General features: G+C 45.7%; 2 protein-coding genes across 4 annotated transcripts; both read left to right on the forward strand.

The window, feature by feature from the left end:
- Positions 1 to 100923: 100923 nt before the first annotated feature.
- On the forward strand, positions 100924 to 228135 carry SERINC2 (serine incorporator 2). The gene is made up of 10 exons (XM_063954606.1): positions 100924 to 101048; positions 131618 to 131779; positions 147463 to 147641; positions 192267 to 192346; positions 210907 to 211044; positions 212335 to 212504; positions 213657 to 213747; positions 218413 to 218548; positions 219241 to 219447; positions 227501 to 228135. Exons 1-10 carry the CDS (start codon positions 101010 to 101012, stop codon positions 227637 to 227639), a joined length of 1341 nt encoding a protein of 446 aa, XP_063810676.1. The 5' UTR covers positions 100924 to 101009; the 3' UTR covers positions 227640 to 228135.
- A 2510-nt stretch (positions 228136 to 230645) lies between these two features.
- On the forward strand, positions 230646 to 486459 carry HIVEP3 (HIVEP zinc finger 3). 3 transcript variants are annotated; one of them, XM_063954614.1, is made up of 8 exons: positions 230646 to 230876; positions 300220 to 300284; positions 435237 to 440435; positions 455747 to 455883; positions 468111 to 468286; positions 469335 to 469433; positions 476461 to 477281; positions 480465 to 486459. In XM_063954614.1, exons 3-8 carry the CDS (start codon positions 435657 to 435659, stop codon positions 480918 to 480920), a joined length of 6468 nt encoding a protein of 2155 aa, XP_063810684.1. In that variant the 5' UTR covers positions 230646 to 230876; positions 300220 to 300284; positions 435237 to 435656; the 3' UTR covers positions 480921 to 486459. The 3 variants fall into 3 exon arrangements, with proteins under 3 accessions (XP_063810684.1, XP_063810686.1, XP_063810685.1); XM_063954616.1 differs by having other exon boundaries at positions 455750 to 455883; XM_063954615.1 differs by lacking the exons at positions 230646 to 230876; positions 300220 to 300284 and adding an exon at positions 403810 to 403852.
- The last annotated feature ends 56966 nt before the right edge of the window (positions 486460 to 543425 follow it).

Below are 543425 nucleotides of genomic sequence, written 5' to 3' on the forward strand. Positions count from 1 at the left end.
CTCCGCTAAGGGAGTCCTCCCCAGTGGGGGCACGTCTTCGACTTTTCAGCCACATCTGGGTTCACTCACAGGTGGATCCCTGGGCAATAGAAATTGTTTCTCAGGGTTACAAGCTGGAATTCGAAGAGGTGCCTCCTCGCCGGTCTTTCAAATCGGCCCTGCCGGCTTCTCCCCCAGAAAGGGAGTTAGTATTAAATGCAATTCACAAATTGTATCTTCAACAGGTGGTGGTCAAGGTTCCCCTACTTCAACAAGGGAGGGGATATTACTCAACCCTGTTTGTAGTCCCGAAACCGGACGGTTCGGTCAGACCCATTTTAAATTTAAAATCCCTGAACCTATACTTGAAAAGGTTCAAGTTCAAGATGGAATCGCTCAGAGCGGTCATCGCCAGCCTGGAAGGGGGGTATTTTATGGTATCCCTGGACATAAAGGATGCATACCTTCATGTTCCCATATATCCACCTCATCAGGCGTACCTGAGATTTGCGGTACAGGATTGTCATTACCAATTTCAGACGTTGCCGTTTGGGCTTTCCACGGCCGAGGATTTTCACCAAGGTAATGTCGGAAATGATGGTGCTCCTGCGCAAGCAGGGTGTCACAATTATCCCGTACTTGGACGATCTCCTCATAAAAGCGAGATCAAGAGAGCAGTTGCTGAGCAGCGTGTCACTTTCACTGAAAGTGTTACAGCAACACGGCTGGATTCTCAATATCCCGAAGTCGCAGTTGGTTCCTACGACTCGTCTGACTTTCTTTGGCATGATTCTGGATACGGACCAGAAAAGGGTTTATCTTCCGATAGAAAAGGCTCAGGAACTCATGACCCTGGTCAGGAACCTATTGAAGCCAAAACAGGTGTCAGTGCATCACTGCACGTGAGTCCTGGGAAAGATGGTGGCATCGTACGAGGCCATTCCCTTCGGCAGGTTCCATGCGAGGACCTTCCAATGGGACCTACTGGACAAGTGGTCCGGGTCACATCTACAGATTCATCAGTTGATCGCCCTGTCCTCCCAGGGCCAGGGTATCTCTTCTGTGGTGGCTACAGAGTGCTCACCTTCTAGAGGGCCGCAGGTTCGGCATTCAGGACTGGGTTCTGGTGACCACGGACGCGAGCCTCCGAGGTTGGGGAGCAGTCACACAGGGAAGAAACTTCCAAGGTCTTTGGACAAGTCAAGAGACTTGTCTTCACATCAACGTCCTGGAGCTGAGTGCCATATACAATACCCTTCGTCAAGCGGAGAACTTACTTCGCGACCTACCAGTTCTGATTCAGTCAGACAACATCACCGCAGTGGCTCATGTAAACCGCCAAGGCGGCACAAGGAGCACAGTGGCAATGGCGGAAGCCACCAGGATTCTTCGCTGGGCGGAAAATCATGTAAGCGCACTGTCAGCAGTGTTCATTCCGGGAGTGGACAACTGGGAAGAAGACTTCCTCAGCAGGCACGACCTGCATCCAGGAGAGTGGGGACTTCATCAGGAAGTCTTCGCACAGATTGCAAGTCAGTGGCGACTGCCCCAGATAGACATGATGGTGTCCCGCCTCAACAAAAAGCTGCAGAGGTATTGCGCCAGGTCAAGAGACCCTCAGGCGGTAGCTGTGGACGCCCTAGTGACACCGTGAGTGTTCCAGTCGGTTTATGTGTTTCCTCCTCTTCCTCTCATCCCAAAGGTGTTGAGAATAATAAGAAAAAGAGAAGTAAAGACAATTCTCATTGTTCCAGATTGGCCGCGAAGGGCCTGGTACCCGGATCTGCAGGAGATGCTCACAGAAGATCCGTGGCCTCTTCCTCTAAGGCAGGACCTGTTGCAACAGGGGCCCTGTCTGTTCCAAGACTTACCGCGGCTGCGTTTGACGGCATGGCGGTTGAACGCCAAATCCTAGCGGAAAAGGGCATTCCGGATGAGGTCATTCCTACTCTGATAAAGGCTAGGAAGGACGTGACAGCTAAACATTATCGCCGTATATGGCGAAAGTATGTTTCTTGGTGTGAGGCCAGGAATGCTCCTACGGAAGAATTCCATCTGGGCCGTTTCCTTCACTTCCTACAAACTGGAGTGAATTTGGGCCTAAAATTAGGCTCCATTAAGGTTCAGATTTCGGCCTTATCCATTTTCTTTCAGAAAGAATTAGCTTCTCTCCCAGAAGTACAGACTTTTGTGAAGGGAGTGCTGCATATTCAGCCTCCTTTTGTACCTCCGGTGGCGCCTTGGGACCTTAATGTGGTGTTGAGTTTCCTTAAGTCGCACTGGTTTGAACCACTTAAAATGGTGGAGTTCAAATATCTCACTTGGAAGGTGGTCATGTTGTTAGCCTTGGCTTCGGCTAGGCGAGTGTCGGAATTGTCGGCTTTGTCTCATAAAAGCCCCTATCTGGTTTTCCATATGGATAGAGCGGAATTGCGGACCCGTCCTCAATTTTTGCCTAAGGTGGTGTCATCTTTTCATATGAACCAACCTATTGTGGTGCCTGTGGCTACGCGAGACTTGGAGGATTCTGAGTCCCTTGATGTGGTCAGGGCTTTGAATATTTACGTGGCCAGAACGGCTGGAGTCAGAAAAACAGAAGCACTGTTTGTCCTGTATGCAGCCAACAAGGTTGGCGCTCCTGCTTCAAAGCAGACTACTGCTCGCTGGATCTGTAACACGATTCAGCAGGCTCATTCTACGGCTGGATTGCCGTTACCAAAATCGGTCAAGGCCCATTCCACTAGGAAGGTGGGCTCTTCTTGGGTGGCTGCCCGAGGGGTCTCGGCACTACAGCTGTGCCAAACTGCTACTTGGTCGGGTTCAAACACCTTTGCAAAATTCTATAAGTTTGATACCCTGGCTGAGGAGGACCTCCTGTTTGCTCAATCTGTGCTGCAGAGTCATCCGCACTCTCCCGCCCGTTTGGGAGCTTTGGTATAATCCCCATGGTCCTTACGGAGTCCCCAGCATCCTCTAGGACGTAAGAGAAAATAAGATTTTAAACCTACCGGTAAATCTTTTTCTCGTAGTCCGTAGAGGATGCTGGGCGCCCGTCCCAAGTGCGGACTACTTCTGCAAGACTTGCATATAGTTTTGCTTACTAAAGGGTTATGTTATAGTTTCATCGGTCTCGGACTGATGCTATGTTGTTTCATATTGTTAACTGGTTAGTATATCACATGTTATACGGTGTGAATGGTGTGGGCTGGTATGAATCTTGCCCTTGGATTAACAAAAATCCTTTCCTCGTACTGTCCGTCTCCTCTGGGCACAGTTTCTCTAACTGAGGTCTGGAGGAGGGGCATAGAGGGAGGAGCCAGTGCACACCCATACCTAAAGTTCTTTCTTAAAGTGCCCATGTCTCCTGCGGAGCCCGTCTATCCCCATGGTCCTTACAGAGTCCCCAGCATCCTCTACAGACTAGGAGAAAAAGATTTACCGGTAGGTTTAAAATCTTATTTTTCTGGGAAACGGTCCAAGTGGCTGTGTAAGTAATGAACTTTTATGCTCATATTACATCCAAGGTCTCTGAAATTAATGAACATGTTGTTTACTAGCTCAGCATAGGTCACGCAGCCGGCCGATGGAGTCATAGATGATCCGATGCTGCATCCTAGAACGCATCACTGGATCACAAATGGATGGAGGAGGCGTCTACTTGTACCAGACGCCTCCTGCGGCATTACTATATCTGTGCTTCCAAGTAAGCAGCACAATGCTCACTCCAACCATATCTGAATGTTACTGTGGGATGCCTAAAGCTAATCATATAGGAACACTTAAATGCAACACTATCTCAGCTGCTCATGCTACAGTTACTGCACACTAATGTACATAACTCACACAGACATGTAACTATATGGATTGATTAGCATGTATAAAATGGGACCATTGATGGGGTGACTGTGTGTAAATAGGTGTAGCTGTGCCAGTACATATATATGTATGAGATTCTGACATGTGTAGATTAGCGTGTATGGATGGGGCCATTGATGGAGCAGCTATGTGTAAAAGGGTGTAAGCAGCTGTGCTGGCATATATATATGAAGATCTGACATGTGTATAATGATTAGTGTGTATGATTGGGGCCGGTGATGAGGTGGCAGTGTGTACCTGGGTGTAGCTGTGCCATCACAGGTATATGTATGAGGTTCTGACAACATGTGTATAATGATTAGTGTGTATGAATGGAGCCGGTGATGAGGTGGCAGTGTGTACCTGGGTGTAGCTGTGCCATCACAGGTATATGTATGAGGTTCTGACAACATGTGTATAATGATTAGTGTGTATGAATGGGGCCGGTGATGAGGTGGCAGTGTGTACCTGGGTGTAGCTGTGCCATCACAGGTATATGTATGAGGTTCTGACAACATGTGTATAATGATTAGTGTGTATGAATGGGGCCGGTGATGAGGTGGCAGTGTGTACCTGGGTGTAGCTGTGCCATCACAGGTATATGTATGAGGTTCTGACAACATGTGTATAATGATTAGTGTGTATGAATGGGGCCGGTGATGAGGTGGCAGTGTGTACCTGGGTGTAGCTGTGCCATCACAGGTATATGTATGAGGTTCTGACAACATGTGTATAATGATTAGTGTGTATGAATGGGGCCGGTGATGAGGTGGCAGTGTGTACCTGGGTGTAGCTGTGCCATCACAGGTATATGTATGAGGTTCTGACAACATGTGTATAATGATTAGTGTGTATGAATGGGGCCGGTGATGAGGTGGCAGTGTGTACCTGGGTGTAGCTGTGCCATCACAGGTATATGTATGAGGTTCAGACAACATGTGTATAATGATTAGTGTGTATGAATGGGGCCGGTGATGAGGTGGCAGTGTGTACCTGGGTGTAGCTGTGCCATCACAGGTATATGTATGAGGTTCTGACAACATGTGTATAATGATTAGTGTGTATGAATGGGGCCGGTGATGAGGTGGCAGTGTGTACCTGGGTGTAGCTGTGCCATCACAGGTATATGTATGAGGTTCTGACAACATGTGTATAATGATTAGTGTGTATGAATGGGGCTGCGTGTACCTGGGTGTAGCTGTGCCATCACAGGTATATGTATGAGGTTCTGACAACATGTGTATAATGATTAGTGTGTATGAATGGGGCCGGTGATGAGGTGGCAGTGTGTACATGGGTGTAGCTGTGCCATCACAGGTATATGTATGAGGTTCTGACAACATGTGTATAATGATTAGTGTGTATGAATGGGGCTGCGTGTACCTGGGTGTAGCTGTGCCATCACAGGTATATGTATGAGGTTCTGACAACATGTGTATAATGATTAGTGTGTATGAATGGGGCCGGTGATGAGGTGGCAGTGTGTACATGGGTGTAGCTGTGCCATCACAGGTATATGTATGAGGTTCTGACAACATGTGTATAATGATTAGTGTGTATGAATGGGGCCGGTGATGAGGTGGCAGTGTGTACCTGGGTGTAGCTGTGCCATCACAGGTATATGTATGAGGTTCTGACAACATGTGTATAATGATTAGTGTGTATGAATGGGGCCGGTGATGAGGTGGCAGTGTGTACCTGGGTGTAGCTGTGCCATCACAGGTATATGTATGAGGTTCTGACAACATGTGTATAATGATTAGTGTGTATGAATGGGGCCGGTGATGAGGTGGCAGTGTGTACCTGGGTGTAGCTGTGCCATCACAGGTATATGTATGAGGTTCTGACAACATGTGTATAATGATTAGTGTGTATGAATGGGGCCGATGATGAGGTGGCAGTGTGTACATGGGTGTAGCTGTGCCATCACAGGTATATGCATGAGGTTCTGACAACATGTGTATAATGATTAGTGTGTATGAATGGGGCCGGTGATGAGGTGGCAGTGTGTACCTGGGTGTAGCTGTGCCATCACAGGTATATGTATGAGGTTCTGACAACATGTGTATAATGATTAGTGTGTATGAATGGGGCCGGTGATGAGGTGGCAGTGTGTACCTGGGTGTAGCTGTGCCATCACAGGTATATGTATGAGGTTCTTCTGACAACATGTGTATAATGATTAGTGTGTATGAATGGGGCTGCGTGTACCTGGGTGTAGCTGTGCCATCACAGGTATATGTATGAGGTTCTGACAACTTGTGTAGAATGATTAGGGTATATGAATGGGGCTGTTGATGGGGTGGCTGTGTGTAAATGGGTGTACCTGTGCCGGCACAAATATATTTTTGAGGTTCTGACATATGCAGAATGAGGTTAGACCCGGGCAATGCACACTCACTGGGAAAGGCAGCTGCGGGCAGCATGCTGGTTGCAGGAATGCTGTGGACAGGTGCATGGAGCAAGCATGTGGCTCTGGAGATGCTGCTGCTGCTAGTGCTCTGTTAGAAGGAATAACCTGGAATCTTGGTGACACAAAAGGGAAATTGGCCTACTACGGAGTTTATTCACAATGATTTCCTATCTGAATTCATTAATTAATTCTCACTGAAAACAAGTCCTCAACAAGTTGCCATCAAGTAAAGCCATCAATGAAGTCAATAGATTAGGCAAGTGTTTAGTACAGTAATCACCAGGGCCGTAACTAGGTGTGTGCGGAGTGTGCAACCGAACATAGCGCTGCAGGGTAGGGGGCGCTGTTGGCAGCACTTTTCAATGATCTGTTTTAATTACTTTCACTTGCAGCTTTCAACTTTTTCGAAGCTCAGCATCTCCTGATCACCCCTGTCTCCTATCCCCAGCCCTTCTGTAGCTAATACCTATACAGTATTCATGGACTTGACTTGATAGCTTTTTGTTGTTCAGTCGCACTGTTCTTTATTATATTTCGGGATGCTGATGTGCCCGGGATTCAAACCCATTGCAGTCGGACACTCTATTCATTGAGCTAGCTGCCCTTGCATAAAAAGCTAGAGAATTCCAAGCTTGATAGTTCTATTTGAAGCGTACCTTGTACTTTGTGGAGGGATAATCAGCAAAGTGGTGCCGAGGGGGGGAGGGGAGGGGGTGTGGGGGTGTGGGTACATTTTAGCAGTGCCTGTTGGAGGGGCCCTTGATCCCTCTGCCAGCCGCTCCCCGTTGTAGACACCGCCAGCACTTCGGTGCAGGGAGAGAGAAGAGTGACAGGCTCTGGAGTAGCCTCTCTCCCCAGCCCAGCACACACACTGTGCTGGGGAGAGAGGCAGCTGCAGAGGCAGTCACTCCTCTTATTCCCTGCGTGATATGCAGGGGTGGGAGGATTAACTATCGGGCCCGCCGCCAGTAGGCAGCGCCCATCAGCCCCCATGTTGGTGCTTGTGGCAGCAAAACACTACTTTTTATAATTTACTATGGAGAGGGGCTGGCCTGCATTGGCCACATCCCCTTCCATTACCTGGGCTCGGCACAGCTGTCAGCGCTCCTGGATCAGCGTTTGCGGCTGGGCAAATCTATGTAGTGTGTGGCTGCAAGAGATTGGATGTGTGGTTGCACACTACATGGATCTGCTCGATTATGGTGCTGGTTATTTTTACTGGGTACAGGTAGCTTCAAATAGCAGAAATCTCATAGTTGTTATGTGGGATCAAGTGGCTCGGTGGGTGGGGTGTTTGGCTGGGGTGCAGCAGGTGGTGGGTCTGTCCAGGGCTGTTTCTAGCCAATTTGGCTCCCAGTGCGAGATTTAAAAATGCCCCCCCCATTGACATAACAAAAAATGCGCCCCCCCCCCATAGATATAAAAAGAAAAAGTTATGCGCGCACCAGAGGTGCGCGTGTTCCCGACAAAGGGGCGTGGCCTCGGTAAAATGGGCATGGCCTCGTCTGAAAAGACTACCTTACACCCCAGTTTTTGACCTTACACCAACAGATCACGGCGAGCACAGGAAAAAAATTAAAATATATATATTATGCCATACACCGCAATGCCCTTGATACATTAGATCCCCATTACGGCAGGCAAGAATCCCCATTTTACACAATACAGCAGGCAAGAATCCCCATTTTCCACATTACGGCAGGCAAGAGTCCCCATTTTCCACAATACGGCAGGCAAGTGTCGCCATTTTCCACATTACGGCAGGCAGGAGTTCCCATTTTCCACAATACGGCAGGCAAGTGTCCCCATTTTCCACATTACGGCAGGCAGGAGTGCCCATTTTCCACATTACGGCAGGCAGGAGTCCCCATTTTACCAGGGTCGTCTTAACAGCAGTGTAGGCCCCTGGGCACAGCAATGCCCTGGGCCCCCTACCCATCCTCCAGCAGCAGCTTTGATGTCCCGCGGGCGGTAGGGGATGTTCTATCTTCTGCTCAGCATGTAGGACCTGGAGCAGTAATTTCTGCTAATTACTCCTTTACTGCACAGATGGGGCTAAACTGTAGAAGGGGCATTGGGCTGAATGAAGGGTCCCTGGTACATGACTTCCAGTTTGGTAGGGGTTGTTTAATATGCAGGGGAGGAGTGGATAGTAGAGTGGGCAGGAGTGGATAGTGGAGTGGGCTTAATATTTATAATTTTCCGGTGGGAGGGCAGCTTGCTTGACTGCAGATATCTCAAGTTCCTGAAAATATATTTCTTAGATTTGAATGCTATAAAAAACTAGAGAGTCACACATTTCAGGAGGTACTGGGGACTTGGGGATCAGAATTCAGGAGCCAGAGCAATCCACCAACGAAAATCTAAAACTGCATACCAGGCGAGTGGAGCTGGAGCAGGGACCAGCTGCTGGAAGGCTGATATCAGGGCCGGCTCCAGGCCTACTAGCACCCTGAGCAAGAAAATTTAAAAGTGCCCCCCACCATGCGCGCGCCGAAGGCGCGCGCGCTCCTGGAAAAGTGGGTGTGGCCTCCTGAAAAAGTGGGCGTGGTCTCGTCCCCCAGCAGTGCCAGCTACACATGACATGCCCTCCGGCAGTGCCAGCTACACGTGACATGACTCCCAGCAGTGCCAGCTACACATGATAGTGTTCACTTTTTAGGGCAGGTTGCTGATCACAGGGAGGGCACATTTTTAAGTTAGGTGGGCAAAATGATGTACATATTGTAATGCTTGTTGTTCCCACTTCCACACGCTAAAGCATGGACAGTGCGCGCCGAAGGCTCGCAGCAAAAATTTAGGGGAGTTACTTCGTGGGGAAGGTGTGTAGCCACATTATAGTGGCAATTCACATTACACCACACAGTAGTGCAGCTAATACACATTGCACCAGGTAGAACCTCCTATAAGAGCACGTTAGACACATTGCGCCAGGTAGAGCACTGAGACACACTGCCCAGCCACAGACGCCTAGCGGGAACACTACATGATATGCCCCCCAGCAGTGCCAGCTACACATGACATGCCCCCCAGCAGTGGCAGCTACACGTGACATGCCCCCCAGCAGTGCCAGCTACATAAATGGCCACACAGTTCCAGATGGATAAATGCCCCCACAGTGCAGATATGCCCCCACAGTGCCAGATACATTAATGCCCTCACAGTGCAAGATATGCCCCCACAGTGCAAGAAATGCCCCCACAGCGCAAGAAATGCCCCCACAGTGCAAGAAATGCCCCCACAGTGCCAGATACATAAATGCCCCCACAGTGCCAGATACATAATTGCCCCCACGGTGCCAGATACATAATTGCCCCCACGGTGCCAGATACATAAATGCCCCCACGGCGCCAGATACATAAATGCCCCCACGGTGCCAGATACATAAATGCCCCCACGGTGCCAGATACATAAATGCCCCCACGGTGCCAGATACATAAATGCCCCCACGGTGCCAGATACATAAATGCCCCCACGGTGCCAGATACATAAATGCCCCCACGGTGTCTGATACATAAATGCCCCCACAGTGCCTGATACATAAATGCCCCCACAGAGCCAGAAAAATGCCCCCACAGAGCCAGAAAAATGCCCCCACAGAGCCAGATAAATGCCCCCACAGTGCCAGATAAATGCCCCCACAGTGCAAGAAATGCCCCCACAGTGCCAGATACATAAATGCCCCCACAGTGCCAGATACATAAATGCCCCCACGGTGCCAGATACATAATTGCCCCCACGGTGCCAGATACATAAATGCCCCCACGGCGCCAGATACATAAATGCCCCCACGGTGCCAGATACATAAATGCCCCCACGGTGCCAGATACATAAATGCCCCCACGGTGCCAGATACATAAATGCCCCCACGGTGCCAGATACATAAATGCCCCCACGGTGCCAGATACATAAATGCCCCCACGGTGTCTGATACATAAATGCCCCCACAGTGCCTGATACATAAATGCCCCCACAGAGCCAGATATGCCCCCACAGAGCCAGAAAAATGCCCCCACAGAGCCAGATAAATGCCCCCACAGAGCCAGATAAATGCCCCCACAGTGCCAGATAAATGCCCCCACAGTGCCAGATATGCCCCCACAGTGCCAGATATGCCCCCACAGTGCCAGAAATGCCCCCCACAGTGCCAGATATGCCACCCACAGTGCCAGATATGCCACCCACAGTGCCAGATATGCCCTCACAGTGCCAGAAATGCCCCCCACAGTGCCAGATATGCCACCCACAGTGCCAGATATGCCCCCACAGAACCAGATATGCCCCCACAGTGCCAGATATGCCCCCACAGTGCCAGAAATGCCCCCCACAGTGCCAGATATGCCACCCACAGAGCCAGATATGCCCCCACAGTGCCAGATATGCCCGCACAGTGCCAGAAATGCCCCCACAGTGCCAGATATGCCACCCACAGTGCCAGATATGCCTCCACAGAACCAGATATGCCCCCACAGAGCCAGATATGCAATGCCCCCCACAGTGCCAGAAATGCCCCCCCCCCCCCCATAGCCAGAAATGCCCCCACAGTGCGAATCCCCCCAATACCTGCGGCGCTGCTGGGGAGGAGTACTGCTGCTGTCCGCCTGTCCGAGTGTGCTGGCGAGCGGGCGGGAGTGCTGGCGGGCGGGCGGGCGGCCGGCGAGTCAGAGTGAGCCTGGGTCCGGGTGGCCACTTGTGTGCACTATGGCGCCGGCGTCTGACGTTAGACACCGGCGCCGCGCAGCGCGCATAGCGCACAGTGCACACGGGCCAATGCTGCACACACAGGGCCGGCTCCAGCATCGAATATGGCGGCGCCCATTAAGGGTGGCGCCCTGCGCGGCCGCTCTATTCGAACATGCCTAGAGCCGGCCCTGGCTGATATCTCTGGTTCTGGGCATAGTAGAGACAAGCTGCCAGTGTCCACCAAAAGGGGAGAGTCCCAGATTTAGTATTATATCCTCAGAAAAACTCTAAGTCAGACAGAACTGAAGATATCTGGCTGGGAAGAGCAATTAACAGGCTTGGATGGGGACCGCTGCTTTCAAGTCAGATATCTCCAGTTCCCCAGGGCCGATTTTCAAAAATCTGGTAGCCCTGGAAAGAGGGGACCCTCAGTTATCAGCCTAGGGCCCTTATACTCCTGGGGCCCTTGGGCAAGAGCCCATTGAGCCCATACGAAAAGACGGCCCTGCATTTTACACATTACGGCAGGCAAGAGTCCCCATTTTACACATTACAGCAGGCAAGTGTCCCTATTTTACACAATACGGCAGGCACGTGTCCCCATTTTACACAATATACGGCAGGCACGTGCAGTGGCTGATTTAGCGGGGGCGATTAGGGCGAACGCCCCCCCTACACATACCGGCACCGGGATGGAGGCCGGGTCCCGCCGCGGTGTTGGGAACGGGGTGGAGAGCGGTGCAGTGCGGCGGGGGAAGGGGAGAGAGAGAGAGCGTCCTGACGCGTGTACAGCGGCCTCTGTTCTGACCACGCTTACACCGCGGCGGGACTCGGCCTCCATCCCAACTCCTCATGCTGCTGCAGACTCCAAAATACGAGTAGGTGTGAGTGTATGCAATGTCTCCTCCCCTCCAAGCTAAAGTGTGTGTGTGTGTGTGTGTGTGTGTGTGTGTGTGTGTGTGTGTGTGTGTGTGTGTGTGTGTGTGTGTGTGTGTGTGTCTGTGCCATATTTTCCACCCCCCCTTCTCCCCCTAGCTAAAGTGTGTGTGTTCCATGTCTCCCCACTCCCCTCCTAGCTAAAGTGTCTGTGTGCCATTTCTCCCCCCTCTTCTCTTAACTAAAGTGTATGATATGTCCCCCCTCCTAGCTAAAGTGTGTGTGTTCCACGTCTCCCCCCCTCCTTCTAGCTAAAGTGTGTGTGTGCCACGTCTCCCCCCTCCCCTCCTAGCTAAAGTGTCTGCGTGCCATGCCCCCCCCTCTCTTCTCCTAGCTAAAGTGTGTGTGTGCCACGTCTCCCCCCTCCTCCTAGCTAAAGTGTGTGTGTGCCACGTCTCCCCCCCTCCCCTCCTAGATAAAGTATCTGTGTGCCATGTCTCCCCCCTCTTCTCCTAGCTAAAGTGTGTGTCTGCTCTTGTACCGTCCCAGGCCCCAGTGTGTATGTCACCATGCCCCTCCTCCCCCAGTATGTTTGTCACCAAATCCCTCTCCTGGCCCACGTATTTGTCACTATGTCCCTCAAAGCCCCAGTGTGTATGTCACCATGTCCCTCCAAGACAGGGACAGCTCGACGGCCATTTGAGTGGAGTGGCGGGACACATGACTGATCTGGCAGAGGACCTCCAGTCCAGAAGCGGACCTCGGACAGTGGGACATGGGACAAACATTCAATATAAAATACTTTTACTCACACACAAGGCCATTAACCAAACTACACCAACGTACACCACTTCGCTTATCACAAAATATCTCCCAACCCGACCTCTTCGCTCTTCACAAGACCTGCGTCTCTCATCCACACTCATTACTCGCTCCCACTCACGACTGCAGGACTTTCATCGGGCTGCAACCACTCTGTGGAATGCCCTACCACGCAGAATAAGACTCTCCTCTAGTCTCCAAATCTTCAAACGTTCCCTGAAAACTCACCTCTTTAGGCAAGCATATCAAATTCCAGAACCGCCCAGATAACTTTCCTAAACCTTCCTATCAAATTGCATCCACTCTGTACAGTCCACACATATTCTCACATGTCTTCTCATTCTATGCAATAGATAGGCATATGTACACAAGGAAAGGTGCTATTTCCCTATAGATTGTAAGCTTGCGAGCAGGGCCTTCCTACCTCTATGACTGTTATCACCCAGTTTGTTATTGTTATTTCAAATTGTAAAGCGCAACGGAATTTTCTGCGCTATATAAGAAAATGTTAATAAATAATAAATAAATAAAGATCCGCAGGCCCGCAGCTTGGGGTGAGATACTGTTTAAGCCCTTACGCTGCAATACTCAGGCTCCCCTGTGTTTTTTTTCCTCGCTGCCCCAGTGTAAGTTAATAAGGGGGTAGCATACCCCTTGCCCCCAGTGCCTGCATTATTTTGGCTCATTCAGTATACTGTAATGTGAATTTCGGCTCATTCTGCATGCTGTAATGTGAATTTTGGCTCATACAGTGTGCTATAATGTGAATTTTGGCTCATTCTGCGTGCTATAATGTGAATTTCGGCTCATTCAGTGTGCTATAATGTGAATTTCTGCTCATTCAGTGTACTACAATGTGAATTTCGGCTCATTCAGTGTGCTATAAAGTGAATTTCAGCTCATACAGTGTGCTATAATGTGAATTTCGGCTCATTCAGTGTGCTATAATGTGAATTTCGGCTCAATCAGTGTGCTATAATGTGAATTTCGGCTCGTACCGTGTGCTATAATGTGAATTTCAGCTCATACAGTGTGCTATAATGTGAATTTCGGCTCATACAATGTGCTATAATGTGAATTTCGGCTCAATCAGTGTGCTATAATGTGAATTTCGGCTCATTCAGTGTGCTATAATGTGAATTTCGGCTCATTCGGTGTGCTATAATGTGAATTTCGGCTCATTCAGTGTGCTATAATGTGAATTTCGGGTCATTCAGTGTGCTATAATGTGAATTTCGGCTCATACCGTGTGCCACAATGTGAATTTCAGCTCATACAGTGTGCTATAATGTGAATTTCGGCTCATTCTGTGTGCTATAGAAACCAGTGGCGTGCGGTGAGGTCAGTGGCTGGTGAGGCACTGCAGCCATAATGTCCGCCGAGTCCCACCAATAACCCCTACCGCCGTCGAGCCAATGTAAGCTACCGCCCTTTTGCCGATGCCCATTAAAATGGCTAAAACACAGTTGGAGAAAGAACCTCTGACGTCACCAGCGCCGAACAGGGAACCCGAAATGTACCCTTGCGGGCTCGCTTAATTCGCCGTGCTTTGGGCACTGTGGCTCGCTCTGCTCGCCACCAGGTTACTAAAGGGAGTAGTTGATGGCGTGCATAGTGAAAGAGCTATCCCGCCGGCCTAGCTCCTCCCCCTGACATCAGAGGTCCTTTAGCTCACTTGGTTCTAGCATCTACCATGCCCACTACTGCCACTGTCCCTGCATGTGCGAAAAGCACACAAGCTCTCGGAAAACTGGGCGTAGTCTTGCATTGAGAATGTGACCAAACAACAAGTTCTCAATGGGAATGCTGTATCCATATGACGGAGAAGGTGATGCCTTGGAAAGGCAGAGGGTGACGAGAGATGGTGATGGGGAGACAGTGATGCAGGGGGTGACGGAGAGAGGCAGTGGTTGACGGGGAGAGGGTGACAGGTAAAGGGGTGATGGAGAGAGGCAGTGGGTGACAGGAAGAGGGTGATGCCAGGGAGCTGGTGACAGGGAAAGGGTGACAGCAGTCGGTGCCAACTGCAAATGACAGGAAGAGGGTGACGCCAGGGATAGGTTGATGCCAGGGAGAGGGTGACAGCAGTGGGTGACAACGGAATTTGCTGCGCTATATAAGAAACTGTTAATAAATAAATACTATGGAGAGCATATTACTATCCCACTCTGTTCGCAGTATAGCATGGAATATAAGCAGTACAGCCCGGTCCCCGGTGAGCTTAAACCATGTCAAATTAAAGTATCCGCCACTCTCCCACGCAAATCCTGGCCAGCCCCTGTTGCAGCCGGTAACAGGGAGAGGAAACAACAAACCTGCTCCCTGTGGTGGGGCTGCTCTTCCTCCACTACTCCCTAGCTCCACTTGTACAGGTCCGTGTCTGGGAGCAGGGCCGGTGCATAGTGACACTGCGCCCTAGGATAAATTTTAGCCTACCACCCAACCTCCCTCAAAAACCCACACAAGTGACTTTTGGGAAAAGCTGGTGAGTAGACTCTAGGACAGCACCAGAGTCTACTCATACTCCTTTCAGACCACCACCTATGAACACGGGATATTGGCACATGAACGCACATAACCCGTGTTCAGGTGCGGTCTGACAGGTGCAAGGGTTAAAATACTTGGTCGAACGACTCTGTATTTTAAACTTGGTTGCGAGCAGGGTTGAACTCATGTTCAACCCGGCTCACTGTGTGTTATGAACGGGAGCCAGGTCGATGCGATCAGTTTCTCGTTCACTGTGTGTGTATATGGGCTGCGGTTGGAGATCATGTGATCTCCAAGCACTGCCCCCGCAGCGTCACCACTGGCGTCACCAACCCAATATGCTGGGTTGCAGACAGCAGTGGCGAGGGGCCTGCAGCTGGTTGCACACTGTGAGCTCCCGTATCAGGCTCCAGTGTGCGACCCGCCTTAGGTGGTCTGAAAGGGGTATTACTTGTACCGCTGGCTAGAGAAGGGGGCCCGGATGAAGACGGCACAATGACCCCTCCTTGCTGAAAACACCTGGCTGTGTGTGTGCTCAGATTAAAATAAAACCAAATCCCACAAAACATCACTACCCCCCCCCCCCACCACCACCACACACTACATTACACCATTCCCAAATAACTTCAATATACAGATACTATAATACAAAATAGTACACAACCCCATGATGGTGATACAACCCCCACCCCCACCCAATATTATTTACCAAACCACTCCCCTAAATACTAATACAAAACCCCTATATAATATTAATATATTATATACCCCAACCCCCATATATAAAAAAAAACACCCATAACCCCCTTCCCCCCCAAACACCTCACAGATCCTCACCTTTGATTGTGGGAGGTTCAGCTGCAGTCTCTATATATTCACTCCCTGGTTTGTCCCACGGAGCTGGCTGGGGAGAAATCATATCTTCCCTAGTAGAGTCGGAAAGGGGCGGGGCCTCTGCCGCGAGGGGGCGGGGCCTCTGGAGGGGAATAAGAATGGATGTATTGCTACAGCCTGCAGTAGAGATTGGTTGCTGCTGCAGGGGGAGGGAGTGGCCATGCAAAGAGGGTAGGGGGGAGCAGACATCGTGCACTGCTGCTGCTGCCTGTGCTGCAGCAGACATGTCAGACTGTGACATGTCTGCATGATCAGACAGCAGCTGAAAGGGGTGTGTGCGTGTGGGGGAGGAGGGCAGCGGCCGCAGCTTACAGTGTCCGCTGCTCAGACAATAGGGCAGGAGGCCAATTACATCTGCCTGTGACGGGGGCGTGCTTTCATATGAGCTGAAAGCACGCCCCAGTCTAAAGCGGCACTTCTGCAAGGTGCCGCTTCTGGTAGATTTTTTTACGGGCTTTCCCTGCCCAGCGCTTGGCCCCGCCCCCCTCTTCCTGCTCTCTTACACTGACAGCTGGAGGCACTGACATCGGTGCCTCTGAAAGACATGTAAAGCAGGTTTTTTACACAGAAAAAAAATGATTAAAATAATATCAACACTAAAGCAGATACTTATGACACAGAATATGTGTCATAAGTATCTCTTTGTATTATTTCAATCATTAATGACAGGGGAGGCACTGCCTCCCCTGCCTCCCCTGACTGCACGTCCCTGGGAAGAGAGGACTGACTGAAGCTCCCTGAGAGAGAGGATGTAGCAGGCCCGACACATACAAACCCGCCCCCATATAATTTCAGCAGTGGCTCTTATTACAGATCAATGACAGCAGTTTATTGCCATTGGTGCTGGTTGTCAGTCAGCATTGGCAGTGTTAAATAAATAATCATTCATCAGCTTCTCACCATGTGTTCCATTGATGAATCATTAACTCTGCTGGTGGCCAGGCCCCCTTGGCTGCCCAGACCCTATGTGACTGCCTATGTTGCCTAGCGGTAAATCTGCTACTGGCATCATCGCTGCCCCACTGCCCTGCATCTGGCTAGCAGGGTGCCTAGGGGGGTGATAATTGGCACAGTGCGCAGTGCAGCCCTGTTACGACTCTGGGAAGAATGGTTGGGTTTATCCTTTGTCTCTCCCAGAAACACAAACAATGTCTGACAAAAGGAGAATCTAGAGAGTGGGTGGTAATTTTTGGTTTGGGAAAAAGGACAGGAGTCTTTATTCACTTTGGGGGTTATTCAGACCTTATCGCTCGCTAGTATTTTTTTGCAGTCCAGCGTTCGCTTAGTCACCGCCCATTGGGGAGTGTATTTTAGCCGTGCAAGTGATGCGATCGCATGTGCAGCCGAGCCGTACAAAAAAAACTTTGTGCAGTTTCTGAGTTGCCTAGGACTTACTCAGCTGCTGCGATCACTTCAGCCTGTCCGGGACCGGAAGTGATGTCAGACACCCGCCCTGTAAACGCTTGGACACGCCTGCGTGTTTCCAACCACTCCCAGAAAACGGTCAGTTGACATCCACAAACGCCTTCTTCCTGTCAATCTCCTTGCGATCGGTAGTGTGAATGGATTCTTTGTAAAACCCATCGCACAGCAACGATCCACTTTGTACCCGTGCGACGTGCCTGCACATTGCGGTGCATACGCATGCGCAGTTCTGACCTGATCGCAGTGCTGCAAAAAACACTAGCTGGCAAGCGATCAGGTCTGAATTACCCCTTTATCAACCACCAAGGCTTAAATACCATCACAATTAAAAAGAAGTATCCCCTACTCTTCATCTATGAGCTCTTTGATACTTTAAAAGGTGCCAAATTTTTCACCAAATTGTACTTGAGATGTTCTTGCAATCTCATGCGCATCAGAGCCGGTGATGATACAAAACAGCGTGTAATGCCAGGGATGATCATTCCGAATATTTAATCATTTGATCTCAGCAACGTTCCTGCTGGTTTTCAAAGTTTTATGAACAAGACATACAGGCATCTTTGTTTATAATTATGTAGTCATTTACCTCGATGACATCCAGTTCTTTTCCAAATCACTTTCTTCACAATCACATGTTCTTGAGGTATTGCAGCATCTGGGAGATCTGTTCTGCAAACTAGAAAAGTTTATATTTTTATTAGTGATGAGCGGATTCGGTTTTACTCGGTTTTACTCGGTTTTACTCGGTTCTCAAAACGGCATCTTATTGGCTCACGGATGTCACGTGTTTTGGATAGCCAATAAGATGCCGTTTTGAGAACCGAGTAAAACCGAGTAAAACCGAACCTCGCTCATCACTAATTTTTATGCATAATGTTAGTGACCAATCAGGAGAGAGTGTATCAGCAGCACCACTTACGACTGATTGTAGTTTGGGGAATCTCTTGGATATTCCATACAATCCTGATAAAACTGTAAACCACAGAGAGCCGGATTAAAGCTTCAGGGGGCCCGGGGGACACTTAGGGGACTAGACCCTAAGGTCTAAAAGTCAAATTATAAATACATATATCTAATATATAAAAATTAAAATCTGTCCTTCTGTCCTTCTTTCCCTCTGTCTTTCTATACAAATCCACAGATTACAGGCGAAGATCTTGAAATTTCACATACAAGCGTATTAAAACATGGCGGAGGCAACTAAAACAATTTGAAATCCCTAGCACCCCTAGGGGACAGACAGCAGCACAGAGTAAATCAGGAGACAGCATAACTCTGGAATTGCTGGAGCAATCTACTAAAAAATTGGTACACATATGCCTTACAATCTGGTAACAAACACTGTGGGAGGAAGACATCCCTAGCACCCTTAGGGGTGATGCAGCAGCACTGAGTATTTCAGCAGACAGCATAACTCTGGAATGCCTGCAGCAATTTACAACAAACTTGGTACACATATGACTTACACTCTGGAAACAAACACTATGGGGGTCAGACACCCCGAGCACCCCTAGGGGTGGGACAGCAGCACAGAGTATGTCAGCAGCTAGCAAAGCTGTGGAAGGCCTGGAGCAATTTACACCAAACTTGGTACACATCTGACTTAAAATCTTGGAACTAACTCTGCGGGGGTTAGACACCCCTAGCACCCCAAGGGGTGAGACAGCAGCACAGAGTATTTCAGGAGACAGCAAAACTATGGAAGGGCTGGAGCTATTTACACCAAACTTGGTACACATCTCACTTACAATCTGGGAACAAACACTGTTGGGGTTAGACACCCCTAGCACCCCTAGGGGTGGTACGGCGGCACAGAGTATTTCAGGAGACCGCATAAATCCTGAATGGTTGGACCAATTTACAACAAACTGGGTGCAAATATGACTTACAATCAGGAAACAAACAATGTGGGGGTCAGACACCCTTAGCACCCCTAGGGGTGGGATAGCAGCACAGAGTATGTCAGCAGACAGCATAACTGTGGAAGGCCTGGAGCAATTTACACTAAACTTGATACACATCTGACTTACAATCTGGGAACAAACTTTGTGGGGGTTAGACACCCCTAGCACCCCTAGGGTTGAGGCAGCAGCACAGAGTTTTTCACCAGACAGCATTACTATGGAATACCTGGAGTAATTTACTTGCTACACATATTGTATTACTTACACTCTGGGAACAAACACTGTGGGGGTAACAAACCACTAGCACCCCTAGGGGTGGGCCAGCAGCACAGACTATAGCAGGACATGCATGATATGTCAGTGATGACCAGCGATTCTAGTGGGCGGGTACGGGTGGGTACGGCGTACCCTTAAGAATTTAGCTGTGGGTACGCCGTACCCACCACCGACGGGCCACCGCTCCTTGCCGCTCCCTCCGCTGCACACCGCCGCTGCTGCGAGGGGAGGAGAGTGCAGCGCTCGCCTCTCCTGCCCCTCAGTGTCTTACTTCAATTCAGTGCCGGCCTGTGAGCCAATCAGAGCTCGCGGACCTGCAGCCAAGGCTGCCGGACCGCGAGCTTTGATTGGCTCAAGGATCGGCGCTGAATTGAAGGAAGATACCTGCACCGCCGCTGGAGACTGAGGGGCAGGAGAAGCACACGCTGCGCTCTCCTCCCCACACACACACACACACACACACACACACACACACACACACACACACACGACAGCAGCGGTGAGCAGCAGGGGAAGGGGGGCATGTATACCTGGCACTGGGGGCATATCTGGCACCGAGGGCATATCTGGCACTGGGGGGACATGTGTATCTGGCACTGGGGGCATATCCTGCACTGAGGGGACATGTGTATCTGGCACTGGGGGCATATCTGGCATGGGGGGCATATCTGGCACTGGGGGGACATGTGTATCTGGCAATGGGGGCATATCTGGCACTGGAGGCATATCTGGCACTGGGGGGACATGTGTATCTGGCACTGGGGACATATCTGGCACTGGGGGGACATGTGTATCTGGCACTGAGGGCATATCTGGCACTGGGGGGACATGTGTATCTGGCACTGGGGACATATCTGGCACTGGGGGGACATGTCTATCTGGCACTGCGGGGGACATGTGCATCTTGCACTGAGGGCATATCTGGCATTGTGGGGGCATTTCTGTATCTGGCACTGGGGGAAATGTATATCTGACACAGTGGGGGCATTTGGGTATCTGGCACTGTGAGGCAATGTATATCTGGCACTCTGGGGGAGTTGTGTATCTGGCACTGTGAGGCAATGTATATCTGGCACTCTGGGAGCATTTGTGTTTCTGGCACTGTGTGGCAATGTGTATGTGGCACTGTGAAGCAATGTATATCTGGCACTGTGTGGCAATAATGTATATCTGGCACTGTGGGGCAACGTGTATCTGGCACTATTGGGGTCATATGTGTATCTGCCCCTCCCCCATATGTGTATCACGCCCCCATTTTAATTGGCCACGCCCCATTTGGAAATTGGCCGCAACCATTTTTGGCATGCGCGCATTCGGCGTGCGCACACGGTACCTGTATTTTTTCTACTTGCACCACTGGTGATGACAGGGCTGCATGTGACAGGGGCAGTGACATGATGTGTGGAGGGGAATGGAGGTAGCACAAACCCACACACTGAGAGTTATATAGTGGAAGTAGCACGGTCCCCCAGCAGCACATTGGGTTTTCATTTTATTGATGTGTATAACATTTTACATGCTTTTTTATACTATGTTGTTTATACTGTGTGTTTAATATTGAAATGAATTTTTGTAAACAAACATTCTTAAAATCCCGGGCAACGCCGGGAACTCCAGCTAGTATATATATATATATATATATATATATATAGAAGTCGTTCGGGCAGCACTCCCAATGTAAGAACAAATGTCCCGGTGCCTTCCTAGGTACCTTCGGCAGGTCCAAATAATAGAAGCAATTTGCGGCGGCACTCGGAGAAATTAACTAATACAGCAGAGTGGTATACAACGTTTCGGAGCTTTAATGTCCCTCCGTCATCAGGTATAACAAATAATACAAACATGTACCTTAAATAGGATCCCCACCTCGTGTGTTACTCGGCGTGCAGTTCCGGGACGCGGGCGCCCACTGATGACGTCCGTTCCCTTTCCTTACATCACCATAGTAACCATGTAATCAAAAGTAAACCCAGTAAAAACAATGCGATCCACTGAAATCAGCGTTACTAACACATGATCACCATCATTATACTCTTATCTGAACAATATGCAGTTATTCTATAATCAATACAAGTACATAGGATATTGGATGAAATAGAATATTAAATGCAAAAAATATATTAGAGGACCAAATGGTTTAAATGAGGCTCAACACAAGGCAATCAACATCATTGGAAAATCACAAAAAACAGTGTAATCCAAGGGTTTCATTTAACCCCCTAGGGGCCAATGTCCCAAGTTCATGAATCCACCTTGATTCCCTTTGTAATAATCATAACGATCTATCCCCACCTCGTAATTTAGCTGGCTCATGATCGATAATGATGTATCTCAATGATGCTAAACTGTGCCCGGCATTTAAAAAATGCCGTGCCAGCGGTTGATCACTATTACCAGAAGACAATGCATTTCTGATGGCCAATCTCTAATGTTGCGTCCACGTGTATAACACGGCATGATGGACGTCTCACTGAGATTGAGATCCCCGTCCGTAGACAGAATAGGCCATAAACTTTTGGCTGTACTGGCTATAGCACCACTAGCAGTACTATAATGATTCACCCAGGGCATACGGTTATCACAATTTTTCTTTTCTTTACGTTTGAGTAACTGATCCCGACTCGATTTCAAGGCTCTTTACTTAGCTTTCAATAAGAGTGCCAAATCATAACCTCGCTCATTAAATTTACTTATCATAATATCAATATGCTGTTTGGCATGTTCAACGTTACTGCAGATTCTAATTGCTCGTAAAAATTGAGAGTAAGGTAAACCAAATTTGAGCGATTTAGGATGAAAGCTCTGTGCATGAAGTATAGTATTCCTATCAGTAGATTTATAGAATATTTCAGTACTAATTACTCCTTGATTAATCGATACCCTTACATCAAGATAATTAACTGTTTCGGTGCTGGCATTGTATGTGAATTTGACCGGATGGCATTGACTATTATGTTCTTCAATGAGCCCAGAGATAGACTCAAAATCACCAGACCAAACCAAAAACACATCATCTATGTACCTAACATAAAATAAGGCACATGTTTTGAATAAATCATTATTGAAAAATATGTCCTCCTCGACCATATACATATAGGCATTTGCATACGACGCGGCCACGCTGGACCCCATCGCACACCCCGATGTCTGGAGATAAAATTTTCCATCGAAAAGGAAATAGTTACATGTTAAAACCATTTCCAAAAGATCTATGAATAGTGACACATCTGGTCCTTTATATAAATCGTTATCAGTAATAAGTTTCCTAACCGCCCACAGGCCCTGGTTATTCGGAATAATCGTGTAAAGGCTAGTAATATCGATACTACAGAGTAGACTACCAGTTTTAATGGTGCCCAAAGCCCTCAATTTATTAAGAAACATGGTAGTGTCAAGAAGATGTCTCTGGTGATTGACGATACAGGGTTGTAACATGGCATCCAAGTAAACAGCCAGTTTCTGAAATAAACCCCCTCGAGCCGATATTATGGGCCGTCCAGGGGGGTTAGTCAAACTTTTATGTATCTTTGGCAGTGAATACAGGAGCGGTACGACAGGACTATCTGTAATAAGTGCCCGCATGAGTTCACTGGTCATGAGTCCTGCATCCACTGCCAATTGAAGTCTGTGTCTAAGTTGTTTGCTGAATAAATGTGTCGGATCATTCTTAAGTAATCTATAAACTGTATCATCACTTAATTGTCTCTGTAACTCGCCCTTATATTCCTCCATATCCTGAATCATGATAGCCCCGCCCTTGCCAGCGGGGCGTATCGTGATGTCAGTGTATGAAGAAATATCTCTAAGAGCATTGAACTCTTCCTTACTCAAATTATTGACAGAGGGTTTGTTCTTGTACTTATAATTAATCTCAGGTATTACAGAATTTGCAACAGTGTCATCCAACATACGGTTAAAGGTCTTAATCGACATATTAATGGACATAGGGTCAAAACATGAACGCTTTTGTATCTTACTCAATTGGGGTGGCAACTCGTTCTGTCTCTGAGTCCCTGTGTTTGCCTTCAAACCCCGAAAGTGTTCGTGAAGTTTCAATTTCCGATTAAGACTGTATTTTTCAACTTCCCATTGTAAAGTGTCAAATCGTACAGTGGGCACAAAAGATAGACCCTTTGATAGTACCCTCGTTTCAATGTCCGTCAAAGGGTGTGATGAGAGATTAAACATTATCTCCTCCCTTGAAGTGGCGGACGCCCGCGCTTGCCTCGTACACGCTCTTTTGTTTTGGCCGCCTCTCCTGGTCCATCTCCTCGACCGCGTCCGCGGCGGGTACGTACCCCCAAAGGGGCAGTTGGATCTCGTGAGCGACCATCCACCAACACATCCGTGTCACTGTTAGATGTTCTCTCCTGGGAAGAATCAGTCTGCCACAGTTGTCTATAATTGCGCTGCTTGTATGTGCGCATATGGTCATTACGTGTGCTGCTGACCCACTGGTAAACTCTGTTCATTTCGTAATCAGCATTAACCTTTAATAATTTTTGTTTTTTAAACTGTATTAAGTCCCGTTTATAAGTTACAAGTTGATTGTGTAGTTTAGCGAACCAATCAGTGTCAGTATCAGCTGATATAGCTGCCTTGTGTTGTGTCTCAAATGCAGTAATTTTCTCACGTGCTATATTCAGCTCCCTTGATGATTCCTCAATAACGAGGAGTAATAAATCAAAACTGCACTTGTTCAGTACAGCTATCCATTTTTTACAAAATGCAGTATTATGCCTGCCGATTGTAGGTGAATTTCTAATCCTGAATCCACGAGGAATTTTTTTATCCTTATAATAATCACTTAACGTGATCCCATGGTATAGATAATCAATCTCTTTTTGTTTCAATCTTAACAGTTCTCTATACAGGTATTCAATCGGCTGTGCATCAATATCATCATCCAAACGCTGTTTAACCAAAATAGATTCTGCTTCTGTATCAGTAAGAGTCAATGTGGTTCCCTGTGTTAACAAAGACAGATTCACAGTTGCAATTTCCACATCATCCACCACCGTGTTAGGCTCAGCCATAATAAAACAGCTGGTAATCTGATACGTGGTAGGAAATACACAGTTCACATCACTTGGGTGCTAAAGCCCAGAGCTCCCGCTCTCTGCAAGGGGGTAACTCACAATATGTAGAAGTCGTTCGGGCAGCACTCCCAATGTAAGAACAAATGTCCCGGTGCCTTCCTAGGTACCTTCGGCAGGTCCAAATAATAGAAGCAATTTGCGGCGGCACTCGGAGAAATGAACTAATACAGCAGAGTGGTATACAACGTTTCGGAGCTTTAATGTCCCTCCGTCATCAGGTATAACAAATAATACAAACATGTACCTTAAATAGGATCCCCACCTCGTGTGTTACTCGGCGTGCAGTTCCGGGACGCGGGCGCCCACTGATGACGTCCGTTCCCTTTCCTTACATCACCATAGTAACCATGTAATCAAAAGTAAACCCAGTAAAAACAATGCGATCCACTGAAATCAACTTATATCAAATTGCTTCTATTATTTGGACCTGCCGAAGGTACCTAGGAAGGCACCGGGACATTTGTTCTTACATTGGGAGTGCTGCCCGAACGACTTCTACATATTGTGAGTTACCCCCTTGCAGAGAGCGGGAGCTCTGGGCTTTAGCACCCAAGTGATGTGAACTGTGTATTTCCTACCACGTATCAGATTACCAGCTGTTTTATTATGGCTGAGCCTAACACGGTGGTGGATGATGTGGAAATTGCAACTGTGAATCTGTCTTTGTTAACACAGGGAACCACATTGACTCTTACTGATACAGAAGCAGAATCTATTTTGGTTAAACAGCGTTTGGATGATGATATTGATGCACAGCCGATTGAATACCTGTATAGAGAACTGTTAAGATTGAAACAAAAAGAGATTAATTATCTATACCATGGGATCACGTTAAGTGATTATTATAAGGATAAAAAAATTCCTCGTGGATTCAGGATTAGAAATTCACCTACAATCGGCAGGCATAATACTGCATTTTGTAAAAAATGGATAGCTGTACTGAACAAGTGCAGTTTTGATTTATTACTCCTCGTTATTGAGGACTCATCAAGGGAGCTGAATATAGCACGTGAGAAAATTACTGCATTTGAGACACAACACAAGGCAGCTATATCAGCTGATACTGACACTGATTGGTTCGCTAAACTACACAACTTATAAACGGGACTTAATACAGTTTAAAAAACAAAAATTATTAAAGGTTAATGCTGATTACGAAATGAACAGAGTTTACCAGTGGGTCAGCAGCACACATAATGACCGTATGCGCACATACAAGCAGCGCAATTATAGACAACTGTGGCAGACTGATTCTTCCCAGGAGAGAACATCTAACAGTGACACGGATGTGTTGGTGGATGGTCGCTCACGAGATCCAACTGCCCCTTTGGGGGTACGTACCCGCCTCGGACGCGGTCGAGGAGATGGACCAGGAGAGGCGGCCAAAACAAAAGAGCGTGGACGAGGCAAGCGCGGGCGTCCGCCACTTCAAGGGAGGAGATAGTGTTTAATCTCTCATCACACCCTTTGACGGACATTGAAACGAGGGTACTATCAAAGGGTCTATCTTTTGTGCCCACTGTACGATTTGACACTTTACAATAGGAAGTTGAAAAATAGAGTCTTAATCGGAAATTGAAACTTCACGAACACTTTCGGGGTTTGAAGGCAACCACAGGGACTCAGAGACAGAACGAGTTGCCACCCCAATTGAGTAAGATACAAAAGCGTTCATGTTTTGACCCTATGTCCAATAATATGTCGATTAAGACCTTTAACCGTATGTTGGTTGACACTGTTGCAAATTCTGTAATACCTGAGATTAATTATAAGTACAAGAACAAACCCTCTGTCAATAATTTGAGTAAGGAAGAGTTCAATGCTCTTAGAGATCTTTCTTCATACACTGACATCACGATACGCCTCGCTGACAAGGACGGGGCTATCGTGATTCAGGATATGGAGGAATATAAGGGCGAGTTACAGAGACAATTAAGTGATGATACAGTTTATAGATTACTTAAGAATGATCCGACACATTTATTCAGCAAACAACTTAGACACAGACTTCAATTGGCAGTGGATGCAGGACTCATGACCAGTGAACTCATGCGGGCACTTATTACAGATAGTCCTGTCGTACCGGTCCTGTATTCACTGCCAAAGATACATAAAAGTTTGACTAACCCCCCTGGACGGCCCATAATATCGGCTCGAGGGGGTTTATTTCAGAAACTGGCTGTTTACTTGGATGCCATGTTACAACCCTGTATCGTCAATCACCAGAGACATCTTCTTGACACTACCATGTTTCTTAATAAATTGAGGGCTTTGGGCACCATTAAAACTGGTAGTCTACTCTGTAGTATCGATATTACTAGCCTTTACACGATTATTCCGAATAACCAGGACCTGTGGGCGGTTAGGAAACTTATTACTGATAACGATTTATATAAAGGACCAGATGTGTCACTATTCATAGATCTTTTGGAAATGGTTTTAACATGTAACTATTTCCTTTTCGATGGAAAATTTTATCTCCAGACATCGGGGTGTGCGATGGGGTCCAGCGTGGCCCCGTCGTATGCAAATGCCTATATGTATATGGTCGAGGAGGACATATTTTTCAATAATGATTTATTCAAAACATGTCCCTTATTTTATGTTAGGTACATAGATGATGTGTTTTTGGTTTGGTCCGGTGATTTTGAGTCTATCTCTGGGCTCATTGAAGAACATAATAGTCAATGCCATCCGGTCAAATTCACATACAATGCCAGCACCGAAACAGTTAATTATCTTGATGTAAGGGTATCGATTAATCAAGGAGTAATTAGTACTGAAATATTCTATAAATCTACCGATAGGAATACTATACTTAATGCACAGAGCTTTCACCCTAAATCGCTCAAATTTGGTTTACCTTACTCTCAATTTTTACGAGCAATTAGAATCTGCAGTAGCGTTGAACATGCCAAACAGCATATTGATATTATGATAAGTAAATTTAATGAGCGAGGTTATGATTTGGCACTCTTATTGAAAGCTAAGGAAAGAGCCTTGAAATCGAGTCAGGATCAGTTACTCAAACGTAAAGAAAAGAAAAATTGTGATAACCGTATGCCCTGGGTGAATCATTATAGTACTGCTAGTGGTGCTATAGCCAGTACAGCCAAAAGTTTATGGCCTATTCTGTCTACGGACGGGGATCTCAATCTCAGTGAGACGTCCATCATGCCGTGTTATACACGTGGACGCAACATTAGAGATTGGGTGGTTAAGACTGATATCACAGGCACAGAGCCGGATTAAGACCATAGGGGGCCCGGGGTACTTTAGACAGTGGGGCCCCTATTGAAGAGAGGGGTGGAGGGGTGGGGGGCACACCTATTAACGGGGCCTAATGCCCACCATGCGCCCTTGGGCCGGGAGGGCCAGACTATAAATGGCCACGGGCCGAGAGGGCCCGACTACATACCCACAGGCCGGGAGGGCCTGACTGTACCTACGGGCCTAGTGCCCGATCCCTGAAGGTCTAGGGAGAAAAGGATGGGGGGGGGGGGTGAGATCACCCTCACCTGGTCCGGGTCATCTTCCATCAGGAGCACGGCATCTTCCGGCCTCTTCAGCGGCCACCGGAGCTCTTCTCCCTCCGTCCGGCTCTTCACTGCTCTTCAGCGCAGCCTCCCTCTTCAGCTCCCGCCTGGTGTCTTCTGCGCTCTTCCGTGCGGTCGTCTTCTTCGGCTCCCGCCCGGCATCTGACTTCAGATGCCGGGGGTGGGGCCTATGACGCGGCAAGCACCGATTGGCTCACCGCGCCATCTTCTGATTGGCCGGCGCCCTGCGAGCCGTGATTGGCTCGCAGACGGCACCGGATTTGAACTCTCGCCGCCAGTGCTTCAGATTGGCTGCCAAAACGGCGCCAAGTTTGAAGCGCCGCTGCCCGTCGCCACTTCCAGTCTGGTGCAGGGAAACACCTGGTCCCTGCACCGGACACCCACCGCTTACTGACAGGCGCAGGGGACAGATACACTGCCCCAGCGCCGGCCACCGCTGTACTCTGCAGGGGACGCAGATCCCCTGCACCCTGCCGCTCTGATGTGCCCTGGAACACAGGGGACATCTCTACAGCACCACAGGATCTGTGGTGTGGCAGGGGGCCCTTTTGGAAAGGGGGGCCCGGGGGTATGTATCCCCGGGACCCCTACCTTAATCCGGCTCTGCACAGGCATGCAGTCATTACAGAGTGAACAGAATAGATTTTTATCTCTAAAGAAGGGATGCTTTAAATGTCTTAATTGTGTAACCTGTAGATCTTTAATTGTTGGCAAGTATTTCTACCATCCGTCCAATGGTAGAAGATACGAAATTAAACACAGGGTCACATGTACCACCAAGTATATTGTCTACATGATTATTTGCCCGTGTGGCAAAAATTATGTAGGAAAAACAGATCGAACCTTGAGAGAACGAATGGCCAATCATAAAATGGCCATCAGAAATGCATTGTCTTCTGGTAATAGTGATCAACCGCTGGCACGGCATTTTTTAAATGCCGGGCACAGTTTAGCATCATTGAGATACATCATTATCGATCATGAGCCAGCTAAATTACGAGGTGGGGATAGATCGTTACGATTATTACAAAGGGAATCATGATGGATTCATGAACTTGGGACATTGACCCGACGTTAGCAGAGCTGCCAACTGACTCACGCCAGGAACTATATGTGTCATTATTTGTATAAGGGCATTAATAATGTGTAACATATGTGTAAGGGGCACTATGTGTGTAATTATGTGTTTAAGGGCACTAATAATGTGCGGCATATGTGTAAGGGACATTATGTGTGTCATATGTATAAGGGCATTAACAATGTGCGGCATTAGTGTAAGGGAAATTATGTGTATAAGGGCATTAATAAGGGTTGGCATAATGTGTAAGGCGCATTATGTTTATAAGGACATTATTAATGTGTGTCATATGTGTAAGGGGCATTACTGTGTGGTTTTATGTGTATAAATGCATTACCAATGTGTGGCATTATGTGTATAATGTGCTCTACTGTGTGGCGGAACGTATAGAAAGGGTACTACTGTGTGGTCTAATGTGAATAAAGAGCAATATGGTGTGGTGTAATGTGAATAAGGAGCAATATGGTGTGGTGTAATGTGAATAAAGAGCAATATGGTGTGGTGTAATGTGAATAAGGAGCAATATGGTGTGGTGTAATGTGAATAAGGAGCAATATGGTGTGGTGTAATGAGAATAAAGAGCAATATGCTGTGATGTAATGTGAATAAGGAGCAATTCAGTATGATGTTATGTGAATGAGGGGCACTACTGTGAGGAGTAACGTATATAAGGTAATGTGGTACTACTGTGTGATGTAATGTGAATAAGGGACACTATCGGATGATAAATTATGAATAAAGTTGCACTACTGTGAGGCATAATTTGAATTGGGGGTACTATTGTGTGGCCATGCCCCTTGCCAGCAAAAACACATACCTTTTTGGGCTGTGCGCCGAATGTGCACACTGTTCTTATTTAAATTACAGGGGGTAGAAAAACAAAAAAAAGGACTGCTATGGGTGGGGGGTGATAGTGCTGGGAAAGGGGTGCAGGGTCAGAGGCGGAACTAGCGGTGGTGCTAGGGGGCACGAGCCAAAATTTTGCCTAGGGCATCATATTGGTTAGGGCCGGCTCTGTGTATATATATATATATATAGAATCGTTGCGTTGGCTGGCACTCCGTCTAACAAGTCAGAAATCGCCTTGGTGCCCTCCTTACCACTGATAGTGGAATGTATAAGTCACGGAGTTTAGGCGGCACTCAAAGGACTTTGTAGGTGCTGAAAGGAAACCGGCACTATAGCCTACATGTCATCAACGTTTCAGTTTTATTTCAAAAACTTTCGTCAGGATACAGAGCAATACAAACCACATACCTTATATAGATAATACACCCACAGTGTTAGGCTCATGGTCCCGGGGCCGCGGCTGCGGTGGATGACGTCACACAACGTGCGACGGGCGCTGCGTTTGCACCGGATCCCGGCAGCCGTTGCCTGGAAACCAATGAATAAATTAACTAATTAACCCATATAACCCGTAAATGATGTACAGTGAGCATTATTCCATGAATGAGTTAAATATTAATGATCTGGTGAGTCCACTACAGACTGGTTGACCATGCAAAAAAATATTAATTTACAATCGAAGAACTGCTGAATAGCAGAAATTGAGAACATAACCCCTTGACCCAATTTGAGAGAAACAGCAAATGGGTAAATAAGCACAATGATAATTACTTCAAATGAAACACCAATATAGCAATATGTATAAAAACCATATTATTAGCACAAATAAAGCATACAGAATAGATCGCATTAGGACACCACTTGAATAAATGAAAAAAGACCTTAAGGCGTGTTAAGGTACAGGCAGCGCCACGAGAATACACCAGTCCACAAACCTAATATCAAGCTTCATTTTACTCCAAATCAGAGTAATATACCACAGCTAGTTAAACACTTAAAGCATTATAGAAAACAATTCCATGAAATGTATTCATTAAGTCCGGCTGGAGCCACAGTATTCAGTTTGTGGATCCAGCGTGTTTCCAGACGTAAAAGTTGCTTATTTCTATCTCCCCCTCTGATATTAGCCGGAACATGATCAATGATCTTGTACTTAAGTGTAGAGAGATTGTGCTGGAAGATTTGAAAATGTCTTGCCACTGGTTGGTCCTGATTGCCACCATCCAATGCTTGTCTGATGGCCATCCTATGTGTGGCCATTCTTTCTTTGAACATGCAGCTGGTTTTGCCCACATAGAATAAACCACAAGGGCATCTGATGTAATAGACAACGAATCTACTGCTGCAGATTACAATATGTTTAATGGGAATACGGACCCCAGTGTGTGGGTGACAGAAGTCTTTTCCAGACGTGTTAAGAAATGGGACTGTCCAGTAGGGGTAAGGTTGCTACAAATGTACTGGCTGCATAACCTGCAGCTATATGGAATCTGGAAAAGACTTCTGTCACCCACACACTGGGGTCCGTATTCCCATTAAACATATTGTAACCTATGTAAGATATGTGTAAAACGCGACTTGACATATTTTGAATAGATGTAATGCTTGAGACATGATTATGCTCTGCAATGTATGTACCTTAATCTCCAGACTGCTGAATAAAAATTACTTTATAAAAAAACATATTGTAACCTGCAGCAGTAGATTCGTTGTCTATTACATCAGATGCCCTTGTGGTTTATTCTATGTGGGCAAAACCAGCTGCATGTTCAAAAAAAGAATGGCCACACATAGGATGGCCATCAGACAAGCATTGGATGGTGGCAATCAGGACCAACCAGTGGCAAGACATTTTCAAATCTTCCAGCACAATCTCTCTACACTTAAGTACAAGATCATTGATCATGTTCCGGCTAATATCAGAGGGGGAGATAGAAATAAGCAACTTTTACGTCTGGAAACACGCTGGATCCACAAACTGAATACTGTGGCTCCAGCCGGACTTAATGAATACATTTCATGGAATTGTTTTCTATAATGCTTTAAGTGTTTAACTAGCTGTGGTATATTACTCTGATTTGGAGTAAAATGAAGCTTGATATTAGGTTTGTGGACTGGTGTATTCTCGTGGCGCTGCCTGTACCTTAACACGCCTTAAGGTCTTTTTTCATTTATTCAAGTGGTGTCCTAATGCGATCTATTCTGTATGCTTTATTTGTGCTAATAATATGGTTTTTATACATATTGCTATATTGGTGTTTCATTTGAAGTAATTATCATTGTGCTTATTTACCCATTTGCTGTTTCTCTCAAATTGGGTCAAGGGGTTATGTTCTCAATTTCTGCTATTCAGCAGTTCTTCGATTGTAAATTAATATTTTTTTGCATGGTTAACCAGTCTGTAGTGGACTCACCAGATCATTAATATTTAACTCATTCATGGAATAATGCTCACTGTACATCATTTACGGGTTATATGGGTTAATTAGTTAATTTATTCATTGGTTTCCAGGCAACGGCTGCCGGGATCCGGTGCAAACGCAGCACCCGTCGCACGTTGTGTGACGTCATCCACCGCAGCCGCGGCCCCGGGACCATGAGCCTAACACTGTGGGTGTATTATCTATATAAGGTATGTGGTTTGTATTGTATTGCTCTGTATCCTGACGAAAGTTTTTGAAATAAAACTGAAACGTTGATGACATGTAGGCTATAGTGCCGGTTTCCTTTCAGCACCTACAAAGTCCTTTGAGTGCCGCCTAAACTCCGTGACTTATATATATATATATATATATATATATATATAAAAAGCGCAGGTGCGGCACTCGGATTCACAGCAGCATAAAAACAGACGGAGACTGTAATCTTCAATCAATCAACGTTTCAATATAGAAATATTGTCATCAGGATTGATGACAATATTTCTATATTGAAACGTTGATTGATTGAAGATTACAGTCTCCGTCTCTTATTATGCTGCTGTGAATCCGAGTGCCGCACCTGCGCTTTTTCTACATGTTTAATGTGAGGGCACCGGCCAAAGTTGCTACTTGGTGGATGGGAGTGCCGGACCTTGGACACTACTATATATATATATATATATATATATATATATATACATATATACATATATACATATATACAAAATAAAAATCTGACACACGGTGTACAGTTTGAACTAGGGGAAGATCGGGTAGTTCGGATATATTATCATCTACATACACTATGTATATATATATATATATATATATAATTCAAGACAAACGTAAGCAAGACAAACGTAAGCAAGACAAACGTAAGACCGGAGTGCCAGGGACCCTGTATGCATTGCTATATATATATATATATAATTCAAAAATAGGATTTTGATAACATACCAGTAAATCCATTTCTCCTAGTCCGTAGAGGATGCTGGGGACGACATCAAGACAATGGGGTATAGACGGGATCCGCAGGGGACATGGGCACTTCAAAGACTTTTCATTGGGTGTGAACTGGCTCCTCCCTCTATGCCCCTCCTCCAGACCTCAGTTGTAGGAACTGTGCCCAGGGAGACTGACATTTCGAGGAAAGGAATTACTTAACTAGTGGTGAGATATCTACCAACTCACACCCTCAACCGTGCCGCACACATGGCATTCAACATAACACACGCCAACAGGCATGAACTAATTGCAGCAACATGCTGAAACCAAGATAACACAACTTGTGTAACTGTAATAACTAAACTGCAGGTAAAGTACGCACTGGGACGGGCGCCCAGCATCCTCTACGGACTAGGAGAAAAGGATTTACCGGTAGGTTATCAAAATCCTATTTTCTCATACGTCCTAGAGGATGCTGGGGACGACATCAAGACCATGGGGACTATACCAAAGCTCCAGTACGGGCGGGAGAGTGCGGATGACCCTGCAGCACCGATTGACCAAACTTTAGGTCCTCATCGGCCAAGGTGTCAAACTTGTAGGACTTAGCAAATGTGTTTGACCCTGACCAAGTAGCTGCTCGGCAAAGTTGTAATGCCGAGACCCCCCGGGCAGCCGTCCAGGATGAGCCCACCTTCCTAGTGGAGTGGGCCTTTACCGACGTCGGTAACGACAATCCAGCCGTAGTATGAGCTTGCTGAATCGTATTTCTAATCCAACGTGCAATAGTCTGCTTGGAAGCAGGACAGCCAATCTTGTTGTGATCATACAGGACAAACAGAGCCTCTGTTTTCCGTATACGAGCTGTTCTAGCAACATAGATTTTCAAAGCTCTAACCACATCTAGATACTTTGAATCAGTGAATGTGTCAGTATCTACTGGCACCACAATAGGTTGGTTTATGTGAAAAGCAGAAACCACCTTTGGAAGAAAATTTTGGCGAGTTCGCAACTATGCCCTATCTTCGTGGAAAATCAGGTAAGGGCTCTTGTGAGACAAGGCTCCTAATTCCGACACCTACCTTGCGGATGCCAATGCCAAAAGCATCACCACTTTCCAAGTAAGAAACTTCAACTCTATCTTTTGTAGAGGCTCAAATCAGTCCGATTGAAGGAACTGCAATACCACGTTAAGGTCCCATGGTGCCACTGGAGGCACGAATGGAGGCTGGATGTGCAGAACCCCTTTCACGAAGGTCTGAACCTCTGGAAGAGAGGCTAATTGTTTTTGGAAGAACACTGACAAGGCCGAAATCTGGACCTTGATTGATCCCAATCGTAGGCCCGTCTCCACACCATCCTGCAAAAAATGGAGAAAACGTCCTAAGTGAAACTCTTCCGTAGGAGCTTTATTGGATTCACACCAAGACACATATTTTCTCCAAATACGGTGGTAATGTTTTGACGTTACTCCCTTTCTGGCCTGAATAAGGGTGGGGATGGCCTCCTTAGGAATACCCTTCCTGGCTAGGATACGGCACTCAACAGCCATGCCGTCAAACATAGACGCAGTAAGTGTTGGTACACACACGGCCCCTGCTGCAGCAGGCCCTCCCGAGGAGGAAGAGGCCGAGGATCTCCTATGAGTAACTTCTGAAGATCTGGGTACCAAGCCCTTCTTGGCCAGTCTGGGGCAATGAAGATTGCTTGAACCCTTGTCTTTCTTATGATCCTGAGTACTTTTGGGATCAGCGGAAGTGGAGGGAAAACATACACTGACGGAAACACCCACTGGTTCACCAGTGCATCCACTGCTACTGCTTGAGGGTCTCTCGACTTGGAACAGTATCTCTGAAGCTTCTTGTTGAGATGAGACGCCATCATGTCTATTTGAGGAACTCCCCAAAGACTTGTCACATCTGCGAAGACTTCTTGGTGGAGGCCCCACTCTCCTGGATGGAGATCGTGTCTGCTGAGGAAGTCTGCTTCCCAGTTGTCTACTCCCGGAATGAATATTGCCGACAGAGCTTGTAGATGTTTTTCTGCCCAGCGGAGGATTTTTGTCGCCTCTGCCATTGCCGCTCTGCTTTTCATTCCGCCCTGCCTGTTTATGTATGCGACTGCTGTTACATTGTCCGCCTGGTTCTGCACGGGACGGTCTTGAAGAAGATGTACCGCTTGTTGAAGGCCGTTGTAAATGGCTCTTAGCTCCAGAACATTTATGTGAAGGCAGGCTTCCTGTTGTGACCAACGTCCCTGGAAGTTTTCTCCTTGAGAGACTGCTCCCCAGCCTCGGAGACTTGCATCTGTGGTTAGTAGGACCCAGTCCTGAATCCCGAACCTGCGTCCCTCTACCAGGAGCGAAATCCTGGTTTTTGACAACAGGATTATCTTTCTGTGCATGTGTAGGTGTGACCCCGACCACTTGTCCAACAGGTCCCACTGAAATACTCTGGCATGGAACCTGCCAAACTGTATGGCCTCGTAGGCCGCCACCATCTTCCCCAACAACCAAATGCACTGATGGATCAACACACTTGATGGTTTCAATATCTGTTTTACCATTTTCTGGATTTCCAGAGCCTTTTCCAGCTGAAGAAATACTCTCTGAACTTCTGTGTCCAGAATCATCCCGAGGAAAGACAACCTTGTCGTCGGTTCCAACTGTGACTTTGGGTAATTTATGAGCCACCCGTGTTGTTGGAGTATTGACAGGGAGAGGGATATGTTTTGTAATAACTGCTCCCTGGATCTCGCCTTTATCAGTAGCTCGTCCAGATAAGGGATTATATTGACTCCTTTCTGACGGAGGACCATCATCTCCGCCATCACCTTGGTGAATACCCTCGGCGCCGTGGAGAGACTGAAAGGTAACGTCTGGAATTGGTAATGGCAATCCTGAATCGCGAATCTCAGATAAGCCTGGTGAGGAGGATAAATGGGAACATGTAGGTAAGCATCCTTTATGTCCACCGACACTAAGTAGTCCCCCTCCTCCAGACTGGCAATCACCGCCCGAAGTGATTCCATCTTGAACTTGAACCTTTTCAGGAAGAAATTCAAAACTTTTAGATTTAGGATCGGTCTGACCGAGCTGTTCGGCTTCGGAACAACAAAGAGGCTTGAATAAAAACCCCGCCCTTGTTGTGACAACGGTACCAGGACTATAACCTGGTCTTGACATCATTTTTTGGATTGCCTCTGTTACTGCTTCTCTCTCTGGCGGAGAAGCTGTCAAGGTCGATTTGAAAAATCGGCATGGGGGCACGTCTTGAAACTCTAGTTTGTATCCCAGGGATACTATTTGCAACACCCAGGGATCCAGGCCAGACAGAATCCAATCCTGGCTGAAGAGTTTGAGACGTGCCCCCACCCGAGCGGCCTCCCGCAAGGGAGTTCCAGCATCATGCTGGGGATTTGGCAGAATTAGGGGTAGACTTCTGCTCTTGGGAACCTGGAGCCGGTGTGGGCTTCTTTCCCCTTCCCCTACCTGCAAAGAAGGGGGAACCTCTCGCCTTTTTGTATTTATTGGGCCGAAAGGACTGCATTTGCGGGTGATAGGTCTTTTTTGCCGGTGCAGGCGCAGAGGGCAAAAATGTTGACTTACCTGCGGTAGCCGCAGGGACTAACGCATCCAGGCCATCGCCAAATAAGGCCTCACCTTTATATGGGAGAGCCTCCATGTTTCTTTTGGAATCTGCATCTGCGTTCCACTGGCGAATCCATAACGCCCGCCTAACCGATACTGCCATGGTAGCGTCTTGTGAACTCAAGAGTCCAATATCCTGCATTGCTTCCAGCATGTAGGCGGCAGCGTCCTTGATATACCCTAACTTAAGGAGTATCTCATCTTTATCAATCGTGTCAATTTCTGATGACACGCTTTCTGACCATTTTTCAATAACGCGACTCACCCATGCGCAGGCAATAGTGGGCCTGAGCAGTGTACCATTGGTAACATAAATGGATTTGAATGTCGTTTCCATTTTGCGGTCTGCCGGCTCTTTAAGAGAAGCCGTGCTAGGAGCAGGGAGAATGACCTTCTTTGTCAACCTGGAAAGTGCACTGTCTAACACAGGGGGTGACTCCCATTTTTTCCTGTCTTCATCCGGGAAAGGATAAGCTATGTGAATCCTTTTGGGAATACAACATTTTTTATCAGGATTCACCCATATCCCTTCAAACAGAGCATTTAGTTCGTGTGAAGGAGGGAACGTGACTATGAATTTCTTTTCCTTACATAAATAAGCTTTTTCCTGAGGTACAGGAGTGCTTTCTGTAACCTCCAACACGTCCCTTATAGCCACAAGCATATATTGTATACTTTTTGCCAATTTATGATCTATCTCTCTGGATTCACTATTGTCGAAACAAGAATAAGAATCCGTGTCAGTATCAGTGTTTACAACATTTGCAAATGGTCTCTTATGTGACCCAGAGGGGCCGCCCGCATAAGGAATAACAGCATCCTGAAAAATCACATCATCCACAGATTTTCTCCAGCATGCAGCCTTAGATTCAGACTTATCTAATCTACGGTTAATCAGATGCATACTGTCACGTAGCTCTTTCACCCATGCAGGCTCTTGGTGTACCGGTAGCGCCACCACATTACAACTCTGTGTCCCTAAAATGGCTTCCTCCGGGGAGGAACTCCCTGCCTCAGACATGTCTCACACGTGTACACCACACTCACAGACACACTTATTTTGGGGACAGACCCACAGTAAAATCTGTCAGAGGGACACAGGATAGGAGCAGCCAGTTCACAAACCCAGCGCCAGTATTGCCTGTGAACACAGTATGTCCACAGCCCAAAAGCGCTTTTAAATAGTAATATACACTATCAAATGCACCACAATCGCTTTGTGCCCCCCCTTTATAGCACCCTGTACTTGTCAGAAGTGGAGGAGAGGACCAGCGTGTTCTCTGCAGCCTGAGGAGAGAGAGAAAATGGTGCTGAGTAGTGTGCTGGCTGCCTGAGGAAGAAGCTCCGCCCCCCAGTATCCATGACAATATTTATACTGGCGGGGAAGGGCTGTGCCAGCGGCATCTTATGCCCCCTTTTAGCCAGTTTGAGGTATTTTTCTTGCTGCCCAGGGTGCCCCCCCGCGCCCTGCACCCTGCAGTGCCTGTGTGTGTGGGCAGCAATGGCGCACTGCGCTCCCGCCAGCCGCGCCGCACCTCAGCCGTCACTTACTTGATTGAAGATCATTCTTCTCATACTCACCTGTCTTCTGACTTCTAGCTCTGTGAGGGGGGTGACGGCATGCTGTGGGAGTGAGCATCTAGACACGGCTAGCGTTCAGTTCCCTTCAGGAGCTAATGGTGTCCCGTCAGCCAGAAACAGAGCCATGAAACTCTGAGGAAGTTGGTTCTGCTTCTGCCCCCTCAGTCCCACGAAGCAAGGAGTCTGATGCCAGCAGATCTCCCTGAAAATAAAAAACCTAACATAAGTCTTTTCAGAGAAACTCAGTAGAGCTCCTCAGAGTGCATCCAGTCGACCTGGGCACATTTCTAAAACTGAGGTCTGGAGGAGGGGCATAGAGGGAGGAGCCAGTTCACACCCAATGAAAAGTCTTTGGAGTGTCCATGTCTCCTGCGGATCCCGTCTATATCCCATGGTCTTGATGTCGTCCCCAGCATCCTCTAGGACGTATGAGAAAATATCCGCACCCATATAAGTTTAAAAAAAACAGCAGTGTGGTGCTCCATTAAAGATCCAGGGATCCTCCAATATAGAACAATTTAGAATAGGCACTCACTGTCAAAAAATTAATTACATTTTAGGTTGAGGTAGAAGCAAAATTTTCTTTTATTACATACAGAACATGAAAAAAAGTGCTAATGTGCATAATTCTCGACGTCACTTTTCAGTACACAAAGGACCATCATCAGGACCAGCAACGATGCATCCTGTCACCAGAGCAGCAAAGAGCATTTAGATGTTGTTAATGTTCTTAATTTAGTTATATAATGACTGTCACACATAAGGTTGTGAATGGTTTGATATTTAAATGTGTTGAAGCTCTTCCGTGACCTTGATTGGTCTCGGGGAGTTGAAATAATAGGATTTTAATACCTACCGGTAAATCCTTTTCTCTTAGTCCGTAGAGGATGCTGGGGACGCTTCAAGAACCATGGGGTATAGACAGGATCCGCAGGAGACAACATGGGCACTTTAAGACTTTGAAAGGGGTGTGAACTGGCTCCTCCCTCTATGCCCCTCCTCCAGACTCCAGTTATAGGAACTGTGCCTAGGGAGACGGACAGTTCGAGGAAAGGATTTATTGTTTACTAAGGTGGGACATATACCAGCTGACACCTCAAACACGCCGTACAACATGGCATTTAACAGAAAACCAGTCAACGGCATGAACAACGTCAGCAACAGGCTGACCATAACGTAACACAACCCGTGTGTAAACATAACTAATAACTGCAGATAGAGTCCGCACTGGGACGGGCGCCCAGCATCCTCTACGGACTAAGAGAAAAGGATTTACCGGTAGGTATTAAAATCCTATTTTCTCATACGTCCTAGAGGATGCTGGGGACGCTTCAAGAACCATGGGGTTTATACCAAAGCTCTAGAACGGGCGGGAGAGTGCGGATGACTCTACAGCACCGATTGACCAAACATGAGGTCCTCATCAGCCAATGTATCAAACTTGTAAAATTTCGCAAAAGTGTTTGAACCCGACCAAGTAGCTGCTCGGCGGGCAGCCGCCCAGGATGAGCCCACTTTCCTGGTAGAGTGGGCCTTCACTGATTTCGGTAACGGCAATTCAGCCATAGAATGAGCATGCTGAATCATATTGCAGATCCAGCGCGCAATAGTCTGCTTTGAAGCAGGTGTTCCAATCTTGTTGGCAGAATACAGGATAAACAGAGCTTCCGTTTTCCTAAGTGGAGCCGTCCTGGCGACATAAATCTTCAAGGCCCTGACAACATCGAAGGATTTTGACTCCTCGAAGGCGTCAGTAGCCACTGGTACCACAATAGGCTGGTTCATGTGGAACGATGAAACCACCTTCGGCAGAAATTGTTGACGAGTCCTCAACTCCGCTCTATCCTCATGGAAGATTAAATAAGGACTCTTGTTAGACAAAGCCGCTAACTCAGACACCCGCCTTGCGGATGCTAAGGCCAATAGCATGACCCCTTTCCAAGTGAGAAATTTCAACTCAACCTTCTGTAAAGGTTCAAACCAATGTGATTGAAGAAAATGCAACACCACGTTAAGATCCCATGGTGCCACTGGGGGCACAAGTGGAGGTTGGATGTGCAAAACTCCTTTCACGAAAGTCTGAACTTCTGGAAAGGAGGCCAATTGTTTCTGAAAGAAAAACCGATAAGGCCGAAATTTGTACTTTAATTGAGCCTAACTTTAGGCCCGCATCCACACCTGCTTGCAGAAAATGGAGAAAATGCCCTAGCTGAAATTCTTCCGTAGGAGCCTTCTTGGATTCACACCAAGACACATATTTTCTCCAAATACGGTGATAATGTTTAGACGTTACTCCTTTTCTAGCCTGAAGAAGTGTGGGAATAACTTCACTGGGAATACCCTTTCGGGCTAGGATCCGGCGTTCAACCGCCAAGCCATCAAACGTAGCCGCGGTAAGTCGTGGTACACGCACGGACCCTGCTGTAACAGATCCTCTCGTAGAGGAAGAGGCCAGGGATCTCTTATGAGTAATTCCTGAAGATCTGGATACCAAGCCCTTCTTGGCCAGTCCGGAGCAATGAGGATCACCTGAACCTTTGTTCTTCTTATGATCTTTAGCACCTTTGGAATGAGTGGCAGCGGAGGAAACACGTACACCGACTGAAACACCCATGGTGTTACCAGCGCGTCCACCGCTATTGCTTGAGGGTCCCTTGACCTGGAAGAATATCTCTGAAGTTTCTTGTTGAGGCGAGACGCCATCATGTCTATTTGAGGAGTTCCCCAAATACTTGTCACTTCTGTGAAAACCTCTTGATGAAGACCCCACTCTCCTGGATGGAGATCGTGTCTGCTGAGGAAGTCTGCTTCCCAGTTGTCCACTCCTGGAATGAAGATCGCTGACAGAGCGCTTGTATGTCTTTCCACCCAGCGGAGAACTTTTGTGACCTCTGCCATTGCCGCCCTGCTCTTTGTTCCGCCCTGGCGGTTTATGTGCGCTACTGCTGTTATATTGTCTGATTGTATTAGGACGGGCCGGTTGCGAAGAAGACGTTCCACTTGAAGAAGGCCGTTGTAAATGGCCCTTAACTCCAGAACGTTTATGTGTAGACAAACTTCCTGGCTTGACCATTTTCCCTGGAAGGTTTCCCCCTGTGTAACTGCTTCCCAGCCTCGGAGACTCGCATCCGTGGTTACTAGGATCCAGTCCTGGATCGCGAACCTGCGTCCCTCTAGGAGGTGAGAGCTGTGCAGCCACCACAGGAGTGAGATTCTGGTCTTGAAGGACAGGATTATTTTCCGGTGTATGTGCAGATGGGATCCGGATCACTTGTCCAACAGGTCCCACTGAAACACCCTGGCATGGAATCTGCCAAATTGAATGGCCTCGTAGGCCGTCACCATCTTCCCCAGCAACCGAGTGCATTGATGAATTGATACTCTCACTGGTTTCAGAATTTGTTTGAGCAAACTCTGAATTTCCAGAGCCTTCTCTTCTGGAAGAAAAACTCTCTGTAATTCCATGTCCAGAATCATTCCCAAAAACAACAGCCGCTTCGTCGGATTCAACTGTGACTTCGGCAGGTTTAGGAGCCAACTGTCACACCTCGCGGGCAGCGGCGGCCGCGCTTGCCTCTGCGGGTGTCCTGGATGGCCTGGCGCCTCTCTCCTCCGGCGGTCTCGGGTGTCCGGCGTCGGGTCGGCGGGTCTCTCCGGCGGCTTCCCGGAGCGAGGGCGCCGCCATGTTAACTGGGACTAGGTAGGCGGAGCGGGGCTGACGTCATCTGCCCGCTCCGCCAATCAGGCAAAGGCGGGAGGTTTAAAGCCAGACGCCGAGCAGAGATCCGGCGCCTGTGTATCATCAATTCTGCCTGTCAGAAACCGTGATCTCCAGAGCTCCCTTGTCCCTGTTACCGCTGTGCTTCCAAGCATATCTGTATTTCCAGCATCTCAGCGTTCCCGAGCACCTCCGTGCCTCCCAGCACCTCCGTGCCTCCAAGCGCCCGAGCGCCATCACGCACCTCCGTGCCTCCAAGCGCCATCACGCACCTCCGTGCCTCCAAGCGCCCGAGCGCCATCACGCACCTCCGTGCTTCCAAGCGCCCGAGCGCCATCTCGCACCTCCGTGCCTCCAAGCGCCCGAGCGCCATCACGCACCTCCGTGCCTCCAAGTGCCCGAGCGCCATCACGCACCTCTGTGCCTCCGAGCGCCATCACGCACCTCCGTGCCTTCAAGCGCCCGAGCGCCTCTACGCACCTCTGTGCCTCCCAGCACCTCCGTGCCTCCAAGCGCCCGAGCGCCAACACGCACCTCCGAGCCTCAGCGCCCGAGCGCCTCTACGCACCTCTGTGCCTCCAGCACCTCAGTGCCTCAGCACCTCAGCACCTCAGCGTCTCTGTGCCTTCAGCACCTCAATATCACCAGTACCTCAGCACTCAGCACTTTTACAAGTCTTGTTTTCCAGGAGACCTTCAAGCATTCCTCCGTGCTTCCTGCTTACCGTCTTCATCCTGTATGAGGAAGACCTACATCCGGCCATCTCTACTGCGACCCAGTAGCGGTTCCTCTTCCCGGTCACCGGAAGAAGCCCCGAGTCCACAACACCCTCCGACCAGGTCAGTGATACCAACCATGTTGTTGCAGAAATGTCAGGGAGAGCGCAATGTCCTGCTCCAGCTTGTCTTTGGATCTCGCCTTTATCAGGAGGGATAATTGTGACTCCTTGCCTGCGAAGGAGAACCATCATTTCCGCCATTACCTTGGTGAAAATCCTCGGAGCCGTTGATAGACCAAACGGCAGCATCTGAAATTGGTAATGACAATCCTGAGTAGCAAACCGCAGGTAAGCCTGATGCGGAGGATATATGGGGATGTGTAAGTAGGCATCCTTTATGTCGACCGACACCATGAAATCCCCTTCCTCGAGACTGGAGATCACTGCTCGGAGAGATTCCATCTTGAATTTGAATTTTATTAGGTAAAGATTGAGGTATTTTAGGTTCAGAATTGGTCTGACCGAGCCGTCCGGCTTCGGGACCACAAACAGGCTTGAATAAAAGCCTTCTCCCTGTTGTGCCGGGGGAACCCTGACAATGACTTGATTCCGACACAACTTTTGTATTGCATCACATACTACCTCCCTGTTCGGAAGAGAAGCTGGTAAGGCTGATTTGAAAAAACGTCGAGGGGGTACGTCTAGAAACTCCAGTTTGTACCCCTGGGACACTATTTCTAGAATCCACGGGTCTAGGGCCGAACGAGCCCAGAAATTACTGAAAAGCTTGAGACGTGCCCCCACCAGCATCATGCAGTGGATTTGGCAGAAGCCGGGGAGGACTTCTGCTCCTGAGAACCTGCCACGACCGGAGATCTTTTACCTTTTCCTCTTCCTCTATTAGCAATGAAGGAATAACCTCGGCCTTTTTTGTATTTATTTGGCCGAAAGGACTGCATCTGCAAGTGGTGAGCTTTCTTTTGTTGTGGAGGAACATAAGGCAAAAATGACGACTTACCCGCGGTAGCCGTAGATACCAACTCCGCGAGACCTTCACCAAACAACACACCACCTTTATACGGTAGAGACTCCATAGTTTTCTTAGAGTCAGCATCAGCATTCAGAGGCGGAACTATCGCCAGTGCAACCAGTGTGTTGCACTGGGGCCCGCCTCTGTCCAGGGGCCCAAAGCATGTAATGAGTCAAACTGACTCATTACATGCCGCTGTGTGCTGCGGGCAACCGCTGCTATACTTGTCTATACTTGTTTATTAAACTGTTGACCATCTTCCCCTTCTAATGTATGGGGCAGGTTATTTATAAGTGGCCTCTGTTTATGAATATAAAGTGCCTGAAAGTCATTAAAATACTTTTTTTGCGGCGTGGTCAACAGTTTAATAAACAAGTATAGACACCTAACAGGCTCTGCACAATCTCAACCAATCAGATCACTCTGGGGGGAATAAATACCCAGACCAGTGCATTCCACCTCACACCTTGAAAAAGGCTCCTTAGAGAGCAGAAACGCGTTGGTGAGCTGATTGGGGAGATTGCATTGATCCGGCATTTGACTTCCTGGATACTGCAGATCCAGAGACGTACACGGCACCTGGAAAGATCGAGGGGTACCCGTGGGACACTGATATGCTGTTTTGGGTGGACATTTCATGACACCCCATTTTATCCGGTACGCATTCTAGCATAGTCTGTGGTGGATTGCTGTGTATGAAATTCGATTTTAATTTTATTTATTATATATTTTTTGTGGGAAATATATATTTTTTGTGAAATTACTGAATAAAAACAGTACTACTCTATATCCTCCTTTCTTTTCTAATTTTTGGGTCCATATGGAGTTGGCTTCCTATCGGGAGAAAGGAGAGAATCAAGATTAAAACAAGATAACGAACATTTGAGCCCATCGTTTGAGACTGAATTGGATTGTAACACTAGAGATCCCAGCAAAAAGGGAATAGTGTAATATTGTGGTATCCAAAATTGCCATCTGTTTGACCCCGTGCCAAGAGAGAGTGCACGGTTGCTTACACTTGTTGCTATTGTCTTGTACTTTTGTGGTGGGTGGGATCACCTTAGCTACTGTTGCTGCACTTTTGAGTTGGGGCGCTGTTTTTGCAAAACTTGTATTCTACTGTGTACCCATAAAAACTAGCGAACCATGCTTGGTTATAGGGATCAAAGGAAACTTTTACTTAATTCAGTCTTTGATGTAAATGGATATGAAGGTGAAAGTAAAACAGATTCAGGAATCATAGAGGAAGCTGAAATTATTATGAGGAAATTAGAATATGTGCTTATTCGAGAAAGTAAAGTATGGTGGGAAGCTATAACCCTAAAGAAATATATAGCAGAAAAACTTATCCCGAAAGGATTAAAATTAGATAAGAAATCCTCCTCTGAAAACGAAAGTAATGAGTTTTACCTTAAGTGGGAAAAAATACTAGAAGATTGTTTAATGTCTTTAATGGGGTTAATTGTACAAGAAAGAACGAAAAATCTAGAACAATTATAAAGACAGATAGATACATTCACCAAAGATCTCATACCATATAGAGATATGGAGGAATATAGTGACCTGGAAAGGAAAATGGAATCAAGAATTATTAGAAAAGAAAAAGAGATAATTTTAAGAAAAAAGAGGAAGTATATTAGGGACAAAAAGGAAAGGGAAGAAGAAAAAGAAAAAATAGAGGACATAGGAGAGGAAGAAAGTGATAATGGGGAACAAATAGAACAAATAGAAGAAACCCTTTGTGAGTATGTACCAAGTCTGACACCGAGATGTAAGAATTACAATAAAAAAGAAGAGAATGGTAGACGAAACTAAGCTGTTTTTGGAATAAGAAGAACATCTTTTTCAAGAGAAAGGAACCACCAGAGAAATTGGAGAAGACCGAATGGAGAAGGAAGACAGAAAGAAAGATCCTATAGAACAAGAGGTTTTTATATTAAAGACTAGTGGAATAGGAATAGACGTGAAAGAAACTATTCCCCACCAAGTATAAGAAATAGATTTGCAGCCCTGAACAATGAGGATTTTTTAGGTCGGAACAGGAATCGTTACAGAAGATACTAGTTTTTAAAAGAGAAAAGAAGAAAAGAGGAAAATGAGGGAAAGGGAAAACAAAAAAGAAGGGAAGCGGACCTCTTCAAAGTACAGAAATAGAAGTTGAAAAAACAAAAATATTCAACTTGAGTACACACATCCTGTCAACGGATGAAACAAACACGTTGGAACAAGGTTTAAAATTTGCCCCAGATATTAAACTGAATAAGTTTGAAACCTATTTAGATATTCAGAAGTTGATCCGAAAAATATCGCTTAAAAAATATTTTATTAACCAGAAATGCGAAAGTACTGTCAATAGAAATCCATTTCGTCCTAAGTCCACGTTTAACCCCACCTTCAATCGAGGATGTTTTGTAGAAAGTTTCGGCAAGGCAGTCATGGCTGATTTAGAAGAGATTCCATCAAGATGGAGTAATAGTCAGAATCTCTCCAAAAGGGAGAGAGAAGCAATTAAATCTCTCAGTAGTAATGAAAATTTAGTCATCAAACCTGCGGATAAGGGGGGTGGGGTAGTCATTATGGATGCCGAAAAATATGACAATGAGATCAAGAAACAATTGAATGATAAAGACACCTATACTGTTCTGAGAAGTAACCCCAACGAACGGATCCAGAAAGAATTAAATAATTTTTCTTTGAAGTATAAAATGGAAGAAGTATTAACAGAGAAAGAAGAAAGTTATATTAACGTAAAAGATCCGGTACTTCCAGTTTTCTATGTCTTACCGAAGATCCACAAAAACCTAAAAGATCCCCCAGGAAGACCGATTGTGGCGGGAACTAATTCAATAACATCAAATTTGTCTCATTTTGTGGATCACCACCTTCAACCCGAAGTTTTAAAATTAAGATCCTACATTAAAGACACAGGTGATATACTTCAAAAATTAGAACAAGTAAAATGGCAGCCAAATTTCATACTAGGAACAGCAGATGTCAGTAGCTTATATACAATTATTGATCACAATAAAGGAGTTCAAGCTACAGAACATCATCTTTTGAAGAGTAATTTGGAGGGAAAGAAAATCCAGTTAATTTTAGACAGCATCAAATTTATTTTAAATAACAATTTTTATCTGGTACAGCGGAAAGTTCTACCAACAAAAGAAGGGAACCGCCATGGGCACAAAATTTGCCCCTGCATACGCTAACCTCTTCATGGGACTATGGGAAGATGAGTACATTTGGTCTGAAAACAATCCCTTTTTGAAAAATATTAGGCTTTGGTATCATTTTATAGATGACATTGTTTTTATATGGGAAGGTGATGATTCATCCCTGAATTCCTTCTGCACATTTTTAAACATCAATGATTTCAACATATTTTTAACATTTAATATCAGTCCTATTGAGATACAATTTTTAGATCTCCAGATATATATAGAGAATGGAGCATTGAAAACAAAATCCTTCTTTAAACCAACAGATAGTAATTCGTACATTTCTACAAAGAGTAATCACCACCATAATTGGATAAAAAATGTACCTAGGGGTCAGTTTAGAAGGATGAGGCGAAATTGCACAGATCAAAGCACGTTCCAGGACCAGTCAAGAAGTTTACAACAAAAATTTGTGGCAAAGGGATATGATAAGGAAACCTTGAACAAATATATTGCAGAAATACGAGCAATAGAAAGAAAGGAGTTTTTAAAAACAAATATTAAAGATAAAAAAGAGGATATAGTTTTACCCTTCATTACATCTTTTAATAGCCAATACAGAGAAGTAGAAAAATATTTTATAAACACTGGCATTTATTGAGTAGAGATCCAATTTTAAAAAGCATTTTACCGTCTAAACCGAAATTCATTTATAGGAAGGCTCCGAATCTAAAACAGAAGTTAGTGAAGAGTGCCATTGGTCCGAAAAAATTGGGAAGAATAAAGACCAAGGGTTTCCATAGGTGTGGACTCTGTAATATGTGTAGGCACCACACCATGCAAACGAGTAAAGTAGAAGAGGTACAATCAAAATCCACTGGTAAAACATACCGCATTTTTTATTTTATAACATGCAATACAAAGAATTGCATTTATTTGATAGAGTGCAGCTGTGGGCTGCAATACATAGGTCGTACGTCCAGACCTTTAAAAGAGCGGTGGGCAGAACACCTGCGGAACATTAAAAAAGGTTATCCAAATCACTCGGTATCCAATCATTTTAAAGAGATACATGCCTGCAACCATAGATCTCTAAAAAGTGTGATAGGGATAAAAAAAAGTAAGTAATCATTGGAGGAAACAGAATATAGAGGAAGCTTTAGCACAAGCAGAGATGAAATGGATTTATGACATGGGGACATTAGCTCCAAAAGGTTTAAATTTAGAATTTGAACTCAAATGGTTTTTATAATATCCCCATTATTTAATTATGAGGTTCTCCTATGACCTTGTTTTAAATTATAGGTTTTAAAATCTCTATTTGACCGTGGTTTAAATAATAAGTTTTATATTATTTACATATCCTTTTAATGATTTTGAGAATGTTTTAAAAGCTTGTCTTTCATATTTATATCTTGGATCTGTATGCACTGATGGTATATATATGATTGTCCTGTATGCCCTGTTTATGAATGAGATTAACGGGGAAGCGCTCAGTGTAGCGCACGATGGAACGCGGAAATATGCGTTCCAGTGACGTATTTCCGCTGTAGAGAGCCGCGAGGTAATAGTACAGACGGATAGAGGAAGCGGCGTGCGTTCCACGGGGTTGGAACGCACACCGGGATGTAAGAGACCGCGGGCAGAAGTAGGAAGTGGCGTGCGTTCCAGGGCTTGGAACGCACGCCGCAAAAAAAGTATTTTAATGACTTTCAGGCACTTTATATTCATAAACAGAGGTCACTTATAAATAACCTGCCCCATACTAGAAGGGGAAGATGGTCAACAGTTTAATAAACAAGTATAGACACCTAACAGGCTCTGCACAATCTCAACCAATCAGATCACTCTGGGGGGAATAAATAAATACCCAGACCAGTGCATTCCACCTCACACCTTGAAAAAGGCTTCTTAGAGAGCAGAAACGCGTTGGTGAGCTGATTGGGGAGATTGCATTGATCCGGCATTTGACTTCCTGGATACTGCAGATCCAGAGACGAACACGGCACCTGGAAAGATCGAGGGGTACCCGTGGGACACTGATATGCTGTTTTGGGTGGACATTTCATGACACCCCATTTTATCCGGTACGCATTCTAGCATAGTCTGTGGTGGATTGCTGTGTATGAAATTCGATTTTAATTTTATTTATTATATATTTTTTGTGGGAAATATATATTTTTTGTGAAATTATTGAATAAAAACAGTACTACTCTATATCCTCCTTTCTTTTCTAATTTTTGGGTCCATATGGAGTTGGCTTCCTATCGGGAGAAAGGAGAGAATCAAGATTAAAACAAGATAACGGACATTTGAGCCCATCTTTTGAGACTGAATTGGATTGTAACACTAGAGATCCCAGCAAAAAGGGAATAGTGTAATATTGTGGTATCCAAAATTGCCATCTGTTTGACCCCGTGCCAAGAGGGTGTGCACGGTTGCTTACACTTGTTGCCACATTATCTACAGTCACCCTCCCCATCTGCAGACCTCCCACACCTGCCCCTCCCCCACTCGCAACACCTCTGGACCACCACCCGAAGCACCTCCAGACTCCCTCCCCCATCCACGGCTCCCCTGCAGCCACCCCTCCCCCATCCACAGCATCTACATATCCCATCCATGCCATCCCACACCCACACCTCCCCCACCCACAGCACTTCTAAAACCCATCACCTACTCCCCCTGCACCTCCAAACGCATCCCCCTACATCGCCCCTCCCACACACACATCACCTCCAGACCCCCTCCTTCATCCACAGCCCCCCGCACCCACCCCTCCCCCACCAACAGCATCTACACTCCCCTTCCGCACCTGCCCCTCCCCCACCCGCAGCACCTCGAGACTCCCTCCCCCATCCGCGCCCCCTCCACACCTCCCCCTCCCCCACCCACAGCACCTCTGCACCCTTTCCGCCATCCGTGCCACTGCACCCACCCCTCCACCACCCGCAACACCTCTGGATCCCCTCCCGCACCCACCCCACCACCACATGTAGCAACTCGGACACCATCCGCAGCCACTGCAAGTGATTCCCTGAATCGGGATGATCAGCGGCACGGATAGGCACCTCCATCTCACTGAACCCACCCCCTTTCCACCCCCCCCCCCACACACACACACACTGAACTTCTGTGAGTATAGTTGCTACCAATGGACATTAGATTAATAAGAAACACTAATGCTGTGGCCATTATGTGTCTAAGCGACACTGCTACCTCTGGGCATTGTGTATAAGTGGCGCTGCTACCTGTGGGCACTGTGTGTATAAACGCAGCTACTACCTATGGCCCTCATTCTGAGTTGATCGCTCGCTGCTGATTTTCGCAGCGCAGTGATCAGGTATAAAAACGTCAAAACTATGCATGCGTACGGGCCGCAGTGCGCACGCGCAACGTATTTTCACACAAAAGTATGTAGTTTTTCACAAGGTCTAGCGACTCTTTTCCGTCGCTCTGTTGATCGGTGACTGATTGACAGGAAGTGGGAGTTTCTGGGTGGTAACTGACCGTTTTCCGGGAGTGTGCTAAAAAACGCAAGCGTGCCAGGTGAAAACTCAGGCGTGCCTGGGGAAACGGGGGAGTGGCTGGCCAAACGCAGGGCGTGTTTGTGATGTCAAAGCAGGAACTAAACAGACTGAAGTGATCGCAAGGAAGGAGTAGGTCTGCAGTCACTCTGAAACTGCATGAAAAAATTTCAGCACTGCTCTGCTAACCTTTCGGTCGCACTTCTGCTAAGCTTATATACACTCCCAGAGGGCAGCGGTTTAGCGTTTGCACTGCTGCTAAAAGCAGCTAGCGAGCGATCAACTCGGAATGAGGGCCTATGACCATTGTGTCTACAACCAACTCTGCTACCTGTGGCCACTGTGTGTATATGCGGCTCTGCTACCAGTGGCCATTGTGTGTATAAGCGCCACTGCTACCTGTGGCCATTGTGTGTATAAGCGCCACTGCTACCTGTGGCCATTGTGTGTATAAGTGACACTGCTACCAGTGGGCATTGTGTGTATAAGCAGTGCTGCTAAAAGTGGCCATTGTGTGTATAAATGGTGCTGCTACCTGTGGCCATTGTGTGTATAAGCGGCTCAGCTACCTGTGGCCACTGTGTGTATAAGCGCCTCTGTTACCTATTGGAATTGTGTGTAGAAGTGGCGCTGCTACCGGGGGCCATTGTGTGTATAAGCACCACTGCTACCTGTGGTCATTGTGTGTATAAACTGCTTTGCTACCTGTGGGCACGTTGTGTATAAACGTCTCTGCTACCTGTGGGCACTGTGTGTATAAGCTGCTCTGCTACCTGTGGGCACTCTGTGTATACGCGGCTCTGCTACCTGTGGGTATTGTGTGTATAAGCGGCTCTGCTACCTGTGGGTATTGTGTGGATACGCGGCTCCGTTACCTGTGGCCACTGTGTGTATAAGCTGCACTGCTACCTGTGTCCATTGTGTGTATACGCGGCTCTGATACCTGTGACCACTGTGTGTATAAGCTGCGCTGCATACACTAGCAGTATATACTACACTATGTTATTCATTGTGCCCTGTGGCAACTCTTCACACCCTCACAAAGGGCTACGCCCCCTTGGCAATCGCACGCCCTTCCCCCTTGCAATATTTACCCACTAGCATAAAATGTTTTGAAGGTAATACTCCATATAATAACAATTATAGCACAGCTGAAGCCCATATAGCGGTTAAGGGGTCGTAGCCTCTTGCAACAGTATTTTCTCTCTAACACCTTCCCTCTCTTTATCCTCTCCCTACTACCCTGCCTCTCACTATCCTTTACCGCTCGCACAGTGTTTCTGTACATTCCCTCCCCCCCCCCCCCCTACGCCTCTTTATCTTTTCTCAACCGGACCCCATTTCTGTATACCCTCTGTACTGCCCTGCATTTCTGGATCTGTTATCTACCGGCCTGCGTATGTTCAAAGGCGTGCAGGGGTTAACGAGACGTAGCCCCTAACAACGGTGTGAAGAGCGCCCGTAGGGCGCGATGAATCACCTAGTATATATATATATATATATATATATATATATATATATACACTGCTCAAAAAAATAACACATCCTAGATCTGAATGAATGAAATATTCTTATTAAATACTTTGTTCTTTACATAGTTGAATGTGCTCACAATGAAATCACACAAAAATTATCAATGGAAATCAAATTTATTAACCCATGGAGGTCTGGATTTGGAGTCACACTCACAATTACAAAGTGGAAAAACACACTACAGGCTGATCCAACTTTGATGTAATGTCCTTAAAACAAGCCAAAATGAGGCTCAGTAGTGTGTGTGGCCTCCACGTGCATGTATGACCTCCCTACAACGCCTGGGCATGCTCCTGTTGAGGTGGCGGATGGTCTCCTGAGGGATCTCCTCCCAGACCTGGACTAAAGCATCCGCCAACTCCTGGACAGTCTGTGGTGCAACGTGGCGTTGGTGGATGGAGCGAGACATGATGTCCCAGATGTGTTCAATTGGATTCAGGTCTGGGGAACGGGCGGGCCAGTCCATAGCATCAATGCTTTCATCTTGCAGGAACTGCTGACACACTCCAGCCACATGAGGTCTAGCATTGTCTTGCATTAGGAGGAACCCAGGGCAAACCGCACCAGCATATGGTCTCACAAGGGGTCTGAGGATCTCATCTCGGTACCTAATGGCAGTCAGGCTACCTCTGGCGAGCACATGGAGGGCTGTGCGGCCCCCCAAAGAAATGCCACCCCACACCATTACTGACCCACTGCCAAACCGGTCATGCTGGAGGATGTTGCAGGCAGCAGAACGTTCTCCTTGGCGTCTCCAGACTTTGTCGCCTCTGTCACGTGCTCAGTGAGAACCTGCTTTCATCTGTGAAGAGCACAGGGCGCCAGTGGCGAATTTGCCAATCTTGGTGTTCTCTGGAAAAATGCCAAACGTCCTGCACGGTGTTGAGCTGTAAGCACAACCCCCAACTGTAGACGTTGTGCCCTAATATCACCCTCATGGAGTCTGTTTCTGATCGTTTGAGTAGACACATGCACATTTGTGGCTTGCTGGAGGTCATTTTGCAGGGCTCTGGCAGTGCTCCTCCTGTTCCTCCTTGCACAAAGGCGGAGGTAGCGGTCCTGCTACTGGGTTGTTGCCCTCCTACAGCCTCCTCCACGTCTCCTGATGTACTGGCCTGTCTCCTGGTAGCGCCTCCATGCTCTGGACACTACGCTGACAGACACAGCAAACCTTCTTGCCACAGCTCGCATTGATGTGCCATCCTAGATGAGCTGCACTACCTGAGCCACTTGTGTGGGTTGTAGGGAGGTCATACAGGCACGTGGAGGCCACACACACTACTGAGCCTCATTTTGACTTGTTTTAAAGACATTAAAGTTGGATCAGCCTGTAGTGTGTTTTTCCACTTTAATTTTGAGTGTGACTCCAAATCCAGACCTGCATGGGTTAATAAATTTGATTTCCATTGATAATTTTTGTGTGATTTTGTTGTCAGCACATTCAACTATGTAAAGAACAAAGTATTTTATAAGAATATTTCATTCATTCAGATCTAGGATGTGTTATTTTAGTGTTCCCTTTATTTTTTTGAGCAGTGTATATATATATATATATATATATATATATATACATACACATATATGTGACCCACAACATTAACTTAAAAAAGTTAATGCAGCCTATCTTACTTTTGCACTGCTGTGCTGATGGCAAAGACAGACTGGGACGAGTGACACACACACAGAGAACAGGAGGAGAGCACGTTCCTCTCTCTCCTCCGCCGGGTACAACCACCTCCACCCGAACCAACGCTGTGCATGCCCGGGATCCAGCCGCCTTCTTCCCTGCAGCCTGCGCACCAACCAATCACGGAGCCGCAGGCTGCAGCTTCATTTATCATTGGACAGTGGAGGCGTCGTTCGGCTCGGCTGCTCAGTAAAACTCTGCTCCGTCGGCGGCTGTTTGATGGCTGTCAGTGGTGTGAGCAGGGAGAGCAGCGTCGCATTTCAGATTGGTAATAGAGATCTTATCTGCGGCAGGTGGCCTTCTCAGAGCGTGGGCCCAGGGGTACTTACCTCCCGAGGGCCCCAACCCCACCCTTAATCTGGCTCTGAAACCACATATGGTTTCTTTGTCATTATTGGGAAATCCAGACATACCTGCACACACTGAAGAGCACAGCACCACAAATATGTTCTTGCACAGTGCCTTGGCCATTTACTACTTTGCAAGGGAAGCTCTCTAAGTAAAACATAACCAGTAAGTGCAGAGACTGGGCACAGCGCTGTGAGTCCTTCTGTATGGAACATGTACGTAGCAGGTCTTCTCATCGCCTGCTGAGCACTGGGTACTGGGCTGCACTTGTCTGATTTAATCTCGCTTTAACTTTTTTAAAAATATTTTCAAGTTGGTGATAACCAGAACCTTAACCAGACTTTTTGGTGCCCTGTGCCAGAAAGAGAATTGCGCCTCCCCTCCCCCCATTTTTCCAATAGGGACATGAGGCGCAGAGATATGATGCCCCTTCACATATTTGATAGACAGACCCAGTGCCGTTTCTTGCGGCGGGCGATCCGTGCAACCGCACGGGGCGCCCGCCGCGGCACTTCTTGTGTTCTTTGACCCCCCTCCTCCCGAGTGCCCAGCTCGGAGGGCGGAGTTTCGCAGAATGACGCGGGTGCGTCGTGACGTCACGACGCACCAGCGTCATTCCACAAAACTCCGCCCCCCGAGCTGGGTACTCGGGAGGAGGCCTGGAGAGGGAGCCAAGCGCCGCAAAGACGAGGGAGAGGCTGCAGAAGAGCGGGAAGAACCGCTTCAAACGTAAGTCAGCCTCTCCCTCTCTCTCTCCCCCCCCCCCCCCCGCCTGCCATCATGTGTAAAATGGGGACTCTTGTCTTGCGTATTGTGTAACATGGGGACACTTGCCTGCCGTGCTGTGTAATATGGGGACACTTGCCTGCCGTGCTGTGTAACATGGGGACACTTGCCTGCCGTGCTGTGTAACATGGGGACACTTGCCTGCCGTAATGTGTAAAATGGGGACACGTGCCTGCCGTATTGTGTAAAATGGGGGCACGTGCGTGCCGCAATGTGTAAAATGGGGACACTTGCCTGCCGTACTGTGTAAAATGGGGACACTTGCCTGCCGTGCTGTGTAAAATGGGGACACTTGCCTGCCGTAATGTGTAAAATGGGGACACGTGCCTGCCGTATTGTGTAAAATGGGGATACTTGCCTGCCGTAATGTGTAAAATGGGGACACTTGCCTGCTGTAATGTGTAAAATGGGGACACGTGCCTGCCGTATTGTGTAAAATTGGGGCACGTGCCTGCCGCAATGTGTAAAATGGGGACACGTGCCTGCCGTACTGTGTAAAATGGGGACACTTGCCTGCCGTGCTGTGTAAAATGGGGACACTTGCCTGCCGTAATGTGTAAAATGGGGACACGTGCCCAGTGGCGGATCTAGACTTAACTTTTAGGGGGGGGCGGTTTAAGAATTATGACTCCTCCCCCTAATCATAGCCCCTCCCACTTAGTAATGCCCTTCCCGTTCGCTTCTAAAATTTCCTATTGTTGCCATTACTAATAAAATGTTGCCAGTTAGTGGAGAGAACCCTGCGCACTGGTGATACAGACTGGCGAATCGCCATTCCTTCCATCAGGGGTGGTAGAGGCTAAGACATTAGGGCAATTTAAACATGCATGCGATAGACATAAGGATCTCCTTACAAAGAAATAAGGATCAAATAAGGTTAGAGATAAAAATAATGTAAAAAAAAAAGGGGCAGACTAGATGGGCCAAGTGGTTCTTATCTGCCGACAAATTCTATGTTTCTATCAGGGACGTGCAGTCAGGGGAGGCAGGGGAGGCAGTGCCTCCCCTGTCATTAATGATTGAAATAATACAAAGAGATACTTATGACACATATTCTGTGTCATAAGTATCTGCTTTAGTGTTGATATTATTTTAATCATTTTTTTTCTGTGTAAAAAACCTGTTTTACATGTCTTTCAGAGGCACCGATGTCAGTGCCTCCAGCTGTCAGTGTAAGAGAGCAGGAAGAGGGGGGCGGGGCCAAGCGCTGGGCAGGGAAAGCCCGTAAAAAAATCTACCAGAAGCGGCACCTTGCAGAAGTGCCGCTTTAGACTGGGGCGTGCTTTCAGCTCATATGAAAGCACGCCCCCGTCACAGGCAGATGTAATTGGCCTCCTGCCCTATTGTCTGAGCAGCGGACACTGTAAGCTGCGGCCGCTGCCCTCCTCCCCCACACGCACACACCCCTTTCAGCTGCTGTCTGATCATGCAGACATGTCACAGTCTGACATGTCTGCTGCAGCACAGGCAGCAGCAGCAGTGCACGATGTCTGCTCCCCCCTACCCTCTTTGCATGGCCACTCCCTCCCCCTGCAGCAGCAACCAATCTCTACTGCAGGCTGTAGCAATACATCCATTCTTATTCCCCTCCAGAGGCCCCGCCCCCTCGCGGCAGAGGCCCCGCCCCTTTCCGACTCTACTAGGGAAGATATGATTTCTCCCCAGCCAGCTCCGTGGGACAAACCAGGGAGTGAATATATAGAGACTGCAGCTGAACCTCCCACAATCAAAGGTGAGGATCTGTGAGGTATTTGGGGGGGAAGGGGGTTATGGGTGTTTTTTTTAATATATGGGGGTTGGGGTATATAATATATTAATATTATATAGGGGTTTTGTATTAGTATTTAGGGGAGTGGTTTGGTAAATAATATTGGGTGGGGGTGGGGGTTGTATCACCATCATGGGGTTGTGTACTATTTTGTATTATAGTATCTGTATATTGAAGTTATTTGGGAATGGTGTAATGTAGTGTGTGGTGGGGGGGGGGGGGGGGTAGTGATGTTTTGTGGGATTTGGTTTTATTTTAATCTGAGCACACACACAGCCAGGTGTTTTCAGCAAGGAGGGGTCATTGTGCCGTCTTCATCCGGGCCCCCTTCTCTAGCCAGCGGTACAAGTAATACCCCTTTCAGACCACCTAAGGCGGGTCGCACACTGGAGCCTGATACGGGAGCTCACAGTGTGCAACCAGCTGCAGGCCCCTCGCCACTGCTGTCTGCAACCCAGCATATTGGGTTGGTGACGCCAGTGGTGACGCTGCGGGGGCAGTGCTTGGAGATCACATGATCTCCAACCGCAGCCCATATACACACACAGTGAACGAGAAACTGATCGCATCGACCTGGCTCCCGTTCATAACACACAGTGAGCCGGGTTGAACATGAGTTCAACCCTGCTCGCAACCAAGTTTAAAATACAGAGTCGTTCGACCAAGTATTTTAACCCTTGCACCTGTCAGACCGCACCTGAACACGGGTTATGTGCGTTCATGTGCCAATATCCCGTGTTCATAGGTGGTGGTCTGAAAGGAGTATGAGTAGACTCTGGTGCTGTCCTAGAGTCTACTCACCAGCTTTTCCCAAAAGTCACTTGTGTGGGTTTTTGAGGGAGGTTGGGTGGTAGGCTAAAATTTATCCTAGGGCGCAGTGTCACTATGCACCGGCCCTGCTCCCAGACACGGACCTGTACAAGTGGAGCTAGGGAGTAGTGGAGGAAGAGCAGCCCCACCACAGGGAGCAGGTTTGTTGTTTCCTCTCCCTGTTACCGGCTGCAACAGGGGCTGGCCAGGATTTGCGTGGGAGAGTGGCAGATACTTTAATTTGACATGGTTTAAGCTCACCGGGGACCGGGCTGTACTGCTTATATTCCATGCTATACTGCGAACAGAGTGGGATAGTAATATGCTCTCCATAGTATTTATTTATTAACAGTTTCTTATATAGCGCAGCAAATTCCGTTGTCACCCACTGCTGTCACCCTCTCCCTGGCATCACCCTATCCCTGGCGTCACCCTCTTCCTGTCATTTGCAGTTGGCACCGACTGCTGTCACCCTTTCCCTGTCACCAGCTCCCTGGCATCACCCTCTTCCTGTCACCCACTGCCTCTCTCCATCACCCCTTTACCTGTCACCCTCTCCCCGTCAACCACTGCCTCTCTCCGTCACCCCCTGCATCACTGTCTCCCCATCACCATCTCTCGTCACCCTCTGCCTTTCCAAGGCATCACCTTCTCCGTCATATGGATACAGCATTCCCATTGAGAACTTGTTGTTTGGTCACATTCTCAATGCAAGACTACGCCCAGTTTTCCGAGAGCTTGTGTGCTTTTCGCACATGCAGGGACAGTGGCAGTAGTGGGCATGGTAGATGCTAGAACCAAGTGAGCTAAAGGACCTCTGATGTCAGGGGGAGGAGCTAGGCCGGCGGGATAGCTCTTTCACTATGCACGCCATCAACTACTCCCTTTAGTAACCTGGTGGCGAGCAGAGCGAGCCACAGTGCCCAAAGCACGGCGAATTAAGCGAGCCCGCAAGGGTACATTTCGGGTTCCCTGTTCGGCGCTGGTGACGTCAGAGGTTCTTTCTCCAACTGTGTTTTAGCCATTTTAATGGGCATCGGCAAAAGGGCGGTAGCTTACATTGGCTCGACGGCGGTAGGGGTTATTGGTGGGACTCGGCGGACATTATGGCTGCAGTGCCTCACCAGCCACTGACCTCACCGCACGCCACTGCTTCCCACAATGCCTAGATTACTACCATTGAGCCGCTGCCAGATTAATGTGGGACAGGTTTGAGTGTATCTGACCTGCTTCTCTCTCAAGGTGCTCCAGTCCCTTTTCTCTTTGTCCATGCCCTCAGATCACTTTCTCTGTTCATCTCTGCACCCTTTTTTCATTGGCTATGCCATTTGCACAAAAAGAGAGGCAGACATTCCCCATCTGTCCTCGCCAACTGTGCCTATGCGCATTTCTATTATCTGTGCCTCTTCCGCTTTCAATTATATGTGCCTCTACTGCCTCCTTTTCTGTTTCCAATCATTGCCTGTGCCCCTGCCACCACCACTTTATGTCCCCATTCCTCATCTGTGCCTTGGCAACCCCTCCTCATCTGTGTCTCTGCACCCCCTCTCTCTGACTACCAGCTGTGCTTCTGTGCCCCCCTACTTATCACTGGTAACTGCTGATCAGAAGTGGGACAGATGAATGGAGACAAGACTACTGTACTGTATTTCAAACCTGCTTAACTGAACCAAAGTATATCAGGTAAGCACAATTTGCAGTACCTTTAATAAATAATTTCACTTTTTTCTTATTTCATTTTGTTTAATTTTTTATTTTAATTTTTATTTTAATACAACTATTTCAAAGCTTTAATTCCTTTAAAGAAATCTTTTTTTATTTTTCATTTGTTTATAATTTTTCGTATTTTATACAGTATGTGTGTGCAGAGGTCTCTGGGACAGGTGGCTCACATCAGAACTGTTGGGGAACATCAAAGCACTTGTTTGCTCTGGACATCAGGTGCCCAGCTACATCTTTGCATCTACTGGGTTGGCAGGGAGAGATCTGTTTCGTTTGTGCTAGTCTCCACAATTTCTGATGGTGGCCCTGTCTCTGGGCCTCAGCAGGCTGTCAGCAGTGATTTGATAGCTGACGGGTGCCAATAGGGATCTGAGCGAAGCCCTCTCTCCCATCCGCTGCCATTCCCACTGGATATTCACCAAGCCCATCTCCTGACTCTACGCTGCCTTCATTCTCTATGACATGCTGCTGTACCCCGGGGCTCGGGAATTATGACCCCAGCCTGTCATTTAGCCAGTATAATCCTACGTTTCTTCCTCCATAATGAGAGGCTCCAGCGTTACTGATCCTGCCTGGAGTGGCAGCAGTTGCGTTTTGCATTGTCTGGATGTATTTATTACTGTAGGATTTTGTGTCTTCTGTAATCTCTCTCTCTGCCTATCTCTATCTCCTCTCCCCACCATCTTCTCTCAGTCCCCCCTCCATCTTCATTTGTCTCTCCTCTCTTTACCTCTCTCTCCTCTCCACCTCTCTCTCTCTCTCTCTCTCTCTGCCCCCCCTCTCCTCTCTCTCTGCCTCTCTCCTTTCTCCTCCATCTGATTCTCTCTCTCTCTCTCTTATATTCCCCCGCTCTACTCTTTGTACCTCTATCTCATCTGTCTCTCTGACTCCTTCTCCTATATGTTCCTCACTCTCATTTCTCTCTGCCCCCCTCTCTTGCCTCTCTTTCTTCTCTCTCTGAAACTACAACATAAACCTCTCACAGCGGGGGGCTGTCCGCTGCCAGCTCCTCCTAAAAGAAAAGTATAGATCCACCTGTGCAGACTCCTGGACGATTTTGCTCATCTCCAGCCTTTGCCGCCAGCAACAGCTCTCCCAGCAGCAGAGAGTCTACTGGGACAGCTGCTGCTGGTGGTAGAGGCTGGAGACAAGCAGAATCGGTTGCTGCCTAAGAGAAGGCTCCGGAATCTGTACCCTCTGCAGGGGTGCAGGTGTGAAATGTTCTGCTGCTGCTACCTCATAGATATGCTGAGGAAGAAGGCACAAACACAGAATGCACAGCCAGGGGGGGGGATGATGACAGGATAAAGTGCTATGGATTGTACGAGAAAGGGGGGCCCCAAATCAGTGTCTTGCTTAGGGCCTCATGGGGTCTAAATCTGCCTTTGGATGGTACCACCCACATAGCCCGGTACTCTGTACTGCGGCACCACTCACACACCCCTGGTTGCAGCCCTGTTTCTTACCAGTGACTTAAATGGGCTGTTGCGTGGCGTGTGAGGTAGAGGCATCTGCTCATTGTTTACTGAAGACCTCATTATACACCTGATACTGCAGAAGAATGACAGTTTTATTATCAAAAGAACTGACTGTAGATCTGCTACAGGATATAACTTTCTAATGACACCATTCCTGACAAGCAGAACTTCACGACAACACTTGTTTAGTGATGTTTTCCAATCCAGATCTGGGGGGAAATGTGATAGCCTGTAAAATTCAGGCATTGGTGAGTTCCAATAAGTCTGACATATTTTTTTTTACTATTGTTGCTTTAAAAAAAAGCCAATCAGACAGACAGGTTGTGACAGTGGAATTAATGTCAAACCCAGTCTCTTAGCCCATGGAGTGATGATAAAATTCCCTGCTGATCTTAAATCCAGAAATTCAGAATGTTCAGAAGACTTTTCATAAAGGATACCAAGGTATCAAACCATGTGGAGGAATTCAGACAAAGTGAGTCACAGACAGAGCCTAGAATAGTCTTTGCTCTGCTATCTAGGCTTTGAAGTTTCATAATTTTTCTGATTTCTTTGAACATTCAATAAGACCCATAGCTTCACAATACCTACACAGATTGTTTTTTAAAACTATGTCCTCTTTCTTGCTGGGAAGGTTTAGAGTAGAGTGACCCATCTGAATGGCGAGTGTGGTAGAGAAGTTCTACAGGGTCTAGTTAGTCAATAGGTCGACGCCATGTAGTCGACATGAATTAGGTTGAAAGGTACATAAGCTTGACAGGTACAAAATGTTCGACAAAGTCAAAAGGTTGACTTTTTTGGATGAAATTTTGTATGTTTGGTAATATGTAACCACCATCAGTATATGATTACCACCATCAGTAAATGAGTACCCTGGCGTGCACGGATCGCTTGCCAATCTGGTTTCAGAAGTTGATCATGGCACCAGGGCCAAAATTTACTAATATTCGTGTTTGAGTCGGTTTGTGTAGTGTTTAAACTCGTTTTGTATCGGGTGCATTTTCATGCAACTTTTTGAAACTATGGCCCTCATTCCGAGTCGTTCGCTCGGTAATTTTCTTTGCATCGCAGCGTTTTTCTGCTTAGTACGCATGCGCAATGTTCGCACTGCGACTGCGCCAAGTAATTTTGCTATGAAGATAGTTTTTTTACTCACGGCTTTTTCTTCGCTCCGGCGATCGTAGTGTGATTGACAGGAAATGGGTGTTACTGGGCGGACACACAGCGTTTTATGGGCGTGTGGATAAAAACGCTACCGTTTCCGGAAAAAACGCGGGAGTGGCTGGAGAAACGGAGGAGTGTCTGGGCGAACGCTGGGTGTGTTTATGACGTCAAACCAGGAACGACAAGCAGTGAACTGATCGCAGATGCCGAGTAAGTCTGAAGCTACTCTGAAACTGCTAAGTAGTTTGTAATCGCAATATTGCGAATACATCGTTCGCAATTTTAAGAAGCTAAGATTCACTCCCAGTAGGCGGCGGCTTGTGTAACTCTGCTAAAATCGCCTTGCGAGCGAACAACTCGGAATGAGGGCCAATATACGCCAAGTTACTAAGCATTCGAGTATATTGTTTTTGTGTTTTCCGATGTCGATGCCAGTCGTTTTTTTGGGGCACATTTACGGCCGTCATTGTCGTTTGCGTACGTGTTTTTGTTGTTTTTGCTGGGGGTTTTTTCTAAGTTAAACGCGGCAGGTTTTTTTTCCCCCCGCGGCCGCATTTTCACTTTTAGTTTCATTTTTCATCCCCGTTCGTGATTGGTTGTGTTTCAGATGCTAGGAGTGTCTGTGCGCAACCATATAAATACGCCCCAAACCGTCCGCACCTCGTGGGTTTAGTTAGTGGTGAGGAGGGAGGTTGTGCTGTGGAGGTTGGTGAGTAGTTGGTTTGGTGAGGAGTTTTTTGGGCGATTTCTGAGTGTAGTATTGTGTTTGAAAGTAGTCTTATCATTCTTGTAGTCTGGTTTTTTGTGGTTTTGTCTAATTTTGGTCCAAGTATTTTTTTTTATAGTCCCTTGTCAGTGTGTGTGTGTGTGTGTGTGTGTGTGTGTGTGTGTGTGTATGATTTGTGCAGTGGTAGTGGAGGAGTGTGTTGTTTGTCTTTTTATTTTTCTGTGTTAAGTGTTTAGACACACAATTATGTGTGACTCAGAGGTGGGTGAGGTGGAGGGTGTGAGTGAGGGGGAGGAGGTCGGTCAGATGGAGGAGGTGAGTGTGAGTGAGGTTAGTGAGGTGGAGGAGGTGGGTGAGGTTGCTGCAGCAGCCTCAAGTGACAGTGATAGTGACAGTCAGAGTGCTCCGCAGCCACGCACCACTACTAAGACTGGGCGGAATGTCAAGTTTAGTTATGCAGAAAATGTGGCATTGGTGTGGGAGCTGATGAAGTATCAGCGGCAGCAATTTGTGCCTGAGTCCGCCAAGGTGCCAACACGGAAGAAGATGGTGTTGTGGGCGAAAGTTGTTGCTGCTGTCAATAGTGAGGGGGTGGTCAAGCGGACGGAGGACACGTGCCGCAAACGGTACTATGACATAAAGCGACGTGTCAAGTCCAAAATGGCCAAGGAGGCGAAGTCGGCTAGAAAAACCGGTGGTGGGCAGCCCTATATTGCAAGATATCTGGAGTATGAGGAGCCCATGCGGAGTGTAATACCTCCTGAAGTAGTCTCTGCAACCCATGTCCGGGATTCAGATAGGCCCAGGAAGAATGGTGAGCATGTGTATTTGCATTAACATTCTATGTTTTGTTTTTTTTTCAAATGTGTGTCATGTGACGTTGCATATTACTCCCATCTTCAAGTGTGTGTCAGCAAATACATTGTTTTTGGTAATGTTTTCTACAAAAGCCAATGTAACATCTTACTTTATTGTATGTCATGTGTTTTTCTACCCTATATTTTCCATGTGTAGTTTGGACTTGGTGTGTCATTGAATTGTCCAGCAATAATGTATTCCTTTTGCACATTTTTAAGTTTTTAATTTGGACTATGTTTTATATTTAGGTTATCCATGTGCAATGTTGCTAAAACAGTGGTTGTCATGTTAGAGGCTGGAGTAGTGGAAAGTGGTTTGGAAACCACTTACATGTGTAATGTCATTATTACTGAATGTAATAATTTTTATAAAAAAAACCCACTATTTGTTTGTTCAGTTTGAGTCTGTATTTGTACCCTGACACAACACTGCAGTCTAATTTTTTTGTTTTGTGGTTTTATTTTTGGTTGCCTCATATAGTGGTAATGTGTGTTTGGAGTGCCACATCACAGAGCAATTTCTATATTGCATATGTAATATTTTTCCTTTCATTACAAAATTAAGATGTGTGTGTTTTTGTTTGTTAGTGTATGTATTTTGACTTGTGTCCTATGTCTGTGTCCTGTACATGTTTTCCTGTGTTGCACTTTCCATAGTGCATATGGGTATTGGACAATCTTTATTGTTTTATGTAGTGGTTTTTTGGTTTACGGTCCTTATGTTTTTTTAAATAAAAAAACAAGCATTTTTTAATGAATTAATGTTTATAAGCATAATGGGTGGATGTATCAACAATAGCATGATTACATGATTTCTTATTTTGGTTTTACAGTGTTGGAAAAAAGCAGTACTGGTCGTCCTACAGTAACTCCCATGACATCTGATGATGACGACGCTGCGGAAGCAGGTAAAGTGTCCATTGTAGTATAGGGTATGTTTGTAAAGGAATGGCCATAACAAAATTTAACTTTCCATACTAGGTCCATCAAAAGAAGTCTGGAGCAGCAGACGTGGGACTTCTGTAACACACCACCAAAAAAAACATGTGGCAGCAAAGAAAGCAAGGTCTGATGTCCAGGGCCAAACACAGCAGGCTACCCCGCCACGAAGATTATCGACAGTATGTTCGGTCTCCCCGCTCCAAATTTTGGACACACCTCCAAGACGAGAACCACACTCCCCTCATCTTGATTGTGAGTATCAAACTGAAAAAAATTGAATACATTTCAAATCGTAATAAAACTTTCACTTAAACGCATTAAGTCAAAACACATCAAAATATGATATACTTACCGAAGTCAATAAAACATGAAATGGAATTCTAGCAAAATGGCCTTGTCCACATCCTGTAAATATATGTATGTCCACTTCAGCCATACAGTAGCACATTGTGTGTAAGATGCTGCAACAGAAACTCATGTGTAATTTTGTGAAATAGTAAGGTTGTCTCACAAATTTTCATATGTTTGTTTGACCTAACATTGCCAAATACATATAAAAACATTACTATGTTTGTTTTTGAAAAATTATAGGGTAACACATTATGGATTACAATGAGTTTTTATGGTGGAGTATGTCTGATCTACAATAAAAATAATGTGTTTGCTTTCACAATGAAGTAACCAGACACATTAGCCACAAACAGGCATTTGTATGTTTTTACGTTATGAGTGATGATGTTGCTAGGCAGGATATCTGAAAGCAACAGTCAATGACGTGTTCCATAAGTGAAGAAAATTTTGGGACACCTCACAAATGCGCAGGGATGGCTACCACAATTATATCCACCAAGAAAGGGATGTCTCCCACCTCCCAGAATAACAGACTTTATAATAAAATTAGGTGGTAACAATACTAGGCGCCAGACCCAAATGACAATTATTCAATTTTATATGTGTAGTCACAATCACACAACACCCATATAACAGTCAATGGGGTACGTTCCTTAATGTTACTTGAATTTGAGCATGTAGAAAGATCTGTATTCTCCTTCTGGATCAGTAGGTACTCCTCATCCAAATTTTCATTTATCCAATGTCATAAAAATAAGAAAGAAAAAGGTATCTCGTGTAATACCGTTTATTTTTCTAACAAAAATATTCATATAAAAACTTTTACAACATATCCCCTTATCCAATGTAAACAGAGCACATGCAGCCGGTGCACAGCTATACTGGGTGTAAGAATGGGATAATTACCATATAGTATGAGGAAACAAAGTCCTCAATACAGCAAAGTTCTTAAATACCAGTCTGCCTCCCGGGAAATGGCGTTCTGGATTTTGCGGCAATCACCTCTTCCACAGACAGCAAGATGTCACCTCCAACTGCGCCGACGCGTTTCAGGCCTTGCTAGGCCCTTTCTCAAGGCAAGTGTGCTCACTACTGACAGATCCCCCCTTTTTATTTCCAAAACAACCAATCACAACTCACAATTAAAAGTAAATCTATTTCATATGTGATCAAAGATGGCTGCCTCCATTTGTTATTCCCTGTTGTCATGACAACTTGTAATCATCAAGCATGAATCACAGCTAAAAATACATCCCATCTATTGACAGTGTCCTTATGTTGTAATGAACTAATGTTTCCAAAGACCTTTATATAAGTATTGTCATTATAAAGTATCATTTCAGGAGTCCGTTTATAATCGCGATACGTCACTTCCGGTTATTTTCTCCGTGACGTTGTTCAGTCCTCATCTATGGTTCCTTACATCCGGTGTCTTTCGTTGCTGGGCAGCGGCTGTGTTCTCCCTATGCGCGACGTCACTTCCGCTCCCAGTGGAATGTTTCTCCGTCGTCGATCATGTTGATTTTAATGACGCTCGCTGTTGCTAAGCAGCGGAAACAAACCAAAGTTTCACGTCTCTATTGTACTTCCGCATTTTCTCAGAATGGAGTTTCAATAGGATATGGTGATATTTAAAACCCCAACTTATTCTTCTCATTGTATGATAATGTCCTTATGGGGTAACAGGTAACATATCCTTATATTTCAGTTTCTCCTATTAGGGATAGTCTTTTTCTCCCGTAAGTGACAGGGCAGAAATCATATGTGCCCTGAAAAGAGGGACACCAATAAATATATGAAATATAAATACTATTTATAAATATTTACAAATGAATAAAAAACAAATCACCTTAATTAAAACAGTTGTGTTAAAAAACACACTTAATTGGTTTAAAAAATGTCATGAACTTAAAAATACAATGAAACATAAATGCAGTATTAATAATTTAAGATCCTTATAAAAACCACTTAACCTCAAAATCAGAATTAAGGCCATTAGGTAATAATGTATTATACTTATATATCAACTGCATTTCGGTTTTGGCCAATATTTTATTAATGTTATTTTGACGATGGTTTGCTAATACCTTTTTAATTCCCACAAACCTCAAAATATGGCCTGGATCACAGTTGTGTATTTTTTTAAAATGATCGGAAAGTGCATGTGCTTCAAGGCCCTTTTTTACATTCCTTAGGTGCTCACTTATGCGTATTTTTAGGGGCCTAGATGTTCTCCCTATGTAAAACTTGTGACATGAACATTCTATGGCATACACCACGTTTTTCACATTGCATGTAATAAAGTCCTCAATTGAATGAACTTGTCCATTAATCTCTAATTTTTCTAATTTTTTCCCACTGTCAGTTTTAATGGTTTTACATCCCATACATATCCCACAACGATGAAAACCTTTAGTCGCAATTTGACCTTCCTTTTTGAGACTAGGGAGATCGCTTCTGACTAGACTGTTCTTTATGTTGGGTGCTTTCTTATATATAAAAATGGGTTTTTCCGGTAGTACCCCTGACAGAACTGGATCTTTTTTCAGCACTTTCCAGTGTTTCCTAATGGAGGATTCTAATGATTTATGTTGTGTACTGTAATTTGTTAGGAAAGCATATTCAAAGTGTTTTGATTCGTCTTTTTTCTGATTCTTATCCCTCAGGAGTTCTTCTCTATTCAATAGTAATGTCTGTTCTTTTACTTTTTCCACATGCTCAGGCTCATAGCCATTATCCTGGAATCTTTTTTCAAGTTGTTCTGCCTGTTGTTCAAATACAGTATCCTCTGTACAGTTCCTTCTGATTCTCTTGAATTGACTATCAGGTATCGACCGAAGCCAGTTCCTGTGATGGCAACTGTTCCTGTCTATGTAAGTTTGTGAATCTGTAGGTTTGGTATACGTCTTCGTGTGCAGAATCCCTTCCTTAACATATAGGGTAACATCCAGAAAATCTATGTTTTCACTACTTACATTGAAGGTTAGATTGATGTTGTAGGGATTATCATTAAGATAAACACAGAATTTCTCCAAGTCCTCCTTCTCCCCTTTCCATATAAAGATGATATCATCTATGTATCTCCTCCATGACACCAGGCTCGCCCCGAATGGGTTGGGACCCCAGACATAGTCTGATTCCCATTTACCCATAAATATGTTGGCATAACTCGGGGCGAACCTGGTGCCCATGGCAGTTCCAACCTTTTGGAGGTAGAAATCCCCATCAAATTTGAAATAATTGTTAGTTAGAATAAAACGGACTGCTTCTATAATGAAGCTCTGAATGTTAGTATCTATGTTGCTCTTTGTTAGGAAATCCAGAACGGCCCCTACTCCCACATCGTGATCTATTATCGTATACAATGATTTAACGTCGGCGGTGACCAACAGCATACCATCTTCCCATATTATTGTTGGTAAATAATTTAAAAGATCCTTTGTATCTTTCAGGTGAGACTTATTAGTTAATACTAATGGCTGTAGATGAAAATCTATCATTTCGGATAGATTAGCGGTGACAGAGTCAACACCTGACACTATGGGTCGTCCTGGAGGATGTTTCTCATCCTTGTGTATTTTCGGGAGGAGATAAATCACAGGAATGATTGGTTCTTTATTTCTGACAAATTCTTGTTCCTTATCATTAAGTACTTTCAAAGTTCCATATTTTGTAATGAGCGTATCAAGTTTCTCCTGGATTTTTATCGTGGGGTCCGCTCTCAATTTATGATATGTAGTTCTATCTGCCAGATGGTGCGTTACTTCATTCACATACCAGATCCTATCCATTATTACCACCCCCCCGCCTTTGTCGGCGGGTTTGATGACCAGTTCTTTGTTGGTTTTAAGCGATTTGAGTGCAATTCTCTCTTTTTGAGTGAGATTACACTTTACACCTCTCACGTTAATTTCCTTTATATCATCGTGTACTAAAGTTGAAAAGGTTTCTATATAATTTCCCTTCATATGATGCGGGAAAAAAACCGATCGGGGTTTAAAGGGAGTATTGGGTATTAACTCCGTTTCTCCCAGTTCCCGTACTGTTTCTTTTGTGAGAAAAAACTTCTTTAAACAAAGCTTTCTCACAAATTTCTGGATGTCAATATATGTGGAAAATTTGTCTATGGAGGTGGTTGGAGCAAACTTCATTCCCTTTTCTAGAACTGAAATTTCAGAGTTAGATAATACATACGAGCTGATATTGAAAATTTTCGTTTTTCCTCTTTCCTCAGTTCTTAAAGTTTCCGGTGTAGTCCGTCCCACATTCTCCTGATCACCAGCCATTACAGGAATTTTCTCTTTTTGATTGGTCCGAGGGTTCCTTCTTCTTTTTATTTTGTTTTTCCGAATCTTGTGTGCTCCTCCCCGTTTTCCCCTGTGTGTTTTTTTGTATTCGACATGTTTCATCTTGGGTAGGTCTGTAGACCTCTTCTCCCTAAAAAACGACTCTCTTCTCCATCTCTTTCTAGAGCTGCAAATCTATTACGTTGAGGGAGTGGTGTAACATATCTCAACTCTTCATACCTTCCCCCTCTTTGATATCTCCCTCTATCATTGAACCTTCTTTGATTTATTCTAACAGGTGATCTATATGGTCTGTTCCGTTCTTCGAAATTTGGATTTGCACGGAATCTTCTGTTAAAGTTCTCTTGTCGATAGCCCAAATTCCTGTTCAGGTTTTTCCCTTCTCTTTGGGGATATTCCCTTTCCGTCCTTTCCCTTCTCCTAGTATAACTTCTATTACGTGGTTCTCTTTCCTTCTGTTCTTTATGGGTAAATGGGAATAAGACTATGTCTGGGGTCCCAACCCATTCGGGGCGAGCCTGGTGTCATGGAGGAGATACATAGATGATATCATCTTTATATGGAAAGGGGAGAAGGAGGACTTGGAGAAATTCTGTGTTTATCTTAATGATAATCCCTACAACATCAATCTAACCTTCAATGTAAGTAGTGAAAACATAGATTTTCTGGATGTTACCCTATATGTTAAGGAAGGGATTCTGCACACGAAGACGTATACCAAACCTACAGATTCACAAACTTACATAGACAGGAACAGTTGCCATCACAGGAACTGGCTTCGGTCGATACCTGATAGTCAATTCAAGAGAATCAGAAGGAACTGTACAGAGGATACTGTATTTGAACAACAGGCAGAACAACTTGAAAAAAGATTCCAGGATAATGGCTATGAGCCTGAGCATGTGGAAAAAGTAAAAGAACAGACATTACTATTGAATAGAGAAGAACTCCTGAGGGATAAGAATCAGAAAAAAGACGAATCAAAACACTTTGAATATGCTTTCCTAACAAATTACAGTACACAACATAAATCATTAGAATCCTCCATTAGGAAACACTGGAAAGTGCTGAAAAAAGATCCAGTTCTGTCAGGGGTACTACCGGAAAAACCCATTTTTATATATAAGAAAGCACCCAACATAAAGAACAGTCTAGTCAGAAGCGATCTCCCTAGTCTCAAAAAGGAAGGTCAAATTGCGACTAAAGGTTTTCATCGTTGTGGGATATGTATGGGATGTAAAACCATTAAAACTGACAGTGGGAAAAAATTAGAAAAATTAGAGATTAATGGACAAGTTCATTCAATTGAGGACTTTATTACATGCAATGTGAAAAACGTGGTGTATGCCATAGAATGTTCATGTCACAAGTTTTACATAGGGAGAACATCTAGGCCCCTAAAAATACGCATAAGTGAGCACCTAAGGAATGTAAAAAAGGGCCTTGAAGCACATGCACTTTCCGATCATTTTAAAAAAATACACAACTGTGATCCAGGCCATATTTTGAGGTTTGTGGGAATTAAAGAGGTATTAGCAAACCATCGTCAAAATAACATTAATGAAATATTGGCCAAAACCGAAATGCAGTTGATATATAAGTATAATACATTATTACCTAATGGCCTTAATTCTGATTTTGAGGTTAAGTGGTTTTTATAAGGATCTTAAATTATTAATACTGCATTTATGTTTCATTGTATTTTTAAGTTCATGACATTTTTTAAACCAATTAAGTGTGTTTTTTAACACAACTGTTTTAATTAAGGTGATTTGTTTTTTATTCATTTGTAAATATTTATAAATAGTATTTATATTTCATATATTTATTGGTGTCCCTCTTTTCAGGGCACATATGATTTCTGCCCTGTCACTTACGGGAGAAAAAGACTATCCCTAATAGGAGAAACTGAAATATAAGGATATGTTACCTGTTACCCCATAAGGACATTATCATACAATGAGAAGAATAAGTTGGGGTTTTAAATATCACCATATCCTATTGAAACTCCATTCTGAGAAAATGCGGAAGTACAATAGAGACGTGAAACTTTGGTTTGTTTCCGCTGCTTAGCAACAGCGAGCGTCATTAAAATCAACATGATCGACGACGGAGAAACATTCCACTGGGAGCGGAAGTGACGTCGCGCATAGGGAGAACACAGCCGCTGCCCAGCAACGAAAGACACCGGATGTAAGGAACCATAGATGAGGACTGAACAACGTCACGGAGAAAATAACCGGAAGTGACGTATCGCGATTATAAACGGACTCCTGAAATGATACTTTATAATGACAATACTTATATAAAGGTCTTTGGAAACATTAGTTCATTACAACATAAGGACACTGTCAATAGATGGGATGTATTTTTAGCTGTGATTCATGCTTGATGATTACAAGTTGTCATGACAACAGGGAATAACAAATGGAGGCAGCCATCTTTGATCACATATGAAATAGATTTACTTTTAATTGTGAGTTGTGATTGGTTGTTTTGGAAATAAAAAGGGGGGATCTGTCAGTAGTGAGCACACTTGCCTTGAGAAAGGGCCTAGCAAGGCCTGAAACGCGTCGGCGCAGTTGGAGGTGACATCTTGCTGTCTGTGGAAGAGGTGATTGCCGCAAAATCCAGAACGCCATTTCCCGGGAGGCAGACTGGTATTTAAGAACTTTGCTGTATTGAGGACTTTGTTTCCTCATACTATATGGTAATTATCCCATTCTTACACCCAGTATAGCTGTGCACCGGCTGCATGTGCTCTGTTTACATTGGATAAGGGGATATGTTGTAAAAGTTTTTATATGAATATTTTTGTTAGAAAAATAAACGGTATTACACGAGATACCTTTTTCTTTCTTATTTTTATGACATTGGATAAATGAAAATTTGGATGAGGAGTACCTACTGATCCAGAAGGAGAATACAGATCTTTCTACATGCTCAAATTCAAGTAACATTAAGGAACGTACCCCATTGACTGTTATATGGGTGTTGTGTGATTGTGACTACACATATAAAATTGAATAATTGTCATTTGGGTCTGGCGCCTAGTATTGTTACCACCTAATTTTATTATAATGACGTGTTCCATGTTTAGTGATTTGTTATAATTTTTCAAACATATGGATAACTAACGGATATTTTTTTACAATTACAGCTTCTAGTCCTGGTAACAGCATCCCTCCGCAACAACAGCAACACAGTGACATGGATGAGACAATCATGTTAGAAATGCAGCCATTAAGCCAAGGAATCAGCCCCCCAGCACCTGTGAGTACACCACCACAGCAAAGCACACCACCACCACAACACAGCCCAACAACACCAGTAACACAAGGCCCTGATCACGTGTTTTGGAACATTTGGGCTAGACAGCAGGCCACTAATGAAGATTGCCTGCGTAGGCAGACACAAATGTTTGCAAGCCTACCATGTCACCTCAGAAGATTAAACAGAAATATGAGTAGACAAAATGAACAAACCACGAGAATTGGCAATACCATGGAACTCATGCGTGCAGACATTACACAGGTCATGGGCAACTTACAGTGCATAATGGAAGAACAGCACAGACTAATGGAAGAACAGCACAGACAACAGCAAAGCTATATGAACATTTTTCAAAACAATCAAAAGATAAATGAAACTTTATTCCGAATTGTAGACAATCAAAATGCTGCTACACGTGAACTCAGTGCACCCTCACTAACCTCAATGAAACACTCAGATCCATGCACCAACAGCAAACAAGCAGCAGTTCTGGTACGACTACTCCAAATATCACACCAGTGTCATCAACACCAAGACGCTCCACCAGAGCACGCCAACATGACAGTGCTAAAGGCAAAGGTCAGGACAAGCAGCCAACCAAAAAAATTAACAAATAAACCTCACATTTTAAATTTCAGAGAAGTAAATCAAAATACGTAGTAAGTGTATGTTTGTCAAAATAGATATAACACTTAGCTCCTTGACAATTTGTACAACATCATTAATTATAAGTGGTACAAACAACAACAGGAAATTTGTATGCACATTTATTCTTTACCATCTTTGAATGTTTTTGGAGGAGGGAAATGTTTGAGCTGCACATAGATGTTAGCAGGAAGTAAACAGACCACTTGATTTTTTTCTAATCATTACTCTTTCTAGATTCCAATCAATCTCAGATCCTGCAGACACAATAATTGGCAGCCAGCCAGAATGTCTTTAGCAGGAAGTAAACAGACCACTTGATTTTTTTCTAATCATTACTCTTCCTAGATTCAAATCAGTCTCAGATCCTGCAGACACAATAATTGGCAGCCAGGCATAATCATCCATGACCAATGCAACTTACAATGTGAATTAAAACTGGTTTACATTTCTTCTGTAGACGACATTACAAGAAAAACACAATAGAGTTGTGTAAAAGTGTCCTAATATGTTTGTGTAAATTTTTAAATTTTAATAACCAAAATGAATGACATTATTGTTGTGGCATGTTTGTGTGTGTGTAAAAAATGAGTAATCATATTTAAAAACCTGAGGCACAACCCACAAAATGAAAATATTTTAACTTTTAACACTAATGTGTGTAATAATGGATATATGTTGAAAAATGTGTATTGACTTTTAAAACTCCAAATTTACTCCACCAAACATAAGGCAATAAATTATTTTGGATGAAACAAGTTTGTGTCCCTTTTATAGGCATGATAAGTCAGGTGTGAATGATTTGTAAGTGTCAACACATGTAAACACGGTTGAAAAAAGCAGGTCTATTTTTTTGCAGATTTTTTTAACGATTCGCAAAAAAATACGACCGCAATTGAGCACTCAGAGACTAACACCCAAATACGAATGAATAGTGAATACCCGTGTTGTAGGAAATAACAGCCGCGTTTGACCGATGGTCTATTCATTCGTATTTCTGAACTTTGTCATTCAAACCATTACGAATAGTCCAAACACTGCCGAGATTTGTGCTTAGTGAATTCCCATGTTGGGACTTAGAAACAAAAACACAAATCGGACAAACTCGATTTTTTAGTAAATTTTGGCCCAGGTGTAAATTTGCACTGATGAGCAGAATCCCTTTCATGGTTTCATTACGTAGATCTGCCTTGTTGCAGAGGCAAACAAAATCATATAGGGATGTAGAGCAATTCTCTGGAGACCAACTTATCATTAATTCTCTTATTGAAACATTGTCAGAAAGTAGCTATTAGGGCCTCATTGTTCCAATTCAACCTTTGAAGCCATGGTACGGAACTGGATGGCATATTGAAGTAGACATAGAAGCTCCATGACAACTAATGACAACTTTGCAGGCTCATCAAATAACTTACAAAAGGAAGGGAGCACAGTCATGCAGGATTGGATTATTCCACTCCCATAAGGAAGTTGCCCATGCCAGGGCTTGGTCGGAGATCAACGAGAGAATAACTGCTACTTTAGGTTTCTCTTTAGGAAAGTTCCCTGTGAATATAAAATTGATTCAAGAAGCCTCTGCACTTCTTAAGGTCTCTATTAAAGTTGGGAGGATTAGGAATGTGGAAACTGGAACTTCCTGATGAAGCTGGCAGATGCTGGCTCAGAGCAAGCCTTACTGTAGGCTATGAAGTACCCGGTTGCTGCGCCGGCATGCGGTCAAGATCCCGCCGGACGGAATCCCGGCGGTCGAAATACCGACGCAGGAATCCCGACCGGCACAATCCCAACATATTCTCCCTCCGTGGGTGTCCACGCTTGCCACCCCTATCGGGATTGTGTGGTCGGGATTCCGGCGTCGGTATTTCGACCGCCGGGATCCCGTCCAGCGGGATTTAGTACTGATCCCGCTGCACCAAGCCCTGAAGATACTGCGTGACTTGGTGCTGGAATGCTTCCTGTATTTTAATATGGGTAATCAGATGCAACAGATCCTTTGGCCAAGGACTCCCAGTGGCATCCATTTTATTGGCTAGAATATACTGTCACACTTTGTAGCTATAGTATACAGTCAAACTGGGGTTAGCAATGGCAGAGTTAAGGCACAGAGTCTAAAGAACCAATCAGTTTTCAACAAGAACCGCTGCAAGATGGATCAGGATGTGGCCCTCTCACTGCCCTCAGAGTTATGAACCCAATGGAGTGCACCAGAACTATAAGTCACAGAATGTAATAGTAAATAAAATATATGTTTATTAAGGGTAATAATAATGGCAGGGGAGTGCAGATAAACTTGAAAAAAAAAACAAATGACTGGAAACTGCATGAATACCAGGGGTGTAGGTACATAAGCAATGCAGATATATTTGGATTTGGTGAACTTGGCAAGACTGAGGAACTTGGCAAAGCAGATTACTGGATTCTTGCAATAGTAGTGACAGAAGCAAACTGAGTTCACAGACAAATAACAGGATGATAATGTGGTGAATGACAGAAGCAACAGCATCCAGAAACAAGCAGCAGAATGGTAACCTGATAAATGGCAAAGTTCCTTTAGCATACCAGAAAGAGAAGGGCGCAGAAACATACAATACATGTAATAAAGTGGACGGAGATGTTACAGGCTGTATTTGAAAAATGACAGTTAGGAGATGATTGTCTGATACTTTATCTCCGTCCACTTTATCTTCATCAAAGGCTTAGTAAATAGACGCCATAACTAGGTATCAGGTGTATTCCATGCTGGTAATGGATAATAAATTAATTACCTAACGCCTGGCTGCAAACCAAAGTCAGAGCACCTTTGGGACACCTTTGGGAGAATCCAGAACTGCAGTTCAAAGTCAGGAGGCCTGATGACCCCTGGTGGCAGGGAATCCAACTGCATGGCAAAACAACAGAGTCCTAAAACAGAGGTGACTGTGTGAGAGTGTTTAGAATAAGAAGACAGGTGAATGGTCAGGCAAGCTGAGGCCAGAGTCACTAGCACAGATGCATAACGAGAGTTCAAGCCAAGCAGTTGGGGTTAAAGATAGAGGTGCAGAATGAGAATATTAGCTGATCTTAGGGGTCAGAAGCAGAGATACAGAAATGAAGATACAAGGTCAGTACATTGGAATCAGACTGGACAAGGCGTAATGCTGGTGCTCAAGCAGGACACCTGATACTCTAGCACCAGTATGGTGCACAAAGGAGGTTTAAATAGGCAGGACTGTTTGAGTTGGGTGCCAAGCTGACATCACAGGTCAGCTGATCCTAAGTATTAAAATGAGCTGCAGTTTTAAGGGGGACGCGGTGAGGGTGCAGTGCCTGCTGCCGTGCAGGTGTCGTCTCACCGCTTACCTCGCATCGCACTCTCTCACCTTCAGGTCACGGGATCTTCAACGGACCTGGACCCTTCAGATAGACCCGGACACGGCGATCCCCTCTCGGAGCTCGACGGACGAGCTGGGGAGAAAGTAAACAAATTAAGGGGGGTATCAACTCTTCTTCCACAGAAAAAAGAGGATACCCCAGGGGTGGCGGCGACCTTCACCGGTTGGGTGAAAGGTCATCACAGGCACAAATCCTCGGCCACCCAATTTTCACACACTCGCACTCTTGCACGGAGTGTGATAAAGGGCTTTCTCACGCCCGTGAGCAAACCCCTATTCCGGCGCTTGGGGACAGACAAAGGGACAGACGGACACAGATGTTACTCACCGTTGTCAGTCTTGCACTGTGATCTTCCTCTCCACTTACAGGTCCCTGTTGTTACGTTCCTGATGCTCAGAACTAGAGAGATGTTGCGTAGTGAGTCCAGAGCACCAGGACCTGACGCTGAAATAAGGGGTGGTACGGGAATAGCCCCTAGCACCCTACCTCCATTGTTTTACCTGTGTGGTCAGTTCACGCCTGAGTGACTATGGTTTCTTGGGCCCACGGCAGCCGCGTTTGAAGGGCGGATTAGGTCTGCCCAACTCCGATGCCCCCAGGTCTTAGAGTGAGACAAGGCGTGAACCGAGACAGGATAATAACAAGGGGACCTCTAACTAAAGCAAACAGAAAGCTAGGGGCTACTAACTACCCTAAAACTAAATATATGTGCGGCACGCCGCCAAAGGAAAAGAACAACAAAAGATACCACTGTCCACTCCCCCACACGGCACCGCCGAGTTCCGGGGAGGACAATGAAAAGCGGAAACCTCCGCAAAAACCACCAATACAAAATTAACACAAGGACTAAGCGGCCTAGGCCGCAACACGCGGCAGAAGCCGCTACTCACGAAACCGGGAGAGAACCCCAACAAGCGAGAACCCCCAGATGACTGCAACAGGTTCACTTGGCCAGGAAGGATTCCCAGGACCGGCTTCAGAACTCCAGAACTCAGGAGCACAGGGAGCAGGATCGACCAGATACAGCTGACCAGGAACAGATGTTGCAAGGCAGGAACAGCATACAGGAAGCTATCACCGGCGAGGCTGCAGTGTGCTGGTTCCCATAAAAAGACCCTGCTGGCCAATGACAGGAGGGCCAGCAAGACTAGCCCCCAGACCCTAATTACTAGTTGCCGTGCAGCTGCCCTGCTGCATGAGCAACTAATCAATCCTATCTGGCAACGGGGAACGTGGTCCGCCAATGGCGTCCCCGTTGCTATGGACCCAGCGGCTGAGGACGCCCGGCATCCTAGCGTTGCCAGGGACCCGGTGGCTACAGTACGCATGGCGTCCTGGCGTTGCTAGGCGCCGGGCGGGCAGGGAGGGAGGTGCGGCGGCCGTGAGCGTCGCTCGGAAGCAGACCGAGCGGCGCCGCGGACCACGGCACCTAACAGTACCCCCCCTTGAGGAGGGGTTAAAGAGCCCCTAAAGCCGGGTTTCTGAGGAAATTCCTGAAAGAATAATCTCTTAAATTTAGGGGCATGTAAATTGTTATCCAGGACCCAAGACCTTTCTTCCGGGCCATAGCCTTTCCAGTGAACCAAAAAATAAATCCGGCCCCGAGAAACTTTGGAATCTAAAACCTTCTCCACCAAGAACTCTTGTTGCCCCTGAACATCCACCGGAGGTCTACCCTGGGAAGTCTTCCGAGGGAATCTCCTGGAAGAAAAATACTGCTTCAGAATGGAACAGTGAAAAGTATTGCCAATTTTGAGTGATTTAGGCAAGCGTAGCCGAAAAGCAACTGGGTTGACATTCTTAACGATAAGGAACGGTCCAATAAATTTGGGTCCCAATCTAGCCGAGGGTTGTCGGAGCTTGATGTTGCGGGTTGGCATGGGCGTCGGAACCTATCAGAATTTTTTTTTTCTCGGAAGGCAGCCTTCTTAAGGGCAAGGTGCACCTTTTTCCAAATCATTCTGAGATGGGAAGTTAAGGTCAACGAGGAGACTGGAAAATGAGGGTAAAAAGAATTGGCTCTAGGATGAAAGCCCAAGACCGAAAAGAATGGGGACTCCTTGGTGGAAGAATGACAAGAGTTATTATAGGCAAACTCGGCCAAAGGAAGAAATTCAGACCAATCATTCTGAAGTTTGGCCGAATATAGCCGTAAATACTGTTTTAACGACTGATTAACACGTTCAGTTTGTCCGTTAGACTGTGGATGGTACCCAGATGTTAAAGAGAGTTTCATATTTAATGAGGCACAAAAACGTTTCCAGAAACGGGCGATGAATTGTGGTCCCAGATCAGAGACAATATCCCTGGGTAAACCATGGAGCCTGAACACATGGCGGAGAAACAAAACTGCCAACCCTTGAGCAGAGGGTAATCGGGGGAGAGCAATGAAGTGGGCCATCTTACTAAAACGGTCTACTACCACCCAAATGACTCGAAATCCAGCTGAAAGAGGAAGGTCCACCACGAAATCCATGGATATATGTGACCATGGCCTGAGAGGAACGGCTAGAGGCATGAGTTGCCCGACCGGCAACGATCGAGATACCTTGTACTGAGCACAAACCTGACAGGAACGGACAAATTCCCTTACATCTTTAGAAAGATTAGGCCACCACACTGAGCGAGAGATTAACTCCAAGGTCTTAGTGATACCCGGATGACCAGAAACCTTATTATCATGAAACTCAGCTAGAACAGTGCCTCTCAGAAATTCAGGGACGAAGAGACGATCTGCAGGAGTGACTTTGGGAGCCTGCTGCTGAAGCTGGACTAGCTGTGTAAATAAATCCTGTGTGAGGCCATCCCAGATGACAGACGATGGGACTATGGGGGTAGTAGCCGGGTGGTTATTGTGAACCGGAAGAAAACAACGTGACAGGGCATCGGCTTTTGTATTCTTGGAACCGGGCCTGAAGGTGATAATAAACCTGAAACGAGTAAAAAACAGCGCCCAACGTGCCTGTCGAGCATTAAGCCGTTTAGCTGACTCCATATACTGCAGGTTCTTGTGGTCAGTAAACACCATAATGGTATGCCTTGCTCCTTCCAGCCAGTGAATCCACTCCTTGAAAGCCCATTTAACTGCCAACAATTCTCGATTACCAACATCATAGTTGGATTCTGCGGAGGAGAATTTTCTGGACATGAAGGCACATGGGTGTAATTCCTGAGACTCCGGGTCTTCCTGAGAAAGGATAGCCCCCACTCCAACCTCTGAGGCATCTACCTCGACAATAAAGGGGAGATCCGGGTTAGGGTGTCTGAGTACTGGAGCTGAGACAAAGGCCTGCTTTAAGGCCAGGAAGGCAGACTTGGCTTCAGGCGACCAATTGGAAGGGTCCGCTCCTTTTTTAGTCAATGCCACAATAGGAGCAACCAAACCTGAGAAGGTATGAATAAAACGCCTATAGTAATTTGCAAACCCTAAAAAGCGCTGAATTGCTTTTAAGTTCGTGGGTTGTGCCCAATTTAGGATGGCCTGGAGTTTTTTTGGTTCCATGAAAAATCCCTTAGGAGAAATAATATACCCCAGGAAGGACACTTCTGTGATGTGGAAATCACATTTCTCCAGTTTGGCGTATAAATGATTTTCCCGTAACTTCTGAAGGACCAGTCGCACATGGGTAATATGTTGTTCAAAAGACTCAGAGTAAATTAAAATGTTGTCTAAATAAACGACTGCGAACTTTCCTAGAAAGTCGCGAAGGACGTCGTTAATGAGATCTTGAAATACAGCAGGAGCATTAGACAGCCCAAACGGCATCACCAGGTATTCATAATGTCTCGACTGTGTGCTGAAAGCCGTCTTCCACTCATCCCCAGATTTTATTCGGATGAGATTGTAAGCCCCTCTAAGATCGATCTTGGAAAAGATAACGGCAGTCCGGAGCTGATCAAATAGTACTGAAATCAGTGGCAAGGGGTAGGTGTTTTTAACAGAAATTTTATTCAGAGCCCGATAATCAATACATGGTTTGAGCGACCCATCTTTTTTCTCAACAAAAAAGAACCCTGCACTCAATGGAGATTTCGAGGGCCTAATGAAGCCTTTTTTTAGGCTCTCCTGTACATATTCATTAATTGCCGTAGTTTCCGGCCCAGACAGGGCATATAGTCTCCCTTTAGGCAAAGAGGCACCGGGAACTAAGTCAATAGCGCAGTCATAGGACCGATAAGGAGGCAGAATATCCACATTACCCTTGGAGAAAACATCGGCAAAGTCCTGATATTCCAAAGGAATAAGTTCTGTGGTGACTGCTGCAACCCGGACTGGACAGGAAATACATTCCTTAATACAAAAGGGACCCCATCGGGAAATCTCCCCAGACCGCCAATCTATGGTGGGATTATGAAAGGCAAGCCAGGGGTGACCCAAAACTACGGGGACAGCCGGACAATGGGTAAGGTAAAATTCGATTTTCTCCGAATGTAGGGCCCCCACTGTCAGTTGTACTGGAGGTGTGCGGTGAGTGATTACCCCATTAGAAAGCGGACCACCATCCAAGCCGTGCATGGTGATACGTTTATCCAAAGGTATCTGTGGAACGCCCTAAGCCTGAGCCCAACCAAGATCCATGAAATTTCCCGCAGCTCCACTGTCGACGAAGGCCGACACCAACGAACTGAGACTACCAAAGGAAATTTTTACAGGAACTAATAAGGAATCAGTAGAGGAGATCAATTGCAGACCCAAGTGAACCCCCTCACAATTCACTTGGTCAGAGCGTTTTCCTGCTTATTCGGGCAATTACGTGCGATATGTCCCTTGCCACCACAATACAAGCAAAGACCAGAATTTAGCCTTCTGGTTCTTTCCTCTGGGGACAGCCGGGAGAGACCCATTTGCATGGGCTCCTCGACGTCCTCAGGGAAAGTATACACACATGGACTAGGCCTGAAACTAGCTCCTCTTTCAGCCCTCCGCTCCCGGAGACGACGATCAATTTTAATAGCAAGCTCCATGAGTTTGTCTAAAGTCTCTGGAGCGGGGTACTGAAGGAGACTGTCTTTAATAACTTCAGACAAACCGAGGCGAAACTGACTGCGCAGGGCCGGGTCATTCCAGCCACAGTCGTTCGACCAACGGCGAAACTCAGTACAATACGCCTCTGCTGGATTTTTCCCTTGTTTAAGTGCACGCAGGTGGCTCTCAGCCGACGCTTCTCTATCAGGGTCATCGTACAGAAGGCCTAGAGACTTAAAAAAGGCATCTACAGAAAGCAAGGCAACATCATCGGCTTTTAGCCCAAAAGCCCAGGTTTGCGGATCGCCTTGTAGCAAAGACATCACAATCCCGACCCGTTGAGACTCAGTACCAGAGGATCGGGGCCTTAAACGAAAATAAAGCTTACAAGTAGAGATGAGCGGGTTCGGTTTCTCTGAATCCGAACCCGCACGAACTTCATGTTTTTTTTCACGGGTCCGAGCGCCTCGGATCTTCCCGCCTTGCTCGGTTAACCCGAGCGCGCCCGAACGTCATCATGACGCTGTCGGATTCTCGCGAGACTCGGATTCTATATAAGGAGCCGCGCGTCGCCGCCATTTTCACACGTGCATTGAGATTGATAGGGAGAGGACGTGGCTGGCGTCCTCTCCATTTAGATTAGGAGAGAGAGAGAGAGATTGACCTGAGGCTGATACTGTAGAAGAGAGTGCAGAGTTTAGTGACTGACCACAGTGACCACCAGCAGTGCAGTTGTTTTATTTAATATATCCGTTCTCTGCCTGAAAAAAACGGTACACACAGTGACTCAGTCACATACCATATCTGTGTGCACTGCTCAGCCCAGTGTGCTGCATGCCTGCATCATCTATGTATATATTATATATCTGACTGTGCTCAGCTCACACAGCTTATAATTGTGGGGGAGACTGGGGAGCACTGCAGTGCCAGTTATAGGTTATAGCAGGAGCCAGGAGTACAAGACAGTCACATACCATATCTGTGTGCACTGCTCAGCCCAGTGTGCTGCATCATCTATGTATATATTATATATCTGACTGTGCTCAGCTCACACAGCTTATAATTGTGGGGGAGACTGGGGAGCACTGCAGTGCCAGTTATAGGTTATAGCAGGAGCCAGGAGTACATATTATATTAAAATTAAACAGTGCACACTTTTGCTGCAGGAGTGCCACTGCCAGTGTGACTGACCAGTGACCTGACCACACTGACCACCAGTATAGTTAGTAGTATACTATATTGTGATTGCCTGAAAAAGTTAAACACTCGTCGTGTGACTTCACATGTGTGGTGTTTTTTTTTTTATTCTATAAAAAACTCATTCTGCTGACAGACAGTGTCCAGCAGGTCCGTCATTATATAATATATATACCTGTCCGGCTGCAGTAGTGATATATATATATTTTTTATATCATTATTTATCATCCAGTCGCAGCAGACACAGTACGGTAGTTCACGGCTGTAGCTACCTCTGTGTCGGCACTCGGCAGTCCATCCATAATTGTATACCACCTACCCGTGGTTTTTTTTTTTTTCTTCTTTATACATACATACTACTACATCTCTTTATCAACCAGTCTATATTAGCAGCAGACACAGTACAGTACGGTAGTTCACGGCTGTGGCTACCTCTGTGTCGGCACTCGGCAGTCCGTCCATAATTGTATACCACCTAACCGTGGTTTTTTTTTCTTTCTTCTTTATACATACATACTACGACATCTCTTTATCAACCAGTCTATATTAGCAGCAGACACAGTACAGTACGGTAGTTCACGGCTGTGGCTACCTCTGTGTCGGCACTCGGCAGTCCGTCCATAATTGTATACCACCTAACCGTGGTTTTTTTTTCTTTCTTCTTCATACATACATACTACGACATCTCTTTATCAACCAGTCTATATTAGCAGCAGACACAGTACAGTACGGTAGTTCACGGCTGTGGCTTCCTCTGTGTCGGCACTCGGCAGTCCGTCCATAATTGTATACCACCTAACCGTGGTTTTTTTTTCTTTCTTCTTTATACATACATACTACGACATCTCTTTATCAACCAGTCTATATTAGCAGCAGACACAGTACAGTACGGTAGTTCACGGCTGTGGCTACCTCTGTGTCGGCACTCGGCAGTCCGTCCATAATTGTATACCACCTAACCGTGGTTTTTTTTTCTTTCTTCTTCATACATACATACTACGACATCTCTTTATCAACCAGTCTATATTAGCAGCAGACACAGTACAGTACGGTAGTTCACGGCTGTGGCTACCTCTGTGTCGGCACTCGGCAGTCCGTTCATAATTGTATACCACCTACCCGTGGTTTTTTTTTCTTTCTTCTTTATACATACATACTACTACATCTCTTTATCAACCAGTCTATATTAGCAGCAGACACAGTACAGTACGGTAGTTCACGGCTGTGGCTACCTCTGTGTCGGCACTCGGCAGTCCGTCCATAATTGTATACCACCTACCCGTGGTTTTTTTTTCTTTCTTCTTTATACATACATACTACTACATCTCTTTATCAACCAGTCTATATTAGCAGCAGACACAGTACAGTACGGTAGTTCACGGCTGTGGCTACCTCTGTGTCGGCACTCGGCAGTCCGTCCATAATTGTATACCACCTACCCGTGGTTTTTTTTTCTTTCTTCTTCATACATACATACTACGACATCTCTTTATCAACCAGTCTATATTAGCAGCAGACACAGTACAGTACGGTAGTTCACGGCTGTGGCTACCTCTGTGTCGGCACTCGGCAGTCCGTCCATAATTGTATACCACCTAACCGTGGTTTTTTTTTCTTTCTTCTTCATACATACATACTACGACATCTCTTTATCAACCAGTCTATATTAGCAGCAGACACAGTACGGTAGTTCACGGCTGTAGCTACCTCTGTGTCGGCACTCGGCAGTCCGTCCATAATTGTATACTAGTATCCATCCATCTCCATTGTTTACCTGAGGTGCCTTTTAGTTGTGCCTATTAAAATATGGAGAACAAAAATGTTGAGGTTCCAAAATTAGGGAAAGATCAAGATCCACTTCCACCTCGTGCTGAAGCTGCTGCCACTAGTCATGGCCGAGACGATGAAATGCCAGCAACGTCGTCTGCCAAGGCCGATGCCCAATGTCATAGTACAGAGCATGTCAAATCCAAAACACCAAATATCAGTAAAAAAAGGACTCCAAAACCTAAAATAAAATTGTCGGAGGAGAAGCGTAAACTTGCCAATATGCCATTTACCACACGGAGTGGCAAGGAACGGCTGAGGCCCTGGCCTATGTTCATGGCTAGTGGTTCAGCTTCACATGAGGATGGAGGCACTCAGCCTCTCGCTAGAAAAATGAAAAGACTCAAGCTGGCAAAAGCAGTAGCACCGCAAAGAACTGTGCGTTCTTCGAAATCCCAAATCCACAAGGAGAGTCCAATTGTGTCGGTTGCGATGCCTGACCTTCCCAACACTGGACGTGAAGAGCATGCGCCTTCCACCATTTGCACGCCCCCTGCAAGTGCTGGAAGGAGCACCCGCAGTCCAGTTCCTGATAGTCAGATTGAAGATGTCAGTGTTGAAGTACACCAGGATGAGGAGGATATGGGTGTTGCTGGCGCTGGGGAGGAAATTGACCAGGAGGATTCTGATGGTGAGGTGGTTTGTTTAAGTCAGGCACCCGGGGAGACACCTGTTGTCCGTGGGAGGAATATGGCCGTTGACATGCCTGGTGAAAATACCAAAAAAATCAGCTCTTCGGTGTGGAACTATTTCAACAGAAATGCGGACAACAGGTGTCAAGCCGTGTGTTCCCTTTGTCAAGCTGTAATAAGTAGGGGTAAGGACGTTAACCACCTCGGAACATCCTCCCTTATACGTCACCTGCAGCGCATTCATAATAAGTCAGTGACAAGTTCAAAAACTTTGGGTGACAGCGGAAGCAGTCCACTGACCAGTAAATCCCTTCCTCTTGTAACCAAGCTCACGCAAACCACCCCACCAACTCCCTCAGTGTCAATTTCCTCCTTCCCCAGGAATGCCAATAGTCCTGCAGGCCATGTCACTGGCAATTCTGACGAGTCCTCTCCTGCCTGGGATTCCTCCGATGCATCCTTGCGTGTAACGCCTACTGCTGCTGGCGCTGCTGTTGTTGCTGCTGGGAGTCGATGGTCATCCCAGAGGGGAAGTCGTAAGACCACTTTTACTACTTCCACCAAGCAATTGACTGTCCAACAGTCCTTTGCGAGGAAGATGAAATATCACAGCAGTCATCCTACTGCAAAGCGGATAACTGAGGCCTTGGCATCCTGGGTGGTGAGAACCGTGGTTCCGGTATCCATCATTACTGCAGAGCCAACTAGAGACTTGTTGGAGGTACTGTGTCCCCGGTACCAAATACCATCTAGGTTCCATTTCTCTAGGCAGGCGATACCGAAAATTTACACAGACCTCAGAAAAAGAGTCACCAGTGTCCTAAAAAATGCAGCAGTACCCAATGTCCACTTAACCACGGACATGTGGACAAGTGGAGCAGGGCAGGGTCAGGACTATATGACTGTGACAGCCCACTGGGTAGATGTATGGACTCCCGCCGCAAGAACAGCAGCGGCGGCACCAGTAGCAGCATCTCGCAAACGCCAACTCTTTCCTAGGCAGGCTACGCTTTGTATCACCGGTTTCCAGAATACGCACACAGCTGAAAACCTCTTACGGCAACTGAGGAAGATCATCGCGGAATGGCTTACCCCAATTGGACTCTCCTGTGGATTTGTGGCATCGGACAACGCCAGCAATATTGTGTGTGCATTAAATATGGGCAAATTCCAGCACGTCCCATGTTTTGCACATACCTTGAATTTGGTGGTGCAGAATTATTTAAAAAACGACAGGGGCGTGCAAGAGATGCTGTCGGTGGCCAGAAAAATTGCGGGACACTTTCGGCGTACAGGCACCACGTACAGAAGACTGGAGCACCACCAAAAACTACTGAACCTGCCCTGCCATCATCTGAAGCAAGAAGTGGTAACGAGGTGGAATTCAACCCTCTATATGCTTCAGAGGTTGGAGGAGCAGCAAAAGGCCATTCAAGCCTATACAATTGAGCACGATATAGGAGGTGGAATGCACCTGTCTCAAGCGCAGTGGAGAATGATTTCAACGTTGTGCAAGGTTCTGATGCCCTTTGAACTTGCCACACGTGAAGTCAGTTCAGACACTGCCAGCCTGAGTCAGGTCATTCCCCTCATCAGGCTTTTGCAGAAGAAGCTGGAGACATTGAAGGAGGAGCTAACACGGAGCGATTCCGCTAGGCATGTGGGACTTGTGGATGGAGCCCTTAATTCGCTTAACAAGGATTCACGGGTGGTCAATCTGTTGAAATCAGAGCACTACATTTTGGCCACCGTGCTCGATCCTAGATTTAAAGCCTACCTTGGATCTCTCTTTCCGGCAGACACAAGTCTGCTGGGGTTGAAAGACCTGCTGGTGAGAAAATTGTCAAGTCAAGCGGAACGCGACCTGTCAACATCTCCTCCTTCACATTCTCCCGCAACTGGGGGTGCGAGGAAAAGGCTCAGAATTCCGAGCCCACCCGCTGGCGGTGATGCAGGGCAGTCTGGAGCGACTGCTGATGCTGACATCTGGTCCGGACTGAAGGACCTGACAACGATTACGGACATGTCGTCTACTGTCACTGCATATGATTCTCTCACCATTGAAAGAATGGTGGAGGATTATATGAGTGACCGCATCCAAGTAGGCACGTCACACAGTCCATACTTATACTGGCTGGAAAAAGAGGCAATTTGGAGGCCATTGCACAAACTGGCTTTATTCTACCTAAGTTGCCCTCCCACAAGTGTGTACTCCGAAAGAGTGTTTAGTGCCGCCGCTCACCTTGTCAGCAATCGGCGTACGAGGTTACATCCAGAAAATGTGGAGAAGATGATGTTCATTAAAATGAATTATAATCAATTCCTCCGCGGAGACATTGACCAGCAGCAATTGCCTCCACAAAGTACACAGGGAGCTGAGATGGTGGATTCCAGTGGGGACGAATTGATAATCTGTGAGGAGGGGTATGTACACGGTGATATATCGGAGGGTGATGATGAGGTGGACATCTTGCCTCTGTAGAGCCAGTTTGTGCAAGGAGAGATTAATTGCTTCTTTTTTGGGGGGGGTCCAAACCAACCCGTCATATCAGTCACAGTCGTGTGGCAGACCCTGTCACTGAAATGATGGGTTGGTTAAAGTGTGCATGTCCTGTTTTGTTTATACAACATAAGGGTGGGTGGGAGGGCCCAAGGACAATTCCATCTTGCACCTCTTTTTTCTTTTATTTTTCTTTGCGTCATGTGCTGTTTGGGGAGGGTTTTTTGGTAGGGACATCCTGCGTGACACTGCAGTGCCACTCCTAAATGGGCCCGGTGTTTGTGTCGGCCACTAGGGTCGCTAATCTTACTCACACAGTCAGCTACCTCATTGCGCCTCTTTTTTTCTTTGCGTCATGTGCTGATTGGGGAGGGTTTTTTGGAAGGGACATCCTGCGTGACACTGCAGTGCCACTCCTAAATGGGCCCGGTGTTTGTGTCGGCCACTAGGGTCGCTAATCTTACTCACACAGTCAGCTACCTCATTGCGCCTCTTTTTTTCTTTGCGTCATGTGCTGATTGGGGAGGGTTTTTTGGAAGGGACATCCTGCGTGACACTGCAGTGCCACTCCTAAATGGGCCCGGTGTTTGTGTCGGCCACTAGGGTCGCTAATCTTACTCACACAGTCAGCTACCTCATTGCGCCTCTTTTTTTCTTTGCGTCATGTGCTGATTGGGGAGGGTTTTTTGGAAGGGACATCCTGCGTGACACTGCAGTGCCACTCCTAAATGGGCCCGGTGTTTGTGTCGGCCACTAGGGTCGCTAATCTTACTCACACAGTCAGCTACCTCATTGCGCCTCTTTTTTTCTTTGCGTCATGTGCTGATTGGGGAGGGTTTTTTGGAAGGGACATCCTGCGTGACACTGCAGTGCCACTCCTAAATGGGCCCGGTGTTTGTGTCGGCCACTAGGGTCGCTAATCTTACTCACACAGTCAGCTACCTCATTGCGCCTCTTTTTTTCTTTGCGTCATGTGCTGATTGGGGAGGGTTTTTTGGAAGGGACATCCTGCGTGACACTGCAGTGCCACTCCTAAATGGGCCCGGTGTTTGTGTCGGCCACTAGGGTCGCTTATCTTACTCACACAGTCAGCTACCTCATTGCGCCTCTTTTTTTTCTTTGCGTCATGTGCTGATTGGGGAGGGTTTTTTGGAAGGGACATCCTGCGTGACACTGCAGTGCCACTCCTAGATGGGCCAGGTGTTTGTGTCGGCCACTAGTGTCGCTTAGCTTAGTCATCCAGCGACCTTGGTGCAAATTTTAGGACTAAAAATAATATTGTGAGGTGTGAGGTATTCAGAATAGACTGAAAATGAGTGGAAATTATGGTTTTTGAGGTTAATAATAATATGGGATCAAAATGACCCCCAAATTCTATGATTTAAGCTGTTTTTTAGTGTTTTTTAAAAAAAACACCCGAATCCAAAACACACCCGAATCCGACAAAAAAAATTCGGTGAGGTTTTGCCAAAACGCGGTCGAACCCAAAACACGGCCGCACCCAAAACCAAAACACAAAACCCGAAAAATTTCAGGCGCTCATCTCTACTTACAAGCTTCCTTGAAATTAAAAAAATCCTTTCGGTTACCTGAAAAACGGTCAGGAAGGTGCATCTTTGGTTCTGGAATCATACTCGGGGAGGCTCGCAAAAGATCTTCCTGTGATCTCACCCGAAGAGTAAGATTCTGAACCATCTGAGTTAGTTCCTGAATCTGGTTGGCCAAAAGCTGGCCGAATTTCAAGGCCCACCAAAAACAAATAACTCTTTATATTATTCTTTTTTTTGTTTTTGGGCCGGTGATAATGTTACGTTCCTGATGCTCAGAACTAGAGAGATGTTGCGTAGTGAGTCCAGAGCACCAGGACCTGACGCTGAAATAAGGGGTGGTACGGGAATAGCCCCTAGCACCCTACCTCCATTGTTTTACCCGTGTGGTCAGTTCACGCCTGAGTGACTATGGTTTCTTGGGCCCACGGCAGCCGCGTTTGAAGGGCGGATTAGGTCTGCCCAACTCCGATGCCCCCAGGTTTTAGAGTGAGACAAGGCGTGAACCGAGACAGGATAATAACAAGGGGACCTCTAACTAAAGCAAACAGAAAGCTAGGGGCTACTAACTACCCTAAAACTAAATATATGTGTGGCACGCCGCCAAAAGGAAAAGAACAACAAAAGATACAACTGTCCACTCCCCCACACGGCACCGCCGAGTTCCGGGGAGGACAGTGAAAAGCGGAAACCTCCGCAAAAACCACCAATACAAAATTAACACAAGGACTAAGTGGCCTAGGCCGCAACATGCGGCAGAAGCCGCTACTCACGAAACCGGGAGAGAACCCCAACAAGCGAGAACCCCCAGATGACTGCAACAGGTTCACTTGGACAGGAAGGATTCCCAGGACCGGCTTCAGAACTCCAGAACTCAGGAGCACAGGGAGCAGGATCGACCAGATACAGCTGAACAGGAACAGACGTTGCAAGGCAGGAACAGCATACAGGAAGCTATCACCGGCGAGGCTGCAGTGTGCTGGCTCCCATAAAAAGACCCTGCAGGCCAATGACAGGAGGGCCAGCAAGACCAGCCCCCAGACCCTAATTACTAGTTGCCGTGCAGCTGCCCTGCTGCACGAGCAACTAATCAATCCTATCTGGCAACGGGGACTGCGGTCCGCCAATGGCGTCCCCGTTGCTATGGACCCAGCGGCTGAGGACGCCCGGCGTCCTATCGTTGCCAGAGACCCTGCGGCTACAGTACGCACGGCGTCCTGGCGTTGCTAGGCGCTGGGCGGGCAGGGAGGGAGGTGCGGCGGCCGTGAGCGTCGCTCGGAAGCAGACCGAGCGGCGCCGCGGACCGCGGCACCTAACACCTGTAAGGAGGCAACCAGGGCCTAACTCTATCCTGATGTAACACCACTGCACTAACTACAACGGCAGAGCCCTCAAACTAGCTCTGTGTGTGTGCTGCAACAAAACTAAACAAACTATAAGCAACCTTGGCCCTGCACGGAAACAACACACATCACATTTCACAATAACAGTGCAAGTAACTACCACCATCTGCCCCGTTCCCCAACTCCGCTGCTTGGGTGTCACTCTTGACTCCTCCCTCTCCTTTGCACCCCACATCCAAGCTCTGGCACAATCCTGTCGTTTCCAGCTACGCAACATTGCTCGTATCAGGCCATATCTCTCCCAGAGTGCAACTAAACTCATCATCCACTCACTGGTCATTTCACGACTTGACAACTGCAATGTTCTCCTCACTGGCCTCGCTTGCTCCCATCTTGCTCCCCTCCAATCTGTCCTGAACTCCGCAACTAGGCTAATCTTCCTCTCCCGCCACACCACATCTGCCACTCCCCTTCGACGAAATTTACATTGGCTCCCATTCCCCTACAGAATCCTCTTCAAACTCCTCACCCTCACATACAAGGCCATCTCTAATTCCACTGCTCCCTACATCTCCAACCTCCTTTCCCTTCATACTCCCTCCCGCCCCCTACGGTCGACTAATGACCGTCGCCTCTCCACCGCCCTGGTCACTGCTTCCCATGCACGAGTTCAGGATTTTGCCCGTGCTGCACCCCTTCAGTGGAAGGCACTCCCCCGCTCCATTAGACTCTCCCCGACCTTGCAAAGCTTCAAACGGGCACTAAAAACCCACCTATTCATCAAAGCATACCCTCCCGATGCATAACCCAGTGCTGAAGCCGCGCCTCCACCCCCCTGCCTCATGCCGTGAACACCTCAGCTTTGCTTGCATACTGCCATCTGGCTACCTCCCACTTGTCTTGAGAACGTGTGGTGCTCTGTTACCTGTACTCTATTTCTGTTATTTATTTACTGTAATGCTATGTTTTGTCTCCCTGTACTGTCCTTTGTACGGCGCTGCAAAACACATGTGGCGCCTTATAAATAAAATGTAATAATAATAATAATAATTACCTACTGCTTCAGATTACCAGGAAGTGGGTGCCGCACAGTCTACCCACCTTCCCTTTCAGTCACTTACCTACCAGGGGCTCAGGCCAAGCGGGCTTGCCTACATGTACACACCTAGGTGGCCTGGGACTAGCGCCCAGTACCACCTTTATTCACCTTGGGGGGGAAGAAACACACACTGTATATACTGGGCCTAGTGCCCCCTAACTGCACTCAGGCCGGAGGCCTGACTTTACCCTCGGGCCTAGCGCCCGCCAACTTGGGACTCGTTGGGTGACCTGGGCCTAATGCCCATGGTCACCCTATGTCCCTAGTGGCCGCAAGTGCACTAGGGCCTAATGCCCTCTAATGTAGCTCAGGCCTAATGTCTGCTATTACCCATGGGCCTAGTGCCCGCCTGCAGCACCACAGGCCTGTGGCCTGACTGTGCCCACGGGCCCAATGTCTGATCCCTGGTGGTCTAGGGAGGAAGGGGTTAACCGGTGCCCTCACCGAGGGCCTACCTGTTACGGTGGGAGAGGAACCAGGGGGGAGCTTCGTTAGCTCTACTGCATTCCTCCCCTGGTGGCCTCTCCAGGTCCTCAGCCGCGCTCTTCTGCCGCTGGCCCGTCCTGGCCAGCGGCGCCACCACCTCTTCTCAGCGTCCAGCCACCGCTGGACATCCTCTCTCAGGAGCCCGGTGTCTTCTGGCCTCTTCCGCGGCCACCGGAGGCCTCCCGTCTTCTCCTGCTCCCAGCGGCATCTGACGTCACATGCCGGGGGCAGGGCCTATGACGCGGTGAGTGCTGATTGGCTCGCCGCTCTCGCCCGTGATTGGCCGGCGCCCTGTGAGCCGTGATTGGCTCGCGGACGGTGCCGGATTTGAAATCCCACGCTTCAGATTGGCTGCCAAAACGGCACTAAATTTGAAGCGCCGCTACTGCGGCGCCGCTTGACGCCACTTCAGGTCCGGTGTAGGGAACCAATACGCGGTCCCTGCACCGGGCACCCGCCACTGCTGTTCTGATGTGCCCTGCGATATAGGGCACATCTCTACAGTTTCACAAACTGACTGCAATCTGGTTGCTCAGCGGATGATTTGAGGAACAGCTGCGGCAGCTAAGGACAGGAGGGAAGCGACAATTGAACCCCATAAGTCTGTTTATGGTGGGCAAACATAAACATAGGGCAATGGTGTGTAATTAAAGTTTTGCAAAATCATGCATTTCTTTCGAAGACTGTCAGAATATCCTTTGACACTGTCTTGCCCCCTAAGTTTCCACGTCACAGTAGTGGTAAGTTATCTGGGCCATATCCAATAGGGGAAAAAAGAACAACAGGAGGCCGTATCACAGTCTCCTTCATCGCTAGTTATTGTGCACTGATGAAATGTTTACAAGATTAAAATGTTGACAAAGAGGTTTCAGAGGCTACAGCAGTGTCTTCGGGTCCGGTGGTGAGCTGACGGTGAACTCTGGCCATTCTTGTGGCAGTACTAGCGGTCAGTAATGCTAACCCCTAACCTCCCCCCTGCAGCCTGTTGCCTAGCCCTAACTATCCCTCCACCTTCCCCAGCCTAACCCTCCCCTCCTGCAGCATAACTGTAACTGTTGACAGTCTGAGAATGTTCACATTTCACATGTCAATATTTCAGCTGTCGACATTGAGAACATGTAGACAGTCTTCAGATGTCAACATCATAACTATCAAAATTGTGGGGTCGACATTATCTTTGTCAGCGTTGTAAATATCAACATGATGAATCCTTCTCACAAAACTCACCTAATCAGAATTCCTGACTTGTCGGAAAGCTGTCGGAATGCACGCGGATCGGCGGTTCGTGTATTGTCGGAAGCGCAACAGGTTTTAGCCCCGTTTCCGACAATGTCAATCCAACTTTAAAAAATGTCGGATTGCCTTTGTCGGGACCGGCCAAACCTGTTGCTGCAGAGGCTGGATGGGTGCTGCTGCGGTACAGGAGGCAGCTTACGGGTTTCCCAGTGTTGGCAGAGGCACGAGTTTGCCCCCAGGCAGGACCTCACCACACAGCGCCAGCAGCCAGCGCAGCACGCCAGGGGAAACAGTGTCCCGCTGTCCGGCACTCACATAGCTCGCCTCTGCGGACAGCAGCACAGGGAGACAGGGGCGCCCCGCACAGACTGGCTTGGAGCAGAGAGAGCGCCCGCCGCACCGCAGCTCTGCCAGGTAAGAGCTGCACCTGTACTGCCCGGGCTACAGCTGTGAGTGACAGATGGGCACATTTGGGAGGCATATTGTCGTGAATGTTCATTGAATAGGGCTTTGTCGAATCCTTTCAAACAATGCTTGTCGGAAAAGATCTGACTTTAATTGAATATACCCCATGTCGGTATTTTGACCTTGCCTGTATTTTGACAGTCGGTCAATGGTTGTCAGTATTTTGACTGTCGGGATTTTGATTGTAGGTAAATTGACCACATACCACTCAGTGAACCAGTCCCTGACTACTAAAAAGTCTGACCGTCGCTCGCCTACGTCCAAGGGGTCCTCTAAGCGAGCGCTTGTCTCCTCACAATCCACTGCTGTCACTGACACCTCGTTGGATGAAGACGGCACTTATACTGACCCCACAGGTTCTGACTCAGATACGGCTGATGGGGAGGGTGGTTCACATATGGATGTTCCTGATCTTTTGGAGGCTATTAAATTAATTTTACAGATTACGGATGATCCCGAGCCATCCGTTCCTCCTAAGAAACCAGATAGGTTCAAGTATCAGAAGGTGATTAAACAAGTTTTACCTCACTCTGACCATATAATTGATATACGCCAGGAACCCTGGGAAAACCCGGGCACGAAGTTTGTGCCTCAAAAGAAGATGCTGGCTCGCAATCCCCTCGCGCCTGAGCTGTCTAAGAATTGGGAAACGCCTCCTCCAGTGGACTCACATGTGGCTAGGATGGTGGTTTCCTCAGCTCTACCGGTCACTACCGTCACGTCTCTAAAAGAGTGTACGGATAAACGTGTGGAGGGTTGTCTGAAAGCGATTTACACCCTCACGGGTGCTGCACAAAGGCCCACTATTGCAGCTACTTGGGCTGCAGAGGCCATTGAAGCATTGGCCTTGGAGTTAGATGCTGAAATCTCCTCTGACCATGCTAGACAATGCTTATCTTATATTGTCACAGCTTCTTGTTATATTAAAGAGGCGGCTTCTGATGCCGGTATCCTGGCAGCCAAGGCCTCTACTACGTCAGTCCTGGCTCGCCGGATATTGTGGCTGAGATCCTGGTCTGTGGATATGGACTCTAGAAAAACCCTGGAGGTACTCCCTTTTAAGGGAGATATTCTGTTTGGGGAGGATTTAAATAAGATAGTGGCTGACTTGGCTACTGCCAAAACTGCCTGTCTGCCAAATACTGCTCCTTCTGTGTCGAAGGCTAAAGGTACTTCCTTTCGCCCCTTTCGTCCTTCAGGTAAAGCAAAAGGTCAGGCGTACAACAAACAGGCCCGCACTTCCAAACCTGGTAAGCCTAAGCCCAAAAGAGCCTGGGCGGCCCGTCAGCCAGCTTCCAAGACAGATAAGCCTGCCACATGACGGGGCGAGCCTCCCTCTGGGGGATCCCAGGGTGGGGGGCCGGCTTCTAGGGTATACCCAGGAATGGTTGAAGACCACTTCAGATGCCTGGGTACGGGAAGTCGTCACTCGAGGTTACGCCATAGCCTTCAAAAACCGACCCCCTCATCGATTTTGCCAGACAGATGTCCCGTTGGACAAGACAAAGGCAAATACTCTACATTCGGTGGTAGAGACCCTCCTGGATACAGGAGTTGTAGTACAGGTGCTTCTTGCGCAAAGGGGCCGGGGGTACTATTCTCCGCTGTTTCTAGTCCCGAAACCAAATGGGTCCTCCCGGCCCATTCTCAACCTCAAGGCATTGAACAGGTTTGTGAAGGTTTCCAAGTTCCGGATGGAAACCCTTAGCTCTATAGTTCTGGCCTTGGAACCTGGGGACTTCATGGTCTCCCTGGATATACAGGATGCTTACCTGCATATTCCTATAGCAGTGTCTCATCAGCAATACCTGAGATTTGTGATTGGCAACTGCCATTACCAGTTTCGGGCGTTACCTTTTGGTTTAACAACGGCTCTGCAAGTCTTTACAAAATTCATGACGGTGGTACTCCGCCGTCAAGGGGTCAGGATACTGCCGTATTTGGACGACTTGTTAATCCTGGCAAATTCCCCAGAACTTCTCCTGCGTCATCTAGATGTGACGGTCCGGTTTCTGCAAGCCCACGGGTGGCTCATCAACTGGAAGAAGTCATCCCTGATCCCTGCTCAGAGCATGGTGCATCTGGGAGCACTATTGGATACTCACAACCAGCGGTTGTTCCTGTCTCAGGAGAAAGTCCTGAAACTTCAGGACAGGAGGCCATACGTAGATCTGATGGCGTCTCGACACAATCACAAGGTTCTGGTCTTCGGAGCAAGGACAAGGGATCCTCAAGCAACATTCGTGGATGCGCTGGCGGTACCGTGGAGGTTTCGGCTGCCGTACGTGTTTCCTCCGGTGTCACTCCTGCCCAGGGTAATTCGGAAGTTCAAGCAAGATAAAGGAATTCTGCTTCTCATAGCTCCAGCGTGGTCCAGACGGCACTGGTTCTCAGACCTGCAAGGCCTATCGTCAGAGCGTCCAATTCTACTTCCACCACACCCAGACCTCCTCGTTCAGGGCCCCTGTGTCTACCAGGACCTAGCCCGGCTGTCTTTGACGGCGTGGCTCTTGAAGCTTCCGTCTTAAGGGCTAAAGGGTTTTCTGAGGCGGTCATTCAAACTATGTTGCGGGCCCGGAAACCGGCTTCTGCTCGGATTTACTATAGGGTCTGGCATTCTTACTATGGTGCGCATCTAACGATTATGACGCTTCCAAGTTTAGTATAGCCTAGTTGTTGGCTTTTCTTCAGCAGGGCCTGGACTTAGGCCTGCGTCTGGCCTCCCTCAAGGTTCAAATATCTGCCTTGTCGGTGTGGTTTCAGAGAAAAATTGCGACCTTACCTGATGTGCATACCTTTACTCAGGGCATGTTGCGTATCCAACCTCCCTATGTCCCGCCTGTGGCTCCTTGGGACTTGTTGGTGGTTTTGGAGGCATTACAAGAGTCTCTGTTTGAACCTCTTGGTTCAGCTGACCTTAAGTGGCTTTCCCTTAAGGTGGTGTTTCTGCTGGCTATTGGTTCAGTTAGAAGAGTGTCGGATTTGGGTGCCTTGTCCTGTAGTTCCCCATATCTGATATTTGACCGTGACCGGGCGGTTCTTAGGACTCGTCCCGGCTATCTACCTAAGGTGGTTTCTTCGTTCCACCTTAATCAGGAGATTGTAGTTCCGGCACTTGTTTCTCCTGATCTGTCTCCCAAACAGCGGTCTTTGGATGTGGTACGGGCTCTCCGTATCTATGTGAAGAGAACTGCTCCTATAAGGAAATCTGATTCTCTTTTTGTTGTGTTTGGGTTACACAAACGTGGCTGAACTGCTCACAAGCAAACTCTGGCCAGATGGATTAGAATGGTGATTGCACATGCTTATGTGAAGGCTGGTCTCTCTGCTCCTGATCACATTAAGGCCCATTCTACTCGGTCTGTTGGACCTTCTTGGGCGGCCCAACGTGTTGCGACCCTTGAACAATTGTGCAAGGCGGCTACGTGGTCCTCTGTGAACACGTTCATAAGGTTCTATGCCTTCGATACTGCCGCTTCCCAGGATGCTTCCTTTGGACGCCGGGTTCTTGTGCCCGCTACAGTGCGTCCCCTCCCATAAGGAACTGCTTTAGGACATCCCCATTGTCCATTCCTTGTGGAGCCCAGTGTACCCCGCAGCAGAAAACGAGTTTTATGGTAAGAACTTACCTTTGTTAAAACTCTTTCTGCGAGGTACACTGGGCTCCACAAGGCACCCACCCTGACGCACTTAGCTTCTTTGGGTTGGTATGGCATTAGCCGCTGACACGTCTCCTGTCGTGAGAATGCGGTGTTGTGGCTACTAACCGTTGTCGTCTATTTTCCTGCTACTGCATTGGACTGGTTAACTAAAAACTGAGATCCTGTGCAGGGAGGCAGGGTGATATAGGAGGCAGCGCTATGCATTCTGGGGACAGTCAAAGCTTTGAGCCTGTTGGTGCCTCGGATCAAGATCCTACTCTACACCCCATTGTCCATTCCTTGTGGAGCCCAGTGTACCTCGCAGAAAGAGTTTTAACAAAGGTAAGTTCTTACCATAAAACTCGTTATTGATGCACAAGCATTGACCGTACAAGCCAATAAGCAAGTTAAAATGCCCGCAGTGATTGCCTCAAATAGAATCAGGAACATTGTTGTCACCAGCCACTGAAATATCTTTTGGTCTTTCAGGGTGGGTTTTGGCTAGTTTCTATTACCACGGGAAACTTACTCTATAATGCTTATTCAGTTGTTTTCCTTCCATATTTTGCTTTCCAAGGATTCTAAGAGGCTTCATATACTATGAATACATTTGCACAAGTTATATCCATCCATCATTTTAAAAATGAATGCTCCATTTGCATATAGATGTTCTCTGAAGTAAAAAATGGCTGTGTGTGACTCTCAGGTCACAGCTTGTGTCATACCTGTCAATATGCACTGGGTAGACTAGGAAGTCTCTGACATTACTTGCAGTAGGTGTATTTTGTTTCCTTTATGCATTGAAACTGTAATTTGCTCACATGATGTGCACATCATTCGGTTTCAGGGTTTGTATGTGTAAAAATCCAACTGCCATGCCCACTATGCTGATTAACCATGATTAACCGGTCTAACTGGTTTTCCCATGACTCACGCTGCTCAGGTGATTGAGTCTCTGGTGTGCGTCTACTCCATTCTATATAACACACCTAACCTGCCAGTCGCTACAGGAGTCACCTTCATTTAGTAAAGGCCTGGCCAACCTGTGACTCTCCAGATGTCCCTATTAGCAAAACTGTAGCAGTGCATGCTGGGACTTGTAGTTTTACAACAGCTGGAGAACCACGGGTTTGCCAGGCCTGACATTGTTAGACCAAAGATGCCATCCCATAACTTCCTTCCTAAATTATAGACTAGGTTTATCAAAACAATGGATACCAGGAAAGGAATCATTTCTACTATATATTTCCAAAGAATAATAATAATAATAAGAAGAAGAAGAAGTAAACACATGACCGGCCTGTGCGGGTAACTGTGGGAAACAGGTGTGCTATTTGTTGTTACCACTACGCTATTTATAATTATTTACAGTATAAGAACACATGTTCAACTTCATATTTCTCAACATTTTAAAGATCAATATAACAATGATTAAGGCAATGTAAAGGTATTACACTGTATAATATTGCTATTTTATTAATTTTTTTTAAATCTAATTTTACTGTATTCATTATTACATAATAGAACATGGGAAATGTGCAAAACCATTATACATATAAACATAAAATTAAACAGAGAGCAAGTAATCATTACATTAGTATCCATAAACATAGGATGAAAAATCTCAAGAAAGCTATACATTGGCGAGATGAATAAAGATGATGGAAAAGTAGAGTGGTGCAGGAGGGGCGTGAGAGGACAGAGGCAGTGTGTAGTGCACATTAGATTGAGAATGTAAACTTGAATTGGACTGAGGTTTTGAGCCATAAAATGAATGTTTTATTGCTTTTTTATCAGATATTTTATTGTCAAAGTTGATGCCATGTTTCTCAATGGCTGGCTGGTATGAGTGTGGTACCAAAATGGCTATTAGGATTTGTATACAGAACCGACTAGAGGGCCCATTTATCATGAATCACATTTGCAATGTGATCTGGGTGCAATATTAGAACCCAAGATAGCATTGCAGAATGCGATCACATGGGCGGCATGTATCAATGAAATCCCACAGAGGCCCCAAAAGGAGCCAGTCCCCATGATGTACTTGCTACAATGGGCTACCTTCATCTTCAAATGGCCGTAGCTGCGGGTGCCAATCTCCAGAATGCTTCGCATTCTAGAAATGTATAAATCTGTGAGCATCGCATCGCCCATAGAAATCTATGGGGGATGCAGCTGCCGGCGGGAATCACAGCAGCTATCAGACGATACTTAAAATTAGCAGCTGACCCCCGAAAACACCCATTTCCTCCAAAACATCCAGTTTTGAGGAAATAACCATGAATATTGGCCGATAAATGGGCATCTAGAGCAGGCTTGGTCAACCTGTGGCTCTCCAGATGTTGTGAAACTACACATCCCAGCATACCCTGCCACGGTTTTAGCACTCCTTAATAGCAAAACTGGGGCAAAGCATGATGGGACTTGTAGTTTTACAACAGCTGGAAAGCCACAGGTTGGCCAGGCCTGATCTAGAGCATCTCTTAACATCTTCTTAGTATGGATTTGATTTTTTTATTTTTTATTTGATATAGGGATGGTATGCTGGTTTGCTGACAAGTCATTGGACTTTCTATATTAATTTACCAAGCACCCTATAATTATTACATACCTTTTTGTGTGCATTCCTTTAAGATTTAAAGAACAAAATGTGAGCGCTGTCTAAAGTGTCTTAATCAGCCGATACTGTACATCAACAATCTATCAGCACAATTCTGCATTATGCTAATGATGTTAAAAAATTTTACCAAAATCCAACATGTTGGAAATTCTCAATTTGCAGATTCCAACCCAAAAATAGTTGGAAACGACAAGTTTAGGTTCCACTGATTCCAGATCATGTATTATTGTGTGCATGCTGTTCAGTACATGCAACAGCCTGGAGCCCCGGTTATTTCAAACGCATACAAATCAATCTATCTATCTATCTATCTATCTATCTATCTATCTATCTATCTATCTATCTATCTATCTATCTATCTATCTATCTATCTATCTATCTATCTATCTATCTAATCTGTGTATGTGTATAATAGATAGATAGATAGATACACACACTCTACATCATATGTATGCATACAGTGCAGATTTAGTTTGTAATATATTTGTGTTTAAATATAATGTCCTTTTACGTTAAATTCCTTGTACAGTAGAAAATAAAATACTGCCACAAGAGGTATTTCAATTGGGAAAGAAAAGAATCCGAAAGATGCCGGAAAGTCCCGAAGAGCCGAGAGTGCTGTCCTGGGTTTGGCCGGCATGTTACTGGGGGCGGGGCGGTAATTATAGCTCTCACAGAAAGCGCCCGGCTGGAGAGTCAGTGTATGCGGTGGCTGAGGAGTACTATTTCTCCCTAAGATGGGTGCGTGCCTGGGAGTATGCTCGCTGCTGAGCTGTGTAAGTGATGCGTCGTCTTTTTTCGTCCTCTTTTTTTTATTTATTTATTAATAATACTTTAGCCATTCCGTATGTTTTGGGTTTTCTCCCGACTCTATCCTTGTCTCTCCGTGTCATCGTGGATGGGCTCAAGTTTCATTGCAATAGTGCAGGACACTGACTCCATGCAATACGCCTGTATATTAAGACACCTTCCCTTATGTATATTTGATGTTGTTTCTGTACTTGGTCATGATTGTAAACGGGATGTAAAAAATACCTCTGTCTCCGTTAAAGCGGCATGTATCAGATTACACAGATTACATGAGAAACTTTCTTTTTTATCCCAAATGTGTCAGTATTTCTGCACCTGGTTACTTGTGTGTTCATGGAATGATTTCCCATTCATAGTATATTAATTTGACTAATAAAGTAAAATTTTATTTATCTTGTATACAGTATAAATATATGTATTTAATGACTAAAGGTAGGTACACACACTAGGCGATGTGCTCTATGAGCGACGTCTCTTAGTGTGTTCCCTGCCGGGGCCATTGTCGCTAGTGCGTACACACTGAGCAATAGGCGAATGATATCGCTCAGTGACGTCACACCGCGGCTGGTCCGTGAATGCAGCTTGTGGACAGTCCAAATTGAGCTGTATGCATGGCCAACAGTGAAGGTCATTAATGACCCGCAATGTTGCACATCGCTTGTCGTTGGGCAACGTACACACTAGTCGATACGGCAGACGACGTCGCTCAGGAAGGGCAAAATGAGCAACGTTTACTTTATTGGCAAGTGTGTATGCACCTTAGATAAGTCTATTTTTTTTAAAGTAGAGGTATGTAGGTCTAATGATTTATACTTATTTATTTTTATCTGCTATTTGAACCCTTCTCTCAGTTTTATGTACTTAAAGTTTTTTTTTAATTTATGTTATTCTGGAGGCAGGCATCATAATATTGTGCAATCAGATTGCAGTAACTGCAGAATTGGGTAACCCAATTCTGTGGTGTGTTTGTAATCTACTTACTGTTGTATTTCTTTGATTTGCAAAGTTTCTTAGCATCTCTATGCCTGTTGTATATGATTGTCTGTGATGACCGCAATGAGATGGGTTCAGGATCATTCGTTTTAGTACAGGTCTTCTTGTTGCAAAACAAATCTATTTTTGTCTTTGTCCAAAGTCCTTAACTTTCTTCACTGTTATAAGCATGTGTCACACAAGATACTTGGGGCATATTTCTTAAAGAATATTTGTGGGATATTAAGGATCCCTTTAAATTCAAAAAGTAGTGACTGCTGTATATATCTCTGATATTTACAGCCGTTCCTCCATTTCCAACGGCAAAGCAGCTCCCATAAGTTTCTATAGATGCTGCTAAGCTGTCTGACTAACCAAGCTCCGGAATACACAAGCTATCCCTCTGCATTCATCTCTCTGGTGGGACAAGCTCTTATGGGTCCCACAAGGAGTATTTGGCTAAATTTGCGTAAATTGGTATTTTCACTTTGCAGGATTATTTGAAAATCTCATTCACACTGCATTTAAAATGAGGATATGATAAATGGGGCCTTTGGTGCTTTGTTTGTCTGTGCAATGTGCTATCCATAACCTCAGTAAGAAGACAGACAGCGGAAACCTGACTCATCCCGGTAAGTATTTTAACCCTATCCCTAATGTCCCTCCCCCTAGCGCCTAAACCTAACCATAATCTCACTACTTATCACAGGGATCTTGACTGCAGTCTCATGTGCTTGTGCATAAAGCTGCACTACCTACCAAGTGAAAGACAATGCATATGTGCAATGATACAGCATTACCTCCAGGTATACTGCACCTGAGCCATATTTCTGGTGATCACTTCAGAAATATGGCATGGGCACAATATTTCCAAGCAACCAGTGGAATAATGTTGTAGTTGTCAGAAGGATAGGTGCAGTGTGTATATGCGTGCAGGGGCGGATTGGGATTGAAAACCAGCCCGGGAAGTTTATGGAAGCAGCCCTAATAGGAGTGGGGTGGGGAAGGGGCGTGGCCACATAGTGTCAATTCACATTACACCATACAGTAGTGCCGCTTGTACACATTGCACTAGGTAGAACCTCCTCTACACACTGTGCCATGTAGAGCATGTTGTACATATTGCGGCAGGCAGAGCATGTTGTACATATTGCGGCAGGCAGAGCACATTATACACATTGCGCCAGGCAGAGCACATTATACACATTGCGCCAGGCAGAGCACATTATACACATTGCGCCAGGCAGAGCACATTATACACATTGCGCCAGGCAGAGCACATTATACACTTATGTATGAGTGTATGTATGTATGTATGTATGTATGTATGTATGTATGTATGTGCCTGGCACTCCTGGCAGACGTTACGACCCCGGTGACATCCTAAGCAAGTTATACCGGGAATGTGTTAGTGGCAGCAGTCACTGGACTTTTATATACAAATAAAGACACTGCACTACCCCCAGCACAGTACTAACATTTCGTAGTTTAATCCTTCATCACAGTACCCTGATGAAGGATTAAACTTCGAAACGTTAGTACTGTGCTGGTGGTAGTTCAGTGTCTTTATCTGTATGTATAAGCTGCGTGGGTAGCGCCGGGCCTGGCTGCCGTGATCGGAGCTGAGCTCCGATTGCGGCAGCCGGCCAGCATGGGGGATGACGGCAGTCATGCAGGGGATGTCCAGACCAGCCAAATGGAATCTGGTCCGGCGTGCCAATCTGCCGCTGTATGTGTGTGGAAACCTTGGGAATAATGGCTGCATGCTGCAATTGTTGGATGTCTGGCTAGAGGGATGGGGGATGGGCATGTTGATTCATACAGAAAGGTACAGATGGGTCCACGGTTATCTTGATTAGTTTTCTGTGCCTAGGCACAACCGATTTATTAGCATAAACCCTTCATCTATTCTCAGCTGCAATACAATACAGCAGGGGATTAAGTCTGACTGGCCAGTCTCAGTTAATCCTATTAAAGATCAAGATAAACGTGGACCCATCTGTATATCACATCGGCCGTGCAGCACTGCAGATGCCAATATATATATATATATATATATATATATATAGCTACATCTGCCTTTGTGTACAGACAACCCACTAACTGACATGTATGCCCACCACAGGAGCCACTGACAATGACGTCACTACTGGTTCCTTTAGCCAGGCATATTGGTCACTCGGTAAGAGTGTATACTTACCGTATGGGTGTAGTAGGGTATGCCGGCGGCCGGGCTAACGGCGACCAGCATACCGGCGCCGGAATCCCGACTGCGGGCATACCGACAGCTGGGCGAGCGCAAATGAGTCCCTTCTATTCTCCCTCCAGGAGGGTCGTGGACCCCCAAGAGGGAGAAAAAGTGTCAGTATGCCGGGTGTCGGGATTCCGGCGCCGGTATACTGTGCGCCGGGATCCCGACAGCCGGCAACCCGAAGACCACCCTACCGTATTGGTCGGTCAGACAGCCAATCCATTGCTACAGTGTGCTCCCAGCCTACTCCTCATCCTACAAAAGTTATTAATAGCCCTTTTCCACCTAGTCCTGGGGATTTAGGATACTGTTCCAGTCCGGGTCAGACACGGGACAGACCCCGTTCCCACTGCGGTTCCAACCCGGGTTATTCCCGTCTCAGTGCCATTTACACCGCATGTGGATGCAATCTCTTCTCCTGACGCCTGGAGATGATTACTGCAAGCGCTGGGAAATCCGTCTTTCCCCATTCTGTAAATGGGACCAAGGTTGGATGACCCGAGTTACCTGTTTTCAGTGCAGCGCAATAACCTTGGTTTTAGTGGCAGTGGAAAAGCATTATCACTTACCAGGTGCCTGGAGTTTAGTCTGACCACTCTTGCACACTCCCACAAGGCACCAGAGAACGGGTGCAGTGGATATCCTGAATGCTACAGTAAGAATCCCATAAGTAACATTTTAGGACTTGGGGCCTAATTCAGACCTGATCGCAGCAGCAATTTTGTTAGCAAATGGGCAAAACCATGTGCACTGCAGGGGGGGGGGGGGGGCAGATACTGTATAACATGTTAGATTTGGGTGGGTTATATTGTTTCTGTGCAGGGTAAATACTGGCTGCTTTATTTTTACACTGCAATTTAGATTTCAGTTTGAACACACCACACCCAAATCTAACTCTCTCTGCACATGTTATATCTGACCCCCCTGCAGTGCACATGGTTTTGCCCATTTGCTAACAAATTTGCTGCTGCGCTCAAGTCTGAATTAGGCCCTAGGTTTTACTTATAATTTAAGTTTTGAGTGGAATTATCCTTTAGAAATTGATGTCTCAGTTACATGTTTGAACATTTCCATTTAAAGAAATGTGACGCTTTGATGGACTCCTGAAGCTCAGTAAACCGTGGTAAATGCTTAATATTACGCCTTTCAGACCGCCATCTATGTCCCAGGTCATTGCACGTGAATCCAGGATATTGTGCAGTCTGAAAAGGGCAAGTTGAAATAAGTCTGGTCCAGAGACCCAGCATTTCAATTCTGGCAGAGACCGGGGTTGAACACTGCTTCAACCTGGGTCGCGGTGCAGTGTGAACATGTAAAGCTAGCCATACACTATACAATTATCGGGCAGATAACTGTGGTTGGAATGAAAACCTGGTAATGGATGAGAGCAACTGACAGTGGGTCATTTGCTACCAAACACTGGAAAATGGGCAAAACCTGTCTGTGATTTCATTTAACCAATTTGTATAAACTTCAGGTTTTGTCCATTTTCCAGTGTTTGGTAGCAAATGGTCGATTGTCAATTGCTCTCATCCAGGAAGAGCCAGCACTTGTAAATTATGTTCTCACCAATGACTGCTTCTGCACATGACGTTATCGACCCAGCAGTAAGCTAGGGGGCCGCCAGTCTGAAAGGGATTTCAGTTGGGTTGCAAATGCGGTATGAATGCGATATTAGTTTATCACAAATGCTCACTTATGCACTGTGGATATGTTGCATGCAGGGTTAGTTACCACAGTGTAAGTACTTTCCTGTAATTTATAACCTGCATTTCAGCTAATGGGGTATATTCAATAAGAGTCGGATCCATTCCGACATGCAAGTCAGGAATTCTCGACTTGTCGGAAAAAAACTGCACTTTTCGAATAGGTTTAGCCATAGGACCGAAATCTGTTGGAAGCTGCCGTCTTTCTGACAAGACGGCAGCTTCCTACAGCTATTAAATACATCCCAATGTGCTTCACAATACTTCATTTTGTTGGCTGGAGAAAATGCAATGTTTAGAAACGCTCATGTGGAGCAATGGGAGTAATGGTACAGTTCTGAATTATTTCATTGATTTATACTGGGAATTGTAACGGGGTCCGGGATTTTAGCTGAGATTGCTGGTGTTTTTAAAGCCGCAATCATTTACAAGAACTGAACTGAAATTGCGGACCATTACATTTAATTTCCCCAAACTTTTTTTTTTTTTACAATTTTCCTCTTAGGAAATTAGATACATTTCCAAAGTATTGAAATACTACAGAAAACAAAATAGTGATGGTGTAGAATTATTTAAAGAAATTGAGGATTGCAGTATGCACCTGAAATGGCAAATTTTGCAAAGCAGATATGGGGGGGGGGGGGGGGGGAATTCAATAGTTTTTTTTGGGGTGCTCTAAGTAATGGGCACTGTTGAGCTCTAAGTAATGGGAGCTATTCAATTGTTGCTCTGATCAGACATGACTGCCATGGGTGATCATTACTTATCATGCTTTTTGCACCTCAAAAGCACCAGGTTTAGCTATGGCTAAGTGGCTAAACATGTCTAAAGTACTGGTTAGTACAGCCATACTACCGTTTGGGGACCCGGAACATGGTATCTCCTCACCACTTCAGTAGGATGCGAGCAGAAATATAGGGGCCTATCAGCAGCAACAATTAAATGGTGTCATGGGAGCTGCTGCTGCTGCATTATAGCAATTTAATTGCCCTCATGGTGTCTTGGCATCTTTTTCATGAAAAAATACAATGACTAGTACAGGTATTAACAACCGTTGTATCTGTTCTGTTATAAAATATGCAATACCTTTTGCTATAATTTTAATTTTATTACCGTATATACTCGAGTATAAGCCGAGTTTTTCAGCACATTTTTTGTGCTGAAAAAGCCCCCCCTCGGCTTATACTCGAGTGACGCTCACCCAGTGTCGGATCTGGCGGATCAAAACCACATGTCCAGAGCTGTTCCCACCTCCCCTTCTTGCTTTGCTCTCACTTAAACCCCCGCACTCCCGACATGATGACCGTTTAGAAGATCTGCTCCCTTTACCGGCTCCACAAACCTGCCAAGGAGGCAACGGAGCTGCTGGAGACCGAAGAGAAGGTGGGGGGCGGGACTTTCACCCAGTGCAGACAAGGCTTCCCCAACCACTGGCGGATCCCCCTGTCATTTCTGATGCTTTCCTTTAACTGGCAGCATGGGGACGGGCCGCGAAATTAACCCTTGTGGTCAACTTCACCGGGAGCTTGAGCTGATCCCCCGGCACTCCCCCCTTCCACCCTACAAAGCAAGTCAATAGGCGAGTACCGAGTAGCAAACAGTTCAGGGACATGCAGGCGCCGCACCATACTTTGCTCCCTGCCAGGATTGAGCTACATCCTCCCACACAGGGAACGCCGTGTGGGACTGTTATCTCGACAGTCTGCCTCAGCCCGATGCTGTTGATTCACAGGGGGGCATCTTCTATGTGGTTGTGGAATGAGATTGGGTTCTGTGTAACACTATAGAAGTGTGAAGCACAGCCCCAACATCACACAGCATCACCCTACCCTATACATAATTTGGACCCATCCTACTACATTATACTGTTTCCCCCAAGACCCACTGTGCATAATGGAAATGCACAGACTATACAGCATGGTATTCCGATCAGTGTTGGGATTCCGAACGATGGGATCCTGACCACATTTCATATAGATGATGCATGCTGTATAGTCTGTGCATCTCTATTATGCACAGTGGGGTTTGCATAGTCATAGTCATGTGTCAACGTGCTCGCTGTGCGAATGGATGTGTACGGCTAGAGCTGCATTTCCCACCCTAGGCTTATACTCGAGTCAATAAGTTTTCCCAGTTTTTTGGGGTATAATTAGGTGCCTCGGCTTATATTCGGGTCGACTTATACTCGAGTATATACGGTATTTTTTCCACTCCATTTAAAATAGTATTAAAATGTAATATAGTACACATCCTTTGTTTTCAGCATGGAATTTTTTTGTTTAAAGACACCAGCATATAGAAGTGTGAAAAATGACCCCAGTTGTACAGGACTATAGCATATCTGGACATAGATGGATGGCTTGTGCATTTAGCGGCTGAGGTTATTCTGACAGACTGGAACTGGGCTGCAATAGTCAGTGTAGGGGGCAGGCCCCTCAGGTTGCGTCAGGATTCTGCCATTATTCGGGTGGTCTATTCTGACCCTGACTAAAGATATACACTGATAATGCCATATCTAGATCTTTGTATGAGGAAATGGCTCTGGTTGTTAGTGGAAACTGATGAATTTGTATTGTCCACTAATTATATTGCAATGCAAACAGTTAAAGTACCATAAGCTAAACTAGTCTTAGTCAACAGAAATATTAATACTATTTAACATGCACTGTTTTTTTTTTTTCTTGGCTTTTGTTAGTTTTATCATATTTATTGGACAAAGATCAGTCAAGTCCATTGATATATACTGCAGGCCCATTCTACTCTCCACTCTCTCTTTAATATTGCGCATTGAAGGTTACCTCTAATGGTGTGTACACATGGTGCGATATGCACTTAACTTTCCTATCTAGTCAAAATCATAAGGAAAGTTAGTGCATATTGCACCGTGTGTACACAGCTTGCGATGCTGATGCGCAGTCCTGTGGGATCGGCATCGCAAGAAACAATAGACTGTGCAGGCAGCCCAACATTGACTATATCGGCCCCGTCAAATAGTCAATGTCGGGCTTACACCGCGTAGTGCCGTATGTACACGGCTTAAGGCAGAGAAGTGATGGTAAGGGTAAATATAAATAAACTGTTTTGGAAACTATACACATGGGTTTTATTAAGTGCTGTAATTTAACTGAAACTGGGTTTCCATGAATTCAGCTCTAACTGCTATTGGAGCAACAAATCTATTTTTCATCTCCACTTTATAATGGCTGTGAGGGGTCTGCAACCTGCAATTTCTATGATTGTGCATTTTATTGATCCGTGTGGTTAATTGCTGTTCCGCAATGTCAGATTTCCCAGCCTCCAATTTAGGGGTCTATTTACTAAGCCTTAGATGGAGGTAAAGTGGACAGAGATAAAGTACCTGCCAATCACCTCCTGTCATTTTCCAAACCCAGCCTTTGACATGGCAGTTAGGAGCTGATTGGCTGGTACTTTATCTCCTTCCACTTTATCTCCATCCAAAGCTTAGTAAATAGACCACTAAAGGCCCCCATCCACCAGGTAGTTTTATCTCAGCAATGAGTTGGATCAATTTTTCCTGCAGTCTGGCTGGGAGCTTCCCAGAAGCCCTGCAGTTGTGATCTGCTACTTGAGTTATTTTTTGCATGTGATTTATCTCGTGCAATCTAACGTTATTTCTCTATCGTCCTAGTGGATGCTGGGGTTCCTGAAAGGACCATGGGGAATAGCGGCTCCGCAGGAGACAGGGCACAAAAAGTAAAGCTTTAGGATCAGGTGGTGTGCACTGGCTCCTCCCCCTATGACCCTCCTCCAAGCCTCAGTTAGATTTTTGTGCCCGGCCGAGAAGGGTGCAATCTAGGTGGCTCTCCTGAGCTGCTTAGAATAAAAGTTTAGTTAGGTTTTTTTAATTTTCAGTGAGTCCTGCTGGCAACAGGCTCACTGCATCGTGGGACTAAGGGGAGAAGAAACGGACTCACCTGAGTGCAGAGTGGATCGGGTTTCTTAGGCTACTGGACACTAGCTCCAGAGGGACGATCACAGGTTCAGCCTGGATGGGTCACCGGAGCCGCGCCGCCGTCCCCCTTACAGAGCCAGAAGAGACGAAGAGGTCCGGTGAAATCGGCGGCAGAAGACATCCTGTCTTCAGACTAAGGTAGCGCACAGCACCGCAGCTGTGCGCCATTGCTCTCAGCACACTTCACACTCCGGTCACTGAGGGTGCAGGGCGCTGGGGGGGGAGCGCCCTGAGACGCAATATAACGGAATACCTTAGGTGGCAAAACAGAATACATCACATATAGCTCCTGGGCTATATGGATGTATTTTAATCCCCTGCCATTTTACACAGAAAAGCGGGAGATAAGGACGTCGTGAAGGGGCGGAGCCTATCTCCTCAGCACACAAGCGCCATTTTCCCTCACAGCTCCGCTGGAAGGACGGCTCCCTGACTATCCCCTGCAGTCCTGCTTCAGAATCAGGGTAAAAAAGAGAAGGGGGGGCATTTTTGGCAGCAAATAACGATAATAACAGCAGCTATAAGGGAATAACACTTATATAAGGTTATCCCTGTATATATATATATAGCGCTGGGTGTGTGCTGGCAGACTCTCCCTCTGTCTCTCCAAAGGGCTAAGTGGGGTCCTGTCCTCTATCAGAGCATTCCCGGTGTGTGTGCTGTGTGTCGGTACGCGTGTGTCGACATGTATGAGGAGGAAAATTATGTGGAGGCGGAGCAGTTGCCTGTGTTGGTGATGTCACCCCCTAGGGAGTCGACACCTGACTGGATGATTGTATTTAAACAATTAAGTGATAATGTCAGCAATTTGCAGAAAACTGTTGACGACATGAGACAGCCGGCAAATCAATTAGTGCCTGTCCAGGCGTCTCAGACACCGCCAGGGGCGCTAAAACGCCCGTTACCTCAGTGGGTCGACACAGACCCTGACACAGATACTGAGTCTAGTGTCGACGGTGACGAGACAAACGTAATGTCCAGTAGGGCCACACGTTACATGATCACGGCAATGAAAGAGGCATTGAACCTTTCTGACACTACAAGTACCACAAAGAAGGGTATTATGTGGGGAGAGAAAAAACTACCAATATTTTTTCCTGAGTCAGAGGAAATAAATGAGGTGTGTGAAAAAGCGTGGGTTTCCCCCGATAAAAAACAGCTAATTTCTAAAAAATTATTAGCATTATATCCTTTCCCGCCAGAGGTTAGGGCGCGTTGGGAAACACCCCCTAGGGTAGATAAGGCGCTCACACGTTTATCAAAACAAGTAGCGTTACCGTCTCCTGATACGGCTACCCTCAAAGAACCAGCTGATAGAAGGCTGGAAAATATCCTAAAAAGTATATACACACATACTGGTGTTATACTGCGACCAGCAATCGCCTCAGCCTGGATGTGCAGTGCTGGAGTCGCATGGTCGGATTCCCTGACCGAGAATATTGATACCCTGGATAGGGACAATATTTTGTTAACTATAGAACATTTAAAGGATGCACTACTATATATGCGTGATGCACAGAGGGATATTTGCACCCTGGCATCAAGAATAAGTGCTATGTCCATCTCTGCCAGAAGAGCGTTATGGACGCGACAGTGGTCAGGGGATGCGGATTCCAAACGGCACATGGAAGTATTGCCGTATAAAGGGGAGGAGTTATTTGGGGCTGGTCTATCGGACCTGGTGGCCACGGCAACGGCTGGAAAATCCACCTTTTTACCCCAGGTCACTCCACATCAGCAGAAAAAGACACCGTCTTTTCAAACTCAGTCCTTTCGTTCCCATAAGTACAAGCGAGCAAAAGGCCACTCTTTTCTGCCCCGGGGCAGAGGAAGAGGAAAAAGACTGCACCATGCAGCCGCTTCACAGGAGCAGAAGCCCTCCCCTGCTTCTGCCAAGTCTTCAGCATGACGCTGGGGCTTTACAAGCAGACTCAGATATGGTGGGGGCCCGTCTCAAGAATTTCAACGCGCAGTGGGCTCACTCGCAAGTGGATCCCTGGATTCTACAGGTAGTATCGCAGGGGTACAAACTGGAATTCGAGGCGTTTCCCCCTCGTCGTTTCCTGAAGTCTGCTTTACCAAAGTCTCCCTCCGACAGGGAGGCAGTTTTGGCAGCCATTCACAAGCTGTATTCCCAGCAGGTGATAATCAAGGTACCCCTCCTGCAACAAGGAAAGGGGTATTATTCCACGCTGTTTGTGGTACCGAAGCCGGACGGCTCGGTGAGACCAATTTTAAATCTGAAATCCTTGAACACTTACATAAAAAGGTTCAAATTCAAGATGGAGTTACTCAGAGCAGTGATAGCAAACCTGGAAGAAGGGGACTATATGGTGTCTCTGGACATCAAGGATGCTTATCTCCACGTCCCGATATACCCTTCTCACCAAGGGTACCTCAGGTTTGTAGTACAAAACTGTCATTATCAGTTTCAGACGCTGCCGTTTGGATTGTCCACGGCACCTCGGGTCTTTACCAAGGTAATGGCCGAAATGATGATTCTTCTAAGAAGAAAAGACATTTTAATTATCCCTTACTTGGACGATCTCCTGATAAGGGCAAGATCCAGGGAACAGTTAGAAGTCGGAGTAGCACTATCTCAGGTAGTGTTACGTCAGCACGGGTGGATTCTAAATATTCCAAAATCGCAGCTGATTCCAACGACACGTCTACTGTTCCTAGGAATGATTCTGGACACAGTCCAGAAGAAGGTGTTTCTCCCGGAGGAGAAGGCCAGGGAGTTATCCGAGCTAGTCAGGAACCTCCTAAAACCAGGACAGGTCTCAGTGCATCAGTGCACGAGGGTCCTGGGGAAAATGGTGGCTTCTTACGAAGCGATTCCATTCGGAAGATTCCATGCAAGAACATTTCAGTGGGATCTACTGGACAAATGGTCCGGATCGCATCTGCAGATGCATCAGCGGATAACCCTGTCGCCAAGGACAAGGGTGTGTCTCCTGTGGTGGCTGCAGAGTGCTCATCTACTAGAGGGCCGCAGATTTGGCATTCAGGATTGGATCCTGGTAACCACGGATGCCAGCCTAAGAGGCTGGGGAGCAGTCACACAGGGAAGGAATTTCCAGGGCCTGTGGTCAAGCCTGGAAACGTCTCTTCATATAAACATTCTGGAACTAAGGGCCATTTACAATGCCCTAAGTCAAGCAAAACCTCTGCTTCAGGGTCAGGCGGTGTTGATCCAATCGGACAACATCACGTCAGTCGCCCACGTAAACAGACATGGCGGCACGAGAAGCAGGAGGGCAATGGCAGAAGCTGCAAGGATTCTTCGCTGGGCGGAAAATCATGTGATAGCACTGTTAGCAGTATTCATTCCGGGAGTGGACAACTGGGAAGCAGACTTCCTCAGCAGACACGACCTTCACCCGGGAGAGTGGGGACTTCACCCAGAAGTCTTCCACCTGATTGTAAACCGTTGGGAAAAACCAAAGGTGGACATGATGGCGTCCCGCCTCAACAAAAAACTGGACAGATATTGCGCCAGGTCAAGGGACCCTCAGGCAATAGCAGTGGACGCTCTGGTAACGCCGTGGGTGTACCAGTCAGTGTATGTGTTCCCTCCTCTGCCTCTCATACCAAAAGTACTGAGAATCATAAGAAGGAGAGGAGTAAGAACTATACTCGTGGTTCCGGATTGGCCAAGACGGACTTGGTACCCGGAACTTCAAGAGATGCTCACGGACGAACCGTGGCCTCTACCTCTAAGAAAGGACCTGCTACTGCAGGAGCCTTGTCTGTTCCAAGACTTACCGCGGCTGCGTTTGACGGCATGGCGGTTGAACGCCGGATCCTGAGGGAAAAAGGCATTCCAGAAGAAGTCATCCCTACTCTGGTCAAAGCCAGGAAGGACGTAACCGCAAAACATTATCACCGCATTTGGCGTAAATATGTTGCGTGGTGTGAGGCCAAGAAGGCCCCTACAGAGGAATTTCAACTGGGTCGTTTCCTTCATTTCCTGCAAACAGGACTGTCTATGGGCCTAAAATTAGGGTCTATTAAGGTTCAAATTTCGGCCCTGTCGATTTTCTTCCAGAAAGAACTGGCTTCAGTACCTGAAGTTCAGACATTTGTAAAAGGGGTCCTGCACATACAGCCTCCTTTTGTGCCTCCAGTGGCACCTTGGGATCTCAATGTGGTGTTGAGTTTTCTAAAGTCACATTGGTTTGAACCACTTTCCACTGTGGACTTAAAATATCTCACATGGAAGGTGTCGATGCTGTTAGCCTTGGCTTCAGCCAGGCGTGTGTCAGAATTGGCGGCTTTATCATATAAAAGCCCTTACTTAATTTTTCATTCTGACAGGGCGGAATTGAGGACTCGTCCTCAATTTCTACCTAAGGTGGTTTCTGCATTTCACATGAACCAACCTATTGTGGTACCTGCGGCTACCAGGGACTTAGAGGACTCTAAGTTGCTTGACGTTGTCAGGGCCTTGAAAATATATGTTTCCAGGACGGCTGGAGTCAGAAAATCTGACTCGCTGTTTATCCTGTATGCACCCAACAAGCTGGGTGCTCCTGCTTCTAAGCAGACGATTGCTCGTTGGATTTGTAGTACAATTCAGCTTGCACATTCTGTGGCAGGATTGCCACAGCCAAAATCAGTAAAAGCCCATTCCAGAAGGAAAGTGGGCTCATCTTGGGCGGCTGCCCGAGGGGTCTCGGCTTTACAACTTTGCCGAGCAGCTACTTGGTCAGGGGCAAACACGTTTGCTAAATTCTACAAATTTGATACCCTGGCTGAGGAGGACCTGGAGTTCTCTCATTCGGTGCTGCAGAGTCATCCGCACTCTCCCGCCCGTTTGGGAGCTTTGGTATAATCCCCATGGTCCTTTCAGGAACCCCAGCATCCACTAGGACGATAGAGAAAATAAGAATTTACTTACCGATAATTCTATTTCTCGGAGTCCGTAGTGGATGCTGGGCGCCCATCCCAAGTGCGGATTATCTGCAATACTTGTACATAGTTACAAAAATCGGGTTATTATTGTTGTGAGCCATCTTTTCAGAGGCTCCGCTGTTATCATACTGTTAACTGGGTTCAGATCACAGGTTGTACAGTGTGATTGGTGTGGCTGGTATGAGTCTTACCCGGGATTCAAAATCCTTCCTTATTGTGTACGCTCGTCCGGGCACAGTATCCTAACTGAGGCTTGGAGGAGGGTCATAGGGGGAGGAGCCAGTGCACACCACCTGATCCTAAAGCTTTACTTTTTGTGCCCTGTCTCCTGCGGAGCCGCTATTCCCCATGGTCCTTTCAGGAACCCCAGCATCCACTACGGACTCCGAGAAATAGAATTATCGGTAAGTAAATTCTTATTTAAACCTGTATCTGTGTGATTGTGATAAATATAACGTGCAGCACGTGTGATTGTGATGGGGGAAACACTGTAGCACAGCTCGCATCGCAGTCGTACGAAAATGACATCTAATGCAACGTTTTTCATGCAGTCCGTCTCAGCAATTCGTCTCAATCACATTAAAAAAACAGGCCATATCGCACTAGTGGATGGGGGCATCTGTACACACTATGAGAGATCACACACGCTCTCGGTCATTTTCAGTCTACTGAGCAATATAGTTTGTGGTATCGCCCAGTATGTATGCTACGGACGATGAGCGATGCATGGCCCCGCATATCTTTATCTCCCCCCTCCGTCGACTGTGTGCATGCAGCTCAATTTGGACATATTGTACAAAACTTTATGCACAGGTCGGCCGCGGCATGACGTTAGATGACGACATGATTGTACAGTATCTGTGCACAATGTTGGTGGCCCGGGAGGGGAGGAGAAACACTATGCGATATCGCTCATGGAGCATATCGCCTAGTGTGTATGGTGGCTACTCTAAGTAACTGTTTTTCCCAGTGAGGGTTTCCTGGGTAAGGTCATATATTATATTATATTATATTATATTATATTATATTATTATTATTATTTTTAATATAATTATATCTGGTAATTAAACTTTGACTTGATTATTTTAAGTGTAGAAAAGCTGTGATGATACATAATATTAAGTAAAGTATAGTGGCAATACCAGGTACTTTAACCTATAATTATAAAATGAAGCCCTAGCTGGGAGCTATGGGGGAAACTTATCAAAACTTAGAGATAAAGGGGGTAATTTCGAGTTGATTGCAGCAGCAAATTTGTTAGCAATTGGGCAAAACCATGTGCACTGCAGGGGGGGGGGCAGATATAACATGTGCAGAGAGAGTTAGATTTGGGTGGGTTATTTTGTTTCTGTGCAGGGTAAATACTGGCTGCTTTATTTTTACACTGCAATTTCGATTTCAGTTTGAGCACACCCCACCCAAATTTAACTCTCTGCACATGTTACAGTGGGGCAAAAAAGTATTTGGACAACCACCGATTGTGCAAGTTGACCCACTTAAAAAGATGAGAGGTCTGTAATTTCCATCATAGGTACACTTTAACTGTGAGAGACAGAATCTAAAAAGAAAAACCCAGGAAATCACATTTGTATGATTTTTAAACAATTTACTTGTATATTCTTGTGGAAATAAATATTTGGACACCTACCAAGCAGCAAGATTTCTGGCTCTCACAGACCTGTTACTTCTTCTTTAAGAAGCTCTTCTATCCTCCACTCGTTACCTGTATTAATGACACCTGTTTGAACTGGTTATCTATATAAAAGACACCTGTCCACACCCTCAAACACTCAGGCTGCTACTTCTCCACCATGGCCAAGACCAGAGAGCTGTCTAAGGACACCAGGGACAAAATTGTAGAGCTGCACAAGGCTGGGATGAGCTACTCGACAATAGGCAAGCAGCTTGGTGAGAAGAGATCAACTGTTGGCGCAATTATAAAGAAATGGAAGAACTACAAGATCACTGACAATCTCCCTCACCTGGGGCTCCATGCAAGATCTCACCTCGTGGGGTATCAATGATTTTGAGAATGGTGAGGAATCAGCCCAGAACTACACGGGGGGACATGGTCAATAACCTCAAGAGAGCTGGGGCCACAGTCGCAAAGGTTACCATTAGTAATGCACTACGTCGTCATGGATTGAAATCCTACAGTGCCCGAAAGGTCCCCCTGCTTAAGCCAGCCCCGTCTAAAGTTCGCCAGTGACCATCTGGATGATCCAGAGGAGGATTGGGAGAATGTAATGTGGTCGGTGAGAGCAAAATCAAACTTTTTGGTATAAACTCCACTCGCCGTGTTTGGAGAGAGAAGACTGATGAATGGCATCCCAAGAACACCATACCCACTGTGAAGCATGGGGGTGGAAACATCATGCTTTGGGGCTGCTTTTTTGCAAAGAGGACAGGACTACTGAACCGTATTAAGGAGAGGATGAATGGGGCCATGTATCGTGAGATTTTGGGCAAAAACCTCCTCCACTCAGTAAGAGCATTGAAGATGGAACGTGGCTGGGTCTTCCAGCATGACAATGACCCCAAACACACCAACTGGGCAACTAAGTGGCTCCGTAAGAAGCATTTCAAGGTCCTGGAGAGGGCTAGCCAGTCTCCAGACCTCAACCCAATAGAAAATCTGTGGAGGGAGTTTAAAGTCCGTGTTGCCCGGCGACAGCCCTAAAACATGACAGATCTAGAGAAGATCTGCATGGAAGAGTGGGCCAAAATACCTGCTACAGTGTGTGCAAACCTGGTCAAGAACTACAGGAAATGTTTGACCTCTGTAATTGCCAACCGAGGTTATATTACAAAGTATTGAGTTAAACTTTTTGATTGTCCAAATATTTATTTTCCACAAGAATAAACAAATTGTTTAAAAATCATGCAATGTGATTTCCTAGTTTTTTTTCAGATTCTGTCTCTCACAGTTGAAGTGTACCTATGATGGAAATTACAGACCTCTCATCTTTTTAAGTGGGTCAACTTGCACAATCGGTGGCTGTCCAAATATTTTTTTGCCCCACTGTATATCTGCCCCCCCTCCCCCGCAGTGCACATGGTTTTGCCCAGCTGCTAACAAATTTGCTGCTGCGATCAACTCTGAATTAGGCCCAAAGTACCAACCTATCAGCTCCTGTCAATTTTCAAACACAGCAGTTAAAATTGGCTAGTACTTTATCTCTCTCCACTTTCTTTCTTCAAGCTTTGCTAAATCTCCCCTTTTAGTCTCTTGTAAGCTACCAACTGATTTGCCCTTTAGAGCAACTGAAAGAGTGGTTGTTTTTCCCCTGTTCCTAAACCATGGGTGGATAACAATAGACCCTTTTCCAAAACATTCCTTTTAGAAGATCCTATCTTTATTTGCCCTAAACACAGACCAGTTGATGGCACCACATCACAAAGTGCATTAGTCACCTTTGTTGCATGGGACAGTATGGAGATTTTAAATGAGTGGGGTAAATGTAATAGGGTCAGAGTTGCCGGAGGTGCTGGACTTCAGGCAAGAGTTCCTGTATTTTAAAAGCAGCAATCATTTGCTAGGCAAAACCAACCTGGATTTGCCCTGTAAATGATTGCTGCTTTAAAAATATGGCCATTATCTCCTGAAGTCCAGCACCTCCAGCAAACTCTGACCCTATTACATGTACCCCATTGCAGAGATTCTCAAACACTGTACTCATGGCACCCCAACGGCCCAGGTTTTAAGTTTATCCATGCTTGGCTTAATTAGAACCTCAATCAATTTGGTTTAACGATCTGTGCCTAGCCATGGATAGACCTAAAACCTGATCTGTTGGGGTGCCCCAGTGTCTTACTGCCTATCCACTCTTACACTCTGCAATTTGAATCCAAACCTACATCTAACCAAATACATTTAAATCAGGTATTTTTAGTGAACTCCTATTTGAATTTCAGATGTCCAATCACAGGGCCAATGTCATTTTAGCTGGTGTCCCTTAAAATGCAGCCAATCTCATCGCCAAGAATAACTATATAACTTTGTCTTTGAGATTTTTGATTGTTTTAGAAACTAGTGTTTAAATGCTTAAAGCAAAGAACTGATAATATACATATCAAGGAATTAAACATCAATATATTATATCAAATAATAAATGTTAAAGGTATTATACAAAAACAAACTGAAAACATCAAAACATTGAGGGGCTGATTCAGAGGTGGACAGAGACATGGCGACATCTATTGGCAGTTGCCTATCTGCGACTCTATGTAAATGCCGCTACAGAGCCCTTCTCTGGTGTACTTGCTGTGTCCGAATGTGCAAAGACTGAGACACCTTCTGTCAGCATCAATAGTGGCTGAAATACAGACTGCTGTGTCTTTAGACATACCTTTTGGTAGCACCATCAAAGCTTGTACTAGTAGTCCTATGGCAGATGCAGTTTCACGGTCTATGTATGGCCTCCTATGTGAATGTTTGAGCATCTGTGCACGTAACCAATTTTACCAACACTCTCATGACACTCTATAAGATGGACCACCTCAGTGTGTGCTATAAGCCACCGTCCAAGAACGCCCATCACTTTTCCCAGACATTTCTTCTACAATACGTCTTGAACGCAACAGCGCCTTTGTCTGTATAATCTGTGTCACGCATGTGATGCAGCAGTGTTGTGGATACACATGCAGTAGAAAATGAAATCTCTCAACTGCGTGATAATTGCATTTGGCTCTGAATCAGACCTTAAATGTAGCTTTGTCCTACATCCTTCCTCGCCTTGACTTTCCTGCAGCAAAGTCCTCTGTTCATCATCCTATGACAGCTGTTGTGTTGCTGCATAGTAAGGTAGATCTCAGCTAGGTTTAATCAGCTGGAGAAACCAGAGCCGGCCTTAGGCATAGGCAAACTAGGCATTTGCCTAGGGCATCTGGTATGCCTAGGGGCACAAGCAGCTTCTGCTGATTAAAATGACATGCGGCATGCCTATATTCTGTGTGTAGCATTTTGTATGCAGATACAGCCACAGTTGCACACAGTATATAGGCATTCTGCATATCATTTTAATCAGCAGAAGTTGCTTGTGCATCCTAACCACATAGAAATACAAATATGATGCATTCTTATAAAAAATAGGCACCCAACGTTAGCAGAGCTGCCAACTGACTCACGCCAGGAACTATATATGTCATTATTTGTATAAGGGCATTAATAATGTGTAACATATGTGTAAGGGGCACTATGTGTGTAATTATGTGTATAAGGGCACTAATAATGTGCGGCATATGTGTAAGGGACATTATGTGTGTCATATGTATAAGGGCATTAACAATGTGCGGCATTAGTGTAAGGGAAATTGTGTATAAGGGCATTAATAAGGGTTGGCATAATGTGTAAGGCGCATTATGTTTATAAGGACATTAATAATGTGTGTCATATGTGTAAGGGGCATTACTGTGTGGTTTTATGTGTATAAATGCATTACCAATGTGTGGCATTATGTGTATAAGGTGCTCTACTGTGTGGCGGAACGTATAGAAAGGGTACTACTGTGTGGTCTAATGTGAATAAAGAGCAATATGGTGTGGTGTAATGTGAATAAGGAGCAGTGTGGTGTAATGTGAATAAGGAACAATTCAGTATGATGTTATGTGAATGAGGGGCACTACTGTGAGGAGTAACGTATATAAGGTAATGTGGTACTACTGTGTGATGTAATGTGAATAAGGGACACTATCGGATGATAAATTATGAATAAAGTTGCACTACTGTGAGGCATAATTTGAATTGGGGTTACTATTGTGTGGCCATGCCCCTTGCCAGCAAAAACACATACCTTTTTGGGCTGTGCGCCGAATGTGCACACTGTTCTTATTTAAATTACAGGGGGTAGAAAAACAAAAAAAAAAGGACTGCTATGGGTTGGGGGTGATAGTGCTGGGAAAGGGGTGCAGGGTCAGAGGCGGAACTAGCGGTGGTGCTAGGGGGCACAAGCCAAAATCTTGCCTAGGGCATCATATTGGTTAGGGCCGGCTCTGGGAGAAACTCTTTTCAGCTGCAGCCACTAACAGGTAGTAGAGATTCTCTTGAGCTACCTTTTTTATGGCAAATGTGGGAAATATTAGCATTTTAAGAGCATGTTCCTGGTTGTCAATATCTGGCTGTCTGTTAATGGTTTGAGAAGTTCTCAAAGTTTGACACTGCTTTAGCATCTCTTGTTTTGCCATAGTGGTAAAGATGAAGGGCGCTCCAGATTTAAATATGTATTATTTATTACCAATTATTTATATAGCGCACACATATTCCGCAGTGCTTTACAGAGAGAATATTTAGCCATTTACATCAGAGCTTGCAATCTATATTCCCTACCACGTGTACACACACACTCTCTCTCTCTCTCTCTCTCTCTCTCTCTCTCTCTCTCTCTCTCTCTCTCTCTCTCTCTCTCTCTCTCTCTCTCTCTCTCTCTCTCTCTCTCTCTCTCTCTCTCTCTCATTCACACTAATTTTGTTGGGATCAAATTAACCTATCAGTATATTTTAGATTGTGGGAGGAAACGCACGCAAGTACAGGGAGAATATACAAACTCCACACAGTTGGTGGGAATCGACCCCATGACCTCAGTGCTGTGAGGCAGTAATGCTAACCATTACACCATCCGTACTACCATTAACTGTCCCCAGGGTCTGTAATCTCTCCAAGGGAAGAGAGGGTTGCATCCACTACCCATTAAAAAGTGATTTACATTTTCTTAAATGCATCATCAAAAGGTTCATTTGGAGCCTAATAGCGAAGTGCCTTTTTGTGGTTTCCAACACTTGAGTGCTGCATCCAAGTTCATCTCCTTATACATCACATCTAGTCATCTGTGGACAAAAAAATAAATGGAATATCTAGTTTTCTTCAATCATTGACGGCCACGTCTAGCTGGATAGAGGTTTACTGCATCTGTTTACTCACATGATTGATTACCTTTTTATATTATTTATTATTTATTTATATGGCGCCACAAGGGATCTGCAGCGTCCAGTTAGAGTACGTAAACAAACAAACAAACAAAGAAAACAATGACTTACATAGTGTTCACTCTAGGAGTGAAAAGGGGCAGGGCGCCGGACTCCGGGGGCACATGTGCGCGCGTCCGAAATGGGGGGGCGGCCACGCAAATTAGGGGGCGTGACCACGCCGCCGTCATTTTAGGGGGCGGTGCGGCCCACAGACGCTACTATAGAGAGCGTCTGTGGCCAGCGACGTCACTGTTGGGGGCGTGCCCAGCACCTCCGTCGGTGCTGGGCTTCCCCCAGCCCTCTCCCAATGCGTGAATGGATGCCGCGCGCATGCGCACGGCATCTATACACGTCGGGAGGGCAGGGAGCGGGCGGCTGTTCTAGCAGGGCGCCGCAAAAGGGGCAGGGCGGGTTTTGCCCGTTAAAAAACGGGCAGGGCGCGGCGCCCTGCTAAAACAGCCTAGAGTGAACACTACTTACAGTTGAAGACACTATAGAACAAGTACAGGGTATATAAACATAGCTACATCATGTGTGGTATAATAGATAGTGTCTAGTTAGACAGTCAGTAGATAGACCCCACATATTAGACAGTCAAAAGTCTGACAGGGTTAAAAGGTCGACAAGGACAAAAGATAAAAATGAAAAAAGGTTGACGGTCAAAAGGTAGACATGAAAATGGTCGACATGAAAAAGGTAGACACCATTTTTTTTCTTTATTTTTTTTTTCTTGCATTTTTGGGGTTTGTGTGGATCGTCTTGTCATCTGGGAACCCCAGTTCTAGAAAGGCATCCCCCCGCAGGGCTCGCTTCGCTCGACGCACTTCGGGATCGCTACAGGGTTTATAACCAACTCTTATGCCGACATGGATAGAGAAGGTATGAAAGTCCAAGAACATGTAAAAAACAAATTGTCGACCTTTTGACCCTGTCGACCTTTTGTCTATCTGTTGACTGTCCTAATCACGTGCCTTTCCTCCTCTTAAATCATCTTCTACTCCAGTATCTGGATGATAGATAGAAAGTTTCTATCTATCATCCAGATACCGGAGTAGAAGATGATTTAAGAGAAGGAAAGGCACGTGATGGAAGAGGGCCCTGCTCGTGAGAGCTCACAGTATGCCACAAACTGTTTTGTAGTGGTTTGGATTGTTAAAACTCACCCTGTCAAGGTGATTAAGGTAAAGCTGTGTGTTTTTTTTTAATTTTTTTATTTTAAAGTGCCTTTTCTGATTTGAAACCCCTTTAACTAGTCCAATTCCTAACTCACATACACTATATAAGATTGGTTATTACCTTCTATTAATTGATAAGGGATACAGAGAGAGTTGGTTTTAGTGTAGTGCAGTGGTTTCCAAACTTTTTTGAATCACGGCGCCCTAGAGCAGGCATGTCCAAACTGCGGCCCTCCAGCTGTTGAGAAACTACACATCCCAGCATGCCCTGACACAGCTTTAGCATTCTCTGACAGCAAAACTGTGTCAGGGCATGCTGGGATATGTAGTTTTACAACAGCTGGAGAGCCGCAGTTTGGACATGCCTGCCCTAGAGTATCAGAATTTTTTTCACGGCACCCCTAGGCCAAAAATTTCTTATTGAGAAATTTAGATGGAAATATTAAATGAAGTAGATTGTGTTTATATGTCATCCTTAGGCTCAATTGTGTGGTGAGGAACAAGATTTGCTTCGGTTTGTCCCCATATTTTATGACTGACCGCTACTAGCACTAGTTTTGCCTATTATATGACCATAAATAATATGAATAGGTCCTGGACCACCAATCCAAGGCACCCCTGCAAGTGTCCCGAGGCACCCCAGGGAGCCACGGCACACAGTTTGGGAACCACTGGTGTAGTGTAAGTTTTCTGTATTATGATTTGTGTATTTTTACCATCTCCTTCCCACCACCACTTTTTTTTTTTTTCCCGATGGCTACCATGGTGAGGAGTTGGTACTTTTTTATTTTAATAGTTTTTCTGTGCATTTTATAATGGTGTATGATTGAAACTATATTTTATGCCGTGACTACATCCTTTTGTTTGGCATTTATTTCAAGTGTTGTTTTTTGTTTTGTCTTTTCTACTTTTGTAAAGCCATACCTTTTTAATAATAAATATAAGAAATTTTATTCTGTAAAAGATATACATAACCAGATTTTCATTCCAATCAGTGATTTGTTTGTTTGTACAGAAAATCTTAAGGTGTATGGCCAGCTTTAGTGTAGGTTTCGAAAAATACATTCACCACCATACATAAAACTACTTGTGTAAGATCCCTAGCTCTTTAAGCTATAGAGAGACACACTCTGTACTTTTTATACCAGTCAGGTATATGCAGATCTTATGCATCCTCATCATGATTAATGCTTAGGGGTAGCTCATTGACTGATATGACTTATACTTGCCTGCATAATATCCAAATGCATTAAAACAGGACTCTCAAATATAAGTTTGAGGAAGTTTCTTAAGTTATAAGCCTCAATTTATTTCTTTGAAAGGTATAAACATATACTGTATTGTAGGTTGTGGATCATCAAATTGACAGTGTCTAGGTCGACCACTATAGGTCGACAGTCACTAGGTCGACAGGTCAAAAGGTCGACATGAGGTGGTTGTTGTTGTTGTTGTTTTTTGGTGTCGTTTTCTGCGTAGAGTGACCAGGAAGCCGAATTAGTGCACCGTGTCCCCTCGCAGCTTCGGGCAGATTGCCGTTCCAATCGTAGTCCATGTGAATCGTTAAGTATGAAAGTTCAAAAAAAGATTTTTTTTGTGTGTGAAAAACTCATGTCGACCTTTTGACCTAGAAACCCTGTCGACCTTCCAACCCTGTCAACCTAGTGACTGTCGACCTGTAGTGATTGACCTAGACAGTGTCGATCTTCAGACCGGATCCCGTACTGTATCCATTCTACAATTTGGCTGTGAGCTGTCTCTTTTTTTTCTAAAGTTTTTAAGCTAGGTACACACTACCGATGGCCCAATCAGAGGTGTAGCTAGCTGCCATGGTGCCCGGAGCAAGGGTATGTTTTGGTGCCCCCCTCCCGCGTACTGAATTGAGGACCTGGCCAACATATGAACATTTGAAAAGAGAAAATATTAAAAATCCCAAATTGGTAACAGGGCCTGTTCTAGACCTTGTGGAGCTCAGGGAGAAAGTTTTCTTTGGGTGCCCCCATGTTCAAAATATGGACAGTGCCCGACGAAGGCCACATAATGGTACCAATTCACCTTACGCCACACAGTAGTGTCCATTATTCACATTATACCACACAGTAGAGCCGCTTATACACGTTACGCTACACGCAGTAGAGCAGATTATACAAGTTACGCCACGGTAGAGCTGCTATGAAAGTGGCTGTATTTAACTATTTACTTGTTTAATTCAAATAAATTAAAAACACTGTATACCCTGACTGACCTGACCTCACAAAGCCCTAATCCTTTAATGAAAATAATGCCCCAAATGTGACCTCCTACAGGAATGAAAATTCCCCCGAATCTCTAAATGAAGAGAATCCTTTCGGGATCAGTATGGGTGGCCAGGATACCAACATTAGTATCCCGTGCGCCAGAATGCCGGCGGGGGGCAGGGCAATGATGCCCCTTGCAGGCTTGCTGCGCTCGCCGCGCTTCGGTCTTGCGCAGGTTTTATTCTCCTTTATGGGTGTCATGGACAGCCACAGAGGGAGAATCATCTACCTCGCCGGTATTCTGGCGGTGTTATAGTACCCCTGCCAGGATCCTGGCATCTGTATTAAGACAGCCAGGATCCCGACGGGCGGTATTAAAAACCACATACCATCCTTTCAATTTAAAAAAACAGCCAGACTATTGTACACATGTATGCAGGGCCAGTGAGTATGCACTCCCGATGAGAGCTGTCCTACGCGATCTCTGGCGGGCTCTGGACTTCCGGGTTTCTGCTTCGGGAGTCGTTCTGCACATGTGTAGGATGACTGGGCATGCTGGGAGGGATCCCTCACACCAACGCTGCGGAGAGAAGCCAGCAAAAGCTGATGTTCCCCCTCCGTGGCGCTGTTCCCCCTCCATGGCGCTGTTCCGGCAGCCAGCTGTTAGTACATTCGGAGAAATGTGGTAAATGGGAGTTTACAGCATTTTCAGTGTAGTACATCCCGCCATATCTGGATCTACCGGGGGGAACAATGTAAAAGTAGGCAGCATGACAGATGTTCTTTATACATTTACAGGGTTTGTAGATATACAGGTTGAGTATCCCATATCCAAATATTCCGAAATACGGAATATTCCGAAATACGGACTTTTTTGAGTGAGAGTGAGATAGTGAAATCTTTGTTTTTTGATGGCTCAATGTACACAAACTTTGTTTAATACACAAAGTTATTAAAAATATTGTATTAAATGACCTTCAGGCTTTGTGTATAAGGTGTATATGAAACATAAATGAATTGTGTGAATGTACACACACTTTGTTTAATGCACAAAGTTATAAAAAATATTGGCTAAAATTACCTTCAGGCTGTGTGTATAAGGTGTATATGTAACATAAATGCATCCTGTGCTTAGCTTTAGGTCCCATCACCATGATATCTCATTGTGGTATGCAATTATTCCAAAATACGGAAAAATCCGATATCCAAAATACCTCTGGTCCCAAGCATTTTGGATAAGGGAGACTCAACCTGTATTAGCATTCCTCAGTCTCTTTCTAATATAACAACCTAATTCACATAATTGGAATTTAATGATTTTCTTAGTGTTAAGACTATTAAAGGTATTGGCCTTCAACTGATCGGAAATGTGTTTGATAATCCCAATCTCCTTTAAAACTAGTTCTCTGTCTAAAATGTGGCTCCCGATATGTGTCTGTCTTATACCGTGGTGCATTAGTGACGGAAGATATCATATTTCCAGCTCTGACCGCACCCAGAAACTTGATAATTAGTAATGTAATATTGGCTGATTCATATAATCACAAGTTACTGTCCCAGAAGTATTCCCCGTACCTCAGGGAAGAAAGCTCGTATTGTGACAGACTAGCTCTAAAAACAAACAAACCACTTAAAGACATTTCTAATAAGTGAGCAAACTACTATTATTTTCTTATGGGTTTGACAACCATAATGTTCTACAGCCATAAAATGTTTTTCTTTGGTCATTGCAGTTGTCTTCTTCTAATGCTTAAGAAACATCTGAGCGGATAATATAGAAAAAAAGTTGATCTTGATATAAGGGATGTTACGTCTTCTGCTGCAGTGGCGCAACTATAATTGTTGCGCTCCCTTGCCAAAAAAGTTTCTGGTGAGCACAACAACCCCCCACCATAAATGAATTTAGATGGTGGCCATTTTTGGAGGGACATTTTCAGCAGATTTACATAAAACAGACGCCTGTTCCCCCAAGCCACTATGTGCATAATGGTTCTACGTGACCGCAGGCAATCCTCCGTTCAGGGGGTGAGGGCAGGGACGGCCAGCATGTGTCACCACTGTTTTCTGGTAGTGGTAAGGCCAAGGTCTGCGTCTATAAGGACTCACAAGGCTGAAGCTTACTCAGCTGGCTGTTTGCAGGGGAACATTGCACCCATCGGTCACAATGTTGATCCCAGGCTGCGACGCTGGTCGCAGTTCTGGGATCGCAAATGCAGCATTTTTAGTGATCGCATATATCGCATTATATACAGACCAATGTCCTATTTGATTTTGTCTTTTGAAATGTCATTTGTCACTTAAATGGCTGTATAAAATGGTACTATATGTTTTTGCACACTACAGATGTCTCCCTCATCCTAATAGCCCAGGCTGACATTTTCTGCTTTTACAGTTTCAGAATTCTGCAGAAGACTAGTGCTTAGAAACCAGGATTGGGGGGGAAAAAATAAAAATGAATTCATTTAATAAAAAAAAAAAAAAAAAAAAAAAAGATAAAAACCAGGTTCTTTGTCATTAATGGTTTAATGACAAGAAAAACTGAATCCTGTTTATTCTATTAATACTGTGAAACATTGTTAATGTTAGAAAGCATTAAAACATTGTCGATCAAGGTTTCTAATACACAGCAATCTAAAGTTGTTATGCTTTGATTTATTTTTAGATTTTTCAATAAACCCATTTTTTACTGCTTATTATTGCTATTACATCTGAATATAAGAATAACAAGTTAATGTTAAGCATTAGTTCTACTTGCTACTTATAATTAAATAAATCTGAATAGTAATATAAAATGGAAAATGCAAAAGCATTAAACATTTTTAATAAAAACACTAGTGTTTTTTGTTTTTTTTTTGTAATACAGCAGGCATTTTTTAAAGAAGTCACAGCACCATACCTGTAATCACAGCATAATAAAAAACACAAACAAATTGGGGCTGATTCAAATGGTTTTTCTCGCGGCCGCTACTATAGGGGGCGCCCAACAGCAGCAATTCAATTTTCTGCCATTCGGGTGCCTGACGGCCGCAGAGAAGGAATGTGTTCAAACTCAGCACTTAGGGACACCCAAAGCAGGAGTTTAGACGGGTTTAGCCATTTTACACGGCTAAACCCTGTCTGTTTGGGAGAGACATGCACGATGTGCATGAGCTCCCAAACAACAAGTGAATAGTGACAAATGTTTGGACGTCGAAACAGTCCTGTTTAGATGGGATTTTTAGACAGCCAAAACAATCCACCCCAGTGTGTGTGTGTGTGTGTGTGTGTGTGTGTTGAATTAAAAAAGAAAAAAAAAGAAAAAAAATTGGTTTAAACCAGCCAACCCAGTTAGAAACTGTATTTGTGTGTGGATGACACAGAATCTCTAATAATGTTTATTATTGACACAAATCCACATCCACGGTCATGTGTGGTTCTTAGGATTATGCTAACCTGCCTGGGAGCAAGAATTATTTCTATAAAGAGAACAGCTTGCAGTGTTGTATGTATGCTGAATTTGTATGAAAATCCATATGACATTTATGCTTCATATTTTACATGTTTTGTACCCATGCACTTGTTACTACAGGCTTTGAAGTGTAGCAACACTGCTCTCATTACAAATCCATATTATTTGTGTGAGCAGTTTGAACATGCACGAAGGCTCAATAGCAACATACTACGAGATTGCCAGTGCACAGAACAGTTGAGGTGCAATGGAAACTGGGTGCACACTACTAGACTTTTCCCGTTCACTCTGTGTGGACGGGCGGCGCATGGAGATCAAGCCCCCGTGTCGGGCTCCCGGGTGCGACTTGCCTCAGGCAGTGTGAAAGGGGTTTACGTTGTCTATAGTCTGCAGTACGAAAGTAAAATGGCGTGTGCGCACATAATAACAGGACTGGACACTTTGTAGCAATTCAGACTCTTTTTAGTAATGGATATCTGCCCCTACATGTAACAGTACTGTGAGGAGCATTCATCTCTGACCTTTACTGGAAAGCACAGTTGGACAGCTCCATTTGCAAGTGTGGTGATCAGAATTGTCACTCTGGAGGACTGGCATCACTCTGGAGGACTGGCATCTTCTATAGCATTGAATATTCAAAGGGTGAGAGGTGTGCAGTGATATAGGTGCTGCAATTGCCTATAAACGCCTTCAATATTCTTAAAGGGTATCCGGACTCCAGGTTGACACCAGCAATAGGTTGACACAGACATAAGGTCGACATGGAAAAGGTCGATCTGACTTTAAAAAAAATCCTTCTTTGAACTTTTTCATACTTTACAATCCACGTGGACTATGAATGGGAATAGTAACCTTGTCCGAAGTTGCTCGCCATGCGAGGGGACACGTTGCACTAATTGTGGTTCCCGGTCACATTATGAAGAAAACGACACCAAAAAACATTACAAATTCATGTCAACCTTTTGTCCATGTTGACCTATTGCTGGTGTCAACCTATTGCTGGTATTGACCTCATTGTGTCGACCTTGAGTCCCAGACCCACTTAAAGTCCTAGAACAATGACACCTCTGATTATGGTGTGGTACAGTGCTGGTTATCCAGTAATGATGGTCTCAAAGTAGATAGAAGCAGAGTAGCTAATTAACAAAAGTGCATATATAGTCACAGGTTTTCTTTTGTGTTTTTTTACTCATCAGAGCGCACACATTATATTACATAATGGTAAAAGAATCCAGAATAAAATAGGTACATAAATACTGTTAGAGCAATCTAAAGATGAACCGCATACACAACTAGAGATAGCAGTAGTATACAATAGAGCAATTCCCCTACCTAGGCATGTCCAGCAGTCTCTCCCCGATCCCTGAACCAATATGCCAGAAACACTGCATAATTCAGCTTGTGAGTGACAAAGAAATTGGAGGATTCTCCAACAAAACAGGAAAACCATTATGTATTTGGTGCTTAGGTTCTGGGGTGAATGAATCTGTAACACCTTCCAATAACTGAAAGAAAGATGATGTTTTGGTCTCTTTATGCTTAGTAGTTTCAAGCCAATCTATTTTGAAAGGCATAGTATAAGTTGTGCCTAAATAGGGTTATGGAGGTTGTGTATTGGCCCACACCCAGGGGCGCAGGAATGGTTCGTGGTTTGGGGGGGGGGGGCATAGTAAAGTATCCATTTCTAGCACTCCCCTTCCCCCCCACCCCTTCCCCCGTGCGGGGAGCACTTGCCTCTGGCTCCCCACGGCGACTCCTACTGCAAACAGGCTGCCGCCGGCGCCACATCCTGCTGCCACATGTCCTGTCCTGGTCGGCTCTTCACTCTTCAGGGATGCTTTGCTGGGAGGAAGTGTGGCCATGCTGGGCCTGCTGCAACATCCCCGCCTCCTTCCAGTAATGCATCAGTGGTGAAGAACCGGTCAGGACAGAGGGCAGCACGCTGCGGCAGACCTGTAAAGTAGGAGTCTCAGCGGGGCTCCGGAGGTAAGCGCTCCACTTCGCTGTGATAGTCTGAGGCTAATTCCCAGTATTGCCCACTCCGCCGACAATGGGAGGGAACTCACAAGGTAAGCAGATGCAAGTCTATTCAGACATCTAAAATTGTCGTGTTAGAGGGCAATCTCGCATACAATGTACAAAAATGGCATTGGATGCTCCACATTTACAGGAGCTGTTTTGGACAGACCCAATACAAACCTGCAGTGAGGGGAAAGATATACCCATTATTGGAAAATAATATAGAACATTTCTCTCTATACAGGGAGGAAAGGGCAGATTAAGAATAAAATAGCGACCATAACAGTGTGTTCATAAATTCCTGTAATTTGTATATCTCTGCATGTTGCAACCATTCATATAGAATCAGCAACTTCTGTTTGTGTAAGTTCTCTGTGCATCTGTGTATTACTCTGCACAATCTTATCCATACTTTTCTCATGTACCCTGCTGTGTTTTAGGAATTTCCTTACAAGTTCTTGTTATGTATCTGACAATATAATACAGTATTTGAATTGACCTGTTGATAGTTACAGAAACTTGTCCAACTGGCGAAACCCTGCTCTATGCTGTAGTTTTCATTCTGCCTGAAAGCCTCATAGCTTTGATTCACACAAACCTTTTATTTCTGTGTCTTGGTATTCATTCCCCTCCTTGAGGCCTCCCATGCATGTGCCTTAGCTGGTTCCCAGTCACTATCATTATCCATTCATTGCTGTGAAAGGTTCAGCTTTCTACTACAAAAAGTTTCCTGTGTTCTAATCGGCCAAGTGCATTTATAGTTTATCACAATCTTATTTCCAAGCATTAATCTAGTAACGGATTTCATTTTCTACCAACACACATGCGTCAGTCTATCCCACTAAGTATCTTTATCTATTCCTGTCTCATTCTGTAGGCCTCCTGTCTCTGTGGTACAGCACCATGCCTCCTCTGTGGATGTTGCCCGTCTACCAAGAATTCAACGGTTACCCGTCTGACCTTCTCAGTCTTCCTCCTCCTTGGAACACTTGTGGCCTGCATTATGATCATACCTGGTGTGGAAGATGGACTTAAAAAGGTACATGTACAGGATTGTGTAAGGTAGGGGGGGCTATGCAGCGGTCGAAGTGGAAACTTTGAAGTGGGGGGTATGGAAAAGTGAAGGTTGCAATTATATGCACGCTCCAGAAAAGGGGCGTGGCCACTCAAAAGGGACGTGTCCTTCAGTGTAGTTTACCACACCATAAACCCCTTATACACATTATGCACCATAATAGTAGGACCCCTACACTATCTAGTACTGGTGCCCCTTTCACATTATACCACACAGTATGAGCTAAAATTCACATTATAACACGCGGTATGAGCCGAATTTCACATTATAGCACGCAGTATAAGACAAAATTCAGGGAGAGGGACAGGGAAATTGATGACAGGGAGAGTGACAGAGAGGGACAGCAAGGTTATACAGTAGGGACTAGGGAGAGAGACACGCAGCAGGGTAAAATTACCTATTTAGCAGCGGCGGTGTTGAGTATACTGTGGTCTGCATGGTGCGGAGGAGGCGGCTGTGGGAGTTGACGGAGGTGCAGAGAAGGACTTAGGGCCTAATTCAGACTTGATCGTAGCAGCAAATTTGTTAGCAGTTGGACAAAACCATGTGCACTGCAGGTGGGGGGGTGGGGGGCAGATATAACATGTGCAGAGAGAGTGAGATTTGGGTGGGATGTGTTCAGACTGAAATCTAAATTGCATTGTAAAAATAAAGCAGCAACTATTTACCCTGCACAGAAACAAAATAACCCACCCAAATCTAACTCTTTCTGCACATGTTATAGCTTCCACCCCCCCCCCCCCCCTGCAGTGCACATGGTTTTGCCCAATTGCTAACAAATTTTCTGCTGTGATCAATTCTGGATTACCCCCATAGTGCGGGATGTACTATGGTCTACGTTGTTTTCACATCCTCACTGGTCTGCATAGAAGCCTGACAGCAGCTATAACGAATGATACATCCCACCCTCAGTGAGGGCGGCGGCGGCTGAGGACGGTGGTTTAGTGGAGGAGGAGGCCGAGGGCTGCGGCAGTACAGCTCCTATGGCCGCGGCACTACTATTTGGCAGCCGGTCTGCGGCAGATTTGAAATAGTAGCGCTGCGGTCAGGAGTGAGAGCTAGATGCCGCGGCTGGGGTGTTCAGACTGCAGTGCTCAAAGAAGTGCCGGTATGCCATACCATTGTATACCAGCCCACTTCGAGCACTGGGGCTATGTCTAGCAGAAGTGGACTGCTCCTACCCTCTAAATGTTCAGCATGCCCCTGTACTTGTCACTTGCTATCGGCCATATATTATGGTAGAACAGCTAGGATATGACATTGCTAATCACCGCTGATCACATTTTTGCACTGCTCTTGTTTATTTCTCCATGGGAGTTAAGAAAATGACAGAACTGAGACAGTATGAAAAATGGAATGCATTGTCTGATTAAAAAACAAACAACCCTTTCCTGTAAAAACAGTATATTTTGGAATGGACCATACATTAAAAAGCTCAGATAGTATTTAGAAGATATGTACGTGAAACCTTGGGTAGAGAAGCTTCTGCTTGTTAATGCATGCATATATCCAGCTACTGTGTGTATATAGCTGTCTACTAACCATCCAACACTAAAACACATACTGGCACACCTTAGCTATATATAATATAAAAAATATGAATATCCCTCCACAAGTTGTCTTGAACGTGTTGAAAAGTCTATTAAAAGTATCAATTTATCAGTCCTGTGATTTAAGAACTTAAGGGGTCTATTTACTAATCCTTGGATGGAGATAAAGTACCAGGCAATCCGTTCCTACCTGCCATGTTACAGGCTGTGTTTGAAAAATGACAGGAACTGATTTGCTGGTGCTTTATCTCCGTCTACGTTACTTCCATCCAGGTCTTAGTAAATAGACTTGATAAAGTTCCTGAGTGGAGGGCTAAAACTTTGGACCTATTAATCTTATTCCACATGTTTAAGAAGATTTATGTGGGGTTAATCATCTACTTTGGATTATATACAAAGGCGGACTTAGGGGTCAAGATGCCCCTCTGCACAATCCTATTGTCAGCCTCCCTCCTTCACAGCTGCCCTCAACCTCTGTGGTTACGGGCAGTTAAACAAGGATGGAGAACTGCCTAGCACCAGCGACAGGCAGCTCTACAAAGACCTGGCAGCAGGGGGAGGTGATGGTGGTAGTGGTAGGAGGGAATGGATAAGAGTAGTAGCGGTGACATATGGCAGCTGGGGGAGGTAGTAGGGGTGGGTATCCGGTCTTCAGGTCGACACTCATTAGGTTGACCACTATTGGTCAACATGCATTAGGTCGACATGGTCATTAGGTCGACACATGGAAAGGTTGACATGAGTCTTTCTAATTTATTATTATTTTTTTACTTTTCATACTTTACGATCCACGTGGACTACAATTGGGAATAGTAAACTTGCCCGAAGCATGGTGAGCGAAGCGAGCTATGCGAGGGGGCACTGTGCACTAATTGGGTTTCCCGGTAACTTTACGAAGAAAACGACACCCAAAAAATATAAAAAAACTCATGTCGACCTTTTTCCTTTCCATTCTCATGTCGATCTACTGACCATGTCGACCTATTTCAGGTGTCGACCTAGCCACTGTCGACCAATAGTGGTCGACATAATGACTGTCTACCTAGTTACTGTCGAAACTATGATCCACACCCTAGGGGTGATGGTCGTAAGGATACTGGGTTGGATAGTAGTAGTATTGATACATGGCAGCTTGGGAAGGTGGTGGAGTTGATGTTGGTAGGAGGGAATGGATAAGGGAAGTAGTAGTGGCAGCTGAGGGAGTTGGTGGGGGGGTGGTGGTGGTAGTAATGAAACATGGCAGCTGGAGGAGGTGGTGGGATGATGGTGGTAGATGGGACACATGGTGGCTGCTGGAAGTGATGGGGCTGATTCAGAAAGTACTGCACACGCACCTCAGTGAGCATAGCACTGAGTAGCTGTCCCCCCTGCTGCTGCTGTTGTGTATACTGTATGTCCCATGACTGGAGAACGCTGCTTTCTAACAGCACATACCAAGAGCTAGCAACCTGCTGTTATCACAGCCTGGGGAAGGGAGGGGAGTCCATGCTGAGACATCTAGTTCTGTAGGGCTACGGGTTTCTTATATTGCCTTTGCTCTTGTACACTAATACAGCAGCAACTCTCTGCCACACAGGCAGGTGTATGTAGCTATGTGGCAGCAGCTCTCATACAGTAGAGAGAGTGTACATTAGCCCCCAGTGTTACTTGTAAGGTACTCTACCCACATGGTGCCACCTCCAGTGCCCCCCAGTCCCCTAGGCTGAGTCACTGCTATATGTATATACAGTGCTCTCCTCCTGCACCTGGCACAGGTGCCTGAAGCCCAGATGGGTTCTAGGTGGTACTGAAAAATTTGTTGCAATCTAAACTTGCTGGGTTGGTCCCTTTTCTCTTACGTCCTAGAGGATGCTGGGGACTCCGTAAGGACCATGGGGTATAGACGGGCTCCGCAAGAGACATGGGCACTATAAAGAACTTTAGAATGGGTGTGCACTGGCTCCTCCCTCTATGCCCCTCCTCCAGACCTCAGTTAGATCCTGTGCCCAGAGGAGACTGGGTGCATTACAGGGAGCTCTCCTGAGTTTCTCTGAAAAATAATTTTGTTAGGTTTTTTATTTTCAGGGAGCACTGCTGGCAACAGGCTCCCTGCATCGTGGGACTGAGGAGAGAGAAGCAGACCTACTTAAATGATAGGCTCTGCTTCTTAGGCTACTGGACACCATTAGCTCCAGAGGGAGTCGAAACGCAGGTCTCACCCTCGCCGTTCGTCCCGGAGCCGCGCCGCCGTCCTCCTCGCAGAGCCGGAAGATAGAAGCCGGGTGAGTATAAGAAGTAAGACTTCAAAGGCGGCAGAAGACTTCATATCTTCTATGAGGTAACGCTCCCGCACACTACACACACTGCAGGCACTGATGGGTGCAGGGCGCCCTGGGCAGCAATAAACCTCTAGGACTGGCTCGTATGAATATATAGGCTGTGGAGGCAGTATATTTTATAATCCCCCGCCAGTATAAATAAATTTGAGCGGGACCGAAGCCCGCCGCTGAGGGGGCGGAGCTTGAACTCACAGCACTAACCAGCGCCATTTTCTCCACAGCACACTGCAGAAGCTGGCTCCCCGGACTCTCCCCTGCTGAACACGGTGACAGAGGGCAAAAAAGAGGGGGGGGGGGGCACTTGTAAGGCGCAGTCCGTTCCCCAGACCTGAATCCAATTGAGCACATCTGGGACATCATGTCTCGCTCCATCCACCAACGCCACATTGCACCACAGACTGTCCAGGAGTTGGTGGATGTTTTAGTCCAGGTCTGGGAGGAGATCCCTCAGGAGACCATCCGCCTCCTCATCAGGAGCATGCCCAGGCGTTGTAGGGAGGTCATACAGGCACATGGAGGCCACACACACTACTGAGCCTCATTTTGACTTGTTTTAAGGACATTACATCAAAGTTGGATCAGCCTGTAGTGTGTTTTTCCACTTTAATTTTGAGTGTGACTCTAAATCCAGACCTCCATGGGTTAATAAATTTTTGATTTCCTTTGATAATTTTTGTGTGATTTTGTTGTCAGCACATTCAACTATGTAAAGAACAAAGTATTCAATAAGAATATTTCATTCATTCAGATCTAGGATGTGTTATTTTAGTGTTCCCTTTATTTTTTTGAGCAGTGTATGTATGTGTATATGTGTGTGTGTGTATATATGTATATGTATGTATACATACATACATACATACATACATACATACATACATACATACATACATACAGTGGGGATCGAAAGTTTGGGCACCCCAGGCAAAAATTCATTTTAATGTGCAAAGAGAAGCCAAGGAAAGATGGAAAAATATCCAAAAGGCATCAAATTACAAATTAGACATTCTTATAACATGTCAAAAAAAGTTTGATTTTATTTCCATCATTTACACTATCAAAAGAACAGAAAACAAAAAATGGTGTCTGCAAAAGTTTGGGCACCCTGCAGAGTTAATACCTTGTACTGCCCCCTTTGGACAGCTGAGACCTGGCAGTGTCATGGATTGTTCTCAATCATCGTCTGGAAAGACCGGGTGATGTCAATCTCAAAGGTTTTAAAAGCCCAGACTCATCTGACCTTGCTCCAACAATCAGCACCATGGGTTCCTCTAAGCAGTTGTGTAGAAAACTGAAACTGAGAATAGTTGACGCTCACAAAGCAGGAGAAGGCTATAAGAAGATAGCAAAGCGTTATCAGATGTCCATATCCTCTGTTCGGAATGTAATTAAGAAATGGCAGTCATCAGGAACAGTGGAAGTTAAATCAAGATCTGGAAGACCAAGAAAAATATCAGACAGAACAGCTCGCAGGATTGGGAGAAAAGCAAGTCAAAATCCACGTTTGACTGCACGATCCCTCCAGGAAGATCTGGTAGACACTGGAGTTGTGGTACACTATTCCACTATAAAGAGATACTTGTACAAATGTGGTCTTCATGGCAGAGTCTTCAGAAGAAAACCTCTTCTACGTCCTCACCACAAAAATCAGCGTTTGAAGTTTGCAAATGAACATATAGACAAGCCTGATGCATTTTGGAATAAAGTTCTGTGGACCAATGAGGTTAAAATAGAACTTTTTGGCCGGAATGAGCAAAGGTACGTTTGGAGAAGGAAGGGCACAGAATTTAATGAAAAGAACCTCTGTCCAACTGTTAAGCATGGGGGTGGATCAATCATGCTTTGGGGTTGTATTGCAGCCAGTGGCACAGGGAACATTTCACGAGTAGAAGGAAAAATGGATTCAATAAGATTCCAGCAAATTTTGGACGCTAACTTGATGCCATCTGTGAAAAAGCTGAAGTTAAAGAGAGGCTGGCTTCTACAAATGGATAATGATCCTAAACACACCTCAAAATCCACGGTGAATTACATCAAGAGGCGTAAACTGAAGGTTTTGCCATAGCCTTCACAATCTCCTGACCTCAACATAATTGAAAATCTATGGATAGACCTTAAAAGTGCAGTGCGTCACAGACAGCCCAGGAATCTCAAAGAACTGGAAGACTTTTGTAAGGAAGAATGGGCGAAGATACCTCAAACAAGAATTGAAAGACTCTTGGCTGGCTACAAAAAGTGTTTACAAGCTGTGATACTTGCCAAAGGGGGCAGTACAAGATATTAACTCTGCAGGGTGCCCAAACTTTTGCAGACGCCATTTTTTGTTTTCTGTTCTTTTGAAAGTGTAAATGATGGAAATAAAATCAAACTTTTTTTGACATGTTATAAGAATGTCTAATCTGTAATTTGATGCCTTTTGGAGATTTTTCCATCTTTCCTTGGCTTCTTTTTGCACATTAAAATGAATTTTTGCCTGGGGTGCCCAAACTTTCGATCCCCACTGTGTATATGTGTGTGTGTGTGTGTGTGTGTGTATGTATATATATATATATATATATATATATATATATATATGTGTATATATATATATGTGTATGTATACATACATACATACATACATACATACATACATACATACATACAATCCCTGTGTGTGTGTGGGGGGGTGTCGGTCCGCCTGTGTTGGTATGTCTGAGGCGGAAGGTTCTTCTAGAGAGGAGGTGGAGCAGATGATTGTGGTGTCTCCGTCGGCAACGCCGACACCTGATTGGTTGGACATGTGGAATGTTTTAAATGCAAATGTGACCTTGTTACATAAGAGATTGAACAAAGCAGAGTCCAGGGATAATACGGGGAGTCAATCAATGGCTTTGACAGTGTCACAGGGCCCTGCAGCGTCTCAAAAACGTCCCCTATCCCAAATAGCAGACACTGATACCGACACGGATTCTGACTCCAGTGTCGACTATGATGATGCAAGGCTACACCCAAGGGTGGCCAAAAGTATTCATTATATGATTATTGCAATAAAAGTTGTATTGCATATCACAGATGACCCCTCTGTCCCTGACACGAGGGTACACATGTTTAAGGAAAAGAAACCTGAGGTAACCTTTCCCCCATCTCATGAGCTGAACGCGTTATTTGAAAAAGCTTGGGAAACTCCAGAGAAAAAACTGCAGATTCCCAAAAGAGTTCTTATGGCGTATCCTTTCCCGGCACAAGACAGGGTACGGTGGGAATCCTCGCCCACGGTGGACAAAGCTTTGACACGCTTATCCAAAAAGGTGGCGATACCGTCCCCGTATACACATACTGGTGCTTTACTCAGACCGGCTATAGCATCGGCTTGGGTCTGTAGCACGGTAGCAGCTTGGACAGATACCTTGTCAGCTGATATTGATACCCTAGATAGGGATACCATTTTGTTGACCTTAGGTCACATCAAAGACGCAGTCTTATATATGAGAGACGCTCAGAGAGACGTCGGACTACTAGGTTCAAGGACCAACGCGATTGCAGTCTCGGCTAGGCGAGCACTGTGGACCCGCCAATGGACGGGTGATGCCGACTCAAAGAGGCATATAGAAGTTTTACCTTACAAGGGTGAGGTTTGATTTGGGGAAGGTCTCGCGGACCTAGTTTCACAGCTACCGCGGGTAAATCTACCTTTTTGCCTTATGTTCCCCCACAGCAAAAGAAAACTCCACAGTATCAGATGCAGTCCTTTCGGTCGCATAAGTCCAGAAGAGGTCGGGGCTCTTCCTTCCTCACCAGAGGTAAGGGTAGAGGGAAAAGAATGCCTGCTGCGGCCAGTTCCCAGGAACAGAAGTCCTCCCCGGCTTCTACTACATCCACCGCATGACGCTGGGGCTCCACTAAGGGAGGCCGCACCGGTGGGGGAACGTCTTCGACTCTTCAGCCACGTCTGGGTTCAGTCTGACGTGGATCCTTGGGCGATGGAAATTGTATCCCAGGGCTACAAGCTGGAATTCGAAGAAGTGCCTCCTCGTCTATTCTTCAAATCGGCTTTACCAGCTTCTCTCCCAGAGAGGGAGATAATTTTAGCTGCAATTCAAAAGCTGTGTCAACAGCAAGTGATTATCAAGGTTCCCCTAACACAACAGGGGAAAGGGTACTATTCAACCCTATTTGTGGTCCCGAAACCGGATGGCTCGGTCAGACCCATTCTAAATCTAAAATCCCTGAACCTGTTCTTAAAAAGGTTCAAGTTCAAGATGGAATCGCTCAGGGCAGTCATCTCCAGCCTGGAAGGGGGGGATTTTATGGTGTCATTAGACATAAAGGATGCATACCTTCACGTCCTCATATATCCTCCTCATCAGGCATACCTGAGATTCGCTGTACAGGACTGTCATTACCAGTTTCAGACGTTGCCGTTTGGGCTTTCCACGGCCTTGAGGGTGTTCACCAAGGTAACTGCGGAAATGATGGTGCTCCTACGCAGGCAAGGAGTCACAATTATCCCGTACTTGGACGATCTCCTGATAAAAGCGAGATTAAAGGAACAGTTGCAGAAAAGCATGTCGCTCTCCCTGGGAGTGCTACAGCAACATGGATGGATTCTAAATCTACCAAAGTCGCAGTTGGTTCCAACGACTCTGCTGTCTTTCTTATGCATGATTCTGGACACAGAACAAAAGAGGGTTTTTCTCCCGAGGGAAAAAGCCCATGAACTCCAGAACATGGTAAAAGACCTGTTAAAACCGAAAAGTGTGTCTGTCCATCAATGCACTCGAGTGCTGGGGAAAATGGTGGCGACCTACGAGGCCATCCCCTTCGGCAGGTTTCATGCAAGGACGTTTCAGTGGGACCTTCTGGATAAGTGGTCCGGGTCCCACCTTCAAATACATCAGAAAATAACTCTGTCCCCCAGGGCCAGGGGGTGTCTCCTGTGGTGGCTGCAGAGTGCTCACCTTCTAGAGGGTCGCAGGTTCGGCATTCAGGACTGGGTTCTGGTGACCACGGACGCGAGCCTCCGAGGATGGGGAGCAGTCACACAAGGAAGGAATTTTCAGGGACTGTGGTCAAGCCAGGAGGCTTGTCTACACATCAACATACTGGAATTGAGGGCCATATACAACGGCCTACGACAAGCGGAGAATATTCTTCGCAACCTACCGGTTCTGATTCAATCAGACAACGTCACAGCCGTGGCTCATGTAAAGCGCCAAGGCGGGACAAGGAGCAGAGTGGCAATGGTGGAAGCCACCAGGATTCTGCGCTGGGCAGAAAATCACGTAAGCGCTCTGTCAGCGGTATTCATTCCGGGAGTGGACAACTGGGAAGCAGACTTCCTCAGCAGACACGATCTCCATCCAGGAGAGTGGGGACTTCATCAAGAAGTTTTTGCAGAGATAACAAGTGTTTGGGGACTTCCTCAAATAGACATGATGGCGTCACGCCTCAACAAGAAGCTTCGGAGGTATTGTGCCAGGTCAAGGGAGCCTCAGGCAGTAGCGGTGGACGCTCTCGTGACACCATGGGTGTTTCAGTCGGTCTATGTGTTCCCTCCTCTTCCTCTCATCTCAAAGATACTGAGAATCATAAGACGAAAAAGAGTGCAGACAATACCCATTGTTCCAGATTGGCCTCAAAGGGCCTGGTATTCAGATCTTCAGGAGCTGCTCACAGAAGATCCATGGCCTCTTCCTCTCAGGGAGGATCTGTTGCAGCAGGGGCCCTGCGTGTTCCAAGACTTACCGCGGTTACGTTTGACGGCATGGCGGTTGAACACCAAATCCTAGCTGGGAAGGGTATCCCGGAAGAAGTCATCCCTACTCTGAAAAAGGCTAGGAAGGAGGTGACAGCGAAACATTATCACCGTATCTGGAGGAAGTATGTTTCTTGGTGTGAAGCCAAGAATGCTCCTACGGAAGACTTCCACTTGGGCCGGTTTCTCCACTTTCTACAGACAGGAGTGGATATGGGCCTAAAGTTGGGCTCCATTAAGGTACAGATTTCGGCCCTTTCTATATTCTTCCAGAAAGAATTGGCTTCTCTACCAGAAGTCCAGACTTTTGTAAAGGGAGTGCTGCACATCCAGCCTCCTTTTATGCCCCCAGTGGCACCATGGGACCTTTAACGTGGTGTTATAGTTCCTAAAATCTCAATGGTTTGAGCCTCTTCAAACTGTTGAGTTAAAATTTCTCACTTGGAAGGTGGTCATGTTGTTGGCCTTGGCATCTGCAAGGCGGGTGTCCGAATTGGCGGCCTTGTCTCATAAGAGCATCTATCTCATTTTCCATGTGGAAAGAGCAGAGTTGAGGACTCGTCCTCAATTTTTGCCTAAGGTGGTGTCATCGTTTCATATGAACCAACCTATTGTGGTGCCTGTGGCTACGGGAGACTTGGAGGATTCCAAATCCTTTGATGTAGTCATGGCCTTAAAAATTTACCTAGCCAGGATGGCTCGAATTAGGGAAACAGAAGCTCTGTTTGTCCTGTATGCAGCCAACAAGGTTGGCGCTCCTGCTTCTAAGCAGACTATTGCTCGCTGGATCTGTAACACGATTCAGCAGGCTCATTCTACGGCTGGATTGCCGGTACCAAATTCGGTAAAGGTCCATTCCACTAGGAAGGTGGGCTCTTCTTGGGCGGCCGAGCAGCTACTTGGTCGGGTTCAAACACTTTTGCAAAATTCTACAGGTTTGATACCCTGGCTGATGAGGACCTCATGTTTGCTCAATCGGTGCTGCAGAGTCATCCGCACTCTCCCGCCCGGTTTGGAGCTTTGGTATAATCCCCATGGTCCTTACGGTGTCCCCAGCATCCTCTAGGATGTAAGAGAATATAAGATTTTAAACCTACCGGTAAATCTTTTTCTCCTAGTCCGTAGAGGATGCTGGGCGCCCGTCCCAGTGTGGACATATTTCTGCATGACTTGTATATAGTTGTTGCTTACATAAGGGTTATGTTACAGTTAAGATCAGTCGTTGGCTGATACTGTTTTGTTCATACTGTTAACTGGTTGCGTATATTCCAAGTTATACGGTGTGGATGGTGTGGGCTGGTATGAATCTTGCCCTTAGATTACCAAAATCCTTTCCTCGTACTGTCCGTCTCCTCTGGGCACAGTTTCTCTAACTGAGGTCTGGAGGAGGGGCATAGAGGGAGGAGCCAGTTCACACCCATTCTAAAGTTCTTTATAGTGCCCATGTCTCCTGCGGAGCCCGTCTATATCCCATGGTCCTTACGGAGTCCCCAGCATCCTCTACGGACTAGGAGAAAAAGATTTACCGGTAGGTTTAAAATCTTATTTTTCCTGTGGATGTGTCCTGTAGCGAAGATCCACTCTAATACAGATAGAAATGAATTCGTCCACAGTGGACTACAATTCTTTTGCAGCAAGTTCATTCTTTATATCAGGGCTGGCCAAACCGGTCCTCGAGATCTAACAACAGTTCATGTTTTCCAGGCCTCCTGGAGATCTGTAGAATTGTCAGTTAGGAATGAATGCAGCACATCTTAATTAGTAATGACTACACCTGTGCTCTAGCTAGGTGGGCTGGAAAATGTGAACCGTTGGTAGATCTCGAGGACTGGTTTGGCCAGCCCTGCTTTATATGCTCTGCCAACCCCTACCAAAAAAAATTGCGACTATAGCATTGTAGCTCCACTGGACCTCATAGATAAGGCTGTATGGCATTTTGACCAACCAATAGCATGCTCTGACTGAAACAAAAGAGCGCTGACAATTTCACTTGCCCACGTTTATTAAACACCTTTTTAAAGGCATCCAGAACTATTGTAATTATGTTACAACCACATTTAAACAGTGAGTTTGCATTTCTTCCTTGCTATATACATACATACATACATACATACATTAAGTTTCCATCACATTTTATCCTTTAACAGGGACCCCACTTGTCCTCAGCAGCAAAGAGATTAAAAATGTTAATGTTCGTTTGAATAACGATAACAAACCTGTTAATAGAATACAATAAGTAATGCAGACCGAATTTTAAATCTATTTTCCGCATTCATTATATTGTCTGCACCTATCCGTTTAGGACATATGTAAGATAAAGCGTTGCAAATGTTACATTAAAGCTCTAGCTTATGTATGTTTGTATAAAGAAATTTACATGCAGTGGGCCTTGTGAATCACAAATTACCCTATTGCAGGCATGATTATGGTCTCCTATCAGCTCGGAGTAGCTGTGTGCCTGGTATTTTTCTCTGACATCATGCTTGTTACTGGTTGCCCAGCCAGGTCTCTTGTTTCTCATATCTGCAGAAGCTTTGGTGGCAGCTGCTTCTATTAAGAAGACTGCAGAACCAGAAAAAGAGGAAGAGCGATGGCAACATCGATTACCTAGTATTCTCCAGCAGCTACAGTTAAGTCCTATTCCAGCAGATCATGATGAAGGCTTACTGCAGTCTACAAAACATCATTTATATTTGTATATCTCAATAAATTGAGCATTTTACTTGCTGATTTCAGTACTGTTATCCTAACACAGATTTTTATGGGGATCGGACCAATAGGATTCCTTTTAGTCGAGATCGCAATTTGTATTCCATACACCAAGGATGCATAATTGGTCTACACACCCTACAAGGAGCAGCGCTGAAATAAAACACTCTATTCAGTAATGTTTGGCTACGGATGGGAAACTGGGTGGTCAAAGCATAAACCTTTCAAGAAATACTGCCTAGAGGTGCACCTGGGCTTGACCCAAGATGGTCCAAATTATTAGTAGTTCTTCACTCCAGTTATTTTGTATCCTACTTCTATAAATTCCATGGCGATTAGGTGACCTGATGCAATTCAGAATCATGAATGATCAGAGATTACTTTATTAAAGGAAAAGTTTAGATTAGTTTTTCCATAGAGCAAATGGACATAGTAACCTCATGCTTATTTTAGATTTCATTTTACACAGATGTTATCTTGGAAGAGTCTTATATACACAACTCCAAAAGTACGTAGACACCCCCACTAATCAGTGATTGCCCATTGCAGCCACACACATTGCTAACAGGTGCAAAAAAATAAGCATAAGCCTTGCACTCTCAATGTGGCACTGTCATAGAATGCCAATTTTTCAATAAGTTAGTATGCTATAGCCGCAAGTCTTCAGCACTCACTGCTAAGTTTCAGGCTGCCTTTGGGAGCAACATGTGCAAAATAACTTTTCATTGTGAGCTTCAAGATTTGGTTTTCCACTGCTGAGCAGCTGCACACAAGCTTGACATCACTGGGCCAAATGTTGCCTAAATTGGCATATGCACACCACAGTTACTCTATTGGAAATGCATTTTCTATAATAATTATCATAAGTAACCATCTGCAGTTTGATGGATGCCAGGAAAACACCTCCTGTCTGATTATATGCTATCAGCTGTAAAGTTTGGAGGAGGAATTGTGGTTTTAGAGCATTTTTCTTGGTTTGGCTTGGGCCCCTTGGTTCCAGTGAAGGGAAATCTTAATGCTGTAAAATGAAATCCCAAAGGTGTTTGTGTGCTTCCAACTTTGACAACAGTGTATGGAATTTGCTTTAGCCCCATAACGATGCCCCAGTGCGCTAAGCGATGTCCATCAAACATGTTTTACAAGTTTGGCATTTGAATGTGACTAGTGAGCACAGAGGCCTGACCTCAAACCCACCAAAAACCTCTGGGATGAATTGGAACATCAACGGGGAGCCAGGTCTTATCACCCAACATAAGTATCAGATATCACTAATGTTCTAGTGTATGGATGCAAATCCAAAGCATATACATGTTCTGAAATCTAGTGGAAACCTGTCGCAGAAGAGTGGTGGTTAGTGTAGCCGCAGATTGATGCCCATAGTTTTGGAATGGAAGGTCCGTAAGCATATAATTTATGACACTGGTGTTCTGCTGTCCACCTACATTTAGCCATATCATTTCAGCCTCTGACATGCAGTACATGGGGAAATTTGCTTGCACAACAGTTGATTATGTACAGGTATAATTAGAAAAAACAAAAGTTCTGCGAGTCTAGTTCTCACACACGGAGACTTGGAAGAGCATGAAAAAGATGAGAATGCATCTATTTCTCTTTGCGCTAAACACAATGTACTTCTTTAGTCTCATGTAATACACTTTATGCCCACTAACCTGATTAATTATTTTTTTTTTTTTCCAGTTTTAGCTGATTGAAATTGCAATCTAATCAACGCTCTGTTAATTTCAACATTGTCTGAATCGATCACAGTCATAAGTGTTTAGCCAGTGGCGGAACTAGTGAGCGGTGGGCCCATGTGCGACAAAATGCTTTGCGCCCCCCCCCCCCCCCCCCCCTCCCCACTCCATGTAAAACAGAGGCGATGCGCGCCGTAGGTGCGCGCAAAAAATAGGGGTGTGGCTTCATGGGGAAGGGGTGTGGCCACAAAATAATACCAATTCATATAACGGTGCACAGTTGTCTCCATTATTCAAGTTATGCTGCACAGTAGCACCACTACACCAGGTAGAGCCCCTTTTACACCTTAAGGCGGACAGATTCCCTTTTTTTACACATTACGGCAGACAGCGTCCCCCTTTTTTACACATTACGGCAGACAGCGTCTCCCTTTTTTACACATTACGACAGAGCGTCCCCCTTTTTTACACATTACGGCAGACAGTGTCCCCCTTTTTACACATTACGGCAGACAAGATAGATAGATAGATAGAATAGACATACTTACTGCTTCCGCTGGCTCAGGCTCCTCGTGCAGCTTCTGGCAGATCCCGGGCAGCCAGGGAGAAGGAGGAGGAGGGAGGGGGACTCGGGAGCCGTAGCAGCGCTGTGTAATTGGTGGAGGCGCTGCTGCTGCTGGCCCTCTCCTTCACAATAGGCTGCCCTCCGCCGCTGTGAATGCTGGGAAGAGCATCCCAGCATTCACAGGAGGGCATCTTTTTATTTATTTATTTTTTATTTTTAGGGCATCATTTTGTTTCAGCTGTATTCTCAGTTAGAATATAACCTCTTTTTGTCTTATGCCTGCATTTAATTTGTCTACCTTGTGTGTCTTTTTTATGTATGTCCTAGTTTTCCCACTGTTCTACCCTGTGGAGTATTGTGGCTGTTTGTACGTTTGAAATCATAATAAGATTCCTACAGACAATTCTGTTGCTACTTGGGTCTTTTTACTAAGCCTTGGAGGGAGGTTAAGTGAAGGAGGTAAAGTACCAACCAATCAACCAGCTCCTAACTCCCATGTCACAGGCTGTGTTTGAAACAATGTCAGGAGCTGATTGATTGGTACTTTATCTCCGTCCACTTTATCTCTCTCCAAGGATTAAGGCCAGTACTGACGGGAGAGATGTGTGCTGAGCAATCTTAACACAGACCGCTTAGCACACATCCTTTTTCCCCGCTCAGCACAGCGCGATGTGTGCTGAGCGAGGGGGACAGACAGGGGGCCGCTCATTTCACCCAGCGATGTGCGTGAGCCTGCACGCAGGCCAGTCTAGCACCGGCAATAGCGACGCGCGGGGCTGCGCATCGCTGTCGCTGGGGGGGGGGGAGGGGGGTACACACAGAGAGATCAGTGCTTAACTTCTAAGCAATCTAGCCAGATTGCTTAGAATTTAAGCACTGATCTCTCTGTGTGTACCCCCCTTCAGCACACAGATCTCTTAATTACTATTTATTCTGGGTCTTAAATTCCCTCCTGTCTTGTGAACTCACTCTGTTGGACTATTCCCTGGCCTCTTGGCTGCCTATTCTGTATTACTGTAAGATTTTTGAGTAGATGAATATCTTGCTTTTTGTATGTCATAGTTTCTCTTCTATTCTCAGCTCCCATGGTTCTGCTCCTCCTCCACATCAATATCTGGTTCTGTGAACTGTGACATCCTTGTTGGTCACCAAGCCGTTTACCGTATGTGTTTTGCTCTGGCGGCCTTTTTTTTCCTCTTTGTCATAATAATGATCTGTGTACGAAGTAGCCGGGACCCAAGAGCATACATACAGAATGGGTGAGTGTTTATTATAAAAATTAAGTTACTGTGGTCTGACATTGTTTCATTCTGTATGTTTCCATTCCTTTTATATAAATTATTGTAAATTTCACATACATTGGTGGTTTTGCAGTAGCGTAACCTTTTTGTTTTCCATTTCATGATTTACGGTTTTACATTGCAATAATCTGCTCGGTTTACAGAACATAAGATGCAGCCAATAAAAACCATAAGCATAGCTTCAAAGTACACGTGTCCATATAAGCTAGAAGTGCAGTGTGCTACAGTATATCGGATACCTTTTACAGGTGTTCCATATGTCAAACTTTAAAAACCTAAATTAGAAATGTTTCTGACTCTAGCTGTATAGTTCACATCATTAAAAAAGAGCAATTAAAATCTAATACTGTACCTGTTTAGTATCTGCAATTTGCCCTATATTATTAAACAAAATGTATGTTCCCACACTCTTGGCCTACTAAATCTGGTTGTCCATGTGTTCTCTAACAGTGTGATTGACAAAATATATACAGTCAGGTCCATAAATATTGGGACATCGACTCGATTCTCATATTTTTGGCTCTATACACCACCACAATGGATTTGAAGTGAAACAAACAAGATTTGCTTTAACTGCAGACTTTCCGCTTTAATTTAAGGGTATTTACATCCAAATCAGGTGGACAGTGTAGGAATTACAACGGTGTCTATATGTGCCTCCCACTTTTTAAGGGACCAAAAGTAATGGGACAATCGACTCAAAAGCTCTTTCATGGACAGGAGTGGGCTATTCCCTCATTTTTTTCATCATCAATTAAGCAAGTAAAAGGTCTGGAATAGATTCCAGGTGTGACATTTGCATTTGGAATCTGTTGCTGTTGACTCTCAATATGAGATCCAAAGAGCTGCCACTATCAGTGAAGCAAGCCATCATTGGGCTGAAAAATCAAAACAAACCCATCAGAGAGATAGCAAAAACATTAGGTATGGCCAAATCAACTGTTTGGAAAATTCTTAAAAAGAGAGAACGCATCGGAGAGCTCAGCAACACCAAAAGACCCGGAAGACCATGGAAAACAACTGTGGTGGATGACAGAAGAATTGTTTTCCTGGTGAAGAAAAACCCCTTCACAACAGTTGCCCAGATCAAGAACACTCTCCAGGAGGTAGGTGTATATGTGTCAAAGTCAACAATCAAGAGAAGACTTCACAAGAGTGAATATAGAGGGTTCACCACAAGATGTAAACCATTGGTGAGCCACAAAAACAGGAAGTCCAGATTACAGTTTGCCAAACAACATCTAAAAAAAGCCTTTACAGTTCTGGAACAACATCCTATGGACATATGAAACAAAGATCAACTTGTACCAGAGTGACGGGAAGAGAAGAGTATGGAGAAAGAAAGGAACTGCTCATGATCCAAAACATACCACCTCATCAGTGAAGAATGGTGGTAGTAGTGTCATGACGTGGGCATGTATGGCTGCCAATGGAACTGGTTCCCTTGTATTTATTGATAATGTGACTGCTGACAAAAGCAGCAGGATGAATTCTGAAGTGTTTCGGACAATGTTATCTGCTCATATTCAGTCAAATGCTTCAGAACTCACTGGAAGGCGTTTCACAGTGCAGATGGACAATGACCCGAAGCATACTGCGAAAGCAACCAAAGAGATTTTTAAGGCAAATAAGTGGAATGTTATGCAAGAGCCAAGTCAATCACCTGACCTGAATCCGATTGAGCATGCATTTCGCTTGATGAAGACAAAACTGAAGGGAAAATGCCCAAAGAACAAGCAGGAACTGGAGACATTTGCAGTAGAGGCCTGGCAGAGCATCACCAGGGATGAAACCCAGCGTCTGCTGATGTCTATGCGTTCTAGACTTCAGGCTGTAATTGACTGCAAAGGATTTGCAACAAAGTATTAAAAAGTGAAAGTTTGATTTAGGATTGTTTAGTTTGTCCCATTACTTTTGGTCCCTTAAAAACTGGGAGGCAAATATAGAAACCGGTGTAATTCCTACACCGTTCACCTGATTTGGATGTAAATACCCTCAAATTAAAGCGGAAAGTCTGCAGTTAAAGCAAATCTTGTTTGTTTCACTTCAAATCCATTGTGGTGGTGTATAGAGCCCAAAATATGAGAATTGAGTTGATGTCCCAATATTTATGGACCTGGCTGTATATATATTTTTTTAATTGATTTTACATGGTACTTTACAGTTCACCTAAAATCTACATGTACTTACTTACAAATTGGAGATTTGATCAAATTATATTGAGGTTTTCAAATCAAATCTACATAAGAAAAATCCATTTATTTATACACTTAAGAATTATGCTTCAGAGTGACTTACTAAATGGGGTATTGCTGATTGAAATGAAATCCAAAAATGATCAATTCAATCATAGGCAGTACGGATGGTGTAATGGTTAGCATTACTGCCTCACAGCACTGAGGTCATGGGTACGAGTCCCACCACAGCTCTAAATGTGTGGTTTCCTCCCACAATCTCTAATTATACTGGTAGGTTATTATTTTACTATTATTATTATTATTATTATTATTATTACTACTACATTTTATTTATAAGGCGCCACAAGTGTTTCGCATTGCTGTACAAAGGGCATACAATAGAATCGTACAGGGAGATGGAACTTAACATTACAGTAAAAAATAACAAAAATAGAGTATAGGTAACAAAGATAATGTCAAAACTGAGGGCCTGACCTGACGGGAGGCAGCCTCAGTTGTAGGGGCTGAGATGTAACGGAACCTGGGAGGTTGTATCAGACCCCTAGACATGTAAGTAACATGTAGAATAACTGCCCGAAGGCGTGACCACGACAACCAGGATAAAAGTCAATGATGTTTATTATGACAAACTCCGTAACACAGCAGCAGTAAAAGGAAACATAAAAGTCAACAGAGGATAAATACAATTCCTGGGTACTACAGGGTGGCAAGGGCCACAGGCACTGGTAGTGTGAGACAGTTCTTATAATCTTCTAGTTGGAAAGTCCTTACCAGGCCTGACTGTAGCAATGGAGAGAACCCAGGATCGTACCAGCTGATGTTCCAGAAAAGGCTGGGCTGCTGAAGGTAAAACGGCTGCTGTGGATACTGGCTGGAACCAGACTGTTGTTGGTACGGAGTGGATACTTGCTGGAACCAGTTAAATAATAAACGAACTTGAGAGCAATGAAATAATAATGAAGTTTGGAGTTTGAGAGCGGTGAAATAATAATAAAGTTTGGAGTCTGAGAGCGGTGAAATAATAATACCGGTGGAGAGTGGTAAACTGCAGAAAAGGACACCGGCCCTTTAAGAGAAGCTATACACTGCTGGAAGCTGGGCTGGAAGCAGGTGATTGTTTGAGCTGGAAACAGGTGAGTCCAGAATGGATCGGAGAGTCAGGCTACACCGCAGATGGAATGCTGGTGCGGGTCTCTATAGCAGAAGTCTGGAGACAGGAGCTGGAACCTGGAAGACAACCACAGGAGAGAGACAAACTGGAACTAGGTTAGACAACCAAAGCACTGACGCCTTCCTTGCTCAGGCACAGCATACTTATACCTGCAGCAAGGAAGGGGTTGGCTAGGCAATTATGCAAATCAACAATACAGACAGCAGATTGGTGGAAATAATCAGATGACAAAATCCAAGATGGCTGCGCCCATGCAGACACTTGGAGGGAAGTTTGGTTTGTAATCCATGTGAGAATTGAAACAGTAATGGCGACGCCGGCCACAGGAGACAGGAGACGCCAGACTGACAAGCGCACATTTAACCACGCGGGCACAGCGGAGGCCGCGGCTGATGAAATCACCACTCTGACATTCTACATGTGGAAACTCAGGAACAGCGGGATCCGGTCCTGGAACGCTGAGCCAGCCTTAGGAGGCATCTGAAGGGTAAGTAATGGCGTCCAGATACCCGGATCGTGACAGCACCCCCCCCCTTTAGGAGTGGCCCCAGGACACTTCTTAGGCTTTAAAGGAAACTTTGCGTGGAAATTTCGGACCAAGGCAGGAGCATGGACGTCTGAGGCATTGGTCCAAGAGCGTTCTTCAGGACCATAGCCCTTCCAGTCAATGAGGTATTGTAACTGACCGTAACGGAAACGTGAGTCCAAAATCTTGGCCACCTCGTACTCGACTCCCCGTTGAGTCTGAACTTTGGGAGCTGGAGGAAGTGCGGAATGAAACCGATTCAGGATCAGCGGTTTCAACAAAGAAACATGAACTGTCCTGGGTATTTTCAAGAAGGATGGTAACTGTAACCTGTAGGCAACAGGATTGATGACTTGTTCAATCTTGAAGGATCCGATGTAGCGAGGTGCAAATTTCATGCTGGGAACTCTCAACCTCAAATTCTTCGTGGACAGCCACACACGATCACCCACCTTGAGAGCAGGAACCGCTCTACGCTTCCTATCGGCAAACTTCTTATACCTGAATGAGGCTTTAAGCAGGGCTGCGCGGACGTTCCTCCAGTTATTTGAAAACTGACGCAAGGTGACATCCACTGCTGGAACAGAAGTTGCGGGAAGCGGTTGGAATTCTGGGACTTTAGGGTGGAATCCATAATTAATGAAGAATGGTGTAGAAGAAGATGAGGAATGGTATTGATTGTTGTGGCTGAACTCGGCCCAAGGAAGGAGTTGAACCCAGTCATCTTGAGAGGAAGACACATATATACGGAGGAAGGCCTCCAAGTCCTGATTCACCCTCTCGGTTTGACCATTGGTCTGAGGATGGTAAGCCGTGGAAAACTTTAACTTGACTTGGAGGGCTTGACACAAACTTCGCCAAAATTTGGCTACAAATTGTACTCCACGATCCGAGATGATCTCTTCAGGAAGACCGTGAAGTCGGAAGATCTCTTGTATAAACACTTGAGCCAACTTGGAAGCTGACGGAAGACCGGTGAGAGGGATGAAATGTGCCATCTTGGTGAACCGGTCAACTACCACCCAGATGGTATTAAACTTGTTGCAGATAGGTAGATCGGAAACAAAGTCCATCGACAAATGGGTCCAAGGTCGACGGGGAACAGATAATGGAACCAGTTGCCCCGCAGGTGACTGGCGGGAGACTTTGTGTTGGGCACACTTTGGGCAGGAGGCAATAAATTCCATAACGTCCTTCTTCAGAGTTGGCCACCAGTAGGACCTAGAAATAAATTCAAGGGTTTTCTGAATGCCTGTATGTCCAGCAAAACGGGAAGCATGGGCCCAATGCATGAGCTTCTTCCTTAGAACTGGCTTAACAAAACTTTTCCCTGGTGGAGGCGTAGAGTCCATCCCTACCGTGGAGAATGCCAACGGATTAATAATAGGATGCTTGTCTGCAGACTCGGACTCATTTTCTTGCTCCCATGAGCGGGAAAGGGCATCGGCCTTACGATTCTGAGAACCCGGACAGAACTGGAGTTTAAAGTCAAACCTAGAGAAGAAAAGTGCCCATCTGGCCTGACGAGGATTCAGACATTGTGCGCCTTTGAGATATAAAAGATTTTTGTGGTCGGTAAGTATGGTGATTGAGTGGGAAGCTCCCTCCAACAGGTATCTCCACTCCTCCAGAGCGAGCTTGATGGCTAGCAACTCCTGATCGCCAATGGCATAGTTGCGCTCAGCTGGGGAGAACTTCCGGGAGAAGAAACTGCAAGGATGTAGATGTCCATCTTTGGCCCTCTGGGATAACACTGCTCCTACTCCAACGGAGGAGGCATCTACCTCTAAGATAAAAGGAGAGTCGGTGTCGGGCTGTTTCAGAACTGGTGCAGAGATGAACCGTTGCTTCAGAAGGTGAAAGGCCTGTGTAGCTTCCTCGGACCACTTGGACGGATTAGCACCTTTCTTGGTTAATGCAGTGATAGGCGCCACGATGGTGGAAAAGTCTCGTATAAATTTTCTATAATAATTGGCGAACCCTAAGAACCTCTGGACCCCTTTGAGGCTTAAGGGTATAGGCCAATTCTGGATTGCTTGGAGTTTCTCAGGATCCATCTCTAGTCCGGAACCGGACACAATGTAACCTAGAAACGGAATGGTTTTAACTTCAAACACACACTTCTCCAATTTACAATAGAGGTGATTGACACGGAGACGGGAAAGAACCTCTTTTACCCAGAAACGATGATCTTCGAGATTATTAGCAAAGATAAGGATGTCGTCTAGATAAACCACGACATGGCGGTACAAGATGTCCCTGAAAATCTCATTCACGAAGTGCTGGAAGACTGCTGGAGCGTTGCTCAATCCGAAGGGCATGACGAGGTACTCATAATGTCCGTCACGGGTGTTAAAGGCGGTCTTCCACTCGTCACCCTCACGGATTCGGATGAGATTGTAGGCACCCCTCAAGTCCAGCTTTGTGAAAATAGTTGCACCACTAACTCTATCAAAGAGCTCGGTAATCAGGGGTAAAGGGTATCGGTTCTTGACGGTAATGTCGTTCAGACCTCTGTAGTCGATGCACGGACGCAGACCACCGTCTTTCTTCTTAACGAAGAAGAAGCCTGCGCCGGCTGGAGAAGAAGATGGTCGGATGAAACCCTTCGCCAGGTTCTCTTTGATGTACTCTTCCATGGAGTGTGTCTCAGGCAGAGACAACGGATAAGTTCGGCCTCGCGGTGGAACCTTCCCTGGAATGAGGTCGATTGGGCAGTCCCATTCTCTATGAGGAGGAAGGATATCAGCAGAGGCTTTACTGAACACGTCCGTGAAGTCTTGATATGGAGGAGGCGGAACATCAGATGACCTGGGGAAGGAAGAACAAACAGGAAGAACTTTGGCTAAACAAGTCTCAGCACAGGAGGGACCCCATGCCAGTATTTGCGTAGTCGTCCAGTCAATTGATGGGTTGTGGAGACGGAGCCATGGAAGGCCTAAAACCACTGGATGTGTGGCTCTTGGAATCACTAAAAAAGAAATATACTCAGAATGAAGAACTCCCACTCTCAGACGAACTGGAAGAGTCCTTAAGGAAATGACTGCGTCAAAAATCTTGCTGCCATCCACGGCAGTCAAAGAGATGGACGAGGACAGTCTCTCGGTGGGTAGGGACCACCGTTTAACATAAGCTTCGGTTATGAAATTCCCAGCTGCTCCGGAATCAAGGAGGGCAATGACGTTCCTGTAACGTTGAGCAATTTGGAGCGACACTGGGAGGTTACAGTCATGAGGAGATGGAGAGGAGATCATTACTCCTAGCCGGCCCTCTCCTTGGCGAGCTAGGATCTGGAGTTTCCCGGACGTTTGGGACAGGCATTGATAGTGTGCGACGGAGCTGCACAGTAGAGACAGAGAGACTCAGAGAGACGTCTTCGGCGCTCAGCGGGAGATAGACGGGAACGACTACTTTGCATAGGCTCATCCTTGGATGGAGATGGTTGACGAGGAGGAGGAGCAGAAGATTTAGGAGTAGATGATCTTCCTCGCTCGGTTGCTCTCTCTCTGAAACGTAGATCAACCTTCGTGCAAAGAGAAATTAGCTCATCCAACTTAGAGGGCAAGTCTCTGGTAGCTAACTCATCCTTGATGCGTTCTGATAAGCCATGCCAGAATGCAGCATACAGGGCCTCGTCGTTCCATGCCAGTTCGGATGCCAGGATTTTAAACTGTATAAGATACTGTCCCACAGTACGTGTTCCCTGGCGTAAACGGAGAATCTCAGATGAAGCAGATGTTATCCGGCCTGGCTCGTCGAAGATGCGCCTGAATGTAGCTACAAAGTCAGTATAGGAGGATAGCAGGGGATCAGACTTCTCCCATAAAGGTGATGCCCAGTCAAGGGCTGAGCCACTGAGAAGGGAGATGATATAGGCAATTTTGGTACGGTCACTGAAGAAATTGCCAGGTAGAAGCTCAAAGTGGATTTCACATTGAGAAATCCCCTGCAGAACCTTGGAGATCCATCAAATTTTGCTGGCGTTGGAAGATGAAGATGTGGACTGGAAATGGGTAAGGTGGGTGGGGTTACAGCTGGTGTTACTGTAGTGGACGTGCCAGGTCCACGGAGGGTCGTTTGAATCCCATCCAGCCGTGTAGAGAGATCCTGTAGACAGCGGATGATGTGGCCCTGTGCAGCCTCCTGATGTTCAAGTCGGGCTGCCAGTTCTTGCATCGGCCTGGTCGCTTGATCCTGGTCTCCGGCTGGATTCATTAGGTCTGTGCTTACTGTCACAACTGAGGGCCTGAGCTGACGGGAGGCAGCCTCAGTTGTAGGGGCTGAGATGTAACGGAACCTGGGAGGTTGTATCAGACCCCTAGACATGTAAGTAACATGTAGAATAACTGCCCGAAGGCGTGACCACGACAACCAGGATAAAAGTCAATGATGTTTATTATGACAAACTCCGTAACACAGCAGCAGTAAAAGGAAACATAAAAGTCAACAGAGGATAAATACAATTCCTGGGTACTACAGGGTGGCAAGGGCCACAGGCACTGGTAGTGTGAGACAGTTCTTATAATCTTCTAGTTGGAAAGTCCTTACCAGGCCTGACTGTAGCAATGGAGAGAACCCAGGATCGTACCAGCTGATGTTCCAGAAAAGGCTGGGCTGCTGAAGGTAAAACGGCTGCTGTGGATACTGGCTGGAACCAGACTGTTGTTGGTACGGAGTGGATACTGGCTGGAACCAGTTAAATAATAAACGAACTTGAGAGCGATGAAATAATAATGAAGTTTGGAGTTTGAGAGTGGTGAAATAATAATAAAGTTTGGAGTTTGAGAGCGGTGAAATAATAATACCGGTGGAGAGTGGTAAACTGCAGAAAAGGACACCGGCCCTTAAAGAGAAGCTATACACTGCTGGAAGCTGGGCTGGAAGCAGGTGATTGTTTGAGCTGGAAACAGGTGAGTCCAGAATGGATCGGAGAGTCAGGCTACACCGCAGATGGAATGCTGGTGCGGGTCTCTATAGCAGAAGTCTGGAGACAGGAGCTGGAACCTGGAAGACAACACAGGAGAGAGACAAACTGGAACTAGGTTAGACAACCAAAGCACTGACGCCTTCCTTGCTCAGGCACAGCATACTTATACCTGCAGCAAGGAAGGGGTTGGCTAGGCAATTATGCAAATCGACAATACAGACAGCAGATTGGTGGAAATAATCAGATGACAAAATCCAAGATGGCTGCGCCCATGCAGACACTTGGAGGGAAGTTTGGTTTGTAATCCATGTGAGAATTGAAACGGTAATGGCGACGCCGGCCACAGGAGACGCCAGACTGACAAGCGCACATTTAACCACGCGGGCACAGCGGAGGCCGCGGCTGATGAAATCACCACTCTGACATTCTGCATGTGGAAACTCAGGAACAGCGGGATCCGGTCCTGGAACGCTGAGCCAGCCTTAGGAGGCATCTGAAGGGTAAGTAATGGCGTCCAGATACCCGGATCGTGACAGATAACCACAATTCTCAATACAAAATACAGCTTAGATGTAAGTAGCGAGGGAGTAATCAGTGTATTACTAGCGGCTGGTGGCCATATATAGAGATGAGACTTTACCAGCAGGAGAATATGCAGGTAAAGATGGCCGCTTACTAGGAGAGAGCTGTAAGTGAAATGTGAGGAGAAGAGGGATTTGACAACAAGGAGGAAGAGGACCCTGCTCTGAGGACCTAACAATCTAGTTGGAAGGGGCGACAGACAGATGACATGAGGTGCAAGCAAGTGGGAGGTAGCCTGATGGCAGGATGTAAGCAAAGGAGAGATGGTCATGGCATGAGGCAGGGGGGTTGGAGGAGCAGCCTCAGGACGAGGTTCTGCATCAGAAGGGTACTCTTCGATGAATAGGTGGGTTTTCAGTGCCCGTTTGAAGCAATGCAAGGTCGGGGAGAGTCTAATAGAGTGGGGGAGCGTGTTCCACTGAAGTGATGCAGCACAGGCAAAATCTTGAACTCGAGCATGTGACCAGGGTAGAGGAGAGGCGACGGTTTACCCAACAAAGTAATGGGTTCTTCACAGTAAGAGGAGTAAGGATTTGGAACTCTCTGCCAGAGAAGGTAGTAATGGCGTTGGATAACTTTCTACCTGAAAAAGATATCCAGGGATATAGCATTTAAATTGAATGTAATTTAGTATGGTAGTATTAGAATCATGCTTTCTAGTTGTCAACTAAAGTAAAAAACAAACAAAAAAACACTTGAGCAGTTAGGGAAGAACCAATGGATACATACAGAATAGTGTAGGATTTTAATGCAGGTTGAACTCGATGGACAACTTCTTAGAGATGGCCTTGTATGTGAGGGGTTAATTGGATCCCAGCAAAATTAACCCTAGCGTGAATGTGTGTGCGTGTACATGTGGAAGGGAATAAAGATTGTAATCTCCTCTGGTGCAGGGACTGATGTGAATGGCCAAATATTCTCTGTAAAGCACTGTGGAATATGTGTGCACTATATAAAGATCATCATCATCATCATCAATAATAATAATTAATATAATAAAATAGATGTACAAGTCATAGAAAGCTTTGGCAGCCAGTACCCACTGGAACCGTTCCAAATTAGGATTTTTATTGCTTTATGCCAGTGCTCTTTTATCAGTGAGGCTGAAGTCCAGCCAGTCTTTACCAGTGAGGCATGTAAACATTGCTTGTGATTGGCTGAGCTTTTCCCATTCATAGGCTTTGTGCCAATGAAAAATGCATTGACTATTCAAATAGAAAAAGCAACAGTTTGGCTCAACAGAGTACAGTCATCACATATCACCTAATTTTGAAAGCCTATTTTTGTAGTTTCTAGATTTAGGAGGACATTTACTAAGCAGTGATAAGAGCGGAGAAGTGAGCCTGTGGAGAAGTCGCCCATGGCAACCAATCAGCACTAAAGTAATATCTATAATTTGCATACTATAAAATTATACAGAGCTGCTGATTGGTTGATGGGGCAACTTCTCCACTGGCTCACTTCTCCACTCTTATCACTGCTTAGTAAATGTCCCCCTAGATTTAGTGAGTAAATTAACAATTTACATATAGCAATTTGGGATGGTGTTTAATTTCTAAACAAAATCCCCCTTTGGCAGATTCTACCTTAGTGAGTGAATGATCTGTAATGTGTGTTATGGCACACATCAGATAGCTAACTCTAGTAACTGTAGAAACAAACTTATAATTTTTTTCCATTATTTAAGTAGAGCAGTGCCCAAGATACACTAGTCAAGGTTTAAAGTATGTACAGTATATACAGATGTAGCCACGCTCATTGTTCCTGCTGCGCTATACAGGCGTTCCACTCACGCCATACAAATAGCGCAAGTTAGCAAAGTAAGGCGCAAGATGATACACAGCATGCAATACACAGCTTCACTGCTGGGTGCCCGTTTATTCCACTGATGAAAACTACAGTACAGTGCTGAATAGCAGCGGGTGGATATGGCAATACAGAATACTGTACAAATACAGTAGTTCTTCTTTTTTTTTTTTTTAAATATAATTATTATCCTTTATATGGCGCCACAAGGGTTCCACAGCGCCCAATTACAGAGTACATGAATAATCAAACAGGAAAACAGCAACTTACAGTTGATGACCGTATAGGACAAGTACAGGGTAAATAAACATAGTTACATCAGCAGATGACATTGAAATAAGTATCAGGTGGCAGAAGACTGCTGGAGTTGATACAGTTGAAGATTATTAAAGTAAGAAAGGATAAGCACATGAGGGAAGAGGGCCCTGCTCGTGAGAGCTTACATTCTAAAGGGGAGGGGTAGACAGACAGGGGTGACACAGATGGGGTACATAGAGAGCGTAGAACAGAGGGTTAGGATGAGATTTGGCTGGGTTTGGTGAAGAAGTGGGTCTTGAGAGCCCGTTTGAAGTTTTGTAGAGTTGTAGAGAGGTGTAGAGTCTGAGGGGGAGAGGTAGGGAATTCCAGAGAAGTGGTGCAGCACGTGAAAAATCTTGGAGGTAGGAGTGGGAGGAGGTGATCCGTAGGCAGAAAAGTCGTCGTGCAGTAGCAGAGCGAAGAGGACGTATGGGAATGTAAAGGGAGATAAGATCAGAGATGTAGATGGGAGAGGAGTGGGTGAGGGCTTTGTAAGCGAGTGTGAGAAGCTTGAAATGGATTCTGAAAGGGAAGGGGAGCCAGTGAAGGTCTAGTAAGAGAGGAGAGGTAGACGTAGTGCGTTTGGTGAGGAAAATGAGCCAGGCAGCAGCATTGAGGATAGATTGGAGTGGAGAGAGGTGTTTGTCAGGAATGCCAGTCAGGAGGAGATTACAGTAATCCAGTCTGGAGATGACCAGTGAGTGGATAAGAGTCTTAGTAGCATCCTGGGTCAGAAAGGGTCTGATCCTGGAAATATTTTTTAGATGAAAACGGCAGGTTTGTGAGAGGTGCTGAATGTGTGGTTTGAAGGAGAGGGAGGAGTCAAGGATTACTCCAAGACAGCGCACTTGGGGGCTAGAGGAGATAGTAGTGCCATCAATAGATAATGAGATTGTAGGAGGTGAGGTTATGCGGGAGGGAGGAAAGATGATCAGTTCGGTCTTAGACATGTTAAGTTTAAGAAAGCGCTGGGACATCCAGGAAGAGGTAGCAGAGAGACAGTTGGAGATACGAGTGAGGAGAGCAGGGGAGAGGTCTGGAGAGGAAAGATAGATTTGGGTGTCATCAGCATAGAGATGATATTGGAAACCAAAAGAACTAATGAGCTTACCTAGTGAGGACGTATAGAGAGAGAAGAGGAGAGGACCAAGGACAGAACCTTGGGGTACACCTACAGTTAGTGGAAGTGAGGGGGAGGTGGAGTCATGAGAAGAGACACAGAATGAACGGTCAGAGAGGTAGGAAGACAGCCAAGAGAGGGCAGTGTCGCGCAGACCAATGGAGTGAAGGATTTGCAGTAGGAGAGGATGGTACACAGTGTCAAAAGCAGCAGAGAGATCAAGTAGAATAAGTAGAGAGTAGTGTCCCTTAGATTTAGCAGCATAGAGGTCATTGCATACTTTTGTAAGGGCAGTTTCAGTGGAGTGGAGAGGACGGAAGCCAGACTGGAATGGGTCAAGTAGTGAGTGTGAGGAAAGAAAGGCAGTAAGGCGGTTGTAGACAATACGCTCAAGGAGTTTGGAGGCAAAAGGGAGGAGAGAGATGGGTCGGTAGTTGGAGAGAGTGTTTGGATCAAGGGTAGGTTTTTTAAGAATAGGAGCGATGAGTGCATGCTTGAAGGCAGAGGGGACAGTGCCTGATGAGAGGGAGAGATTGAGAAGGTGGGAAAGATGGGAACAAGCAGAACGAGAGAGGTAGCGGAGGAGGCGGGAGGGGATAGGGTCAAGTGGGGAGGTGGTGAGGGGACAGGAACGAATGAGGGCCATGACTTCCTCTCCAGTTGCATGGGAGAAAGAGGTCAGAGTAGGTGGGAGGGGTGGTAAGGGATGGGGGAAAGCTGGCTACTGATGGTCTGGTGTGATGTGATGTCCTTACGTATGGAGTCAATTTTGGATGTGAAGTAATTGGCAAAGTCAAGAGCAGAGAGTGAGGAAGGGAGACGAGGTGGAGGTGGGCAGAGGAGTGAGTTGAGAGTGGCAAAGAGGCGCCGGGGGTTGGAAGACTGGGAGGAGATGAGGTTCTTGAAGTATGAATGTTTAGCAAGAGAAAGGGCAGCACTGAAGGATGAGAGCATAAGTTTGAAATGGAGGAAGTCTGCCTTAGAGCGTGATTTCCTCCAGTGTCGCTCAGCAGTACGTGAGCATTTTTGCAGATATCTGGTGCATTTGGTGTGCCAGGGTTGAGGTGTTAATTTGCGAGGGTGAATAGTGGTTGGTGGAGCAACAGAGTCAAGAGCAGAAGTAAGGGATGCATTGTATATGGAAGTGGCTTGTTCAGGGCATGAGAGAGAGAGAATAGGAGAGAGAAGTGAGTCAAACAGGGAGGAAAGGAATGTGGTGTCAATAGCCTCAATGTTACGCTTAGTGATGGTAGCCTTGGGAGGTAGAGATGGGGAAGTCGAGAGAGATAGGTTAAAGGAGAGCAGGTGGTGGTCAGAGAGGGGAAATGGGGAATTTGAAAAATCAGAAATATCACAGCGGTGAGTGAAGACCAGATCCAGTGAGCTCCCATTCACATGGGAGGGTGAGGAGGTCCACTGGGAGAGACCAAGTGAAGAGGTGAGGTTAAGGAGTTTAGAGGCAGGGGATTGTGTGGGGATGTCAATAGGGATGTTGAAATCGCCTAGGATAATGGAAGGAATGTCAGAAGTGAGGAAGCCAGGAAGCAAAGTTGTCGATGAATTTGGAAGCAACGCCAGGGGGGCGGTAAATGACAGCTACTCTAAGATGGACTGGTTGGAAGAGGCGTATAGTATGGACCTCAAATGTAGAGAATGTAAGTGATGGTTCTGGTAGTATGAGTTGGTAGGAGTAACTAGAAGGTAAAAGGACCCCAACACCGCCCCCATGGCGACCCCCAGGTCGGGGTGTGTGTGTGAATGCGAGGCCCCCAGCAGAGAGAGCAGCAGGAGAAGTAGTGTCAGAGGGCGTAATCCAAGTTTCAGTAATGGCTAGTAGGTGGAGGGAGTTGGAAATGAAAAGGTCATGAGTGGGGACCAGTTTGTTACAAACAGATCTGGCATTCCACAGGGCACAGGATAGGGGGTATGAGTTTGTGGGAGAGATGTGAATGAGATTATCCGGGTTGCTGAAGCAATGAGAAGAGATTAACTTTGAGTGCAGGGATGATGAGAGAGTAGTGATTGTGCGGGTGCCAGAGCCAGGAGGGGAAACTGCAGGAGGTGGGTAGGGAGGGAGGTCAGTGTGATGTGGATGGGGGTGTGGGGAGGTGACAGGGAAGGGAGAGAGGGAGCAGGGCTGAGTTGTGGGGTAGCAGGACCATGGGGTAGATGTGAGTGAAAGTGGGGTAACAGGAAAGGAGGGGAAAGTATACAGAGAGATGGAGGGGAGACAGAGGAGGGGAGGGAGCAGGAGGTGTAGGAGACTAGGGGGGAAGGATAAAGACGCATGATTAGGTAGACACTGAGTAATGTGGGGAGTATAAGAAAGCCTTGACATAGTGTTTAGTAGGTAAATAGGTTGAGGGAAAGTGGAAGTAGGAGTGGAGGCTGTAAGGAATTCAGTGTTGAAGAATTGCAGAAATGCAGATTAGAAAAGCAGTGTCGGCTCAATGGGTGTAGATTTAGTATGAAATGAATCAGAAGTGTAGATAAAGTGGGTGTTGAGATGTATTTGGACCGTATGTAATGAAAAGATTGTGAGGTTTAAGAAGCAATGGTAATTCTGTAAGATTTTTTAGGTGTTTGTAGGTAAGATTGCATTGGTGCAGCTGTGCATGAAAAACAAAATTCCAATAATATAGATACAAGCATTTGTTGGTAAAATGGATGGTTTATGAAATGTCCAAGTAAGGTAGTTCCGTGCTATTTAATCAGATGCAACAATCAGGAGGTGAGTGGTCTGAAGAGTAAGTGACTCACATTTGTTATTAGTTCCTCTGCTTTCTTTGTTTTGTTAGATTGGTGTGCTTCTGTTTTCCTTCTTTTTCACTTCGTTTGAACGCTGTTGGAACGCTGCAGTTGTGTGTCAATTTTATCACGCTTTGATAAAAATGCACGCTTAGATCATAGATGCACAGCCTACACCATTGGATTTAAGTAGAGGACTAATACAAGTGAAACCAATAATTGAAATCTGTAACCACACCCCACCCCCTCAAGTGCCAGGCAATAAATTAACTTAGAAAAACAACCAGGCATTCCACAAAGATTAAACTGGGTCTATATCATTCTAAACTAAAAAAGTACTTCAGAATCACATACTATGCAATAATGTTTCAATTTGCATTACCTAGCAGAATCATCTTGGCCTATACAAATATATAGTGCAGCAGAATATGTTGGTGGTTGTAGTCAATCAAGTTACCTAGCAGAATCAGCTTGGCCTATACAAATATATAGTGCAGCAGAATAATAATACTGCAGGGCAGAATGGCAGGAACCCAGTGACCACATACTTTACAACTGAACGCTCCCCTGGTACCCTGTATAAAATGATCCCTATAGTAAGTGGAAATGTTACACAGAAAAAGATTTGCTCAGCGTCTCCAACGCACACAAAGAAAAGTACAGTTCAGCGTTCTACACAGCTCTCCAAAATAAAAAAAAATTATTACAATCAGCGACAGAATTGGGGCACAGCACTATAAATTTTTTTTTTTTTTACAATGAGCGACATCACTATGTCACTTTAGGTGTCAATCACCTGCCTCCATGACTCTTTTGGCATAGTGGTCTCGCTGATGGATATCATGCCCAGGAGCTACGGTTCGATTCCTGCAAAGGACACACTTGTATATCTGTGTAAAAAGTAGCATCTACAGCTTTTTTTATTTTTTTTCCCAAAACAAAATTTGTTGTGTCTCATAAACAGACTCTGACATGCACACAGATATACATTCAAAATTATAAAAGGATAAAATTGAGGTAACCTTTATCAAGTGCATTCTATAAATTTATACATAGCAGCTGATTGGTTGCCATGGGCAACCTCTCCACTGTTTTCAATGCTTCATATATCTTCCTTAAGGTGTGTACACACGGTGAGATATTTTCTTTCGATTTTGACTATATAGTCAAAATCGCAAGATAAGTTAGTGCAGATCGCAAGGTGAAAGTCACCTTGCGATCCCGATGCGCGGTCCCGCCAGGTCGGCATCGCAAGAAAAGATAGACTGTGCAGGCAAGTCAATCCTTGCTAGATCGGTGTACTATCTAGTTCATCTCACATGTCAATGACATCTCACATAAGCCAAAATCTCACATAAGCCAAAATCGTAAGCACACATAGTCCATATCTCAAGAAAAGTTAGTCAAAATCTGTGCTATCTGGGCTCCGAGGAGTTCAGGGGAAATCGCAAGTGAAAATCGGACATAGCAAGAATCTCACCGTGTGTACACACCCTTAGTCCCGGGCTGTTTCCTTTCAATCATGCAGAAATCCCGGGTTGATGTGCGTTCACATTTATGTGTGAAAGGGGTATAGGACAATATAACAACTGTGGGAGAGCTATTTGCAGGGTGCATGTTATATATCTCTTGTTGCTCATGTGATCAGAGCAGCAATATTTTGCCAGAGGGTTTGTCTAACTAGCCAATCCCAAAAATGTATAAGCTATCTCCATATATTTCTCTTACGTCCTAGAGGATGCTGGGGACTCCGTAAGGACCATGGGGTATAGACGGGCACCGCAGGAGATAGGGCACCTAAAAAGAACTTTTACTATGGGTGTGCACTGGCTTCTACCTCTATGCCCCTCCTCCAGACCTCTGTTAGATCTTGTGCCCAGAAGAGAATGGGTGCACTGTAGAGAGCTCTCCAGAGTTTTCTGTTGAAAAATAATTTTGTTAGGTTTTTTATTTTCAGGGAGTCCTGTTGGCAACAGGCTCCCTGCATCGTGGGACTGAGGGGAGAGAAGCAGGGCTGGCTTACCGGTTGGGCTCTGTTTCTAAGGCTACTGGACACCATTAGCTCCAGAGGGAGTCGGAACACAGGTCTCACCTGGGGTTCGTCCCGGAGCCGCGCCGCCGTCCTCCTCACAGATGCCGAAGATAGAAGCCAGGTGAGTATGAGAAGGCAGAAGACATCATAGGCGGCAGAAGACATCAGATCTTCATGAGGTAAGGCGCGCAGCGGTAAGCTGCGCGCCATTGCTCCCATTCACACACACAGAGCAGCACTGAAGGGTGCAGGGGGGGGGGGGGCGCCCTGGGCAGCAATAAACCTCACATTTGGGCACTGACCAGGTAGATTAGGCTGCTGGGCAGTAATTCTACGATCCCCCGCCATTTTCTAAAAAAAATCACCGGGACCGAGGCCCGCTGTTGGGTGGGCGGAGCTTGATCCCCCAGCACTAACCAGCGCCATTTTCTCCACAGAAGCTGCATGAGGAAAACGCTGGCTCCCTGGTCTCTCCCCTGCTGAACATTCAGGCTGGAAAAAAGAGGAGGGGGGCATTTTGAGCGCAGTGAGTGGGAATCTGGTCATTTTATTTATAAAAGCGCTATCGGGTCATATTTTTCCAGTGTTATTAAGCGCTGGGTGTGTGCTGGCATACTCTCTCTCTGTCTCTCCTAAGGGCCTGGTTGGGGTTTTGTCCCCTTATAGGTTAATCCCTGTGTGTGTGGGGAGTCGGTACGTGGTGTCGACATGTCTGAAGCGGAAGGCTTTTCCAAGGAGGAGGTGGAGCAAATGAATGGTGTGTCCCCGTCGGTTGTGCCGACTCAGGAATGGATGGACATGTGGCATATGTTGAATGCAAGTGTGGCATCCTTACATAAGAGGCTTGATAAGGCTGAATTAGGGGGGACATCAGGGGGTCAATCCTCGGATTGGACCGACTCACAGGGCCCGTCGGGGTCTCAAAAGCGTCCCTTAACACAAGACACTACTACCGACACGGACTCTGATTCCAGTGTCGACTATGACGAAGTGAAATTGCACCCTAGGGTGACAAAAAGCATTCAGTGTATGATTGTGGCAATAAGGGATGTGTTGCATATTGCGGATGAACCCTCGGTCCCCGACACAAGGGTGCACACGGTCAGGGTGCACATGTTTAAGGGAAAGAAACAGATTATAAATTTTCCCACATCTCATGAACTAAATGATTTCTTTGAAAAAGCTTGGGAGACTCCGGAAAAGAGACCGCAGATACCCAAAATAATTTATATGGCATACCCCTTCCCTAAACAGGACAGGGAGCGTTGGGAATCACCTCCCACTGTGGACAAGGCCCTGACGCGCTTGTCCAAGAAAGTGGCGCTACCGTCTCCTGACACAGCTGCCCTTAGGGACCGTGCAGATCGCAGGCAGGAGACTACCTTAAAGTGTATTTATTCTCATACTGGAGCAGTCCTTAGACCGACAATTGCGTCGGCATGGGTGTGTAGCGCGAATTCAGCTTGGACAGATGAGCTGACAGCTGATTTTGATAAGATGGATAAGGATACTATATTCTTAACTCTAGCCCATATTAAAGACGCAGTCTTATTTATGAGGATGCTCAAAGGGACATTAGTTTGTTGGCTTCTAGGGCCAATGCCATGTCTATCTCTGCGAGAAGATCCTTATGGACTCGCCAATGGACGGGTGATGCAGATTACAAAAAACATATGGAAGTTCTGCCCTATAAGGGAGATGTATTGTTTGGGGATGGGCTGACGGACCTGGTTTCCACAGCTACAGCAGGTAAATCAAACTTTTTACCATTTATTCCCCAACAGCAAAAGAAAGTACCACCCTATCAGATGCAGTCCTTTCGGTCGCACAAGCCCAGAAGAGGTCGGGGATCCTCCTTCCTCGCCAGAGGTAAGGGCAGAGGCAAAAGAGCACCTGCTTCGGCAGGTGCCCAGGAACAAAAGTCCTCCCCGGCTACTCCAAAGCCCACAGCATGACGCTGGGGCTCCCCTGAGGGAGTCCGCACCGGTGGGGGCACGTCTTCGTCTTTTCAGCCAGGCCTGGGTCAGCTCAGGCCTGAATCCTTGGGTGTTGGAAATAGTTTCCCAGGGTTACCAACTGGAATTCGAGGAGGTGCCCCCGCGCCAATTTTTCAAATCGACCCTACCAGCTTCCACATCGGAACGGGATGTAGTCTTAGCTGCAATTCAAACGCTGTGTCTACGGCAAGTAATAATCAGGGTTCCCCTGAACCAGCAGGGAAGAGGTTACTACTCAACCCTATTTGTGATCCCGAAACCGGACGGTTCGGTCAGACCTATTTTGAATCTGAAATCCCTAAACCTGTACATAAAAAGATTCAAATTCAAAATGGAATCACTCAGAGCGATAATAGCCAATATGGAGGAGGGGGAGTTTATGGTGTCTCTGGACATAAAGGATGCGTACCTTCATGTCCCCATATATTCTCCCCATCAGGAATACCTGAGATTCGCTGTACAGGATTGTCATTACCAATTTCAGACGTTGCCGTTTAGGCTTTCCACGGCCCCGAGGATTTTCACCAAGATAATGGTGGAAATGATGGTGGTCCTGCGCAAGCATGGAGTCACAATTATCCCATACTTGGACGATCTCCTAATAAAAGCGAGATCCAGAGAGAAATTGCTGAGCAGTGTGGCGCTCTCTCTGAGAGTGCTCCAGCAACACGGTTGGATTCTAAATCTACCAAAGTCACAGTTGATTCCGACAACTCGACTAACGTTCCTAGGTATGATACTGGATACGGAACAAATGAAGGTCTTTCTCCCACTGGAGAATGCCTAGGACATCCAGAACATGGGCCCTCATTCCGAGTTGTTCGATCGCAAGCTGCTTTTACTCCCGCGTTTTTCCCAGAAACGGTAGCGTTTTTTCACACACTCCCATAAAACGGCCAGTTTCCGCCCAGAAACACCCACTTCCTGTCAATCACACTCCGCTCAGCAGAATTATGGAAAAGCCGTGAGTAAAATTCCTAACTGCATAGCAAATTTACTTGGCGCAGTCGCAGTGCGAACATTGCGCATGCGCACTAAGCGGAAAAACGCTGCGATGCGAAGAAATTTACCGAGCGAACAACTCGGAATGACCCTCCAGGTCAGAGACCTGCTAAAAACGAAAAGGGTGTCAGTTCACCAATGCACTCGAGTTCTGGGAAAAATGGTGGCGGCCTACGAGGCCATTCCCTTCGGAAGGTTCCATGCAAGGACTTTTCAATGGGACCTTCTGGACAAGTGGTCCGGGTCCCATCTGCACTTACATTGGAAAATAACTCTGTCCCCAGGGGCCAGGGTGTCTCTCCTGTGGTGGTTGCAAAGTACTCACCTGCTGGAGGGTCGCAGGTTCCGAATTCAGGATTGGATCCTGGTTACCACGGCCGCGAGCCTCCGAGGATGGGGAGCAGTCACACAAGGAAGAAATTTTCGGGGACTGTGGTCAGACCAGGAGTCCTGTCTACACATCAATGTGTTGGAACTCAGGGCCATTAACAATGGCCTACGACAAGCAGAGAGTCTTCTTCGAAACCTACCGGTTCTGATTCAATCAGACAATGTCACAGCAGTGGCTCATGTGAACCGCCAAGGCGGGACAAGAAGCAGAGTCGCGATGGCGGAAGCCACCAGGATTCTCCGCTGGGCGGAAAATCACGTAAGCGCTCTGTCGGCTGTCTTCATTCCGGGAGTGGACAACTGGGAAGCAGACTTCCTCAGCAGAAACGATCTCCATCCAGGAGAGTGGGGACTTCATCAAGAAGTCTTTGCAGACGTAACGCGTCTTTGGGGAACTCCTCAAATAGACATGATGGCGTCACGCCTCAACAAGAAGCTTCGGAGGTATTGTGCCAAGTCTCGGGACCCTCAGGCAGTAGCAGTAGACGCTCTGGTAACACCGTGGGTGTTCAAATCGGTCTACGTGTTTCCTCCTCTTCCTCTCATCACAAAAGTGTTGAGGATCATAAGACGAAGAAGAGTACAGACGATACTCGTTGTCCCAGACTGGCCTCGAAGGGCCTGGTACTCGGATCTACAAGAGATGCTCACAGGAGATCCCTGGCCTCTTCCTCTGAGGGAAGACCTGTTGCAGCAGGGGCCCTGTGTATTTCAAGACTTACCGCGGTTACGTTTGACGGCATGGCGGTTGAACGCCGAATCCTAGCGAAAAAGGAGATTCCGGAAGAGGTCATCCCTACTTTAATAAAGGCTAGGAAGGAGGTGACGGTAAAGCACTATCACCGTATCTGGCGAAAGTATGTGTCTTGGTGTGAGACCAAGAATGCATCTACGGAAGATTTTCATCTGGGTCGTTTTCTCCACTTCCTACAGACAGGAGTGGATATGGGCCTGAAATTAGGCTATGTTAAGGTACAGATTTTGGCCCTCTCGATTTTCTTTCAGAAGGAATTGGCTTCTCTTCCAGAAGTCCAGACTTTTGTAAAGGGAGTGCTGCACATCCAGCCCCCTTTTGTGCCTCCAGTGGCACCATGGGACCTGAACGTGGTGTTGCAGTTCCTAAAATCACACTGGTTTGAACCGCTTAACAAGGTTGAGTTGAAATTTCTTACCTGGAAGGTGGTCATGTTGTTGGCCTTGGCATCAGCAAGGCGAGTATCAGAATTGGCGGCTTTGTCACACAAGAGCCCCTACTTGATTTTTCATGTGGATCGAGGTGAATTGAGGACACGTCCGCAATTTTTGCCTAAAGTGGTTTCTTCATTCCATTTGAATCAACCTATTGTGGTGCCTGTGGCTACAAGTGACCTGGAGGATTCCAGATCCCTGGACGAAGTCAGGGCCTTAAAGATTTATGTAGCCAGGACGGCTAGAATTAGGAAAACAGAGGCTCTGTTTGTCCTGTATGCTGCTAATAAGATTGGCGCACCTGCTTCGAAGCAGACTATTGCTCGCTGGATCTGTAATACGATTCAGCAGGCTCATTCTACGGCTGGATTGCCGGTACCACATTCGGTTAAGGCCCATTCCACTAGGAAGGTGGGTTCTTCTTGGGCGGCTGCCCGAGGCGTCTCGGCATTACAGCTTTGCCGAGCGGCGACTTGGTCGGGGTCAAACACTTTTGCTAAATTCTACAAGTTTGATACCCTGGCTGATGAGGACCTAGCGTTTGCTCAGTCGGGGCTGCAGAGTCATACGCACTCTCCCGCCCGATTGGATGCTTTGGTATAAACCCCATGGTCCTTACGGAGTCCCCAGCATCCTCTAGGACGTAAGAGAAAATAAGATTTTAAACCTACCGGTAAATCTATTTCTCCTAGTCCGTAGAGGATGCTGGGCGCCCGTCCCAGTGCGGAAACTCTGCAAGACTTGTATATAGTTGTTGCTTACATAAGGGTTCTGTTACAGTTGGAATCGGTCTTGGACCGTTACTGTTATTGTTCATACAGTTAACTGGTTGTGTATGATCCAGGTTACATGGTATGATTGGTGTGGGCTGGTATGAATCTTGCCCTTGGATTTCTAAATCCTGCCTTATATTGTCCATCTCCTCTGAGCACAGTTCTCTAACTGAGGTCTGGAGGAGGGGCATAGAGGGAGGAGCCAGTTCACACCCATAGTAAAAGTTCTGGTCCTTACGGAGTCCCCAGCATCCTCTACGGACTAGGAGAAATAGATTTACCGGTAGGTTTAAAATCTTATTTTTCCTCAGTCCTCAGGGCAATATTTTATGCTGCTTATTATGCGCAAGTTCTAATTCATTAATCATATTAAAAACCTTCCTTTATGATTAATGCAATAACACATTTATTTATTTTTAATTAAGTTTTACTCCTTTTCCATTACTCTTCTGTCAATGACCGTTTCATCTCTCACTTTGTGTTTGAGTTTCCCCTTGTTTTTTCTACCAATAGTAAATGCTACCACACAGTGATTACCCATTTATTAATGGGGTGAAACAGTCTTCCTAGAATACTAGGTGTAGTCTAGAATACTAGGCAGAAACTGGATACGTGTAGCATCCCGGCTGTCGGAATCCCAACAACACTCAGGACACCGGTGCTGGATCACAGACAGCCGGCATCTCAAAGGGGAGTGTTGGGGTACTGGTTGGGGCCTGGAGGGGGGGGGTAGAAATACTTACCCCCTCCGATATCCCAACTGCTGGGATATAGTATGTATTCTGTAGAAACGGCTGTAGGAAGCCAGTGATGTATTTGAAGGAATCTGTAGAAATCTGTAGGTTGAATTTGCTAAGATTCCTGTTTCTATGAGAAAAACAAACAAACAACCCATCACATTTAATGTCTTGTAGAATGTCATGCCAATTAGCTAATTAGAGGTTTGGGATGAGACTTGCTAAACTAATGAAAGGTAAATGAACAAAAAAAAAAAAAGATGTTTGTTTATAATTATGTTAGACCCGTCCATTTCAAGAGTAACCCAGGGATTAAAAGTACATTTTCGGGGGCGTGGCCTGGACGAGCATGGAGTAGCACTTGTACAGTGCAGCTCTCCAGCCAGTATATCCTGAAAAAACATCCTGGACTCCCTCCCTGGGTCTGAAATCTAGGTCACCCCTGCATGAATGCCCTCTGCCCCTCCGGAGTAAATCTGGGCTGGATGCCTGTGTTCCCCTAACTTCTGCAGCCCTATCTACCCGGCGGGCCCTGCTCTGCGTTGGAGCGGCTGCCTCGCGCTGACCCCGGACCGGAAGTTCGGCTCCCGCTCTCCGCCGCTGCTCGTCTCTTCGTGAGGAGAGGTGAGGGACATCTACCTGCCACCCGGAGTGCCCGCTGCCGGGATCTTGGAGGAGTCTGCGGCGCCTGGGGCGCTCTGCACCGCCGCAGATTAGTGCCGCTCGGGGGACCGGAAGTTCGGCTCCGGCTCCGTACCGCCGCCCGCGCATCTGTGGAGAGGAGGGGGGAGAGCTCGACTGCCGCCCTGAACACCTGCTGGGGGACAAGAGCCATAGCTGAGGCTGCCCGGATTCCCACCCTCCGCTGCCGCGGGCCCGGAGGACCGGAAGTGTACCTCCTGCGATCTCTCCCTGCCAGCTGCAGCCATCAGGGACACTTGGCTCTGTAGGGGCATATCTGGGCTGGCTGGAAATCTGTTGGGTCGCGTGTGCCCTTCCCCCCTCTCCCCCCGCTGCACACCTCTGGCTAGCTGCTCCTGAACTCACCCTGCCTGGAGATTAGTACGAGGGCCTGTGTATCCTCACTGCACGGCTCTGATTAAGGGGGAATAACTGGCACTCTGCTCCATCAGGCGGATGCACAATATATCCAGAGTCCCTGGCCCTGCTGTTTAACTATACATATTCATACTCTGCCCTGAACCCGCTGACCTTTCTATAGGGTGTTGGTGTGGACGCCCCCCTCTTGCTTACTTATATTTGCTTTGATATATTTGCTCGGCTGAGCAGAGCGACACCGTGTTGTCTAAAATGGTGCGCGGCCGCCAAAGTAACGCGGCGGCGGGCGCAATGGATAAGTTTGTCCGAAATCCTGGCAATCAGCGTCGGGGGGGTGAAAATGCTGGATCTGAATCTGCACCACCATCTCCTGCATATAGTTCCGCCTCCTCGGACCATCCCGATGCTACCCTGCAGAGAGTACTAGATGCGGTGAATGCCAGCGAGACGCGTCTGGCGGACAAGATTGGACAAGTGCAGTCTGATCTCTCCATTATACATCAGGACCTTCAGCGGGTGAGGGAGCGAGTGGGCGAAGCTGAGACCCGTATATCTAATGTCGAAGACTCCGTCGGCCCGCTGGGTCGGCGCACTGATGTTTTGGAATCTCAAATGACCGAGGTGCGCAAAAAACTGACGGATATGGAGGGGCGCTTGCGGCGCAATAACGTCCGTTTTGTTGGCTTGCCGGAAAAGGAGGAGGGCTCAACTCCTGAAGAATTTCTTGTGAAATGGCTCCGTGATGCTTTTGGGACTGAGGAATTCTCACCTTACTTTACCGTGGAACGGGCCCATAGAGTTCCGATGCGTCCGCTGCCTCCAGGGGCTCCACCTCGCACCTTTATTGCTAAGTTCCTCCATTTCCGAGACCGCGACACAGTCCTAAGGCTGGCCCGTACTAAGGGCCCCTTGAAATGGAATGGATCGCCCATATCAGTCTTCCCAGACTTTGCCGTGGATGTACAAAAGGACAGGGCTCAGTTCATATCTGTTAAGAGGAGGCTCCGTGAACTTGACCTGCCGTATGCCATGCTCTTCCCCTCTAAGTTACGAGTAGTGGCTGATGGAGAAACGAAGTTTTTCACGACTCCCCGTGAGGCCACGACGTGGCTGGATAGACTATTTCCGGCAAGACGTGCTCTCGCAGATCCCTGAGTCTCCGACCTAACTTTAATGCTAGTTCTACCATGATTGCCTTAGTTATGTCCTTCCTTTTCTTTTTCTCTCCTTATGTGCTCCTCTTGTTATTATTTATGTGGGTAGTACATGCGTGTTAATTAATATGTGGTAATAGGCTGCGGGAGTGTTGAACTGGGGTCATTGTCCTCTATACTTCAGTATCCTAGTCACATTACTCTGTTATCACAGGTACGACAGGTCGAGCGACCACTCGTTTGTTTATATCGATGCTTCAGGTAGGCTTTGTAATTTCTGTTATCCCCTGTTGTCTCTGGGGGGTGGGGGTGGGGGGTTACACCCACAGTTCGCTATGTTGGCTCTTGTCTACGCAGGTATGCTGTTTTGTATTAGTTATGCACAGACCCAGGGGGGGGGGATGTCTGTGATTTCCCCTCCTATCTGGATAGGGGGGGGGGGGGGGGGGGGTTGGTGGCTGGAGGCTATCTCTGTTCTCCCGAGAGTCATTATATTCTTGGCCCGATCAAGGTGTACTTGCACCACTTAATGGTGCTACGAAAGCTGTGTATTTGAATTTGGGTACTTGTGTTTAGTTTTGGGATCCAAGTATGCTGCAAGTTGGGGGTGGTATACAGGGAGGGGGGTGGGGGAGGGTTCTGGGTTATGGTTCTAATGTGTGTGGAGAGGTATGGTGTACGTGGACATGGTTCATTGTTGTATTATCTGAGTATTGGTATCTGGTGATTGAGCATAAGCATGGTGGATTGGGCTGGCCGCGGGGTACTACATTTATTCTACTTTTGATGCACTATGGCTGGGACTAAAGTGTTATCGTGGAATGTGCGGGGTCTCAGTGACAAAGTTAAGAGGTACTTGGTACTCCGACAGATTAAAACCTGTGCCGCTGATGTAGTCTGCCTTATGGAAACACACTTGGTGGGGAATAAGATTCTGTCACTAAAAAGGCCTTGGGTGGGATGGGCGTACCATTCCACGTATACTTCTGCCTCTCGTGGAGTTTCAGTCCTCATTAAGCGGACCGTCCCCTTCGTGCTGGAATCTGTGCAGACGGATCCGTGGGGGAGATATGTGTTTCTAAAATGTAGATTATTTTACGTCCCTGTCCTTCTTCTGGCGGTTTATGTGCCCCCTCCCTATTCCCCTGAAGTACTTAAGAAGGCTGCCGGGTTCATGGCCTCTTCCCCCGGGATATCGGTTATTTGCCTCGGGGATTTTAACAATGTGCTAGATGCAGCGATGGATAGGCTGTCTAGGTCTCCGTCGACTGCATGCCCTGGGAATCTCTCTTTTGCCAATGTGGTGTCGGGGTTGGGCCTGGTTGATCCTTGGAGGTTGAGACACCCGTCTCTTAGACAATACTCCTGTTTCTCTCACTCCCATTCTTCGTTCTCCAGGATTGACCTGGCCCTCCTTTCGAGCGACATGGTTCCCCGGGTGGGCGATATTAGGTATGAAACTAGGGGTATATCGGATCACTCCCCTTTGACTCTTACCTTAGATTTTAATTGTTCTAGGGGCCAGACTGTATGGAAATTTAACCCGTTCTGGCTTGTCCACATGGGGGATGGTTCTGACCTGGTGGCCACATGGCGGGAATTCTTTGAGTTAAATAGTGCCGGAACTGCTATCTCTATTCTATGGGACACGTTTAAGGCCTTTATGCGAGGGAGTTTGATTAAACGGGTAGCTAACTTGAAGTCCTTTTATAAACAACGGGAGATGGTATTGGAGGCCCAGAGTGTCGCCGCAGAATTGCAGTACTTGCAGGACTCCTTGAATAGTTCTAAGTTAGCCTGGTTATCGGCTCAGAGAGAATGGAAGGATTATCTAATGGAGAAGACTCAGCATAGACTCCTTTTCTCCTCCCATAAATTTTACGCTACGGGGGATAGGCCGGGGGCGTACTTGGCCTCCCTGGCCCGGGGTGACAGACCTACTAATGTAGTGGTTGAGATTTTAAATTCTGATGGCATTTCCCTAACTCATACCCCACAAATGGCGGCTGAATTTGTGTCCTATTATAGCCGCTTATATGAATCCAAGCTGGAGTGCACTCAATTGCATCTCAATGATTATTTGGACGCTGTTTCCTTCCCCACCCTGTCCAGCGAGGCTTGTGATCTACTGGAAGCGCCTATTTCACCCGAAGAGATTATGGCTGCTATTAAGGCCTCCCCTAGTGGTAAGGCCTCCGGCATGGACGGCATACCTTCAGAGGTCTACGGGCACCATCTGGATTTTTTTGTCCCTCGCCTTCTAGAGCTTTACGGCCAAATTTTTGCACAGGAGTCTCTCCCTCCGTCTATGGCGGAGGCTTTGATTGTAGTTCTCCCTAAACCAGATAAGGATATTAGGAGAGTTGAGTCCTATCGCCCTATATCCCTTTTACCCACTGATATTAAAATATTGGCTAAGGTTCTGGCCGGCAGATTAAATACAGTCATATCTCATATTATACATCCGGATCAGATGGGATTTATGCCCAATAAGTCGACATCCATTAACCTTAGACGTCTGTTTACCCATCTACAACTCCCCTGTAAGGACCCCACCACCTCCATAGTCGTCTCGTTGGACGCCGCTAAGGCTTTCGATTCCGTAGAATGGGCATATTTGTGGGAAGTTATGCGTAGATTCGGTATAGGTCCAAACTTCATTAAATATGTTCAATTGATGTATTCCTCTCCCTTGGCGAGAGTGGCAATTAACGGTTTTGTGTCTCATTCCTTTCCTTTATCTAGGGGTACGCGACAGGGTTGCCCACTGTCCCCTGCTCTATTTGCTATGGCCATTGAGCCCCTTGCCTGCCTCCTAAGGGCGGATGCGGGGATCACTGGCTTCAGGGTGGGTGCCCGCGAGGACAGGGTGGCACTATATGCCGATGATGTTCTGTTATTCGTGGATCGCTATGCTGAGTCTATGCCTAGGATCTTGGGAATTATTGTTGAGTTCGGGCGATACTCTGGGCTCCTGATTAATTGGGAGAAATCCTTTATTATCCCACTCCGGGGGGAGGTTCCTGCTTTCCCATTGGTTGCTCTCCCGTTGCGGTGGGTGGACTCATTCAAATACTTGGGCATATGGGTATCTAATGATCCTCAAAAGTTCTCCTCCCTAAATATCACTCCACAAATAACGTATCTCCGTGGTCGGGTGAAGGTATGGGGGAAACTACCCTTAACAGTCACAGGGAGGGTAAATATGGTAAAAATGGTCTTCCAGCCCAAACTTCTGTATGTTCTCCAACAATCTCCCGTTTATATCCCGCTGAAGACTTTTAAACAAATAAATGGGCTACTTTCCTCCCTAGTATGGGCTAGTAAGCGGGCACGTCTGCGATTAGATGCTTTGACCAGGTCAAGGGACATGGGGGGTTTGGCCCTCCCCAACTTCCGCTTTTATTATTATGCTGCGCAGCTGGCGCATGTCTGGGAGTGGATTACCGACCTTGATGCCCTGGCGTTGCACTCACTGATGTTGCACCATGAATACCCTGGGGGCTCCCCATTGCAGCTGCTCTTGTGTGGTAGCGTCAAAATGTCCACATTGCCATTGATTAAACAATCCATCCTGATATGGAAATTGGTGCACTCTGTGATGCGGGGCCAGGGTATTGATCCTGATACCCCACTGGATAACGCGTACGGGCTGCCGGAGTTGTGTCAACTTCAGGTTAGGGAAGTGTGGGGTAACTGGGGAGTACACTCCATGGGACAGATATATAGTGATGGGACCCTTACCTCATTTCAACAACTTCAACAGGCACATAATATCCCCTCGGGGTTCTTTTATCGATTCCTTCAGCTGAGACACGCTTTGGCTACCCAGTTCCCAGATGGCCCTCCGATCCTTGTTGACTCCCCTGTCAAACTAATGCTGCAGACGTTAGACTCGGGACACTTGGTCTCTAAGATATATGGCCGTATTCTGCAGCTACATCATACGGATCCTCTAACTGCTCTCCGGGGAAAGTGGGAATCGGAAGTGGGTATGTTGTCGGACGAGGCGTGGAGTACCGCTATGGGAGCCCATCGGATCTCCACTTCCTCTGCCGGGTACCAACAAATACAACTATATATCCTGCATAGAGTATATATGACCCCGGTGAGGTTAGCACATATTGGGGGATCTCACAGCTCCCAGTGCCCTAAGTGTGGAACCACAGGTGCTGATTTCTGGCATCTGCTCTGGGTGTGCCCTGGCGTGTCTCGTTTTTGGATGGCTGTCATACGCATTATAGGTGATACGGGGGTCCCCTCCGCCATATGCACACCTGCTTTATGTACCCTGTTGATAGTGGACGAGGAAGCTCTAGACCCACCTAGCAGAAGATATGTTATCAACCTATGCGCTCTGGCCAGAGTCTGTATAGCCCGGTTGTGGCTGGCGGGTGAGGCCCCGACAGTTAAGGCCTGGATAGCCCTGGTCAACGAAACTGTCGCACACGAAAAATTTGTGTTCCTGGCGAGGAAGGTGGAGAGGAAATGGTGTACAATTTGGGGCAGATGGATAGAGTCTAAATACTTCAAGGATTCATAAAATCCTGCCATGTGCCTTTCTCCTTACTTTGTCCCGGTACACTTTGGGGGTGGTTGCCCCGCGGCCGGCCTTGCAGAAACTTAGTGTATTCTACTGTGCTTGCTCTGATATACTGGTGTCTGTTTCCGAAATATATGTTTGTGATGCGATACTCTCAGGAATAGTCCATCTGAGATTATACGATATAGGAGGTATTATATATAATTGATGTACCATGTGCTCTGTATATGTGCAGTTGTTTTGTGCATATTGAGTATGTATGTAATGGTATGTATGTTTTTGTTTTTGTTTTTGTTGTGTGAAACGTTCTTGGAAAATTTAAAACTCTAATAAAAAAATTATTGAATTTAAAAAAAAAAGTACATTTTCTAGGTTTGGAAATGCCAGGCATCTTTCTAATTTTGACAATTACGTGATTTTTCTGACCAGTGTGTTTGCTGTGTCAACAGGATCTGTAACTTTCATCCCTAACCTGGTACCTCAGTGATTTTATTATTTTAAATATCTGTGTACAAGCATGTATATACTTTGTCTGGACTGTTAGTGTGTCTTTGACTTTGAGAAGCACTGAAATGGATAATTATCTTTCTCTAACGTCCTAGTGGATGCTGGGGACTCCGTAAGGACCATGGGGAATAGACGGGCTCCGCAGGAGACGTGGGCACTTTAAGAAAGAATTTAGATTCTGGTGTGCTCTGGCTCCTACCTCTATGTTCCTCCTCCAGACCTCAGTTTGAATCTGTGCCCGGACGAGCAGGGTGCTGTTCAGTGAGCTTGCTGTAAGAAAGTATTTTGTTAGGTTTTTTATTTTCAGGGAGCTCTGCTGGCAACAGACTCCCTGCATCGTGGGGCAGAGGGGAGAGAAGCAGCCCTACTCTCTGAAGCTAGGTCCTGCTTCTTAGGCTACTGGACACCATTAGCTCCAGAGGGATCGTACACAGGATCTCACCCTCGTCGTCCGATCCCAGAGCCGCGCCGCCGTCCCCCTCGCAGAGCCGGAAGACAGAAACCGGGTGAGCATAAGAAGCAAGAAGACCTCGAAATCGGCGGCAGAAGACTCCAGTCTTTACTGAGGTAGCGCACAGCACTGCAGCTGTGCGCCATTGCTCCCACACACACCTCACATACTCCGGTCACTGTAAGGGTGCAGGGGGGGGGGGGGGGGGCGCGCCCTGGGCAGCAATTGGAACCTCTTTGGCAAAAGTTTAGCATATATACAGTTGGGCACTGTATATATGTATGAGCCCCCGTCTAGAAAATGTAAATTTAAGCGGGACAGAAGCCCGCCGTCGAGGGGGCGGGGTTTCTTCCTCAGCACTCACCAGCGCCATGTTTTTTCTCCACAGCACCGCTGAGAGGAAGCTCCCCAGCCTCTCCCCTGCAGATACACGGTAGAAGAGGGTAAAAAGAGAGGGGGGGCACATAATTAGGTGCAAAAATCATTATAAACAGCAGCTACTGGGTTAACATTAAGTTACTGTGTTATTCCTGGGTTAATAGCGCTGGGGTGTGTGCTGGCATACTCTCTCTCTGTCTCTCCAAAGGGCCTTGTGGGGGAATTGGCTTCAGATGAGCATTCCCTGAGTGTGTGGTGTGTCGGTACGTGTGTGTCGACATGTCTGAGGTAAAAGGCTCCCCTAAGGAGGAGATGGAGCAAATATGTGTGTGAGGGGTGTCTCCGTCGACAACGCCGACACCTGTTTGGACATGTGTAATTAAGTGCTAAGGTGAATTTATTGCACAAAAGATTAGAGAACAGACAGGGAATCTACCCATGTCTGTCCCTATGTCGCAGAGACCTTCAGAGTCTCTCAATGCTCACTATCCAAAATAATAGACACTGATATCGACACGGAGTCTGACTCCAGGGTCGACTACGATAATGCAAAGTTACAGCCAAAATGGCAGAGAAGTATTCAATATATGATTATTGTAATAAAAGATGATTTGCATATCACTGATGACTCATCTGTCCCTGACACAAGGGTACACATGTTTAAGGGGAAGAAAGCTGAGGTAAATTTCCCTCCTCTCATGATGAAAAAGAGTGGGAATCTCCAGACAAGAGACTGCAGTTTCCCACAAAGAATTCTCAGGGAATATCCTTCCCCTACTAGGGCCAGGATACGATGGAAATCTTCCCCTAGGGTGTCATGTTTGCCCAAAAGGTAGCTCTGACTTAACAGCTATCCTCAGGGATCCTGCGGATAGCGACATTTTCTGGTACACTACTCGGACCGGCGATTGGGTCGGCATGGGTTTATAGCGCTGTAAGAGTGTGGACAGGTACCTTATCAGCAGAGATTGAGACCCTAGTATGTATATATATCTATATATGTATATATATATATATATAATGTATATCAAACAAATACTCTCCTCCTGCGCTATTTTATAGGTATTAGATAAAGTGAGATAAGAAAGTTTCTTAAGAAGGGCAGCCTGTTTCACTGAGTTCCTTGTTAGACTGAACTAGGTATAGAAATGTGGGGAAAAAAAGGAAATTGGCGCCCAGGGATTAGTATAACCCGTAGAATGTACAGTACCCTATGGGTTTCACAAATATTACTGATTTTAAAACAAAAACATGAACTGTTCCTTCATAAAAGTTGATTAAAATTTACAGAAACAAAATGACCAGTCCATCATGTTACATAGACATTATGATGTAATTTCTCTTATAATGATCCATCACTGAAATTGTGGAGGAATGTAGACACTTTTAAGCAATATCTTAAATCCTTCCTCATAGGATATTGTTATGCACACCAGTGCCAGCAGGAATGTACTGGTGTCTGAACGGAGAGGGATGCAAAACAAATGAACTCACAGACAGACTGGGGAATATGACATTACATACATAGAAGGTGATAGGGTAACAAAATAAACACAAAGTGAACAGAGAAGCCCAAAGGCTAAGAAACTGGGTGTCTCCCTAGTATTAGGAATGCTCGGATGGAAAGAAGCGAGATGTTGTGATTTAATACGTAGAGAACCCGAAATGCTGTTGCTAAGGGCAACAGCAAAACCCTAAAGGGTTACCAACGGGTGTGGCAGTAAACTCCTTGGTCAGAGATGGAGTAATAGACACAAGGAGAGTCTCCACAATCCTAGTCCTCACTTGCAGTGCACTGGTTCAGCTTACTGCCACTAAACTGACACCTGAACACCTTGCACAGTGAGAAAGGATTTTGGCAGGCAAGTCTGAGAATACAGCCACAAACCTGCTAGGTTCACAGAGTAGCAAAAGAACCCCAGCAGGTTAAACGACTGACTCCAGTATTACTACTAGGTCTGGATTGGCAGAGTGTAATACCAAATCCCAAGGCCTATTTGCAGTAAGCAACAAACAAATACAAAGTTTACACAGTACTAGCTAGCTTTCAGGAACTGACTAACCAACAAAGATTCAGCAGCATCTGCCTAACCTGAGAAGAGGGTTTATATAGCAGGTGCTGTCCACGCCCAACTCAGACCTCACAGACTGTGAGCACAAAAACCAGCACCGGATCCCCTGCCGTGCACAGAGCCTGTAACCACTGCACAGCAAAAGACCCGAACCGGAGTATCAGCTACGCTCAGGTTACTCCGCTAGCACTTGTCTCCCGGTTGCCATGACGACGTGGCAGCACAGAGCAGGAGACCCTAACAGTACCCCCCCTCTGACGAGGGGTCAAAGAACCCCTACCACCGGGTTTATCGGGGAACTGCGAGAAGAAAGAGCGTAACAGTCTGGGGGCATGAAGATCACAACTGCGCACCCACGACCGCTTCTCAGGGCCATACCCCTTCCAGTGCACCAAAAATGACAGCCGACCCCGAACCATCTTGGAGTCAAGAATCCTTTCAACAACAAACTCCCTCTGGCCACGTATCAGAAGAGGGGAAGGTCTTCCACTGGAAGAAGGATTACAAATCGCCCGTTTTAAAAGGGAACAATGAAATGTTTTATTGATACCCAAAGAACGGGGTAGATCTAACTGAAATGCCACCGGATTGATAACCCTAGTGATCTTATAAGTACCGATGAACCGGGGGGCCTAACTTATGAGATGGCTGTCTCAACTTCAAATTCTTGGTAGACAACCAGACGAAGTCTCCTAATTTGAAGCTGCAGGGTCTTTTCCGCTTATCAAAAACCCTTTTGGTCACTAATGACACAGACACAAGGGCTTTCTTCACTTTCCCCCAAATACCTCTAAGGACCGAAACCACAGAGGAACCACCAGGCGTGGAGTCCTGGGGGTCAAAAGAATTGGCCTTAGGATGATGCCCATACACACAAAGGAAGGGAGAGATCACTGTAGCAGAGTGAGCCGCGTTGTTATAGGCAAACTCCGCCATGGACAGATGAGCAACCCAGTCAGTCTGACACTTGGAGACATAACACCTGAGGAACTGCTCCAAGGACTGGTTCACCCTTTCAGTCTGCCCATTAGACTGCGGATGGTAGCCTGACGACAAGCTGACAGAAATCTGGAGATCGGAACAAAATGCCCTCCAGAATTTGGCCACAAACTGGGATCCGCGGTCAGAGACCACATCAAGTGGCAACCCGTGGAGGCGCACAACATGCAGCATAAATAATTCAGACAGGCGTCTGGCCGATGGCAGCCCAACCAATGGAACGAAGTGCGCCATCTTCGAAAACCTGTCAACGACAACCCAGATGGCTGTCATCCCCGAGGATTTGGGCAAGTCCACCACAAAATCCATTGAAATGTGGGTCCATGGCTTAGATGGAATAGAGAGTGGATGTAATGGGCCAACAGGAACCCCTCTAGGAGTCTTATTTCGGGCACAGATGCCACATGCCCGAACCCACTGATCCACATCCCTAGCCACCGAGGGCCACCACACCGCCCTAGATAGCAACTCCCGAGTTCTGGCAATACCCGGGTGACCTGCCGACTTCTTGGCATGGAATTCCAGGAACACTCGCTGTCTTAACCTAGGAGGCACAAACAAAAGACCTACCGGAAGGTCTGGAGGAGCCTGCTCCTGTGCTCTAAGGACTAATGACAAGAGGTCCTGGGTAATGCCCACTTGAATACATGATGGGGACACAATGGGCAATGGCTCCTCGGTGGTCTCCTGGATTGGAGCAAAACTCCGCGAGAGCGCATCAGCCTTGATGTTTTTTGACCCAGGGCGATATGTTATCAAAAAATTAAAGCGAGCAAAAAACAAAGCCCATCGTGCCTGCCTGGCATTGAGGCGCTTCGCTGACTCTAAATATGCCAAATTCTTATGGTCGGTGAGAATTGAGACCACAAACTTAGCCCCCTCAAGCCAGTGTCTCCACTCCTCGAGTGCATCCTTAATAGCCAACAATTCCCGGTTACCCACGTCATAATTCATCTCGGCAGGTGAAAATTTACGGGAAAAGTAAGCACAGGGATGAAGGCGATTATCAGACACCCCCATCTGAGAGAGCACTGCCCCAATACCCATCTCAGAGGCATCCACCTCCACCACAAAAGGACGCTCTGGATCTGGGTGTCGCAGCACCTTGGCCGAGACAAATGCCCTTTTGAGACGGGCAAAAGCCGCTTTGGCCTCACAAGCCATTGAGCAACATCCGCCCCTTTCTTAGTGAGTGCCACCAAGGGCGCCACTATAGACGAAAATCCAGCGATAAATCGTCTATAAAAATTCGCAAAGCCCAGAAAACGCTAAAGCGCCTTCAAATTAGTGGGCTGCACCCAATCCAGGACTGCCTGTACCTTGGAACCCTCCATTTGAAAACCTTCTGGGGAGATAATATATCCTAGAAATGCGATTTGCTGAACTTCAAATTCGCACTTCTCCAGCTTCGTCCCAAGCTGGTGGTCTCTGAGTTTCTGGAGGACTAAGCGTACATGCTTCCGATGTTCCTCCAGGGAATGGGAGAAGATTAGGATGTCATCTAAGTATACAACTAAGAATCTATCCAAATATTCCCTGAGCACACCGTTCATGAAGTCCTGGAAGACTGCCGGGGCATTACAGAGCCCAAAAGGCATCACCAAATATTCATAATGCCCTGAGTGGGTATTAAAGGCAGTCTTCCATTCATCCCCCTCTCTTATTCGGATTAGATTGTACGCACCGCGTAGGTCAATCTTAGAAAAAATGGTGGCAGTACGAAGCTGGTCAAACAAGACCGAAATGAGAGGCAGTGGGTATGAGTTTTTAATCGTGATACGGTTCAATTCCCTGAAGTCGATGCAGGGTCGCAACGAACCGTCCTTTTTACCCACGAAGAAGAACCCCGACCCAACTGGAGACTGTGAAGGTCTGATAAATCCCTTAGCCAAGTTCTCCTGAATGTACTCTGCCATAGCCTGAGTCTCAGGACGTGACAGGGAGTACAACCTGCTCTTGGGAAGCTTAGCATTCGGTAACAAATCAATGGCACAGTCATAGGGGCGATGGGGAGGTAGTACCTCTGCAACTCTCTTGGAGAACACGTCCGCAAAATCTGCATAACATCCTGGCAATCCTGGCAAACTTAGCTGCGAAAGCCTGACTGGAAGGCTCAAGCAACTCCTGAAACAATCAGTACCCCAACTAAGAATCTCCCCAGAGACCCAGTCAAATTGAGGATTGTGGGCCCTTAACCAGGGTAACCCCAACACCAATGGGGCAAAAGTACAGACAGTCACATAAAAGGACAATTTTTCAGAGTGTGTGGCTCCAATAAACAAAGAAATCTGGCTAGTGCAAGAGGTAATTTTACCCTGGGATAATGGTTTCCCGTTTAACCCACAAATCTCAATCTCCGATGCCAAGGGTACTAAGGGAACAGAGTGTTTCAGGGCGAATTGGCGGTCCATAAAAACCCCGTCGGCCCCACTGTCCACAAAGGCCTCAGTCTTGACAGTTTGACCGAGGCTCTTCAAGGTCACCGGAATGATAAGTCTTCTTGGGAAATTCTGACTTCTGACCTGACAGGATATTTCCCATCACCCTCAGGCCCTGAAGTTTTCCGGCTTTTCTGGGCATGATACTACCACATGACCTTTATTCCCACAGTACAAACATAACCCCTGCTGTCTCCTCCGCGTCTTCTCACGCGAGGAGAGGCGGGTAGCCCCAATCTGCATAGGCTCCTCGGAAAATTCCTCAGAGTCTGAGGTTCCCTTGGGAAAGAAGGAAACCTCGGTCTCCCTTTCAAGCCTGCGCTCTCTCAGCCGTCTATCCACCCGAATGGATAACTGCATGAGCTGATCCAAGCTATCAGGCAAGGGATATTGTACCAGTTGGTCTTTTAACTGGTTAGAAAGACCTCTTCGGTACTGGTGTCTCAGGGCTGGGTCATTCCACTGGGTATCATGGGCCAACCTCCGAAACTCCGTACAATAAACCTCAACTGGCCTTCGCCCTTGCTTAAGGATCGAAATCTGAGCCTCGGCTGAGGCCGTCTTGTCAGGGTCATCATACAACATGCCCAGTGCCGTAAAAAAAGCATCAACACTTTTAAGCGACGGACAGTCAGGCTGCAACCCATATGCCCAGACCTGTGGGTCTCCTTGTAGCGAGGAAATCGCTATGCCCACCCGCTGAATCTCCGACCCAGAAGACTGAGGCCTAAGCTGGAAATATAGCTTGCAGCTCTCCTTGAAACAAAAGAACTGCGAGCGATCTCCAGAAAAATGATCCAGGAGATTTACTTTCGGCTCCTTAACCCCTGAAGGCACTGCTGCTGCGGGAGCTCCGCCAGCGGCCTGCGAGGTATGCATTTTAATGGACAAATCATTAAATTGTCGAGTCAGGACCTGCACCTGATCGACCACCTGTTGCAAAGTATTTTGAGGGGTATGCTCCATATTCCCACAAAATTTCAACAGGAGTATTAGGCTGCTGAATATGTTATGCACACCAGTGCCAGCAGGAATGTACTGGCGTCTGAACGGAGAGGGATGCAAAACAAATGAACTCACAGACAGACTGGGGAATATGACATTACATACATAGAAGGTGATAGGGTAACAAAATAAACACAAAGTGAACAGAGAAGCCCAAAGGCTAAGAAACTGGGTGTCTCCCTAGTATTAGGAATGCTCAGATGGAAAGAAGCGAGATGTTGTGATTTAATACGTAGAGAACCCGAAATGCTGTTGCTAAGGGCAACAGCAAAACCCTAAAGGGTTACCAACGGGTGTGGCAGTAAACTCCTTGGTCAGAGATGGAGTAATAGACACAAGGAGAGTCTCCACAATTCTAGTCCTCACTTGCAGTGCACTGGTTCAGCTTACTGCCACTAAACTGACACCTGAACACCTTGCACAGTGAGAAAGGATTTTGGCAGGCAAGTCTGAGAATACAGCCACAAACCTGCTAGGTTCACAGAGTAGCAAAAGAACCCCAGCAGGTTAAACGACTGACTCCAGTCTTACTGCTAGGTCTGGATTGGCAGTGTGTAATACCAAATCCCAAGGCCTATTTGCAGTAAGCAACAAACAAATACAAAGTTTACACAGTACTAGCTAGCTTTCAGGAACTGACTAACCAACAAAGATTCAGCAGCATCTGCCTAACCTGAGAAGAGGGTTTATATAGCAGGTGCTGTCCACGCCCCACTCAGACCTCACAGACTGTGAGCGCAAAAACCAGCACCGGATCCCCTGCCGTGCACAGAGCCTGTAACCACTGCACAGCAAAAGACCCGAACCGGAGTATCCGCTACGCTCAGGTTACTCCGCTAGCACTTGTCTCCCGGTTGCCATGACGACGTGGCAGCACAGAGCAGGAGACCCTAACAGATGTTCAGAGATCACATCAAGTACAAAAACCCAACGCGTTTCGTCTAGTAACTAGACTTCATCAGGGGTATGTCTTTTGATATTAACGTCAATCTAAAAGTACTCAGTCAAGGTGGTCAATCAGAATTGTTCGAAGGATGACTTCAAAGCATCACTAATAGGTACTGCTGAGGCTTCAAGCCGGCCTCGTAGATTCAGTATTCAGAATTCATATAATTCCTATGTTTAGCCTTCAAAGGAATAGCGGAATCAGCAAATTCATGCCAAAATGGACCTCATGGATCAACTATAGGCGTGAAATATGGATACGGATATGTTGTCCTTACAGTTTCACACAGGTAAAGACTTTCCCAAGAACAGCCAGTTGTGATCCAGTATCCATGCAAACTATATATGTATATATATATATATATATAGATATATATAAAAGATACTGTCTTAAGATATATATATAACATGCCCAAAGAGGCATTAGTCTACTGGGTTCTAGAGTCAACGCTACGTCGATTTCTGCTTGACGTGTCCTGTAGATATGCAATGGACAGGTGATGCCGACTTAAGAGGCATATGGAAGGCTGAGGATTTTGTGGAGAAGGGATCTCGGACCTGGTCTCCACAGCTATGGCTGGTAATTCTGATCTTTTGCCTTATATTCCTGCACAGTCTAGGAAAGCACGACATTATCAAATGCATCCTTTCGATCACAAAGAAACAAAGTCCGAGGTACGTCCTTTCTTGCCAGAGGCAGGGGCAGAGGAAAGAAGTTGCACAACACAGCTAGTTCCCAGGAACAGAAGTCCTCCCCGGCCTCTACAAAATCCACCGCATGTCGCTGGGGCTCCACAGGCGGAGCTAGGCCCAGTGGGGGCACGTCTTCGTAATTTCAGCCACAAGTGGGTTCACTCCCTGTTGGATCCCTGGGCAATAGATATTGTGTCTCGGGGATACTAGCTGGACTTTGAGGAGATGCCCTCTCACCGACGGCCCTGCCGGCTTCCCCCCACGAGAGGGAAATAGTGTTAACTGCAATTCACAAATTGTATCTTCAACAGGTGGTGGTCAAGGTTCCCCTCCTTCAACAAGGAGGGGGTTATTATTCGACCATGTTGTAGTCCCGAAACTGGACGGTTCGGTCAGACCCATATTGAATTTAAAATCCCTGAACATATACCTGAAAGGGTTCAAGTTCAAGATGGAATCGCTAAGAGCGGTCATCGCAAGCCTGAAAGGGGGAGATTTTATGGTGTCTCTGGACATAAAGGAGGCATACCTTCATGTCCCCATTTATCCACCTCATCAGGCGTACCTCAGATTTGCGGTACAGGATTGTCATTACCAATTTCAGACGTTGCCGTTTGGTCTCTCCACGGCCCCGAGAATCTTCACCAAGGTAATGGCGGAAATGATGGTGCTCCTGCGAAAGCAAGGTGTCACAATTATCCCGTACTGGGACGATCTCCTCATAAAAGCGAGATCAAGAGAGCAGTTGCTGAACAGCGTATCACTTTCTCTGAAAGTGTAACGGCAACACGGCTGGATTCTAAATATTCCAAAGTTGCAGTTGGTTCCTATGGCTCATCTGCCTTTCCTAGACATGTTTCTAGACACAGACCAGAAAAGGGTTTATCTCCCGATAGAGAGAGCTCAGGAGCTCATGACACTGGTCAGGAACCTGTTAAAACCAAAACAGGTGTCAGTGCATCACTGCACTCGAGTCCTGGGAAGGATGGTGGCATCATACGAGGCCATTCCCTTCGGCAGGTTCCATGCGAGGACCTTTCAATGGGACTTACTGGACAAGTGGTCCGGATCACATCTTCAGATGCATCGGTTAATCACCCTATCCACCAGGGCCAGGGTGTCTCTCCTGTGGTGGCTGCAGAGTGCTCACCTTCTCGAGGGCCGCAGATTCGGCATTCAGGGCTGGATCCTGGTGACCACGGATGCAAGCCTCCGAGGGTGGGGAGCAGTCACACAGGGAAAAAAGTTCCAAGGTCTGTGGGCAAGTCAGGAGACTTGCCTTCACATCAACATCTTGGAACTAAGGGCCGTATACAACGCCCTACGTCAAACGGAGACCCTGCTTCGCAACCAACCGGTTCTGATTCAGTCAGAAGCCACCAGAATTCTTCGCTGGGCGGAGAATCACGTAAGCGCACTCTCAGCAGTGTTCATCCCAGGAGTGGACAACTGGGAAGCAGACTTCCTCAGCAGGCACGACCTCCACCCGGGAGAGTGGGGACTTCATCAAGAAGTCTTCACGCAGATTGCAAGTCGGTAGGAACTGCCACAGGTGGACATGATGGCATCCCGCCTCAACAAAAAGCTACAGAGGTATTGCGCCAGGTCATGAGACCCTCAGGCGATAGCTGTGGACGCACTGGTGACACCGTGGGTGTTCCAGTCTGTCTATGTATTTCCTCCTCTTCCTCTCATACCCAAGGTGCTGAGGATAATAAGAAAAAGAGGAGTGAGAACAATCCTCATTGTTCCAGATTGGCCACGAAGAACCTGGTATCCAGATCTGCAAGAAATGCTCACAGAGGACCCGTGGCCTCTTCCTCTAAGACAGGACCTGTTGCAACAGGGGCCCTGTCTGTTCCAAGACTTACCGCGGCTGCGTTTGACGGCATGACGGTTGAACGCCGGATCCTAGCAGAAAAGGGCATTCCGGACGAGGTCATTCCTAAGCGGATAAAGGCTAGGAAGGACGTGACAGCTAAACATTATCACCGTATATGGCGAAAATATGTTTCTTGGTGTGAGGCCAGGAATGCTCCTACAGAAGAATTCCAGCTGGGCCGTTTCCTTCACTTCCTACAGTCAGGAGTGAATTTGGCCCTAAAATTGGGTTCCATTAAGGTCCAGATTTCGGCCCTATCCATTTTCTTAAAAAAAAAAAAAAAAAAAAAGTGGGCTTCTCTACCAGAAGTTCAGACGTTGGTAAAGGGGAGTGCTGCATATTCAGCCTCCTTTTGTGCCTCCAGTGGCACCTTGGGATCTTAACGTGATGTTAAGTATCCTGAAATCACACTGGTTTGAACCACTTAAAGCGGTGGAGTTAAAGTATCTCACGTGGAAAGTGGTCGTGATATTAGCCTTGGCTTCGGCTACGCGTGTGTCAGAATTAGCGGCTTTGTCACATAAAAGCCCCTATCTGGTTTTCCATATGGATAGAGCAGAATTGCGGACCCGTCCACAAGTTCTGTCAAAAGTGGTGTCATCTTTTCATATGAACCAACCTATTGTGGTGCCTGTGGCTACTCGTGACTTGGAGGATTCCGAGTTACTGGATGTGGTCAGGGCTTTGACGGTTTATGTAGCCAGAACGGCTAGAGTCAGGAAAACGGAGTCACTGTTTATCCTGTATGCATCCAACAAGCTGGGTGCTCCTGCTTCAAAGCAAACTATTGCTCGCTGGATCTGTAACACGATTCAGCAGGCTCATTCTGCGGCTGGATTGCCGCTGCCAAAATCAGTTAAAGCCCATTCCACTAGGAAGGTGGGCTCTTCTTGGACGGCTGCCCGAGGGGTCTCGGCATTACAACTATGCCGAGCTGCTACTTGGTCAGGTTCAAATACCTTTGCAAAGTTCTACAAGTTTGATACCCTGGCTGAGGAGGACCTATTGTTTGCTCAATCGGTGCTGCAGAGTCAGCCGCACTCTCCCGCCCGTTTGGGAGCTTTGGTATAATCCCCATGGTCTTTACGGAGTCCCCAGCATCCACTAGGACGTTAGAGAAAATAAGATTTTACTTACCGGTAAATCTATTTCTCGTAGTCCGTAGTGGATGCTGGGCGCCCGTCCCAGGTGCGGACTTTTTTCTGCAATACTTGTATATAGTTATTGCCGCAATAAGGGCTATGTTATTGTTGCATCAGGGTTGAACTGATGCTCTGTTGTTCATACTGTTGACTGGGTAAGTTTATCACAAGTTATACGGTGTGATTGGTGTGGCTGGTATGAGTCTTGCCCTGGATTTCCAAAATCCTTTCCTTGTACGGTCAGCTCTTCCGGGCACAGTTTCTCTAACTGAGGTCTGGAGGAGGGACATAGAGGGAGGAGCCAGAGCAAACCAGAATCTAAATTCTTTCTTGAAGTGCCCATGTCTCCTGCGGAGCCCGTCTATTCCCCATGGTCCTTACGGAGTCCCCAGCATCCACTACGGACTACGAGAAATAGATTTACCGGTAAGTAAAATCTTTTTTTTTTCTCTTAGCGGGCGTGTAAATAGTTTTTCCCCTGCAGCTACCACTGTGAGGGTGCAAAACGGAACAATTCAATTATTGCTCCATTCAGGTTCTCATTAGCTGCATGAGTTAAATTTATTTTTGCTGTTTCCTGAGAAGGCGAGAAGAAATAGTCTGTGATTTGTGCTCGCATACGGGAGTTTGTGCACACCAGCCAGGACTTTAAATGGGATTGCCCGCTATTTGTGGTTAAACCCAGTCTATTTGGGCACTTAAAAAGTAATGGGCATGCGATCAGAGCAACAATTGAATTAGTAATAGTAATGGGCTCACAAAAAAATTAAATCTCCATCTTATCCAAGTGTGTATTATTAGATAATTGACTATTTTTGGATAACACTCTTTCTGTAACACTGCTCTTCATGTATATTTTATGTTGGATTTCCCCCAAAATTTAGATCTCCCTGTTACCTATTTGCAGACCTCTTTTGTTAGGAGGAGGAGAAGGAGGAGCAAAGCCTCTTCCTTCTCTAAAGACCAAGCCTGGGTTGGTCATACATCTGGTTTAAGGTGTGTAATTTGGCACCAAAATTAGCAAGAATAGTGGTAAAGCCATTCAGTTTATGCATTTATATACCTTCAATCATGAGGAAGAATGTTTGGCTTTCATAATCTAGTACAAGATGCCTGACCTATTCCTCAGTATCACTATCTATTAACCAGTAAAGGTGAAGTTCTACCGTACTACAGTGACGTGCGGTGGGGTGAGGCAGAGCCTTTCCTTTCATACTAACGTATATGCCAGGGGTTTGATTATATAAAGTATATGAAAATACAAAGAATATATTAGAAATATCTTCTTTGCATTATTCAAATCATTTTTGTAGTCAAAACTCCTGTAGTAAAAAGTCTATGGCAGGTGAGGCAGTGCCGCTCCTACCTATTTTTTTCTGCAGGTCTCTGATCAAAACTCTCCAAATTTCCAGGAGTATATACTGCTGCACCTGTGTATAATGCCCACATGCACCCTTTGTCTCATGTTTTGTGTGTAAATCTGGCTCTGGTACTAGCCAGTGCCTTCTGAGCCATTTACCTCACCACACGTCCCTGAGTTCTACGGTGTACCAGCCAAAGCTCTAATGAGGGGGCTCAAAAGTAATAAAAAAAATCTCTTATACTCGCATGAAATGACCAGAGCACGTAAACAATAATGCACAATGAAAATTAATAAACCTTTATAAAATAACTTTTAATATTATATAAGAGGTCTCTGACACAATTTTAAAGGTACATATTCCGTGCTGTTAATTTTTTGTTGTCTCACAGATTTAATATGTTCTGTAATGGTGGTGTATGTGTGTGTATTTATCTATTGTATTTATTTATTCCATTCAGGTTTTGGTTTTTTAAGTTCCTGATTTTGGTGGGAATCACCGTTGGGGCATTCTTTATACCTAGTGGAGTATTTACTACAGGTAACTTCTGATTTACTTTTCCTGATGGCATCCTCTCCCCTTGTGTTTGCTTGTATTACTCATTCCCCTCTTTATGGCGGTCAGTGTGTCACATCCTCTTCAGCCACCTGTTCTTTTTTTATATACAAGCTGCTACATATCTGCTTGATAGCTACCCATAACAATTAATCGTCAGCCCATTGACTAATCATACAAGCCTTTTACCTACATACTGTACTTATCAACCCATATATAGTGGCAAATGCTCAATTAGCTTAGTGATATCACTCAGGTGCTTGCAAGGGAGGGGTATTTCTGAGCAAGAAAAAAAGGCATTTTGTTTCCCCCAGCACCCTGAATGATACCAGTAACCAGATTTAAATCCTACTAAATATTAGAATTCAGAGATCTTGGTTACATATATTTGCGCAAATGTATGAATAAGCCCCCAAGCCTCGTCAAGGCCTCTGTCTATTGGGGGTCCCCAGGGCAGCACACCAGTGAAAAAACTATAGTGTTAATAGATTAGTGTTAGGAAGGCGAAGCTATATACAGAAAGTGATACAAAAATAATGAGATGTAATTAAAAAAATAGTGTTAATAAAGAAATTAGTAAGTGATAAGTGTTAATAGAATGTAATGGTATGCCACACTAGAGCCATCCAGTCCGGCCAATCCATGGGCACCGCACCCCACACCTCCGTTACCCCAATCTGGGTCTATGATTAACCAGCAAAGAGCCACATGATAATGGCTCCTTACTTGCATATATCTAAAAGAGCTACTCACTTTGGAGCAACCCCATAATGCTCTATATGGCATATCAGGACCGACATCTCCTCCTAATGCAAGATCCTCTCTGCCTCTCACAACAGACCTATATAGTGGCAGATGCTCAATTAGCTTAGTGATATCACTCAGGTGCTTGCAAGGGAGGTTTGGGGTGCGGTGCCCCTGGATTGGCCGGGCTGGCTCAAATGTGGCATACCATTACATTCTATTAACACTTATCACTTACTAATTTCTTTACTAACACTATTTTCTCTAACGTCCTAGAGGATGCTGGGTACTCCGTAAGGACCATGGGGAATAGACTGGCTCCGCAGAAGATAGGGCACTTTAAGAAAGCTTTGGATTCTGGGTGTGCACTGGCTCCTCTCTCTATGTCCCTCCTCCAGACCTCAGTTTTACACTGTGCCCAGAGGATGAAGGGCGCACTGCAGGGAGCTCTCTTGAGTTCTTTGCTACAGAAAGCATTTTTGTTTGGATTTTTACTTTTTCACAGGGAGCACTGCTGGCAACAGGCTCCCTGCATCGAGGGACTGAGGAGAGAGGGGCAGACCTACTTAACTGATAGGATCTGCTTCCTCTGCAACTGGACACCATTAGCTTCAGAGGGGGTGAACACAGGTTCGTCCTGGGCGTCCACCCCCGGAGTCACGCCGCCGTTCTCCTCACAGAGCCAGAAGAACAGAAGCAAGAAGACGTCTCAGGCGGCAGAAGCCTTCAGCTTCACAGAGGTAACGCACAGCATTGCAGTTGTGCGTCATTGCTCCACATCACCGCACACACTCCGGTCACTGTATGGGTGTAGGGCGCAGGGGGGGGGGGGCGCCCTGGGCAGCAATAATAACACCTCTTAGATGGCAAATAGGTATATACATGTACAGCTGGGCCCCCGCCATTTTGCACGATTTTGAGCGGAACAGAAGCCCGCCGCCGAGGGGGCGGGGCTTCTCCCTCAGCACTCACCAGCGCCATTTCTCTCTCCACAGAACGCTGAGAGGAAGCTTCCCGGACTCTCCCCTGCTTACACACGGTGAAGGGAGTTTAAAAAGAGAGAGGGGGGGGGGCACATAATTGGCGGATAAAGTATAATACAGCGCTGCTGGGGAAAAGCATTCTGTGTTGGTCTCCAGGTTGTTGCGCTGGGGTGTGTGCTGGCATACTCTCTCTCTGTCTCGTCTCTCCAAAGGGCCTTTCAGGGGATACTGTCTTCAGAAAAAAGTTTCCCTGGGTGTGTGCAGTGTGTCGGTACGTGTGTGTCGACATGTTTGATGAGGAAGGCTCGCTTAATGTGGAGGGGGAGTGCTTGAATGTCAGGTCGCCGTCGGCAACGCCGACACCGGACTAGATGTATATGCTGAATGTCTTGAATGCAAATGTAAATCTCCTGCATAAAAGATTAGACAAGGCTGAAGCTAGGGATCAGTCAGGTAGCCAGTCCGTGCCTGTCCCTGTGGTGCCAGGACCTTCAGGGTCTCAAAAGCGCCCCATATCCCAGGTCGCTGACACAGATACTGACTCTATTATCGACTATGAGGATGCAAAATTACAGCCGAAGGTGGCAAAAGGTATTAGGTACATGATAATTGCCATAAAAGAGGTTTTGCATATCACGGAGGAACGGGGGTCCCTGACACGAGGGTTCACATGTATAAAGGGAAAAAGCCTGAGGTCACGTTTCTGTCCTCATTTGAGCTAAGCGAATTATGCGAAAAGGCTTGGGAATCTCCGGATAGGAGACTCCATGTTCCCAAAAGGATTCTCATGGCGTATCCTTTTCCACAGAAGTATCGGATACGATGGGAATCTGCGCCTAAAGTAGACAAGGCGCTGACACGCTTATCCAAGAAGGTGGCACTGCCTTCTCCGGGTACTGCTTCCCTCAAGGATCCTGCTGATCGCAAGCAGGAAATTACCATGAAGCACATTTACACACATTCAGGAACTATCGTTAGGCCGGCCATGGCGTCGGCCTGGGTTTGTAGTGCTGTCGTGGCATGGGCAGACTCCTTATCTACGGAGATGGACACCTTAGATAGGGATACCATTCTAATGACCATGGAGCATATCAGAGATATGAGGGATGCTCAGAGAGACATTTGTTTACTAAGCTCTAGAATAAACGCTATGTCTATTTCTGCTAGGCGGCTCTTGTGGACCCGACAGTGGACGGGAGATGCCGACTCAAAGCGGCATATGGAGTCATTGCCTTACAAGGGGGAGGAGTTGTTTGGAGAAGGCCTCTCGGACCTAGTCTCTACTGCTTCGGCCGGTAAATCGAATTTTTTACCTTATGTTCCCCCGCAGCATTCTAAGAAGGTACCACATTATCAAATGCAGTCCTTTCGTTCCAATAAAAACAAGAAGGTACGAGGATCGTCCTTCGTTGCCAGAGGTAAAGGCAAGGAAAAAAAGCTGCACTCAGCTAGTTCCCAGGAGCAGAAGTCCTCCCCTACTTCCGCAAAGTCCACAGCATGACGCTGGGGCTTTCCGGGGGGGGGGGGGGTCAGATCAAGTGGGGGCACGTCTTCGTCTTTTCAGCCACGTCTGGGTTCAATCACAGGTGGATCCCTGGGCAATAGCGATTGTTTCCCAGGGATACAGACTGGAATTCGAAGACATGCCCCCTCGCCGGTTTTTCAAATCGGCTCTGCCGGCTTCCCCGTCAGAGAGGGAGCTAGTGTTAGCAGCAATTCACAAATTGTACATTCAACAGGTGATAATCAAGGTTCCTCATCTCCAGCATGGAGAGGGTTATTATTCATCCCTGTTTGTAGTACCGAAACCGGACGGTTCGGTCAGACCCATTCTAAAGCTAAAATCCCTGAACCTGTACTTGAAGAGGTTCAAGTTTAAAATGGAATCGCTCAGAATGGTCATCGCCAGCCTGGAGGGAGGGGATTGGATGGTGTCCCTGGATATAAAGGATGCGTACCTTCATGTTCCGATGTTGCCCCCTCACCAGGCGTTTCTGAGGTTTGCAGTACAGGATTGTCACTACCAATATCAGACGTTGCCGTTTGGTCTTTCCACGGCCCCGAGAATTTTCACCAAGGTAATGGCGGAAATGATGGTGCTCCTGCGCAAGCAGGGAGTCACAATTATCCCGTACTTGGACGATCTCCTTTATAAAGGCGAGATCTCGGGAGAAGTTGCTGGACAGCGTGTCTCTGTCCGTGAAGACGTTGCAGATGCACGGCTGGATTCTCAATTTACCGAAATCCCAGCTAGTACCTGCAACGCGTCTGACCTTTTTGGGCCTGATTCTAGACACAGACCAAAAAAAGAGTTTTTCTGCCGGTGGAGAAGGCTCAGGAGCTCATAGCCCTGGTCAGGAACCTTTTAAAGCCGAAAAAGGTTTCGGTGCATCATTGCACAAAGGTACTGGGGAAGATGGTGGCTTCATACGAGGCTATCCCCTTCGGCGGGTTCCATGCGAGGACTTTCCAATGGGACCTATTAGACAAATGGTCCGGGTCCCATCTACATATGCAGAAACGGATTACCCTGTCTCCCAGGGCCAGGGTATCTCTCCTGTGGTGGCTGCACAGTGCTCACCTCCTAGAGGGTCGCAGGTTTGGCATTCAGGACTGGATCCTGGTGACCACGGACGCGAGCCTCCGAGGTTGGGGGGCTGTCGCACTGGGAAGAAATTTCCAAGGTCTCTGGTCAAGCCTAGAGACTTGTCTCCACATCAGTGTCCTGGAGTTAAGGGCCATTTACAACGCCTTACGCCAGGCGGAGGAGTGGCTTCAGAACAAACCGGTTCTGATTCAGTCGGACAATATCACGGCAGTGGCTCATGTAAACTGCCAAGGCGGCACAAGGAGCAGAGTGGCCATGGCAGAGGCGACCAGGATTCTGCGCTGGGCGGAAGGCCATGTAAGCGCACTATCAGCAGTGTTCATCCCGGGGGTGGACAACTGGGAGGCGGACTTCCTCAGCAGGCACGACCTGCATCCGGGAGAGTGGGGACTTCATCAAGTAGTCTTCACACAGATCGTGGATCGGTGGGGACTGCCTCAAATAGACATGATGGCGTCCCGTCTCAACAAAAAGCTAAAGAGGTATTGCGTCAGGTCAAGAGACCATCAGGCGGTAGCGGTAGACGCTCTGGTGACACCATGGGTGTTCAGATCGGTCTATGTGTTTCCTCCTCTGCCTCTCATACCCAAGGTGTTGAGATTAATAAGACTAAGAAGGGTCAGAACAATTCTCATTGTTCCAGATTGGCCAAGGAGGACTTGGTATCCGGATCTGCAAGAGTTGCTCACAGAAGATCCGTGGCCTCTTCCTCTAAGGCAGGACCTGCTGCAGCAGGGGCCCTGTCTGTTCCAAGACTTACCGCGGCTGCGTTTGATGGCATGGCGGTTGAACGCCGGATCCTAGCTGAAAAAGGGATTCCGGAGGAGGTCATTCCTACCCTGATCAAGGTTAGGAAGGATGTGACATCGAAACATTATCACTGTATATGGCGGAAATATGTTTCTTGGTGTGAGGCCAGAGCTGCTCCTACAGAGGAGTTCCATTTGGGCCGTCTGCTTCACTTCCTTCAAACGGGAGTGAATTTGGGCCTAAAATTAGGGTCCATAAAGGTCCAAATTTCGGCCTTATCCATTTTCTTTCAAAGAGAATTGGCTTCTCTTCCTGAAGTACAGACTTTTGTGAAGGGAGTGCTGCATATTCAGCCTCCCTTTGTTCCTCCGGTGGCGCCTTGGGATCTTAACGTGGTATTAAGTTTCCTCAAGTCACCTTGGTTTGAACCACTCAAAACAGTGGAGTTGAAATACCTCACTTGGAAAGTGGTCATGTTGTTGGCCTTAGCTTCTGCAAGGCGTGTTTCGGAATTAGCGGCTTTATCATATAAAAGCCCATACCTGATTTTTCACGTGGATAGGGCAGAGTTGAGGACTCGTCCTCAATTTCTGCCCAAGGTGGTCTCATCTTTTCATATGAACCAACCTATTGTCGTGCCTGTGGCTACACGGGACTTGGAGGACTCCGAGTCCCTGGATGTGGTCAGGGCTTTGAAGATTTACGTGACCAGAACAGCTAGGATCAGGAAGACTGAAGCTCTGTTTGTTCTGTATGCGGCCAACAAGGTTGGCGCTCCTGCTTCAAAGCAGACAATTGCTCGCTGGATCTGTAACACGATTCAGCAGGCGCATTCTACGGCAGGATTGCCATTGCCTAAATCGGTTAAGGCCCATTCCACTAGGAAGGTGGGCTCTTCTTGGGCGGCTGCCCGAGGGGTCTCGGCACTACAACTGTGCCGAGCTGCTACTTGGTCGGGGTCAAACACCTTTGCAAAGTTCTATAAGTTTGATACCCTGGCTGAGGAGGACCTCCTGTTTGCTCAATCGGTGCTGCAGAGTCATCCGCACTCTCCCGCCCGTTTGGGAGCTTTGGTATAATCCCCATGGTCCTTACGGAGTCCCCAGCATCCTCTAGGACGTTAGAGAAAATAGGATTTTACTTACCGGTAAATCTATTTCTCGTAGTCCGTAGAGGATGCTGGGCGCCCGTCCCAAGTGCGGACTTCTTCTGCAAGACTTGTATATAGTTATTGCTTACATAAGGGTTACGTTATAGTTGGTCGGTCTTGAACTGAGGCTATGTTACTTGTTCATACTGTTAACTGGGTAGTTTATCACAAGCTATACGGTGTGATTGGTGTGGCTGGTATGAATCTCGCCCTTAGGTTACATAAATCCTTTCCTCGTACTGTTCATATCCTCTGGGCACAGTTTCTCTAACTGAGGTCTGGAGGAGGGACATAGAGGGAGGAGCCAGTGCACACCCAGAATCCAAAGCTTTCTTAAAGTGCCCTATCTCCTGCGGAGCCCGTCTATTCCCCATGGTCCTTACGGAGTCCCCAGCATCCTCTACGGACTACGAGAAATATATTTACCGGTAAGTAAAATCCTATTTTCTCTTGCGTCCTAGAGGATGCTGGGATCCATATGAGTACCATGGGGTATAGACGGGTCCACCAGGAGCCATTGGCACTTTAGGAGTTTGAGAGTGTGGGCTGGCTCCTCCCTCTATGCCCCTCCTACCAGACTCCGTTTAGAAAATGTTCCCGGAGGAGCCAGTCACAGCTAGGGGAGCTCTCCAGAGTTTCCTTAGTAAAGTTTAGTTTTAGAGTTTATTATTTTACAGGGAGGCTGCTGGCAACAGCCTCCCTGCATCGAGGGACTATGGGGGGGAGCAGTGTCTGCCCTGCAGGGTCTGAGCCACTGTCTCCGCTGACTAGACACTGAGCTGCAGAGGGGATAGATCGTTCCCCACTGCAGGGGATCGCTCACCCCAGCAGCATGCCGCCACCCCCTTACAGAGCTGAAGATTGTGGCGAGTGAGTCACCGAACCCCCTAGCAAGCGGGGGGGGGGCGGTGTGAAGATAGTGCGGCGCTGTGAGGGGCGCCCTGAGCCAGCGCCTATATCCTACACTGGTCACGCAGCCTGTCCCCGGATCTCAGCCAGCATCAATCCTCAGGCCAGTATAATCCTGTGAAAAGCGGGAAGATAGCGCCATTTTGGGGGCGGAACATCTCCTCGGAGCGGACCCAGCAGCGTTTCAGCGCCATTTTCCTGCCTGCACAGCGCTGGCAGTGAAGAGCAAGTCCGTCCACAGCAACTCCAGCTATCTATCACTGTACCAGTGGGTTGTAGAAGGGGGGGGGGGGGGGACTGCAAATCGACTGTGTAACCTATTAAGGTGCACAGTCAACGCTGACAAGGGGTCTCCCTTTATATTAAAAGCGCTGTGTGTGGGTTGGCTCCAATCTGTGTGTCTCTCTTGCCATTCTTGGGGGTGAAACTCTGTCTGCCCTCCCGTGTGTGTGTGTGTGTGTGTGTGTGTGTGTGTGTGTGTATATAGAGTGTCTGTGGTCGCCATTAAGCAATGTCCAGGGACTCTGTGTCATATGCTGCAGAGGATACGTCCTTTCAGGATGATCCCATTCCATGTAATCAGGATTGCACTGGTTTAGCACAGATTCCAGCAAGGGAGCCTGAGTGGTTATCCTCTATCAAATCTATGATTTCTCAGATTTCTAATAGGGTTGCACAAATGAATCTGCAACTCAGGCTTTACAGAACTCTATGGCAGTATGGCCCAGTTCTGGTACATCAGGGCTCCCCGCTGTATATTCCCATAAACGTGCTCTTGCTCAGATCATGCAGGATGATACCGATACGGACTCTGATACTACAGACGGTGGATGTGTTGTGGGGGGCTGCATCCCTTGCAAAAGGGGTGCAGTTGATGATAGAGGCTATTAGGGATGTGTTAAATATTGCTGATACAACACCTGAGCGGGTTGAGGAGGCTTACTTCACTGAAAATAAGAAAGCCTTGCTAACCTTCCCTGCGTCAAAGGAATTAAATGCTATATTTGAAAAGGCTTGGGAAAACTCGGATAAAAAATTCCAGTTACCAAAAAGGGTTCTGGTAGTGTTTCCTTTCCCAGTAGAGGATAGGAAAAATAGGGAAAACCCGCCTATTGTTGACGCGTCAGTATCCAGAATACTCTCAAAAAAGGTGTTTTTACCTGTTCCAGGATCTACCGCCTTGAAAGACCCGGGTGATTGTAAAATCCAAGTACACGGCTTCTGGGGCAATACTACGTCCCACTATTGCCAGTGCTTGGATTGCCAAAGCTATAGTAAAGTGGTCAGGCACGTTACTTGAGGATTTGGATACTATGGAGAAATGTGATGTTGAATTGTTTTTACGTAACATTCAGGATTCGGCAGGATCTCTGGTAGAATACATGAAGGACCTGGGTTCCATGGCTGCAGGGATTTCCTCCATGTCAGTATCAGCTCGTCGAGGGCTGTGGTTGCGCCAATGGTCTGCTGACGCGGAATCCAGGAGAAGTGTGGAGACCCTACCCTACACAGGTCAGGCTCTCTTTGGGGAAGCGTTAGATGCGTGGATCTCCACGGCTACGGCTGGTAAGTCACCCTTTCTTCCCTCAGCTACACCTGCTCCGAAGAAACCCTTTTCTTCAGTTACGTCACAGTCCTATCGGTCTAACAAGCCCAGAAATGCAAAGCCGTCCAAATCCTTCTTTCGGGGAGGTCGGCCCAAGTTCATGCAGCTGCATGTTCCCAGGAACAGAAACTTGCTTCAGGTACACCAAAGTCCTCCGCATGACGGTGGACTGCACGCCTCGGAGGTGGGGCCGGTGGGAGCGAGACTCAGACATTTCAGTCATGTCTGGTTGTCCTCCGGCCTGGACCCATGGGTGCAAGATATTGTGTCCCAGGGGTACAGGCTGGAATTACAAAATCTCCCTCGTTACCGATTTTTCAAATCAGGCTTGCCAGCTCTGCTTGCAGCCTGGACTGTCCTGCAGGATGCCATCCAGAAGTTGGTGGAGGCACAGGACATTGTGCCAGTACCACCTCACATGCAGAACAAAGGTTACTATTCAAACCTTTTCATAGTACCGAAACCGGATGGTTCGTCAGGCCCATTCTGAACTTAAAATCACTAAACCCCTTTCTGAACAAGTTCAAAATGGAGTCCCTAAGGGCGGTGATATCAGGTCTGGAGGAGTGCGAATTTCTAGTATCCCTGGATATCAAGGATGCGTACCTCCACATTCCGATTTGGCTGCAGCATCAAGCTGAGAATGCTGATTTATATACAGGAATGAAAGCTATACCTTAAACACACCTTAAATACACTTTACCATGGAGCCGCTGCGGCCGCTATACTTAATACACACTCTACGTACTTTTTACGCTATTAGCGTAAAGAGTCCCGTACTGCGTACGGACTTTGCGTACAAACGCCGCGCTGACGGTACAAGGTACACACAGCGCGTACACGCCCAATAAATACACTTTAAACCTTATACAGCAATGCGATACTAATACACTTTAAACCTTAGCAGGGAAAGAAAGACATGACACCAGTCTGTAGTTAAACCACTGGGTTCCGACACCACAGCGTATTATTGCTGAAAGGTGGTTACAATACAAACAATACAATACAACAGAATAATGGCTACATTCAATGGTACATACGTGATTGGATTCGCCGCGCTACCCGGTCCGGTCCTCGGTCATCTAATAGATAACTTTGTGAGTCTTGTGTCTGACCAGGCCTGCAGCAGGCTCTCTTTATACAATTCATCCAAAACTTAACACAATGGACACTGTAATCTCTTTGTCCATTGGACACAGGGATGGTCATTTACAGTACAGGAGAGGTCTGAATAGGTGGGCGATGTCTGTTCCAACTGCTCTTGTGGGTGATCTCCTCTGGATTCCCGCCGCATACATAATGTACAGTAAATACAGTTTATATCTATATTCTGCTCCTGCACATAACTATCCGCAGGAACATGCGATCTTCCACAAACCAACACCGGAATGTTACCCTTAAAATACCCTACAGCTGGATACCAAACACCACCTTATAACCTTGTTCTGTCCCCTCCTATCCTGTAAAGGTGAATCCCTTTGTTCTGAAACCATTTAAACTGCTGTAACTTGCTGCTGTAGTGCAGGGAGGCTATGTGTAAAATGTGCACTATTTGGATTAAATATGTAATGTGTTTTGATGGCTTTTCCATGCGTTCACAAACTCTACCGTAAATACTCATACCACGCGCTAATACACAGGTCCGCGGGAGCGACCATATGCAGATTGCGAATATGCGCACGTACGGCAGAGCAAGTACGCGCACGGAGGCCATCTGTGTGTAGTTTGTACGTAATGTATGTACTGCAATATTTTTTGACTTTGACAAAGCTTATCTGCGATTTGCACTGTTGGACTGTCACTTTCAGTTCCAGGCCCTCCCATTCGGTCTCTCCACAGCACTGAGGGTATTCACCAAGGTGATGGCAAAAGTGATGATTCTCCCCTGCAGACAGGGGGTGAACATAATTCCGTATCTGGATGATTTGCTGATAAAGGCATCGTCCAAGGAGAAGCTGTTACGGTCCATAACACTCACGACTCAGCTTCTCAGAAAACATGGTTGGATTCTGAATCTTCCAAAGTCACATTTGGAACCAACCAGAAGGTTGTCCTTTCTGGGAATGATCCTCGACACGGAAGTGCAGAGGGTGTTTCTCCCAGTGGAAACGGTGTTGGTGAAACGATGATCCGGGATGTCTTGAAGCCAGCCCGGGTGTCAATTCATCAGTGCATTCGCCTTCTGGGGAAGATGGTGGCCTTGTACGAGGCTCTGCAGTACAGGAGGTTTCACGCTCGGTCCTTCCGACTGGATCTCCTAGACAAGTGGTCGGGATCCCATCTACACATGCACCAGAGAAGTCGTCTGTCACCAAAGGCCAGGATTTCACTCCTCTGGTGGCTGCAATTATCTCACCTTCTGGAGGGCCGCAGGTTCGGTATTCAGGACTGGATCTTTCTAACCACGGATGCAAGTGTCCGGGGCTGGGGCGCAGTCACTCAAGTGGTCAAGTCTGGAAGCTGGCCTGCCGATAAACATTCTGGAACTAAGAGCCGTCTACAACGGTCTCCTCCAAGCGGCCCATCTTCTGAGAAATCGGACCATTCAAGGGAAGTCGGACAATGTGACAACAGTGGCTTACATAAACCGACAGGGCGGAACGAAGAGCAGAACTGTGATGGCAGAGGTAACAAGAATCATCCTCTGGGCAGAAAAGCATGCGTTGGCGCTGTCCGCAATCTTCATTCCGGGAGTAGACAACTGGGAAGCGGACTTCCTCAGCAGACACGATCTCCATCCAGGGGAGTGGGTTCTCCATCTGGGGGGGTTCAGGGAGGTAACAGATCTTTGGGGCGTACTCCAGATCGACATAATGGCCTCTCGTCTCAACAAGAAGCTTCTGTGATATTGTTCCAAGTTGAGGGATCTGCAAGCCGTGGCGGAGGACGCCCTAGTGACTCCGTGGGTGTTGCAGTCGGTGTATGTGTTTCCTCCACTTCCACTCATCCCAAGAGTTCTAAAGCTCATAAGGAGAACAAAGGTTCAAGCGATCCTCATTGCTGCAGACTGGCCAAGAAGGCCTTGCAGTAGATCCAGAAGATCCACGTAGCAAGAAGAGCTGAGGCCTCTTCCTCTTTGGGAGGATCTGCTGTAGCAGGGGCCGTTCGCCTATCAAGACTTACCATGGCTACGTTTGATGGCATGGAGGTTGAACGCCTAATACTAGCTCAGAAGGGCATTCCGAACAAGGTTATTCTTACCCTGATACAGGCTAGGAAAGGAGTAACGTCTAAACATTACCATCGAATTTGGAAAAAATATGTATCTTGGTGTGAGTCCAAGAAATTTCCTGCGGTGGAGTTTCAACTGGGACGGTTTCTCCTCTTCTTACAATCTGGTGTGGATATGGGCCTAAAGTTGGGATCTGTGAAGGTCCAGATTTCGGCCCTATCCGTTTTCTTCCAAAAACAATTGGCTGCCCTCCCTGAGGTTCAGACCTTTTTGAAGGGAGTTCTGCTCATCCAACCTCCCTTTGTACCGCCTACGGTGCCTTGGGACCTTAACGTGGTGTTGCAGTTCCTCCAATTGGACTACATGAGGTTGAAGTTAAATTTCTTACGTGGAAGGCTGTCACTTTGTTGGCTTTAGCTTCTGCTAGACGTGTGTCGAAGTTGGGGGCTTTATCGTGTAAAAGCCCATACTTCCACGAAGATAGAGCTGAGCTCCGGACACGTCAGCAGTTTCTTCCGAAGGTTGTGTCGGCATTTCATATCAACCAACCTATTGTGGTGCCAGTGGCTACTGACTCCTCAATTTCATCAAAGTCCTTGGCTATTGTATGGGCTCTGAAAATGTATGTGAAGAGGACTCTGTTTGTCCTGTATGATCCCAAGAAAATTGGGTGTCCTGCTTCTAAGCAGACGATATCTCGCTGGATCATGTTCACTATCCAGCATGCATATTCTACGGCAGGCTTGACGTGTCCTACGTCTGTCAAGGCCCACTCTACTCGTAAGGTGGGGTCTTCCTGGGTGGCTGCCCGGGGTGTCTCTGCGACTTTGCCAAGCAGCAACTTGGTCTGGGTCGAACACGTTTGCAAAGTTCTACAAGTTTGATACTTTGGCCTCTGATAAACTGAAGTCAATCAGTCCTGCAGGAGCCTCCGCGCTCTCCCTCCCGTTCTGGGAGTTTTGGTACATCCCCATGGTACTAATATGGACCCCAGCATCCTCTAGGACGTAAGAGAAAATAGGATTTTGGTTACCTACCGGTAAATCCTTTTCTCGTAGTCCGTAGAGGATGCTGGGCGCCCGCCCAGTGCTTCATTTTCTGGTTCAGTACAACTTTGTTTTTAGTTAAGTACTGCGTTGTTTACTTGGTAAGTAATGTTCTCAGCGGTTGCTGAGTTTTCAAGCTAGGTTAGCTTGATGTGCCTTGTATGTGTGAGCTGGTATGAATCTCGCCACTATCTGTGTTAAATCCTTCTCTCGAAGATGTCCGTCTCCTCGGGCACAGTTTCTAGACTGAGTCTGATAGGAGGGGCATAGAGGGAGGAGCCAGCCCACACTCTCAAACTCTTAAAGTGCCAATGGCTCCTAGTGGACCTGTCTATACCCCATGGTACTAATATGGACACTAGCATCCTCTACGGCAGAAATTCTCAAACTCGGTCCTCGGGAGCCCACACAGTGCATGTTTTGCAGGTAACCCAGCAGGTGCACAGGTGTATTAATTACTCACTGACACATTTTAAAAGGTCCACAGGTGGAGCTAATTATTTCACTTGCGATTCTGTGAGGAGACCTGCAAAACATGCACTGTGTGGGCCTCCGAGGACCGAGTTTGAGAACCTCTGCTCTACGGACCACGAGAAAAGGATTTACCGGTAGGTAACCAAAATCCTATTTTTTTTTTAATCTTCTTTTTTTTTTTTTATATTACATCTCATTATTTTTGTATCACTTTCTGTATATAGCTTCGGCTTCCTAACACTAATCTATTAACACTATAGTTTTTTCACTGGTGTGCTGCCCTGGCCTTTCTGGCTTATGCTGATTTTTGGGGTGTCGAACCCTGCACTTAGATATAGCAATAAGGACCCCCAATATACAGAGAGTCCTTGACGAGGCTTGGGGCTTATTCATACATTTGCGCAAATATATGCAACCAAGATCTCTGAATTCTAATATTTTGTAGGATTTAAAGTAGAGATGAGCGGGTTCGGTTCCTCGGGATCCGAACCCCCCCCCCCTTCCCCCCCTCCTCCCCGAACTTCACCCATTTTACACGGTACCGAGGCAGCCTCCCGCCTTGCTCGGTTAACCAGAACGCGCCTGAACGTCATCATCCCGCTGTCGGATTCTCGCAAGATTCGTATTCTATATAAGGAGCCGCATGTCGCCGCCATTTTCACTCGTGCTTTGGAGATTGAACGGAGAGGACATGGCTGCGTTCTCTCCCTGAAAAGCTCCGTAATCTGTGCTCAGTGTGCTGAAAATATCTGTGCTCAGTGTGCTGCAAATAATCTGTGCTCAGTGTGCTGAAAATATCTACATTCTCTGCCTGAAAATGCTCCATATCTGTGCTCAGTGTGCTGCAAATATCATCAGTGTGCTGCATTGTGGGGACTGGGGACTGGGGACCACCAGTATATAATAATATATACTTGGTCACAGTTACACCGCTCTGTACTGATATATACAATAATATATATACTTTTCTATAGCTTCTATACTGCTTGTCAGGACACATGGGTCACAGTTACACCGCTCTGTACTGATATATACAATAATATATATACTTTTCTATAGCTTCTATACTGCTTGTCAGGACACATGGGTCACAGTTACACCACTCTGTACTGATATATACAATATATATACTTTTCTATAGCTTCTAGTATTACAGTGCAGCATTTTGGTGACCAACAGTATACATATATAGTACAGTACAGTAGGCCATTGCTATTGATATATTACTAACATATAATTCCACACATTAAAAAATGGAGAACAAAAATGTGGATGGTAAAATAGGGAAAGATCAAGATCCACTTCCACCTCGTGCTGAAGCTACTGCCACTAGTCATGGCCGAGACGATGATATGCCATCAACGTCGTCTGCCAAGGACGATGCCCAATGTCATAGTAGAGAGCATGTAAAATCCAAAAAACAAAAGTTCAGTAAAATGACCCAAAAATCAAAATTAAAAGCGTCTGATGAGAAGCGTAAACTTGCCAATATGCCATTTATGACACGGAGTGGCAAGGAACGGCTGAGGCCTATGTTCATGGCTAGTGGTTCAGCTTCACATGAGGATGAAAGCACTCATCCTCCCGCTAGAAAAATGAAAAGACTTAAGCTGGCAAAAGCACAGCAAAGAACTGTACGTTCTTCTAAATCACAAATCCCCAAGGAGAGTCCAATTGTGTCAGTTGCGATGCCTGACCTTCCCAACACTGGACGGGAGGAGGTGGCGCCTTCCACCATTTGCACGCCCCCTGCAAGTGCTGGAAGGAGCACCCGCAGTCCAGTTCCTGATAGTCAAATTGAAGATGTCACTGTTGAAGTACACCAGGATGAGGATATGGGTGTTGCTGGCGCTGAGGAGGAAATTGACAAGGAGGATTCTGATGGTGAGGTGGTTTGTTTAAGTCAGGCACCCGGGGACGAATATGGCCATTGACATGCCTGGTCAAATTACAAAAAAAAATCACCTCTTCGGTGTGGAATTATTTTAACAGAAATGCGGACAACAGGTGTCAAGCCGTGTGTTGCCTTTGTCAAGCTGTAATAAGTAGGGGTAAGGACGTTAACCACCTAGGAACATCCTCCCTTATACATCACCTGGAGCGCATTCATCAGAAGTCATTGACAAGTTCAAAAACTTTGGGTGACAGCGGAAGCAGTCCACTGACAACTAAATCCCTTCCTCTTGTAACCAAGCTCCTGCAAACCACACCACCAACTCCCTCGGTGTCAATTTCCTCCTTAGACAGGAAAGCCAATAGTCCTGCAGGCCATGTCACTGGCAAGTCTGACGAGTTCTCTCCTGCCTGGGATTCCTCCGATGCATCCTTGAGTGTAACGCCTACTGCTGCTGGCGCTGCTGTTGCTGCTGGGAGTCGATCATCATCCCAGAGGGGAAGTCGGAAGACCACTTGTACTACTTCCAGTAAGCAATTGACTGTCCAACAGTCCTTTGCGAGGAAGATGAAATATCACAGCAGTCATCCTGCTGAAAAGCGGATAACTCAGGTCTTGGCAGCTGCGGTGGTGTTAAACGTGTGTCTGGTAATGCACAGGGAATTAGAGAATTGCATAAGGTACTGTGTCCCCGGTACCAAATACCATCTAGGTTCCATTTCTCTAGGCAGGCGATACAGAGAATGTACACAGACATCAGAAAAAGAGCCACCAGTGTCCTAAAAAATGCAGTTGTACCCAATGTCCACTTAACCACGGACATGTGGGCAAGTGGAGCAGGGCAGACTCAGGACTATATGACTGTGACAGCCCACTGGGTAGATGTATTGCCTCCCGCAGCAAGAACAGCAGCGGCGGCACCAGTAGCAGCATCTCGCAAACGCCAACTCATTCCTAGGTAGGCTACGCTTTGTATCACCGCTTTCCATAAGAGGCACACAGCTGACAACCTCTTACGGAAACTGAGGAACATCATCGCAGAATGGCTTACCCCAATTGGACTCTCCTGGGGATTTGTGACATCGGACAACGCCACCAATATTGTGCGTGCATTACATGTGGGCAAATTCCAGCACGTCCCATGTTTTGCACATACATTGAATTTGGTGGTGCAGAATTTAAAAAAAAAACGACAGGGGCGTGCAAGAGATGCTGTCGGTGGCCCGAAGAATTGCGGGCCACTTTCGGCATTCAGCCACCGTGTGCCGAAGACTGGAGCACCAGCAAACAGTCCTGAACCTGCCCTGTCATCATCTGAAGCAAGAGGTGGTAACGAGGTGGAATTCAACCCTCTATATGCTTCAGAGGATGGAGGAGCAGCAAAAGGCCATTCAAGCCTATACATCTACCTACGATATAGGCAAGGGAGGGGGAATGCACCTGACTCAAGCGCAGTGGAGAATGATTTCAACGTTGTGCAAGGTTCTGCAACCCTTTGAACTTGCCACACGTGAAGTCAGTTCAGACACTGCCAGCCTGTGTCAGGTCATTCCCCTCATCAGTCTTTTGCAGAAGAAGCTGGAGAGATTGAAGGAGGAGCTAAAACAGAGCGATTCCGCTAGGCATGTGGGACTTGTGGATGGGGCCCTTAATTCGCTTAACCAGGATTCACGGGTGGTCAATCTGTTGAAATCAGAGCACTACATTTTGGCCACCGTGCTCGATCCTAGGTTTAAAGCCTACATTGTATCTCTCTTTCCGGCAGACACAAGTCTGCAGATGTTCAAAGACCTGCTGGTGAGACACTTGTCAAGTCAAGCGGAACGTGACCCGCCAACAGCTCCTCCTTCACATTCTCCAGCAACTGGGGCTGCGAGGAAAAGGCTAAGAATTCCGAGCCCACCCGCTGGCGGTGATGCAGGGCAGCCTGGAGCGAGTGCTGACATCTGGTCCGGACTGAAGGACCTGCCAACGATTACTGACATGTCGTCTACTGTCACTGCATATGATTCTCTCACCATTGAAAGAATGGTGGAGGATTATATGAGTGACCGCATCCAAGTAGGCACGTCAGACAGTCCGTACGTATACTGGCAGGAAAAAGAGGCAATTTGGAGGCCCTTGCACAAACTGGCTTTATTTTACCTAAGTTGCCCCCGTTCCAGTGTGTACTCCGAAAGAGTGTTTAGTGCAGCCGGTCACCTTGTCAGCAATCGGCGTACGAGGTTACTTCCAGAAAATGTGGAGAAGATGATGTTCATCAAAATGAATTATAATCAATTCCTCCGTGGAGACATTCACCAGCAATTGCCTCCAGAAAGTACACAGGGACCTGAGATGGTGGATTCCATTGGGGACGAATGAATAATCTGTGAGGAGGGGGATGTACACAGTGAAAGGGGTGAGGAATCGGATGATGAGGAGGAGGTGGACATCTTGCCTCTGTAGAGCCAGTTTGTGCAAGGAGAGATTGATTTCTTCTTTTTTGGTGGGGGCCCAAACCAACCAGTCATTTCAGCAACAGTCGGGTGGCAGACCCTGTCACTGAAATTATGGGTTTGTTAAAGTGTGCATGTCCTGTTTATACAAAATAAGGGTAGGTGGGAGGGCCCAAGGACAATTCCATCTTGCACCTCTTTTTTATTTTTTTATTTTTTATTTATCTCTGCATCATGTAATGTTTGGGGCTAATTTTTTGAAGTGCCATCCTGTCTAACACTGCAGTGCCACTCCTAGATGGGCCAGGTGTTTGTGCTGGCCACTTGGGTCGCTTAGCTTAGTCATCCAGCGACCTTGGTGCAAATTTTAGGACTAAAAATAATATTGTGAGGTGTGAGGTGTTCAGAATAGACTGGAAATGAGTGGAAATTATGGTTATTGAGGTTAATAATACTATGGGATCAAAATTACCCCCAAATCTATGATTTAAGCTGTTTTTTAGGGGTTTTTGAAAAAAAAAACACCCGAATCCAAAACACACCCGAATCCGACAAAAAATTTCAGGGAGGTTTTGCCAAAACGTGTCCGAATCCAAAACACAGCCGCGGAACCGAATCTAAAACCAAAACCCGAAAAATGTCCGGTGCACATCTCTAATTTACAGCTGGTTACTGGTATCATTCAGGGTGCTGGGGGAAACAAAATGCCTTTTTTTTTTTTCTTACCCACCCATGCTGATCTTCTCAATTGTGTTAATTCGTCCCATACAGTGTGGTATTATTTTGGCATGGTTGGTGGTTTCCTATTCATCATTGTGCAGCTCATCCTGATTATTGACCTTGCCCACTCTTGGAGTGAGGCCTGGCTCCAGCGGGCTGAAGATGGCAACACCAAGTGCTGGTATGCTGGTAAGGCTGGAACTTTCTATTAAATTACATGGCATGAGCATGGGGGTTGATCAAAAGGTTAACTGTTAATTTGCAGAAACAGTGATAAAATAAGTTTTCTAATGGCCAGATATATTAATAGCAAATTGACCTATAATTGACAGACAGCCTTCCCAATCTTCTAAAACAAAACTACTGATATTGCTGAAATTTTTTTAGCATTGTGTGTCTACACTGTTTCAATGTGGTATGCATATATTCAAATTCCCCTTTTGAAATGCATGGTACATGCTCTATCTATGGATTTTTCTATTGTTAACTAGTGTAACATTAAAGCACACTCCCCGTTGTGTGTTTTTTAATTTATTTTATTTTATTATACATATATTTGTTTAAAAGGAGTTCCTATTTTGTTTCTATGTTCTTAGAGCCGTTAAGCAGCATTTACTGATGCCCGGTCCCCTCCCCCTTCATTAGAGAGTCTTTAAGTTAATTAATTTTTTGATTCTCTGTTTATGCTCAGTACAGGTTGAGTATCCCATATCCAAATATTCCGAAATACGGAATATTCCGAAATACGGACTTTTTTGACTGAGAGTGAGATAGTGAAAACTTTGTTTTTTGATGGCTCAATGTACACAAACTTTGTTTGATACACAAAGTTATTAAAGATATTGTATTAAATGACCTTCAGGCTGTGTGTATAAGGTGTATATGATACAAATGAATTGTGTGAATGTAGACACACTTTGTTTAATGCACAAAGTTACAAAAAATATTGGCTAAAATGACCTTCAGGCTGTGTGTATAAGGTGTATATGTAACATAATGCATTCAGTGCTTAGATTTAGGTCCCATCACCATGATATCTCATTATGGTATGCAATTATTCCAAAATACGGAAAAATCCGATAACCAAAATACCTCTGGTCCCAAGCATTTTGGATAAGGGATACTCAACCTGTATTATGAGCTTACAACCATTTCCTTACTATAATTGCAGTGGAAACTTTCAATATTGAGCATAATCAATCTTAAAATTAATTAACCACTTATTCACACACTCTGTATCAACTAAATAGCTTTTACACAAGTTTTTAAAATTGGGACAAATCAAATGTTTTTTTTTTTTTTTTTTTTAATGATAGTTTCTACTAATTTTTAATGGAAAGGTTGGAAAATTGACCTCACACTTCCCTTGTTATATGTATGAAAGAATATATTACACTTTCTGTAATCATTTGTGTCTGACTGTTAATTGGTCATGGAATAATAATAATAATTATTTTTTTTCTTTTACAATGTCTCTAGGTCTCCTGATATGTACAGTGCTACTCTATGCTGCCTCAATCACGGCTATTGTTTTCCTATATATTTACTACACCAAACCAGATAATTGTGCCCCCAACAAAGTGTTTATTAGTTTGAACCTGATATTCTGTGTCATTATTTCTATAGTATCAATTCTACCCAAAGTCCAGGTAAGAAACTCCTAGTAAGTAGACATTATTAGTAATGTTTGGCATGGAATCCTGAACAATGTGTGACAAGAGTTAGTATAGCAGACAAGTCTAGAATCTTGATTAAATAAATGGCTAGCATTTATACAGTCGTCAGTTCTGGCAAAAAGCTGATTGTCCATCATTATGTGTTTTGTATGCTGTGCAAGACCGGAGAGGGTGCATAGATCTATGTAAATTTAAATAATACGCACCCACAGTGTCTGAAGTGGGCCTTTAATATGGAGGTTTTCTATATTGCCCCCTGTTTTCCCCACTGCACTTGAAGTTGGACATGTGCTATATAATAATTGGATCTCTGACATGTACAGTGGGAGGCAAGGCACCTCGCCCCCCCCCCTCACTACTAATAGCTTCCACTGCCATGATGGTGATGAGACAAGAAGGGAACCCTACAGTGCTGACACTGGGATGGTGGGACTCAGTGTATGCCGGGTCCAAATTACTGGTACGGTATGAGTTTAAGAATACGGTAGGCAGAAGATCAGTGGGACATCAGGATGGGAGGCCTACCAGCTATTGAGGAGGTCACCAGTAGGGGTGAGACAGAAGGTGCAGTAGTGCAATTCATTCTTACAACTGTCACAAACCTTCCATGCACATTATGTGAGAGGAAACAAACAGCCTGTATGTGTGACAGCCAGCCAGCAAGATTAAGGAAATAACTACTGCGTGGGATATTAAGACAGGATGCTCTCACTTGTTTTACTTGTGTCCCATAGAGGTGGGAGTAAAAATGTAAACCATTCCATTGAGGTACATTGTCCTGCTGTATGTTCCAATAATGTACAGAACTTGAGCACTTGTTTAAAATGGTGATCAGTAAATGCATTTAAGATCTTTAACTGTGCATGTATCAAATGTGGAACAGATCAAAAATACTTCAAGCATCCATTATAGTTTACATTTGTTGACGTGTATGATGGCAGGTGCCAATTCGATATCCATATCACTGCTATATCCATTCCCCCCCTTCACCACCACCTATAGCAAGTGCAATTATTCAAATAGAGCAGTGTATAATAATTGTGATTGTCTGTTTTCAGCCATTGTATACAGCCTATTTTTCATTCATTGATACTTCAATAGGCCTTTTTTTGCCCTCTGTTATAGGAGGTTCAACCACACTCTGGATTATTACAGGCATCTGTTATAACCCTGTATACCATGTTCGTCACTTGGTCTGCTATGGCGAATGTTCCTGGTAAGTGTGTGTATATGTGTGTATCTATCTATCTATCTATCTATCTATCTATCTATCTATCTATCTATCTACTTAATGATATCATTCAGGTGCTCGATGGAGAGGGGTATTTCTAAGCAAGAAAAAAAGAGAGACATTGTTTCCCCCAGCACCCTGAATGATAACAGTAACCAGATATAAATCCCACATAATATTAGAATTCAGAGATCTTGGTTACACATATTTGCGCAAATGTGTGACTAAGCCCCAAAGCGCCATCAAGGTGTCTCTGCATATTTGGGGTCCCTAGCGCTATATCTAGGTGCAGGGTGTGGCACCCCAAAACACCAGCATAAGCCAGAAAGCCCAGGGCAGCATACCAGTGAAAAAAACTATAGTGTTAATAAATTAGTATTTAGGAAGCCGAAGCTATAGAGAAGGTGATACAAAAATGAAATGTAATTAAAATAGAGAAATAGTGTTAAAAAAATGAATAAGTGAAAAGTGTTAATAGAATGTAAAGGTATGCCACACTAAAGCCATCCAGCTCAGCCAGTCCAGAGGCACCACACCTCACACCTCCATTAGCCCAATCTGGGTCTATGATTAACCAGCAAGGAGCCACATGATAATGGCTCCTTACTACAATATGTCTAAGCTAAGCGCTACCTACCTTGGAGCAACCCCATAATGCTCCATGTGGCATGTCAGGGCCTGCACCTCCTCCTAATGCAGGAACCTCTCTGCCTCTCACAACAGACATATATAATGGTAGATGCTCAATCAGCTTAATGATATCATTCAGGTGCTCGAAAGGGAGGGATATATCGAAGTAAGAAAAAAAGAGAGACATTGTTTTCCCCAGCACCCTGAATGATAACGGCAACAAGATATAAATCCCACATAATATTAGAATTCAGAGATCTTGGTTACACATATTTGTGCAAATGTGTGACTAAGCCCCAAAGCCGCATCAAGGCGTCTCTGTATATTTGGGGTATCTTATAGCTTTTAAAGGTACACTAGTCACCTGACACTGGCTGATAAATTACTAAGGAGCAGCTGACACAGGTTTAGAACAATTGAGCTTACATAGGGGTGCATGAAAAAGCTTGTGGCCACAGTTAATAGGAGTTAACCAAAGATTAACCCTGCAATATACAAACAAAAATAAAACCACAGCACTCGCCACCCCAGAAGCGGGGTGCAATGTCTGCACTCACCACTCATAGGGTGGGGTGCATGTAGCCCATGGTGACTAGTGTACCTTTAAAAGCCATAAGATATGTGGCAGGTACACATTAAACCTAGTGGGCAAAATTGCAGTTATATTATGTGTGATACAGTTGCCAGGTTTTAATTTTTAAGACTCCGTGACAGTGTAGGACCTGCAAGAAGGTGGGGTACCTTGGCGAGCGGTTTGCGTGCATTGGGCAATTCACTAACTAAACCCCCAACATTTATTTATTGATGTTGTGAGGATAAGCGAGCTTGCTATGGTGAGTGCTGAATTTTCTGTTTGTATGTGTATGTGTGTGTGTGTGTATATATATATATATATATATATATAGAAAAACACAGATTCCCAAGTGCGCTAATAATGTAATGTAATTACACAATTCTTCCAGCGTTTATTTCATCCGAAAATGTGGACTGGAGGATGTTTAGATCTGGGGACCTGTAACAGACACCCCTCACCAAAAAGTCACCCAAACAAGAGGCCAACAGGCCAATTAATAAAAAGTTATTTTAATAACATATGATTAAACATATGAATTTTAGTACACAATATAAAATTATATCAATAAAACACAGCCACAACCAACATGTTTGTAAGATGGATTCTAGATACTCCCTCACCTTTTTCAAGGTGCGAGCTCGTTGGTGTTTTATTTTGAGAACGTAACTTGTATAAGGAAGCTCCTCTCACAGAGATTCTGCAGTCTCTCCCCAGGCAATCGAGATTGCCTGGGGAGAGACTGCAGAATCTCTGTGAGAGGAGCTTCCTTATACAAGTTAAGTTCTGCCATATAAATCCATCGAGAGTGAATTAGCCTTTTTTCTTATATGCGTTACCCCTGATGAAGTCGATAAGACGAAACGCGTTGGGTTTGTCAGTCAGAAAATCGCACCCTAGTTTGTGAAGATACTCACTTCGAGCTCGCACCTTGAAAAAGGTGAGGGAGTATCTAGAATCCATCTTACAAACATGTTGGTTGTGGCTGTGTTTTATTGATATATGAATTTTAGTACACAATATAAAATTATATCAATAAAACACAGCCACAACCAACATGTTTGTAAGATGGATACTAGATACTCCCTCACCTTTTTCAAGGTGCGAGCTCGAAGGGAGTATCTTCACAAACTAGGGTGCGATTTTCTGACTGACAAACCAACGCGTTTCGTCTTATCGACTTCATCAGGGGTAACGCATATAAGAAAAAAGGCTAATTCACTCTCGATGGATTTATATGGCAGAACTTAACTTGTATAAGGAAGCTCCTCTCACAGAGATTCTGCAGTCTCTCCCCAGGCAATCTCGATTGCCTGGGGAGAGACTGCAGAATCTCTGTGAGAGGAGCATCCTTATACAAGTTACGTTCTCAAAATAAAACACCAACGAGCTCGCACCTTGAAAAAGGTGAGGGAGTATCTAGAATCCATCTTACAAACATGTTGGTTGTGGCTGTGTTTTATTGATATAATTTTATATTGTGTACTAAAATTCATATGTTTAATCATATGTTATTAAAATAACTTTTTATTAATTGGCCTGTTGGCCTCTTGTTTGGGTGACTTTTTGGTGAGGGGTGTCTGTTACAGGTCCCCAGATCTAAACATCCTCCAGTCCACATTTTCGGATTAAATAAACGCTGGAAGAATTGTGTAATTACATTACATTATTAGCGCACTTGGGAATCTGTGTTTTTCTTTGTATGTTTCTGAGGTCTCCCAACAAAGACCTATCCCAGTGTGTCGCTCCCGAGTTGGCGCAAGATAAAGATACTTCTGTGTTTTTATATATATATATATATATATATATATATATATCAAAAGAATAGCCCGGCACTCCTCCTAATAAGTACCTGCCCCGGTGCCCTCAGGAAAAATGGACATGTTGAAAAAACGGCTGCGGCACTCAGGGTCTTATGAAATAGTCAAAATGTATTTACATCACAAAATAAAACACCAACGTTTCGGGGTATCTAGCCCCGTTGTCAAGACAACGGGGCTAGATACCCCGAAACGTTGGTGTTTTATTTTGTGATGTAAATACATTTTGACTATTTCATAAGACCCTGAGTGCCGCAGCCGTTTTTCAACATATATATATATATATATATATATATATATATATATATATATATATTAATATGAAAAATTGTATTCCAAGTGATGGGCACTCTCTAATAAAAGCTTAAATATGCCACTTGTTTAATAATCTTGGTTATAAGGCTTAAAACATCATGCAAGGCATTAGATTAATATTGTGTGTGCGTGTGGGTTTTTCAATCCGGCACTCCACTTGCTCCAACTCGGTTGTACTGGCTTTAATGCCTTCCTCTGGGATGTGGCAACCCCAAAATAAAGCATGCAGTCGGCACTCGTGTTTTATTGGGACATCCGTTTTGGGGGATGCACCCCTTCCTCAGGATAGCTGTCTGCTTTCTGAACAGTCTGTGACCATAGCCAGTCAAGAAAATCTATACATTCATTGGGCGGTATTCAAATAATCTATCACGCCCAATCTCCTTTCTAAAGTGATCCCCGTTGTCGCGCATATCACGCCCAAAGTAATCAGGCTGAGCTGCATAAAGGGCTGGGCGCCGGGGGTAGCGAGCTGAAATGACGATACCACATCTGTTAGCAGTAACAGAACGGGTGTGGAAAGGGGTGAAAAGAATTGAATACCACCCATTACGTTCATTTATAGTAAACCTAATGGGGGAGTCTAGCCCATTAAAGTAGGATAACATCAGGTGAAGAGTCTCAGTAGACCCCATCCAAATAAAAAGAACGCCATCTATGAAACAGCGGTAACGTACAATATTTCCTTCAAGTTGCGGCATGATTTCCACTGGGCTCATATACTTTTTGGGGGTTGTGGCATAATTGGGGGATTCAGAGTCACGGTCAGTGTGATCGTTCCCACTCCACCACACTGTAGTCCAGCACACCCCAGCGAGTGCTAGGCTGGGGTGAGAGGCTGCTACTGCTGCAAACAAGTAAGAGAGGAGAGTTGGCAGACCTGGGCACCCCCCCCCTGCCAAGAAGCCTGGCCCAGGTAATTAGTACCTTGATGATCAGATGTTCAATTATGACTACAGGCACACAAATTACTGAATTTCAGGACTTTTAGAGCAGTGATTCCCAGCCTCTGTCTTCAAGGCACACTGACAATCCAGGTTTAAGGATTGTGCAAAGATGCTTAAATCAGTATAACCGATGTACTTATGAATTCACCTGTGCTCAAGTATGGCTAACCTTAAAATTTGCACTGTTAGTGTGCCTTGAGGACCAAGTTTGGTAAACACTGATTTAAAGCCAGAGATCCACATGTTTTTTAAGCATGCATAACCTAAGAAAGGAAAGAGCAGTTGCTTGATATTTGTGAGACAAAGATAGAAGCTGTTAAATCAATATGCTCAGTTATCAGATGCTTTGCTCTGCTTGCTCTCTCAGACAGAAATTGCAATCCCACATTGCTGGCTATTGTGAACAACGGAACCACATCTAGCACTTCCACTACGGTTCAGTGGTGGGATGCTCCAAGCATTGTTGGACTTGCGATCTTCATTCTATGCACTCTGTTCATTAGGTGAGTTGTAAAGGAGAGTATCAGTCTGGCACATGTGTAAACTCTCATCTTTTTCTTTTGATGGAAATGACCAATGGTTGAATAAGACTACTTTTGCGATACCCTAATTATTGCCATTCAGAGGTGTCAACTGGTGTGGCCACACCTGCTACACACTCTGCATTATTTCACCCCCTCAACTCGCCGGAGCTGCGGGTGCCCGAAAAGGGGGCGTGGTCTAATGTAATGGAGTGTGGCCTCACAGGATCTCCTCTCTTTCGCTCTGGGGGTGTGTCCAGCTTCCCTGAAGATGCTCGCTGCCACCGGACACTGGGCAGCATGTAGTGCCGGCTCTCATCTGTGACAGGAGCAGAGTGCTGCAGGAGATTATCACACTGCAGCACTTGGCTCCTGTCATTGCAGAAAAGCTGGCACTTTGGTGTCACCCCTTCCGAGGGTGACACTCGGGTGTGGGCCACACCTGCCTTCTGATGCCACTGTTGCTATTTCCTGTGTTTTGACAGTTTCCAAACCCCTTGCACCTCATTCTGCTGCATTGGCTTCTTAGGCCATTTCCCCAACACCAGGAACATAACTAAACATTTGTGGGACCCATGTAAGGGCTGGTGAAACCCTATGCACTATTGCTAATCCTTGGCCTGATTCTCCAGGGGATGTCCCCTCACTCACATTGTCATCTCTCGTGCTTACAGCCTCCGCTCCTCCAGCAACCAGCAAGTGAACAAGCTGATGCAAACAGAGGAAAGCTCTGGAGATGGTGCGGTCCACAGTACTGAAGATGGGGTGCACCATGCGTATGATAATGAAGAGGATAATGTGTGCTACAATTACAGCTTCTTCCATTTCTGCCTTTTCCTCGCCTCTCTTTACATCATGATGACGCTAACAAATTGGTATCTGTGAGTACATCCCTTATCTTATCCCATATATTGGTTACGCGACAGTAGGTGTATGAGTTTGTTAACCTTTTACTTTAAAGTACAAATTATATACAGGACTGATCCTTGCATTATAAACCAACATACAAATATTGTGCCAGTATAACCCCCCCCCCCCTCCACCACCACAATGTCCTTCCTCTCTCACTAGTTACAAAATAAAACAATGTCAGAATGACAAAAACAAAAAAAGAATCACCTGGCCTCATCTGGCCATCGGCCTAGCAGGGCTCTCAAGTCAGCATGCTGTGTCACCCATAGACACATGCCTCACGTGCCTAGTGGGAAATTCACCACTGCCCTACCTCCTGATTTGGGGGCTTTTTTTCCGATTGAGTTGGAAGGCTGGGCAGTATATCCCGTTCACCACTGCTCTGCATAGGAGCAGTAAACCATTGCTGCATGCTCCTGCCATTGCATACATGGCATTCAAAAAGCTGGTTTAGGGGAAGGGAAATGTGTGCTGGTAACAACCCTTAAATGTGACCATGCCTCCTTCTTATGGGTGTTTGGACTTGTGAGATCAAATGTGCAGACTTATCTACTTTATTTTCCGTGAGCTCTGGGGAAGTCCAGGTGTTAGCAATTTGGCCAGTCATGCCCTGGTGGCCCCAATTTGCAGCAGTACATATATAGTGTGTGAAGTCATGATGTGATTCACAGTGAAACCCTTCATATGGCCTTAGCCCCGTCCACTTCACGGGTACATTCAGGAATCCCCTGATAGTAGGCAAGTCCCGGTTCGCAGTTTAAAAAAAAATGAAATGTATGAAATACAATATCCCAGAATGCAACAGGCCCGTCCCTATATCCCCGCCTCCTGGCTCAGGAAATTCAGTTTTTTGTTTTGTGTGGCAGGAGCCGGACCATGGCCAATGGGCTGCTGGTTTTAAGCAGCCATAAGCTTTTTTATTTTGATAGTCTTACATTTTTATTTTTATATATATACTAGTAAGTCCAGCACACGTTACCAGGCTGTGGCTGGAGCACGGGGAGAAGGTAAGGCATTGGTTCCGCTTAGTAGGAGAAATGCGAGACACAGCCGCACTGTTTTAGGATGGAGACTACTGAACAGTTGCTGATGCGGCTGCCACCTCGGGTGCACCAGTGCTAGGCCTTAGGGATCAGGCTGGGATCCAGGGGTGGGGTAGTATGAGGCCGCGATCCCCAGGGTTGATGTCAGCAGTGGGGAGTAATGCGCTCCTTTGGTCGCCCTCCCCCCGGTTCATGACCAGTTTCCTCTGAGCTTCCCGCCATGAACTGAGTTCCTGCTTCTGTCTGAGACGCTGTGTATCTAAAAGGACCCAGTTGCAGCATAGGCAGCTGTATGACTGGTGTGTCTGTGTTCACTTGGGCATCTTAGGTTCACGGGGGCGATTGTGTACATTAATAGCATCTGGATCCACTCAGCGTTAACTAACGTATTGATCGATCCTGGAAGCGGGGTGAATTCTCCCTGTATCCCACTCTCTTGAGCAGGGTGATACAGCACTAAGGGCCAAATGTAATAGAGTTTCAAAAAGTGAGAGATTTGGTAAGGTTTTGCAGATTTTTTTTTAAAGTGGCAATCATTTACACAGCAAGATCAGCCTGATTTTTTAGTGTAAATGATTGCCACTTTGAGAGATTTGGTAAGGTTTTTCAGTTTTTTTAAAAGTGGCAATCATTTACACTACAAAATCAGGTTGATCTTGCTGTGTAAATGATTGCCACATTAAATAAAACCCTGAAAAACCTTACCAAATCTCTCACTTTCTGAAACTCACTCTATTACATTTGGCCCTAAGTCTCTATCTACCTTTGGTATGAATAGTTGGATAAGTGCCTGATGCATATGAGTCTGTAAACTATTGCTGCTGTATCTTTCACTGTGCGATTGAATAAGTCTAAACTCTTATATAAGGTAATGCAGTAATATGTTTCTCCTACATACTTGAAATGTATCTGTAGTTGATTATGTGTTCATATTGCTTATTATATTAATGTATAACCTGTGACTGATTGCTAGTGTGTTTGCTGACTTTACTATTTTCTGTCAGGTTTCTGTGTATTCCGATCCTCAATGCTGGTGCAGTGCAGGGTAGGGTCGGATTGTATCTCACTTTAACAAAATTTAAAGTGATCATGGTCACAAATTGTGTAGTTAACATTGTACAAGTGTGTGATTATTTATCATGTCTAAGAGCGTCAAGGGTGAAGAAAATACACTCACAGCAGAACCACTACTTATTTCATGTTTGTCTTACAAAGCTAGGTTAACCTCTCAGGATCTGGTTCAGAATGGATTATGTGCAAATTGTTTTAGCTTTCACCAAAGCCTCTTGAATAATCCGAAGCAGGCACAGGTTCAAGTTGAACTCCCATGGTCTATTTTTGCACAGAAATTATCTAGTATAGCTGAGCGGATAAAGCCAGCTCCTATACCAAGGATAGGTTACCCTATTAACCCTTACATGCAACAATCCACCTGGGGGTTATCACATCCTTTTACAGGAATCTGCAGCCTCTCAACAGAAACAGGCTGAAAGGTTGGTGGTAAGTAAATAACATAAACATGAAACAACATCTTCATAATCTACACATGTTTCAGATGAGGACTCATCGCACTCCGGGTCTGCATACAGAGACGAGGAGTAAGGCCTCAGCTCAGTGGACATTCCTGAGCTAATTAGTGCTATGAAAGCAATTCTATCCCTAGAGAAGACAGCAGAGCCTTTGTTAAAATCTAAGACCCCTGTGTTTAAACGTCCCAAAATAGTTAGGACTGAGTTTCCTGGGTCAGAACAGCTGACGGAAATTATGCAAGAAGCTTGGGTTACACCCAGTAAGAAGTTTAGAATTTCAAGGAAATGGAATTCCCATTATCCTTTTCTGGCTGGGGATGGTTTAAAAAGGGGGGTGGCTCCCAAAGTAGATACGCATGCCATCTGATTGGTGCGAAAATCTACATTACCTCTGCCTTCAACATCATTAAATGAAGTCACGGATAGGAAAATAGATGTTTTTCTTAAAACCATTTTCTCCTTGTCTAGGGCAATCATAAGACCAGCCATGGCTACAGCCTGGATGACAAAAGGAGTGGCAGCCTGGGCTGATGCATTGGAGGATGACTTTTTCAATGGCATCAAGAGAGTAAAAATCCCATATTGCACATATCAAACAGGCAGCTATTTTTATGGAAGAAGCAGCCTTTGATATGGGTACAATTGCCTCTCAGGCATCAGCCTCGGCAGTAGCAGCTCGCAGAGTGGTTTGGCTACGTACATGGAAAGCTGACTCAGAATCCAAGAAAGTTCTGGAGTCTTTGCCTTTTACTGGAGATATTCTTTTTGGTAAAGTATGAAACAGTATTTTGGAGTCAGAAGCAGATTCCAAGAAAGTGAAGTTTCCTTCCACACACAAATCCAAGCCTAGATTTCCAGCTTTTCGCTCCTTTCGGACTCAAGGAAAAGCAAAAGGAAAGCATTATGGCAAACCGTCTCTATCTGAGAAGTCTGGTAAGACTAAAAAGCAATGGGCTACCAGAGGGCCGGCTTCCAAATCAGAAGCTAAGCTATCAGCCTGATGGTGCGGCCCTCCACCTGGTGTACCTCTTGGTGGGAGGCTGATTTCTTCAGTTTGCACAGATCTGGCAGCAGTCTACCACAGATACCTAGGTGCAAGAAGCGGTATCTCATGGTTATGAGTTTGCTTTCATGAAACACCTCCTCAAGGTTTTTTTTGTACCAGCCCGTCTTCAGTGGAAACGAAGGCTAGGGCTTTGGTAGTGGCAGTTCAGAATTTGCTTCAGTCAGGAGTGATCATTCCAGTTCCACCTGCACAACGAGGACAAGGTTTTTATTCCAACCGGTTTCTAGTCCAGAAGCCAAATGGGTCGTTTCGGCCCATACTCAATCTCAAAGTGCGGAACAAGTACATTTGGGTGCCTCAGTTTCATATGGAGACTTTACGTTCCATTATTTTAGACATGGAGCCGGAGGATTTTATGGTATCCCTGGATATCCAGGACGCTCATCTTCATGTTCCTATAGCACTGTCCCATCAGCGCTATCTCAGGTTTGCTATCCTCCAGCAAAATTTTCAGTTTCAGGTTTTACCATTTGGACTGGCCACAGCTCCCAGAGTGTTCACCAAATTATGGTGGTAATGGCATCTTATCTCCGACAGCAGGGGATAAGGATTTTATCATACCTTGACAATTTATTAATCCTGGCAAAATCTCAGGAATTGCTTCAGTGTCATCTGTGACAGATAATAGCTTGTTTGCAGAGACACGGTTGGCTCATAAATTGGGCAGAGTCGTCCCTGGTTCTGTCACAATGGTTGACTCACTTGGGGGCTGTGTTGGATTCGAGTTTTCAGAGAGTAGTATTACAAAATATCCAAAATTCAGTCAAGGATTCAGGAGCTGCTACAAGGTCAAAATGTTTCCATTCACGCAGCAATGCATGTGATGGGGTTGATGGTGTCGACATTCGACATGGTGGAGTATGCTCAGTTCCACTCGAGGCCTCTGCAACGTTTGATCCTTTCCAAATGGAATGGTTTTCATCAGACAATAAAAATGCAGACTATGGGGGTAATTCCAAATTGATCGGAGCAGGAAATTTTTTAGCAGTTGGGCAAAACCATGTGCACTGCAGGGGGGCACATATAACATGTGCAGAGAGAGTTAGATTTGGGTGTGGTGAGTTCAATCTGCAATCTAAATTGCAGTGTAAAAATAAAGCAGTCAGTATTTACCCTGCACAGAAACAACATAACCCACCCAAATCTAACTCTCTCTGCACATGTTATATCTGCCTCCCCTGCAGTGCACATGGTTTTGCTCAACTGCTAAAAAATGTCCTGCTGCGATCAACTTGGAATTACCCCCTATGGACCTTCCTCTGGAAGAAAGGAGGTCATTAAACTGATGGTTACAGACATCCCATCTGGACAAAGGGAGACCCTTTTGGATAGCAGATTGGGAAATTCTGTCAACGGATGCCAGCCTTCAGGGCTGGGGGGGCAGTGTCAGGAAGAAATTGTTTCCAGGGGCAGTGGACCAAGGAAGAAAGTTGCCTGCCAATAAATATATTGGAACTCCGAGCCATTTACATGGCATTGAATCAAGCAAAGGACATTCTTCAGGGAAAGCCAGTCCAGATCCGCTTGGACAATGCAACGGCAGTAGCGTACCTCAACCATCAGGGAGGAACGCGCAGCCAAAACGCAATGAAGGAGGTAAGTCACACGTTAAAGTGGGCAGAACGTCATCATCCAGCCTTGTCCACAGTGTTCATTCCAGGAGTTTCTCAGTCAACATGCCATATTCATGCAAACAAATGGGCCTTACACCCCGAGGCCTTCCAAATTCTGGAGTGGGGATTACCGGAGAGAGATCTCATGGCATCCCGTCAGAACAACAAAGTTCCCGCATACAGGTCAAGAACAAAGGATCCCAGAGCGATCTTTGTGGATGCCCTGTCAGTGAGATGGGACTTTCGTATGGCTTATGTGTTTCCACCAATCGCCCAGAAGACATCGGTACACAGATCTGCAGAGGCTGTCGATGGATGTTCCATTTCTACTCCCTCAACATCCAGATCTACTGTCTCAGGGTCTTGCTGTCACAAGCACCTGGATCGACTGTCTTTGACGGCATGGCTCTTGAGACATCCTGAAAGCAAGAGGATTCTCACAACCGGTAATTCAAACAATGCTCAGAGCAAGGAAACCTTCCTCAGCGTGCATTTATCACCTAATATGGCAAGCCTATATTCAGTGGTGCAGTGACCGGAAATTTGATCCTAGATCTTTCAGAGGTTCCAGGGTCCTAGCATTCCTTCAGGCAGGAATGGACAAAGTGTGGCTTCCTTGAGAGTGCAAGTGTCAGCATTGACTGTATGGTTCAAAAAGAAAATTGCTAACCTACAGGATGTGCACACTTTTTTCCAGGGAATGCTGCACATTCAACCTCCTTTTGTTCCTCCTACAGTGCCTTGGGACTTAAGTTTAATTCTAAAGGCCCTTCAAGTTGCCTCATTTGAACCACTAAATCGAGTGGATCTTAAGTGATTGACAGCTAAAGTTCTCTTTCTTTTATCGAGATAGAGCAGTTCTCAGAACCAAATCTGAGTATCTTCCTAAGGTGACATCTAAATTCCATGTTAACGACGAAATTGTAGTCCCGGACTTCCAAGGGCCGGACTTTTCTGAGGGAGATGCATCATTGGACGTAGTCCGTGCTTTAAGGCTCTACGTGAATCGTACCAGTGCCATCAGAAAAACAGGCTTTCTTCATTCTCTACGGATTTCACAAGAGAAGATGGCCTTCTGAAAATGCAGACACTGGCGAGGTTGCTTCAAATGTAGTGCTTCAGCAGAACAGATATGCAAGGCAGCCACATGGTCTTCCATTAACACATTCATTAGACATTATGCCTTTGCCTCTCAGGACACTGGACAGGAGAATTTGTATTCTCCTGTCCAATCAAGAGTGTCCCCACCACTAAATTGCTTTGGGACATCCCAATGTTATCCTGTGGATAACCTGTGGACCCTGCAGGAGAAATATTCATTATGGTAGACTTACCATTGATAACTCTATTTCTCCTAAGTCCCAGGATCCACAAGGATCCCATTCTGACGCACCTGATTTGAGGATCCTTTCACTCACTAACCTCTTCCTTTTTCTACGGGGTGTGCATGTGTGTTCTTCTTGCCTGATTAGGGCTCTCTAAGATGCACCTGCCTTGAGCTTTGGAAAACAATTGAATTGCCTGAGCCAGGAGGTGGGGATATAGGGACGGGCCCATTGCATTCTGGGAAGCTGAAAGCTTTGATCGTTTGGTGCCAATCCGCTGTCACTACCTCATATCCCAATGTTATCCTGTTGATTTAGGAGAAATAGAGTTATCGACGGTAAGTCTACCATAACGAATATTTTTATTTGAGGGTATGGGAAATGTTCAATTCACGTCTTGTGCTTTTATGGTAAGCTTTCTTTTGAAAGACCACCAAGGCAATTAAAGAGGTAAACACAGAAATTACTGTTGTAGGAAAATGTTTTAATCTAGAAAAAATAATTCCTAAATAACACCATATAATCTATTTCTCTAAAGTATACTACTGGGGTATACACTATTAACCAGGGCTGTGTAACTTGCCAGGGCCTCTGAAATTGCAGGATGAACATGGCCACCAGTTGGCTGTCTTTGGTCTGGTTATATTAAGTGGCTGATTTGGAGTTGAGAGCAAAACAAAAAAGAGCAAGTAACTTTGGTAAGACCATGCTGCGCAGCAGGTGGGCCAATGTAACCTGTGCAGAGAAATCTAGATTTTAGAAAGGCGTGTCCAAACTCCAATCTAGATTGCAGTGTAAAATAGTTTTCCAGCATTAGTGGGTTATGTGCAAAAGCAGCCAGTATTTACCCTGCATGCAGAAGAAAGATAAATATACTGTATATTTACACCCCTTGCAATGCAACATGGTTTGTTCAAGATACAAATTTACTTGCTTTTTTTATTTTTAACTTTGCTACAAACTCAAAATCTGCCCCTAAACTGCTAAAACTGACATCCATTAAATTTCTCCCTATGACTTATATTTGAAAAGTGTGTGCGCGCGTGTTTCTTATTTTATTATTTTAGTTTTTTGTTCTTATGAAACTGTTTAGGCTGGTAACGTGTTCACATAGCAAATATGTTAACTGCAGTAAGCTATATAACTGTAGAAGGTCTGTCCCATCTCTTTATGTGAGCGCAGTGGAAGTTTGGGCATGCATCCCAAAGGCTTCCACTGCAAGGGAGATAGGACAAGTACCCGAGAGGTGGACTTGCCACTGGTGGGAAGGAAGGAGGGGATTGTGCGCTGAAGCAGAGAACAGCAGAATGTAGAGGGGGGCATCAGCCAGAGACAAGGGGAGGGCTGGTTGGGGGATGAACGACAACTGAGGTTGACCAGCATATGCTGGGTCCAATCAACCAGTACCTTTTTAATGATCAAACACTTTTTGTTTATTATCCCCAGGCCGGGGTCCTCTGATAACTCCTTGACCAGTCCCTGGTCAGCGGTGTGGGTGAAGATTTCCTCCAGCTGGGTTGGACTCCTCCTTTACCTGTGGACGTTAGTTGCTCCTGTGATTCTCTCTGACAGGGACTTCAGCTGATTGAATAAAGCAACTGACCCTTCACATCTAACTGCTTCTGATTTTTATTTGTTTATCTAAATACCTCATTCTTCAACATTTGTTTCATTCTCTTTTAGACCTGGATTAGATTACATTATGTCCCCGGAGTTGCTGATTAAATGTCCTGTTTAGATTACGTAATCCTGTTGACCTATTCATACATACCATGTTTTGTAATCCAGGCAGTCCATAGCACATGGCTATGTGTTCTTGTGTGTGTGTGTGTGTGTGTTTTTTTTTTTTAATCAGGTTTGTGTAATATTGTCATACATATTTATGTAGCTTGGCCCTCACAGCCCTGCAGCACCACCCTTAGGATACAATGAAATGCATAATTGTGTAACTAGAAGAATTTAAACTATTACAGAAGCCTTACAGGAAGTCTTGAATCCTGCTTTTATCTACTTTTGTAAAATATATTTTTTATACTTCTTTGTGATGTCTGTAACATTATAAATAAACAAGTGTAAATGTTTTTGGTCATATTTCAATTCTCTAAGCCAATACACAATGTTAAAAAAACAGCGAATACAATTATCATTGAATATATTGAAGTCCAATGTGTACGGTTCTTCGAGAAGTGGTCGCGCCAGGGCCTATGGTTCCTTGGTAATATCACTGGCAAATTAATAGGCTGTGTACTGGTTAAATCCACAAATTGTCTATGTCTCTCATGTGTGTAGACAAAAGGTCCACTTGACAATAATATATATTCTAGAGAGAGATAAATATTAGTCTGCACAAGTAAGTTACTTTATCTCTTATCACTAGATGGTGACAAAGTGCAGTTAATGAAAACGATATTACACTCGTGGATATGCTGTATGAAATGTGGCAAACAGATGGCAGTAGTAACAATGTCTTGTGAAGGCACTGAATATCCAGAGAGTGACAGTCATTCCAGGTCAGTTTGGTGAGGTGTCGCAGAAAGGCGCTGTAGAGAAGGACAGGCTTGTCAACCCAGGCCCTTTTCTTTGTTTCTTTTTAAAGGCATATTAATCCGAGTTTTGCGTACAAGAGGTCTACAATCTTTGTTGTCGTCCCTCCCCCGATATATCTAAATCCAAATATTTATCATTACACTATTATGGCAAGCAGTGCTATCTATCTATCTATCTCTATTATAACACACACACACACACACACACACACACACACACACACACACACACACACACACACACACACACACACTTCAATGATGTTTCAAGTAAACTTATTGCATAATTTCTTTATTGACTTGTTTAGTATTCATTAAAATACTACTTAGACTGACAATTTCCCTCTTTTGTAATGGAACAAATATAAAATTAATTTGGATTATGATTTTTTTTTTATTTTTTTATTTTTTAGCTTTAAAGAAATGATTGCAGATGCTGGCAGTTAAGCCGGAATACCTGTATAGCCTTTGTTTAGTCTTCCTATGTAGCCTTGTATCCATTTTTACTTTTGATGATTACATTAGTCTGTAATAAAAGACCTAAGTAGTTCTTTGGATCCTGGTTGATAGTCCCACTTTTGTGGTTCTATGCCAATGTCCTGAGTTACCCACAATATGCCAGGTGATAACTTGGTGTATCCTAAGTCAACCTCATTTAGGGATCTGTTCATGAAGCAGTGGAAAGCGTGGAGAAGTTGCCCATGGCAACAAATCAGCTGCTACATATTTTATAGAATGCACTTTATAAATGTTACCTCAACACTGATTGGTTGCCATGGGCAACTTCTCCACTGGCTCACTTCTCCACACTTTTCAGTGCTTCATGAATAGACCCCATAATTCCTACCTGCCTGAACATTACCACTTTGTCTTGGCAAGGTAATGAATGTGCACAGTGCCAGTCAGCCATCTGCACTTCTGATCAATAACTGCTTAAGGCAACTGCCGACTGCATCCTATCTAGCAAAGAAATAAGATGTTGGTATTAAAGTGTCATACCTCTATTTTGTGCATTGATGTACTGCACTTTCTTCATGTGGTTTTTTTTTTTTGTGGTTTTTTTTTTGTGGGTTTTTTTTTTTATTATTTGGTTGCATCATGGACTGTTTATGGTACCCTCCTCCCCCCATCCAAATTAAAAACTCACAATTGCCTGGATGCTATGGCTTATGTTTCCCACTGGCCTGTCTGGATTTTAAAATTGGAACTGGAAAAAAAACCTAGCAGCAATGTTACTGCAGATGTGAGTAGCTGGATACATTATATGTTGGTAAATCGGAGTATCAACACGTTGCAATTATGTAAACAAAAACTTCCAAAATGATAACGTGTCAATATATAGCCCATAGTATTAACTTATGAAAAGGCATCCCCACCTATGCTTATGTACTGTGCCACATTTATGTATGTAGGTTTTTTTAATTGCAGAACTATATTGTTGGCAACCAACAACTAAAATGATTGGCTGAAATTGGTGAAGGTGCTGGGGCTTATGGATAGAGGTGTCCTTACTGCCTTGCCTCTGAGGTTAAATAAAAAACGGGGATCTTTATATGCAATATGCGGATGTGGCAGACAGGCAAAGGTATATACTGCAGCAGCAGCAGCTAGCTTAGCACGCAGAAGGGCACTGTTTGAGTGCAGGCTGCTGCCTATAGCCCGGTGAGCCGTCTCCAGCAGACAGGCCAGTGTCGCATGCGATCATTCTTGTGTTTCGTTTTATGTGAAGATGTACGTTCCCATGTTGTCACCCAGCTGCCGCTCCTCCTCCCCTGCGAGCAGCGCTAGGGGGAATAGCTGCATGTGGTTTCCCCCTCTTTTAAAGAATGGCCGCGACCCTGTGCACACTACACGAGACTAAGCGAGCACTACCATTTCCGTAACTGGGAGTTTTTTTTTGTTTTTTTTTAAACTCCCCTACGTCCAAGTGGGCGCGTCCGATCAATTCTAGAGTGCTGTAAATACCTAGCTCTACTACGTTTTACACGGTAGCTGCCCGCCTCTCAACTCACTCTCCCCTCTGTTCCGCCTCCCAGGTGGGCGCGGCCAGGCTCTGGATGACAGCGCCTGAAGGCGGCCTGTACCATTTCCCCCCTTGCAGGGGTTCTCCATGTAGGTTGTAGCGGCTGGGCACCAGGTGTGAGGTGGTGGGATGTGAGCGGACATGTCAGCCCCGGCTCATCCAGCTTCTCTGCCCGGGGCTGCCTGCTGGGAAACGGCGGCTGCAGCAGCGTGACGTCATCAAAGCTCTGGGCTGGAGAAATGACATCATTTGCGTGAGTGCAGCCTGACAGGGCCTCTCTCTCTCCCTCACTGTGTGTATACACTTTCATCTGTGCATTTTGTGCTCACATATGCATGTGTGTGTATGTGGTCCTGTATTGTGCGTAGCAGTACATTGCATTATAGTGACCCTGTACTACATTGCTGTCATTCATCTAATTCGACTCTGTCGTTAAAATTGGGGTGCGAATCCCTTCCAGCAGGAACCAGGTACCTTGGTGGGTCATCCTTTATGGTGACACCTGCCTAGACACAGGTCGCATGGTTCATTTATTCTTGACACACGCAGTGTTAACATTTTGTTATATACCACAGCTGGATCATAAATTAGCTTATTTGATTTATTTCTTAAAATACAGCTCCTGTATAATTCTCATTCTCTATAAGCAACTTTTTTTTTTTTTTCTTTTTTTTTTTTTTTTCTGGTGACACATGTAGCCTGGTTCCATGATACATAAAAGTGATGCTAGGCATAATGGCTCATTTATTTGGCACATCATTTTCTCTGGCTCTGTGGCTTGCCTATTAGGATCTGCTAAAATAGATATGTAACCTTAAGGTAATCACCTGGCTCCCCAATAAAGTGACCATTCATAGTGTCAGCCATACCTGACAATAATGAGTAGGAATCACTTGTAACCTGCATGTTTTATAGCTCCACTCACCGCTCTTCAGTTCTGTTATTCTTCTATTATTTTATATCTTTGTTATTTTTTAATCATATGGGTTTTGTTTTGAGGGTGAATGGCATTTTAAATTACTACTATTGTAACCAATGCTTGCTCTCTTCTAAGTACAACTGCATTGCATTATTTCTGTCAATCTACACATAAATGTAGCCCTCATTTATTCCATTAAAATATTCCTAATTTCATGACATAAACAAGACACCTGTAAAATAATTATTGGATAATACTAGTAGTATATGTGTTTTATACAGCTCAATATATCATGAGCATAACACGCCAGTTAAGAAGCTTTCATTTAACTGTCAGCTTAGTGTACTGGACAGTAATCCAACGGACAAAGAAAACTTGGACAGAAATATAGTGTTGGTCAGGTACATGTGATGAGGTGATTGTCTGGTTAGTCTATCTACACACTTGTCTGTTGCTCTTCTTTTGCTCCTGTTACAATACATTAAACCATTGTTTAATTAAGGTTTTACCTCATGTGAGAAATATAGTTTACATTACACTTCATGGAAGTACATGGCAAACAGGTGTAACACTTTGTTCCCTTTGCATGTCCAGGAAAATAATTTCAGGTCTATATTAATATAAAACACAAACCCCACCGCTGCACTTTTAATGTACTCTTTCAAATAATGGGTAATAATAATATTTTAGCAATCTAATTAAAATGTTCTCTATAAAGCTTGCATGAATTGCGCCAATTTTAAATCATTCAGGTGCTGGTTAAATCATCGTAATAGCATAGTCCATGTCTTCCTTGGCTTAAGAGGGTGCAGTAAAACACTGGTAGCCAGCACACCAAAAATATGCAAGAATATTTCATTAAATCTTATGGTCACAAAATCAATGCATTAGCATAGATAGTAAAACATCCAAATTGCAGTGAGCAAACGGTATCAAATAATCACTCATCCATCATCAATCGTGGGGTAAGGAATTTCACCCACCAGTTATTTAAAATGTTAGAATGACGCACACCTTATTTCTGATGCACCAATGGTATACTTGCTGACTTTTTTATGGTCCCCTCAGGTAGGTCCCGGAGGTGTGGTGTAGCCCATTGTGGAACCCTCCTATTCTACTAAGCCATTTGTATGCAGATGCGACTGCAATGATCCAAATCACTTTAAGCCCGACTTGACTAAAGTTGGGTACACACTAGATGATGTGCAAACGATGCAATGGTCGTCCCGTTTTCCCTTGAACTCCAGCACAAATTATATAGTGCCTACGCACTGTGCAATCTTTCAAACGACCGAACGATATATCTTTCTTCTTTTGGTTCTTAGATTGTTAATGATATATATGTCCGGTAGTGCGTATACACTTAACGATTTGAACAAAATCGTTAACGATATATTGAGATCTGCCTGCACCTCAGGCAGATTTGAGGATGCAATGAATGACGCACCGGAACACGCAATAGTGTGTACATACTGGACTATATGTCTCTCCATATCAGCTCAAAATGACAATTAGTCAAATTTATTGTTTAGGATTCATCATGCTGGTCTACTCTCCCAGAAGTGCCGGAAAACTCAGCAAAATTTGTGACACTTGCGGACATTTTGGGACAGTAGTCAAGTATGGTTAGCGTGTGGTGATGGCACAATACATGCTATTGGTAAAAATCCATGTAAAGACCCTCATACAGTACATTAGCAATCAGTTGGGGCTATTGCTATGTATAGGGTTCACAGATCGCAGATTCCAACCAAAAAGTGATTTTGAATTGTTAAATCAGGTTGTCCAATATGTTGGATTTCACAGATCAATTGGGGCTGTTGATTGCTAGTGTATGGTAACAATCAGCAGATTTACAGACCATTTCTAGTAAACTGATGAGCCTTTAACAATTGTCAGATCTGTATTTGCTGAAAATGATCTGCAAATCACTGAAACATCTGTAAAGCTGGCCATACACTATACAATTATCTGTCAGATCTGGCCTGTTGGTATGCATATCTGGTAATGGATGAGAGCAAATGACAATTGACCTTTTTGCTCCCAAACACTGGAAAACAGATAAAAACTGTAATTTAGTGAAATTTTGTTAAATCTTGGATTTAACCAATTTTAATGAACGACAGGTTTTGTCCGTTTTCCAGCGTTTGGGAGCAAAAAGGTCGATTGTCATTTACTCTCATCCATTATCAGATTTTCATTCCAACCAGCCAAATCTGGCAATAATCTGAAAGATAATTGTATAATGTATGCCCAGCTTTATGTATAGGCAAAGTTTTGAGATGGATTGGGGAAACAATAAATCTGGGGGGGAAAAATCACAGTATCTGAAACAATAATAGGATTTGAATTACCTACCGGTAAGTCCTTTTCTCGTAGTCCGTAGAGGATACTGGTGTCCATTTAGTACCATGGGGTATAGATGGGTCCATTAGGAGCCTTGGGCACTTTAAGAAATCAATAGTTTGCACTGGCTCCTCCCTCTGTGCCCCTCCTACCAGACTCAGTCTAGAAACTGTGCCCGAGGAGACGGGCATATCCTGAGGAAGGATGTAACAGAACAGTGGTGAGATTTGAACCGGCACACACAATCAAGAGGAAAGCCATGCTAACCAAATTGAACAGGAACAGCAACAGCTTAACCAACAACATTAATTAACAAAGTAACGGCAGGAAACACGAAGCACTGGGCGGGCGCCCAGTATCCTCTACGGACTACGAGAAAAGGATTTACTGGTAGGTAATTAAAATCCTATTTTCTCTTACGTCCTAGAGGATACTGGGGTCCATTTAGTACCATGGGGATGTACCAAAGCTCCCAAACCGGGTGGGAGAGTGCTGAGGTTCCTGCAGAACTGATTGACCAAACTGAAGGTCCTCAGAGGCCAAAGTATCGAACTTGTAGAACTTTGCAAACGTGTTCGAACCCAACCAAGTAGCTGCTCTGCAGAGCTGTAAAACCGAGACAGCCCGGGCAACCGCCCAGGATGAACCCACCGACCTAGTAGAGTGGGCCTGTACTTTAGAAACCGGCAATCCTGCCGATGAGTAAGCCTGCTGGATAGTAAGCCTGATCCAGCGAGCAATAGACTGTTTTGAAGCAGGACACCCAATTTTCTTGGGATCATAGAGAACAAACAGCGAGTCAGATTTTCTGTGACGAGCTGTCCTCTTCACGTGGATCTTCAAAGCCCTCACAACATCCAGGGACTTTGAGGTAGCAGAGGTGTCAGTAAGCACCGGTACCACAATAGGTTGGTTGATATGAAACGCAGACACCACCTTAGGAAGAAATTGCTGACGAGTTCTGAGTTCAGTTCTATCCCCATGAAAAATCAAATAGGGCTTATGTGAGACGGTGCCCCTAGTTCGGACACATGCCTTGCAGAAGCCATGGTCAACAGTGTAACAGTCTTCTACGTAAGAAACTTAGCGTCAACCTCCTGTAAAGGTTTAAACTAGTCCGAATGTAGAAACTGCAACCCACGTTATGATCCCAAAGTGCTGTGGGAGGCACAAAGGGCGATTGGATGTGCATATCACCCTTCAAGAACGTCTGAACCTCAGGAAGGGAAGCTAATTGTTTCTGGAAGAAAACGGACAAGGCCGAAATCTGGACTTTCAAGGAGCCAAAATTTAGGCCCACATCCACACCTGACTGTAGAAAAAGGAGAAAACGTCCCAGTTGAAATTCCACTGCAGGAAAGTTTTCACACCACGAGACATATTTTTTTCAAATACGGTGGTAATGTTTAGACGTTAGCCCCTTCCTAGCTTGGATCAGGATTAGAATAACCTTGTTCGGAATGCCATTCCGAGCTAAAATCTGAGGCTCAACTTCCATGCCGTGAAACGTAGCCGCGGTAAGTCTTGATAGACAAACGGCTCCTGTTGTAGAAGATCCTCTCGCAGAGGCCACGGGTCCTCTAGGAGCAACTCCAGTAGATCCGCGTACGAGGCCCTTCTCGGCCAATGTGGAGCAATGAGAATTGCTTGAACCTTTTCCCTTTTTATTTGTTTGAGAATTCTTGGGATCAGTGGAAGAGGTGGAAACACGTAAACCCATCTGGAAGACCCATGGAGTCACCAGAGCGTCCACCGTCACTGCTTGCGGGTCCCTCGACCTGGAACAATAGCACTTTAGCTTCTTGTTGAGACGAGAGGCTATCATGTCTATCTGTGGAATTCCCCACCGACTTGTTAAGGACTCGAACACTTGCGGGTGAAGGCCCCACTCTCCTGGGTGGAGGTTGTGTCTGCTGAGGAAGTCCGCTTCCCAGTTGCCTACTCCCGCAATGAAGATTGCCGACAGCGCCACCGCGTGTCTTTCTGTCCAGAGGCAAATTTTTGTTACCTCTGACATTGCAGCTCTGCTCTTCGTTCCACCCATTCTGTTTATGTACATTACTGCTGTTACATTGTCCGACTGAACCTGAATGGCTTGATCTTAAAGATGCGATGCCTGTATAAGGGCGTTGTATATGGCCCTTAGTTCCAGAATGTTGATCGGAACACTGGCTACCAACTTGACCATTGTCCTTGTAACTGTTCACCTTGGGTGACTGCTCCCCAACCTCTGAGGCTTGCGTCCGTGGTTATCAGAATCCAATTTCAACTCCCGAACCGTCGACTCTCATCAGTGCGCCCCACTACATTTCATGTCCACCTGAGTCCCCTGGAGCGCAGCCTGCACTCAGAGCTGCGCTCCTACCGTTGTACCGCCATTCTCACCAGCGATCCACTAACCGGGACGCCGGCGCTGTACTCGCCACTCTTCTGTCTTTTGGCTCTGTTAGGAGGTGGCGGCGTGCTGCGGGAGGGTACACTGCGCCGTGTCGTGGCTTGCGAATAGCTCCCTCAGGAGCTCCATGTCCTGTCAGCAGAGAAACGGGACGATTAACTCTGTAGGAAGTTGGGCTGTTCTCCCCCCTAAGTCCCACGAAGCAGTCAGGCTGCTGCCAAACAGCCCTGACTGAAAATAACAGAGAAAAATAAAAGTAGAAAACTCTTCAGGAGCTCTCCAAAGCATGACTGGCTGCTTCGGGCACATTTTCTAAACGGAGTCTGGTAGGAGGGGCATAGAGGGAGGGGCCTGCCCACACTGTTAAACCCTTAAAGTGCCCATTGCTTCTAGTGGACCCGTCTATACCCCATGGTACTAATTGGACCCTAGTATCCTCTAGGATGTAAGAGAAAAATTGTTGTTGTTAATTTACGGGCACACTAAGGCATGTATTCATGCATTTTTATCTATTTCGCAAATTTATGTTTACGAATGAATGAACCCTAAATGCGATTTCAGCTGTGTTCTTATTGCACCTTCAAAGAGCATCTTGAATGGAAGGTGGAAAAGCCTGCTTTTCTTAATAATGAAAAATGTGACTGCTTCTTATCACATACTCATACTCATGGTTTTGTTTTGTTTTAAAAACAAGTTTTGTACCTGGTTTAACATTTTATTTGATACATTTTCTAGAATGTCCTTTTATAACTCAGTCTTTATTATGCCTTATCATCTCAAGTCCCCTTTTGCATTTTGCCACATAAGCATGTTCATGAGGAGAGGGTAACTTAATTAATAAGTCTGAGCCCTTTTGTTATTGAGCATGCTGAGAAAAGGTTTGTACCAAAACTTATACACTCACTACATTATGTCATGTCACTGTGGTTTGCATGGTTGTTACATGACTCATATCGCTCTATCAATAAACAGCTTGATGGAAAAAGATAAGGAAACAGAATGATTAATGATGAACACACTTTTTCATGGGACTGTAGGTTTTAAATAATGGACTTGCTTGGATAATGGTTAAAAGGTTTACATCGGAAATGCTTACCAACTTCATAGTTCATATAGGTTGGGGTTGATATGCTGGAGTTTGGGATGCCGGTGGTCAGAATACCGAATATGGCATCCCGATTGTTAGAATACTGACGGGTTGGGTAAGTATGTTAACACTTCCCGCCACCCCCCTAACTCTCCCTCCTAGGAGCCTAAACCTAACTCCCCCCCCCCCCCCCTGCAGCCTAACCATAAACTCTCCTCGGTGGTGCCTAAACCTAACCACCCCCCTTCCTGCAGCCTAAACATACCTCCCACCCGGAGCCTTACCCTAATCCTCTCTGGGGTTGCCTAAACCCAACCCCCTCCCCCAATCTAAACTTAACCCTCACCCCACCAGAAGCCTAAACCTAACCTCTCACCCCCCCCCCCCCCCCCCCCTTGTCGTGGCTTACCTTTCCTGTGGCCCGGCACACAGATGTTCGGTATCCCAGTGGTCGGTATTCTGGTGCCGGGATTGTGAGCCTATTCAGGAAGGGTGTCTGGATCCTGACCGTATTCCTTTCATATACAGTATGCTGTATGTGCTGTCAATGTCTCTTACAGGGGACAGGCCAAGGGTAGTCATGTTGAACAAAAATCCACAATAATTACTATCCATTTAATGTACAGCATACTATCAGATGTCACCAGCACAGGGTATCATTTTTGTAATAGTTGGTTTGCCTAAACCGCACATATCAACAGCAGGCAGTGGAACACACTCACGACTCCTCTGCAGACAGTCTTGAAACCCCCTGAATTATGGGCGGTTCTCCTTGATCTCGCCCACCTCCTGCTACCCGACTTCTACTTGCAGCCTATGGAGGTGCAAGCAGAAATCCAGTACTGCAATGGGCTGATACGCAAAATTGTGTCTAAAAATCTGTCCCAATAATTTATTACATCATGGACCTACTGCATGATTCCATTAATCACATAATTTTGCTGTGGTGGGGGGCTGCTCCCTGCACTTGCCCCTTATACATTTCCAGGGCAGTAGAGAGCTTGGCCGCGTCCAGGTACTATTCAAGGGGCGTGGCCTAACCCTGAGATACTGCACACTTAGAAAAAAAAAATACAGAAAAAATAGTACATCAACTCCCTGGCAAACTGAGAAGACCTGTGTGTATGTTAGGAGGAGAGGAGGGGAGGGGAGGGGGATGCGCCGGGGACAAGACTTGGTCTCTCAATCAGGCTTGGGTAAATAGTCCCTGCTCCCCCCCTCTTGTCGGTTCATGAAAAATGAATTAGGATAGTCTCATACTGGGATTTTCTCATTCTTGGATTTCCACTGTGGAAAAAGCATAGTTTATAGCGATAACTAATTTTTCGTCAGCTAAAATTTGCTACTTTAAATCTGCTTTTTTGATGATTTTTGAAGTCTATTAACAGTAAATATGCTTTGTGCTATGTCATTTTATGGGTCCGGTATGTAATACTGGCGGTCGGGATCACGGCGGTCAGGAGACAGACACTGGAATCCCGACAACCGGAACACTGGCAGCAAGCCCCCTCGTGGCCTAGCTGCGCTCGCGATGCTTTGGGCCTGGTGGTTAATGCAGCGAGCCACACTATTATATTCCCCTACGTGTGGTGGCATGGACCACCCTTCAAGTGGGAACTAGGGGCTTTGGTCGGGATTCTGATCGGCAGCATTTTACCGGCTGTTGGGATAACGGCGTCTGTTTCCTAACCGCTGGGATCCCGACAGCTGGTAAATTAACTGTATCCTGTAAGTACAGCTATATTGAAATCAACGCTATCAGCCAGTTTCCAGTAGTGTTTGGTTAACTGGGCTTAATGGTAGCCAGTTGCAGCTGCCAGTGGATTACTTTGCTACAGGTTCTCAAACTTGGTCTTCGGGACCCCAAACAGTTAATGTTTTCTAGGTTTCCTCACATAATTTCAAGTAAAATAAGTATGGTTCTTTTAAAATGGATTTGACATTATTTAGAACATTAAAAATGAGAATGGAAATAAAATACAATGACCGTAAATCATCACTGATTTAATCCCCCCCCAGAACTATAAAATGAAATCCTAATATATAATAGAAATTGGTTGCCTGTGAATATAATGGACACTCATACTACAAAGACAATTTGTAGTGAAAATAGGACATGTCGTGAAAACATTCATCCTGATAAGTAGAACAGTTAACTATTGGGGGCTGAATGCAATTCAGTCTCCTGGTGTTAAATCACTGGATGTAGCCAAAGCTTGTAAATATCTCCCAGAGCGTTCTGTCCATAGAAAAGCTGGAAGTCAGATACAGTGTAGTCATACAGAAGTTCTCTGATGTAACTGTCCTCATTAGTACCACTTTCAGACAGAAAAGTCTGAAAGTCCCGGCAATTACCTGACATTTCAATGCCGGGTCGTTTTGCCGGGACCTGCCTGACCCCCCCACCCCCTCACACAGATATGCAAATTACCGGGTCAAGAATTTTGACCCGATAATTTGCAGATCAACATGGGTATTTTGTCTGTGTGAAAGGGTCAACCCGTGTCGAAATTCCCGTGTCTCCGACCCTGGTAGATTACAGGGTCGAAGTCCCGGGAATTTCAACCCGGGGTCGACCGTGTCACACAGAAAAAGGACCCGTGTGTTTCATGAAATTACCGGGTGGAACTGCTTGACCGGTAATTTAATTTTCTGTCTGAAAGGAGTATTGGTGAAGCCATTAATGTGGATATTGCCATTTGCTTCTTATTTCTTTAACGCCCTAGAGGATGCTGGGGACTCCGTAAGGACCATGGGGATAGACGGGCTCCGCAGGAGACATGGGCACTTTAAGAAAGAATTTAGTTCCTGGTGTGCACTGGCTCCTCCCTCTATGCCCCTCCTCCAGACCTCAGTTTGATACTGTGCCCAGACGAGCTGGGTGCTTTTCAGTGAGCTATCCTGAGTTTACTGATAGAAAGTTTTTTGTTAGGTTTTTTTATTTTCAGGGAGCTCTGCTGGCAACAGACTCCCTGCTTCGAGGGACTGAGGGGAGAGAAGCAGCCCTACTCTCTGAAGCTAGGTCCTGCTTCTTAGGCTACTGGACACCACTAGCTCCAGAGGGATTGGTACGCAGGATCTCACCCTCGCCGTCCGTCCCAGAGCCGCGCCGCCGTCCCCCTCGCAGAGCCGGAAGATAGAAGCCGGGTGAGTATGAGAAGAAAAGAAGACTTCACAGGCGGCAGAAGACTTCATGATCTTCACTAGACGTAACGCACAGCACTGCAGCTGTGCGCCATTGCTCCACACACCTCACATACTCCGGTCACTGTAAGGGTGCAGGGGGGGCGCCCTGGGCAGCATTTGGGACCTCATATTGGCAAAAAGAACACATATATACAGCTGGGCACTGTTTATATGTATGAGCCCCCGCCAAAATTACAGTTTAAGCGGGACAGAAGCCCGCTGCCGATGGGGCGGGGCTTCTCCCTCAGCACTCACCAGCGCCATTTTTTCTCCACAGCACCACTGAGAGGAAGCTCCCCGGGCTCTCCCCTGCTGATACACGGTAGAAGAGGGTTGAAAAGAGAGGGGGGGCACATAATTAGGCGCAAAAAACTATAACATACAGCAGCTACCTGGTTAACATTAAGTTACTGTGTTATTCCTGGGATATTATAGCGCTGGGGTGTGTGCTGGCATACTCTCTCTCTGTCTCTCCAAAGGGCCTGGTGGGGGAACTGTCTTCCGAAAGGACATTCCCTGTGTGTGTGGTGTGTCGGTACGCTTGTGTCGACATGTCTGATGAGGAAGGCTATGTGGGAGAGGAGCGGGAGCAAATGAATGTGGTGTCGGCGCCGACACCTGATTGGATGGATATGTGGAAGGTTTTAAATGATAATGTTAATTCCTTGCATAAAAGATTTGACAAGGCTGATGCATTGGGGCAGTCAGGGTATCAACCCATGCCTGACCCTATGTCGCAGGGACCGTCAGGGTCTCATAAGCGCCCACTATCCCAAATTGTTGACACAGATACCGACATGGATTCTGACTCCAGTGTCGATTACGATGATGCAAAGTTACAGCCAAAATTGTCTAAATCCCTTCGATATATGATTATAGCAATAAAGGATGTTTTGCACATCACAGAGGAAACCCCTGTCCCTGACCCGAGGGTGTATATGTATAAGGGAAAGAAGCCTGAGGTAACTTTTCCCCCCTCACACGAACTCAATGAGTTATGTGAAAAAGCTTGGGAATCTCCAGATAAAAAAACTGCAGATTTCCAAACGGATTCTTATGGCGTATCCTTTCCCGCCAACGGATAGGTTACGATGGGAATCCTCCCTTAGGGTGGACAAAGCTTTAACATGCTTATCCAAAAAGGTAGCCCTGCCATCCCAGGATACGGCTACCCTCAAAGATGCTGCTGATCGCAAACAGGAGGTTACCCTGAAGTACATTTATACACATTCGGGTACCTTACTAAGACCGGCAATTGCGTCGGCCTGGGTGTGTAGTGCTGTAGCGGCATGGACGGATACCTTATCTGAGGAATTGGATACTCTAGATAAGGATACTGTATTATTGACCCTGGGGCATATAAAAGGGGTGAGGAATTGTTCGGGGAAGGTCTCTCGGACCTGGTCTCCACAGCTACAGCTGGAAAGTCATATTTTTTGCCTTATGTTCCCTCACAGCCTAAGAGAGCGCCGCACTATCAAATGCAGTCCTTTCGTTCACAAAGAAGCAAGAAAGTCCGAGGTGCGTCCTTTCTTGCCAGAGGTAGGGGCAGAGGAAAAAAGCTGCACAACGCAGCTACTTCCCAGGAACAGAAGTCCTCACCGGCCTCTACAAAATCCACCGCATGACGCTGGGGCTCCACTGGCGGAGCCGGGCCCTGTGGGGGCACGTCTTCGGAATTTCAGCCACATGTGGGTTCACTCCCAGGTGGATCCTTGGGCAATAGAAATTGTGTCTCAGGGTTACAAGCTGGAATTCGAAGAGGGGCCTCCTCGCCGGTATTTCAAATCGGCCCTACCATCTTCCCCCCAAGAGAGGGAAATAGTGTTAAACGCAATACAAAAATTGTATTTTCAGCAGTTGGTGGTCAAGGTTCCCCTCCTTCAACAGGGATGGGGTTATTATTCGATCATGTTTGTAGTCCTGAAACCGGACGGTTCGGAAAGACCCATATTGAATTTAAAATCTCTGAACCTATACTTGAAAAGGTTCAAGTTCAAGATGGAATCGCTAAGAGCGGTCATCGCAAGCCTGGAAGGGGGGGATTTTATGGTGTCACTGGACATAAAGGATGCGTACCTTCATGTCCCCATTTATCCACCTCATCAGGCGTACCTAAGATTTGCGGTACAGGATTGTCATTACCAATTTCAGACGTTGCCGTTTGGTCTCTCAACGGGCCCGAGGATTTTCACCAAGGTAATGGCGGAAATGATGGTGCTCCTGCGGAAGCAAGGTGTCACAATTATCCCGTACTTGGACGATCTCCTCATAAAAGCGAGATCAAGAGAGCAGTTGCTGAACAGCGTATCTCTTTCACTGAAAGTGTTACAGCAACACGGCTGGATTCTCAATATTCCAAAGTCGCAGTTGGTTCCTACGACTCATCTGCCCTTCTTGGGCATGATTCTGGACACGGACCAGAAGAGGGTTTATCTCCCAATAGAGAAGGCCCAGGAACTCATGACTCTGGTCAAGAACCTATTGAAACCAAAACAGGTGTCAGTGCATAATTGCCCTCGAGTCCTGGGAAAGATGGTGGCGTCACACAAGGCCATTCCCTTCGGCAGGTTCCATGCGAGGTCTTTTCAATGGGACCTACTGGACAAGTGGTCCGGGTCACATCTTCAGATGCATCGGTTGATCACCCTGTCCCCCAGGGCCAGGGTGTCCCTACTGTGGTGGCTGCAGAGTGCTCACCTTCTCGAGGGCCGCAGATTCGGCATTCAGGACTGGATCCTGGTGACCACGGATGCAAGCCTCCGAGGTTGGGGAGCAGTCACACAGGGAAGAAATTTCCAGGGTCTTTGCTCAAGTCAAGAGACTTGTCTTCACATCAACATCCTGGAGCTAAGGGCCATATACAACGCCCTACGTCAAGCGGAGACCTTACTTTGTGACTGACCAGTTCTGATCCAGTCAGACAACATCACCGCAGTGGCTCATGTAAACCGCCAAGGCGGCACAAGGAGCAGAGTGGCAATGGCGGAAGCCACCAGAATTCTTCGCTGGGCGGAGAATCATGTAAGTACACTGTCAGCAGTGTTCATTCCGGGAGTGGACAACTGGGAAGCAGACTTCCTCAGCAGACACGACCTACACCCGGGAGAGTGGGGACTTTATCCAGAAGTATTCGCACAGATTGTGAGTCGGTGGGAACTGCCCAAGATAGACATGATGGCATCCCGCCTCAACAAAAAGCTACAGAGGTATTGCGCCAGGTCAAGAGACCCTCAGGCAGTAGCGGTAGACGCCCTAGTGACACCGTCGGTGTTCCGGTCAGTCTATGTATTTCCTCCTCTTCCTCTCATACCAAAGGTGTTGAGGATAGTAAGAAGAAAAGGAGTGAGAACAATCCTCATTGTTCCAGATTGGTCAAGACGGACCTGGTATCCAGATCTGCAGGAACTGATCACAGAAGATCCGTGGCCTCTTCCTCTAAGACAGGACCTGTTGCAACAGGGACCCTGTCTGTTCCAAGACTTACCGCGGCTGCGTTTGACGGCATGGAGGTTGAACGCCGGATCCTAGCAGAAAAAGGCATTCTGGTTGAGGTTATCCCTACGCTGATAAAGGCTAGGAACCGCAAAACATTATCACCGTATATGGCGAAAATATGTTTCTTGGTGTGAGACCAAGAATGCTCTTACGGAAGAATTCCATCTGGGTCGTTTCCTTCACTTCCTACAAACTGGAGTGAATTTGGGCCTTAAATTAAGTTCCATTAAGGTCCAGATTTCGGCCCTATCCATTTTCTTAAAAAAAAAAATAATTGGCTTCTCTCCCAGAAGTTCAGACTTTTGTAAAGGGAGTGCTGCATATTCAGCCTCCTTTTGTGCCTCCGGTGGCACCTTGGGATCTTAACGTGGTGTTAAGTTTCCTAAAGTCACACTGGTTTGAACCACTTAAGACGGTGGAGTTGAAATATCTCACGTGGAAGGTTGTCATGTTATTAGCCTTGGCTTCGGCTAGGCGAGTGTCTGAATTAGCGGCTTTGTCACATAAAAGCCCCTATTTTGTTTTCCATATGGATAGAGCAGAATTGCGGACCCGTTCGCAATTTCTGCCAAAAGTGGTTTCATCTTTTCATATGAACCAACCTATTGTGGTGCCTGTGGCTACACGTGACTTGGAGGATTCCGAGTTGCTTGATGTGGTCAGGGCTTTGAAAATTTACGTAGCCAGAACGGCTAGAGTCAGGAAAACTGAATCGCTGTTTGTCCTGTATGCATCTAACAAGATTGGTGCCCCTGCTTCAAAGCAAACTATTGCTCGCTGGATTTGTAACACGATTCAGCAAGCGCATTCTACGGCTGGTTTGCCGTTACCAAAATCGGTCAAGGCCCATTCCACTAGGAAGGTGGGCTCTTCTTGGGCGGCTGCCCGGGGGGTCTCGGCACTACAGCTGTGTCGAGCTGCTACTTGGTCGGGTTCAAACACTTTTGCAAAATTCTACAAGTTTGATACCCTGGCTGAGGAGGTTTGCTCAATCGGTGCTGCAGAGTCATCCGCACTTTCCCGCCCGTTTGGGAGCTTTGGTATAATCCCCATGGTCCTTACGGAGTCCCCAGCATCCTCTAGGACGTTAGAGAAAATAAGATTTTACTTACCGGTAAATCTATTTCTCGTAGTCCGTAGAGGATGCTGGGCGCCCGTCCCAAATGCGGACTTCTTCTGCAATACTTGTATATAGTTATTGCTTCAATAAGGGTTATGTTATAGTTGCATCGGTCTTGAACTGATGATATGTTTTCATACTGTTAACTGGGTAGTTATCACAAGTTATACGGTATGATTGGTGTGGCTGGTATGAATCTTGCCCTTGGATTAACAAAATCCTTTCCACGTACTGTCCATCTCCTCTGGGCACAGTTTCTCTAACTGAGGTCTGGAGGAGGGGCATAGAGGGAGGAGCCAGTGCACACCAGGAAATCAATTCTTTCTTAAAGTGCCCATGTCTCCTGCGGAGCCCGTCTATCCCCATGGTCCTTACGGAGTCCCCAGCATCCTCTACGGACTACGAGAAATAGATTTACCGGTAAGTAAAATCTTATTTTCTGCTGGACAGTCTGGATTGCACTCCTTTGCTTTTTGCTACAATGACATTTGAGGACTTTGGACCTCATTCAGGTCGCATCGCAAAAGAGATGCGGCCGCAATTTCTGAGGTCGGGGCGCAGCGCGCATGCACAGGTCCCGTCCTGTGCATGCAGTTAATGCAGTGGACTTGCATTAACTGTGATCGCCTCTGCCTGATTGACGGGCAGAGGCTTCGTGGACCGCTGAGGGGGCGGCGCGGGGAAATCAGGTCAGCAGCATTTTCTTGGCAGCTGCGTGATGTCATACGCAGCCGCTCTAAGGTAGAAAATGGCGGCAGACCACCTGCATGCGCAGCCTAGCTGCAGTTGGCTCTCCCACAGTTGCGGTCGCAGCCACTGGGCAGGCCATTTAGCACGCTCAGTGGCATTGCCCTGCGATGCCCCCCCCCCCATGCAAAAGAGCGTATTGTAAATTCTGCTTTTTAGCAGAATTCACAGCCCGTTCTGAATAACCCCCTCTGTGTAGATGTGACTGCATTTAACCAGGCTTCCAGCTTTTCTATGGATAAAAGTCTGAGGAATTTTAAAGGTCTTTTGGACACATTGGGGGGGAGGGATCCATTTGGGGGTGAAGGGTGCAAGTTGGCGTTGCAGCGATTGCATCCCTTGCTGCTCGCCCCCCCCTGAATTCTCACAATTCTGTTTCAGCCCTATTGCTGTTGCCAACACTAATGCTGGGTACACACTGGCATATATATCTGCAGATCAGTTGATCTGCAGATGTATCTACAGACGGATCTGGCAGTGTGTTGTACATACATACTGCCCAATCAGTCGTGACTGACGTCACAAACTGGGTGGGCAGTTCCATGCGCCCGCCCAGTTGCGCTGTCAATCAGCAGCTTGTGCAGGAAGTGTACGGGCAGTCGGCTGGCCAGCCGTACATACAGAATGATGCACCAATATATCTGTAGATATATTGGTCATCGTGTGTGCTGCAGGGCTGACGCAATATGTCTGTGAACGACGGCGTTTACAGACATATCAATGGTACACACTGGCCGACGGACCAGCAATATATCGGCCATTCAATAGAACAGACGATATATCGGCTAGTGTATATGCACACTAACCCACAGGAGCGGGAAAATTGCCCACATTGGATTCCCCCCCCCCCCCCCCCCCCGCCCCATACATGGAAACGACTGACAGTAATAACCCATTTACACACCACATTCCCTGGTTACTGAACACTAGCTTCAAATTGTTTTCCAGTGGCTTGACCAGTGATATTGCTGGGGCATCCCTCTGCTGGCTCTTGGAGATTACATCTTCTCCAAGTGCCTGGAATGCAGTTCTCTAAGCAGTGAACAGGACCTGGTCGAACAATCCAGATTACCCGTTCAAACTTCACACTGCCTCTTAACTGTGACATGGGTTCTTGCGGTGGTGTGAAAGAGGAATAATTTAACACCAGGAGACTGACTTGCATTTAGCCACTGCGGTAATCTCTCTGCTCTTTATCAGTTGAAATCCTTTGTGGCTGATTGTCTTATTATTCGAGTGACTAATATATACTGACATCCTGTATTAGCAATTACTTTTATATATTGACATTTATTGTAATGATGCTGGGTCTTTTCTTTTTCTTTTTGTATGAGTACTGATTATTTGTTGAAATGTTATTATTTTCATCTTAATTGTAGTATATGCACGTTTCCGGTTTCCTAGTGTCTCTTTTTTTTATGTCTTAAAAATTTAGTAATGTTTTCATACACAAATGGCAAATTCCCAACCATTATACATACATATACCACTTAGACTTTGCTACAAATTCTGGTGCTACATAGAATATAGTGAGAAATGTGACTTGGTGAATGAGCCGCCTCCCTTTTCTCTGCACTGGAAGCTTCCTGGAACTAAGTAGACCTGGTTCACAACAACTGCTCCAAGCATAGCATTATGGTGAACTGCTCTGTTCCGTTGTCCAGTGCTTTGCTATAGTCAAACTGTACTTACATGGTTGCCAATGAGTACTGGTTGAAAGATTTAGCTAAATTCATAGCATTATACATGGAAGGTGTAATCGTCTGGGAACCAGGTGTAATGGTTTGAGGCAAATGCATAGTTTTAATGGGGCTGTATGCTTGCCTACATATGGATGATTTGATTAACTGAAGTGCATTCCAAAGACTATAAATTTACCTTTGCAGGACCATGACTTGCTGGGGTGTTGGTTGCCTTAGATGGTAGACCAGATTTGGGTATCTTTTAGTTGGGTTGGGGCTGGGAGACCAACGCTGGGTATCCCGGCGGTTAGCATGCCAACCGCGGGGTCCCAGCAGCAGAATGCTGGCAGGGGGGCTAGCGCAACAAATCCCCCTTTGCGGGCGCGGTGACTCGCTGTGCTCGCTACAGGTTCTAGTCCCACTCAATGGGTGTCATGGAATAGTCCCTGCGGTTCGGCATGCTGTCTGCCGGCATTTTGATAGCTCAGGATCCCGCCATTGGCATGGTGGCCGCCGGGATCCCGATTGCCGGTCACATGACCGCATCCCTTTTAGTTATATATCCATTTTATTTTTTGTGTATATAAGTACAATTTGGCACAAGTAACAGAAGTGTAGGTTAACGTATTTGCACTTTATTATTATATTGAAAACTGTTGTCACACAGTATTAGGGGCCTATGTATTAATATAATCATGGCACTGCTGCTATTATTAAAAATCTGTTTTGCAGCAGACATTTTGGAGGAGATTCAAATGTTTGAAAGTCAGTTGGGAGTTTCTTTTTCCTGTCTATTAGATAGGAAAAAAACAGACTCCCATCTAATAGACAGGAAAAAACAGACACCCAACTGACTTTTTAAACATTTGAATTCCCCCTTTCATTCTTTATGAAAATATCCCCACTATGTACTAAGTGTAAATTACAGGGACAGCTGTATATTACAGGAACAGCTGTTAGTATGGTGTTCCCCCTGTGGATTATGTCACTGAGCAGCCAGAAGACCAGATAGAGACTGGAGGCTGCCAGGGAGCTGGACAGCGGGGGAAGTCATGCTCCCAAAGTGTCACACCAGTCCACTCCCCCTTTCTCCCCCCACAGAAGACAGGAGTTGGCTGTCCACCACCGGGGAATGTAAGCCACCGGCACTGCCACAACCAGAACTCGAAAGCTTAGGCTTTCTCCACAGAGGAGGTAGGTGGGCGGCTCAGATTCAGCAGAAGTCACGGACAGCAGCGGGAGGAGACTGCAGACAACTATAAGATGTCACATCAGGGGTGTGTGGCTTTGTAAGCACAAGGTCACGCCCACTATGGTGTATAAACACTTCACATACATAATTTTATTAAAAAAAAAAAAAAAAAAGCTTGATAAATAGGCCCCATAGTGATAAAACTATAGGATGCAAGAGCAATAACCTATTCAGTACCACTACAGTCAATAAGTTGAAGAGCACTCTCTTAACAATATGCACATAAGAACCTAGGAAAGCTGTTATAGCACCATAAATAAGGTATTTTCAAATACAGGTACATTATAGATGTAGCCGTGCTGACCTTGCTGCGATGCGGGATGCTGCGTCGGGGTGTGAATATGCACAGCCGGAAATCACTGCATTATTTCCATTATTTGCCAGTGTAATACAGGTTGAGTATCCCATATCCAAATATTCCGAAATACGGAATATTCCGAAATACAGACTTTTTTGAGTGAGAGTGAGATAGTGAAACTTTTGTTTTTTGATGACTCAATGTACACAAACTTTGTTTAATACACAAAGTTATTAAAAATATTGTATTAAATGACCTTCAGGCTGTGTGTATAAGGTGTATATGAAACATAAATGAATTGTGTGAATGTACACACACTTTATTTAATGTACAAAGCTATAAAAAATATTGTCTAAAATGACCTTCAGGCTGTGTGTATAAGGTGTATATGAAACATAAATGCATTCTGTGCTTAGATTTAGGTCCCATCACTATGGTATCTCATTATGGTATGCAATTATTCCAAAATACGGAAAAATCCGATATCCAAAATACCTCTGGTCCCAAGCATTTTGGATAAGGGATACTCAACCTGTACTGTATATTTTGGAATATAGAATCAATTAAATATTGAACAGCTCTAAAAATGTAAACATAGTAATAGAATAATTTGTAATTATCCTCCTGACCACTAAGATGCAACATCCACTTCTAATAAAAAGAGTACAGTGCATCTGTATTCACAGCGCTTTACTTTTTCCACATTTTGTTATGTTACAGTCTTATTCCAAACTGGGATAAATAAAAAAATTTCACTCAAAATTCTACACACAATACCCTTATAATGACAACGTGAAAAAAGTGTTTTTGAGATTTGTGCAAATTTATTAAAAATAAAAAAACTAAGAAATCACATGTACATAAGTATTAACAGCCTTTGGCAGCAATTACAGCCTCAAGTCTTTTTGAATATGATGCCACAAGCTTGGCACACCTATCTTTGGGCAGTTTTGACCATTCCTCTTTACAGCACATCTCAAGCTTCATCAGGTTGGATGGGAAGCGTTTATGCACAGCCATTTTCAGATCTCTCCAGAGCTGTTCAATCGGATTCAAGTCTAGGCTCTGGCTGGGCCACTCAAGGACATTCACAGAGTTGTCCTGAAGCCACTCCTTTGATATCTTGACTGTGTGTTTAGGGTCGTTGTCCTGCTGAAAGATGAACCGTCGCCCGAGTCTGAGGTCAAGAGCACTCTGGAGCAGGTTTTCATCCAGGATGTCTCTACATTGCTGCATTCATCTTTCCCTTATCCTGACTAGTCTCCCAGTTCCTGCCATTGAAAAACATCCCCACAGCATGATGCTGGCACCACCATGCTTCACTGTAGGGTTGGTATTGGTCTGGTGATGAGCGGTGCCTGGTTTCCTCCAAACATGACGCCTGGCATTCACACCAAAGAGTTCAATCTTTGTGTCATCAGACCAGAGAATTTTGTTTCTCATGGTCTGATAGTCCTTAAGGTGCATTTTGGCAAACTCCAGGTGGGCTGCCATGTGCTTTTTACTAAGGAGGAGCTTCCGTCTGGCCACTCTACCATACATAACTGATTGGTAGATTGCTGCAGAGATGGTCGTCCTTCTGGAAGGTTTTCCTCTCTCCACAGAGGAATGCTGTAGCTCTGACAGAGTGACCATTTGTTTCTTGGTCACCTCCCTGACTAGGGCCCTTCTCCCCCGATTGCTCAGTTTAGACGGCCGGCCAGCTCTAGGAAGAGTCCTGGTGGTTCCGAACTACTTCCATTTACGGATGATGGAGGCCACTGTGCTCATTGGGACCTTCAAAGCAGCAGATATTTCTCTTACGTCCTAGAGGATGCTGGGGACTCCGTAAGGACCATGGGGTATAGACGGGCTCCGCAGGAGACATGGGCACTATAAAGAACTTTAGAATGGGTGTGCACTGGCTCCTCCCTCTATGCCCCTCCTCCAGACCTCAGTTAGATCCTGTGCCCAGAGGAGACTGGGTGCATTACAGGGAAGCTCTCCTGAGTTTCTCTGTAAAAAGAATTTTGTTAGGTTTTTTTATTTTCAGGGAGCACTGCTGGCAACAGGCTCCCTGCATCGTGGGACTGAGGGGAGAGAAGCAGACCTGCTTAAGGGATAGGCTCTGCTTCTTAGGCTACTGAACATCATTAGCTCCAGAGGGTCGGAATGCAGGTCTCACCCTCGCCGTTCGTCCCGGAGCCGCGCCGCCGTCCTCACAGAGCCGGAAGATAGAAGCCGGGTGAGTAGAAGAAGAAAGAAGACTTCAAAGGCGGCAGAAGACTACAGTTCTTCAGTGAGGTAACGCGCAGCGGTAACGCTGCGCGCCATTGCTCCCACACACACACACACACACACACACACACACACACACACAACAGCGGGCACGGTAAGGGTGCAGGGCGCAGGGGGGGGGGGGCGCCCTTGGCAGCAATTAATAGCCTCAAGGGACACTGGCAGATGTAAATATACTGTGGAGGCAGTATATTATTAACCCCCGCCAGTTTTTTTATTATTTGAGCGGGACCGAAGCCCGCCGCTGAGGGGGCGGGGCTTGATCCTCCAGCACTAACCAGCGCCATTTTCTCTGACGTCCTAGTGGATGCTGGGACTCCGTCAGGACCATGGGGGAATAGCGGCTCCGCAGGAGACAGGGCACAAAATTTAAAAGTTTGACCACTAGGTGGTGTGTACTGGCTCCTCCCCCTATGACCCTCCTCCAAGCCTCAGTTAGGTTTTTGTGCCCGTCCGAGCAGGGTGCAATCTAGGTGGCTCTCCTAAAGAGCTGCTTAGAAAAAGTTTGTTAGGTTTTTTATTTTCAGTGAGTCCTGCTGGCAACAGGCTCACTGCAACGAGGGACTTAGGGGAGAAGAAGTGAACTCACCTGCGTGCAGGATGGATTTGCTTCTTAGGCTACTGGACACTAGCTCCAGAGGGACGATCACAGGTACAGCCTGGATGGGTCACCGGAGCCGCGCCGCCGACCCCCTTGCAGATGCCGAATAGAGAAGAGGTCCAGAAACCGGCGGCAGAAGACGTCTCAGTCTTCATGAGGTAGCGCACAGCACTGCAGCTGTGCGCCATTGCTCTCCGCACACTTCACACCAGCGGTCACTGAGGGTGCAGGGCGCTGGGGGGGGCGCCCTGGGCAGCAATGTAATATACCTATTCTGGCTAAAATATATCACATATAGCCCCTGGGGCTATATGGATGTATTTAACCCCTGCCAGGTTCCAAAAAAACCGGGAGAAGAAGCCCGCCGAAAAGGGGGCGGGGTCTATTCTCCTCCGCACACAGCGCCATTTTCCTGCCCAGCTCCGCTGCGAGGAAGGCTCCCAGGACTCTCCCCTGCACTGCACTACAGAAACAGGGTAAAAACAGAGAGGGGGGGCACTTATTGGCGATATTTATAATATTTGAGCTGCTATAAAGGGAACACACTTATTAAGGTTGTCCCTATATATATTTATAGCGCTTGGGTGTGTGCTGGCAAACTCTCCGTCTGTCTCCCCAAAGGGCTAGTGGGGTCCTGTCTTCTTTCAGAGCATTCCCTGTGTGTCTGCTGTGTGTCGGTACGTGTGTGTCGACATGTATGAGGACGATGTTGGCGTGGAGGCGGAGCAATTGCCTGTAATGGTGATGTCACCCCCTAGGGAGTCGACACCAGAATGGATGGCTTTGTTTATGGAATTACGGGATAGTGTCAGCACGCTACAAAAGTCGGTTGACGACATGAGACAGCCGGCAAACCAGTTAGTACCTGTCCAGGCGTCTCAGACACCGTCAGGGGCTGTAAAACGCCCTTTACCTCAGTCGGTCGACACAGACCCAGACACTGACAGTGTCGACGGTGAAGAAACAAACGTATTTTCCAGTAGGGCCACACGTTATATGATCACGGCAATGAAGGAGGCTTTGCATATCTCTGATACTGCAAGTACCACAAAAAGGGGTATTATGTGGGGTGTGAAAAAACTACCGATAGTTTTTCCTGAATCAGAGGAACTGAATGAAGTGTGTGATGAAGCGTGGGTTACCCCAGATAGAAAACTGCTAATTTCAAAGAAGTTATTGGCATTATACCCTTTCCCGCCAGAGGTTAGGGCGCGCTGGGAAACACCTCCTAGGGTGGATAAGGCGCTCACACGCTTATCAAAGCAAGTGGCGTTACCGTCTCCTGATACGGCCGCCCTCAAGGATCCAGCTGATAGGAGGCTGGAGAATACATTAAAAAGTATATACACACATACGGGTGTTGTACTGAGACCAGCAATCGCCTCAGCCTGGATGTGCAGTGCTGGCGTGGCTTGGTCGGAGTCACTGTCTGAAAATATTGATATCCTGGATAGGGACAGTATTTTACTGACTATAGAGCAGTTAAAGGATGCATTTCTTTATATGCGAGATGCACAGAGAGATATTTGCACTCTGGCATCAAGAGTAAGTGCGATGTCCATATCTGCCAGAAGAAGTTTATGGACGCGCCAGTGGTCAGGTGATGCGGATTCCAAACGACATATGGAAGTATTGCCGTATAAGGGGGAGGAATTATTTGGGGTCGGTCTATCGGATCTGGTGGCCACGGCAACGGCCGGAAAATCCACCTTTTTACCCCAGGTCACCTCCCAGCAGAAAAAGCCGCAGGCTTTTCAGCCGCAGTCCTTTCGTTCCTATAAGAACAAACGAGCAAAAGGACATTCCTATTTGCCCCGAGGCAAAGGAAAGGGTAAGAGACTGCAACAAGCAGCTCCTTCCCAGGAGCAGAAGCCCTCCCCGGCTTCTACAAAGGCGTCAGCATGACGCTGGGACCTTACAAGCAGACTCAGGGGCGGTGGGGGGTCGCCTCAAACATTTCAGCGCACAGTGGGCTCACTCGCAGGTGGACCCCTGGATCCTGCAGGTAGTATCTCAGGGTTACAGGTTGGAATTCGAGAAGTCCCCTCCTCGCCGTTTCCTAAAGTCTGCTTTGCCAACGTCTCCCTCCGACAGGGCGACGGTATTGGAGGCCATTCACAAGCTGTATTCTCAGCAGGTGATAGTCAAGGTACCCCTCCTACAACAGGGACAGGGGTATTACTCCACGCTATTTGTGGTACCGAAGCCGGACGGCTCGGTAAGACCGATTCTAAATCTAAAATCTCTGAACCTGTACATACAAAAATTCAAGTTCAAGATGGAGTCACTCAGAGCAGTGATAGCGAATCTGGAAGAAGGGGATTTTATGGTGTCCTTGGACATCAAGGATGCTTACCTTCATGTTCCAATTTGTCCTTCACACCAAGGGTACCTCAGGTTCGTGGTCCAAAACTGTCATTATCAGTTTCAGACGCTGCCGTTTGGATTGTCCACGGCACCCCGGGTCTTTACCAAGGTAATGGCCGAAATGATGATCCTTCTTCGAAGAGAAGGCGTCTTAATTATCCCTTACTTGGACGATCTCCTGATAAGGGCAAGATCCAGAGAACAGCTGGAGGTCGGAGTAGCACTAACCCAAGTAGTGCTCCAACAACACGGGTGGATTCTGAATTTTCCAAAATCCCAACTGATCCCGACGACACGTCTGTTGTTCCTAGGGATGATTCTGGACACTGTTCAGAAAAAGGTATTTCTTCCGGAGGAGAAAGCCAGGGAGTTATCCGATCTAGTCAGGAACCTCCTAAAACCAGGAAAAGTATCTGTGCATCAATGCACAAGAGTCCTGGGAAAAATGGTAGCTTCTTACGAAGCGATTCCATTCGGCAGATTCCATGCACGAACTTTTCAGTGGGATCTGCTGGACAAATGGTCCGGATCGCATCTGCAGATGCATCAGCGGATAAAATTGTCCACAAGGACAAGAGTGTCTCTGCTATGGTGGTTGCAGAGTGCTCATCTGTTAGAGGGCCGCAGATTCGGCATACAGAACTGGGTCCTAGTGACCACGGATGCCAGCCTGAGAGGCTGGGGAGCGGTCACACAGGGAAGAAACTTCCAGGGCGTGTGGTCAAGCCTGGAGACGTCTCTTCACATAAATATACTGGAGCTAAGAGCAATCTACAATGCTCTAAGCCTGGCAAAACCTCTGCTTCAGGGTCAGCCGGTGTTGATTCAGTCGGACAACATCACGGCAGTCGCCCACGTAAACAGACAGGGCGGCACAAGAAGCAGGAGGGCAATGGCAGAAGCTGCAAGGATTCTCCGCTGGGCAGAAAATCATGTGTTAGCACTGTCAGCTGTGTTCATCCCGGGAGTGGACAACTGGGAAGCAGACTTCCTCAGCAGACACGATCTGCACCCGGGAGAGTGGGGACTTCATCCAGAAGTCTTCCACATGATTGTGGTCCATTGGGAAAGACCAATGGTGGACATGATGGCGTCCCGCCTCAACAAAAAACTGGACAGGTATTGCGCCAGGTCAAGCAGCTGTACCCTCAGGCAATAGCTGTAGACGCTCTGGTAACACCATGGGTGTACCAGTCAGTGTATGTGTTTCCTCCTCTGCCTCTCATACCAAAAGTACTGAGAATTATACGGCAAAGGGGAGTAAGAACGATACTCGTGGCTCCGGATTGGCCAAGAAGAACTTGGTACCCGGAACTTCAGGAGATGCTCACGGAAGATCCATGGCCTCTACCTCTAAGACGGGACCTGCTTCAGCAGGGACCGTGTCTATTCCAAGACTTACCGCGGCTGCGTTTGACGGCATGGCGGTTGAACGCCGAATCCTAAGGGAAAAAGGCATTCCGGAAGAGGTCATCCCTACCCTGGTAAAAGCCAGGAAGGAGGTGACTGCACAACATTATCAATTGGCGGCTTTATCGTATAAAAGCCCATATCTGATTTTCCATTCGGACAGGGCAGAACTGCGGACGCGTCCTCACTTTCTGCCTAAGGTGGTTTCAGCGTTTCACCTGAACCAGCCTATTGTGGTGCCTGCGGCTACTAGCGATTTGGAGGATTCCAAGTTGCTGGACGTTGTCAGAGCATTGAAAATATATATTTCAAGGACGGCTGGAGTCAGAAAATCTGACTCGCTGTTTATACTGTATGCACCCAACAAGCTGGGTGCTCCTGCTTCTAAGCAGACGATTGCTCGTTGGATTTGTAGCACAATTCAACTTGCACATTCTGTGGCAGGCCTGCCACAGCCTAAATCTGTCAAGGCCAATTCCACAAGGAAGGTGGGCTCATCTTGGGCGGCTGCCCGAGGGGTCTCGGCATTACAACTCTGCCGAGCAGCTACGTGGTCAGGGGAGAACACGTTTGTAAAATTCTACAAATTTGATACCCTGGCTAAGGAGGACCTGGAGTTCTCTCATTCGGTGCTGCAGAGTCATCCGCACTCTCCCGTCCGTTTGGGAGCTTTGGTATAATCCCCATGGTCCTGACGGAGTCCCAGCATCCACTAGGACGTCAGAGAAAATAAGATTTTACTTACCGATAAATCTATTTCTCGTAGTCCGTAGTGGATGCTGGGCGCCCATCCCAAGTGAGGATTGTCTGCAATACTTGTACATAGTTATTGTTACAAAAAAATCGGGTTTGTTATTGTTGTGAGCCGTCTGTTCAGAGGCTCCTACGTTTGTCATACTGTTAACTGGGTTCAGATCACAAGTTGTACGGTGTGATTGGTGTGGCTGGTATGAGTCTTACCCGGGATTCAAAATCCTTCCTTATTGTGTACGCTCGTCCGGGCACAGTATCCTAACTGAGGCTTGGAGGAGGGTCATAGGGGGAGGAGCCAGTACACACCACCTAGTGGTCAAACTTTTAAATTTTGTGCCCTGTCTCCTGCGGAGCCGCTATTCCCCCATGGTCCTGACGGAGTCCCAGCATCCACTACGGACTACGAGAAATAGATTTATCGGTAAGTAAAATCTTATTTTCTCCACAGCACATCCAGAGAAGCTGGCTCCCCGGACTCTCCCCTGCTGAAAACGGTCACAGAGGGCAAAAAAGAGGGGGGGGGGGCACTTTTTATTGGCGCAGTGATTGTATATTTATATATAAGCGCTTTTTGTCTGGGAATTTGGTTTCCAGTGTCAGTTGGCGCTGGGTGTGTGCTGGCATACTCTCTCTCTCTCTCTGTCTCTCCAAGGGGCCTTATTGGGGAACTGTCTCCATATAGATATATCCCTGAGTGTGTGGGGGTGTCGGTACGCGTGTGTCGGCATGTCTGAAGCGGAAGGCTCATCTAAGGAGGAGGTGGAGCAGATGATTGTGGTGTCTCCGTCGGCAACGCCGACACATGATTGGATGGATATGCTGAATGTTTTAAATACAAATGTTGCTTTATTACATAAGAGATTGGACAAAGCAGAGTCCAGGGATAAAGCAGGGAGTCAATCCATGGCTTTGACTGTGTCACAGGGCCCTTCTGGGTCTCAGAAACGCCCACTGTCCCAAGTAGCAGACACTGATACCGACACGGATTCTGACTGCAGTGTCGACTACGATGATGCGAGGTTACACCCAAGGGTGGCCAAAAGTATTCATTATATGATTATTGCAATAAAAGATGTTTTACATATCTCAGATGACCCCTCTGTCCCTGACACGAGGGTGCACATGTTTAAGGAAAAGATACCTGAGATAACTTTTCCCCCATCTCATGAGCTGAATGAGTTATTTGAAAAAGCTTGGGAAACTCCAGACAAGAAACTGCAGATTCCCAAGAGAATTCTTATGGCGTATCCTTTCCCGGCAAAGGACAGGATACGGCGGGAATCCTCGCCCAGGGTGGACAAGGCTTTAACGTGCTTGTCCAAAAAGGTGGCGCTGCCGTCTCCAGGCACGGCAGCCCTCAGGGATCCTGCTGATCGCAGGCAGGAAACTACCTTGAAGTCAATTTATACACATACGGGTGCCCTGCTCAGACCGGCAATAGCGTCGGCTTGGGTTTGTAGCGCTGTGGCGGCTTGGACGGATACCTTGTCAGCTGACATTGATACCCTGGATAGGGATACCATGTTGTTGACCTTGGGTCACATTAAGGACGCAGTCCTATATATGAGAGATGCTCAGAGAGATGTTGGCCTGCTGGGTTCGAGTGCCAATGCCATGGCGATTTCTGCTAGGCGAGCCCTGTGGACCCGCCAATGGACGGGTGATGCCGACTCAAAGAGGCATATGGAGGTTTTGCCTTACAAGGGTGAGGACTTATTTAGGGAGGGTCTCACGGACCTGGTTTCCACAGCTATGGCAGGTAAATCTACTTTTTTGCCTTATGTTTCCTCACAGCAAAAGAAAACGCCACAATATCAGATGCAGTCCTTTCGGTCGCATAAGTACAGAAGAGGTCGGGGCTCTTCCTTTCTCGCCAGAGGTAAGGTAGAGGGAAAAAACTGCCGGCTACGGCTAGTTCCCAGGAGCAGAAGTCCTCCCCGGCTTCTACTAATTCCACCGCATGACGCTGGGGCTCCGCGGACGGAGCCAGCTCCGGTGGGGGCACGTCTTCGACTCTTCAGCCACGTCTGGGCTCAATCAGAGGTGGATCCCTGGGCAATGGAAATTGTATCCCAGGGTTACAAGCTGGAGTTCAAAGACGTGCCTCCTCGCCGGTTTTTCAAATCGGCTTTACCAGCTTCTTCCCCAGAAAGGGAGATAGTTTTAGCGGCAATTCAAAAACTGTGTCAACAACAAGTGGTTGTCGAGGTTCCCCTAGTTCAGCAGGGGAAGGGGTACTATTCAACCCTATTTGTGGTCCCGAAACCGGATGGCTCGGTCAGACCCATTCTAAATTTTAAATCCCTAAACCTGTACTTGAAAAAGTTCAAATTCAAGATGGAATCACTCAGGGAGGTTATCTCCAACCTGGAAGGGGGGATTTTATGGTCTCACTAGACATAAAGGATGCATACCTTCATGTCCCCATATATACTCCTCATCAGGCGTACCTGAGGTTCGCTGTACAGGACTGTCATTACCAGTTTCAGACGTTGCCGTTTGGGCTTTCCACGGCCCCGAGGATTTTCACCAAGGTAATGGCGGAAATGATGCTGCTCCTGCGCAGGCAGGAAGTCACAATTATCCCGTACTTGGACGATCTCCTGATAAAAGCGAGATCGAGGGAACAGTTGCTACAAAGCGTGTCGCTCTCCCTAAGAGTGCTGCAGCAACCCAGCTGGATTGTCAATCTACCAAAGTCGCAGTTGGTTCCAACGACCCGGTTGACTTTCTTGGGCATGATTCTGGACACGGAACAAAGGAGGGTTTTTCTCCCGATGGAAAAAGCCCAGGAACTCCAGAACATGGTCTGAGACCTGTTGAAACCGAAAAGTGTGTCGGTCCATCAATGCACTCGAGTACTGGGAAAAATGGTGGCGTCCTACGAGGCCATTCCCTTCGGCAGGTTTCATGCGAGGACTTTTCAGTGGGACCTTCTGGACAAGTGGTCCGGGTCCCATCTGCACATTCATCAAAAAATAAGCCTGTCCCCCAGGGCCAGGGTGTCTCTCCTGTGGTGGCTGCAGAGTGCTCACCTTCTAGAGGGTCGCAGGTTCGGCATTCAGGACTGGGTTCTGGTGACCACGGACGCGAGCCTCCGAGGATGGGGAGCAGTCACACAAGGAAGACCCTTCCAGGGACTATGGTCTAGCCAGGAGGCTTGTCTACACATTAACGTACTGGAATTGAGGGCCATATACAACGGCCTGCGTCAAGCGGAGACTCTTCTTCGCGACCTACCGGTTCTGATTCAGTCAGACAACGTCACAGCCGTGGCTCATGTAAACCGCCAAGGTGGAACAAGGAGCAGAGTGGCGATGGCGGAAGCCACCTGAATTCTTCGCTGGGCGGAAAATCACGTAAGCGCTTTGACAGCAGTCTTCATTCCGGGAGTAGACAACTGGGAAGCAGACTTCCTCAGCAGACACGATCTCCATCCGGGGGAGTGGGGACTTCATCAAGAAGTTTTTGCAGAGATAACAAGTCATTGGGGACTTCCTCAAATAGACATGATGGCGTCACGCCTCAACAAGAAGCTTCGGAGGTATTGTGCCAGGTCAAGGGACCCTCAGGCAGTGGCAGTGGAAGCCCTGGTGACACCATGGGTGTTTCAGTCGGTCTATGTGTTCCCTCCTCTTCCTCTCATCTCGAAGATCCTGAGAATCATAAGACGAAAAAGAGTGCAAACAATACTCATTGTTCCAGATTGGCCTCGCAGGGCCTGGTATTCAGATCTTCAGGAAATGCTCACAGAAGATCCGTGGCCTCTTCCTCTTAGAGAGGAACTGTTGCAACAGGGGCTCTATCTGTTCCAAGACTTACCGCGGTGGCGTTTGACTGCATGGCGGTTGAACGCCGAATCCTAGCTGGTAAAGGCATTCCGGAAGAAGTCATCCCTACTTTGATAAGGGCTAGGAAGGAGGTGACGGCGAAGCATTATCACCGTATCTGGAGAAAGTATGTATCTTGGTGTGAAGCCAAGAATGCTCCTGCGGAAGATTTCCATCTGGGCCGTTTTCTCCACTTTCTACAGACAGGAGTGGATATGAGCCTAAAATTAGGCTCCATTAAGGTACAGATTTCGGCCCTATCGATTTTCTTTCAGAAGGAATTGGCTTCTCTCCCAGAAGTCCAGACTTTTTTGTAAAGGGAGCACTGCACATCCAGCCTCCTTTTGTGCCTCCAGTGGCACCATGGGACCTTAATGTGGTGTTACAGTTCCTGAAATCTCACTGGTTTGAGCCTCTTCAAACTGTGGAATTAAAATTTCTCACTTGGAAGGTGGTCATGTTGTTGGCCTTAGCATCTGCAAGGCGGGTGTCTGAATTGGCGGCTTTGTCTCACAAAAGCTCCTATCTGATTTTCCATGTGGATAGAGCAGAATTGCGGACTCGTCCTCAATTTTTGCCTAAGGTGGTTTCATCGTTTCATATGAACCAACCTATTGTGGTGCCTGTGGCTACATGGGACTTGGAGGATTCCAAGTCCCTTGATGTAGTCAGGGCCTTAAAAATTTATGTAGCCAGGCAGCTTTGCCGAGCGGCGACTTGGTCGGGGTCAAACACTTTTGCAAAGTTCTATAAGTTTGATACCCTGGCTGATGAGGACTAACTGTTTGCTCAATCGGTGCTGCAGAGTCATCCGCTCTCTCCCGCCCGGTCTGGAGCTTTGGTATAATCCCCATGGTCCTTACGGAGTCCCCAGCATCCTCTAGGACGTAAGAGAAAATAAGATTTTAAACCTACCGGTAAATCTTTTTCTCCTAGTCCGTAGAGCAGGGGTGGGCAATTATTTCAGCTGAGGGGCCACTTGACACTTTCTTGTCAGTATCCGAGGGCCACACATAAAATAGCTTCCCCCCCCCCCCCCCCCCCCCCAGTGCTAAAAACATAGGGACGTGGCTTCATGTGGGAGGGGCATGGCCAAAAAATAATACAGATTCATATTAGGCTGCTCAATAGTCTCCATTATTCAGAATGCGCCACACCCACACAGTAGCGCCACTTACACACATTACATCAGGTAAAGCCCCTTTTACACACATTATGGCAGGTAGAGCTCCCTTATACACAGTATGGACGGTTGAGCCCCCTTTTTACACAGTACGCAAGGTAGAGCTCCCTTTTACACATTACAGCAGGTAGAGCCCCCTTTTACACATTAACATTTTATTTGGGATAATCATTGCGCAGCAAGCAAATTATCCAGTGTCTTATGGCCCCTGGGGAAAGGTGTGACAGTGATAGAACACGGGGGTGTGACACAGTGACAGAACGCGTGCGGGGGGGGGGGAGTGACACAGTGACAGAACACGGGGGGGTGACACGGTGACAGAACACGGGGGTGTGACACAGTGACAGAACATGGGGGGGGGTGTTCCACAGGGACAGAACACGGGGGTGTGACAAAGTTGCAGAACACGGGGGGGGTGACTCGGTGACAGAACACTGGGGTGTGACACAGTGACAGAACACTGGGGTGTAACACGGTGACAGAACACTGGGGGGTGACACGGTGACAGGACACTGGGGTGTGACACAGTGACAGAACACGGGGGGGGGTGACACGGTGACAGAACACTGGGGTGACAGTGACAGAACACGGAGGGGGCGACACAGTGACAGAACACGGGGGGTGACACGCTGACAGAACACTGGGGGGGTGACACGGTGACAGAACACGGGGGGGGTGACACGGTGACAGAACACGGGGGGGTGACACGGTGACAGAACACTGGGGGGTGACACGGTGACAGAACACTGGGGGGTGACACGGTGACAGAACACTGGGGGGTGACACGGTGACAGAACACGGGAGGGATTGGTACAGCGAGAGCTAAAGATCTCTCCCCCAAACCTAAAAACAGCCTGACGCCACTGCCCGCACACACAAATATACACACACACTAACACAAACAAACAAACAAACAAACAAACACAAATACACTTTCTTTCTTTCACTTTTTCCATTAACTCACTGATCTGGCTGGCTGGCAGTGCAGGAAGGCTTGATCTGTAGCAGTCAGGCACTTGTCCCATGTAGCTCCGCCCCCTGAGGTCCCTGTAGCCCCGCCCCCTCATCAGCACGTAGCTCCGCCCCCCCTTTCGGCTGAACACTGCTGTTGTCACTGGGGAGTGGGGACTCTGGAGGCGGGAGGAGGAGGCTGCTACAACACAGGCGACGTGCAGCAGCAGGGGAGACTGGCGCCACCGGCAGCTTGGAGGTACTGCAGAGCAATGACAAGCAGCTCAGCCGGTCAGGCCGCTTGTCATTGCTCGCTGGTGGGAGGCAGTGGGCCGGGCAGGATCGGTTTGCGGGCCGCATCCGTCCCGCGGGCCGTATTTTGCCCACCCCTACCGTAGAGGATGCTGGGCGCCCTTCCCAGTGCGGACAAATTCTGCAAGACTTGTATATAGTTTTTGCTTACATAAGGGTTATGTTACAGTTTGGATCAGTCTCGGGCTGATGCTGTTTTGTTTCATGCTGTTAACTGGTTCGTATATTCCAGGTTATACGGTGTGGATGGTGTGAGCTGGTATGAATCTTGCCCTTAGGTTAACAAAATCCTTTCCTCGTACTGTCCGTCTCCTCTGGGCACAGTTTCTCTAACTGAGGTCTGGAGGAGGGGCATAGAGGGAGGAGCCAGTGCACACCCATTCTAAAGTTCTTTATAGTGCCCATGTCTCCTGCGGAGCCCGTCTATACCCCATGGTCCTTACGGAGTCCACAGCATCCTCTACGGACTAGGAGAAAAAGATTTACTGGTAGGTTTAAAATCTTATTTTTTCTGTACTCTTCCCCAGATTTGTGCCTCGAGACAATCCTGTCTCGAAGGGCTCAGACATGCACCTTATATAGACAGGTGTGTGCCTTTCCAAATCTTGTCCAATCAACTGAATTTACCATAGGTGGACTCCAATTAAGCTGTGGGAACATCTCAAGGATGATCAGTGGAAACAGGATGCACCTGAGCTTCATGGCAAAGGCTGTGAATACTTATGTACATATGATTTCTTAGCTTTTTATTTTTAATAAATCTGCAAAAAACTCTAAAAAAAAATTCACGTTGTCATTATGGGGTATTGTGTCTAGAATTTTGAGGGAAAAAAATAATTTAATCTATTTTGGAATAAGGCTGTAACATATCAAAATGTGAAAAAGTTAAGCGCTGTGAATACTTTCCGGATGCACTGTATATCACTCGATAGTGGTCTGGTGTATGGTTCTCCCGCCTCTGTATTACTCCAAACAGTCCTAATGTGGCATCTCCCAAGCATTATCTGCCTCTTGGAAACTGAGAGAAATGTTCTCCAATGATTCTGGCAGTGCACAAGTGGGTAAGGAAAATGAAGCAATGGAGGGACAAGTGATAATAATAAATTCCATTTAAGGTGGCTTCATTGGATTAAGTTAAGCAAAAAAGAAAACTGCACAATTTGAATTTATGTGTTGTTCTGGGATGCGGCTAATATGCTGGCTGTCGGGATCCCGACACATGTTGGAATCCCGACGCCTGAATCCAGAAAGGGTCAGGAGACCGACGCTGGAATCCCGACAGCATAGCGCGGGTTAGATTTAGGGCTGTGGATTGGGGTTAGTTTAGCCACCACCCGGGAAGGGGGTGTGTTAGAGTTAAGCTGCAGCACAGGAGATGTTAGGGTTAGTCTGCGGGGAGGGGGGGTTAGGGTTAGGTATCCTTGGAGGAAGGGTTAGGCTGTGGGACCAGGGGGGTTAGGTTTAGGCAACAATGCAGGGAGGTTAAGGTTAGGGTGTGTTAGGGGAGAGGGGAGAATATCCCTTTCTCACCCCTCTCGGGATTTCATTCATCGGGACCCCAATGTTGGTATTATGACTGCCAGGATCCCAACCGCCAGCAATTCATACTGAACCCGCTGTTCTAATCGTAATGCATTTTCTCTAACGTCCTAAGTGGATGCTGGGACTCCGTAAGGACCATGGGGAATAGCGGCTCCGCAGGAGACAGGGCACAAAATAAAAGCTTGAGATATCAGGTGGTGTGCACTGGCTCCTCCCCCTATGACCCTCCTCCAAGCCAGTTAGATTTTTGTGCCCGGCCGAGAAGGGTGCAAACTAGGTAGCTCTCCAGAGCTGCTTAGAATAAAAGTTTAGTTAGGTTTTTTTATTTTCAGTGAGTCCTGCTGGCAACAGGCTCACTGCATCGTGGGACTAAGGGGAGAAGAAGCGAACTCACCTGAGTGCAGAGTGGATTGGGCTTCTTAGGCTACTGGACGTTAGCTCCAGAGGGACGATCACAGGTTCAGCCTGGATGGGTCACCGGAGCCGCGCCGCCGTCCCCCTTACAGAGCCAGAAGAGACGAAGGTCCGGTGAAAGCGGCGGCAGAAGACATCCTGTCTTCAAGACTAAGGTAGCGCACAGCACCGCAGCTGTGCGCCATTGCTCTCAGCACACTTCACACTCCGGTCACTGAGGGTGCAGGGCGCTGGGGGGGAGCGCCCTGAGACGCAATATAACACACATATACCTTAGCTGGCAAAAGGAATACATCACATATAGCTCCAGGGCTATATGGATGTATTTTTTCCCCTGCCATTTTACACAAAAAAGCGGGAGTTAAGGACGTCGTGAAGGGGCGGGGCCTATCTCCTCAGCACACTGGCGCCATTATTCCCTCACAGCTCCGCTGGAAGGACGGCTCCCTGATTCTCCCCTGCAGTACTGCATCTGATTCAGGGTAAAAAAGAGAAGGGGGGGCATTTTGGCAGCAAATAACTAGATTAACAGCAGCTATAAGGGATTAACACTTATATAAGGTTATCCCTGTATATATATAGCGCTGGGTGTGCTGGCAGACTCTCCCTCTGTCTCTCCAAAGGGCTAAGTAGGGTCCTGTCCTCTATCAGAGCATTCCCGGTGTGTGTGCTGTGTGTCGGTACGCGTGTGTCGACATGTATGAGGAGGAAAATGAGGTGGAGGCGGAGCAGTTGCCTGTGTTAGTGATGTCACCCCCTAGGGAGTCGACACCTGACTGGATGATTGTGTTTAAGCAATTAAGTGATAATGTCAGCAATTTACAAAAAACTGTTGACGACATGAGAAAGCCGGCAAATCAATTAGTGCCTGTTCAGGCGTCTCAGACACCCTCAGGGGCCCTAAAACGGCCGCTACCTCAGTGGGTCGACACGGATCCAGATACAGATACTGAATCTAGTGTCGACGGTGACGAGACAAACGTAATGTCCAGTAGGGCCACACGTTACATGATCACGGCAATGAAAGAGGCATTGAACCTTTCTGACACTACAAATACCTCAAAGGCGGGTATTATGTGGGGTGTGAAAAAACTGCCAATAGTTTTTCCTGAGTCTGAGGAAATAAATGAGGTGTGTGATAAAGCGTGGGTTTCCCCCGATAAAAAACAGCTAATTTCTAATAAGTTATTAGCACTATACCCTTTCCCGCCAGAGGTTAGGGCACGGTGGGAAACACCCCCTAGGGTAGATAAGGCGCTCACACGTTTATCTAAACAAGTAGCGTTACCGTCCCCTGATACGGCCACCCTCAAAGAACCAGCTGATAGGAGGCTGGAAAATATCCTGAAAAGTATATACACACATACTGGTGTTATACTGCGACCAGCAATCGCATCAGCCTGGATGTGCAGTGCTGGAGTCGCATGGGCGGATTCCCTGACTGAGAATATTGATACCCTGGATATAGAACATTTAAAGGATGCATTGCTATATATGCGTGATGCGCAGAGGGATATTTGTACCCTGGCATCAAGAGTAAGCGCAATGTCCATCTCTGCCAGAAGAGCATTATGGACCAGACAGTGGTCAGGGGACGCAGATTCCAAACGGCACATGGAAGTATTGCCGTATAAGGGGGAGGAGTTATTTGGGGCTGGTCTAACAGACCTGGTGGCCACGGCAACGGCTGGAAAATCCACCTTTTTACCCCAGGTTACTTCACATCAACAGAAAAAGACACAGTCTTTTCAAACTCAGTCCTTTCGTTCCCATAAGTACAAGCGAGCAAAAGGTCACTCTTTTCTGCCCAAGGGCAGAGGAAGAGGAAAACGGCAGCACCATGCAGCCGCTTCCCAGGAGCAGAAGCCCTCCCCTGCTTCTGCCAAGTCTTCAGCATGACGCTGGGGCTTTACAAGCAGACTCAGACACGGTGGGGGCCCGTCTCAAGAATTTCAACGCGCAGTGGGCTCACTCGCAAGTGGATCCCTGGATTCTACAGGTAGTATCACAGGGGTACAAACTGGAATTCGAGGCGTTTCCTCCTCATCGGTTCCTGAAGTCTGCTTTACCAAAGTCTCCCTCCGACAGGGAGGCAGTTCTGGAAGCCATTCACAAGCTGTACTCCCAGCAGGTGATAATCAAGGTACCCCTCTTACAACAGGGGAAGGGGTATTATTCCACACTATTTGTGGTACCGAAGCCGGACGGCTCGGTGAGACCAATATTAAATCTAAAATCTTTGAACACTTACATAAAAAGGTTCAAATTCAAGATGGAGTCACTCAGAGCAGTGATAGCGAACCTGGAAGAGGGGGACTATATGGTGTCGCTGGACATCAAGGATGCTTATCTCCACGTCCCAATATATCCTTCTCACCAAGGGTACCTCAGGTTTGTAGTACAAAACTGTCATTATCAGTTTCAGACGCTGCCGTTTGGATTGTCCACGGCGCCTCGGGTCTTTACCAAGGTAATGGCCGAAATGATGATTCTTCTACGAAGAAAAGGCATCTTAATTATCCCTTACTTGGACGATCTCCTGATAAGGGCAAGAACCAAGGAACAGTTAGAAGTCGGAGTGGCACTATCTCAGGTAGTGCTAAGTCAGCACGGATGGATTCTAAATATTCCAAAATCGCAGCTGATTCCAACGACACGTCTACTGTTCTTAGGAATGATTCTGGACACAGTCCAGAAGAAGGTGTTTCTCCCGGAGGAGAAGGCCAGGGAGTTATCCGAGCTAGTCAGGAACCTCCTAAAACCAGGACAGGTCTCAGCGCATCAGTGCACAAGGGTCCTGGGAAAAATGGTGGCTTCTTACGAAGCGATTCCATTCAGAAGATTCCATGCAAGAACTTTTCAGTGGGATCTACTGGGAAAATGGTCCGGATCGCATCTTCAGATGCATCAACGGATAACCCTGTCGCCAAGGACAAGGGTGTCTCTCCTGTGGTGGCTTCAGAGGGCTCATCTACTAGAGGGCCGCAGATTTGGCATTCAGGATTGGATCCTGGTAACCACGGATGCCAGCCTGAGAGGCTGGGGAGCAGTCACACAGGGAAGGAATTTCCAGGGCTTGTGGTCAAGCATGGAAACATCTCTTCATATAAACATTCTAGAACTAAGGGCCATTTACAATGCCTTAATTCAAACAAAACCTCTGCTTCAGGGTCAGGCGGTGTTGATCCAGTCGGACAACATCACGTCAGTCGCCCACATAAACAGACAGGGCGGCACGAGAAGCAGGAGGGCAATGGCAGAAACTGCAAGGATTCTTCGCTGGGCGGAAAATCATGTGATAGCACTGTCAGCAGTGTTCATTCCGGGAGTGGACAACTGGGAAGCAGACTTCCTCAGCAGACACGACCTTCACCCGGGAGAGTGGGGACTTCACCCAGAAGTCTTCCACCAACTTGTAAACCGTTGGGAAAGACCAAAGGTGGACATGATGGCGTCACGTCTAAACAAAAAACTGGACAGATATTGCGCCAGGTCAAGGGACCCTCAGGCAATAGCAGTGGACGCTCTGGTAACGCCGTGGGTGTACCAGTCAGTGTATGTATTCCCTCCTCTGCCCCTCATACCGAAAGTATTGAGAATCATAAGAAGGAGAGGAGTAAGAACTATACTCGTGGTTCCGGATTGGCCAAGAAGGTCTTGGTACCCGGAACTTCAAGAGATGCTCACGGACGAACCGTGGCCTCTACCTCTAAGACAGGACCTGCTACTGCAGGGGCCTTGTCTGTTCCAAGACTTACCGCGGCTGCGTTTGACGGCATGGCGGTTGAACGCCGGATCCTGAAGGACAAGGGCATTCCAGAAGAAGTCATCCCTACTCTGGTAAAAGCCAGAAAGGAAGTAACCGCAAAACATTATCACCGCATTTGGCGTAAATATGTTGCGTGGTGTGAGGCCAAGAAGGCCCCTACACAGGAATTTCAACTGGGTCGTTTCTTGCATTTCCTGCAAACAGGACTGTCTATGGGCCTAAAATTAGGGTCCATTAAGGTTCAAATTTCGGCCCTGTTGATATTCTTCCAGAAAGAACTGGCTTCAGTACCTGAAGTTCAGACATTTGTGAAAGGGGTGCTGCACATACAGCCTCCTTTTGTGCCTCCAGTGGCACCTTGGGATCTCAATGTTGTGTTGAGATTTCTAAAATCACACTGGTTTGAACCATTGTCTACGGTAGATTTAAAATATCTCACGTGGAAGGTGTCGATGCTGTTGGCCTTGGCTTCAGCTAGGCGTGTGTCAGAATTGGCGGCTTTATCATGTAAAAGCCCTTACCTAAATTTTCATTCTGACAGGGCGGAATTGAGGACTCGTCCTCAATTTCTACCTAAGGTGGTTTCTGCATTTCACATGAACCAACCTATTGTGGTACCTGCGGCTACTAGGGACTTAGAGGACTCTAAGTTGCTGGACGTTGTCAGGGCCTTGAAAATATATGTTTCCAGGACGGCTGGAGTCAGGAAAACTGACTCGCTGTTTATCCTGTATGCACCCAACAAGCTGGGTGCTCCTGCTTCAAAGCAGACGATTGCTCGTTGGATTTGTAGTACAATTCAGCTTGCACATTCCGTGGCAGGATTGCCACAGCCAAAATCAGTAAAAGCCCATTCCACAAGGAAAGTGGGCTCATCTTGGGCGGCTGCCCGAGGGGTCTCGGCTTTACAACTTTGCCGAGCAGCTACTTGGTCAGGGGCAAACACGTTTGCTAAATTCTACAAATTTGATACCCTGGCTGAGGAGGACCTGGAGTTCTCTCATTCGGTGCTGCAGAGTCATCCGCACTCTCCCGCCCGTTTGGGAGCTTTGGTATAATCCCCATGGTCCTTACGGAGTCCCAGCATCCACTTAGGACGTTAGAGAAAATAAGATTTTACTTACCGATAAATCTATTTCTCGTAGTCCGTAGTGGATGCTGGGCGCCCATCCCTAGTGCGGATTGTCTGCAATACTTGTATATAGTTATTGTTACAAAAAATTCGGGTTATTATTGTTGAGCCATCCTTTCAGAGGCTCCTTTAAATTTATCATACTGTTAACTGGGTTCAGATCACGAGTTGTACGGTGTGATTGGTGTGGCTGGTATGAGTCTTACCCGGGATTCAATATCCTTCCTTATTATGTACGCTCGTCCGGGCACAGTATCCTAACTGGCTTGGAGGAGGGTCATAGGGGGAGGAGCCAGTGCACACCACCTGATATCTCAAGCTTTTATTTTGTGCCCTGTCTCCTGCGGAGCCGCTATTCCCCATGGTCCTTACGGAGTCCCAGCATCCACTACGGACTACGAGAAATAGATTTATCGGTAAGTAAAATCTTATTTTTACTTTTGTTGCGGCTATATTAAATAGGTTTACGTCTTACAGAAAACAGATTAATGCATGTCTTAAGAAAAAAAATAACCTTATGGGATCGACTGATCATATTTGTTAATCTGTTTTCTTTTATTCAGCACTTGTTTTGTGTACAGAACTACTGTGAGTTTCTCATCCACAACATTGACAACTTGATTGTAGCTTCCACTATTTTATTGTATTTATCTGGTTAGTCACTTGCCATGTAAGGATTCCTGTTTCATTCATCCCCCCCCCCCCCATAAGCAAACACTATTTTACTGTTCTGCTCCATTATTATCACCTTATTTTCTCTTGTTACTTCCTTTCCATTTACATATTTTGTACATTTAAGGGTTTATTGTTGTATTATATATATATATATATATTTATTTTTTAACCATTAACGTAGTTATAACCCTAAGCATTCAAAGTGCTTTTTTTTTTTTGGCATTGTGTTATCAGCTGTAAATTATAAGGCATGATAGTGCTTGGTTCCTTTATTATGGGCTACAGTTACTGAGAATCGTGTTTTGCGTCTAAACCAAATCCCTGAACATCGCCAGTGGTTTGCAGGGTCTAAATACAGGATTTACTAACCATTGTATTTAATTTGTATTCCAAAGCGACGGCGATACCGTCGTATGTTTTCTGTCTAAAACCCCATGAGATTGAGTACTTCACGATAGCATTTGCTGTCAAATAGAAGTATGAATATGCTGCCAGTCTGCAGCTGGATACTGATCTGTATAAATGGTTAAAAATATGCGTAGGGTGGTCCACACCAAATCCTTTAGCAGCCCCGGAACCAGTAACCACAACTGGATATCTCATCCTGGGCTGCTATGGGAAAATATTTGGGGAAAAAAGCGTTGGGTTCCTACTTTTTTGCCATACCAGCCCAGACTGATACCCCTTTCACACAGCACAAATAACCGTGTATATTGCTGTGCGGTGTGAAAGGGTCACTCCCAAATTCCCGGGTGCCCGGTAATCCCCCACCCAGGAATAAAAGAGTTATTACCGGGTCAGGTGCAGTGTGAACCGGTTGCCAGGTTGATGCAACCCGGAACCCGTTCACAGTATAGGCAAAGGCAGCATGGATATGATTTCATCTCCCAGCGCCGCCTCTGCACCCGCCCCTGATGCTGACGCGTTCCCTCCCCCGATAGCAACCTGACCCGGAAGTCAGTTGAAAAGGGTCCAATGCTGGGTCGCACCCGGGAAGGACCCGTTTCCAATTCCCAGGTGCGACCCGGCATTGCGATGTGAAAGCGGTAAGAGGTTCAGTTCTGGTTACTGATTTTTTTTTTTCATTAACAATTTATATTCTGTTACACATTACAAAGTTCTTGGGGCAAACACCACGCTCACAGCAGCTCCTTTTTTTTTAGACTATTCAGCTAAAATGTTTCTGCGTGTTTTATCAGGTTCACAATCCCAATGATTAGCAAATGCAGTGCTTTTATTACTGTCTTTTGAAATTAATTGATGCTTGCACTGATGTCTGTTGCTGTCTTAAGTCTGGGTTTTTGTGATTTTTTTTGTTAGATTTTCCTTTGGTAAGTCTTCCAAGTTGCAAAATTGATGGAAAATCACAATAAAACCCAGAATCGTGTTATTAGAAAGGCACAATAGCAACATGGTCAGGCAGGCCTGCTGACCTAAACCAAATAATTTGTGTGGCCGCCTCATGGAGCTCTGCAGTGTCTGTACAATGCTCATTTAAGCCAGCTACATAATAGATAGGCGGCCATTCGTCCAAATGGTTGGACCGAATTTTCTTCAGCCCGGTCTAGAGGAGATTGGCACATATGACAGATGGAATGACATATCGTTCTGCCCTTCATTTACACTGCATTGGGTCACTAGCGATATCTTCTGTCAGCCCTGCAGTAGGGTGACCCGCGTGTGTATGCAATCATGAATACAAACTGCACGATATAGACGAATTGTCGTTATGAAGCTGCAAATTGTCCCAACGTTGAGCAGCTGCAATTGCTGATTAGGTAAGTGGTATTTAATTACAGTAATCTAAGTGTGTGTGTGTGTGGGGGGGGTGACAATAAAGGTCTTTTCATGAAGCAATGAAAAGTGTGGAGAAGTGAGCCAGTGGAAAAGTTGCCCATGACAACCAATCAGCATTGACTTTATAATTTGCATACTATAAAATTATACAGAGCAGCTGATTGGCTGCCATGGGCAACTTCCACTGGCTCACTTCTCCACTCTTTTCACTGCTTCATGAATAAACCCATTAGTAACCTCTCTCCCATGTGCCCCCAAAACAATCAGGACATGGAGCCCCAAACACTGCCAAACTTCACCGGCCAGGACTCAGTGGCAGTTGGTGTGGCTCCCCTAGTTGATTGTTGGACTGTGCTGCAGCCCCAAAAGCTTTGCTTTTCAGAGTTTGATTCATAGGAGTCAGATTGTAATCCTTATTGATAATAATGGGGACTGCGGTCTGCAGCTATTTAGCCTTCTGCTGGAGATTTCTGTGCGACAGTTCATAAAATTCATAAAATTATGTAGAAGCTGCTGTTTCTACATAATTTTATTTAACCCCCCCCCCCCCCGTTGATTTATATACCCATTTTACAAAGTCCGATTCAGTAGATTGTTGCTGCTATAGCAGTGGTCAGGGAACAGGGGTAAATTACCCCAAATGGGGTAAAAATGAAATTCCTAGGGGTAAAGACACAGCCCCTTCCAGCACTGTCCGGCTCGCGATGTGACGCGCTGACGTCACACCGCGCTCCCTCCGCTGTGCTCCTGGCCACCCTGTGCTGTGTTCCTGGCCTCTCCCTTACACCCACCCGTCCTGCGCTGTCCTGTCCTCCCGCCCGCGGCCCACCAACCCACACACAGAACTTGAAGTGTTCTGTGGCTGACCACTGACGGAGTTCCGCAGGATCAGACAGTGGCCCACATAACAGTGGGAAATTCCCACTGACATTACTGTGGTGAGGATGTGACCATCTCTCTCCTAAAAGTCGTGTCTCGACCCCCCTTCCCCCTCATCCATCTTTCTTATGGGCCCTACAGACTCGGCGATGTGCCGCCGAACTGCCTAACCGCCGATACGGCAGACGGGCGACCCGTCGGCAGGGGGGCAGTGACGGGGGGAGTCACCCGGCTCCGTAGACGTGCAGGCAAATATGGACGATCTCGTCCATATTGGCCTGCATGCACAGCCGACAAGGCACCAGCGATGAACGAGCGCGGGGCCGCGCATCGTTCATCGCTGGTGCCTCCACACTGCACAATATGAACGTTATCTCGTCCATTAATGAACGAGATCGTTCATATCGTGCAGTGATGTCGGCCAGTGTGTAGGGCCCATTACATTCATTCTGGTGTTTTGGGGAAAAAATAATAAAAAAAGAGAAAAATAAACAAAATAATTCTCTCTCTCTCTCTCTCTCTCTCTCTCTCTCTCTCTCTCTATATATATATATATATATATATATATATATATATTCACACACACAGTATCTCAGAAATGCCATCTAAACAGCGATAACCAGTATATATGCACAATAATATATAATTTCCTTCCTTTCAAATCAAGGGGGTAACGGCGTATCTAAATATATTTCGGGGTAAAAGGTAAAAAAGTTCCCTGACCCCTGTGCTATAGTATGACTTGGTGTTTTTTAGTATTGGTATACCAAGGCATAATGCCATACATAGATAACATGCTGGGGCTGAATGTAATGTATGCCTGCTTGTGGAGTGTATCCAGAATAGAGTGTACACAGGTATGGGTGATGTGGAGTAATAAGTCCGTCACACCTACCCTTATGGTTGAAGGGGTGTAACTAGGCTATCTTGAGGAGACACAGTTCCCCGATGGCTGTTCCCATTGTATCTTTTGCAGCTAGTATAAGAAGGTGGAAGTGCGCTCTGAAGAGGATGACTAGTAGCAAACCAGGCATATACCTACATGCACTCACATCTGGACAACTCTAAATTCAGGAGGATACATAATTTTTTCTATGTACACGGCTTTGGAGCAGCATATGCTGATTTACTTCTAACTCTGCGTCAGTATCGCTGGTTTTTACTTATTAGTTGTAATAGAATACTAAAACAATCATCTAGGTAAACAAAATTATTTTCCATGCGCTGCAGTTATAATTTATAGATCTTTATGCACAGGACTCAACTGTGACTAAACTTGCACTTTGTGGTGTTTAAATTGAATCTGAGCTGTATAGTCTTGTCATGTCTAGCCCTGTAAAGTCCTTATGGATTAGTGTGTGTATAAGCACTAAATGAGATTAGCTAAGAGTGGACTATTTACAAGAAACGGTACAAAGGTTTAGAAACACGTCCTAATATAAATACTTGCTCCTCAGAGTTGGCATGCAGTTGCATGGCTTCAATGAAATTTTATATAATAAAAATCTGATATAATAAACTAAGTGTCATGATGTACACCTAATGTGCACAGAGCCCACCCTCCACCCTTCCTCTGACACCCCCTCACTTAATGCAAATGGCACACTTGGAACTAACTCCAGACCTTTTGCCTGTGTAATTGATAAAGAAGAAACAACTGAATAGCCTACAGCTTTCCCTGAAACAGCTTTTGAGTCCATTAACCAATTACTTTTGGTCCCTTCAAAAAGAGGAGGCTACATATTAAATAGTGGTAATTCCTAAACCCTTCCTCCAATTTGGATGTGAACACCATCGGTTAAAGCTGATAAGTCTACGCTTAAAAAACATATTCATTATATAACTGTAAGCTGAATATGTTTTGGTAAACAGCTAAAATAACTGTGTCAGTGTACAAATATATATGGACCTAACTAATTTAACTAAACATATCAAATTGTATTTTCCGTGTCAGTCAACTGATTTGACTGTTGAATGATCATCTCTTTGGGTTATTCATCCTTTAAAGTTTATACAGTATATACTTTAGCATGATTGCACACATTGAGATCTGCCTGTTTGGTCTGATATTTGATTAGCTGGATTAATGTCCGGTTTGGGTAGCCATAATGGACGGACCTAAAAATTTCATATAAGGCGACACAATTAGATTACATGGGGCTTATTAGTGTGGTTAACTGATGGCTGTAGATATGACTTCATCAAAAATACAATTTGTAATTCAGTAGTTCTTGTCAATCTATGGTTCTTGTCAATTTGTCAACATACCTCCCCACACACTGTGCTGTGAAACATCTATGTCTTCAGTGGAATCCGGTCTCTAGGTCGACCACTATTGGTTGACAGTAAGTAGGTCGACATGGTTTCTAGGTCGACATGACAAAAGGTCGACATGAGTTTTTCACATTTTTTTATTTTTTTTTTACTTTTTCATACTTTACGATCCACGTGGGCTACAATTGGAATGGTAATCTGTGCCGAGCGCAGTGGTAGCAGAGCAAGGCACCTTACCCAAAGCATGGGGAGCGAAACGAGCCATGCGAGGGGACACGGTGCACTAATTGGGGTTCCCGTTCACTCTGCAAAGAAAACTAGAGTCCCTGTCGACCTAGAAACCATGTCGACCTACTTACTGTCGACCAATAGTGGTTGACCTAGACACTGTCGACCTAAGTCTATTCTATCTAACATACCACACCCATCTTCAGTTACCAACAAAATTGGCACATATGTAGTCATAACATTTTACACTGTTGTATTGGGGGTACCACTACAAGGGTGTGTTCATGTGTAGTACTCACCATTCAGTTTCTCTATACTTTGTCCTAATTATACGTAATTTAAATTGGCAGACAATTTGGGTGCACAACAGTTCATCCTACCTATGATGATTCTAGGTTAGGCAGGCATCTTGGGGCCACTGTATATGTTACACTGGGTGGAATAGGCAATGCCGGGGCAAAATTACACGTAATTGGGAACTACAGAATAGTAGCAAGATACATGAGCCTTACAAAGCCATCAGAACCATGCATTGTTCATCCTACCCACAAGTATACTAGATGAGGGATACATTCCCAAGGGAATGAATAAAAAGCAATTAACGATATCCACTGTATAAATAGTTCTATTATGTTCATTCTACACATAAATGTACCAGGTGAGTAAAATATAAATAACACAGATATTCCAAAGCGGTATGTGTGTGTGTGTGTGTGTGTGTGTGTGTGTGTGTGAGAAAGGTACATTCTCTGAACTTGCGTAATTACACTTTAAACTGTATTGTTGTATTACTGATGGTGAAAAACACCCCCTTGGCATACTTTTGAATTTAATTATTTAATACAGTTATACAAATGTTACAAGTTTTATTACTTTTTTTTTCTTTAAATCCTACAATTTCTGAGCATTTGGGGTTAATCAGCCTTTTACATGAAGTCAGAGTATTTTTGTCCCATTCCTCTTTACAACACAGATTAATTTCATTGGTGGCTGAGAGCATGTGTTTATGCACAATTCTACCACAGCATCTCAATTGGATTCATAGCTGGACTTTGACCTGACCCGTTACAAAATTTTCTATTTTATAGTTAATATTCTTTTATTAATTTTCCATAAAATACAAATACAGGTTGAGTCTCCCTTATCCAAAATGCGTGGGACCAGAGGTACTTTGGATATGGGATTTTTCCGTATTTTGGAATAATTGCATACCATAATGAGATATCATGGTGATGGGACCTAAATATAAGCACAGAATGCATTTATGTTACATATACACCTTATACACACAGCCTGAAGGTCATTTTAGCCAATATTTTTTATAACTTTGTGCATTAAGCAAAGTGTGTCTACATTCACACAATTCATTTATGTTTCATATACACCTTATACACACAGCCTGAAGGTCATTTAATACAGTATTTTTAATAACTTTGTGTATTAAACAAAGTTTGTGTACATTGAGACATCAAAAAACAAAGGTTTCACTATCTCGCTCTCACTCAAAAAAGTCCGTATTTCGGAATATTCCGTATTTCGGAATATATGGATATGGGATACTCAACCTGTATAGTTAACACCAACATTGTGACCATTAATAAATTATTCTTGTGTTATACATATACAATACAGTACATAGTTAGACATAGTAAACATAAATAAATGATGTAAAATAAAATATTCCCCTCACATCCTCCACAAAATGTAACTTCAAGTTTATACCATTTGCGTTATAAGCCCCAATCCCACTATGGGTTAGGCACAGTTGATGCTTCGATTTCAGAGGGGGTTATACACTTTTTTTTTATTTCAGGCTTTATTGAACTTAGATTCCACATGTCTGGACAGATACAGTATGTATACTTCTCATGGGCCATTTATTATTATTTTTATTATACTTTATATGGCGCAACAAGTGTTCCATGGCACCCAATTACAGAGTACATAAACAAATAATTAAAACAGGAAAACAGCAATTTACAGTTGAAGACAATATAGGACAAGTACAGGGTAAATAAACATATATCAGCAGATGACACTGACATAAGTATCAGGTGGAAGAAGAATGCTGGATTTGGTGCAGTTGAAGATTATTAAAGTAAGAAAAAGTATAAGCACATGAGGGGAGAGGGCCCTGCTCGTGAGAGCTTACATTCTAAAGAGGAGTAGACAGACGGGTAGCAAAGACCGGGTACATAGAGAGCGTGGAACAGAGGTTTAGGATAAGATTTGGCTGGGTTTGGTGAAAAAGTGGGTCTTGAGAGCCCATTAGAAGTTTTGTAGAGAGGTGGAGAGTCTGAGGGGGAGAGATATGGAATTCCAGAAAAATGGAGCAGCACGTGAAAAATCTTGAAGGTAGGAGTGGGAGGAAGTAATCGGTAGGCAGGAGAGTTGGCGTGCATTAGCAGAGCGAAGAGGACGGGTGGGAGTGTAAAGGGAGATAAGGTCAGAGATGTAAATGGGAGAGGAGTGGGTGAGGGCATTGTAAGTGAGTGTGAGAAGCTTGAAATGTATTCTGAAAGGGAAGGGGAGCCAGTGAAGGTCTTGTAAGAGAGGAGAGGTGGACGTAGTGAGAAAAATGAGCCGGACAGCATCATTGAGGATAGATTGGAGTGGAGAGGTATTTGTCAGGAATGCTCATGGGTCATTTCGTATTAACCAAGTATAGCCACCTGTCTAAGTACTGGACACTCCTGTGCCATCCAATTTCTGTCTATACATACTTTAGCTAGGCTACACATATTTACAACATACGGTCTAGTAGCTTTATCCAGCCTGTTTACATCAACTATGCCCAATAAGCATGCATTTATTGCAAAAGTAGCTCTCGGAACTCCAGTTGCTGAGATAACCCCTTGTCATGGCCGTGGTGTTTGTGAACCCGGTGTTAGTGAAGTCTGTGCGGCTGACTGGAGTACTATGTGTATATTAGGCTGGTATGTAGGAATCAGTGAGAAGAAGGAGCAATCCCTGACTGGGGATCGAACCTGGGCATCATCAGAGCGAGCCGTATCCTGACCACTGGATCACCAGGGACTTGGTGTTGATAGCAGGATGGTGAATGTATTGGTGAGCTTGAACTGGATATACTGTTACAGGAGTAGGTGCTTGTGTACTCAAGGTTACTATGAAATAGGTTCTCTGGAGTTGCGCAGAACTGGACCGGTTACTGGCGAGATTGAGAACCGGACTGGTTACTGGTGAGACTGGGAACTGCACTGTGTACCGGAATACTGGAACGCAACTGTAATCCAGGCTGGTACTGGATATAACTGGAAACGCAACTGTAAGTAGAACAATGATTGTGGCTGTGACTTTAAGACAAGGCTGAAGAACACTGCAACTGGGGCTTTAAGACGAGACTGAAGAATACTGCGGCTGTGGCTTTAAGACGAGACTGAAGAATGCTGTGGCTTTAAGAAGAGACTGAAGAATACTGCAGCTATGGCTTTAAGCTGAGACTAGAATACTGCAGCTGTGGCTTTAAGATGAGACTAGAATATTGCAGCTGTGTCTTTAAGACAAGACTGGAGAAATACTGGATATCAATGGTAACACAACTGCAATCCAGACTGGGTAGCAAAAGAGCAGAGTTTTACAGGAACCGAAGTACAAATGTTAACTTAGGGAACTCAGCTTCTAAGCTCACACAGAGCTGTGTGTGACACAAGGAACTGGCAGAGTCTGCAACTCAAGTCTCCAGACTTATACTTCCTGGTCCTTGATGATTGGTGAGCAGAGACAGGTGATTCAGTGAGTCTCAGGCTGGCACAGGATTGGCTAGCTCCAGGTCAGGTGATCAGACCCTGTCACGTCAGTACTTTAGATTAGGCTCTGATGTGGAGTGAGGCCTAGCAGGCCGAAAGAACACTGAAGCCTGAACTTCTTCAAATGAACAGAGGGTGCTGGCTTTTAGGCCTAAACACCAGATTGCTGAGCACAGTGGAGAATGGTGACTCCTGTGGGTAAATTTACTAAGATGGGAGTTCTGGATAGGAAACAGACAGTTGTAGTTAATGGAGTGCAATCTATGGAGGGAAATGTTACCAGTGGAGTACCCCAGGGATCTGTACTTGGTCCAGTTCTCTTTAATATCTTTGTTGGTGACATTGCAGATGGTATTGAAGGGAAGGTATGCCTTTTTGCAGATGATACAAAGATTTGCAACAGAGTAGACACACCGGGAGGGGTAAAACAAATGATTGATGACCTAGCTAGGCTTGAGAAATGGTCAAGAACGTGGCAACTACAGTTTAACGCTAAAAAATGTCTCAAAAACCCAAAGGCTAAATATAGTATCAAGGGTACTATAATGGAAACTACTGAGGAGGAAAGGGATTTAGGAGTCACTATTTCAAGTGACTTGAAGGCAGGAAAGCAATGCAACAAAGCAATTAGAAAGGCAAGTCAGATGCTTGGTTGCATAGGGAGAGGAATCAGTAGTAGGAAAAAAGAAGTAATAATGCCACTGTATAGGTCATTGGTACGGCCCTATCTGGAATACTGTGTCCAGTTCTGGAGACCATATCTCCAGAAGGATATAAATACATTAGAGAGTGTACAAAGAAGGGCAACTAAAATGGTGCATGGCCTACATCACAAAACGTACCCGGAAAGGCTAAAAGATCTTAACATGTATAGTTTGGAGGAGAGAAGGGAAAGGGGGGACATGATAGAAACTTTCAAATATATCAAGGGTCTTAACAAAGTTCAGGAGGGAAACATTCTTCAAAGGAAGAGAAATATTAGAACTCGAGGACATACACTGAAACTGGAGGGGGGGGAGGTTCACGGGAAATTTAAGGAAAAATTACTTCACAGAAAGGGTAGTGGATAAATGGAATAGTCTCCCATCAGAGGTGGTAGAGGCTAAGACTGTAGAGCAATTTAAACATGCTTGGGATAGGCATGTGAATATCCTTACAAAGAATTAAGGTTCAAAAAGGGTTGAGATTACCTAAAGGATAAAAAAAAAAAGGGGCAGACTAGATGGGCCAAGTGGTTCTTATCTGCCGTCAAATTCTATGTTTCTATTCAAGATGGGATGTTGCCCATAGCAACTAATCAGATTCCAGTTAATATCTTCTAGAAGGTGCTAGATAAATGAGACGTAGAATCTGATTGGTTGCTATGGGCAACATCCCATCTTAAATAGAACTCCCATCTTAGTAAATTTACCCCCTGGAGTCAGAGAGGCATATAGTATAATGACAACAATGATTGCTGTGTAGGCACAGCATACAGAGACTTGCTGAATTCACACAGAAGGTTAATCACCACAGGTAGAGCTCATTAACTCTTACCTTCCAGGCATAGAACTCAGCACACAGGAAGCTTATGGTACTGGCAAGCTGTTTAACCATAGTTACCTACTTTGCTGCCTCCTCTTCCGGGACAGGATAGGCGTGGCCGGCACAGGATAGGCGGTCCGGGGGCGTGGCCGGCAGCAGGATGGGCGGTCTGGGGGCGTAACATCAGGGTCGCGTCATCGTGACTCCCCCCCCCCCCCCCCCTCGCTGTGCTGTGCCGAGGAACGAGCCGCTGCATAGCGGAACGCGGAGCTACGATGACGCGATTCAGCGCGAATCGCGTCATCGGACCCCCTCGGGCCGCTTGCTTGTTCTCTGCTGCGGGCGGCCGAGGGGGAAAGCGGGAGGCTTGCCCACCTTTCCGGGGTGCCGGGAGGGTCACCCGATTTTCGGGAGCCTCCCGGCCATTCCGGGAGGGTAGGCAAGTATGTGTTTAACCCAGTGAGCAGAAAAGACGCAGGATCCAGGACAGATGGCAGAGGTAAGTCACCAAATATGAGTCAGGATCGTGACACCCCTATTACGTGATTCCAAAAGCTTGAAACCTTTGGACATAACCAAATTAGCTGTAAGAATGAGCAGGCATCATCCCCACCTTTGGGACAATGGGAAGTTGCCCTTTCCCCGAATCTCTACAAACAAATTGGGGTAATAAACACCCTATGCAACAAAAACAGTTGAATTTGTTGAAAATGAATGGAAGCAGTAGATACCTGCGGACTCTCCCAATGCTCTTTTCCACTCTTCTTCCCATAAGATTCCCAGATCCACTTCCCACTTAGTTCTAAGGGCAGATCAAAATTGTAATTTTTACATCTGTTAAATTGTGAGTTTGCAGATGTTTTTGGAACTTTTGTATTGTAGCTTGATTCACTTTTGTCCAAATTTCAGCTCCTGGATTGGTGTCTTCTCATTTTCCCCTAGAATGCCCTGGTTTTCATGATGAACTTATTGATTGGGAAAGGTCCAGATGTTGTGTCTGCAAAACAACCTAAACATCGTCACCCCTGTAGCCAGTGGCGTAACTACTGCCCCCGCAGTCCTCGCGGTGGCTTGGGGGCGAGGGGCTGCGGGGGCGCCACTGACTTAGAACAGATTAACATGCGGACGAGCGTCCGCATGTCAATCTGCGGTCTCCTCTCCCTCCCTGCTGTGTTGGAGGGACACGGAGCGCACATCGCGCGTCTCTCCTGTGTCCCTCCCTGGCTCTCCCCCGGCCGGTCTAAGGAAGTGCCGTTCGTGAGCTCTGATTGGCTCACGAACCGGCACTTCCTTTATTAGACCAGCGGGGGAGAGCCAGGGAGGGACACAGGAGAGACGCGCGATGTGCGCTCCGTGTCCCTCCAACACATGGGATGGGGGGGCGGGGGAGCAGGCACTGGGGGCATATACCTGGCACTGTGGGGGGAAGATCTGGCACTTGGGGCATATACCTGGCACTGTGGGGGCAGATCTGGCACTGGAGGCATATACCTGGCACTGTGGGGGGAAGATCTGGCACTGGGGGAATATACCTGGCACTGTGGGGGGCAGATCTGGCACTGGGGGCATATACCTGGCACTGTGGGGGGAAGATCTGGAACTGGGGGCATATACCTGGCACTGTGGGGGGCAGATCTGGCACTGTGGGGGCAGATCTGGCACTGGGGGCATATACCTGGCACTGTGGGGGGCAGATCTGGCACTGGGGGCATATACCTGGCACTGTGGGGGGAAGATCTGGCACTGGGGGCATATACCTGGCACTGTGGGGGCAGATCTGGCACTGGGGGCATATACCTGGCACTGTGGGGGCAGATCTGGCACTGGGGGCATATACCTGGCACTGTGGGGGGAATATCTGGCACTGGGGGCATATACCTGGCACTGTGGGGGCAGATCTGGCACTGGGGGCATATACCTGGCACTGTGGGGGCAGATCTGGCACTGTGGGGGCAGATCTGGCACTGGGGGCATATACCTGGCACTGTGGGGGGAAGATCTGGCACTGGGGGCATATACCTGGCACTGTGGGGGCAGATCTGGCACTAGGGGCATATACCTGGCACTGTGGGGGCAGATCTGGCACTGGCGGCATATACCTGGCACTGTGGGGGGAAGATCTGGCACTGGAGGCATATACCTGGCACTGTGGGGGAATATCTGGCACTGGGGGCATATACCTGGCACTGTGGGGGAATATTTGGCACTGGGGGGAGCAGGCACTGAGGGGGCATATGTGGCACTGGGGGGGGGGGGTATATGTGGCACTGGGGGCATGTACCTGGCACTGTGGGGGAATATCTGGCACTAGGGGCATATACCTGGCACTGGGGGCATATGTGGCACTGGGAGCATGGCCCTAGCAACAAGCACTACCCCCTAGCAACGAGCATGACACCCAGTGCATGAAACCCCTGGCAACGAGCATGACACCCTGAGCATGAAAACCCCTGGCACCGTGCATGGAACCAAGAGCATAAAACCCCTGGCAACGAGCAGGTAATTTAAAAGTAATTAGAAGCCTTACTGTAGAACTTAATGTGTAATGGGCATTACGGTGTGTGGCATAATGTATCACGGACATTGCGGTGTGTGTCATAATGTATCAGGCATTACGGTGTGTTGTATACTATATCACGGGCATTGTGGTATGTGGTATAATGTCTCAGGATCATTGTGGTGTGTGTCATACTGTGTCACAGACATTGTATGTGCTATAATGTATCAGGGGCATTGCAGTGTGTAGCATAATGTATAACGGGCATTGCGATTCCTGTCATAATGTGTCACAGGCATTACGGTGTGTGGCATAATGTGTCTGGGGCATTACAGTGTGTGCATATTGTGTCATGTGCATTATTGTGTGTGGAATAATGTCTAAGGGCCATTGCAGTATGTGGAATAATGTATACTGGGCATTACTATAAGGAGGAAAAATGACAAATAATGTAAGGGGCATGAATCAGGATTATTTTTCTTTCCTGTGGTGGCCAACGTCTGGGCGTGCAGGTTGCAAAACTGGGGTATAAGGTAGTCTTTTCCTGCAATGCCAAGCCCTCCATGCAAAGCCACGCCCATTTCAACAAAACCACACACCCTTTTTGCCGGGCGCGCGCATTTTTCTACCTTTGCTAGTGCCAATTACGGGGGGTATGGGGGGGGGCGCCGAAGGATTTTTTGGCTTGGGGGAGAAAAATTTCTAGTTACGCCACTGCCTGTAGCACAGTACTTGATGGTTGAAATGAAGTTAAGGTGATTTGATGGGTTTGCTTTTTGCTAATCTTGGTTTTGTGCATTAAGATCAAACTCTTCGATCTTGTCTGTCCAGCAGCCTTGTATTTCTTGGAGATGCAACTTTGTAAACCTAAGCTGTACTACAGCTTTCTCTGACGTCCTAGTGGATGCTGGGAACTCCGTAAGGACCATGGGGAATAGCGGGCTCCGAAGGAGGCTGGGCACTCTAGAAAGATCTTAGACTACCTGGTGTGCACTGGCTCCTCCCACTATGACCCTCCTCCAAGCCTCAGTTAGATTTCGTGCCCGGCCGAGGTTGGATGCACACTAGGGGCTCTCCTGAGCTCTTAGAAAGTTATAGTCTTAGAATTTGTTATTTTCAGTGAGACCTGCTGGCAACAGGCTCACTGCAGCGAGGGACTAAGGGGAGAAGAAGCGAACTCGCCTGCTTGCAGCCGGATTGGGCTTCTTAGGCTACTGGACACCATTAGCTCCAGAGGGATCGACCGCAGGCCCAGCCTTGATGTTCGGTCCCGGAGCCGCGCCGCCGTCCCCCTTACAGAGCCAGAAGCAAGAAGATGGTCCGGAAAATCGGCGGCATGAAGACATCCTGTCTTCACCAAGGTAGCGCACAGCACTGCAGCTGTAGATGTCGACACGGATACTGACACCAGTGTCGACGACGATGAGTCAAATTTAATGCCCGTTAAGGCCATTCACTGCATGATTGAGGCAATGAAAGAGGTGTTAAATATTTCTGATTTACATCCAGGTACCACAAAAAAGGGTATTATGTTTGGGGAGAAAAAACTACCTGTAGTTTTTCCACCGTCAGATGAATTAAATGAAGTGTGTGAAGAAGCGTGGGCTTCCCCTGATAAGAAATTGGTAATTCCTAAGAAGCTACTAATGGCGTTCCCTTTCCCGCCAGAGGATAGGTTACGTTGGGAAACACCCCCGAAGGTGGATAAAGCGCTCACACGTTTGTCTAAAAAGGTGGCACTACCGTCCCAGGATACGGCCGCCCTTAAGGAACCTGTTGATAGAAAGCAGGAGGCGATCCTGAAGTCTGTATATACACACTCAGGCATTATACTCAGACCAGCTATTGCGTCAGCATGGATGTGCAGTGCTGCCGCTGCGTGGTCAGATAAACTGTCAGAAGATATTGACACGTTAGACAGAGACACGATCCTGCTAACAATTGACCATATCAAAGACTCAGTCTTATACATGAGAGATGCACAGAGGGAAATCTGCCGGCTGGCATCTAAAGTAAGTGCATTATCCATCTCTGCTAGGAAATGCTTATGGACTCGCCAGTGGACTGGAGATGCAGATTCCAAAAGGCACATGGAAGTTTTGCCTTATAAGGGGGAGGAATTATTTGGGGATGGTCTCTCTGACCTAGTTTCCACAGCAACGTCTGGGAAGTCAGCATTTTTACCCCATGTCCCCTCACAGCCTAAGAAGGCGCCATTTTATCAGGTTCAGTCCTTTCGGTCCCAGAAAAACAAGCAGGGAAAAGGAGGGTATTTTCTGTCAAGAGGCAGAGGCAGGGGAAAAAGGCTGCAGCAAACAGCAGGTTCCCAGGAACAAAAGTCCTCCCCCGCTTCCTCTTCCAAGTCCGCCGCATGACGGTGGGGCTTCACAGGTGGAGCCAGGTACGGTGGGGGCCCGCCTCAGGAATTTCAGCGATCAGTGGGCTCGCTCACAGGTGGATCCCTGGATCCTTCAAATAGTATCTCAGGGATACAGGCTGGAATTCGAGGCGACTCCACCCCGCCGTTTCCTAAAATCCGCCTTGCCGATTGCTCCCTCAGACAGGCAGGCGGTGCTAGCAGCGATTCACAAGCTGTATTCCCAGCAGGTGATAATCAAGGTACCCCTACTTCAACAAGGCCGGGGTTACTATTCCACACTATTGTGGTGCCGAAACCGGACGGTTCGGTGAGACCCATTTTAAATTTGAAATCCTTGAACACATACATAAAAAAATTCAAGTTCAAGATGGGATCGCTCAGGGCGGTTATTGCAAGCCTGGACGAGGGGGATTACATGGTATCCCTGGACATCAAGGATGCTTACCTGCATGTCCCCATTTACAATTCTCACCAGGAGTACCTCCGATTTGTGGTACAGGATTGCCATTACCAATTCCAGACGCTGCCGTTTGGACTCTCCACGGCACCGAGGGTATTTACCAAGGTTATGGTGGAAATGATGATACTCCTTCGAAAAAAGGGAGTTTTAATTATCCCATACTTGGACGATCTCCTAATAAAGGCACGATCCAAGGAACAGTTGTTAGTGGGAGTAGCACTATCTCAGGAAGTGCTGAGCCAGCACGGTTGGATTCTGAATATCCCAAAGTCACAGCTGGTCCCCACGACACGTCTAATGTTCCTGGGAATGATTCTGGACACGGCCCAGAAAAAAGTGTTTCTCCCGGAGGAGAAAGCCAGGGAGTTGTCTTCTCTAGTCAGAGACCTCCTAAAACCAAAACAGGTATCGGTGCATCACTGCACGCGGGTCCTGGGAAAGATGGTAGCTTCTTACGAAGCAATTCCATTCGGCAGGTTCCATGCCAGAATTTTTCAGTGGGACCTGTTGGACAAGTGGTCCGGATCGCATCTTCAGATGCATCGTTTAATAACCCTGTCTCCACGAACCAGGGTGTCTCTTCTGTGGTGGCTGCACAGTGCTCATCTTCTGGAGGGCCGCAGATTCGGCATACAGGACTGGGTCCTGGTGACCACGGATGCCAGCCTACGAGGCTGGGGGGCAGTCACAAAGGGAAGAAATTTCCAAGGACTATGGTCAAGTCAGGAGACTGCCCTTCACATAAATATTCTGGAACTAAGGGCCATTTACACTGCCCTAAGTCAAGCAAAATCCCTGCTCCTACACCAGCCGGTGCTGATCCAGTCAGACAACATCACGGCAGTCGCCCATGTGAATCGACAGGGCGGCACAAGAAGCAGGACGGCGATGGCAGAAGCCACAAAAATTCTCCGATGGGCGGAGAATCATGTACTAGCACTGTCAGCAGTGTTCATCCCGGGAGTGGACAACTGGGAAGCAGACTTTCTCAGCAGGCACGACCTCCACCCGGGAGAGTGGGGACTTCATCCAGAAGTCTTCCAAATGATTGTAAATCAATGGGGTCGTCCACAGGTGGACATCTTGGCGTCCCGCCTAAACAAAAAACTAGAGAAGTATTGCGCCAGGTCAAGAGACCCTCAGGCGATAGCTGTGGACGCTCTAGTGACACCGTGGGTGTACCGGTCAGTTTATGTGTTCCCTCCTCTACCTCTCATACCAAAGGTATTGAGAATAATAAGAAAGCGAGGAGTAAACACAATTCTCGTGGTTCCGGATTGGCCGAGAAGAGCGTGGTACCCGGAACTTCAAGAGATGATCTCAGAGGACCCGTGGTCTCTGCCGCTCAGACAGGACCTGCTGCAGCAGGGCCCCTGTCTGTTCCAAGACTTACCGCGGCTGCGTTTGACGGCATGGCGGTTGAACGCCGGATCCTGAAGAAAAAGGGCATTCCGGAGGAAGTCATTCCTACGCTTATTAAAGCCAGGAAAGAGGTCACAGCAACTCATTATCACCGCATATGGCGGAGGTTTGTTGCATGGTGTGAGGCCGAAAAGGCCCCAACGGAGGAATTTCAACTAGGTCGATTTCTGCATTTCCTGCAAGCAGGAGTGAATATGGGCCTAAAACTGGGCTCCATTAAGGTACAGATCTCGGCTCTGTCAATTTTCTTTCAAAAAGAACTAGCTTCAGTACCTGAAGTTCAGACATTTGTGAAAGGAGTGCTGCATATTCAGCCCCCATTTGTGCCTCCTGTGGCACCTTGGGATCTCAACGTGATGTTGAGTTTCTTAAAATCACATTGGTTTGAGCCACTAAAAACCGTGGATCTGAAATATCTCACGTGGAAAGTGGTCATGTTATTGGCCTTGGCTTCAGCTAGGCGAGTGTCAGAGTTGGCGGCTTTATCATGTAAAAGCCCTTATCTGATTTTCCATATGGATAGGGCAGAATTGAGGACTCGTCCCCAGTTTCTCCCTAAGGTGGTGTCAGCGTTTCACCTGAACCAGCCTATTGTGGTGCCTGCGGCTACTAAGGATTTGGAGGACTCCAAGTTGCTAGACGTTGTCAGGGCCCTGAAAATATATGTTTCCAGGACGGCTGGAGTCAGAAAATCTGACTCGCTGTTTATCCTGTATGCACCCAACAAGCTGGGTGCTCCTGCTTCTAAGCAGACTATTGCTCGTTGGATTTGTAGTACAATTCAGCTTGCACATACTGTGGCAGGCCTGCCACAGCCAAAATCTGTCAATGCCCATTCCACAAGGAAGGTGGGCTCATCTTGGGCGGCTGCCCGAGGGGTCTCGGCTTTACAACTTTGCCGAGCTGCTACTTGGTCAGGGGCAAACACGTTTGCAAAATTCTATAAATTTGATACCCTGGCTGAGGAGGACCTGGAGTTCTCTCATTCGGTGCTGCAGAGTCATCCGCACTCTCCCGCCCATTTGGGAGCTTTGGTATAATCCCCATGGTCCTTACGGAGTTCCCAGCATCCACTAGGACGTCAGAGAAAATAAGAATTTACTCACCGGTAATTCTATTTCTCGTAGTCCGTAGTGGATGCTGGGCGCCCATCCCAAGTGCGGTTTATCTGCAATACTTGTACATAGTTATTGTTAACTAAATCGGGTTATTGTTGAGCCATCTGTTGAGAGGCTCTATTGTTTCATACTGTTAACTGTGTTTCATATCACGAGTTGTACGGTGTGATTGGTGTGGCTGGCATGAGTCTTACCCGGGATTCAAAATCCTTCCTTATTGTGTACGCTCGTCCGGGCACAGTACCTAACTGAGGCTTGGAGGAGGGTCATAGTGGGAGGAGCCAGTGCACACCAGGTAGTCTAAGATCTTTCTAGAGTGCCCAGCCTCCTTCGGAGCCCGCTATTCCCCATGGTCCTTACGGAGTTCCCAGCATCCACTACGGACTACGAGAAATAGAATTACCGGTGAGTAAATTCTTATTTTTTCTTTTCTTTTTTTTTCTCCTGGATACGATTCTATGAGAAGCGACTCCTGAATATCAAATATATTAAATGCACTACGGTAGCGGCACCTGGCTTAAATCAAGGTTCATTACTTTCTCACACATGACTTCTTCATGTTTTGCTTAACAGATAATGCTACTGGAAAGTCTGTTTGGAGTTATTGGGAGTTTTGATAACATGGAGTTAAATTTATACAATTAGGCAACCTGGCGGGAACTAAGTGATAATTTATGTAATGATATGCAAAACTAAAACAGATTTAAACCATGATGTACATCGCTTTGTACATGAATATTTAGCTAATTATCAAACTGTGTATATCAGTGGTTCCTAAACTTTCTTGCATCACATTGCCTAAATGTGCGTACACACTGGCTGATCTATCGGCCTTTCTTTTGAACAGCCGCTATATCGTGGGTCCGTCGGCCAGTGTGTACGAGCGATATGTCTGTAAACTCCGTCGTTCACAGACATATCGCCTCAGCCCTGCTGCACAGCCAATAGACAATATATTGTTAGATATATTGGCACATTGGTGTGTGTGTATGGGCAGTCAGCCGACCGCCTATTCACAAGCTGCAGCAGCCAGCGGTGACTGACAGCTGAACTGGGCGGGCGTGTGTAAATGCCCGCCCAGTTCATGACATCTTTCCCCGACTGATCGTGCAGTGTGTATGCACAGCACACTGTCCGATCTGCCTATAGATATATCTGCAGATTCCCTCCTGGAATGGGTCATGTTGGGAGGTACTGGTTTTGCCTATCACTTTGACCATAAATAATTTGATTTGGTCCTGGACCACCAACCCGAGGCACCCCTGCATGTGCCTTGCAGCACCCCAGGGTGACTAAGCACACCGTTTGAGAAACACTGATCTATATTATAAACTACTTCTATCCATAGGAGCCAATTGTTTGTTCTCAGCGCTCTCTTCCTTCTTCTTTTTCACTTCCATGTGACTGAAAAATGGCATGCATAAAGATGGTTAATGAGAGCACAAACATTTGGTACTTAGCTTCTATACATTCTCTATACAGGTTCAGGAAATCCTGCCTTTATTTTTTATTAACTGACATTTAATGGTGATACACCTTCTGAATCGGTGTAGTATGGTATGCCGGCGGTCGGGCTCCCGGCGACTAGCATACTGGCGCCGGAATCCCGACCGCCGGCATACTGACTGCTGGGCGAGCGCAAATGAGCCCCTTGCGGGCTCGCTGCGCGCGCCACGCTATCTATTCTCCCTCCAGGGGGGTCATGGACCCCCATGAGGGAGAAAAGATGTCAGTGTGCCAGCGGTCTGGATTCCGGCGCCGGTATGGTGGTTGCCGGGAGCCCGACCGCCGGCAATCAGAAGACCACCCCTTCTGAACACATTATGCCACAACATGTTACTTTTTAACGAATACATATACAGTATATGTCAGTAAACACAAATGTAAACTTCAAAATTACATTACTTTGTGAGGAACCCGAATTGAAGCATATGATACTACTTGTGACGTATTCCTACATTAATTCTGTTAGTCACCATTTTTTTCCTTATATTTTTACTTTTGAAAGAATCTAATTTTTTTTTTTTCCTCCCAAAAATGGAAATATCCTGAGTCAGTTGTCTGAGATTAGCAGCAGCTCCAAGCGGCTTCTAGGGAAACTGGATGTGTCTCTGATCAGGAGGCTGACAGCCAGCGGCCATCTCATTAGGAGCTGCTATCTTAGTGCGTGGGACAGCAAGAGAAGCATGATCTGCAGAGTACGGGATATACTGGATGGGATGAGAGGAGTTTGGAGGTTCAGTTGGGAGACGGTCATTTTACCTGTTGTAATGACTGTTCGCTAGCCCCAGTGTGCCATACTTGTAGAAGTGTGTGCAGGACCTAATTCTCTCACCAGCTAAAATGAGCAGTGAGCAGAATCAGTTGTTAGGATAGGTATTTTGTGATTCATTTGGCCACCATAAAGAACAAAAAAAGACACTATAGGACAGAAACATATTATAAGGCATGTGTTTAATTGACCTATAATTAGATACATGTTTCTCGCATACTAATGGATTACATGCCAACTCTCTCTGATTGTCACAGAGATTTAATGAAATAGTGATGATGTCCTTGACTCACTGAAGAGTCTAGCAATCTAGCTAAGGCTTGCCCCAGTAGGCACAACAGAGTGATGATGCCCACCATTGAGGAAACACTGGGCAGATAAATAAGTATTTGTGCTGCAACAAAATGGCTGCTGCTCTCCTGCACACTTAATGGTTAGATCATGAGTGGCTGTATGATGAATTACAGGTGATTTGTGCCCAAGGAAGTGTGCTCCATTACAGGGTATGTTTGCTTCATTACAGGGGTTCTGTCCTGTATTACAAGTGTTGTGTATTGAATTACAGTTAATTTGTGATTAATTCCATGAACCTGGTTAGAAGGGGTCATTTAGGATGCTGAAGAATAGTAGAGTGCAGCATATCTGTAATGCACAGGCATGTCCATGATGAAACATTTTGCATTAGTGGTGTCATGGACTGAGGAACAAAATAATTGGCATTCTGTGCAGCCTCTTTCTGTGACCATTAGAGTTTATTGTAGGATAATAATAATATTGGGATGTTAACGTTTTATTTTCATATTGTGGAATAAATTTAGATGCTGGTTGTTGTTTTGTTATTTGCTAATATATTGGACCAGGTGGAAGTGTCTCTGCTCTCTTCCTCTCTACTTTCACCCCCGACACCTACCTTAGCCACACTTTCTGCACATGCATCTGTCGTACTTCCCTTGTACAGTTTTTATACAGATACATTCCTTATATTGTATTTGTGAGTTGTTTGTTGTTGTTTTTTATGCAAAATACCATGTAATATAAAAACTTAAAATGAAAAGGACACAATGTAATATGTGAATCTACCAAAAAGACCACATTCAGTATATATGCCATTTTCTGATGTCATATGCCTGTTTTTGTAGAAATGCTCTTGGTTATTTCTTTGCATCTTCTAATGCAGGCTTTCCCAACCACGGTCCTCAAGGCACACTAACAGTGCAGGTTTTAGTGATATCCAGGCTTCAGCACAGGTGACTTAATTAGTAGCTCAGTTATTTTGATTTAACCATCTGTGCTGCACCTGGACATCACTAAAACCTGCACTGTTAGTGTGCCTTGAGGACCGTGGTTGGGAATGCCTGTTCTAATGGAAAGCACAGATCAGATGTGTTAATACAGGACTAGGCATACTCATTCTTTCTTATTATGTTGATCAGTATTCAGGGAGAGATTTACGGTAGCATTCCTGGTTTATCGGAGTGAAACTTGCACATGAACTATTTTATACCCCTTTTCCACTGACATGAAAAACCCGAACATCCCCGCTCCGAGCCCGTATCCGAGTCTGGCTCGGGACTTTCCACCAGAACGAGGCAAAACGTCATCATCCCACTGTCGGATTCTCGCAGGTTTTAAGTTCCATATAAACATCCATGCGTCGCCACCATTTTCACCCCGGACTTGGAGAGTGAAGGAGACAGACCTCTGTCTCTCTGTGGGTGGTAGTGTCGGGTGGGGTCAGTGTGTGCTCTGTAGAGGTGCTGTTCCTGTCACTGTGTTGTACCTGTGCTGTTAGGGGTGCTGTCCTGGCTGTCACTGGTGTTTCATGTGCTGTTAGGGGTGCTGCAGCTGTACATGGGTGTTGCTGTCTTTGCTGTGTCTGCATTGGACAGGGGCACTGTCCTGTATGCTGTGAAAATACAGGGGTGCTGGCTGTAACAAATCTGGGGTGCAGTGAAAATAAATGTACACTGGTTCTGTCTTGTATACTGTAAAAATTCAGGGCGGCAGTTGTTAAAATAAATGCATACTGGTCATGTATGCTGTAAAAATACAGGGGTGCTCAGTGATTGCGCTGATCCAAAAAAAAAGTGGGTCCCAGGGACCCCTCACTTTCAAAAATTGGGGTCCTACCGTTCTTTTTCTGGGTCCCATCGGAATAGAGGTTCTTATTAATCTTAATCTTGTTTGGACATTACAAAAGTTTTGCAAGGTGGGGGGATGGGGGTGACAGTGCTGCTGGGCTGTGTAGCATGCAGGACACCCTGCACCAGAGCTGTAACTAGACATTTTGGTGCCCTAGGCATAAAGTGAATTGGTGTTCCACCTGCGAGATCGTAAAGGGTAGGCAGTGCGCGCCGAAGGCGCGCTGCAAAATGTAAGGGGCGTGGCTTCATGGGGAAGGGGCGTGACTACATAATAGTGCCAATTCACATTACACCACACAGTAGTGCCGCTTATACACATTGCACCAGGTAGAGCACGTTATACACAATGCGCCCGGTAGTGCATGTTATATACATTGCACCAGGTAGAGCACATATAAACATTGCACCAGGTAAAGCAAATATAAACACTGCACAAGGTAGAGCACGTTATACACAATGTGCCAGGTAGAGCACATTATACACATTGCGCCAGGTAGAACACTTAGACACACTGCACCAGGTAAAGCACATATAAACATTGCACCAGGTAGAGCACGTTATACACCTTGCGCCGGGTAGAGCACGTTATACACATTGCGCCGGGCAGAGCACGTTACACACAATGCGCCGGGTAGAGCACGTTATACACATTGCACCAGGTAGAGCACATTATACACATTGCGCCGGCCAGAGCACGTTACACACAATGCGCCGGGTAGAGCACGTTATACACATTGCACCAGGTGACCACTTAGGCACATTGTAGCCACCATCTCGGACCCCCAGTTGTCATCCCCAGACACAGTGATCACGGGTGTCAGTGGAGGGGGTGTCAGATGGGTGTGTGTATAATGGGCAGTGTGAACACGTTGTGGGGAGTGCGTATGATTGGCACTGTGTGAGTGTGTATAATGGGCAATGTGTGGGTATTTGGGGGGTGTATGATGGGCACTGTGTGGTTGGTGGGGTGCATGTGATGGCACTGTGTGGCTATGGAGGGTGTATGGAGGTTGTGGGTATATGGGGGTGGGGTAACTATGTTGGCCAATGTGTGCATTTGTGTTGGTGTATGCTGGGCACTGCCCTCACCCCCAGTGTTTGAATCGTTAGCTGCTGCCATCCCAATTGCCCATATGTTTATTACTAACATGAATCCTCCATGCCAGGGGCTGCTTGAAATTCTTCTCTGTAGCTCCTCACTGCTGTGGGCGGGATGTAGTAAACTCTTCTGCAGCATTAACTGGCTTTCTCTGCGGCCACCCGTCTCCTCCCCGTCCCAGTGCTGCTATTCGCTTCTACCCCCCACCACCGCGGCCACTCAGGACTCAGCGTTGTAAGTGCCGCGCCGAGCCTTGGAATCCACCGGCGCATGCCCCCGCATCCTGAGTGGCCGCGGCGGTGAGGGGGGAGAAGTGAATAGCAGCGCCGGGATGGGGAGGAGACGGGTGGCTGCAGAGAGAGCCTGTTAATGCCGCAGTTCGGGCCGCCTTCTGAGTACGGGTGCAGGAGCTGCATACGGGAGTGAAAGGCACCAACAGCTCCTCCCCGTCTACTAGTCCTCCCGGAAGCCCGGCTATTGGAGGGGTTTGAGAGGGAGACCTCGGTGTATACATGTGATTGGCCGCTGGACCTAAAAGGCACCACAGGATTGGCCGCTGGACCCAGAGACATCAAGAAGCCACAAGATTGGCAGCGGGACCCGGCGGAGAGATCAAAGGAGCTACAGGACTGCCTACAACGGAGCGCGTCCCCAGGGACGCACCCATTTTGTAAAAGCGAGTCCCCGATCCTCATTATGGGGTAAAATACGCGCTATAGCGCGTTTTTGCGATCACTGGGTGCTGCTGTTAAAATAATATTACACTGACCCTGTATGCTGTAAAAATTCAGGGGTGCTGTTGTTAAAATAAAAGCACATTGGTCCTGTATGCTAAAAAATACAGGGGTGCTGTTGTTAAAATAAAAGCACATTGGTCCTGTATGCTAAAAAATACAGGGGTGCTGTTGTTAAAATAAAAGCACACTGGTCCTGTATGTTGTAAAAAATACAGGGATGCTGCTGTTAAAATGTACACTGGCCCTATCTTGTATGCTGTAAAACATCTGGGGTGCAGTGAAAATAAATGTACACTGGCCCTGTCTTGTATGCTGTAAAAAATCTGGGGTGCTGCTGTTAAAATAAATGTACACTGGCCCTGTCTTGTATGCTGTAAAAAATCTAGGGTGCAGTGAAAATAAATGTACACTGGCCCTGTCTTGTATACTGTAAAAAATCTGTGGTGCAATGAAAATAAATGTACACTGGCCCTGTCTTGTATGCTTTAAAAAATGTGGGGTGCTGCTGTTAAAATAAATGTACACTGGCCCTGTCTTGTATGGTGTAAATAAAAACTGGGTTGCTGCTGTTAAAATAAAATAAATGTACACTGGCCCTGTCTTTTATGCTGTAAAATTATGCTGCCTATGCTGTATAAGTCCAGGAGGGCTGCTGTACTTGATCCTAGGTTTAAATGAAAGCCTAGAGCAGATATGAAACAAGCTTCAACATCACAAACAGATTTGTGAAAGATAGCCGCAAAGGTGGAAATGGAAATTGCTACTTTGACGAAGTGTTTTTTTAATAAAGTGGGGAGAGACCACATTTGTGGGCAAAGTCAGTGTAACTTGGAAGAGACTCAATCATAATCCAGCGCAACTGCTGGAGAGGTAAAAGTGATATTTTCTGCCGGAGCATTAGAGGTTCTTCTCAATTATTTCATGTTAGGGACTCACTCAAATCAATGACTCCAATTAGTCATCCTTAATTTTGATTTATTATTGCTGTTCCACATTTTGGGATTATTTATTTAGAATGTGCGTATTTGTTATACAGGGTTCTTTTCCTAAAGGCTGCGTAGGGTTATCGCAAGACCTCGCGGTGTTAGAAGAACAGAGTTTCAGTGATCTTGCATTGCATCAGCTTTCCATTGCACTGCAGCACTAGATGGGCCAGGAGCTCCTGTGCGGCACAAACAGTTACTGAATAAGGCCCAGTATGGAGTCTAATGGTAGCTTACAGCCAGGAAGATGTCTGGCTTGCCAGGCTGAGGCATGCTGTGGGCACAGAGGCTAGCATTGCTTCTGGCCCTCCTCCCACAGTCCTACTTATAGTATGAAATGATCTTCGACTGTAGAGTGGTAAGCTCCACTAGGGCAGGGGCTCAATAACAAAAAATTCACTGCACAGTCATGATTAGTACTGTACCGAATCCACCCGAACTTAACTTGCCCCATCCGGGGCTGCTGTGGGGGCTCAGGAGGGGCTGCTAAAATATCTAAGGGGCTGCTTTATTTAAAAATTAAATATGAAAAAAATAAACGACACAGATATACTCACGTGCGTGTAACTGGGACACACAGGTATGCTTACATGCGTGTAAGTCGGAGCTGTGAAAAATAAAAATAAGGCATTTACCCAAATATATGTATTAAAAATGCAATTAAAAATGGAAAAAAAAAGAAACCCACAAGATTTTCACAAAATAAGTCACCAGACTCCATGGAGGGGAAAATACCCAATCTTGATCCTGTGGTATACACCAGTTTAATCCCAACATGAAATCCGAGATTATCTTAATCTCTGAACATGGAGAAAGGGCTACAAATTCGGAGGCTTTGGCCCTAGTTTTTTACTTTGTCCAGTAATGTGATAATTATATATTTTCTTGGTTAAAGTCCTTTCTGTTCCACATCAATATACTGTAGGAGTGGAGGTGAAAGCCTGTGTGTTGTTCCTGATTGCGTGTGCCTCTCTAATTTTTAATCACCTTCTTGACACTGTCCTCTTCCTCTTGCCTCTTCTCATAATGTGAAAAGTCATCAAAGAAGGAGGTGGTATGTCTGTAGATAGCTATGATTCTTAGAACTTGGCAATCTTTTTCCAGGGGGCCCACCTGTCACTGAAATGATGGATTTATTAAACTGTGCATGTCGTGTTTAAACAACATAAGGGTGGGTGGGAGGGCCCAAGGACAATTCCATCTTGCACCTCTTTTTTTTCTTCGCATTATGTGTACTTTGGGGCCTAGTTTTTAAAACTGCCATCCTGTCTGCCACTGCAGTGCCACTCCTAGATGGATCAGGTGTTTATGCCGCCCACTTGTGTCACTTAGCTTAGTCATCCAGCGAACTCGGTGCAAGCTTTTGGCCTAAAAACAATATTGTGAGGTGTTCAGAATAGACTGGAAATGAATGTTATTGAGGCTAATAATACCGTAGGAGCAAAATTACCCCCAAATTCTGTGATTTTAGCTGCTTTTATGGTTTTTTCAAAAATCATCCAGATCCAAAACCGGAAAGGGTGGTTTTGGCAAAACCAATCCAGATCAAAACACGTGCAGAGATCCAGATCCAAGACACAAAACCCGAAAAGTGTCCGCTGCACATCTCTAGTTTTTGCACATCAATGAGCACCTACCAGGGATTTTTGTCAGTGGAAACTGTTACAAGTAAAAAATCCCTGGTAACAAGCAGGGTTTTTAGTGGGTCTTTCCTGGGTGAGCTGTAGTGGATACAGCACTTACCTGGGATTTTTATCCCGGGAATTTCCATAAGCCGCTGATTGGTCCCTCCTGGGCACTGGTTGCTGATGTCATCGCCCAGGGACCAGAGGAGACGCTGGGAGAGGCTTGTTTACAAATATTTTTTTTTCTTTAATTAATTTGTTCTAGAGGGGCTGTGCTATCACTATGTCCATCAAAGTGGCTGTGCTGTCACTGGGTCCCATCTAAGGGACTGTGCTACTGTCACTGTGTCAATCAAAGGGGCTGTGCTGTCACTGTGTCCCATCTAAGGGACTGTGCTACTGTCACTGTGTCAATCTAAGGGGCTGTGCTACTGTCACTGTGTCAATCAAAGGGGCTGTGCTGTCACTGTGTCTCGGGTTTTCCCTTATTCAGTGGAAATGGTGTCAACCTGGGAATAAAGTCCAGTGGAAACAGGGACATTGGCGAGTGAGACCAGGCAAAATGACGGGTAAAAAAAATCTGGATTAGACCCAGGATTTTGACGGAAAAGCAGTATGAGAGAGAAAAAAGAAAAATGTTTAATGACAGGGGTGGTGCTAAAGCAGAAAGTGGCTGGATTTATTGGAACCTTCTGTTACGTGCATTTTCATGTGCACCTGCCTTTCCTCCTAAAGTAAAATAGACTCATTTTACATTGTCCATTCCTTATAATAGATGGGCGTATGCACCTAGTAATGTGAAAAATGTGGATTTTGTACTATATTGCAGTCAAATATCAATAATTAAAAAAAAAAGAAGTTTTTGTATTTATAAATTGATAAATTATTTGGATAATCTTTTAAATCCGGCTGTCAAAAGAAAACGTGAACTGTTATTGATCCTTGAGGACCGCGTTTGGGAAACACTGATCTAGAACAACAACCAACATATTCAGAATGTGCGGAAGATAAATTATTTATGGATTTGTAACTTTATTAATTAGTAAATATTTTAATTTTGTTCACCCACCATGGCCAGGTTGTAATGAAGTCTGAGTTCGGCGGGATGACGGCTGAACTACTTTTTTTAAAGGGCAATCATGTACAAAGCTAAACCATGCCTATTGCATGATTGCCCCTTTACTATCGCACGGCTTCCGAACTCTGACTTCATTACATCCCGCCCCATATGTAATTTCTTGGATTTCATCTTCTCATTTATGTTCATACAGTCTGGTCAAAGGCCTTCTTAGTATTGGTGGACAGGAGTATCCCCTTGCTGTAGTTCCAATGTATCTGTTATAATAGTGTCCCTTCTCCCTGTAAAACTATACCAACTTGTTCTAGGGCAGGGGTAGGTAACCTGCACCTCTCCAGCTGCTGTGGAACTACACATTCCAGCATGCCTTGCCACAGTTTTAGAACATCCTAACAGCAAACCTGTTGTAGGGCATGCTGGGATGTGTAGTTCCACAGCAGCTGGAGAGCTGCAGGTTGCCTTACCCTGTTCTAGGGGAATGTTTGATTGGGGAAAAAAAGGGTTCAACCTGATGGCAAGTTCCACTTTTAGTAGAGAATTATCTTTTTAGATCTGTTAATGTCTAATCGCAAATGTATATTTTGAAAACTAGACAAATATTTGAAAACATGTAAGTGATGTATATATGATATACAACAAGCACATATGTTACAGATGTGGAGTTGGACGCATATTGGGGGTGATTAAGACCTGATCGCTGGGCTGCAAACTTTGCTCTCCTGCGTTCAGATAGTCGCCGCCTCTAGGGGGAGTGTAAATTCGCTGTGCAAGTGTGCAATCACATGTGTACGCAGAGCTGCAAAAATCCACTTTGTGCAGTCTCTGCGCAGCCCAGGACTTACTCCTACAGTTCGATGAGAACAGGCTGATCGGGGCCAGAGCTAACATCAGACACCCTCCCTGAAAACGCTTGGGCACGCCTGCGTTTTTCTGGACACTCACAATAAACGGTCAGTTACCAACCACAAACGGCCTCCTCCTGTCAATCACCTTGCAAACGCCCATGCGATCGGATTTTTTGTACCATCCCGTCACTGACCGGTGATGCCCTTTGTTCTTGTCTGACGCGCGTGCGGATTGCGGTGCATGCGCAGTTACTACTTGATCGCCCGCTGTGCAAAAGCGCACAGCAGCGATCGGGTCTGAATCCCCCCCCTTCATCCATTGAGCATTACAGAAAGTACTAACTAAGTCTGTTCATGTGGTGATAATACTCAGTCAGTCCTCCCCTAGATGGAATTACATTTTGACTGCATATGATGAGTGCATGAACAATAAAACGATTGATCAGATTTTGCAGTTAATAAAAGTGTAACACAGTGCCACTCCCCCAAGTACTGCGTGTGTGTCGTTATCATTTGACTTTGAATTGCAGCAACCTATTACGATAGTAAGATTTTGTTACTTGATACCTGAACACTGGTACAGTGTAATTTGTCCACATATGAATGGGCCAAAATACTCATTGATCTGGTTACTGTGAATAACTTCATCTGTGGGCGGCCTTATGGAGGAGAAGTTCCTGGATAATTTAACCTTAATAATTGTCACAATTTCTACTTTCAGGTACTTCATTTTGTGATACTGGAGCATACAGTAATTAAAGGTCTCTGTGACAGCCTTTGTAAAAGGTAAGACATATTCTTTGCCTCTCTTAGGCAACACAATTCCTAATTTGTACATTTTGGCATATTAGAGTGTGCACCTTTTATAAGGTTTAGGAATACAACAAAAATCTGTACATTTGAAGATATTCTTGGCAACACAGTTGGCGTAATGTTTAAAATGGCTGCCTCTCAGCACTGAGGTCTTTGGTTCGATTCACAGCAATGCCGTGTCTGTGTGGAGTGTTAGGTGAATTAGAAATCTACCCCTACCTGTACAGTTGCGTTTGTTGTCAGTTACAGTGCAAACTCTCAGACTTTATATGAAAGGTGGTAGAATGCTGTTTTACTAAACTTAGCAATATACAACAAATAAAATAAATAAATGAAAATCAACATAAAAAGCCATACATAAATTATCAAGTATGAAATATAACACATTATACAGCAAAGAAATATAGGTCTATATTCTAAAATGAAAATCTTCAGAATAAGTATATAGCACCAGTAACTTTAAAAGAATCTCTTATATAGACTGCAACAGTATTCCAAAAGAAATAAATGTACAGTAGCAGCATGTATTCAGATGCTTGTGAAAGGGACATTGAGGGGAATTCAGTTGCCAGCAATGATCTCGCCTGGCCGAATTTACAAGACCCGCCTCAGTTTACGACTGTGGTATCTTGCACAAAAGTTTTTGCTACACCATAGAGTAGCGAGCATTTATGTGGGAATTGGCCATGCGAAGGGTGCGAGATGAGCTGCTGTTGCTGGCATTTTAACGTTGTGGCACAGCAATTCACACCCTTCGCTGGCAGTTGAATTCCCCCCATAATCTGCAAGCAGCAATGTACTTGTTACCACTCAGAACGTTTCAACTGTTCTCAGTACTACAGTAGATAGTAAAAGCGCATCCAAAGCCAAATGGGTGATCAATGAGTGCAAACTAGACTTTTGGTACCCTGTGCCAGTTAGAGAATTATTATTATTATTATTACATTTTATTTATAAGGCGCCACAAGTGTTTCGCAGCGCCGTACAAAGGACAGTACAGGGAGACAAAACTTAGCATTACAGTAAATAAATACATAATACAGCTAAGATGTAAGTAGTGAGGGAGTGATCATCGTACTACTAGGAGCTGGTGGCCATAGATGGAGATGAGCCTTTACCAGCAGGAAAAAAAGCGGGTAAAGATGGTCGCTGAGTAGGGGAGAGCTGCGAGTGAAATGTGTTGAGAAGAGGGCTTAGATAACAAGAGGAAAGAGGGCCCTGCTCTGAAGAGCTAACAGACTAGTGGGAAGGGTCGACAGACAGATGACATGAGGTGCAAGCAAGCGGGAGGTAGCCTGATGGCAGTATGTAAGCAAAGATGAGATGTTCAAGGCATGAGGGATGGAGGAGCGGCCTCAGGACTAGGTTATGCGTTGGGAGGGTATGCTTTGATGAATAGGTGGGTTTTTAGTGCCCGTTTGAAGCTTTGCAAGTTCGGGGAGAGTCTAATGGAGCGGGGGAGTGCGTTCCACTGAAGGGGTAGAGCACGGGCATAGTCTTGAACTCGAGCATGGGAAGCAGTGACCAGGGCGGTGGAGAGGCGACGGTCATTGGTTGACCATAGGGGGCGGGAGGGAGTATGAAGGGAGAGGAGGTTGGAGATGTAGGGAGCAGTGGAATTAGAGATGGCCTTGTATGTGAGGGTGAGGAGTTTGAAGAGGATTCTGTAGGGGATTTTGTCGAAGGGGAATGGCAGATGTGGAGCGGCAGAAGAGGAATATTAGCCTAGCTGCGGAGTTCAGGACAGATTGGAGGGGGGCGAGGTGGGAGCAAGTGAGGCCAGTGAGGACTACTGCAATGTTCTCGAGTTGTGAGATGACCAGTGAGTGGATGATAAGTTTTGTTGCACTCTGGGAGAGAAATGGCCTGATGCGAGCAATGTTGCGTAGCTGGAACCGACAGGATTGTGCCAGAGCTTGGATGTGGGGTGCAAAGGAGAGGGAGAAGTCAAGAGTGACACCCAAGCAGCGGAGTTGGGGAACGGGGGAGATGGTGGTGTTGTCACCTCTTCCTCCTCCATATGCAAAACAGGGACAGTGCATGCCTTAGGCGCGCGGCAAAAATATAGGGACGTGGCTTCATGGGAAAGGAGTGTGTTCACAAGATAATACCATTTCAAATTACGCTGCACAGTAGTATACATAATTCAAATTACGTCACACAGTAGTGCCACTTATACACATTAAGCCAGGTACAGCCTCCTTATACACATTAAGCCAGGTAGAGTCCCCTTTTATACATTACGTCAAGTAGAGCCTCCTTATACACATTACGCCAGGTACAGCCTCCTTATACATATTACGCCAGGTCGGAATTTCCGTCAAGTCGAAAAAAAGGCCCTTTAATTGAATAGGGCGAATCTAAATTTGCCCTAAAAACTGCAAAAATTGCAGTTTTTTGACCTGTCGGGCATTCCGATATGAATTGAATATACCCCCATATATAGCAGCAAAGGCAGCTCAATTTCCATACAAGCAGCGGTGTCTTGGAACTGCAGCAGATAATAGACTGTGAATGTCCAGAGCATTTCCCTGGTAATAGATATAGGGGGTCATTCCAAGTTGATCGCTAGCTGCATTCGTTCGCTGTGCCGCGATGAGGCAAAAAAAGGCACTTCTGCGAATGCGGCGCAATGTGCATGCGCGTCGTACTATTACAACGAACGATGTAGTTTCACACAAGGTCTAGCGAAGCTTTTCAGTCGCACTGCTGAACGCAGAGTGATTGACATGAAGTGGGCGTTTCTGGGTGTCAACTGACCGTTTTCAGGGAGTGTTCGAAAAAACGCAGGCGTGCCAGGAAAAACGCATGCGTGGCTGTGCGAACGCAGGGCGTGTTTGTGACGTCAAAACAGGAACTGAACAGTCTGAAGTGATCGCATGCTCTGAGTAGGTATTGAGCTACTCTAAAACTGCACAAAAAAACTTTGCCGCCGCTCTGCAATCCTTTCGTTCACACTCCTGCTAAGCTAAAATACACTCCCAGTGGGAGGCGGCATAGCGTTTGCACGGCTGCTAAAAACAGCTAGCAAGCGAACAACTCGGAATGACCACCATAGTGAGTACTTTTGTACAAACACTTTTGTCGCAGTCCTTATAAGAGATTCTTTAAAAGCGACTGGTGCTATATTCTGATGATTCTCATATTAGAACATGACGTATATATCTTTGCTGTATAATGTGTTATATTTAATATTGTATAACTTATGTATATTTTTTATGCATGATTTTCATGTTTTATCATTTTTATTTGTTGCATACTGCTACAGTATGTTTAATAAATAGAAAAATAATATTGGATTTTAGTGATCTAGTATATTTTTTAACAAGCGCATTCTTATGGTGTGTACACACGGTGAGATATTTTCTTACGATTTTGACTATATAGTCAAAATCGTAAGAAAAGTTAGTGCAGATCGCAAGGTGCCGATGTGCGGTCCCGTGCGGTTGGCATCGCAAGCCTAGATAGACTGTGCAGGCAAGACAATTTTGACTATCTCTATAGAAGAGACAGTCAAAATTGACACTTAGCCAAAATCGCACATAGTCAGTATCGCAAGCGCACTCATTATGTGCTTGCGATGCCGACCTAGCTCCTGCCACATAGTGAGAATCGGGCATAGCCCGAACCTCACCGTGTGTATGGGCCTTAACACAAGTATTCTAGACCTCATTTTGCTGCATGATCCACCGTTAGACAAACTTCTGTATTATTAGTAGCATCTCCATTCCAATCATACGTCTATGGAATAAAACCTTTTCCTCATGGTAGCCAAATCCAGATGGATATTTGAAGCCTGCCCGGGCTATAAAGGTGTCCTATTAATGCAGCACGTAAACTGATAGACTCAGAAACTGTTATCCCTCATTGCTCCTCTCCCTGGCCTATTGTGTTTTGTTCACTAAAGTAAAAAAAAAAAAAAAATCCAATCCATTACAAGCTGGTTAGTGCCACATCGGCTTCAACAAATATAATATATTCCGAAGATATGTGGATCCCCTACACCGTGATGGTGAAGTGGGTCCACACAGATAATGGACAAAACATAAACGATAATACATTTACCCCAAAGACGCCTTGGTTGCTTGTTCTTCGGGGATACGGTCGTTAGGTCGACAGTTATTAGGTCGACCACTGAAGTTCGACATGCATTAGGTCGACATGGTTATGAGGTCAACAGGTACTAGGTCGACAGGTCAAAAGGTCGACATGAGTTTTTCAAATTTTTAAAAATGTTTTATTTATTTTTAAACTTTTTCGTACATGATGATCCACGTGGACTACAATTCGGAACGGTAACCTATGTCGAGTGCAGCGGTAGTGGAGCGAGGCACCTTGTCCGAAGCATGGCGAGTGAAGCGAGCCAAGCGAGGGCACCCAGTGCACTAATTTACGTAGAAAACGACACCGAAAAAAAGTCCAAAAACCCATGTCGACCTTTTGACCTGTCGACCTAGTACATGTTGACCTAATGACCATGTCAACCTATTGTCCCTGTTGACCTAATGCATGTCGACCTTCCATGGTCGACCTAAGTTGAATCGACCCATACCCGTTCTTCGATATGAAGTTGTGTCTTCTTCCACTCATGCAATGGGTGAACTCAGCAGCGCACACTAAATGCATCCATTAATTTCTTGTTTACTGCCATTCACATTTTCTCTGCGTCCTAGTGGATGCTGGGAACTCCGTAAGGACCATGGGGAATAGCGGCTCCGCAGGAGACTGGGCACAAAAGTAAAGCTTTAGGACTACCTGGTGTGCACTGGCTCCTCCCCCTATGACCCTCCTCCAAGCCTCAGTTAGATTTTTGTGCCCGGCCGAGAAGGGTGCACACTAGGGGCTCTCCTGAGCTTCTTATTGAAAGTTTAGTTTTAGGTTTTTTATTTTCAGTGAGACCTGCTGGCAACAGGCTCACTGCATCGAGGGACTAAGGGGAGAAGAAGCGAACCTGCCTGCTTGCAGCCAGCTTGGGCTTCTTAGGCTACTGGACACCATTAGCTCCAGAGGGACCGAACACAGGCCCAGCCTCGGAGCTCGGTCCCAGAGCCGCGCCGCCGGCCCCCTTACAGAGCCAGAAGCAAGAAGAGGTCCGGAAAAATCGGCGGCAGAAGACATCAGTCTTCAACAAGGTAGCGCACAGCACTGCAGCTGTGCGCCATTGTTACTCAGGCACACTTCACACTTCGGTCAATGAGGGTGCAGGGCGCTAGGGGGGGGGCTCCCTGAGCAGCAATGTAAACACCTTGGCTGGCATAAATACACCACATATAACCCCCAGGGCTATATGGATGTATTTTAACCCCTGCCAGAACTCACCAAAAAGCGGGAGAAAAGGCCGCCGAGAAGGGGGCGGAGCCTATCTCCTCAGCACACGGGCGCCATTTTCCATCACAGCTCCGCTGGAAGGACGTCTCCCTGACTCTCCCCTGCAGTCCTGCACTACAGAAAAGGGTAAAAAAGAGAGGGGGGCACTAATTTGGCGCAGTTTTAATACTAACAGCAGCTATAAAGGGAAAAGCACATTTTATAGTGGTATTCCTGTCTATATATAGCGCTCTGGTGTGTGCTGGCATACTCTCCCTCTGTCTCCCCAAAGGGCTAGTGGGGTCCTGTCCTCTATCAGAGCATTCCCTGTGTGTGTGCGGTGTGTCGGTACGATTGTGTCGACATGTTTGAGGAGGAAAATGAGATGGAGGCGGAGCAATTGCCTATTATAGAGTTGTCACCCCCTAGGGAGTCGACACCTGAGTGGATGAGCTTATGGAAGGAATTGCGTAACAGTGTCAGCTCTTTACGACAGACAGTTGACGACATGAGACAGCCGGCTACTCAGCTTGTGCCTGTCCAGGGGTCTCAAACGCCATCAGGGGCTTTAAAACGCCCGTTACCTCAAATGGCAGACACAGACACGGATACTGACTCCAGTGTCGATGATGAGGAGACAAACGTGACTTCCACTAGGGCCACACGTTACATGATTGAAGCAATGAAAAATGTATTGCATATCTCTGATAATACAAGTACCACTAAAAAGGGTATTATGTTTGGTGAGAAAAAACTGCCTGTAGTTTTTCCTGTATCCGAGGAATTAAATGAAGTGTGTGATGAGGCGTGGGTTTCCCCCGATAAAAAACTGATAATTCCTAAAAGGTTATTGGCATCGTACCCTTTCCCACCAGAGGATAGGGCACGTTGGGAAACACCCCCTAGGGTGGATAAAGCGCTCACACGCTTGTCTAAACAGGTAGCACTACCCTCTCCTGATACGGCCGCCCTAAAGGAACCTGCCGATAGAAAGCTGGAGAATATCCTAAAATGTATATACACTCACACGGGTGTTATACTGCGACCAGCAATCGCCTCAGCCTGGATGTGCAGTGCGGGCCTGGCGTGGTCGGATTCCCTGACTGAAAATATTGATACCCTAGATAGGGACAGTATATTACTGACTATAGAGCATTTGAAGGATGCATTTCTATATATGCGTGATGCACAGAGGGATATTTGCCGACTGGCATCAAGAGTTAGCGCGCTGTCCATTTCTGCAAGAAGAGGTTTATGGACGCGGCAGTGGTCAGGTGATGCGGATTCTAAAAGGCACATGGAAGTATTGCCTTATAAGGGGAGGAGTTATTTGGGGTAGGTCTATCAGACCTGGTAGCCACGGCAACTGCTGGAAAATCCACATTTTTACCCCAGGTAGCTTCTCAACCTAAGAAGACGCCGTATTATCAGGCGCAGTCCTTTCGGCCCCATAAGGGCAAGCGGGCAAAAGGCGCCTCATTTCTGCCCCGGGGCAGAGGGAGAGGAAAAAGGCTGCAGCAAACAGCCAGTTCCCAGGAACAAAAGCCCTATCCCGCCTCCGCAAAGTCCTCAGCATGACGCTGGGACTTTACAAGCGGACTCAGGCACGGTGGGGGCCCGTCTCAAGAAATTCGAGACGTCTCCCTCTCGCCGTTTCCTAAAGTCTGCTTTACCGACGTCTCCCTCAGACAGGGAGGCAGTATTGCAAGCCATTCACAAGCTGTATTCCCAGCAGGTGATAATCAAGGTACCACTCCTGCAACAGGGAAAGGGGTACTATTCCACACTATTTGTGGTACCGAAGCCGGACGGCTCGGTGAGACCAATTTTAAATCTAAAATCCTTGAACACTTACATACAAAGGTTCAAATTCAAGATGGAGTCACTCAGAGCAGTGATTGCAAACCTGGAAGAAGGGGACTATATGGTCTCTCTGGACATCAAAGATGCTTACCTACATGTCCCAATTTACCCTTCTCACCAAGGGTACCTCAGGTTTGTGGTACAGAACTGTCACTATCAGTTTCAGACGCTGCCGTTTGGATTGTCCACGGCACCCCGAATCTTTACCAAGGTAAGGGCCGAAATGTTGATACTCCTTCGAAAGAAGGGAGTTTTAGTTATCCCTTACTTGGACGATATCCTGATAAGGGCAAGATCCAGGGAACAGTTGGAAGTCGGGGTAGCACTATCTCAGATAGTGCTGCGGCAGCACGGTTGGATTCTCAATATTCCAAAATCGCAGCTGATCCCGACGACACGCCTTCTATTCCTAGGGATGATCCTGGACACAATCCAGAAAAAGGTGTTTCTCCCGGAGGAGAAAGCCAGGGAGTTATCCGAACTAGTCAGAAACCTCCTAAAACCAGGCCAAGTGTCAGTGCATCAGTGCACAAGGGTCCTGGGAAAAATGGTGGCTTCCTACGAAGCAATTCCATTCGGCAGATTCCACGCAAGAACTTTCCAGTGGGACCTGCTGGACAAATGGTCTGGATCGCGTCTTCAGATGCATCAGCGGATAACCCTGTCACCAAAGACAAGGGTGTCTCTCCTGTGGTGGTTGCAGAGTGCTCATCTTCTAGAGGGCCGCAGATTTGGCATTCAGGACTGGGTCCTGGTGACCACGGATGCCAGCCTGCGAGGCTGGGGAGCAGTCACACAGGGAAGAAATTTCCAGGGCTTGTGGTCAAGCCTGGAGACATCACTTCATATAAATATTTGGAGCTAAGGGCCATTTACAATGCCCTAAGCCAAGCAAGACCTCTGCTTCAAGGTCAGCCGGTGCTGATCCAGTCGGACAACATCACGGCAGTCGCCCACGTAAACAGACAGGGCGGCACAAGAAGCAGGAGGGCAATGGCAGAAGCTGCAAGGATTTTTCGCTGGGCGGAAAATCATGTGATAGCATTGTCAGCAGTGTTCATTCCGGGAGTGGACAACTGGGAAGCAGACTTCCTCAGCAGGCACGACCTCCACCCGGGAGAGTGGGGACTTCACCCAGAAGTCTTCCACATGATTGTAAACCATTGGGAAAAACCAAAGGTGGACATGATGGCGTCCCGCCTAAACAAAAAATTGGACAGGTATTGCGCCAGTTCAAGGGACCCTCAGGCAATAGCTGTGGACGCTCTGGTAACACCGTGGGTGTACCAGTCAGGGTATGTGTTCCCTCCTCTTCCTCTCATACCAAAAGTACTGAGAATTATAAGACGGAGGGGAGTAAGAACTATACTCGTGGCTCCGGATTAGCCAAGAAGGACTTGGTACCCGGAACTTCAAGAGATGCTCACGGAGGACCCGTGGCCTCTACCTCTAAGAAGGGACCTGCTCCAGCAAGGACCCTGTCTATTCCAAGACTTACCGCGGCTGCGTTTGACGGCAGGGCGGTTGAACGCCGGATCCTGAAGGAAAAAGGCATTCCGGATGAAGTCATCTCTACCCTGATCAAGCCAGGAAGGATGTAACCGCAAAGCATTATCACCGCATTTGGCGAAAATATGTTGCGTGGTGCGAGGCCAGTAAGGCCCCGATGGAGGAATTTCAACTAGGTCGATTCCTGCATTTCCTGTAAACAGGAGTGTCTATGGGCCTAAAATTGGAGTCCATTAAGGTTCAAATTTCGGCCCTGTCAATTTTCTTCCAGAAAGAACTAGCTTCAGTTCCTGAAGTTCAGACGTTTGTAAAAGGGGTACTGCATATACAGCCTCCTTTTGTGCCTCCAGTGGCACCTTGGGATCTCAATGTAGTTTTGGGGTTCCTAAAGTCACATTGGTTTGAACTACTTGAATCTGTGGAGTTAAAATATCTCACATGGAAAGTGGTCATGTTGTTGGCCCTGGCCTCGGCCAGGCGCGTGTCAGAATTGGCGGGCTTTATCCTGTAAAAGCCCTTATCTGATCTTCCATTCAGACAGGGCGGAATTGAGGACTCGTCCTCATTTTCTCCCTAAGGTGGTTTCAGTGTTTCATCTGAACCAACCTATTGTGGTACCTGCGGCTACTAGTGACTTGGAGGACTCCAAGTTGTTGGACGTAGTCAGGGCCTTGAAAATATATGTTTCCAGGACGGCTGGAGTCAGGAAATCTGACTCGCTGTTTATCCTGTATGCACCCAACAAGCTGGGTGCTCCTGCTTCTAAGCAGACTATTGCTTGTTGGATTTGTAGTACAATTCAGCTTGCACATTCTGTGGCAGGCCTGCCACAGCCAAAATCTGTAAAAGCCCATTCCACAAGGAAGGTGGGCTCATCTTGGGCGGCTGCCCGAGGGGTCTCGGCGTTACAACTTTGCCGAGCAGCTACTTGGTCAGGGGCAAACACGTTTGCTAAATTCTACAAATTTGATACCCTGGCTGAGGAGGACCTGGAGTTCTCTCATTCGGTGCTGCAGAGTCATCCGCACTCTCCCGCCCGTTTGGGAGCTTTGGTATAATCCCCATGGTCCTTACGGAGTTCCCAGCATCCACTAGGACGTCAGAGAAAATAAGAATTTACTTACCGATAATTCTATTTCTCGTAGTCCGTAGTGGATGCTGGGCGCCCATCCCAAGTGCGGATTGTCTGCAATACTTGTACATAGTTATTGTTACAAAAATCGGGTTATTATTGTTGTGAGCCATCTTTCCAGAGGCTCCTCTGTTATCATGCTGTTGACTGGGTTCAGATCACAGGTTATACGGTGTGATTGGTGTGGCTGGTATGAGTCTTACCCGGGATTCAAAATCCTTCCTTATTGTGTACGCTCGTCCGGGCACAGTATCCTAACTGAGGCTTGGAGGAGGGTCATAGGGGGAGGAGCCAGTGCACACCAGGTAGTCCTAAAGCTTTACTTTTGTGCCCAGTCTCCTGCGGAGCCGCTATTCCCCATGGTCCTTACGGAGTTCCCAGCATCCACTACGGACTACGAGAAATAGAATTATCGGTAAGTAAATTCTTATTTTTAATTAGTTTTTAGGGACAATGAGGGTACAGAAATCTAAAAATGGAAGAGGAGGGGAAAGCTTAGCATTTCACAACAACCACAAAAAATGAACAGAGCGGTTCAGGACACACCTGAGTAGCTTATTTGTACAATCCAGAGCAGCTGCAGCAGCCTTGTATGACACCAGCATATTTTTAACAGAACATGATATCTGAAAAATGTGATTGGAAATAAAATTTGTAAGGGAAAAAGAAAGAATAGAAAATGCAGGGAGGTTACTCCGGGGAGGGCGGATAGGCGGAGAGGTAAATGTAGAGCCTGGTGTCCTATAAAATATATAAAAGGAGATCTATCAAGGTGAGGTTGGGTGGTCTATCCAAGGAGACTAAAATTTAGAAAATATATGGTTTTTGGCATGAATTATGCTTGCAACTATGAATTTGTCACACCTTGTTAATTAGAAAGGTGATAGACAAAGGGAGAGGATACTTCTGATGAGCTGCATTCACACAACAGTCTGTGTGAAAGTTAGGACCAGTGAACTGGGCAGAGTGGGGAGACACATTAGGGAGTGTGTGGGGGAGTAAGAGAGGCATAGGGGCATACTCCTAACCTGAGCAATGAAATTGTGGACCTTGTACCAGAAACCTGCATTATTGGGACAAATAAACTATACATGGAACAATGTGTCTGACTGGAGGCATCCCAACCAACACTGGTCAGAGCCGTTCGAAAAAAAACCACATGACTAGCTGAATGAGATACCATCAATAACATTATGTATAGGTTCCTTCTTCAGTTTAGCACAAAGCGCCGATTTTGACATACGCTCATGATTTTTCTCCATTACTCTGAGTCAGTCAGTCGTCTCCCAGATGTCCTCCTCCAACTTTAACTCATGGGTGTCTTTGGATGTTTTATTACTGTATATACTAATAGGATATAATATAGTGTTGAGATGAGATTCATGTTTGTATGTAAATGCACACATAGCTGCGTTTTTCTAGGTTACAGAAGTGCTAATCATCGCAAAGTGAAGCTGCTGCCAAGAAAATAGGCACCCACCGGTGCCATTGCAACGTCCTCTGCAATTGCTTTCTCATACACAGCACCGATGCAATAACGAAGAACATTGACTCCTTATGTTGACCTATGGCTACGCAACCTGGCCGCGGCAGTAGCAACGCTGGCGTCATTTTTCTCTGCGTGCATGATCGCAACTGAAGGCAGATAGACCCCTCTAAAATGGCTATGACACACTTGCGTTTTTATCACCACTCCCACTTGACTCCTCTAAATGATTCCTTCCTGTCCATCACTCTGCGTATAAAATGTCAGTGCGGTCGCTAAGGTACCTTAGCATGTGCGCAGTGCGATTGCTGCGTTTGTGCAGTCTGCTGATAATTATTCCGTTGTGAAAATTTCGGCTTAACATAAATTAGGCCCTCAGTCCTTTGGACACATAGAGATTTGAGAATGATGGGGTAAGGTAGAGAGCAACATGAAATAATAGAGGTATAGACATGTCTAATTTGTAAATATTGGTTAAAACAAGTAAGGGGGAGATGAAACCATTGCTGGAGTCCATTTAAATCAGGGCAACATCAGAAGTATTTATGAGTCATGTCCGGAAGTCTGGATTGTTCCACAAATGGCTCATTCCTGCCATTCACATTTAGCCATTCAGCTATGCAGTTTCTGGACAGCATTGGAGTAAATTTATACTCATTTGTTTAGTGCAGATTTGGCCTATATCTTGAATGGCAGATTAACTTCTTTTTTTTGTTACACTAAACACCACAAAATCCTACTCTTCAGTTGCAAATATATTTTACCCAGTTATTGGAGTTCAGCCTGTCAAATGCATTTCTTCTAACTTTTGAGTATAACCATGCTGATGTAACCCAGACATAATTCAGTAATGGCAATTACATCACTCATTATTACTCATTCAGTTCAATGATTTTAATCTGCAAAACAACAAAACCAGACTCGTTGGGGCCTAGGTATGCTACATTATCTGTTGCCCTATTGTTTTATTTTTCCTTTCGGTATTTGTAGTCTTGCTCTGTGTGGTTTGCTCACATACTGGTTACAAGACTTTGGGCCTGATTCAGAGAATGGACAGAGGGGGTAATTCAGACCTGATCGTAGCAGCAAATTTGTTAGCAGTTGGACAAAACCATGTACACAGCAGGGGGGGGGGGGGGGGGGGGGGGGGCAGATATAACATGTGCAGAGAGAGTTAGATACCATTAGGCACCTTTGCCTCCCCCCTTTTTTTGTCACAGAATTTGCCTATGGAGATATAGGGGTATATGCAATTGCGGTCGAATCCCGGCTGGAATTCGACCGTTTTTGGATTCGACACAATTTGACAGGCGAAACCCTCCTGCCGGGACCCGAATTCGACATATTCTATAAATAATGGATTTGACAGTCCCGCTGTCGAAAAACGGACCAATTGACGAATAGTGGGCGGCCTGGATTTGACTTCATGGACGGCACAAAAGTGTTCAATAAATCCTGAAAAAAAATGCGTGGGGTCTCCCCTCCTAAGCATAACCAGCCTCGGGCTATTTGAGCTGGTCCTGGTTGTAAAAATACGGGGGGGGAAAATGACAGAGGTTCCCACGTATTTTAACAACCAGCACCGGGCTCTGCGTCTGGTCCTGGTGCCAAAAATACGGGGGACAAAAGACATAGGGCTGGTTATGCTTAGGAGGGGGACCCCACGCATTTTTTTTCAGGATTTTTAACCATTTCACACCCCTTCCAACTGAAAAACAAGCACTCCATATTATTGTAGTTAGTAAAAAAAATAATATTCTTTTAAAAAATCGATTAAATAATACTTGTGGCTCCTAAATAGACAAACCAAGTAGATAATCCCTTCAAATATAAATAGATATGCTATTAGCAATAAAAAAAGCACCAAAAAATACATGTTTTTAAAAAAAATTATTAGATCACGACAGAAAAATGAGGCGGAATGAAATTGACGAAATGACTGTCGAAAAGCACTGTTGTCGAATTGACATTCTTCAATTGAATATACTTTTGTCGAAAAGCCGCATTTTAACATTGCAGACATGTCGAATTGAAAAAATGTCGAATTGCCAAAAGTCAAAAATGAAACGGCATGTTTTTTGTCGAAAAGTACTGTATTGAATTGTCGAATCAAATTTGACAGGTTTTTTTGTGTCGAAAATGACCCGTTTTTCGACATTTTCGGCAATTTGACTGCAATTGCATATACCCCATAGGTTCCCGACCTGTTTGCCAGCCACTGGTCAATCCAGGAAGTGCATATCCAGGTAGTCAGTGGAGTAGGACTCTTTAGAAAAAATTTGGTTGTGGATAAATTATAAGTTAAGCTCCCATTTCACTATTTGCTGTATATACAGCGTGTGTGTGTGTATATATATATATATATATATATATATATATAAAATATAATCACACACATTATAGCAATAGAGGATGGCACTATGGCACTCCCGGGATTTCCTTATTTAGATAACTAGCTCAAAAAATCAGCGTGTCGCAGTACTATCCTCTATTGTTATCTGTTTCCCTCTGAAGGCACCCAAGCAGTTTTGGATATAATTATTGGGAGTGCCGGTCACCGATCATGGTTTGTTCCAGGTTTCGGTGAGGCTACATACAAGAGACTAGTTTATGACACAAGACAGATTCCTGATTTGTCCATATACTGTAATTAACAATTATCTTACTGTTAAATCACATTACAGTCTTGTATGCGAGTACAATATTTTAGTGAAATAACATCTTCCCTGGAATGTTCTGTCTGTTTATTACTGGAAAAGGAAACAGAAACTGAAGGCTGCAGTGTAATAGCTGGCAGAAGCATCACTTTGTATGTGGTTACTGCCCAGATATTCGTCCATGTAAGGGACCAAAATGAACAGCAATCCTGATCAAAATACTGATTCGCTATATTGTTGGCCCCCATGATCAGAACCATGTCTACCCTGCATCACATCTACATCTCCTTCATTAACCTAGTATGTACTTGTTCTGTTTTTATGTATGACTTGTCATACAGACTGTCTGGCGCTGGAGAGACGTGTGGTGCCTCACAATTAGACCATGATAACTTAAATTTGATTTTGGTTATGCTGGAAATTCCTGTTTATCAATGACTAATGTTTGTGTCTGTCATTGGCGAATCACATTATTTGGGTCCCAAGTAAATGGACAAATTGTTGTTTGACACTCAGTACTGACAAAAGAAAATGTAACTGATAATATTTCATTTAGTTATATGGTTTGTGATCACTTTCACTATTAACTTGGATGTATGTTTCTATTGGCCTGATTCTGCGTGGCACGCACTGCCAGTGACAAATGCAGTGGAGCGATATATTTCTACTGCACATGCCTCTAAGCCACAGTGCACCTATGTCCTGATTGCACACACTACTGAGTCAGACGTATGGTCTCTGAAATGTATTGGAAAAGTATTGGGCGTTCCTGGATGTGACAGAAAGGCTTCTTTTCAGACTCATGGAGATGCTGCATCTTTTGGTGTCTTGTCATGTGGTTTCATACACAGACGCTCAATTACTCACAGTCAGGGGCACCACATCCTTTTTGGTTAGGGGGGGCAAGATATAATTTAATTTTTACGCCACTAAATCGCTGAATTTATCTATACATTCACACACATTTATGTAAAAAACAGCATAGAGGACACTATGGCGAATGCAAATAATAGTGTTTTAGAAGAAACATACAATATTAAGGGACCCATTTACTGTTTGTTAAGTTCTAGGCTCGATAAATATTAATTCTTCTTGCTGCTATTCGGGCAGTAAGAAATAAATTTTTGCCCAAATGAATTAAAAATCACTTTATTTTATGCTGCAGACCTACTGTGCATGTGTGGTCATTAGGCAGCGAAAGCACCAGTGGCTGTTACCAAGGAGGGATCTGGACAATCCCTCTCTCTGTAAACTGTGTGATATGTAGCCCATAGACTACAATGACTAACACCATCGCTATTGTATTGGGAAACAGGGAAAGCACAGCAGATATCGTTGATTTCTGCTGCAGAAACCCTGTAATACTTTCAAGGAATACTTACATTTTACGGGTGGTTATTTCCCACAAAATGTGTATTATAAATATGCCCCAAAAACATAATGTAACATGTGAGTGACTTTATGTAGAAGACGAAGAAACAGGATCCCCTCATAGCTCCCACCCTGGCTGAGGCTGTGCATGGAAGGTAATAAGACTTTACAAGGTACATTTTCAGCTGAACCTGGTTGGAAATGCGGGGAGGTCAGGGGATGCCACGAGGGAAGGTGGTAGGAGGACAAAGGGTAGCTGAGGGGGAAGAGATGAGGAACATATGAAGTGTGGGTGAGAAGGGCACAGGGCTGGTCCCAGAGGAGGGGCCAGCCCACAGTAATTAGATATACACTGTAGGGGTTGGAGTTGGGTGCAGGGAGGAGTAGGGCCCTGGAGGCAGGCAGAGAAGGGTAGTGGGGAGGGAGGAGGTGGAGCAGCCGAAAAGGGTATTTTGTCTGTCTTGACACTGCACTCATTAACTGTAGATGGCGGCTGCACTGCACCCCATGACCCAGTACTTTGGTGCCTCTCAAATATTTTGGTGAGGGTCGAGCCACCCCCTTGCTCCCCCTGAGTCAGTGCTCATGGTCACAGTGGAGGCCATATTCAGAGAATCTGTACCTAGCATAGCGCTGGTGCAAGTTTCCATGGTGTGACCGATGGTTATGTGGTATTACAGCATCTAAAAGATGCTCAAATTGGGAGGACATTGGAACGCACGCCTGTACACCAGGGAAGGGCTTTGTATAGGTATTAGCATAAAGTCGCACATGGGACTGCGGCAAAAGACTTGCAAAAGGACATTGGTGCCCTCTAGCTCAGAATCCACCCCTATCTGGTAAAGTGGTATCATTGGGAGCAGAATGCTTTACATTAGTAAAGAATTTTTACCAAAAGTAACCATATACAGTCCAGGTGAATACATTTCTTTTAGGCAATATAAGTAAAGTGATCCTGACCAACCAAATCCACACATGTTAGTAGTAGAAGCAGTCAGTTAAAAGCAATAAAATGATAAAGAGAACCTGTTTTTTGTTTTTCTCCTATGTAGCGTATCTGTGTTCAAAAAGCCTGAAAAATATTTGTGTATAAGTAAATTAGGTGGCTGCCTAATGCACTTTGAGACCAAATTGAACTCTTTGTCTGTACTGGAAAAATTCAGTATTTTATGGGTCTATTCAATGCTTGTTGGATCCTCTCAGACGGAGAGGATCCGACGGTCAGTATTCAGTTAGATGGCATTTCCGACAGGTTTTGCCTGTTTTCGACAATGTTGATCTGACTTTTTTTAAAGTCGGATCAGCATTGTTGAAAACAGGCCAAAAAACCTGTTGGAATTGGCCGCTAATTCGACAAAACGCATGGCTCCGCGGCTAATCCGCCGATCCACGTGTTTTCCAACAAGTTGGAATTGGCGATATCGCTTAGGAGGAGGAAAATGAGCTATATCGTTTACTATATCGCTAAGTGTGTATGTAGCTTAAACATAGAAACATAGAATTTGACGGCAGATAAGAACCACTTGGCCCATCTAGTCTGCCCCTTTTTTTTTTTTATCCTTTAGGTAATCTCAACCCTCTTTGAACCTTAATTAATTAAAAAAAAAAAAAAAAGAAGTGATAATAACCTCTAGCCAAAGAATGATTAGATCCTGGAACAGTGAGGAAGCGTGTATGAAACACAAGCACAAACAGATATTTGAGATCTATTCATATGTGGATTTGTTTAATGTCAATGAAAGCATTATACTTGTGTTGCTTATACAGGCCTGCTCTGGTTTGTGGTGCAGTTTTAATTCCACTGCCAGCTTATTGTAAACGTGGCTAGGTCATTCTTCCTGCGTTCCAGGCACCAAACAGTACTTTTCCACTTTGATAAGGCAGGAAATTTTTAGAAATGACGTGAGCCTGCCACGTAACATTCGAACAAATGGCATATCTTACACTGTACAGAATGTTTTCTTTTAAGGAAATAAGGAAAATAAATCTAATTTAAAAATGAAAGAATTATAGAACTATAGGCAAATATGTAACAGTGTGCCTTTGTATAGTAATGTGATAATGAGTGCTATTGGCTCATGCCTCTGAGTCACTGTTGTCGTATCACCCTGAACTTCCCCTGTGCTCTGACCACATCCACTCAGCTGCAGTGTGAAAAAGAGATATTTGTCAGGCATCTAAAAATAGACTGTGATAGGAGGGTGCGTGGGCGCATGAGAGAATTGCAGGGGAGGAAAACCCAGCTATATATAGGTACTTCCTCTCCACTAACACCAAAACTGGAAACCATGTCATATACAAAGCATTATCATATCACTAGAATGTCATTATGTGTTTCTTGTTGTCTTGTTGGCAGTATGGGTCTGATGTCATCATTAAGGCATATGTATAAAGAGCAGACAAAGCAATGGTGGTGCTATGTAAAGTACACACCTATATACTGTATATACATGCAAAACTAATATATATATACACACACACACACACACACACACACACACACACACAACTTGTTACATTTAATTTCAAGTAATGTAAAATAGCCATGCAATATGCATAAATAGAACACAATAGAATCAAATGCATCTGCAAATTAGATAACCTTTTTAGGATGCTACTGCAGCAGCCAAAACAAAAATATAATTTGCACACACAAATATAATGAATACGCGGCATGTCCCACAGCACTGTGGGTCCCAAATGTCTCTTAATAGTCTACAGATTTCTTGATTATAATGGCTTGGTCACTCATATAGCCAATTTAGAAGCAGTTCCTATTTGAGACAGCATTTGTGTTTTCCTACTCCGTGATGTAGCCCCGACAGGGAACTGTTCCAAAAAGTTCAGACTTAGTTATCACACATGACTTTCACAGACATGAGCAGCGACTGTCCCATATACGAGCTAGAACAAAGTCACAAAAGTCAGTCTGTAAAGTGAGTGGCGTCCCTCAGCTCATGTACCTTACCTCTAAGATGCGTAGGCCTCTCTCCCCTTACCTGTCGCAATCATCACCTGAATTGCTGGTACTTCTGTGGCACTCGTGCTGCCGGTTCCTCCTCTCTCCGGTAATGTATTACTCAGTTGATGGACTGGTCCGGTCTGTATGAGGTTAGGTCCTGATCGGCTTACGTGTGCTTGTTGGGGTTTACAAGGACAAGGTGATACCGTCTGGGGCTCATTTCTTCAAATATGTTTCACATGTTTCCGGGCTTTATCAGAGGTTGAGACAAACATACCTTTGGTAGAATGTGATTCAGATTGTCTATATTGCCAGAGCAATAATTGGTAGGATTATGGCTTTAGATATTTGATTTTGTAGTGTCTATATAAACTTTCTTTCCTACCTCTCATTTCTCTATCGTCCTAGTGGATGCTGGGGTTCCTGAAAGGACCATGGGGAATAGCGGCTCCGCAGGAGACAGGGCACAAAAGTAAAGCTTTTCCGATCAGGTGGTGTGCACTGGCTCCTCCCCCTATGACCCTCCTCCAGACTCCAGTTAGATTTTTGTGCCCGGCCGAGAAGGGTGCAATTCTAGGTGGCTCTCCTAAAGAGCTGCTTAGAGAAAGTTTAGCTTAGGTTTTTTATTTTACAGTGAGTCCTGCTGGCAACAGGATCACTGCAACGAGGGACTGAGGGGAGAAGAAGTGAACTCACCTGCGTGCAGGATGGATTGGCTTCTTGGCTACTGGACATCAGCTCCAGAGGGACGATCACAGGTACAGCCTGGATGGTCACCGGAGCCGCGCCGCCGGCCCCCTTGCAGATGCTGAAGTTAGAAGAGGTCCAGAATCGGCGGCTGAAGACTCTGACAGTCTTCTAAAGGTAGCGCACAGCACTGCAGCTGTGCGCCATTTTCCTCTCAGCACACTTCACACGCTGTCACTGAGGGTGCAGGGCGCTGGGGGGGGGCGCCCTGGGAGGCAAATGTAAACCTATATACTGGCTAAAAATACCTCACATATAGCCCCCAGAGGCTATATGGAGATATTTAACCCCTGCCAAACTTCACTAAAGAGCGGGAGACGAGCCCGCCAGAAAAGGGGCGGGGCCTATCTCCTCAGCACACAGCGCCATTTTTTCTCTCACAGAAAGGCTGGAGAGAAGGCTCCCAGGCTCTCCCCTGCACTGCACTACAGAAACAGGGTGTAAACAGAGAGGGGGGCACTAATTGGCGATATAAATATATATATAAAGATGCTATTAGGGAGAAACACTTATATAAGGTTGTCCCTATGTAATTATAGCGTTTTTTGGTGTGTGCTGGCAAACTCTCCCTCTGTCTCTCCAAAGGGCTAGTGGGGTCCTGTCCTCTGTCAGAGCATTCCAGGTGTGTGTGCTGTATGTCGGTACGTGTGTGTCGACATGTATGAGGACGATGTTGGAGGAGGCGGTGAAATTGCCTGTAATGGTGATGTCACTCTCTAGGGAGTCGACACCGGAATGGATGGCTTATTTAGGGAATTACGTGAAAATGTCAACACGCTGCAAGGTCGGTTGACGACATGAGACGGCCGACAAACAATTAGTACCGGTCCAGGCGTCTCAGAAACACCGTCGGGGGTTTTTAAAAAAACGCCCATTTACCTCAGTCGGTCGACACAGACACAGACACGGACACTGAATCCAGTGTCGACGGTGAATAAACAAACGTATTCCTCATTAGGGCCACACGTTAAGGGCAATGAAGGAGGTGTTACATATTTCTGATACTACAAGTACCACAAAAAAGGGTATTATGTGGGAGTGAAAAAACTACCTGTAGTTTTTCCTGAATCAGATAAAATAAAATGAAGTGTGTGATGATGCGTGGGTTTACCCCGATAGCAAATATTGGCGTTATACCCTTTCCCGCCAGAAGTTAGGGCGCGTTGGGAAACACCCCTTAGGGTGGATAAGGCGCTCACACGCTTATCAAGTGGCGTTACCGTCTCCAGATACGGCCGCCCTCAAGGAGCCAGCTGATAGGCAACTGGAAAAATATCCTAAAAAGTATATACACACATACGGTGGTTATACTGCGACCAGCGATCGCCATCAGCCTGGAGATGCAGTGCTGGGTTGGCTTGGTCGAATTCCCTGACTAAAAATATTTTATTGATATAGAGCATTTAATAGGATGCATTCTATATATATGTATGCGAGATGCACAGAGGGATATTTGCACTCTGGCATCAAGATAAGTGCGTTGTCCATATCTCCCAGAAGATGTCATGGACACGACAGTGGTCAGGTGATACAGATCCCATACGGCACATGGAAGTATTGCCGTATAAAGGGAAGGAGTTATTTGGGGTCGGTCCATCGGACCTGGGGGCCACGGCTACAGCTGGGAAATCCAACCTTTTTACCCCAAGTTACATCTCAGCAGAAAAAGACACTGTCTTTTCAGCCTCAATCCTTCCGTTTCCCATGTGGGCAAGCGGGCAAAAGGCCAGTCATATCTGCCCAGACATAGAGGAAAGGGAAGTAGACTGCAGCAGGCAGCCCCTTCCCAGGAAAAGAAGCCCTCCACCGCGTCTGCCAAGTCCTCAGCGTGACGCTGGGGCCGTGCAAGCGGACTCAGGTGAGGTGGGGGGGTAGTCTCAAGAGTCTCAGCGCGCAGTGGGATCACTCGCAAGTTGACCCCTAGATCGTACAAGTATTATCCCAGGGGTACAGATTGGAGAGTCGAGACATTTTTTCCTCGCAGGTTCCTGAAGCCTGCTTTACCAACGGCTCCCTCCGACAGGGAGGCAGTATTGGGAAAAAATTCACAAGCTGTATTTCCAGCAGGTGATAATCAAAGTACCCCTCCTACAACAAGGAAAAGGGTATTAGTCTTCCACACTATATTGTGGTACTGAAGCCAGACGGCTTGGTGAGACATAGTCTAAATCTGAAATCTTTGAACACTTACATAAAAAGGTTCAAATCAAGATGGAGTCACTCAGAGCAGTGATAGAGAACCGGAAAAAAGGGGACTATATGGTGTCCCTGGACATCAAGGATTACCTCCATGTCCAAATTTGCCCTTCTCAACAAGGGTACCTCTGGTTCGTGATACAGAACTGTCAATATCAGTTTCAGACGCTGCCGTTGAATTATCCACGGCACCCCGGGCCTTTACCAAGGTAATGGCCGAAAAGATGATTCTTAAAAGAAGAAAGGCATCTTAATTATCCCTTACTTGGACGATATCCTGAAAGGGGCAAGTTTCCAGAGAACAGTTGGAGGTCGGAAAAGAACTATCTAAAGTAATTCCTACATTTCCTGCAAACAGGAGTGTATATGGGTCTCAAATTGGGGTCCATTAAGGTTCAAATTTCGACCGGTCGATTTTCTTCCAGAAAGAAATTGGCTTCAGTTCCTGAAGTCCAGAAGTTGTTAAGGGAGTACTGCATATACAACCCCCTTTTGATGTCTCCAGTGGCACTGGGCGATCTCAACGTAGTTTGGGATTCCTAAAATCACATTGGTTTAAACAACTCAAATCTGTGGATTTGATATATCTCACATGGATAGCGACCATGCTGTTGGTCCTGGCCTCGGCCAGGCGAGTGTCAGAATTGGCGGCTTTATCTCACAAAGCCATATCTGATTGTCCATTCGGACAGAGCAAAGCTGTGGACTCGTCCCCAGTTTCTCCCTAAGGTGGTGTCAGCGTTTCACCTGAACCAGCTTATTGTGGTACCTGCGGCTACTAGGGACTTGGAGGACTCCAAGTTGCTGGATGTTGTCAGGGCCCTGAAAATATAGTTTCCAGGTCGGCTGGAGTCAGGAAATCTGACTTGCTGTTTATCCTGTATGCACCCAACAAGCTGGGTGCTCCTGCTTCTAAGCAGACTATTGCTCGTTGGATTTGTAGTACAATTCAGCTTGCACATTCTGTGGCAGGCTTGCCACAGCAAAAAATATGTAAATGCCCATTCCACATGGAAGGTGGGCTCATCTTGGGCGGCTGCCCGAGGGGTCTCGGCATTACAACTCTGCCGAGCAGCTACGTGGTCGGGGGAGAACACGTTTGTAAAATTCTACAAATTTGATACCCTGGCAAAAAGAGGACCTGGAGTTCTCTCATTCGGTGCTGCAGAGTCATCCGCACTCTCCCGCCCGTTTGGGAGCTTTGGTATAATCCCCATGGTCCTTTCAGGAACCCCAGCATCCACTAGGACGATAGAGAAAATAAGAATTTACTTACCGATAATTCTATTTCTCGGAGTCCGTAGTGGATGCTGGGCGCCCATCCCAAGTGCGGATTATTCTGCAATACTTGTACATAGTTATTGTTACAAAAATCGGGTTATTGTTGTAGGAAGCCGTCTTTCAGAGGCTCCTTTTGTTATCATACTGTTAACTGGGTTTAGATCACAAGTTGTACGGTGTGATTGGTGTGGCTGGTATGAGTCTTACCCGGGATTCAAAATTCCTCCCTTATTGTGTACGCTCGTCCGGGCACAGTACCTAACTGGAGTCTGGAGGAGGGTCATAGGGGGAGGAGCCAGTGCACACCACCTGATCGGAAAAGCTTTACTTTTGTGCCCTGTCTCCTGCGGAGCCGCTATTCCCCATGGTCCTTTCAGGAACCCCAGCATCCACTACGGACTCCGAGAAATAGAATTATCGGTAAGTAAATTCTTATTTTTAGTCACCTGAGAAATAATTTTTTCTCTAACGTCCTAGTGGATGCTGGGGACTCCGTAAGGACCATGGGGAATAGACGGGCTCCGCAGGAGACTGGGCACTTTAAGAAAGAATTTGGATTCTGGTGTGCTCTGGCTCCTCCCTCTATGCCCCTCCTCCAGACCTCAGTCAGAATCTGTGCCCGGACGAGCTGGGTGCTGTTTAGTGAGCTCTCCTGAGCTTGCTGTAGGAAAGTATTTTGTTAGGTTTTTTATTTTCAGGGAGATCTGCTGGCAACAGGCTCCCTGCATCGTGTGACTGAGGGGAGAGAAGCAGCCCTACTCTCTGAAGATAGGTCCAGCTTCTTAGGCTACTGGACACCATTAGCTCCAGAGGGATCGTACACAGGATCTCACCCTCGTTGTCCGATCCCGGAGCCGCGCCGCCGTCCCCCTCGCAGAGCCGGAAGCCAGAAGCCGGGTGAAAGAAGCAAGAAGACTTCGAAATCGGCGGCAGAAGACTCCAGTCTTCACTGAGGTAGCGCACAGCACTGCAGCTGTGCGCCATTGCTCCCACACTACACCCACATACTCCGGTCACTGTAAGGGTGCAGGGCGCAGGGGGGGGCGCCCTGGGCAGCAATTAGAGACCTCTTTGGCAAAAGTTTGCATATATACAGTTGGGCACTGTATATATGTATGAGCCCCCGCCAAAAATTGTACAGGAAAGCGGGACAGAAGCCCGCCGTCGAGGGGGCGGGGCTTCTCCTCAGCACTCACCAGCGCCATGTTTTTTCTCCACAGCACCGCTGAGAGGAAGCTCCCCAGCCTCTCCCCTGCAGTTACACGGTAGAAGAGGGTAAAAAGAGAGGGGGGGGGGGCACATAATTAGGCGCAAAAATCAATATAAACAGCAGCTACTGGGTTAACATTAAGTTACTGTGTTATTCCTGGGTTAATAGCTCTGGGGTGTGTGCTGGCATACTCTCTCTCTGTCTCTCCAAAGGGCCTTGTGGGGGAATTGTCTTCAGATGAGCATTCCCTGAATGTGTGGTGTGTCGGTACGTGTGTGTCGACATGTCTGAGGTAAAAGGCTCCCCTAAGGAGGAGATGGAGCAAATATGTGTGTGAGAGGGTGTCTCCGTCGACAACGCCGACACCTGTTTGGATATGTGTAATTAAGTGCTAAGGTGAATTTATTGCACAAAAGTTTAGAGAACAGAAAGGGAATCTACCCATGTCTGTCCCTATGTCGCAGAGACCTTCAGAGTCTCTCAATGATCACTATCCAAAATAATATACACACTGATATCGACACGGAGTCTGACTCCAGTGTCGACTACGATAATGCAAAGTTACAGCCAAAATGGCAGAAAAGTATTCAATATATGATTATTGTAATAAAAGATGATTTGCATATCACTGATGACTCATCTGTCCCTGACACAAGGGTACACATGTTTAAGGGGAAGAAAGCTGAGGTAAATTTCCCTCCTCTCATGATGAAATAGAGCGGGAATCTCCAGACAAGAAGCTGCAGCTTCCCACAAAGAATTCTCAGGGAGTATTCTTTCCCTACTAGGGCCAGGATATGATGGGAATCTTCCCCTAGGGTGTCACGTTTGCCCAAAAGGTAGCCCTGACGTAACAGCTATCATCAGGGATACTGCAGATAGCGTGCACATTCTGGTACACTACTCAGACCGGCGATTGTGTCGGCATGGGTTTATAGCGCTGTGGCAGCGTGGACAGGTACCTTATCAGCAGAGATTGAGACCCTAGTATGTATATATGTATATATAGAGATATATATATTAAAGATGCGGTCTTAAGAGAGATATATATATATATAAAACATGCCCAAAGAGACATGAGTCTACTGGGTCCTAGAGTCAAAGCTATGTTGATTTCTGCTTGACGTGTCCTGTAGAATATGCAATGGACAGATGATGCCGACTTAAGAGGCATATGGAAGGCTGAGGATTGTGTGGAGAAGGGTTCTCGGACCTGGTCTCCACAGCTATAGCTGGTAATTCTGATATTTTGCCTTATATTCCTGCACAGCCTAGGAAAGCACGACATTATCAAATGCAGCTTTTCGAACAAAGAAACAAGAAAGTCCGAGGTGCGTCCTATCTTGCCAGAGGCAGGGGCAGAGGAAAGAAGCTGCACAACACAGCTAGTTCCCAGGAACAGAAGTCCTCCCCGGCCTCTACAAAATCCACCGCATGTCGCTGGGGCTCCACAGGCGGAGCTAGGCCCGGTGGGGGCACGCCTTCGTAAGTTCAGCCACAACTGGGTTCACTCCCTGTTAGATCCCTGGGCAATAGATATTGTGTCTCAGGGATACAAGCTGGACTTTGAGGAGATGCCCCCTCACCGGCGGCCCTGCCAGCTTCCCCCCACGAGAGGGAAACAGTGTTAACTACAATTCACAAATTGTATCTTCAACAGGTGGTGGTCAAGGTTCCCCTCCTTCAACTAGGAGGGGGTTATTATTCGACCATGTTGTAGTCCCGAAACCGGACGGTTCGGTCAGACTCATATTGAATTTAAAATCCCTGAACATATACCTGAAAAGGTTCAAGTTCAAGATGGAATCGCTAAGAGCGGTCATTGCAAGCCTGAAAGGGGGAGATTTTATGGTGACTCTGGACATAAAGGATGCACACCTTCATGTCCCCATTTATCCACCTCATCAGGCGTACCTCAGAATTGCGGTACGGGATTGTCATTACCAATTTCAGAGAAATTATGGTGCTCCTGCGGAAGCAAGGTGTCACTATTATCCCGTACTTGGACGATCTCCTCATAAAAGCGAGATCAAGAGAGCAGTTGCTGAACAGCGTATCACTTTCTCTGGAAGTGTAACGGCAACACGTCTGGATTCTATATATTCCAAAGTCGCAGTTGGTTCCTACAGCTCATCTGCCTCTCCTAGGCATGATCCTAGACACAGACCAGAAAAGGGTTATCTCCTGATAGAGAGAGCTCAGGAGCTCATGACACTGGTCAGGAATCTATTAAAACCAAAACAGGTGTCAGTGCATCACTGCACTCGAGTCCTGGGAAGGATGGTGGCATCATACGAGGCCATTCCCTTCGGCAGGTTCCATGCGAGGACCTTCCAATGGGACTTACTGGACAAGTGGTCCGGATCACATCTTCAGATGCATCGGTTAATCACCCTATCCCCCAGGGCCAGGGTGTCTCTCCTGTGGTGGCTGCAGAGTGCTCACCTTCTCGAAGGTCGCAGATTCGGCATTCAGGACTGGGTCCTGGTGACCACGGATGCAAGCCTCCGAGGATGGGGGGCAGTCACACCGGGAAGAAATTTCCAAGGGCTGTGGTCAAGTCAGGAGACTTGCCTTCACATCAACATCCTGGAACTAAGGGCCATATATAACGCCCTACGTCAAGCGGAGTCCCTGCTTCGCGACCAACCGGTTCTGATTCAGTCAGACAACATCACCGCAGTGGCTCATGTAAACCGCCTAGGCGGCACAAGGAGCAGGGTGGCGATGGTAGATGCCACCAGAATTCTTCGCTGGGCGGAGAATCACGTAAGCGCACTGTCAGCAGTGTTCATTCCGGGAGTGGACAACTGGGAAGCAGACTTCCTCAGCAGGCACGACCTCCACCCGGGAGAGTGGGGACTTCATCAAGAAGTCTTCACGCAGATTGCAAGTCGGTGGGAACTGCTACAGGTGGACATGATGGCATCCCGCCTCAACAAAAAGCTACAGAGGTATTGCGCCAGGTCAAGAGACCCTCAGGCGATAGCTGTAGACGCACTAGTGACACCGTGGGTGTTCCAGTCGGTTTATGTATTTCCTCCTCTTCCTCTCATACCAAAGGTGCTGAGAATCATAAGAAGAAGAGGAGTGAGAACAATACTCATTGTTCCGGATTGGCCAAGAAGGACTTGGTACCCAGATCTGCAAGAAATGCTCACAGAGGACCCAGGGCCTCTGCCTCTAAGACAGGACTTGTTGCAACAGGGGCCCTGTCTGTTCCAAGACTTACCGCGGCTGCGTTTGACGGCATGGCGGTTGAACGCCGGATCCTAGCAGAAAAAGGCATTCCGGATGAGGTTATTCCTACGCTGATAAAGGCTAGGAAGGACGTGACGGCTAAACATTATCACCGTATATGGCGAAAATATGTTGCTTGGTGTGAGGCCAGGAATGCCCCCACGGAGGAATTCCAGCTGGGCCGTTTCCTTCACTTCCTACAGTCGGGAGTGACTTTGGGCCTAAAATTGGGTTCCATTAAGGTCCAGATTTCGGCCCTGTCTATTTTCTTTCAAAAAGAACTGGCTTCTCTGCCTGAAGTTCAGACGTTTGTAAAGGGAGTGCTGCATATTCAGCCCCCTTTTGTGCCTCCAGTGGCACCTTGGGATCTTAACGTGGTGTTGAGTTTCCTGAAGTCACACTGGTTTGAGCCACTTCAAACCATGGAGTTAAAATATCTCACGTGGAAGGTGGTCATGCTACTAGCCTTGGATTCGGCTACGCGTGTGTCAGAATTGGCGGCTTTGTCACATAAAAGCCCCTATCTGGTTTTCCATGCGGATAGAGTAGAATTGCGGACCCGTCCACAATTTCTGCCGAAAGTGGTTTCATCCTTTCATATAAACCAACCTATTGTGGTGCCTGTGGCTACTACTGACTTGGAGGATTCCGAGTTACTTGATGTAGTCAGGGCTTTGAAGGTTTATGTAGCCAGAACGGCTAGGGTCAGGAAAACAGAATCTTTGTTTATCCTGTATGCTTCCAACAAGCTTGGGGCGCCTGCTTCAAAGCAAACTATTGCTCGCTGGATCTGTAACACGATTCAGCAGGCTCATTCTGCGGCTGGATTGCCGCTGCCTAAATCAGTTAAGGCCCATTCCACAAGGAAGGTGGGCTCTTCTTGGGCGGCTGCCCGAGGGGTCTCGGCATTACAGCTTTGCCGAGCGGCTACTTGGTCTGGTTCAAATACCTTTGCAAAGTTCTACAAGTTCGATACCCTGGCTGAGGAGGACCTTGTGTTTGCTCATTCGGTGCTGCAGAGTCATCCGCACTCTCCCGCCCGTTTGAGAGCTTTGGTATAATCCCCATGGTCCTTACGGAGTCCCCAGCATCCACTAGGACGTTAGAGAAAATAAGATTTTACTTACCGGTAAATCTATTTCTCGTAGTCCGTTGTGGATGCTGGGCGCCCGTCCCAAGTGCGGACTTCTTCTGCAATACTTGTATATAGATATTGCTTAAATAAGGGTTATGTTATAGTTGCATCAGGGTTGATCTGATGCTCTGTTGTTGTTCATACTGTTAACTGGGTATGTTTATCACAAGTTATATGGTGTGATTGGTGTGACTGGTATGAGTCTTGCCCTGGATTCCAAAATCCTTTCCTTGTATTGTCAGCTCTTCCAGGCACAGTTTCTCTAACTGAGGTCTGGAGGAGGGGCATAGATGGCGCTGGTGAGTGCTGAGGAGAAGCCCCGCCCCCTCGACGGCGGGCTTCTGTCCCGCTTTCCTGTACAATTTTTGGCGGGGGCTCATACATATATACAGTGCCCAACTGTATATATGCAAACTTTTGCCAAAGAGGTCTCTAATTGCTGCCCAGGGCGCCCCCCCCTGCGCCCTGCACCCTTACAGTGACCGGAGTATGTGGGTGTAGTGTGGGAGCAATGGCGCACAGCTGCAGTGCTGTGCGCTACCTCAGTGAAGACTGGAGTCTTCTGCCGCCGATTTCGAAGTCTTCTTGCTTCTTTCACCCGGCTTCTGGCTTCCGGCTCTGCGAGGGGGACGGCGGCGCGGCTCCGGGATCGGACAACGAGGGTGAGATCCTGTGTACGATCCCTCTGGAGCTAATGGTGTCCAGTAGCCTAAGAAGCTGGACCTATCTTCAGAGAGTAGGGCTGCTTCTCTCCCCTCAGTCACACGATGCAGGGAGCCTGTTGCCAGCAGATCTCCCTGAAAATAAAAAACCTAACAAAATACTTTCCTACAGCAAGCTCAGGAGAGCTCACTAAACAGCACCCAGCTCGTCCGGGCACAGATTCTGACTGAGGTCTGGAGGAGGGGCATAGAGGGAGGAGCCAGAGCACACCAGAATCCAAATTCTTTCTTAAAGTGCCCAGTCTCCTGCGGAGCCCGTCTTTTCTCCATGGTCCTTACGGAGTCCCCAGCATCCACAACGGACTACGAGAAATAGATTTACCGTTAAGTAAAATCATATTTTTTTTTGTTGGGGGGGGGGGAAAGATTATGGGGCTGGTCACAATTTAGACAAAAAAACATAGCTGTAAATCACATCCCAAAATTTAGTACAGCTGCAGGTATCTTCTAGATCAGTGATTTTCAACCTTTGTTAACTCGCGGCACACCGAACAATATTTTTAAATTGTCAAGGCACACCATCTGTCCCCCACGGGGAAAAAAAACAAAGACATTGGCCCCCCCACAGTAAAAAAAAAATTACATGATTCCCCATAGAAAAAACAATCACATTGCACCCCACATAAACCATTTTGCTCTTCACATAAATTACATTGCTTCCTACATACAATATATTCCTCCCCACATAAGTTACATTGCCCCCCACATACATTGCTCCCCACATAAGTTACATTGCTCACCCACATACATTATTCCTCACATAAGTTACATTGCCCCACACATAAGTTACATTGCCCACCCACATACATTAATCCCCACATAAGTTACATTGCCCCACACATAAGTTACATTGCCCCCACATACATTGCTCCCCACATAAGTTACATTGCTCACCCACATACATTATTCCTCACATAAGTTACATTGCCCCACACATAAGTTACATTGCCCACCCACATACATTAATCCCCACATAAGTTACATTGCCCCCACATACATTATTCCCCACAAATATTAGCCCCCTACAGTCATCGGTCCTCCTCCTTGTCTGTCCTTCAGTGGCGGGGGTTGCTTACAGTGCTGCGAGCACTGAGCAGCGGGCAGGCAGGTGCGGGCGGATTCATGCATGCAGGCGGCAGGTGTGGATGCAGGATGGAGGGCAGGTGTGGATGCGGCGGGTGGGTTGCCTGGCTTGTGGGATGCGGCGTGCGTGACCTATGATCTCACCGCTGCATCTCCATGGCATAGGTCACGGCCCATGCACGCTTGAGACTGAGCCTCCCAGGGGATCCCAACGATGCCTGGGCTCATAGTTTGTTTTGAAGGTGCGGCTCTGGCTCCGCGGCACACCTTACAACTGGTCACGGCACACCGGTTGAAAATGCCTGTTCTAGATGGTTAGTATGTATGGTATGTATGTTGAGTATGTATAGATCGTATGCCTTGTTTGCGTAAGACATGCTTAAAGCGTATAATACATGTTTAGAGTCGATCTCCTGCTGCAAAATAAATTTGGACACCTCCCTGATGGTATTGCATGATGGATAAGTACCTGCCTTTATTTCTCAGCTTTGAGGAAACCATTAATCCTGACCAAATCCCAAACTAGTGTGTGATATGTGTGTGTGTGTGTGTGTGTGTGTGTGTGTGTGTGTGTGTGTGTGTGTGTGTGTGTGTGTGTGTGTGTGTATATATATATATATATATATATATATATATATATACCTGTGTGTGTGTGTGTGTGTGTGTGTGTGTATATATATATATATATATATAGGTTTAAGCTCTGGTGCAATTTTTTCTTAATAAACAGAGAAGCTATCCCCACAAGGAAATGCTGTTATATTGAGGAACCTAATTACATGAGAGCTTCTATGCTGTCTATTTTATGCGTCTCCAATTGGGGAGGACCAAATGGTGGAGGGTATGACGTACAGTAGGTAGGTTCACTTAAATAGAGTAGTGTGGAATAATATTCAGAAAAGCAACTGACCTTTTTTGAGGGTCATAGGGCGGGAAATTTGCATAATTATTAATTGTAAGAATTGTGTTTTCTGTGCTTTTGGTCGGCAATATATGTGGCAGGATAGTGTTTGCCTTGTCATCTTTTTCTAGATGGTTAATCTATTGCAAAGTTGTGGCTCTTTCATGGAAAGTAGCTTGTTGACTTGACCCCCGAGAGCCAAATGCGTACCGAGGGCCTAATTCAATGTTGATTGCAAAATAAAATTTTCCACTAATGGGCAAAACCATGTGCACTGCAGGTGGGGCAGATATAACATGTGCAGAGAGAGTTAGATTTGGGTGGGGTGTGTTCAAACTGAAATCTAAATTGCGGTGTAAAAATAAAGCAGCCAGTATTTACCCTGCACAGAAACATTATAACCCACCCAAATCTAACTCTCTCTGCACATGTTATATCTGCCACACCTGCAGTGCACATGGTTTTGCTCATTAGAGGAAAATGATATTTTGCAATCAACCTTGAATTAGGCCCTTTATGTGTTAATCTGCGGAATACACCGATGCAGAGCTGTGAGAGGCACTATGTTTTTCCATCTCAGTAGTTAGTGTCTATTGAGCTTTCTTTTCATTTGAGGCCAGTTGAATAAATACTCCTTGCACTATTGCTTTGGAGGCTTTCCAATTGATGGCAAGTGATGTGTTTTTATTTGATGTTTCAAATTCCAGAATTGCTCCAGTAACCTTTTCTTTTACATAAGGAGAGTATTGTTTATGTGCTGTCGACTTCTAACAGGAGGTGAAGAGGCCATCTCCATTCTCAGAAATCTGGCGGATCCATGGTCCTCTAAGATCATATCAATATATCATAATACACCACTGGTAGCCAGGAGATACGAGTAAGGGTGTGTACACACGGTGAGTTATTTTCTTTCTATTTTGACTATATAGTCAAAATCGCAAGAAAAGTTAGTGCAGATCGCAAGGTGAAAGTCACCTTGCGATCCCGATTCGATCCCGTTGCGCGGTCCCGACAGGTCGGCATCGCAGGAAAAGATAGACTGTGCAGGCAAGTCAATCCTTGCTAGATCGGTGTACTATCTAGTTCATCTCACATGTCAATGACATCTCACATAAGCCAAAATCTCACATAAGCCAAAATCATAAGCACACATAGTCCACATCTCAAGAAAAGTTAGTCAAAATCGGTGGTGCTGGGCTCCGGGGAGTTCAAGGGAAATCGCAAGTGAAAATCGGGCATAGCAAGGATCTCACCATGTGTACACACCCTAAGTACAAGAAATAAGAGTAAGGGATAGAAGACCCTGGGGTTTATGCATGAAGTAGTTAAGAGGGGAGAAGTGAGACAGTGGAGATGTTGCCTGTGGCAACCAATCAGCTTTGAGGTAACATTTATCGAGTGCATTCTATAAAATTGTACATAGCAGCTAATTGGTTGCCATGGGGAACTTCTGCACTGTCTCACTTACCTATTACAGGTCGGTTTCTTGTTGAGATGTTTTTCTTTCAGCCCTAATGTTCATGTAATAGCGACTCTGATATTGAAAATGGTATAATGATCCAGGGAAGGCAAGAGATGGTCTGTTATGGGGCACAGGCAGGTATGGGTACTAATGGAGAGATGAATTTTGATATTTCTAGTCGCTCCCCCATTGTATAGTCCCTGGTTTCACACTGCAAAGTTTCCCTGTAACAGTATGTTGCCATTGTAAGAAAAATGAAATCTTTTGTAATACAGAGTATTTACTATAGTATAAACATGAGAATCCTAAATAACATGAGACTGGATTTGTTTGCTCAGATTAGGATGAATTCCATGTTCTTTTTTTTCCCTGAAGTTAGCGTTTAATTTACTGCGCTGATGTTTTTATTTTCACAGTGGAGCAAACTGATTAATATTAACTATTGCTGTCAATTGTATTTTGCTTTGTGCTGTTTTGTTTCTTAGGTGTTTTAAATCAAGATGAATAAAACAAATAAATGATTATATCTATACCAATTTTCATTCTTATGTATTTGTATTTTTTACCGTGAATTGTGATGAACAATGTTTACGATTTTAAAATAAATGCTAACAATAGTAATAATTGTTCAGGGATTTAGGTATTTTCCTCTAGTGCTCCCATGGGTATGAAAGGAGGATAGAATAGGACACAAATGCTTGTCATTGTCTTCTGCACAGGGTATTGGGGGGGGGGGGGCGCGATATGTCAGTGCTGTGGTCAGCCTGTTTCTGTGGCTGTCACTCCTCGTCCCTCATTCATCTGGGGATAACACCATGAGGATACCAATGTCTTCATGCAATTGGATTACAGAACAGAATATTTTAACTGTAGGTTATTATGATTAGATTGTTCATTTTGTGCACTGAATTATTAGGATTTATTCTGCAATTTAATACTTTAGTTTTACTTATACATTTCGATAGCAATCCTTTAATCCTGTTAGTTGAAGTGTGAGTACTGTACATCAGCCTTTAGTAAAGCGTTCATTAAACATTAACTAGGCTCATACAAAGATAGTGATACTTTGATATGATCTTGTATTATCATTTTTAGAGAAACATTTAAGAAATATACAATAAATTTGGCTAGCTAATGGTGAAAAAAACATATTGAAAATATAATGTAAGCAAGAATTGGTATAAATATTTAATAATGTGCAATATTATTATTCAGGTAAAGAGAAAGATACCAGGATGCCTAACAAACTCTTTTCATGTGTGGGGAAGATAAGAGTGGTAAAACTGTATATAAATGTAAAATTTATTGTATTTAAATACAAATGAAAACTTGTACATATATGATACAACTGATAAGGCTTTGTAAAAACATGTATTGAAATAATGTACATAAAAATACACTGCATAAAATGGATAACAGAAATAAAATAAAATGCAAACCTTCTAAAAGTGGTATTTGATAAGGGCTGTTGGCTTCAAAATGCAAGTAAAACCAAAGTTGGGATGTTTCAGTGAGAGCAGGATGGGATGTTGCCTTTGTGATCGCTCAGGTGGTGTTGCTAAAATAACAAAAATTGTTTGAGTCCAAATATATATGACTTAACTGTATATGTACTGTATGTGTGTGTGTATATATATATATATATATAACATTTCTGTAGCAGGTTACATTGGTCTCCACAGGGAAAACATTGGGGTGTAAAGTGGATCTTGATCCACAGGCACCAACAGGCTAAAGCTTTAGCTGTCCCAGGATGCATTGGGGCCTCCTCAATAACCCCACCTCCAGGCACTGAGAGCTCAGTTTCGAGTTGGTGCCTGCAGCAGCAGGTCACCTAACAGCAGGGCTGCACTGGGCAGCCCTGAAAAAGCTTTTTCTAAAAGAAGATTTCTTGATTTTAAGATTTCTTTACTTGCGGTGGGGAAGTCACGGCTTAGGCACAGAATTGCAGACTGCTCTCCTGGTTCGCATGGCTGCTACGGGGAGGAGATAAGATGATTCCCCAGGCCGGACCCGCCATTAAATCACGTTCCGTCCACAACCTAGGGAGATGGGTTGCGGCGCTGGCGTGGACACTGTCACTGGGCAGGGACCCCACTATACCACCAGGGCAATAGAGCACAGGTCAGGTGAACTAACACCCCATTTAATAAGGATCACTAGTACCTGTGGTGAAAGTCCAGCATAGGGGAGGCGGCGCTTGACCTATAACCCCGTCCCAGGGCGCCATCTCCTCACAGATTTCGCGCCCTGGAGTTGCCTCATACTCTCCCTCACTCCCTGACTGAGACGCTGGATGCCATCTTCTGATCATAGATGCTGCTGGTCTCCGGGATTGCAGGGCAAGGTCTCCCTTGTAAAGCAGCCTATTACAGAATATATTGTATGAGTATTTTGATATATCCTCTGGTCACTGACCGCGCTGTGATATGTATATACTAGTCCAGTGCAGCTTTATTGTGATAATTTCTGCATTACCTGTGACTGTGTGCCTGTATCTGCTGTATGGTTTCACTCTCAGTGTTTCCCAGATATAACTCTTACTATATTCTGTACCCTGGGCTTGGTGCAATTAGGTCTTCTAATATAGTAATACACAGTGTTTATCACATGCATATCTTCTACTGTGTTACAGTCACATAATACCAGGTTTTTATCCGCAGGTATTGTATTTTGTCTGGCTTTATCGTACTAAGGGGGTAATTCTGAGTTGCTCGCAGCAGCAAGTTTGTTAGCAATTGGGCAAAACCACGTGCACTGCAGGGGGGGCAGATATAACATTTGCATAGAGAGTTAGATTTGGGTGAGTTATTTTGTTTCTGTGCAGGGTAAATACTGGCTGCTTTATTTTAACACTGCAGTTTACATTTCAGTTTGAATACACCCCACCCAAATCTAACTCTCTCTGCACATGTTATATCTGCCCCTCCTGCAGAGCACATGGTTTTGCCCAACTGCTAACAAAATTGCTGCTGCAATCAACTCAGAATTAGGCCCTAAGTCACACTGTTGTTGCATTTGTCTCATAATGTATAACAGAAAGGGCAGTAAATCAGTGGAAGCTCCTGCATCATGCAGAGCATGCTCAAAGGATTTACCAGAGGGGGGAAGTGTTGTATACTGGTCTGTGTACTATTTGTCATGTATCTCCCAGTTAGTCCGCAGCTCCTGCTTCTACGTAGGACCATACCTGGGCTGCATTCACCAACCTGCTGGGTACTCTGGTGGAACGCCTAGCACCTCCTACCTATGTAACTACAGTCTTAAATTGTCCCATGGTTAATCCGCTTTGGGCGGAAAATCTGTCTAACCAGCTGCAGCAATTAAATCAGTCTCTGGTTAGACAGAAATCTACCCCAGGTCACTCCCGTGTCCCTGGGTCCTCCTCACAATCCTCAAACCTACTACTGAGCCATGCAGACAAGCAATAGTTCTACAAAACAAAGGTACCCATATAACTCTGAGCCTTAATAACAGGGAGGGCAAAAAGCCAGCCCTAATATCTAAAGGTGACTCACATAATATTCTGAATGGGCCTGATTCAGAGGTGGATGCAGCTTCTGTGCGTAAATATTCTAATTCTGCAGGAGGCATCTTGTGTAAATTGATGCTTCCTGCCGTCTTCTCTGATTGGCTGCTGTGTAGCCAATCAGTAACCATGGTTGAAAAGACGCAGACCCTGGCCTCGGCATGCCTACAAAATGGAGACGACACGCTCCCATTTTGTAAAATGCTCACTGCTGCCGTCCCTGCCTTACATGCTATTTAGACCTCCCCATGGGTCGTCACATGCCAATCAGACCACCGCACCACATGCCTCCACATGCCAACCACATCACCCAAATGTCAGTCAGAACGCTAAACATGTCTCCATATGTCACAGGTCACAATAATTCCCCCTACATCCCGCACCCTCACAATCCCGACTCGTGGGTGTCCACATCACCTGCAGCGTGGCGAGTGCCGGCATTCTGCTGCCAGAATCCCGGCGAAGGTATGCTGAGACCGCTGGCCACGCATACCACACCCCTATAAACCACTTGGGTTTCTCTCTAGTTGCATGGTGCTGATGAGTCTGTAGGACATATTTCTCTAACGTCCTAGAGGATGCTGGGACTCCGTAAGGACCATTGGGAATAGACGGGCTCCGCAGGAGACATGGGCACTTTAAGAAAGACTTTAGACTCTAAGTGTGCACTGGCTCCTCCCTCTATGCCCCTCCTCCAGACCTCAGTTTTAGACTGTGCCCATAGGAGAATGGGTGCACTGCAGGGAGCTCTCCTGAGTTTCCTGCTTAGAAAGCATTTTTGTTAGGATTTTTTCTCTTTTTCAGGGAGCACTGCTGGCAACTGGCTCCCTGCATCGAGGGACTGAGGAGAGAGGAGCAGACCTACTTAAATGATAGGCTCTGCTTCCTCGGCTACTGGACACCATTAGCTCCATAGGGAGTGAACACAGGTTCGTCCTGGGCGTTCACCCCAGAGCCGCGCCACCGTTCTCCTCACAGAGCCAGAAGAAACGAAGAGAGAAGACGTCTCAGGTGGCAGAAGCCTTCGGTGCTTCACTGAGGTAACGCACAGCACCGCAGCTGTGCGTCATTGCTTCCATACATCTCACACACTCCGGTCACTGTAAAGGTGGCCATCCACTACTCAGACTTGTCTGAACTGCAGATAGCATCAGATTTCTCTTGAACTCTCCCGGGAGCGTCCCGGGAATCGGATCAGACCCTGGCTTTAATTTTCATTACATTCACTTCAGATATATCTGATGCAATATATCATGTGCCAGATCGCATCAGATATATCTGATGCACACATGCTACATGTGATTGATCTGATGCTGCTGCTGCCGCTGTTCCCCCTCTTGGTGGGTGGGAGTGGTCAGGGAGATGCCAGTCAAGTGACGCTTCAGATGAATCTGATCAGATATATCTGAAGTAAAAAAAACAATCCGATGTGCACCTGTTTTCTTCAGATTCAGATAAATAGTTGGGGCAGCCTCAGAGATCTGTAGTTCAGACATATCTGACACGGGAGTGAGCATTGGATCTGAAGAGCCATCCAATGTGACACTTTTCTTCAGATATGACGGTCAGATGCATCGAAATCTGAAGAAAACTGCCCAAATCTGACTAGTGGATGGGGGCCTTAAGGGTGCAGGGCGCAGGGGGGCGCCCTGGGCAGCAATAAAACACATCTCCTATGGCAAAAGTCTATATACATGTACAGGTGGGCACTGTACATTTTTTTAGAAACCAACAAACAAAAGTCACAATAAGTGACCCCTTGGCGCTAGTTGACAATTATTAGTTAATACGTATATATATGCTATAACGTTTCCACAAAATCAAAAGAAGTCTACCAGCAGCTCACTGTAAATAGGGGGACTTCTCTACCCCCACAATACAATAGACTCAAGAAAAAACAGACAGCGCTAGTAAAATCTAGATCAAAATAAAGAATAAATAAATATTTATTAAGAAATCTACTAGCGCTGTCTGTTTTTTCTTTTTTTCTTGGGCACTGTACATGTATATAAAAGAGCCCCCGCCATTTTTTAGTAAGTTTGAGCGGGACAGAAGCCCGCCGTCGAGGGGGCGGGGCTTCTCCCTCAGCACTCACCAGCACCATTTTCTCTCCACAGCACCGCTGAGAGGAAGCTCCCCGGACTCTCCCCTGCTTGACACACGGTGAAAGGGGGTTTTAAAGTAGAGGCGGGGCACATTATTGGCGTTTATACATTAAGCAGCGCTACTGGGTAAACAATCTGTGTTTTTCTCCAGGGTTATACAGCGCTGGGGTGTGTGCTGGCATACTCTCTCTCTGTCTCTCCAAGGGGCCTCAGGGGGAACCAGTCTTCAGAAAAGAGATTCCCTGTGTGTGTGAAGTGTGTCGGTACGTGTGTGTCGACATATTTGACGAGGAAGGCTTACCTAAGGAGGAGGGGGAGTGCATGATGGTCAGGTCGCCGTCGGCAACGCCGACACCGGACTGTGTGGATATGTGGAATGTCTTGAATGCAAATGTAAATTTACTGCATAAACGATTAGACAAGGCTGAAGCTAGGGATCAGTCAGGTAGTCAGACCATGCCTGTCCCTGTGGCACCAGGACCTTCGGGGTCTCAAAAACGCACCATATCCCAGATCACTGACACAGATACTGACACAGATACTGACTCTAGTGTCGACTATGAGGAGGCAAAATTACAGCCAAAGGTGGCGAAAGGTATTCGTTACATGATTATTGCCATTAAAGAGGTTTTGCATATCACTGAGGAACCCCCTGTCCCTGACACGAGGGTACACATGTATAAAGGGAAAAAGCCTGAGGTCACTTTTCCGTCCTCATTTGAACTAAGCGACTTGTGCGAAAAGGCTTGGGAATCTCCAGATAGGAGACTACAAGTTCCCAAAAGGATTCTTATGGCGTATCCCTTTCCACAAAAAGACAGGATACGATGGGAATCTTCGCCGAAGGTAGACAAGGCGCTGACACGCTTATCCAAGAAGGTGGCACTGCCTTCTCAGGATACAGCTTCCCTCAAGGATCCTGCTGATCGTAAGCAGGAGGTTACCATGAAGCACGTTTACACACATTCCGGTACTATCGTTAGACCGGCTATGGCATCGGCCTGGGTGTGTAGTGCTATCGCAGCATGGACAGATTCCTTATCTACGGAACTTGACACCCTAGATAAGGATACCATTCTAATGACCCTAGAGCATATCAAAGATGCTGCTTTATATATGAGGGATGCTCAAAGAGACATTTGTTTTCTAAGCTCCAGAATAAATGCTATGTCTATTTCTGCTAGGCGACTCTTGTGGACCCGACAGTGGACGGGGGATGCCGACTCAAAGCGGCATATGGAGTCGTTGCCTTACAAGGGGGAGGAGTTGTTTGGAGAAGGCCTCTCGGACCTTGTCTCTACTGCTACGGCCGGTAAATCGAATTTCTTACCTTATGTTCCCCCGCAACATACTAAGAAGGCACCTCATTATCAAATGCAGTCCTTTCGTTCAAATAAAAGCAAGAAGGTACGGGGATCGTCATTCCTTGTCAGAGGTAGAGGCAAGGGAAAAAAAGCTGCACACAGCTAGTTCCCAGGAGCAGAAGTCCTCCCCTACATCTGCAAAATCCACCGCATGACGCTGGTGCTTCCCTGGGGGAGTCAGCTCAAGTGGGGGCACGTCTTCGACTTTTCAGCCAAGTCTGGGTTCACTCACAGGTGGATCCCTGGGCAATAGAGATTGTTTCTCAGGGATACAGGCTGGAATTCGAAGAGATGCCTCCTCGCCGGTTTTTCAAATCGGCTCTGCCAGCTTCTCTGTCAGAAAGGGAGTAAGTGTTAACTGCAATTCAAAAATTGTACCTGCAACAGGTGATAGTCAAGGTTCGTCTTCTCCAGCAAGGAAAGGGGTATTACTCAACCCTGTTTGTGGTTCCGAAACCGGACGGTTCGGTCAGAACCATTTTGAATCTGAAATCCCTGAACCAGTACTTGAAAAAGTTCAAGTTCAAGATGGAATCGCTCAGAGCGGTCATCGCCAGCCTGGAGGGGGGGGATTGGATGGTTTCCCTGGACATAAAGGATGCTTACCTTCATGTTCCGATTTTTCTTCCTCACCAGGCGTTCCTGAGATTTGCGGTACAGGACTGTCATTACCAATTTCAGACGTTGCCGTTTGGGCTTTCCACGGCCCCGAGAATTTTCACCAAGGTAATGCCGGAAATGATGGTGCTCTAGCGCAAGCAGGGTGTCACAATTATCCCATACTTGGACGATCTCCTCATAAAGGCGAGATCTCGAGAGAAGTTACTGGACAGCGTGTCACTGTCAGTGAGGACGTTGCAACAGCACGGCTGGATTCTCAATATTCCGAAGTCCCAGCTGGTTCCTACAACGCGTCTGACCTTTTTGGGCCTGATTCTGGACAAATGGTCCGAGTCTCATTTACAAATGCATCAAAGGATCACCCTGTCTCCCAGAGCCAGGATATCTCTCCTGTGGTGGCTGCACAGTGCTCACCTCCTGGAAGGCCGCAGGTTCGGCATTCAGGAATGGATCCTGGTGACCACGGACGCAAGCCTCCGAGGTTGGGGAGCAGTCACACAGGGAAGAAATTTCCAAGGACTTTGGTCAAGTCAAGAGACTTGTCTTCACATCAACATCCTGGAACTAAGGGCCATATACAACGCCCTACGTCAAGCGGAGATCTTACTTCGCAATCGACCAGTTCTGATCCAGTCAGACAACATCACCGCAGTAGCTCATGTAAACTGCCAAGGCGGCACAAGGAGCAGAGTGGCAATGGCGGAAGCCACCAGAATTCTTCGCTGGGCGGAGAGACATCATGTAAGCGCTCTGTCAGCAGTGTTCATTCCGGGAGTGGACAACTGGGAAGCAGACTTCCTCAGCAAACACGATCTGCATCTGGGAGAGTGGGGACTTCATCAGGAAGTCTTCGCGCACATTGCAAGTCGGTGGGGACTACCCCAAATAGACATGATGGCATCCCGTCTCAACAAAAAGCTACAAAGGTATTGCGCCAGGTCAAGAGACCCTCAGGCGGTAGCTGTGGACGCCCTAGTGACATTGTGGGTGTTCCAGTCGGTATATGTGTTTCCTCCTCTTCCTCTCATACCCAAGGTGTTGAGGATAATAAGAAAAAGAGGAGTGAGAACAATTCTCATTGTTCCAGATTGGCCACGAAGGACCTGGTATCCGGATCTGCAAGAATGCTCACAGAAGATCCGTGGCCTCTTCCTCTAAGGCAGGACCTGTTACAACAAGGTCCCTGTCTGTTCCAAGACTTACCGCGGCTGCGTTTGACGGCATGACGGTTGAACGCCAGATCCTAGCGGAAAAAGGTATTCCGGATGAGGTCATTCCTACGCTAATAAAGGCTAGGAAGGACGTGACGTCTAAACATTATCACCGAATATGGCGAAAATATGTTTCTTGGTGTGAGGCCAGGAATGCTCCTACTTCCTACAAACTGGAGTGAATTTGGGCCTAAAATTAGGCTCCATTAAAGTTCAGATTTCGGCCTTATCCATTTTCTTTCAAAAGGAATTGGCCTCTTTACCTGAAGTACAGACTTTTGTGAAGGGAGTACTGCATATTCAGCCTCCTTTTGTACCTCCGGTGGCGCCTTGGGACCTTAACGTGGTGTTAAGTTTCCTTAAGTCACATTGGTTTGAACCACTTAAAACAGTGGAGTTTAAATATCTTACTTGGAAGGTGGTCATGTTGTTAGCCTTGGCTTCGGCTAGGCGAGTTTCGGAATTGGCGGCTTTATCACATAAAAGCCCCTATCTGGTTTTCCATATGGATAGAGCGGAGTTGCGGACCCGTCCTCAATTCCTACCTAAGGTGGTCTCATCCTTTCATATGAACCAACCTATTGTCATGCCTGTGGCTACACGTGACTTGGAGGATTCCGAGTCCCTTGATGTGGTCAGGGCTTTGAAAATTTACGTGGCCAGAACGGCTAGGATCAGAAAAACAGAAGCACTGTTTGTCCTGTATGCAGCCAACAAGGTTGGCGGCCCTGCTTCAAAGCAGACTATTGCTCGCTGGATCTGTAACACGATTCAGCAGGCGCATTCTACGGCAGGATTGCCGTTATGGAAATCGGTTAAGGCCCATTCCACTAGGAAGGTGGGCTCGTCTTGGGCGGCTGCCCGAGGGGTCTCGGCACTACAGCTGTGCCGAGCTGCTACTTGGTCGGGGTCACACACTTTTGCAAAGTTCTATAAGTTTGATACCCTGGCTGAGGAGGACCTCCTGTTTGCTCAATCGGTGCTGCAGAGTCATCCGCACTCTCCCGCCCGTTTGGGAGCTTTGGTATAATCCCCATGGTCCTTACGGAGTCCCAGCATCCTCTAGGACGTTAGAGAAAATAAGATTTTACACTTACCGGTAAATCTATTTCTCGTAGTCCGTAGAGGATGCTGGACGCCCGTCCCAAGTGCGGACTTTTTCTGCAAGACTTGTATATAGTTATTGCCCACATAAGGGTTATATTATAGTTCATCGGTTTGGACCGAGACTATGTTGTTTGTTCATACTGTTAACTGGGTAGTTTATCACAAGTTATACGGTGTGATTGGTGTGGCTGGTATGAATCTTGCCCTTGGATTAGCAAAAATCCTTTCCTCGTACTGTACATCTCCTCTGGGCACAGTTTCTCTAACTGAGGTCTGGAGGAGGGGCATAGAGGGAGGAGCCAGTGCACACCCAGAGTATAAAGTATTTCTTAAAGTGCCCATGTCTCCTGCGGAGCCCGTCTATTCCCCATGGTCCTTACGGAGTCCCAGCATCCTCTACGGACTACGAGAAATAGATTTACCGGTAAGTGTAAAATCTTATTTTTTATTTTAAAAGGTAGATTTTTAGACATGATGTATCGCTACAGTAGCTGTAGAGATACAGCAATACATCACATCTAAAATTGTCCCCTTCAAAATTAAAATATGCCCTCCACACTAATCAGCAGCCTTCACCTAGAATGAACACTAAAGGGGTAAGGCTAACCACAGACAGACTGTGTTATCCCCCACCCTCCTGATCGGCAGTGAGAGCAGATGCACTGTCCGTCCCCTCTTCTTGCCCATCAACCCATGCCACCACATCAGTGCTGCCTCCCCTTTGCCCTGCTTATAAATAAGCCAAAAAGGTTTGTTTTCTGGAGTTTTAGATTCTCAATGAATTATTTCTTGCAACCTTTTCCAGCACCAGATGGGCATACACTATACAATTATCTGGCAGATTGTCTGCCAGATCTAGCTGGTTGGAATGAAAATCTGGTAATGGATGAGATCAAATGACAATCGACCATTTGCTCCCAAACATTGGAAAACGAACAAAACCTGTTGTTCAGACAAATTGGTCTAATCACAGATTTAACCAATTTCTCTGAACAACAGCTTTTGTCCATTTTTCAGTGTTTGGGAACAAATGGTTGATTGTCATTTGCTCTCATCCATTCATTACCAGCTTTTAATTCAACCAGCCAGATCTGGCAGATGTATACAAGGAAAAAAAGGAAAAGTACTGGCGCCGGCTGTAATTCAAAACACAATAAATAAAATATAAAATATATATCTTTTAAAAAACATTCATCAAAGAGAGGATATCCTATCCCTCAAGAGTAAAACAATGACAATTAAATGAAATCTGTAGGATGCCACAAAGATTAACCCTTTCAGATAAAATGTCCACAGTTCCTGGCTAGGACTCTATTCCACATTTGCCCACAAGTTTAATAAGTGTAAGAGCATTTTACCAGACTTGCTTCCGGATATAAGTCCCCTAGGAGTCCCATGCAAATAGGGTCCAGATGGGGATGAATCCGGGTCTGTATGAAACTTGTGCCGGAATTTGATCCAGTGGGTGCTAATAAGTCCAAATAGTGCCAGGAAGTGGATATGGGTGCTGGTACTTGTGGTCCTCAGAAAAGAGTCCAACGCGTTTCGCTGGTCTGATGGGTGCCAGCTTCCTCAGGAGCATGAGTCCAGTGTCCAACTTGTAGACTATATATACCCTTAGTCATTAGGGATTAGTTAGAAACATCTGCTAGCCCTATTGACACACATTAAAATCTATTCTACAAATTCAATATTTAGTTACAGCAGAAGGCAATCAATCATGAAATATGTATTATAAATATCTTTGTTCATAAAAACGAGTGTTATAAATACCATAGCAATGTAAAAATAGAATCTAGAATTTATGTCATGTGATCGCGGCCGATCACATGATCTTGAATAACCAATAAGACCAGTGCTACTGATTTCATAATATCCCGCCCGGGACCACGTGACCGGCTCCGATCACGTGATCCCGCTGGCGCGTCATGCGGCTCACAGACCCGGAAGGGGTCACACCGCTCCGTGGAGCGCACAAGTGGAAAGCAGGAAGCAGGTGCTGCGCTCCAAGACCTGTGGAACGCAGCACTCACCACCAGCTGATAATAGATAATTGACAAGCACAATAACAGGTGGAGACTTACATCTTTATAAGAGATAGGGAGATAAGCCCCAGAGTCGTTACCTTTTGGTATAATTCATATAATTAATTAATATTTAGACAACACAATATATGGATAAAACGTCCGACCATATTAATACAGAGGTGCTCGGAAAACCTCAATCAGTGAGACATAGGGAATTTCCAGTTAATCAAATTATATTCAGCATATATTATTACCAACCATGCTATAAAAAAAAAAAAGGACCGTACACATACTGAGTTTGGAGCACATATTGTATTTCATGTCTAACCATTAGTTGCATAGGCTCCAGAGAGCCACACGTCTGAAGCATTGTTATCTAAAGGATATAGTTAGCTGAGGTAAATAAATAGATAATCAAGTAGTGATGTAGGAGACTGTAAATGATTAAAAATATTCTCACAGTCCCCATCTATCCAACATATCCTATATATGGATTGAGGAATTTTTCAATGTACAAAGACCGTTCTTTTATTCTCCAAAGTAAGAGTCTGCACATAAGCATTATATTCCAAATATCTATTATTTTATTTCTATTCTACTTGAGTATATACATATAGATGATCTGCCATATAATTGTGTAGTGTATGCCCAGGTTAATGGGCCCTACACACTGGTCGATCTGTCTGAAAGATATGAACGATCTCGTTCATTAATGAACGAGATACCGTTCATATCTTTCAGTGTGGAGGCACAAGCGATGAACGATGCGTGGCCCTGCGCTCGTTCATCGCGGGTGCCCCATCGGCTGTGCATGCAGGCCAATATGGACGATCTCTTCCATATTTGCCTGCACTTCTATGGAGCCGGGTGACGGGGGGAGTGAAGGAACTTCACTCCCCCTGTCACTGCCCCCCCGCCACCGGGTCGCCCGTATCCGCCGTCGGGCAGCTCGGCGGCGGATCGTTAAATGTGTAGGGCCCATAGGGCTAATATGGCTCCTGTAGCTTATAAACAGCAATGTCAGTAATTGTAATAGTATTTAAAGCTGTAAACTGAAAACATATTTTTGTAATTGCACCTAAAAATGTTACATTGCTGAGTGATTTATTGATTTACTTTGAGAATATTTATATATTTTTTTACATTTTTATTTTTTTTAGCAATGTCTTCCTGCCAGAGTTTGTAGAAAACTACACTTCAGTAGAAAAAATAAATAAAAAATCTTGACGTATACAAATCATAGTACCAATATACAGTAGATGGTATGTCAGGGCTTCGAAAAGTTCTGAGATTACTCTTTACTCTCAAATCTAAAATTAAGCATGTGTTTCCTGCAGCTACCTCTAAACCCCAATCCCCGGTAAAAAAGGGGAAAGAAGGTTGAAAACACATGAATCATACCTATTTTTAAGATGCTCTAGTTTTCCCTGACTATTTATAGCTTTCCCTCTCTGTATATAAATTTAGCCTGATCGCACACCATCTTTACAGTGTAGCATCACATCTGTGTTTGCCTAAGAACAGCTCCGTTTCACCAGAAGAAAAAAATACATGTTTTGAGAGATAACATAGCAAGAGAATGTTTAGCTGTGCCCGTTGACTTAGAATTTCAGTGCTGCCTGATTAAACTTGTAAGCCTGTCCATTTATGGAATGTATGCCTGCTTCTACCTGCTAAAGAAATGATGCACTGTTGCTTGTGAACTAGAGGTTTTTAGCATACGGCTGTATCTCTAATTTTGACTAATAAGTAAATGTATGAAATCTTAATGATCCATGGCTTCTACCTTTTCATATCATGCTTCATCTGAACTGATAATTTTTCTGTAGTACAGCTTTGTATTTGCTAACACAAAGGGTTAAGTGGGATCCTGTTGCTATAACAACAAGAAGCCGTATCAGTTCCGTGACACTGTTGCCATGGAGACATGACAATGGTTCTCCAATTTAGCATCTTCTCTACCTCTGAGAGAGCTGCATCTCATTAAGGAAGAAGCAGCGAGTCATACCCAATGCTGTCCTCATACAACCTTTCAGTCAACAATGAGTTAAAGAACCTTGAAAATCATAAAATAATAGTTTGTGCAGCCATACACCTGTATATACACTGGGTGTGCTTGTTGGTGCCTGTCTTGTATGAATGCTAATATTTTTTTACTAGTATCCCAAGCTCTTTGCCCCATATCATCATTGACAGGATTACTGACACATCAAGGGAATCATTTTTAGGCAGGTATTGAGTATGGGTTCTGGTTTTGGTAAGACCTTGCTCTCAAAGTTCCCAATGTTTTCTTTCGGAAACCATGCAGGAATATGAAAAGACCATATTATGATCACTTTCCTAATATAATGTATGTTGTTTTCCAGAGGTGACCAACCTGATAGATTTTGATGGCCTTACATGTGGGCGCAGTGCTATCAAAAGGGCTACATATTATCTACATTGAGATATATACATATATGTTTGTCTGAAGTGGTTTTATCTTTGGAAAATTGTATCAGGTTATAAAAGATCTACAACTAAGCATAATAATGACAGCACATACCGTCCAAAATAATGCTTTTTAAAAACAAAACAAAAAAAAGCGAAGACAGACGTAAAGAATAGAAGGAACAGTTCAAAAAGGAATCTGTATTACAACCAAAATAATGTTTTATTGTCATGAATGATATAAGATGTTAGACTGAATGTGCATAGAAAAACAAAAGACTAACGTTATGTACTAGATTTTATATTTATTTTCTCTAACGTCCTAGTGGATGCTGGGAACTCCGTAAGGACCATGGGGAATAGCGGGCTCCGAAGGTGTGCACTGGCTCCTCCCACTATGACCCTCCTCCAAGCCTCAGTTAGATCTTGTGCCCGGCCGAGGTTGGATGCACACTAGGGGCTCTCCTGAGCCCTTAGAAAGAAAGTATAGATTTAGGTTTTTTATTTTCAGTGAGACCTGCTGGCAACAGGCTCACTGCAGCGAGGGACTAAGGGGAGAAGAAGCGAACTCGCCTGCTTGCAGCCGGATTGGGCTTCTTAGGCTACTGGACACCATTAGCTCCAGAGGGATCGACCGCAGGCCCAGTCCTTGGTGTTCGGTCCCGGAGCCGCGCCGCCGTCCCCCTTACAGAGCCAGAAGCAAGAAGAGGTCCGGAAAAACGGCGGCAGAAGACATCAGTCTTCACCAAGGTAGCGCACAGCACTGCAGCTGTGCGCCATTGCTCCTCATGCACACCACACACTCCGGTTACTGATGGGTGCAGGGCGCTGGGGGGGGCGCCCTGAGCAGCAATATAAACACCTTGGCTGGCAAAAATACATCACATATAACCCCCAGGGCTATATGGATGTATATTAACCCCTGCCAGATTCCATAAAAATGCGGGAGAAAAGTCAGCGAAAAAGGGGCGGAGCCTATCTCCTCAGCACACTGGCGCCCATTTTTCCCTCACAGCTCCGTTGGAGGGAAGCTCCCTGGCTCTCCCCTGCAGTCTACACTACAGAACAGGGTTAAAACAGAGAGGGGGGGGCACTAAATTTAGGCGCAGTATAAATTATATAAAAGCAGCTATAGGGGACATAACTCAGTTAGTCCCTGCATTGTATAGCGCTCTGGTGTGTGCTGGCATACTCTCACTCTGTCCCCCCAAAGGGCTTTTGTGGGTCCTGTCCTCATTGGAGCATTCCTTGTGTGTGTGCGGTGTGTCGGTACGGCTGTGTCGACATGTTTGATGAGGAGACTTATGTGGAGGCAGAGCAGATGCCGATAAATGAGATGTCACCCCTGTGGGCCGACACCAGAGTGGATGGATAGGTGGAAGGTATTAACCGACAGTGTCAACTCCTTACATAAAAGGCTGGATGACGTAACAGCTATGGGACAGCCGGCTTTTCAGCCCGCGCCTGCCCAGACGTCTCAAAGGCCATCAACGCTCCCTCAGATGGCAGACACAGATGTCGACACGGAGTCTGACTCCAGTGTCGACGAGGTTGAGACATATACACAATCCACTAGGAACATCCGTTACATGATCCCGGCAATATAAAATGTGTTACACATTTCTGACATTAACCCAAGTACCACTAAAAACAAAGGGTTTTATGTGTGGGGAGAAAAAGCAGGCAGTGTTCTGTTCCCCCATCAAATGAGTGAATGAAGTGTGAAAAAGCGTGGGTTTCCCCGATAAGAAACTGGTAATTTCTAACAGTTGTAACACTGTAGGGGTGCAAGGTGCCTTTTCCTGGGGAATATGGCAGCCCGCAGCAGCTGAGGAACAACACAAGTCCAGTTTCTGGTACAACTGACCCCGGACAGTTTTATTGAAAGAAAATAAAACAAACCCCAAAATAAAAATACCTTGCCTGTCCGGCACTAACTAAACATAAGATGTTCCTAACTGTCACTAAACAAAACACAGAGTTCTTCAGTACATACTGTATAGCTTACTTGCATCAGAAAGCGTGTCTCTCACACACAGATCCTGCAGCCTTCCCAGGCAGTCTGCCCATACTAATCAGGTTAGAAGCACTATATCACTCTTACACAGCTGAAACCCTGATTAGCCCTCTGTGAGGCCAAAGACCCGAACTGGGCCCAATGTCTAGAACTCGCCTTATCTCTCTCTCAGAGCCTTTTCCCAGCTTTTACAGCAAACTGAAAAGGTTCAGACCAAACAAAAAGCATTTTTCCTAGAAGTTAACATTTTCTAAAACATGTAAGACAAGAACCTGGGACAAATATACCTGCCCTCAAACACTATCCCAGTGTTCTTGTCACATATCCCCCTCCCCTGTTTCGACCTAGGGGCCGGAACACTTGTAGCCCCCAAACAGAAGATGCGAGACAATGCATCTGCGTTGGCCAATTGTGTTCCCGGTCTATGTTCGACAGTAAACTTAAAGTCCTGCAACGCTAGAAACCATCTAGTTACACGAGCATTCTTGCCTCTATTTACATACATCCATTTTAAAGGGGCATGGTCTGTCACTAGTCTGAATTGTCTACCCAAGAGGTAATATCTCAAGGTATCTAGTGCCCACTTAATGGCCAAAGCCTCCTTTTCCACAATGGCATACCTTTTTTCATGCTCATTGAGTTTCCTACTCAAATAAATGATAGGGTGTTCGTCCCCATCTCTGGTTTGGGACAGCACAGCACCTATCCCTACCTCTGAGGCATCTGTCTGTACCACAAATTCTTTTGAAAAATCTGGTGTTATCAACACCGGTTGTGAACACAAAGCCACTTTTAATGCTTGGAACGCCTTTTCTGCATCAGGGTTCCATTTCACCACATTTGACTGCTTCCCTTTGGTAAGGTCTGACAACGGCACCGCTGTGGTCGCAAAATTAGGAATAAACCGTCTATAGTACCCAGTAATTCCCAAAAAAGCCCTTACCTGTTTTTTATTCACTGGACGAGGCCAGTTTTGAATAGCATCAACTTTATTCAATTGGGGCCTAATCAGACCTCTGCCTATGGTGAAGCCCAAGTATTTGACCTCCTCCATTGCGAGGCAGCACTTCTTTGGGTTAGCAGTTAACCCTGCCTCTCTGATTGAGTCCAGTACTGCTTGTACTTTAACCAAATGGGACCCCCAGTCTGTACTGTGAATTACCACATCATCCAAATAGGCAGCTGCATATTTTCTATGGGGCCTCAAAATTTTATCCATCGCCCGTTGAAAGGTTGCTGGAGCCCCATGCAACCCAAAGGGTAACATCTTATACTGGTACAGCCCCTCCGGAACCGAAAAGGCTGTTTTTTCTTTGGCGCTATCAGATAAAGGTATTTGCCAGTAACCTTTGGTCAGGTCCAATGTGGTGAGAAACCTGGCTGTTCCCAGCCTTTCTACAAGCTCATCCACACGGGGCATGGGGTATGCGTCAAACTTGGACACCTCATTTAACTTACGAAAGTCATTACAGAAGCGTATGCTACCGTCGGGCTTCGGGATGAGCACTATGGGACTGGACCACTCACTGTTAGACTCCTCTATGACTCCAAGTTCTAACATGGTTTTAACTTCCTTAGAAATAGCTTCTCGCTGAGCTTCAGGAATCCTATATGGCTTTAAATGAACCCTGACCCCTGGTTCTGTGACAATGTCATGTTTTATTATGGTCGTTCGGCCAGGCAGCTCTGAAAATACCTCCCTATTTTGGATGAGAAATTCTTTAACCTGATTGTTCTGATCAGCTGATAATGTCTCTGACACCTTCACTGCGGGAAGCAACCGGGGTGAAGACACCGAAGGGCAAGGCTCCGCTGACAGAGACAACCTATCTTTCCAGGGTTTGATTAAGTTAACATGGTAGATCTGTTCGGGTTTTCTCTTTCCCGGCTGGTATACTTTGTAATTAACCTCATTCACTTTTTCCCTAATCTCAAATGGACCCTGCCATTTAGCTAGGAATTTGCTTTCCACAGTGGGTACCAAAACAAGAACTCTATCTCCAGGAGCAAATTCCCGTATCTTGGCACTCCGGTTATAGACCCTCTGTTGAGCACTTTGGGCCTGTTCCATGTGCTCTCTGACAACAGGTACCACGGCTGCAATCCTATCCTGCATTTGTGTTACATGCTCAATAACGCTTCTATAAGGAGTGGGCTGTCCTTCCCACGTCTCTTTGGCAATATCCAACAGCCCTCTGGGGTGTCTACCATACAACAAATCAAATGGAGAAAACCCCGTAGAGGACTGAGGGACTTCTCTGATGGCCATTAACAAGTAGGGCAACAAACAATCCCAGTTTTTCCCATCTCTCTCAACAACCTTTTTTAACATACTTTTTAATGTTTTATTAAACCTTTCCACCAACCCGTCAGTTTGGGGATGGTAGATGGACGTCCTGAGGTGAGTGACCTTAAATAACTTGCACAATTCTTTCATGATCCTTGACATAAATGGAGTACCATGGTCAGTCAAAATTTCTTTTGGTATTCCCACTCTACTAAATACCTGCACCAGCTCCCTAGCTATCGCCTTGGTTGTGATAGTGCGTAAAGGGACAGCCTCAGGATATCGAGTGGCATAGTCCATAATTACCAGGATATACTGATGGCCCCGAGCAGACTTTAACAAGGGCCCCACGAGATCCATGGCTATTCTGTCAAACGGGACCTCTATAATAGGCATGGGAACTAGTGGGCTCCTGAAATGGGGTCTAGGGGCATGATACTGGCATTCAGGACAGGAAGAACAATATTCAGACACTTCTTTATAAACCCCTGGCCAAAAGAACCTTTGTAAAACTCTTTCAGTGGTTTTTTCTGCCCCTAAATGTCCTGCGGTAACGTGACTATGAGCTAAATCTAGTACCGTTCTCCGATAAGGCTGGGGAACTACCAGCTGTTCCACCACATCCTCACCCCTTTTGACAATGTGGTACAAGAGCTCATTACAGATGGCCATGTGGGGATACGTAACCCTGTCACCTGGTACCACAGGTTCCCCATTAACAATCTTAACATTCTCTCTAGCCTTTATTAAGGTAGGATCCTTTAACTGTTCAGACGCAAACAGATCCTTCTTTACCTCCAGGTCAGGCACGCTTTCAGTTCTAACTACTATGTCTCTGTTCCCGGCAAGAGGGTCCTCACTGGACTCCCCATCTGTCACTTCCCCAGCCAAACTAGCAAAAGGCAAAGGGACAGAAAGTTCCGAAGACCCACGTACATCCATAAAATCACCGGTATTATCAACTGGTTTTTTACTTCTCACATCTGTTGATAACCGTGATTCCCACAGTTTCCAAAAATGAGGAAAATCCCTCCCTATTATGGCCTCATGCACCAAGGTAGGGACCAGTCCCACTTTAACCCTTGCTGACCCACAACAAGTTTCTATATTCACCTCAGCAGTGGCATAATATTGGGTATCCCCGTGTATGCAAGTTACCCCAATAGGTATTTGCTGGACCTTTAAGGGGTTCACTAACCCAGCTTTCACGAGGGTAACTAAACTTCCTGAATCTAGCAAGGCCTCTACCCGGTTACCTTCTAAGAACACATCACACATTTGTTTTTCCAGCTCAGGTGAAGGTACCACAGTACAGGCTAACCTAGCAAAGAAAGACATTCTGCGACATTCAAAGGCAGCATCACATTGCATGGGTTCTTGCGTGACTGGGCAATTGGCAATAACATGACCTGGCATACCACACCTAAAACATTTAACCACACGATTATCAACCCATTTGGGCAGCATAGACCGTTCTAGCCCCATTGGCCTGTTTCCAGGGCCAGTGTTTACAGTCTCTCCAGCCTTGCGTTCTCTTAACCGCCCAGCAACGTTTTCCCACGGAACAGTCTTACCAGTCTTTACTGAAGGGCGCTGTCGAGGACCTATGGGTTGCTGGGTGGTCATCAGTAGTTCCTCTGCTGCCAAATACCTCTCTACCATGTCCACTAATTGGTCAGCAGTACCCGGGTTTCCATGGCTCACCCACTTGCGCAGGACCATGGGCAAAGATCTCAAGTAGCGGTCCATGACGACTCTTTCCACCATCTGGGGACCAGTTAATGTCTCTGGCTGCAGCCATTTTTTTGTTAGCTGAATAAGGTCGTGCATCTGGGAGCGCGGAGGCTTCTCCATGGCGTACAGCCAACGGTGCACCCGTTGTGCTCGTACTGACAGCGTGACTCCCAGGCGGGTCAGGATCTCAGTCTTTAGTTTATCATAGTCCCGAGCCTCAGCAGGGCTTAAATCAAAGTAAGCTTTTTGGGGCTCACCTGACAGGAAAGGTGCCAGCAGACTGGCCCACTGTGCTTTCGGCCAGTTCTCACGCTCGGCAGTCCTTTCAAACGTGGTCAGATAGGCCTCCACATCATCAGCCTCTGTCATTTTCTGCAGGAAGTGACTGGCTCGTATAGAACTAGAGCTGGTTGGAGCACTGACGGCCACATCTCCAACCCGAGCTGCAAGTCTCTGCACCACTTCTGTTAAGGCCTCTCTATCCTGACGCTGTTGCCTGTAAAGTTCATCAACAACTGCCTGCTGTTGTCTCTTATTTTCCTCCATTGCCACCTGCTGTAGTCTCCAATTTTCCTCCATTGCCACCTGCTGCTGTCGGTTGGCCTCCTGCTGAGCCGCTGTAGCTTGCAGCAAGGCTTTAAGCAGATCCTCCATGTCAACAGATTTCTCAGGCGGCTTTGCAGCTGCTTTCACCCAGGACATATATCAAACCCTCAGGGGTGAGTCTCAGTAACTTCACACTGGGCTGTATCTGCATAAACCACCGTTTTCTGCAGGCCTCACAAAGCTGCTGCTTTCACTTATGCGCAGAACGGCTCGCATTCTCCACCAAGTTGTAACACTGTAGGGGTGCAAGGTGCCTTTTCCTGGGGAATATGGCAGCCCGCAGCAGCTGAGGAACAACACAAGTCCAGTTTCTGGTACAACTGACCCCGGCCAGTTTTATTGAAAGAAAATAAAACAAACCCCAAAATAAAAATACCTTGCCTGTCCGGCACTAACTAAACATAAGATGTTCCTAACTGTCACTAAACAAAACACAGAGTTCTTCAGTACATACTGTATAGCTTACTTGCATCAGAAAGCGTGTCTCTCACACACAGATCCTGCAGCCTTCCCAGGCAGTCTGCCCATACTAATCAGGTTAGAAGCACTATATCACTCTTACACAGCTGAAACCCTGATTAGCCCTCTGTGAGGCCAAAGACCCGAACTGGGCCCAATGTCTAGAACTCGCCTTATCTCTCTCTCAGAGCCTTTTCCCAGCTTTTACAGCAAACTGAAAAGGTTCAGACAAAACAAAAAGCATTTTTCCTAGAAGTTAACATTTTCTAAAACATGTAAGACAAGAACCTGGGACAAATATACCTGCCCTCAAACACTATCCCAGTGTTCTTGTCACACAAGTTACTGATGGCGTACCCTTTCCCGCCAGAGGATAAGTTACGCTGGGAGATATCCCCTAGGGTGGATAAGGCGCTCACACGTTTGTCAAGGTGGCACTGCCGTCTTAGGATACGGCCACTTTGAAGGTACCTGCTGATAAATAGCAGGAGGCTATCCTGAAGTCTGTAATTACACACTCAGGTACTAGACTGAGACCTGCAGACTGCTGCAGCGTGGTCTGTACCCCTTTCAAACAGGGATACTATTTTGCGAACATAAGACGTCGTCTTACATATGAGGGATGCACAGAGGAATATTTTGCCGGCTGGCATCCTGAATTATTGCAATGTCCATTCTGTCAGGAGGGTATTGGAGACCCGACACTGGACAGGTGATGCTGACTTTAAAAGGCACATAGAGCCTTATAAGGGTGAGGAATTGGTTGGGGATGGTCTCTGGGACCTCGTATCCACAGCAACAGCTGGGATGAAAATATTTTACCTCAGGTTTCCTCACAGCCTAAGAAACGCACTGTATTATCAGGTACAGTCCTTTCGGCTTCAAAAAAGCAGGCGGGTCAAACGAGGGAAGAGGGAAAAAGCTGCACCAGCAGCCAGTCCCCAGAATCAAAATTCTTCCCCTGCTTCCTCTGAGTCCACCGCATGACGCGGGGGCTCCACAGGCGTAGCCAGGTACGGTGGGGGGCCGCCTCAAAAATTTCAGCGATCAGTGGGCTCGCTCACAGGTGGATCCCTGGATCCTTCAAGTAGTATCTCAGGGGTACAAGCTGGAAGTCGAGGCGTCTCCCCCCCGCCGTTTACTCAAATCTGCCTTGCCGACAACTCCCTCAGGCAGGGAGGCTGTGCTAGAGGCAATTCACAAGCTGTATTCCCAGCAGGTGATAGTCAAGGTGCCCCTACTTCAACAAGGACGGGGTTACTATTCCACACTGTTTGTGGTACCGAAACCAGCCGGTTCGGTGAGACCCATTTTAAAATGGAAATCCTTGAACACTTACATAACAAAGTTCAAGATGGAATCGCTCAGGGCGGTTATTGCAAGCCTGGACGAGGGGGATTTCATGGTATCTCTGGACATCAAGGATGCTTACCTGCATGTCCCTATTTACCTTCCTCACCAGGAGTACCTCAGATTGTGGTACAGGATTGCCATCACCAATTCCAGACACTACCGTTTGGACTGTCCACGGCACCGAGGGTGTTTACCAAGGTAATGGCAGAAATGATGATACTCCTTCAAAAAAAAAAAAAAAGGGAGTTTTTATTTATCCCATACTTGGATGATCTCCTTATAAAGGCAAGGTCCAGGGAGCAGTTACTGGTCGGAGTAGCACTATCTCAGGAGGTGCTACAACAGCATGGCTGGATTCTGAACATTCCAAAGTCACAGCTGGTTCCTTCCACTCGCTTACTGTTCCTGGGGATGATTTTGGACACAGAACAGAAAAAAGTGTTTCTCCCGCAGGAGAAAGCCAAGGAGCTGTCATCTCTAGTCAGAGACCTCCTAAAACCAAAAAGGGTATCGGTGCATCGTTGCACACGAGTCCTGGGAAAAATGGTGGCTTCATACGAAGCAATTCCATTCGGCAGGTTCCATGCGAGGACCTTCCTGTGAGACCTCTTAGATAAGTGGTCGGGATCGCATCTTCAAATGCATCAAATGATAACCCTGTCTCCAAGGACCAGGGTGTCTCTACTGTGGTGGATGCAGGGTGCTCATCTTCTAGAGGGCCGCAGTTTCGGCATACAGGACTGGGTCCTGGTGACCACGGATGCCAGCCTTCAAGGCTGGGGAGCAGTCACACAGGGAAGAAACTTCCAGGGCCTATGGTCAAGTCAGGAGACTTCCCTACATATAAATTCTGGAACTGAGGGCCATTTACAATGCCCTAAGTCAGGCAAGACCCCTGCTTCAAAACCAGCCGGTACTGATACAGTCAGACAACATCACGGCAGTTGCCCATGTGACCCGACAGGGTGGCACAAGAAGCAGGATGGCAATGGCAGAAGCCACAAGGATTCTCCGATGGGCGGAAAATCACGTACTAGCACTGTCAGCAGTGTTCATTCCGGGAGTGGACAACTGGGAAGCAGACTTCCTCAGCAGACACGACCTACACCCGGGAGAGTGGGGACTTCATCCAGAAGTCTTCCTGCTGTTGGTAAACCGTTGGGAAAGGCCACAGGTGGACATGATGGTGTCCCGCCTCAACAAAAAGCTAAAGAGATATTGCGCCAGGTCAAGGGACCCTCAGGCGATAGCTGTGGACGCTCTAGTGACACCGTGGGTGTACCAGTCGGTTTATGTGTTCCCTACTCTGCCTCTCATACCAAAGGTACTGAGAATAATAAGATGGCGAGGAGTAAGAACGATACTCGTGGTTCCGGATTGGCCAAGAAGGGCTTGGTACCCGGAACTTCAGGAAATGATATCAGAGGACCCATGGCCTCTGCCGCTCAGACAGGACCTGCTTCAGCAGGGGCCCTGTCTGTTCCAAGACTTACCGCGGCTGCGTTTGACGGCATGGCGATTGAGCGCCGGATCCTGAAGGAAAAGGGTATTCCGGAAGAAGTCATTCCTGCGCTTATTAAAGCCAGGAAAGATGTTACGGCAAAGCATTATCACCGCATGTGGCGGAAATATGTTGCATGGTGCGAGGCCAAAAAGGCCCCAAAGGAGGAATTTCCACTAGGTCGATTTCTACATTTCCTGCAAGCAGGAGTGAATATGGGCCTAAGTCTAGGCTCCATTAAAGTACAGATCTCGGCTCTGTCGATTTTCTTTCAAAAAGAATTAGCTTCAGTACCTGAAGTTCAGGCATTGTGAAAGGAGTGCTGCATATTCAGCCCCCGTTTGTGCCCCTGTGGCACCTTGGGATCTCAACGTGGTGTTGAGTTTTCTTAAAATCACATTGGTTTGAGCCACTAAAAACCGTGGATCTAAAATATCTCACGTGGAAAGTGGTCATGTTATTGGCCTTGGCTTCAGCCAGGCGAGTGTCAGAATTGGCGGCTTTATCATGTAAAAGCCCTTATCTGATTTTCCATATGGATAGGGCAGAATTGAGGACTCGTCCCCAATTTCTTCCTAAGGTGGTGTCAGCGTTTCACCTGAACCAGCCTATTGTGGTGCCGGCAGCTACTAGTGAATTGGAGGACTCCAAGTTGCTAGATGTTGTCAGGGCCCTGAAAATATATGTTTCCAGGACGGCTGGAGTCAGAAACTCTGACTCGCTGTTTATCCTGTATGCACCCAACAAGCTGGGTGCTCCTGCTTCTAAGCAGTCTATTGCTCGCTGGATTTTAGTACAATTCAGCTTGCACATTCTGTGGCAGGCATACCACAGCCAAAATCTGTAAATGCCCATTCCACAAGGAAGGTGGGCTCATCTTGGGCGGCTGCCCGATGGGTCTCGGCTTTACAACTTTGCCGAGCAGCTACTTGGTCAGGGGCAAACACGTTTGCAAAATTCTACAAATTTGATACCCTGGCTGAGGAGGACCTGGAGTTCTCTCATTCGGTGCTACAGAGTCATCCGCACTCTTCCGCCCGTTTGGGAGCTTTGGTATAATCCCCATGGTCCTTACGGAGTTCCCAGCATCCACTAGGACGTTAGAGAAAATAAGAATTTACTCACCGGTAATTCTATTTCTCGTAGTCCGTAGTGGATGCTGGGCGCCCATCCCAAGTGCGGATTGTCTGCAATACTTGTAAATAGTTATTGTTAACTAAAGGGTTATTGTTGAGCCATCTGTTGAGAGGCTCAGTTGTTTTCATACTGTCAAACTGGATATAGTATCACGAGTTGTACGGTGTGATTGGTGTGGCTGGTAAGAGTCTTACCCGGGATTCTAAATCCTTCCTTATTATGTCTGCTCGTCCGGGCACAGTGTCCTAACTGAGGCTTGGAGGAGGGTCATAGTGGGAGGAGCCAGTGCACACCAGGTAGTCATAAATCTTTCTAGAGTGCCCAGCCTCCTTCGGAGCCCGCTATTCCCCATGGTCCTTACGGAGTTCCCAGCATCCACTACGGACTACGAGAAATAGAATTACCGGTGAGTAAATTCTTATTTTTCTTACCTTTAATAGATTGTGGCTCTAAGACTCTGGTATGTTACTCTGACCCAGGAAGCATTGGATATAGTGATAATATGGGGGGGGGGAAACCCAGCGTCTGCATGAATTGTCATTTCACGTCACCTGTAAATGCTGCTTGACAGGTCCTACAATGACGCACAGGCAGGCTGCATGCGGTCCATGGGCCGCCAGTTGTAAACTAGAAATTTGTTTTTCAGTGTCTTTGTTTCCCTCTTGTGTCTGGATTCTTGATTTCCCATGTTACTGTCTATCTCCTTGAAAGCACATTAGAGGACTCGCTTTCCTACCCAGACAGACTTATCACTCATGATATCCCTGACCTAGCAGTAGGAAGCAGCTCTGCCTCTGGATAATGCATTAATCCCACGGCTATAGCAGTATTAGAGTATGTACATCTGTAGCATGGTTAGCTATGATACATGAACAGTTTTCTGTGGTAATAAAACCCCTTGTCATGCAGCAATTTACCCATTTCTCTGGGGCTTTCAGTGCTGTAGGACGTAGACCTGAAAAGCGCACATACACTGAAGTAATTGCGGTATAATTAGTGAGTTTATTAATACAGATGTGACCACACAAACATATCCTTAAATAGCCCCATTATGCATGCCATGAAGAATGTGACTAAGCTGCGTCATGAATCTTTTTCACTCAAAAACTTACTCAATTTGTGTCTTTCAAACTGCTCGTGGTACAAATATGCGTGTTTGTACATCACTATTTGATTTGTGTGCTATAAAAAGGCGCTAATCTGAGAAAAAGGAGAGAGATGATACTGATATGACTGAGCCTCTCCTTGCATCCCACGAATTTACACAGCCACGATTGTAAAGAAGTGCAAATAATAAGTCCTCAGTACACTTCCAGTCTGTTAGTGTGCAACTGTGGTGCAAAAAGGTCAGAATTCAGTACAGATCGTAGATGTGCGAAACAAACGCAAATCTCCAATCCATTACACAGACATGCTGGGAGGGGGGGGGGGGCGTTGTCCGGACCGTGCCTCCCCAATGCCGAGTTGACGCCCCTTTAACACCGCAACGATGCCCCTCCCGCCCCGCAAAAACACCTCTGCCTTTCAATCAGGTAGAGGAGTTCACACAAGTGAGATGCTTTTGCATCTCACTGTGTGCGCAGGCGCAGTGCGCCTGCTGTGCGTGCGCACACTTTACAGGGCTTCAGCATGCGAATTCTGCCGCAGCAGTGTTCCGTCCTGAATTAAGCCCAAAATGTGATAGAATGCGAGAGTCCATAGCTCACTATTCATGGTGCAGCATCTAAATCACACCATGCGCCTCGTGCCATATGCCGCAGAAGTGATGCGTGAATGAGGTCACATTGGTATAGTGACATGAGCAGAGTTTCTATAATCCGGCATAGGACAGAACAGTGTATAGTCAAAAGCAATAGGTTAATGTACCATGGAACTGACTCCATCAAAAGAACACTTAGTTGATGGACAAAGTTACTAGCAATGTATTAGCCAAGGTTTGTGGTAAACATCTTGCATTATTTCAACAGTTTTGCATGCAGTGCCATCATTGGCTCTTATTCAGTTGTGGCTGGAGTTGTTATCGGTGCTTACATAGAAGCAGCAGTGATAGATCTAATATAAGCTGCGTATGGAATCCTCTCTGACACCATCAGCCGCATGCGTGATCCATGGGGTCACGCAAGCCAGCCGCCCCAGCTGTTACCTAGAGGGCAGGAAATTTCCATCCTCTGACAGAAATCCTGGCCTCTATCCTCCCTTGCAACAGTGGGGAACCACTTTATCGGAGGTTGTCGCTGCCCCCTCCCCATTACCAGCCTGTGTCCGCCGTCTCAGAACCTGTTCGCGCAAGTGCAGAACTAGTCCTGCACATGTGCTCAACGGACTAAGCAACTCTAACCACATCTGAATTACCCCCAATATGCAGAGCTAGTCAGATTGTGCTGTAATATGAAAACCTCCATTCTTATCTATGTACAGTATACAAAATGGGTTTTCTTAACAGTTAAGGGTCAGTTAAGGAAATACCTAACACAGCATACTTTTTTTTTTTTTTTACACATTTGCTTCAGTTAACAATTAACAATGTTATAATTACAATAATTTCAGATACTTGCAATTAAGGCAGTCAGAACTCCTACATAGGCCTCTAGTGTAATACATTCTGTCCTCAAGTATATACTGTACATTCCTTTCAGCAATATTTTGGGAAAGTGATTATTTCATAATGACCCCCTATTGGGGGGATGTTTTGTGTTGGCTATTAAGCAGTGTAGCCATGTGATTCCCTTACCACACTCTGGACATCTGTGTGTAGAGTTATCTCAGAAGTAAACCTGTATTAATGGTGTAATCAAAAGTCACCAGAGCAGTTTCACTGTTGGAATATGATATTATCACTTTCAACACTGTTAGAAATGTAAGTAAATGAAAGTATAATTTAAAGATTGAGGCCTGATTCAGAGTTGCACAGAAGTCCACCTTGCATACGAATCTTTCAATTATTCACACTCAGATGAGGCCAAGGTAAGTATACGCAAATATGGGTGATTTAAAGTCATATGCATCTCCACTTGCGCCTGAATGGGTATAACTAGGTGGCAACAAGGTGCCCTTATGTAGGCTAAGTGTTATGAAACTGTATTGTGAGGTGGAATTTTGACCTATCATATGCAGAGATACAAAACACAAATGAAAGGATCACATGTATCCTAGGCTGCAGCTAATTTACCCCACTCAGAAACATAAACCCTAGGCAAGGGAAAGCACTACACAACACCCATTTTATTCTTTTTTTGAAGAAAAGAAATATACCCACACTAAGTTTTACCCATATTGCACATGGTACCAGCTGTGAGGCAGTATTAATGCCATGTATGTATACAAAGCAGAAAGACTTTTGTTATCGGTGCTAACAATAATATACAGCAAATCTGGGCATTGAATATGCTTAGCGATATCATAGCTAAGTCACGGTAGGAGAGAATAAGATGAGCCGCGGGGGGGGGGGGGGGGGGAGTGAATCTGTGTTATGCATGAGATTAGATAGTATACGTTCCTCCACAGAGGAATGTACACCATCTTTTTTAGACAGTCCCAAAAAATGTGGAGCAGGGTGCCATCTTGGCCACAATCATGCCTGCATAAAGGTGTATCCTCTGGGTAAGTTTTGCGTTTGACTAGGGACTAGATACCATCGGAGAAATATCTTAGCCGTATTTCACGGACACGCACACAAGAGAAAGAGGTAGGCACATTGGATCTAATACAGGTCTCAGGTTCAATGGTCTTCCCCATGTCCTTTTCCCAGACTAGCTCATGGGGAACTTTTTCAGGCACGTGAGTTGACAACAAGAGTCAGTAGATGGAGTATAGCAGTCCTTTGGTGGATACTCCGTTTCCAGGGCAGTATATTGAGGGTGACTTCGACTACTAAATAAGGTGCTAAACAAATGACGAATCTGATGGTACTAATATAATCTTTCCTTAGGGATATGGTACTTTTGTAGTTCTGCAAAGGAGCTGAAGTCTCGGAAAGGGGCAATATCAGTGAGGAAAAGTGAGACCATTGCGAATCCAGAGGGAGTTGTCATACAGCAGTGATATTTATGGAGGGTCAGTGAAGAGATCAAATTTCCATGTTTGTCTGTTTCATATTCTTCACAAGAATACTACTGTTGGAAATCGTTAAACTCCTACTACATGGGGAGATTTAGAGTGCAGTGGAAATAGAAATTGAGTTGGTTAAAGTAGATTCAGTAGAGACCCAAAGTCTGGCCTCCATTGAGGAGTGCCTCAGTATGTGTGGAATGCCCAGGAGACGCAGACTTCCTGGAGCCAGCAGAGGGTTTCTGATGGCCAGTCCGAGTAAGCTTTGGCTTACTCAGAGTGGCCGAGCACTCGGTTGCGATGGTGGTTCAATGCTGCATCTTTGGACACGGCATTCGGAGATGCCGCCTCTTTTTTGGAGCTCTTACTGACTCCACCAGTGACTCGCACATCACTGCGGAGGATCCTGAGAATACAGATTCTCCACATTGTTGCTTTAGGGCCTTAGTCTTTTTTATGGGAACCAAAGCAGAGCGCAGGGTTTACAGCTGAAATTTAGTTGCAATGTGCCATGGCGGAGTGCAGTGGGGCACTGTAAATCAGCAGGAATCATAAAGCAAAGGCAGGATAGGCAAAAATATGTTATGCTTCAAACCTTCCCCTGCAGTATGAAGTCAGGAGAAAAGCGAGATAGCTACGTAACAGCATAGAACCTCACCATGTCAGATGAATGACGGACCTTATGAAGATAAACAATGGGTGGCACCAGTGTCTTAAGCAGCAGCTGAACAAGTAGGACCTTGTAGCTATGTGTATTTTCCAGTTCCTGGTAATGAAACTGCCTTGTGTTTTCGGAGCACCTTCAGCTGAGGTGAAGGTGCTCCGCAAACAGAAGGTGAGAGGGGTCTCGGAAAGTTACGCTGCGCTGTCCAGGCAGCCACTGGGTGTTTTTGTTTTTTGCAAAGTAACTTTGCAACCCAGACTTGCCGCTGAGTCGCCTGCACTTCAATGGAGGTAATGACTGCTCCATAATGCAATTTGGAGCCAGTGTAGTATTTATTTTGCATGTTTTTGGGAAATTGGTGAAGGCTCCTTTGTGTGTCCAAAGGCTTAGTGCTTTGCTCAAGTGTATAGATCATTTCTCTGACGTCCTAGTGGATGCTGGGAACTCCGTAAGGACCATGGGGAATAGCGGGCTCCGCAGGAGACTGGGCACTCTAAAAGAAAGATTAGGTACTATCTGGTGTGCACTGGCTCCTCCCTCTATGCCCCTCCTCCAGACCCCAGTTAGAATCTGTGCCCGGCCCGAGCTGGTTGCACACTAGGGGCTCTCCTGAGCTCCTAGTAAAGAAAGTATTTGTTAGGTTTTTTATTTTCAGCGAGATCTGCTGGCAACAGACTCACTGCTACGAGGGACTAAGGGGAGAAGAAGCGAACCTACCTGCTTGCAGCTAGCTTGGGCTTCTTAGGCTACTGGACACCATTAGCTCCAGAGGGATCGAACACAGGCCCAGCCTTGGTCGTCTGGTCCCGGAGCCGCGCCGCCGTCCCCCTTACAGAGCCAGAAGCGAGAAGAACGTCCTGGAAATCGGCGGCTGAAGACTTCGGTCTTCATTAAGGTAGCACACAGCACTGCAGCTGTGCGCCATTGCTCCCTATGCACACCACATACTCCGGTCACTGATGGGTGCAGGGCGCTGGGGGGGGGCGCCCTGGGCTGCAATTAGAGTACCTTAACTTTGACAAACAACACATAATATAGCCTAATAAGCTATATATGTGTAAAAATCCCCTGCCATAATACAATTATAAGAGCGGGAGAAGTCCGCCGAAAAAGGGGCGGGGCTATCTCCCTCAGCACACTGGCGCCATTTTCTCTTCACAGTGCAGCTGGAAGACAGCTCCCCAGGCTCTCCCCTGCAGTTTCCAGGCTCAAAGGGTTAAAAAGAGAGGGGGGGCACTAAATTTAGGCGCAAAACTGAATATAAAAAAGCAGCTATAGGGATAAATCACTTTCTATTAGTGTAAATCCCTGATTAAATAGCGCTGTGGTGTGTGCTGGCATACTCTCTCTCTGTCTCCCCAAAGGACTTTGTGGGGTCCTGTCCTCAGTCAGAGCATTCCCTGTGTGTGTGCGGTGTGTCGGTACGGCTGTGTCGACTTGTTTGATGAGGAGGCTTATGTGGAGGCGGAGCAGGTGCCGATAAACGTGATGTCACCAGAGTGGGTGGATATGTGGAAGGTATTAACCGACAGTGTCAACTCCTTACATAAAAGGCTGGATGACGTAACAGCCATGGGACAGCCGGCTTCTCAGCCCGTGCCTGCCCAGGCGTCTCAAAGGCCATCAGGGGCTCAAAAACGCCCGCTACCTCAGATGGCAGACACAGATGTCGACACGGAGTCTGACTCCAGTGTCGACGAGGTTGAGACATATACAAATTCCACTAGGGGCATCCGTTGCATGATTTCGGCAATAAATAATGTGTTCCACATTTCTGACATTAACCCAAGTACCACTAAAAAGGGGTTTTATGTTTGGGGAGAAAAAGCAGCCAGTGTTTTGTTCCCCCATCAGATGAATTGACTGAAGTGTGTGAAGAAGCGTGGGTTTCCCCCCGATAAGAAACTGGTAATTTCTAAAAAGTTACTGATGGCGTACCCATTCCCGCCAGCGGATAGGTCACGTTGGGAGATATCCCCTAGGGTGGATAAGGCGCTCACACGTTTGTCAAAAAAGGTGGCACTGCCGTCTCAGGATACGGCCACCTTGAAGGAGCCTGCTGATAGAAAGCAGGAGGAAATCCTGAAGTCTGTATATACACACTCAGGTACTATACTGTGACCTGCAATTGCCTCAGCATGGAGGTGTAGTGCTGCTGCAGCGTGGTCTGATACCCTGTCAGATAATAGTGTTACCCTCGACAGGGATACTATTTTGCTAACCATAAAGCATATTAAAGACATCGTCTTATATATGTGGGATGCACAGAGGGATATTTGCCGGCTGGCATCCAAAATTAATGCAATGTCCGTTTCTGCCAGGAGGGTATTATGGACCCGGCAGTGGACAGGTGATGCTGATTCTAAAAGGCACATGGAGATTCTGCCTTATAAGGGTGAGGAATTGTTTGGGGATGGTCTCTCGGACCTCGTATCCACAGCAACAGCTGGGAAGTCAAAATTTTTACCTCAGGTTCCCTCACAGCCTAAGAAAGCACCGTATTATCAGGTACAGTCCTTTCGGCCTCAGAAAGGCAAGCGGGTCAAAGGCGCTTCCTTTCTGCCAGAGGCAAGGGAAGAAGGAAAAAGGCTGCACCAGACAGCCAGTTCCCAGGATCAAAAATCTTCCCCCGCTTCCTCTAAGTCCACCGCATGACGCTGGGGCTCCACAGGCTGAGCCAGGTGCGGTGGGGGCGCGTCTCCGGAACTTCAGCGACCAGTGGGCTCGCTCACAGATGGATCCCTGGGTTCTGCAAGTAGTATCACAGGGATACAAGCTGGAGTTCGAGGCGACTCCCCCTCGCCGTTACCTCAAATCAGCCTTGCCTGCTGACCTCAGAGAAAGGGAGGTAGTACTGGCGGCAATTCACAAGCTGTATCTTCAGCAGGTGATAATCAAGGTACCCCTCCTTCAACAGGGACGGGGTTACTATTCCACAATGTTGTGGTACCGAAACCAGACGGTTCGGTGAGACCCATTCTAAATTTAAAATCCTTGAACATTTATATAAAAAAGTTCAAGTTCAAAGTACCTCAAGGTTGTGGTACAGGACTGTCATTACCAATTCCAGACGTTGCCGTCTGGTCTGTCCACGGAACCGTGGGTATTTACCAAGGTAATGGCCGAAATGATGATGCTCCTCCGAAAGAAGGGAGTCATGATTATTCCGTACTTGGACGATCTCCTTATAAAGGCGAGGTCCAAGGAGCAGTTGCTAGTCGGCGTGGCACTATCTCAGGAAGTGCTGCATCAGCACGGCTGGATTCTGAATATCCCAAAGTCGCAGCTGATTCCTGCGACGCGTCTGCTGTTCTTGGGCATGATTCTGGACACAGAACAGAAGAATTTCTCCCGGAGGAGAAGGCCCAGGAATTATCATCTCTGGTCAGGGACCTCCTGAAACCAAAGCAGGTGTTGGTGCATCACTGCACGCGAGTCCTGGGAAAGATGGTAGCTTCTTACGAAGCAAGTCCCTTCGGCAGATTCCATGCCAGGATCTTCCTGTGGGATCTGTTGGAAAAGTGGTCCGGATCGCATCTCCAGATGCATCGTTTAATTACCCTGTCCCCAAGGGCCAGGTTGTCTGCTGTGGTGGCTGTAGAGTGCTCATCTGCTCGAAGGCCGCAGATTCGGCATACAGGACTGGGTCCTGGTGACCACGGATGCAAGCCTCCGAGGTTGGGGGGCAGTCACCCAGGGAAGAAACTTCCAAGGACAATGGTCAAGTCAGGAAACTTCCATACACATAAATATTCTGGAACTAAGGGGCATTTACAACGCCCTGAGTCAAGCAGAACCCCTGCTTCAAAAACAACCGGTTCTGATTCAGTCAGACAACATCACAGCGGTCGCCCATGTAAACCGACAGGGCGGCACAAGAAGCAGGGTAGCAATGGCAGAAGCCACAAGGATTCTTTGATGGCGGAGAATCACGTGATAGCACTTTCAGCAGTGTTCATTCCGGGAGTGGACAACTGGGAAGCTGACTTCCTCAGCAGGCACGACCTCCACCCGGGAGAGTGGGGACTTCATCCAGAAGTCTTCCAGCTGATTGTGAACCGTTGGGAACGGCCACAGGTGGACACGATGGCGTCCCGCCTCACCAAAAAGCTAAAAAGATATTGCGCCAGGTCAAGGGACCCTCAGGCGATAGCTGTGGACGCTCTAGTGACACCGTGGGTGTACCAGTCGGTTTATATGTTTCCCTCCTCTTCCTCTCGTACCCAAGGTACTGAGAATAATAAGAAGGAGAGGAGTATGAACTATATTCATTGTTCCGGATTGGCCAAGGAGAGCTTGGTGCCCAGAACTTCAAGAAATGATCTCAGAGGACCCTCGGCCTCTGCCGCTTAGACAGGACCTGCTACTGCAGGGGCCCTGTCTGTTCCAAGACTTACCGCGGCTGCGTTTGACGGCATGGCGGTTGAACACCGGATCCTAAAGGAAAAGGGCATTCCGGAGGAAGTCATTCCTACGCTGATTAAAGCTAGGAAGGATGTGACCGCAAAACATTATCACCGCATATGGCGGACATATGTTGCTTGGTGTGAGGTCTGGAAGGCCCCAACGGAGGAATTTCAGCTGGGTCGATTTCTGCACTTCCTACAGTCAGGGGTGACTATGGGCCTAAAATTGGGTTCCATTAAGGTCCAGATTTTGGCTCTGTCAATTTTCTTCCAAAAAGAACTGGCTTCACTGCCTGAAGTTCGGACTTTTGTTAAAAGGAGTGCTGCATATTCAGCCCCCTTTTGTGCCTCCAGCGGCACCTTGGGATCTCAACGTGGTGTTGGATTTCCTAAAGTCGCATTGGTTGAGCCACTTAAAACCGTGGAGCAAAAATATATCACGCGGAAAGTGGTCATGCTGTTGGCCTTGGCTTCGGCCAGGCGTGTATCAGAATTGGCGGCTTTCTCATGTAAAAGCCCTTATCTGATTTTTCATATGGATAGGGCGGAATTGAGGACTCGTTCCCAATTTCTTCCTAGGTGGTATCAGCGTTTCATTTGAACCACCCTATTGTGGTGCCTGCGGCTACTCGGGACTTGGAGGATTCCAAGTTGCCGGACGTAGTCGGGGGCCCTGAAAATCTATGTTTCCAGGATGGCTAGAGTCAGGAATACTGACTCGCTATTTATCCTGTACGCACCCAACAAGCTGGGTGCTCCTGCTTCAAAGCAGACTATTGCTCGCTGGATCTATAGCACGATTCAACTTGCACATTCTGCAGCTGGACTGCCGCATCCTAAATCAGTAAAAGCACATTCCACGAGGAAGGTGGGCTCTTCTTGGGCGGCTGCCAGAGGGGTCTCGGCTTTACAGCTTTGCCGAGCTGCTACTTGGTCGGGTTCAAACACATTTGCAAAATTCTACAAGTTTGATACCCTGGCTGAGGAGGACATTTGCTCATTCGGTGCTGCAGAGTCATCCGCACTCTCCCGCCCGTTTGGGAGCTTTGGTATAATCCCCAGGGTCCTTACGGAGTTCCCAGCATCCACTAGGACGTCAGAGAAAATAAGAATTTACTCAACGGTAATGCAACACTACAATCCTTAGGTCTTCAGGACACAGCCCTTTCTTGGTTCTCATCTTACCTATTTAATCATTCTTTCTCTAACGTCCTAAGTGGATGCTGGGGACTCCGTCAGGACCATGGGGTTTAGCGGCTCCGCAGGAGACAGGGCACAATAATAAAAGCTTTAGGATCAGGTGGTGTGCACTGGCTCCTCCCCCTATGACCCTCCTCCAAGCCTCAGTTAGATTCTTGTGCCCGGCCGAGAAGGGTGCAATCTAGGTGGCTCTCCTGAGCTGCTTAGAATAAAAGTTTAAGTTAGGTTTTTTATTTTCAGTGAGTCCTGCTGGCAACAGGCTCACTGCTACGAGGGACTTAGGGGAGAGAAGTAAACTCACCTGCGTGCAGGATGGATTTGCTTCTTAGGCTACTGGACACCATTAGCTCCAGAGGGAGTCGGAACACAGGTCTCACCCTGGGGTTCGTCCCGGAGCCGTGCCGCCGACCCCCCTTGCAGATGCCGAAGTTGAAGAGGTCCAGAGGTCCAGAAACAGGCGGCAGAAGACTTTCAGTCTTCATAAGGTAGCGCACAGCACTGCAGCTGTGCGCCATTGTTGTCAGCACACTTCATACCAGCGGTCACTGAGGGTGCAGGGCGCTGGGGGGGGCGCCCTGGGCAGCAATGTATTATACCTTTTTTATGGCTAAAATACATCACATATAGCCCTTGAGGCTATATGGATGTATTTAACCCCTGCCAGATCTCACAAACTCCGGGAGAAGAGCCCGCCGTTTTAGGGGGCGGGGCCTATTCTCCTCAGCACACGGCGCCATTTTCCTGCTCAGCTCTGCTGTGAGGAAGGCTCCCAGGCTCTCCCCTGCACTACAGAAACAGGGTTAAAACAGAGAGGGGGGGGGCACTTATTTGGCGATATGATTACATATGTGAAAATGCTATAAGGGAAAACACTTGTATAAGGGGTTGTCCCTGTATAATTATAGCGTTTTTGGTGTGTGCTGGCAAACTCTCCCTCTGTCTCCCCAAAGGGCTAGTGGGGTCCTGTCCTCTATCAGAGCATTCCCTGTGTGTGTGCTGTGTGTCGGTACGTGTGTGTCGACATGTAGGAGGACGATGTTGGTGAGGAGGCGGAGCAAATTGCCTGTATTGGTGATGTCACTCTCTAGGGAGTCGACACCGGAATGGATGGCTTATTTAGGAATTACGTGATAATGTCAACACGATGCAAGGTCGGTTGACGACATGAGACGGCCGGCAAACAAATTAGTACCTGTCCAGGCGTCTCAGACACCGTCAGGGGCTTGTAAAAACTAGTGATGAGCGAGGTTCGGTTTTACTCGGTTTTACTCGGTTCTCAAAACGGCATCTTATTGGCTATCCAAAACACGTGACATCCGTGAGCCAATAAGATGCCGTTTTGAGAACCGAGTAAAACCGAGTAAAACCGAGTAAAACCGAATCCGCTCATCACTAGTAAAAACGCCCATTTACCTCAGTTGGTCGACACAGACACAGACACGGACACTGACTTCAGTGTCGACGGTGAAGAAACAAACGTATTTTCCTTTAGGGCCACACGTTACATGTTAAGGGCAATGAAGGAGGTGTTACATATTTCTGATACTACAAGTACCACAAATAAGGGTATTATGTAGGGTGGGAATAATCTACTTGTAGTTTTTCCTGAATCAGATAAATTAAAGTGTGTGATGATACGTGGGTTTCCTCCGATAGAAAATTATTGGAGGTATACCCTTTCCCGCCAGAAGTGAGGGCGAGTTGGGAAACACACCTTAGGGTGGATAAGGCGCTCACACGCTTATAAAAACAAGTGGCGTTACCGTCTCCAGATACGGCCGCCCTCAAAGAGCCAGCTGATAGGAAGCTGAAAAATATCCTAAAAAGTATATACACACATACTGGTGTTATACTACGACCATCAATCGCCTCAGCCTGGATGTGCAGCGCTGGGGGGGCTTGGTCGGATTTCCTGACTGAAAATATTGATACCCTTGACAGGAACAATATTTTATTGACTATAGAGCATTTTAAGGATGCATTTCTATATATGCGAGATGCGCAGAGGGATATTTGCATTCTGGCATCAAGAGTAGATATGATGTCCATATCTGCCAGACGATGTTTATAGACACGACAGTGGTCAGGTGATGCAGATTCCAGACGGCACATGGAAGTATTGCCGTATAAAGGGGCGGTCCATCGGACCTGGTGGCCATGGCAACAGCTGGAAAATCCACTTTTGTTACCCCAAGTCACATCTCAGCAAAAAAGGACACAGTCTTTTCAGTCTCAGTCCTTTCGTACCCATAAAGGCAGGCGGGCAAAAGGCCAATCATATCTGCCCAGGGTTAAGAGGAAAGGGAAGAAGACTGCAGCAGGCAGCCCATTCCCAGGAACAGAAGTCCTCCACAGCTTCTGCCAAGTCCGCAGCATGACGCTGGGGCCATACAAGCGGACTCAGGTGCGGTGGGGGGTCATCTCAAGAGTTTCAGCACGCAGTGGGCTCACTCGCAAGTGGACTCCTGGATCCTACACGTAGTATCCCAGGTGTACATTGGGAATTCGAGACGTCTTCCCCTCACAAGTTCCTGAAGTCTGCTTTACCAACGTCTCCCTCCGACAGGGAGGCAGTATTGGGAAAAAATTCACAGGCTGTATTCCCAGCAGGTGATAATCAAAGTACCCCTCCTACAACAAGGGAAGGGGTATTATTCCACACTATATTGTGGTACTGAAGCCAAACGGCTCGGTGAGATCTTAAAGATTTGAACAATTACATACAAGGGTTCAAATCAAGATGGAGTCACTCAGAGCAGTGATAGCGAACCAGGACGATATGGTGTCACTGGATATCAGGGACGCTTACCTACATGTCCAAATTTTGCCCTTCTCACCAAGGGTATCTCAGGTTCGTGGTACAGAACTATCAGTTCAGACGCTGCCGTTTGGATTGTCCACGGCACCCCGGGTCTTTACCATGGTAATGGCCGAAATGATGATTCTTCCTAAAAGAAATATGGACGCTTTCCTGATAAGGGCAAGGTCCAGAGAACAGTTGGCGGTCGGAGTAGCACTATCTCAAGTAGTTCTACGACAGCACGAGTGGTTTCTAAATATTCCAAAATCGCAGCTTTTCCGACGACACGTCTAATGTTCCTAGGAATGATTCTGGACACAGTCCAGAAAAGGATGTTTTCTCCCGGAGAAGAAGGCCAGGGAGTTATCCGAGCTAGTCAGGAACCTCCTAATACCAGGAAAAGTATCAGTGCATCATTGCACAAGGGTCCTGTGAAAAATGGTGGTTTCTTACAAAGCGATCCCATTCGGTAGATTTCACGCAAGAACCTTTCAGTGGAATCTGCTGGGAAAATGGTCCGGATCGCATCTTCAGATGCATCAGCGGATAACCCTGTCTCCAAGGACAAGGGTGTTTTCTTCTGCGGTGGCTGCAGAGTGCTCATCTATGAAAGGGCCGCAGATTCGACATTCAGGACTGGGTCCTGGTGACCACGGATGCCAGCCTGAGTGGCTGGGGAGCAGTCACACAAGGAAAAAATTTCCAGGGAGTGTGATCAAGTCTGGAGACTTCTCTCCACATAAATATACTGGAGCTAAGGGCAATTTACAAGGCTCTAAGCTTAGCAAGACCTCTGCTTCAAGGTCAGCTGGTATTGATCCAGTGGGACAACATCACGGCAGTCGCCCACGTAAACAGACAGGGCGGCACATGAAGCAGGAGGGTAATGGCAGAAACTGCAAGGATTCTTCGCTGGGCGAAAAATCATGTGATAACACTCTCAGCAGTGTTAATTCCGGGAGTGGAAAACTGGGAAGCAGACTTCCTCAGCAGGCATAACCTCCACCCGGGAGAGTGGGGACTTCAGCGGGAAGTCTTCCACATGATTGTAAACCGTTGGGAAAAACCAAAGGTGGACATGATGGCGTCCCGCCTGAACAAAAAACTAGACAGATATTGCGCCAGGTCAAGGGACCCTCAGGCAATAGCGGTGGACGCTCTGGTAACACTGTGGGTGTACCAGTCAGGGTATGTGTTCCCTCCTATGCATCTCATACCAAAAGTACTGAGAATCATAAGAAGGAGATGAGTAAGAACGATACTCGTGGTTCCGGATGGGTCAAGAAGGACTTGGTACCCGGAACTTCAAGAGATGCTCACGGAAGAACCGTGGCCTCTACCTTTAAGAGAGGACCTGCTCCAGCAGGGGCCTTGTCTGTTCCAAGACTTACCGCGGCTGCGTTTGACGGCATGGCAGTTGAACGCCGGATCCTGAAAGGGCATTCCAGATGAAGTCATCCCTACCCTGGTCGAAGCCAGGAAGGATGTAATCGCAAAACATTTTCACCGCATTGGGCGAAAATATGTTGCGTGGTGTGAGGCCAAGAAGGTCCCTACAGAGGAATTCCAACTAGGTCGTTTCCTACATTTCCTGAAAACAGGACTGTCTATGGGCCTAAAATTAGGGTCCATTAAGGTTCAAATTTCGACCCTGTCGAATTTCTTCCAGAAAGAACTGGCTTCAGTGCCTGAAGTTCAGACGTTTGTAAAAGGGGTACTGCATATACAGCCTCCTTTTGTGCCCCCAGTGGCACCTTGGGATCTCAATGTTGTTTTGAGTTTCCTAAAGTCACATTGGTTGGATCCACTCACCACTGTGGAATTAAAATATTTCACATGGAAGGTGAAGATTATATTAGCCCTGGCTTCAGCCAGGCGTGTGTCAGAATGGGCGGCTTTATCATATAAAAGCCCTTACTTAATTTTTTTATTCTGACAGGGCAGAATTGAGGACTCGTCCTCAATTTCTCCTTAAGGTGTTTTCTGTTTTTCACATGAACCAACCTATTGTGGTACCTGCGGTTACTAGGGACTTGGAGGACTCCAAGTTACTTGACGTTGTCAGGGCCCTGAAAATATGTTTCCAGGACGACTGGAGTCAGAAAATCTGACTAGCTGTTTAGCCTGTATGCACCCAACAAGATGGGTGTTCCTGCTTCTAAGCAGACGATTGCTCGCTGGATTTGTAGTACAATTCAGCTTGCACATTCTGTGGCAGGCTTGCCACAGCCAAAATCAGTAAAAGCCCATTCCACAAGGAAGTGGGCTCATCTTGGGCGGCTGCCCGAGGGGTCTCGGCTTTACAACTTTGCCGAGCTGCTACTTGGTCAGGGGCACACCCTGACTGAGGAGGACCTGGAGTTCTCTCATTCGGTGCTGCAGAGTCATCCGCACTCTCCCGCCCGTTTGGGAGCTTTGGTATAATCCCCATGGTCCTGACGGAGTCCCCAGCATCCACTTAGGACGTTAGAGAAAATAAGAATTTACTTACCGATAATTCTATTTCTCGTAGTCCGTAGTGGATGCTGGGCGCCCATCCCAAGTGCGGATTGTCTGCAATACTTGTACATAGTTATTGTTACAAAAATCGGCTTATTCTTGTTGTGAGCCATCTTTTCAGAGGCTCCTTCGTTGTTATCATACTGTTAACTGGGTTCAGATCACAGGTTGTACGGTGTGATTGGTGTGGCTGGTGTGAGTCTTACCCGGGATTCAATATCCTTCCTTATTATGCACGCTCGTCCGGGCACAGTATCCTAACTGAGGCTTGGAGGAGGGTCATAGGGGGAGGAGCCAGTGCACACCACCTGATCCTAAAGCTTTTATTATTGTGCCCTGTCTCCTGCGGAGCCGCTAAACCCCATGGTCCTGACGGAGTCCCCAGCATCCACTACGGGCTACGAGAAATAGAATTATCGGTAAGTAAATTCTTATTTTCAGTGTCCGCTTCCCTGTATCCACGTCCTCTTCACTACATCTATCAGTTGGAGTACCACATTGCTCAGTCTTAGACCCTCTGCTTTTCTCATCTATTTCTCGTAGTCCGTAGTGGATGCTGGGCGCCCATCCCAAGTGCGGATTGTCTGCAATACTTGTATATAGTTATTGCCTAACTAAAGGGTTATTGTTGAGCCATCTTTTCGTGAGGCTCAGTTGTTATTCATACTGTTAACTGGGTATAGTATGACGAGTTGTACGGTGTGATTGGTGTGGCTGGTATGAGTCTTACCCGGGATTCCAAATCCTTTCCTTATTGTGTCAGCTCTTCCGGGCACAGTTTCCCTAACTGAGGTCTGGAGGAGGGGCATAGAGGGAGGAGCCAGTGCACACCAGATAGTACCTAATCTTTCTTTTAGAGTGCCCAGTCTCCTGCGGAGCCCGCTATTCCCCATGGTCCTTACGGAGTTCCCAGCATCCACTACGGACTACGAGAAATAGAATTACCGGTGAGTAAATTCTTATTTTATTCTGATTTGGCTCTGTAGCAGTCCCTCACTTGCCTTATAGAGCCTGCAGGCTGGAGAGGGTCCCCAGGTGTCCTCCCGGTGAAGTGAGAGGTTTCCTCTCGCCAAAGACCAGACTGCTGCTTAGAGAGGTCCTGGGTCTCTGGAGCTCACAGCAGGCACATCCACACTGTATAGTGGCTAGGGAACACATCCTTTTGTCTTGGTTTTTATATTTCATGTCACTTTTCATATTCTACCTTCCCTTGTACACTACTATATATTGTATCCATCCAATGTAAGCGTTGTACTGCCTTCAAGATGGCTGCCTCCTTTGTGAGTCCTTTTCGAGAAAAGCATTTTATAAATAAACATTATTAATAAATGTTAATAAAATCAAATTACAGAAGTGACAACACAAAAATATCAATTGTTATCCATTTACAAAAAAAACCAGTATGTGAGTGTGTACTAATGAGTAAATTGTGGAAACATAAGATTGTATAATTAACTTGTCATTTTATCTTATTTGCGCTTTTGTGCCAATTTTAAAAAGAGAATGGTAGTCCATGGCATAAATTGTTAAATCTACTTTTTTTTTTTTGTAATAAAAACTAATTTAAGTATCCCACAAAATAGTTTTGTACAACTGAGCATATTTTTCACTCGCACTTGTCTATTGTCTTTAATGTGAAAGTTTGGATTCCTTAAATATCTCAAACATCATGTTGTTATTTTTTATTTTATTTTTTTATTTTTTTCATTTTTAGCAGATTTTTCTTAAAATACACCCCAAGTCTCGGACATGTTCACTGTGCAGTAAAGTGGACCTATTCACAGCTAAATTCAGTGCGGTCACTAATGACAGGTTTCTAGATATTTCTACTGGTGGTTTCTGCTTGTCCTTAAATCACTTTTCTAAGAAACAGTCAGCCACTGAGTGCACTTTGGCTGAAAAAATGATTATGGCAGTGAGGAGCTACAGCTGAATTTAGCCAGAGTTACACAAAACAGTGCAACACCCACTAAGGAGTGTTTATAGTTTGACTGACACCAACCTGCCAGCAGGTGAACTAGCACAGGTCAGGAAATGGCCATCTAACCATTAAAAATAGCAGCACTCTTCTGTGTGGAAAGATTTTTCTGTATTTAGAAGTTTTGAGAGAAAGATATAGTACACCTATGAGCCATGCATAGGGCTCGATTTAATGCAGCGCAGATTGAATAGCGCTGGGAGAGAGCTCCCGGACCTATTCAAATCAGTTCTCTTGTCACCCCCGACTCGAGGATTTCTTCTTGCACCCCTCTGGGGATGCGAGCAGAAATCCAACAAAAACTTAGGTACGCAATGCTGTTTTGTGCTGCAGCGCAGACAAAACAGCATTGTGGCGGGTACTTCAGGCACGAGAACGGGCATTCTCCATTTAAACACCCTGTTTAGTCCACGAGAACCGGCCTTCCCCTGACATGACAGTGCGCAGAATTGATTAGCATCGGGAACAAATTCCCGGGGCTATTCAATCTGCACTGAATTGAGCCCAAAATTTGTAGATTATATTGATTAAGGTTTACATCTAAGTACATATATGTGAAAAACTTGTATAACAAACTGCAGAGGTGTTAGATGCTGTCAATACAGTGTTGATCATTTACATAGACCTATCATCTACGCGCAGTAGAGAAATCCATTTTGTGGGTTGCATCAGAATGCAGCCTATCAATTTGCCTGAAGCCAGTTACCTCATCAAGGCTCTGCCTAATATTAATGAAGCCTGGCATAAAATTGAGAAGTGCTGTTTCTTAGGGTCTAATTCAGACTGGGCGATCGCAGTCTGAAGCCCTATGTGGAGTGCGCTCGCCCACCCCGGTAGCCCAATGAGATGCTATCAGCATCTCTGGGCTGCGATCGCCTCTGCCTGATTGACGTTGGCGGGCGTGGTCCGGAGAACGCAGTCATGCCCACCCCGTTGGAGTGGGCCGTGGCGGCTGCATGATGTCACACGCAGTCGCTGCGACCCCGGATGCGGTGGGTAGCGGCCTGCCAGCGCGCAGCAGCTGCACTGGCAGGGAGCTACTCGCCAGGTGCAAAAGCATTGGCGCTGTGCAATGCTTTTGCACCTGTGCTAGGGAAGGGGGGGTAGGGCCTGACATGCGGGGCGGACTAGCTCTGTGCTGGATGTCCCCTCGCTTAGCAGAGTAAAATGATCGTAGATGTGCTAAATTTAGCACATCTGTTTTCATATCTGAATTACCCCGTTAGTGCATTGATAGTCTACATTGTTATAAGTATCACACCAGCCTAATAATAGATGCTTCTACTGTGTATAAAGTATATGAATACCTAAACTGGGGACTCTATCTTGGATCATAATCTTAAAGGCATTACTGAACTCCTTAAATTCAGTATGAGAGTTTACAGCATCTGGGCTATAGGGAGACTGATGCCTTATACCTATCATCTTTGGGAACATTTATAAATCATGTTGTTTGGCTTTAAGTGCCACATGCAAACACGCAAGGCCTCCGTAAATGCTTACTATCCAACCCTGAAGTCAATATACATATCTTGCACTACAACATATATGGAAGTGGAATTCAATTGCCAGTGAATCCTTAACCTAGCCAAATCTCAGCGGCACCTACCGCACTTTACGGCAGCAGGATATCACACAAACGTATTCGTTACCCCAAAGAAATGGGTAGGGAGGGGTGGTCTTCTGTATGCCGAATGTCGGGAACCCGGCGCACAGTATACCGGCGCCGGAATCCCGACACTCGGCATACCGACAACTATTCTCCCTCGTGGGGGTCCACGACCCCCCTGGAGGGAGAATAAAATAGTGTGGCGCGCGTAGCGCGCCACCGTGCCCGCAGCATGGCGAGCGCAGCGAGCCCGCAAGGGGCTTCTTTGCGCTCGCCACGCTGTCGGTATGCCGGCGGTCGGGCGCCGGTATGCTGGTCACCGGGAGCCCGAGCGCCGGCATACCCTACGACACCCATAGGGAGCACTTTTGTGTGAAACGAACATTTGGCCAGCCGTGCAAAGGATGCGAGAAGGTGTGTTGTTGCTGGTGTTTAAATACTGCGTTAACAGCAATTTGCATGCTTCGATGGCAATTGAATTCCCTCCTAAAGCTTTCTTTTGCAGTTTGCCACTTTACAGTGACTAGCTTGCTTTAGCAAAGACTCAGAAGGAGCAAAGTTTGTAACCAAATATACCTTTGCCTGAATATCCATAAAATGTTGCAAAATGGTGGTTGCTCTTTGAGGATGCAGTTTCATAAATGTATGTTTTTTTTCACCAATTCGGTACAGTAGTGATTAGCAACTGCACTTATTACTATACACTATTCTTCATACCACTTGGTTGTACTTTGACATGAAAAGCGGTTATTGCATTTTAATTTTTTCCTTTAAACTTCAACTTAAGTACCTTTTTAAGCATGCATCTGATAGTCCTATCCACCTACAAATCATTATACTATATATTATCAGTGGTTTTCTGGCTGCCACAGGGTAATGGGGCCTACACACTGGCAGATAATACTGAAAGATATGAACGAGATAACGTTCATATCTTTCAGTGTGGAGGCACCAGTGATGAACGACGCGCGGCCCCACACTCGTTCATCGCTGGTGCCCCGTCGCTTGTGCATGCAGGCAAATATGGACGAGATCGTCCATATTTGCCTGCACTGCTATGGAGCCGGGTGACGGGGGGGGGGGGGGGGAGTGAAGAAACTTCACTCCCCCTCGTCACTGCCCGCCGCCGGGTCGCCCGTCGGCAGTATCCGCCGTCGGGCAGCTCGGCGGCGGATCTATCAGTGTATAGGGCCCATAACAGTTTTCAGCATGTCATGTGATGACAGAGGGGAGATGGGGACGGGGAATATGTCACAGTGCACAGAGACCCCCAAAGCTCCTTTCTGGCTGCCAAACACAGACATATATAGTCAGTGTGTTAGACAAGCTCAGCCTCAGACATGCCATGTGAATAAAGAGTGGGAAAAGGAGAGGACAAGATCTGACAGTGTACAGTTTAGACAGAGGTCAGAGGGGTGTTCCAAAGCCTTTCTGCACAGTGCATCATGTGCCATGTATCTGTCATTAGTATAGTAGTGCATTGCACTGCCCAATATTATAAATCATTAATAGAAGGCTGAATGGTAAATGTTAAAATATTAAGTTTCTTCCTTTAGCCTGCCAGTGATTTATGTTTAAAAAACACACAATATTTTCATGGAATTGCAGTTTTAATGCTTACAATTTAATGAATAGGTCCATTAAAAAATTATGAACCAAATTATCAAGTAAAGCATACAAGGGATGTTCCTTATGTAATGGAGGATTAAGTGTGATTCTGTACAAATTAAATATTAAAATGAGCCACAAAAAGTGGAGATTGTGCTCTCAATTTTTGGCTTTTTGTGCAAAAATAGACCAGAAATCATCATAGATTTAAAGATGGCTTAAATTAATACTTATCCACTAATTTCAGTCACACATTCGCTCAATCTAAGCACCACTATACATAGGGGGCAATTCAATTAGCAGTGAGGCACCTCGCCAAACGAGTGAGTGCGGCTATATGCCACATTTACGGAACTCTCAGCTTTTGTTTGCAGTCCTATAGGGGCTTTTCTTCAGTAGTATACTAGCCAAAACAGAGTTAAATGAGCAAAGAAAACGGACATTTAAATAATTTAAATAAAGATCCAGCTGTGATACTATTCAGCGTTGATTTACAAAATTTGTAAAGACTCTTATATTGTTGAATTGTGTGCATTTCTTTATAAATGCAGTAGGTGTATTTGCACATGTATCACTTTCTACCTAGTGACATTGGGGTATATTTACTAAGGTCTCGATTTTGACCGAGATGCCGTTTTTTCTTCAAAGTGTCATCTCGGTCATTTACTAAACTCAAATCTCGGCAGTGATGAGGGCATTCGTATTTTTTTTGAAGTCCAACAAAAAAAATACGAATGAATACACCATCGGTCAAAACGCGGCTGTTTAAGTATGAATCTCGGTCATTTACTAAGAAGTGCAAAGCAAAAAAAAAAAAAAACACTGCCGTGAAAAAATACAACTCGTAAAAAAGTGCTAAAAAAAAACAGACCTGCTTTTTTGAGCCGTGATTGGATAGGCATGCACGGATCCATGAGATCCGTGCATGTATATCAGTGGGAAGGGGTGGGAAAGTGTTATTTTTTTGGAAAAAAATTGCGTGGGGTCCCCCCTCCTAAGCATAACCAGCCTCGGGCTCTTTGAGCCGATCCTGGTTGCAGAAATATGGGAAAGAAAATGACAGGGGTTCCCCCATATTTAAGCAACCAGCATCGGGCTCTGCGCCTGGTCCTGGTTCCAAAAATACGGGGGACAAAAAGCGTAGGGGTCCCCCGTATTTTTAAAACCAGCACCGTGCTCCACTAGCTGGACAGATAATGCCACAGCCGGGGGTCACTTTTATACAGTGCCCTGCGGCCGTGGCATCAAATATCCAACTAGTCACCCCTGGCCGGGGTACCCTGGGGGAGTGGGGACCCCTTCAATCAAGGGGTCCCCCCCCCAGCCACCCAAGGGCCAGGGGTGAAGCCCGAGGCTGTCCCCCCCATCCAATGGGCTGCGGATGGGGGGCTGATAGCCTTTTTGTAAAAGTGTAAGATATTGTTTTTAGTAGCAGTACTACAAGGCCCAGCAAGCCTCCCCCGCATGCTGGTACTTGGAGAACCACAAGTACCAGCATGCGGCGGAAAAACGGGCCCGCTGGTACCTGTAGTACTACTACTAAAAAAATACCCAAAAAAAGACAATACACACACACCTTGAAAGTAAAGTTTTATTACATCCATCCACACAAACATACATACATACTTACCTTATGTTCACACGCAGGTCGGTCCTCTTGTCCAGTAGAATCCATGGGGTACCTGTTGAATAAATTATACTCACCAGATCCAGGGTACCAGGCTCCTCGGATAATCCTTTTGTAGTCCACGTACTTGATTAAAAAAATAAAACGGAGACCCGAGCCACGCACTGAAAGGGGACCCATGTTTTCACATGGGTCCCCTTTCCCCGAATGCCAGAAACCCACTCTGACTTCTGTCTAAGTGGGTTTCTTCAGCCAATCAGGGAGCGCCACGTTGTGGCACCCTCCTGATCGGCTGTGTGCTCCTGTACTGACTGACAGGCAGCACGCGGCAGTGTTACAATGTAGCGCCTATGCGCTCCATTGTAACCAATGGTGGGAACTTTCTGCTCAGCGGTGAGGTCACTTTCGGTCAACCGCTGAGCAGAAAGTTCCCACCATTGGTTACAATGGAGCGCATAGGCGCTACATTGTAACACTGCCGTGTGCCGCCTGTCAGTCAGTACAGGAGCACACAGCCGATCAGGAGGGTGCCACAACGTGGCGCTCCCTGATTGGCTGAAGAAACCCACTTAGACAGAAGTCAGAGTGGGTTTCTGGCATTCGGGGAAAGGGGACCCATGTGAAAACATGGGTCCCCTTTCAGTGCGTGGCTCGGGTCTCCGTTTTATTTTTTTAATCAAGTACGTGGATTACAAAAGGATTATCCGAGGAGCCTGGTACCCTGGATCTGGTGAGTATAATTTATTCAACAGGTACCCCATGGATTCTACTGGACAAGAGGACCGACCTGCGTGTGAACATAAGGTAAGTATGTATGTATGTTTGTGTGGATGGATGTAATAAAACTTTACTTTCAAGGTGTGTGTGTGTATTGTCTTTTTTTGGGTATTTTTTTAGTAGTAGTACTACAGGTACCAGCGGGCCCGTTTTTCCGCCGCATGCTGGTACTTGTGGTTCTCCAAGTACCAGCATGTGGGGGAGGCTTGCTGGGCCTTGTAGTACTGCTACTAAAAACAATATCTTACACTTTTACAAAAAGGCTATCAGCCCCCCATCCGCAGCCCATTGGATGGGGGGGACAGCCCCGGGCTTCACCCCTGGCCCTTGGGTGGCTGGGGGGGGGGACCCCTTGGTTGAAGGGGTCCCCACTCCCCCAGGGTACCCCGGCCAGGGGTGACTAGTTGGATATTTGATACCACGGCCGCAGGGCACTGTATAAAAGTGACCCCCGGCTGTGGCATTATCTGTCCAGCTAGTGGAGCCCGGTGCTGGTTTTAAAAATACGGGGGACCCCTACGCTTTTTGTCCCCCGTATTTTTGGAACCAGGACCAGGCGCAGAGCCCGATGCTGGTTGCTTAAATATGGGGGAACCCCTGTCATTTTTTTCCCATATTTCTGCAACCAGGATCGGCTCAAAGAGCCCGAGGCTGGTTATGCTTAGGAGGGGGGACCCCACGCCATTTTTTTTACAGTTTTACAGTGCTTATTTAAAAAAAAAAAAATGAACCCCAGCACGGATCACACAGATCCGGCCAAGATTCATTTAGAAAAAGTCGGCAGTGTTTTGCTAATCACTGCCGTAAAAAACTAAAAAAAAACACGAATGACATCGACATCGGAACAAAAGAAAATGCAGAATACGACAGCTTAGTAAATTAGTCGTAATAAATTCAAAAAGTTGCAGTTTTACACTTTCGATGTCATTCGTGATTATTCTCCCACCAAATCGGGAGAATTGCGAATGTTAGTAAATATACCCCATTGTGTGTAGTAAATGCAGGAACAAAAGTTTTATCTTTTGCATATATCAAACTAAACCAACAGTTAAGTACCTGTGAATCAGATATTATTATTATTATTATTATTTTTATATCTGCAATTTGATTTCAATGGCACTGTAGTGGATAGCATTGCTCCCTTATCAGAATCGACCAGGGTGCTTTCTTAGCAGAATTGGTAAGTTTACATAGGTGTCCTTTAGGTGTTGCAGTTTCCTTCTAAAAAAACAAATTGTTTGGGCATTTGGCTTCTAACTAAGGGGGTCATTCCGAGTTGATCGCACGTAGCAACTTTTTGCTGCCTGTGCGATAAACTAGATGCCGCCTATGGGGTAGTTTATTTCTGGATAGCAGGGCTGCGAACGCTTGTGCAGCCCTGCTATGCAAAAAAGTTTCCTGTAAAAGAAGATCAGGTTAAGAGTTATTTACCCTGTGCGATCGATCCAGCGATGCAGGTCCCGGAATTGACGTCAGACATCCGCCCACCAAACGCCTGGACACGCCTGCATTGGACTCACCACTCCACGAAAACGATGAGTTGCCGCCCCCGGATCCGCCTTCCTCCTGTCAATCTCCTTACGGTCGCCAAGACCGCTTTCTTTGTCCGTTGCGTCGCTGCCCGGCGACGGCTGTATTGCGCAGGTGCTTTGTTGCACAGGCGCTTTGTTGCGGGCAACAAAGCTCCTGCGCAATACGGTCGCCGCGCATGCACAGTTCCGACCCGATCGCATGGCTGCGAGGAAGTGCACCGTGCGATCGGTTCGGAATGACCCCCTAAGTTGGCCCATATTTGTGTGTCAGCTCATTATTGTATTTGTGGTAAGGGAATTAGACTAAGGGTTATTCAGGTTTGTTAGCAAACCAAAAAAGCAAGCAACTGGGCAAAACCATGTTGCACTGCAGGCAGGGCTTGATTAAGGAAGGGACGATAGAGGCAGCCGTACCGAGGCCCCCACTTATTAAGGCCCCCCACACTTTTTTTTAATTGTAGGATTCTCTCTCCAGCAGCTCAGCTGTTTATTAACAGTGACTACCGAGGAGCTCCTGCACAGTCAGTCTAGTGGGAACTCGGCTACCTCAGAGAGAGAGAGAGAGCCTGCCTCCCGGGAGAATGACTGGCTGCACACACTGTCGGATGTCCCGGCGGCTCTCTATCAGTTGCAGTAAGACCTACAAAACTCTGTTCCCTGATGGGGAGAACTGCTTTTTAAAACTTTTGCTCCTCTCCTTGCACGTGCCGACTGCTTTCCCCTCTCTCCTCAAGTGTCTTCTCGCCAGCAAGGTATTGACAGGGTCCCTTCCTTTATGTGCATTCTATGTGGGGCTTATATTCTTCAGGGCCCAATAATCAGCGTACAACACGCATAATTATTGTAGCCTGCAAACAAACTTTTATGTCTATGTGTGTATGGGTAATTGCACCCCCAGACTATGGTGGGGTACCACATACGGGCTGCGCCATCTGGCGCATTACCAAGTACAAGTGTGCAGTATTTTCAGTTTATTTTTCATGCTGTTAGGTGATTCATGTATTGGCTCACAGAGGATAGGGATGTGTGGGTGTGGGGGTCGAGAGTGGTGGGGTGAAGGGGAGTCCTAGAGCCATCATCAGTGTACCGAGCCCCAAGATTTCTGTTGCCGGCACTGGTGTCGGGGGCTTTGTCAGCGACATTAATAGTGGGGGCCCCCGCACATCCTCCATTGCCCTGGGCTCCCACTTGCCATAAACCAGCCCTTACTGCAGGTGGTGCAGATATAACATGTGCAGAGAGAGCTGGATTTGGGTGGGTTATTTTATTTCTGTGCAGGGTAAATACTGGCTGCTTTTTTTGTACACTGCAATTTAGATTGCAGATTGAACAAACCCCACCCAAATCTAACTCTCCCTACACATGTTATATCTGCCCCCCATGCAGTGCAACATGGTTTTGCCCAGTTGTGCACTTTTTTGGTTTGCTAACAGACCTTAATAAGGCCCTAAGATGACATGAACTGATGTGAAGGGTTAAAAATCCTATAAGTGTGCAGTTGTGTATAAATAAAGGTCAACAATCCATAGACTTACCACATCTAGGACGAATGTATGTGTATATATAGGGGGAATTCAATTACGGGTGGGAAATCTAAAAAAAACCCTGCAGCGCAGGGTTTTTCCCACAGCTGCTGAGTTTTGTTATTCACTTGAAGGACCGAAAATGGGATGTGGTGATTTCTATAGAAATCACCACACCTTTTTTTCACGCACCTCCAGAGCAAGCCTGATTTTCCTAATTTATTTTCTTGATTTTTCTTTGGAGAATAAGCAATAATTTATCTATTTTCACACTTTATTTACTTTATTCAATAGCAAATACATTCTACTTTACATGAGACTATAGCATTTAATGTAATCACTTTTTGAGGTGTATGAAGCATTGTATCAAAGAACTGTTAGTAAGCCCGGCATGATGCAGTAAGCCTGGTAAGCAGTACAGGGAGATGCCGGGCTGGAGAGGCGCACTCCCCACACACATTGCTATTCACTGCTGTTGTGCCAGTCAAACCCCCGTTGCTGCTGCTGCTGCTGTAGATGGGAAATGTTTTTTCCTGTTACAGCCGCCATTCAGTGGCCAAGGCCCCACCTCCTCCATCATGCCCTTCCCATGGGCCACCCTTTTCCCCGGGTTGAGCTAGAGCCTGGCAGCCTCTTGCTGCTGGGGTCTGTGCAGTGGGACACTGCTGGCACTGTTGAGTGTCATGATCTTGAATTTGTCCCTCTTGTCCTTATCATGACTTGTTATATCTGCCAACAGCCTGCATTCCACTGTTTCCTGCTTACTGTGTTTAGCCCAGCTTTCCAGTTTGACTGTGTTCATTGTCTGAGAGGTTTGTTCAGCATGCAAGCTGCAATCCGAGCCACCCAGCCATTCAGCCAATCCCTGCTTCCTAGCAGGTATAAAATACAGGGTATGCTGATTTAAATCAACTTGATATATATCACAATTGAAATCATGATTTAAATCGCATGCTTTAAATAAAAAGAAAAAAAGAAAAGAAAGAAATCATTGAATTAGATCACGATTTTATTTTTTTAAATAAAAAAAATCATGGTGTTTAATGTATTGTTACAAGGAGCAGGTAGTTCATGTTGCTAAGTATTTTAGGATCAATAGTTTTGCAAGTGCCAAATATAGACAAGAGTGTGGATTGAAGCTCATTCTCTCAATATGTAAGGTGCAATACAATGGTTGACTGTCTGAATTCTTACATTAAACATTGGTCGATTCTTATGAAAGTGTGTGATGAAAACTGTGAACAAATTGATGAGATTTATAACAAAGTTATCAACACTGGGCTGACGAGAAATGCAGAACAATTATTTAACGGCCTAAATCTCAATAGCCCTTGACAGGGTTCAAGGATAGCTGCACCATTTCCAATGCTGTACATGTGTGGAAAATATGGCAAAAGGATAGTCTGAAGAAATTAAGGGCGTAATGCAGAGTTGATCGCCGCAGCAAATTTGGTATCAGTTGGGTAAAACCATGTGCACTGCAGGGGGGGGGGGCAGATATAACATGTGCAGACAGAGTTAGATTTGGGTGGGGTGAGCTCAAACTGAAATCTAAATTGCAGTGTAACAATAAAGCAGTCAGTATTTACCCTGCACAGAAACAAAATAACCCACCCAAATTACCCCCTAAATCTGGACAATCCAAGCATGAAGACATTTTTGGTCCGCTATATTTAAGCATTGGGACCTGCACATTTTCTTGCTTACTTGATGGACCCACATTACTGTGGTAGTTGTTTTAACTGCAGAAAAAAAGTTAAAAGCTCTTAAGTTTGCCACAGGAAAATATCCACATTCAAATAGCCTTCTACCAACACTAATCAAGTTCCAAGCAAAAGCAACCCCGTGTAATGACCTCGTTTGACTATGCTGTTGTGCAAACAGTGGCACCAATAGATTGGTGGAAAATGCACATTGGTTCAGAAACTAGCTGGTAATGAAGATATCATGGTAGCAGTAAAGCAATTGCTGACAGCTGCAGCAGCATCAGCTTCAGTAGAAGGAATATTTTCCACATTTGGTTTGGTGCAGTCAAAACTGATGAACTGCTTGGTATTGACAAAGCTGCAAAACTTGTGTTTCTTTTTAAGGCGTTCAGTAAACCTAATCTGTAGGCATATTCAGATCTACAAATCAGGCAAGGCAATTGGCAACTGTTGTAACTTTTGCCATCATTGCTGTTTCTTTCCTTTTGCAGTTTGGATGATTTGTGTGTAGTTTGCTGTGCCATGCCATGATTCATGGTGACACTGACAAGTCATTTAAATTAAATATATTACCTTTACAGTATTTTAAAAGAACTTCGCAATATTGTTTTTACTTTGTTTATTTATTTATTTTAAATCATAATTTTTTCACACTCTGATAAAAGGGGCAGTCCATGAAGTCTCAAGCTGCCAGTGCAATGTTGTCCACCATATATTGTTTGTAAATCTGGCTCTGGTACTAGCCAGTGCCTCCTGAGCCATTTACATAGTACTCTTGTGAGAGCTGTGGAGGATGGGGTAGTGTGCTCTCTGGGTGAGAGCTTTGGAGGATATGATTGGTACTCTCTGGTGGCTACTGTGTAACTGACCACTGGATCAGATAGGGGTACTCTGTAAATTAACATAGTGCAGATTTGGTTGTGATCCTGAGTGCTAGGATCCTATCTACATCCCCAGATTTGGATACTTTATGACAAAACTGTGAAAATGACCTGGCTGACATTGAAACACTGAAGAGCTGAATCTTTGGTCTCTATCATACTGTATGTGACCTCCATTGTGTTAATGGAATGTGGTTCTTTTCCTGGCTGTATAATGGGAGTGTGGTTCTCTCCACAGGACAAAATGTGGCATGCACTGTGTACATTCATATATTCTTAGGACATGGAGTGTCAGTATTTCTATCCATCCTGTGTCTGCACCAGCCTCTCTTCCCTTCCTCTGTGCCAGGCTCTCTGCCCATCCTTTCTTCTCTTCCTTTGCACCAGCCTCTCTTCCAGTCACCCTTTATCTCTTGTCACCCACTGGCTCTCCCCATCACCCTCTTTCCTGTCTCCCTCTCTCACTGTCACCCACTGCCTCTCACTGTCACCCACTGTCTCTCCCTATCACCCATTCCCTTTCCCTGTCTCGTTCTTCCTGCCACCCTCTATCTCTCTTCAGTGCATGTCACTCACTGCCTCTCCCCAGTGCCACCCACTCTCTCTCCCTGGCGTCAACCATTGCCTGTCACCCATTGACTATCCCCAGCGTCACCCATTGTCTCTCCCATTTGTAGGAGGGTACAATTGTATAGTTTGCATGGGGGCGCCGAACATCCTAGTACTTATCACTTTTCCATGTCTGTACACAGTGGAGTTTTGTTTACTATAAACTTACACTTGTGTAATAAAATCCAAGGGATTCTGGTAAGAGTCATTTTTTTTTCCAGATGCGCTCTAAAAAATTATTTTTTTCTTCAAATTTGCACATGGCTTATGTTTATACAGAGTGAGGCAAAACAGGTACATAATCTGAAAGTGCATGGAATACAGTATCGTCATTTGTCGGCATAAAGCAGCCTTCAGTAACCACTTAACTGACTATTTTTCCCTCCAAAACCGTTCATAATGGAAGGGGGGCTGGCCGTTTACATTTTTTATTTAATATAGTTTAAAAATATTATATTATGCACATCTGCAGAACAGATCTCCTTGTTAAAAACTGGGGGACACAGTGTGCCGGGGCGGTCACATGTGACCTGACTATGCCAGCTAAATGGCTAATGGTTCTTGGTTAATGTTTGTAGACCTCAGCTTTCAGATGGCCCCGTTGGCTATGTAAAGGCCTTTCATGAAGCAGCTGATGAGGATTGTTTTCCCCCTAGTTATGAAAATTCTGCTTGTTAATGTAGCCAGACAAATGAAAGTGAATGTCATCATTAATTGCAGCGATAACTCCAGAAATTACCCGCCGAGTGATGCAAAACTTCAGAAAGCGACTATATGGGCAAAACCATGTGCACTGCAGGTGGGGCAGATATAACATTTGCAGAGAGAGTTAGATTTGGGTGGGTTATTTTGTTTCTGTGCAGGATAAATATTGGCTGCTTTATGTTTACACTGCAATTTAGATTTCAGTTTCAACACACCCCACCCAAATCTAACTCTCACTGCACATGTTATATCTGCTTCACCTGCAGTGCACATGGTTTTGCCCATTAGAGGAATATGTTGTTTTGCAATCAACCTTGAATTAGGCCCATAGTGTATGATCATTACAACAAGTTATGGCTTCTTTATCTTCCATCACACTGGGGCAGTACAAAAACATCCAGTTCACAAACTTGCAGCATGCTAGTCGACAGAAATTCACACTAGGGAGTGGTGGATTCAGGGACGGATCCAGAAGAAAATGAAAGGGGGGGCACCATGATAGGGGAACGGTAATAGTCATATTTACATGCACCTAAGGCACGCGTGCTCCCAGATAAGGGGAGTAGTATCACAGGGGGCGTGGCCTCACAGAATACGCCATCAAGTAATGATTGGCTGTAGGAGTGCATCCTGGTATATTCCCAATGTTTCACCCTGATGAAAAGGCTGATTGGGCCTTGAAATGTTGGTCACCTGTTCCATTAGTTATGGGAGCCTGGAAGGCACCCCGGCACAATATAATTATTAAAGTTTTTAGTTGGTGGTTGCAGGTGCAGCATACCTTGTTTTGGGCACTGCACTGAGACTCAGACTGCAGGACACGAACTGACCATCTTTGATTAGCAGTAGCAGCCAGCTGGATCTCCAACAAGCAGCATAAGACATCTGCAGGACAGCCCTGTCACAATCACATGGGACGCCTTCTTAAAGCTGAGGCTGAGTTTGACTGCACCTAGCATGATGGTAAAGGAAGTGGACGAGGAAGCGCTAGGATTATTGTACGGTGCAGTGAGGGCTAGTGAAGCCTTCTGCGCCGTCATAAGTAACAGTCTTACACCATGCTGGCATTTGAACCCCGCGCCTGGGCTGGACTCTGGCCGGCTGGCAGTGGGGGAGGTAGGTTGCGGTGTGAGCTCCCCATTGGTTACCACACGGACTTGCTGTTAGAGCCACGGCGGGTCCTAGTGCCTGCCGGCTCTTTTATCAAATCTGACTGACGGAAATAGCAGTAGTGCTGCTACTGTTCTTCCCCTGGATCCGCCTATGGGTGGATTCAAACATAGACATGTCAGTGATGTGACATGTTGGGGAGGACAATTACAAAAATTCTCACAGGTACAGACAAAACAGTGCTGCAGCCCACAATAACAAATCGCATAGTTGCTTTTCATTTTCTAAAGCATACCAGAAAAAAAATATCATAGTATGGGACTGGTTGCTATGGGCAACACATTTTCTGCACATTTTATTCATAAATATCCCTCACTGTGCCTAGAGAAAAATCCTTGTACAAATCCTTGTACAAATCCTCAATGCAGGTTTTTCTTGTAGGAATTTTTGTTTTAAATTACAGCTACCACTATTTTGTTATTCATATATTTACTATAGTAGAAATGTAAACTAGGTATTATAAAGCGTTTCTTCTGCTGACTGCAGAAAAGCATCCAAACCCAAATTATCATCAGTCTATGGGGCAGTGTGTTATATGTAAGCAGCATTGGTGGGCACAGTAGCAGTATTATCGCTCTAGTTTCCCCACCAGTTTCGTCCCTTGCCCCCTCCTGTTTATAGGTTCTGCACACAAACTTTTGCATACCCAGATCCCACATTTTGAACTGCATTTGTGCTGATGCTTAGACGCCAATCCAAAATGCGAGCCCCATCCAAGGAAGCCACGGGTTATATTAAAGTGCACTTTGCGAGTTCCTCCGAGTCTTACAGTTCTATCATAAAAGCCTATTCGCAGCACCCGTGGCGGTTGTACAGTGTGCGATATGAGCTAAGTGCATGAAAATGTGGGGATAGTACCCTGTACTCCAGAAATGTGATAGCTAACATTGGCCAATAGTATAAGAGTGTTCAGTATAATTTACCGCCACACGGGATGCCGAAGATCAGTATACCAACATCAGCATTCGATCGGTAGAATGCTGGCAGGGGGGCGAGCGCAACAAAGCTACTTGCAGGCTCATTGGCGAGCTACGCTCCCCACAGGTTCTAGTCTCCCTCTATGGGTGTCGTGGGGGAGGATAGGGTTAGGCGCTAGGGGAGGGTTTAGGATTAGGGGTTACGGATAGGGGAGAACTACTTACTGGAAGCCGCTTCTCAGACATATGTTCTAGAACTCATGTGACTGCTGGAGCTATCCATGTAGATATGATTTTTGTCAACATGGTCACTGTCAACATGCTGGGTGTTGACAGTTTGGCCATGTCAACACGATAACTGTCGACTAAAACTACCCAACCCAGAAAAATCATAGCAGATGTTTTTCACCAAATTAAAGTCTATAGATTATTTTGAAGTACAGAAAAACTGTTTTTCAGAAAGTTTAAAAAACATTGGGCTAAACCCACTTCTAACTTCCATCTGCACGATTAATTTCCCATCTATGCAACACCCCAAAATACATGTCACAAGAAATGTGACAATTTTTTAAGCTTTTTACAGAGAATCGCCTAAAAATGATGTAATTATTGGAGAAATGATGCTGTTTGCATGCCTCCAAGGGTGTGATCAGTTATGGAGCGGTGTTCCAGAGGTTCTGCATAAAATATTTTCCCTACTCCTGTTGTACTTAAGATAACATGGATTTCTAGGAACACTATGTTATGACCACAGCTTTTTGACCTGTGGCATACTTGCCTAGTTTTAAAAAAGCATTTCAGGGAGATGTGAAAGTAACACCTATCAGCGCGGACGTGTACTGCTACATCTGAGAGGCGTGTCATAAAATGACTTACATCCAAATGTAATTGAGCCCCAAAGTTATGGTGCCCATACACTTGTGCGATTGCATTCAACGCGATACCGGGCCCGATTTCCCTTGAAGCTCACCTTGAGATAAATCGCATCGAAAGTGCTTTTTTTGTGCATTTGATGCGCATACAATCCTGCGATTTATCGCATACCCCTTACGACCAGAAATCGGGTGGCATCGGATGATCGAATACGAGCGCATCGCATGCTGACCAAAGCACACCAGCTCTGCAAGATCTTTAAAAATGTATACAGAGGGATGGGCTATCTGGGGGATATATAAACAGGCAGCCATTTTAACTCTGTGCACTTCTGTTTGCTTTGTGACTACAGAAGTTTGGTTTATACCTGCTGCTCGTTCCACATTACTAGCTACCGTGCACTGCTTTGTTCTGCTTACATTACAAAGTGTTTCTATACTGCTGTGTGTAGAGATGGATTCTGCTCACTATCAGGCTCTCATGTGCTACTCTGTGCTAAAGATGAGGGGAGACAGGGAGAGGGCACAGCAAAGGCGGAGGGAAAGATCTTGCTGGTCCAAGGAGTGGCTGCTTAAGCGGCCTACTCATTCCCATATGCCCCTCCTGGATGAGATCAGGGACAACAGCCCGATTGACTACCGCAACTTCCTGCGCATGGATGATGACACCTTTCAGGAGTTGCCGCGTCTGGTGACCCCCCTCATACAGAAGCGAGATACCAAATGGCGGGTTCCTATCCCTGCTGAGGAGAGGCTCGTGGCTACCCTGCGGTTCCTTGCTACTGGACAGTCGTTTGAGGAGCTGAAGTTTGGGACCTGTATCTCTGCGCAGGCTTTGGGACACATCATACCTGAAACCTGCAAGGTTATTATCAAGGTGCTTCAGTACAAGTACTGCAAGGTAAGAAAATGACACCACACATTGCTTGTCGTGTAACAAAATGTTTTATTTTGCAAACTGAATTTAGCAGAAAAAAATATATGCTTTTTATTTCAAGACATAACTTTAGTAAATATGTGTCCAACATGGCTGAACTTTAGCAAACAATATACATTTTCATAATGCAGCACATCTGCATCATTACATTTATGAAATGAAAAAAAAAGCTATATATAGCGACAATTGTGGTGCATTCTGATACTATGCCATTGAGTGGCACCGCAGCCAGGGGCACAATGCACACATGCAACTTGGGGTAGGAAGATGGGTTCCCAGTACCATCAAGTTGTGTGTGCATTGTGCCCCTGGTAGCGTTGCCACTCAACGCCGTAGTATCAGAATGCACCACATCTGTTGCTCTGTATAGCAAGGGCAGCTTCACATTTGTGAAACGTAAAAAAAAAAGACATATATATATTAAGACAGCGGTTTTTGTCTTATCTTCAAGGAAGATCAATCATCATGTTGATATGTGACTGAAATGAATTGTTACCAACACAAATATTTGTATGAAACTTTGTTGATTGTTACTTTGGACATATTGTGATACAGCTTATTTTACTGTATTTTATTAAATAAATAAGTCTATTTCTTATGAATTTTCATTATAAGTGACAACTCTTGAAACACCAAAGAATATCACCAGCTCCCTGGGGAAACTTTACCTTTCTTATATATATATATATATATATATATATATATATATATATCAAAATACAACATATTTTATAAATATGCAGCCAACATGGCTGAACTTTTTCAAACAGTATTTTTATAGTAGCTTCTGGTGCATTGTGAGATATAGTGGTAGTGGCAAATGATTTCAGACTATACTGTGAAGAAGAGTGCCTGTGGGTGACTGAACAAACAGAAGAGAGAGACTGCCTATAACCGCCTGGGGGAGTAGTCAAAGCCCACCTTCTTAGTGGACACTGTGGCCTGGGTCTGGAAAAATTGAGGTTCCCCGGCACCAACAACCTGCCCCTAGCAGCATGTTTGTATTGTGCGCCTGAAAGTGGTGCCACTCTTAACCATGGTTTTCATGATGCAGCACATGTGCATCATTACATTTATGAAATTAAAGTAAATTGCTAGATATAGCAGCAGATGTGGTACATTTTGATACTACGCCATTGAGTGGCACTGCAGCCAGGGGCACAATGCACACATGCAGCTTGGGGTAGGAAGATGGGTCCCCAGTACCATCAACCTGCACCAAGTTGCATGTGTGCATTGTGCCCCTGATAGCGGTGCCACTCAACGCCGTAGTATCAGAATGCACCACATCTGCTGCAATATATAAGTGCAACGCCGTAGTATCAGAATGCACCACATCTGCTGCAATATATTTTGTGGACCAAAAAAAAAATTGTATATATATTTATATATAAACATACCGGTAAGTATTTTAGTAATATTCGGCCAACATGGCTGAACTTTTTCAAGCACTAGATCTCTATATTAATGTTTCTTTTAATTTTGAATATAAATATGGTGCAGTATGATATACTGTGTTTTTTGAGTGGCAGCGCTTTCAGGGGCACAATACACATGCAGGTAGGCCCGGATTTAGGCTTCCCGACACCATCAACCTGACCCAAGCTGCATGTGTGCATTGTCCACCTGAAAGCGGCGCCACTAAAACTCTGTATATCATAGTGCACCAGATCTATCACAGTATATACCAGGGCAGCAGGAATTTTATATATACCAACAGTTGTGGTGCATGCTGATACTACGGTGTTGAGTATCACCGTTGCCAGGGGCGCAATGCACACATGCAGCTGGGGCAGGAAGATGGGTCCCCGGTACCATCAACCTGTTCCTAGCAGCATGTGTGCATTGTTCGCCTGAAAGCGTCGACACTCACCGTAGTATCAGAATGCACCACATCTGTTGGTATGTATAACATGGGCAGCAGTATTTCAGAATCACCCTACATTTGTAAGAGACTTGTCTCCTGATCCCCCTCTGACATCAAGGAGGTCAAAATTGCGGAGGGGGACGGTGGATGTGTGGCTGGCTTGGGAAGGGTCGGTGGGTTGAGGAGGAGATTGGATAGTTGGGGAAGGGTGGGTGGATGGGGCTGGGGGTTTACGATAACTGGAAGGGTGGCTGGTTTGAGGAGGATGGAAAGTGGAGGAAGGGTTAGGTGGATGGGGTCTGTGGTTGCAGATAACCGGAATGGTAGCTGGGATGCGTAGGAGGATGGGTACTGGAGGAAGAGTAGGTGGGTAGTGAACTGAAGGTCAATGGGAGATGAGGAGCAGGTGCTTGTGGTTCTGGCCCATGAATGTTCCACTCTGGTGTCAGTTGTCCTGTGAGTGTTTTGTACAAAACCTGTGACACCAGGCATTGGCACGCTGCTGCTCGGAAACCTTACGCATGGTTTTGCTAACATATGACGCAAAGTCCTCAAATTCATCAGGTTTCCGGAGCAGCTGTGAACGGGCCTCCAATAGTAGCGGATCTTCAACAAATTTGGTTTTCCGTGGCTTTCTCCTGGAACCCTGTAGCTGTGGAGATTTTGGTTCCTCTGGTGATGTGTTGTTGAGGTCAGGGGTACGGCTGAGGTCTTCAGGTGTCTGTAGGGTAATATAAACATACAGGTTGAGTATCCCTTATCCAAAATGCTTGGGACCAGAGGTATTTTGGATATCGGATTTTTCCGTATTTTGGAATAATTGCATTCCATAATGAGATATCATGGTGATGGGACCAAAATCTAAGCACAGAATGCATTTATGTTTCATATACACCTTATACACACAGCCTGAAGGTAAGTTTAGCCAATATTCTTAATAACTTTGTGCATTAAGCAAAGTGTGTCTACATTCACACAATTCATTTATGTTTCATATACACCTTATACACACAGCCTGAAGGTCATTTAATACAATATTTTTAATAACTTTGTGTATTAAACAAAGTTTGTGTACATTTAGCCATCAAAAAACAAAGATTTCACTATCTCAGTCTCACTCAAAAAATTCCGTATTTCGGAATATTCCGTATTTCGGAATATTTGGATATGGGATACTCAACCTGTATTTAGTAAATATGCAAAAAAAAAATTATTTTACAGTTCCCTACAAGCGTGGAAGAATGGCAAGCTATTGCAGAGGTCTTTGACAGGCGCTAGAATTTCCTTAACTGTAGTGGTGCCATAGATGGGAAACATGTGCGCATCACCAAACCCACCAACAGCGGGTCAGACTACTGCAATTACAAAGACTACTTTAGCATTGTTCTCATGGCGGTGGTCAGTGCAAACTATGAATTTATTTTCATGGATGTTGGGAAAAATGATCGTTGCTCAGATGGTGGATCCTTGAAAAATACGCGCTTCTATGATAGGCTCACCACCAACTCCATTCATCTGCTGCCTGTTGAGCAAACAAAGAATGGCCTAGGATTTGTGTTCGTGGCAGATGAGGCCTTTGCACTGCACGAACACATAATGAAGCCCTACCCGCAAAGAGTCCTGAATCACGATAGGCGTATTTTCAACTACCGCCTTTCTAGGGCCAGTTGGGTTGTTGAGAATGCATTTGGCATTCTCAGCAACCGGTTCACGATCTTCCACTGACCCATCAACATGAGGCAGGACAAAATTGACTGTGTATAACAGCATGCTGTATACTGCACAACATTCTCCGATGCAAGGCCACGAGGCAAATTCCTTTGCTCCCAGCAGGACCAGAAGACCCCAACCAGCCAGTGGTGAAATTGCCGATTTCCTCGGTGGGACCACCTGCATTAACCTTACGCGGCACTGCAAGGGCAAAAGAGGTCCGTAAAAAATATAATGCCTTTTTCAATGGGGAAGGAGCTGTGGCATGGCAGGAGTAATATATTAGGTAAAAACAATTTAAAAGCAACTTACCCCTTCGGCCTACTCCACATCCAGACTTACCTCCTCGGACTCTGCCATCACCACTAGGGACTCCTTAGCTGACCGTTTCTCCAGGAGGAAGTTTACTTCTTTGTAGTACCACAGCTGCGGCACATAGACCTTGTCGCCCCTGACCTCTTGGACTCCTCTACCTTGCGGTTCTCTTTTACAAAGACTGTCCGTATATTGGCAATTTTCTTCCGGACCCAGGCCACCGAGGCCACAAAGAAGGTGGGCTTTGAGTACTCCACCAGGCGGTTATAAGCAGCCTCCCTCTTCGGGTGGTCTTCTGTATGCCGACTGACGGGATCCCGGCGCACAGTATACCGGCGCCGGGATCCCGACAGCCGGCATACCGACACTTATTCTCCCTCGTGGGGGTCCACGACCCCCCTGGAGGGAGAATAAAATAGTGTGGCGCGCGTATCGCGGCGAGTGCAGCGAGCCCGCAAGGGGCTCATTTGCGCTCGCCACACTGTCGGTAAGCCGGCGGTTGGGCTCCCGGCGCCGGTATGCTGGTCGCCGGGAGCCCGACCGCCGGCATATCGTAGTGAACCCCCCTCTTCTGTTTGTTGCTGTAGTCTGGTGAGGACGTCGGCCACAGACACTACTCCTCACGGTACAGGCTGATAAAGCCCAATAGGAAATCGCGGCTCTCATAGGACAACTGCAGAATACAAAAAAAAGGAAAATTAATAAACATGAAAAAAGTTCCATTATTCTAGTTAAATAAAGTTTGTTTTCTAGTATTATTCTGGTTAAATAAAGTTTGTTTTCTACTTACTGATGTGAGTTATCTGAAATATGTTGTGACAATATATTGGTGTGCAGGGTGCAGCAGCATAATGGTGGGCAGTGGGGCAGCGTAATGGCGGCCATGGGCTTGCAATGGTGCAGCATTTTGGGCAGGGGCCAGTTTAATGGTGCGTGCAGCAGCATAATGGTGGGCATTGGTGCAGTATAATGGCGTTTAGGGCGCAGCCTGGGGCTGGCAGTGGTGCAGCATTTTGGGAAGGGGGCCAGTACAATGGTGCGTGCAGCATAATGGTGGCCAGTGGCGCAGTTTAATGGCATTTAGGGAGTGGCCTGGGGCTTGCAGTGGTGCAGCATTTTGGGCAGGGGGCCAAGTATAATGGTGGGTGCAGCAGCATAATGGTGGCCAGTGGCGCAGTATCATGGCGTTTAGGGCGCGGCCTGGGGCTTGCAGTGGTGCAGCATTTAAGGCAGGGGGCCAGTATAATGATGGGTAGAGCAGCATAATGGTGGCCAGTGGTGGTAAAACATCATAATAATCATTGGTGGCCAGTGGTGTAGCCTGCCTACCTTGTCCGCTGTTTGGGAGCTCAGCAACGTGCTTCCAGCCTCCTCTCCAGTCATATGCACAGTGGGGGGAAGAGGAGTGGCCAGGAAGTCGGCTCCTATCTTCAAAGATCGCACATCGCAGTGTGATAAATTGAAAGTGGTAAAAAAAAACAGCATGCGATCGCACTGCAATTCGATAAATATTAAGTCCGGCACATACTGTCTTGAGATGCGAGATTTGAGCGGCGTGCTCGCGCATCGCGTTGCATGGTACCTAAAATGTGCATGCAATCCTTTGATTTATCTCGCAGATGCGGTCAAAATCGAAGGATTGTACCTGATATCTCACAAGTGTATAGGCTACATTAGTAAAATCTACTTGTTGAAGAAAAGACACTGATATTTTACAGGATTTGTTTGTGTATTGTGTTTTACAAGAGGTTCCATATACTGTAAGTAGCCATGAGAAACCTTATTTAAAATACATGTAGCAATTGGGATCAATGTGCCTTGTAACCAATGCAGGGAAATGGCGCTGATGATCCCATTTGAATGTATTTATCTCTGGTTTATTTTTTTCCCCCAAGAATGTAACAGTTATTATTTATTACCAGTTATTTATATAGCGCACACATATTCCGCAGCGCTGTACAGAGAATATTTGCCCATTCACATCAGTCCCTGCCCCAGTGGAGTTTACAATCTATATTCCCTACCACATGTACACACACACACATTCACGCTAGGGTTAATTTTTGTTGGGAGCCAATTAACCTACCAGTATATTTTTGGATTGTGGGAGGAAACCAGAGTACCCTGAGGAAACCCACGCAAGTACGGGGAGAATATACAAACTCCACACAGTTTGGGCCATGGTGGGAATCGAACCCATGACCTCAGTGCTGTGAGGCAGTAATGCTAACCATTACACCATCCGTGCTGCCGGAATGTAACGGCTACATAATGGGGGTAAGGTGTAATCATGGAGATTGCTGGTCTATTCAGGACCTTAGTGCATTTATATTAAAGTGTGTAATTGGAATGTATATGTAACATATAACAAAAAGCATTACTTCAGTATCATATAATTTTGGATCCCATTGTAAATATTTTTTTATTCCTTGGTGTAAACTATAGTACTGCCTCCTTTTGTATAAAATAAGTTTTGATAATAAAAGGTAAATGCCGTTATCTACATTTGGTTTACCATATAAAATTCACAGAAATTGTGCAAATGGCATCTCATTAATAGTAATGACTGGTACCAGATGTTTCATTTTATTTATTATGGTTTATTTGTATAGTTCCGCTATAGTACAAATCATGAATCTAGAGTATCTGGAGAAGACCCACTGAAACCTGTGACAAACATACAAACATACTACAAGTCTACCTCAGAGAAAGTACATAAAGGCTTTGCAGTTACCAGCTAAACTGGAAATACCTCCAGTAAGTGGCAGCCTTCTTAAAATATCTTGTTCTGCTAAATAATATCTCTTGTGCAGGAATACATAAGAAAGGTCCACAGTAAAGCTGTACAAATGTCAATAGGTCAATGCAGACGAGGTTATAATTTTATTTGAAAGCATTTTAATTGTGTCGGTATTATAACTTTAAACATGCCAACATGGTTAAAATATTTAAATAACATTGCAACTGTGTTGGCATTGCCCCGTCTACATAATGTTGTCAACAGTCTAGCTAGTCAACACTTCCCTTTTGCTTTGGGATTCAGAATCTGGCACATTACTTTGGCCATACCTTCCAACTGTCCCGATTTTCGCGGGACAGTCCCGTTTTTTGGGGACTGTCCCGCTGTCCCACGGTGGGGGGGGCAGTTGGGAGGCTCTGTCTCTTGCTGCCCTGCTTAGCAGAGCAGCGGCGAATAGACGCTGTGCGCATGCGCACAGCTTCTATTCACTGGAGTCAGAGGGAGAGGTGGCATGCCAGCAGCTCACAGAGCGATGGGCATGCCCCCTCAGTGATGAAGACAGGGGCGTGTCTTGCGATCGCGGGTCCTCCGTGAAGCCACGCCCCCTTTTCATAGGCCATGCCCCCTTTCTGGGAGCAAGTTTGAAGGTATGCTTTGACTATATGATTTTCAGCTAGGAGTGCCCTAATCTGCCCCCTTCACCTGAGGCAGCCAAGTTATAATTCTCCTTTGGTCGTCAGCATCTTAAGGGGAGATGTACTAAGCAGTGATAATAGTGAAGAAGTGAGCCATTTATAATTTGCATACTATAAAATTATACAGAGCAGCTGATTGGTTGCCATGGGCAACTTCTCCACTGGCTCACTTCTCCACTCTTTTCACTGCTTAGTACATCTCTCCCTTATTGTGCTTTCCTGTTGTACACCTGTATAGATATCCCAACTGTGACTTTAACGGGTGTAGTATGGCTGACCGGCGGTCTCCTGACCGCCGGTCAGCTTACCGACGCCGGGATCCCGGCGGGGAGGGGCGAGTACAGCAAGCCGGTCAGCTTACCGACGCCGGGATCCCGGCAGCATACCGACGCCGGGATCCCGGCGGGGAGGGGCGAGTACAGCAAGCCCCTTGCGGGCTCGCTGCGCTCGCCACGCTGCGGGCTCGGTGGCGACCTGCGGTCGCCACGGGTTCTATTCCCACTCTATGGGTGTCGTGGACACCCACGAGTGGAAATAGTCCCTGTTGGTCAGCATGCCGACCATCGGGATACTGAGCCGGCGGGATGGTGGAGGAGGTCATGTGACTGTCGGTCAGCAGACCACCGGTCACATGAATACCACCCACTTTAACTACTGCCCCTACTTTTAATGTTTTTTCTTCTTTCCATGTGATTAACTGAAATAATTGTTAATCAGGGAGAATACTTTGTTGTTGGAAGTTATTTGTATGCTGCAATGATATGTTTAATGTCACTGAATCACAGAGGTGGTTGGTATACTGAATACCTGTAATCAATAGATTAGAGTTCAGAATAATCTGGGAATACACTGCTAGCTTTATCACTGGCATGCAGATGACAATATTATTTATAATACAATTTCTGTATAAAATATTCAGTTGTTTCCCTAGTTCCCCAAAAAGATACAGTAGTTGCAGGGGCGTAGCCAGAACTTTGTGGGCCCCATAGCAACATTTTGAAGGGGCCCCTGTCACAATGCTTCTAGAGAGACACTTCTCTGCAGCAGTTGTTAATTTTCTGCCCTATAATAGTCCCTAATTGTATGCGCTATAATGCCCTAGTTCATTTTCTGAACCACAGTAGAGCCTTATTTAATGTTATGCCCCATGGTAGTGCCCTAGTTTCTTTTATGAATCGTAGTAGTGCTTACGTTCACCCTATGTCACATTTCAGAGCTGCCAATACACATTATGCCGTACAGTACCCCCAATTCACATTATTATATATAGTGCTCCCCATTCATATTGTGCCTCATTACAGTGCACCGGTTCATATTATATAACATTAAAATGCCCTCCAGTTCATTCTATAGCACACTACAATGAGCAGGTCCAGGGACATATCTAGATATATTGCAAAGTTAGAAAGGAGCCCTACATACCACCCAATGGTGAAAAAGTATATAACACATGTAATTGTGACAGGGAAGGTGGGCCCCTCTCAGCTCTGGGCCCCATAGCAGCTGCACTGCCTGCACCTATGGTAGCTATGCCCTTGAGTAGTTGTATGACAAGGTATAGCATGTGTACTGCACTGGAGGATGGACCACACCTTGGGCCTAATTCAGATCTGATCGTAGCCGTGCAGAATTTTGCACAGCTACGATCAGTTACTCAGACATGCAAGGGGACGCCCAGCACAGGGCTAGTCCGCCCTGCATGTCTGGCCCTACTGCCTCCCGCACAAGTACAAAAGCATTGCACGGCGGCAATGTTTTTGTACTTGACGAGTAGCTCCCTACCTGCGCAGCTCCTTTTTGCTGGCAGGGAGCTACTCGTCGCTGTCTGGGTCGCAGCAGCTGCACGTAATGTCACGCAGCCATTGCGGCCCTCTGCCCGCACGGTCTGTACACGCCTGCGTTGCCCGGACCGCACCCCTAAAACAGCGGCCAAACGCCACCGGCCCGCCCAGCTACCGCCTCTGCCTGTCAATCAGGCAGAGGCGATCGCAGGGCTGAGATGGCCATCAGCTGTCTGGAATGTGCTGGTGCACTGCGACACATGCGCAGTTCAGACCTGATCGGCTGCTGTGCGAAAATGCACAGCAGCGATCAGGTCTGAATTAGGCCCATTGTGCACTGCAAAAGCAAAGTGGGCACATCCAGGGAGATGTGTGCAAAGATAAGATGGGGCCCATAAGATTTCTCATAAGGCTCTGAAAGCAGAATTCGGGAGTGTATTATTTATATACTATACTAAACTCTATATGCAGAGCTTTATTCCTTCAGGTATGCTTCATGCCAGGACACTAGCAAGTGATTTTTGTTATGAAAAAGTATGCGTTAATGCAATAATTGGGATTTATATAAAAGCAATTTGAATGGGGTTTCAAATACAAATAGGCCACATTTTGTTTGACATAGGCACTCTTTTTGTTCAGGTGCATATTATGGCATAATGATGTAACTTGATATAATTGTACACCTGACTAGTGCTATTAATGCGCTTTTATGCTACATGAAGCTGTATGAGGTAGTGAAACAAGGCGAATTGGGAATTTTAAGGTGATCACCACCCTACACCAATGCATACTCATGGGGGTATTGCTATAGTAGACTGCAGAGCATGTTTGATTTCTAAAGTCCTCAATTAGTGTATACCTTACAGACAGGTGAAGGCTTGACATTATCTAATGAATGTCAGTAAATGTACTTGTAGTGGGCTGCCCTGATGTTCTTGAAAGTTTTAAGTGGAGGCACAATTTTCTAAACTGTCTGGTTTATAATATTCACTCCCCAGCTTTGGTACAGCTGTTACACATGGTTTCAGTATGGGATCTCAGCGGTCATAATACAGACACTGGGATTCTGATGCTGGCAAGACCGACAGGGGTGAGTGTGGGGTGTTCACCCTCCTCCCCTACCCCCTAACGCTTTGTTCCCGCAGCCTAACCCTAACTTTCCCCATTAGTGCCTGACCCTAACCACCCACCGGAGCTGCCTAAACCTAACTCCCCTTCCCTGCTGCCGAAACCTAACCCTTCCATCTGGTGCCTCAACCTAACTTCCCATCCCCTAAACCTAACCCACCAGGTATACTTACTGTTGGGTTGCTGGCTGTCAGTGTTCTCCCTCCTCCCCTACCCCCTAACCTTCTGTTCCCGCAGCCTAACCCTAACTTCCCCCCTTAGTGCCTGACCCTAATCACCCCCCGGAGGTGCCTAAACCTAACTCCCCTTCCCCGCTGCCTAAGCCTAACCCTCCCATCTGGTGCCTAAACCTAACCCCCCCCCCTCCCCTACACCTAACCCACCGGGTAGGCTTAAGGTCGGGTTGCTGGCTGTTGGAATTCTGGCGTCTGTGTCCTGGCCCTTTTGGAGTCCCGGCGTCGGGATTCTGGCAGTGGTATTTCAACAGCCGGGATCCTGTCAGCCGGCATTCTGACTGCATCCCGTTATATGTCAATAGATTGCAGGTTAGCATTACTGTTCATCATGACTTTTATTTGGGTGTGAAGGTCAAGTCCAGTTCAGTAACATCATATAGTTGTCACAGAACAATACTGCATGTTGTATGAAGTGTAGAATAATATTTAAATATAATAGTTTGTCAATATATCTAGGGCATTAATAGTGTGATGTTATAATTTGTCACGTAATAGTGATGGAGAAGAAATACTATATATAGGTTTGTGGGACCATTTATAATGTTTTCATGTTGTGGACGGGACGGGTTATATTACATGCCTAGCACCATATAAGGTTCCTATCAACTGAGACTGCAAACATGACATTTTTGTACTAGAATTACTGCAAAGTTACTGACTCAATGTTTTCTCATTGAAACATTTTTCGTTAGAAGTTACACATAAATATTACAGCTTTTAAGGGGGTTATGTTCTATATTTTGCAAAATAAATGTAAAAAGCTTACCTGTTAACTTTGGAGTTAATAAACAGTGTTGCAGTGCAAGTATCTACCTGACGTATGGGTGGTGTTGCTGACCCAGGAGTGACATTTCCTCTCCCGTCAACCTTTGTCTCGCTTCCCCCTCCCCTCTCTCTCTCGCCACTGTGCCACCTCATTTGCCCTTTTTATTCTATTTCACGGATTCCATTGACTGTCTGTATTCTCTTTCCATAAGACATCGGCCCCTTAGAGCAGAAAATTGTGTGAATTGATTGGAAAACAAAATTGGAAAAGAAAAACAGCAAGAGACTGGAGACATAGAAAGGAAGACAGAGAGACAGAGGGGGGCGGTTGTGGGAGCTGTGGGCGGTTCTCAAATTAGCAATTTCCCCCCTGACATCACGGCCCAAATAAGGAGCTTTGAAATAAACGTGTGTTATTTTCTTTCATGCTTTCCTCCTGACACTGAAGATTCACTGCAGGCAGACCAGACACAAGCAGGGAGCAGGTGAGACATGCATACTACCTATTTTATTATGCCAGAACTCTTTTATAAATCACACATAAGGGTTAAGGAAGGGTTAACCGTGCAGAATCCCATCAGACAGCTTCTTTAAATGAAGTCGCTGTGTGAGTAAAGACTGTAGATGGGAGGGGTGGTAGCTGAGGATCCCCCATCTGCTGCAGAAGGAGGGAGATTGGGTCAGTAGGGATTACAGAAGGTCCTTGTGGTACTGCTACTGTGTCTGATGACACTTTTAGAAACATTATAGGGGTATTATTCAGTCCTTCATCTCTTTCGAGTGTTGAGATGGCATGGGTTATGTCTGCATCCCTCATTAAAGCTATTTTTTTATATTCCGTTTTTGCCATTACTTAAAATTTACCCTCAAAATCTCATTTTGCATAAACTGCATTGTGCATTTGGTGATGATTTCCTTTATGTTTTGTATCTCCTCTCGCTTTCTCCATTTTCTTTTTTATATTTTGTCCTTTATCTGTCTTCACTTTCTCTTTGTTGCAGGGCTCCACAGTATTTTATATTGAGTGTGTAAAGGTTTTTTACCGGTATATGCATTTCTACAATCGAGACTTTGGGGGTTGCATTCTGTTTTGTTCTGCTTGTCCTGATGATAGATTAAGATACATGTGGTGCATTGCTGTTTAATACTGTAGTATGTTTTGAGATCTTTGTATAGGAAGGCAATATCTTCTGTACTAACAGCAGGCCCATTATAGGCCATCCTATATCTTTGTCTTGTGGTGTGTTGATATATTGAAAGAATATTCCATACATATAGATATTATATTTAAATGAGATGTGGAACAGATGGGTCTTTAATGCTAAGAGTCTTGTATACAATTCTTCACTTTAATAATAACGCCATGATTAAATCGTGAAAATAGTGAGTAAATCAAATGCTGCAGTGCTGCTTTGTGTATTTATCTTTAGTGTAAGGTCAAGAAATGGAATCAGTTGTGTTCTGAAAGTAGTGCAAGTTTAATGTAAAAATCCCTCTATTCTCAGCCAAAGCATTTCAGTCAATCTAGAGACAGTTTCCTCCTCTCAACAATACTGCCTGTTCAGTCCGCATATATAATGGCTCTCTGTGCGTACAGATTTTTTCAGTATATGGGCACTTTACTATTGCATTAGTTTTTCTATATTGCAGTATAAGCAATGTAATCCTCCTATGTGTTACACATTTAGGTCCATGTGATTGTGAGCTCTTGAGAACAGAGCAATACTGTGCGTTTTAAAAAAGGGGAGGTGTATTTGGGAGGCAACCCTCTGTAAGGCCTCTGTCCTGGGATGAGAAGCTCTCTTGTTATTTGACCACTTTACAGCTGTATCGGGACCAGCAGCCTGAGTCAGGATGTAGGGAAACCTCTTGCCTCCCCCACCCATGCCATCGTCACACACTACACAAGTAAGAGGTGGCTAGTTATGAAGAATCTGAATTGAGCCTATGCTGTTACTGGAAGTGGACCATTTTGTGAGTGAAATTGGGTGACCTTTGTGGATTGAATTGAGCAATGCGTTGATACACCTCTTCCACGTGCTGTTTTACCTCAGGTAGACATGATTCTGTTTTAGAATGGTTGGTCCAAAATTGATAATAAAGCATACATTTTCATATCCTCTACTTTGTATAATGTATTTAAAATAAGCTTTGTGACCGTCTAAAATATGTATAACCACATTTTATAATGACAGAAATTGGGTTTTCTAGAGCCACTTATAGTTGCTTGACCCAGTTTGAAGGCAGTATACATTTACAAATCAAACTTCCTGGCAGGATGTGGTAGCATGTGCTGTTTGATTGGTTTGCCATAAGTACCAATTACACCAGCAGCAAATAACCAGGACCAAAAGGAATACTGCATCTGTTTCAATCATTATTGATACACATGCTATTTATCAATAATTGTGTGCTTGAGTTGGAATAATATTTAAAGAAAATGCAACACTGTTATTTGACACTAGTTTCATTCTTAAGGGCAAACATACTTTGGAACTTAAAACCGGTTCTCGTTTTCATACCATCTTAGCATTGCAGAAGTTATGGTTCAGACTTTTCAGTCAAAAGTTATTGTTCAGATACTTGGACATATGTATGATGTCCTTTTTTTAGAAATTAATACTTTGGGCGTGGCTTTTTTTAAAAACATACACAGCCGACACTGAGTGCTCCAGTTTTTGTTGTTGTTTTTCTTTACCATCTTTGGATCTAGGACTGTAGCCCCTGATTGTGGCATACATTGTATGGTGTATCAGGAATCTTTCTTCATTAGGTTCCTTGCTTAACTGGAAATATTACTAGCTAGCTTGTCAGTTACTTGTTGATGCAATTTAATTTAGGACTTGGCATATCATGGGCAACTTTTGGAGTTTCTTGTGACTCTCAAAAGTCCTCCCATGGTTAAGGGGAGTTTGAAAAAATATATTGTTAAAAATAAAATCCTATTCTGCTTTGTGACCCTATACCTGTGGCTGAGTATACTTGCTGGGAGATGTGGCTAAATACACTATATAAAATATGTGGCTAATTACACTACATAAGCTTTCACAGCATTTTGCTGAAAGCCCCATCCCATCTTCTCCATGATTAGCAGTCTTCTCTGGAAGCATTGTTGGGGCACAGATACACGTTTTCACATTTTAGATACTAAAAGGGGTCTATTCATAAACCAGTGAAAAGAGTGGAGAAGTGAGCCAGTGGAGAAGTTGCCCATGGCGACCAATCAACTGCTAGGTATACTTTTATAGAATGCACTTTAGAAATGTTACCTCAGCACTGATGATTGCCATGGGCAACTTCTTCGTAGGCTCACTTCTCCACTCTTTTCATTGCTTCATGAATAGATCCCTAAGTGTCAATAGGAAAGGGCCATTCCACACAATTTATAACCTAGGAGCATTTAAAAAAAAAAAAATGTGATAGATAGCACTTCCGAGTTATTAGGTGTGTCTTCTTCTCCTGCTACTTCTACCTCTCTGACTTCACCTTATTAAATTCCACAGACTCTTGGTAAGGTTGTACAGAAAACTATAAAAGCTTTGGCAATATTACCATGTAAATAGCTAGCAGCTCTGGTTTGGTGGATGAGGTGGTTCAAATACTACATAAGGTCAAGCAATATTAACTCTGTGGCACAAGCATTAAGCCTACTGAAGATAGAGAAAAGGTGGTAGCATTCTTTTGTCGATCAGACATTGTATATACATGTGTGATGAAATGACTGTGTGGGAAATGGTATTAGAACGCGTGTTCAATTACAACGCACATGAAAGATGCACATGATTTGCTAAAATCAGAGATTTCAGACATAAACTTTGTATATTCAAAGTTTTACAGTCTTAAGTCCCATACACGCTAGACGAGAAAGTGAAATATCTCGCTCAGAAGGGCCGATCTGAGTGAGATCTTTTACAATCCTGCGCATCGTTAACAACCCCCTCCCTCGACTGAACATGTACAGAAGAGGGAGGTCCTCGTTAACAGCATGGCCGTCGTTCCCCCCGCCACCTCCCTGCCATCGTTCCCATCCCCACCGGCATTGGCAAGTGTGTATGCACTTGCCAATGCTGGCACCCCGCCGGGTACCAGTCGCTGCCAATATCGGCTTCAGCAGGGATCGTCTAGTGTGTTCTGGGCTTTAAGCTGCCCATACACCAAAAGATTTATCTTTCAATCTGGTTAGTTGGAACAAAAATCTGGAGATGGATGGGAGCAAATGACATGGATGCGAGCAAATGACAGTTGACCATTTGAAATGGTCAACTGTCATTTGCTCCCATCCATTACCAGATTTTCGTTCCAACCAGCCAGATTGGAAGATAAATCTTTAGGTGTATGGGCACTTTAAGACCATAAAATGTTCGTTTGGGTTTAGTATGTTTGACCGTCGGACGGGATGCCGGCAATCACAATACCAATACTGGCAGTGTCGAACTGACTGACCGAGGAACCGCCTCTATTCCATTTATGTCGGGACAAAGTTTAGAAGCACCCGGATCTTTACACTCACTACCTGCATTGCAGGTGCGAGTGCAGAGAACTGGGTGTCTCTAAACATTGTCACTGCATAAATGGACAGGAGGCGGCTCCTCAGTCAGTCACTCCGGTGCAGAACACTGGCGTCCCGTTCTTTGAAATACTGACAGGGCAGAGGTATGTATGTTATCCGTTCCCCCCTACCCTCTGACCCTCCCTTTCTGTTGCCTAACCCTAACCTCCCCCCTGTGGTACCTAAACCAACCCCCCCCCCTTCCCCGCAGCCTAACCCTTCCCCTTAGTGCCTAAACCTAACCTCCCCCGGTGGAACCTAACCCCCTCCCGCAGCTTAACCCTAACTTCCCTGTTCCCCACCACCACCGCCACCTCCCACAGCATAACCCTTCCTGGTGGCACCTAAACTTAACCCCCCCTCCCCGGGCCCTAACCTGCACGCTATACTTACGGTTGGAAAGCCATCTGTCAGGATTCCGGCATCAGTCTCCTGATCCTGATGGGATTCCGTCATTGACATTCTAACAGTTGTCAGAATTCTGGCTGCCGGAATCCCGACAGCCGGTATCTTAATCGCATCCTGTTCTTTTTCATTAAAGACGTTCCTAGTGACCAATGCAAATGCAATACTTATTAAAATGTTATATTGCTGTTGAAGGGGATAGGAGATGAATATGACAATGATCTTTAGAAAAAGGTGTTGTATAGTTCTGACTTAGGGGTAAATGTATTAGCCGTTGTTATGGGGGAGAAGCGGTATCATCGCACATTATATGCGCTATACCACTTCTCCCCCATGTATGAATGTGCCAGTATGCGCCCATGTATGAATGTGCCAGTATGTGGGGGCATTGTATGAACGGTTCCACAGTTGCATCTATGGATTTTGACAGCTGTAGGTGGCGATGCCCTATCTCCACAGCAGGGACAGAGCTGTCCCTGGCTATGGCGGGTGCCGGCTCCGGACTGCGCAGGGGATGTTGTGTGATTGGCTCACTCCCCTGCTTTGCAGACAAAATGTTAATACATCTTGTCGCTGTCCCTTCCTGCCTCGCCAAGGTAATAAGGCGAAGCAGGAAGTGTTATAGCGGCACGAGGAGTGCCGCTATAATACATTTACCCTTTAAAATCTAACACTAAGCTCATTACAGCTGGTCAAGTATCCATAGATTTTCATACAATGTGACATACTAGATTACCTGTCACATAGATGACTGGCATAACTTTATCTCATACAAATATTATAATATAATAAAGTTTTAGTAAATTATGTTTAATGATATTTGTTTAGTCCTTTGCCAACCTGTAAATAAATTCATATCACATTTGGAACGTATGATTCACAAGGGGTAATTAAATCGTTTATTGCTCCTGTCTAAAGTGACCGGGAGCGATTTAGTTGTTTGTGTGACCAGGCTTACGCTTACCGCGACTGCTTAATTTTCGTGTCCAAATGCACGGGATTAACCGTGTTAAGCAGCATCTTACGTGCTAAGTGCAGCCCAAAAGCCCTGCTTTATGCCGATGTCTGCTCGAACCTCAGGAGGGGGTGAGCCGAATTCTGCAATGAGTGCAGCCTTGGTGCCCAAAACAGTTGAATACAGTAGCTCTCTGCACTTTGGACGGAACGATAAACACTTGAATCTCTCTCACAGAACTTTAAAGGAGAAATAATGTGACTTCATACATGATCATGCAAAGAAATGGTAAATGATCAGATGTTACAAACTTATATATATTCTGTGCTAAAATTTATTGTAGTAACCTTCTGTTGTACTTTATAAAATACAGTTTGGTCTCCGTTTCTCCGTTTATGAACTAGATTACCTTAATTATATGTGTATGTAAAGTATGTTTGTCACATATGTGATTGTGGAATTGCCAAAACATTATGTTTCCCTTTTAAACCGTTAGTGTTTACTGATGCGAGTGGTTCCATCTTCTGGTTATGAGGAGTGGATTTTCCAGTTACACTACATGGGGTTATGGCTACATTGTTAAGGTGAGGTTGTCCAAAATTAGTTAATAGGGGTACGTTGTCCGCACTGTGCTCAGAGTTGAGCAGTGCTTTTCTTGCTGTTGCCAGTACTGTGTTGTTCTTAGACAAAATGTGTAATGAAGAAAGACTTGGCAGGAGCAATTTGCTTTCCCTCTTTGTCTCCTTCCTCCTGCTGAGAGCAGCATTTTTTTTTGCTGGTAGCTTTAAGGATACAAACGCTGGACTGCAGCAGACATTTTAGGGCCCGTTGGATCAGGTACAATTTTTATAACGTCTGATTGGTTGCTCTACGTAGCGCCACCACTTTTTGTATAGTTACCCATGCATCATTTTTCATAAATGTCTCCTGAATGTAGTAGTTTACCATTGCAGTTGGTAGGTACCTGTCTTAACTCTGGATTTTGAACATTGTGATGCTCAAATGTTCTAGTTTTTGATCAAGCTGAAATCATTCCATGTTGCTTGCTGAAAAATTTGCAAATGCAAGAGACACCCTACAGTGAAATGGCCCTAAGATGTACTATTTATTTATTAACAGTTTCTTATATAGCGCAGCAAATTCCGTTGCGCTTTACAATTGGACACAATGATAAAACAAAACTGGGTAATAAACAAACAGTCATAGAGGTAGGAGGGCCCTGCTCGCAAGCTTACAATCTATATGTACAGTATATGTCATGTTTTACATTTGTTTGAGAAACAATTACTTATTCTGTCTGAGGTGTGGTTTATTGATCCCCTTTAGATGCACAGCTTTCGCCTTTTTAAACATATATTTTATGTTAATACATTAATATACATTAATTTATGTTTTAATGTACTTGCTGCAAATTATATGGTTACTAGAGGTCTCAGATGATTTCCTCGATGAGCTATAAAAGCACATGGTTATATGCCACAGAAAGGCTTTAAGCCACAGAGAACATTGGTGTCTTCTAATTCCTGTAACAATTTACAGTCTGTTTCTATTATTCCTTATATACAAGTTTCCAAATGAACATCGAAACTCTCATCAAAACTTTTGGTTGACACTGACCTACTGTCTTGATCGGATCAGCTTTGTGCCAATTGGGTCGTAAAGTTGTAAGCTATATCTCATGTAGCACTACTCTGGATGGCAGAGCAGCAGTGAAATGGTAGATAACATTTAAAAGGTGGTCCCTAGGGGTGGGGAAAAAGACAGAGATGCAGTCCAGCATGCTGGAAGCATTTGTACTGATTCCCCAACTAGAAGTCTTGGTAGGTACATTTAAATGATGACATCAGAAATATTTGTACAGATGTTGTTTACAGAATTTCTGTTTTCATCACTTATGGCGAGTTGTAATGAAATCACAGATAATATTTTATGCATAGCATCACTTTTTTATGTTACACTGAAGTGCCAAAAGTCATGGGATAGCAGCATCTAAAGGTAATGGTAGGTATCGCCACTGTACTTCTTGAAAATGCCCAGACCTGCATCAGTTGTAATCTGACATCTCGTGAGTCAGTCTGAACGCCAACTAGGCTGCTCATGGCATGGCGACGCAAACTTATTGGAGTGCGAACAGGGCATGATAGCGGGTGCCCCGACAGATGGGACATTCCATTTCTGAAGTTGTGTGGTCATTCAACATTCCTTGGTCTACGGTGTTATGTGTATACCACAAATACTTTATCAAAGGCGTTATCACCCACCGTAGACAGCACAGTGACTGGCCACGGGTGCATAATGATCGTGACCAGTGGTGTATAGCCAGATTGTCTATTATAACAGACAAGCAATTCTGGCTCAAATCATATGCACATTCAATGCAAGAGGTACCAAACACATATCCAACAGGTCAGTGCAGCATTCTGTAGCTTCCATTGGATCTGAGAGTAGAAGACCCACAAGAGTGCCCCTGTCAAAACTATGACACTGGACACAGTGCCTCAACTGGGTTTGTGATGTCACTAATTGAACCCTGGAAGACTGGCAACATGTTGCATGGTCTGATGAGTCACTGTTTCAGTTGTTTTTGGCCGATGGTAGGGTTTGGGTATGGTGCAGACCCCATGATGCCATGGACCTCAGTTGTGGTTCCATAATGGTGTGGGGTTTGTTCACAAGGGATGGGTTGGGTCCGCTGGACACATCATTGACCGGTAACCAATACGCTGCTTTGCATGGTGACCATTTGCAGCCCTTCGTGGTCATCATGTACCCCCACAACAATGGAATATTCCAGCAGGATAATGCACTGTGTCATCTGTCCCAAGTTGTCCAGAATTGGTTCGAGGAGCACTCTGGAGAGGTCTTCTGTGGAATCGATGCCACTTTGAGTTGCTGCACTTTGCTGGGCTAGAGGGAGTCCTATACAATACTATGCACCTATCCCATGACTTTTGGCATTATTAGTCACCAAGGAGTTAGAGGGACATAAAACATAATACAGGTCATCTGCTTTTATACATGTATTGGAAATCCAAGGTATTGGCAAAACTGAGGATTTTGATATTAAAGTTGTGCCATTTGTTTCCAGAAAATAGTTGAACACTTATTCAACTAGCTGTGATAATTTACCATGGCTGATTGATCATCCTGGCCTATTGAATTAGCCCCATTACCAGCAGTATAGTGGATTTATTTTCACTTGTCCTGGCCAAAGCTACAAACACTAAAACACACGGATCCGGATCCTGTATGTTTTTGCTTGTGAGCTGGTATTTTTCCACGTGAAAAAAATGGGGGAGGGGGGGGGGGGGAGATTAATTGGATTGCACAATAATGAACATGGGGCAAAAATCTTACCATATCTGTTTGAATATCCCCCTATGGGTTAGATGTGGTGTGGATTATTAGATCTACACTAAAAAGGTCTACAGTCAGTAGGTCTACCACTAATGGTAGACCTGCATTAGGTCGACAGGGTCAAAAGGGTCAATAGAATAGGTAGACAGTAAGAATGGTCGATAGGGTCAAAAGGTCAACATGGAAATGGTAGACACAAAAATGGTAGACACACAAAATTTAGGGGGGAGGGGGGTTTTGTCACTTGCCAAAAACAAGCCCCATTAGTGTACTGCGTCCCCTCGTATGGCTCGCTATGCTTCGGGCATGTTACTATTCCCAGTTGTAGTCCATGTGGATGGAAAAGTATGAAAAAGTTGAAAAAAGGAAAAATAAATTAAAAAAACTTGTGGCTACCATATGCGTGCCGACCATTGTTATGTCAATATTTTGACCCTGTCGACCTTTTAACCATGTCGACCTGTTGAACTGTCGACCTAATGCATGTCAACCATTAGTGGTAGACCTATTCTCTGTAGACCTTTTTAGTGTAGCTTTATAGTCCGGATACCAGGGAGATGTAAGAAGATGTGGTATGTGCCAAATTGTAAAATGCGCTCTAACCAGTGCTATTTCACACTTACAATGAACATCAGTATGTATGAAAGCAGATATAATTAAAAAACCATAAGTGCACTTTTGTGGCTTATCATTTTTTCACATATTGGTAGGATAATCTGTTGGTATAAGTCCTAACCTGCCGGTGGCTTCTGTGTAAGGTCCTGGCTACGCACGATGAGAATTCGTACAGTTGGTAATGTTGCTGCTATAATATATAGTTATATTGCTGAACACGACCAACTGGACAAAGGGGCCTGATTCTGAGCTGCACATAAAGCAGTAGCAAGTGTGAATGGCCGTGGCAGCCATAGTTACTACTTTATGGTTCTGTGAGTATCTATACGGCTTCATGCGTATAGTCATACTTCCCACTGTTTTTATGTCTGCAGGCATCATCATTAATTTTCCCATGCTGGGGGAAAAAGATCCATCTGAAACAAGAGTCCCTTCGTCATGCACGCAACTCATAATAGCACAGATGTCTGACTACACGCCCACAACACTTACGTGTAACTAATCCCTGACATGCATCTGTAAGGTAGTTTCCCAGTTAACACCAGAAATGCCCATTTCACTAACAGAGAGCACAGGCTACTGACAATGCCTCCGTCAAGGTGCATATGCATGGTGTGGCACATGGAACTTTGCTAAAAGCATCCTCTTTTGGCCTTGCATGCAACTCAGAATCAGGCCCTTAATCTGACTGTAATGTGTACATTTATTTTAGCATACGACCTGTTATTTCTGTATTGTCTAAGGCTGTGTACACACTAGTACGATGTGCCCCCCATGCGATATTGTATACAATTTCCAGACATATGGTACCTGTATTGGGCTTGCACACTATACAATGAAACAATAAGATAAGATGAAATGATATCTTAAGGTGCTGGAGTTGTTTTTAAGGGAGCACAAGCAGAAGAAGGAGGAGGGTCCAGGCTGACGTCAACGCCCTAAAATCGTATGGTTGTATGTACACACTACAAAAAAGCTCATGATATTGCACCATCAAGACTTCATGCAGGTCAGATATTGGATTTCCACGGGAGCGTGCATCATATGATAAATCATGTACACACTATCCGAGATTGTATGCAATCATACAATATCAGCTCATAGTGTGTATGTAGCTTTAGTTATCCAAACAGCTTAATCAGTTTTACCTATTTTGCTGCATTTTCTGTACTGGAAAAATATTGCTAATTATTTTTCCTTATTTTAGTTAACAGAAGCACACACACACACACAACTGACACATAGTAAAAACCTTTATGTCCACACACTTGTGATTTTTTTAAGCTATAGATTGTATAGTCACAGAAGTTGGTTGGACATATGTCCATTTGCATAGCTTAAAATAGTGCTGCATACGCTCACACAAAAAAAGGTCCTATGCCTCCATCTATATACACTTCTGACACTTGCACCTACTTGCGCTGGGAGAGGCAGACTGTGGAGGTACAAATTCAGACCATGGGGTATATTTACTAAAATTCGTGTTTGTGACAATTAGAGTTTAATCTCTTAATTTTTTTTTTATCGGACGTATTTTACTGCAACTTTTTGAATCCATTTTCAGTAATTTACTAAGCTGCCGAGTTTTCTATTTTCGTATTTTCCGATGTCGATGTGATTCGTATTGTTGGGCAGTGTTTTATGGGAGTGATTAGTAAAACACTGCCGGACATAACACAATGAAGCCCGGCCAGATCAGTGAGATCTGTGCAGGGCTTCATTGTGTACATTATGAGAAGTGTTTAAAGAGTTAAAAGTTGGAAAAAAAATTGCGTGGGGTCCTCCCTCCTAAGCATAATCAGCCTCGGCCTTTTTGAGCCGGACCTGGTTGTAAAAATACAGGGGGGAAAATGCGTAGGGTTCCCCCATACTTATATTACCAGCACCGTGCTCTTGGACCGGCCCTGGTTCCAAAAATACGGGGGACAAAAGACGTAGGGGTCCCCTACACCAGCACCAGGCTCCACTAGCCAAAGAGATAATGCCACAGCCGGGGGACACTTTTATATAGGTCCCTGCAGCCGTGGCATTACCCCCCCCCCCCCCATCAATCACCCCTGGCCGGGGTTCCCTGGAGGAGTGGGGACCCCTTAAATCAAGGGGTCCCCCCCCCCCTCTATGCACCGAAGGGCTAGTGGTGAAGCCCGAGGCTGGACCCCATCCCTGGGCGGTGGATGGGGGGGCTGATAGCCTTTGTGTAAAAACAGAATATTGTCTTTTGTGGTAGAACTACAAGTCCCAGCACGCCTCCCCTGCAAGCTGGTACTTGGAGAACCACAAGTACCAGCATGAGGGGAAATAACGGGCCTGCTGGTACCTGTAGTTTTACAACAAAATAAATACCCAAATAAAACAGAACACACACACCTTGAAAGTAAAACTTTAATCAACATACATGCACACTTACACACTCACTCACACATACTTACCTAGTGTCCCACGGTGCCCCTCGGTCCCCTTGTTAACGTAGAATCCAATTGGAAAGCTGTAAAGAAAAGCCCATAATACTCACCTATTTTCCAGTGGTGATCGGTCCTCTTCGTTCCATGTAGCATACGAATAGCCCCAACACTGCAGAGATTTGTGTTTAGTAAATTCCCGAGATGACACTTAGAAAGAAAAAAAAACTCGGACAAAATCGGGACCTTAGTAAATATACCCCCTTGTGTATGTAATCATAAACTGAGACAGAGATGCAGATCTGCCTGTCAGTAGCTACCGTATCATTGTGGATGCTTGCAATCTGGTGCAAATACATTTAGGTGATGATAACTGTTACCAGTACTAGCAAACCACTTCTGATAGGCTGATTGTGATCTCATCTCTCAAGTTAATAGATGCTTTCTTTATGAATTGTAAATGTATGATTTTTTGCTTTTAAAATTAGCTTTTTGTTAGTATAATTCGCACAAGAGAAGATTATACCTGCTTTATTATAGAGCGATGCACATGCACAGTGCACACATTGGCATACATCTTCCTACATACTGTAATACAATTCTGCATATATATGCATACACACCAGGGAATACATTTTCTAAAGGTCGATTTTAATCAATTTTAATTCGATCTAAATTGATGTTGTGTCTCAGGGGCTAAAATGCACATTTACTAAAACACAATTTTGAAATCTTAGATTAAAATCTACCTTTAGTAAATTTACCTCCTAACCTTGTCACTCATTTTCTTATGGCGCTCGTACTGTACTATAATGTCACATCTTTCACACTGAACATTAATAGGGACACTTCTAATCCTCACAGTGTGGGAGATGTACTAAGCCTAGGAAAATGAAAACGTTCACGCTAATAAAGCACCAGCCAATCAGCTTCTAACTGCCATGTTACAGGCTGTATTTGAAAAATGACTGTTAGGAGCTGATTGGCTGGTACTTTATCACCATGCAATTTATCACTTTATCACTTTTCAAGGCTTAGTATTACCCCTTTCACATCGCACAAATAACCCGGTATCGACCCGCTATATTGCCAGATCGACACGGGTCACTGTGCTGTGTGAAAGGGGCCATGGAGAATTCCTGGGTCACCTGACCCACTTATTCAACCCGGGTTATAAGAAGGGTTATTCCCGGGTTGAATACCAAGTCAGTGGCAGTGTGAACGGGTTGCCGTGTCGATGCAACCCGGTACACGTTCACTACATAGGAAGAGGTGGTGCGGAGATGAGCACATCTCCCAGTGCCGGCTCCGCCCCTCGTCTCTATGGCAACCCGACCCAGCATATTGCCGGGTCGTGAAGCCTTCTGTTAGGGTCCAATGCCGGATCCCACGCGGGAAGGACCCGTTTCCAATTCCCGGGTGGAGATGTGAAAGGGGTATATATCTGGCCCAGTGAGACCCTGCTTCTGCTGATCCCCCTCTCCCTTAATATTCTCCTGAAATAATAAGGACATATACCTCTCATCATACCTAATGCTTACACTTGAATTTGTCTGCCGCATAATACTGTATATAAACCAAAAGTCACATGTCCTTTAAATAGATACAGTATAGTCCAGTGGTTCTCAAACTGTGTGCCTAAGCACCCTGGGTGCCTTGGGATACTTAAAGGGGTGTCCTTGGTTGGTGGTCCAGAACCAGTTCAGATCACATGCTACCGCGCCAGCCCACAGTGTCTTCTCATTTTTGACAAGGATATTGGTTCTGCATATATGCATAATATAATATTTCATTATTTAAAAAAATACCTTTTAAACTATGTAAAAAAAAAATTTTTCCTGAATTTCTCAATAAAAAACTTTCAGCATAGGAGTACTGTGAAAAAAATTCTGATACACTAAGGTGGCAGTTGGGAACCACTGGTATAGTCCATTGAGGAGGCGTGTGTAGCAACTCCTGTTATACGGAAATACAAATGGCTACAATGGAGACTAATAATGTAGAAAGTTTTGCTAAGTTTAGGTACTAAGGTACCATGGCTTGTATGTCAGTTTGTAGCACACAATAGATTTATAATTTATACTTCAGCAGCTCTATCTAATGTTTCTTTAACCCCTTAAGTGGCATCCCTGGAAAATTTCCGGGCCAGCTGCGCAGTGCAGACTGGCAACCCCGGAAATGTTCCTGGCATACCACTGTTCCCCCTCTCTCCTCCTTGCAGTCCGTTCTGCCGGTGGGCGTTTGCAGAATGACGCGATCACATCATTCTGCAAATGCCCACCGGCAGAACGGAGTACAAGGGTTGAGGGGGGGAGAGCATATCAGTACACATGCTGCCCGGCGGAAGGCCATCGGTGGATTATCCATCAATGGTCACCATCGATGGATAACCTTGATGTTGTAAAACCATCAGGAATGGATCCATTGATGGTTTTACCCATCAATGGTCATCCCCTATTTACAGTACACATGCGGGCGGACCAGGGGGCGTGGCTTAGTGGGTGTCAGGGGGCAGAGCTAAGCTCCGTGCCCTGACACTTTGAGATTTTAAAAAAACAAACGGTAGCACTGAACCATGCATGGCGGGAAACCATCTGGTTCTCCCCATTGATGGTAAAAGTATTCAACATCGGTCATGGATCTCAGAGCATAAAACTCCTGGCAAAAAGCATGACACAACACGTAAAAACCTCTGGGAACGCGCATGAAACCCCTGGCAATGCGCAGGTAAAAAAAAAAATTAAACTTGCCCTGGGAGGTATGACCAAATTTGAAAAACCCGCCACTGAAGGGGTTAATGGTCACATCTATTTAATGCATTTCTTATTAAATTAGCAATTGCTTATTTAATTAGCAATATATTATAAAGATGGTTCTTGAGTACAAATTTCACAGGGTGTGGTTAATAAATTTGTTTTTACGAGCTAAGGGGGTAATTCAGATCTGATCGTAGATGTGCGAAAAAACGCACATCTACAATCAAATTCTTACACATGTGGGGGGACTCCCAGCACAGGGCAAGTCCGCCCCTCATGCCGGATACAGGATACAGCCCCCGGGTCAACATATGTAAGTATGTATGTGTGTAAGTGTGCATGTATGTACATTAAAGTTTTACTGTCACGGTGTGTGTGTTTTGTTTTTATTTGGGTATTTTTTTTGTAGCAGAACTACAGGTACCAGCGGGCCCATTCCCCCCCCCCCCCCCCCCCCCGCGCGCATGCTGGTACTTGTGGTTCTCCAAGTACCAGCTTGTGGGGGAGGCTTGCTGGGACTTGTAGTTCTGCTACAAAAAACAATATTCATTCTTTTTACATAAAAGGCTATCAGCCTCCCATCCACCACCCACGGATGGGGGGCACAGCCTCGGGTTTCATCCCTGGTCCTTGGGGGGCTGGAGGGGGGGGGGACCCCTTGATTTAAAGGGTCCATACTCCTCCAGGGTACCCCGGTCAGGGGTGACTAGTTGGGGATTTAATGCCAGGGCCGCAGGGACCAATATAAAAGTGTCCCCCGGCTGCAGCATTATCTCTCTGACTAGTGGAGCCCGGTGCTGCTGTTAAAAATACGGGGGACCCCTACGTTTTTTGTCCCCCGTATTTTTTGCACCAGGACCAGGCGCAGAGCCCGGGGCTGGTTGTTTAAATATGGCGGGACCCCAGTCAATTTTTTTTTAATGATTTTTAACTCTTTCTTCACTTCTCATAATATACACAATGAAGCCCTGCACGGATCTCACAGATCCGGCCGGGATTCATTGTGTTTTGTCAGGCAGTGTTTTACTAATCACTCTCGTAAAACACTGCCTGACATTACGAATGACATCGACATCGGAAAAAACGAAAATGCAGAATACGACGGCATAGTAAATGAGACGTAACAAAAACAAAGTGTTGCAAATTCACACTACCAATGTCATTCGTGTTTAATCTCCCACCAAGTTCCGACAATTACAAAGCTTAGTAAATATACCCCTTTGTGTGTAACTACGTATAGCATCTACGTATATGGATGTAACTCTCTGTTACAATGTTTGTGATAAACATCTGGATTGTTTCAAATTTAAAATGCACATAGCAAATTTTACCACAATTGTATCTACCACTGGTGAATAAAAATATGAAATGTGAACAAGCCTCACAATTGTTGTCCGCTGTAAATAAATACATTGTTTAAATGTAACGGATGTAACCAGGATAGGACATGGTAATTTCTGACATCAAGTACATGTCTGATTTCTCTGAAACTACAACAGATATTTATTCCATACTTTTTTACAATACAGCATAAACCACACAGATTGTTTTTAGTACAATTTTCAGGAAAGTCATTCTTATTACCTTGAGAATATTTAATGGAATGTATGTGTAACAGACGTAACCTGAAAATCGTCACGGACGTAACCATCAAATACTTTAATCAGGAAATGAAAAAAGGCCCCTTGCATTAACTGGTACACGGTCATTTACCTTTCTAGCAATGTTTTCAGATTGGTACCATATCTCATCATCTTTGTTTTAACTCTTTCACTAACATAAAACCACATGAAACACTGATTATAAACATATAATTTCTAACAGGACATTTGATATAAACTACAATAATCCCAAGTTTTTTACCTTTTGTTTTCAGAAAACAGCGATAGATAATCAGTAGCCACAATCAGTGTCTGCCTGATACCTGGTAACCATTACTGAAATAAGACAAAATGGCAGCATATCATGTGACACATTGTTACCAACCCATTTTTTAACTGCTATAGACTATGACTGATGCACTGGGAAATTAATTATTTGAATATTTCAACTTTTTTTTTTTTTTTCATGACCCATGTCCACTTTTGGTTGGAATTGCTTATAACACTGACTTACTGACATAGTGTGTATCTGTGGCAGCATACAGTGCATAGCACTAGTTTAGTGACACATTGTGTGTAACTATAGCAGATTACCCTGTATAGCATTGGCTGACTGACATATTCTGTGTACCTATAGCAGCCTATCCTGTATGGTAATGGCTTACTGACACATTGGGGGAGATGTGATGGGACTTGGGGTTGATGGAGTGGGGAGGGATGGGGTTCCAGCCAGCCAGCTCCTGTCAAGTTACAAGCTGCATTTGAGAAATGACGGTTGGGAGCTGATTGGTTGGTGCTTTGTCTCTCTCCACTTTGTCTCTCTCTGGGGCTTAGTACATCTGCCCCACTGTGTGTAACTATAGCAGCCTACCTTGTATCGCACTGGCTTACTGACACATTGTGTGCAACTATAGCAGCCTACTCACCTTAAACATTAACCCTAATACCCTATCCTTGGCCCCAATACACTGACCCTAACCTAACCTCAAACCTCTATCTAATAATAACCACTGACCCTAATACCTTAAGCCAAACTGATAAACTAACCGTAATATCCTATCCCCAATACCCTAACCCCATGCCTCAATTTAACCCTAATACCCTCACCACTAACCCAAACTGCTAAAACAACCCTATTATCCTATTCCTAATACCATAACCCCTAACCCAGTCCCTAACCTTAATACCCTAACAGGCACACTGGATAGGCCATATGGTTCATATCTGCTGTCAAATTCTATGTTTCTATGTAATATGCATCAGACATATCATTGGAAAGAGCAGACATTGTCAAATACATTTTTGTATGACAGAAGATTCGTCTGCAACACAAGGTCCCAAAAATTGTATGCCTATGTTGTGAAATAATCATGTAAACCTAATCCTAAAACAAAAGACTCAAGTTAGCTGGATTGTTTATAAGTAATTGTAGATGTGTCTATCATCACAGACGCTGGTGTGTTATTTAAAATAACTCCGAATCACAGTGATTATAGCAATGGGCAGTTAGTTCAGTCAGTGCTGTAACAGGACTCAGGAGTACCCTGTGCCACTCCGCCCCTCATGCGCATGGCATCATGACATCTCGCAGAGGTGGTGGGGGTCGCCAGCATCGGGGAGATGCAGCACCACTTGGAGCGTCCTCAAATCTACATCTAAAAGAACCAGGGACGTGCAGTCAGGGGAGGCAGTGCCTCCCCTGTCATAATGATTAAAATAATCAGAAGATATTTATAACACAGAGTCTGTTATTAATATCTTTTTTATTATTTTAACCATCCCCCCCCCACCTATAAATAGAAAATTCTTTCATCGTAGGTTGGGAGGCAGCGGGAGAGGTGCCTCCCGCTGCTAACATTGAAGTCTGGGCAGCAGGGGGCAGGGCGAAGCAATGGGCTGTAAAAGCCCTTTGAAAATGTATGGGGAAGCGGCATCACTACAGGTACCTCAATGACAGGGGTGTGCATTCAGCCCACATGAATGCATGCCCCTGTCAGTCCCCCAGATGTGATTGGGCCAGCGGATCCGCTGGCCAGCGGGCACAATCGGCGACGCGACACGGCGGGCATCATGGCGGCGGGACCCGGCGGGGAAAGCGTGGCTGGCGGCAGACCTGGATCCGAGAGGATCCAGCCCCTGCCAGCCACTCTGCAGAGTTCGGCAGCGGAGAGCGGCTTCCAATTTCAAAAATGGCGCCTCAGCGTCATTTTTTAAATTCAAGATGGCCACCGCGAGCCAATCTTATATAAGCCAGCGGCGGCCAGTCCGGCGGCGAGAGGGAGCAGTCAAGAGCTCCCAAAGACCGGGGAGGCGGCGGCCATGCAAAAGAGCTTAAAGGCCGCCGCCCCCCAGGTGAAGGTCCTGCACAATAAAATATTAAAACATCAGGTGTTGTGTTTTTATTTCAATGTTTTCTTTACAGGCGGACTTCGGGTGCCAGCGGGCCCTTAATGTCCGGGCATGCTGGCACTTGTGGTTCTCCAAGTGCCGGCATGCTTGGCAGGCTTGCTGGGACCTGTAGGCCGACTGTAAAGAACAATATTAGTATGCCATGAACCCCGCACCCACCGCCACCAGGGGTGCGGGGGATAGCACTGGGCTTTCAGCCCAGTGCTGGTTGTTGCTCAGGAGGGGGGACCCCATTTAAATTTCTGGGGTCCCCACTTCCTGAGGAGTTCCAACCCTGGGCTGACTGGTTTGGGGGGTGTTTAATGCTATGGCAGGGGGACCCCACAATGAGTGTCTCCCCTGCTATGGCATTACTCCCCCTGGTTGGTTCAGCCTCGTGCTGGTCTTTATAAAAGAAGGGAAACCCTATGCTTTTTTTCTGGGGGGGGGGGGGGAGGGGGTGAGAGGTGGCGCCAGTGCCTCACCAGTCACTGCCCTCACCGCACGTCGCTGAAAAGAACAGGCATATAATAACAGTATCTCCTATGATAGAAAATAAGTCTGCAGCACATATAATATGTCCACTGATATGCTATAGTCCAATCAGACCTCTGGTGGAAACAGTGTTATCACAGCATATTTAATTGAATATAAAGTGCTGTGACTTCAGTCAACTGTATAATGCTCCCAGGGAAGAGGAATTAATATTGTTGATAAATAATTGCATGTAATCTTGCAATTTACTGTAGTTGCAAAGAGAGAGTCATTTCTAAGTACATAATAGAGGCCTTGGACAAGAATTGTATCCATGTAAATTGTTGAAAAATACATAATAAATAAACTGCGTGTGTTAAATAGAACACTGCATCAATTAGGTGCGTGTGCAGCCATTTTTTCCGATTATTTTCAGCATGTAATGTTACCATATAATTTGGTCATTTAAAAATACATAGTCCCGTCATAAACAAAGAGAGAGAATGGTAACACGAGATATTACAAAAGGCTAGTAATGCACACTTTGTCTCCCTACGCATAAGACTATAAATATATGTGAAGTGTACCAGAAGTCTAAGGGGAAGGGGAATATAAAGTGCAGGGCTAGGAGTGAGAGAATGTTTAAATGCTTCTGCTGTCCACTGTTTGTGGTCATTGGACAGTGGATGAGAGAGTGGTGGGAGCACAGTCCTAGGAGAGTGTAGAAAAAGATGCATCTGTTTTTTTGTACTAGTACTGGATGATCCCTGTTACATTGTGTGTATTTCATGGTGAGTCACAATCCTTTCCAGATGAGGGGGGTATCTAGAAAGGAAGGAGGAATACCTGTTGTGACTGGAGGCTCAGGGTTATTGATGTCTCATGGCACAAGTGACCAAGGACGCACGTTCAAGGCAATCATTCACGAGCTAGACATCACTGCTGACCTAATTGTTATTAGTATTTCTCTGACGTCCTAGTGGATGCTGGGAACTCCGTAAGGACCATGGGGAATAGCGGCTCCGCAGGAGACTGGGCACAAAAGTAGTGACTAGCTGGTGTGCACTGGCTCCTCCCCCTATGACCCTCCTCCAAGCCTCAGTTAGATTTTTGTGCCCGGCCGAGAAGGGTGCATGCTAGGTAGCTCTCCTGAGCTGCTTAGAGTAAAAGTTTAAATAGGTTTTTTATTTTCAGTGAGACCTGCTGGCAACAGGCTCACTGCATCGTGGGACTAAGGGGAGAAGAAGCGAACTCACCTGCATGCAGAGTGGATTGGGCTTCTTGGCTACTGGACATTAGCTCCAGAGGGACGATCACAGGCTCAGCTTGGATGGGTCCCGGAGCCGCGCCGCCGGCCCCCTTACAGAGCCAGAAGAGCGAAGAGGTCCGGAAAAATCGGCGGCAGAATACGTTCCTGTCTTCAATAAGGTAGCGCACAGCACTGCATCTGTGCGCCATTGCTCTCAGCACACTTCACACTCCGGTCACTGAGGGTGCAGGGCGCTGGGGGGGAGCGCCCTGAGACGCAATAAAACACGTTTTAAACCTTATATGGCTAAAGAAATGCATCACATATAGCTCCTGGGCTATATGGATGCATTTAACCCCTGCCAGTTTTCCTAAAAAAAGCGGGAGAAAAGGCAGCCGAAAAGGGGGCGGAGCCTATCTCCTCAGCACACAAGCGCCATTTTCCCTCACAGCTCCGCTGGAAGGACGGCTCCCTGACTCTCCCCTGCAGTCCTGCTACAGAATCAGGGTAAAACAAGAGAGGGGGGGCACTAATTGGCAGATAATACAAATACAGCAGCTATAGAAGGGAGAAACACTTATATAAGGTTATCCCTGTATATATATAGCGCTCTGGTGTGTGCTGGCAAACTCTCCCTCTGTCTCCCCAAAGGGCTCGTGGGGTCCTGTCCTCTATCAGAGCATTCCCTGTGTGTGTGCTGTGTGTCGGTACGATTGTGTCGACATGTATGAGGAGGAAAATGATGTGGAGGCGGAGCAATTGCCTGTAATAGTGATGTCACCCCCTAGGGAGTCGACACCTGACTGGATGGTCGTATGGAAGGAATTACGTGACAGTGTCAGCACTTTGCAAAAAACTGTTGACGACATGAGACAGCCGGCAAATCAGTTAGTGCCTGTCCAGGCGTCTCAAACACCATCAGGGGCTCTAAAGCGCCCGTTACCTCAGATGGTCGACACAGACCCAGACACGGATACTGACTCCAGCGTCGACGGTGACGAGACAAACGTAATGTCCAGTAGGGCCACACGTTACATGATCACGGCAATGAAGGAGGCTTTGAACATTTCTGATACTACAAGTACCACAAAAAGGGGTATTATGTGGGGTGTGAAAAAACTACCCATAGTTTTTCCTGAATCAGATGAATTAAATGAGGTGTGTGACAAAGCGTGGGTTTCCCCCGATAAAAAACTGCTGATTTCTAATAAATTATTGGCATTATACCCTTTCCCGCCAGAGGTTAGGGCGCGTTGGGAAACACCCCCTAGGGTAGATAAGGCGCTCACACGCTTATCAAAACAAGTGGCGTTGCCGTCTCCTGATACGGCCGCCCTCAAGGAACCAGCTGATAGAAAGCTGGAAAATATCCTAAAGGGTATATACACACATACTGGTGTTATACTACGACCAGCAATCGCCTCAGCCTGGATGTGCAGCGCTGGAGTGGCTTGGTCGGATTCCCTGACTGAAAATATTGATACCCTGGATAGGGACAGTATATTATTGACTATAGAGCATTTAAAGGATGCATTACTATATATGCGAGATGCACAGAGGGATATTTGCACCCTGGCATCAAGAGTAAGTGCGCTGTCCATTTCTGCCAGAAGAAGTTTATGGACACGACAGTGGTCAGGTGATGCGGATTCCAAACGGCATATGGAAGTTTTGCCGTATAAAGGGGAGGAGTTATTTGGGGTCGGTCTATCGGACCTGGTGGCCACGGCGACGGCTGGGAAATCCACCTTTTTACCCCAGGTCACCTCTCAGCAGAAAAAGACACCGTCTTTTCAAACTCAGTCCTTTCGTCCCCATAAGGGCAAGCGGGCAAAAGGCCACTCATTTCTGCCCCGGGGCAGAGGAAGGGGAAAAAGACTGCAGCAGGCAGCCTCTTCCCAGGATCAGAAGCCCTCCCCCGCTTCTGCCAAGTCTTCAGCATGACGCTGGGGCTTTACAAGCGGACTCAGGCACGGTGGGGGCCCGTCTCAAAAATTTCAACGCGCAGTGGGCTCACTCGCAAGTGGACCCCTGGATCCTGCAGGTAGTATCACAGGGGTACAAATTGGAATTCGAGACGTCTCCCCCTCGCCGGTTCCTGAAGTCTGCTCTACCAACGTCTCCCTCCGACAGGGAGGCAGTATTGGAAGCTATTCACAAGCTGTATTCCCAGCAGGTGATAATCAAGGTACCCCTCCTACAACAGGGAAAGGGGTATTACTCCACGCTGTTTGTGGTACCGAAGCCGGACGGCTCGGTGAGACCGATTTTAAATCTGAAATCATTGAACACTTACATAAAAAGGTTCAAATTCAAGATGGAGTCACTCAGAGCAGTGATAGCGAACCTGGAAGAAGGGGACTATATGGTGTCTCTGGACATCAAAGATGCTTATCTCCATGTCCCAATCTACCCTTCTCACCAAGGGTACCTCAGGTTTGTGGTACAAAACTGTCATTATCAGTTTCAGACGCTGCCGTTTGGATTGTCCACGGCACCACGGGTCTTTACCAAGGTAATGGCCGAAATGATGATTCTTCTTCGAAGAAAAGGCGTCTTAATTATCCCTTACTTGGACGATCTCCTGATAAGGGCAAGGTCCAGGGAACAGTTAGAGGTCGGAGTAGCACTATCTCAGGTAGTGCTACGTCAGCACGGGTGGATTCTAAATATTCCAAAATCGCAGCTGATTCCAACAACACGTCTACTGTTCCTAGGGATGATTCTGGACACAGTCCAGAAAAAGGTGTCTCTCCCGGAGGAGAAGGCCAGGGAGTTATCCGAGCTAGTCAGGAACCTCCTGAAACCAGGACAAGTGTCAGTGCATCAATGCACAAGGGTCCTGGGAAAGATGGTGGCTTCTTACGAAGCGATTCCATTCGGAAGATTCCATGCAAGAACTTTTCAGTGGGATCTGCTGGACAAATGGTCCGGATCGCATCTTCAGATGCATCAGCGGATAACCCTATCTCCAAGGACAAGGGTGTCTCTCCTGTGGTGGTTGCAGAGTGCTCATCTTCTAGAGGGCCGCAGATTCGGCATTCAGGACTGGATTCTGGTGACCACGGATGCCAGCCTGAGAGGCTGGGGAGCAGTCACACAGGGAAGAAATTTCCAGGGCTTGTGGTCAAGCATGGAAACGTCTCTTCACATAAATATCCTGGAACTAAGGGCAATTTAAAATGCCCTAAGTCAAGCAAGGCCTCTGCTTCAGGGTCAGTCGGTATTGATCCAATCTGACAACATCACGGCAGTCGCCCGCGTAAACAGACAGGGCGGCACAAGAAGCAGGAGGGCAATGGCAGAAGCTGCAAGAATTCTTCGCTGGGCGGAAAATTATGTGACAGCACTGTCAGCGGTGTTCATTCCGGGAGTGGACAACTGGGAAGCAGACTTCCTCAGCAGACACGACCTCCACCCGGGGGAGTGGGGACTTCACCCAGAAGTCTTCCACGTGATTGTAAACCGTTGGGAAAAACCAAAGGTGGACATGATGGCGTCTCGTCTCAACAAGAAACTAGACAGATATTGCGCCAGGTCAAGGGACCCTCAGGCGATAGCGGTGGACGCTCTGGTAACACCGTGGGTGTACCAGTCAGTGTATGTGTTCCCTCCTCTGCCTCTCATACCCAAAGTATTGAGAATCATAAGAAGGAGAGGAGTAAGAACTATACTCGTGGCTCCGGATTGGCCAAGGAGGACTTGGTACCCGGAACTTCAAGAGATGCTCACGGAGGACCCGTGGCCTCTACCTCTAAGAAAGGACCTGCTCCAGCAGGGACCTTGTCTGTTCCAAGACTTACTGCGGCTGCGTTTGACGGCATGGAGGTTGAACGCCGGATCCTGAAGGAAAAAGGCATTCCAGATGAAGTCATCCCTACCCTGATCAAGGCCAGGAAGGATGTAACCGCGAAACATTATCACCGCATTTGGCGAAAATATGTTGCGTGGTGTGAGGCCAAGAAGGCCCCTACAGAGGAATTTCAACTGGGTCGTTTCCTGCATTTCCTGCAAACAGGACTATCTATGGGCCTAAAATTAGGGTCCATTAAGGTTCAAATTTCGGCCCTGTCAGTATTCTTCCAAAAAGAACTGGCTTCAGTGCCTGAAGTTCAGACGTTTGTCAAAGGGGTACTGCATTTACAGCCTCCTTTTGTGCCTCCAGTGGCACCTTGGGATCTCAATGTAGTGTTGAGTCTCCTAAAGTCACATTGGTTTAAACCACTCACCACTGTGGAATTAAAATATCTCACATGGAAAGTGGTCATGCTGTTAGCCCTGGCTTCAGCCAGGCGTGTCTCAGAATTGGCGGCTTTATCATATAAAAGCCCTTACCTAATTTTTCATTCAGACAGGGCAGAACTGAGGACTCGCCCTCAATTTCTCCCTAAGGTGGTTTCAGCATTTCACATGAACCAGCCTATTGTGGTGCCTGCGGCTACTAGGGACTTGGAGGACTCCAAGTTGCTGGACGTAGTCAGGGCCCTGAAAATATATGTTTCCAGGACGGCTGGAGTCAGAAAATCTGACTCGCTGTTTATCCTGTATGCACCCAACAAGCTGGGTGCTCCTGCTTCTAAGCAGACGATTGCTCGTTGGATTTGTAGTACGATTCAGCTTGCACATTCTGTGGCTGGCCTGCCACAGCCAAAATCTGTAAAAGCCCATTCCACAAGGAAGGTGGGCTCATCTTGGGCGGGTGCCCGAGGGGTCTCGGCTTTACAACTTTGCCGAGCAGCTACTTGGTCAGGGGCAAACACGTTTGCTAAATTTTACAAATTCGATACCCTGGCTGAGGAGGACCTGGAGTTCTCTCATTCGGTGCTGCAGAGTCATCCGCACTCTCCCGCCCGTTTGGGAGCTTTGGTATAATCCCCATGGTCCTTACGGAGTTCCCAGCATCCACTAGGACGTCAGAGAAAAGAAGAATTTACTTACCGATAATTCTATTTCTCATAGTCCGTAGTGGATGCTGGGCGCCCATCCCAAGTGCGGATTGTCTGCAATACTTGTATATAGTTATTGTTACAAAAATCGGGTTGTTTATTGTTGTGAGCCATCTTTTCAGAGGCTCCTACGTTTATCATACTGTTAACTGGGTTCAGATCACAAGTTGTACGGTGTGATTGGTGTGGCTGGTATGAGTCTTACCCGGGATTCAAGATCCTTCCTTATTATGTACGCTCGTCCGGGCACAGTATCCTAACTGAGGCTTGGAGGAGGGTCATAGGGGGAGGAGCCAGTGCACACCAGCTAGTCATAAAGCTTTTACTTTTGTGCCCAGTCTCCTGCGGAGCCGCTATTCCCCATGGTCCTTACGGAGTTCCCAGCATCCACTACGGACTATGAGAAATAGAATTATCGGTAAGTAAATTCTTATTTTATACAGTTGTGCTCATAAGTTTACTTACCCTAGCAGAATTTGTGATTTTCTGCTCATTTGTCAGAGAATATGAATGATAACTCACAAACTTTTCTTTCACTCATGGTTAGTGGTTGGGTGAAGCCATTTATAGTCAAACAACTGTGTTTACTCTTTTTAAATCATAATGACAACAGAAACTACCCAAATGACCCTGATCAAAAGTTTACATACCCCAGTTCTTAATACCGTGTATTGCCCCCTTTAACATCAATGACAGCTTGAAGTCTTTTGTGGTAGTTGTGGATGAGGCTCTTTATTTTCTCAGATGGTAAAGCTGCCCATTCTTCTTGGCAAAAGCCTCCAGTTCCTGTAAATTCTTGGGCTGTCTTGCATGAACTGCATGTTTGAGATCTCCCCAGAGTGGCTCAATGGAGACTGAGATGGCCACTCCAGAACCTTCACTTTATTCTGCTGTAGCCAATGACAGGTCGACTTGGCCTTGTGTTTTGGATCATTGTCATGTTGGAATGTCCAAGTACGTCCCATGCGCAGCTTCCGGGCTGATGAGTGCAAATTTTCCTCCAGTATTTTCTGATAACATGCTGCATTCATCTTGCCATCAATTTTGACCAAGTTTCCAGTGCCTTTGTAGCTCACACATCCCCAAAACATCAGCGATCCACCTCTGTGTTTCACAGTAGGAATGGTGTACCTTTCATCATAGGCCTTGTTGACTCGTCTCCAAATGTAACGTTTATGGTTGTAGTCAAAAAGTTCAATTTTGGTCTTATCACTCCAAATGACTTTGTTCCAGAAGTTTTGAGGCTGGTCTCTGTGCTGTTTGGAGTATTGTAAGCGGGATGCTTTGTGGCATTTGCGTAGTAATGGCTTTCTTCTGGCGACTCGACCATGCAGCCCATTTTTCTTCAAATGCCTCCTTATTGTGCATCTTGAAACAACCACACAACTTTTTTCAGAGAGTCCTGTATTTCAGCTGAAGTTATTTGTGGATTTTTCTTTGCATCCCGAACAATTTTCCTGGCAGTTGTGGCTGAAATTTTTGTTGGTCTACCTGACCGTGATTTGGTTTCCACAGAATCCCTCATTTTCCACTTCTTAATTAGAGTTTGAACAGTGCTGATTGGCATTCTCAATTGCTTGGATATCTTTTTATATCCCTTTCCTGTTTTATACAGTTCAATTACCTTTTCCCGCAGATCCTTTGACAATTCTTTTGCTTTCCCCATGACTCAGAATCCAGACACGTCAGTCACTGGATGAAAGATGCAAGGGTCTTTCAGGAGTCCAGAAACTCACTGACCTTTTATACACACACACTGATTACAAGCAAACAGATCACAGGTGAGGATGGTTACCTTTAGTAGCCATTCAAACCCGTTTGTGTCAACTTGTGTGCATGTTATCAGGCCAAAATCTCTAGGGTATGTAAACTTTTGATCAGGGTCATTTGGGTAGTTTCTGTTGTCATTATGATTTAAAAAGAGTAAACACAGTTGTTTGACAATAAATGGCTTCACCCAACCACTAACCATGAGTGAAAGAAAAGTGAGTTATCATTCATATTCTCTGACAAATGGGCAGAAAATCACAAATTCTGCTAGGGTATGTAAACTTATGAGCACAACTGTAGTTAAACTGGAAAGCTACAGACTGGAATACATCTTTTAACATGAGGTTACGATGCAGCTTTGTTAAAATAATAATAATCTCAACAGTAAAAGACCAAACTCTAAAGGTGCCCATAGACTAGACGACCTGTAAACGATGCATTTTCGTTAACAATTACCTTTGAACTCCCCTGGCAGCTCCCCGGCAGTCTTGGGCAAACGATAAAATACAATACACATAAAATATATCTGTCGTTGACGAAAGCTTCAGATCTTCCCTGCAGCAGGGAAGATCAGAAGCTACGACCAGCGGGGCCGCGCATCATGATCTTATCGTTTGCAGACACTGAACTATCTGCACTCCACTATTATGAACGATTTGTAGTTCAGAGCCATCGGAAATGGCTAAATAGCTCATAATATCTTCCAGTGTATGGGCACCTTTATACTGTATACTCAGATTTGTTGCCCTGTTTGTCATAGTCTGTTAGTTATTTCCTTACAGTTTTCCAGTGATGTAATTAGTCATTTTCCTGGGTCCAAAGCCATTAATCTTTTATATAATTTATGTTATGGTTCCCACACACTGAGCTATTCGCAAACGTGAACTCTCCCGGCAGTCCTAGACAAACAATATAGGGGGTAATTCCAAGTTGATCGCAGCAGGAAATTTTTTAGCAGTTGGGCAAAACCATGTGCACTGCAGGGGAGGCAGATATAACATGTGCAGAGAGAGTTAGATTTGGGTGGGTTATTTTGTTTCTGTGCAGGGTAAATACTGGCTGCTTTATTTTTACACTGCAATTTAGATTGCAGATTGAACACACCACACCCAAATCTAACTCTCTCTGCACATGTTATATCTGCCTCCCCTGCAGTGCACGGTATCCGTTCACATGGTCGACCATGTTATGGTCGACAGTCATTAGGTCGACCACTATTGGTCGACATTGACATGGTCGACATGGACACATGGTCGACACATGGAAATGGTCGACACATGAAAAGGTCGACTTGAGTTTTTTAACTTTTTTTTCTTTTGGGGAACTTTTCCATACTTTACGATCCACATGGACTACGATTGGAACGGTAAAGTGTGCCGAGCGAAGCGAGCCATGCGAGGGGACGCGGTGCACTAATTGGGGTTCCCAGTCACTTTACGCAAAAAACGACACCAAAAAAAGTTTAAAAAACTCATGTCGACCTTTTCATATGTCGACCTTTCATGTGTCGACCATTTTCATGTGTCGACCATGTCAATGTCGACCAATAGTGGTCGACCTAATGACTGTCGACCATTCATACCGGAACCGCAGTGCACATGGTTTTGCCCAATTGCTAACAGAATTCCTGCTGCGATCAACTTGGAATTACCCCCATAGTGCATACACATAAGCTAGATCTTAAGATCTGAGGAGTGGCCACATCCAGGAGCATGCTTTTGGTGACGATAGCGTCTGATCTTGACTGCAGCAAGGAAGATCCGAGGATACATCAAACGAGCAGCGGGGAGGCGCTTCAGATTGTTATCATTCGTGGACAACGAACGATTTACACTTCTGTAAATGATGTATTGTTACAATGTATAGTTTTCGGCCATATCGGCCCTAAAATCGCTCAGTGTGTGGGCACCTATAAAAAGGAAAGACATTTGATGCGGTAGATATGTTACAAGTACATAGGTCAAAACTCTGGAGCAAACCACTACACGCTGTTTCTCTCTTGATGGCTGAATACAAGGTTTTAATGAAATGGATCATGATTCCCTCTTGCATTAATTTTAAATCTTAATCTTTGATATAAGGGCTGTAACCATGAGGAGACTATGCCCTACATACAGTTTGGTATTTATGTCCTAGAATTTCGCTTTTGATCCCTTATCTAATGATTGGTTTGGTTTGGGTTGATTTGGGTAGGTAGCTTAAACCCCCCTGCTTTTGGTTGGGCTGTGAGGGACACTGTAATTAAGTCAACTTTACCAGGCCAAAAGTACTGTATAATGGACCGGGGTCCCTAAGAGTTTTAAACTTGCTTTAATTGAATAAACAACACATCACCACTATTTAAATATTTCACTTGTGTTTTTACCACTACAGGAATGCTGAGTGCATATCTATATTGTAGCAAAATTCACTGCATACTTATAGTATGTAGAAAACTTCCTTCCACTGATAGCACTGTTCTAATTATTATCATTATCCTTTATTTATATGGCGCCACAAGGGTTCTGCATCGCCCAATTACAGAGTACATATGCACATAATCAAAACAGGAAAACAGTGACTTACAGTTGAAGACAATATAGGACAAGTACAGGGTAACTAAGCATAACTACATCAGTAGACGACACTGAGATAAGTATCAAGGTGGCTGAAAACTGCAGGATTTGGGCAGTTGAGGATTATTAAAGTAAGAAAAGGATAAGCACATGACGGAAGAGGGCCCTACTCGTTAGAGCTTACATTCTAAAGGGGAGGGGTACACAGACAGGGGTGACACAGATGGGGTAGACTGAGCATTTGAAAGAGGGTTATGTTGAGATTTGGCTAGGTTTGGTAAAGAAGTGGGTCTTAAGAGCCCGTTTGAAAGTTCTGTAGAGAGGTGGAGAGTCTGAGGGGGAGAGGTAGAGAATTCAAGAGTAAGGGAGCAGCAGGTGAGAAATCTTGTAGATAAGAGTGGGAGGAAGTAACCAGAAGACAGGAGAGTCTAGTTCCCAGTTGCACAGCCAATACAACATAGCACTGCTGAAGTGCTGATGGACATCATGACTCGCTGACTTCTCTGTAATACCCCTTTCATACTGAAGCCCCAGCTCCGACATGGGATTCTGAATACTTTTTCAACTCGTGTTACAACTCTTCACACTGCAAGCTGGACCTGGGTTGACTGCTTTTACGCTGAACCCGTGTCTGCCCTGCAAAATGTGTGAGTGATTAGAAGTGAACATTTTTGGGGGCACACACAGATGAGGTCTTGAAAAGTGGAAGATAACTGCTATCTTCTGCCAGCAACTCCGATCTGCCACCCAGCTCCATTTAGTGCAACCCAGGTTGCACCTTTCACATTGCAGACTACCCAGGTCAGGACTGGAAATCCTAGTCACAACCCAGGTCAAGACTTTCACATTGAGACGCGACACAGGTCGCCCTGGCTTGCCCTAACAATATCCCAGGTCAGAAGCTCAGTTTGAAAGGGATATAAGTGACTGGCAAATGTAAGGCAGTGTAGACAAGATCCATTTTTATTCTTCCCATATGCAGCTAGAGGGATCTCATACGAAGTAGTATGTTGAGCACAGGAGAAACAATAAAGGTTCTCCAGTGCAAATGCGTAGTTTGAACAAAATATATGCTAAAAATCTCTTATTTTTAGTTTATAAAACTTCTTCACCCATTCTGCATGAACACTATTTGCATACCCCCTAACAATTCCTAGCTTAAAAGTGGTACTAGCTAAACAAAAAGAGTTAATGGTTTGTTACATGGGGCATCTGCCCCAAACCCTCTTCCCTTGAAGGCAGACTAATGTCACCGTAGTCAGTAGAGGATATACCTCCAAACTTCCTAAGCATTGGTATATTCCCCTATTCATGTTATGTATATACTTTATGTCCCCTGGAGGAGTTTGCAATATGTAGTTAAGTAAACATGAACTAGCTGCTGAAATGCTCTGGTATATTTCTGGGACAACATGGTAGAAAAAAATACAATTATTATTATTACTTTTATGCTTCTATAGAAAGCTCATTGGACAGTGGACACATATTAGTAGACAAAACCTATGAAGCGTGCGTTATGCAGACTATGAAATCAAATAAAAGCTAAAAGAAGTGATTCCTTGCATCTTTCCTTGTCATACTGTATACTGTAGTTCTTGGCTTTCTCAAAATTTAGGGGCAGATTTATTAAGCTCGGTGAAGTGATAAAGTGGAAGGTGATAAAGTATCAGCCAATCAGATCCTAACTGCCATGTCACAGGCTGGGTTTGAAAAATGTCAGTTAGGAGCTGACTGGCTGGTCCTTTATCACCTCCCAATTTATCACTTCACCAAGCTTAATAAATCTGCCCCTGAGGTTTCTCTTTCAAGTATGTTCTTTATATTTACATAGTTTTCTTTTACTTTCACAGATCTGTGGTACTACCACCAACTTTCTTGAACACCTCAAATGATTTGTGACATTTTGAATTCACGAAGCTTAACAAGCAAAACATCCAATGGTGGAATAGTACTGTTAATTGGCAACAATGTCAAGAGCCAAACCTGCCGTGGAATTGAATGGAATACTTGTATTATTAATTTTCCAGTTTGTACTCTCATTTAAGTGACTGAACATGGATTACAAATGTTGATATTGGCACTTAAACTATATTTATTTAGTATTTCCAAATAGAAACTTTATGACCAAAAACCTTAAACTAACTTTCTGTTCCTAAAGATTCTCCCTCAAAGGTGCAATGCATATTATTATCCTATTTTATCATGGTTGTTAGTAAGTACCGCTCCCAAGGACTTTGCAGAAATAGCACTGGGAGCCTCTGGTGTAGGTGATGGAGCCAGAGAAAGGCCAGAAGAGCACAAGGAAGTCGGAGGAAGGTGTGAGGAAAAGGCCAAACAAAGGAGACGTGGTTCAAGGTACATCATCTTCGATAGATTATACAGTTAGTGGTCAGGAGGAGATCTTAACACAGCAGCAGCATTTCCATAGTTCCTTGAAGATACCAAGAGAAGGCCCTCCTAGGAGAGTGGGAAGACCGTGTAAACCAAAAGGTCCACAGCTTGAGCAGCTGCACGTTTCTAAGTCCCAACCGGTTTCACCAGCATTCATGGCTCCCCGAGTGGACACAGAACATGGCCTTGAAGGGCAAGTATGGAAAGTTGTAGATCCAATACAGTCTGGTCCGTCCGGGTCTTTTTCTTCATCTGCACTACATGCCAGACTTAGCCGTCCGTCAGAAGACCCCACACAAAAAGCTCACATCCAGCGGCCAGCTCAGGTTTCTGTCAAGCAAGTAGATGATCCTCATAAAAAAGAGAAAAAACCCCAAAAGCCAGGGAAATATATATGCCAGTACTGCAGCCGGCCATGCGCCAAGCCAAGTGTTCTACAAAAGCATATCAGGTCTCATACTGGTGAACGCCCCTATCCTTGCATCCCTTGTGGGTTTTCTTTTAAGACAAAAAGCAATCTTTATAAGCATAGGAAGTCTCATGCTCACAGGATTAAAGCAGGTCTGGCATCAGAAATTGGAGTAGAGACATATCCATCCAGTTTGGATATGGAACGGCTTGGAGGAGAAGAGATAGATGATCCATCAGAAGGAGAAAGCACAGATTCGGAGGATGAGACAAGCACAATGTCAAACCTAGTGGAACTCTCACCACAGCAGAAGCATACTTTGCCAACATGCGATTCCCAAGGAGTACCAATACAGCAAGGTACAAGCCATGATCTTTTCTCTCATTCACAACAAAACATATCCCGTACATCTGAGGAGAGTGCAACATTTACTGATCCTTCACCTGAACTCAGTCATAAGTCAGAAGATACTCACACTATAAAACAAAAACTGGCACTTAGGTTAAGTGAGAGAAAAAAAGCCAGTGAAGAGCAGACTTTTCTCAGCCCAGGAAGTAAAGGAAGCACAGAATCTGGTTACTTTTCACGTTCTGAAAGTGCAGAGCAGCAAATAAGTCCACCCAACACCAATGCTAAGTCTTATGCAGAAATTATTCTGGGTAAATGTGGAAGAATTGGTCAGAGAACCTCCATTTTAGCTACTCCTCCACTTTTAGGCACGGCAGAGGAAAAAACTAGTATAGTACCTATGACTGTACCTAGAACACAGGTAATTGAGCATATTACCAAACTCATTACTATTAATGAGGCTGTAGTGGACACTAGTGAGATTGACAGCGTTAAACCAAGAAGAAGTTCACTGTCTAGGAGAAGCAGTATTGAGTCTCCTAAAGCAGCTTTGTATCGAGATCCTTTCCAGTTTGATGTCAAGTCTCCAGGTTCCATTTCCCAACTAGATAGTAAGATATTATCTGAAAAGACACAAGCTGAACATTCGTTCTCTTCCACCCAGCAATCCCACAGTGCCACAGAGACAGTGCCTCTTCTTCGAAGCCACTCAATGCCTTCTTCTGCCTGCAGTGTAAGTACTCCACATCCATTCAGAGCTAGTTACTCATTTGATGAACGAATTGTGGATTCTGAAGTTTTAAGTCACAGCCAAATGTTCTCTTCACACCCACGACTACTAAAAAGACAACCAGCAATAGAGCTTCCTTTGGGAATGGACTATTCTTCAGAAGAAGGTAGCTCGACAGGCAGAGACACTGCTGGAAAAACAACTGTTGACATTGAAGGAAAAGAAAGCGAGTTTTCCAAAAAGTCAAAAAAAGGGGGTAGGGTAAAGGGTCTGATTTATGAATGTAACATTTGTGGTGCTCGATACAAGAAAAGGGGAAACTATGAAACTCACAAAAAATACTACTGCTCTGAATTGCAAATTTTAAAACCTGAAGCTTTGGTAACTCAGAGCTCTGTAGAAACAAAGAAAGGACATTCAGAGCAAGAAACATGGCCTCAGGGCATACATTACAAGTGTGGACCAAGTTTAGAGCTATCCACTTTACGAAAAAGGAGGAAAGAGAAGAGTCTTGGGGATGATGAAGAACCTCAATCTGTTGATTGGTCAGAGTATCCAGCCTCTGCAACACAACTAGAATCTCACTTTGCCTCCTCATCTTTGACTATGTCTGGTGATGCCGTCAATCAGTCTGTCAGTAGAAGTGAATCTGCATCAACGTCCGATGTCCACACCGTTACATTATCTCTTGAAAATAAAGAAAAGACTATGATGTCTAAGGAAATTTCTGTCATTCAACATACTAGTTCATTTGAGAAATCTGAGTCCATGGAAAAGAAGAGTAGTTTTGATGAGGAAGACATGACTGTAGCACAAATGTCTTCTCATACTGTTAGACCTCATACACAGTCATCTCACCCATTGCAACCTAAGTTAGTCCGTCAGCGCAACATTCAAGTGCCAGAAATCTTAGTGACTGAAGAACCTGATAAGCCAGAAGCTGAGCTTGAAGTGCCTCCTAAAGAACAAGAAAAAGTAGAAGAGTTTCAGTGGCCACAGAGGAGTCAAACTCTTGCACAGCTTCCTGCAGAGAAACTTCCACCCAAAAAAAAGAGGTTACGCTTAGCAGAAATGGCACAATCTTCTGGGGATTCTAGCTTTGAATCAATGTCCCTTACTCGCAGTCCCAGTCAGGACAGCAGTATTTCCCATGCCTCAAGTCATTCAATTTCGTTTGACCGAGAAGAGAGTTGTAAATCAGCAATATTAGGTCAATCGACAGAGTACGCTGCTAAGTCCCTTGGACATCACATGCTCACTGTTCCTGCCCACCATCACCATGCAAGAGAAATGAGAAGATCTGCTTCAGAACAGACACCAAATGTGTCTTACACATCACAAGTTTCAGAGAACCGAAGCAAATCATTTGATTATGGTAATTTAACATCGTCCGCTTCAACATCAATGCCCACCGCTCAGGAGAGGAGGAAATGCTTCTCTATTCGACATACTTCTCTAAGTAGACATGTGGAAATTGAACCAGAATTAATGCCCAGAGACTGGATAGAACCAGACCAGCCTTCTTCGTCAAGCCATATACCTGGCATGAGTGCTCACAAACAATCTTCCAGTATCTCCCCTAAGGAACAAACAAGTTCCAATACAAGGACTGTTCAGTCTTTGACTGATGAATCTGAAAAGAGCTATTTGTCAAGACAGCTATCTCTCTTCCCAGTACAGCCACTACTGCACTTGCCTCAGCACACTTCAGAACCTTTTTCTTCTCAAGCTATGAGCAATATTTCTGCTCCATTTTCTCTACAACCATTTGCACAAACAATGCTTCATACACCAACTCCTTTACAATCAGCTTTTTTGCATACCGACCCTCTTCAAATACCCGAGCATTTGCCCTCACATGCCGTGGACATTTCTTTCAGGCCTCGTTCTCCATTTTCACTTTTGCCTTACCCATCATCTTCACCATTGCCCCCCACATTCTTGTTACCTGTGCATCACCAGTTTGCTCTTCCAACATCTGCGCAAGTTGGTGGTCAATATCCACAAATTAAACCAGAAATCTCCCCTCCCTTGGCAACATCCAGCCTTTCTCAGCACAAAGATTACTTCCCAGAAAGTATCCACACTCCGGTTTTGGAACCTGCTGCTCAAGTGACCCTTGCAAGTTCAGAATCTGTTGTATCACTAGTAGTACCTGTCAGAATTCAGACACAGATGCCTTCATATGGTAGTGCTATGTATACCACACTCTCTCAAATTCTTGTTACACAGCCACACTGCAGTCCATCCTCTCTTGTAGTACAGAAAATAAATGATGGACATTCAAAGAGTTATTATGGCTTTGGCTTGTCCAATATCTTACCAAAAGAAGACAGTACTATCTGTGAAGTACCTTTCCTTCGTGTGCCATTTCCAAAAACTGATCCAAGCAGTTACATTCCTCTAGCTACTTCTGTTGAGAGTGTTCTAGGATTCGATGGAAGCTCATCATCTGTTGGTGGCAGTAAGCGTATGCTATCGCCTGCAGGTAGCCTGGAGCTCACAATGGAGACCCAGCAGCAGAAAAGAGTAAAAGAAGAGGAAGATCCGGAAGGGATCATTCATGAGGAGATGCTGAAGGAACAACCAGTGTTGGAGCAAAATAGATCAAAAAATGTATCTCTCTTTGTTACCACATCACAAACCAGACTAGAGTTAACTCCCCCACCTCCTGCCATCATTGAACCATTATTGGTTACTACTATAGGTCTTTCGCATCCCAAATCACCTGAGAAAAATAGACAACATGATGAGAACATAAAATTCAAAGAAGAGAAAGATGATAAAGATCTGCTTGCTCGCACATCATCCAGTACTCCACCCAGTTCCAGGCCATCTGTCAGTTTCAATGTGACCTCTCACGAAGAAGCAGAATCTAAAAATGTACAAACGTATCCAACCCTGCACACAACCACTAATGTCAGTTGGTGCTACTTGAACTATGTCAAGCCAAATTACACTCAGCAAAATGACCGAAGGGCTTCTGTTTATTCTAGCTGGTGTATAAGTTTATATAACCCAAATCTTCCTGGGATTTCAACCAGGGTGGCATTATCTCTTCTGAGGTCAAAACAGAAAACAAGCTCTGAGATTTACACCACTGCTGATGCTCCACAGACAGATTCAAGTGTGTTGGTGCCCTCCAAACCTCGCAAACCCAAAATGACTGAGGTGAGAGTTGCTCATTTTTTATGTAACCTGTATAGGCATAACACTAAATGGACAGTTTCTGTTGTAAGATGTAGTTAGGCCCAGCAGTTCTGTTCTAGGAGGTCACTGTTTTGTGCTTTTGTCCCCATGTCCCTGTGTAGCCCTTACATACTTCCTATAACACTGCTTAATGCGAAACAACCACAGTAAAAGTGGATGCCCATACCACAGTTATCCAACACCAGTTGTGGACTTGGAACAACTTAATCCCCGCAATTGGTAGTCATTCCACCATAATACAGAAGAGTGTGATAAAATAGGTTTATGAATTATCTCACTGAGGTCAGTTTAGGACATTTACGGGCTCATTTTGTGGAAGTTACATGGTGCCTTGGACACATGTAAAGAATAGTCGTCTGTTAAAAATCATTTTTATGTGCATATATTGAGTAGGACACATCTGATGATTCACTCATATTAAAATATAGTGTACAAGTTTGTATACTTACACCCTACAATGTGGCTTGATAGAGTTAATAGTAAATTATAAAGTCGCATTACCCTATTTAAGCGCAGTATCCTAATACAATGTTTTGTCATATACATAAGGGAGAGAGAATATTTTCTTGATAAGTGTAGCAGGTTGATTCAGGTGACCACTGGAGACTGAAGTGCTTTAAAACAAATAGATTTTTATTCCAGCAAAAAGGTACAGTCAGTGCAGTAGCTTCTTACAAGGAGTACAAACAGCAGCTCAGGAACATAGCAACACGGCTTCACAGGAGAACAGCTATATGTACGTCAGGATATGCAACATCCAGTACACAGAGAAGTGTCAATAATGCACACACTCCTATCTCTCTCCCACTGAATGACCCAGACATGCAGGTTTATATACAGTGTCAGACTGGAACATGAACGGCCCACAGGGGGAATGCAGTGGTAGGGGCCTATGCTTAGAGCAGTGGTTCCCAAACTGTATGCCTAGGCACCCTGTGGTGCCTCAGGACACTTGCAGGGGTGCCTTGGATTGGTGATCCAGGACAAATTTTAATTATTTATGATCAGTGTAATAGGCAAAACCAGTGCTGGTGGCTGCCAATCATAGAATATGTGGACACACAGAAGCAAATCCTGTCCCACACCACACAATTGAACCTAAGGATGACATATAAACACAATTTACTTCATTGAATATTTATTCTAAATCTCTCAATAAAAAAGTTTTGGCCTAGGGGTGCCGTGGAAACAATTCTGATACTCTAGAGCGCCGTGATTCAAAAAAGTTTGGGAACCACTGGCTTAGAGTCTAACCATTAGAGAGTGCACGGTCTTGGCCCCTTGATAAATAATATATATAGTAAATACTGCTAGTGCATGCATGATAATTTACCAGATTAATAACAGCAATGCACTGTAGAAAAAATTCACCATAGTCCTATGCAGTATAATGTAACATATGTTTCTCATACGTCCTAGAGGATGCTGGGGTCCACTTCAGTACCATGGGGTATAGACGGTTCCGCAGGAGCCATGGCACTTTAAGACTTTTCAAGGGTGTGAACTGGCTCCTCCCTCTATGCTCCTCCTCCAGACCTCAGTTTAGAAATGTGCCCAGGCAGACTGGATGCACTCCAGGGAGCGCTACTGAGTTTCTTTGAAAAGACTTATGTTAGGTTTTTTATTTTCAGGGAGAACTGCTGGCAACAGTCTCCCTGCTTCGTGGGACTTAGGGGGCTCTGCTTCTGGCTGACAGGACATCATTAGCTCCTGAAGGGTACTGAACCATAGCTGCAGCTATGTGCTCACTCCCACAGCACGCCGTCACCCCCCTTGCAGAGCCAGAAGTCAGAAGACAGGTGAGTGTTAGAAGAAAGGATCTTCAAAGTGACGGCTAAAGGTACCGCCTGGCTGGCGGGAGCGCAGCGCGCCATGTTGCCCACACAGGCACTGCAGGGCGCGGGAGCACCCTGGGCAGCATGAAACCTATTGAAACTGGCATAAATAAGGGGCATAAGTTGCTGAGGCACAGTCCTACCCCCACCAGTATAAAAAATTACCTCATAAAAGCTGAGGAGAAATACGCCATTGAAGCGGAGCTTCCTCCTCAGTCAGCTAGCACACTGCTCAGCGCCATTTTCTCCTTCCAGGCTGCAGAGAAGAACGCTGGTCCTCCTCCACTGCTGAACAAGTTTCAGGGTGCAAAACAGGGGGGGCCACAGTGAGTTTGGTGCTATATAATTGTGTGATTAACATTATAAAAGCGCTGCATGTCAGTGGGCATTTTGTGTTCACAGACATTGTGTTACTGGCGCTGGGTTGTGAACTGGCAAATCCTATCTGTGTCCTTCTGACAGATTTTACTGTGGGTCTGTCCCCTATAAGTCCCGGAGTGTCTGTGGTGTGGTTGTGCGCGTGTGTGACATGTCTGAGGCAGGGAGCTCTTCCCCTGAGGGAGCCATGTTAGGGACACAGAGTTGTAATATGACACCAAGAGCCTGACTGGGTGAAAGGTTACATGATAGTGTGAATCATATCAGTAAGAGGTTGGACTGAATCTCATGCAGAAAACAATCTGTTGAAGATGTGATTTTTAATAGTTCTGCCTTTCATCCACAGGGACCCCTCTGGATCACATACAAATTTGCACAAGTAGTACAAACTGATACCTACACGGACTCTGATTCCTGTGTCGACACTAGTGATTCCAGGGGAATAGGTCCTAAGTTAGCGAAAAGCATTCAAAACATGTTTTAGCTATAAAGGAGGTGTTAGAAGATACAAAGCCCCCTCTTTTACCACAAGGAGAGGGTTTACTTTAGTAAAGAAGTAATGTAATTTTCCCTCCACCTCAGGAGTTGAACAGTCTCTTGGAGGGAGTCTGATTTAACCTGAAAAGAAATTTCAGATTCCCAAAAGGAATTCAGGCAGCTTACCTTTTTCCAAAAGGTGGGTGTCACCCCGCATTTTAGACGGGGCCCTGTCATAAAAGAGAAAAGGTGTTTCTCCCTGCGCCTGGAATGGCTTCACTTAAGGAGCCGACAGACCGCAAGTTAGTGAGGTGATCTATTGATGTGGCCAATGGGACACTACTCAGGCCTACCATTGTCTGTGCGTGGGTGAGTAGCGCTATTGAAAAGTGGTCAGAAAACTTGTCATTAGACATTGACACAATAGATGGAGACGAGATACTCCTAACGTTAGGTCATATCATAGACGCTGCTGCGTACGTGCTAGAAACCATGAAAGATATTGGTCTTTTGGGATCAAGAACCGCTACCATGGCAATCTCAGCACGGAGGGCTTTGTGGATTAGCCAATGGAATGCTGACGCAGACTCCAAAAGGAATATGGAGGCTCTCCCGTATAAAGGTGAGGCCTTATTTGGAGATGGGCTGGATGCGTTGATCTCTGCGGCTACCGCAGGTAAGTCGACATTCTTGCCTTATGCCACTGCACCTGCAAAAAAGACACATCTCTCTCAGATGTAGTCCTTTCGGCCCAACAAATACAAAAAGGCCAAAGGTTCCACCTTCTTTGCAGGTAGAGGAAGGGGAAAAGGGAAAAAATCTGCAGTGTCTCCAGGATCGCAGGAGCAGAAATCAACCTCTGCTTCTGCCAAATCTGCAGCATGACGCTGGGGCTCCCTTGCGGGAGTCCGCTCGGGTGGGAGCACGTCTGAAACTTTTCAGTCAGATCTGGCTTCAATCTGGCCTGGACCCATGGGTCTTACAAATAGTGTCCCATGGATACAAACTGGAGTTTCAAGATGTCCCCCCATGCCGATTTTTCAAATCGAACTTGCCAGCTTCTCTTCCAGAAAGAGAAGTCGTAACAGCTGCAATTCAAAAATTATGTCAGGATCAGGTCATTGTCCTGGTACCCTTGTCACAGCAAGGAGAAGGTTTTTATTCAAGCCTCTTCGTAGTTCCGAAGCCAGACGGCTCAGTCAGACCAATTTTAAACCTGAAAAATCTGAATCTCTACTTGAAAAGGTTCAAGTTCAAGATGGAATCTCTGAGGGCAGTGATTTCCAGTCTGGAGGAAGGGGACTTCATGGTGTCAGTAGACATAAAAGATGCTTACTTACGTGTTCCCATTTATCCGCCTCACCAAGCTTATCTGAGATTCACAGTACAGGATTACAATTACCAGTAACAGACGTTGCCGTTCGGACTCTCCACGGCACCGAGGGTGATGGCAGAGATGATGGTCCTCCTTCGACAACAAGGAGTCAATATAATTCCTTACCTGGATGATCTCCTGATAAAAGCGAGATCCAGGGACCGATTGGTGCAGAACATTACACTCTCTCTGTCAGTGCTCCAACAACACGGTTGGATCATGAACTTTCCAAAGTCGCAGTTAGAACCGACGACGAGATTGTCCTTTTTGGGGATGATACTGGACACAGAAGTACAGAGGGTTTTTCTTCCAGTAGAAAAAGCTCTAGAAATCCAGAGAATGGTCAAACAAATTTTGAAACCAACAAGAGTGTCGATCCATCAATGCATTTGGTTGTTGGGAAAATGGTAGCGGCCTACAGGGCCATACAGTTTGGCCGATTCCATGCCAGAGTATTCCAGTGGGACATGTTGGACAAGTGGTCCGGATCCCACCTACACATGCACCGGAAGATAATCCTGTCCTCCAAAGCCAGGATTTCGCTCCTGTGGTGGCTACACAGTTCTCACCTATTAGAGGGACGCAGGTTCGGGATTCAGGACTGGGTCCTGGTAACCACGGATACAAGTCTCCGAGGCTGGGGAGCAGTCACACAGGGGGAAAGCTTCCAAGGAAAATAGTCAAGTCAGGAAACCTGCCTTCACATAAACGTTCTGGAATTGAGAGCCATTTACAACAGCCTTCTACAAGCGGTACATCTTCTTCAAGACCAACCCGTGCAGATCCAGTCGGACAATGTAACAGCAGTCACGTACATAAACCGTCAAGGCGGAACAAAAAGCAGAGCGGCAATGGCAGAGGTGTCAAAGATACTCCTCTGGGCAGAAAGACATGTAAGAGCTCTGTCAGCAATTTTCATTCCGGGAGTGGACAACTGGGAAGCAGACTTCCTCAGCAGACACGATCTCCATCCAGGAGAGTGGGGCCTCCACCAAGAAGTCTTCGCAGAGGTGACAAGTCTTTGGGGAGTTCCTCAAATAGACATGATGGCATCTCGTCTCAACAAGAAGCTTCAGAGATATTGTTCCAGGTTGAGAGACCCTCAAGCAATGGCAGTGGATGCACTGGTGACCCAGGGGGTGTTTCAGTTGGTATATGTCTTCCCTCCACTTCCACTGATACCAAAAGTTCTCAAAATCATACGGAGAACAAGGGTTCGAGCGATCCTCATTGCCCCAGACTGGCCAAGGAGGGCTTGGTATCCAGATCTTCAGGAGTTGCTCATAGAAGATCTTCGGCCTCTTCCTCCTCGCGAGGACCTGCTACAGCAGGGGCTGTGTGTGTATCAGGACTTACCGCAGCTACGTTTGACGGCATGGCTGTTGTGCGCCGGATCCTAGCCCGAAAGGGTATTCCCAAGGAAGTCATCCCTACTCTTATTCAGGCCAGGAAAGGAGTAACATCTAAACATTACAACCGTATTTGGAGAAAATATGTTTCTTGGTGTGAATCCAAGAAGGCTCCTACGGAAGAGTTTGAGTTAGGATGTTTTCTCCATTTTCTGCAGGATGGTGTGGATGCGGGCCTTAGACTGGGTTCAATCAAGGTCCAGATTTCGGCCTTATCAGTTTTCTTTCAAAAACAATTGGCCTCCCTTCCAGAAGTTCAGACGTACGTGAAAGGGGTTCTGCACATTCAGCCTCCATTTGTGCCTCCTGTGGCACCATGGGACCTTAATGTGGTGTTGCAGTTCCTTCAATCGAGTTGGTTTGAACCTCTACAGGAGATAGAGTTGAAGTTTCTCACTTGGAAAGTGGTGATGCTTTTGGCCTTGGCATCCGCAAGGCGGGTGTCTGAGTTGGGAGCCTTGTCTTACAAGAGCCCTTACCTAATCTTCCATGAAGATAGGGCAGAGTTAAGAACTCGTCAACAATTTCTTCCAAAGGTGGTTTCGTCTTACCACATAAACCAACCTATTGTGGTGCCAGTAGCTACTGACACTTTCACTGAGTCAAAGTCTCTTGATGTGGTTAGAGCTTTGAAGATTTATGTCGCAAGAACAGCTCGGATAAGGAAAACGGAGGCTCTGTTTGTCCTGTATGCTCCCAACAAGATTGGGTGTCCTGCTTCTAAGCAGACTATTGCGCGCTGGATCAGAGGAACGATTCAGCACACTCATTCCACGGCAGTATTGCCGGTACCGAAGTCGGTAAATGCCCATTCTGCTAGAAAGGTGGGCTCATCCTGGGCGGCTGCCCGGGGCGTCTCGGCTTTACAACTTTGCCGAGCAGCTACTTGGTCATGGTCAATCACGTTTGCTAAGTTTTACAAGTTTGACACCTTGGCTGATGAGGACCTCAAGTTTGGTCAATCGGTGCTGCAGGTTCATCCGCACTCTCCTGCCCGTACTGGAGCTTTAGTATAACCCCATGGTACTGAAGTGGACCCCAGCATCCTCTAGGACGTATGAGAAAATAGGATTTTATTACCTACCGGTAAATCCTTTTCTCCTAGTCCGTAGAGGATGCTGGGCACCCGACCCAGTGCATACTTTACCTGCAGTTGTTAATTTTGTAGTTGCACTAATGTTGTGTTACGGTTATTTCAGCATGTTGCTGCAATTATTCATGCCCGTTGGCATGTGTTATGTTGAATGCCATGTTTTGCAGCATGGTTGAGGTGTGAGCTGGTATGAATCTTACCATTAAATTAAAAGTAAATCCTTTCCTCGAAATGTCCGTCTCCCTGGGCACAGTTCCTATACTGAGGTCTGGAGGAGGGGCATAGAGGGAGGAGCCAGTTCACACCCTTGAAAAGTCTTAAAGTGCCCATGGCTCCTGCGGAACCGTCTATACCCCATGGTACTGAAGTGGACTCCAGCATCCTCTACGGACTAGGAGAAAAGGATTTACCGGTAGGTATTAAAATCCTATTATAATGTATGATTAAAATGCAATCTGGAACCTGATCCCTGGAGGAGGGGGTGGGCCCACTGGGGTTTTCCCTGTGGGCCAGTCCTGCCATGTTTATATACCATAACTTTTTTTATTTAACGAAAGGGTGGGTAGGTCGACATGGTTTCTAGGTCGACAGGGACTCTAGGTCGACATGACATAAGTTTGTCACTTTTTTTTCAATTTTTTTAACTTTTTCATACTTTACGACCCACGTGGACTACAATTAGGAACAGTAACCTTGCCTGAAGCATGGCGAGCCATGCGAGCGGACATGCGATGCACTAATTGGGGTTCCCGGTCACTGTACGGAGAAAACAACACAAAAAAAGTAAAAAAAACTCATGTCGACCTAGAAACCATGTCGACCATCTTACTGTCGACCAATAGTGGTCGACCTAAGTCTAATCCACCTAACATACCTCACCCCGTAGGTTTACCCTTTCTTTAAATGTGTGAGATTTCCAACCTGCCCCAATAGGATTATTAATAAATGCAAAAGTCACAGCTTCCATAAAAAAATGCAAACACAAATAACATTAAATACAAGCATCAGTTTTTTGCCTTTACAAATCAAATGGGAATATTGAACTATCAAATAAGCAAAGTGACTACATGGCCACAACTTCATATTATATACAGAAGCTGCTATGCTATTGAACGGAATCCAATCAACTGAAGGGGGTCAATACACAGCCAATCAGAAACTACTACCTAGTGCTACTGATAGCTGTTATCATCATTGTGTACTATTGCACCAGCCCTCTGGTACAAGAGACCACTTCTGAAAAGGCCTTTGCTGATACATCCATATTTACAGATTCGTCCTCATACATAATTTCTGCAGTCGCGCCAAACAGCCCCTCTCGACTCGCCAAGTCCCATGAGACTCTGCTAGCGTGTTTTTTTTTGTTTTTTTTTAGCTGTTAATGTGTCGCAACACGAACATGACTATGATGCAAGTGACACTTTTATATCTGTGTGCGACTGAGTCTCTGAATCTGTATACAAAGTGCTGCAATGCAGCAGCCGCAGCTTGTTTCCAATACAAGTTCCGTTGTGCTCTATATATAGACTCAGTCACACACAATATACAAGTGTCGCATATAAAACTTTTCAGAACAGTATCATGATGTGTCCCAGTCACAGACACCTGACAGTAGCAGAGTTGAACGAGACCTGTCGACTCACTTGCACCAGGCATCTCACACTGCGTGGCATATTGAGGCTAGATGTATGAGGACACATATGTAGTGTCAGTAAGACTATATAAGAATACGCCAACCTGCTTTCTTTTTCATCCACTAGGGGTCACTGGAGTACTCTTGGGATATGGACGGCTTCCGCAGGAAACAGGGCACTGAATATTTAAATTTAGAACTCTCCACCCCTCCATATCCCCGAGTACCTCAGTGTTTTTTCTGTGCTCATGCACTAACAGAAGCAGCCCTCCCTACAGGAGACAAGGTATGCTGGGGGGGACGGGGCGGTCAGCGCACGCTGCCGCCCCGCTGTGTGGGGTCCGTGTTTAACCGCCGCCCGCACCTGCCGCTAATACACAGCCGCAGCTGAGGATGCTCAGCGCTCACACTAGCGCCGCCGGAAGCCGCTAGCTCCAGCCAGCCGAACTCCGTTCGCTCAGCGGCTCTCCTCACAAGCGTCCCCCGCCTCCCTGCAATGAAGGTCAGCTTCCCGGCACCCGCTCCCCGCTAAACTACACGGAGCACAGGGGGAGGGGGGGGGGGGACAAGGTCTGATCACAGACAGCGCTGCTGCAGGGGAGTGAAACTTATAAGGCTGCATGACAAGATTTCATATTCAGGCACCATAGGTATATTAATAGACTATTGAGCCTATATTATACACAGGAGTATTGTACCCTAACCTGTGATTATCAGTGTAAGCATGGCATGGGGGCCATTTTAACCATGCTTCCTGTTTTCTTCCTGTTTGTAATTCCAGAACGTTCCTGTCCTACATCTCTAACTCCACCGGAGGCGCAGGGGTGTTAGTGGGAATTTTGGTTCAGGTTTCACATAGGCTGGCCATGTGAACTGCAATTCGGCCATATATATATATATATATATTACACACCTTAAGTAATAATTTTACTGAGTCGTGGAAGTGTCTGTCTTTGTCTATTGTGTTGTCTGTCTGCATAATGAGTAAGGCACCAGCAAAGACTAAAAAGAAGTTTTACTGCAATGTCTGTACATAAATTTACCACATGTTCAGTATGTTTTATAGGGGCCGCCGCTCGACAGAAGCGGCAAGATCGGAGGCTCGGGTGACAACGCCAGCTCTAACGGAGGAGTTTCAGCCTTTGCAAAGGTCCAACTTCACTTTGGGTAACAGGGTGTTAATTTAATTGGTCTTATAATTTAACCATTTCTGCTATGTTGCAGTCTGACAATTCTATGCCAATCCTCACGGCGCTAAATAAGGGTGAGGAGGGCACATTAGACCAGCAGTCAGATAGTGCGGTTTTTGACAACCAGACATTGATAATGACCAGGGCGTCAGTCTCTGAAGTTTACAGAGACTAAGGAGCCTCTAACATATAATCAGTCGTATTTACTAAACGACAGAGATCTCCAATGGGCTTCTTATTTAGGATATCTTACTAAGATGTTAGTAGAACGCGAATAACCCGTTCTATACCTCACAGATTTAAGTCTATTTACCCGTTTCCACACAGTGACATCTACATTGGAGAATCCGCCATTGGTGAATTCGTCTGTGTCAAACCTTATAAAGACCCAAGATACATTTGGGTCACTAAGGCGCTCTATGTATGGTAACAATGACGATCACGTTATACTTATCGTTAATCAAATCTGAGAAGCTGCTGAGTATCTATGTACAGCTTCTGCTGCCGGCTGTTAGCTCGCTTCTCGCCTTTCATCGTCGCTAGTTACAGCACGACAAGGACTCTGGCTGCGTTCTTGGCAAGCGGAGTCAGAGGTCAAAAGAATACGGTGGTCAGAAGTTGTTTGGTCCTAAATTTGACAAATGCATTTCTCAGGCCAAGGCGGTGGGGGGGGGGGAGTCTAGTTTCCTGCCATTGCCTCCTCCGGTACCAAGACGGAAATACTCTGGTCCGGCGTTTAAATCCTTTAGACTTCAGTCTTTTCAAGGCTGTGGTACAGAAATTGTAACGCCAGGGCGCTAAAGTCACCAATAAGCCAGTGGCTTGACGGGCTCCCAGGTCATCTCGGATTTCCAATTGTGGGAGCGCGCCTTTAGACGTTACATTAGCCGGGATTCCAGACATCCACTGATGGATGTATCCGCAATTTAGGGTTAAAAGAAAGCTGTCTCCCGCCACTGCGCTTTTTCAAGACAGGACTGCCTCTGTCGGATGACAAGAAGGCGTTTTGGCAGATTGCCATTCAGTGTCTGCTGGATTCAGCAGTTTTTAATTCCAGGCCTGGTACACCAACAAGGTCAGGGTTATTATTCCCGTCTATTTGTGGTACCGAAGCCGGAGGGCTCCGTCACAGTCTCAATCAGTAAGTCACTTACTACAGATTGAAGATGGAATTTCTGCGGTCAGTATTTGCAGATTTGGAGCCACAAGATTGCATGATTGCACTTGATTTCCAGAATGCGTACTTACACATTCCGATTTGGTCACCTCATCAGAGGTTCTTGCGTTTTGCAATACGCCACACCATTAACAGTGTCAGGCTCTACCGTTTGGCCTCTCGTCAGCGCCACGGATATTCACCAAGTGATGTTTGTGATGATAGCTCATCTCAGATCCCTGGCAGTGACAATCGTTCCGTACTTAGACGATCTGCTCATAAGAGCTCCGTCTCAACAGATGCTCCTCCAACTTGCGCTGCTAACGTACACCACGGTTGCAGTGTCAACTTCAAGAAATCGCATCTCATTCCGTCTTAACGACTTCAATTCCTAGGTATGATTCGAGATACGGTAAATCATAGAATTTACCTACTACACCAGAAAGTACAGATTATTCGCCATCTGGTACAATTAGTGTTCAAGCCACGCACACTCTCGGTACATTTGTGTATTCGCCTATTAGGAACAATGGTGGTGGCTTTCGAAGCGCTTCAGTTCGGAGGTTTGCACTCGCGTCCATTTCCACAGCATGTGCTCGCACAGTGGTTGCCCTCGCATCGGCAGATTCCCCACAGGGTGAGGTTGTCCCCAAGGGCGAGGGTGTCTCTACTCGGGGTAAGAGTCTCAGAAGTTGGGGAGCTGTAGTTTAAAATTGTCAGCGACAGGGTCTCTAGGCGGATCACGACAGATTGCTGTCTTTAAATGTCCTGAAACTCCGCGCAATTTACAAAGCACTACATGCTTCGCTCTCAGACTGGCCAAGTGCAGTCAGACAACGCGACGGCAGTCGCATACATCAACAACCAGGGAGGAACGAGCAGCTGCATGGCAATGCGGGAAGTAGCTCGAATCCTCAATTGGCCAGAATACCACCAGGTGATATTGTCGGCAGGGTTTATTCCGGGAGTGGACAACTGCGAGGCGGATTATCTCCGCAGTCGGAATTTTCATCCAAGGACTGGGCATTAAATCCAGAGGTGTTTCACATGTTGGTCCACAGGTGGGGTTACCCTCAGGTGGATCTGATGGCACCTCGCCACAATTACCAAACGCCCCAGTATGTGTCCAGAACCAGAGATCCAAAGGCAGTGGCGGTGGATGCTCTCACAATCGCGTGGCCGTACAGCCTCGTGTATCTGTTTCCACTGTTTCCGCTACTCTCTCGGTTGCTAAAACGGATCAAAAGAGAGTCCGTCACAGTCATACTAGTGGTGCCTCATTGGTCTCGGAGAGCTTGGTTCTCGGATCTCCGCGGACTACTCGCATAAGATCCTTGGTCGCTCCTACTACGTCCAGACCTGTTACAACAGGGTCCATTCTTTTACCCCGGTTTAGCGCGGCTGCGTTTGACGGGGTGGCTGTTGGGACCGCCCTCTTAAGAAGAGAGGGCATTCCAGTATCGGTTATAACAACCATGTTACGTGCTAGGAAGCCGGTTACGGCAGCTCATTATTACAGAATTTGGCGTGCCTATATAGGTTGGTGTGAAGCTCGGAAGTTTCCGACATCATCTTTCAAGTTATCCCGTCTTTTGTTATTTCTACAGACGGGGTTAGATGGAGGACTGCGTTTATCTACACTAAAGGTGCAGGTATCTGCGTTGTCAATTTATTTTCAAAGACGATTGGCTCTATTGCCGTCGGTACACTTTTCTACAAGGTGTCCTCAGAGTACAGCCTCCATTCATTCCACCTACAGCGCCATGGGACTTGAATCTGGTTTTAGATTTCTTACAGTCTTCATATTTTGAACCTTACAGCAAGTGGATATAAAGTTTCTCACTTGGAAAACAATTTTTCTTCTAGCCTTAGCTTCGGCAAGGCGTGTTTCACATTTAGGTGCCTTGTCATGCAAGCCACCGTATTTGGTGTTTCATGATGACAGAGCGGAACTTCGGACGAATCCCGCTTTCTTACCAAAGGTAGTGTAATTTTTTTACATCATTCAACCAATAGTAGTTCCACACATTCGGGAACTCTGAATGTGGTACGCGCATTACGCGTTTATGTATCCCGAACGTCTACAGTTCGTAATACGGATACGTTGGTTGTTCTCTATGATGCTGCCAAGTTGGGTTGGCCAGCTTCTCAGCAGACCTTATCCAGATGGATAAAACTGACTATACGTCAGGCTTACCTTAATGCTAGGTTACAGCCGCCTACATCAGAAACAGCTCATCCCACACGTTCTGTGGGAACTTCATGGGCAGCTGGTCGTGGAGCTTCTATGACGCAGCTTTGCCGTGCGGCTACATGGTCTTCAGTGCACACGTTTGTGCGCTTTTACAAGTTTGATACGTTTTGCGGCATCAGCATCTAGCTTTGGCCGCCTAGTGTTACAGGTGTCAAACAGCTCTCCCGCCCACGGGGGAAGCTTTGGTACGTCCCAAGAGTACTCCAGTGACCCCTAGTGGATGAAAAAGAAAATAGGATTTTGGTACTTACCAGGTAAATCCTTTTCTTTGAATCCATAGGGGGCACTGGACGCCCACCCAGAGCAGTTTTACCTGGTTTGTATTAAGCTCAGGGGATCTTATGGTAACACATTTTCACCGAATGGTTCAAATTATAAGGTTCTATCGGTTATGGTGTCAACTGTTTAGTTGTCAGTAACGTTATGTGTCAACTTTGTTGTTGTCCGTTATGTTATATGTAATTCTCCATTGTCAACCTCTCTATAGTTCCTGTTCAGCTCAGTAAAAAACACTGAGGTACTCGGGGATATGGAGGGGTGGAGAGTTCTGAATTTAAATATTCAGTGCCCTGTTTCCTGCGGAAGCCGTCCATATCCCAAGAGTACTCCAGTGCCCCCTATGGATTCAAAGAAAGGGATTTACCTGGTAAGTACCAAAATCCTATTTTTACACTTATCCAGTAACATCGAAGTATTTATATCAGTGGCAAACGCAGGTTTTTTAGAAGGGGTTTCCAAATGCAATCCCCTCTCCCCTCATGAGCCTTTCCTTCTCTTACTTGCACTATCTTATACGCAATATTCCCTTTGACGTCTCCTTACCCCTGATTTTCTGTATATACCTTGTACTTGTCCTCGTATATTGTTTCAAACTGTAAGTGCTTTTTTCTTGTTTTGCTCATTTGTTTATGTACTCTGTAATGGGCTTTGCGGATACCTTGTGGCGGCATACAAATAAAAGAAAATAATAACAATCTCCCAATCTGCAGAACATTGGAGCAAGTGCGTGAGTCTGTGGGAACAGTAGAAGAACCCAGTACCGACCATGGACATAAATGTACACATTGGTCTTTTTATACATTGGATGTGTTATACAGTATTAATATTTAACACTATAGTCTTTAGTGTAGGCTGTATCAAACATATTTAACTAATATAAATAAAACAAGTGGGCAGGAAAAGGTTAAATATCCCGTTAATAAATAAATACACAAACATAATAGAACCTGTAGGAGACAGAACTGCACTTTCTAAGCACACATCCTTCCACCTCATGGTAAGGCTTCTGTAACTTCGTCCTGGTAGCTACTCATATTCAAACACACAGTAAATCTGGTAGAAGAATCTGGTACCTCATGGCATGTGCAGCAGCTCTGCTCTGTCCCTTAAACTGCATGTGGTGGCAGCTCTCATAATTATATTTTATACTGTTGCTATTGCTGGCATAATCTGAACTGCTGGCCAAGAGGCGTGTGGTTTTGGGGCAACCGAAACCACCAAATGACCCACTCCCCGCTTTTGGCTATGTATATAATACACTGCTTCTGGTGAGGCCACAGGGTTTTATTTTTCATTTCAGAATGGCACTTTCAGCATTATCTTATAAAATGTAAGTGGTGCTTCAACAAACTTAATTGTTTAGAAGAACAATCCTCAGCTGACTAAGGTCAAAAAATTAAAGTTTGGTCCATATTTGGAGACCACTTATCCATTGTGGTTTCCAGTTCTATTTTGGGTCTGTGGCTTTTACCAAAAATGGCTTTAACTAATTAGCATTAGCGTTTGGTGGGTTTAGAAAAAGGTATCGCCACAGGAATACATATTTATCCTCATATGTACAGTAACCACAATCCATTACATAGAAATTTCAATAGTTAGTGAATAGGTTATTTTCCTAGTATTCACCACATTAATGAGTCCCTTGAGACACCTCATCTACGGCTGCAATTCTCAGGCAATCACCACTTGTGGGAAGAGACTCACTAGAGAAACAGAAACTTCCTCAATTCTGGGAAGCACAGTAAAATCTACTGTCCCACTACGTAGCTGGTGGTCCGCGCATGTTTTTTCCAGGAAAGCTTACTACTTAGGTTAATCTAAACAGGACATCTCTAAGTTGTTTTGTCTGTGACTGCCATTTTGTTTTTTTTACTATGTATGTCAACAGTGAAATGACATCCACGCACATATGGTTTAGGTTTCAAAATGCGCTATGGTTTATCATAAGTGCAGAAGCAGTATTTCTAAACATATATTATATAAAATCCCTTTGTAATGCATTTATAGTTCTCATCTTTGACCAGAACCGGAGTAAGAGCACAGAAGCTGAGCCTCTTATGGGAAGAGGATGGGGAGATTAATGTTTGCGTGATGTATGTTGAATCAACTATTTGTGAAGTTTAGGGACTAATTCCTTGACAGTGTATATGTGCCTCTCAATTTTATCTTTCCTTATTCCAATGGCATGAAAAGCAGGCTCATCTTCCTACTCAAGCACTTAAAGAGACACCAAGAACTGCTCAAGAGGAAGAGAAGAGGACAAAACCGGAGGATTCTGGGCCAACAGTTAAGCGAGGAGAGCCTTCCCGTGTACGAATCTTTGAAGGAGGGTGAGTGCTTTCACCATTTTCTCATTCTAGGGGGCTTTTGTAATTTACATTAATTGTTTTTTGTGTTTATACTGATGTCATTGGATTAAAACGTTTTACAGTACAACTACTACTCATTAGACAGACACAAATTGGGGCTGTTAGTTTTATGTGTACATCATTTTATTTATTTGAGATGCTGATTTCCGTAATGTGCATGTGTGCTGAAAATACATACTCAAACACATATATAGAACTAAACATATTGCTGACTTGCATTTCTTTATGCATGGCTATGCAAAACAGCAGCGTACAAGAATAAATTGAGCACAGTAAGGCATAGTCACGTAATTGCAACACAGATCCTCATACTCTTTGTAGATACTGGTGAGCTGGTGCAATAATAGCTAATTATCATATATTGCCACTTCTGATTGGTTGATTGTGTATTGACCTGTCCAGCTGATACCACTTAAGTCATTAGCATCAAGGCTATATTATGTCATGTCACATTGCTTTATTGATATTTCCATTTGGACTACTGTAGGAAAGACGTTTCCCATTGTGTAGGTGCTTGTATTTAAGATTGTTTATGTTGAAATGCTATTTATCGGTCTTTTCCTACAAATGTTTAGAGCACAATTTCTAAATGAGCCCTTTACTGTATGACTGAGATTATATGCACATAAATAACTCAATTATAAGACCAAGTTTAGTTGTAGCCTTTCAATTGTATTTTAAGTCATTAATCTAACACGTATTTAGTCGGAATTTGTTGTGAGAGAAAATAGGTATTTGTCTATGTATGTTAGCCAAAGGAAGCTTTTCATTTGATCTTGCTTTATATAGTCTGTTATGCACTCTCTTCTACATTAATATCTTTTTGAAGAGCTTGTGCTTCTAGAATACAAGTAAAAGCTTCTATATCCATGCTCTTTATCATCGTTCTCATTTTTCATTACCTATTTCACCACCTTCCCTAAAGCATCTTTTATTAAACAATCTCTTTTTATAACTCCCCCACCCCTCCTGTTTATTTCTCGTTCACGGCCTCCCTCCCACCTCCATCCTGCTCTTGTTTCTTTTACTTTCCTCTCCTATCCCCTCCTCTTTCTGTTCCTGTGAGAGGTAGAGGAGCCTGCATTCTCAAATCTTACATCATACAACCGCAGACAAATATTAACTCAGACTGGATCTCTTTGCAATGATCTCACCACTGCCCCTCCCCCACACACACTCACCCACCAGAAAGCGTCTGCTCTGTGTCCTCAAGGTGATTCTTTCATATTAACAAGCTGGCAGCATGAGTACATGCTCCTATTCCTTCATTTCCATGTTTCCCCATGGGAGCTAGACTTGTCCATGATAGGGCAGGATCTCTGGTTTTGTGTGCGTGTTCTTTATTATGTCATTATTTTTATTATTATTTTACTATAAAAGCCCGCAGGGAAAGGTGTACAAAACATTACATTTTCTAGCATATATATACTATATATATACTTTTTTTTGGAAGTCCTATGTAATGCATATACCTAATGCTTATCTTATAAGGATCTCTACAAATTGTCCCCATTATGTAGGCATGGTGATAGTTTTATGGCTAGTTATTAGTTTGCTTAAACACTTCCCAGAACTGATTCATAATTTTCTGACCTTTTCCCCAGGGCTCAACCATGATCCTCTGACCTTCCTCCCCCCAGATTTCACCTGCTGCCTGACCACTTTCCTAGACCTGCCTTTCTGCTACCCTACTTCCCAGGTACCCTGACTTGCATTCCCAAATTGGACAATTGCCCGTCTCCACTAGATAGTCATAGCCTGTCATAGGCTATACTTACACTGGGGAAAGTGAGAATGTTTACACCAGTCATTTTAAAAACATGACCTCTAATAATTGCATATTTTCCAGACTGTTTTTTTGCATTAGCAAAGGTAGATCTCACAGTATAGTGGTTGCTGTTTTCCTTTTTATACGGGACAAAAAACAAACATTGAATCCATTATATGGTATCAGGCAATATCAATGTTCTCTCACACATATTAAACTACGGTGCATATTAGAAGCTTAGCTTTATGCCTCTTCCAGACAGAAAGCACCCTGGCTAGTAAAGCGTTAAGAAGTCTTGCCTTGCCATCTCTGCTTACTCCTCCTTTCAGCCTAGTTTTCCTGTCTAGAGCATGCAAGCTGCCAGCTGGTAGAAAAGCAGTGACACGGTCATTGTCAGAATCAGGATGGGAGATTCCCAAGGAGAGGTTGGGACTTAGCATTAACAAGAAGTGTTGGAAAATGTGTACATATATTGGCAGAATATGAGTAGATTCTTAAGTGATAAAAATAAAAGTATAGCTGGATTAAACACATCGCAGAAACACGGTTTCTTTTTCATTTACAAATTATTGTAAACTAGTTACCAGCCCATCAAAATAATGGCACAATATATCTATATATCTATATATATATATATATATATATATATATATATATATATATGATATAGGGTTAGTGTATTATTTTATTTTGTTGTGGTGGCAGCCATAACATGTGTCTTCTATCCAGATGTGTAAGATAATAGAAGAGTACTCTAGAATGGTGTCACTTTAAAGGGGGGTACACATGGAGAGATCCATGCTTAAAATGTAAGCAATCTGACTAGATTGCTTAGATTTTAAGCATGATCGCTATGTGTGTACACCCCACAGTGATAGCAATGCGCAGCCCCGTGCATCGCTATCGCCGGTGCTAGATTGGCCTGCATGCAGGCTCAATCTAGCACGTCACTCGTTTCACCCGCTGGGTGAAATAGCGGCCCCCCGTCCTCCCCTGCATCGTTTAGCACACATCGCGCTGTGCTGAGCAGCGGGAGAGATGTGTGCTGAGCGGTTCGCTCAGCACACATCTCTCCCGTGTATATGGGTCAGATTGCTTAGATTATCGCTGTGTGTGTACCCCCCTTTACTGTTACTCCCAATCTGTATCACTTGCTTGAAATGTAGCTCACTTATAAGTAGTATCCACAGTCCCTGTAGAACAAGGACATTTTCCTACCAGCATGGCACTGAGCGATTCACCATTACAGTGCAGATGTCGCCATCAAGCCCCAATGATGTAGACCACACAAATCCGCTGTTTTAATTCTATTCGATCCCAATGACGCAATGGGGCAGATATATGAAGCCTGGAGAAGGCATAAAGTGATAAGTGCAAGGTGATAATGCACCAGCCAATCAGCTCCAATGTGCAAATTGACAGTTAGAGCTGGGGGGGTTATCACCCTGCGCTTATCACCGCTTTATCACTTCTTAATGCCTCCTCCAGGCTTAATACATCTGCCCCAATGTATGGTTCTACATAACTGTGTTTACCATGCTATGGCTCAGAATGTATAGTTAGCAAACTCGCAGCCCACAGTACCTCAGTGAAGAATATCTATCATTCTTTATGTTTTGTGTAGAAGTGTGCAGGCAGATTTCATCATAATATCCCATAAATGCTTCATTAGTTTCAGATCGGATGACATAGGAATAATATCATTGTCATATTCATCGAAGCATTGGTCAACCACATGTGCTCTATTGGTGAAGGCATTGTCATGTTGGAAGGCACCTGCCAGTAAGGGAAGAAATGCTGCAATGTGGGATGAAGATCAGTAGCATTCAGTAATGATTAGCACTGACATTGTTTTCTAATGAATGGCTGCACCCTTTCTGACTATAGGGGTGGGGGGAGAACCCCAAGGGGGAATAGATAGCAAATGGGGTTGAGGCAGGTGGAATATAAAATAAAAAAGATAAATGTTAGGGTTACGGTTTAAGACCACTGGGGAGTCTATTACCAATGGGGGGGTGGGAAGTTATTTTATAATGAGGGTCTATGGACATGGGCGGGATGCAGGGTGCAAAACACCCCCTTGATATAGATTTTTTTTTTTTAATAAAATATGTTAATATATTATTAAAAATACTTTTTAAACTTTTTAATAGTGTGAGGATACGGGGTTCTTCTAATCACTCAGGCACAGAGCCAATGAAACCAAAGTGATGGTTTATTTCTCACTGCACACAGGAGTAGATAATTCACAGGAAACAGGTAAATATAGCCCAGAAACAATACACAGGTAGCAGTCCAGATAGTAAGTCCCAGTAGAGGATTTAGGTCCACAGCAATTCCACACAGAAGTTACAGATAAATAGGTCCACACAGCAGAACTATCACTGAGTCCACACAGCAGTGATAGAAGATTAGTCCACAGGAGAATATTTGTATAAGTCCACGCAAGAGTAAATACGTGTAAGTCCACACAGCACTGGTGATGCGTTCCACAAGGTACCCTGGAAGAGTATCACCCCTTATCCAGAGTCCTGCAACTAACATCCAGAGCTGACCTGCTCAACCTCTTTTATAACCTTCCAAATGCCCATCATGCCACACTCACCTGGGGAGGACACAGGTTCCTGATTGGTGGGACCCCATTTCAGGTATTTCCCTACTACCTCCCACAGCTGGCCTTTCCTGCTGACCACATGCTGGGTCAGGCTCCGAGTTGTCTGTGAGAGACCAGAGTTTAACAAAGGACAGTAAACAGAAGGAGCAATGACACGGAAATTGGTTTAAGTCCTGATTGTCCCCTGTGGAGGAGCATCTCCAGTGAGAGATTACCTGGCACTCAAATCTGTTTCCTGTGTGGCCATATAAGGATCAAAAATGGGTTAAACAGGATTATCCATGATAACTTGTAATCTCATACACAGAATGGTATCCTCATAACATAACATGACAGCACTAGGTGCCAGGTCACAGCCCACCTGTATTTACCTGAGTAAGATTATAGTTCAGAATATATAGGCTAACGAATGAACACGCACATGGGGAAATAGTGACCCAAGCCAGATAGATAATGGAACAAAAGGAATAAAAAGTACTTTAAACGCTATAAAGATTGAAATGCCATAAATACAGTTTTAGCCCCGGTCTCATGTCTTTACAAGTAGTAAAAAAAATGACCCAACAATTTCTGAGTCAGTTAAGTGGTTAATGACATATCTTCCTTATACAAGAGTTTGTAAATGCACTAGTATTACAGGAATTTTAGGCATAATTAACCACAGTCTATATTTTTGAAACCTCGATAGAAGTCCTAATGAGTACACGTGCATTGACCGTTGACTGAGAATAAATACCAAGTACTGTACAACAGAAATTTTGAAGCTACAGAATGGCTGAGTTACTGTAAGCTCTAACAGTGGCTGATATGTGAATGAAGAATGGCTTAATGAGAATGTAAATTAAGTTTATTATAGGTAACAAGGGAGCATAGGAAAGTATGTGTGTGTATGGTGGGGGGGGGGGGGGGAGGGGGCGTGTGGAGGGGGTGAGACGATCCAGCATTGGGACCTCGGTGGTTTCGAAGGCACCAAAAGTAGTATTGATGCATTGTCCTACAGAGACAGAAGATCTGTGTGCTTGGTGCCATCAGACCAAAGAAAAGGTTGTTCAGAAGATCTACTGAGTATCATCTCGGTTCATATACTGTATCCAGTGAGTAAAACTGTCATTGCTGTTGCCATTTCTACTGTTTGTTTCATGATCTTCACTGCCTGCTTCATGACAACAGCTTCCACTGAACATGCTGAGGAATTGTCCTGGCTCTGTTTCCATCAACAAGCATTTTACTAAAGAAAACCTTGCAGTTATTCCAAACTGGCAAATTACCACAATGGTGCCTGTGCAGCACAAAAGCAAAAAGTCCGACTCAGAAACCTTGAGAAAGAAAGATCCCAGAATGGATTGAAACTCGTCGGTAATACAGGAACCGTGGAGGTTGTGGAGCGGACAATCACGGAAAAGAGCTACAGACCAGGAGGCTGACCCAGGAGACCCCCTGATGATTTGATCTCACATTCTCTTAAGGAACTGTTTTACCATCAGTTCCAAGAAATTCCGGTAATTGACCCATCCACACCCCCTGTGACCCTGATCATAATTTGAGTGCCCTCACTTTTGTGTTTTAAGAAGTTTTTGTCTTTTGTGTGTATTATTAAAAAAAAACGTACTATGCCATGGTCCCTTTTCTCTTGCTTTTATTCACATGTGCTGGAGGAAATTGCATGAGAGTGGACAAACGTGTATGTTTATACACACACAGCTACGAATAGGCTGGATCCTGGATTTTTTGTCTTGGTGTGGATCTTATAAAGATTAGGAGAACATTCCCCTAATAAAAGGAAAGTGACTTTCAGGCTTTTTTGTAAGCGCCGGGAAAAAGACCACATATTTTGTTGTCGTTTCTATTTTGGACAGTCATATTTTACTGATGACAAGGAGGGAGCATCTGAGTGTATCTAGTGGGTGGCTATATAAGAGGCATATGGTTGTGTATTAATCTGCACTACTAATGTATCTGCATGCCTACCCAGACCATTTAGTGGGTTCAGGAAAAAGGACTAAAGAGTCTTACTGATGGAGTATTATTGGTCGCTAGATCCTCTTCCAGAAAGTGGCTTGTGGAGAAAGGTACCAATACCACTGCAGTCCCTTCAGCATAGCCATGCATTTTATATAGCCTGGTGATGAGTACTAAGTACCATCTATAATAAACTTTGATGCAGTCTCCTTACATGAGTTGAAATAGAAGATTCTGAGACTCTCTCTCTTGCAGTATACCATGACTCTTCTTTTGATAGTTTGTACAAATCAGGCTCCCATTGAAGCTTAGATTTTCATAAGGGAGTTCATTCTGAAGATAACAAAATAATATAAAGATTACAGATGATGTCCTTTGTTATGGGTCTACAATTGCATAGTGACTCAAATGGACTTGTAGTTAGTGGTAACTGGTCTTATTAAGAAAGTATTGAAGTGTTTCAGCTGGAGATGTTTAAAAGGATTCATCTCTACAAATGCAAATCTATATTATAGGTCACTTAACCCCTTCAGTGATGACTTTTTGGAATTTGGTCACACCTCCCAAGGCAAGTTTTAATTTTTTTTTACCTGCACGTTGCCAGGAGTTTCATGCGTGTTGCCAGGGGTTTCATGCGCTGTGTCATGCTCTTTGCCAGGGGTTTTATGCTCGGATCCATGCTCGTTGCCTTAGGGAATGCTCGAGGCCTAGGGGTAGCTAGGGATGGCCACTGACCATCGATGATTCAAAATCATCGATGGTCGATGACCGATGTTAAATACTTTTACCATTGATGGTGGAGATCCAGATGGTTTCCCGCCATTGATGGTTCAGTGATACCGAATTTATTTCTTTTTTTTCTCAAAGTGTCAGGGCACATAGCTTAGCTCCGCCCCCTGACACTCAGTAAGCTACGCCCCCTGGTTCGCATTTGTACTATAAAGCAGGGATGACCATCGATGGGTAAAACCATCGATGGATCCATTCAGGATGGTTTTACACCATCGAGGGTATCCATCGATGGTGACCATCGATGGATAACCCAGCGATGGCCATCCCCCAGGTAACATAGTAACTAAGGTTGAAAAAAGATAATTGTCCATCGAGTTCAACCTATTTGTGGTCTCCTATGCAGTCTTATTATAGGACTAGTTATTTTTATGTTAGGACTAGTTAAATTAACTATAATGCATGCCTACGCACCATAACCCTGAATATCTTTATCCAATAGGAATTTATCTAACCCATTCTTAAAGGTGTTGACTGAGTCCGCAGTTACTACTCTCTCAGGCAGGGAATTCCAAACACGTATTGTCCTTACTGTGAAAAAACCTTTTCGCCTCAATGTGTGGAAATTCCTCTAACCTAAGCGAGTGACCACGTGTTCCCTGTGCTGATCTTATAGAAAACAGGTCCCTCCCAAGCTCTGTGTATTGACCCATTATATATTTGTAGATGTTGATCATGTCTCCTCTTTGTCTCCTCTTTTCCAATGTAAACATGTCTAGCCATGCAAGCCTTTCCTCGTATTCCAGCGTCTCCATGCCCTTGATTAGTTTGGTCGCCCGCCTCTGAACCTTTTCTAGCTCCAGTATATCCTTTTTGTAATATGGTGCCCAAAATTGCACACAGTATTCAAGATGTGGCCTCACTAGTGATTTATATAATGGGAGTATAATACTCTCGTCCCTTGCATCAGTTCCCCGTTTTATGCATGCTAATATCTTATTAGCCTTCTTTGCTGCACTCCTACTTTGGGTACTGCTGCTTAATTTGTTATCTATGTTCTACCCCTAAGTCTTTATCCAGTACAGAATCCCCTAATATTACCCCATTTAGTATGTAGGTGTAATTTTTGGTCTTGCCCCCACAGTGCATTCATTACCTTACACTTGTCTGTGTTGAATCTCATTCTCCATTTTGCTGCCCATGCTTCCAGTTTAAAGTCGTTCTGAAGAGACTCAGCATCCCTATCCGTATTTATAACCTTACACAATTTGGTATCGTCTGTGAAAATTGACACCATGCTCTCTAGACCTACTGTTAGGTCGTTGATTAAAATGTTGAACAAAAGTGGTCCAAGTACAGACCCTTGTGGCACACCACTTAGTACTTTAGTCCAATTTGAAATTAGCTGGCGGGCTGAAGCTCTGTATGTTTTCTCTTATTTGGTATATATTTGGTAGTCACATGTGGGGAATGATAGAGTAAGGAGAACATTGTCAGCAAATAAAGATATGTTGTAATGGCCTGAATCAACAGATAATTCTCCATAATATTGAATTCCTGCCTCCAGTAACTCAAAATCAATATAAAGATCAGGCGGAAAGTGAGAACCTTTATCTTGTGCCATTGGCTATGCTGATATGTTGTGATGAGATGCCATTCACGATAGCTCGAGGGATGAGATATGTAAGATTTGTACATCTTTCAGAAAATTACCCATGAACTCAAATCGGTGAAGGGTTTCAAGCATGAAGACCAACTGATTCTATTTTATGCTTTATCTGCATTAATAAATAAATAAATGGCTTGGATTCCTATTTGGATTGTCATGGTGTACAAGGCTAATTACTCATTTGGTGCTGTCTTGTGTATGTCTTCCCAGTAAAATTCCAAATTGATTGTTATGAACTAACTTGGGCAATACAGAGTTCAGATTAGTGGTGAAGGTTTTGCCATAAATTTTGATGTCTATGTTCAAGAGCGATATAGTGAGTATTTACAGATTTTTATTTCTTGTCTCATCTCAGTCTCTGACCTTGCCCATATGGAACAATTTAAGACAATTAATAAACTAATCCACAGTTTAAAATAATTTTGATTAATTCATGGATTCTTCTGTGTACATAGAGAAAATTCCAATTTCTTGCACCTCATAGAAAAAAAACTTGTAGCTTAGTACTGCCCAACCCTTTTTTTCTCACAGAAGACAAGTGCCATTTATACAAGTTTACTTTGATAAGACATCAGATCTGTTGTAAGAGAACGTACACTTATCAGCCATAACATCAAAAGCACTGACAGATGAAGTGAATAACATTAATTATTCTGCTACAATGGCACCTATCAAGTGGTGGGATAAATTAGATAGCAAATTAACAGTCAGTTCTTGAAGCTGATGTGTTAGATGCGGGAGCAATGGTCAGGTGTAAGGTTCTGAGGTGCTTTGAAAAGGTCCAAATTGTGATGGCTAAATGACTAGGTCGGACCATGTCCAAAATGGCAGGTCTTGTGGGGTGTTCTCTGTATACGGTGGTTAGTAACTACCAAAAGTGCTCCAAGGAAGGAAAACTGGCTAATCGGTGACAGGGTCATGAGCACCCACGACACATTGATGTTTGTGGGTAGTGATGGATAGCCAGTCTGGTCCATCCCACAGAAAAGCTACTGTAGCACAAATTGCTTAAAAAGTTAATGCTGGCTATTCTAGAAAGGAGTCAGAACACACAATGCATTGTAGCTTGCTGTGTATGGGGCTGCGTAGCCACATACCAGTCACAGTGCCATGCTGTCCAATGTCCACCGCTGAATGCGCCTACAATGGACATGTGATCATCAGAACTGGACAATGGATCAATAGAAGAAGGTGGCCTGGTCTGATGAACCATGTTTTCTTTTACATCATGTGGACTTCCGGGTGCATGTGCATTATTTACCTCGGAGAGAGATGGCACCAGGATGTGTGAGAAGAAGCTAAGCCAACAGAGGCAGTGTGATGTTCTGTGCAATTTTCTCCTGGGAAACCTTGGGTCCTGGCATTAACTTTGACACGTATAGTACTACTCACCTAAACATTGTTGCAGACCAGATGCACCCCTTAATGGCAAAGGTATTACCTGATTGCAGTAGTCTCTTTCAGCAGGATAATGCATCCTGCCACACTGGAAAAACAGTTCAGGAATGGTTTGAGGAACATGATAAAGAGCTCAAGGTGCTGACGTGACTTCCAAATTCCACAGGTCTTAATCTGATCATGCATCTGTGGCATGTGCTGGAAAACAATTTTGAACCATGGGGCCCCACCCCACAACTTGCAGCACTGAAAAGCATCTGCTGCTAATGTCTTGTTGTCAGATACCACAGGACACCTTCAAAGGTCTTATGGAGTCCATGCCTCATAGGTATAGATGCTTGGTTGTAGGCTTTTATAACAGTCATTAGAGATGAAGAAAAATATATATATAAATGTCTTATATGGATACAAAGCAACAAAACACATTCTTGCCATTACTGTTGCTAATGTGCATATACTGCAAAATTTTAATTTATGGTATTGGTTCATATTTTGAAAACATTTAAGCTCGATACTCAATGTTTTAAAATGTAGCAATTTTTCTAGTTGATCTGTGCTGCACTTTATCCCCAAGGATATTTTTATATACTATTCAAGGCTTCTGCAAGCCAATAACAAAGCCTTTGTGAAACAACTTAAAGGACAAAAATGAATATCCATTTTCTGTCTTGACTTTTTGTTTTCCTGAATCCAGTCTGCATTTTAACCCTTTGTGATGTCTTTTCCATGGTCTGTGCTGTACCATTTCTGCTTTTCACTGTCCTACTGACCCCAAACATACACATCTTTATCTTATTCTCTTTCCCACTGTATCCCATCATTCATCTTTCCATGCTGCCTTTTCTCACCTACACTGCCTCATCTGTCACCTTTGCATGTGTTACTCTCTCCCACTGTCTCTACATCTTTTCCCTATCCCATGCTTATTCTCACGTCAATTTGTCCTAATCCTTATTCTCCCTCTCACTGTTCCCCCATCCTTCATCTTCCCAATACTACTCTCCTACTGCCACACATTCTATTCCCATCCTTGCCTTATTCTCTCTCCTACTGTCCCCCATCCTACAACCTTTTCATGCTTTCTTCTGTAATCTCTTTCTCACTACCTCCGATACTTCTCCTTTCCTATCCTTACTCTGTCCTCCACCTTATCCCATTTTTATTCTCTCTCTCTCTCACTGTCCAACTATCCTTTACTGGAATACACACGTTTTATAGGCAGTTTATATGCTGACAGGAGAACGACAATGGTATAATACTGACACGGTTGCATACCTCCCAATATGACCCTCTCCAGGAGAGACAGAATGCTCTGCTACTGGACTTCCCTCTGATTGCCCTCACCTGTGGTAAAACACCTTTCTTAGCCTCAACCTGTTTAAAACAGGTGCCGGAAGTCATACATTAAGAGAAAAGTCCAGAAGCAGAGCATTGTGTCCCTCCTGGAGAGGGTAATGTTGGGAGGTATGCGGTTGTAATGTTACTTTAATCATTGTAACTGTGTCAACTTTATAATTTTAAACATGATCATAAAGCATCACGTGTAAACTTGTAATGCTAATATGTTTAAAATGCTTTAAGTGACATTTCAGCTGTGCTGGTATTATGGCGTTTGTATTCTCCTGTTGGCATGTTGGCTGTCCTTACTTCCCGCCTCACCTGTTTTTCTCTTTGCCACTTCCTTGTCACCTGTTGAATACTTAATCCCTCTCACACTGATCCCCATTCTGTACCTACAGTATCCCCACCTTATTATATCTCCCTTTGTCCCCATCCTACACCTTTCCATACCATATTCTCCATCCCACTATTTCCCATACTATACCAGTCCATACCTTATTCTTTAGTTTACTGTCCCCAAGCCTACACCTTTCCATGCCTTATTCTCTCTCCCACTGTTCCCCATCCTACACAGGCCCACACCTTATGCTCTGGTCTACTGTCCCCTCCCTACACATTTCCTTCCTTAATGTTTCTAAATAAATGAAATGTCAGACCAGTGGTGGAATTAATACTTGGCTACATTTTCAGCTTGTTCTTTAATTCTGTAGGTACAAATCCAATGAGGAATATGTTTATGTGCGAGGCCGTGGTCGGGGAAAGTATGTGTGTGAGGAGTGTGGGATTCGTTGCAAGAAGCCAAGCATGCTGAAGAAACATATTCGTACACACACAGATCACCGGCCGTATGTGTGCAAACACTGCAACTTTGCCTTCAAAACCAAAGGTGACTCTTTTCCTTAAGGGGGGTACTGACGGGAGAGATGTGTGCTAAGCGATCTTAACACAGACCGCTCAGCACACATCTCTCACCCCGCTCAGCACAGCGCGATGTGCTGAGCGAGGGGACGGACGGACGGACGGGGGGCTGCTCACATCACACAACGGTGAAGTGAGCGACCCGCTAGATTGACCCTGCGTGCAGGCTCAATTTCTCACCGGCGATAGCGATGCGCGCTATCGCTGGGGGGCATACACACGGCAGATCCGTGCTCAAAATCTAAGCAATCTGGTCAGCTTCCCAAAGTTTCTTTGCCATAGTTGCTGTGGTATCACCTCCCATTTAATCATTAACCCTCAGCTAAGAAAGACAATGGGTTTTATTTACTAAACATTAGTTTGCCATTTCTGGCGGTTTTGCGATCTGAATTACTGACGGCAAAACCAACAGGAAACCAGCGTTCATACAAACTTTAGAAAACAATTGAACATTGGATGCCCATCAGTATTTTTTAAGTTAAAAGTATAAAAAAGCCCTTATTTACTAAGCATCGGCTTTAGAAAGACTGATGGCAAACTGACCCAAATAATAGACTAATTACTGGGAGATGATTTTGCACAAAGCACTGGTCAGTAGGATCTGTGCAGGCTTTTATGTTAATAAATGTTAAATATGCCAAACCGCATCAGGTCTCCACCAAAATGGTAGCCTGCCCTAGGCCTCTTAGCCTAGGCTGTTATGGAAAAATAGTCTGATAAACATCATGCCCCCACTTTGTCAATAATCAGAATTAGACCCCATTTTTAGGAGGTCCCCAGTTTAGGGCTGGTTGATATCATGGAATGGGTATATCACACTACGTGTGTAATACTGTTACTTTAGACACTAGACAGCTGTCATTGTCATTGGTTTGCAAAGCAAAACTGATGCATAGTATATTTACCCTCAAGCCACTCTCCGATTCTACAGGCCAAGCTGTGCCCATAGGACAGCACAGGTTCAGCAGTGGATTTTGTTTATAACTTTGTTTTGTTTTTTTGTTTGTTTTTTTCAGGGAATCTAACTAAACACATGAAATCCAAAGCACACAGCAAAAAGTGCCAGGAGCTAGGTTTAGTGCCACCATCTCTGGCAGAGCTGGATGCAGAGGAAGGTACTGTACAAAAATCTGGCCATCCATTGTATATATACAGATGGGTCCACCTTTATCTTGACTTCTTTGCTGTGCCTAGGCACACCATGGTTTATTAACATAAGGGGGGTACTCACGGAGCGATATTCTAAGCAATCTGACTAGATTGCTTAGAATTTGAACATTATCGCTCCTTGTGTACCCCCTACAGCGATGCGCAGCCCCGCGCATCGCTATCGCTGGTGCTAGATTGGCCTGCATGCAGGCCAATCTAGCGGGTCGCTCACTTCACCCGCTGGGTGAAATAAGCGCCCCCCATCTCCCCCCGCGCGCTCAGCACAGATCACGCTGTGCTGAGCGGCGGGAGAGATGTGTGCTGAGCGGTTCGCTCAGCACACATCTCTCCCACATCGGCCCATCTATATGGGCCTTTACACTTTGGGATTGTTGGTTGGCATACTATAGAGGCCAATTTTACATATTATGGCAGGCATAGTTCCCTTTAACACATTACGGCAGGAAGAGTCCCCTTTTACTCATTACGGCAGGTAGAGTCACGAGAGAGAAAGTGAGGGAGAGATAGGGTTGGGAGGGAGAGAGAAAGAAAGGCAGCAGGTAGAGAGACAGAGTGGTGGAAAGGACATAGAGAGGGGTGGGAGGAGAGAGAGGGGGAGACACACACACAGAGCAGTATCTATGTGGTGATGTCTGGAGTGCAGGCAGCCATGGTGGCGGTAGGGGGATGTTTCTGGCTGTTGACGGCTGTAGTTGCAGAACACCATGGCATTATAGTTGCTGCTGCTAGAGTTGCTGCCACTCTGTCCTCCCGGCATCCCCTGCGCGGCTCCCAACATCCCCTGCCCAACTTCCTGCTGGGAGGAGGCGCTGCTCCGGCACGGGCTGGTGCAGGGACGCTGCTGCACGAGAGTGGAGTAGCAGGGACACAGGGATACCGAGCAGCGCTGCAAGCTAGAATGTACATCACCAACTGTGCGTCCGGCAGAGGAGCCAGGAGCAACGCTACTGTTATAGCGGACAGCGATGCAACTGGTGGTGGCCAGTCGTGGTGGATGCGGATGGTGCGCAAATGTACTGTGTGCGAAGCACCATCCGCCGATACCTACTTATGGCCCTGGTGCCTGCAAGTTGCAACACATGCCTTTACCTCTTGACATGTCAGCATCCACTGGAGCCAGGGTATCAGATGTGTGGAGTCCTAACCCTGCAGTCAGCCCCTTGCTCTGTGCGCTCAGCAACTTCCTGCAGGCAAAGTACTGAACCGTGGAGGAAGCAGCAGGAGCCAAAGTGGGCACAGAATATACAGCAGCAGCAGCAGTTCAGCAGGGCTGATGATCCCGGGATCCTTGTGTCAGAGTCCCCCCTTCCTGCAAACTGGGCAGCCACGCAGAGCTCTGCATGTCCTGGGCTGCGGAGTGAGGATGAAGGTGAACGGGACTCCACCCTGTCCCAACGCTGGAAGGCGGTGTTACTTCTGGCTGTGCCTCTCCCGTCATGATAGAGTGTTTGCGCCCGTTCACCCCTCCTTCGCCACGATACCGCGCTGATATTGTTACACCGTCCTCATTGACGGGGCATCGGGAGAGCTGGAGATTCCCTCACTCCTAGCCACTGCAGGAGACGCGGTGAGGGTAGGAGGCGGGAGAACACAAGGGGGAGAGGCTGCTCAACACTGCCAGCCCCTCTGTAATGTAGTGGTGCATCCAGCAGAGAAGAAGCCGGGTGCACCACTAATATTACACAATGACATTACAGCGGCCAGCTAGGTGGGCGATCGCAGGTGGATGTGGATGGTGCGCCCACAGGGAAAATGCGCTGTGTGCTAATCACCATCCACCCCCACCTAGTTACGGCCCTGCATAGAACACATACATTTACACACAGTCAAACACACACACATATATACATAAATACATATCGTGAGGAGATCGGGATAGGGGTGTCCTCTCCTGGGGTAGATGGGCACCTCCAAACACACAGCAGCCAGGAGAACAGCACACCAGTCCAAGGTTTTTGTGCAATCTAGCCATGGCTAGTTTTATTGTGAAGTACAAAAACAAAACATAAAAATAAATCCTAGCACTTTAGATTCCCTCCGAGTATTAGGACCTGATGCCCCTACCACAAACACAGGCATATGCAAAGTACTTACAGTCAGTAAATCACAGTGTTGCCAGCATATCATATGTATTCTCTCATAACAGGCCTTATACCTGTTTCCCTAGGTAGTGAGACCCTGATCAAAGCCCTGACCATTTATTATCAGCATCTTACAGGTCCAGGCACTTAGTAGCCAGCTCTCAGGCTGAATGCCTAAAAATCCAAAATGGGCTTTATGGGTGGAGCCCTTCCTTCTCTCTCACACCCATACCCCCAGTACCCTTACCTGGCTTTTAATAAAAGCCCAGACACTAATCAAGTTGGTTTTGCAAAAAAGACATTTTCTGGGGGTTTAAATCACATAGGCCAAAAACCTGGGACAAACATATCTCCAGTTTATCACTTTACCAGAGGCATCTGTAGCATACTTGCCTACCTGACCCTCTCCATGAGGGAGAAAATGCTCTGTTCCTGGACTTTCCTGGTAATGTATGATTGCCATCACCTGTGGTGAAACGCCTTTCTTATCAATTAACTAGCTCACCACAGGTGATGGCAATCATACATTACCAGGAAAGTCCAGGAACAGAGCATTTTCTCCCTCATGGAGAGGGTCAGGTAGGCAAGTATGATCTGTAGGCATCTTTATCAATGATCTGCCAAAATATGCTGATCACACAAACTGCAATATAAACCACAAGGTAGATCCTTTATGCACCAGTTTCTGGTTGTTTTGCACATTCTGTACTTTATACAGCTGCTTATGTGAACTGAATCAATGATCTCAATGCTTTCTTAATTTGTTAAATCAGTGTACACCTGTTGCATACGCATTTGCTGTCAGGCGTCAAACTATAAAAACCTCCTAAAACAGCATAAGCACTTCCTGTAAACATGGTAGCAAACAAAGGAGCAGATGTATTAACCTGGAGAAGGCATAAGGAAGTGATAAACCAGTGATAAGTGCAAGGTGATAAATGCACCAGCCAATCAGCTCCAATATGTAAATTAACAGTAAGGAGCTGATTGGCTGGTGCGTTTATCACCTTGCCCTTATCCTTATGCCTTCTCCAGGTTAATACATCTGCCCCAAATAATCTATGCCAGAGCGATCAAGAAAGCATTAATCAGTCTCAGTGGAACATTCACAAACAGCCAATCACAAGTGGTTTGCTAGTGCCTTCAACAATCTCATCATCATAATCTATTTGCAAATGCCCCACCCACCTGCAAATTATACGTATTTCCCAGGTGTATATGCATATTTTTCTTAGTCCACACTTTGTTTTTGCAGTTACATGATAGTATCCGTACAGTAGTTTGCCTACATTAGAATCCCAGCGTTCTACCCAGCCACAAGCAGGCATGGGGTTATTCACAGAACTATGCAGCCCTGCATTGTGCATGCAGCAAATGTCCTGGGCATGTACAGTGTAATTTTATTAATTTTATGCTACACCAAGTGGTGCAGTACTCGATCTGCATGAGCCCCGCAATATTCTGTAATGTTAAATTTAAAAAAAACACAAAATCTTTTTCGTAAATATGAAAACCAGACCGTAATTAAATGCATAGGTTTTCATCCACTTTACTATAAAACACCAGGATAAACCCGGAAGCATTTGGTCGTTTTAAATAAAATCACTTAATTATTTGATTGATTGGGTGTTCATCAAAATTATCAAAGAACATCCAAAGCAAATAGAAAAAGGTTATTTAAGAGTTTGAAAAATGACAGACTTTTAATATACTCTGGAGCGCTTTAAAGTTCCTAATAAAAAAAAAAATGCACATCAGTGAATTTGTCCAGAACATGCAGTCCTGTAAAACTGAGCGTCTATCAGTTCTGACAGTTATAGTCCTCAGTGACAGAGATGGGAGCAACTGTTCATGGGTCAACAATAGTCTCTACGGGTTCACTACGATCTGCCGGCGGCCGGCCTCCCAGCAACCAGCATACCGGCGCCGGGATGCCGGCCGCCGGCTTACCGACAGTGTGGCGAGCGCAAATGAGCTGCGCTCGCCACGCTACGGGCACTATTTTATTCTCCCTCCAGGGGGGTCGTGGACCCCCACGAGGGAGAATAAGTGTCGGTATGCCGGCTGTCGGGCTCCAGGCGCCGGTATGCTGGTCGCCGGGAGCCCGACCGCCAGCATACTGAAGACCACCCAGTCTCTACAAATCTGGGCATCATGAGAGAATAGGGAAAATAATTTTGAAGAAAACACATGATATCTTGCATAGAGTTTGATATATAGCATGTGGTAGACTCTTATACCAAGTGGTGATGTTATGTGGTCTGTGTTCACCCATATAGGGGTATATTCAATTGATGTTGTTCGGGAAATTAACTGTATCCGTAATACACCACGCAGCATGAGATGCCTAGTGCGAGTGAGCTGCCAGGCCCCATGTAACTCTGCTAGCTGTCTTTGGTTTGCTGAAAATACATCTTAGTTGCAACATAATGTGACTAGAATGCACCAGGAGACTGTGCTGATTAATTTGATATGTGACACTTGTATATCTGTGTGTGACTGAGTTTGTATACGGAGCACAATGGAACATGTGTTGGGAAAAAGCTGCGGCTGCTGCATTGTAGCACTCCATATGCAGATTCAGGGACTCAGTAGCACACAGATAAACAAGTATTCCATATCAAATTAATCAGCACTTTCTCCTGGTGCGTCCTCACAGTCTCCTGGTTGTGACTTAGATGCTTTTTCGACAAAAGAGATGCCAAACTAGCAGAGTCTCACGGGACCTGGTGTGCCGAGGGGGGCTGTTTGGCGCGACTGCAGCAGTTATGTATGAGGACACATCTGTACATGCAAGGAGTGATCAGTTCCTGCCAGTAATTCATAGAGCCCCCTTTAATTTTGCCAAAGGCCTCTGATCTGTGAGGCCAGAGGCCTTTGTCCATGATTTGTACCATATTTTCTCCAGTATTCATGATAACCTTCACAGTGCTCCTTTGTACATTAAATGCTGCAGAAATTCTTTTATACTCCTTTCCTGACTTGAGACCCTGTTGATGTTTAGAAAGCTCCTTGCGGGCCATGGCTATCCCAGTCCGACGTAAACAAGTAAACTGCAAGGAAATCCTACAGCAGGGGTGGCCAACCAGTCAGAGACAAAGAGCCAAGAAATCTTGTTAGGTACATCAAAGAGCCGACTTCGAGCCAAAGGCGCACTTGCAAAAATGGGGCGTGACCTTGTGCCTGCTAGGCCACGCCACGCTATAAAATACATTGAAAAAGCCAGATCCAACATAAAATACAATGAAAAAGCCACTACTACATCAAATAATTGAAAAAGCCAGATCCGCAGAAAATATATTGAAAAACCAGATTCACATAATACACTTCAGTTCCCCCATGTGTCACTCCAGCCAGCACCCGCCTACAGTATGTCACTCCAGCCAGCTCCCCCATGTGTATTTGGCTCCCTCAGTTCTCAGTCTAGGTAGTGCTGCTGCATGTCTGGCTGGAGTGCAGTGGTTTACAGATCTCTTGTGGTCACGTGACTTTGAGTGTTGGGAGCCACATTTGAATAAAGAAAAAGCCTTATGTGGCTCAAGAGCCACGCGTTGGCCACCACTGTCCTACAGGAACAGCTGATCTTTATTTATAATTAATCATTCTAACTTTTTGGACAGGTGTATGCTGATTACCTTTGGACATGATTTATATTGTGATTAGTAATATAGCACAGCTGCAGCCCCATAATGAAGGATATGCACACTTATGAAACCAGTATGTTGTGAGATTTATAGTTCACTGATTTTTTTTCTAAAATATACTGTACATCACAAAAACCTGCAATTTCAGAAAGGGTGCATACTTTTTATATACATATGTGGTAAACTTTTGTAGGCTTACATGGGGTCATTTAAATATCATGAACAAAAAATTGTCACAACCAGTTTTCTTCAATTTTTCCTTAGGGATTAGATGCCGTCATTTTATTTTATTTTCCAGGCAAAACCATCTTTTTATTCTTTTCATTCCTTGCAAAGTCATGCTCTTCCCTTTAGTATAGGAATGCCCGCTGTCACTTAGACTGCTTTGGTGATGAGAATCATTCTTCTTTGTACCTTCTTTTCATTTCTAACTAAAAAACAAAATAGTGGTCTAGGAAAAAATACATTAATGAGCAAAACCATGTTGCACTGCAGGTGGGGCAGATGTAACATGTGCAGAGAGATTTAGAATTTGGTGGGTTAATTGTTTCTGTGTCGGGTAAATACTGGCTGCTTTATTTTTACTCTGCAATTTAGATTTCAGTTTGAAAACATCCCACCCAAATCTTAACTCTCTGCATGTGTTACATCTGCCCCACCTGCAATGCAACACAGTTTTGCCTATTAGTGTGCTTTTTTGTTTGCTAACAAAGGACAGATGCTTTTGCAAAGTACCTTTTTTTCATCAGAAATAAATTCAGCAATGGTATAGTAAAAGCAACCACACTTAGTTTCCATTTATTACTCTTCAACACTGGCATTCCCACAAACAAATACTGTGACATATTTTTTATGTGAATTCTGCCTTTTGTAGAACTCAAAATTCCACATGACATAACTTTTCTTATAGTGGCCACAAAGCATACTTGCCTACCTGACCCTCTCCATGAGGGAGAAAATGCGCTGTTCGTGGACTTTCCTGGTAATGTATGATTGCCATCACCTGTGGTAAGCTAGTTAATTGATAAGAAAGGTGTTTCACCACAGGTGATGGCAATCATACATTACCAGGAAAGTCCAGGAACAGAGCATTTTCTCCCTCATGGAGAGGGTCAGGTAGGCAAGTATGCCACAAAGGCAGCGGGTTTCACATGCAAATGCAACGTTGTATGCTAAAGATTCAAAAATAAAATGGAGGTATTGTCATTATGCTTGTATTATTAAACACCTGTTTTGTCATGTTTTAGGGACGAGTGAGGAGAGATGGCCAGAGTGTGATGTGGTGGAAGAGCATCAGTTCTCTGACTTGGAAGATACAGATGAGGAGGATGACTCTGATGAAGAAGAGGAGGAGGATGAGGAGGATGATGAAGATGAAAGTCAGGAAGAGAAAAATCCAGATACATCGCCAAGCGCAGTCACACCTTACTTGCCTAATGAGCCAAGACAAAATCCAGAGAGTGAAGATGTCCCTCCTGTATGTCAGTTTTCTCCTCAACAGTTGCAAACTACAGAGCCTCCTGATAAAGATCCTCAGGCACTACTGGGATCTGAACCATCAATCTCTCAGGAGGTGTTACCACGTAGACGATGGACTCCTGGTAAAGATATGGGCTGTAGTCGGGCAGGTCCTTCCAGAAGACATCTCCTTCAGAAAAAAGAAACTTCACCAAAATATTACTCTACAACAGGCTGTACCTCACCCCGCAGGGGAATGTCACCGTGCCAACGTTTGCCATCAGCTAGGGAAGCATCCCCACTGCGATGTGTTTCCCCTCAGCACTTATCTCCACACTGCAGTCTTTCGCCTCGTACCTATATGTCACCAGAGCGTGGTTCTTCACCACCAGTCAGACATTTATCCCCTAATAGAGAGGTCACAAGTCTACGATATATCCCTTTCAGAGGTGGTCTAGCCTCACCTCCACGATACCCATCTCCAAGTAGAGAGGAGCCTCACCTTAGCAGGTCAGATGCCCAGACACATTTGAAAGCGCAGCATGGGGTCTTCCCATCTTCGGCTCTACCTCAGAGGGCTCCAGACCTTTTGGAGACATCAGGGATCAAGGTAAATAAAGAGAGGAAGTTTAACCTGTACAGCATTTGCAGATTTGGAACAACAATGTTTATTAGAAAACATATACTGTGTGTACTGTATGTATGTGTATATATATTTATATATATATATAAATTCTTAATATATGTATTGACGAAGTCCAGTGGACATGATCATACACGTTTATACAATATTGGTCCAGATTGAGATATACTGTCTAGCGCTTTACCTATTCTCAGTCTAAACTTACTGCCAGTATTCGATTGTGTACTATGTTTTTAGTTCCTATCCAGTGGTTCTATTAATATTTAACTTATCAGAGCTTATTTTTATATTTTTTATTGTCGATTTTTTAACAATTTTTTATTTCTTATCTGTCTATACCAATGTATTGTTCATTGGGGGTCATTCCGAGTTGTTCGCTCGCAAGCTGCTTTTAGCAGCTTTGCACACGCTAAGCCGCCGCCTACTGGGAGTGAATCTTAGCTTATCAAAATTGCGAACGAAAGATTAGCAGAATTGCGAATAGACACTTCTTAGCAGTTTCTGAATAGCTCCAGACTTACTCGGCATCTGCGATCAGTTCAGTCAATGTCGTTCCTGGTTTGACATCACAAACACACCCAGCGTTCGCCCAGACACTCCTCCGTTTCTCCAGCCACTCCCGCGTTTTTCCCAGAAACAGTAGCGTTTTTTCACACACACCCATAAAACGGCCAGTTTCCGCCCAGAAACACCCACTTCCTGTCAATCACACTCCGATCACCAGAACGAAGAAAAAACCTCGTAATGCCGTGAGAAAAATAGCTAACTGCATAGCAAATTAACTTGGCGCAGTCGCACTGCGGACATTGAGCATGCGCATTAGCGACTAATCGCTCCGTTGCGAGAAAAAAATAACGAGCGAACAACTCGGAATGACCCCCATTGTCCATATTGAATGACTTTGCTAATTAACGTTTAAACTCATCCTCAGTCTATGTCAACTAAACACCCATGATCGCTTTTAAATAGCCTGTACACACTAACATTTATATTTCTGTTTAGCGACTCACCTCCGCTATATATATTTAGGTGTTAGCAGACGCCCTTTTGCAATAGGGAGTGTATTTTAAAGACTACTTTCTTTGAACCCTTACAGCTCCAACAATATAGGCCCCTAGCACTGGAAACTTCTCCCCCTGTACACACACACACATGTACACACACAAATAAATATATATATATATATATACACACACACATACGCAATTTGGACGGTGGCACTCAGATAAAGATGCAGGACACAGGTATAATATAATAGTATTGATATTATACCTGTATCCTGCATCTTTATCTGAGTGCCGCCGTCCGAATTGTGTATGTGTGGTTTCCTGCTTGGATTACCTACAGAGGGCACCATACACACACACACACACACACACACACACACATATATCCATCTGGCTAATAATATTGTATACAGCACATCCCACTTGTGCTGCCAAAACAGCTCTGACCCATCGTGGCATGGATTCCACAAGGCCTCTGAAGGTGTCCTGTGGTATTTGGCACCAAAACATTAATAGCAGATCAAAGTCGCTCAGAACCTTACACTTGCCCATTTTTCCTGCTTCCAAAACATCACCTTCCAGAACTGAAAGGGAAATTCAATAGGGACGCAATGTTTACAGCCAATTTTGGATTACCGTATGTATGTGCGCTCCCGATACCGACAGTGTCCAATTTAAAATAAATGGTTGTGGGGTTTTCAGCTCTGAAAACTCTGCGGCGCAAGTAAAGAAGAATTATACTTAACCGTCCGGTGGTCTCCCCTCCATCTTTACAATGGGGAGGAGGCTGCTGCAGGGAGGTGTAGGGGCTGCTGGGAAAGTAGTTTTCCTAGCTGCTGCCTCTGATGGGGTGGGGTGGGGGGGTCACACACACAGACTTTTTCTGGAGGTGTGAGAAAAAAAGCAGCTGTGATTTTTATAGAAATCACGCTTTTAATTTTCTCTCTTCTAATTGAATAACAAAACGGCATGGCTGCAGGAAAAACAACGCTGCAGTGTTTCTTTAAATTTCCCGCCGTCAATTGAATTCCCCCCTGAGTGTTTGCATGCTGCCTTAATATATACCTCCCCTTGACATATGTCATTGTAATGAGATAATCAGTGTTACTCACTTCACCGATCACTGGTTTTATATCTGATTGTGTGTGTGTGTGTGTGTGTGTGTGTGTGTGTATATATATATATATATATATATATATGTGTGTATATATATATATATATATATATATATACATATATATATCTATCTATATATATATATATATATATAATCAGGTAACACTTGTGGGTGGCTTACTTAAAACACAAAAGAATATCCAAAAGGAACAATTCACTGTTTCAGTTTATTTATAAAAGTTCTGTCTCGCGGAATCATTAAAGACTTATGTAATTGAACAGTAATTAAACATTGGATTGTACCTTTGGATTTTTTTCTCTGTTAAAAGAACAGGGAACAGGGAACCTGTGGACGGCTGCTCAGTCCTTCAATACGCCACTAGGTTAATGGCAAAGAAATCTGGAATCAAAAGAAAAAGGACAAGCGCCTAATGGTGCAATAACTTCACACTTCTCTGTATCATGAGTCAGTCAGATGGAAGAGATATTAATTAGTCAAGTTGAGGAGCAAGTTAAGCGGTTGAATCAGTGAGGTAGGAGTCATATTAGCTTTCACAAAGTGCACGTGCTGCTTGGATCCCACACTGTAGTCAGTTTTCCTGATTTAATTGCTGAGTCTCTGTCCTACTCCTTCTGTCTGCCTGCTTACAGCCAGGAGGAAGCCAACACGCTTAGGAACAGGGATGTTGTCACAAAATTATAATTAGTATTGAAACTGCAATTTGTTGTATTAGTGAAATTCATCAGAAACTTAAAACACATCTCGTAAAAATAACATATGTATGTTTTTAAATTAACCACAGTACAGATATGTGTTACACAAGTAGTAACTGGTCTCTTAATGAAAGCAATTTTAATTTATTACTGGAAATGTCCAATTATCACAACTTACAAGATGTTCTTTATAAACAGGTTATGTTTTGCCAAGTAAGGAATGCATAATACTATAAATGTTTAGTCATTACCCAGTACTGCTAAGGGACATTTGTTCCACTGCTTGATCTAGAATTTTTTTTTTTTTTTACAGAAACAGAGACCATCTGCTTTCCCCGCTTTATCCAGATCCCTCTGCTCACCCCTGATGCCTCACGCTTTGACAAGGAGTGGGGAGAACTTGTACACCCATTTGCCTCTGCACTCCCAGCATCTTCAACGGACAGCCTACCCAATGATCCCCATTGGAGGCATCCAGATGGTACAGGCCCGGCCTAGCCCTAAACCCTCTCTAGTGGGGCCCATGTTATCTGAGCTACATTCAGAAAGTTCTGATAAAGAGACACCGCACCAGCTTCACCAAGACAGGAGTGAGCAGACAATTAGAACTATCAGGAGAGAGGAAAAGGCAGACAGGGTAATATCACCCGTCAGCACAGCCCTACAGCATTCCCCAACACCAAGCACTTACTGCCAAACCGCTTGCCCTCCACCTGGGATATCTCGCGCCAGCACTGGCTCACTGAAAGGGGAACAAGGGGAAGGGTGACTGGACCCCATAAAGGGATAACCCCATTCTCAGAGCTTTTACTATATATCCTCTCCATATAGGTTACGGTATGAGGATACACATGAAAAGGATCCCTTTTAGGATACCATTCCTAGGTTGTTGAAATAGTGCAAATACTGAGATGTGAGCTATGGATCCTTTCAGGATACAGGGTAAGAGTCTGTGTACATGGTGTACGATTCTTTAGAAGGCATTCTAGGTTTGGGAAAAAAGAATTCTAAAAAGTTATAGGATTGGTAACCCCGGATAAAAATAAGTATCCAGGATATGACTGATTCATTGGATACGGAAATATTTTTTTTTTTTTTTTTTTTTTGTTATGGTACAGAATAAAGATCCTCTTGGGATGAAAAATAAGGGTGTAAGGTGCACAAAAAGCATTCATAAGTATAATAAAAAATATATCCATTTATGATAATAGGAATCCTCTTACTCCCATTCTGAGCTCAATTGAGTAACTTCATTTCATTCCATTTCTTTGTCCCACTTACCTTTGTCAATCCCCATATGCAGCTTATCTGTGCCTTTTTATACACAATTACTTTTAAAATGAAAAAAAGAGGGGGAAAAAGATACAAAAATGGAACTTTCTATGCTGTGAAAACAATGTGAATCTTTTCCAATGCGCACCTGCTATTATTTTTTTATTTATTTATTTTTTTTTGGGGGGGAGGGGGGGGGGTTGGTTTCTATGACTCCTCCTCGCTGGGTTCCCGCATATAATGTGACCCTGAGATCTTGGTAGGACATGCACTGAAAAAAAAATGTTTTTGTTGTTGTTCTTAGCCTATATACAGTATATATCTGAATATATATATCTATATATATTGAACAGGGATAGGTGTCCAGATACAGTGGTGTAAAGATACGTATATTTATACAAATTTATTTAATTAGCTCTGTATTGTCTTTTCTGTTTCTGCTTTAAGGGTTTTGGGTAAAAAGAAAGCTTTATTTTTTTTATTTTTTGTTATGTTGTGAAAAAATTCAGCACTTGTACAATGTGATTATAAGTGGTGCAGCACTGTCGTGCTACAGAATAATGAATAATGCTAACAGAGACTGTGGCACTGCCTGATAATGGGAAAGTAGCTGTTCTCTGAAAAGGAAAAAGAGCTGTGTTGTATATGGACTATGGACATGCTGTACTGCATAGTGTCACCAAGTATTCTGTACAGTGGCGTCCCATTGCTTAGCACAAGAGTCTTTTCCTTACTATATGATGCATTACATGGGCAGTACTTTCTGGGACTCTTCCTAGATTGGTTGGGAGAGAAATACTGTTCTTTATTTAAGACTTGATTGTGATATTAGTTTATCCTGAGCATAACTTATCTTTGCACTGATCTGCAGGGGAGCTGTCAATACATTTACATCTTCCACACATGTAGGATTTGCTCCCATCTCTCATTCACTTTATAGGGTGAGGTCTCTTTTTTTTAAGCACTTAGGAAAATGTTTCCACCCAGCACCTTATTTCCCTCTACTCGTGTCCTTTATAACAAGGCTTATTCATTGCCCACTCATACCACACTGAACATTCTGTTTTTCCATCCTACTTTCCTGTATCCCCATGTGCTGACTGCCTAGCTGCAGTTCTTGCCGTGTTATGAAGAGATGGAGGATGTAGACTCATGGGTGGTCATTCCGAGTTGTTCGCTCGCAAGCTGCTTTTAGCAGCATTGCACACGCTAAGCCGCCGCCTACTGGGAGTGAATCTTAGCTTAGCAAAATTGCGAACGAAAGATTCTCAAAATTGCGAATAGAAATTTCTTTGCAGTTTCTGAGTAGCTCGATACTTACTCTGCCACTGTGATCAGTTCAGTCAGTTTCGTTCCTGGTTTGACGTCACAAACACACCCAGCGTTCGCCCAGACACTCCCCCGTTTCTCCAGCCACTCCCGTGTTTTTCCCAGAAACGGTAGCGTTTTTTCACACACACCCATAAAACGGCCAGTTTCCGCCCAGAAACACCCACTTTCTGTCAATCACACTACGATCACCAGAACGAAGAAAAAACCTCGTAATGCCGTGAGTAAAATACCAAACTTCTTAGCAAATTTACTTGGCGCAGTCGCAGTGCGAACATTGCGCATGCGCAATTAGCGGAAAATCGCTGCGATGCGAAGAAAATTACCGAGCGAACAACTCGGAATGAGGGCCATTGTTCACACTTTTTCAGCTGGGCATCCTTTTTTAACACAGAAATTACTGGACCCCATTGCAAACCCCCCCATATCCGCCCAAAGGAAAAATATATCATTGAGAATACCAGCTTAAGCACTTTGTTTACTCACGATACCATCATGTGTATCATGAGTTTCTTCACCCTAAAATAATTCTATCTTTAATGTTATTACAGAACCCCTATTACTATGTTTTGTCTGCCCCATAGCCATACTCTTATTATCGTATAACCCCTTGTCCTAATTCAGCCATCTCTATTCATACAGTCTCTGTCATATACAATATACATAACCTTAAATAAATACTTGTTAATAACTGACACCAAGCCTTTACACAAAGTAATGACTGCCACAACTTTGGTACCAGGCAAATTGTGTTACTAGCGTATGGTCCAGTACGTAAACAGCTGACCGATAGCAACACGTTGCAGAACTCAGTAGACCTAATAGGGTATTAGGTGCACTTCAGACAATTGTACATCATTTTTTGCCCCACTTAGATCATTATTTCAGTAATGTCCACATATGTACCAAGCAGGGACTTACTGTAAGCAGTTACAAATAAAGATACAGTGTTATTAGCACTTATGACATGTACCTACTCTTTGATAGGTGGCTATCTCAGGTTTATTGATGAAGGTAACATGTCCTTGGGAATTATACATTTCTTGCATCTCTTATCACTCTCCTCCTTGCCAGTAATTCTGTAATACTGTGTTATTCTGACTTGACCTGCTACAAAGAAATTTTATTAAGTACCTGGTAGAAGGAAAAGTAAGTGCTCTATCTATAATCATGCTGCCTGAGCTGAAGTGATATTGAGGTAGACAATGAGTGAATGTCAGAGGGAAGGTCTTTTTATGCTGTTAAATAGTAAAATAATATATATTGAAGGAGTCATAGTGAACGTAATGCTCTAAACTCTATAACTGAGACAGCATTGACCAGAAACAGGTTTTAAAGAAGAACTCCAGTTACATATTTCTTTGGTTGGTTTGAATATACAAACAGTATCTCCCATACTAGCACAGCTGTGTCTAAGGTTCAGGTTTTCCCAAACTGGTTAGTGAATGTGCCCTTTGTAATGTGCTAGCCAAGCAAATAGGTACATTTGCTGGAAAGAAAATGTCTTCTATTTGCAACTCCTGCCATTCATAAATGAGCATTTATGTTTTGCACAGAATTTAAAATGATACCCGTGTGTTTGCTGAGATTAATATTATATGAAAGCCCTGCTACTAACGAAGTCTTATTATCACAGGAAATATTAATAGTGCACATGTTTAAGGATGGATAGCATAGACTTGGTGAAGGTCTCACGGTTGGGTTTATTTTTCCGTAAGCAAAAAACTGCTACCGTATGTACCTTTAAATAATAATTTTATAACGTATGAAGCAAATACAAATCTAAACTTGTATACCGCTGTTTGTATCACACATGGCAGTAATATCTGTCAGCATAAAATACCAAATACAACAGATTGTAGGTAGCATGATAGGGCTCTGATTTCTGAACCTGGGCTACATCTTGCCTTGGTGATACCTCACACATGTTCAAGGGGTACTTTTGTCTGTTTATATAGTAGCTGAAATAATAGCTTATGGTATTAGCAAAGAATAACATTTATACAATAATGGGGTACTTGTGACTTTTATAGACCTAATTATAGAATTTGGTAAACATTTAGAGGGGTACATGTAAACAATTGTAAGAAGTGGTACTTGGTAAGAAAAAGTTCTTCTGCATATACTTAAAGGATCATTTCCATATATAACCCTTCTATGACACTTTCTGGGTATCTGCAAAATCATTTACTTGGAGATGAACCATCAACTGTATGGATGTTGGGCCTTGTCAGATAAGCACAGTATTATGTTGTTATTTAGAGATAGACATAGATTTATATTGTTGGACTAATGCACTTATTTTAATTACCCCAAGAGGCCTTGAATAAAGGTTCTCATTTTTTTAACAATATAAGAAATCTGTGAATATATACTTATCACAGCTACCATATTATAGCTATGCAGCTGTCTCATCTTCAAGACAGCGTGATAGAGCGCCAAGTTTTCTCTGACTCGCAAAATACAATTTAACTGGTAAATTAAAGCTATACATTTGAGATATATTTACATACACACATATTGTGTATGTACAGCAACATCACCTTGTTACATTGTCAACTGGAGAACATGCTATACACTGTGCATATTCTTTCCAGGGCTTTTCATGATTGGTGCGGTCAGTGTGTATAATGGGATGTGTAACTGCCGTCATCTGGCGCTGACCATTGTAAATACACTTCTCATATATTCTACAGCTATTATCCCATTGCAGACTGGTACGTGTTACCACTTCTAAGAGGAAGTCACGCACTGCACCTTAGAATATATATTCCCTTAAATGCTTTCTTCCTCCGAAGGTCTTTGAAATGTATTATAGGTGATAAAGGTAACATGAATAATGTTGGTCTCTTATTTGCACAGTATAAATATATGTGAATGTTCTTTCTATATTTGGTTAAGTACTTGCCTCTGCCACCTCCAGCATTGTACAGTGGCTGATCAAGGGCTGTATAGACATTTGTGACACACTCATACGGAAGATTATTACATAATTCCTACATAACTTTAAACTTAATTGATGAGCAAGTGTGTATTATATATTCTGTCTCTTTTATGTATAGCCAAGGAAATTTCTTGAAACTTATTCAAATGTTTTCTGTGTAAATGTCTGTTTATTGGTCACCGTTTTAGACTTCACTTTATCGTTTTTCACTATCTGATATTTCTGCACTTACTTGCCCATACTTTGCTCATCTGTAAAGCATAGAAGTGATAAAACTATCCGCGTTCTCCCACTTGCCCTATTTTGGGGTAAAGGGTATTTTTAATTGTTTCCTAATCTGAAATGGCAATACATTCCTATGTGCACGAGCTAAGGTGCTGTAAAGTTGTATATACATGCAATGGGTTGTGGGTTTCTGGGGGGGTTAAGTCATTTAGTAGGGAAATGTGGCAGGGTTATTAGCAAGATATATAATGGTGGGGGGGGGGACATGAAGCACAGAATGTCATCTGATTGTAAAAAGTAGATACAATGGAAATTAGAATAATGTTTGTGACAGTATTTTGGTGCAAGCTAAACCCCATTTTCTGTAAATGACCTGCTCAATGAGTAAAGATCTTTCACCCTGTATAATAATCCTCTTTATAAATATATCTATAAACCCGGCTGGGAGACTGGCACGGGAACATTTTTAATAACAAAGAGAAAAAAATACTAAGAAAAAGAGATGAGCATGTGGAAATAAATTTTTACATTCCCAATATTTGATGTCTGCTTTTTCAATAAATATGTGTGTGTGTGTGTGTGTGTGTGTGTGTGTGTGTGTGTGTGTGTGTGTGTGTGTGTGTGTGTGTGTTACACAAGCACTTCTGCATGGTAAAATGACTGGACATGATCTACATATAACATTTTCAGGATATTAATGCTCAGCTTTAATAAATACAGCCTACAGAAATCAGGGAGAGTGGGCCACTGCTCCCTGATACACTGTCTGTATTTTCATTTGTGGACTCTAATAAATGTTAGATTGAAGGTTATTACAAGGTGTATTAGAGGGAATGTCCCGACAAAGAGCCTGATTCAGGGTTGTACACTAATGCATTGGCAGTTGTGAACGTGTATGCAGCTAATATGTGTGAAAAGATGCATCTGTCGCTGCTGCCACCTAAATTTGTATGGATACACCCACTGGCGTCTTCGCTGATGTGAGCTTGCAGAGCAGTGTATTCTCAGGCTTTCTGAGTAGTCATATGGTTGCGTACCATGGCAGCACGAAGGGCAACGCCAGAGCCAGTGTTACTGTGTACAGGATCATAGGTACAGACTGAGTCATGTCTCGAAAGTGGCAGCGAGACGCCTGCGTTTTCCTACCACTACACTTTACCTCCCACAGATGCTCCCTTAATGCCAATCACTTTGTGAATAAATCCTCTCTGCGACAGCTCTCACAAGCCCATCAATTGTCATGGGTAGTATCCAGTAAAATACATGTGCATTCAGTGATAATTGCTGAACTGCATAAAACCCAGGATTGCATACAACTCTGAATCAGGCTCAAAAATGTATTTTGGTCAAAGACAGTGGAGTTCTAGAGAGGGAGTATTACATAATTGTATAGAATACATACCTTCACACTGACAAGCTTCTTTCTGAGCTACTTGGTAATGGAAGTGGCCATCACAAGGGGACATTGAACAGCATGGAAGCATTGCCACTATCACAACTTACTTTACACTGACAAGTGGCCGTCACTGGTTTAAACATTGATGGTTAACTAGTGAGCATGTACGCCAAGACTGCCCGTATATACATGCAGAACGGAGACACTCGTTCCTGGTGTCTGCAGCTGAATGGAACTCAACGGTTACTGGAAAAGCATCAGAAGAAAAGCATGTGATGGTTGCCATTGTGATCCCTGTATCAGATGGAAAACCATTCCTATTGCATCGATGGTTGCCAATCCCTACTTGATAATCATTGTGCGTTAGGTTGGTTGGCTAAGACTTACATGGCTGTGCTTTCCATTGTGTGTTCTCAAGGATAGTAGTTTTGCATATCCAGGAGCTGAATATATTACTACATTTGAACTCAACAGTCTAGTGTCATATAGCAAAATATTTAAGACACGCTCACACTAGTTCCATGTAAAGGACTATCAATTTTAGTATTTCATACCGCTTTGAAAAAGAACCATGTACTGTTGTGGTAAATGTTGCCATGTCATGCCACACTAGTACAGCTTCCCTCTTGTATAGTACTATTGGCAGTACTTCTTGTGAGAGCCGAGTGGTAGGCTGTGCCTTGTGCAGGCTCTTTCACTGTTTTCTAAATACAGTGTGTTCCATCTGTAAGTCACCGACAGTGACAATTGTTCTGTACTAGAGGTTCATTTGAGTCAGATTTCCCAATAACCCAGGTGTGCATTTAACAACTAAACACAGAAAGTGTGAGAGAAAATGGCGCAACTAGACACTTCTAGAGACGTAAAAAGGATTGCTTACACACTGGTATTTTTAAAATTCGATAGGTAACGATACACCTTCCCAACATATGGACACTAAAATGATAATAAAAGGACACAGAACATAGTGTAATCCAGTTAAGTCAGGTGGTGTTTCTTTTATTCGTTACTGGTCCCACTCACATGGTATAGATGGTATATTTGCATGTAGAAACCATATACATTGTATATAACCGCTTCCACTCCACGGGGATAGGGATGTATAATCTCCAAGAAGCACTTAAAATGAAGAGAATTAAAATAGTGCAATATCGTCTGTGTATGGGTAAGGAACTAATATTTTAATGGAAACACTCACAAACACAGGTTAAAAAACAGCATAACAACAAAGAGATGTAGCATGGATGTCAGGGGCTAAGGAAGACAGCAGCCAGCAGGTGCAGATGTATAGTCACCACCAATCCTGGTTATTTTGGAGTATCCCCACGCTGTCCGGTGTATCCTTCCAATGCTCCCGTCAGTCCAGCATAAAGAGTCCCAGCTTAAGCGCTTTCGGATATCAAATCCTTCATCAGAAGCATAATGGGACATGTACGCTCACAGCCTTAAATAGCAGCAATAATCACATACAAAGGAAACAGCTGTGAATCGTCAGCAGCAATCTCATATAAAGGAAACAGCTGTGGATCATCCAGCCAGACGGATCCGATATACAGGAAGTGACGTGTGCGTTCCACTCCCGTCCTGGAAACCGTGTTGCCGGAAGTGACGTATGCGGGTCAGCGAATGGGCGTGTTATGCGTTCCATTCAGCTCTATTAGCGGTCCCCACTCAGTTTTCAATCCGTGACTCCCAAGGAGTCCATAAAAGACATAAAAAGTAATGTATAATATCAAATTACAATATTACGACATTATTATAGCAAGAAAAGTGGACATAGATAGGAAAACTTTAAACGGATTAAAATATTCAATTTAAAACCAGAGAAGAGATACATCCTTTTTTAAAAATACATTAAAATTAATAAATATTAATTAAAAAATATAATAATAATGATTAGAAATCCTCATAAAAACCATTTAAGTTCAAAGTCGGTGTTAAGACCAGCAGGTACTAAGGTTTTTAGTTTAAAAATCCATTTCATCTCAGTTTTGGATAATGCAGTATCGATTTCCTTGTTCCGAGGGGTAGGATTAACAGTTTGAATACCCCAGAAGGATTTAAAGTGACAGGGTTTACACGCATGTTTTAATTTAAAATGTTTAGAGACTGTGTGGGTATCTAATCCTTTTTTAACATTATAAATATGCTCGGATAGTCTTGTTTTTAGGTTTCTACCCGTCTTCCCGACATAAATTAGACCACAGTCACACTCCAGGGCATAAATAACATTTCTGGAGTTGCAGGTAATAAAGTCTCTTATTGGATAGGAGACACCACCTACTGAGAATTCTTTTATTTTACTTGCGCCCTTTGTGCACTTGCACATGGCGCAAAGGCCGCATCTGTAGAACCCTATACTTCTAATGCTTGTCCTCTTCGGAACCTCAATTGAACTGCATACAAGTTTGTCCTTGAGCGACTTAGATCTTCTATAAATAAAATCCGGCTTAGATGGTAATAGTGGGCCCAGAACAGGATCTTTACTGAGCACCTTCCAGTGTCTTTTTATTATGAACTCAATTTCTCTATACTGTGAATTGAAGTTCGAAGTGAAAGACCACTGGTAGTCTTTTTCTTTAGGTGCCCTTCGATTAGTACCCTGTATCAAATCTCTCCTGTCTATAGTTTTTATCTTCTCCTGGGCTTTTAATAAAACATCTTCGCTATAGCCTTTTTCAATGAACCGGTTATGTAATTCACTTAGTTGTGTTTCGCATATATTATGGTCGGTACAATTTCGTTTAACTCTTAAAAATTGGCTATATGGAATGCCATCCAACCAATGATCGTGGTGTTGGCTTGCCCTTTCGATAAAACTGTTAGCGTCAGTAGGTTTTCGATATAATTTTGTATTCAATAAGCCATTTGTTATATAGATACAGAGGTCTAAATACATTATCTCATCCCTGCTCATAGTAGTAGTCAGCCTAATATTAAATTGATTTCCATTAAGTTCATCAATAAATGAATCAAGCTCCTCTGAATCTCCATTCCATACAAAAAATAAATCATCAATATAGCGACGCCATAGCACCAGGCCCGCCCCGAGCTGCTCTCCATGCCACACTGCTTGTTCCTCCCAGTAGGCCATGAAGATGTTGGCATAGCTCGGGGCGAACCTGGTGCCCATGGCAGTCCCCACACGTTGCAAATAATAATTTCCATTGAAAACAAAATAATTGTTCCTCAATATAAATGTAATGCCTTCTAAAATAAAAGCCTTTAGATCAGCTGTATAGTCAGATGATTCGAGAAAGAAAGATACTGCTTCTAAACCCTTATCCTCCTCTATAATTGTATAGAGGGAAGATACGTCTGAACTTACAAGTATATAATTATTTTCCCATTCCAATTCATTTAATATAGTAAGTAATTGTCCTGTATCTTTCAGATAGGATTTGGTTTGTTTGACTAGAGGTTGTAGATAATGATCTATCATCATTGAAAGATTGGAGGTGATGCTATTTACCCCTGATATTATCGGCCTACCCGGTGGATGAGTCGGGTCCTTATGAATCTTGGGCAAGCAATAGATGGTGGGAATTGTGGGATGTTCGATATTTATAAATTCCCACTCATCCTTTGTTATTACACCCTTGGATAATGCTTCTGTAGTCCAGCTACGTAATGATTCACTTATTTTTATGGTGGGATCTGCTTTAATTTTTAAATAAGTGATCCCATCACCAAGTTGGCGGTCTATTTCAGCTATATAGTCTGCTTTATTCATCAATACAAGACCGCCCCCCTTATCGGCTGGCTTTATGATGATATTCTCATCACTCCTTAAGGATTTCAAAGCAAACCACTCTCTTTTGGTAAGATTACACTTCTTACGTTTCTTTCTTAAGGTCTGCTCAACATCATCTAACACAAGTTTGCTGAAGCAATCAATAAAACTCCCTTTAGCAAATGATGGATAAAAAGACGATTTGGGCTTGAATTGAGAGCCGGAGGGAACTTCGGTGTCACTCATACCATCATTCTTTTTATTAGCAAAAAACCTCCTCAACGTCAGTTTACGTATGAACTTCTGCAAGTCCACATAAAATTCAAAGGGCTCTAATTGACTCGTGGGGGAAAACTTTAACCCTCTAGTTAAGACTTTTGTTTCATCTACTGTAAGTACTCTCTTACTCAGATTAAATATCTTGACTGTATTAGTCTTATTAATTGGAATTTTTTCTTTATTTCCAATATGTTTTTTCTTCTTAACTCCTCCCCTTTTACCCCTTTTAGTCTTTATACCGGTCTTATGGGGTTTTAGGGGTTTAATTTTCACTAAAGCCTTCTCTTTCGTGGTGGATTCCTGTCTAAAAAACGAGTCCTCTGTGGTCTTTCTCCTCTTTGATTCCACCCTTTATAAGGGGTATCGTCATCCACAGGGCACATCTCTTCTCTATCTCTCCAACTAGACCTTTCTTCCCTTCTATCTGGCCTTCTAAAATTCTGTTCCCTATAGTCATCTCGAAAATTAGTCTGTGTATCTCTTCTCCATATTCTATTAGGTATATTTTTCTTTTTTCCTCTATATCTTACTTCCTGCCATTCATTCTGCCTGATTGGTTCTCTGAAACTACCCCTTCTATTTCTAGTAGGTTTATCTCTATTCGTGTTCTCAGTGGAATTCTCACATTGGTTTTCCTCCTGATTTTTATCCTTATTTTTATCTCTAAGGTATTTCCTTTTCTTTCTTTCTTTTATCTCTCTTGTCTCTTTATTTAATTTTCGCACAATTTCTACTTCTGCTTCTTTTACATCTTCTAAATTTAATAGAGGTTCTAATGTAGTGCGAAGACCTGCAATTTCATTATTTAAAATTTGTAGGTCTTTTTTCCTCTCTCTTAGTATAAGATCTATCAGTTTGTGTGAACAGTTATCTAAAATAGACTCCCATTCTCGCCTGAACTCCTCATTGGAGACATTAAAAGTGGGATTTTAGTGTCCATATGTTGGGAAGGTGTATCGTTACCTATCGAATTTTAAAAATACCAGTGTGTAAGCAATCCTTTTTACGTCTCTAGAAGTGTCTAGTTGCGCCATTTTCTCTCACACTTTCTGTGTTTGGTGTGATATGTTGAAACCATGGTGAAGGTTTCTTGTTTGTGGGATTAGAGGCTGCTATCTAGTATAAGCGCAAGAAGGATCACCTGTTCTGTTTCCAAGTGCATTTAACAACTGATTCTTATGGTGTGTACACACTGGGCGATGTATATTGCAAGTCCGTCGGACAGTGTGTACGAGTGATATGTCTGTGAACGCCGTTGTTCACAGACATATCGCGTCAGCCTTGCAGCACAGCCGACGGGCAATATATCTAATAATGTATTGGCGCATTGTGCTGTGTGTACGGGCGGTCAGCCCATACACTTGCTGCAGACGCCGGCGGTGGCACAACTGGGGGGGAGCATGTCAATGCCCGCCCAGTTCGTGACGTCAGTCCCGACGGATCGGGCAGTGTGTATGTACAACACACTGCCCAGTTCGTCTGTAGATATATCTGCAGATCAATTGATCTACATATATATCTACCAGTGTGTACCCAGCATTACAAAACAAGCAGAAACTTCTCACCGTGGGCTTCATTCAGAGTTGCCACTAATTGGCATCATTGAAATAAATGCATGCATTCACCTGTATTTAGATATGCAGGCATCTGGCTGCTCCACCACCCCTATTAATCTGCTTGTGGAAGTAGCCATCATCACTATCAAAGAATAAATGTAAGAGTTGAAGAATATTAAAAGGTGTATTAGCAAGAGTAGTAAGTCTGTCAATGCAGACTTACACCAGCCCTATTCTAGATGTAAGAGATCAGTCTGAAGTCAGACTGATCTATGTACAATTCAGTCTATATGCCCATGTTACACCCACAGAACACTTATTCTACACGCAAGTGCCCAGTTGCCATACAGTTGCACCCTCTCATCCGCAAGGGGAGATGCATGCAACTCTGAATCGCACATAGTTGTTCAAAGTTGTGTATGCACAGTTACATACAGTAGCATACACAGTGCTAAAAATAGCAAGATCTGTCTGCAGAATGGACTTGCATGCAACTCTGAATCAAGCTCTGTGACTGTTTGCTTCACGTATATTGCTCCGCACCAAGTTCCTAGCCCTATACTTTCAGAACCTTTCATTCACACATTTCAATACCAGTGGTGCTTTCTCTGCCACAGATACACAAACACACAGCAATAACAGTTTTGATAAAAAACCTAAATGACCTACTGAACTGTAGAGCACCCTGAGTGGTGTATATGTTACTTGGTATATATATATACATGATATACATGCAAATTTCACCCAGTTCCTACACTGATCAGCCATAACATTAAAAAAACCTACCTAATATTGTTTAGGTCCACCTCGTGCTGCCAAAACATTTCTGACCTGTCGAGGCATAGACTCCACAAGACCTCTGAAGGTGTGTTGTGGTATCTGGCAAGAAGACGTTAGCAGCAGAACTTTCAAGTGCGAGGTGGGGCTTCCATGGCTTGGTTTTTCCATCATATCCCGAGATCTGGGGAATTTTGAGGCAACACCAGGGTGCATTGCTGAAAAAGGTCACTTCCATCAGTTAATACCCGTGCCATAAATGTATGTACATGGTTTGCAATTGTGCTTTGGTAGCAGGGATGTGCGGTGAGCTAACAGGCTGAGGAGGCACTGGCTAGCACCAGAGCCAGATTTACCCCCATTATATGAGGGGGTACATGTGGGCATTATACACAGGTGCAGCAGTATAAACTCCTGGAAATTTGTCGAGTTTTGATCAGAGATGTGCGGAAAAGATAACCAGGCCATAGACATTTTTCTCCAGAATTTTGGCTATAAAAATTATTAGAATAATGCAAAGAAGATGTTTCTAACATATTCTGTGTATTTTTCATAATCTTTATACAGTCAAAACTCTGGCACAAACGTTAGTATGACAGGAAAGGTTCTGCCTCACCCCACCGCATGTCACTGTTAGGTAGGTGGTACCGGTCACACTAACATCTATATGAATGTCAGGACTTAATGTTTCCCAGCAGAACATTGCACAGAGCATCACACTGCCACCGCCAGCTTGCTTTTTTCCGTTCGTGCATCTTGGTGCTGTTTTTTCCCCAGGTAAATGATGCACACACACCCAGCTGTCCACGTAATGTAAAAGAGAACGTGATTAATCAGACCAGGCCACCTTCTTCGATTACTCCATGGTCGAGTTCTGAATCTCTTGCATCCATTGTAGGCGCTTTTGATAGTGCCTGGTCTGCGGCTACACAGCACCATATACAGCAAGTTGTGTTGCACTTTGCCCTTTCACGGCTCAAAGGTTGTTCCTCCTTGGACCACTTTTGTTAGGTTATAACCACTATGTACCGTGAACACCCAACAAGAACGTCTGTTTTGGAGATGCTCTGACCCAGTCGTCTAGATCCATACGCTTGGCAATTTTTCCTACTTCCGACATATCCGCTTCAAGAACTGAGGGTTCACTTGCTGCCTAATATATCCCACCCCTTGACATGTAATGAGATAATCAATGTTCTTTACTTCACCGGTCGGTGGTTTTAATGTTATTGCAGATGGGAGTATATCAAATAGAACACCATGAACCTGATGCAGGTAAAGTAGGCCAAGTGTGACACATACAGTACTGTGCAAAAGTTTTAGGCAGGTGTGGAAAAATGCTGCGAAGCAAGAATGCTTTCAAAAATAGAAGTGTTAATAGTTTATTTTTATCAACAAAATGCAAAGTGAATGAACAGAAGAGAGATCTAAGTCAAAACAGCATCAATTCTTCTAGGTACACTTGCACACAGTTTTTGAAGGAACTCGGCAGGGAGGTTGTGCCAAACATCTTGGAGAGCTATCCACAGATCTGTAGATATAGGCTTGCTCAAATCCTTTTGTCTCTTTAGACAGACTCGATGATGTTGAGATCAGTGCTCTGTGGGGGGGATGCGGTTACATTGCTGGCGGTCAGGATACCGATGCCGAAATCCCGACTACTGACAATGCTGACATCCGGAATCCTGGCTAACAGGGTCTATTCCCACTCGTGGGTGGCCAGCAAGCCTGCAAGGGGCTATGTTGTGCTCGCCCCCTGCCAGCATTCTGGCGGCCGGGATCCCAGAGGTGGTAGGCTGATCATTTGGATCCTGGCTGCCGGCATACCATACCCTGTGGGGGCCATATCATCAGTTCCAGGACTCCTTGTTCTTCTTTGTGCTGAAGATAGTTCTTAATGAAATTGTATGTTTGAGGTGGTTATCCTGCTGCAGAATAAATTTGAAGCCAATCAGATGTCTCCCTGATGGTATTGCATGATGGAAAAGTACCTGCCTGTGTTTCTCAGCATGGAAGCACAAAGAAACGGGCAACGTTGAGGACCGTATTAATCACCAATGTGCTGAATATAAATTGGCAGGTATATAATATATGTTTAAATCTATTGTTATTAACTGAACCGTACAGTGTATAATGCAATTTCCTATTTTATTAATTGCATATATCTTGAAGTATATAACCTTTCTCAGACGTCCTAGAGGATGCTGGGGACTCCGTAAGGACCATGGGGTATAGACGAGATCCGCAGGAGACATGGGCACACTATAAGACTTTGAATCGGTGTGAACTGGCTCCTCCCTCTATGCCCCTTCTCCAGACCTCAGTTAGATTCTGTGCCCAGGAGTGACTGGACACACACTAGGGGAGCTCTACTGAGTTTCTCTGAAAGACTTTGTTAGGTTTTTTATTTTCAGAAAGACCTGCTGGCTACAGGCTCTTTGCTTCGTAGCAAAATAAACAAGAGTGGCACTGCGCTATAGATCAAGAATAGGTTAAAACTGCATGTGCTGCTGCAGGGAGTGGGGCTACTACCAAGCTCCACTAAAATACAGACACAGAGAAACCAAAAACTTCCCCAGCGCACAATACAGTATATAAGGGGAAAAGTTCACAACGGATTTTGTTGCCACTTTCCTAACCTTTTAATGGGATATGTAAGGAAACCAAACACTAAAGACTAAAAATCCAGTTCATTCGATCTTTTATTAGGTTAGAATGATAAAACAGAATTATTAATTATCTAAAAGACAATAAATCAAGGGGTGACTGCCTATTACCGGTAAACAAAAACCCCACTGCATGGGGCGCTGATCTGCGTCTTACTCTTATTTTGATTACAAGTGGTCTTTATTGTATCGCCTGCAGCGCGGCGACAATCCAATGGATTGTCGCCGCGCTGCAGGCGATACAGTAAAGACCACTTGTAATCAAAATCAATCAAAGGGACGTATTAATTGGGAGAAGTACAGATTGCTATCAGCACAATTTACACCATCGTTAGTGCGTTCCCCAATAAATACTTCCAATGAAATAACCACTGCGGTCATTAACTGAATAATATAGAGGGAGTAAGACGCAGATCAGCGCATCCAGTCTATTCAGGACTATTTGAATTTCTATCCATGCCCTGGAGACTACCAAAGTGCAGTGGGGCATAGTGAAATACCACTTTACATATTCTGCTTTATATGTTATATGTTACATGTCTGTATTTGTGGTGGTTTTTGTTTACCGGTAATAGGCAGTCACCCCTTGATTTATTGTATTTTAGATAATTAATAATTCTGTTTTATCATTCTAACCTAATAAAAGATCGAATGAACTGGATTTTTAGTCTTTAGTGTTTGGTTTCCTTACATATCCCATTAAAAGGTTAGGAAAGTGGCAACAAAATCCGTTGTGAACTTTTCCCCTTATATACTGTATTGTGCGCTGGGGAAGTTTTTGGTTTCTCTTTGCTTCGTAGGACTGAGGGGAGAGAAGTAAGACCTACTTCTTCTGAGTTAAGGGCTTTGCTTCTTAGGCTACTGGACACCATTAGCTCCAGAGGGTTCGATCACTTGGTGCGCCTAGCTGTTGGTTCCCGGAGCCGCGCCGTCACCCCCCTCACAGAAGCCAGAAGAAAGAAGCCGGGTGAGTATTAGAAGAACAGAAGACATTGCTCCCACACACCAACAGCTTTACAAGGGTGCAGGGGGGGCGCCCTGGGCAGCAATATACCTCTCCATTAAGCCTGGCTAAATATGTATACAGTGCATAGGCACTGTATATGGACCCCTGCCAGCATAAAAAAAAGCTAAAATAATAGCGGGGCTGAAGCGCGCCGAGAAGGGGCATGGCTTAGCCCTCACAACATGATACAGCGCCATTTTCTCCACGGTCCCCGCCAAAACAGTGTGTACAGTGTATACGAAGGGGGGGCACAGTGTTTAGTGCAATATGGTATGAAATATAGCACTATCTTAGATAATGGGCATGTAATCAGTCAGTTGTGCATAAATGTCTGTGTTTTCCCTGTCAGATATACCCACTATAGCTTTTTAGTGCACATGTGTCGACATGTGTGAGTGCTATGTCGCAAACAGCTATGGGAATCTCTCTGTCGGCATCGCCAACTCCTGTTGATACTTGATTCAGTAGATGCAGTGTCAGCAGGTTGGTAATTGTATGTTTTTCAAAAGTAAACACTGTATGGGAGACACAGTAGTATGTGGGTGACCCTGTCGCCACCAACTGTTATTACTGGGTGTAAATTAACATGCTGTAACTAACCTGTATATATATTTTTATATGTATATGTATGGTACTGTTCCATGGACCTGTAGCTCTAGCACAGACATGGTAGTATTTGTGTGGAAGTGAGATTAAAATTATATAAGTATACTTCCCTCGGACCCCTCGGGGCCGCAAGAATATTATTTTGCCTGGTTACTATGCCCTGCTGTCGACGAATACTAGGTTTTCTGTCGACCATAAGGTTTCCTGGTTAGATCCACAACTTGGGCATTCAGTACATGGTCATACACATTCAGAACACATTAATGTCACTAGGGACCCGACGGTTCCGGACAATCTGCTTATAATCTGCAATCTGCTTATATGTATTATATATATATATATATATATATATATATTTATAGGATATGTGTGTATATGTGTATTACAATATGTACTGTATATTCATATTACGATTTCTAATGAATGCTGAAGTAATAGTATTCCTTCTCATGTGCTGGTCGCTCTGTTGATAAATCTTTAGGTCGGTCGTGATGAGTTGGGTCTCTGATCCTCACGAGGTGTCCGAGTGTTTATTATTATTATTTTTTTTACTGTGAAAGTCAACTCCTGGTCGGCATGGGGCCCTGTCACAAAGGATCGTATACAGGAAGCTAAGTGATATTTTATTTATATGCTTTGAAGTTATTTGCATTACATGCGCATGGGGGAGTGTTGTATTCGGAAAGGCATCCAATAGATTTACCCTAGAGAGAGAGGGGATGTTTCTTATGTTGGTTCTTCTCTATAACATTGCGGCAGGCTGCCGTGCGTATACAGGAGGTGTGGCTGGGGGAATGCTGAGGCTGACTCAGAGAGATACTGGAGTTTTCACTGTGATGGTGTACCGCTGTTTGGAGATGCCTCAGTTAAGTCATTCTCGGCGGATACCACTGGTAAGTCTACCTTCGTGAGTTAGATTCCCTCACAGCGGTTGGTGACGCATTCTTTTGTGGGATGCAGTCATTTTAACCGGTTCGATTCTGTTCTTTTTTCCCTTTCTGTGCGGATAGAGGAAGGTGAAAAGGTAAGAGCTCTGCAGCTTTGTTAGGTTCGCAGAAGAGGATATTGTCTTGTGTTTCTACCACATCCACCGCATGGCGCTGGGTCTATCTGGCTGGAGCCCACACCGGTGGGAACTTGTCTAAGGCTCTTCCATCAGTCCGGGAATGGACCTGGACCTGGGAGTTAATAATAGAATCCAAAGGGGGACATACTGGAGTTTACAGATGATTCCCCTCACTGATTTTTCAAATAGGTCTTACCGATTTCCCTCTGGAAGGGGAGGTAGTACGCGACGCCATACCAGAGTTGCGTCAGGTTCAGGACTTTGTCCTGCTGTCCCTGTTAAAAAAATAAAAAAAAATAAAGAAACATACATTTCTACTTACGAAGTTGAACTACAGGATGGAATATCTCAGGCCGGGGAGCTCCGGCACGTAAAGGTAGAAAAAGGATTTAAATGCGTTTTTCTTAGCATTTAGCCTACCTGGGTTGATATCCAGGATTGTCTTTGCCATTTCACCGGAGTGTTGGCTGTATGATGGTTTTCTTTCAATAGTAAGAGCCTTTGTTTTTTTGTACTGAGACGCTCTCCTGATTACGGCGAGGTCAAGAAACAAGTGGTTCAAATCGTTGTTTCTCTCTGACTGTTCTTCAACACAGGGAATGGCTGTTATTCCCAACGACGCGGATGTCGGAGGTGGGTATCAGTGTAGATACTGAACGGTTGAGGTTCTGTGTTTTCCTGTGGAAAGAGGTCTGAGGATCCAGAGTCGGATCAGATTTGCAGTAACAATCCATCAATATGTTCCGTTGATGAAGACAATGGTTGCGGCCTAAGAGGCCTGTTCGGTGAGCTGGTCAAATGCCAGAGTGGTTTTCACGGGACCAGTAGAAAATGTGGTCCGGGTCTCACCTGCACATGCACCGGAATATAATCCTAATGGCCAGGATGTCGCTCTTGTGGTGTCTGCACAGTCTAACTTCCTAGAGGGACGAAGGTTCGGGAGCCAGGATTAGATCCTGTTGTCCATGTGTGCAGATCTCCGAGGCTTGGGAGCAGTCTTTCCAAGGGAAGTATTTCCAGAGGAAAAGGTCAAGCTCAGAAGCTTGTCTGCAATAAGCTTTCTTGAATTAAGAGCTATTTTCAACGAACACATTCTTCGTGTTCTGCCCGTGTTAATTCTGTCGGACGACTTGACAGCAGTGGCGTAAGTAAGCCGCTAGGGCGGAACAAGGAGCAAAGCTGCAATGGCAGAAGCCGAAAAAGTTTTCCGCTTGGTGGAAAGACAGGTACACGCTGTAGTAGCAGTCTTCGTTCCGGATGTAGACGACTGAGAAATGAATTTCCTCTGCAGACGCGATCTCCATCCGGGAGAAATACAGTCGTCATCGAGAAGTTTTCATAGAAGTGACAAGTCTTGAGGAGTGCCTCAATTGGACATGTTGGCGTCTCGCCTCAACGAGAGACCTCAGGGATATTGTTCCAGGTCAGGGGACACTCAAGCTAGGGCAGTGGATGCCCTCATGACACCTTGGGTGTTTTCAGTCGTCATCTCCGTTTTCACTCTTTCTGAAGGTGATAAACGTAAGAAGAACAAAGGTTCAGGCGATCCTCATAGTTCCGGTCTAGCTAAGGAGGGCTTGGTATCCAGTTCTTCAAGATTTACTCATAGAAGATCCGTGGCCTCTTCCTCTACGTGAGGAACTGTTACAGCAAGATCCGGGCGTGTATCAAGACTTGCTGCGGTTGAACGCCATATCCTAGCCCGACAGGGTATTCCTTATGAAGTTGTTTTCCACACTTCTTCAGGCTAGAAAAGAAGTAACGACAAAGGCCTTACCACCGTATTTGGCGTAATTATGTGTCTTGGTGTGCATCCAAGAAGGCTCCTACGGAAGACTTTCTTCTCCATTCTTGGCAAGCAGGTGTGGAGGCAGGCCTAAAGTTAGGCTCCATTTCAGTGCAGTTTTGGCCTTATAAATTAAAAAAAAATAATAATAAAAAGATTGCTCACCTTTCCGAAAGTTCAGACTTTCGTGAAAGGAGTACTGCACATCCAACCTCCACTTGTGCCCCATTGGCACCGTGGGACCTTGACATGGTGTTGCGGTTTCTTGTGTCACGCTGATTGGAACCTTTCTCAAAGGTTGTGTTAAACTTTCTCTCTTGGAGAGTGGTCATGCTATTGACCTTGGCGCCTGCAAGGCGGGTGTCGGAAGTAGCGGCTTTGTCTCACAAGAGCCCCTGTTTGATCTTCCATGTGGATAGAGCGGAATTGAGAACTCGGATAATAGTTCTGCCAAAACTGGTTTCTGTGTTTCGCAGAAACCAGCCTATGTTGATGTCTGTGGTTACTTAAGCATTGGCTGATTCAAAGTCTCTCGATGAAGTCAGGGCTTTGAATATTTAGGTTTCCAATTTGGCTCTGATTGGGGAAACAGAGGTTCTGTTTGTTCGGTATGATCCCAGCATGTTTGGGGCGCCTGCGGCTATGCAGTCTGTTACACGCTGGATCTATGATGCGATTCAGCGTGCTCGTTCTACTGCTGGATTGCTGTTACCGAAGTCGGTGAAAACCCATTCTGCTAGGTAGGTGGGCTCTTATTGGGCGGATGCCCAATGAGTCTCGGCGGTTCAACTTTGCCGAGCGGCTACTTGGTCGGGTTCAAACACTTTTGCTAAGCTCTGCAAGTTTGATACCCTGGCTGATGGGGACCTCATGTTTGCTCAATCGGTGCTGCAGAGTCGTCCGCACTCTCCCGCCCGGTCTGGAGCTTTGGTATAAATCCTTTTCTCTTAGTCCGTAGAGGATGCTGGGCGCCCGTCCCAGTGCGTACTGTGTCTGCAGTTATTGGTTATGGTTACACTCTTGTGGTGTTTCTTTTCTGTCAGGCTGTTGCTGATGTTGTTCATGCCATGGCATGTGGTATCTTATTGATTGGGTTGACAGTGACACACAGGTTGTGTTACATATTTTATCAGCAAGTGGCTGTGTATTTTTTCTTGCCGTTGGCTGGTGTTCAATTGAATGCCACGTTCTGCGGTATGTTCGTGGTGTGAGCTGGTATGACACTCACCGTGTTTAAACAATAAATTCTTTCCTCGAAATGTCCGTCTCCCTGGGCACAGTTTTCTAACTGAGGTCTGGAGGAGGGGCATAGAGGGAGGAGCCAGTTCACACCCATTCAAAGTCTTATAGTGTGCCCATGTCTCCTGCGGATCCAGTCTATACCCCATGGTCCTTACGGAGTCCCCAGCATCCTCTACGGACTAAGAGAAAAGGATTTACCGGTAGGTATTAAAATCCTATTTTTTCATTCCAAAGTTGCCTACAAAAAGTTTTGCATCTTTGTGCCGCATCTTTTTCGCCCAGAAAACCTTTTTTTTTTTTTAAGTCTACCAGAGTAAAATAATAACTGTATGACTTCAGATTACATGATAACAGTTGATACCCCTTCCAGACTGACAAATATTTCCTGGGTTATCCGCATCAACACGGGAATTTGCTCAGTGTGAAAGGGTCCTGAAAGAATATCCCAGGTCGAGCGTCCCGGCATGTCATCCCAGGTCTCGACCTGGGTTGAATCCGGAATCGACCGGGGATGCGGTGCAGTGTGAATGGGCCCTACCCGGTATTCAGTACACGGGACTGTTAAAAGGCATCTCATTAGAGCTTTCTTGAGCTCAGAAAAGATGATGTCATCATCCAGAGCCCGGGAAAGCGGAGGAGAAGCCCTGGAAGCAGAGGAGACAGGCAATATGGCGACCTGGACAGATCAAGAGATCAGAGAGCTGCTCAGCATAAGGGGGGGGAGGAGGAAATAAAGAGACAGATCACAGGCACAGTGAAGGATGCTATTATTTATAAGAACATTGCAAAGCTGCTTGAAGCCAGAGGAATTATCCGTACACAACAGCAAGTTGTTAAAAAAAACGAAGACTCTGAAAAAGCAGTTCTTGAAGGTGCTATGTGAGTCAGAAAAATCTCCATTTCTAATGACATACATATGTATTTGCAGAGATTTCCCGGGATCAGTGAAAACGGGGCCTATCCCGGGTCGATCCCAGGTCTAAGGGCAGTGTGAAAGGGGTCATTCCCGGGTTGTGTCCTGGAATGCATCCAGGAACACATTCCCGGGTGTGACTTGGCTCTGTCAGTCTGAAAGGGGTATCAATTGATGTTTTGGTGTATATTTTAGGCCTTAATAAAATGTGTGCCTTTTTCTATTTTGGTGTGTGTGTGTGTGTGTGTGTGTGTGTGTGTGTGTGTGTGTGTGTGTGTGTGTGTGGTGGGGGTGGGGGGGGAAGGGGGGTTATTCCTTTGATTTTGGTATCACATGAGAATTTGAATATGCTATAGCACACAACTGAGAGACACAGTTGCAGGGATGATCTGGGTCTTAACAGAAGATCATGCAGGAAACAATGGTTATGTCACTAGTGTTTTTGCCTATCACCTGGGAACTGTTACGACACACAGGGATAGCGTTCTCTACAAGATTGGCATTGCTTTTCAGATAGACATTTGATTGCTGTTTACTTGCGTCTTCTGGCTCAATTACGTTTTAATATGTAAGGAAACAAATGTAAGGGAATGGGATAGTATTTGTTTCAACAACCTTAGCTAAATCTTAAATCTATGACAGTTCATAGGGTTAACACCATAATGTTTACAATAATTGATGCATGCATATACCAAATGTAACATATATTGTAACAAATTGCTTCCTATCTGTTCAATATATTTAAGCAATACCTACTAGAATAATTAAAATATAATATGATAGATCTGATAGTTATTCAGACTGAATAGTGTGCTCAATAGTTTATCCTGTGAGGTTATATAACAGTCATTTTTGGTGAAAAGAATGATGATGATACAGTATATTCCTCACTTCAGGTGCAAATAGATGTGCTATAAATAGCTGCAACCTGTAATTGAGCCAATGCTCTCACTGAAAGTGTGTCTGGCCAGACATTAATATAATGCGGTCTCACCACTCCTGTGCATGGGTAATTTCACCCGAGATGTCCTCCCGGCTGCTGGTGCTCTCAACCCTTTATTGCGCAGTCATCTCTGGGGGATCATATAAGAAAGGTGAAGAATTCCAATCGCATCTTACTGGAGTGTATGGTTTAGCTGTAAAGACCTCCGGGCAGCGGTATATCCGTTTGAATGAGTAATTGACGCGTTTCCCCGCCTCCCTCTGGGTTCAGCGGCTTCATCAGATGAAGCCGCTGAACCCGGAGGGAGGCGGGGAAACGCGTCAAACGCGATCAAATAAGGGCTCTTGTGAGACAAGGCCGCCAATTCAGACACCAGCCTGGCGGATGCCAAGGCCAACAGTATGACCACTTTCCAAGTGAGGAATTTCAACTCCACCTTTTGTAAAGGTTCAAACCAATGAGATTGAAGGAATTGCAACACCACGTTAAGATCCCACGGTGCCACAGGGGCACAAAGGGAGGTTGGATGTGCAACACGCCTTTCACAAAAGTCTGAACTTCTGGAAGGGAGGCCAATTGTTTTTGGAAGAAAACCGATAAGGCTGAAATTTGTACTTTAATGCAGCCCAACTTTAGGCCCGCATCCACACTGGCTTGTAGAAAATGGAGAAAACGTCCTAACTGAATTTCTTCCATAGGAGCCTTCTTGGATTCACACCAAGACACGTATTTTCTCCAAATACGGTGGTAATGTTTAGACGTTACCCCTTTTCTGGCCTGAATAAGAGTGGGGATGACTTCCTTGGGAATACCCTTTCGGGCTAGGATCCGGCGTTCAACCTCCAAGCCGTCAAACGAAGTCGCGGTAAGTCTTGGAACACGCACAGACCCTGCTGTAACAGATCCTCCCTCAGAGGAAGAGGTCAGGGATCTCCTATGAGTAATTCCTGAAGATCTGGATACCAAGCCCTCCTTGACCAGTCTTTTGCCTCTGACGAAGCTAAATAGCGAAACGCCGCGTTAGGTTGCTGTAGCTTATGTGAAAATGATGGACTCTATATTTACCTTAACTTTTATTTCAATCATGTTGTAATATTGTTAACATCAATTATATGTGAATGCACCTAGAGTGACCCACGCTTTAGATATTCCTAGTGCTTGACTGCCCCACAGTGGTAGTAAAAGATAGTGTTGAAGAGACACTGTAAAAATTATACATGCATTTCCCAGAATCCTCAATACTTGGAGTATAGAGATAGTGAGATTATATATGTCACCACACTCCAAGATTTTGCTATCCAATATCAAGATATAAGGGGGTTTGCATAGCACACTCCTTTAAGATAGGGAAACCTTATCCATAAGGAGTATTTATACAGTTATTATATCCCAACACTTCTCTCCCTCAGTGTATTAGTCTAACCTGAGATTTGGGAGCCACTTATCATTCCCCATCTCAGTGGTACAAAGATAGATATAACATCACGCTGAATGGGATTTTTTTCCATTCACACCACCACTTATGTGAGATAGGAGGGATTTTTGTAGCCTTAAGTGGATTGGTCCATAATAGATATATTTAAACAAATCACCATATATATTTGGACATGTTCACAAGAGGCTTGGCAGTGGGCGCTAGCACCTATTAATATATTTCTTATACAGAATATATAAGTCTAACTAACAAGTCTAACTGTGAGGCCTAGAGCTCGAGGTGCATGACACTTTCTGAGGACATTGGGAATCCCACCCATTAGGGCATAATTTAAGAAACAAGAATATATGTAAAATAAACCCATAAAGTCCCACAGATTTAATACTGATTGATATTTTTACTGGAGATCATACTGTACCCAAGATTGGATGTCATATTATGTTACATTAATACATTGGGCACAGATTTTCTGCTCTCCCTTTATTTTGTGAATTTCTTCGGAAAAAAGAAAAAATATTTCATAGAGTCCTTTCACATATAGCGTTTTTTTTTTAATACACATTTTCATTCTTTTTGACACCTCTACACTTTCCCTTTTAAATAAATTCTTCGCTTTTTATGCATATCTTTTACTTGGAATACTAATAAAAGTTATATTTTAGCTACTGTATATTTTTTGTGCACCACATTTTGGACATTTTCCTTTCTTCTTTGAATCATGTGATTCCAGTCTGGAACAATGAGGATCGCTTGAACCTTTGTTCTTCTTATGAGCTTTATCACTTTTGGAATGAGTGGAAGCGGAGGAAACACGTACACCGACTGAAACACCCACAGTGTCACTAGGGCGTCCACTGCTATTGCTTGAGGGTCCCTCACCCTGAAACAATATCTCTGAAGTTTCTTGTTGAGGCGAGACGCCATCATGTCTATTTGAGGAATTCCCCAAAGACTTGTCCCTTCTACAAAGACCTCTTGATGAAGACCCCACTCTCCTGGATGGAGATCATGTCTGCTGAGGAAGTCTGCTTCCCAGTTGTCCACTTCTGGAATGAAGATCGCTGACAGAGCGCTTGTATGCCTTTCTGCCCAACGGAGCACCTTTGTGGCCTCTGCCATTGCCGCCCTGCTCTTTGTTCCGCCCTGGCGGTTTATGTACGCTACTGCTGTTATGTTGTCCGACTGAATCAAGACGGGCTGATTGCGAAGAAGATGCTCCACTTGCAAAAGGCCGTTGTGAATGGCCCTTAACTCCAGAACGTTTATGTGTAGACAAATTTCCTGGCTTGACCATCTTCCCTGGAAGCTTTCCCTCTGCGTGACGGCTCCCCAGCCTCGGAGACTCGCATCTGGGGTCACCACGATCCAGTCCTGGATCCCGAACCTGCGTCCCTCTAGGAGGTGAGAGCTGTGCAGCCACCACAGGAGTGAGATTCTGGTCTTGGAAGAAAGGGTTATCCTTCGGTGCATGTGCAGATGGGACCCAGACCACTTGTCCAACAGGTCCCACTGAAACACTGGCATGGAATCTGCCAAACTGAATGGCCTCGTAGGCCGCCACCATCTTCCCCAGCAACCGAGTGCATTGATGGATCGATACTCTTGTTTCAGCATTTGTTTGACCAGGTTCTGAATTTCCAGAGCCTTTTCCACCGGAAGAAAAACTCTCTGTAATTCTGTGTCCAGAATCATTCCCAAAAACGACAGCCATCTCGTCGGAACCAACTGTGATTTTGGCAAGTTTAGGAGCCAACCATGTTGCTGCAGAATTGTCAGGGAGACCGTAATGTTCTGCATCAATTGGTCCCTGGATCTCGTCTTTATCAGGAGATCGTCCAAGTACGGGATAATTGTGACTCCTTGCTTACATAGGAGAACCATCATTTTGGCCTTTACTTTGGTGAAAACCCTCGGAGCTGTGGACAGACCAAACAGCAACGTCTGAAATTGGCAATGACAATCCTGAACTGCAAACCTCAGGTAAGCCTAATGTGGGGGATAAATGGGAACATGTAAGTAGGCATCCTTTATGTCTACCGACACCATAAAATCCCCCTCCTCCAAACTGTAGATCACTGCCCGGAGAGATTCCATCTTGAATTTGAATTTTTTTAGATAGAAATTGAGGCATTTGAGGTTCAGGATCGGTCTGACTGAGCCGTCTGGCTTCGGGACCACGAACAGGCTCGAATAAAAGCCTTCTCCCTGTTGTGATGGGGGAACCCTGACAATGACTTGATTGTGACACAATTTTTGTATTGCGGCGCATACCACTTCCCTGTCCGGAAGAGAAGCTGGTAATGCGGATTTGAAAAATCGGTGAGGGGGAACGTCTTGAAACTCCAGTTTGTACCCCTGGGACACTATTTCTAAAACCCATGGGTCCAGGGCCGAACGAGACCAAAACTGACTGAAGAGCTTGAGACGTGCCCCCACCAGTGCGGACTTCCGCAGAGGAGCCCCAGCGTTATGCGGTGGATTTGGCAGAAGCCAGGGAGGATTTCTGCTCCTGGGTACGCGGCCACGGCCGGTGATCGTTTACCTTTTCTCTTTCCTCTAGTAGCAAGGAAGTGTCGAAGTCGAAAAATATTGCAGTACACACATCACGTACAAACTATACACAGATAGCCTCCGTGCGTGTACTTGTTCTACCGTGCGTGCGCATATTCGCAATTTGCGTATGGGCGCTCCCGCAGTCCTGCGCATTAGCGCGTGGTATGAGTATTTACGGTATGGTTTGTGGGCGCATGGAAAAGCTATCAAAACACATTACATATTTAATCCAAATAGTGCACAATGTACACAGTCTCCCTGCATCACACCAGCAAGTTACAACAGTTTAAATGGTATCAGAACAAAGGGATACACCTTTACAGGATAGGAGGGGACAGAACAAGGTTATAAGGTGGTGTTTGGTATCCAGCTGTAGGGTATTTTAAGGGTAATATTCCGGTGTTGGTTTGCAGAAGATCGCATGTTCCTGCGAATAGTTATGTGCAGGAGCAGAATATAGATATAAACTGTATTTACTGTACATTAGATATGCGGCGGGAACCCAGAGGAGACCACCCACAAGTGCATCTTGAACAGACATCGGCCACCTATTCAAACCAACCAATGACTTCTCCTGTACTGTAAATGACAATCCCTGTGTCCAATGGACAAAGAGATTACAGTATCCATTGTGTTAATACCCCTGACTCCTTTGTAGAACCCTGTCCCTTTTGCCACATATCCCTCCCCATAGCATCGACAAGTCCTGTGACTTGGGCCCCGCAAGAAGCGCAAACTTCCAGGACAGTGCACCTGTATTTTTGTGTAGGATCACAGGCCTATGTGGTTCTATAAACCAAAAAAGTTGTAGCACCAGGAACCACCTGGTAACCTTGTCATTCACCATTAAGGATCGGTGTACCTCTGTGACAACAAACAGCAGTCAAGGAAGAAGGGTGTCCCAATCCCTCTTTTCCTTTGCCACTGCTTTTCTGATCATTTACTTCAGGGTACAATTAAACCTCTCCACTAATCCATCCAATTGTGGATGGTAAACAAAAGTGAGGAGTTTTTTTCACTCCTAGAGACACATATCCCTCATCATTCTGCACATCAAAGGCATACCCTGATCGATTAAGAATCTCCTTAGGGATTCCCAGTCGGGTATACAAGTGTACCGGCTCCCTGGCTATCATGTTAGACATTATATTTCATAAAAGTATTGCCTCCGGATAGCATGTTGCATAGTCTAGCACCACCATTACACCTAAGGCCTCGAGCTGAATTCTCTACGGGCCAACCAAATCCATGCTGGTTTGCACAAAGGACACTTGTATCAATGGTAGTGGGACAAGAGGGGCCTGGTATGAGGGTTTAAGGCAGGTTCTCAGGCAAATGGGGCAAGCCTGCACATTTTCATGGCCATGTGTAACCCCGGCCAATAAAACCTAAGTAGGACTCTCGAAGGTTTTGTCCTTACCCAGGTCCCCCCCTCAAAATAACAAACACATGGGAATGTGCTGCTTTTAGCACCAGTGGGACATGTACTTGGGAACTACTAGCTGCTCCTTTACTCTCTCCTGTACAGTGCTTACTCTACACAAGCAATTATTCTTAATCACAAGGTATGGCCATCCCCCTGACAGTAGGGCTACTTGGAGCACCCCATTCACTGCCTTAAAGGCTTGTTCCAGGGTCCAGTCATTAACTTGGTTACGTGCAAGATCCTGTAATGGAAATAGTCTTAGCACTGGTGACCAATCTGTGTCCTCACTGGGCCCTAGAGCAGGTTCGTCTGTGGATTCCCCCAGGAGGACCATGAATGGTCAGGCCGTGTCCTTCAGTCAATGCAATTTCCATATTGTTTTGCCTGAGATCGTTGTAGTGGCTTCCTGAAATGGCAACTCTGTTGTTCTGAGTTGTAGATCTTGTTCCCCCTTGGGCATATCCTTTAAGACTGAAGATCTGGCCAGTGAATCAGTTGCCGGTATGTCCAGTAGGACTTGCTCTACAATTACCAATTGGAATAACAGAAAGTCACGTCCCAAGATGAAGTCCACAAGTTTTCGCCCCTGAGACTGACTGGAAGGAGGGTCCTCTCTTATTCCTCAGATGTTCCTTGAATTCACAGGACCTTCACTCTTGGCAACGAAGGTGCTGACTCTGCTGGGATCAGTGAACCCGAAACCAGGGTAAGTTCACAACCATTGTCCACCAAGGCCAGAACTACATTCTGGTTAATGAGGACTGTTACCTGAAACAAACCCATTGCCCTTCTGCAGTATGGCTGACTTATGTTACAATAGACTCATTTATTGTTGCATCTTTCATTGATTTCTTTCAATCGCCTCTTTAATCTGTTATGGTTCAACTTCCCAATTTAGATTGTGGTGCTAGTTTACTAAAAAGTTGCAAGGTTCTTCCCCATTGTTTGAACAATATTCACACTGGTAGGTAATGGTATATAATACACTAATAATCCTGTGTAAACAAAACAGGAGTATTGAGAATGAATACGACACTATGGGTTAATTAATTCAGTGGGCTTAGAAGTTCTCATATGTTATATTCCTATAAGTATCACTTCATTTAATACACGTTCCATTTGTCAGAATATATAGTATCAGAATCCAGTGTTATAGCACTGCGTTGTTATAAATGCTGTTATACTCCCCTAAGTATCACTTCATTAAATACAGTACATATATGTTTCCATTCATCAGAATACATAATGTCAGAATTCAGGGTTATAGCATTGTGTTGTTATGCAAAACCAATACTGGAGGACAGGGGTTTATAATATATCCTACTAGCTGAATACCTGTGCTTCGCTGCGGAATTTCACGTATAATCACAAAGAGATGAAAAGCGCTGGTATTTGAGCAAAAGTAATACTGCTTTTAAAATAGGCTCACTTGTGGAAGAATGTTGTTGAGAACTGGTAGCATCAAAGTGCCCCTCCATTAAACTGCCCGAGAACATACCAAAACAATAAACAGATTTTATTGTATGGGAATCTGTAGTCTCTGTGTCTTATTTTCTGGACAACTGAATATACCTAAAGTTAACTGGTTAGTTTATCGCAGAAGATCAGCAATTAGATGTACAACAGGACATGCACTGCCCGCCGCTGCCAATCTTTATCAGGCCGCACCTCTGGACGGGCCTTCCCCGGATTGATGCTGTGAAAAAACTGGCACTGAGGAGTATAATCTGCCTCCTTCTCTGCCCTGCCTCTGATGCTGCCCTGCTCAGTGCTGTGAATGCTGGGACAACAGGCCAAGCTCCGTCCACTGTATGTTAAATATCTAAGGTTTGGAGGGATAGGCTGACTCTACTCCAAAGGGCCCTGGGTCTCCTTGCTTAGCTTCTTGCTCTCCTTAGGGCTCCTTTTTTGAGGTAAAAAGGTAAAGATTTTTGCACAACACTTAAGTTCACTAGTAGTGATGAGCGGGTTCGGTTCCTCGGGATCCAAACCCCCCCGAACTTCACCCATTTTACACGGTTCCGAGGCAGACTCGGATCTTCCCGCCTTGCTCGGTTAACCCGAGCGCGCCCGAACGTCATCATTCCCCTGTCGTATTCTCGCGAGATTCGTATTCTATATAAGGAGCCGCGCGTCACCGCCATTTTCACTCGTGCATTGGAGATGATAGCGTTCTCTCAGTTTCTGTGTTCAGTGTGCTGCAAATATCTGGGCTCAGTGTGCTGCAAATATCTGTGCTCAGTGTGCTTGCAAATATCTCTGCTCAGTGTGCTGAAAATATCTGTGCTCAGTGTGCTTGCAAATATCTGTGCTCAGTGTGCTGAAAATATATACGTTCTCTGCCTGAAAAATGCTCCATATCTGTGCTGCATTGTAGTATATAGTAGGAGGACAGTGCAGAATGTTGCTGACCACCATTATTATATAGCAGTACGGTACAGTAGTCCACTGCTCTACCAACCTCTGTGTCGTCAAGTATACTATGCATCCATACCTGTGCTGCATTTTAGTTGTGCGCAGTATATAGTAGGAGGGGACAGTGCAGAATGTTGCTGTGACCACCAGTATATATATAGCAGTACGGTACAGTAGTCCACTGCTCTACCTACCTCTGTGTCGTCAAGTATACTATGCATCCATACCTGTGCTGCGTTTTAGTTGTGCGCAGTATATAGTAGGAGGGGACAGTTCAGAATATTGCTGTGACCAAGAGTATATATATATAGCAGTACGGTACAGTAGTCCACTGCTCTACCTACCTCTGTGTCATCAAGTATACTATGCATCCATACCTGTGCTGCATTTTAGTTGTGCACAGTATATAGTAGGAGGGGACAGTGCAGAATGTTGCTGTGACCACCAGTATATATATAGCAGTACGGTACAGTAGTCCACTGCTCTACCTACCTCTGTGTCGTCAAGTATACTATGCATCGATACCTGTGCTGCATTTTAGTTGTGCACAGTATATAGTAGGAGGGGACAGTGCAGAATGTTGCTGTGACCACCAGTATATATATAGCAGTACGGTACAGTAGTCCACTGCTCTACCTACCTCTGTGTCGTCAAGTATACTATGCATCCATACCTGTGCTGCATTTTAGTTGTGTGCAGTATATAGTAGGAGAGAACAGTGCAGTGTGTTGCTGTGACCACCAGTATATATATAGCAGTACGGTACAGTAGTCCACTGCTCTACCTACCTCTGTGTCGTCAAGTATACTATGCATCGATACCTGTGCTGTATTTTAGTTGTGCACAGTATATAGTAGGAGGGGACAGTGCAGAATGTTGCTGTGACCACCAGTATATATATAGCAGTACGGTACAGTAGTCCACTGCTTTACCTACCTCTGTGTCGTCAAGTATACTATGCATCCATACCTGTGCTGCATTTTAGTTGTGTGCAGTATATAGTAGGAGAGGACAGTGCAGTGTGTTGCTGTGACCACCAGTATATATATAGCAGTTCGGTACAGTAGTCCACTGCTCTACCTACCTCTGTGTCGTCAAGTATACTATGCATCGATACCTGTGCTGCATTTTAGTTGTGCGCAGTATATAGTAGGAGGGGACAGTGCAGAATGTTGCTGTGACCACCAGTATATATATATAGCAGTACAGTACAGTAGTCCACTGCTCTACCTACCTCTGTGTCGTCAAGTATACTATGCATCGATACCTGTGCTGCATTTTAGTTGTGCACAGTATATAGTAGGAGGGGACAGTGCAGAATGTTGCTGTGACCACCAGTATATATATAGCAGTACGGTACAGTAGTCCACTGCTCTACCTACCTCTGTGTCGTCAAGTATACTATGCATCCATACCTGTGCTGCATTTTAGTTGTGTGCAGTATATAGTAGGAGAGGACAGTGCAGTGTGTTGCTGTGACCACCAGTATATATATAGCAGTACGGTACAGTAGTCCACTGCTCTACCAACCTCTGTGTCGTCAAGTATACTATGCATCGATACCTGTGCTGCATTTTAGTTGTGCACAGTATATAGTAGGAGGGGACAGTGCAGAATGTTGCTGTGACCACCAGTATATATATAGCAGTACGGTACAGTAGTCCACTGCTCTACCTACCTCTGTGTCGTCGAGTATACTATGCATCCATACCTGTGCTGCATTTTAGTTGTGTGCAGTATATAGTAGGAGGGGACAGTGCAGAATGTTGCTGTGACCACCAGTATATATATAGCAGTACGGTACAGTAGTCCACTGCTCTACCTACATCTGTGTCGTCAAGTATACTATGCATCCATACCTGTGCTGCATTTTAGTTGTGCGCAGTATATAGTAGGAGGGGACAGTACAGAATGTTGCTGTGACCACCAGTATATATATAGCAGTACGGTACAGTAGTCCACTGCTCTACCTCTGTGTCGTCAAGTATACTACAAAAGTTCAGTAAAATTACCCAAAAATCAAAATTAAAAGCGTCTGATGAGAAGCGTAAACTTGCCAATATGCCATTTACGACACGGAGTGGCAAGGAATGGCTGAGGCCCTGGCTTATGTTCATGGCTAGTGGTTCAGATTCACATGAGGATGGAAGCACTCATCCTCTCGCTAGAAAACTGCAGTGCCACTCCTAGATGGGCCAGGTGTTTGTGTCAGCCACTTGGGTCGCTTAGCTTAGCCATCCAGCGACCTTGGTGCACCTCTTTTTTTCTTTGCATCATGTGCTGTTTGGGGACTTTTTTAAATCTGCCATCCTGTCTGACACTGCAGTGCCACTCCTAGATGGGCCAGGTGTTTGTGTCGGCCACTTGGGTCGCTTAGCTTAGCCACACAGCTACCTCATTGTACCTCTTTTTTTCTTTGCATCATGTGCTGTTTGGGGACTATTTTTTAAATCTGCCATCCTGTCTGACACTGCAGTGCCACTCCTAGATGGGCCAGGTGTTTATGTCGGCCACTTGGGTCGCTTAGCTTAGCCACACAGCTACCTCATTGCACCTCTTTTTTTCTTTGCATCATGTGCTGTTTGGGGACTATTTTTTAAATCTGCCATCCTGTCTGACACTGCAGTTCCACTCCTAGATGGGCCAGGTGTTTGTGTCGGCCACTTGGGTCGCTTAGCTTAGCCACACAGCTACCTCATTGCACCTCTTTTTTTTCTTTGCATCATGTGCTGTTTGGGGACTATTTTTTAAATCTGCCATCCTGTCTGACACTGCAGTGCCACTCCTAGATGAGCCAGGTGTTTGTGTTGGCCACTTGGGTCGCTTAGCTTAGCCACACAGCTACCTCATTGCACCTCTTTTTTTTCTTTGCATCATGTGCTGTTTGGGGACTATTTTTTAAATCTTCCATCCTGTCTGACACTGCAGTGCCACTCCTAGATGGGCCAGGTGTTTGTGTCAGCCACTTGGGTCGCTTAGCTTAGCCATCCAGCGACCTCGGTGCAAATTTTAGGACTAAAAATAATATTGTGAGGTGTTCAGAATAGTCTGGAAATGAGTGAAAATTATGGTTATAGAGGTTAATAATACTATGGGATCAAAATGACCCCCAAATTCTATGATTTAAGCTGTTTTTGAGGGTTTTTTGTAAAAAAACACCCGAATCCAAAACACACCCGAATCCGACAAAAAATTTCCAGGGAGGTTTTGCCAAAACGTGTCCGTATCCAAAACACGGCCGTGGAACCAAATCCAAAACCAAGTCACAAAACCCGAAAAATTTCCGGTGCACATCACTAGTCACTAGGGGACAGATGTATTAACCCTGGAGAAGTGATAAAGCAGTGATAAGTGCAAGGTGATAACGCACCAGCCAATATGCTCCTAACTGTCAATTTACATATTGGAGCCAATTGGCTGGTGTGTTATCACCTTGCACTTATCACTGCTTTATCACTTCTCCAGGCTTAATGATCCCTGCCCCTAGGAGAGCTGTCAGTACCCTTTACACAGCATATAAGCAGTTGCTGACTATCAAGCTTTCCTTTAATGCATTTAAGAGTTAAAATATCTATCTCTCCTATTGCTCTCTGAGAGTTTCAGCAATGTTTAGTTCAAGTGACAGGTTAACCTCTGATAATTGAGATACTATCCTCTCCTGACTGGAAATAGGTTGGTTAAGTACTTATATCTGAAATCTATATATATATATATATATATATATATATATATATATATATATATATATAAAAGGCAATTACCATTGACTCATCACACAATCTCCTGAACTATAAGGCTGCACTTCCTTGCCAGTGGCAGTTTTAGAGCAGCCCATTATTCAAATAGGGGAGCCACATCCAGCAATGTTTGACAGTGTTTAGGGGTTTGAGTTGATATGGCTCCCCTATTTTAATAATGGAGTGCTCTGCCACTGCAAGGAAGTCCAGTAACAGAGCATTGTGTCCTCCCCCCTCAGTGACTTGGTATCGCTGGCACCATGCATTTGGCGGCACCATGCATGCAGCGGGCGAGTCGTGCGATTGCACAGCTCGCCCACTGCAAGAAACAGCACTGATTATATACCTACCAGTGTGAATATTGTTCAAACAATAAGGGAGAACCTTGCAACTTATTAGTAAACTAGCACCACAATCTAAATTGGGAAGTGGAACCTTAATAGATTAAATAGGAGATTGAAATAAATATTTTTATTATTATTGTAAGTCCATTATTATTTGTCATATAGTAGCACACCCCATGTTAGAACATGTGACTTAATTTACATTATAGTACAGTCTTTTTTCCATTTTGATATAGACAGCGTCTATATAGCTTGGGTACATTGGCCTCGCCTCTTGGGCTAGGGAACAGTCCATAGACTCCTGCAATGTCGAGCACTCCATTTGGATGTGTCGGGGATCATCACATTCAAAATACATTAGCTTTTAGCAGTGGATAAATACCGTTAATACAATAGTTTTTCAAACCATGGCCCTCATTCCGAGTTGTTCGCTCGGTAAAAATCTTCGCATCGCAGCGATTTTCCGCTTAATGCGCATGCGCAATGTCCGCACTGCGACTGCGCCAAGTAAATTTGCTATGTAGTTAGGAATTTTACTCACGGCTTTTTCATCGTTCTGGCGATCGTAATGTGATTGACAGGAAATGGGTGTTACTGGGCGGAAACAGGCCGTTTTATGGGCGTGTGGGAAAAAACGCTACCGTTTCCGGAAAAAACGCAGGAGTGGCCGAAGGAACGGAGGAGTGTCTGGCCGAACGCTGGGTGTGTTTGTGACGTCAAACCAGGAACGACAAGCACTGAACTGATCGCAGATGCCGAGTAAGTCTGGAGCTACTCAGAAACTGCTACGAGGTGTGTAATCGCAATATTGCGAATACATTGTTCGCAATTTTAAGATGCTAAGATTCACTCCCAGTAGGCGGCGGCTTAGCATGAGCAAATCTGCTAAAATCCGCTTGCGAGCGAACAACTCGGAATGAGGGCCCATATTCCCACCAAAAATTCCCACAACATAAAGCAATGGTACAGAAAAGTATTGGCGATATAGAAAAGTGTTGGTTATGTAGAAGACCATTTCACATATACTGTAAACTTAAATTCCATCAATCAAGATATGGTATGAAGTATAAAATATTTTTGTATTGTTCAGACACATGCATATAAGATGTGACACAATTGTGGATACAATGCATCATAAACCACAGCTTACTTTATACAGCTATGAACCCTTAATGTGCCGAGTTACATAACATACAGTAGAATTGATAAAAGATTTAGGAACAAGTCAGGTGCTTTTTGGAGCACATGAAAAAATTTATACAGATCTGTGTAATCAGACTTAAGTACACACTTAACGATAAAATGAGCGACGTCGCTCATTTCCCCCCTCCTTGAGCGACGTCGCTCATTTTATCGTCAAGTGTGTATGCCGCCAGCGACGACCGATGCGCGGCCCCGCGGGTTGGCAACGATCGTCGCTGTCGGTAGGGCATGCATGAAGGATGTGGACTGTCATCCACGTCCTTCATGCAGGGCTGGCGGGGGCGTGACGTCACTGAGCGATATGAGCAGTCATATCGCTCAGTGTGTATAGTCGGCCGCCGGCTGGCCGGCCCGGGAGGGGGAAACATTAGATGATGTCGCTCACAGAGCGACATCGTCTAATGTGTATGGGCCTTTACTGTAAAGAGGACTTGTCTTATGTTCTCTGATGTCATTGTATTGCTCTATTAAATATTGCCTTGTGAATTATAATTCTTAACAGCATTGGAGCCACATTTTTAACCATGTTTGTATCTGATGGTCGCATCAGATACAAACATGCCTGCTAGTGCTTTATCTGACCTGGTCGCACAGGATGCGACCAGTCAGATAAACTGTGCTAGCAGCGGCAGGGAAGGTAAACTTCCCTCCGCTGCTGTCAGAGGCACCGGAAGGTCCCTCTGCCTTCCAGCATCCTCACCCTATCGATTAGCACGGTAGGATCCCCCAACCCCAGCGGCTGCAGGCAATAGCAGCCTCTGGTAAGTGTAAATCATCGCCCTCAAGCCACCCCTGGCAGCTGTCCGGGCTCTAAAAACTAAAGTCACGATGGTAGCCATGTTCCCGATCGATGCTCTGATGTTTGAAACAATTATTTAAAAAAAATAATACAGGTTGAGTATCCCATATCCAAATATTCCGAAATACGGACTTTTTTGAGTGAGAGTGAGATAGTGAAACCTTTGTTTTTTGATGGCTCAATGTACACAAACTTTGTTTAATACACAAAGTTATTACAAATATTGTATTAAATGACCTTTAGGCTGTGTGTATAAGGTGTATATGAAACATAAATGAATTGTGTGAATGTACACACACTTTGTTTAATGCACAAAGTTATAAAAAATATTGTCTAAAAATACCTTCAGGCTCTGTGTATAAAGTGTATATGTAACATAAATGCATTCTGTGCTTAGACTTAGGTCCCATCACCATGATATCTCATTATGGTATACAATTATTCCAAAATACCGAAAAATCCGATATCCAAAATACCTCGGGTCCCAAGCATTTTGGATAAGGGATACTCAACCTGTAATACATTTTTTTTTAACAAAAATAATTTTGGCTAGGGTTAAATTCATGTTCTTCACCTAATCCACTCCTTTAAAAAAATGACAATTTCTAAATGTTTTTTAGGGGAAAAAAAAGTGAGTTAAGTAGTTAAAATTAATAATGGTGCTCTTGAAACCCACCCTTATGACTGAAAAATGACAGATACATTTGTTTTTATTAAATATATTTTCCAGTAACCAAATCACTTTCCGTTAATACATCAGTACAATACATCTACAGGTCAGTCAGAATAATAAAAATGAACAATAATATAGTAAACCATAAGGAGGGGTATGTGACCAGATGACCTCTGTCCACCAGGTGAACACAGATTTTTACTATGATTGTATAGTGTGGTTACTAGTAGTGAATTTCCCATTAGGCACGTGCCTAGGGGCGGCACTTGTTGGGGGGCTGCACTGTAAATGCTTGTTTTAGAACTGTCAGACAGAAATTTACTAGTGACTGCAAAATATTTCTACTCTACTGTACCATACTGCATCGCGTGGAGTGTATATGAGTAAGACTGCTACTGTACCAATCAATGTAAATAATAAAATTAGGAAGAAGGGGCAGTTTTTACTGCTGTACTTAGGGGCGGCAGGACCCCTAAATCTGCCCTGGCGGTTACTTGACACTGAGTAACTCCACCATCCCTAGGGATTCCCTCTCACAGACAGTAACTACCTGTTACTCCCACTGCGTAGTGAGTGGGTAACTTGCTGCAACTGCCACCACCACCAGGCTCCTACAGAACCTGGAACCAATTGTTCCACACAGCTCCTACCACTGACACCTGCAACAGCCTACTTTTGGGTATGTCTGAAAATGATGTTGCAGTACTTCCTGGTTACGGTCAGCTAATTTCACTGATTAATCACTATAGACCAGTCTGCACTAGGTATCTGGCAGAAGGCTTGAGTTTAGAGAGACTTGTCAAAATCCAGAACAGCTAGAGAACAGCGTAGCGTTTGGCGCTATTCTGGTACTCACAGGATAAAAGTGTTTTAAAGCAAGATGTTGATCATGATAACCCTCTGAGGAAACGACCAGACTGTGCCGGTCGAGAAACGCGTCAGGGCTGTTTCAGGATCCGACTACTTTTCATTTGACCACCTTAACTTCTTACGGCTTTTCACCCGTTCCAGCTCTACTCCACTGTCGGGTTAAATCTGCCCGAGCAAAGCCACCTGCACTGGTCCCTTTTGCCATACGGGGACCGTGGCTGCCAGCTCATCGCCTCGGATCAGCGGCATCCTGGATAATTATAGCACCGCCAGATGATCCGTAGAAGCGGCGAGCGATCACTGGTCTGATACGCTGCAGTAAGGAGAGAGCATCGGCACCCGAGCACCTGTCAGTGTTCCATATACACCGAGGAAGTGGTAAGCGATATCACCACAATATGCTGCTACATTAAACAGAGCAGAACTGGTGCGGTGTCGACTTGGGGTAATAGAGGTCTAATCCATAATCAACAGTGCACTTGTTTTGTATTCATCTGACTTTAACCTGAACAAAGCAATTTCAAATATCAGTCTGCTATATGGATAATATCCAGACTTTCAGCATCTAAACATCAGCTGCCAACTTTCAGGACATATTAATCCATACATTATCATCATATCAGGTTATCAGTGCACTAAATTGTGTGGAATTATATGAAGTTTTAGTGCGGATTTTTATTGATTTTTATTGGCTTTAATCTAGTATTAATTATGTATACCATATTATGTGATCACTGTGTATATTAAAATTGTGATATTTCAGTGGAGTCTGCCTGCGCTCTCTTGTTTAGCGTTTGTTTTTTCACTTGCTTAGGGATTACTAATACCCTAATCCTTTGGGAGCGGCAGGCAGCATTTTCAACATAGGCTCAAGGAGGCGCCTTTCTTTCTTGTAGTTGAGTTTAGAGAGACTTGGCAAAATCCAGAACAGTTAGAGAACAGCGTAGCGTTTGGCGCTATTCTGGTACTCACAGGATAAAAGTGTTTTAAAGCAAGATGTTTATGGCTCAAATGTTTAAAAAGACAAGTACCTTGCTGAAGGCGCTTGGTACAATCACAGGATACAGATGCATACCTACCAACATGACCCTCTCCAGGAGGGACAGAATGCTCTGCTCCTGCACTTTTCTCCTAATTTATGATTGCTGGCACCTGTTTTGAACAGGTTAATGGATAAGAAAGGTGTTTGAGCACAGGTGATGGCAATCATACATAAAGAGGGAAGTCCAGAAGCAGAGCATTGTGTCCCTCCTGGAGAGGGTCATGTTGGGAGGTATGCAGATGTCACAGAAGTACATCTGTTCCTGATGTTCAGAGGATATATACATTCAAAACTTGCAGGCTCTCTTTTTATCCAGTTCTTTTTTAAAAAACAACACATTTTTATTGCACATATCAGAAGTTTACAGAGTACACGTGCCAACAGTGAAATGACAAAAAGGAAAATATGTCTACACCGAGACAGTAAAGATAGAATAAAGCACATATACATATGATCATCAGGAGAGAGAATTGACTGCATAGGAAAGGAAAGAGTTAAACATCCTGTGAGGGGTGGACCTAGCTGTGAGGAAAGTACAGCCTTTGGAAAAAGGGGAGGGTTAATATATATAGGGAATGCTAGGCCATTTTGCTCTCTCTTGTTGCCGAATTGCCTTGTGAGTGGGTGAGTGCTGCATAGCAGAGTCTCCCCATTTTGATTGTCCGGATTTTAAATTCTATATTGTATCCAGCTCTCCCCTGCATTCCCACTCCATTGTAGCATGGCTTCCCGACCTCGCCGTTCCGCCGGGACACCGGCCCGTTACCGATCATCGGGCGGTGGGTCCGGGCCCGAGGACGGCCTGGCTGGCCCTGGGGACGGCGTCCCGTCCCCTGGGGCCTTCACAGGCTCTGGCAGCGGGACGGAGCGGCGTACGCGGTCGTCCTTACCGCTGGGGGCCAGGCCGGTTTTGCCGGCCGGGCGCGGGCAGCGGGGACGACCGAGGGTGCAGCCAAGACGCTCGGAGGTGGACGGGCGAGAAGCAGTGCCAGGCGAGGGGGGACGAATGGGCGGGAGGCGTCGGTTAGCCGGACGAGGCCCGTCGCGGGGCCTCGTCCGACAGAGTTACAAGTGGATGCGGCGGGGAGCTTGACGGCGGGAAGAGGCGGGACGCGCGCACGGGGTGCGTGCGCGCTCGCCACAGGCGGCGGCGCTCGCGCACGTGTGCGCGCAGCGGCGCCGCTGGTCTCCCTGTCTCCCCTGCTCACTCCCCAACAGCCGGAGGCCGGCGGGGAGCGGGGAAGATGGAGGGACAGAGAGTGGGTCAGGGGCAGCAGAGCTGCTCAGGGCCGGGAAGAGTCACGCCGCGACGCCCTCCCAGCGGGCGTGTCACAACTGAGGGCCTGAGCTGATGGGAGGCAGCCTCAGTTGTAGGGGCTGAGATGTAACGGAACCTGGGAGGTTGTATCAGACCCCTAGACATGTAAGTAACATGTAGAATAACTGCCCGAAGGCGTGACCACGACAACCAGGATAAAAGTCAATGATGTTTATTATGACAAACTCCGTAACACAGCAGCAGTAAAGGAAACATAAAAGTCAACAGAGGATAAATACAATTCCTGGGTACTACAGGGTGGCAAGGGCCACAGGCACTGGTAGAGTGAGTCAGTTCTAATAATCTTCTAGTTGGGAAGTCCTTACCAGGCCTGACTGTAGCAATGGAGAGAACCCAGGATCGTACCAGCTGGTGTTCCAGGAAAGGCTGGGTTGCTGAAGATAAAACGGCTGCTGTGGATACTGGCTGGAACCAGACTGTTGTTGGTACGGAGTGGATACTGGCTGGAACCAGTTAAATAATAAACGAACTTGAGAGCGATGAAATAATAATGAAGTTTGGAGTTTGAGAGCGGTGAAATAATAATACCGGTGGAGAGTGGTAAACTGCAGAAAGGACACCGGCCCTTTAAGAGAAGCTGTACACTGCTGGAAGCTGGGCTGGAAGCAGGTGATTGATGAAGTTTGGAATTTGAGAGCGGTGAAATAATAATACCGGTGGAGAGTGGTAAACTGCAGAAAGGACACCGGCCCTTTAAGAGAAGCTGTACACTGCTGGAAGCTGGGCTGGAAGCAGGCGATTGATGTAACTGAAAACAGGTGAGTCCAGAATGGATCGGAGAGTCAGGCTACACCGCAGATGGAATGCTGGTGCGGGTCTCTATAGCAGAAGTCTGGAGACAGGAGCTGGAACCTGGAAGACAACCACAGGAGAGAGACAAACTGGAACTAGGTTAGACAACCAAAGCACTGACGCCTTCCTTGCTCAGGCACAGCTTACTTATACCTGCAGCAAGGAAGGGGTTGGCTAGGCAATTATGCAAATCAACAATACAGACAGCAGATTGGTGGAAATGCTCAGATGACAAAATCCAAGATGGCTGCGCCCATGCAGACACTTGGAGGGAAGTTTGGTTTGTAATCCATGTGAGAATTGAAACAGTAATGGCGACGCCGGCCACAGGAGACAGGAGACGCCAGACTGACAAGCGCACATTTAACCACGCGGGCACAGCGGAGGCCGCGGCTAATGAAATCACCACTCTGACATTCTGCATGTGGAAACTCAGGAACAGCGGGATCCGGACCTGGAACGCTGAGCCAGCCTTAGGAGGCATCTGAAGGGTAAGTAATGGCGTCCAGATACCCGGATCGTGACAGCACCCCCCCCATTAGGAGTGGCCCCAGGACACTTCTTAGGCTTTAAAGGAAACTTTGTGTGGAAATTTCGGACCAAGGCAGGAGCATGGACGTCTGAGGCATTGGTCCAAGAGCGTTCTTCAGGACCATAGCCCTTCCAGTCAATGAGGTATTGTAACTGACCGTAACGGAAACGTGAGTCCAAAATCTTGGCCACCTCGTACTCGACTCCCCGTTGAGTCTGAACTTTGGGAGCTGGAGGAAGTGCGGAATGAAACCGATTCAGGATCAGCGGTTTCAACAAAGAAACATGAAATGTCCTGGGTATTTTCAAGAAGGATGGTAACTGTAACCTGTAGGCAACAGGATTGATGACTTGTTCAATCTTGAAGGGTCCGATGTAGCGAGGTGCAAATTTCATGCTGGGAACTCTCAACCTCAAATTCTTCGTGGACAGCCACACACGATCACCCACCTTGAGAGCAGGAACCGCTCTACGCTTTCTATCGGCAAACTTCTTATACCTGAATGAGGCTTTAAGCAGGGCTGCGCGGACGTTCCTCCAGTTATTTGAAAACTGACGCAAGGTGACATCCACTGCTGGAACAGAAGTTGCGGGAAGCGGTTGGAATTCTGGGACTTTAGGGTGGAATCCATAATTAATGAAGAATGGTGTAGAAGAAGATGAGGAATGGTATTGATTGTTGTGGCTGAACTTGGCCCAAGGAAGGAGTTGAACCCAGTCATCTTGAGAGGAAGACACATATATACGGAGGAAGGCCTCCAAGTCCTGATTCACCCTCTCGGTTTGACCATTGGTCTGAGGATGGTAAGCCGTGGAAAACTTTAACTTGACTTGGAGGGCTTGACACAAACTTCGCCAAAATTTGGCTACAAATTGTACTCCACGATCCGAGATGATCTCTTCAGGAAGACCGTGAAGTCGGAAGATCTCTTGTATAAACACTTGAGCCAACTTGGAAGCTGACGGTAGACCGGTGAGAGGGATGAAATGTGCCATCTTGGTGAACCGGTCAACTACCACCCAGATGGTATTAAACTTGTTGCAGATAGGTAGATCAGAAACAAAGTCCATCGACAAATGGGTCCAAGGTCGACGGGGAACAGATAATGGAACCAGTTGCCCCGCAGGCGACTGGCGGGAGACTTTGTGTTGGGCACACTTTGGGCAGGAGGCAATAAATTCCATAACGTCCTTCTTCAGAGTTGGCCACCAGTAGGACCTAGAAATAAATTCAAGGGTTTTCTGAATGCCTGTATGTCCAGCAAAACGGGAAGCATGGGCCCAATGCATGAGCTTCTTCCTTAGAACTGGCTTAACAAAACTTTTCCCTGGTGGAGGCGTAGAGTCCATCCCTACCGTGGAGAATGCCAACGGATTAATAATAGGATGCTTGTCTGCAGACTCGGACTCATTTTCTTGCTCCCATGAGCGGGAAAGGGCATCGGCCTTACGATTCTGAGAACCCGGACAGAACTGGAGTTTAAAGTCAAACCTAGAGAAGAAAAGTGCCCATCTGGCCTGACGAGGATTCAGACATTGTGCGCCTTTGAGATATAAAAGATTTTTGTGGTCGGTAAGTATGGTGATTGAGTGGGAAGCTCCCTCCAACAGGTATCTCCACTCCTCCAGAGCGAGCTTGATGGCTAGCAACTCCTGATCGCCAATGGCATAGTTGCGCTCAGCTGGGGAGAACTTCCGGGAGAAGAAACTGCAAGGATGTAGATGTCCATCTTTGGCCCTCTGGGATAACACTGCTCCTACTCCAATGGAGGAGGCATCTACCTCTAAGATAAAAGGAGAGTCGGTGTCGGGCTGTTTCAGAACTGGTGCAGAGATGAACCGTTGCTTCAGAAGGTGAAAGGCCTGTGTAGCTTCCTCGGACCACTTGGACGGATTAGCACCTTTCTTGGTTAATGCAGTGATAGGCGCCACAATGGTGGAAAAGTCTCGTATAAATTTTCTATAATAATTGGCGAACCCTAAGAACCTCTGGACCCCTTTGAGGCTTAAGGGTATAGGCCAATTCTGGATTGCTTGGAGTTTCTCAGGATCCATCTCTAGTCCGGAACCGGACACAATGTAACCTAGAAACGGAATGGTTTTAACTTCAAACACACACTTCTCCAATTTACAATAGAGGTGATTGACACGGAGACGGGAAAGAACCTCTTTTACCCAGAAACGATGATCTTCGAGATTATTAGCAAAGATGAGGATGTCGTCTAGATAAACCACGACATGGCGGTACAAGATGTCCCTGAAAATCTCATTCACGAAGTGCTGGAAGACTGCTGGAGCGTTGCTCAATCCGAAGGGCATGACGAGGTACTCATAATGTCCGTCATGGGTGTTAAAGGCGGTCTTCCACTCGTCACCCTCACGGATTCGGATGAGATTATAGGCACCCCTCAAGTCCAGCTTTGTGAAAATAGTTGCACCACTAACTCTATCAAAGAGCTCGGTAATCAGGGGTAAAGGGTATCGGTTCTTGACGGTAATGTCGTTCAGACCTCTGTAGTCGATGCACGGACGCAGATCACCGTCTTTCTTCTTAACGAAGAAGAAGCCTGCGCCGGCTGGAGAAGAAGATGGTCGGATGAAACCCTTCGCCAGGTTCTCTTTGATGTACTCTTCCATGGAGTGTGTCTCAGGCAGAGACAACGGATAAGTTCGGCCTCGCGGTGGAACCTTCCCTGGAATGAGGTCGATTGGGCAGTCCCATTCTCTATGAGGAGGAAGGATATCAGCAGAGGCTTTACTGAACACGTCCGTGAAGTCTTGATATGGAGGAGGCGGAACATCAGATGACCTGGGGAAGGAAGAACAAACAGGAAGAACTTTGGCTAAACAAGTCTCAGCACAGGAGGAACCCCATGCCAGTATTTGCGTAGTCGTCCAGTCAATTGATGGGTTGTGGAGACGGAGCCATGGAAGGCCTAAAACCACTGGATGTGTGGCTCTTGGAATCACTAAAAAAGAAATATACTCAGAATGAAGAACTCCCACTCTCAGACGAACTGGAAGAGTCCTTAAGGAAATGACTGCGTCAAAAATCTTGCTGCCATCCACGGCAGTCAAAGAGATGGACGAGGACAGTCTCTCGGTGGGTAGGGACCACCGTTTAACATAAGCTTCTGTTATGAAATTCCCAGCTGCTCCGGAATCAAGGAGGGCAATGACGTTCCTGTAACGTTGAGCAATTTGGAGCGACACTGGGAGGTTACAGTCATGAGGAGATGGAGAGGAGATCATTACTCCTAGCCGGCCCTCTCCTTGGCGAGCTAGGATCTGGAGTTTCCCGGACGTTTGGGACAGGCATTGATAGTGTGCGACGGAGCTGCACAGTAGAGACAGAGAGACTCAGAGAGACGTCTTCGGCGCTCAGCGGGAGATAGACGGGAACGACTAATTTTCATAGGCTCATCCTTGGATGGAGATGGTTGACGAGGAGGAGGAGCAGAAGATTTAGGAGTAGATGATCTTCCTCGCTCAGTTGCTCTCTCTCTGAAACGTAGATCAACCTTTGTGCAAAGAGAAATTAGCTCATCCAACTTAGAGGGCAAGTCTCTGGTAGCTAACTCATCCTTGATGCGTTCTGATAAGCCATGCCAGAATGCAGCATACAGGGCCTCGTCGTTCCATGCCAGTTCGGATGCCAGGATTTTAAACTGTATAAGATACTGTCCCACAGTACGTGTTCCCTGGCGTAAACGGAGAATCTCAGATGAAGCAGATGTTATCCGGCCTGGCTCGTCGAAGATGCGCCTGAATGTAGCTACAAAGTCAGTATAGGAGGATAGCAGGGGATCAGACTTCTCCCATAAAGGTGATGCCCAGTCAAGGGCTGAGCCACTGAGAAGGGAGATGATATAGGCAATTTTGGTACGGTCACTGAAGAAATTGCCAGGTAGAAGCTCAAAGTGGATTTCACATTGATTGAGAAATCCCCTGCAGAACCTTGGAGATCCATCAAATTTTGCTGGCGTTGGAAGATGAAGATGTGGACTGGAAATGGGTAAGGTGGGTGGGGTTACAGCTGGTGTCACTGTAGTGGACGCACCGGACGTGCCGGGTCCACGGAGGGTCGTTTGAATCCCATCCAGCCGTGTAGAGAGATCCTGGAGACAGCGGATGATGTGGCCCTGTGCAGCCTCCTGATGTTCAAGTCGGGCTGCCAGTTCTTGCATTGGCCTGGCCGCTTGATCCTGGTCTCCGGCTGGATTCATTAGGTCAGTGCTTACTGTCACAACTGAGGGCCTGAGCTGACGGGAGGCAGCCTCAGTTGTAGGGGCTGAGATGTAACGGAACCTGGGAGGTTGTATCAGACCCCTAGACATGTAAGTAACATGTAGAATAACTGCCCGAAGGCGTGACCACGACAACCAGGATAAAAGTCAATGATGTTTATTATGACAAACTCCGTAACACAGCAGCAGTAAAGGAAACATAAAAGTCAACAGAGGATAAATACAATTCCTGGGTACTACAGGGTGGCAAGGGCCACAGGCACTGGTAGAGTGAGACAGTTCTAATAATCTTCTAGTTGGAAAGTCCTTACCAGGCCTGACTGTAGCAATGGAGAGAACCCAGGATCGTACCAGCTGGTGTTCCAGGAAAGGCTGGGTTGCTGAAGATAAAACGGCTGCTGTGGATACTGGCTGGAACCAGACTGTTGTTGGTACGGAGTGGATACTGGCTGGAACCAGTTAAATAATAAACGAACTTGAGAGCGATGAAATAATAATGAAGTTTGGAGTTTGAGAGCGGTGAAATAATAATACCGGTGGAGAGTGGTAAACTGCAGAAAGGACACCGGCCCTTTAAGAGAAGCTGTACACTGCTGGAAGCTGGGCTGGAAGCAGGTGATTGATGAAGTTTGGAATTTGAGAGCGGTGAAATAATAATACCGGTGGAGAGTGGTAAACTGCAGAAAGGACACCGGACCTTTAAGAGAAGCTGTACACTGCTGGAAGCTGGGCTGGAAGCAGGTGATTGATGTAACTGAAAACAGGTGAGTCCAGAATGGATCGGAGAGTCAGGCTACACCGCAGATGGAATGCTGGTGCGGGTCTCTATAGCAGAAGTCTGGAGACAGGAGCTGGAACCTGGAAGACAACCACAGGAGAGAGACAAACTGGAACTAGGTTAGACAACCAAAGCACTGACGCCTTCCTTGCTCAGGCACAGCTTACTTATACCTGGAGCAAGGAAGGGGTTGGCTAGGCAATTATGCAAATCAACAATACAGACAGCAGATTGGTGGAAATGCTCAGATGACAAAATCCAAGATGGCTGCGCCCATGCAGACACTTGGAGGGAAGTTTGGTTTGTAATCCATGTGAGAATTGAAACAGTAATGGCAACGCCGGCCACAGGAGACAGGAGACGCCAGACTGACAAGCGCACATTTAACCACGCGGGCACAGCGGAGGCCGCGGCTAATGAAATCACCACTCTGACATTCTGCATGTGGAAACTCAGGAACAGCGGGATCCGGACCTGGAACGCTGAGCCAGCCTTAGGAGGCATCTGAAGGGTAAGTAATGGCGTCCAGATACCCGGATCGTGACAGGGCGGAGGGAGCTCCGGCCTGCGGGGGGAGGGTGCGCGCGGCGGGATGGAGAGCGACAGCAGCGCTGGCTCCGGCGGGCAGTCCAGCGGAGTGGGCAGAGTTTGATGGGGGTCAGGGCCGCTGGCGCTTAGGGGCGCTGCCCATTCCCCACCGAGGCAGGCTGGGCGCAGGGCGTCAGGGCCCCAGTTGGCGCCGGTCAGGCGTCCGGCGAGCAAGCGTGCGCACACACCAGCTGGGGAACCCGCGGGGGGCGACGCTGAGTTTTGGGGTGGTCAGGACCCCTCCGGAACTTTGGCGTCGGCCCTGGCCACGGTGGTGGCGGCGTTGGGGCCGCTGGCCGCGGCCGCTTCCCCGGGGGTGGCTAACAGTTCCGAAGCGCATGCGGTGGCAGGCGGGTCCGGTGCGCGGACGGTTTCAGCGGCGCAGCGAGTTGCTCGGGCATGCCGGGAGCTCGGTGCGGCCGCAGTGCAGCTGGATCATCGTGCCGGGCAGGACGAGCAGGGGCGCGCAGAGAGGACGCCTCCCCTCCGGGGTGCTGGGCATGCGCCGCGACGGTTGTCTGGGTCTTTCTCTCCGTCTTTTTCTGCAGGTGATCGCGGAGAAGTGGAGATGGTGGTGAGCGAGGATGATGATGTTGCGTTCGCCACGCCAGAGGATTCTAGGTCCGAGCAGTCGACGGCATCAGGTGAGTCGGACCAGTCTGGGTCGGGCTCCAGTACGCGCTCCAGTTCTCGCAGCTCGTCCTCGTCTTCGTCTCTGTCGTCACGGGCGTCCGAAGTCAGTAGTACGACTAGGGCAAAGAAGCGCGCAACGAAATACGCCAAGAGGGCGGCGGGCCGACAGGAGAGACGGAAGAGGCGGAGGCGGATTAGCGAGGACGCTCGCAGGGCCAAGAAGCGCCGCGACCTACCTGGTGTAGTCCACTGCGATTACACTGCAGTGATGCGGGGATTGAGGGACAGCTGCCGTAGGAAAATATGCAGGGGGGATTACGTGGATATGTTCGTCTTGACGAAGGACGCAAAGAAGGAGTATAAGTCGGCGTCAGCAAAGAAGGGCATCGGAGCCGAGGCTTTCCGTACCTTCGATAACTGGCTGGCCGGTTTTTGTGTCTTCGCGGCTTGTTACCTGGAGGATAGGCCGGACGAACATATGAATGTCATTCGTTACCTGCATTTAATCCACGACATGCAGCGCACATCGTCGGGCGTCGAATGGCGGATGTACGACGAAAAATTTCGGGAGAAACAGGACTGCTTGCAAGTGATAGACTTCGGTTGCAAGGACGTCGAAGTCTGGCTGCAAGTTACCCGGGCCTCTCAACAGGCTAAGGAGCCTCGGATTCCGGGGGGCGGACGGGCACCGCGCAGGGTCGTCCGCCCAAGGGACCGGCGCAGACGGTGGATCGGGCAAGGCAGGTAGGTTGGCCGTCCGTGGAGGGGGACAGGCCGTCGCAAAAGGAAAGTGCTTCGCGTTTAACAATGCGACCTGTTCCTTCGGCAAGCAGTGTCGGTTCCGACATTTGTGCTTGCAATGTGGCGGCTCCCACCCAGCCTCTACCTGCTTTAAAGGCACTCGCCAGGGTGTCCGGGGTAAGCAAAATTACCCAAGACCTGGGGCGGGCGGGAGCGCTCCGCAGGGCTCCAACGCCAATTAATTTGGATACAATGGGCAAGTGGTTGAAGTGGTATCCAAATAGGGCGGATGCGCAGTTTTTGTTTGACGGTTTTCGTTTTGGTTTTCGCTTGCCTGTTGCGAGCAAGGTTTCGGTCCGGGTCCAGAGGAATCTCCAGTCTGCTCGTGCCTTGCCGTTAGTTCTGCGGGAGAAAGTGGATAAGGAGGTTAGGCTGGGTAGGATGGAGGGACCGTTTCTATCACCCCCAGTGGATGACTTGGTCATCTCCCCAGTGGGGGTGGTTCCCAAGAAGACTCCAGGTGCTTTTAGGCTCATTCAGCATCTTTCGTACCCGTCGGAGTCATCAGTCAACGACGCAATACCGCCGGCTCATTGCTCGGTGGTGTATCAGTCGTTTGACGAGGCGCTAGAGCTGGTCCGTAGTTACGGCCATGGGGCCCTGATGGCTAAGATAGATGTGGAATCCGCATTTCGGTTGCTGCCGTTGCATCCGGACTCATTCCGTTTTATGGGTTTTCGGATCGGAGCGGAATATTTCATTGACAAATGTTTGCCGATGGGTTGTTCCGTGTCCTGCTCGTTTTTCGAACGGTTTAGCACTTTCCTTCATTGGTGCATGGAGTCTTCGTCAGGGGGTCACGGGGTCGCCCATTACCTCGATGACTTCCTGTGTGTGGGTCCGGCAGATTCACCGCGGTGCGGCGACTTGCTGTTCAGCATCCGAGCTCTGTTTTTTCACTTCTGCGTTCCCGTGGCCGAGGATAAAACAGAAGGGCCGGTCTCCTGTTTGTCATTTTTGGGGATAGAGATCGACACGGTGGCGGGATCGTGTTGACTGCCTCCGGACAAGGTTGCAAAGCTCCGCGTGGCTATCTGCCGGTTCGGAAGGTCGCGCAAAGTCACTCTGCGGCAGGCGCAGTACTTGCTGGGCATTTAGAATTTTGCTTGTCGGGTAATCCCGATGGGCAGGGTTTTCTGCCGGAAGCTGGAACGGGCAACCGCAGGGTGTGCCAGACCACATAATTTCGTGCGCTTGTCCTCCGAGATTCAGAGGGATTTGGCCGTATGGGCCTCGTTCCTGGAGGACTTCAACGGGGTGTGTATATGGCAGGCCCCAATGGTCGACAGCGCCGGGCTGCAGCTGTTTACCGACGCGGCGGGTTCCTCTGGGTTCGGTTGTTATCTGGAGTGATCTTGGTGCGCCGCCTCGTGGCCGGCGGAGTGGCATCGCGAAGGTTTGACTAAGGACCTTTTGCTGCTGGAGCTTTTCCCCATTATGGTGGCGCTGGAGGTTTGGGGCGATCGTCTGGCTCATCGCAGCATCTTGTTTAGATGTGACAATCTGGGCGTGGTGCATGCGATAAATAACCAGAGGGCCAAGTCGCTGGTGGTCCTTAGGGTGCTGGGGCAGTTGCTGCTGACATGCCTGCATAGGAACGTGTGGTTCCGCGCGCAGCTTGTGCCTGGTTTGGAGAACGGAATTGCCGACGCTTTGTCACGCGGTCAATGGGAAAGGTTTTGTTTGTTGGCACCCGAGGCCGACCAGCACGGTTTTCAATGTCCCGATTATGTCTGGCAGGTGATCGGGCCGGATTGGAGAGTCTAGCGATGCGGTCAGTCGCTCCGAATACGCTCAAGGCTTATGGACAAGCTTGGAGCGAGTGGGAGGAGTTTGTTCGAGGACGAAGTCAGCAAGGTAAGAGCGGGCATCGAATGATGCTTTCTTTTATTTGGCAGCTGTTTGTTGCGGGTAGGTCCAGAGCGGTGGTATCCCGGTACTTGGCTGGTATTTCGTTCTTTAGCAAAATCAGGGGCGTCCCTGACGTGACGAAAAGCGGGATTCTGCTTAAGGCGATGAAGGGATGGGCGCGCGTGGCGCCGGTGCCGCCTGACAGGAGGTGGCCAATTGATGCGGCCTTGCTTCAGGATGTCATCAGGGCGGTTGGCGGTATAGCGTCGTCCATGTTTGAGTCGCTGCTGTTCAGTTTGGCGTTCTCAATGGCCTATCACGGTGCCTTTCGGGTTTCGGAGCTGGTGGCGCCTTCTAAGCGAGCAGATTCGCGCATGCTTCTCGAGGACGTGGTGGTGGGTGAGAGGTCCTTGCTGTGCCGATTGCGTTGCTCTAAGATGGACCAAGTGGGTAGAGGTCGATGGGTCACCTTGGTTCCGGCACTTGAGGAGAGCATTTGCCCAGTGAGGTTGGCAGTTCGATATGCGGCAGTACGGCCCGATGGTCGGGGGTCATGGTTGCTTCATTATGACGGGCTGCCAGTGACGAAATATCAGTTTCGTTGGATGCTGGGTCGCTGTATGGCGAGCTTGGGCCTTCCACCCGCTGCTTTCGGGACGCATTCCTTCCGCATCGGGGCTGCAATGTTGGCTGCGTCGGCAGGGCTTTCCGTGGCTGAAATCCAGGCGGTGGGGCGATGAAAGTCGTCAAGTTACAGACGATATATTCGCCCCGTTGCGTGAGTTGCTGGCTTGCACTGCGTTTTGTTTAGTTGTAGTTGTTTATAAGTCATGTTGTACAGTTCAGTACGTCCTTGTGTTGTACGTCTGTTTGTCTTCCCGTTTTATCCTACTCAGGGATTAGCCACTCGCCGCTGCTGGCAGCGGGGGTCTGGAGTTCTTTTGCAATTTTTTGCCTGACTTGACGGACTGAATTCTAATCCACAATTCGGCTGATCAGTTCTATCAAAGTCCCTCAGCAGGTTTTTACGCTTTCACCTCCAGCTGAGTTCTTACATGTTTTTCCCATTTTATACCCCCCACCCCCACCCCCCACCCCCTGTTTAATTTCTTATTTTAATTTTGATTTTCCCATTTGTGTGTTTATGTTCTGCTTCAAATTGGCTGGAAGCTTGTGCAGATCGGCTAGGCCATAACTTCTGCAATAAACGAAATCTCAATTTTTCTTTTGGCAGATCCTTCAGGTTAATGCATTTAATAACAATGCTATAGATAATTAGTAACCAATTTTACCCCCTTTCCTTCTCTTCAGGTTGTTTTGACGACAACTTGGCTATATGGGTGGTTGGCCACTCTTATGTGTATTGGGCAGCCAGGTTTTTGGCCTCGGAGGGGGCACGGATGTTTCCTAGGGCTCAGGAAGTTCGTTGGCTCGGTTGGCGGGGGATGATGTGGAATGAGCTGAAGAGTAGACTAGTCAGTCAGGCCAGTGAGCATGGAGTCCCTAGGGTGCTGGTTGTCCATTTAGGTGGCAACGACCTGGGGAAGAGGACATCTTTGGAGCTGCGGTGGGCCATGATAAAGGATCTGGCAAGTGTGGCCGCAGCATGGACCAATTGTGTCTTGGTGTTCTCTTTGATGGTGCCAAGGTTGAGTTGGCGAGGTGTGGCGGATGGTCGCCTGATTGATGAGGCCAGGCAGAAGGTGAATGGGGCGGTGATGAAGTGGGTGTTGTCCCACGGAGGCAAAGTGGTTCGCCACCCTAGGATTCGGTTCCGAGACAGTCACCTTTTTCGGCCTGATGGTGTGCATCTATCCAATGAGGGGATGATGCTGTTCCTGGAGGATCTGTGTCTAGTGTTGCAGGAGTTAGGGTAAGGTTATGGTGGCGGTGCGAAGACTCTGGGGAGGAGTCTTTCGCTGTTGGCGGAAAAGAACGGCAGGTTGTAGTTTGTATTGTTAGCTGTAGTGATTTACAGTTTGGTGTGGTTTAGGTGCACTCACCTCCATCGACTTTTAGGGCCGCTCGACCACCCGTCCGGGGGCAGCGGCAGGCACCCATCAGGGTGGGTAGTCACTGTGGGGGTTGAGTTGGGCCCCTTTTACCGATTTGATAGTTTGTATTTAAATTAGGATAGTTTTGAATTTTAACATTTTAAGGTTAGAGTCAGTTCAATAGAGCCGTTCTTTTTTCTGCCACCATATGCCGGCTGTTTCGGCATGCTAACCAAAATTTTTAATTACAGGTTTGCTTATGGTTTGGGTATAATAAATAGCTAGCAATTTTTCTGCCAACTTCAAGTCTCCGTGTCATTATTTCTGGGTATTAGAGGTAATGAATGCTTTACTTTGAAGGAAGAGGTCCACCGAGTATCATTAGGATGTTTATGTGTTACATACAGTACCTGTAATGCAGATTGTTTTTATCCTGTTCCAGCACACGATACCACAAGGGGTAAGCATGCCCTAAGTGCCTTAAACAATCAATCGATGGAACTTATTCAGGTTTGTTAGCAACCAAAAAAGCAAGCAACTGGGTAAAACCATGTTGCACTGCAAGTAGAGCAGATGTAACATGTGCACAGAGATGTAGCTATGTGTGGGTTATATTGTTTCTGTGATGGTAAATACTGGCTGCTTAATTTGTACACTGCATTTAGATTTCAGTTTGAACACACCCCACCCAAATCTAAATCTCTCTGCACATGTTCTATCTGCCCCACCTACAGTGCAATATAGTTTTGCCCAGTTTCTTGCTTTTTTTGGCTTGCTAACAAACCTGAATAAGGCCCCATGTACTGTACATGCACACATTTAACATTGGCCATCAGAATGGGATCAGTATTGTACAGTATGATCTCTTTATTATACTAATAGTATTATTGAAACATTACATATCAGAGGTCAATTTAAAGTATTAGTACCTAAAGTCAGGTGTATTTTTTTGCGAAACTTGCTCCAAATTATATAGAATACATAAAATGTAAGGGTTTTTCTGTGTGTTTTTTTTTTAGTTTTTTTTTTTTTTGGGGGGGGGGGGGGGGGGGGGTTGAGTGGGGACCCACACATATTGTGGCACTTGTGCCCACCACTCGCCTCTGTTTTCCTAGTAGTATTATATAAGTCAATTACAAATGAAAGATAAGATATCTGCCTTTGATTCCACTACACCATCTGTTACTCTGAACCTATCTGGGTTTGCACAAAAGCCCTGGCGCTCTAAGCTTACATTTTATCTCCAAAACAGCTCACAAACTGCTGAATGGTACTTTGCACTCACAATGATTTCCTTCTTTTCTAATGCATACTCCTACAGCTCTGCCATTCATCTATAGGGTCAAGGGTGCATGTGCACCATACATCATTAAAATTATATCAACCATAATATTCGAGGTTCTTGGCATATATTGGCCAGTATTATGAGCCTGCCCACCTACTTCACGGTGCCCTCGTCGGACAGGTCCCTAACAATATAGGGGTTTGCCTCTGGGTCACAGAGCACCCTCAAACTACCTCAGCCATACCACCCCGGGGCATCATACAGATAAAGGATAGAAGTGAGATATCAGTGTAGGCAAATAAAAGAGGCTGCTGAGTGTTAAAAATAGGACAGCAGTAAGGTATAAGAGTGTTAGAAAGTGAGGTTAGCTGATCAGTGTTACAAGTGTAAAGGAAGTGTGAAAAATGCTACATACCGTATTTGCCGGCGTATAAGACGACTGGGCGTATAAGACGACCCCCAACATTTCCACTCAAAATATAGAGTTTGTTATATACTCGCCGTATAAGACTACCCCCTTCCACACACCAAATAAAACGTAAAAGAACATCAGATTTGTGACATACTGTATATTATGACCTGATAAGAGATTTGGATAGGGAGTATTTATCAAGGTATGTATAATAAGGGGGGAGGGGGCGAGGAGAAAGTTGTAAAATGTATAAAAGTATACCCCTGTGTGCATTTAGTGTTACCGGTTTCACATGAGTGCCATTAGTATTAGTATTAGTGCCATTACAGTACCTGTCATTGTCACCATTGTACGGCCACAACGCGACTGCAGCGCCTCCGGCCAGTCCCTGCATCTCCCTGTAATTGGCACTAGTGACCCGCCGCGGCCGCACTGGATATCGCGCGATACTGGATGGTGAGTAGAATGAGGTGGGCGGGCATCGGGAGGCCACTATGGGCACCGGGCGAGTATCGGAAGGCCACTATGGCAGCTATGTCTATCCCAACTGAAGTGCACCCGGCATATAAGACGACCCCCCCACTTGGAGGCATGTTTTTCAGGGCAAAAAAGTAGTCTTATACGCCAGCAAATACTGTAAATATAAAACAAACACAAGGTGATATAGGTGTTTAAAATAAATGTAAGGTGGTAATGCCTCAAAGTGGTCCAGCCAGAGCAATCCAGGGAGCCCCACACCCCAAAAGGGGTACACTACGATCTGCCGGCGGCCGGCCTCCCAACGACCAGCATACCGGCGCCGGGAGGCCGGCCGCCGGCTTACCGACAGTGTGGCGAGCGCAAATGAGCCCCTTGCGGGCTCGCTGCGCTCGCCACGCTACGGGCACGGTGGCGCGCTACGTGCGCCACACTATTTTATTCTCCCTCCAGGGGGGGTCATGGACCCCCACGAGGAAGAATAAGTGTCGGTATACCGGCTGTTGGGCTCCCGGCGTCGGTATGCTGGTCGCCGGGAGCCCGACCGCCGGCATACTGAAGACCACCCCCCAAAAGATCACCCCCAAACTGACTTTCTATATAATTGAAAGGATCTTACCTATGTCTATTGTGCCATCAGCATGTGCTAGTTCTCTGTTTAAAAGCCTGAGAGGCAGTGGGTGGGGTGCTAATCCAGAATGAGGGCATCCCAAGCCCTCAGGTGTGTATACACACACGTAATATAGACTATATTGTGGAGAGGGGGTCTGGACTGCACACTCCAGCTTCTTATAATGGGATGTACTACCTTGCTGGGACTTAGGGCCTAATTCAGACCTGATCGTAGCAGCAAATTTGTTAGCAGATGGTCAAAACCATGGTGGTCATTCCGAGTTGTTCGCTCTGTAAATTTTTTCGCATCGCAGCGATTTTCCGCTTAGTGCGCATGCGCAATGTCCGCAGTGCGACTGCGCCAAGTAAATTTGCTATGCAGTTAGGTATTTTACTCACGGTTTTTCTTTGTTCTGGTGATCGTACTGTGATTGACAGGAAGTGGGTGTTTCTGGGCGGAAACAGGCCGTTTTATGGGCGTGTGGGGAAAAACGCAACCGTTTCTGGGAAAAACGCGGGAGTGGCTGGAGAAACGGAGGAGTGTCTGGGCGAACGCTGGGTGTGTTTGTGACGTCAAACCAGGAACGACAAGCACTGAACTGATCGCAGATGCTGAGTAAGTCTCGAGCTACTCAGAAACTGCACAGAGATGTCTTTTCGCAATATTGCGAATCTTTCGTTCGCAATTGTAAGAAGCTAAGATTCACTCCCAGTAGGCGGCGGCTTAGCGTGTGTAAAGCTGCTAAAAGCAGCTTGCGAGCGAACAACTCGGAATGAGGGCCTATATCACCGCAGGTGTGGTAGATAAAACATTTGCAGAGATAGATTTGGGTGGGTTATTTTGTTTCTGTGCAGGGTAAATAGTGGCTGCTTTATGTTTACACTGCAATTTAGATTTCATTTTCAACACACCCCACCCAAATCTAACTCTCTCTGCACATGTTATATCTGCCTCCCCCCCCCCACCTGCAGTGCAAATGGTGGGTAATTGTAAGTTGATCGCAGCAGGAATTTTTTTAGCAGTTGGGCAAAACCATGTGCACTGCGGGGAGACAGATATAACATGTGCAGAGAGAGTTAGATTTGGGTGTGGTGAGTTCACTCTGCAATCTAAATTGCAGTGTAAAAATAAAGCAGCCAGTATATACCCTGCACAGTAATAAAATAACCGACCCATATCTAACTCTTTCTGCACATGTTATATCTGCCACACCTGCAGTGCACATGGTTTTGCCCAACTGCTAAAAAATTTCCTGCTGCGATCAACTTGGAATTACCCCCATGGGCCCTCATTCCGAGTCGTTCGCTCGTTATTTTTCATCGCATCGCAGTGAAAATCCGCTTAGTACGCATGCGCAATATTCGCACTGCGACTGCGCCAAGTAATTGTACAATGAAGATAGTATTTTTACTCACGGCTTTTTCTTCGCTCCGGCGATCGTAGTGTGATTGACAGGAAATGGGTGTTACTGGGCGGAAACACGGCGTTTTAGGGGCGTGTGGATGAAAACGCTACCGTTTCCGGAAAAAACGCAGGAGTGGCTGGAGAAACGGGGGAGTGTCTGGGCGAACGCTGGGTGTGTTTGTGACGTCAAACCAGGAACGACAAGCACTGAACTGATCGCAGATGCCGAGTAAGTGTGGAGCTACTCTGAAACTGCTAAGTAGTTTGTAATCGCAATATTGCGAATACATCGTTCGCAATTTTAAGAAGCTAAGATTCACTCCCAGTAGGCGGCGGCTTAGCGTGTGTAACTCTGCTAAAATCGCCTTGCGACCGATCAACTCGGAATGAGGGCCATGGTTTTTCCCATCTGCTAACAAATTTGCTGCTACGATCAGGTCTGAATTAGGCCCATAGTACTACAATATAGGAACAAGGGTGCAGGTGCACCATACACCATTAAGATTATATCAACCATAATATTCGAGGTTCTTGGCATATATTGACCAGTATATGAGCCTGTCCACCTACTTCACGGTGACCTCGTCGGACAGGTCCCTGACACTATAGGTGTTTGCCTCTGGGGTGCAGAGCCATTAATCTCCAAATCATCAAATCCTGATCTCCTCTTTTACATATTCAACCCCCTTCTCCTCTATCCCACCCCTCCCATTTTCTTGGTGGGAGGAAGAAGGGCAATGTTAAGGGCTCTCTGCCCTCTTCCCTCCCACCTACTTTGCCTTTCCCACTGTGCATCCTGTCCCACACTGTCTTTTTTTACCTCACCACTAGGGATGAAGTTTATGTCCTCTAATCATCATCTCAACAATCCACTTGCCACTTGGACCGCATTCTCGTTAATCTCCTTCCAGGGATGGACTTGGCCCATGAAACAGCCCTGGCAACCAACTGTGCATGCATAATGAGGGGGCATGGCCAAGGGCGTAGCTACCATAAGTGCAGGGAGTGCAGCTGCTATGGGGCCCAGAGATGAGAGGGGCCCTTCCCTATCAAAGTTACATGTATACATTTTCAATCATTGGGTGATACATAGGGGCCCTTACAAACTTTTGCCTTTCATTCTACAATAGATCTAGTTACACCCCTGAACCTGCTCATTTTACTGTGGTATAAAATGAACTGGATGGCATTATAATGTTACATGTAGTAATATGAACTGGGGCACTATAATGTGGCACAATATGAAGTGGAGGCACGATAGTATGCATACCTCCCAACATGACCCTCTCCAGGAGGGACTAAGTGCTTCTGGACTTTTCTCTTAATTTATGATTGCCGACACCTGTTTTAAACAGTTTACTGGATAAGAAAGGTGTTTCAGCACAGGTGATGGAAATGATAAATTAAGAGGTAAGTCCAGGAGCAGCGCATTCTGTCCCTCCTGGAGAGGTTCATGTTGGGAGGTATGATAGTGTGGCGTAATATGAACTTGGGGGCCCTTTAATGTGGCATAGTATGAACTGTGGACACTGTATATAGTAATGTGAATTAGGGGTACTGTATTGCATAATGTGTACTGGTAGCCCTACAATGTGACATGCTATGGTCTATAACAGAGCTGGCCAAACCAGTCCTCGAGATCTACTAACAGTTCACATTTTCCAGACCACCTAGCTGGTGCACAGGTGTAGTCATTACTAGTTAAGATGTGCTGCATTCATTCCTAACTGACAATTCTACAGAACTCCTGGAGGCCTGGAAAACATGAACTGTTGGTAGATCTTGAGGACCGGTTTGGCCAGCCCTGGTCTATAAAATATACAAGGACAGTTCTATGGGGGATAACATTAACTAAGGCACTACTATAGTTCAGTAAGTAAATTAGGGCACTATTATGGGGCATACAATGAACAACTGCTGCAGAGAGGTGTCTCTCTAGAAGCATTGGGACGGGGGCACCTTCAAAATGTTGCAATGGGGCCCACAGATTTTTGGGCATGGCCTTTACTCATGGCACACCGGCGCAGAAGGAGGGGCGGGTGGCCGAGCAGAGATCTAGAAGGCTGCACTGCTCAGCCAGCCCTGCTCTCTGTGTGATCGGATTGGCCCAGCCATAGGTCCTTCTGGCATTTGACTCTTTCTCAAACTTCCACCCTATCTCTCTCCTCACTCTGCCTCCAAGATCTTTGAGAGGATTGATTATCTCTGTCTGGCCTCATTCAATTTTCAACCTGATTTACATCTTATCCAGTCTACTCCACAGAAATACCCTCACTAATGTTAGCAATGTACTTCTCAATGCCAATGTCAGTCACTCTTCAATTCTCATTGCAAATCTTACTGATGCATTTGACACCTGCATCTCCTTGAAACTCTCCATTTTATTGGTTTCTGTGACTCTGTCCTATCATGGTGCCCCTTCTACCTTACTAACCTCTAACAGCACTACCCCCACCTCCTCCCCCCCCCCCCCCCCCCCCCACCTCCCCAGCTGTCAGCTACCTGCAATGATCTACCCTTGTTGTCACCTTTTCTCCCATTTGTCACGATCCGGGTAATCAGTCACACGTTTTTACCTTCTAAGTGCCTTCTGAGACTGTCCCTGCGCTCCAAGCCTGGATTCCACCTGCGCAGTCTCCCCTCAGTGATCCCGGTAGCGCTGTAATGGCGACCTCACAGCATGTTCCACCTGTTTCCATAGATGGCGTCTCCTGTCCTCCATGGCCTCCGCCGCCATTACTACAGTTTTCCACATGTTAAGTACAAACAGACTTTCCCTCCAGAACTAAACATGGGCGCAGCCATGTTTGGTCTCATCACATGACTCTCCATAGCCTATCCGCTGTGCTCTGGACTCTGCCTGATTGCTCAGCCAATACCAGCTTCCCAGCTGGTATAAATATCCTGCTTCAAGGCTGCCTAATCGTCAGTGCTTTGGTTGTCTATCCCAGTGTTAGATGTCTCTCCTGTCAGTGGATGTTCCTGCTTGCAGTTCCCAGGTATTCCAGCTCCTGTGACCTCGCTCCACTTAAAGAGACCTGCACCAGTTTCCACCCTGCGGTGGTGCCTGACTCCAGTGGTGTTCCTACATCTCTCTCAGTGATCTGCAGTGATTCATCACCGGCTTCCAGCTTTCAGTGGTGTTCCAGTATCACTCCCAGCTCTCGTTGGTATATCAACATCACTACCCGTGATCTGTAGTGATTCCTCACCAGCTTCCAGCGGTGTTCCAGTATCGTTTCCAGCAGTGTTCCAGTATCACTTACAGCTCTCAGCGGTGTCCTGTAATGCCTTCAGCTCTCTGCGGTGTTCCAGCATCGCTCCCAACCACCATCGTTTTTTCTATATCGATCCACAGTTCACTGTCGGTGCTCTCACCATCGGATTCTCTCAACGTTGGTGAGTTCCCCTGCACCTTACATCCTGTGCTGGTTCCGTCCGGCATTCCCAGCAGTTCTTCTGTGTTCATCTCAACTCTTGTGCATCATTACCATCTCCAGCTTCCAGAGTGTCATCTGCTGGTCAGTACCTGCTCATTCCCTACTACAGTGGTTAACTGTGGCTAATGGACTTATTATCTCCGGATCTTACAGAGACTTTGCTTATCCTGTCTGCATTGCCACAGTATATTATTACCATTGCACCTAAGGAACTGTACTGCCATCTGTATCTGCACATTCTATTGTTGAGCTTACCAGTCTGCTGAACTGTCAAGGTGTTTATGAACTGAGTGTTTAATAAACAAGCTTTATCTTTTACTCCGTTGTCGTGGTCACGCCTTCGGGCATCGGTGCTAAGGTTCCTTGCATGTCCAAGAATTCTATATTACCTCCCCGGTTCAAGTACACGTCAGCCCCTATGCCTGAGGCTTCCCCAGGTCAGCCTCAGCCCTCAGGTGTGACACCATTGCATCATCTCCCTTGGAAAACTCATCAGCTCCTTCAGTCTTCAATACCACCTTTACGCTGGTAGAACTGAAAGTTACCAATCCTCCCTTGACCCCCCTCCTTCAGTCCTCAGGTGTCTTCCTGCTTCTCTGCCATCTCATCCTGAATGTCCCAATGGAATGTGCAAAACTGAACTCCTCATAATAGCCACTTCCGGGGTCCCATCCTCTGCCCCCACTCTTTTCATTCTGTTTTTTGGACATCCTGCAAGTGCTGTCTGGGTGTCATCCTTGATTTCACCGTAGGGCAGTACGGATGGTGTAATGGTTAGCATTACTGCCTCACAGCACTGAGGTCATGGGTTTGATTCCCACCATGGCTCTAACTGTGTGGAGTTTGTATATTCTCCCCGTACTTGCCCAATCCAAAAATATACTGGCAGGTTAATTGGCTCCCAACAAAATTAACCCTAGGGTGAATGTGCGTGTACATGTGATAGAGAATATAGATTGTAAGCTCCACTGGGGCAGGGACTGATGTCAATGGCCAATTCTCTGTAAAGTGCTCTGGAATATGTGTGCGCTATACAAATAACTGGTAATAAAGAAATAATCAATTTCTCCCTTCACCCTGCACATTCAAAGTAAGTCTCACTCTTGCTGTTTCCACTTCTGCAAAATATCTAAGATATTTATCGAGATATTTTTTTTACCCCCAATGCTACCAAAATGCTTGTCCATGCATTCTTCATTGCCTGACTCCACTACTGTAACCTCCTCTTCTCTGGCCTCCCCTTACTCACCTGTCCCTACTGCAATCTATCATGAACGCTTGTGCATCTAATTTCCTCCTCTATCCTCTCTGCGATGGCCATTCCCTTCTACAACCTGCCTCGTTGTTCACTATCCTCCTTAGAATCCAGTTCAAACTCTTGACCCTCTTACAGTACATCACTTCACACCATCTTACATCTCCTTTGTCCATCCTCCCTGCCGACTGCTCTTCCTCCGACTGCCACTTCTCCACACTGCTTACTTCCTCTCATGACACTATCAAAATTACTCCCACTCTGCCTTCCTCCTCTGGAACTCACTCCCAGTGCCGTAACTAGGCATTTTAGCGCTGTGTGCAAGAAACGACAGTGGCGCCCCCCCATTTAAGATAGGTGCAGTGCGCGCCGTAGGCGCGCACAAAATTATAGGGGAGTGGCTTCACGGGGAAGGGGCGTGGCCACAAAATAATAGCAATTCATACTACGGTGCACAGTAGTCTACATTATTCAAATTACGCTGCACAGTAGCGCCACTACACCAGGTAGAGCCCCTTTTACACATTACAGCAGACAGCGTCCCCCTTTTTACACATTACAGCAGACAGTCCCCCTTTTTACACATTGCGGCAGCCAG

This window comes from Pseudophryne corroboree, chromosome 2 (genome assembly GCF_028390025.1).
Source record: "Pseudophryne corroboree isolate aPseCor3 chromosome 2, aPseCor3.hap2, whole genome shotgun sequence".
Lineage (NCBI taxonomy): Eukaryota > Metazoa > Chordata > Amphibia > Anura > Myobatrachidae > Pseudophryne > Pseudophryne corroboree.

Coding starts and splice junctions, on each gene's coding strand:
- SERINC2 (XM_063954606.1), top strand. CDS start 101,010: ATGGGTGCGTGCCTGGGAGTATGCTCGCTGCTGAGCTGT. Junction 131,780..147,462: donor TGGAAGATGGACTTAAAAAG/GTACATGTACAG, acceptor TTCTATTCTCAG/CTCCCATGGTTCTGCTCCTC. Junction 212,505..213,656: donor CAATTCTACCCAAAGTCCAG/GTAAGAAACTCC, acceptor CCTCTGTTATAG/GAGGTTCAACCACACTCTGG.
- HIVEP3 (XM_063954614.1), top strand. CDS start 435,657: ATGGAGCCAGAGAAAGGCCAGAAGAGCACAAGGAAGTCGGAGGAAGGT. Junction 455,884..468,110: donor GTACGAATCTTTGAAGGAGG/GTGAGTGCTTTC, acceptor TTAATTCTGTAG/GTACAAATCCAATGAGGAAT. Junction 469,434..476,460: donor AGAGCTGGATGCAGAGGAAG/GTACTGTACAAA, acceptor GTCATGTTTTAG/GGACGAGTGAGGAGAGATGG.